The 576,222-nt window shown below is 48.2% G+C and overlaps 2 protein-coding genes and 1 pseudogene across 8 annotated transcripts; 2 read left to right on the top strand and 1 right to left on the bottom strand.

Moving 5' to 3' along the window:
• Nucleotides 1-127,929: 127,929 nt before the first annotated feature.
• FBXL3 (F-box and leucine rich repeat protein 3) lies at nt 127,930-365,388 on the bottom strand. 6 transcript variants are annotated; one of them, XM_086934846.1, is made up of 6 exons: nt 365,228-365,359; nt 288,037-288,108; nt 279,356-279,719; nt 246,137-246,259; nt 209,624-209,795; nt 127,930-128,836 (listed from the first exon to the last, which is right to left on the bottom strand). In XM_086934846.1, the coding sequence occupies exons 2-6, from the start codon at nt 288,081-288,083 to the stop codon at nt 128,193-128,195; spliced, it is 1,350 nt and encodes a 449-aa protein (XP_086790972.1). In that variant the 5' UTR covers nt 288,084-288,108; nt 365,228-365,359; the 3' UTR covers nt 127,930-128,192. The 6 variants fall into 6 exon arrangements, with proteins under 6 accessions (XP_086790972.1, XP_086790973.1, XP_086790975.1 ...); XM_086934847.1 differs by having other exon boundaries at nt 365,310-365,354; XM_086934849.1 differs by having other exon boundaries at nt 365,294-365,325.
• LOC147698212 (uncharacterized) lies at nt 135,949-137,175 on the top strand (annotated as a pseudogene).
• An 8-nt stretch (nt 365,389-365,396) lies between the features above and the next one.
• On the top strand, nt 365,397-376,389 carry LOC147698210 (uncharacterized). 2 transcript variants are annotated; one of them, XM_086934852.1, is made up of 3 exons: nt 365,425-365,508; nt 374,983-375,181; nt 375,670-376,389. In XM_086934852.1, exons 2-3 carry the CDS (start codon nt 374,992-374,994, stop codon nt 376,296-376,298), a joined length of 819 nt encoding a protein of 272 aa, XP_086790978.1. In that variant the 5' UTR covers nt 365,425-365,508; nt 374,983-374,991; the 3' UTR covers nt 376,299-376,389. The 2 variants fall into 2 exon arrangements, with proteins under 2 accessions (XP_086790979.1, XP_086790978.1); XM_086934853.1 differs by lacking the exon at nt 374,983-375,181 and having other exon boundaries at nt 365,397-365,508.
• Nucleotides 376,390-576,222: the final 199,833 nt, after the last annotated feature.

Raw genomic sequence — 576,222 nt, 5'->3', positions numbered from 1 at the left:
GTGTAGATAACATAAGGTTTCAAGTGTACATTTCAGTTAGAAAGAGACAACCAAATTGTAGGTTTAAGCAATTTGAGGTATAGCAGTTGAAGTGTATAGACAACTGTGGAAAAAGGTCTGTCTCTTTATCTCTGTCGGCGACGTTTCGACCTGAAATAAGGGGCACCTATAAGATTTAATGAGTGTGTGTTAGCATGGGGGCCATCAGGGGCGAGGTATCGTAAAATCATTCGGCAATGTCAGTCAGGAAAACAGACTACCTGTAATGGGTTTGCCTTGCTTGTGGAGCATGCAATTGTGGCACCGTGAGGTAAAGGTGAATTAAAAAACTTACAGGGATCCCGTCCGGAACCTCTGTGGAATATCATGACAAAGAAATGGACCAGTGGCTGTCCATGTAGTCCTCATTTAATACATACTAGTGGCATATAACTGCAGAACTTACACCTGCTGAGGGTGTGCAGTAAGCCGGCAAACGCGATGGAAAGTAGGTCCGCAGATCCGTTGAGAATTAATGACGGGGTATCGGAGGAGAGGCACAGCACTGTGAAAATGATGCAAAAATTGCCACGTGTAAGCAACCTGGCTGTTAGTCGATGCAATGGGAAAGTAACAACTGAAGGTAGTACTTACCAGAAACCACACGAGGGCGCTCCTGGTAATGGTATGCTTGGCGATAGGGATAAATGGATTCTTTCAAAGCAGTGACCTGTTGCTCAGAAGATGCTGGCTCTGTAAATAGTAAATCCTAGTTACTGTATTTACCGGTGTTTAAAACAAGGGGCATAAGAGAGAGGGGGGCATAAGAGAGAACGGACCGATGGTCTAGATAGTGCGACATACCTTAGTGATGATACATGGTATACAAGACATTCGCATCGTGTATATTTAGTTTCCTTTTTTGACATCTATTTCAATCACCCTCATTGCCATTGTGCGTTATCCTTACCAGAACTAGTTCTTATTTACCCACAGGAGCCATTGTTTCTTGTAATAGACTATAACGGAGTAGTCTTGATGAGGACGATGCAGGAGATGAAGGATGCTCAAGGGTGCACTGTGGTCGATCGGGTGTCCTTGTGGTTACTCCTCCGTTTGCAGGTCAGGTGGGGTTACTTTGGCCATAGAGGTCAGGGTACCTCAAAGTCCACTTTGAGCCAGTAGAGGTTCAGCTGCTGCTGGGATACTGGTCTCTGGTCACAGCAGGTTTAGCGGTATCCTTTGGTGGAGGCTAGCATCTCTTTGACCTAAGAATATCGTAGCGCTGGCACTTGGTAGCAAGTAGGACTGCTACAAGCGCTCTTGTATTCCTATTTGTGCTTTGCTTTTAGCCTATTTTAAAATCGTTTGCACTGTATTAATTTACCTCATCTGGGCGTGCTTACTCCCCGGTCCACCGCAGCAACCAGTGCTGTTTGTTGTGGAGGGAGGCAAGCGGCACCACTTCCTGGTTGCTCCTTCTGAGGCGGCCATTTTCGGTGGGTTGACGCGCTAGTCTCCCACTCCGCCCTGATTACTTAAGGGCTGGTCAGTTTCGCGCTCGTAATTGACCTAAGAATATCGTAGCGCTGGCGCTTGGTAGCAAGTAGGACTGCTACAAGCGCTCTTGTATTCCTATTTGTGCTTTGCTTTTAGCCTATTTTAAAATCATTTGCACTGTATTAATTTACCTCATCTGGGCGCGCTTACTCCCCGGTCCACCGCAGCAACCAGTGCTGTTTGTTGTGGAGGGAGGCAAGCGGCACCACTTCCTGGTTGCTCCTTCTGAGGCGGCCATTTTCGGTGGGTTGACGCGCTAGTCTCCCACTCCGCCCTGATTACTTAAGGGCTGGTCAGTTTCGCGCTCGTAATTGACCTAAGAATATCGTAGCGCTGGCGCTTGGTAGCAAGTAGGACTGCTACAAGCGCTCTTGTATTCCTATTTGTGCTTTGCTTTTAGCCTATTTTTAAAATCGTTTGCACTGTATTAATTTACCTCATCTGAGCGCGCTTACTCCCCGGTCCACCGCAGCAACCAGTGCTGTTTGTTGTGGAGGGAGGCAAGCGGCACCACTTCCTGGTTGCTCCTTCTGAGGCGGCCATTTTCGGTGGGTTGACGCGCTAGTCTCCCACTCTGCCTTTCCCTTTTTAATACGCAGTTGTCCGCGCAGCGGTGACGTGCAGCGGTAGCGCCGTAGACGCGCCGGAGAGGCGCCAGAGAGAAGCCAGTCCGCGTCCAGACGCTTCCCGCTACCTGGCGCCCAGCTTCTTTCATTATGGTAGGCCCCTTGCTATCTTACGATGCATTATCGCTTCATGCTCTTTGTCCTTCTCATAACCCTATGTGTGCCCATACTTACCTTCCTCATCAGATTGACTACGTCTGCAAACAATGCAACTGGCGTCCCTCCATCCCCTCTATTCGTCCACCATCATCTACTCAGGACTGGAAAATGTTCCTCTTGAATTGTAGGTCCGTCTCTAAACACCACACTGAGCTATATTCTTTGATCGAAGACCTTAACCCTCATGCGCTTTTCCTAACGGAAACGTGGCTCCATATGGACAACGATCCAGCTATCGTCTGGGCCATCCCTCAAGGTTTTACGCTAAAGAGACTAGATCGCTTTATTGGGAGAGGCGGAGGAGTGGCTATTGTCTATCGCGACAGTTACAAATGCCGAATTACCCCTGTAACTGTGCCATCCTGCGAAAGTTTTCGTTTCTCACTTGATCTTACCCCCACCACTACTTTTTCTGGCATTCTAGCCTACCGTCCTCCTGGTGCTCTTAATAATTTTATAACTAAAATGACAGACCTTACTGCAGGTCTCATCCTGTCCTCACCCAACTTCACCTTGTTGGGTGATTTTAACTTGCACTTAGACGACCCCTGCGATACTGCAGCCAATACCCTCTGTTCCAATCTTTCCGCGCTAGAATTACATCAAAAGGGATTTCTTCCAACCCACAATAGAGGTCACTTGCTGGACCACATTTACAGCAATATTAGCGATCTCTTAGTCGAATCCCCAGTCCCATTACCCTGGACGGATCATTTCCTAATTCCCTTAATTTGGCGCACTAATCCTTTCCCCCCCACCTGCGGCCCCGTTAAACATCGAGGCAGGAAATGGTCTTCACTTCCTCTCCCCGCCTGGGAAGCCGCCCTGATTAAAAATTTACCCGGGAAAGTGTCGAATTCCACTACAGCAGCTAACAATTTTGATGAGTGGATTTCTACCACACTTGACACAGTCCTCCCTGTACAGGCCACCAACCTCATAAAAAGACCCAGAGCCACCCCATGGTTCACTCCCGCTCTTAAGACCATGAAATTAGCCTGTCGTAAATATGAAAGAGCCTGGAGACAGGATTACTCCAAGTCTAAGAAGGACGATTATAGAGCCGCTATTTGGCTCTATAAACAAGAGATAAAGACTGCACAAGCTGCCTTCTACGGCAGCAAAATCAATGCAGCCGCTAACGCCCCAAGGGAGATTTTTAAAATTGTCAAGTCACTCATTTCACCCCCTGCGGAATGCCCCTCTGCCGACGGCGCCCAAAACCGCTGCAACGAGCTGGCTGAGTTCTTTTCTGGGAAAATACAGAACATATACTCCTCTTTTGGGGATGCTAATAATGACCTGGACCCCCCCCCCTTCCCTCTACTTCTGATATCGCAGTCCAGTGTGGGCTTGACACAATTCCACCTTTAGACTCTTCGGCTTTGGATAAGCTTATCTCTAAAGTCACTTCAGGCTCCCCTAACGATTCAGCACCCCCTCAGACCCTTATCAAGGCCATGGACATAGTTCGCCCGGTCATATTGGACCTTCTCAACACCTCCATCTCCTCTAAATCCATACCTCCCTCCTGGAAGTGCGCGATGGTGAGGGCCCTGTTGAAGAAGCCCAATCTCGACCAATCCAATTTGGCGAATTACCGTCCTATTTCCTTGCTTCCTTGGCTGAGCAAACTGCTGGAGAGGCATGTAAATAACATCCTGATGAATTATCTGGAGTCAAACAGCCTTCTACGTGCCTCCCAGACAGGTTTTCGTCCCCTACATGGGACAGAAACCGCCCTCCTGGCGGTAACAGAGGAAGCAAGATCAGTGTTAGACCAGGGTGGCAAAGTTGCCATCATTTTATTAGACCTCAGCGCCGCGTTCGACACGGTTAACCATGTCACGCTATTACAACGTCTGGCGGACATGGGCAGGTCGGGCCCGGCTCTGGACTGGCTGACATCATTCCTGACTGACCGCTTCTTCCAGGTCTTCGAGGGCGAGGCAGTGTCACCTAAACATCCCCTCAGGTGTGGGTTCCTCAGGGCTCATCCCTGAGCCCCACCCTATTTAATACCTACATGGAACCCCTCGACAGGATTGTCCAACCCTTCGGTGTGCGTATTATCACCTACGCGGACGACACCCAACTGGTGGTCTCTTTAGACCACACGGAGGTGTCGTCCAACACCCTAGGCCCCTGTCTGGAGGCTGTTGCCAGATGGATGCAATCTTCCTGTTTAAAACTCAACGGGGAGAAGACAGATGTTATCTTATTGGGTAACCCCTCCCCCTCTGTCTTTGCTTCCATCTGGCCACCATGTTTGGGCCCGCCCCCAGCTCCCAAGGACCAAATAAAAAGCTTGGGAGTCTGGCTTGACACTGCCCTGAATTTCTCAGCTCAAGCCACAAAGACTGCAGCCACCTGTTTTGGACTGATGAGGATGCTGCGGAAGGTGCTCCCCTTACTTCCATTTCAGGCAAGGAGGATCCTGGTTCAGGCTCTCATACTATCTCGCCTGGACTATGGGAATGTCCTCTATATGGGAGCCCCTTCCTTTGTTATCCAGAAGCTCCAAGTCACCCAAAACAGTGCAGCTCGCCTGCTCTACAACCTTCCCCGCTGGCAGTCAGCAAGAAATGCCCTAAGGGAACTCCACTGGCTTCCTATAGCGGCCAGAGTGCAATTCAAGGCTATGTGCACTTTTCACAAAGCCTTTCATCATTTGGGCCCTGCAATCCTACAGCCTTTTGTCACTCCTCATGTTCCATCACGTTCCCTCCGATCTGGGACCCTCCAGTTGGCCTCCTCTACCAGAGTTAGGAGAGCCCGCTGGGGTGGCCGCTCTTTTTCACACACCGCGGCTAAGCTCTGGAACACCCTCCCTCTAACTTTGAGAGGGACCACTAATCATCTTTCCTTCAGGAAAGCCCTGAAAACTCACTTGTTCACCAACTCCTGCTGATCTACCCGAGCCCACGCTAATTTAGTCTTCTGTCATAAGCGCTACGAGGCCTCCGGGTAGATAGCGCTATACAAGTGAACTTTCAATTCAATTCAATTCAATTTTGGGTGACCAATCTGAACTAAAACTCTAGACTCACAGGACAAGCAGACTTGTAGAAAACTGCCCTTTTTGAAATAGTCACCCCCACTTGTTGCCTGGTATATGATGTGATTTGGACTGGAAATGCATTGGATTCCTGCTGAACAGGTTCCCAGTGCCAGATCTCTTTCCCAAAACTGTTCAATTGTTTTCCCCGATGGGCAATACCTCTAGTTCCCTCTGTAAGTCCCTAGTAAATGGTACCCCCAGCACCTAGGGCATGAGGCACTAATGAGGGTCCCCAAGGACCGCAGCACAAATTGTGCTATGCTAAGGGACCCCTCACCAAGCCCATGCAAACTGTCACTGCAGGCTGCACGTCTTGGTGCAGACAGAAATGAAAAAGTATAGAAATCCGTTTTTCTTCAAACGTGCTGTTTTAAAAAGTACTTCCCTGACTGTGATAATCTTGGTGCCTAAAGTTATATAAAGATAAGAGTTATTTTTATAAATTGGTGTTGATTTAATTATTGAGTCATGTGTGTCATTTATTGGATGCATGTGTGCGGCAGATGTCTAACACTCCTCTCTGATAAGCCTGAGGCTGCTTGATCACACTACCCCATAGAAGAGCACTGTGGGATTTCTAGAGTTGATCCCTGTCCACGTGTGGGGGAACTCCTGTTCTTTTTGCACGGCATACCTCTTATGATATACCATCTGAAGAGACGGCCTCCTACAAGACTGATGCAATTTTAGCTATCAAGGATTGGTCTAGTGGGGCGCCAGTGGCGATTCTCCAGAAGCGGCAGTTGACTTGCCAAGTTAGGCTACAATTTTCTTTGATGACCCTGGGGCTGGATCTAAGGGGGATGGGGAGGGAGTCAGCCAGCTGACCCCTGGAGTCACTTCTATGACCTGAGGCTTCGGAGGAACTTTGGCTAGAAAAGAGAGGACTGCGTCTTTGTCTCCTGGCTTGACCAAAGTGCAGCAGGTGCAGTCTAGCAGAAGGTTCAGCTTCTCTTTTGTTAGGTCCAGTGCTCAGCAGGGCAGTCCTATTTTGGTCCTTAGTGATCTGCGGTTCGGGGTTCCATATTTATGCCCAGAAAGTGCCCAGGGGATGATTTCTCACTAACCAGTGGGCAACTAGGATACCTCCTGCCCTGTGATGACTTCTGGCTATCTGTGACATCTAGGAATCCTAGAGTGACCTCTTCTTTCAGCTACCAAGGTGTCTGAACACTTCCTTGGATGTTAGGAGCATGGTAGCCCACCCTAGAGGTGTGGCTGCCTTTGGGCTACATGCCTATGGGAAACCTAGTTGGGGCACTGGTCTCCCCTCTCTTTTCCCACAACAGCCTTTCCACCTGAACAAAGAGTCAACCCTTCAGGAGTGTGATTGCCATTTGCAGACCAAAGGTGGCTTTGCCTTTGAAGCTCACCTTGTGGACAACACCCTGGGTGGCTTCCTGCAACAAGGAGCTAACACCTCCCCCTGTAGCAGGGTACCATTTTTCCGAAGCCTGGAAGTTGTTCACATTACTCCCAGGAGGGTACAAACCTGTCTGATGGCCAGCAACCGTGTGAGACCACTGGACAAACTGGACTACAGAGTGTCAACTTTCTAAAATTAGCTTTTCTTTAAAAGTGAAATTAAATTTACTGCTGCTGCGATTAATTTGATACCTTGAAGTACCAATTTAATAATCCCATTTAGAAGTTAGCCAAGCTTAATGGGTAAGCCTGTAACTCTGTGTTCACCACTGCCGCTACTTACTTATCCACAGCAAACAAAGACAATTTGGAAATGTTGCTGCTAGAACAGATTAAAAGATTATGTCCTACTTAATATTATATAACTCCCTGCCTCATGGCAGCATAGGCCTTCCTTAGTGGAGACTTGCATATATTGTTAAGGCAAGTGGGAGACTTACCACTAGTTTAAATTTCATTTTTGAGCTACCAGTTTAAAACTGTTTTTAAAAGGCTGCAATGGCAGATTTGGAGCCATTTCGTACCTTGTACCATGCAGAGTTGCACAACCAGTGCTTCAGCCCTCGGGGGCCATACTCTGTCCTACATGCCAGGAGTAGCCATTGGTAATAGGGACTTATAAGTAAGTCAGCGTATGTCATTTGGCAGTAGCCAATTCATCATTCACTTTGTAAGGGGTTAGATTACTGGCTCTGAGATCTGTTTAGCAGACCTCAATGCCCTCTCAGGCACGAAAAACCAGCAGCATCAGTAAAAAAAAAAACTTTGGAGATGATCATGCAAAATTAGACATTTTCTTACACTTACATTATGCGTACCTTGAGACATACGGGGCCCGATTCACAGAATGAACTTACTACTTTTGGCATTCACAGAATGCACTTACTACTTTTGGTATTCACAGAATGAACTTACTTATTTCGGTATTCACAGAAGTTAGGACTACTAACTTTAAGACTCCTAAATGCCTTCTGTGAATACCGAAAGTCTTAAAATTAGGATTTTTCTCAATTTAGTAGTAGTAAAGTTAGGACTCCTAACTTTAGGATGCCTAAATGCCTTCTGTGAATACCGAAAGTCTTAAAATTTGGATTTTTCTCTATTTAGTAGTAGTAAAGTTAGAACACTTTACTACTACTAAATTGAGAAAAATCATAATTTTAAGACTTTCGGTATTCACAGAAGGCATTTAGACATCCTAAAGTTAGTAGTCCTAACTTTACTATTACTAAATTGAGAAAAATCCTAATTTTAAGACTTTCGGTATTCACAGAAGGCATTTAGGCGTCCTAAAGTTAGTAGTCCTAACTTTACTACTACTAAATAGAGAAAAATGCTAATTTTAAGACTTTCGGTATTCACAGAAGGCATTTAGGCATCCTAAAGTTTGGAGTCCTAACTTTACTACTACTAAATAGAGAAAAATCCTAATTTTAAGACTTTCGGTATTCACAGAAGGCATTTAGGAGTCCTAAAGTTAGTAGTCCTAACTTCTGTGAATACCGAAATGAGTAAGTTCATTCTGTGAATACCAAAAGTAGTAAGTGCATTCTGTGAATGCCAAAAGTAGTAAGTTCATTCTGTGAATCGGGCCCAAGATCCTTTGCCTGTGATTTCTAGAGTTTCCTTTCTTAACACATTAAAATAATGTAAATTGTCCTTTATAAGGCACATAAATCATCTTGGTTACGGCAATAGTTTCTCAGCTGTGTCAAAGTAGTCAATTATTACTTTAAATGTGAAATCCCTCAAATGCTTTGTAAAGCCAACATTTTGGGCACATTTGTTAAAAAATTATTGAAATCACATAGACATCAGGGCAGCACAAAGTGTATTCTTTTTTTAACGTTAATGACTTTGTGTTGGTTTTAATGATGTTGTAATTTTTCTGATGATGACTTCTGTTAATCAACCAGTAAATTATAGGTACAACAATACATTTGCCCTTCGATCCTAACTACATGCTACTCAATCAGAATCTAGTGATATATGGATAGATGTAGCGTGATTACTGTGTTAAGTTAGCATGAGCTGTTTGTGAGTTTAAACGCCATTTTTCCTTTCTGCTGCTTTTGCACACGACACGCATCTGCTGCTTTAGCTTTGGGCCTAGTAAAATGTTTTCGGTTCATACGAGAATAATATGTTGTTACATTGATATCAGCCTTGCTTGGCGAGCTGTGTCTGTACAGTGAGTGCTGAAACCTTCAAGGATATCTCAACACAGTCGTTGTTATGAGCACTGATCTTCGCACGTCCCTAGACATAACATACATGCAGCTGCAGCCAAGTTCTGGCTTTAGACGCGTTTTATATTGCTTTGCACAAGAGCATAACACACACTTGATGGTGCTTCGCATGCAGAGAGCTGGTTGCTGATGATTGTAGGAAGGTGGATACCTGACTATGGTTGCCCCCAACTTTTTGCCTGGTGTTTTGCTGGTTTTCCGACTTAGTTGACCTGGGGCCCTGCCAATCAGGACCCCAGGCCTACTGCTCTCTCTCTAAAATGGATTCCATGTACCTTAGGTACATTTCCAATTGGTACTGGGCCACCTTATCAGACCCTGTAACTCAGGGCATAGGTGTACCCAGGGCCTACCAGGGGCTGCAGCATGTATTATGTCACCCCTGGATGGCCATCTAAATCTGACACAACTGGCTGCACGACAGCTGGGGCAAGGTGGTGTAATCACCCTTTGCTTTAGATATAGTATACCTATATCTAACCCTAAAAAATGGACACACAGATTCCTATCAGTCACTCCTATGGCAGGCCTTGACAATCCTGAAGGCAGAGTGCTTGGAATCGTGTGAGATGGTGCTCTGGCATGAGCTGAGCCCGTTTGCAGCTTGCGGAACCAAGTCCTAATAGCTGTTCCATGATAACGCATACCATATACTCTTAAGTGCATTATAATCCTCGCGGTTAAATGCTATCTTTGGTAACGCTTTATCAAAACATGTCGAGTAAGGTGTCATACGAATTGGAATACTAACCCCTCGCCCATTCTGGCGACGGGGTTAGCTTTCCACCCTTCTAGAGGGACACGACATGTATGTAACTGTGAACCCCGGTTAAAGTTAACTCAAGCCTCAGCATCACAAAATGGATGCTGCCACCACAGACACGAGTCTGACCCCCTGCAGCTGGGAGTCCTTCCAGCGAGGTGAGCTTGTACAAAGGGTTTCCTGTCAGGGGCGGTGCTAGCACCATCCCAGACAGGGTTTTGTGTATCCTGGGTAGGCAGGGCTTTACAGGAAGGTGACTGCAAGTGGCACCCCGGTGCTCACTATGCATCTGCCGGCTAGAACCAGTTCCAGGGACGCACCAGTCCCTGGCCTGGGGAAAGTCCGGCATGGGAGAGGGGTGTAACCACCCCCCTTCCTGGTCCCACCCCTAGGGCAGGACCTAGTCGCGTACCCACCACTTTCTTTAGGATAAAGGCAGGAGCATGGACCCTTCCAAATTAGATCATCTTTGATTCAAGAAACTACTTTCTACGAAAGGAACTCTCGACTCTTCTCAAGATTTCTCCCTTGTGGCTAAGGAGTAGTCACCCTTCATCCGCAGGCACCATCTAAGAACTCTGCGGTTTGCTGCACGTCCTTCCTCCAGAATCCGACTGACCAGCTCGACAAGACCCGGCTTCCCTGGCACCTCTGACCTCTACCTACCTCTACAGCTAAGCTGAGAACCGTAGGTGCGACGAGACCTCGAGGGACCGGCCATCATCAGAACTGCACGACTTCTATCCAGCATGACCGCCGAGGGATCTTCTGGTGAGTGCCTTGGGGTTCGAGAAGCCCCGACCCTGAGCAGCTCCAGTACCGAAGTCCAGCCCCCCAGCATCTCCACGATCTGCGTGGGGCCCTTCTGCTTTTTGGCTGCTCACCGCGTTGTCTGGCTACTAGCCCGCTGGCTTGTGGCCTTCCCGACGACGATCAACGACGACAACACTGCTGGTCTGGTTGCTCCAGACTGGCCCTTGCTCCCTTCCAAAAGAGGAGCACCCCGGACCCTCCTGGTTCACTCCAGACGCCATTTTAGGTCCACCGCGTGGGCTTGAATTTGCCAAGACTTGTTGCCCCAATCCTGGGTCCAGCGACGTCGACAGCATCAACCATCGTGGAACAGCTCGCACCATCTATCCTGGTCGCCGACAACGCCTCCTGGTCCGTGAGACTGCAGAGCCCAGCGTCGCCCACTCACCTGGTCGACGTGACTTCGCCCGGTGCCATCCTGGTGCCCACACAATCACTGGCTAGTGATTAAGAACTTGGTCCCCTCTGCTTTCAGGTGTCATCCATCTTCGATCCAGGCGTGGATCACTCGAACAATCTTCACTGGTCGCCTGCCAGCAACTTCTTTCTTCAGGCTCCTGGTTCGTCAACGAGGATTCCCGACGTCTTTTCAGACCTATGCAGCTGCAGCCCCTGGGCTAGGTAACTTCGGCATTTCGGTGCCCCAGCATAGCCTCACTATCCAAGGGTCCCGATCCACTTTCGTTTTCGACCTACCTAGTCGGGTTCGCCCGAGAACACTAACTTTTGCTTTTACTAGCCTCCATAGACTTTGTCCCGCGTGAGAGTGCACACTCTGCACCCGAGTCCCTTAGGCCTCCTACTAGTAATCTGAAGGTTCAGTAACGTAGTCCTAGCAATTCCAAAGCCTATTAGTCAAGTACTTACCTGCTAGTAATTCCGCATTCCACTTTCATAGTATATGGTTTTTCGTGCCCCTCGGGCATTTGTGTAAATTGTGCAACTTAAAGTATTTTCGTAAGAGTTTTGTTGTGTGCTTAGTACCCTGTCCTCATAAAGAGTACAGGGCTGTTGTGATCTAAATAAATACACTGTTTATTTTCATAACACTTGTGTGGTGTCCTTTCACTTGGTGTTCAAGGGGTATATGTGATGGTATAACAGCTGGCTTAACACGCCCTCTAGAGTTTAGCCCGAAGACTGCTCGTATCCATGCTACTAGGATAGCTGGGCTATAAGGTTGACTTACAACCAATCACCATAAGGGTTGTTTGGACTGATACAAAGTGCTCACTAGAATAGTGAACATTATATATCAGGCCAACTTCTCACAATGATATGATCCCTAACCATTAGGATCTTGAGGTATGGGGCCGCTCTGCTAAAACCCACAAGAGACCTTCTTAGATATAATATATTATACTAGCTAGGGAGGGTGAGAATTAGGTTTTGTTAAACCCTATTCATTTTAGCATAATACTATGCTTGCATCGTTTGTGTTCTATGGACTAGTGACTATGCAGATTACTTTGTTACTTATAATATGTTTGCTTGTATTAGCTAAGATACTGCGCTTGAGAGCACGGCATTAGTGAATAAACATTTCAAATATGCACGCTTCCTCTTTTACTCCTTGTTTTGGATTGAATTGATTGTATAACGAAAGAGTATTCATGTGTTCCACGTTACCTGAGGTGTACTAAATTCATGTTCTGGTTTGTTTAAGCATTGGGAGTTTATGATGACCAATGAGACACTGTTTGCTAGTCTGGTAGGGGATTTTTGGGTACTAAGGTGAGTTTTGGCACACCCTAATTCACTGAGGTTCCTAGCCTCTTTGCACAGTTCTGTCTGAGCACCGAATCCCTGCGACATGGCGCCCAATCGTTGGTGGTCTTATAGCGTGATACTTAAGTAGTACATCATTCAGCCCTTAACACCTTCACTATTGTTTCCGGTTAACGGTGGTGTCGGACACACCTACCTGTATTAGTATAGGTCTTTTCATGCTTGAATCTTTCTAAACGGTTTCCTTGAATTACTACCCAGTTGTGCTACAGGGTTGACTTTGTACCTTTTTCTTTCTGTGTCACTATGGCCGCGGTGGACATTCCGCAGCATAGTCGCATTGCAGTGCGTAATCATTTGCAAAATTATAATGTTCCCGTGGATGGCATGGCAGTAATTATGGTGGTGAGTGAAGAGGTGGCTTACCCTTACGAAATATTTTATTCGTGGGTGACCTTCCCGGCGGTGGACGGAATTTCAGGTGTGTTCCATACGTACACTCCCACAGCTGTGCCAAATGAGTATACTCCGTATAGGGCACAGGAAATTCCTATTGATACTTGGCAGCACCGCGTTTGGTTTAATAGCGCCCTACCCCATTCAATATCAGCTCCGAGGTTAGGTTCTTTGTCCATTCCAGGCGCAACTTGGCCTGTTTTGGCTGGATTTACGCCTCATCCTCAGCATGGGGCATGTCCTGTGGCTGAGATCAGACGGCTACATGTAGTCGCAATTAGCGTGATTAGGTCATTAGTGCAATACATCACCCGCAATCTCCCGAGCGGGGCCACGGGTGGTGCGGCGCTTCCTGCCGGACAGGGCGGTATGAAGCTCAGTCCCGTTATGGTCAACGCTGTGATGGGCAGGCGTCCCCAGGAACAGGATGATTTTCCTTTCTGGCTTGCCGAGAAGTTTGACCAGCTGGAAGCAGTATTTCCTAACACGTCTCCTGGTGAGAAACACAGGATTCTGACAATTAGCTTGCCAGAGGATTTGACCCCCGAAATCGGTGACTGTGAGACCTGGGGTAAAACATTTGCGGCGGTCTACACGAGGTGTTACGGCACTCCGTCTATGACTGTCCTGCCGACGGTCCTTAAATGTGTTCCGGATGACCACGGACCGGAGGCTGCGGTTGAATTGGGTATGCGCCTCTGTGGCTCCTTTAATGTGGTTTCCGATCTCATACTTGCTAATGTCAAGGGGGATGCGGTGAACTTTCAGGTTGCCAATGCTTTGCAGGCGGTTCCTGATGCCGATAAACCCCGACAGTTGGTGAAAATGATTGTGGCGGCTTATAAAACAGTGGGCCGCAATAGTAGGGACCTCAAGCCTTTTTCTACTAAAGAGAAAAAACAACCCCAAGGGCAGAAGTCGGAAAGCGACGACCAGCCCAAGTCCAAAAAACTAAATTGGCCTAAAAAACAGAAACAGGGAAAACAACAGCAACAGCAGAAACAGGAGTCTCGTCCTGTGGCTCCATTGCCTGCGCCCACAGAACATGTTTATGACTTGCGCGATGATAAAGTCACCTGATCGTTTTCAGGTTCCTGACCAACGCTCTCCTCGTTCTTTTCAGGATACATCGGCCCTTTCGACCGGTGGTGGAGGAGGCGGCAGGGGTCGGGCTGGCCAACAAGGATGTGACCAGCGCCGCCCGAAAGACGACAAGGGCAAACAGGACGATTCTTCACCGAAGAGACCCCAGTTTCAGAAGAAGAAAGTCGCTGCTTTAACAGCACACAGATATGCCACAGATAGTGAGAACCCAGCTTCGGAATCAGACATGGGCTCTGATCTTGCAGGACAGCGCAGTTAAGATTACCATAGTGCGAGAGGCCCTGCGTCCACTACTGAAGGTGACAGTGACTGACCGTTATGTTGTTGTTGAGATAGCTGACACTAGAGTAGCTCCCCCTGACAGGATCTATGAAATTGTCTTATTCATTGAGGGTGACATTCAACGCACTATAGAAGGGGTATTTTGGGAGAATCTTACGACTACCTATGACATTTTGTTAGCGGAGGCTGACTGGCCCCCACCTTTTGTGCTCGCTGCTCCGAGAGGGGAGGAGGTAATCCCTTCTAGTTTCGCGCACACAGTCTCGAAGGAGCATGCGCTGAATTTTGCAGAAGAGTGGGCTAAGGCTCTTGCGCCGGCTCTTTATCGTACACACTGTGGGTGGGATACATTTTCCCCACACCACGAAATTCCTTTACGGTCTATGCCACAGCCTCAGCCTCAATGTCCCATAAAGCATGAAGCAAAGGCTTCCGTTGCGGAAATCCTTGAACAATTAGAATATCAGGGTGTTATTGAAACTTGTGTGTCACCTATGAATAACCCTCTTTTTACTGTAACCAAACCTGATGGTTCATGTTGTTTGGTATTGGATTATCGGCATTTAAACTCGCATTGCCGAACTTGTGCAGTACAGAATACTCATGGCTCTGCTTTAGTGGATAGTCTCGTGCGTAAGCGGTTTAAAACCACGCTTGACATTTCCAACGGTTTTTATGCCCACCATTTGGATGGTCTTAGTTCCCAATGGACCTCCTTTACTTGCGGCGGTGTCAAAAAACATTTCAAACGTTTACCAATGGGCTACAAGAATAGTCCTGGAGTGTTTGCTGCCCGCATAGTCTCTCTCTTAGAGAGAGTTGACCCAGATGCGTGTTCGTATGAGGATGACATTTATCTCACGGATGACGAACTGTGGGAGCATCTGTGTCGAGTTGACCGCTTAATTTGTAGCTTTGCAGACTTCGGTTACAAATTCAACTTTGCAAAATCGCACATTGCGGAGTACACAGTGTTGTTCCTGGGCTACGAGCTCAACAATGAAGGTCTAGGATTGGCTCCTCACTTCTTGGAGAAGTGCGCACAGTTGCGCGCTCCGACAACTCTGAAAAAATTACAGTCTTTGCTGGGATTTTTTAATTTCGGGCGGACTTACATACCTGAATATGCTCAGCGTATCAAGCCTTTGTATGCTTTGATACAACCAAATTTTACTAAATCAAACTGGCTGCCTGAGCACTCGGCTATACTGCAATCTTTGCAGGCTGATCTGCTCGCTTCTAAATACTTATTGACTCGTGATAATTACACCAACCTGGTGATAAGAATCATCCCTGGGACGGTGGGTTTCACATACCTTACTTTTAACGAAGGAGATACAGTACCTATTGCTTACAAATCACATTTGTACACTTCGGCTGAAATGCGATTTTCCACTGTGGAGAAAGTTTTGACGGCTGTGCAGATAGCGATTCTTAAGGAACGCGCTCTGTCACAGGGAAAACGCATGTTGGTAGTTACCCCGTGTCCTGCTTTGGAGGCAGTTACGAAAGCCAGTGTACTGAATTCTAAAGCTTTGCACCCTCGGTGGATACAATGGGCTGCGTCATTGACGTCTCCAAATGTCACGTTCATTTTTGACGCCTCCTTACGGTCGCAGGAGTTTTTGCAATATGAGTTTGTTCATCCTGCACCTTTGGCTATCCGGCCTTTGGAGGATTTCCATTGCATCATATACACTGATGGTTCGGCGCAGGTTGTGCATGGTTCTAAACACGCCTACGTTTCCGCATGCGCCATTGTGGTAGGTGCCATGGTGAACGATGAGTTCAAGTCCATAGTCGTGCACACGCAGACTCTAGGGGACTGCACCGCACAATTAGCAGAGCTCCATGCTCTGATGCTTGCATTGGAGTACGCTGATCCTAGTGTGACAACACTAATCGTAAGTGATTCTTACTACTGTGTCCAGTCTTACAATGAAAACTTGTTCTTTTAGATTCAGAATGATTTTCGTGATTCCAAGGGTAGCACAATAAAACATAAAATGATCTGGGTCTGAGTGGCTGAGCCTAAAGAGCAGTTGCCAATCGTGTTTGTAATTCATACTCTCGGTCACCAGCGCGTGGGAGTCCACGCTGTTGGCAACTCGCTTGCCGATGAAGCAGCGAAATCAGCGGTATCGACATATTTGGTTGCAGCAGTCACACCGTCCAAGAGTAAGATTGATAATGATATCTTGGCGGCTGTTGCTGCCACTGAGAAGGGAGATAAATATCCTATGGGGTTCCCTTCGAAGTACACATACCGCTTAATTCCCGATAAGGTTCCTTATGTGAAAATTCCAGAAGTTGGGGAGAGGTTGATTCCCAACTCTGATCACAGACATTCACTGATCACAGCGGCCCATGAAGGGGTTGCGTCTGCGCATGCGGGCGTTTCTGCTACTGTGTCTCAGTTACAACGTTTTTGGTGGCGGAGACTGTACAAACAGACGCGTGACTATGTCCTTCAAAGTGACATTTGCCAGCAGATTAAGCCTTCAACTGCTACGCGTCCACCCCAAACACAGTTGTTCATTTCTAATAAACCGTTTGGTTGTGTTTATTTAGATCACTGCGGTCCTTTTTCTTCTGATACTGCGTACAAGTACATCTTGGTAGCAGTTGATTCATGCACAAGCTTTGTTTGGGTCTGGCCTCATAGCAATGCTGATTTACGGACTGTCATCAGGGATTTGCGTGTCTTTGTTGGGATTTTTGCTTGTGGTACTTTCCATTCGGATCAGGGTCCTGCTTTCGCCTCTAAGGCGTATTGGGATGCCATGGCTTCGATGTGGGTCCAATTCAAGTTTTCGTCTCCATACCGGCCTGAGGGTTATAGTGTTGTGGAACGAATGAACCGTGACTTAAAGCAATCACTGACAGCTCGAGTTATAGGCACTGGCAGAAACTGGTTGGCCCATCTTAATAGCGTGCCCTTAATAATCTCCCTAGAAGGTCTCTGGGTGGGTGGACCCCATACGAAATGCTCTTTGGTATCAAGATGTATGTCCCGGACCTTGACCGTCTTGACGCGGTCGGTTCGGCTGTCTCCTTTGACGTAGATGAACATTGCAATGTTTACAGACTCTACAAGAGACCAGAGACAGTATCGCAAAGGAACACTTGCCCTCCACCCCGGATGATGCCTTGCAGATCCCGGTAGTTGGCTGGCTACCCCAAGTTGGAGAACTAGTTCGGGAGAAGATCGATAACAAAAAGGAATTTGGTCCCTCATACCGTGCTCCGGTTCCCGTGCTTGGAGTGAAGGGCACAAGAACAGTCATTTTACCACCACTTCCAGGTCGTAAAGAGAACAGGTATATCTCCAGTGACAATGTCAAAATACACAGAGTCGCCGATTCTTCTTAGCATGACACCAGCAGTCTCATGTCCTTCGATGGTGAGAAATTCTGTTTTGGCCACTGCTTCGGATTGTGCACCGGAGGTGGTCCTCGAGATGCCTGCAGTTTCCAGTCCTTTATTGAGTGCTTTGCCTGGTGCTCACCTTGATGATACAGATTACACCTAGCCAACTGACTTATCGATGCCTGATTTGCAAACTAGTTTAGCCACAGAATCCAGATTTTCATTTGACACTGTTTCACATACATCAGAGAAGCCCACAAGGCTGAGAGCCTATGTGACTTTGTTTAAAAAACATTTTTGATACCCCCTTGGACTAACATTTGGTTTGGGCCTTTTTGCTCTCTATATTGTTATGTCAATTGGTTTTGTGTTTTATTTTTTCCGATTTGTCAATGGACATTATGTCGAGGAGAGAACGTGCATTAAACATCTGAATGGAACTTTAGCTCCCCACTCCTCATCACATTCAGCACACAGGTTGAAGAGAGACTTGGCCTTTGTTAACATCACCGCGTGGCCTGTCCTGGATGGAATTGTCTGGGATGCAGTTAAATTTCAAATCCATGGCCCGACTGAAGTTGTTAATGTTCCTATTGTACTTAGAGTTAATATGGGGGATGTGGTTCAACAAAATATACGTTCTGATGATTGGGAAGTTCGGGCCGTAGAGGCTTTGTTTGCTGATTTGAAATATTATGCTGCCTTTGATGCTGAAGATTTATATTTAGAATCTGCTAATTATGGTGATTTGTTTTGTTACCAACATTTTGGCAATCACTACTTGCACAAAACTATTTCTAGGAGGGGTACTGTGAATTATACCCAGTGGGAACATTGCCCAGCTCCTTTGAGAGGCAGCTCAGACACATTTTTGAAAAAGTATACATATTTTACTGATTTTAATCAGTCCAATCCCGCATCATTTTATTTTAAAATGACAGACAAATCCAATTCCAAAGTTAGACTTACCGATACTAAGTTACTGTATTCGAAGTCCTTTCTAGGCCAACTGGCTGTTGGTGGCTACGAGTTGTGGAAGGAAACTATTGACCTTAAATCAGTTTGGGGTTCTAAAAGTTGGCAGGTACAAGGCACTGAGGCTTTGCACCGTGCATGTCTCATCCCAACTCATATGTTGTTTTTGAATTCTACTATCTCACAGACAACATGCTTTGGATTGGCTACTTCTAAAAAATTAAATTCTCCTTCCTTCCCAAATTTGGAGGAATATTCAGGTTGGGAAAATTCGACTAAATTTTCAATTAAAGAATTGCAAGCCCATTTGCTGAATTCATCATTTAACATTTCCAGTTTGGATCCCAAGGGTTGGTTAATGTGGCACCGAAGTGCAGACTCGTGCCAGCATCGTTTTTTGGGCCTGGCTGAGGGTTTTACACAAGTCAGAGTAGATCCCCGTTTTGAGAGTGACCATTCTGTTACCACTTATTCTGTAGGCAAATTATGTCAGAATTGGCTCAAGCACTCTACATTGGAGTCAGTTAAATTGCATTTATCTAAACTGACCGACGAGGTTGACTTGAATGATTTCATAAAGGGCCCGGCGAACGGTCGTACTAAAAGATGGATCTATGCCCTTTATATTGAACTCTGGAAAACATCACAGATTGAAGCGGCTACCCGCCTTAGGGCTATTGACCAAGCCAATTTAGAAAAAGTGCTCGCAGTTGTGGACAACAGCATTAATACCCTTTCCTCCCGAATTTACACATTAGATAATATTGTTTCATCTGTTGTTGAAATTGTACATGATGAGGTGTCTGTTTTGTACCATGGTCGAAATCAATTGCGTTCTGTTATGCAGTTTGCGTGGACCTTACAGACGCTGAAAAATGGTAAAGTGCCTTGGACCTGTGTTAATGTCACATCTCTGTTTGCACCTTTTAATTTGACTGAAAAACAACGTTTGCTTTCCATGAGAGATGCTTCTTTTTCAATGTTACACATTGAACGCTTAGAGTCTTTACCCTTTTCAGTGGCAGAGGCCACGGCTGCAACGTGGCTAATCCACGGATTGATTACGTTACCTTTCGCGCTTTTCCAGTTTTCAAATTGCATGAAGTATTTTGCCATAGGCAGATACGAGCGGCTCGGTACCTCCTACTTACATGAAGCCGGGTCGCTCCCTTTTACTTATAGATGCCTTAGGGAAGGAAAAGAGGTATATCCGAATGGAGATGAGTGTACAGAAACACCAGATCACTCGTTGATGTGTAGGCACATCCAATTGCATGGTTCATGAAACCTGAACCGCCCTAATTTAGCATGTGTTTTAAAAGGTACCCCGTTGCCTGCTATAGTCCCGACTTTTACCTTATTAGTTAACGGGAGTTATTTGCTTTTAAACAATGAAGATTGTTGTGGGTTATTGAAAGGCATAGCTTACGTTGTAACAGTGAGTGAGCGTGTCGTTTGCTGTAAGAATGTGCTTTATCCACCCCCGCATGGGAACCTGGATGTTTCCATCTGGCCGAGAATTCCGGCCTTGAAGTCCGAGGTCAATAAGATGAGCAGAATAAGAGCCTTATTGTCACAAAAAGAAGTTGCCCTGACATCTGCTCGCGAAACATTTGTCCTTCACGTAGCTAACACCCGCACAGAAGTACATGCCTTATTAAATACTGACCTTCCTTTACATTTTGGTGAGCTGATTCACACAATCTTTAACGCATCTTCCACTTCGGGGCGGGCTCATTTTTTTAAAGTAGTAAGCGGTGGCTTAGTGACTTGTTTTCAGAAAATATTTGGAGTCATTCCTGCTTTCCTTCACTCGATATTCTCCGGTCTATTTGCTGGACTTCCTGTTTTGCTGGCACTGGCTGCTGGTTTTTTGTTACTATTTTGTTTATTGTAAAATGGATGTCCGTCCTGTCTTCGCAAAAGAGCGGGAGCAGTTAGCACTGTTTCACAACAGGATGCTTGAATACTATGGTGTGCTGCCACTTGCCACTTTGAGTGCATCATATGGATTATCGTTTCGATTTTCCTATTTCACCTGTGTCCAGCCTGTATTTCATTGCCTGAGCTGTGATTTCATGTGGGCCATGGATTTGTGTCTCTGCAATTTGGTGTCTCCTGAAGTGGATTGTGATCATCTCATGAGTCCCTTAGTTGCTCATGAATTGCTTTGTTCTGACGGAAGGATTATGGCCTTTGCAGCGATGCATGGAGTTCTGGGTCGTTGGAATATATTCGCAGCGGCGCAAGATTTCTTGGCACACAGCTTCATTGAGAACCCACCGAGTTGTCCTCTGATGGTACTAGAGGCTTCGGTAATTGAAGAGCATGTATGTTGTTTCTCTCTATTAAATTGGATGGCTGAGTTGTTTTCGGATGATAACAGTGACTGCCTTTTGGAAGCGGTTGCTGCTTATTTCTCCTACTCAGTTTTAGGCTGACTCCTATTGAAGCCATTGATGTCATGCTTTTTTCTTCTCTCAAAATTTTTGGACATTAAAAAAAAACATACAGACCTATTGGCTTTACTAACAGTGGACATTACAATGTCATGCTGGTGAGATTTTGGATTTTTATGCGGACAACATTTTTTTCCTCACCTACTCGATTTCGAACTGAGCGTTTTATTGAACTCTGCTTTCAACAATTGAGTCCCTTTTCTTATCTTATCTGATTCGTGCTCGGATCAAGGGAAGGTGATATATGGATAGATGTAGCCTGATTACTGTGTTAAGTTAGCATGAGCTGTTTGTGAGTTTAAACGCCATTTTTCCTTTCTGCTGTTTTTGCACACGACACGCATCTGCTGCTTTAGCTTTGAGCCTAGTAAAATGTTTTCGGTTCATACGAGAATAATATCTTGTTACACTGATATCAGCCTTGCTTGGCGAGCTGTGTCTGTACAGTGAGTGCTGAAACCTTCAAGGATATCTCAACACAGTAGTTGTTATGAGCACTGATCTTCGCACGTCCCTAGACATAACATACATGCAGCTGTAGCCAAGTTCTGGCTTTAGGCGCGTTTTATATTGCTTTGCACAAGAGCATAACACACACTTGATGGTGCTTCGCATGCAGAGAGCTGGTTGCTGATGATGTGATCCATAACCATTAGGATCTTGAGGTATGGGGCCGCTCTGCTAAAACCCACAAGAGACCTTCTTAGATATAATATAATATACTAGCTAGGGAGGGTGAGAATTAGGTTTTGTTAAGCCCTATTCATTTTAGCATAATACTATGCTTGCACCGTTTGTGTTCTATGGACTGGTGACTATGCTGATTACTTTGTTACTTATAATATGTTTGCTTGTATTAGCTAAGATATTGCGCTTGAGAGTGCGGCATTAGTGAATAAACATTTCAAATATGCATGTGTCCTCTTTTACTCCTTGTTCTGGATTGAAATGATTGTATAACGAAAGAGTATTCATGTGTTCCACGTTATCTGAGGTGTACTAAGGTCATGTTCTGGTTTGTCTAAGCATTGGGAGTTTATTATGACCAATGAGGCACTGTTTGCTAGTCTGGTAGGGGATTTTTGGGTACTAAGGTGAGTTTTGGCACACCCTAATTCACTGAGGTTCCAAGCCTCTATGCACAGTTCTGTCTGAGCACGGAATTCCTGCGACACTAGGACACACGTGGAAAATACTAATTAGTCTAAAAGGGGGGGGTACTAATTTCGAGACTTGTTTCTCTGACTCTGATCTTCACCATGTGGTTGATGTTGGAGAACTTTCTTCAACTGAATCTGACTAAATTGTTTCCAGTACCGAAGTCCAAAGACAAGATTTAAGGTTGTGATCCCGCTCTTCCATTACTTGGACATTTCCCAAGCCTTTAATTATTGCTCAAAATCTGGGTATATTGATTGGTTTGGTTATCTTACTTGGCTTCTGTAAAGTTCCCTCTCTAAAAAGTGCTATCAGCTCAAGCTGTCAATGCTGATCTTGCTTTTTTCACCTTTTCTTATTATGTGAACAAGGTCAATCAATACCTTTTTCCGTGTAGGACTAGTGTATATCTAGGTTTCCGAGACCATCTACAATTCGCCCTCAACGCATTGGCTCATCTCTTAGCACAAAACTTTGCATTAAGGCATTGTGGGCCTCATTTATTAAAAGTGTTGCATCGCTTCGTGAAATCAGTGATGCAACACTTTTCAGGGCGACCTCCTTGCGACACCTTGGATGTGCCGTATTTACTGTACGGCACTCCATGTCGCAAGGAGTCAACAGATATGTCGGTATTCCTGACATATCTGTTGGCACAATAATGATGCATTGCTGGAGTATGTTGTAAAACAGACACAACTCTAGCAATATGCTGTTTCACATTGTGCAAGACCCATGTGAAAGGGCCTGTGTCAGTCGTACACCTGCTATGAGGCAGGCATAAAGATTTGACACAGTGGCATCCCAGAAGTGGCATATTGAAATCTGATAGATTTCACTGCGCCACTTCTACGGCTCTTTTTTGCGTGGGAATGCTCACCCTGCATGCACTATACCTGATACCGGTATAATGTAGTGCAGGTGTTCACAAAGTGACATCAGCTTAGATGCATCACTTTGTAAGTATGTCGCAGTGTGGCTCATATTTTACACCACCGGAGCGTCACAAAAAGTGGCACAAGGGGTTTGTAAATAAGTCCCTGTGTATCACACAATATGCTTGTCATAATGGGACATTATGATGACATTATAATGATGTACTATGTCCAATCTCTTTTAAAGCAACTGCTTCCCCACTACACACAGGCTTTGCCCAGGCTTGGCGCTTGAACACTCATAGGTTGTCAACTACTACTGTGAATGTAAAGTGGGTTGAGGCTGTTTGCAACAGGGCTAGGTTATTGCCAGGACTTGCACCCAAACTCCATTCGTTCCAAACTCCACTGCATACAGCCATTGACCATGTACAGCTGACGCATGCCAAATTAACAAGTTATTTACCATTGGTAACACTGTTTATGGTGTTTCATTTATGCTCCTGCACAGTCCTCATTCTGAATCTCTTCCAGGTGGCCAACTTGATCCTGAAAATTGAAACTGCTCTCCTAGATTGGCAAATGGCACCAAGCCGTCTTCTCGGGGATCCTCCCTGGATATTTCACATCACAGGCATTTAAAAGACATCACCCCAATTCACTGAAGTCAGTACCTCATCTTTCTTTCTCCTCCCTCAGAAACAGTTACAAGGTCGTCTAGATTAACAGAAGTTGCAGTGTACCAAAACTAACTTGAGCTCTCATTAGAAAATTGCATGGCCACCTCTCAGAAGGGGGAAGTGTGGGGATTGGTGATGAATCTGCAGATAGAGTATCCACAAGGAAGATCTTTACCAAAAGTAAGTTAAAAAAATTCAGACAGGTACTTCTACTTGCTGAGTAATCACTTAATTCATCAATAAGAAAGCACTAATTTCAAAGTGATGGGCTTGAGCACATAATTAAACAAAAAATTCCTGCAACACATATCTAACAAAATGGCCATCCAAGTTGAAGCAATATAACCAGGCGGGCTGGACTGAAAGACACATCACAGCTCAGCAAATTTGAACTGAAGGCCATATCACAGTTCAGCAAATATCCTGGAAATTACGCCCTTAGACATTGCCCTCATGCACTCCTGGCTAGACCATAGCAGAACTAAATGCAAGGCAGGAGATGGCCCTCATCTGAATCACCTTGCCTTTCTTCTATCCAGCATAGCTAAGGAAAAGCTGTTCATCAAGCTGTTACTCCCGGGTACTGACAATGTAAAAAGTAAAGACCTTGCAAGGATCCAGGTGGTGCAGTCTGTCCTCCTCTTTTGTGGAAGGACTGAACTTAACACAGAGCTACAGAAATGGCTTGCTGACACAAGGAAGAAGCAGGGCTTCCATTTCTGACTTGGTGCGCCAAGAGAGGAATTGAGACCAATGCCCGGAATCAACTGATTTGGCAGAAGGGAGAAACGCTGAAAAAAATCATGTTCACCACCTCGAAAGGCAGATCAGAAGGCACTCAGATTGCCCTGCTAGATTTCCAGGCATGAGGCTGGAGCTACCGAATGTTCGGATACAAAACCTACCTTATTCACTCCGAGAAGGGATGGTCCACCCTGAGCAAAAGAGAAGGGCCCTGAGACAGGTGGAGCAGTTACACCTACCACATCCTCGGTGATAAATCCAGTGCAAATAAAGTCATCTGCACACAGTCCTGACACAGCCAGAGGAATCATAGGAAAGGAAGGAAATGCGTAGTGGAGATGGAAGTCCCCCCCCCTCCCTCAGATGAAACATGTTTTTGAAGGGCTCCCTGCAGTGGAAACTATAACACACAGATGTGCGGGTAACCAGTATTTTCATGAGTGGCAAAGTAATCCACTGGGTCCAGTCCCACACAGGGATGATGGACTGCGACCCGTTCGGGACGTGATACCACTTGCGTACAGCAAAGTGGCGCTGACTCAGATCCTTGTCTTGCAAATTATGGACTCTACGAAATGATTTTTGCCATCCGGATATCATGCTCCTCACGAGTATCACTAGGAGGAAATGCCTCCGTGTGATTGAGCTAGTATGTTCATTGAGCTAGTATGTTCGTTGATATGTGGAACGTAAATTGTCTCCGCATGTGTGATTTGTTTGTGCGGTGTCTGTGAGGTTATGTGGTTTTATATGTACACTTTAATGTACGGTGTGCACTTTCTGTATTTTGTTAATAGGCAGAAGACTACCTTCCTGTCTCCAGTGGACATTGGGGCTCCAAGTTCCTGGCAGATACTGATCCCTCCAAGTACACTTCATGTTATTTTGATGCAAACATTTGATTGTAATTTCACATATTTAGTATAAATTTGTTGCAGTAGCTTAGTATTCATTAGGTCCTGACGAAAGCTGGAATAGTTTTCCATGTAGCTGAAACTAGTTGACCACTCTGCACAGCGCCGCAATGTAGTTTTACTTTTTGACTGCGAGGCGTGTTTTTAATCTTGGCACCCACTCTTGTCTTTATCAATTTATCTTGAGTTTGGGTAGTTAATCTTAGTTAGCACTATCATTATAACACTGCACCCATTCAGCATTACCCATTGAGCAACACTGTGGCTTAATGCGTCGCTTTCCTTTTCCGCACCGTCAGTTGTCGGTTGGGCGGCATTTGGAGCGAATGCTAATTCCCTCATGATGAAATTCCGCCACGAGGGTGGTCTGAAGGGAAATGTAACAGCCCAGTGCGACTCAATTATTGTGATACATGCATCCATATGACCTTCTTTACCGCACATCATAACACACCACCACAGAGGAAGCATTTGTAACCACAAAATGACCATTCTTCCCCCACGGAGGAAGAATCTGTAACCACCGTGGCCACCACCGCCAGAAGGCAGTAGAGGTTCCCGCATGTGAGGTGGTCAAACATCAGCCACCACTGCAGCTCTTACATTGCAGCCAGGGACATCACAGTGCTTTAAGTCAGGACTCCACAGTGCTGGGCCCACTCAAAATGGAGTGAGCCAAATATGTGTGGGGCACCAGCAAAATGGAAGGGACAAGCAGTCCTAAGAAACAGAGGACTGTCATGGCCAATAGCTTCTTACCTGTCACTCCAGTTCTCTCATAGGGGACTTTCCATGAATATTCATAAGAGTTGAATAGTCCCACACACATGTGGGAACTCCAGAGCACTTCTTTAATATATCTTCTTAATTTGAGATGTTCAGTCTTTTTCAGGAAGGCATGTAAATACACTTAAGAAATAACAAATATTGCAGCCTAGATACATAGACTACAGTGGCCCAATTATTCATCATAAAGTCAAATAAGGGCAGCACATTAAATATGAGAACAATTTAAGATGATTTGTAAACAGCAGAAATCTCCCTCACAAATCCCTTTTATCGATAATGATGCAGGAGTGCAGGACAGAGTAGCCTCATAGGCTGTCATTTTATGGCTAAAAGAGGCTGTGCCTTCAAGAACCCAGAAACCACCAGTATCCCATCATGCACAGGTGGTAGCAGTGCCCAGTTCTTTTTGAAGGCGATGTGAGATATATGTAGATTGTAAGGATATCTCTGTCTATTTCACTAGGGAGGTGGGAGAGTCTCTTATGACATATCATGGTAATACCCCTACAAGAGAACCGGAGTTACAGGTAAGAAACTATTCCTTCTCTCGTAGAGGATTTTCATGAATAGTCATAAGTGTTCAATAGAATAGCAAACCCGTCCCCACGAGGCACGATGGGGGAGACAGAGGATGAACTAGACAGTTTAAGCAAATAGGTTTCTGAGGGAAGCCTGTCCTACTTGAGCATCTGCTCTAGCATCAAAATCTAGGCAGTAGTGCTTGGTGAATGTATCAACTGATTTCCTGGTAGCTGCTTTGCAAATTTATGGAATAGGGATATTGCACAGTAAATCCGCTCTAGTAGAGTGTGCTTTTGGTCTAGTTGTTAGCTTTTTGATAATAGAGCAAAATACCCGAGACTATCCTTAGGGAAATGGATTGCTTAGAGGGTGCTAAGCCTGTAGGAAGCGGACCATAGATGACAAACAATTAGTCTGATCTCAAGATGTCCCTTGTCTAGATAGAATTTAAGAATTCTCCTCTCATCCAGGGAATTAAGAGTCACTTCCGCTGGAGTAGAGGGATAATGAGAAAAAGTGCGTAATGAGATTATCTGGTTGACATGGAAGTCTGAAACTACCTTAGGAAGGAATTTCGGGTGAGTCCTCATGACCACTTTGCTTGAATCTCACTAACACTGCAGGCAGATGTGAATGCCACAAAGAAATGCGGTTTTCTAAGACAAGTGTTGGAGAGATGCCTTGTATTTGGACTCAAAGGAGTTCTGCATAAGGCTTGAAAGGACTAGAAAAGACACACTCTTGATGGACGGAATGCCAAGCAAATCAAACATTCACCCCAAGTCAAGAGATCTGGGTTAAATCCATTGTTAGGGCACCTAATGGGAGGAAAGACCTACTTCAAACCTTCTAGGAAGTCCTTAATGATGGGGACTCTGAAGAAAGAGGTTTGTGAAGGACGTTCTCTGTAGGAAGTACTAACTGCCAGGTGAGCCTTTATAGAAGAGAATTGCTAGCCAGCTTAAGCCAAATGGAGTAAGTATGGAAGAATGGCATCTTCCTGGCGAGTGAGAGGGTCCTTGTTCTTAGACAAACACCATTTGCAGAACGTGTGGAAGGAACTTAGCCTCCCTGAGAAAATTCACGCAGTCCTGCTGGAAGTTCAAATGTCCGTACTGCACTAGCCCAGGAGCTATGCAGCCAAACTCAGAGTAGAGATCGGAGTCTACTAACTGGCCTCCGTATTCCGTCAGTAGGTCTGGTCTGCATGGCAGGTTTGAGATGTGGACCGACAGACCGGTGAAGAAGGTCAGTGAACCACCATTGACGATGCCACTCCAGAGCTAGGAGTATCATTTTGGCTCTCGAGTAGGAGAGCTTAATGAGGACTGCTGTGATCAAGAGAATTGGCGGAAAAGCATAGAGAAATCTGACGGATCAGCTGATCCATAGTATGAGAAAGTAGGCTATCTCTGACATGGGTGCCCTCACTTTTTTGCCTTGTGTCAGTGTGTTCAGATTTTAGTACACTGGGTTCCTGCTAACCAGGACCCCAGTGTCGGTGCGCTCTCCTCTAACTTGACTGGTAAGTACTTTGTACACCCCACAATTGGCATACTGGTGAACCTCTGTAAGTCCCTAGTATATGGTACTAAGGTACCCAGGGCATTGGTACAGCAGGGGTCTCCCATGGGCTGCAGCAATAATTATGGAACCAATGGGAGTCCATGCAAACTGTGTCTGCAGGTCTGCCATTGCAGGCTGCTGGTAATGGTGCCCCGCTCCTTTCACTTTAGATAAAAGTTTTACTTTAAACCTGGTCACTGCACTTAAAACCTATAAGTCACCCCTAAGGTAGGCCCTACAGCCCACAGGCTGCATGATTCAAAGTGTGAAGGTGTCCCTGCATGAGCAGAAAACCTCTATTCCCAAGGATTCCATTCTCTGGGCTTTGTAAGTGTGGGTAAGCCATTTTAAGGTATGTAGTGGAAACTGGCAAACTTAAGATGTCCAACTGCATAAGGGCTTTACCTAACCTGGTCATGTTTGGTATCACACATGTTGGAATCATGCAACTACACAGATTCCAGTGTTAGATGCATGATACCATGTACTGGCGGGGCTCCTTAGAGGACTACCCTATGTTTACATGTGTAGCCTTGCAAGGTCTGTGTGCAAGCCAGTGCTGCTGTTGACCCCAGACACTGTTCTGTCCTCCTGCTGGTGAGCCTAATTCTGGCAGAGGGAGGTAGAACAAAGGATATCCTGTAGAGGAAAGGTGTACCCACCTCTCCTTTAGAATTAGATGTCTCTGGGCTAGGGTGGGGGTGCTTTTGAGCACCACCAGTTGCTTTAAATGGCACATTTGATGCCCTCCTTGCATAAACAGGTTTACTGCAATGCAGCAGTCCTACATCCTGCTCTGGCACGAAACAACACAAAGGATAGGGGAGTGACCACTCCCTTTTCCAACACCTCCCCCAGGGAAGTGCCAGGGCTCCACTAGGTGGCTATGTGATTCTGCCTTCTTGAAAACAAGATAAGCAGAGGCCCCTAGGAGCATCTGACTGGTAAGACCACCATAGTAGCGTCCCTGACTTCCCCAATAGTGGGTCAATGCAGACGCTGTCCAACCCTCTTCCTGGTTACTTAAGGGCATCCCTGAGGGTGCAACCCTAGATTTGTCTGGAGCATGGACTCCTCTGCAAGATTCATCTTCAGAATCCTTCACCAGGGCTCATGTGCTACTGGACACTGGACTCTGCTGTTGGGCTGTGCCGGATTCAAGGCAAGACTGCTCCTGGTAGGAAGGCTCCTACTGCAACTTTGTCTCCATGCTTGGCACCCATTCTGCAACATTCCCCTGTCCTACAGATCCTTGGGTATCCTGCACTCCTTCACCTCTATCATAAAAAGCATTTGCAATGCAATCTGTCTCGCCTTTGGGACCTTATATGTATTTAGCTATGCTGTGGAAACGTGTAATTTTTTACTTAGCATAAGCTAAAGACATTTTGACTGTGGTGTCCATTTCGTTTCCTTCTTAATTCTTTCGTACTCTGCTGTTTGCCTTTTCACTCTGCTTGTACCATCTATTTTAGTAGACCTCCTGACATGGCTGAGCAATGTACGTGCTGGGGGTTTGTGGTTGCCAGTGCACCTGGTTGTAGATGTTATCTGTTGACTGTTTACTGCTGCCATAAGCATTCCTGCTGCCCCCCTCCCTATTTGCTGGCCACGTAGTAATCTATCTGCCCTTGTTTGCTGATAGTTGTTTGTAAACGTGTTCCTTTCATTTCTGTCCACATGCTTACATTGCAGAAAAAGAGTATATAAAGACGAGGGTCTGTGAGTTCAGGGTACGTCCTCCTGCAACACTTGAGAGTGTTGTATGGACGTGGTCCCACTCATGAGTGATTAATAAACTTATTTTATTTAAACTTCAGTGCCAATCTCTTTTTGTTAGTCTTAGGAACCCGTGGACGAGAGGGTGACCCTGCTCCAATGTGCTCACTTTTGGGTACATTTCCACAGTTGACGCCCGACACGTGGGGCCCCATCAGAGACCCAGCCGTCCAAAGGAGTGGTCTCGACGGAGGATCGAAATATTACTGAGGATGCGCACTGCATGAAGAGACCCTTGTCTTTGCAGGCTGATGTGACTTTTCCAGTTTTCCTGATTTGACCCTTCAAGGTGGTGCCGGTTTCGAAAGGGGCTTTCTTTGGTGTATTTTGCAGTGACCATTAGGTCGACCAGAGATCGGCAGATGGGAGTTGGAGACTTTTGTTTGGTAAGGTCGCTGAAAACGGCACTCTTGATTGGCTTGGTTCGGTTTTTTGGTTTGGAATTCATTCTTTGCAAAGACTAAAGGCAGGTAATGTGGAGATTTTTCTCCTTTTGGAATATTTATTTGGAGTAGTAATATTTTACATATACTTGTAAAAACATGCCTGTTCTCAGCACACTCCGTAAGTGGTGTTGTTAATCATGTAGTACCAAGAAAGTTTTAGAGCAAAGTCAGCCGGCTCCTCCAGGAGGGACCCCAAATAGAGAGATATATATCAAATGCGGTATTTCTGCCATAATATGTGGTTCATTGTAGAACAAATGCACACAAAAAAGAGTCTGATTTACAATGGCCAGTGAATGGGTCATTCGATTCTAAAAAGGTTCAAATTGGAGAGAAGTGTTTATTTAAAAGAAAAAGTAGACCGGAAGAGAGCAGAAGCTATAGCAGAGAAAGAGCAGCGAAAAACGAAATATCAACAAGCATTTGCAATGCAATATGTCTCGCATTAGGAAAGTTTGAGGTATTGGTATTGTAAATGACAATTTTTTTATTTATGTGTTGGTTTTGAAAATAGCGAAATTAATAGCTTTGTCATTTACAATGCCAATAGTTTTAACTTTCGCAAACATGACACCTATAGCATTTGTAATGCAATATGTGTTGTATTTACATGACTTAGATGTATTAATATTACAAATAACAATGGCTTTTATTTTTTTTAATAATTAACACTTAAATAAAAGTTATTGTAATTTATAATGGCAATAGCTTAAACTTTTGTAAATAACTTTTGGGAAGATTGTTCAGTGTAATTTATTGTGATGAAAATCCAAGAACAGAAGTGAAATATTAACATCCTTTTGTGACATTTGTAATAAAGCTTGAAACATTGAGAGAACATATCAGAACCAGTTGTTGTTGAATGGTTGCACAGAGTGATGCTGTGGCGTTCAGTGGTGCTGAGTGATGCTGTGGCCTTCAGTGGTGCTGATGATGCTGTGGCATTCAGTGGTGCTGAGTGATGCTGTGGCATTCAGTGGTGCTGAGTGATGCTGTGCCATTCAGTGGTGCTGAGTTATGCTGTGGCATTCAGTGGTGCTGAGTGATGCTGTGGCATTGAGTGATGCTGTGGTGTTGAGTAATGCTGTGACGTTGATTGACGCTGTGGCGTTGAGGGATGCTGTGCGTGAGTTGTTCTGTGGCATTGAGTGGTGCTGTGGCATTGAGTGGTGCTGTGGCATTGAGTGGTGCTGTGTCGTTGTGGGGTGCTGTGGCATTGAGTGGTGCTGTGGCATTGAGGGGTGCTGAGTGATGTTGTGGCGTTGAGTGGTGCTGTGGCGTTGAGTGGTGCTGTGGCGTTGAGTGGTGCTGTGATGCTGAATGGTGCTGTGGCGCTGAGTGGTGCTGTGGCGCTGAGTGGTGCTGTGGCGCTGAGTGGTGCTGTGGCGCTGAGTGGTGCTATGGCATTGAGTGGTGCTGTGGCGTTGAGTGGTGCTGTGGCGTTGAGTGGTGCTGTGGCGTTGAGTGGTGCTGTGGCGTTGTGGTGCTGTGGCGTTGAGTGGTGCTGTGACATTGACTGGTGCTGTGGCATTGACTGGTGCTGTACCTTGCTGTGGTTGTGCTGAGTGAACCTGTGGTGGTGGTGAGTGTTGCATTGTTTGTGGAGAGTGATATTGTTGTGGTACTGAGTGGTGGTGCAGAGTGATGCTGTGGTAGTGCAAAGTGATGCTGTGGTTGCGCTGAGTGAAGCAGTGGTTGCGCTGAGTGAAGCTGTGGCTGCGGTGGCCTGAGTGATGCTGTGGTGGTGATGAGTGATGCTGTGGTGGTGATGAGTGATGCTGTGGTGGCGCTGAGTGATGCTGTGGTGGCGCTGAGTGATGCTGTGGTGGCACTGAGTGATGCTGTGGTGGCGCTGAGTGATGCTGTGGTGGCGCTGAGCGATGCTGTGGTGACACTGAGGGATGCTGTGGTGGCACTGAGGGATGCTGTGGTGGTGCTGAGGGATGCTGTGGTGGCGCTGAGTGATGCTGTGGTGGTCCAGAGCAATGCTGTGGTGGCGGTGAGTGATGCTGTGGTGGCGGTGAGCGATGCTGTGGTGGCGGTGAGTGATGCTGTGGTGGCAGTGAGTGATGCTGTGGTGGAGGTGAGTGAAGCTGTGGTGGCGGTGAGTGAAGCTGTGGTGGCGGTGAGTGAAGCTGTGGTGGCGGTGAATGAAGCTGTGGTGGCGCTGAATGAAGCTGTGGTGGCGCTGAGTAAAGCTGTGGTGGTGCTGAGTGAAGCTGTGGTGGCGCTGAGTGAAGCTGTGGTTGCGCTGAGTAATGCTGTGGTGGCCCGAGTGATGCTGTGTTGGCCCCGAGTGATGCTGTGGTGGCCCGAGTGATGCTGTGATGGTGCAGAGTGATGCTGTGGTGGTGCAGAGTGATGCTGTGGTGGTGCAGAGTGATGCTGTGGTGGTGCAGAGTGATGCTGTGGTGGTGCAGAGTGATGCTGTGGTGGCGGTGAGTGATGCTGTGGTGGCAGTGAGTGATGATGTGGTGGGGGTGAGTGATGCTGTGGTGGCGGTGAGTGAAGCTGTGGTGGCGGTGAGTGAAGCTGTGGTGGCAGTGAGTGAAGCTGTGGTGGCAGTGAGTGAAGCTGTGGTGGCGCTGAATGAAGCTGTGGTGGCGCTGAATGAAGCTGTGGTGGCGCTGAGTGAAGCTGTGGTTGCGCTGAGTGAAGCTGTGGTTGCGCTGAGTGATGCTGTGGTTGCGCTGAGTGATGCTATGGTTGCGCTGAGTGATGCTGTGGTGGCCCGAGTGATGCTGTGGTGGCCCCGAGTGATGCTGTGTTGGCCCCGAGTGATGCTGTGTTGGCCCCGAGTGATGCTGTGTTGGCCCCGAGTGATGCTGTGGTGGCCCCGAGTGATGCTGTGGTGGCCCCGAGTGATGCTGTGGTGACCCCGAGTGATGCTGTGGTGGCCCCGAGTGATGCTGTGGTGGCACTGAGTGATGCTGTGGTGGCGCTGAGTGATGCTGTGGTGGCACTGAGTGATGCTGTGGTGGCACTGAGTGATGCTGTAGTGGCGCTGAGTGATGCTGTGGTGGCGCTGAGTGATGCTGTGGTGGTGCTGAGTGATGCTGTGGTGGCGCTGAGTGATGCTGTGGTGACGGTGAGTGAAGCTGTTGTGGTGGCAAGTGTTGCATTGTTTGTGGCGAGTGATATTGTTGTGGTACTGAGTGATGCTTTGTTGCTGCTGTGGTGGCGCTGAGTGATGCTGTGCTGGTGCTGAGTGATATTTTTTATGGCCCTGAGTAATACTGTGGCGACCCTGAGTGGTGCAGTTTTTGGCCCCGCGTGATGCTGTTTTTGGCCTTTAGTGATGCTGTGGTGTCACTGAGTAATTTTGTTGTGACACTGAGTGATGCGGTGGTGGCCTCGAGTGATGCTGTGGTGACCCCGAATGATGCCGTGGTGGCCCCGAATTATGCTGTGGTGGCCCTGAGTAATGCTGTGGTGGCCCTGATTAATGATGTGGTGCTGAGTAATGTTGTGATTAAGGAGAGTGCTATTGTTGTGGAAGGCTTTGAATCTAAAGTGGGAGCACACTGCTAATATTACCTTGGACTTTTATCTGAATACAAGCAAACAAAACCAGGTTGCGTGTGGAGTGTGCTTGGAAATATTACCATTTTCGATTCACTCATGCACGTCTATGTTTGGAATTTGTCTTAGTTACAAGCATTTGTCTTTGTCCTGTGCATCAACAAATAAAGCAAATAAAAAAACGGACCCAATATCGCTACAATTATAGTTAATTAGGCTGTAAAGAACAGTATAACACAAATAGCAATAAAAGGTGAAAAAAAACCGAGGCAATAATACGAACAATCCAAAAACACCAGAGAGAGCACAAGGTAATAATAAAAACAAGTATAACTTAAAGTCAAAATATTAATGCTGCTAATATATTATGCCAGCAAGTGTACGTTCTAAAAACAATTTACTTAGGCTAATAATGCAGCACAGTCGACTTAGGCCCACTTTAAGAAGCTTATCATATGTTCACAACAACAAAAAATCTGCAACATACTAATCTACCCACATCCATACAAACTGCACGCAGCCAGTGCAGCAGCTACAAACACAGACCCAAGACACTCCTTAGCGCTAGATGGTAGTAGAAGTAATGCATCAAACACTGAAAGTACGGACCTAGGAGACTCCATAAAATGCAGAGAAAATAAAATAAACAGGAGAGTACCCTAAAAATAAAGCGTTAAATGTCAGTAAGAGTAATGCATCAAACACTGCAATAAAAAAAATTAAATAAAAAACTAATTTCGGACATCACATCACCCTGATATCCTTAGGCAGTCGGGACATGGCGTGCCATTTGTTGGGAATAAAACAGCATCAAAGGCTGAACTTATGATCTCTATAACACAAGCATAGTTTAAAATAAGAAATTCTTATTTTGTGCAAATGCGTTGTCATTTTACACATAAACACGTTTCACGCTCGCTGCTGATATCAAGTGTGATAGTATGTTTACGGGACTTAATTCACACATCAAATCACCTTGCGATCCTTAACGAAGTCAGTACATGGCGTGCCATTTGTTATATATTCATAAAGGCACAGGGAACAACTATAAAACAGACGGAAGCGCTGTGCCCATGTACACTGCAACACAAGTGTTATCTACCCACGTCAATACAACGCAGCCACTTCGCATTTCCCTCCAATTGGGAATAATATGTGAAAAAGAGAAACAAGGGGTACTGCGGTGGAAGTAAAAAGTGACCGATGTTTCTCTGGCGACGTGCAAAAGTGGGGTGGAGGCTTAAGGCTGGAAACAAGGCTTAGAAAACGATGCTGCAGAGCGCGTGTATGGGAAGATCGGCCAACCGTGGGTGATAAAGCAGAAAGAGTACAGAGCAGCGGGACAGCATGCTGGGTCCCTCATTTGGGGGAAGTGCACAGAGCAGGGCGGCACACTGTTGAGAGGGCCATAAAAGCACAGATGCGGGGGAAGAGCAACAGCAGGGAGACAGCTGAAACAGCCCTGCCGCTGATCCTTGAGGTTAAACTAACGCTAATTAAGTCATTTTCGCCGCATTCCAACACTAAAACAAGTCTAACTAAAGCATGTGAAATGTAAGCAGAAAGAGCAAGCTCTTTTTCAGGGAACCGATTTAGCTCCTTGGATAGTGTTGAGCATAAAAAAAAAACAAGCTGAATGGCAGGGGTGTAAAAGGTGGCGAGAAAGGAGGAGAGAGGGGAGAAGAAGGGAGGGGAGGCAAAGTGGCGGGAAGAAGAGAGAGTTTTAGGGGACAAGGGTAATTAGCCTTTTTGAAAATAGAACAGTTAATATATAGAACACAATAGGCTGCTATATACTGAACTTCCTTGCCCAGCCGGGCAAAGAATTTATTTATCAACAAATAAGAGATAATTAGTTACAATACATTTCTACAACAGTAGTACTTCGTAGTAAGACACAATCCCGTGCCGTACCGGGAGGAAAAGAGAAATAGAAAAGAGTGAAAGGGGTGTTTCAGGCAAAGGAAAAGAGCAGGCAGGGTACTGTTATGAATCAAGAATTTCGACAGTATCGCCTGGAGTAGTACATACAACTACAAATACAAATTATTCTCATGTATGGCCACTCATGGGTGTCGACGTTTCGATCCCTCGCTCAATTAATAAAGGGGATCATCTTCAGGACTTAAGTAAATAGTTTTGCCTGAGTTTAAGAACGCCTGTTGGGGAAACAATGAAGAACAGAAAAGGTGGGAGATTGTCAATTTAAAGGATCGTGGAGAGCGGTCAATACATACCCTTCTTAACACTTGCAATAATCGGAATCGCAGTGTGTGTGAAGTGCTGGTGAAGGTGATAATACATTGAGTCAAGTTCAACATTTAGTACAAATAGTCTCCTCGGAATCGCAGTGAGCGGCTCATGCTTACAGTGGGTGGTCTGGGGTTTGTGCAGAGAAGTGACTACACAGTTTGCTCAAGACTCAGTGGCGTAGTGTTTGAGCAGACCAACATGCACATACAGCAAACAAGGTAACAGATTCTATGTGGACGGGATAGGGGGGAAAAAAACGCATTTTTCAGCCTGAGCGTTGCGCAAAGCATACCTCTTGGTGGAGGTATCGGGTCGCGAAGCTGATGGCGTCGCAGGGGTTTTACGAGTGAAGCAAGTTGGTGAGATCAATTCCTGAGGTGGAGGAATTGAAACGGTTAAAACATAAATTAGCCTATATTGCGTTGTTATCAACTCGCAGGCGAGAGCGCTGCGTACCTTGGGCTAAATGGTTGGTTGCCCGTTGGTTACTTCGAAACAAGATTTTCACGGCTTCGTTTTGCGCCGTTTGCAGGACCTGTGGGCGGCGTGGAGCCGACCTGTAGGTTAAAATAAGGCGCGTTAGCTGGGGACAGAGCGCGCTTTAGTGCAGAGGGAGTTTAAAGTATATAACATACCCTTGACAAAGTTATAGCTCCGAATAGGGAGAGAGTTAGGGCGGGGAAGGCTCGATGGCCGTCGCCGCGGTGCGGTCAGTACCGTGGATGATCCGCTGTAATGACAAATTTGCGCAGTTGAGTAACCGCTCATCTCGTTGAAGGCGAAGTTAAGGACTGGCAGGGTTAAGGAGAATGCTTACCGAGTAAGAGATTGAACTCGCGGTGAATGCCGGCGTCCCAGATCCTACTGCCGGTGCACTATCGGGAGGGGGGCGGATCAATTTGTTAGAGAAACCAAGCGGTCACGTGATTATGGGTTTGGGCGCCATCTTGGAGTGGGGTAACAGTCTCCAGGGCGCTATTAGAGAATAAGGAGTATGCGTGATGGGGTTAATACATTATCCGTATTTGATGACACCTCCAGTGCGGTGTTAAGACTACTGTAGGGGTGATTTTAAGCAGAATGGAAAACCTCATTATGTGAGGGATTAAAGCCACTTGTTATATTGCGCTTTGGAGGGACACCACCAACGAGTGATGTGGTAGTCTTAGAAGAGCGATAGGACCAACATGCTGGGCGCAAGCGAATAGGGGATAAAGAATTTGTCCAGGGTAATGAAGGCACCGTGGGGGCCACGCTCAGAGCGGGTCGGCTAGTAAAAGGTTTCAGGGTTTGGGTGAATTAGCCGGGATCACAATCGTGAAGGGGAAATAGCATGCGGGATTACAAGTGACATGAGATTATAAAAACATTCTAAGTTCAGTCATCATGGCAAGCAAAATAAACAGGTTACTGAGCCCAGCAGAACTGTACATTTGGTCTTTGTTCAGCTTTTTGTGCAAGACATGTACACGGCAATATCATTTTGGGGAAATTGTTCTTTCAGAGGAGTGTTATCCAATCCTCACTCCGGTTGAGTCCCGTGTGGATGGTGTTGAATTGAATTATGGACTTGAGTTCTTCACGGTTCAACAGTTGTTGTAGGTTGCCTCCTCTCGGTGGTAGTTTCACAGATTTCAGAATTGTCCATCTCAGATCATCTGCCGTGTGTTTCAAATCGGCAAAGTGTTCAACTAGAGGGGCATTGGGAGTTCCACACCTAATGCGGCTTCTATGCTGGCCTATGCGTGTCTTGGCCTTTTGGGTAGTTTGACCCACATACATTTTGGGACATGGACATACAATTGCGTAAATCACATTAGTACTATTGCAATTTGTAAAACTTCTCATATCAATAGTTACATTGTTGTGACTAAAAGTGCGTCCCTCAATTGTCAAATCACATACTGTACATTGTCCACATTTGACATGCCCTAGGATAGGTGGCAGTCCCCAGTTAGTTAGGGAAGAAGAGAGAGGGCATGAAGGGATCGAAGGCAAGGGAAAGAAAGGGAAGATGGACGAGATTAAAAGGAGCCACAGATGGACTTTAGAACAAGGCAGCGCTGGGAGGGGGGCTGGGCACGAAGGAAGGAGAAATGCGAGTCACGGCCTGGCGGCCGTGAAGTGTGAAGCAGTGGGTGAGGAAGCAGATCCTTTGAAGCGCTCGGAGGCAGGAGCAAATGGTAAGGGGAGGAGAAATGCTGCTGGAAGGCTCGGGCAAGCTCGTGCACGAGGGCGTGCACTTCTGGAAATCCGCTTTGCTTTTGAGAGCTTAGTTTAGCTCTTGGTTTTACCCCAATAGGGCTCGCCTATTATATCCCTGCGGGATATTAATAGGCGAGCCCTAAAAAGCGGTGTAATTAAAAGACTAAGAAATTAAGGAAAGAATAGAAAAGGAAGATTGAGAACGTTGATTAGCGGTAAATAGCCAGTATCCTATTAGGCGCCCTATCGATCCACTACTTAATATGCCCCAGGACGATTGCATCCCATTAGAACGACCCCACCCTCGTATAATTTCCTGCTCCGAGTGCCCCTGAGGATGAGGAGCTCTCTTCCTCAGAGGATAAAGATAAAGACAAGCAAGTTGGGCGACAGACTCACTCTACTCTGTCTAGCGCAGATAAATTTAAGGGCAGTGCTAGAGAGGAATCCCGTCGGAAGACTACAGTGACGATCCTCACAACTACAGTTCAGGCTTGGGAAAATGCAAAACAGTTATATTTTTTAGAAAAGTTCTTTTAGGAGATATTATATAATTGACAACATATCTCTGACGAATCAGGCCCAAATGATTTGAAGACAGATTATAGGCAGTTAAGAGATGGGACTTACCCTTTCAAAAACATATCTGACACAATTAGACGAGCGGTTAAATTACGGGATGATACATTATAAATGCAAAAGGAAAAAGAATTAGCTAAAAAGCAGCAAGTAGGTGTTGAGACAACAGAATCTCAGACAGAGAAGACGGATATTCAGGTGGATGCGAATGATCCCAACAGTAGTGAATCTGCTATGAGACCAATGTGTGAAGCTGGACCCTTGTATGTTCCTCCGAAAGTTGCGGGAACACGTGATGATATAACTTCGGATGATGCAAAGGGATATTTGATATATAATTGGGTTTACACTCCTTGGAGTAGAGCAGATGTTATGGCTCTTAAAGCTGGTTTGCCCGACCCCCAGAAAAATCCCGCTGCATTCTATGAGGAGCTGGAAGGAGCAATCGGCTCCTGCACTATGACCTTGCTAGATATTGATACGTTCTTCAGGCTTATTTTGACCCCTGATATGTGGAGAACAATACGTAAAATAGATGACCATTTGGGGATACCTGGGAACATTTAGAAGAAAAAGATGCGGAAGGAGAGCCTGTGCAGAAACATCAATAGGAGATATTAGATTTTCCTAAAGCCATTGTGACAAAGTTTAAGACTCTCATACCCCCTAAAAATTGGACTACGTTAGCGTCCTGTAAACAAAAAAAGGAGGAGTTAGTTTCTGATTTCTTTTCAAGATTTGAGGAGACATTCCATGATTTTAGCGGCCAGTCATTGGCCGATGGTACAGGTAAGCATTTATTTGTCGACAAATTTGTCACTAATATGTTACCGGAAATAGCTAGTCGCTTTAAGGCTAGTGAAAGTTCTTGGACCACGTCTTCCCCAGTTTCCGTTTTGACCATGGCCCAATATTACGAGCAACAGGAACAGGAAGCAAAAGGCAGAGAGGATAAGAAGGTTAAAGAATTAAAGACAAAAGTTATGTTGGTCCAAGCATATGGTCCACCATTTAGGGGAGGTGGAAGAGGTGGACGTGCAATATATACACCTGGAGTGCCTCCTCTTCCTCAAGCAAATTTGTCCCTTGATCAGTGTGCTTATTGTAAAGAGACTGGGCATTGGTGTTCTGAGTGCCCTCGTTTGCAAGGTCAGCAGTACCAGCAGGGAAGGGGAAGTATGAGAGGATGCCCAGGAAATTCAGGAAACAGGAGAGGTGCAAGAACTCGTCCCAGGTTTGAGGCAGTTGAACAAGGACCAAATTACTCTAATACTTTTGATGGACGAAATCAATATCAAATGTCTGATTATTCTGCTGATGCATTTGCAGATTCTGATTAGGCATAGGGATGCCTAGGATGGGGTAAGGGACCGGTTGAGGTGCCAGTAGATCAAATAGGTCCTTATGTTGACACAAATGTCTTGGGATCTACTGATCGGTTTCTGGTTGATATAGGGGCTACCCGTAGTGCTCTGTCTAAAATATTGGTTCCTAGGTCTCCCCTGTCCGGCACAATGATAACATCGATAGGGTTCGATGGAACACCTACACCTAGCCCACTTTCACAGCCAATTGAATTCGGACTTGACAAATTCACTGCAGCATGTCCTTTTTCGCTTTCCCCTAACACGCCGGACAACATTGTGGGTATCGATATGCTTAAATATTTTTACGCTACAATGCGTTGTTCTCCGGATGGTGTGCGTGTTATTTTTGAAAAACAATCATCCAATGGTTGAGAGATCTTGTCTTATCAATGAGGATGTCGCACTGGCATCCTTACCTTGTACTTTGTGGGCTTGATCAGATACTGATGTGGTTCGAAAGGTTATTCCACCTGTGCATATCCAAGTAAAGGAAGGTGTTTCATTGCCTTGTCTGCCCCAATACAAAATATCCAGAGAGGGTGAAGAAGCCCTAGCAGATATTGTACAGGATTTGATTAACCCCTTCGATGCTAGGCCTTTTCCCCCCTGTGCTACGCATTTTTTGGCTATTTGGGGTAGTTTGCTCTTACGCCCCTGTAACTTTTTGACCACCTAAAGTATCCGCGCCAAATTTGCGTCCTTTTCTTCCAACATCATGAGGATTCTAAAGGTACCCAGGTTTGTGGATTCCCCTGGAGGGGACCCATAAATTAGCCAAAATACAGAAACATTTTGGGTGTTTTGGAGAAAATGGGAAACAAGTGCTGCAAATGAAAGCGTCTGGGTTTTTCCCTGCAAACGGTATCAAAAAGGGGTATGTGGGGCTACAATCACAATTTCCCTAGCTTTTAGGGAAAAACAGACTTTTGTCAGAAAACCAAAAATGTTTACACAGTTTTGGCATTTTTCTGGGACGTAGCCAATTTTTCCTATTTTTTGTTCTTTCAACCTCCTTCCAGTTAATGGTAGAAATGGGTATGAAAGCAATAATGCATCATGGAAAGCTATACATTTTAGAAAAGTAGATACAATTCTGAATTCAGGGGGCGTGGCTTTGAGCCGCAGATGGAGGCTGCCTAGAATGTGAGCTCCATTCCTACACCCGTATTTATCCTGTTTTGCAGACTCCCCTGACCCTCTCAAAGGTCAATTAATGGGGTTAGGACCACTCGACGAGATTCGGGTGCATAACTGTGCCGGCTGACTCGAAATATGATCGTTTAAACTTTGGCCGGTGCCGACCCATGATGGCAGCCTGAAGCAGTAAATGAAACCAGAAGCGGCCGGAGGCGCTCGCACATCAGCGCCCAGCAGTGTCCAGCGGCAGTCGGGTTGATGAAATCTGTAAATCGGTAGCTACCACTACCAAAGGAAAAGGGATACAAACCGGGCCCTTCTCTGCTCCCCTCGGCCCCGTGATCACTTTGACAGACAGTGACAAGGAGGAGGCACGACTTGAGACAGGGATTGGCTGACACGCGAGAAGCCGAGGCGCTACGTGGCCCTGGAGCTGAGGCGCTTGCGGCCTGCACGGACCCCAACCCCCGGCATTTCTCAGTAGTGGAGGCTCAATCTGGGAGGACGGGGGCCCTGGAGAGCGGGTGCTGATACCTAGGAAAGTGAGGAGTCTCGGCTCTTTGGGGATCGCTGGCCAAACTCCTTTGTCCCCGATCAGAGACTGCAACCAGGACTGCAACACAAAGGAGACTGAGCTAAAGGGGGACGGCAACCGCCGTGTGCATCTGCTGATTTGCTCGGGGACTGGCGTTAGCACGGGCCGTGATCTACATCTTGCAGTTTCCAACGGCAGTGGCGGTGCTATCGACTGGGAGCCTAGGAGCGTGACTATAAGTGCGGAGGCGGCGGAGGGACAAGCGGCAAGGCGACACGAAGACGGGGCCCTGGAAGAGCGGATACTGGGGGGGACGACCAGCTGCATCCCGAGGCCCAGCACGGTGTGGATTGTAGGGACAACCTGGAGCAAGTAGGGTGGACCGCATGGGGGTGCTGCAGAACGAGGATTCCCCCCACATGGAAGATCTTGAATATGCTACTGCCACTTTGCGAAGGGTCATTATAACATTAAGACATTTCCCTGACAGGCCTTAAGCACCAGTGAGCTACCGGTTGCAGACCCTAAAACCTGGAAAGTGACTCTGGAGTCTGGTGAAAGATAATATCGCCGTGCTCCGTTCCCACCATGGCGGCTACATATCTGGGGGTGGGCTGCGGGGTGCTGCTGTCCCCCCCTGGCGGAGGCCCACACGAGTATTGTACGCCCTGGATGGCGTTGTGGGCCGCCCGGCCCCTCCGCACACGGTGCTGGTGAAGAGAGGTGGACAAGTTGCCGATGGGGAGCTGATCCGGTGGCCCGGTGAAACCTACGTGCAGGGGGAACGCTTATACGACGCAAAACTGTAACTGCAGAGAGGGCGAACGACACGCTGTTTGGCTGCGGTGGTAGACCAGGAGTGCCCTTTGACACGGTGCGATCACAAGAATCATCCTGGCCTGAAGGATATAAGAAGGGACAGTTGTCCAGAGACGGTCCACCATGGGGAAACCTAAAGGCAAGAAAGAAGGCACGCAACAGCAATCGGACACAGAATTACCGGGTCACGGCGAGCATGAAGAGCAGGACCGCCCGTGCGACCCGCACCTACAACAACAGCTTGACAAGATATTAGAGGCGATAGTGGACACCAAGGCAACGCTGCAACAAGATATCGCGCAGGTGGCCTGTGGTCTGGGCCTATTACGAGCGGACCACGGTAAGCTAGTGGATAGAGTTAAGTAGGTGGAGGACACACTCCAGGCCATGGGGCCAGTACAATCTACCCTCAAGGCCACCGTGACCGATGTTCTAGACCGAGTTAGAGCACTGGAGAAAAGGGCGGAGGAGGCAGAAGGGGGCAATCCCCGAAACAATGTCCGTATAGTGGGACTTCCAGATAAAACGGAAGGGAAGGACATGGTGGTATACCTGGAGGAATGGCTCAAGACGGTGGTGGCTCCAGAGGGCTTGTCGACCTTCTATACATTGGAGAGATCTCACAGGGTACCCACTCGACCCCCTCAACAAGGCCGACCCCCGAGACCAGTGGTAGCGAGACTGCTGCACTACCGAGACAGGGACCTCCTGCTTCAGAGAGCAAGAATCCTGGGCCCGTTCCAGGTTGGAAACAGCAAGGTAAACCGATTCCCGGATTACACATATGAGACTCAGCGGCGCCGATCTTCATTTTTAGCAGTTAAGAGAGAATTGAGGGACGAAGGGCTCCAATATCCGCTGCTGTTTCCGGCTAGACTGCGAGTGATAGTGGATGGCTCGACGACCTTCTTTGATACACCGGAAGAGGCAAGTACATGGTTGGAGCTATACAGGGCAGGTAAAGATGGTACGGGACACGATACACAGAACGCCACGGAACTTCTGCAACGCAGGAGATCAAAGAGGCTCCAACGTCATCGGAGGAGTGCACAGAGACAGCTATCACAAGAAACAGAGGTGGAACGTCGAAAAGCACTTGATGCGGTGATGGCGCGGTCGAGCCCTCGCGGCCTGCAATCTCCGGTCCGAACAGACTCCAACAAAGATAAACGGGACACGGACGCTGAACAATCTGAGGAAGAGAGTACAAACCTTCCGAAGGTCACACCAGACACGGCAGATGGGATGCTGGACGAGGGCTAAGGCGGACATAGGACTGCTCGTGGTGTCTGCCTCAAACTTACTGGACTCAATAAAGCAGGTTTGCGGTGAGAATGAGGCGAGGGTGGCTACGGGATACGACTGGAGCTATGCTTGATGGAGGGTGCACTGGCATGGAGAAACAGCTGGGTCACAGACCAAGCACGAGCATAAACTCCTATATACGAAATGTTATGAACTGTTGAGAAAATTTGGCCCTGACCTGGTAGGGGAAGGGGGGTCATTGGAAGGATATAATGAGGGAGGGCGCAGTGAGACACTACGATCTAGGGACTCAGTGGTGGCTACCCGCTGGTGTCCAGTCCCCCTTCATTGCCCATAAGGCATGCCCACAGTGTCTGCTGTCGGGCTTAACAGGTGTGTGACAGTGGTCATAGTTTGGATGGGAGCTAGATGGGAGTTACTAGGTCCTGTTCTTGGGAGGGTGGGGGGTTTGGGACAGTTGAGGGGGAGTTGGGGAGGGTCCACGACCGACGCAGGATCAGGTGGTTATCCACGACTACAAAGGGTGCTATGTGAAAATGGCTGATACCAATAAATTGAGATGTATAACCTGAAATGTGAGAGGACTACATATTATGACAAGGCGACACAAAGTTCATGCATACCTAGTCCAGAGGGGTATACACATTGTGCTTCTCCAAGAAACACACTTAACAAAAGCCGAAGGGATAGCATTGCAGCGAAGATGGAGGGGCCAAGTATACAACACCACTTATTCTGCGTTTGCTAGGGGTGCACTGATTTGGATCAGAGCAGGGGTCCCTTTTCAGGTAACTAGGCAGTCAATTGACCCCGAGGGTAGATATGCAGCTATTGAGGGGATGCTGAGAGGCAGGACATAGCCTTTTGCAGTGTATACGTGCCCAATGTAGACCAGTTGAGCTTCCTGGCAGAGATATCTGGAGCTCTGGCGCATTATCTGGTGAGTCCTCTGGTAATGGGAGGGGACTTTAACTCCGTCACGGATGTCTCTATAGACAGATCTCACACGCCACTGGCAGATTCCCCAGTACATCGATTGACTAAGGGTAGGTTGGAGTGGCAGACGCGGTGGGGATTGATGGATGCCTGGCGTGTGCAACACCCGAGGGATAGAGACTACTCCTACTTTTCTGGTATGCATGAATTGCATGTGAGATTGGATGCGGTGCTATGCTCTCCGATAATAATGCCAACTATTGTACAAACTGAATACCTAACTAGGACGATTTCAGATCACAACCCTCTGTTGATTACCATGGACTGGATGGCTAGGCTCTCGTGTGTCCCTACTTGGAAATTATGCCCGAAGCATTAGATGACCCACTTTTCCATGCTACACTGGAAGAGGGGATAACACAGTATTTCGAGGAAAATGCTGGAACAACGGCGACAAGGGCAACAGAATGGGACGCTTTTAAAGTAGTCGTCAGGGGACTCTGTATAGGAAAACACGCAGGGATACGGAGGGTTCTCCTAAATGATCTAGGAAAGGCTGAATCTCGGCTCCGAGAAGTGGAGAAGGCAAGGCCTGGCCACCCTGAACTACGGGAGGAGGTTAGTGCGGCTAGGGAGGCAGTAGCAGTTGAAGTAGAACGCTTGCGCTGCTTTGACCATAAGGCATATACGTTAAGAGCGCATGCAGAGGGCGACAAGGCGGGGACACTACTGGCATGGTTGGCCAACCCCACGAAGAGAGGCTCTCCCATACTAGCTCTGCAAACGGAGGGGGGTGACATAGCCTATACCCAAAACGAAATATTGCAGTGTTTCCAGTGCTATTATGAGGCACTTTATAGCAGCAACTTAGAGGTTGGAGACACTGCCCTTGACACTTTCCTGGACGGCTTGGTTTTGCCGGGGTTAGATCAAGAACAGGCGGAAGAATTGGGGAGAGATATAGAGCTCCAAGAAATTAGAGGGGCTGTTAAACGTATGGCCCACAATAAAACGCCGGGACTTGATGGCCTACCCATAGAATTCTATGGGAAGTATAGTGACCTTTTGGCGCCAAGGCTCCAGGAAGTCTACAAAGAGGCAAGAGAGGCGGGACAGCTGCCCCGATCGATGCGTGAAGCATTGGTGATCCCCCTATTGAAACCGGGGAAGGATAGTGAGAACACTGCCTCGTATAGACCATTATCGATGTTAACCGGTGACTACAAGATACTGAGCAGTATCTTGGCAGCCCGGCTGCTTCAACACATGACCACGCTCGTACACGAAGACCAAGCTGGTTTCATACCAACGCGAAATACGACTGCGAACATCAGATGGCTGGTGCGTCTCTTAGAAGAAGAGCATCCACAGATGCAAAATCCAATGGTATTATCAGTTGATATCGAGAAAGCTTTTGATAGCTTAGAATGGGAACATTTATATAAAGTGTTGAGACGATTTGGTTTGGGAGAAGGTTATCTACAATGGACACGAGTACTGTACACATCGGCGGTGGCCAGAGTAAAAATAGGGTCACTGATATCATCGCAATATCCTGTAGAGCGGGGAACGAGGCAGGGATGTTCCCTGTCCCTGTTATTGTTCGCCTTAGCAGTAGAACCCCTTGCGGCTGAGATTCGAACTGGGAGACACTATGGAGGTCTGGGGAGCAGAGACGGGCAGCAATTCATGTCGCTTTATGCGGATGACCTGTTGCTCTTTCTTGAGAATGCGGATGGAGCGCTGACAGGGGTGGAAAGACTGCTCTCGGACTTTGGAATACTCTCTGGCCTGAGGATTAACTGGTCCAAGACTTGCTTGTTCCCGGTGAGGCGGGAGAGATTAAACCAAACTTAGCTCGGACAGTGCGCTGGGAACCCACCTGTTTGAAATATTTGGGTGTGCACATTTATCACACGGCGGTGGACATGCTGGAGGGAAACGTGGGCCGCAGTGTGAGAGCGCTGAAAGGTAGCATGGCCTTTTGGGCCACCCTGCCGCTGTCGGTGGCGGGCCGCATATCCCTCTTGAAAATGGTGGTCCTACCCCGCTTCCTTTATTATTTTAGGACGCTGCCAGTGTGGATACCCGCTTCCACTTTCAAGCTACTACAATCATTAATGGTGTCCTTTCTTTGGAGTACAGGCAGGCGTAGAGTCGCGCTGGCGACACTCATGCGACCCAAGACCAAGGGTGGACTGGCGGTCCCAGACTTCGAGTTATACTATATAGCAGCTCAATTGCAGGTCTATACACAAGAAATAGCACATGAATTTAGAGGACCAGAACACAGGAGAGGGAGAGGAACGCCGCGCCACGTACTCTCATATATAGCTTTACAGCAGAAGTTGGACCTTAGGGACCTCCTCACAGAAGAAAACACAATCAGACTCTGCTGGAATCGCTCCCAGCGTAGAGCGAGGGTGTTGCATCCATATGCACCTGAGATACCACTTGGGATGGTGACAGCATTGCCGCACGGCGGAGACTGGTCGCAATTGCAGGTCTGGAAGGAGGCGGGGTTGCAAATGTTGGGAGACCTATATGAGGATGGTGCTTTGCTGCCCTACCAAACTCTCCGAGAGAGGTTTGACTTGCCAAGAGGTGATTTCTTATTGCATGCAGCGTTAACTAGAGCAATACAGGCGCACTGGAAGGAAGGGCTGATGGAACCCAAGACGTCAATGGCCTGCCAGTAAACCATGATGGCGGCGGGGACCTTTAAGGCGGTGACGTGCCTGTATTCTAGAATGCTCAATGAGAGTCTGCAACCACTAGATGCAATGAAAGGAAAGTGGGAAACTGACCTAGGTAAAGATATTCCGGAGTCAGCCTGGGCACAGATAATACAGCGAGCCTGGAAGAGCACGAGGAATGCAAGGTTCCAACTTGTGCATTTCTATGTGCTCCACAGAGCGTACTTGACACCTGGGAAAATCTGGAAATACTTTAAGGTAGATGCGGCAGCATGCCCCAGATGCACGAGAGCTGGAGTAGAACTAGATCACATGCTATGGTCCTGCCCGATGGTATGACACTAGTGGAAGGAGGTGGGTGACACCTTGAACATGATAACGGAGAGGCAGCTAGAGTTTGATATGGCTACTAGTATACTACACTGGTTCCCCCACACATCCAAGAACAAGATTACCAGTAAATTTATAGATATGGGACTTATATTGGCAAAACGTGAAATTACGAAGCACTGGAAGGCACGAATGGGTCCCACTAGTAAAAGATGGAAGGATGAGTTTTTGAAATGGGCCACTAGTGAAAGCACACTGAGATTCCAGCTAGCGCGCCGGCGAAACGATTACAAGGCACTAGAAGCTGCAGCGGAGTGGGAAACACTAGTGCAGGCACTACGGGAACACGAGGCACACGATAGTTGAGATGAGCAGCTCGATAATGGGAGATCAGCCCCGAAATATGACAGGTACATCGTACAGATCAACACATCGCCACTCCTGTATACGCACATTAAAAGAGAATGGACATGGTTCCCTGCGTCGGGGTGGGAAGTTGGGGAGGGGGAGAAGAAGTTATTGTTTTAGTAGAACCTAGGGAAAGAGAAGTGGAACTGGGGGTTCTGCTACACTCGGAACATTGTTCATGAAGAAATGATATATCAAACATACCGTGTATAGTATAACAGTTGGGGGGATTACGGATAACTGCTCTGCAGATGCGATGGAAGCTCTTATATAAAGATGACTGTATGTTTTGTATATAAAACCAATAAACTACGTTTAAAAAAAAAAAAATCTGAATTTAGCATTGGGTCATTTGTGTAGATCCTTCAAGGTTTCATTATAGAACAGTATGACAACTCTTTGAAAGCAATATACTGTTACATCCACTGGACCTTACTGGTTGTGGGGATATATAGAACTTATAGGTTCACCAAGAACCCGACGAACCCAGAGCCAAAAACTGAGCAGCAACTTTCAATGGCTTTTTATAATGTACCGGGTATAGAGCAATTATTCTGGGAAAATGTATACATGGAAAAATCGGTATGAAAGACACCTATGTATTTCTGAAATGGGAAAAAAATATAGAGTTTAGAAACAGTAGATATTTGCACATTTCCGAAATTGGGAATACTCATACTAGCATGAGAATTATCAGTCATTTTTCAAAAGGACTTCTTTTTTACACATTGCTTTTCATTTGGAAGGCAGAAATGCATTGAAAGTCAATAGGTAATAAGAGTTGGTTTACAAATCTGAATAACTATAAGTCTCCCGATAAAAATGGTACCTCACTTGTGTGGATAGGCATAGCGCCCACGACAGGAAATGGCTCAAAACGCAACATGAGCACACCACATTTTCACAATGAAAAATTACCCTTTTTTTGCAAAGTGTCTAGCTGTCGTTTTTGAACACTAGCTCTGCCGGCACCTAGGGAAACCTAGCAAACCTATTGATTTATTTTGTTGAAAACAAGCTTTATTTGTCATGTTTCACATATACTGCAGAGCTCCGCAACCCCGGAGACAGCTGCACACATCCAATATACAATAGCAAATGACATTGACTTTTTATACTTAAGAAACTGACAAAAACATCCCCCCTCTTCCCCCTGATTACGCCCACGCCCCCTCAGAAACATTTAGCATTGCACTGGAATCACATACAAAACCCACCATCCCCCCAGCAAAAGCTTGTCTTCTTCACACTCATTAACCTGTCCGATGAGCATCCCCTTTCAACGGCGGATCCAAATCTAGTCCCCGGTAGTCTGCCCATCTTTTCCAAATCTTATAATTTTTACGGGGACACCCCCTGGCAGTGAAAACCGGGTGTTCGAGGCCCATGCAGAAATCTATCCCATTTCTCCATGCGGTCAGTGATGCAGCGCAGCAACTAAAATTCTTTATAAATGATGTCACAATCCACTATCACACTTACCAATCAATACCAGGCCCATAAAAACATAGAGAATGAGGTGAATGGATCATTATGTTGTAAGACTTTAAGCAATAAACTATCTACAATAAACAAGACCAGCTTGTCATTTTGAAAAGTTTATTTTAAAATTCATAATTGAAAAATCTTTATTAACTCTCTTTATTAAAATCAAGTATTTAATTTTATTAATTCAAGTTGCATAATCATTGGCACAATGTAAGCTGTCAAGTTAGAGTTGATCAAAATAATGAACTTAAGAAAACATAAACATATTCTCTAAGTTAGTTTTCTAACCTGAAAAGGAAACAAATAATAAACAGTTGGATGCTTACAGCTTACAATCAATCCCAAGGCAATCCGACAGCGCTTCGCCCCTCTGGAAAAGACAGTCCCAAACCCTTCAAGAGCCAATTTTATATCATTTTTCGCTCTCAAAACTAACTAAATGTAATATTTTAGAAAAGTTCAGCACTATGATTGGATGATGGCTGTCAGGCCACCTCAGCTCCCAGTCCAGAGAATATGCGCGTCACTATGCCATTGTCCATAGAGTGACATCAGCTTCCGAGGTTTTGCAACAAAAAGTTGCCAATCCGACTTCCACCTAAAGCTCGGCAGATTCATGCCTGTCACTTCCTCGGCCTTGAATAGGAACATCCAGAGCAGTCCATGGAAACAAGCTCCATTGTTAGAGCCTCTTTTTTTTTTATAAGTCAGAGCCACAAGAAGTAAGTTCAATAAACTCTTGCATGGAAAGATTCCAAAGTGTACGCTTGGCTCCAGCTTCTGCTCAGTTCAGGCCGACCAACTTTTCTCCAAAAGCAAAGACTAGGCCTCATCTCACTCTTGAGCTAATATTTAAACAAACACAAAAAGAGTGATTAATTCAAGTAAAGCAAACCCTTCTGTACCACCCAGTCCCTTGCTAATTATTAATTAACCCACTGATAAAATGACATTTAGCAAAAGCAAACATTTAAAGCAGCACATAAAATATCCACAATTTTTCATGTAATCCAGCTTTATGTTTATGAAAGAATAAAAAGATAATTAAATGATACACAGACAAACACAACATAGGACATACATGTAAGCACATATAAAAAGCACATGCCATGAATGATCAGCTGCATATGAATAGTGACAAAGACAATAGGACAGACATAACAAACAGGACAATATTAATAATGTGTTACAAAAACAGACTTGCAAATGCAACAAGAGCACATGTAATTAGTTTCCCGCGTGTATATGTGTGGTGCAAATTTAATCTAGGTTGAATTAATTAAACAAATCATGCAACAGCTCATTAATTGCTTTAGTTCGTGTTATGGGGAATTGAATCCACAAGTCAGAATAAAATATTTTCTGAAGCCCGCTTCATCAACTCCCTCATCTGGTGATTTTAAAATCACCAAACAACACACAAAAAAGTTAGAATTTTTTTTACCCATTTTAGAGACAACACACACTGAATTCTCTCGATATTAGTTTCCCTAAACCCCTGTTTCAGCTGTCTGATTATTTCTATCAAACTGAACCCTTCGCATTTCTTCTAATTCATATTCCTTTTCTTGTTCCTTTCTGAGTTTATAAATCCTTCTCTTTTCATTCTGATGCTTCCTCCTCTTGTGGATCAAACAACTAATTTTTAGCAGCATTATCACTATAATAATGACAATTACTGGATAGAGCACTTTGCCTAATATTGATCTGCCAAGTTCTGAAAACCAATCTTTAATAACCTCCATTCTCTTCCCAATTTTCTCAGTAAAAGTCTCTTCCTCCATGGGTTCTATTTCTTCATGGAAATGTGTGATATTTTTAACAAGTAACTCTATATCCCGACTTTTGTCAGGTATATAAGTACAGCAATGTTGGACATGCAAGACCCCACAGACTCCACCCTCTTTTGCAAGCAGAATGTCTAGAGCAAGACGATTCTGCATAACCATACTTCTGGTAGCAACAAGTTCTGTGCTAACCAATTGGAAACCACTTGCAGTATCAGTTGACAACCTATCTACAATTGTGGAAACTTTTCTAATTTTAATTGAATTCATTGTAATCCCCACCATAGGAATAACAGCACCAAAAATGTCTCCCAGGATTTCAACAAAACTTTCTCTTTTGTACCTATTCTGATTCAAGTGTTCACCAAATTCAAAGGTACCCTTTTCATTTCTGTCAACATGAAATATTTTTGGAAAGACCAGGCCAAGATAACATGTCCCGTACCAGTGGTCCGGGAGGCTAAAATATGCTTTATTACCACAAATAAAATAAATTCCAGGGAAAATTGGATCCTTTCCACCTTTGAATCCCCATCCCCCTTCAATACGATAAGTATCTTCACATTGACTAGCACCCACAAAAAGATTATCATAAAGAGTATTATCTCTTCTGATGCAAAATTTACCACTAACTGGTTCATCTATATGAATCGGTGCATTAGTATTAACACCATCCAATTTAGCATCTTCTAACTGCCAGTATTTGGATTTAGCATGTTTTAGTTTTTCATTTCTTTTGTAAACAGCCCTTCTCTCCTCAACCATGTTAAGGAAAGTCTTTTCTTCAGCTCTCATTTTGCATGTTAAATTATTTCTATAGGCATATTCATAGTTTAGTTCATTAGTAACTAAAAAAAAATCCCTCATCTGCTTCGCAGGCCTTACTTTGTTTAAGCTATTTACAATTTTGAGATTTGCAAAAACCTCATCAAAGTCTGAGTAATAATACTCCAGATGACCAGTTTGATAAAACAAGCTAGCAATCACACTACAGGTAATGCCATAAGTGAGAGGTAACATATTATATGTCACCCCCTCAGAAACAGAGGCAGGTAATTTTACGCACACGTAGCAATCCTTGGCATTCATTACTTTGACATATTCAGATAAAAGCCTTGAAAATGAATTGGTTGAAAAATCACCAATAGATCTATCTTGATGAGACTCTGGATCATGATTAATAACTCTACTGGACTTGCCAGCATGCTTCTCATGGTTAGACTCTACTTTACTAGTTATATTAGTTTTGGATTTTTGCTTATTAACATCAAAAGGATAGACCACAGCTAAAATTAGCCAAAGTAAAATTAATAATATCACACAAATTGAAGTCATTTTGCAGCATTTTTTAAAAATTGAGCACCTAGAAGTATCTGATCTAGGCATTTCTAAAAACAAAAATTTTAAATTCAAAAGAATGTAAGTAACTAACTAACAAAATTATAATTATATCCCCCCTTTTAATTTTTTATTTTTTGTAAAAAAAGATTTTGACCCTAAACAGTTTTTCTTCAACCTTGTGTCACAAAATATGTCTTCTTCAGCTAAACAGAATTTCTTCGACCTAAAGTCACCTAACAAGTTTTCTTCAGCCTTATGCCAGGAAACAAAAAAGTTACCTAACACATAATTTCTTCAGCCTTATGCCAGGAAATAAATCCTCAACTAATTTCTAACAATTTTAATCTCTGTCACTTTCTAAAAATTCTTGACCACTGCTTTCCACTTCAACAATTGGTGGAATTACAATATAGGTCCACTCTGGAGATTTGTATTTTTGATTTGGCCTAATTACTCTTTTTGTCTTACGAGTGATAACTTCTATTTTCTTTTTTTCGCCTTTGTCTTTTTTTCAAGTTCACTTCCTTGACTAGAAATCTCATTTATCTGTTCTTTTGATTTCTTCACTAGTTTGAATTTCAAATTATCTTCAGGCCAAATGTCTCCTTTTCTCAAGACTTTTTTCTTTGGCACACATTTGTTACATTCAGATTTCCAAGCTCTTTTTCTGTACTTTCTTATTTCAGATTCTTCATCACTTTCAGTGTCTGTATCAGAGACATCAAATCTGTACCTAGGAACTTCTTTACCCGGCAACTTCACTCCGTTTGAAACAATACCTTTACTGGTACTTGGCAATTCTTCTTCTTCAGGAATCACCTTCAGCTTCCCAGTTTCAAGCTTTTTGTTTACAGAGCTACTTCTTCTTTGCCTTTCAATAGTATCGCTCAGATTTTCGTCTCGCTCAGAATTTTCTGCTTCTTCTGAATCTCTCTTTTCTCTCAGAGACTCTTCTTCAAGCAGATCATCATCATCAACACCTCGATTTCCAGTTTTCAGATCTTCTTTATTCAAGTTCTGACTTTCATCTAGATTTTCTTGATGTTGATTTTCTTGTTGATCATCAGAATCAGAATCAGGATCTTCTGGGTCTCTTTCTGAATCTGAATCAGCTGAACTTTCTTCATCAGAATTTTCAGGAGTTGACACACAAATTGTATGGCTTGGATGAATCCACCTTTTCAGTCCTCTGCACTTTATTGCATTTGTTGTTATCAGAATCACTTGACGTGGCTTCTGCCACCTTGGTGATAAACAGTTCCTTCTTCGGTGAACCTTTGTTCTCACCCAGTCACCGGGTTGCAAATCATGAGCTTGTACTTTTTCTTTTGAAATAATGTCAGTTCCCACCTGATGAAATACAGAATGCACTACATCAGATAGGTTTTGGCAGTATTCGAAAATTGCGCTATCATTAATACTCATTAATTTGCCAACTGGAACAAATGCTTGCCTCATCACTCTGCCCATCACAATATCATGTGGGCTAAGACCTGTCTTTTTATCTGGGATGCTTCTCATTGACATTAGAACAAGTGGAAGTGCATCTGTCCACTTTATTCCTGTAGCATCACACATTTTTGAGATCCTATTTTTGATAGTGCCATTTATCTGTTCAACAACACCTGATGCCTGTGGTCTGTAAGCACAATGCATTTTTTGTTCGATGCCTAAAGCTTTACAAACCAATTTCATCAAACTGTTCTCAAAATGAGATCCACGATCATTTTCAATAGTGACTGGAAATCCATACCTAGGTATGATTTCCCTAAGAAGTAATTTTGATACAGTAACAGCATTAGCATGACGAGTTGGGAAAGCTTCCACCCATCTTGAAAACAGACAAACAAATACCAAAACATAATGTAGACCATTATGCCTTGGCATTTCAATAAAATCCATCTGCAATCTGGTAAAAGGACCACCCTCCCGTCCTATGGTTCCCATGCTTACAACAACTTTTTTGTTGGGATTCATCTGTTGGCAGGTCAAACATCTCCGACAAAGTGACTCTGCAATTGTTCTGAATTTTACATTGTACCATGTTTCTCTAAATAATCTAATCATGGACCCTTTACCTACATGTCCTTGACCATGACAAAATCGTGCCATATCAGCAATCATGCTATCTGGCATTACAACTCTTCCATCTTTGTGTACCCAGATCCCATCTTCCTCTCTTGGTCTGCAATCACCTTTTAGCCATGTGTTTTTCTCTTCCTCACTTGCCTCATCCTGTAAATATTTTACTTCCTGCCATGTCTCAACTACAGAAATTAGCAGGAGAGAATTCATTGTGTGACTTTCTTCTTTTTCCCGATTGATTGCATAATTGTTTCTGGCACAATATTTTGCCATCTCATCCGCGAAAGCATTTCCTTTGGTAATGTAATCATCACCTTTTTTATGAGCTGAACACTTCACTACTGCTATTTGTTCTGGTAACTGAATGCCATCAATCAATCTTTTAATCAATTTCGGATTTCTAATCGGTGTTCCTGCAGAGGTTAAATAACCTCTAATGGACCACAGTTGTCCATAATCATGAACAACACCATAACCATACTGACTATCAGTCACTATGGTTACTCTTTTGCCAACTGCATTTTCACAGGCTCGAATTAAACCAATTAATTCTGCAATTTGAGCGGAACGAATTCCATCCAAAGGTGATCCTTCAACAACATCTGAAACTGTGCACACGGAGTATGCTGCTCTCAGAATCCCTTCATCATTTCTCAAACAAGATCCATCCACAAAATATATTATGTCTGATTCAGGTAATGGAACATCTTTTATGTCCTGTCTTGGTTTTGTGCAGTAATCTACAATATCCAGGCATTCATGATCAATGTCATCCTCATTACTTACCTCAGTAATAACTCCATCAGGTAATAATGTGGAAGGGTTCAAGTTCACACACCTTACAACTGACACATTGTCTGAACCCAAAATTGTTTTTTCATATTTTGTCAGTCTGCTGCTTGTTAAATGTTGAGTTCTACTTCTGGTAAGGAGAATCTCAACTGAATGAGGTACATATACCTTTACAGGAAAACCCATAATGATACCCTCACTTTGCTCAAGACTTACACTTGTTGCGGCCACTGCTTTTAAGCAACCTGGCAAAGCTTTTGCAACAGGATCCAAAACAGCTGAAAAGTAAGCAATTGGTTTTCTCAAGTTCCATGCCTCTGAATAAGGACTGACAATGCACAACCTTCGCTTTCACTGCAGTAGAGTTCAAATTCTTTCTCATAATCTGGCATTCCCAGAGCAGGAGCTTCACATAAGCTCTTTTTTAACTGCTCAAAAGCTTCCAGCTCAATTTCTGACAATTTGATTGGATCTTTTATATCTGCCTTTGTTAATCTCTGAAGTGGTTTTGCAATAACTGAAAACCCACTAATCCATTGTCGACAGTAACCAACCATTCCTAGAAACATTCTCACCTGTCTCTGTGTTGTCGGTGGTTGTATTGCTCGAATCATTTTGATTCTCTCAATTGTCACCTTTCTGGTTCCCTTTGCAATTCTGTGACCAAGATATTTCACTTCTTGTTTACAAAACTGCAATTTTGCTGGTGAGACTGTATGTCCCTCATCTGCCAAATGTTTTAACAAGGTAATAGTATCAGTAACACAATTTTCTCGTGTTTTGGCTGCCATAAGCAAATCGTCAATGTACTGTACCAATGTGGAATTACCAGGCAATTCTAGATCTTCCAGGGATTTCTTTAATAATTGATTAAAGATAGATGGACTCTCAGTATACCCTTGAGGGATACGACACCATGCTAGGATCCTATTTTGGAACCTAAAAGCAAAGATTTTCTGGCTATCTGGATGTAATGGAACTGTAAAGAAGGCATTACATAGGTCAATGACCGTGTACCATTCTGCATCATGTGGAATCTGGTAAAGAATTACTGCAGGTTTTGGAACAATGGGACAGCAGGGAACAACTATCTGATTAATTTTTCTTAAATCTTGAACAATTCTGTATGTTCCATTCGGCTTTTTAATACCCATGATTGGTGAATTGCATGGGCTGCTTTCAATTTCTTTTAACACTCCTTGACTTATGAATTTTTCAATCACAGGAATGACACCTTCAATTGTCTCTGCCTTCATTTTATATTGAGGAACATTTGGAAAATCAATTCCCTGTTTAACAGTGATTTTTACTGGATCAATATTTTTCATAAGACCCATATCATTTCCTGTTAGGTCCCAAATTGCTGGATTAACTGGCTCTTTGAGCTCTTCTGGCAAATCATTTTTATCAAATACAGGAAATATTGGTGTTTTTTCTTCTTCCACCATTAGCATAGTCCATTTATAAAGCCCATCTTCTTCTGCTGTTTGCATTTCAATACCTTCTGGTGAGCAATATATTTTGCAATTCATTTTGCATAATATATCACGACCCAACAGATTCACAGGACTGCTGTCACAAACTAGAAATCTGTGTTTATCTTTGTAGTTGCCTATCTCCACTTTTACTGGATCTGTCAAACTTGTTTTAATTTGCTGATTAGCTACACCTACAACTTGAATTGTTTCACCCGAGAGAGGAAGGTTTTCTATTTCTGCTGATCTAACAGTAGAACGGGTAGCACCTGTGTCATCAAGGAAAGTAATATCTTTATCATTTACTTTACCATTAACAAATGGACCAGACTGATCTACCTTAAGAGTGGGTCCAAGCACACACTCTTCCTCCTCTCTCAGGCACCGTCATGAGAAATCCTCTGATGAATCACTCACCTCTTTGTCACTTAACCAAAATTGAGAAGCATTTGTCATATTAACTTTTGACACATTTTTAACCGAATTATTTCCACAGAAACCTGTTTCAGGAGAAAATCTCTGTGTGTTAGCACTACCAGGGAATGGTACTTGAGGTAACTGACTCTGTTGAATTTGATTCTGCTGTACCTGATTTTGTTGCTGAAACTGGCTTTGCTGTGTCTGGTTCACTATCTGTCGCTGTAGCTGTCGCTGCTGACTTAACTCATTCAGTTGCTGTTGTAGCTGTTGCTGCGGACTTAACTCACACTGCACCTGTGGATTCAATGAATTATTTTTCAAATTTCTGGACGGGTTTTTACACTCTCGCTTCCAGTGTCCAATTTCGCCGCAATTAAAACATGGGAGCTTTTGTTTCAGCTCTTCAACATTTACATTAAATTTTGGCTTAGAATTATTAAAATTACCCTTGAACTTTCCCTGTTGCATAGAGCCTAACTGTTGTTGTTGTTGTTGCTGCTCAGCTACCTTCACCTGTGCCCACATTGCCTTCTCCTTAAGACTCTTCTGCCTTGCATCTATCTCATCACTGCAATATTTTGCTTTTCTCAGGATGTCATCAACTGATAATGATTGCCAACAAACAATTCCATTTCTAATCATGTCACCAATTTCACGTCTCAGGCCATATACAAATCTGTATATAAAGTGGCTCATGTCTTTTTCACTTAATTTTTCATAGCCACTGTACTGTTTAAAGACTAACAGTAACCTTTCATAAAATGAATGAACTGATTCTTTTGGTTCCTGATTTGTTCTGTCTATTTTAACCCAGTCCACTTCTTTTGGGGGAATTTTCCCTTTCAGCCAATAAATTACTTTTTTATAAAGATCCATGACATCTTTTGATGGGGCACCTGTAATTTTATCTCGGGCAGGTTCTTCTTTTGGCCAATCCACAGAAATCTTGCATTCTGTCCAAAGATCTGATGGAACAACAATGTCAAAGAATCCATCCAGATCAATCCACAGAACCTTTGACACCCTTATGAACCTGTCTACCTGTCGGTACCACTCCACTGGTTTCTCCCTTAAATGTGGAAAATCATTGGTAAACAGGAGAATATCCTGTCTGGACCAAGGAACATGCACATACCCTCCTCCAGCTATTTCTCTCATTGGAAATTCAGAAATTTCATCATTTCTTAGTCTTTTATCTTGTTCTTTCTTTGACCATTTTATCCTCCATTTACCTAATTCACCTAATTTTCTGAGAAAACTTATTAATTCTCTTATGTGAGTTATTCTACCAGCAGCATTTAAATTATCAATGTCCCTCTCAGAGAAATCCACCCTGTAATGTTTCTGTAAATGTTTTTGTTTGCTCAAATCAATTTCTAACTCAGCAGCCATTTCTTCCAGTTTTTAGTTTTCCACTGAATACTTTTGCAAATAAACAGCAGTTCATCATCTTGATACAACTTCAAATTATCAGTACCAATTGTGCCAATGATTAATGCCTCCAGATCAGCTTTTAATTTAGCTACATCAAGCTTTTTATAATCAGGAACTTCAGGGGACATTCCATTTTGAGATAGTTCTGTTCTGTTTAAACTTTTTTCTGACAAACCTGAGTCTGAATCTGCCACAGTTGGTGTTTGCGAACTTGACAAACTTCCATGTAGTGTTAAATTTGGCATCATAGATTTTTCTCTATGAATCTCTGAAAGTTCTGAATAAAAGTTTTCAGCAACCTTTTGAATTTCAGCATTTAATGGAACTGTTAAGGCTGTTTGTCTATTATCTCCTTGGTCAAAAACTGGTACCACAGGACCAATAGTTACTGGTACTGTAACTGCTTCCATGCCTTTTGTCAATTGTTCAATTAAATCATGCTTTGCTTTATTGTAACTAGAAATTTCTTGCTCAGCTGGTAATCTTTCCTGATTTCTTACAGAATTATTTTCTTGATGAGCAACTCTGCTTCTTTTAGGTGTACTACAATTATTTACTGAGCCTACTCTTTCAGGTAATTTTAAAAATCTGGGAGAACCTTCCTCAACTTCTCTAGGTGCACTTGGAGACGTTTCTGTAGAAACTCTCGGGGTAGATTGAGAACCTGCTTGATAAGGTGGTGGTTTAGGTTTAGTGGCATAAATATCTTCTAAAACTGCATCATCTAATTCCTCATCAATTCTTTTTCCAGCTGTCTTTTGTTCTAAATCTTCATTAATCATTATTCTTATGGGATACAGACCATCATACATGTCTGCCTTTCTCCAGCGTCTCACTTTATCCTCATGTGTTTCTTTATTTACAACATATTTTGAATATTTAGGTGCTGAACACTTGCTTTCACGTTCAAGTTCCATCATCTCAACCTCCCACTCAACTAAGGCTTCAAATTGTGTAGGTCTTGGCTTTGGGACAAGATCCATCATTTTTCCTCTTATATTTTGTAAAACTTTCATATTGAATGACCCATCTTCTGGCCAGGCTAGTACACCATCCTTTTTGGTATAATGCATCCAGTTATCAAACCAAATTACAGTATGATAACCATATTCACCTTCCATATAGGCTGCAGGTGTTTTGTACTTATGAAGTAATTTACCACCACGTGTCTCAATTTTCTTGTCAGGTTTAAAATAATTTTTCACCTTTTGAAACCATGTAGGCCTTTTTTTATAATCATCCCAATAACTCATGTTTGTATTTTAATGTTGTTTTATCAAAAGCTATAAATATTATAATTTTATTTGTAACTCTAAACAACTGTTTTTATCTAATATTGTACTAATTAAATAATATTGTCCTAATCAGAGTATCTGTTGCTGTATTGTTTACTAATTAACAGTGGTAAACATCAAAAATAATTTTAAAATTAAAAAAAATGAAGCTTTGGGCACTATTAGCGTGGAAAAATAAATTCTGGCAAAAGGTAAACAATGTGTTTGAGTGTTTTGACCAATCAGCGTGTGTTTATTATTTTGCTCAGCCAACCAAAATGTCTGCCAGAGCCTTAACCAATCCGGTCGCGGCTCTTCTATGTCACTGGGTAGAGCCTCGCCCAATCACGAAGCCTCACTCAATAGCTCACAAGCCTTCCTTCACCAAGTCACAACCTGACAACACTGACACTGAAATCTAGGCCTGCTTCTTAATTTTGCAAATCCCCAAGCAGCAGGCACAAGTGTAGCGTAATACACAAAAAATAAACAACCTCGAGGCTCACGAAGCCTCAACCAATGAGGTCGTGACCCTTGTGTGACGCTACGCGTCAACAACCAATGGGTGCGCGACCAACCTTTCCAGGATGCGCTGGGAGCCAATCAGGGATGTGCGCGTCACCAACCAATGGGTGCGCGGCTTTAAAGATGACGCGTCGGGACGGACCTGTGGTGCGACTTCTGCAATGACTCGGAACCTGCAGAACGAAGGGCGTCTCCCTCTAAAACCTCCCCCGCAGAGTCAATTTCTCTCCACACGCGCCCCTCCAAAACAATTACAATTTCAATGCTAAAACGGAGCTTCGCCCAATCAGAGCGCAGCTCCCCTCACTAACACACACGGAGCCTCGCCCAATCAGAGCGCGGCTTCGTGTATGACGCGTCGACTTTTGGACCAATGGGAGCGCGGCGGCTGACGTAGACAGCCGCTGCAGGCAGCTCTCCCACTCGTTCCAGCTCCCCTCCTTCACAAAATACTCGGGACACAAATTTCATTCATGAAATGACCACAGCGACGAATGTTCTATTTAAATAACGAGCAGAACAACGAGCAAAAACATAAGGTAGGCTCGAGGTGAGCACGTGTAGTTAGGCGGTGTGTGAACTAAAAGGAAAGCACGTATAAACTAAAAGGAAAGCACATCAATCAACAGGGAATCTGGGGATAAGGTCGAGCCCACCAAACTACACTACTAATCAGATCACTATTTTTTAAAATAGCGCAATTTAAGAGAAAAAGAATAAGATGAAAATACTCATAACAGTATTTAAATGTTGCTCATGCTTCGACCAATGGGAGCGCTTGCTCTGACACTCCAGGGATATAAACCAATCAGAGCGCGGCAGGCTCTGACGCATGCAGCAGCTGTGGCTGCAGGCTTTCTCCCCCACACGCTTTTACTCCTTAAATAGCCCCTCCCTTACAAATTTCGATCAGGGCACTTTTTAAAGGATTTTAATAGCACACAATGCTTCTAAATGCATTTAAATAGCGCAAAACACTTTACAATACTCTAAAATAGCATGCTCTTTACCATAAGGCTCAAAAAAACGTTTCCAATCATTTTATAAAAACGCAATTAATAACAACATTAAAAACAAACCATTTATCTGCTTCTCTAACAAAGAGATAGTTTTAAACATTCATTCAAGTATTCTCAGTGTGGAATAGACGACGCTATTCTCACAGAATAGTTTCAAATGCTAATAGAGTAATTCTTACCCTACTCTTCAGTTTACAAACCATTCACACACTTTCAAACAAGAAAACCCTGTTCATACACACACGAGATCTTGGCAGGACTTGAACCAACCACAGAAAACGTCAGGCGTTGATAAGAAATAGACGACGCTACGCTATCTCTCACCCTTCTCTCAAGCTTGGATAAATCCTACTATTCTCTTCACAGAAAGCTTTATAACAGGCTCACCAGGTCCCTCTGCTTAATGCTACAATTTCATAGGCAATCCTCCCTATAGATTTAACCATGCAATCTAAGGTCCCTAAACTTGTGTTGTATGTCCACAACACGTGATATATTCTATACCACAATTTTGAAACAGACAAATGCACTGTGTAACTCTTCTAGTCACACTACCTTGCCGGCAATTAACCAGGAATCTTTCACACTGCTGGAAAAATTCCTTAAGACAACATATAACACTCTGACATAATCAAAAACTTAACAGTTGTTAAACATCAATCCTATGTCTATACCAACATATATGTAACATGCATGTCAAAAACAACATATAACCATCCTCTGCTACCAAATTGATGCAGCGCAGCAACTAAAATTCTTTATAAATGATGTCACAATCCACTATCACACTTATCAATCAATACCAGGCCCATAAAAACATAGAGAATGAGGTGAATGGATCATTATGTTGTAAGACTTTAAGCAATAAACTATCTACAATAAACAAGACCAGCTTGTCATTTTGAAAAGTTTATTTTTAAAATTCATAATTGAAAAATCTTTATTAACTCTCTTTATTAAAATCAAGCATTTAATTTTATTAATTCAAGTTGCATAATCATTGGCACAATGTAAGCTGTCAAGTTAGAGTTGATCAAAATAATGAACTTAAGAAAACATAAACATATTCTCTAAGTTAGTTTTCTAACCTGAAAAGGAAACAAATAATAAACAGTTGGATGCTTACAGCTTACAATCAATCCCAAGGCAATCCGACAGCGCTTCGCCCCTCTGGAAAAGACAGTCCCAAACCCTTCAAGAGAGCCAATTTTATATCATTTTTCGCTCTCAAAACTAACTAAATGTAATATTTTAGAAAAGTTCAGCACTATGATTGGATGATGGCTGTCAGGCCACCTCAGCTCCCAGTCCAGAGAATATGCGCGTCACTATGCCATTGTCCATAGAGTGACATCAGCTTCCGAGGTTTTGCAACAAAAAGTTGCCAATCCGACTTCCACCTAAAGCTCGGCAGATTCATGCCTGTCACTTCCTCGGCCTTGAATAGGAACATCCAGAGCAGTCCATGGAAACAAGCTCCATTGTTAGAGCCTCTTTTTTTTTTATAAGTCAGAGCCACAAGAAGTAAGTTCAATAAACTCTTGCATGGAAAGATTCCAAAGTGTACGCTTGGCTCCAGCTTCTGCTCAGTTCAGGCCGACCAACTTTTCTCCAAAAGCAAAGACTAGGCCTCATCTCACTCTTGAGCTAATATTTAAACAAACACAAAAAGAGTGATTAATTCAAGTAAAGCAAACCCTTCTGTACCACCCAGTCCCTTGCTAATTATTAATTAACCCACTGATAAAATGACATTTAGCAAAAGCAAACATTTAAAGCAGCACATAAAATATCCACCATTTTTCATGTAATCCAGCTTTATGTTTCTGAAAGAATAAAAAGATAATTAAATGATACACAGACAGACAAACACAACATAGGACATACATGTAAGCACATATAAAAAGCACATGCCATGAATGATCAGCTGCATATTAATAGTGACAAAGACAATAGGACAGACATAACAAACAGGACAATATTAATAATGTGTTACAAAAACAGACTTGCAAATGCAACAAGAGCACATGTAATTAGTTTCCCGCGTGTATATGTGTGGTGCAAACTTAATCTAGGTTGAATTAATTAAACAAATCATGCAACAGCTCATTAATTGCTTTAGTTCATGTTATGGGGAATTGAATCCACAAGTCAGAATAAAATATTTTCTGAAGCCCGCTTCATCATCAGCGACTTGGCCTGGGGTGCTTTCCACACTCTAGCTATGTCCCTCTTTGCCAACGTGAGACCAAGCAATAGGAGATGCCACTTATCTCTGTTGCCCCCCACCCCCTCCATGACATGTAGCAGTGCCAAATGCGGCGTGTGAGGAAGATCCCAACCCAGCACTTCTGACAGGCAGGAGAACACCCCTCCCCAAAACCTGTGTAGCGAGAGACAACTCCAGACTGTCTGCAAAAAGGCGCCCTCCTCTGAGCCACGTCTAAGACACTCGGGGGATACAATCATTCCTGCCCTCCACAAGCGCACCCTGGTAAAATGCGCACAATGTAAGTATTTAAACTGAATCAGGCGCAGTCGTGTAGCTATTGCCGCCCCCGCAGGCTTGCTAATGCCTCGCCCAATACTCCTCCTCCAGTTCCCCTACATCCTCCTCCCAAGCCATCTTAGGTTTAAATCATTTTTATTGTAGCAACACAAAGAAACAAAACATACATTGCAGAGAAGCTGCAAATCCGCAACGGCCAGAAGCGCCTGTGGTGCTCTAAAGTTCTCCAGTTGATATTCCAAAATGAGACCAGCCAGCCGATTTACATAGATATAGGAAGTGTTGCGAAACTGAATTAAACACCCCCCCCCCGAAGACCCTCCCCCCAACCTCCCAACTCCCTGGACCCTCCCTTTCCCCCCACCCTCAGTCCAGTGCTCAGGTCTACCTTACCCCGTCCGTCCGTGCCACCCTCTTGGGAAGATGTCTCATCAGAAGTCCATTCAAGAACCCGGCCCCTCAGGTGCGGTGAGCCATAAGAGGCGAAGATATCTCGGGCAGGTGATTTCCCTAAATTCAGTGATCAGCAGGGAGTGGAATGGCTGCAAAAGTTCATCAAACTGATCTATATCGCCCGCTAGAGTAAGTGACAGCTTCTCCATCCCCAACACATGCCACAGCCTATGTAACCACCCTGTGAGGGAGGGGATCGTGGTAGTGCGCCAGTGAGTAAGGATATTCTGTACCGCAGAGCCTAGAGCAATCTGACGCCACCTGCGGGAGCGCAAGGGGTATGTCAATCGATTCAGGAGCCACAGTAGAATGTATGCGGGGAAGCGAGGCCGTTCAGTCTTGAAATGAGTGTCTATGTCATCTATCACCTGTTTCCAGTAGTAGCGCAGGAGCGGGCAATCCCATAAGATGTGCGACAATGTGCCTATTTGCCCACATTCCCTCCAACAGGTGTTGGTCTTGCTGCGGTCCATTTCGTGTATTCGTTCCGGGGTATAATACCAGTAGGTAGAGACCTTGGTTAGTGTTTCGGTAAGTCCCGTGTGATATGCGGAGTGGCGAGCCCTGTGTGAGATCTGATCCCATTCCTTATGGCTCAGTGTCCTACCCAGTTCCCGTTTCCAGTGCTCCCTACCTGGGTTGTGGAGATGCATGGATGGTGATTGCAAAAATTTATAAAGGTCAGATATCAGCTTTGCGTCTGAGGTGCAAGTTAAAAGCCACAGTTCGTATGGCAGAAGTGTCCTATCAGCCGCTTCCCTCACTTGTGGGTGTAGTGCCCAGTGGCGTACCTGCATGTAGTGCAACCGCTCTGTCTCCTGTAACTTGTATTCCTGCCTAAAAAGTGTGAATGGAGGCGTGGCCAAGATGGCGGCCTAAGCAGACGTCTGTGCCGGAGGCTCCCAGTCCAAACCCCCTTGGCGCCCCTTATTATATTCACGTGACCCCCCCCTAGCACCTCAAAACCCAGCCGCCTCGACCGAGGGGACGAGACCGGTACGGCGAACCCCAGAATCACTCAGCGAGACTCCCGGGAACCTCTGGAACCAAAGGTGACCCGCCCGAGCAGCCGGGATAGAAATGGTGGCTGAGCTGGCGACCGTTGGCGGCTGATTGGGCCCCCTTTAGCAAACCACCCGTGCCCCCCGCTCGGCGGAGCAACCCCAGGACCGAAGGAGAACGGCAGAGCGGAAGCTGGCTGCTGCCACCGCGACATTCGCGACAACATCGGAGGGATCGACCAGAGGGGTCGAAATCGAGGCCCCGGCTTCGGGCCTACGGGGAGACTACAGCGCTGACCCCCAGGCGCACCAGAGACCGAGTGACGGCGGGGGCATATGGAACGGCAGGCCGGGCTGAGATCCCCCGAAGCCCACAGAGAGGTGAGTGTGGTTGGCGGAAGCGCTTAACTCGGGGGGCATCACCGGGCCCCCGGCGGAGAGAGAGCGGGAGCCCGCCTGTTCTGTGGCCCCGACAAAAGCCCCGAAAAACGACGAGGCGTGTGGTAGGCCTTAGCACTGACAGACCGGGAAAAGATGCAGGAAGCCTGAGCGATGAGACCCTGACTGGGGAAGGGCCGGGGGAAGAGAACCTGAGGTCCCGGCTCTTGGCCTGTGCCGGACCCCAAGAGTGGTCGGACAGCTCCAGTCAGATCCGGTAGTGACCAGCAGACACAGCCGAGCAGCGTTTCCCTGGGGGCTCTAGCAGGAAAAAGGTGCGACAATGAGCAGCTTGGGGAGGAACTCCCGGGGGGCATAATCGAGCCCCCGGTGCACGACCGAGTGGGCCCACTCACCTTCCAGCCCAAGGAGTGCGCAGCGAGACGGTGCCCCAGGGCAACTGACCACCAACCAGACCGGCAATAGGGACACTCAAGGCGACCAAGGAGAAAGATGGAATAGCAATGCATCACGGACACTCTGCGGAAGCCCCGAGACCCAACAGGCAGGTTCCATAGCAGGCGTGGGCCACGAGCTGAGCTACACACAGCGGGGGCCGAGAGAGCACCGGCAAACCTCCCACGTCTGTCCTTACCGGGCTCGTTCAATCACCACTGCTGAGTGACCCACTCCCAGTCTGGACGCCCTGTCGGGGGGTGGAGCGAGCCCGAGTGGGAACTGAGAAGGACCAGCAAAAGGGCACCATGGCGGGCCTTAGAAAGAAAGGAGAACGGACGCTCCCGGAGATGCTGGCAAAGGGCCAAACAAAGAGGGACAAAGGACCATTCACGCCGGAACCCATGAAACCACACCCTAGCCCTGCCGGGACGGAAGCGCCAATTACCAAGGCCTTTCTGGAGTCACTATTCAACTCGCTCAGAGACGATTTTAAGACGCTACAGCAAGAAGTGGCGGGAGAAGTCAAAGAGATCAGGCGCGATGTAGAGGACCTTGGGGAACGGGTGAAGGCCATCGAGGGGAAAGATGAGGCCAGGAGCGAAGAAATAGACCAATTACAACAGGAGGTAATCCGCCTGAGAGATCAGCAACTGGACCTGCAAGCACACGCGGAAGATTTGGAAAGCCGGTCCCGCCGCAACAACATACGGGCCCGGGGAGTCCCTTTGAAAGAAGAGGGAACGGACATTACAGCTTACTTACAAAGCCCTCTTTCGCGACGTCCTAGGGGAACCCTCAGACTTTCACATCAGGATTGACAGAGCGCACAGAGTGGGACCCCACAGACGGGCACCCACCCCTCTACCCGACATCCTGGCTTTCCTACCGGACTTCCCCCTTAAAGAACGGATTCTCAGGGAAGCAAGACAGAAGCAACCACTCCAATTCCGCAACTGTCCCATTGCACTTTATCAAGGCCTATCGGCCATAACCCTGCAGAAGCGGAAGTCGTTCAAAGTGGTCACAGACTTTCTTCGCAAGGAGGAGATCCCATACTCCTGGGGCCACCCATTCAGGTTGATCTTTAAATGGAGGGGGCCCTACAACAACTACGATCCCTGCAGGAAACGTGCACACTGCTGGGCCTGGAACAACCGGAAGAACAGACACCTATGACACAGTCCCAGGGACAGACTTCGGAGGGCTGGCAGAGGGTGAGACTCAAACGATCGCCCAAGCTATACTCCAAACCGGAGGCCCACGTTATCTCGCAAGAACAGGCCATTGCCATTCAGGAAGTAGCCAAAGAGACGTCGACATCAGAATGATCTCCTTCGATGTGGGGTTGACTCCTCGCTTCTTCTATGCAGGTACCGGGGGGGCGGATGGGGGGCCACGACAGCAGTCACTTGGACTCGCTTCACTTAGTAACTTGGGCAGGACTGGGACACTGAACTACTCACAAAGTTGGGAAGTTGGGAACCGGGTGATGGGGAGTGGGGGAGGGATCCGGCAGTTCTGGGAATGGTAGGGGCAGGGGTTGGAGGAGGGGACGGTTGGGGAGGGGGAAGTTGCAGTTGGGAGGTTGAAGGGAGGAATGGGAGGGGGTGCTGAAAGGGGGGGGTGGGGGGGTGGCCTGTCCGGTGCTCCCTTTTTCTTTACATTTTCTTACCCACATCATCATTTCCGTCCTCGTCAGTGGGTGCCATGTAGGGGCTCTCCAACCCCCAGCGTGCCAGAGGACACCTGATCGACACAACAGCCGAACTTTACTGATCCACACATCATGACACCTAACACCCTAAAGATACTGACCCTTAATGTGCGGGGTCTTAACAGCTCAGTCAAGAGAAGGACTGTACTGTCCTACCTTGAAAGCACGCAGGCAGACATCTGCCTACTCCAGGAGACACACCTACTAGCCCGAGACTGCCACAGACTCCGCTCACGGAAATTCTTTAGTCAATACTATTCCTCTAGCCATACTAAAACAGCAGGGGTCGCGATCCTGGTGGCGCGCCACTTCAAGGGGGAAATCCTCCATAAGAGTGCAGAACTGCGGGACAGGCTACTGGCATACCGAATCGCCTTAGGCGGCCTCACCTTCACGATAGGCTCCCTGTACTGCCCCAACGACGGACAGGACCGATTTTTCCACTCAGCTCTCATGGACATCACTGCCACGCAAGACAGACATATCATACTGGGGGGAGACATCTGTATGGTTTTTGATGCAGCTTTGGACAGATCAGGGCAGCGCTCCCACCAGGCAGGGACGTTCCCCCCTTCTTGCTTAGAAAGGATGACAGAGTACGATCTACATGATCTATGGCGCTTAACCACCCGCGGGGGAGAGTTTACTCCTACTACTCTAACGTACACAAAACATACGCACGGCTGGACTATCTCCTAACCACAAGTCCAATATGCGCCCTTACGTCATCCACCGACATTGGGGTCATATCGCTTTCAGACCACACTCCAGTTACCGCTACACTAACCCTGCCCCCTATAACACGACCACCCAGGATATGGAGACTTAGGGACACTCTCTTACATAGGAAAGAGGTAGTCAAACACATACAGACCGCTATCCAAGATTATCTGACCCACAATGCCAACTCAGACACCACCCTTGCAACTCAATTGGCCGCCATGAAAGCAGTACTTAGGGGAGGGTTTATCGCCCTTTCCTCTGCGGAGAATAAGGCTAGGCAAACTAAACGGGACGAACTCACACTGTCAGAACCGTAAAAGGATACACTGGTTCGGCCCCCTCAGGAACAGATGCTCTTTCCCCAGACCCCCCAAGCCAAGGCCAGAAACTACTTTTATAATGCAGTCCCTAGTCCTAACCCACGGGGGAAAGGGGAAGTGGACAGACAAAACAAGAGAGACTTCTTCCTCAATGGGTCTGCCTCGGGAGTCGTTTGGGTGAACTCTCTGAAAAGGAAAAGAAAATTTTTTAACCTTCTCTACTTAACTTTTAATATTACTCTGTTTTATTCTATTCCCTGAACTCTGAGCCTTACCGATACAGACTAGGAAGCTAGCCACTCTCCTTAGTGTTTTGTCTGAAGTGTTACATTTGATTTACTGGAAGAACACTTATGAGGTCTTTGGAAAACCTTAACAAGATAAATTGCTCCGGACACTCTCTGGACTGTGAAACTCAAAGTCTTGAACTCAGAACTGTGAACTCTCTCTCACTCTCGAATTTTCCTGAAAATCCTTGAAGATAAGTTTTCAAAAGCTATAGTCTTTTACAAGTCTTGCATACTCTGAAGCTTCAAAGTCTTTACAATTTATTTCTCTTCAACATAGTCTCTGATAAGGCTCTAGACGCAATATGCTCTTCAGCTTCCTTGCTAGAAAGAGTCCTTAGCGCCTTTGGTTCATTGCCTTGAGACTTCTCTTGAATAAACCAAAACTACTACGCTTACTTGAATGTCTTTGAGGGAACTTCTCTTGACTGAAGTCTTCCCAACTCTGACTCCTCCTCACCGCAACTTCTCCAGACTCCGACGTCGTTGTGCTTCTGGTCACGAAGTTACTGAGGGAAAAAATGTTCATTAAGAAACGCTATTTTATTTCTGAAATAACGTAACACAGTTACTTTCCTTTAGGTTTCTGTTCGGAAGCCTTATCTGAGAAATTCTTGTCAAAATGAGAACTTTTTCTGAAGAGAGCGTGAGGAAGCACTCTTCTCTGGTGAATTCTTCAGTTGAAGTGCGCAGCACGAATTGCGCGCGTGCGCGAAGTACAGACGCTCTAGGAACAACTGCAAGGCTAACCGCCGATCGGGAAACTGAATTACTTCCGCATTCCCAAGATGGCGAACCTCCGCAACGCTGCCACTAAAACTCGCAGTGAAGTCTTCCAGCAAGGGTGTCTTAGTTTGTACATTCTTCTTGAACAACCTTTTTGATGAGAAGATGAGTGCATCCTGACACACACAAAGAGTGCACGAACTAGAACAAATGCACCAGCGGACAGGGGCCCCGCGAATATGGAAACAGCTCAAAGTGGCCCGGCAGCCGCTAACAGCTCTAGACTTGGACCGCGCTGAATATGCAGCTCTGCGCCTCAAACACACCTATTACACAGGGGGGGACAGATGCGGTCGTTTGCTCGCCAATCGGATCCGGGCAGTGCAACAACAACGGAATATCAAAGAAATTTCTAGGTCGGATGGATCCACGGTGACAGGAGACGTGCAAATAGCAGAGACCTTTCGTGACTTCTATGCCGCCCCGTACTCTGGCGACCCCCCAAATGTGACGGCAGCCACACATTACCTAGACATGGTTGAGCTCCCCTCCCTGGCTCCAGTACAAACAGCCTTTCTGGAGAGGGAGATTCGAATTGAAGAGGTGGTTTACGCTATCGCCCGATTGAAGACAGGGAAGGCACCCGGCCCGGACGGTTTTTCCGCTATTTTTTATAAAAACCTTTTGCGCCAAGTTGGCTCCCATCCTCACCCGCCTTTTTAACTCCTTCGCTGAGCCGGGGGCCATTCCACCGGACCTCCTCCGAGCATCCCTCTCAGTCATCCCGAAACCGGGGAAAGATAGAACCAAATGCGGATCCTACAGGCCGATCTCGCTTCTTAACGTCGACCTTAAGCTTTATACTGGCATACTGGCGGCATGACTTGCACCTTATCTCCCGGGCCTCATTGACCCGGACCAGGCTGGCTTTGTCCCCGAAAGACAAACGGTAGACAACACCAAGCGAGTGGTTCATTTGATTGAAAAAGCCTCCCGCATACCAGGGGAACATATGATGTTAGCAGTCGATGCTGAGAAAGCATTCGACCGGGTACACTGGCCCTATTTGGAACTAGTCCTGGCCAAGGTTGGGATTGGGGAAAAGTTCCGTACCCTGATCTTCAACTGTTACAAATCCCCTACCGCGGTGGTGCGGGTTAACGGCTGCAGTTCTTCCAGCTTCGGAATTGAAAGAGGGACGAGGCAGGGGTGCCCTTTGTCACCCCTGCTCTTCGCCCTATACATGGAGCCACTCGTGCAAAGGGTACGACAAAACAGGGAGGTTACCGGCATAAAATTTGGCGGAGACGTGCATGCCATCAGTCTCTACGCGGACGACATCCTAATCTCCCTAGAACAGCCACGCACAGCCCTACCAGCTTGCATCACCGAGCTCGAGGCCTTCGGGACAGTGGCGGAGTTCAAAATAAACGTGGACAAATCCACAGCACTGGACCTGTCTCTCTCGGCCTCCACCAAGACCTTCCTGAGGAGCCTTCTACCCATTCGGTGGGCGACTGATACTGTTCCCTATTTGGGGATTCAGCTGGCCCCAACGCTTGGAGGAATGATGACGGCGAACTACGCTACCCTTCACACACGGATTAGAGGAGAACTGAGCCACTGGAGACATCTCCCCCTCTCCTGGCTGGGGAGAATTGCTGCGGTCAAACTGACCTACTTGCCGCAGGCCCTCTATCTTTTCCGAGCCTTGCCTATATGACCACCTGCAGGCTGGATCAGACAGACACAAGCAGACCTAGCTCAGTTTATTTGGCAGGGCCGGAAGCCACGAATAAAGAAGACAATCGCCATGATGGCACCAGAATTCGGGGGGTTAGGCATACCAGACCTGCATAAATACTACCAGGCAGCACAACTCCGCTACCTGGTCGAGTGGAGCCGGTGGGAATCCGGGAAACACTGATTTTCCAGGACCAGGCGGTGGCTGGGCGCCCACTACAGGAGGTCCCCTTCCTACCGAAACCACATAGACCCGCAAACCTCTACGCCTCCCATGTAACCCGAGCCTCGCTGGAAGTCTGGGACGCAACCAACAGCTCTCATGAGCTGACTACCTTTCCCTCCCAGCTGACGCTACTGGTGGACAACCCAGACTTTACCCCGGGTATGGAAAAGGGAGCCTTTGCGCACTGGCGCCCGGCAGGCTGCCGGTTCGTATACCACGTATACGGCCCAGACGGCGTACTCCCCTTTACACTCTTCAAGCAGGAATACGGCTTTACCGAGACGGAACGCCTGCGATACCTTCAGATGCGGCACTGGGCGCTTCATCCGGAGGTAAGGGAGACTGCAGACAGACGCATCACACCATATAAAAGGTGGCTAGTTACACGCACCTCCGACACCAAACTTATCTCTGACATCTACAAGATGATCCAAACACTCACCACACATGTCCATAACCCAGGTCGGGAACATTGGGAGAAAGAACTGGGCAGGGCTCTCAGCCACAAAGAATGGGAGAGGATCTCCTACAGGGCGCGCCACTCTGCGTATCACTTAGGACTCACTGAAACCCTTACGAAAATCTCCACATATTGATACTACACCCCAGAAAGGTTACACGAGATGGACCACTCCAAAGACAAACTCTGCTGGAGGGGCTGCGACCCAGTGGGTACCCTTGTGCACTTGTTATTGGAATGCCCTCACCTCCAATCCTACTGGACACATATACTCGATGAAGTGGATACCCATTTTCAAACCACCATACCACGCCTCCCTGCATACGTCCTGTTAAGACTTCCTAATGCGTTGATGTATCCCCTTCGATCCCGCAGAGGGCGTCAGATAGCCATTGCTTTGGGGTCAGCTCTGCAAAACATTCTCACACACTGGCGCACAGCCACGGTCCCCTCCACCACAGGCTGGCTCCACCGGCTGTGGCATGTGTTAGGTATGGAGAAGATAACCCTCACTCTAGCCGGAGATAGAGACCAATTCGAAGAGCTCTGGCAATCACTCCGGTCTCTACTACTCACTGAATTCACCGAAATCACATGCCCACGCTATCTTAGACTTCTGCGCCTTGCCATGCCAACAACCTGAGATCAGTGAGATACACATTAACGATGCGACCACGCCGGATCAGACACTTGATCTTCCAAGAAGAAACCTGAGCACTGGATAAGGGGAGGGAGGGTCCGAATGGGGGAGGGGAATGGGACAGAGGGTGGGGGGAGTTTTCTTTTGGGAATTATTGAATTTGATGTTGAACACAACTGCCTTCTTCCAGACAGGTCGGACTCATCCAATACCGCAAGGGCCCTTGGGCCTCTATTGAACTCTCTACCGAGCCTAACGGGCACTGACCTGTGTTATTCCTGTAAACTGTGTATTTTACTGCATTGTTTTCCAATAAAAAAAGATTTAAACCTAAAAAGTGTGAAGGGAATAACCCCGTCTGGACCATATATGTGGGACAGGGTCTGACACCCTGCGAGCCGCCAGTGTGTAAAGGCTCCCCTCTCCATCCCTGGAGTGAAGTCTGGATTATCAATCAGTGGTGTAAGCGGCGAAGGGAAGGTGGTGAGTCCGTGTACGGTATTAGTGGCATCCCATGCTTGCAAAGGAACTCTCGTGACAAAGGAAGCATACATATTAGCGGGTCGATGGGCTTTACGCAGAAAGGGTATTTCCTGTAGGGGGCGTCCAGACACCGCCTGGTCCTGGAAGAGCCAGTGCTTCTCCGACTCCCACCTGCTCCATTCCACCAAGTAGCGCAGCTGAGCTGCCTGAAAGTATTTATGTAGGTCTGGTACCCCCAACCCCCGGCCTCCGGGACTAGCGCGGATAGTGCCCTCCTCATTCTAGGTTTCCGACCTTGCCAAATAAAGCGCGAAAGGTCTGCCTGCGTTTGCTGGATCCAGCCCGTAGGTGGCTGTAGCGGTAGTGCCCTAAAGAGATAGAGAATTTGAGGCAAGACGGTCATTTTAACCGCAGCTATTCTACCCTGCCAGGAAAGGGTACCGCGCCTCCAATGTCCCAACTCCTCTCGGATCTTCCCGCCCAGTATGGCATAGTTGGTACAAAAGGGGGTGGTGATGGACGGAGCATCTGAATCAATCAAACACTCACACCCAGTCAAAAGATCTGAGTTTAGTCCATCACCGTTCTTTAGCCCACTCTGCCACCCCAGTTCAGACATGGCTATATGCAAATCAGTCTGACCCTGTGTAGGAGACTAGGGTCTGCAATCCTATGGTCACCCCCGATTTTTGCTTTTTGCTTCACTGGTTTACGACTTTCCCTGGCTGTGGGCCTGCTAATCGGACCCACAGCCTAGCTGTTCTCTCTCTAAATTGACAAGCATGTACCTTAGGTGCATTTACCAATTGGTACTGGGCCACCTTGTCAGTCCCTGTACAGCATACCTTAGGTATCCAGGGCATAGGTGTACCCAGGGCCTACCAGGGGCTGCAGCACGTATTATGCCACCCCTGGCTGGCCACCCAAATCTGACACAACTGGCTGCACGAAAGCTGGGGCAAGGTGGTGTAATCACCCTTTGCTTTAGATATAGTATCTCTATATCTAACCCTAAAATGGACACATATTCCTATCAGTCACTCCTATGGCAGGCCTTATCAATCCTGAAGGCAGAGTGCTTGGAATTACTTGAAATGGTGCTCTGGCATGAGCTGAGCCGGTTTGCAGCTTGCGGAACCAAGTCCTAATAGCTGTTCCATGATAACGCTATACCATATACTCTTAAGTGCATTATGAACCTTGCGGTCAAATGCTAACTTTGGCATAGTATTATCAAAACATGTCGAGTAAGGTGTCATACGAATTGGAATACTAACCCCTCGCCAATTTTGGCGACGGGGTTAGCATTCCACCCTTCTAGAGGGACACGACATGTATGTAACTGTGAACCCCGGTTAAAGTTAACTCGAGCCTCAGCTTCACAAAATGGATGCTGCCACCACAGACACAAGTCTGACCTCCTGCTGCTGGGAGTCCTTCCAGCGAGGGAGGCTTGGACAAAGGGTTTCCTGCCTTGGGAGGTGCTAGCACCACCCCAGACAGGATTTTGTGTATTAGGTAGGACAGGGCTCAAAGGAATGAGACATGCCTGGGGCACACAAGGTGCCCTGTGCATACACCGGTCAGAACCAGTTCCTGGGGTACTCCAGCCCCAGAGCTGGCGCAAGACCGGACAAAGGAAAGAGGGTGTAACCATCCCCCCTTCCTGGTCCCACCCAGAGGAGGGACCTAGTCGCAGTGCAGCCCCCTTTAGCTGAATAAAAGTAGGAGCTGGTCCCATTCCAAATCAGATTAATCTTGGCAACTTCCTTGAAGAAACTCTTGACCTTCGACCTCCTGATTCCCGAAGACTGAAGAATCTCCCCTATGGTCAGAGAGTGACCATCCTGCTTCGCAGGCACCATCAAGCTCCTGTGCGGTTTGCTGTAGAGTCCTTCCATCCCGGAATCCGATGACCCAGCTCGACAAGACCCGGACCTCCAGACCTCTCTGACCTCTACCCACATCCACAGCACAGCTGGGACCCGTGGGTGCGGCGAGCAACGTGGAGACGGCCATCTTGAGAAACCTGCACAGCGCTTCAAGCACAACCGCCGAGGGATCCTCGAGTGAGTGCTTTGGGGTCTGAGAAGCCCCACACCGACGCAGCTCCTACACCAAAGACCAGCCCCCCAGAATCCACGAGATCTGCGTGGGGCCCTTTTGCCTGGTTGCTGCTTGTCCTGTTGTCTGGTCACTTGCCGGCTGGCTAGTGACCTCAGAGACGACGATCCGAAGAAACCAACGCTTCTGGTCTGGTCCCCCAGACTGGCCCTTGCTTCCCTGTGAACGAGAAGCACCCCAGACCTTCCTGGTCTGCACCAGACGCCATCTTTGTTCCACAGCGTGGCTTGCATTAGCCAAGGCCTGTTGTCCCGATCGGCGATCCGACACCGCCAACAGCAGCAGACTACGTGGGACAGATCGTGCCTCCAGCCTGGTTGTGAAGAGCAGCTCCTGGTCCGCGCAGCTACAGAGAGAAGCGACCCTTCCTTCACCTGACTGCGGCGACAGCATCTGGTTCCCTCCTGGTTCCAGCACCGTCACTAGCTAGTGACCGAGACTCTGTCCCCTTCCCTTTCAGGACTTCTTCCTTCCAGTTCCATCCTTGGAACCACCGGACTAATCCATCTGGCTGCCTACCAGCAACTCCTTGTTTCAGGCATCACCAGGGACAACGCAGCAAACCCGACGCAACTTCAGCCCTATGCACCCTCAGCCTGTGGGTTAGGTAACTAAAGCTTCCAGGTGCTGAAGTCTGTGTACACTATCCTAGTGTTCAGGTCCACTGTTGTTTTCCCTCCATCCAGCCGGGTTCGTCCGGAATCCGTAACTTTCTAAACTGTAAGATCCATAGACGTTGATACGCAACCCGCATGAGAGTTTCCACTCTGCACGTGAGTCCCGTGGGCCTCCTGCTCCTTACTTACCTAGTTTGTAGCGTAGTCCCAGCAGTCCTCCAGCCTCTGGATCTCCTTACAGTACTTTCCTTCCTCGCATTCCATTGTTTTGAGTATATGGTTTGTCGTGCCCTTAAGGCGCACTTGTAAATATTGTGCGAACTCGTATTTCCTTTTTAGTATTGTCATGTGCTTAGCCCTCTGGCCTCATAAAGAGTTCAGAGGTGTATGTTAGTTAATAAATATCTGTTTATTTTCATAACAACCTGTGTGGTGTCCTTTCACTTGGTATTCAAGGGGTTATATGTGGTAAAACAGCTGGCTTCACATGCCATTCAGAGTTTAGCCTAAAGACTGCTTTTGTCCACGCTACTAGTATAGCTGGTCTATAAGGTTGACTTACAACCAATCACCATGAGGGTTGTTTGGACTGATACAAGGTGATCACTAGAATTAGTGAGCATCATATATCAGGCCAACTTCTCATACCCTGTGCCTCATGGGAACAGTCCAGCCCGAACTGCCAAGCCATGTCTTCCCTGGACCGGAAACAAGCTTCCGAGGACCGGTTTCTGGCGATCCAGCCGTCTTCATGCCAGCTTGCTTGAATCCAGTGGCAAAGTGAGCAAGGGACTCACGTCTGAGCATACCCTGCCACACTTATGGCGGCCAAAAGCGGTACAAAAGAGGGTGGTCATGGACGGAGCATCTGAATCAATCAAACACTCACACCCAGTGAAAAGATCTGGGTTTAATCCATCACCGTTCTTTAGCCCACTCTGCCACCCAGTTCAGACATGGCTATATGCAAATCAGTCTCACCCTGTGCCTCGTGGGAACAGTACAGCCGGAACTGCCAAGCCATGTCTTCCCTGCACCGGAAACAAGCTTCCGAGGACCGGTTTCTGGCATTCCAGCCGTCTTCCGCCCGTCTTGCTTGAATCCAGTGGCAAAGTGAGCAAGGGGCTCACGTCTGAGCATACCCTGCCACACATGTGGCATCTAAAAGCGGTACAAAAGGGGGTGGTGATGGACCGAGCATCTGAATCAATCAAACACTCACACCCACTCAAAAGATCTGGGTTTAATCCATCACCATTCTTTAGCCCATTCTGCCACCCCAGTTCAGACATGGCTATATGCAAATCAGTCTGACCCTGTGCCTCGTGGAAACAGTCCAGCCCAAACTGCCAAGCCATGTCTTCCCTGGAACGGAAACAAGCTTCCGAGGACTGGTTTCTGGAATTCCAGCCGTCTTCAGCCCGGCTTGCTTGAATCCAGTGGCAAAGTGAGCAAGGGACTCACGTCTGAGCATACCCTGCCTGGCTTGGCAGTTCGGGCTGAACTGTTCCCATGAGGCACAGGGTCAGACAGATTTGCATAAGGACATGTCTGAACTGGGGTGGTGTGGAGTGCAAAAAAACGATGGATTTAGTCCCAGATCTCTGTACTGGGGTGAATGTATGACATTGTTCTGCATTCTGTCCATCAATTGTGGTTTTTGCATTCGTCACCCCGAGTGGGATGGGTATGCTCAGACGTGAGTCCCATGCTCTCCACACCACTGGATTCAAACACGCCGGGCTGAAGACTGCTGGAATGCCAGAAACCGGTCCTCTGAAGCTTTTTTCCGGTCCAGGGAAGGCATGGCTTGGCAGTTCGGGCTGGACTGTTCCCATGAGGCACAGGGTCACACTGATTTGCATATGGCCATGTCTGAACTGGGGTGGTGTGGAGTGCAAAAAAACGATGGATTTAGGCCCAGATCTCTGTACTGGGGTGAATGTATGACATTGTTCTGCATTCCGTCCATCGATTGTGGTTTTTGCATCTGTCACCCCGAGTGGGATGGGTATGTTCAGACGAGAGTCCCATGCTCTCCACACCACTGGATTCAAGCAAGCCGGGCTGAAGACGGCTGGAATGCCAGAAACCGGTCCTCGGAAGCTTGTTTCCGGTCCAGGGAAGGCTTGGCTTGGCAGTTCGGGCTGTACTGTTCCCATGAGGCATAGGGTCAGACTGATTTGCATATGGACATGTCTGACCTGGGGTGGTGTGGAGTGCAAAAAAACGATGGATTTAGTCCCAGATCTCTGTACTGGGGTGAATGTATGACATTGTTCTGCATTGTGGTTTTTGCATTTGTCACCCCGAGTGGGATGGGTATGCTCAGACGTGAGTCCCATGCTCTCCACACCACTGGATTCAAGCAAGCTGGGCTAAAGACGGCTGGAATGCCAGAAACCGGTCCTCGGAAGCTTGTTTCCGGTCCAGGGAAGTCATGGCTTGGCAGTTCGGGCTGGACTGTTCCCATGAGGCACAGGGTCAGACTGATTTGCATATGGCCATGTCTGAACTGGGATGGTGTGGAGTGCAATAAAACGATGGATTTAGGCCCAGATCTCTGTACTGGGGTGAATGTATGACATGGGGTGCTGTGGAGTGCAAAAAAACGATGGATTTAGGCCCAGATCTCTGTACTGGGGTGAATGTATGACATGGGGTGCTGTGGAGTGCAAAAAAACGATGGATTTAGGCCCAGATCTCTGTACTGGGGTGAATGTATGACATTGTTCTGCATTCTGTCCATCAATTGCGATTTTTGCATTTGTCACCCCAAGTGGGATGGGTATGCTCAGACGTAAGTCCCATGCTCTACACACCACTGGATTCAAGCAAGCCGGGCTGAAGACGGCTGGAATGCCAGAAACCGGTCCTCGGAAGCTTGTTTCCGGTCCAGGGAAGGCATGGCTTGGCAGTTCGGGCTGGACTGTTCCCATGAGGCCCAGGGTCAGACTTATTTGCATATGGCCATGTCTGAACTGGGGTGGTGTGTAGTGCAAAAAACGATGGATTTAGGCCCAGATCTCTGTACTGGGGTGAATGTATGACATTGTTCTGCATTCTGTCCATCGATTGTGGTTTTTGCATTTGTCACCCCGAGTGGGATGGGTATGCTCAGACGTGAGTCCCATGCTCTCCACACCACTGGATTCAAGCAAGCCTGGCTGAAGACGGCTGGAATACCAGAAACTGGTCCTCGGAAGCTTGTTTCCGCCCCAGGGAAGGCTTGGCTAGGCAGTTCGGGCTGTACTGTTCCCATGAGGCACAGGGCCAGACTGATTTGCATATGGCCATGTCTGAACTGGGGTGGTGTGGAGTGCAAAAAAACCATGGATTTAGGCCCAGATCTCTGTACTGGGGTGAATGTATGACATTGTTCTGCATTCTGTCCATCGATTGTGGCTTTTGCATTTGTCACCCCGAGTGGGATGGGTATGCTCAGACGTGAGTCCCATGCTCTTCACACCACTGGATTCAAGCAAGCCGGGCTGAAGACGGCTGGAATGCCAGAAACCGGTCCTCGGAAGCTTATTTCCGGTCCAGGGAAGGCTTGGCTTGGCAGTTCGGGATGGACTGTTCCCATGAGGCACAGGGTCAGACTGATTTGCATATGGCCATGTCTGAACTGGGGTGGTGTGGAGTGCAAAAAAACGATGGATTTAGGCCCAGATCGCTGTACTGGGGTGAATGTATGACATTGTTCTGCATTCTGTCCATCGATTGTGGTTTTTGCATTTGTCACCCCGAGTGGGATGGGTATGCTCAGACGAGAGTCCCATGCTCTCCACACCACTGGATTCAAGCAAGCCGGGCTGAAGACGGCTGGAATGCCAGAAACCGGTCCTCGGAAGCTTGTTTCCGGTCCAGGGAAGGCTTGCCTTGGCAGTTCGGGCTGTACTGTTCCAATGAGGCATAGGGTCAGACTGATTTGCATATGGACATGTCTGAACTGGGGTGGTGTGGAGTGCAAAAAAACGATGGATTTAGGCCCAGATCTCTGTACTGGAGTGAATGTATGACATTGTTCTGCATTCTGTCCATCAATTGTGGTTTTTGCATTTGTCACCCCGAGTGGGATGGGTATGCTTAGACGTGAGTCCCATGCTCTCCACACCACTGGATTCAAGCAAGCTGGGCTGAAGACGGCTGGAATGCCAGAAACCGGTCCTCGGAAGCTTGTTTCCGGTCCAGGGAAGGCATGGCTTGGCAGTTCGGGCTGGACTGTCCCCATGAGGCACAGGGTCAGACTGATTTGCATATGGCCATGTCTGAACTGGGATGGTGTGGAGTGCAAAAAAAACGATGGATTTAGGCCCAGATCTCTGTACTGGGGTGAATGTATGACATTGTTCTGCATTCTGTCCATCAATTGTGGTTTTTGCATTTGTCACCCCGAGTGGGATGGCTATGCTCAGACGTGAGTCCCATGCTCTCCACATCACTGGATTCAAGCAAGCCGGGCTGGAATGCCAGAAACCGGTCCTCGGAAGCTTGTTTCCGGTCCAGGGAAGGCATGGCTTGGCAGTTCAGGCTGGACTGTTCCCATGAGGCACAGGGTCAGACTGATTTGCATATGGCCATGTCTGAACTCGGGTGGTGTGGAGTGCAAAAAAACGATGGATTTAGGACCAGATCTCTGTACTGGGGTGAATGTATGACATTGTTCTGCATTCTGTCCATCAATCGTGGTTTTTAGGTCTCGCCTGTCGATGCGCATGCGCATCGAGCAAGCGAGACTATAGGGGCTCATCAACTCTTTATCTAACTGCAAGGAATCGTGGCGATTCCTTGCAGTGCCCGTGACTTTTAAGGTCAATGCGCATGCGCATTAAGCTTATGCGCATGCGCATTGACCTTAAAAGTCACGGGCGCGTGCACGTCCGTGTTTGTTTACCCTTGCCTACTCTCTCTCTCCCCTCTCCGCCCCCGTTCCGCCCCCTCCCCTTCCCGCCGTGTCGCATTTCTCCTCCCCCCTCCCCTCTCTTCCCTAAGGCTTGTTTGTTTATTTTACCCGCCGTGTCTCTGCTGCTTCCCCCTGTCCTGTCTCTCCTCCTCTCTCTCTCTATACCCTCCCCCTCCTCCCCACCACTCCCATCAAGTCCCTCTGGCCCTTCCCTCCTCCCCGGACCCCTCCTCCCCTGCCCCCTCCACCCTTTCTTGTTTTTATCCTGTCAGTTGTCGTAAAGTCACGCCGTCATTTTCGTAGGTCTGCTTTGCATCAGTGTTTAGCGCTTCATTCCCTCGAGGACACATCGAATCGCATGCTCTGCAATAGTCTTCTTTACCTCTATATTAAAACTATCGCCGCATGTGAGACGAACTCGTCAAGGTTATTGAATTAGTTCAGTCATATCTAGCGGAGCAAGATGCCTCAGTTGCCTCATGGCGCTAGAGACAGAACTGTAACAGAGGGGCGACGCGCTATGGAATTCTTTTTATACTTGAGCCTCAATTATGTATGAGCCCATAGACGGCACAATTTCACGTGTATTTGTGTTCACTGAAATCAACCCCCCCCCCCTCCCATACTGGGATTTGTGTATAATAAACATGCATTTTTTTCCATAACCACACTTTGCCTGTGATTGTTGCTTACACCGCTCCCCGGTTATGTTCCGGGGGGGGGGAGCTGTCTAATGCTTTTCAGCCCCCAGTGAACACAAAGGGCGTCCCATTCCTTCCCTTACTGCAGACGCTCCCTCGTGCTGCTCCTGGCTCCCTCCCTGCCGCCCAGTGGTCCTGCTCCGGGGGTCTGGTGGGCGGGGTGTCTTTGTCCAGGCGGCAGCAGGGCCGGACTCCCTGTGAATTAAAGAAACAGCCCCCGGGTCCTGTTTCCCACACTGGCGTGATTCACACTCCCATCAAGTCCCTCTGGCCCTTCCCTCCTCCCCGGACCCCTCCTCCCCTGCCCCCTCCACCCTTTCTTGTTTTTATCCTGTCAGTTGTCGTAAAGTCACGCCGTCATTTTCGTAGGTCTGCTTTGCATCAGTGTTTAGCGCTTCATTCCCTCGAGGACACATCGAATCGCATGTCACGCCGTCATTTTCGTAGGTCTGCTTTGCATCAGTGTTTAGCGCTTCATTCCCTCGAGGACACATCGAATCGCATGCTCTGCAATAGTCTTCTTTACCTCTATATTAAAACTATCGCCGCATGTGAGACGAACTCGTCAAGGTTATTGAATTAGTTCAGTCATATCTAGCGGAGCAAGATGCCTCAGTTGCCTCATGGCGCTAGAGACAGAACTGTAACAGAGGGGCGACGCGCTATGGAATTCTTTTTATACTTGAGCCTCAATTATGTATGAGCCCATAGACGGCACAATTTCACGTGTATTTGTGTTCACTGAAATCCACCCCCCCCCTCCCATCCTGGGATTTGTGTATAATAAACATGCATTTTTTTCCATAACCACACTTTGCCTGTGATTGTTGCTTACACCGCTCCCCGGTTATGTTCCGGGGGGGGGAGCTGTCTAATGCTTTTCAGCCCCCAGTGAACACAAAGGGCGTCCCATTCCTTCCCTTACTGCAGACGCTCCCTCGTGCTGCTCCTGGCTCCCTCCCTGCCGCCCAGTGGTCCTGCTCCGGGGGTCTGGTGGGCGGGGTGTCTTTGTCCAGGCGGCAGCAGGGCCGGACTCCCTGTGAATGAAAGAAACAGCCCCCGGGTCCTGTTTCCCACACTGGCGTGATTCATTCAAGCCCTGATTGGAACCACATTGGGAGCAGCCGTAGATAACATGTCGGCGCTGGCCGTGCTCGGGCGCAGCCGGTCTGCCCTGGAAACCTCTTCCTGCACAGGATGGTTGTTGCTTTTATTGTTCAGAGACGTGTTGAGTGTTGTCGTCGGAGGCGGCGCGCGCTGTTGCTTGGTGCTGAATGTGGCTGATTTGGAGCGCAGATAAACTCTCTTCACTTGAACGCAGACCTGGACACCAAACGTCAACAAGGCTGGCCACTCCCACCTCTCTCCCTCCAACATGTGCCTGCCTAGGACCAATGTGGAAGCGAAATACCAAAGAGGGACCCGCAGAGTTACTCAAAGCTTCCAGCTTACCGGAAGCCATAACCTGCATTACTACCAGGCTCTCTCACTTATTCAACCAACTGCACACCCTCACTCACCCTCAGTCACCCTCAACCCCTCACTCACACTCAACACCTCACCCTCAACACCTCATCCACCCTCACCCTCAGTTACCCTGAACATCAATCACCCTCAACTCCTCACTCACCCTCAACACCTCACTCACCCTCAACACCTGACTCACCATCACTCACACTCATCCTCACTCACACTCAACACCTCACCCTCACTGACACTCACTCACACTCAATCACTCTCACCTTCACTCAACCGCAACGCCTCACACTCAACGCCTCACCCTCAAATGCTCACTCACCCTCACTCTCACTCATCCTCACTCAGCCTCAACACCACACACTCACTCACCCTTAACATCTCACCCTCACTCACTCACCCTCAACACCTCACCCGCAACTACTCACTCACCCTCACTCTCACTCATCCTCACTCAACAACCCTCAACTTCACTCACCCTCAACGCCTCACCCAACACCTCACCTTCAATCACCATCAACATCTCACCCTCACTCACCCACAAAACATCAGCCTCAACACCTCACCCTCAATCACTCACCCTCAAACATTCACCCATACTCACCCTCCCTCACCCTCAATTCCTCACCCACACCCTCAACACTTCACCCTAAACACCTCACTCATCCTCAACGCCTCCCCCTCCCCCTCACTCACCCTCACTCACCCTCAACACCTCACCATCACTAACACTCAACACCTCACCCTCACTAACTCTCAATCCCACAATCACCCTTCCCCTCACTCACCCTCAATACCTCACCCTCACTAACACTAAAACACTCAATCACCCTCACTCTTACTCTCACTCACACTCTACACCTCAGCCTCACGCTCAATGACACACCCTCAAGACCTCACCCTCACCCCCTCAACACCTCACCCCCTCAACATCACTCGCCCTCACCCTCAAACACTCACCCTCAACACCTCACACCCTCACCCTCAAATCCTCACCCTCAACACCTCAACCTCACTCACTCTCAACACCTCACCCTCACTCACTCACCCTCAACACCTCACCCTCACTCACTCACACTCAATAACACTCAACACCTCACCCTCAACACCTCACCCTCAACACCTCACCCTCAACACCTCACCCTCAACACCTCACCCTCAACACCTCACCCTCAACACCTCACCCTCAACACCTCACCCTCAACACCTCACCATCAACACCTAACCCTCAACACCTCACCCACAACACCTCACCCTCACTCACTCTGACTCACCCTCACCCTCACTCACCCTCACTCATCCTCACTCACAATAACTCACACTCACTCACCCTCACTCACCCTCACTCACCCTCACTCACCCTCGACCCCACACTCACCCTCACTCATCCTCACTCATCCTCAACACCTCACCCTCACCCTCATCCACCCTCAACCCCTCACCCTAACTCACAATAACACTCTCACCCTCACCCTCACTCACTCTCACTCACACTCACCCTCAACACCTCACTCACCCTCAACACCTCACTCAAACTCAACTCCTCACTCACCCCCACCCTCACTCACCCTCAACCCCTCACCCTCACACAGTGCAATAGGTCTCGCAGGATTTTTAGTTAAAGCTTTTACATTTGCTTATTGCTTTTTTGATTTGTAATTCTTTTGCATTGCCTACAAAAAAATAAAATGCAAAAGATTTACAACAAAAAACCTATTAACAATTCTAAAAGCACTAACTCTAATGCTGCGAGACCTATTGCATTTCTAATGCTTGTTGCATTTGTCACCCCGAGTGGGATGGGTATGCTCAGACGTGAGTCCCATGCTCTCCATCCCACTGGATTCAAGCAAGCCGGGCTGAAGATGGCTGGAATGCCAGAAACCGGTCCTCGGAAGCTTGTTTCCGGTCCAGGGAAGGCATATCTTGGCAGTTCGGGCTGTACTGTTCCTATGAGGCACAGGGTCAGACTGATTTGCATATGGCCATGTCGGAACTGGGGTGGTGTGGAGTGCAAAAAAACTATGGATTTAGGCAAGGAGCTCTGTACTGAGGTGAATGTATGACATTGTTCTGCATTCTGTTCATCGATTGTGGTTTTTGCATTTGTCACCCCGAGTGGGATGGGTATGCTCAGACGTGAGTCCCATACTCTCCACACCACTGTATTCAAGCAAGCCGGGCTGAAGACGGCTGGAATTCCAGAAACCGGTCCTCGGAAGCTTGTTTCTGGTCCAGGGAAGGCTTGGCTTGGCAGTTCGGGCTGTACTGTTCCCATGAGGCACACGGTCAGACTGATTTGCATATGGCCATGTCTGAACTGGGGTGGTGTGGAGTGCAAAAAAATGATGGATTTAGGCCCAGATCTCTGTACTGGGGTGAATGTAGCTTGTTGTTCTGCATTCTGTCCATCGATTGTGGTTTTTGCATTTGTCACCCCGAGTGCGATGGGTATGCTCAGACGTGAGTCCCATGCTCTCCACACCACTGGATTCAAGCAAGCCTGGCTGAAGACGGCTGGAATGCCAGAAACCGGTCCTCGGAAGCTTGTTTCCGGTCCAGGGAAGGCATGGCTTGGCAGTTCGGGCTGGATTGTTCCCATGAGGCACAGGGTCAGACTGATTTGCATATGGCCATGTCTGAACTGGGGTGGTGTGCACTGTTCCCACCAACGTGCGCGCGTGGGCGCGCGCTCACATCTGTATCATGAAGCGCGCAGACTTGTGTGAGGAGCGCGCACACACACAGCACTTCAATCAACAACATTTGCGCCGCTGCTTTTAAAAAGCGAGCAGCGCGAAAACCGGGTGTTTCTTTGTTTGCTTTTGTTTAAAGTATTCATGTTAATTGCAGCGCCGTCACGAGCTGCAATTTACATGAACACTTTAAACAAAAGCAAATAATGTGCCCATCACCCCTCAGCTGCGCTCTATTAAGTCGAGAAATGCAGCAACTCTACAAACACAGCGTGTGCTTTTCACGTCGTGTTTTTAGAGTTGCTGCATTTCTTTTCTTAACAGAGCTGGGCTGCGGGGTGATTGTGGGGCTTTGTTAAAGTTTTCAGGTTAATCACCGACACCGGTCTGGGGCTGTAATTAACCCGAAAACTTTAACAAAGCCCCACAATCACCCCGCAGCCCAGCTCTGTTAAGAAAAGAAATGCAGCATCTCTACAAACACGACGTGAAAAGCACACGCTGTGTTTGTAGAGTTGCAGCCTTTCTCTACTTAATTAAAGGGTGATTGTGATACATTGCATTCTGCAAAAAGCACAATTTAACTCGGATATCATATTAAGATTTTAAAAATGAGTCAAGAGAATGCAACAAGGAACAATTGTTTTTACCTAGGTCCCTAAATACATGTAACACACCTGAAATCAGTCAAATTCGGGGTGTCAGTTCCAGGAAAGGATGTTTGAGGATTCCCAGCCACCAACGATGAACCCAAAAAGCAGACAATCATATTCAACCAACAAAATTTAAATTGGCAATGAGCAGTCACTTGAGGCACCAAAAGGTTCTACTATGTACAGCGGCTGAGATTTACTTCACAATCAAGCAACAGAGGCAGCAAGTAAAGTACTGGTGTGCTTTTGGCTGCCATGTGCCTTGCATGATTGTGCAAGGGTGTCTGTATTGAAGTCAGCATAGTTTTTCAGCAGGAAGGGGTCCATTCCAGTACAAATACTATGCTTTAACCCCTTCCCTGCTGGCCCGTTTCCGCCCCCGTGCGGTAAACAAACGAACAGGGACGGGCCATGACGAACCCCAGCCGTCATCAGCACACGAGCACCGTAGTGCATGACGGCTGAGGTTCGTCACCAGCATGGAAGGGGTTAAGACATTTTCTTTCTAAGTGTGCTGTAGAATGCAGCACACATGCAAAGAGGAAATAACGAGAAATGAAAATATTTCTTCTCGCAGAGCATGCCTCAGGGAGGCCCAAGATTTTGTCGCCAATCCCAGTCCACAATTCTTTTTACATAGGGATTTGCGTTAAAAACCATGGGTGCACCCAGGGAACGTCCCCTTAACATAAAGTAACACAAAGCAGTGCATTGTTCTGTGTTGCATTATCTTGGGTTACAATCCAACACAAATTGTGATTTGCGTTGAATTGTAAATACCGAACCAACACTGTGTTTCGGGTCTGCATTAAAAAAGTAACACAAACCTGATGCAAAGTCTTGGCACCTCTGACCCAGACCCTATTTCAGAGTGCTTTTCAGGCAAAAGAATACAAGGAACATCATTGCCAGACATTGAAATCCTCAGAGAAGAGTGTACCGAGTGAGGTACCTCCTGGCATAAAAAATTCATGTTCCACAGGCAGATAGTTAGAATTATTCTAATTATGGGAGATCCATTTGCATAAGTGCAGGGACTCATGAAACAAAGTCTTGGTTATTGTAGCACCCCATTTGATTTACAGAGCAATATGTAATGGCCTTGTTTGGCGGTGCCTAAACAAAACACAGTGGGTGCAGGATACTGGCAACAAACCTGTGCCCACTTTAATTTGGGGTAGGGTGAATATCCAAGTGTGCATCACCTGACTCAATTCTAAAGTCACTTCTCATCTTGACCACTCGGACCCTTCACTTGCTCGGGTTGCCCTCCCAGCTCTTTTCTCCATTAAGACTGAATACTGAGGGACATATTTACAAGCGGATACTGCCACCAGAACGTCACTTTTAGCGACGTTCTAGTGGAAATATGCCCTTCTGCATATTTACAAAGCGGCGTTTAGCCACTTTTTGTGGCTTAACGCTGCCTTGCAAATAAGGCCCCTTAACACACATCACTTATCATTAAAGGGTCGTGCAACGATCGTTGATGTGGGTCTTCCACCGCAATACCCATTGCTTTTGACGCTGCCTCAGATTTACAAGGAGGTATAAATCTGAGGCAAAGCCAAAAAATAAGGCTATGCAAGAGCAGCTGTTAGAATGGCAAAATGAGGAGAAATACCTTTATTTCTCCTTGTTTTTGCTTTTTCTATGTGTACTGCATTCTGCAGAATATATAGAAAGAGCAAAATGCCATTAATAATTGTTTATGTGCGGGAAGGTGTTCCTAACTAAGAAGGGTGGAAGGTTGGTTAGGTCTTGCCAAGATTTTTAATCTTGCCAAGATGCAGGTGTGAGCAGATGGCAGCTACAAGTGTGTAAATGACTGATCTATCTGTCGGGAGTATTCTCTTCACTAACACTTGCTTCCCTTCTCTTTTTGAAACTCAGGGGCAGCAACATTGTTGTGGTGCCACCAGGGCTTTAAGTTGAAGCCTTTTCAATATTATACACAGGCCATAGTTGCTGCTTATTTATCTTATGCAACTAACAACCATTGACAAAGCCAATAGTCCTTACTTGTAGGTATGATTTATTTATTTTAAGAGTTTTATATAGCGCAAACTAGACCCGAGACATTGGGTATCAGAGCGCTTTACATGAGCACCAGTTTTGTTACAGGACACATTTTTGTTAGGCATGGGGAAATGAAGTGATTTCCTCATCGTTGTTGAGACTCGAACCCGGTTCCCCAGCTTCAAAGTCGACCGCTCTAGCCATAAGGCTACATCCTCTCCGCCCTAGCAGTCTAAAGGCGGTTTGACCAAGATATCGTCACTTGAACATTTTACTAATTTTTAAGACATCAAAAGCTCAATCGAAACAGCAAGAAAAGGCACAAGGTTAAGAGCAATTCTATATAAGGGTCAGAGAAATTCATTCATATGGGAGCACTCCCAGGGAAAAAAGATTATACTATCTCCCTGCAGATCACCAAGGTCCCGATCTACTAATCAATTCTCGTAAGCAACTGCATTTTATTACCGACTCTGATTGGGTCATACTCTCGAAAGCCCCGTATAAGACACACTTGTGATAAAAAGCTGTCTATCGTGCTCCACACACACACACAAACATTACAAAACCCCTCTCTCTTTCATATTTATTTTGTTTAATAGCGCCACTCATACCAGTGTAAGGTGTTAAGCTCTTTACCTCGCATACACATTACACAGAGACACTCAATCATAGTGTGTAAATCAATGGTTAGGAAATGTTACATAAGAGAGAGGAATAAAATGTATTTTCTCAACAGAGCTGGGCTGCTAGGGTTTTAAGCAAACGTTTGTAGTGATATTTGGTACTGCACACATGTGCGGTGTGGTTCCTGGCGCACATAGCCACGGCTAAAGCGCACAGAGACCCTACACTGCCGCACACAGAGGAAAAAAATTAGAGGGAACATTGGTGGTGTGTAGTGCAAAAAACGATGGATTTAGGCCCAGATCTCTGTACTGGGGTGAATGTATGACATTGTTCTGCATCCTGTCCATCAATTGTGGTTTTTGCGTTTGTCACCTCGAGTGGGATGGGTATGCTCAGACGCGAGTCCCATGCTCTCCACACCACTGGATTCAAGCAAGCCGGGCTGAAGACGGCAGGAATGCCAGAAACCGGTCCTCGGAAGCTTGTTTCCGGTCCAGGGAAGGCATGGCTTGGCAGTTCGGGCTAGACTGTTCCCATGAGGCACAGGGTCAGACTGATTTGCATATGGCTATGTCTGAACTGGGGTGGTGTGGAGTGCAAAAAAACGATGGATTTAGGCCCAGATCTCTGTACTGGGGTGAATGTATGACATTGTTCTGCTGTCTGTCCATCAATTGCGGTTTTTGCATTTGTCACCCTGAGTGGGATGGGTATGCTCAGACGTGAGTCCATGCTCTCCACACCACTGGATTCAAGCAAGCCGGACTGAAGACGGCTGGAATGCCAGAAACCGGTCCTCAGAAGCTTGTTGCCGGTCCAGGGAAGGCATGGCTTGGCAGTTCGGGCTGGACTGTTCCCATGAGGCACAGGGTCAGACTGATTTGCATATGGCCATGTCTTAACTGGGGAGGTGTGGAGTGCAAAAAAACGATGGATTTAGGCCCAGATCTCTGTACTGGGGTGAATGTATGACATTGTTCTGCATTCTTTCCATCAATTGTGGTTTTTGCATTTGTCACCCCGAGTGGGATGGGTATGCTCAGACGTGAGTCCCATGCTCTCCACACCACTGGATTCAAGCAAGCCGGACTGAAGACCGCTGAAATGCCAGAAACAGGTCCTCGGAAGCTTGTTTCCGGTCCAGGGAAGGCATGGCTTGGCAGTTCGGGCTGGACTGTTCCCATGAGGCACAGGGTCAGACTGATTTGCATATGGCCATGTCTGAACTGGGGTGGTGTGGAGTGCAGAAAAACGATGGATTTAGGCCCAGATTTCTGTACTGGGGTGAATGTACGACATTGTTCTGCATTCTGTCCATCAATTGTGGATTTTGCATTTGTCACCCCAAGTGGGATGGATACGCTCAGATGTGAGTCCCATGCTCTCCACACCACTGGATTTAAGCAAGCCGGGCTGAAGACGGCTGGAATGCCAGAAACCGGTCCTCAGAAGCTTGTTTCCGGTCCAGGGAAGGCATGGCTTGGCAGTTCGGGCTGGACTGTTCCCATGAGGCACAGGTTCAGTCTGATTTGTATATGGCCATGTTTGAACTGGGGTGGTGTGGAGTGCAAAAAAACGATGGATTTAGGCCCAGATCTCTGTAATGGGGTGAATGTGTGACATTGTTCTGCATTCTGTCCATCAATTGTGGTTTTTGCATTTGTCACCCCGAGTGGGATAGGTATGCTCAGACGTGAGTCCCATGCTCACCACACCACTGGATTTAAGCAAGCCGGGCTGAAGACGGCTGGAATGCCAGAAACCGGTCCTCGGAAGCTTGTTTCCGGTCCAGGGAAGGCATGGCTTTGCAGTTCGGGCTGGACTGTTCCCATGAGGCACAGGGTCAGACAGATTTGCATATGGCCATGTCTGAACTGGGGTGGTGTGGAGTGCAAAAAAACGATGGATTTAGGCCCAGATCTCTGTACTGGGGTGAATGTATGACATTGTTCTGCATTCTGTCCATCAATTGTGGTTTTTGCATTTGTCACCCCGAGTGGGATGGGTATGCTCAGACGTGAGTCCCATGCTCTCCACACCACTGTATTCAAGCAAGCCGGGCTGAAGACGGCTGGAATGCCAGAAACCGGTCCTCGGAAGCTTGTTTCCGGTCCAGGGAAGGCTTGGCTTGGCAGTTCGGGCTGTACTGTTCCCATGAGGCACAGGGTCAGACTGATTTGCATATGGCTATGTCTGAACTGGGGTGGTGTGGAGTGCAAAAAAACGATGGATTTAGGCCCAGATCTCTGTACTGGGGTGAATGTATGACATGGGGTGCTGTGGAGTGCAAAAAAACGATGGATTTAGGCCCAGATCTCTGTACTGGGGTGAATGTATGACATTGTTCTGCATTCTGTCCATCAATTGTGGTTTTTGCATTTGTCACCCCGAGTGGGATGGGTATGTTCAGACGTGAGTCCCATGCTCACCACGCCACTGGATTTAAGCAAGCCGGGCTGAAGACGGCTGCAATGCCAGAAACCGGTCCTCAGAAGCTTGTTTCCGGTCCAGCGAAGGCATGGCTTGGCAGTTCGGGCTGGACTGTTCCCATGAGGCACAGGGTCAGACTTATTTGCATATGGCCATGTCTGAACTGGGGTGGTGTGGAGTGCAAAAAAACAATGGATTTAGGCCCAGATCTCTGTACTGGGGTGAATGTATGACATTGTTCTGCATTCTGTCCATCAATTGTGGTTTTTGCATTTGTCACCCGAGTGGGATGGGTATGCTCAGACGTGAGTCCCATGCTCTCCACACCACTGGATTCAAGCAAGCGGGCTGAAGACGGCTGGAATGCCAGAAACAGGTCCTCGGAAGCTTGTTTCCGGTCCAGGGAAGGCATGGCTTGGCAGTTCGGGCTGGACTGTTCCCATGAGGCACAGGGTCAGACTGATTTGCATATGGCCATGTCTGAACTGGGGTGGTGTGGAGTGCAAAAAAACGATGGATTTAGGCCCAGATCTCTGTACTAGGGTGAATGTATGCATTGTTCTGCATTCTGTCCATCAATTGTGGTTTTTGCATTTGTCACCCCGAGTGGGAAGGGTATGCTCAGACGTGAGTCCCACGCTCTCCACACCACTGGATTCAAGCAAGCCGGGCTGAAGACGGCTGGAATGCCAGAAACCGGTCCTCAGAAGCTTGTTTCCGGTCGAGGGAAGGCATGGCTTGGCAGTTCGGGCTGGACTGTTCCCATGAGGCACAGGGTCAGACTGATTTGCATATGGCCATGTCTGAACTGGGGTGGTGTGGAGTGCAGAAAAACGATGGATTTAGGCCCAGATTTCTGTACTGGGGTGAAGGTACGACATTGTTCTGCATTCTGTCCATCAATTGTGGATTTTGCATTTGTCACCCCGAGTGGGATGGGTACGCTCAGATGTGAGTCCCATGCTCTCCACACCACTGGATTTAAGCAAGCCGGACTGAAGACGGCTGGAATGCCAGAAACCGGTCCTCGGAAGCTTGTTTCCGGTCCAGGGAAGGCATGGCTTGGCAGTTCGGGCTGGACTGTTCCCATGAGGCACAGGGTCAGACCGATTTGCATATGGCCATGTCTGAACTGCGGTGGTGTGGAGTGAAAAAAAAGCATTGATTTAGGCCCAGATCTCTGTACTGGGGTGAATGTATGACATTGTTCTGCATTCTGTCCATCAATTGTGGTTTTTGTATTTGTCACCCCGAGTGTGTACACTGCCTTTTTTGACTTAAAGTAAGCTTGTACCCAGGCCTAAATTATGGCATGTTTTATGTGACATGGGGCTCCCAAATGGCATCCTGGCTCTTCTTATTTGGTTACATGAGGAAAATTACGCAAGGGTGCGATGGGGGGACCAAGGGCAGCTGTCAGATCCAATAAAAGTTGCCAAAGGGGTACGCCAGGGCTGTGTCCTGATGCCCACCCTCTTCTCGCTGTTCATAAATGGAGTGGTGAAGTACCTAGCAGAGGTTCACGCTGATGTCCCTAAAATTTGGGGAGTGAAAATTACAACTCTACTGTTCGTGGATGATACCCTGCTGGTCTCAAAAAACCACAGTGGCTTACAGCTGCTACTTGCCCATTTTATGTCCTTATGTAGATCTAGAGGATTAGAGATCAACACCTCAAAAATCAAGCTCATGTTGCTAAATCCACACAAATCATTGAAGGGCAAACTATTGCTGGGGTGGACCCCTCTTGAGAGAGTGGACACTTTCAATTACTTGGGCGCAACGCTTGCGGAGAAAATGTCAAGAAAACACCATTTCTTGAAGTGATCCCTTCATCAGAGTAAAACCACTGGGGCATTATTAAAGGAACACAGGTCTTCACAAATCAGGCAGACAGCAGCATTGCTCCAAATCTACGAATAGAAAGTGTTAAGCTCTGTTCTTTATGGAGCTGACCTTTGGGGGTTTGGCAACCTTGAGGGCCTTCTTCGTACAGAAAATACATTTCTCAGGAACCTCTGCTCTCTCCCACAGAGTACTCCACTCCACCCCCTAAGTCTCGACATGGGCATGCCCTCAATAGTGGACAAAGCTACATTATGCCCTCTTCTTTTTTGATTACGCCTGGAAAAAACAACTGATGTTTTCCACTATGTGCCTGCCTTTGAAGAAGTCTGTAGCCTAGACCGTTTAAAAACAATTTGGTGTGGGAAAAGGGACGCTGGTTCACTTGCTAATGGACTGCGAACACCTCCAGACATACTGGACACACATTTTAGACGACATGGAAAAAATACCTTGACACTGAGATCCCTAGGCTCCCTGCATATGTTCTACTGGGGTTGCCAAACCCACTTACCTATCCCTGAAATCCAAGCGGGGGAAACAGATAGCCATAGCACTGGGCACAGCGGCCCAGAACAAATGAATTAATTGGAGAACCCGCCGCATCCCTGCACACATGGGATGGTACCAACGATTATGGCACGTGCTGGCATGGAAAAGATTTCCCTTACCCTGGCCGGGAAAGGCTCCTCTTTCAGCGATTTATGGCTGCCATTTTTCACTCTGCTCGCACAAGAATTTTGGGAGCTGTCCTGCCCGAGGTACCTGTGCCTTCTACGCTTAACAGGCCCAGAGCCCTCTTCGTAGACTGAACAACCGCTGGAACTGATACCCTGCTTGGCACAGTACTACATCACCAGAATGGACCGTGGACGGGAGGGGGGTGGGTTATTCTGTGTCTTTCTCCTTTTTTCTTTTTCCTGCTTTTGGGTGGTGGGTGTGAAGTACTTGTTGATTGTTCAGTTTGTAATATCGATGCACTGCTTAGAATTCATGACGAGTCCTGTGTGACCATTAAAGTGTGCACTCACTCCTTGCAGTATTCAATAAAAAGAATTAAACCATAAAAACAATTGGATGGTTTAGTAACATCCAGACATCCCTCTCTGCAGTTGGCCTGGGGAATCTGTGAGCTGAGTGACGCACAAGTTACTACTTGTGTAACGATATATCTGTAATAGACATTAGTTAGTGATAGATTCCTTACCTTAGAATATCCCCAGGCGTCAGACTGGATCCGGAAATTTTTGCGTAACAATACCCCTGCGCGTCGGTAGGCGTCGTCTGCGTCTCCGCGTCCGTCGTCGGCGTTGTTAGCGTCGGATTGACGTCGGAGTACTTAGACGCCGCCCATGCGCGCTGACGTCATTCTGATACACAGCTTTTCCGTGCCAGATACGCAGAGCCATGATAGAACCAACACTGGTGCCATTAAACATGGGCCCTGAAAGGGGATGACCTTAACCCTAGATATCGGTTCGCAGAACGGGGAAGATGGGTGAGTCGGTAAGGAATCTATCACTAACTAATGTCTCTTACAGATATATCGTTACACAAGTAGTAACTTGTGCATCTGAAAGAGACACGTTCGTGATAGATTCCTTACCTTAGAATAGATACCCCAGCAATACCAACCCCGGTGGTGGGTCTGTGAACCAATATCACACCAGAAAGTCCTGGAGGACGGAACGGCCAAAGAAGCCATCCCTCCGGACTTGACTGTCCAGGCAGTAGTGTCTTGCTAACGTGTGCAGCGAGGCCGACATAGCTGCCTGGCAAATGTCCTGTAAGGGGACTCCTCGGCCCAAGGCAGTTGTTGCCGTGGCTCGAGTGGAATGAGCCCGCAATCCAGCAGGGGGCTCCTTTTTGGCCATGCAGTAGCATGCCTGAATACACAAAATGATCCACCGCGAAATGGTCCTCTTGTGTACCACCTTTCCCTTCTTCGAGCCCACGTAACCAACAAAGACTTGGTCATCCACCCGGAACTGGCGTGTGCGATCTAGGTAATAAGAGAGAGCACGCTTTGGGTCCAGACGGTGGAGCCTCTCTTCCTCTTTCGAGCGACGCGGAGGCGGAAAGAAGGTGGGCAAGGTAATGGACTGCCCGATGTGGAAGGCCGTGACAACCTTGGGCAGAAAGGAAGGTCGTGTACGCAACATAAACCTTGTCCGGATGAACAGAGAGGAAAGGTGGAGTAGAAGAAAGAGCCTGGAGCTCACTCACTCTCCTGGCAGAGGTGATGGCAACCAGGAAAGCAGTCTTCAGGGTGAGAAGACGGAGAGGACAGTTATGGAGCGGCTCAAAGGGAGCACACATAAGATAAGTGAGTACAAGATTCAAGTCCCACTAGGGCATCACGAAGGGAACAGGAGGGAACATGTGTGTGATGCCCTTCAGAAATCTATTTACAATGGGGGACTTGAATAAGGAGTGCTGGTCAGGTAGCCGTAAGAAGGCGGAAAGAGCAGAAAGGTACCCCTTTAGAGTGCCCAGAGCAGAGCCCTGCTGGGCAAGGGAAAGAAGGAAGAGTAGAACTTCAGAAAGGGGTGCAGAGAGAGAACCCACAGCCTTTGCTGTGCACCATGCCACAAATCTGTTCCACCTGCAGGCGTATACCGACTTTGTGGAGGGACGCCTGGCTGCCAGAATGATATCACAGACTTCGGGAGGCAAGTCAAATGGTCTCAACTGCCGCCGCTCAATCTCCAGGCTTGTAGGTGGAAACTGGACAGGTTTGGGTGCAGGACCGTCCCCTGCTGCTGCGATAGAAGGTCCTCCCGAAGAGGCAGACGAATCGGGGGATCAACTGACATGCTGGGTAGCTCGGGATACCAGTATCTTCGAGCCCAGTCCGGAGCCACAGGGATAACCTGGGCCCTGTCGCGCCTGATCTTCTTCAGCACTCTGGGCAGAAGTGGTATAGGCGGGAAGGCGTACAATAGACCGCAACTCCACTAGCGACGAAAAGAGTCTCCGAGCGAGTGCCGCCTTGGAAACTCCAACGCGCAGAACTGATGACATTGCGCGTTCTCTTCTGTGGTGAATAGATCTAACCAAGGCTCTACCCATTGCTGAAAGAGGCCTTGCGCCACGTCCGAGTTCAGACGCCATTCGTGATCCATCATGTACCGACGGCTAAGTTCGTCCGCCCTGGCGTTCAGGGAACCTGCCAGGTGTTGAACCACCAGGGTCACGCTCTGATGTTCCAGCCACTGCCAGAGGCGCAGAGCCTCCTGGCACAGGGTCCACGACCCCACCCCGCCCTGTTTGTTGCAGTACCACATGGCGGTGGTGTTGTCCGTGAACACCTGCACTACACTCCCCCGGACAGAGGGGAGGAATGCCTTCAGTGCTAGACAAATCGCCCGCAGCTCCAAGAGGTTGATATGGAGCCGGGGCTCCGCCGGAGACCAGAGGCCTCTGATCTTCGCCTCTCCCATGTGGCCTCCCCAGCCCTGGAGGGACGCGTCCGTCACAACTACGTGCTCCGGGTGGGGTAGGGAGAGGGATCTGCCACTGACCCAGTCGCGGTCCGTGAGCCACCACTGCAGTTGTCTCGCAGTGCCCTCCTAGATCAAGACATGATCGGACAGGTTGCCCTGATGCTGGGCCCACTGAAACTTCAGGTCCCACTGCAGAGCCCGCATCCGCCACCGGGCGTGATGCACCAGAAGGATGCAGGAGGCCATCAGCCCCAGAAGCCGCAGCGTCAACCTGTCTGAGACTCGGGATAACGGCTGAAAGATGGGAATCAGAGCCTGTATATCCCGAACCCGCTGTTCGGGAGGGTAAACCTGAAACTGCGCCGAGTCGAGAACCGCTCCAATGAAGAGGAGCTTCTGAGAGGGACACAGGTGTGACTTCGGCACATTGATGGAGAACCCCAGCAAGTGCAGGAGGTCGGCCGTAGTCTGGAGGTGGCTGACAACTGTCTGGGGCGAGCCCGCCTTCAACAACCAGTCATCTAGGTAGGGGAAAACTGACACCCCTAACTTGCGCAGATGAGCTGCGACCACCGCCATCACCTTCGTGAACACCCATGGGGCGCTGGTAAGGCCGAAGGGGAGCAAGGTAAACTGAAAGTGCTATTGGCCTACCGTGAACCGCAGGTAACGCCGGTCGGCCGGCAGGACGGGGATGTGGAAATAAGCGTTCTGCAAGTCTAACGCTACCAGCCAGTCTTCCGGGTCCAGGGCAGCTAGGACCGGAGCCAAAGTCAGCATCTTGAACTTCTCCTTCCGGAGGAATCCGTTGATGTTCCGCAGGTCCAAGATAGGGCGTAGGCCCCCTTTGCCCTTCTTGGGTACCAGAAAGTAGTGGGAGTAACATCCACACCCTACTTCTGGCCCAGGAACGCGCTCGATGGCCCCCTTGGCTAAGAGGGCCGTGACTTCCTCTTGCAGAGGTTGCAAGTGATCCCCCGACACGCGGTGGCATTGCGGTGGCATGGATGGAGGGGTCGCCTCGAAGGGGAGGGAGTAGCCCCTTCGGACGATCTGCAGCACCCACCTATCCGATGTGATAGTGCGCCAGTGGGAGAGGTGATGGCGAACCCTGCCTCCCACAGGCGTCACATGGGCCTGAAAACTCGGACTAGGAAGGTTTCAGGCGGGTGCTGTAGGGGGAAGTTGTGGACTGGCCTCGCCGTAGTTCCCGACCGCCGCCACGGCGGTTTCCACGGCCGCCACCGCGCTGTTGAACATTCTGCGGTGCGTGGCTGGCAGAGCGTGTGGGGGCGCCCCTTCCGTGGCCACGAAAGGAGCGAAAGGCACCCGTTTGCTGGCGTGGGGCCGAGAGGCCCAAGGACTTGGGCTTAGCCCTGGAGTCCTTAAAGCGCTCAAGCGCGTGGTCTGCCTTGTCGCCAAAGAGGCGACGGCCATCGAACGGCATGTCCAGAAGTGTGGCCTGGACATCGGCCGAGAAGTTGGCGGACCTCAGCCAGGCGTGGCGTCGAACCGCCACCGTCGTTGCCATTGCCCTGCCCAGTGAGTCCGTGGTATCCAGCCCACACCAGATGGAATAACGCGCTGCATCTCGGCCGTCCGCCAGGGTTTGGGCGAGTTTAGCCCGGACCTCCTCCAGGCATTGTGGCAGCACCTCCGCAACCGTGTCCTACAGAGTGTGGTGTAGCGGCCCAAGAGACAGGCGGTATTTACAGACCGCAGCCCTAAGCTTACAGACAAGAACACCTTCTTCCCGAACTGTTCGTATCTCTTGGATTCCCAGTCGGGCGGGGCCGACGGGAATGCGGTCTGGGAGTTGGAGGCCTGGATGACCAGGCTCTCGGGGGTGGGATGGGTGGACAAAAAGCATGGGTCGCCCGGGGCCGGGCGGTAGCGTCTGGCCACGTTTCTATCCACAGGCGGGCCTGTGGCGGGCTTGGACCAAGTGCCCACAAGAACGTCACATAAGGCCTCATTGAACGGCAGCAGAGGCTCGCTGGAGCTTGACTGCGGTTTGAGGACCTCAGTGAGGAGGTTAGTCCTCACGGCCGCGACGGGGAGCTAAAGGTGTAAGGCTTTGGCTGCCTTCGTCAACACTACACTAAATGTAGACCCCTCCTCCGAAGCCACAGTCGGAGGGGAGGCAAATCCAGTGTCTGGCGATGTATCAAGACCACTGGCTTCCCCAAGCTCAAATGTCCAGTCCTGTTGAGACTGACACTCCAGTGCCAGAGGGTTCTCAGACCCCTCCCAATTCTCCTCGTCACCCGTTACCTGTAAAACAGGGTCAGAAGACGGGCCTCCTCGTGGAAATAAAAATCTCCAAAGGCCGTCGGAAGCGGCGCCCAGCGGCGCCGTTCCGGCGCCAGAGTCGACCGTAGGAAACATTGGGGACGGCGTCCACAGCGGGCGCCGGGGAAGACACCAGTGGGGCCGGCGCCGGCGAGGTCGTGAGGTCGACCGACGACGACCCGGATCCGGAAGCGGATCCAGTGAGGTCCTGCGGTGCCAGGACCGAAGTCGCCGGCGGCGTCGGGCCGAAGCACCCGACGGCGTCGGGCCGGAGCATCCGACCCGCTTGGGCCTCCAGTCGGGGCTGTTGGGCCGGGAGGCGCCACAGAACCCGACTGAGGAGGGAGGGACCTCATGGCCATGAGGTACCGATCGATCTCCTCTGGCGTCGTGCCGTGCCTAGGGACCCGAAGGTGTGGGGCAGGCGGCGACGCTTGCGACTCCCGCGGAGCCGCGTGGGCGGTGTCCCCCGAGCCCCCGGCCGCATCGTGCGAGCGTCGGGATGGGTGGGAGGAACGATGACGTCTCTCAGACCTCTCATGCCTCTTACCTGAGGACTTGGAGCCTGACGACCGATGTCCACTCCCGGAGCTGCAATGACTCTGACCTCGCGACCGGTCCCTCGACCTCATGTGGGACCGGGACCTGGAGTGGCGCGGGGCCGACTGCCGAAGCTCGAGCCGCTTAGCCTTCGACGTCAGGGCCCGGCAGTCGGAGCAGGTGCGGTCGGCGTGATCGAGGCCTAAGCACTTCAGGCACCGGCAATGGGGGTCCGTGACCGACATCAGTCGGTCGCACTTCGAGCAGGGTTTGAACCCGGGCATCCCTACCGGCACTGATAGAGTCGAAGACTCGAAGAAAAAGAATGATCAAAAGATCAAAAAGTTCAGTCAAAAAGTGACAGAGGGTAGAGCTTCTCCGGATCTGCGCTAGCTGGCGCGGAAAAAAGAAGAACTGACGTCAGCGCGCATGGGCGGCGTATAAGTACTCAGACGACGTCATTCCAGCGCTAACGACGCTGACTGACGCGGAGCCGCAGACGACGCCTACCGACGCGCAGGGGTATTGCTACGCAAAAATTTCCGGATCCAGTCTGACGCCTGGGGATATTCTAAGGTAAGGAATCTATCACTAACGTGTCTCTTTCAGATCCATGTGATTCACCGCCGCTAGATGAGAGGCCCAATAGTACTTCCTCAAATCCAGGAGACCAATACCTCCTTCATACCACGGGAGGGTTAATTTGACAAAAGCTATGCGGGATCTGCCGTCCCAAAGGAGCTGCCTTTGAAGTGTCTCAATCTCCTTAAGATAGGACAACGGCACCGGGTCCATTGTGTTCTGGAGTATGTATAGGAACGGAGGCAAGGCCATCATCTTGAATAACAACGCCCTCCCGAGCAATGATAGGGGGAGAGTTTTCCAGCGCTCCACATCTTTCCGAAATCGCTTCAAGGGGGGCCCTAGGATATTAGCACATCTCACTTTCGGGTCCAAGGTTATGTATATGCATCAATACTTAAACCCCACCAGTTCAATCTTTATAGGGCATGACTGTGGAATCACCGGCGGAGCTCCCGATAAGATGAACAGTACCGACTTTGACCAGTTTGTAGCAAACCCGGAGTATCTGCCAAATATGGTCAGGACATCCAAAAAGTTACTCAAGGACGCCCCGGGGTTAGTGAGGTTGAGCAGAATATCACCCGTGTAGAGGGAAATGTTGTCCTCCCATTCTGGCGTCCACCGCAAGCCACGTATCGACCGGTCCCGCCTGACCCATACCGCCAGAGGCTCCAATGCCAGTGCGAAGAGAAGTGGGGACAGCGGGCACCCCTGTCTAGTGCCCCTCCCAAGGGAATCATCCCCTGACTAACAATTATTTACGATCACTCTGGCCAAGGGAGTGGCATACAGCAGTCAAACCCACCCGATAAACTCCGGGCCAAAGCCCAACTTAGCCAAAACCGCAAATAAATAGGCCCATTCAACCCTATCAAATGCCATGTGGCATCTAAGTACACCAAAACTGCCGATTCTAGTATTTTTTGGGAGCCGCCCAGGATCCCATGCAGCCTCTGCAGATTCAGGGCCGTGTTACGACGTGGCATGAAACCGGACTGATCGAGATGTACCAAGGTTGTAATGACTTTGACCAACCTGGTGGCAAGCAATTTCACCAAAATCTTGGGCTCAGCATTGAGAAGCGAGATGGGCCTATACGATGAAGGAGACGTCTTAGTCTTGCCTGTCTTGTGAATGACCACGATATTCGCCACCCGCTAATCATATGGAAGCTGACCCACTTCCTTACTTTCTAGAAACATGGCCCGAATATGCAGAGCGATTATGGGCATTTAATTTGTATAGTTCTATTGGTATCCCATTAGGGCCTGTTGTCTTCCCAGATTTTATACCCCTAAACGCCGGCGCGACTTCATCGTCCGTGAAAGAGGAGTCTAGGTACTTCCTATTGTCCTCAGATAGACTCGGCATGCAGCTATCTTTGATCATTTCACCACTTTCGGCCTCTGTAAAACCGCCAGCTGAGGCGTATACTTCTTTGAAATACACGAAAAATTCATCCGCCACTGCCTGTGGATTCGTGATTCTGTAGGAGTCCGACCCTTCTAGCTCAGGTACCAACCTAGAGGCCCATTCTCCATGCTCCAGTCAAGCGATCAGCTTACCAGCCTTGTCTCCATGCTCATATATTCGACCTTGCACGGCATGATTATGAGAAATCGCTCTTTCCCTGGAGAGGCCGTTATATTCCTCTTGCTTTAACTTCAGCTGGTGAAGGTCCTCCTGAGCAGCAGACGCGGCAACCCGTTTCTCTAGACTTATCACTTCAGCCTCCACCCTGGTCACCTCCGCCTGGCGGTTCTTATTTTTGTCTGCAACCAAGGCGAGTACCTCACCCCGCAGCACCACTTTATATGCCTCCTACAGTGACTGCGCCGAGTCAACAGTGCCCATATTTTCATGGAAATAGCGGTCCAAAACCCGGAGTATCTCCTTTTTAATGGCCGGGTCCTTCAGATGCCATGCATTAATTGGAGCTACCCTTCCAATCGCCGGTTGCCCGAACTCGACCTGTAGCCACATTGGAGAATGATCCGAAATGCCCCTGCCAAGGTACCTTGCCTCTCTGACTGAGCCTGCCATTGCCGCCGCTATCAATATGTAGTCTAACCTGGACATGCTGTTGTGTGCTGCGGACACATGGGTAAAGTATCTCGGAGTCGGGTTACGTACCCTCCAACTATCAACCAACCCAAGGGTCTCAAGAAAATCAGGGAGCCATCTCTGTGACGGTATATGAATTTGTGCCGGGTATCTATCTATTACCCCGCCGAGCACTGCATTGAAATCTCCCCCAACACCAGGAGGCCCAGAGGCAGGGTCAGAAAAACGGCACTCAAATCCTTGAAAGTACCGGACTGAAGGCCTGGTGGTACATATATTGACAAGGTCACTGTCCTACCTCCCAGCTGTCCCGTGACACCCACGTATCGGTCTCTGTGGTCTACCCAAGTAGTCTGGATTTCCAAGGGAAAAGAATTCTTTGTAAGGATACCAACCCCCCCTAGACCCAGATGTAAACCCAGCGTGTGCCACAAGTTTATATCCCCTTTATGGAGGGCCATGCACTGGTTCCCGACAAGATGCGTCTGCTGCAACAATACGACTTCTGGGGAATGTCTTCTGATTCGTTGATTTACCATCCCTCTCTTTATCTTGTCCCCCAAACCATTGACATTCCAGCTCAACACCCTTATCCCCGATCCCAGACCAGTACATGAATTTACCCCATGTCTCTAGCATCTAATTGCAATACTGTCACCTGATGCAAAAAAAAAGAAAACATAACAAACCCCCAAACTGGACATTCTTTAAGCACAGAAAATTCGCCAACCCTGGATCCCCCTCTCCCTCCCTGCACCCCCGCTTATGGCTTACACCCATCCCCAACTGGCAGTGTGCCTGTCGCCCCACTCTCAAACTCAACACTCTAACTAAATATAGTAACGGGCATTGGAACGGAGTCCGCAGACCCACGGAAAGAGCCGCAACGAGATCGCGGTTCTTCGGCGGCTGACCGGCAGCTAAGGCCTCGAGCCCCGAGGCTCCAGCCGCTTAACTCTAGACCCCGGGGCACCCCTAGTAGACCACTACAGAAGGGTCGGGCACACAGTAGAAGAGCTGCAATGGGTGGTCTTAGAAAAAGTTTCATTGGGACCACGGGGAGGCAGTATTGTTTCTATCCTTAATTTAAGGGAAAGTAAATGGATGAGTCGCTTGGATACTGTACGTCATGGGCTGAACGAGCAGGACAATAGTTACGCTTAACTAGCATGTCTACAGTAGTATGTTTACATGTATTGGTTTCTCATGCGAATGACTAATTGTAATATAGGTGCTTGCATATATGAGAATTCAACTTATGAACTGTAATGTATTGTTTTATTTCCTCTCCATTGTATATAACACTTGACCTTAGAGACCTAAGTCATTTTAATGAAATTGTATGGATGTATAGCATTTTCATACTTATATGAATCTAACTGTGATATAGGATATTCACTGTGATTTGTTATTCTACGTGAAGAACCCTCATATCTCTATCAATGTGCACCCCAATAATTGATATATTCATTAGGAATAAGATCATAATATGATGTCTGTATTTACCTGGGGACAACCCCTGTTCAATATGACCTATTGACCATAATAGAACACTAGGTCCCCGGATGTTGTTTACCGTTTTTTTACCGTGTGGGTATATTCTTAAATCAAAATGATCTATTTACCATAAATGTATCAGGTCACCAGAGGAACCGTTGTATATGTTATTATTAACTTTGTAAGCGGTATTGATTTGAAACTTTCTCTCCGAATAATTATGGAATGCATGCTCCGGACCCCCAGCTTAATTTCACCCGGCCTCAAGTCTGTTTTCCCTTCCTAGTGGGTTCCCATTGGCCTAGAAGTGGAGCAGGCAATTAGCTGCTGCTTGGAAGCGCGCTTACCTTTTACGAGCTGAGTTGGGCTGTGTCTCGTGCTGAGACGCCCGCGAGACCGCACAGCCGTGTCGCCCTTGATTGTAACTTGGAAACCAGCGAGGATTAGTTCCGCCGGGCTTGTTGGTGAGTCATGGACACACTGTATGTGTGACAATTTAGTGCACAATGGAACTACCGGGTTTTTAGATTAAAACTATTCCGCCAACTATTTTCTCATTGCAGGCCAGTAATTAATGACCTCAAGACATCCTGCCAGGGAATGTTAGCGATTTAGAAAAGGGGGTGGTGATGAACAGAGTGTCTGAGTTAAGCAGACCACTCTTACCCAGTCCAAAGATCAGGGCTTGATCCATCACCGTTATTTATCTCACTGCCCCATCCCAGCTCAGAACCTGGCTATATGCAAATCAGTCTGTCCCTGGCCCAGTGCATCATGGGAACAGGGCAGACTAAACTACCAAGCCAATTCTTCACCAGTAAGGAGACAAGCTACCGGGGACCGGTTTCTGGCATTTCAGCCTTCTTCGGCCCGGCTTGCTTGAATCCTGATGGAGCAGTGAGAAAGGGACTCATGTCTGAGTATACCCTGCCACACCTATAGTGGCCAAAAACGATTTAGAAAAGGGGGTGGTGATGAACAGAGTGTCTGAGTTAAGCAGACCACTCTTACCCAGTCCAAAGATCAGGGCTTGATCCATCACCGTTATTTATCTGACTGCCCCATCCCAGCTCAGAACCTGGCTATATGCAAATCAGTCTGTCCCTGGCCCAGTGCATCATGGGAACAGGGCAGACTAAACTACCAAGCCAATTCTTCACCAGTAAGGAGACAAGCTACCGGGGACCGGTTTCTGGCATTTCAGCCTTCTTCGGCCCGGCTTGCTTGAATCCTGATGGAGCAGTGAGAAAGGGACTCATGTCTGAGTATACCCTGCCACACCTATAGTGGCCAAAAACGATTTAGAAAAGTTGTTAGCGAACATCGCCTTTTGAAATATAGAGTATTTGAACAGACACCTTGCCAAGGATCAACTTTAACCTATGAACCTTGGGTAAATATGGAATTATGTGTTTAAATGACATGTAACTGTAGCCGATTTTTGGGTTAGACAAGAGCGGTTTCTCTCAGTCGTTCATACTTTGAATGTCATAATGATCCGGACTTTTCCCGCTGTCTGTTTGGTTGGTTCATCCTCATATGTGTGGTATTGTCCTTGTTTTTAACCCGGCTGGGTTGTGTTTGATGCTTTTGAGTTCAAGCACACTTTGTAAATAGTAAAAATTTTGCTGTTGTGGGACTTATGTTACAAATGCCCACAATCTGGTTGAAGCCTAATTTCTTTTTAGGTTCACGCTCTCTTGGAACTTGGAGCCTTTGGGCCCACTACCAATCCTAGACGGAGTCACGTGATTCAGTGTGCCTTTGTAGATAATATGGTGAGGCTTTCATAGCCCCTTTTTAATAATAAGCAAAATTCCCCACACTAAAAAGTCTCTCTTTATAGGTGCCCTTCTTCACTACCCCGACAACCCACTACCACCTGTCCTGAGGAAGCCCCGCTGTAGGGCAACAACTTAGCCTGCACTTCTGGGGTCGAAACGTCGACACACCCTTGCTTGCCCCTACCCATCAACAATGGATCATGTTTGGCTGTGGTAGTTGAGAATGGGATAGGAATATTTCTAGTCTATAAAATACGTGATTGACAATGTATATACGTCTATGTGGTACTTAACTTTGAATGTATATGAGACCACTTGTTATTTCTTTTGCAACTAATCTGATTTCTGCACTAACCTGAACCCACTCCCCCCCCTCACCTTTCCTTCCTTCCCACGCCCCTCCTCTCTTGGGCAATTAGAAAATGTCTAATTTTGCGTTTATGTAAAGCATTGGCAATTAATTTATAAATGAGGATGTGTATTAAATAACATTTCTCAAAGTAATTTCTTTTTTTTTAGAAAATTTCCTCATTGTTTATAATCTATGAACTGTGATTTTGTGTCCCTGACACTGTACCAACTGGGACCCCTTTCTATGTACTATTAAATCTAGACCCCGGCCTGAGGCCTACGGTGCAGCGCGGCCTGTGTGGCGCGAAGTCGACGGAGGGCGTGGCTGTGAGACCGCGGCCTGACGCTGATGTGGCGGTGCTGGCCGCAAGCGCACACGGCTAAGAAGTGAAGTGAGTGACCATCTCCCTACGCACCCGTCGCGCGAGCGCGAAAAAGGGCGGACTGCTTTGCGGCGCTCCCCTGAGCTGGTTCGGAGGTGGTAAGACCCATTACGCCTGGCCTTGTGGGCGGCACCTGACCACAGTTACAACAGCGGTCTGGACGTCAGAGGACCCACTGGTGTGGTAAGACCAAACAACGACAGTGAGTGGAGATCGTAGGCCCGGATACATCGCCTAATACGGCGGATACACCGCGGCACGCACTGCAGGGACTCCTCCTGGAGGCCTCCGCTCCTATTGCGCTCCTGGAAAAGACAATTGGCGCAGGCTGCTGCGAACCGGACGGCAAAGGGAGACCTGAATTGAAGCTGACCCGCGGACTCTCACGAAGAAGCTCGGGCGGAGATATATCCGGACTCAGGGGGCACCCGGTCCACCATGCGGCCCAAAGGGGGGCTTGTGATTCAAACCAACAAACTGGACAACTACGCAGTGCCCAGAACGCAGCCACAGTCCGGCGGTGCGACAAAGGATGGCAAAGACCAGGCGGAACCCTCCCTGACCTCCATAATGGCTGCAATACAGACCCTTGGCACCAGCCTTGAAACGAAAATGGATAAAATCACAATCGAGGTGAATCTGCTCCGGGCTGACCTCGGGAAGACCACGGACAGAGCCAAATCCAACGAAGTGGACATTAAGGCACTGCAGGAATCTGAAAAACGGCTGGAGGGCAGGGTTAACGAACTCGTACACCAGCACAGGCTGATGGCCTCGGGGCTTGAGGACCAGGAAGGCAGGGCCCGGAGGAGCAACATACGTGTGGTAGGTGTATCAGAAGGACTTGAGGGAGATAGTGTGGAGCTGTTCCTTGAAGATTTGATCCTCCGACACCTAAAACCCAAGAGACTCTCAAAGATCTTCACAATTGAACGGGCACACAGAGCGCCTATTCCGAAACCCAAACCAGGGGCCCCACCAAGAACAATTATTGCAAAAATACTCAATTATCGAGATCGCGACGCCATCCTACAGGCCGCAAGACAACATGGCGATCTACAATATGAGGGGGCAACAGTTCGCTTCTTCCCTGACTTCACACTTCAAGTTCAACAGGCGAGGCGCTCATTTCAAGGGGTCAAGGCAACGCTCCGAGAACGCGGAATTCAATACATGATGTTTTTCCCAGCAAAACTGAAAATCATCTCCGGGGGCAAATCACACTTTTTTACTTCGCCGGCAGCCGTACAGGAGTGGCTGGACCCAACGGAGCTGGAGGCCCAAGCGAGACAAGATGGCGGACAATGCTGGGAAACTGAAGCCCGCTCTCCAGGGTCCACAGCGGAAAGAGCGGAAGAGGATGAGCGAAGCCAACGATCCTGGCGATCAAGGTCTAATAGTCCCCGTCATGAACATTCGAATCACAAGCCATCGAACAGTAATGTATAAAATGCGCCTGCTGTGGGACTGAGTTGCTCCAGTGGGGCAGCACGCATGGGGGCCCAGGGTCTCTAAGACCATGCAAACTGTTATCCATTGCACTGTTTACCTGCGGGGTCTAACATAATGGGGCACTTCGGGTGGGGCGGCCAAACGGGGCTGGCCCACGGTATTCCCTAGTAGAGGTTCCTCGGGGGGGGGGGGTGTTCTCTCCCCGGGACAGGGTTGGGCGACAGGCGCTCTGCTAATTGGGGTGGTGGGTAGTTTTGAACCCACGGAGCAGGGAGGCGGGGTATGTTTTTGCAGAGGAGAGGAGGGTGGTGGCGAACAGTTGTGGGGGGGAGGAGGGGGGAGCCGATTGTCAGTGATAACTATGAACGCCTGCACTGAACACAAAGGCTGGCGGGGAACCAGGGTGGGACGGGGAGTTTGGGATTTGTTACAGTCATATGTATTCACAGAGTCTATGATAGTTCCGGGACGCTGAGACAGGATACCTCGCAAAGCAACGGGTATGGCTAAGAGATGGGAAAAGAGTTTACAAATTCTGAGCTGGAATGTTAATGGACTGGGGGACAGACTTAAGTGCACCATAGTCTTACAGTTCATTAAGCGGCACCAGCCAGACGTAGTACTGTTGCAAGAAACGCATCTTATGGGGAATACATGTCAGGCCCTCAATAGATGGGGCTACACTCTCGCAGCACATTCCGGCTTTACCTCCGGCTCAAGGGGGGTAGGGATCCTTACACATCGTTCACTGCCCCTACACATAGATCGCACTGAATCTGACCCGCAGGGCCGCTTCGCTGCAATATCTGGACGATGGGAGGGCTACACATTGAACCTGCTATCTATCTATGTTCCGCCTGGCCTCCAAACTCGGGCCTAAGCAGACCTGGGTGAATTGCTACTCTCCCTCCCCGATGGTCAGTCGGTTCTGGGAGGAGACTTTAACTCAGTGGTGTCAGGGACCCTAGACAGACGGCCCCCCAGATACCTGCCCCAGGGACAGAAATGGCTGTTTGACTTTCTTGAGGCCTACGGACTTACGGACGTATGGCGCCTGCTCCATCCCACAGATAGCCAATTCACCTTCTTCTCTGGGCCACATCATTCATTCTCACGCCTCTACTACATCCTCACCTTGCTGCAACATGGCACCACAGTACAGGAAGCAACACTCCTAACTCGTGGCATATCGGACCACGCACCGGTCTCTACATACATAACGTTCGGAACCAGGCGGGAGGGATGCGTAGCGCCAATAACTCCCTGGCATTTAAAAAACAAAGACACAAGGAAAAAAATAGCCAACTCAATTACCCAGTACCTCGAAAATAACATTGGTTCGGTAGACTCCCCTGTTACCTTATGGGAGGCCTTTAAAACCGTGGTTAGAGGGGAAGCGCTATCAGCCATCTCAGGCAAACGGAAAGAAAAACGTAGCCAGGTTATGTCAGTTGAGGCAGATCTTGCAGAACTTGAGAGAGAGGCGCTAGATACGGGGGCCAAGGAGATACGACATAAACTGCAGATTAAGGTGGCAGAGTACAAAGCACTGTTTACTCAAGAGGCCCAGACGGTGTCTAGGCACAAGATGGATAGGCTATATGATCAGGGCGACAAAGCCGGCAAACTTATAGCCTGGCTCGATAAAAAGCAGCAGGCCAGGAAGGTAGTGCCGGAAATACATACGGCATCCGGGACCGTAGTCACTGAGCCCCGGGAGATAGTGGAGGAATTAGCGAGACACTACAAACAGGTCTACACTCGAGAGTCGGACCGTCCAGAGGAGGACTCTATAGCCCTCCTTGCGGATATCCGAATGCCCTGCCTATCAGACGACGATCGGGAAGCCATTGATAGCCCTCTTACTGACGCCGAAATACAGCGCGCTATAGCTGAACTCCGCCCCGGGTAAAGCACTGGGTCCCAACGGCCTCCCAATAGAGCTCTACAAGCTCAAACCAGACATCATTAGTAAACACCTTAAAACCATGTGCGAAAGAAGCAGGAAGATGGGAGTGCTGCTGCGTGACCAACGCATAGCAACTATAGTGGCAATCCCTAAAGAAGGGAAACCCAAGGAGTCCTGCGCCTCCTTTAGACCAATTTCGCTCAACGCGGAGCCTAAAATATTAGCAAAAACACTTGCCAATAGGCTTCAGTCGGTACTGACTACACTGGTCCACCCTGACCAATCGGGGTTCATGCCACACCGCAACACAGCACTTAATATTCGACGATTACACGGAGTACTGGGGCAACGCCATAGGCTGCGGGAAGACACAGTGGTGGTCTCTCTGGACGCCACCATGGCATTTGACACCTTAGAGTGGCCCTACATGTTCGCAGTCCTACGCAAATTGGGCTTCGGACCTCATTTTATAACCTGGGTTAGTCTTCTCTACTCTGAACCGATGGCACAGGTATTAGTGAACAACAAAGTGTCTGAGGTTTTTACCTTAGAGAGAGGGACTCGACAGGCCTGCCCCCTGTCTCCCCTTCTGTTCGCCCTTTCCCTCGAACCGCTGGCCGCCTGGATCAGGCAGGATGTCTACTTGAAAGGTATAGCATGGGCGGAAGGGTGGGAAGACAAAATATCCCTCTACGCCGACGACATCCTTCTTTACCTCTCCAAGCCGAGAAGGTCGATACTGGCGGCACTTGACATTTTCGCAAGCTTCGGACGTAACTCCGGCTTTCGCGTCAACGGGAGCAAATCATATCTCTACGTCCTCCACGGCGACCCCCACTAGGCTCCCCGACACATGTCCCATCACAGTGGCGGAGGACGGGTTCAAATACCTGGGAGTATTCATTACCACAAATAAGACCTTGTTGTATGAACGTAACCTTAAACCACCACTGAGCCGGCTTCAAAGCGAGGCCAAATCCTGGCAGCACCTTCCTTTGTCGCTACTGGGCCGAGCGGCCTTATTTAAAATGATGGCGCTACCACGATTTCTCTATGCGCTACAAAATTATCCTGACCTGGTTCCCAACAATTACTTTACAGCAATTGAGGCGGCGCAACCCGAACTCCTATGGGCCGGTGCACCACGCATTGCATTGAAAAAACTCACGCTGGGGTGGTATGACGGTGGAATAGCCCTCCCGGACATCCGAAAATACTATTGGGCAGCCCACCTCGTAGCTACAAACCAGAGGACGTATGGTGATGGTAATGATCCCACCTACGGGATGGACAGATGGCTACTTTCTGGGGGGAACTATGAGATTTCACTCTACTCTAAGCCGGGCACACATCGACTCACTGGGCCTACACAACACTCTGTACGGATATGGCATATTGCTCAGAGGAAACTCGGATGGTCGGAAGCTCTCACAATGGCCACACCACTTTGGGCCTCCGAAAAACTGGGCAGCTTGGGACACACCAAGGGGTTCCGGAACTGGGACTTAATCGGAATCTCCCAAATTAAAGATATCTAGGGTCCTAAAGGTATTCACACATTCGCCCACTTACAAGCCACGTATGAACTGGCCCACACCGAATATTTTAGATACATGCAGGTGTGACACTCCCTTCAGGCAAATATTCCACCAGAGACCAAACTACCACAAATCTCCCCGCTCGAAGATAGATTACTTGATGGACACATGACAGAACACGCCATCTCTCTCACATATAAAAAACTAATCAATAATCCCCCCGACTTGCTCCTTCCCCTAAAAGAGAAATGGGTCGCAGATGGGTTGGAAATCGACAACGAAGAATGGATGTATGCTCTAGCCTCACCGCGGGAGGTGGCGATTTCAGCCCGACTGCGACTTATTCAACTGAAAATATTGCACAGAATATACATTTCATGTACAAGACTGCAAATGATGGGGAGGGGTGGAGGCGGGCTCTGTAGGAGGGGGTGTGGTTGAACAGGTACCTTTTTCCATATACTATGGGGTTGCCCGGAGGTGCAAAAATACTGGAGAAGGGTGATGCAGTGCATGCAGGAGGTGTGGGAGGTGGAGATTCGCCCAGAGGCAAAGAGGTGTATTCTCAATATTTGGGAGCCCACGGACCTGTCACCAAAAAGGAAACTATGGGTGATGCTTGGGCAGATGGTGGCGAAAAGAAACATTGCCAGACTTTGGGGCAACCCTAATCCACCGAAATTGATAGACTGGCAATCAGACATGGACTGGTGTATGTTGCAGGAAAAGAACGTATATGTAAAAAGAGGGTGCCCCCGTAAATGGGTGGAAATATGGACCAGCTGGAATGACTTTAGGGGAAACATTTGCGAGCCTCTTTGTACCACGCAGACTAGCTCAATGGACTTATAATGATCTTAACTACTCAATAGCTCTATACACTTAACACAGTGTGCTGTCGCTTTCCCACCGGAACAGCAGTAGACTCGATTGTACTGTAACTTGATGACCGATTTAAAAGGGGGGTATGTTCTTTGTTTTGTTCTGTTCTTAATTAAAAAGAATGTGTAATGTATAGTATGCCTATATATATAAAATATAAAATCAGACCCTCACTATCCTTCCTTATATCTGTGGATCACACGCACATGCACTTTACAACGCCGCCGTGTCCCCGGGTTGACGGCACGAAGGCTGTGTACTCTATGAAACGTGTCATACTTTGAAATGTTTCGGCCGGCCCATCGGGTTGTAGGCCGGAAGCTGTGTAATGTGAAACGATCTAATAAAGGTCTTTAAAAAAAAATATATATATATATAGTAACGGGGAGGAGAATCAATGTGGTATGCCCCCCCCCCCCCCCGCTCAGCTTCAAACAACAATCCGGCATTCCGGAGTCACCCTCCCACCCTAAAACAGCCCGGCGTCTATATCAGAATACTACAGTGGGGACAGCCTCTTGATTGACCATTGTCTCAGTGTCCCGATCTCACCCTCCGCCGTCACCCGGCCTTCAGCTGATCACCTTCGCCCTTGCGACTGTGCCTCTCTGACTTCGCTGAGTGGAAGCAATCTATCCAATCTGCCGCTACCTCCGGATTATCAAAGAACCAGGTTTTTCCCCTTGCTTCCACTCTCAATCTTGCCAGGACCATCATTCAATATCGCAAGCCCTTGTCTCTCATTTTCTTCTTTACCGGTATTAAGCTTTGGCGGGGAGCTCCGGGCTTGGGCCTGCCCCTGGGCACTCGGTGTGCTCGTTCGACAGTGAATAATGTCCCCAGTCCCTTGGGCTTAAGATAGTTGAGATTAATATCCTCGACAAACAGATCCGGGGCCGGATTCTCCACTTTTTCAGGGACCCCAAGGATGCGTACATTGTTCAGTCCGGCCCTCCCCTCAAAATCGTCCAGTTTCCTGTCTGCCAAGGCCCGGGAAGCTTTAAGATCACGTACCTCCTGCTGGAGCTGCGTTACATCATCTATCAGGCTAGCAGTCTTTATATCCAAAGATTTAACCTTCTCATTTACTTTAGTGAGGTCCGCCCGGATAAGGTTATTCAGCCGAATTGTGGAAACTGTGCTCAATAGATACTAGTCGCACCTTTTTGATAACGTTTAATCGACAGTACATGTCTTCTCATCTTATTTTAATGTAACATTTAGTATGGGTTCCATTATGTGTGGGTCTCTCACTTTGTTAAGTCTTATTTTATTTATTTTTCAAATGTATCTTTTTTAATCCATTTTATCTTTTCTTATGATGATGCAATCTTACTTACTGTCAGCTAACATTATGTACAGAAACATCGTTAGACAATATATGTGTAGGCGAATCAGCTACCCTGTATCTTTTGCACTTTGATCGACATTACTGACCGAATAAAGTTTTTTGACTGACTGGCTGCCGATGGGTCAGCTCAGAGATGCCCAGAGTTCAGCTATCTGTTCCCCTGTAGGCACTGGGGCGTCCCCTCAAGGTCAACCTCATCCCGTTCCGTGGGAACTTCAGGGGCAGTTTTCCTGTGCCCCTGCCCTTTCTCTTGGCAGGGACCTGGGCCACTGTTTCAGGCTCCAGGTCCTTCTGATCACCCTGTCTGGCCGCCATTGACAGAGTAGACACGCATGCCCACTCTGGCAACCCAAGCATTTCCAAGTGAGACCTGAGCTCAACATCTTCCACAAGGACTGCTCCAGGTCGTTACCTAGCAGACAATCTACAGGCATGGTAGAGCTCACAACCACCCTCAAGGGACCTGAGACAACCCCCCCTCCCAAATTAAAGGGAACTTGCGCCACCATACACTGGCGCTCTGAGTTGTCCACAGCAACTACTTGGTGGAATGCCCCTGGGATTACCTGCTCCTCAGAGGCCAGGTGACACCGGACAGAGGTCACACTGGCTCCAGTATCTCTGAGAGCCTCTACCCTTTTCCCATTGATGGTCACCCAGGTGCTGTATTTCTTTGTGTTAGGGGGCACCTGGTTTCCTCGGACCATCTCACTGTCCCCTAGTGAGACAAGGGTAATTTCTGCGGGATCCCCACCTGATAATGACTGCGTGGTGGGGTCCTGTATTCCAATAATGATTTAGCATGGGTCATTGGATTCCAGTAATGAATGAGGAGGGGTCCACAGATGTCAAAATGTTAAGAGCCATTGGTCTACCCTATTTTATTTTATAGCGCTGCTCATATGTACCAATAAAATGTTTTTAAGTTAAAAAAAAATGTTCTCTTAATAATGGAGAGGATTGCAAAGCAGAAAATTCCAATTTATTTAGTAGTCTGGGCTTGATTTTCTGAGGTTTTCAACAAAGTCTGGATTCGTTTGTGGAGATGTGTGGTCAGTGGAGCAAATGGTGCTTGTTAGACCTGTCAGCCCTTTGGGTGGTCCCTCCTATTATTTATTTATTTTGTTCCCTTTTTGCCTCCTAAGCTTTCATTTTTATGTCCACTGTAATTTTTGGCGTTGTCCTAGGGGCTAGGTGCCACCTTGCCCCTCTAGTTTTTTTTTGATGCCTTGTTGTCCACAAAACCTGATAAACACATAGACACACAAAATGGTGGCTTGTAACTGCCACATATTTTTACCTCAGAGAGCAGAGCCATAGGGTTACACTGGGAAGGTTCTGGAACCTTCCAGCTGAGTCCGGTAGCCAGGGGTCAGCCTATAAAAGGCCAGTGTCAGGGCGGCCATTTTGTGCAGTAGATTGAACAGAGGGCGTGGGGTGGAACTGTTGAGGAGTGAGGCGACCTAGTGAGGAGGAAGACGCACTATGAGGAGCTAGATTGACCTAAGGGCCGACGGTACTCCTGTAATGACGTTACCCCTCACCTGTTGACCAAACCCTACCATTAGGAAACTACAGTTAGACCCAAGATCCCCCTCTTTATTCCTTCTGCCCCTGGAGTAACGAGCTTAAGTTGCTGCGGGAGGAAACTGAGAGAAGTTAACTCAGTGGGAACCCTCATCAAAGCAGAGAAACTGAAGACTTCCCTAAACCTGTTAGTTAGAAATCCATCGGCAGTGCGGTGAGACTCGTATACTGTCAGCAGTTTGGTAATCGGCAGAACTGTGGGCTTTATCTCACCGACTTGAAACCTAGAAGGCCGGGATAGTGCTGGGGAAGAGGAGCAAAGACCTGACCAGCGAGATCCCACTCACCGCAGAGAATATCCGGTGTCAGCTGTCGCTCCCTGCGGAGACCCTCGCTGAAGTAGACGGAGCGGAGGTCGGCGGGTGCATCGTGAAGAGGGCGGAAGTCGTAGCGAAGTCCGGAGGTAGGCCCGCAGCGACGTCAGAAGAGGCGGGGTGACGCTGAGGTAATCTGAGCAGAGTCGGAATCCCAAGCGTGTGGAGCCAGCGGAGAAGAAGAGCGTATTCCTCCAGCTTCGCGTGAGCCAACGGGTACGGAAGCCTTCTGCTGATGAACTAGATCGAGCGCCTATGAAACGCTAACGGACAGAGCCTCATCGAGAAAGTAAGCGGGGAAATCTAACCCAGCGGGAGCGGTGGGGGAAAAAAAAAAAAAATCGCACACGCCCTTGCTTGTTGTCAGGAAGAAAGGCCTAGACTGTGTCGCTACGACCTTCCTAAGAGTGGTTCGTGAGGGGAGGGGAAGAGATCAAATATAAGTGCAGACATCTGATAACAAGGTTTATGTAAACGCATTGAGATATTACTGTAGCCGGCAGGCCAGCCTATTTAGACAATGTGAGAAGTTGGCCCGATATGCAACGTTCGCTATTCTAGCGACCGCTATGTATCGTACCAACGACCCTTATGGTGTTTGGTTGTAAGTCAACCTATAGACCAGCTATCCTAGTAGCGTGGATACGAGCAGTCTAAGGCTAAAGACTCGAGAGGGCGTGTTAAGCCAGCTGTTTACCACACATGTACCCCTTGAACACCCAGTGAAAGGACACCACACAAGTGTTATGAAAATAAACAGGATATTTATTAAGAATCACAACAGCCCTGTACTCTTTATGAGGACAGGGTACTAAGCACAACTAAATCTCTTTAGCAAATACTTCAAGTGCACAATTTAAAAACAAGTGTCCGAGGACACGGGAAGGTTAAGGTTTCGGGCGGACCCGATAAGGCAAGTCGGAAGCGAGGGACTCGGGACCCTAGAGTAAGGAGGCTATGCAGGCATCGAAATGCCGAGTTACCTAGCCACGAGGGCTGCGGCTGCACAAGTCTTACAGGCGTCGGGGTCTTCGCTGACGAGCCAGGAGCCGGAAGAAAAGAAGTTGCTGGCCGGCGACCAGTGCTGAATAGTTCGTAGAGATCCAAGCCTGGATCGGAGATTGAAGAAACCTGAAAGCAGAAGGGACCAAGTTCGTACTACTAGCCAGTAGTCAGAGGGTACCAGGAAGGCACCGGTTGGCCGTCACCTCGACCAGGTGAGTGGGCGACGCTAGGCTCTGCAGTCTCACGGACCAGGAGGCGTTGTCGGCGACCACGGTGGAGGTGCGAGCTGTCCCACGAAGGATGATGCTGTCGGCGTCGCTGGGCCCAGGATGGGGCAACAAGCCTTGGCAGATCTCAGGGCCACGTGGTAGGCCTAAGATGGCGTCTTGAGTGGACCAGGAGGGTCCGGGGTGCTTCTCGCAAAGATGGAAGCAAGGGCCGGTCTGGAGCAACCAGACCAGCAGTGATGATTCTCGGATGTCGTCACAGAAGGGCACAAGCCAGCGGCTAGTGACCAGACAACGTGCTGAGCAGCGAGCAGAAGGGCCCCACGCAGATCGTGGAGATGCTGGGAGGCTGCACTTCGGTGCTGGAGCGGCTCAGGGTCGGGGCTTCTCGGACCCCAGAGCACTCACCAGAGAGTTACCTCGATGGTCGTGCTGGTTTTAAGAGCGTGCAGGTTCTGATGATGGCCGGTCCCTCGAGGTCTCGTCACACCCACCGATCACAGCTGAGCTGATGACGTGGGTAGAGGTCAGAGGTGCCAGGGAAGCCGGTTCTCGTCGAGCTGGGCCGTCGGATTCCTTGAGGAAGGACTTACAGCAAACCGCAGAGTTCTTAGTTGGTGCCCGCTGATGCAGGGTGACTACTCCTTAGCCACAAGGGAGAAATCTTGAGAAGAGTCTTGAAGTCCTTTCGTAGAAAGTATTCTTGATTCAAAGATGATCTAATTTGGAAGGGTCCCCGCTCCGGCCTTTATTCTAAAGAAAGGGGTGGGTACATGACTAGGTCCTGCCCTAAGGGTGGGACCAGGAAGGGGGGTAGTTACACCCCTCTCCCCTGCCGGACTTTCCCCAGGCCAGGGCTGTCGCCCCTGGAACTGGTTCTAACCGGCAGATGCGTAGTGAGCACCGGGGTGCCACTCCGCAGTCACCTTCTCGCAAAAGCCCTACCTACCCAGAATACACAAACCCTGTCTGGGACGGTGCGAACACCGCCCTCGACAGGAAACCCTTTGTCCAAGTGCTCCTCGCTGGAAGGACTCCCAGCAGCAGGAGGTCAGACTCGTGTCTGTGGTGGCAGCCTCCATTTTGTGGAGCTGAGGCTTTCGTTAACTTTAACCGGGGTTCACAGTTACGTACATGTCGTGTCCCTCTAGAAGGGCGGAATGCTAACCTCGTCGCCAGGGTTGGTGAGAGGGCAGCACCCCGATTCGTATGACACCTTACTCGACATGTCTTGATAACGCGACACCGAAGTTACCGATGTGGTACGCGTTATCATGGAACAGCCATTGGGTCTTTTCTCCGCAAGCTGCAACCGGCTCGGCTCGGGCCAGAACACAGTTCACACGAGCCCATGCACTCTGCCTTCAGGATTGTCAAGGCCTGCCATAGGAGTGACTGATAGGAACTCGGGTGTCCATGGTATGGTTAGATATAGGCTACTATATCCAAAGCAAAGGGTGATTACACGACTTCGCCCCAGCTGTCATGCAGCCAGTTGTGTCAAATTTAGGAGGCCAGCCAGGGGTGGCATAATACATGCTGCAGCCCCTGGCGGCCCTGGGTACACCTATGCCCTGAGTTACAGGGTCTGATAAGGTGGCCCAGTACCAATTGGTAAATGCACCTAGGGTACATATCGTAATTTAGAAAGAGAACAGCCAGGCTGTGGGTCTGATTGGCAGGCCCACAGCCAGAGAAAGTCGTAAACCAGTGAAACAAAAGCAAAAAATCTGGGTGATCATAGGATTGCAGACCCTACTCTCCTACATGACCCCCCCCCAAACGTCGGAACAACTAACTAACCTTGACCAGGTGAGTCTTCTTGTTCTAAGTGGAAGTATCTGGAGAGCCCATCGGCATTGCCATGATCAGTACCAGGTCTATGTTCCACTGTGAAGTCCATCCCCTGTAGGGAAATGGACCACCTAAGCAGTTTGGGGTTTTCACCCTTCATCTGATTTAGCCACAAGAGGGGCTTATGGTCGGTCTGAATCTTGAAGTGAGTGCCAAACAAGTATGGCCTCAGCTTCTTCAGGGCCCAAACCACAGCAAAGGCCTCCCTCTCAATAGCTGACCAATTCTTCTCTCTAGGGGTCAGCCTTCTGCTTATAAAAGCAATGGGCTGATCTTGACCATCAAAATTCAGTTGAGAAAGAACAGCTCCCACACCCAACTCAGAAGCATCTGTTTGGACAATGAATGGTTTGGAGTAGTCCGGACTCTTGAGGATAGGCGCCGTGCACATGGCCTGCTTTAGGTCATCGAATGCTTTTTGACAGCTCGCTGTCCACTGAACCTTTTTTGGCATTTTCTTACTCGTCAGTTCGTTTAATGGTGTCACAATTGAACCATAGTTCCTGACAAACTTCCTATAGTAACCAGTCAGGCCCAAGAAAGCTCGAACCTGAGTCTGGGTGGTTGGAGGAGCCCAGTCCCTGATTGACTGTATCTTGCTCTCCAGTGGCTGAACCTGACCCCCATCTACAAGGTAGCCAAGGTATACAACCTGTGTCTGCCCTATCTGGCACTTGGTGGCCTTGATAGTGAGACCTGCTGCTTGCAGTGCCTCTAACGTCTTCCGCAGGTGGACCAGGTGATCCTCCCAGGTGGAGCTAAAGACAGCAATATCGTCAAGATACGCCGCACAGAAGTCATCCAGCCCAGTAAGGACTTGATTCACCAACCGTTGGAAGGTGGCAGGTGCATTTTTCAGACCAAAGGGCATCACCACGAACTGATAATGCCCACCAGGGGTTGAAAATGCGGTTTTAGGCTTGGCGTCCTCAGCTAACCTGATTTGCCAGTACCCAGCTGTCAGGTCAAACGTACTTAAGTAGTTGGCCGAAGCCAATCTATCGATAAGCTCGTCTGCCCTTGGTATTGGGTGGGCGTCAGTCTTAGTGACTGCATTGAGACCCCTGTAGTCTACGCAAAACCTCATCTCTCTCTTACCACCCTGGGTGTGAGGTTTCGGCACTAGAACTACGGGACTAGCCCCAGGGCTATCCGAGGGTTCAATGACTCCCAGCTCCAACATTTTCTGCACTTCACTTTTGATGCAGTCTCTAACGTGATCAGGCTGCCTGTAGATTTTACTCTTTACGGGCAAGCTGTCGCCAGTGTCGACCTCATGGGTGCACCAATCGGTCTGACTGGGTGTTAGAGAAAACATATGTCGGAACGACTGAAGAACCTGTTTACAGTCGCTCTGTTGATGTTCGGAGAGGCTGCCACAAAAGACAACACCATCTACCGAGCCATCGTCAGGATTCTGAGTGAGCAGGTCGGGGAGAGGGTCACTCTCCTCTTCCTGTCCTTCATCTAGGGCCATGAGCAAACTCATGTCCTTCCTGTCGACATATGCTTTTATCCTGTTGACATGAAGCACCCTGTGGGGGCTCCGGGGAGTTCCCAGGTCGACCAGGTAGGTGACCTCTCCCTTTTTCTCCAGGATGGTGTGGGGCCCGGACCATTTGTCCTTGAGTGCTGCTGGGGCCACTGGCTCCAACACCCACACCTTCTGTCCGGGCTGGTAAACAGTCAAGACAGCCTTTTGGTCATGCCAAGCTTTTTGGAGTTCTTGGCTGGCCTTAAGGTTTTCCGATGCCTTTTCCATGTACTCAGCCATCCGCGAGCGGAGGCCAAGCACATAGTCCACTATGTTGGCTGCAGGCTTTTTGAGAGGTCTCTCCCATCCTTCCTTCACCAAACACAGGGGTCCCCTTACAGGATGCCCGTACAGAAGTTCAAAAGGGCTGTAGCCAACCCCCTTCTGTGGGACTTCTCTGTAGGCGAACAAGAGGCAGGGGATCAGGACATCCCATCTACGCCGAAGCTTTTCCGGTAGTCCATGAATCATCCCTTTTAGGGTCCTGTTGAATCTCTCAACAAGCCCATTGCATTGTGGATGATAGGGTGTAGTGAACTTGTAGTTGACACCACACTCCTTCCACATAGCAGTTAAGTAGCTCGACATAAAGTTTGCACCTCTGTCGGAGACGACCTCCTTAGGGAAGCCCACTCTGGAGAATACTCCAACTAGGGCTCTTGCCACAACAGGTGCTGTAGTGGTCCTAAGGGGAATAGCTTCAGGATACCTGGTGGCATGATCCACTACCACCAGTATAAACTTGTGCCCTGATGCTGTAGGTGGTTCCATGGGACCGACGATGTCGATCCCCACCCGTTCAAAGGGCACCCCCACCACAGGCATTGGTATAAGGGGGGCCTTTGTCGTGCCACCTGACTTACCACTGGCTTGGCAAGTGACACAGGAGCGGCAAAACTCCTTGGTATCTTCGTTCATGTGAGGCCAGTGAAAGTGCGAGACAAGCCTGTCCCACGTTTTCGTCTGACCCAAGTGACCTGCTAAGGGAATCTCGTGGGCCAAGGTAAGTAGGAAACCACGCTGAGACAAGGGTACGACCAGCCTCCTGGTCATGCCAGGCTTGGGGTCTCTCGACTCAGTGTACAGGAGTCCATCTTCCCAGTATACCTTGTGGGTACCTGTGGCGTTCCCAGCAGCCTCAGCAGCAGCCTGCTGTCTGAGGGGTTCAAGAGAAGGGCAGTCTAACTGATCCTTCCCCAGGTCCTCCCTTGAGGGTCCCCCTGAACCCAAGAATTCAACTTGATCAAGTTCGAACTCCCTAGGCTCAGTTTCCCTCAATTCTTGTAGGTCAGCCTCCTCTGAGACTTGATCCACGACCTGGGGCAAGGGGGAAGGCGCAGCCTTAACCCTACTGCTCTTTTTCTTGGGAGGTGTCTGGTCCATTGTTCCAGGATCCAGCACCTGTTCAGTGGGGCATTTCCTGACCTGTGACCTAGTCACAGCGAACACATGTGCTGGCAAACCTAACATTTCCATGTGAGTCCGGTGCTCCACTTCTGACCATTGTGACGACTCCAAATCATTGCCCAACAAACAATCCACTGGGAGGTCTGGACTAACTACAACCTTCTTTTGGCCAGTTACCCCTCCCCAGGAGAAAGCTACAATTGCCATACTGTGATTGGTAGTGACATTGCTTGCATTGGTCACCAGGAATTCTGTACCTGGCATGATCTGTCCAGGGTCCACAAAGTTAGGCGTCACCATGGTGACGCTGGCACAAGTGTCCCTATAGGCCTGAGCCATCTTTCCATTTATGAAAGGCGTCTGTCGGTATTTGCCCAAAGTATTGGGGCTTACGTCAGGGGATACGTCTGCGTCCCCCGTACTGACAAGGACAGCCTGAGTGAGTGTGCCAACTAAGTTGTCACGCCCCTCAGAACCCAGGGTTAACCCTACTAAACCCTTGGGAGGCGCACTACCACTGCTGACTGTACTAGGGGGCACAGGTGCCTTAGGGGCTGCAGTGGCAGGAGTCTGCCCTCCTCCTTTCTTGGTGCACTCACTAAACCAGTGAGATTTACTTTTACAGTACTGGCACCACCTTTTGGATTGGCCTTCTTTCTTCTTTTGGGGAGCCTGACCCCCACCCTCTTTGGGTTGTTGGGGACCTGTCGAAGACTTCTGGTCATTTTGTTCCCCTTTAGAATCTTTACCCTTCTGGTCTGCTTTCTTCTGACCACCTTGATTCTGGCCCTGGTTCTGCTTAACTCTTGTACGAACCCATCTGTCTGCCTTCTTTCCCAATTCTTGGGGAGAGGTCAGATCCGAGTCGACAAGGTGCTGATGCAACAACTGGTTCTGACAATTGTTTAAAATTTGTTCTCTCATCATCAAATTATACAATCCTTGATAATCAGTAACCTTACTGCCCAGCAACCAGCCCTCAAAAGCCTTAGTGGCACAATCGACGAAATCAGACCAATCTTGAGACTGCGTTTTCTGGGTATCCCTGAACAGCACCATGTACTGCTCAGTGGTTAGGCCAAACCCTTCAACGAGTGTATTCTTCAAGACTTGGTAATTGTTAGCGTCCTCCACCCTTGTGGTGAGGAGCTTGTCTCTTCCTTTTCCTTCAAAGGAGAGCCACAAGATAGCTGCCCACTGACTCTGGGGAACACCCTGCACAGTGCAGGCCCTCTCCAAAGCAGTAATCCATTTGTGGATGTCGTCCCCTTGTTTAAAGGGGGGCACTATCTTCCCAAGGTGTTTCGTATCGAAACTCTTTTCCCTATTACTAGGTACATTGCTGCCACCAGTGGGGACTACCCCACTTAACTGTTGCTCTCTAGCAAAGGCAAGCCTTTCTTTGGCCAGGGCAAGTTCTTCCCTTTCGATCCTCAGATTGGCTGCCCTTTCCTTAGCTTCGTACACTCTCCTCTGAGGGGATGTCATCCCTCTTTGAGAAGAGTTGTGAGAGCCATTGGTTCGAAGGGATCCGCCCGAGTCTCTTGACAGAGATCGGGCTCGTCCATTCCCAATGTTAAGCTGACCTGATAGTGGCCCCAGGGGTTCCCCAGTACCGCTATCATGTTTGCTTAAGTTGGACCTGCTTAGTCTGACGACTTCTACCTGTCCCTTATCTGCCTCATCCCCAGAGAGATCCTCATCCTCATCCTCCTCGCCATCTTCGTTCTCAGTTGCGAGGTGTATGAGGTCAGGATCGTCCCGGGTTCCCTCGAGGGGAGGCATGTCTCCTTCTGGATTAGAAGAGCTACGAAGTTTCTCAGCTCTCCTGGCATCATAAGTCTCCAAGAGACCAATCAGAAAGGACGTTGTGGGGTTAGACCCCTGCTGAATCTTCCGGGAGTGACACAGTCGTCTTAACTCCTTGAAGCTCAGCACAGTATATCCTGAAGGGATGACCTGTGGAGGGTCAACTGACACAAGGGGAGACTCAGAGTTTCCTCCCTGGCCCGACATACTGTTTCTAGTGTGGTGTAAGTGATGCACCTACCTACACTATGTGTTTTCCTACTGTTCCCTTGCTAAGAGTTGTAGCCAAGGTGTGCTAAGCCTTGAGGAGCTACAACAGCTGGTTCAGTAGAACTCAGAGTATTCTAAGCTTTTAGTTATATGTACTAACAGTACTTGTGCGATCTTTCAACAAGATATTCTTAGGATACGTGTGGTAAAACAACAGCAAGCTCAAATCCCAACCGCTGCTCACCAATGTGAGAAGTTGGCCCGATATGCAACGTTCGCTATTCTAGCGACCGCTATGTATCGTACCAACGACCCTTATGGTGTTTGGTTGTAAGTCAACCTATAGACCAGCTATCCTAGTAGCGTGGATACGAGCAGTCTAAGGCTAAAGACTCGAGAGGGCGTGTTAAGCCAGCGGTTTACCACACATGTACCCCTTGAACACCCAGTGAAAGGACACCACACAAGTGTTATGAAAATAAACAGGATATTTATTAAGAATCACAACAGCCCTGTACTCTTTATGAGGACAGGGTACTAAGCACAACTAAATCTCTTTAGCAAATACTTCAAGTGCACAATTTAAAAACAAGTGTCCGAGGACACGGGAAGGTTAAGGTTTCGGGCGGACCCGATAAGGCAAGTCGGAAGCGAGGGACTCGGGACCCTAGAGTAAGGAGGCTATGCAGGCATCGAAATGCCGAGTTACCTAGCCACGAGGGCTGCGGCTGCACAAGTCTTACAGGCGTCGGGGTCTTCGCTGACGAGCCAGGAGCCGGAAGAAAAGAAGTTGCTGGCCGGCGACCAGTGCTGAATAGTTCGTAGAGATCCAAGCCTGGATCGGAGATTGAAGAAACCTGAAAGCAGAGGGGACCAAGTTCGTACTACTAGCCAGTAGTCAGAGGGTACCAGGAAGGCACCGGTTGGCCGTCACCTCGACCAGGTGAGTGGGCGACGCTAGGCTCTGCAGTCTCACGGACCAGGAGGCGTTGTCGGCGACCACGGTGGAGGTGCGAGCTGTCCCACGAAGGATGATGCTGTCGGCGTCGCTGGGCCCAGGATGGGGCAACAAGCCTTGGCAGATCTCAGGGCCACGTGGTAGGCCTAAGATGGCGTCTTGAGTGGACCAGGAGGGTCCGGGGTGCTTCTCGCAAAGATGGAAGCAAGGGCCGGTCTGGAGCAACCAGACCAGCAGTGATGATTCTCGGATGTCGTCACAGAAGGGCACAAGCCAGCGGCTAGTGACCAGACAACGTGCTGAGCAGCGAGCAGAAGGGCCCCACGCAGATCGTGGAGATGCTGGGAGGCTGCACTTCGGTGCTGGAGCGGCTCAGGGTCGGGGCTTCTCGGACCCCAGAGCACTCACCAGAGAGTTACCTCGATGGTCGTGCTGGTTTTAAGAGCGTGCAGGTTCTGATGATGGCCGGTCCCTCGAGGTCTCGTCGCACCCACCGATCACAGCTGAGCTGATGACGTGGGTAGAGGTCAGAGGTGCCAGGGAAGCCGGTTCTCGTCGAGCTGGGCCGTCGGATTCCTTGAGGAAGGACTTACAGCAAACCGCAGAGTTCTTAGTTGGTGCCCGCTGATGCAGGGTGACTACTCCTTAGCCACAAGGGAGAAATCTTGAGAAGAGTCTTGAAGTCCTTTCGTAGAAAGTATTCTTGATTCAAAGATGATCTAATTTGGAAGGGTCCCCGCTCCGGCCTTTATTCTAAAGAAAGGGGTGGGTACATGACTAGGTCCTGCCCTAAGGGTGGGACCAGGAAGGGGGGTAGTTACACCCCTCTCCCCTGCCGGACTTTCCCCAGGCCAGGGCTGTCGCCCCTGGAACTGGTTCTAACCGGCAGATGCGTAGTGAGCACCGGGGTGCCACTCCGCAGTCACCTTCTCGCAAAAGCCCTACCTACCCAGAATACACAAACCCTGTCTGGGACGGTGCGAACACCGCCCTCGACAGGAAACCCTTTGTCCAAGTGCTCCTCGCTGGAAGGACTCCCAGCAGCAGGAGGTCAGACTCGTGTCTGTGGTGGCAGCCTCCATTTTGTGGAGCTGAGGCTTTCGTTAACTTTAACCGGGGTTCACAGTTACGTACATGTCGTGTCCCTCTAGAAGGGCGGAATGCTAACCTCGTCGCCAGGGTTGGTGAGAGGGCAGCACCCCGATTCGTATGACACCTTACTCGACATGTCTTGATAACGCGACACCGAAGTTACCGATGTGGTACGCGTTATCATGGAACAGCCATTGGGTCTTTTCTCCGCAAGCTGCAACCGGCTCGGCTCGGGCCAGAACACAGTTCACACGAGCCCATGCACTCTGCCTTCAGGATTGTCAAGGCCTGCCATAGGAGTGACTGATAGGAACTCGGGTGTCCATGGTATGGTTAGATATAGGCTACTATATCCAAAGCAAAGGGTGATTACACGACTTCGCCCCAGCTGTCATGCAGCCAGTTGTGTCAAATTTAGGAGGCCAGCCAGGGGTGGCATAATACATGCTGCAGCCCCTGGCGGCCCTGGGTACACCTATGCCCTGAGTTACAGGGTCTGATAAGGTGGCCCAGTACCAATTGGTAAATGCACCTAGGGTACATATCGTAATTTAGAAAGAGAACAGCCAGGCTGTGGGTCTGATTGGCAGGCCCACAGCCAGAGAAAGTCGTAAACCAGTGAAACGAAAGCAAAAAATCTGGGTGATCATAGGATTGCAGACCCTACTCTCCTACAGACAACATAAAAGCTAGGTATCTGTGTGATTTGAAAAAGTAATCTTCCTGTTTTCTCTTAGATCGACAGCTGCTATACCCAGTTTTCAAATATGCTAGTAGGGGGAACTGTTGACTGAGCATCTGTAAATTTCCAGCTACTGTTGCCAATGAGATCGTCGGGGTAATGTACAAATTGGTTTCTGTATAAGGAAGTGTTAACCTGACTGATTCCTCATTCAATCTGATAGTAACGCTGAGAAGCTAGGATGCCAATGTTCTTCTGATATACTGTCATCCTGGGGAAATGGGACAATGGAAGTAATGTGAAGCATATAAGTGGTCAGAATCAAAAGTAGAATTATAACCTGAGATAAGTTTCTGCACATCTGAAGAACCAAGAGAGATTCTTTAAAGTGTTTTTATAAAAAGGAACTTATTTTTCTAAATTGGTGTAGCATCATTCTTTTTGGTGGATAGGCATTGAATTACTGATGGGGGTGTGATGCAAGCATAACACAAATTGACTTGAGTTTATCCTTGCCAACTCTGTGCCATGCTATCCTCATGTGGACTGGTAACCCCAGGTCTAACGGTGCTCCAACTCTGTCAGAGGAGCATGAGAACCTTTAAGAATTGTATTTGATTGGTAGCTTCTCTGAGAGTCTTACGTAGGAACAAGAACAAGGGTATAAAGAAAAACAATAGATTGTAAAATCATTTTTAAAAGGGCATGCAAACTCAGGAGTTGCCATATTTATCGTACATGTATTCTACGATAGTGTTCAATAACTGAGTCAGAAACAGGCGATTCTACATAAATACATGATTTTAATAGCACCGACAAAAAACAAAATGATATTCTGAATCAAAATGTTCCCTAGGGTTTTTCTTTACAAACAGATATGTTGCCTTGGAAAAGCAGCTGCAAATATAAAAACATTTATAGGCAACAAAAGCATTGAAATTAGACTTTAAAATAAAATTAATATCTGTGGTACACAGTTAATTAGGGTGCTTTTGATTGACTGTGCTCTATTACACGATTTGCAAAGGACAAGCTTTTGAGACACTTCACCAAGTGGGCATCATGTCTGGAAACCAAACTCTACCCAGGTGCTTGGACACTTCCCAATGAATCTGCTCCAAACTATACTTCTCGTCTGGTATCAGCACCTCCTCCATGATCGACAGCTGAGATAATCGTCCGCCACACATTTTAACAAACTCAACAAAGGCACTGCAGGAAACCTCACATTCCCCTAGCCCAATGGCAGTCAGATTCTTGCAACGCTCTGCAATACGAATTAGCTCTTCATCCAGGGGGCGCAGCCCATTGGCGCAGACAACCAGCTCAACTAATCGAGGGCAAGTCATCCCAACACGACCCAAAACATCTTTGCTCACAGATCGCCCAAAGTAAAGATGAGTGGCTGGTGTTTCATATCGAAAAAATGGGTCAAATTCTTCTTCATACAAGAAAAAATACATAACCAAGTTCACTTTGGGAGAATGCTTAATAAGAGCGTCCCAGCTGCTCTTCTGAATTGTGTGGAACTGAGTCTGCCCTGGATTTTCACTGACAACATCAATTCGAAGGTGTTCCAATCGCACATGTTTCTCGGATGACAAAGCAAGTAAAAGATCATCACTTAGCAAGTAGTAGTTCAAGGCAAGCTCACGCAATCCATGGCACTGGTCAGCCACACAAAGAATACCTAATAGGAAAAAACAAAAAGTAATTAACGGCTTGCAAAAAAAGACAAGCTGGAAATGTATGCTACAGAGAACTTGCGTACTCATAACTCAACCTCCCATATGTACTTTCAGTGAATTCATGGGCATTTAACTGATCAGCCTGTAGCAGGATCCCTGAAGCTTTACATGAGACTATCATTTTTATTTTATTATTAAAAACATCCAAACCTAAAAACAACTTTTAAAGATGGAGTATTAAAACCTTAACCTACCAATGTAGAGGCAGAAGCCATTAAAAGTGCTTAATGGACAAGTTACTTACCTTCGGTAACGCCTTATCTGGTAGAGACAGAATCTAGACACAGATTTCTGATCTTAGAATCCTCCCCAGGCTGAATCCGGAAGTTTTTTCAGCACTACCTCTGCCTAGTCGGTAGATGGCATCAAGCAACTCTGTAGAGACTTTGTCTTTCAAATGTGACATCAACCGAGTCTATATAAGCCCTACCCCGATGTCCGTTTCACTTGGTACTATTTCCGCACCAGCAACGCATAGCCACGTAGAGAAACAGTCTCTGGAAAGAATGGGCCAAAAGGGGAAAAACCTTGTATCGACAAGTACAGATTTAAAGCACTGTAGTAGTATGCAGGGAGGGGATCTGGGAGACTACATGGCCCTCAGTTTGCAGAGTGGGCAGGAGGGGTGGGCTGATAAGGAATCTGTGGCTAGATCCTGTCTCTACCAGATAACATGTTACCGAAGGTAAGTAACCGGTCCATCTGATAAAGACATCTAGCCGCAGATTACTTATCCTAGAATCATAAATTACAACTCTTTGCCTTCAAAAGTCCTTTTTATTGACTTTGGGCAACCAATTTCTTTTTATTTTTACTTCAAACCTTGTACTGCATTTGCCATTTTACACGTGCTAAATCACATGTTGACCTCGATTCCATGCAATGCTCTGCTCTTCCATTTTGTTGCATCGCACTTCCATTTTGTGCTGCCTTGACCTGGAGTTACACTTCAGCAGTAACATAAACATGTTTTTCACATAAACCAGTACAAGCAGGTGCGAGGCATCTTGTGAGGATGCCTCGTGAGGTTTTGTTGTACCTTCAGAGTGTTTTCATGCATTCCATACTTATCGCTAGGACAGAGGGAGGATGGCCGTGCAAGTCTCCAAGGCCGGAGATTGGGAAAGGAATGTCTTTTGCCTCGGCACAGCCCAAACAGTATCTGGCCAGGGCTGTCTGGGTGGGTCTGATGCAGAGATGGGGGCCAGCACTTGTGAATAGATGGGCGGGAGCGTCTGCTAGAGGCTTCTCGAACAGGTTGATTTAAGCTATAAAAACCGGTGTCTGTGGGGTGGAGCTCAGGAACTCAGTCTTGGAGTGGACACACTCGCGGGACAACTTTGGTACCCAAAGAGATTACTCCCTGAGCCCGGTCTGCGGGTTCCCAACTTGGTGTTCAGTGCTTGGCCCAGGGATATTGAAGTCTCCGGTGCTGCAAAGGAATCTGGTGAGGTGCTTTGTACATTAACTGTTTATATACCTGTATTCACAGTTTCATATTTATGTATATAGTGTGGTGTATTCATTGTTTATTGCCTTTCACTCAGTGCCTAAGAAATTATTAGCTTCAGTGCCTTATTGCCTTTGCCTACAATATTAATAAAGCTCATTTTTACCTCCACAGGAGTTTTGGAGTTTCTGTGTGAGTAAGTGGTGTGCGTAAATTCAGATTATGCAAGTGGGCAAAGCAATACATTTTGGCGTAGTCGGTGGCAGGATACGTAAATTACGCGGGGAGAAACATGTTTAAAAAGACGAAAAGTGGTTTTGGTTCTTTGGCACCGAGTGAAATCCCTTTAGCTCCCATGCATATTCCTGGATGAGAGGCGACGCCGTACTCCGCGCTGGCGCGTGAGTATGCTAAAAGCTCAGGATTAAGTGAGAGCTGGTTTGACTGACTGGGCGAAGCAACGCCAGAAGATGTTTTAAATTGTTTACAGAAGGTTCCTGTGGAGAAAGGAAAGGAATTATGTACAGTGGGTCGCAGGGGTTGGGCTCTCTTACATGCCCACCGTCAAGTTTTTTGACAAATGTTTAGCTCTGCAGCGAGAACAGTTGAGCTTAGAAAAACAACTTATTGAAGCGAAGAATCTTTCTACGATGCTTTCCTGTCAGAATAAGTTATTAAAAGATAAGTTAGAAACATATCAGACGATAGCTGAGCAGGCTGCAGTCCGTGTTGCTGAATACAGATATAAAAAAAGGAGAGGGCGAGTGAGCAAACGAAAGGTTCATTTAGCGATTGCTAAAGCAGGCTTAGATTTTGACCCATCAAATTGGGACTCCAATATCTGGGAATCGTCAGAATTCTCCTCAGAAGGAGAGCAGCCCTTGCAGGAGGAGGGGAAGGGCGAGGAAGGCAGAAATGCTAAGAGAGTGGAAGCACAGCCCATTTTAAGACGGAAACTTCAAATCGCTCCAGGGAACCCGGATGGAGTCATGTTAAATAGTTTGGAGGATTTTACCCAGCAAGAAATAAGTGACCTTTTAGCGAGGTTTAGACAGAAGCCTGGTGAGACGCTATTAGCTTTGATGGTGCGCCTTTATGATCACGGCACTTCTGGGGTCATGTTAGATGAGGGGGATGCTGCCAAATGTTGTACTCTCAGTACTGATCCCACTGTGCAGGGATACTTTCGGACTTTTCATGGTGATGATCAAACGACTCTGTTGCAGTTAGCTGCCCGGGGGTGTGACCATAGGTACCCCACAGATTCAGATTGGCCTGGGAATGAAAAACCATGATTCACCCTAAGAGATGCATCACAAAGAATTAAGGAGGAGGGGATGAAGTTAGCTGTTCTGGTAGGTGAGGCGCATAATTTGATGTGTCAGTTGACGACTGTGTCAATGCGGGACAAAATCATTTGTTTGGCGCCCCTGCATACAAAGCAGTGATAATGACTTTTTAAATTAATCAAACTGGCAATACCATAGGGGAAGTAGCCGAGGCAGTCCGTGAGCTGGGAGAGCTTGGGGAATGGGCCAAGCCAGACAGAATTTCACGCTCAGAGTCCCGGACTGATAACAACCGAGTGACCAGACGTGATATGTTTTTGGCGCTGTTAAAGGTTGGGGCGTCAAGAAGTGAGATTGATGGTATTGAGACCAGAAGCATGTTGGAGATGTACCGTAAGCGAGGACTGGATAGGAAGGAGGGGAGTAGGCATGTGAATAGAAAAGATAACAAGAAAGTGAGTCGCAGGGAATCAGAGCCTGAGGAGAAGCCTGAAAAAGCAGGTCAAGAGGGAGAGAGAGAGAGAGAGAGAGAGAGGGAATCTCATGTGAGAGTGACAAAAGAGAAAGGTTGGGTCAGAGAATGCACAGATTCAGATGGGGACCGGGATGAGGAGGAGTTGTTCCCTGAGGGTTACCCAACATTGTATTCAGATCTGCGACGGGACCTGCGCCGGGCAGATGCAAAGCTGCGCAGGCGAAAATTAGATTAGGAAATTGGCCAAGCTCCGGTACAGGGATGGGCTCGCAAAGATAATAGACCACATGTGAGGGTTGAGATCTATTGGAAAAATAGAAATGTTCAGGAGGTGCGGGCTTTGGTAGACACCGGAGCGGAGGCCACATTGATACATGGCAATCCACGGAAATTTAGAGGACAATTTTTTACTATCACAGGTTTGGGAGGACAGGAAACACCAGCAGTGTAAACGGTAATTCAAATGAAAATTGGCAGACTTCCCAAGAGAGCATACACTGTTTTGATTGTGCCTATTCCTGAGTACATTATTGGCATTGACATTCTGAAAGGTATGACCCTATACTTAGATGACGGATGCTATAAGTTTGGGTCAAAGCAGTACTTCTCTGTAGCTGCTGTGAGGGTGGGGCGCTTGAAGATTCCCCCAGTGAAGGTGCCCCAAGCAACAAAAGTGGTTCACATAAAGCAGTACAGGATTCCAGGGGGACATGATGAGATTACCGCAACCATTCGGGACTTGGTGGAGGTGGGAGTGGTGAGACCAATTACCACGGCATGGAATAACCCTGTGTGGCCCTTGCGCAAACCGGACGGAAGCTGGCGCATGACAGATGATTAGCGCAAGCTTAATAAGCATACACCCCCGTTGACAGCCGCGGTCCCAGACACCATCACTTTGATTGAGAAAATTCAGAAACACAATGGGACATGGTATGCGGCACTTGATGTTCCCAATGCTTTTTTCACAATTCCAATTGCCCCTGAGTGCCAGGAACAATTCGCGTTCTCATGGGGTGGTAGGCAGTACTCGTTTCAATCTCTTCCTATGGGGTATTTACATAGTCCCACGATCTGTCACCGGCTGGTGGCTGAGCATTTGGACGAGGTGTCAGTCATTTCTGGAGTCCAACTTTGTCATTACATTGATGATGTGTTGATTCAAGAAGAGACCCAAGAACAGGTGCAGGGTCAACTAGACAGAGTGGTAGAGCACTTGCAAAGCAAAGGGTGGGTGATTAACCCCGAGAAGGTGCAGGGACCCTCTCAGAGCGTGAAGTTTTTAGGCATTCAGTGGCATCAGGGACACAGGGAAGTGCTGCCACAAGTGAGGCAAAAGATCAAAGAGTTTGCAGTGCCAAAAAACAGGAAGGAAGCGCAGCGCTGCATTGGACTGTTTGGTTTTTGGAGGCAGCACATTCCCCATTTGAGTCAGATTTTGGCCCCTCTGTACAAGGTAACGCGGAAGAAGCATGAGTTTGAGTGGGCGGAGGCACAGCAACAGGTATTTGAGTCAGCGAAGGAGGCTATACCGCGTGCCTTGGATTTATGGCCCATACAAGAGGGAAGCATTGATTTAAATGTAACTGTCCAGGATCAATATGCAACCTGGAGCCTGTGGCAAAAGCAAGGGAGACAGAAAGTGCCCCTAGAGTTTTGGACAAAGAAATTATCTGATGCTGGAGAGCGGTATACTCCTTTTGAAAAGCAGTTGTTGGCATGGTATTGAGCTCTGGTGGATACCGAGCAGTTGACCCTAGGGCACAATGTGTTTTTGAGACCTGAGATACCTATCATGCAATGGGTGATGAGCTTACCCAAGACACACAGGATTGGGCATGCACAGGAGGCTAGCGTCATAAAATGGAAGTGGTACATACAAGACAGAGCACAAGTTGGTTCTAAGGGGACCGCAGTGCTGCATGAGCAAGTGGCGCAGACTGCCATAGTAGATGCAGAAATGTTGCAAGATGTACCTAAAGTGCGAGAGTCCTCGGTGAAATGGGGTGGGCCTTTTTCAGAGTTGTCCGCGGAGGACAAAAAGCATGTGTGGTTTACAGATGGCTCAGCCAGATATGTGGGGACCAAGAGACATTGGAAGGCAGTGTCATATAATCCGGTGACCAAAAAGTTGTTGTCAACTACTGGAGAGGGAAGACGTAGTCAGTTTGCAGAATTGTATGCTGTTTACCAGGTATTAAAGCAAGAGCTCCCTGGTACATGTCACATTTACACTGATTCATGGTCTACCGCCAATGGGCTTCCCACATGGCATGCTCACAATTGGATGATTCACAACAGGGAGGTCGGGGGAAAGGAGTTGTGGCAGGAAATTTGGGAACTGATGTCCCAGAGTACAGTTACAGTGTATCATGTTGATGCTCATTGCCCGACTGACTCACTAGAGCGTTGGTGCAATTCCTTTGCAGACCAAGAGGCGAAGATTCATGAAGCTGAGGTGGAGACGCAGGATTCTGACTTGGTGGGCATGGCTAAATGGGCACACCAGAAAAGTGGACATTTGGGCGAGTGAGCCACTAGCAGGTGGGCTGAAAGTAGAGGGATGTATATTCCCTTAGATTTAATTAAGACTGCAATCATTCACTGTCCTGTTTGTCAGCATACTCAGCACAGACCAGTCCCACAGGTAGTGACTGGCCAGTTAGGCAGAGGTAGGTTACCAGGGCAGATATGGTAAATTGATTTCATTGGGCCGATGCCAATGATTCGAGGATGTCCGTATGCATGCACGGTGGTGGATACCTATTCTGGCTATCTCATCGCCTTCCCATGCAAGAGAGCAACCCAGTCTAACACTCTGAAAACGTTAAATGTTTTGATCTTATACTACGGAAATCCATTGCAGGTCCAAAGTGACAATGGGTCACACTTTAAAGGAAAGATGGTGCAAGATTTTTGTGTACAGCATAACATTGAGTGGATCTATCACATACCCTATTACCCACAGGCAGCAGGTTTGATTGAGAGAATGAATGGTTTGCTGAAAGAGCAGTTAAAAAAGTTGTCTGATGGGTCATTGAAGGGGTGGAGGGATCACTTGTCTGATGCATTGCAGATTTTAAACAACCGACCCCTTGCTGATGCAGAGACTCCTTTGATGCGCATGTTGACCCCAGCTTTGCAGATTAAGCCTCATGTGGCTACAAACACGATTCTGTATTGGGAGACAGCTCCCGGAGCTTTGGCTCCATATCGTGCCACACCAGAAGCTGCCGGTCTTGATTTACATGCTTTGAAACTCCATCGATTGCAACCACGAGACATTACCTTGATTAAACAGGAATTGGAGTTCAAATTCCCCCAGAGCATTTCGGGCTAGTCGCCCCTCGATCTGGGCTTGCCCTTAAAGGCAACCAGGTTTTGGGAGGGGTGGTCGATGCCGATTACCAGGGGGAGATCAAAGTTATCCTATTGAACAGTGGAAACAATGATCTGATTGTGCAACCTGGTGACCGTGTTGCCCAAATGGTCATCATGCCGGTGTATGGAGGAAATGTCATGAAGGGGACGGCCCCAGCCCTTCTAACTGTGCGAGGAAAGGGTGGGTTCGGATCTACTGACAAGAACCCAGGGGCAAAATTATGGGTGGAGTCCCCAAACAAACCTCCTGAACCTGCAGAATTGATCGCTAAGGGCAGGGATAACATCCTAGTCATCATGAAACCCGGACAGGAAAAGTGGGAAAATGTACCTGCTGAAAAATGTTATTTGCGAGAGTGATTATACCAGTTTGTTTTCTGTTTCTAGATCTCAGTATGGCTTGCCGCTGCGATGCTTGCGCTGTGTGGTCGGTGTTTGGGCGTGTCCGGAGGGGTCCGGGAGGGCCCGGGGATGCCGGATGGGATCAACCGCCCGAGTCGGATGACAGCATTGTTGCAGCAACCGGATAACATCTGGACCTACTTGGCCGGGAATGTGCTGAACACTTCCCATTTCTGTATGAGAAATCTTCAGAGTACAGCTGATATGATATCAACGTGTCTTGTTGCCGTACCTACCCCTGCACAGGTGCTTCTGCACATTTTCAACCAAACTAACTTTGATGGGGTAGTGGAGGAAAGTGATGTTCAAACACATCTGAGTCTTTATGAGTACTGTCGCTTTTGCCCGGAGGTTACAGATAGCCTCTGGAGGAACATGACAAGTATTGTTACCTACAATATCTCTACTGGAGACGTTTGCTATCAATTAACTTGTGACCCTACCAAGATTGGCAAGTGTGGCCAATTAAAACTAGAGAAAAGCAAACAATTGACCCCTGATCAACGAACATTATGTCAGTCACGACATGACAGTTTTTGTAGTAATGTTACCAATTATATGGTTTGCAATCACACAGTATTAGCCGCTAGCCATGTGATTTCATACACTTATATACCAGCTAACATAACTGGAGGACCTTGTGCCTTATCACGATTAAGTCTTATGCTTTTTCCCATGCATTCTGTTACACGTAGTCGCTCTTCTAGAGCCGCTATTCAATTACCTGAAGATTGTGACTCCGATATTGATTTGCTTTCTAGAACAGAATATACTAGTTTGGCCCTTTCCATTGTAGGAGTGCCAGGACTGTCTGTTTATAATGCCAGAACAATTGCTAAGCTTGCCTGTTTAATTGTGAAGAATCTCAATCACACTTCTGTCACTTTAGCTGAATTATTATTAGATGTTCAAGGAACAAGCAAAGCTGTTTTGCAAAATTAGGCAGCTGTGGACTATTTGCTGCTAAAACATAACCACGGTTGCGAGGACTTTGATGGGCTATGTTGTTTAAATTTATCTGAGCATTCTACGTCTATCCATGCACATAATAATGCTTTGAAAGATTTAGTGAAAGGGGTTACCCAAGACGTTGACCAAGGATGGTGGGATTGGTTGTTTGGGTGGCTGCCTAATTGTGGACAGCTTCGGTATATCTTGGGTGTTATTATAGTCATTATTTGTGTTTTTATCTCATTATGTTGTTGCATTCAATGCATTCCTAATCTTGTCTCCCTTTTTCGTCCCAGATCCATGGTATTTAGACCAATTGGGTATGATGGGTGAATCGAAGGTCAAGGGGTGGAATGTACTGTATTTGCCATTTTACACGTGCTAAATCACGTGTTGACCTCGATTCCATGCAATGCTCTGCTCGTCCATTTTGTTGCATTGCACTTCCATTTTGTGCTGCCTTGACCTGGAGTTACATTTCAGCAGTAACATAAACATGTTTTTCACGTAAACCAGTACAAGCAGGTGCGAGGCATCTCGTGAGGATGCCTCGTGAGGTTATGTTGTACCTTCAGAGTGTTTTCATGCATTCCATACTTATCGCTAGGACAGAGGGAGGATGGCCGCGCAAGTCTCCAAGGCCGAGATTGGGAAAGGAATGTCTTTTGCCTCAGCACAGCCCAAACAGAATCTGGCCAGGTCTGTCTGGGTGGGTCTGATGCAGAGATGGGGGCCAGCACTTGTGAATAGATGGGCGAGAGCGCCTGCTAGAGGCTTCTCGAACAGGTTGATTTAAGCTATAAAAAGCGGTGTTTGTGAGGGCGTGGCTTCGCGGGCGAAGATGGTGGACGCAGCCTTCTAGAGCTCCCGCCAGCCCGACACTTATCCGTCGATTAATCCTGGCCCCCGGACCCGATCTGCGGCCCACACTTAGGGCACTTGCGGCGGAAGGTGTGAAGAGTCACCTGGTGCCGAGTGCGGTGTTGCCGGTCCCTCCGACGCAGACATAGCGGCAGGGGCGCCCTGCGGCCTGATCCCGGGAGGTGCAGCCAGGGCCTCGATTTTGCGCCTCCCGGTCGAGAAGCTTCCACGCGGGCGGGCCGCGCCATCATTTATCCTGGGCCCGGCGCCTCTCACTGTCAGCGGGACTGTGGGCGAGTCTTCTGCCTTAATTCACCAAGAAGGCTGAGATGGCCAGTGCATCGGAAACGCCCGGAGGACGCTGAGGCCTACATCGAGTCCGTGCGACCGGGACCTTGAGTTTGGTGGTTCCCGGCAGTGAAGTGGAGAATCCGGCGGAGCTGTGACCCCTGGTACAAGACCCCACCCGGCAAGCCGGGCATAGCGTTGCTGTGCTTCCTTGACCTACGAGCGGTCCGGCAAGTATCACACCCGGACCTGGAGAGGCCTTGCAAAGGAGTCGGAGGTGACAGAGTGACGGAGTGAGTGACTTTCTGGGGGCCCTTTGTGAGTGTTACCGAAGGGCGAAGGGGGACCGGGGCCAGCAACTGCGGTACCTGTGAAAGCCTGGCGCATTTAGACTGTGTGGGAGACGGCGGTGCCACGAGGCCCTCGGTGGAGCGAAGGCCAGACCAAGAGCAGCAGGACGGGGCCCGGCCGGAACCGCGCTGCGAACCTACGACAAGGGGGTGACTCTGTACCTCCCAGTGTGCCCCCCCCAGTAACAGACGGCAGCAGAGTGAGAGAACTGTGTGCCTGTGGGTAGAGAGGACATTCGTGTGGACTACCCTTGGCCGTTACTGGTGGTGCGAGGGGCCCCCGCTGAGACGATCTGCAAACGCTCCGAGGTCAGCAGCCCCTGGGTGTGCCTCAGCCATGACCAGAGGGGCAGTGGGCCCGCCAAACAGGGACCCATCGACAAATTCACGGGACCAAGTGGGGGGCCCGGAGCGACAGGAGGTGGCCAGGGATCGGGCCGGACAATGCAGCGCTCATGGCGGCGATTACCCAGTCCAGGGACATGCTGGATGCCAAGATAGGGGCAGCTGGGGAGGACGTGACCCTGCTGCGTCAAGACCTGCGAAATGCGGTGGCACGTATTACGGAGGCAGAATCCAGAATTTCGGTGGTGGAGGACAACGTTGGGACCCTGAAGCAGAAAATGGCGGCAATGGAAAACATTCAAAAGGGCCTTGCGCTTCGTGTGGAAGATGCCGAAGGGCGGGCGCGCAGGAACAACCTTCGTTTTGTGGGTTTTCCGGAGGGATGCGAGAAGGGCAATATGGAACAATTCTTGTCCCAATGGTTGGAGAGCTGGCTCTCCCCGGATGTCCTATCTCGTTGTTTTGTGATAGAGCGCGCCCATAGGGCCCTGACACAGAAGCCGCCAGTGGGAGAGCGGCCCAGACCGGTGATAGCTAGAATCCTAAATTTCCATGATAGAGACACTATATTACGGGAAGCGAGGGCCAAAGACTCCCTTCTGTTCGAGAACCAGAAGATCATGATCTTCCCCGACTATACCAGAATCGTACAACAGCAGCGGCACTCCTTTATTGCCGCCAAGGCGAAACTGCGAGGTCTGAAGATTCAATACTCCTTGATCTACCCGGCCCGCCTACGGGTGGTCTTCCAATCGCGAACTCACTTCTTCCATACGCCGGAGGACGTCATCAAATGGACTGATGAAACGGTGAGTCAGGCCACATGCTCAACCGGGTCTGGACCCGGGCCACTCGAGAGACCCGTCACAGGACCGGGGGGACCAAAATGCCTGGGGCAAAAGGAACAGGAGGTCTAGATCTTGGAAACGCTCTGCTTCTCGCAGTTGCTGCGCCTACTGACTCTAATCACTCTGGAAAGGACCATTGAGAGATTTCGGGGAACTGAGTCTTTCTGCGGATGTCACAGGCTCCAGCTGAGAGGAGCTGCACAGCTGTGTTTTATTGTGCTGATATTTGAACACTGATTCAGAAAAGGGGGTGGTGATGAACAGAGTGTCTGAATTAAGCAGACCACTCTTACCCAGTCCAAAGATCAGGGCTTGATCCATCACCGTTTTTTAGCTCACTGCACCATCCCAGCTCAGAAATTGGCTATATGCAAATTAGTCTGACCCTGGCCCAGTGCATCATGGGAACAGGGCAGACCAAACTACCAAGCCAATTCTTATACTTGTTGTAAATATTTTTGTCCACCCTAAGCGTGGAAGGGTATACTCAGACATGAGTCCCTTGGTCATTGCACCATCAGGATTCAAGCAAACCGGGCCGAAGACGGTTGTAATGCCAGAAACCGGTCCCCGGGAGCTTGTTTCCTTCCCAGTGTAAGAATTGGCTTTTGTAGTTTGGTTTGCCCTGTTCCCATCATGCACTGGGACAGGAACAGACTAATTTGCATGCAGCCAGGTTCTGAAACTGGGATGGTGCAGTGAGCTAAAAAACGGTGTTGGATCTAGCCCTGATCTCTTGACTGGGTGAGAGTTTTCTGCTTAATTCAGAGACTCTGTCCCTCACCACCCCTTGTTGTAAATATTTTTGTCCACCCTAAGCGTGGAAGGGTATACTCAGACATGAGTCCCTTGGTCATTGCACCATCAGGATTCAAGCAAACCGGGCCGAAGACGGCTGTAATGCCAGAAACCGGTCCCCGGGAGCTTGTTTCCTTCCCAGTGTAAGAATTGGCTTTTGTAGTTTGGTTTGCCCTGTTCCCAAGATGCACTGGGACAGGAACAGACTAATTTGCATACAGCCAGGTTCTGAAACTGGGATGGTGCAGTGAGCTAAAAAACGGTGTTGGATCTAGCCCTGATCTCTTGACTGGGTGACAGTTTTCTGCTTAATTCAGAGACTCTGTCCCTCACCACCCCTTGTTGTAAATATTTTTGTCCACCCTAAGCGTGGAAGGGTATACTCAGACATGAGTCCCTTGGTCATTGCACCATCAGGATTCAAGCAAACCAGGCCGAAGACGGCTGTAATGCCAGAAACCGGTCCCCGGGAGCTTGTTTCCTTCCCAGTGTAAGAATTGGCTTTTGTAGTTTGGTTTGCCCTGTTCCCATCATGCACTGGGACAGGAACAGACTAATTTGCATACAGCCAGGTTCTGAAACTGGGATGGTGCAGTGAGCTAAAAAACGGTGTTGGATCTAGCCCTGATCTCTTGACTGGGTGAGAGTTTTCTGCTTAATTCAGAGACTCTGTCCCTCACCACCCCTTGTTGTAAATATTTTTGTCCACCCTAAGCGTGGAAGGGTATACTCAGACATGAGTCCCTTGGTCATTGCACCATCAGGATTCAAGCAAACCGGGCCGAAGACGGCTGTAATGCCAGAAACCGGTCCCCGGGAGCTTGTTTCCTTCCCAGTGTAAGAATTGGCTTTTGTAGTTTGGTTTGCCCTGTTCCCATCATGCACTGGGACAGGAACAGACTAATTTGCATACAGCCAGGTTCTGAAACTGGGATGGTGCAGTGAGCTAAAAAACGGTGTTGGATCTAGCCCTGATCTCTTGACTGGGTGAGAGTTTTCTGCTTAATTCAGAGACTCTGTCCCTCACCACCCCTTGTTGTAAATATTTTTGTCCACCCTAAGCATGGAAGGGTATACTCAGACATGAGTCCCTTGGTCATTGCACCATCAGGATTCAAGCAAACCGGGCCGAAGACGGCTGTAATGCCAGAAACCGGTCCCCGGGAGCTTGTTTCCTTCCCAGTGTAAGAATTGGCTTTTGTAGTTTGGTTTGCCCTGTTCCCATCATGCACTGGGACAGGAACAGACTAATTTGCATACAGCCAGGTTCTGAAACTGGGATGGTGCAGTGAGCTAAAAAACGGTGTTGGATCTAGCCCTGATCTCTTGACTGGGTGAGAGTTTTCTGCTTAATTCAGAGACTCTGTCCCTCACCACCCCTTGTTGTAAATAGATATTTGAACACTGAGCATATTGTCACAGCTAGTTTACTTTCATGTCAATGTGTGGGGTTGTGGGGTGGGGTTCGGGGTGCTCCTTTATAGGGGCTATTTGCCTCCTACGTGAGTGGGAGTTGACTTGGGGGGTTCTTCTGTTCAGTGGGTAGTTGGGATCCATTGGTATGCTTGGCCTTGGGCGCTCTGTTTTGGGCCCGATGTTGCCCATGCCGCGACAGATACTTAAGTGTTTTATGAGGTATAGGGGTGGGGGGCAAGGGACAGGGGTGGGGAGTTGAGGGGTGTGTTTGGGGGGCAGGTGGGAGAGCGGACTGGGTTGGTTGGTGGGGGGTACACGCTCATTCTGTTGCCTTGTTACGATTTGTGCTATGCGCCTGGGCCTGGTGCTGGGTATTCTTGTGTTGGGTCCCGTGGGATTATGGCTGAGGCATCCACCCCGGGGCTCCCCGGGGAGTCAATACGCATAATGAGTTGGAATGTTAGGGGGATGCTGGATAAAATCAAGAGGGGGCGATATTGCGGTGGGGAAAGAGGGAAGCGGCAGATGTCTTGTTGTTACAAGAGACTCACATGATGGGGACGAAAGTGCTTAGCCTGCAGAGGTTTGGATACCAACAGGTCTTTCATGCTGGGTTTTCCAGGGGCACCAGGGGCGTCGCTATCCTGGTCCATCGGAGACCGGCTTACACTCACGAGAGACAGTGGATAGACCCGCAGGGCCGATATGTGTTTGTTCAGGAGAAGGTGGGTACGGAATCAGTTGTGTTTGGCAGTATTTATGACCCCCCCTCCCCCCCCCTCCCCCGCCCCCCTCTTGCAGTGGTCCCTGGCTGAGCGTTTGTTTGCAGTATGGGCCAAAATCCCGGAATCCCTAGCAGTGCTGGGTGGAGATTGGAATGGCGTGATGGATGTGCATGGGGACCGTCGGAGGTTGCAGGAGACGCTTGCTGCTGCCACCCCTACCTGGCTGAGTGCGATGGTGGAGGGACTGGGCTGGGTGGATGTTTGGCGACACATGCATGCTAGGGCCCATGAGTATACCAATGTCTCTGCTGTTCATGGCTCCTTTTCCGGCTGGACTATATATTTGTGCCTTGTGGGTTCCTGAGTAGAGTGCGAGAGGCTAATATTCTACCTAGGGGGCTGTCTGACCACTCCCCTGTGGCCGTGGTGGTTGACCTACATAAGACGAGGCAGCCATTCCGGTGGAGAATGTCTCTGTGGCACCTTCAGCAAGCTGACTATGTACAACACATGTGGGGTGCGATTGCTAATTACTGGAAAGAGAATCTGGAGGAAGATACAGCTGTAACGGTCGTCTGGGAAGCCATGAAACCTACTTTGCGGGGAATTGACATTGCGTGGTGTACAGCGGCCCGTCGCAGGCGTCGGAAAGCCATAGTGGCGGCGGCAGCTCGGGTGGAAGCTCTGGAGAAACGGTGTCGGAGGGAGGGGGAGGCTGTGGCAGTGCGGCTGCTTCTGCAGGCGCAGCAGTCCTATGCGTCGGTGTTGCTAGACGATCCCCGACAGGCGTGGTTGGCCACGCGGAGTAGGGTATATTAATGGGGGGACAAGTCCTGTACTATGCTCCACAGGCTGTGCCAGCGCACCCTGCAGCCACTTGCCCTGCCTGGTCTTACGGATGGGGACGGTGTCACCATAACAGACCCAGCGGAACTAGCAGCTAGCTTTGCCCGTTACTATGCGGAGCAGTATGCGCCGCAGGATTGCCTTCCGGCGGAGGCCATTGATAAATTTATTGCCGACCTACCCCCGAAGGCAGTCTCCACTGAGATGCGAGCGGCGTTGGACCTTCCCCTCACGGCGGAGGAACTGGGTGATGCACTGGGGCAGCTCAACACAGGGAAGGCACCCGGGCAGAGTGGCTTCCCGTGTGAATTTTATAAGAAATTCCATCTCCAATTGGGGTCCCTTTACAGGGCTGCGCTGGAGGCGGCACGAGAATTGGGTAGGCTGCCAGCTGACTGGCGCCACGCCGAGGTGGTGGTGTTTCAGAAATCGGGCAGGCCCCCTGACCGTCACGACTCGTATCGCCCTATATCTTTGCTCAATATCGAGGCTAAACTGTTGGCTAAGGCGTTGGCGAACCGTCTTCTCCCATACGTAGCCGATCTAGTTCACCCAGATCAGGCGGGCTTTATGCCACGCAGGGCGACGCAACACAATAGTCGCCGGGCGCAGACGGCCGTAGACTCGATGAGGTTTTTTTTTTTTTTTTTTTTAAATAGGACAAGGGAACCCAGGACGCAATAAGCTAAGGACCATGGGTAGAAACTTATTTCAAAAGACAGCGGTCCTTAGAAAGGAAGGGAATTAGAACAATAAATATAGACTCGATAGAACTATATTGTTAAGAATGCCCAGCCGGACACTTTAATTTCTTGATGAAAATAGTATAAAACAAGGGAATGGAGCACACAGTGCGATGGAAGTGGGACACCAGCCGATGTCCAACCAACACACTTGGGGGACAGAACAAAGAGGAGGGAATATTCAGGCAACAGCAGGTTATCAATCAATGAAAATTGCAACAGTGATAATCCACATTGTACACACATGCATGTACAGATAATATGTTAACTCTGCATTTAGTGTACTACTTGTCGACGACGTTTCGAACCATACATATTATTGGTTCATCCTCAGGACAAGGAATAATTGCCTAAAGAATTAGTAAATCAGTTTAAGCCCCTGAACAGACATAAATATGTTGTACATACAAACAGAACAAACATATTACAGATTAAAAAATGAGAGAAAGGGGAAACAAAAAAAGGTTGGAACATGTCAGTTAGTTGCTCGCTTGTCTTCATTGCATAATTATTGCCACACTCACTACATGCCAGAGTGTTTAAGGTGAGGAGGTGCGATACATGCCATGCACGCACAGTGAATTTCCAGATCAATCGAGTTGTATTTAATGGGACTGACGGCATAACTCGTGTGGACTGTGATGCGAGGGGGACATATGTCCTTGCACTGGGTGACCGCAAAAACAAGTGGTTTGCGTCGGTTCATAGTGTGAACGTCTCGTTAGTGACAAATTGTGACGTGGTGAATGATTGACAGAAGGTCATAATAGTGAACACAGCATGCGAACTCGTGAAGGCCGTGAACCAACTGTGGATGAACAGCTTACCAGTCCGGATATGGAGAGGGTCGTTTTTAAAGAAAGTCTACAGGCCTTGGTGACTTTCTAAAGGCAAAAGAGGGGGATATGATTTGTTAGAATTGGGGGTGGGCATGACCTTGCTATCGCCCATGGGGTTATTTAAAAAAACTTACCTAGGGATTATAGTCTGCCCAATTACTGTGGGGTCAATAGGGAACAATGCCCAGGTACAAGAATCTGCAGAGGGAAAAGCACAATAGGGTGCCGTTTAGTTCGCCTAATGTTAATCCGGGAAACAGATTTTCGGAAAAAACGTTTTCCAGGTCGAGTGTTGTTAGCCTGCTACACTCGTTCTGATAACCTACTAGTGACATCGAGCGCCACAGTTGTAGAGCGCTTACCTGTAGTCCGGAGGGTGCAGGTCCGCAATGGGGGTCCTTACACAGCGTGAGGAGATCTTCACAACCGGGAAGACGTCCCGGGACCCGGTGTTAGAGTTCCCGAGTGCGGTCACATGGGGCAGTTTGGCCAATCGGAGCGCAGCTCGGCGGGGCGGCCATTTTGGATAGGGCATCAACCTCAATGAGTAGGCAGAGAGGGAGGACTTAATACAAGTCCTTCTATTACCGAAGTTACATGGCTCGACAATGGGAAGCTAGAAAGTAACAAGGGACAAGTTACTGATTAGACCGACGGCCCTTTTGGAAGTGTCAATACCGGGGCGGGGTTCGAGGGAGCAGTGAGGGGTAATTAAAAATATTTTTTTTGTGAAAATTACTTAAAAAGTGAATGAAAGTGAAAATCACTTGGTAAAGTGAATTAAGCATTACTGTCACACCATGCAGTGCTTAATCTTGAATCACAGATCTAGTGGCAAATTCACATCCAAGCCACAGTCCTAGAGAAGGTCAGAGGTTATGTCCAAACACAACATACATTAAATACCAAAGGACATATATGTACACTAGATTAGGGAAGTCCAATCTTCCATGCGGTTCAGCCCAGTGTGCAAGCTTCGGGTCTTCAGAATCCAACGGAGTTCTTGTTTGTTGAGTAGCTGCTGTAAGTTGCCTCCACGGTTAGGGAGTTTGATCACATCAATGACAGTCCATTTAAAGTCCATTTCAGAATGTGACAGTTCTGTAAAGTGATCAACCAGAGGTGCATTCAACGTTCTGCAGCGTATTCTGCTTCTGTGTTGACACAATCTTGTACGCACCTTCTGTGTTGTTTGTCCTATATAAATCATGGGACATGGGCACACAATAGCATAAATAACATTAGTGCTATTACAATTCGAGAAATCTCTACGAGTATACTTAATGTCGTTGTGCGTAAACTCTTTACCTTCCATGGTACTACCACACATGGAACAGTTTCCACATTTAACATGCCCTGTTAGCCGTGGGAGGCCCCAAAGATTGTCAATGGTTGTTGCTTGGGGTGGAGAGGGTAATGCTGCACGCACCAAATGGTCTTTTAAGTTCTTTGATTTCTTAAAGGCAAACATCGGTTTGTCTAATTGGAGCAGACCTGCATTGACCACTGGCCAGTGTTTTTTAATGCTCTTAGTGAGTGCATTAGATGCTGGAGAGAAAGTTGTCACACAGACCAGCCGGTCCTGTGTTTTTTTAACTTTGGGCTCTAACAATACTTCTCTGGGGCAGTACCAGGCTCTTTTTAGCGAGGATTTAATGAGTCTGCGTGGGTAGCCCCTGGCGCTCAGTTTGGTGCTAAGTACAGTGGCCTCTTTGAAATAATCATCTTTAAGAAAACAATTTCTTCTTAGCCTCAAAAATTGTGAATAGGGCAGGGAATCACGGAGAGCCCTAGGGTGGTTGCTCGTGTAACTCAACAAAGTATTACGCTCAGTTGGCTTCCTATATAGGCTAGTGATCAGAAGTCCTTCTCTGTCCTGTATCATGAGGTCTAGGAAAGGAATGCTGCAGTGGCTGGTGGTTAAGGTGTAAGTGAGCCCACTGCAATTACAGTTTAGCCAGTGTAAAAATTGGGGTAATAGTTCTTCAGAGTCACTCCAGATCATGAAGATATCGTCAATATATCGCTTCCATAGGGCTATGCCACTATGGAAGGGATTTGACGTGGTAAGGATGCGTCCATACTCAAGGCTATCCATATACAATACCGCTAGGTTGGGGGCAAAAACAGCCCCCATAGAGGTACCTTTGATCTGGCCATAGTATTGGCCATCAAACAGGAAATAATTCTTGGATAGACAGATCTCTAGAAGTTGCAAAATAAATGTCGTTGGCATGCGATGTGGTCTAGGGCGTGCGTTGAGAATGTCTTGAATAACCAGCATAGAGTCGTTCTGTGGTATGTTGGTATACAGTGACTCGACGTCCAGAGTACAAAGCACACTGGACGTGGAATCAAAGGGACGTTCCTCTATCAGATTGATCATATGCATACTATCCCGAATATAGCATTGGGTAGTGGGCACAAATTCTTTGATGAAATAATCGACAAACAGACCAAGAGGTTCCAGGACTGAACCACATCCCGACACAATTGGTCGGCCCGGGGGATGTTCCAAATTCTTGTGCACCTTAGGAAGCGTGTATATCACCGGAGTGCGTGGTGATTGTGCATTCAAAAAAAGATATTCTTTCTTGCTGATGAAGCCAGAATCAAGCCCTTCCTTGGTGACTAATTGTATCAAGTTTTTTATCTCGCTAGTAGGGTTTCTGGGGAGTTTCACATAGTGAGCAGGGTTGTTTAATTGTCGAAGGATTTCCATTTTGTATGTATCAAGATTTTGTAAGACAATGCCTCCGCCTTTATCTGCGGCTTTAATGACAAGTGCAGAATTGGATTTCAGGTTTGTGATTGCTCTTTTTTCGTCTAATGAGATGTTGTATGGTATAAACGAGTGGCGCTTCTCAATGGTTGAGAGATCATTCAGGACCAGTTTTTCAAAAGTAGAAATTTCTGGTGGTACCATACTGCTAGTAGGAGAAAAAATGGAGGGTGGTCTAAAAGGAGTATTAGATATAGGTGCAGGTTTTGGATGGAGTAGGAAAAAAGCATGTAGTCTCAGTTTCCTAAAAAAACGCAATAGTTCTGTTTGAGTGTCCAAATAATTAGGACGTATAGTTGGCACAAAAGACAAACCCTTACTGAGCAATGACAATTCACTGCTGGAGAGGGAATAATTTGTAAGATTGAAGATAGGCAAGGAGTGAGAAACTGCTGGATCACTAGGGATAGACATTTCATTCGCTAACAGGGGAAGTTCTGAATCTACCATTGGGAACTGTAAATCTACCATTGGTAGTGCTGGCGCCTGGTGCTGCGTTCGCCCGGTGGGTAAGGCCAACGTTGTGCTGGTTTGGTTTTCCCTCTCTTTGGGGGGTCGGCCTGGCCTCGCGGTAAAAAAGGCGGTCTATTGGATGGGCCAGGTGCTTCTCCTTGGTCAGAGTTGTCAGATGACTCGGCCGAAGTATCAGAAAAGTTAACTAATGTCTGTCGATTATTATAACGACCCCACGGTCTTTGGTTGTAGTTTTGGGGGCCACTATATGCTCTGTTAGTATAAAAATCTTTGACCAAGTAGGGATATGCTCTCTCCTGCGAAAAGTTTTTAATATCCTTTTTTACTTTGTTTGTTTTCTTATTCAACTCTATTCTGTGAAAGTCGTCTACAGTTTTTTTTACTTCATCTAGTAATTTCTGGCAATCTGGTACAGTGCACTTGTCTTTGATTTGTTTTTCAATATCCAAAATCTCCAGTTCCAATTTCTTAAGCTCTTCAGTGGCAATGTCAATGCCTAGTGCCATCCACTGTCTAGAGCAGTTAGTGCTGATGTAACTGAACCCTGTGGTGTATTTTGGGTTGTCCGTAAATACCCCCGGTATGTTGCGGACTTGTAACCCTAGGGGAATAATTTTGGCCTTAAGATATTGGGTGAGAAGAAGAATCATAAGTTCTAGTCTGACTGCTTTTTTCTTAATTTTTTCTAGTTGATCACCAAGGGGGACATTGAGTGTGCTAGGACTATCAGGGGTGTCTGTAAGTAAGGACGGACCTTCTAGGAGTTTCTTGAAATGCTCCTCGTCATATAGGGGCGTATGGTCTGACATGCCAACCAGGATACAAGGAAGGAGGAGGAAATGGGGGGGTGATCAGGAGGGTGTAAGTGGGAGGATAAACAAGGGAAAGTAACCCACTTCAAGAGGGGGTAAGGGTGCGAACCCTTGCAACCAAGAAGTTGCGCTGCATAATCTTTTAAATAGGACAAGGGAACCCAGGACGCAATAAGCTAAGGACCATGGGTAGAAACTTATTTCAAAAGACAGCGGTCCTTAGAAAGGAAGGGAATTAGAACAATAAATATAGACTCGATAGAACTATATTGTTAAGAATGCCCAGCCGGACACTTTAATTTCTTGATGAAAATAGTATAAAACAAGGGAATGGAGCACACCCTTACACCCTCCTGATCACCCCCCCATTTCCTCCTCCTTCCTTGTATCCTGGTTGGCATGTCAGACCATACGCCCCTATATGACGAGGAGCATTTCAAGAAACTCCTAGAAGGTCCGTCCTTACTTACAGACACCCCTGATAGTCCTAGCACACTCAATGTCCCCCTTGGTGATCAACTAGAAAAAATTAAGAAAAAAGCAGTCAGACTAGAACTTATGATTCTTCTTCTCACCCAATATCTTAAGGCCAAAATTATTCCCCTAGGGTTACAAGTCCGCAACATACCGGGGGTATTTACGGACAACCCGAAATACACCACAGGGTTCAGTTACATCAGCACTAACTGCTCTAGACAGTGGATGGCACTAGGCATTGACATTGCCACTGAAGAGCTTAAGAAATTGGAACTGGAGATTTTGGATATTGAAAAACAAATCAAAGACAAGTGCACTGTACCAGATTGCCAGAAATTACTAGATGAAGTAAAAAAAACTGTAGACGACTTTCACAGAATAGAGTTGAATAAGAAAACAAACAAAGTAAAAAAGGATATTAAAAACTTTTCGCAGGAGAGAGCATATCCCTACTTGGTCAAAGATTTTTATACTAACAGAGCATATAGTGGCCCCCAAAACTACAACCAAAGACCGTGGGGTCGTTATAATAATCGACAGACATTAGTTAACTTTTCTGATACTTCGGCCGAGTCATCTGACAACTCTGACCAAGGAGAAGCACCTGGCCCATCCAATAGACCGCCTTTTTTACCGCGAGGCCAGGCCGACCCCCCAAAGAGAGGGAAAACCAAACCAGCACAACGTTGGCCTTACCCACCGGGCGAACGCAGCACCAGGCGCCAGCACTACCAATGGTAGATTTACAGTTCCCAATGGTAGATTCAGAACTTCCCCTGTTAGCGAATGAAATGTCTATCCCTAGTGATCCAGCAGTTTCTCACTCCTTGCCTATCTTCAATCTTACAAATTATTCCCTCTCCAGCAGTGAATTGTCATTGCTCAGTAAGGGTTTGTCTTTTGTGCCAACTATACGTCCTAATTATTTGGACACTCAAACAGAACTATTGCGTTTTTTTAGGAAACTGAGACTACATGCTTTTTTCCTACTCCATCCAAAACCTGCACCTATATCTAATACTCCTTTTAGACCACCCTCCATTTTTTCTCCTACTAGCAGTATGGTACCACCAGAAATTTCTACTTTTGAAAAACTGGTCCTGAATGATCTCTCAACCATTGAGAAGCGCCACTCGTTTATACCATACAACATCTCATTAGACGAAAAAAGAGCAATCACAAACCTGAAATCCAATTCTGCACTTGTCATTAAAGCCGCAGATAAAGGCGGAGGCATTGTCTTACAAAATCTTGATACATACAAAATGGAAATCCTTCGACAATTAAACAACCCTGCTCACTATGTGAAACTCCCCAGAAACCCTACTAGCGAGATAAAAAACTTGATACAATTAGTCACCAAGGAAGGGCTTGATTCTGGCTTCATCAGCAAGAAAGAATATCTTTTTTTGAATGCACAATCACCACGCACTCCGGTGATATACACGCTTCCTAAGGTGCACAAGAATTTGGAACATCCCCCGGGCCGACCAATTGTGTCGGGATGTGGTTCAGTCCTGGAACCTCTTGGTCTGTTTGTCGATTATTTCATCAAAGAATTTGTGCCCACTACCCAATGCTATATTCGGGATAGTATGCATATGATCAATCTGATAGAGGAACGTCCCTTTGATTCCACGTCCAGTGTGCTTTGTACTCTGGACGTCGAGTCACTGTATACCAACATACCACAGAACGACTCTATGCTGGTTATTCAAGACATTCTCAACGCACGCCCTAGACCACATCGCATGCCAACGACATTTATTTTGCAACTTCTAGAGATCTGTCTATCCAAGAATTATTTCCTGTTTGATGGCCAATACTATGGCCAGATCAAAGGTACCTCTATGGGGGCTGTTTTTGCCCCCAACCTAGCGGTATTGTATATGGATAGCCTTGAGTATGGACGCATCCTTACCACGTCAAATCCCTTCCATAGTGGCATAGCCCTATGGAAGCGATATATTGACGATATCTTCATGATCTGGAGTGACTCTGAAGAACTATTACCCCAATTTTTACACTGGCTAAACTGTAATTGCAGTGGGCTCACTTACACCTTAACCACCAGCCACTGCAGCATTCCTTTCCTAGACCTCATGATACAGGACAGAGAAGGACTTCTGATCACTAGCCTATATAGGAAGCCAACTGAGCGTAATACTTTGTTGAGTTACACGAGCAACCACCCTAGGGCTCTCCGTGATTCCCTGCCCTATTCACAATTTTTGAGGCTAAGAAGAAATTGTTTTCTTAAAGATGATTATTTCAAAGAGGCCACTGTACTTAGCACCAAACTGAGCGCCAGGGGCTACCCACGCAGACTCATTAAATCCTCGCTAAAAAGAGCCTGGTACTGCCCCAGAGAAGTATTGTTAGAGCCCAAAGTTAAAAAAACACAGGACCGGCTGGTCTGTGTGACAACTTTCTCTCCAGCATCTAATGCACTCACTAAGAGCATTAAAAAACACTGGCCAGTGGTCAATGCAGGTCTGCTCCAATTAGACAAACCGATGTTTGCCTTTAAGAAATCAAAGAACTTAAAAGACCATTTGGTGCGTGCAGCATTACCCTCTCCACCCCAAGCAACAACCATTGACAATCTTTGGGGCCTCCCACGGCTAACAGGGCATGTTAAATGTGGAAACTGTTCCATGTGTGGTAGTACCATGGAAGGTAAAGAGTTTACGCACAACGACATTAAGTATACTCGTAGAGATTTCTCGAATTGTAATAGCACTAATGTTATTTATGCTATTGTGTGCCCATGTCCCATGATTTATATAGGACAAACAACACAGAAGGTGCGTACAAGATTGTGTCAACACAGAAGCAGAATACGCTGCAGAACGTTGAATGCACCTCTGGTTGATCACTTTACAGAACTGTCACATTCTGAAATGGACTTTAAATGGACTGTCATTGATGTGATCAAACTCCCTAACCGTGGAGGCAACTTACAGCAGCTACTCAACAAACAAGAACTCCGTTGGATTCTGAAGACCCGAAGCTTGCACACTGGGCTGAACCGCATGGAAGATTGGACTTCCCTAATCTAGTGTACATATATGTCCTTTGGTATTTAATGTATGTTGTGTTTGGACATAACCTCTGACCTTCTCTAGGACTGTGGCTTGGATGTGAATTTGCCACTAGATCTGTGATTCAAGATTAAGCACTGCATGGTGTGACAGTAATGCTTAATTCACTTTACCAAGTGATTTTCACTTTCATTCACTTTTTAAGTAATTTTCACAAAAAAAATATTTTTAATTACCCCTCACTGCTCCCTCGAACCCCGCCCCGGTATTGACACTTCCAAAAGGGCCGTCGGTCTAATCAGTAACTTGTCCCTTGTTACTTTCTAGCTTCCCATTGTCGAGCCATGTAACTTCGGTAATAGAAGGACTTGTATTAAGTCCTCCCTCTCTGCCTACTCATTGAGGTTGATGCCCTATCCAAAATGGCCGCCCCGCCGAGCTGCGCTCCGATTGGCCAAACTGCCCCATGTGACCGCACTCGGGAACTCTAACACCGGGTCCCGGGACGTCTTCCCGGTTGTGAAGATCTCCTCACGCTGTGTAAGGACCCCCATTGCGGACCTGCACCCTCCGGACTACAGGTAAGCGCTCTACAACTGTGGCGCTCGATGTCACTAGTAGGTTATCAGAACGAGTGTAGCAGGCTAACAACACTCGACCTGGAAAACGTTTTTTCCGAAAATCTGTTTCCCGGATTAACATTAGGCGAACTAAACGGCACCCTATTGTGCTTTTCCCTCTGCAGATTCTTGTACCTGGGCATTGTTCCCTATTGACCCCACAGTAATTGGGCAGACTATAATCCCTAGGTAAGTTTTTTTAAATAACCCCATGGGCGATAGCAAGGTCATGCCCACCCCCAATTCTAACAAATCATATCCCCCTCTTTTGCCTTTAGAAAGTCACCAAGGCCTGTAGACTTTCTTTAAAAACGACCCTCTCCATATCCGGACTGGTAAGCTGTTCATCCACAGTTGGTTCACGGCCTTCACGAGTTCGCATGCTGTGTTCACTATTATGACCTTCTGTCAATCATTCACCACGTCACAATTTGTCACTAACGAGACGTTCACACTATGAACCGACGCAAACCACTTGTTTTTGCGGTCACCCAGTGCAAGGACATATGTCCCCCTCGCATCACAGTCCACACGAGTTATGCCGTCAGTCCCATTAAATACAACTCGATTGATCTGGAAATTCACTGTGCGTGCATGGCATGTATCGCACCTCCTCACCTTAAACACTCTGGCATGTAGTGAGTGTGGCAATAATTATGCAATGAAGACAAGCGAGCAACTAACTGACATGTTCCAACCTTTTTTTGTTTCCCCTTTCTCTCATTTTTTAATCTGTAATATGTTTGTTCTGTTTGTATGTACAACATATTTATGTCTGTTCAGGGGCTTAAACTGATTTACTAATTCTTTAGGCAATTATTCCTTGTCCTGAGGATGAACCAATAATATGTATGGTTCGAAACGTCGTCGACAAGTAGTACACTAAATGCAGAGTTAACATATTATCTGTACATGCATGTGTGTACAATGTGGATTATCACTGTTGCAATTTTCATTGATTGATAACCTGCTGTTGCCTGAATATTCCCTCCTCTTTGTTCTGTCCCCCAAGTGTGTTGGTTGGACATCGGCTGGTGTCCCACTTCCATCGCACTGTGTGCTCCATTCCCTTGTTTTATACTATTTTCATCAAGAAATTAAAGTGTCCGGCTGGGCATTCTTAACAATATAGTTCTATCGAGTCTATATTTATTGTTCTAATTCCCTTCCTTTCTAAGGACCGCTGTCTTTTGAAATAAGTAGACTCGATGAGGGCCACTGATGAGCGGGCGGCCCTGCTCTTGGTGGATATAGACAGGGCTTTCGACTCGGTGAGTTGGACCTATCCGTTCGCGCTCCTGCCCCATCTTAATCTAGGCCCGGTGTTTATCACCTATGTCAAACATCTATACACGGACATCACGGCATCCGTACGTGTCTCCAGAGCGATCTCGGAGAGGTTTACCATCGGCTGGGGGACCCGTCAGGGTTGGCCGCTGTCCCCATATTTATTTGCATTGATTATGGAGCCCCTCGCCTCTTGGGTACGCATTGATGCGCAGCTATGGGGCTTGGTGTGGGATGGGGGCCTTACTGATAGAATCGCCCTCTATGCGGACGACGTCCTCTTTTTTCTCACTGACTTACAGAGATCGGGCCCCCGAGTGTTGGAGATAATGCGTATCTTTGGCGAAGTATCGGGCCTCTACCTTAACCCGCGTAAGTCCACCCTGTGGGTGCTGGGAGATGGGGCAGGTGCGGGCTCATGGGCGTCTGCCTTGTAGGTGGCGGCCGGGGGCATATTGTATCTTGGAGGTTTCTTGTCAGAGTCCGCGACGATCTCGTGGGAGCGTAACGTGCTACCGGTGTGGGAGAGGGTCCAAACGGACGTTAAAACATGGTCTCGGATGCCCCTTACCATATATGGCAGGTCGGCGATCTTAAAAATGGTCGCCCTTCCGCGCCTCCTCTATCAATTGCAGAACCATCCGCACCCAATCGCACATCAATGGTTCCGGCAGGTCAATTCCGTCCTGGGCCGCTTCTTGTGGGCCGGAGGTGCCACATATTGTGGTGGCCTGGCTACATCTGACATCCTCTCATATTACCAGGCCTCTCATCTGTTAGTCTTAAATGAATGGTGGTATGGGGATGGAGGAGACCCGGCATATGCTCTGGAGCGCTCGCTCATGGGGAACAACACGTTGCATACAATCTTGTACTCTGCCGGGCTCCGGAGGCGGCTGCCATCTGCCACACAGGTGGTCTTTGCGGTTTGGCGACAAGCGCTGCGCCGCATGGGTTGGTGGGGTAGGTTGACGGCGGAGACCCCATTATGGCATAATGGGCGGCTTCCCGCGCTGGCCTCGCTGGCGGGGTTTGGCGGATGGGACTCTATAGAGATTTCCTCGCTTGGAGACGTTATGTCCGGTGTAACTCTCAAGTCGTTCCAGGAATTACGGGATGAATTCCACATGCCTAAGACTCAATTCTTCAGATACCTACAATTTCGACACGCACTGGCACCTAGCCTGGTTGGGTTGGTGTCGCTGCCGGAGTTCAGCCCTGTGGAAGCGAAGGTTTTCATGGGAGATCTTGGGGATAAAAAGGTGTCCCGCATTTATTAGACGCTGGTCACCCACTGCTCCCCCTCCCTGCTTCCCTTGAGAGACGCCTGGGAAAAGGACGTAGGGTCCCTGGATGAGGATGACTGGAGGGAGGCATTGGAGTCCCCACGTGGGACAGCTATTGCGGTACGACTTCGACTAATCCAATTCAAATATCTGCACAGGGCTTACTATACACGGGAGTGGCTGTGGAAGGCGGGCCTGATTGAGTCCCCGGAGTGCCTGCGCTGTGGAGCTGAGCTAGGTTCCCTGCTACATACTGTGTGGTCATGTGCTGGCTTGACTAGGTTCTGGAATGGTGTGTGGGGTTGCTGGTCAGAGGTGCTGGGCTGGGATCTCCCCCGCACTCATCGTCTGGGTCTCCTTCATGAGCTAGAGGGCGTGGGAGGAAATATTTACAAACGTCACCTTTTGCTGTTGGGCCTAGTGGCGGCCAAGCGGGACTTGGCACGAGCGTGGAAGAATGAGCGAGCCCCCCCCCCCCCCGAGTGCATGGAAGTCTGGACTGGATTATTTTATGGGGCTAGAGCGCCCGGTGTTCGAGGCCAGAGGTTGCCCCCGGAAACATTACAAAATCTGGAAACGGTGGGCAGATTACAGGGGTTTGACTCTGGATCCCCCAGCAGAACCGGACGACGATCTAGATCTGGGTGATGGGCACTAAGCCTAGAGTGGCGCATGGCGCCTGGCATACGGACAGCACTTACAGGAGGCATAATGTGATCGCGTGTACAGGGCTAGGGAGGGATAAGGGGTGGGTAGTGGGGTTCCTGGGTAGTTGTGGGAGGTGGGGAGTTGGGGAGAAATGTTTCTTGCATTGATTGGGCTACCATGATATACATGTGCTGATATGTTGCAGTGACCTCCTGATAGTGGAGAACTGTATCTATGCCTATACCTGATGAATCAATCAAATTTGTTGTGAAAGAAAAAAAAAAGCGGTGTCTGTGGGGTGGAGCTCAGGAACTCAGTCTTGGAGTGGACGCACTCGCGGGACAACTTTGGTGCCCGAAGAGATTACTCCCTGAGCCCCGGTCTGCGGGTTCCCGACTTGGTGTTCAGTGCTTGGCCCAAGGATGTTGAAGTCTCCGGTGCTGCAAATGAATCTGGTGAGGTGCTTTGTACATTAACTGTTTATATAACTGTATTCACAGTTTCATATTTATGTATATAGTGTGGTGTATTCATTGTTTGTTGCCTTTCACTCGGTGCCTAAGAAATTATTAGCTTCAGTGACTTATTGCCTTTGCCTACATTATTAACAAAGCTTATTTTTACCTCCAGAGGAGTGTTGGAGTTTCTGTGTGAGTAAGTGGTGTGCGTAAGTTCAGATTACACAAGTGGGCAAAGCAATACAAACATTTTTTTTGTTTGACGCTTCATACATCTGAAGAATTTTTGTTTCTATTTTTCTTTTCTTTTCAATACATGAAAACAGTTATATCACAATACAGTTATATATACATCATTATTACAGTTACACATACGTCGCAAATGATTAAACCAAAAAGTGTCTTTCCAAAGGAATATTTACAAATAGATACCACTGTTTTTACCCATATTGGGATACATTTCAAGAGTCCTATAGTTGTCAATGATATTCCCTGGGACCAAAACTGGCTAGGTCCTCAAAGTATCCTGATTTCTATGGTCCTGTATAGGGTCGGAGGTAAAGTTTTACAGTCTCTTGCAAAGGAACATAAACGTTTTCCACTCAGCTGCCCTGACGGGGTCAGTGTTTCTTTTTCTTAGATTCCTCCAAACCTCTATTTGCTTCCTGCCGACGCGTTTCAACCTTATGTGTGGGGGACCAGAAACTTCAAATTTAAAAGGTCTTCTTCAGGGCTCTGCTTTGTTTTAGTAGGACATCTTATGTACCTATAAGGGTAATAGGATCATTTTAGTGTGTATTTTTATAATTAACTTGTACTGTACATTTATAATTATGAAAGGTGTCCTCGCGTATCTACAATGACGCTTCCACGCGTCTGTTCCACAGACCTTTATTGTATCCATTATGCTCAGCGTGAAGGAGTTAAACCGGATATGACGTGCGACGCCATTCTCCGTTTGATGTTTATTTATATGTTGCCATAGAGATATCACGTGTTTGTTTATATCTTATTTTACTCGGCAGTTACTTTTCATTTTGAATAATTGCATTAATACAGTCCCTAGTACTGCTTCGCTACATATATTTATTTCACTCGATTGTGAAATTGCGATCCCGCTAGTTTGCTTGCTCTCGTGCTGAATTACAAATGTTGTATTTGCGGAAAGGTTCTCTAGACGTTTAACTTCTGTTTGTGTTGCACCGGAGAATTTGCGATCTTATAACTTTCTTTTGGAGGATAAAATCCTTCTTATACTTCAGGCCCGATCTTTTTTTCAATGAACTTTATTGTATCCATTATGCGCAGCGTGGAGGAGTTTTCCATAGGCTTTATTGATGATGTTTTTTTCAATACCGTGGGTTTATTTGTACAGCGTTTGTCAAGATTCCTGTCATTGTATCCGGGGTCCATCTCTGGTTTCTATGATTGAAGGCGTCAATGCACTTGTTACAGGGTTTGTATGAAAAAGTTTTTGAATTACTATTATCCACAGTTCCCTAGTTCAGTCATTTCATTCAGACCGTTCTCAGTTGTCCCTAGAAACATAATGGTTCGTGCCTCTATTTTTGTTAACATTTGCTCGATGTTGTTTCCTGTTATGTGTCGCAGCACTGTCCATTTTATGTTGTTGGGGCCATGCCCCATCTCTATTCAGTGGGCCACCATTGGTAAGTTAGGTGTTTTACATCTAATGCGTGATCGATGTTATGAAATGCGTGTCTTAACCGGTTGACTCGTTTTTCAACATAGGCCTTCTGACATGGGCAGCTGATGCAGTATATTACATTATGAGTATTACAGTTCATGAAATCATCATGTGTCAAGTATTTTTTCCCATATGTAAATTGTGTACCTTCCAGTGTGCTGTCACAAGACACACAGTTCTCGCATTTTCTGTGTCCTTTTACTCGTGGTAACGCCATCATGGCTCTTGGGATCTGTCTGGTTTCTGGATTGTTGTATTGGCCCTGACGAGTTTATCTTTTATGCTTTTATTCTTTTTCAGTGCAAAGATAGGAATCTTTGTAAACGGTTTTAGACCTTTGACCATATTCCAGTTCTTTCCTAACTATTTTTTGTACTACATTGGTTATGCCTGAAAAAGTGGTGACGCACACAAGGGGTGTCTCTTCTTTCTTTATTCTAGGACTCAGCATTCAGTCACGAGGGGTGTATCACGCCCTTTTTAAAGCTCGTTTGAGCAGCTTTTTTAAGGTAATGTTTATGGCCCTCTACAAAGATTCCTATCTTTGCACTGAAAAAGAATAAACTTTTCAACAAAACAAGGGGACCCAATAAGTACCTAGGGACCTTGGGCAATCAACTATTAAGGAGAACAACGGTCCTTAGGGTTAGAATTTTTCACAATTCAAATGAAAATATAGACTCCAATCAGTACTATATCAGAAAAATTTTCAGTACCCAGCCGGCCGGGCCTGAAATTTTATTCAAGTATAAACATAGATAAAAAGACCACCAGAGAGGTCTAATTAAGAGGCTGATAGGGTACAAGCCTGTACCTATCCAGAACACACTCGAACAAGGTTCGGGGGTGAGAAAGGTAAGAGAAGAAAAGAAGGTAAAGAATATCAGGCAAAGAGGACATGGGAGCCAACTGTCCCTTGCATCATTAGCACATTTTGCAAAGCAAGTTCAGACAGACAATTACTGTAACAATATTAACACAATGGAAAGGTTACAGAATTGTAAGAGTGTCGACGGCGTTTCGATCCCTGGCTCCTAGTGAACTGGGATCATCATCAGGACTTTATAATATATTGCCTGTTTGTACTTTTTGTGAAAACCTGTTAATAGTGGGGAAAAGCAAGATGGGAGAAAAGAAAGAAGAGATTCTTGTTTAAATACAGCACTTGTTTCAGGTACTATGCACTTAGATTCACATGTTATTCATCCGTATCATGCCAAGGTGCTTGACGATAGCTTATGCCCATTCATGTTGACATCATATTTAAAGTGGTCCAATCTCATGCTTTCAGAGAGAGTGCACACGGATTATAAATTAAACTGACTCGGTTCATTACACTGTGGACCTGCTGACACTATCGTGATTGTGGCTAGAGTGTCGTTTCCAAGTTTGGAACAGTGGTGGCTGCGACGTGTACATGCAGAGCGTGAAGATCAATGGATCAGTCCGGCGAGACTATCTCAGTGCCTATTGTGATTTCAACAATGTTAATGTGATAAAGGGACAAACCTTTCAGAGCGAGGTTCACTCTGCTCCAGTGGGTCGAGAGAGGGTGGTTGGGATGCCTGTGACAAGAAGAACCTTAAGTACATATTTTCATTTGAATTGTGAAAAATTCTAACCCTAAGGACCGTTGTTCTCCTTAATAATACTGAAAAAGAATAAAAGCATAAGAGATAAACTCGTCAGGGCCAATACAACAATCCAGAAACCAGACAGATCCCCGAGAACCATGATGGCGTTACCACCAGTAAAAGGACACAGAAAATGCGGGAACTGTGTAGAAGCAGGAGCCGAAGTTGGGATCTTCGACAGGCTGTGCAACAGCGCCGCTATGGTGTCAGACACAGGAGGCCAAACTGGAGCTGAGGAAGAGCCAGCCAGCTGGGTAACAGACGTGATGATGAATAGAAGGATGGCATCGGAAGAGGATGGAGAAGAATTTAATTTAATGACTATCTAGCTGTTTTATGGTGTGCATGGCTGCGCAGTAAGAGACTGAGTGATTAAAATGCAAAATGCTTGGCTATAGTAACTCGTAACAGCCACGTTTTTCTGCTCATGCTAACTGCTCACTGGATGTGCTAGTCCCTGTGATGAGAAGATATGAGCCTTGGCACCCAAAGTGTGATTTTCAAAAATCTAGCTTGCTTAGTTGAAACAGTTCATACTTTTTACTTATTTTTTTTAAAACAAATTTATTGTGCAAGGTATCACTGATATACACAGCAATTCGCCTACAACCCTGAGGCCGGCAGCGTATACACAAGGCACATCACACAGCTTATCAGCCCACATCCTGGAGGCCGGGCAGCGTTGCTTTCACGGGTTGCAATATTCAATGAATTATAAAGTGTGCCTCCTGCGCTACAGTAAAACTAGGTGGATCTCAAATTTTTATATCAAACAAACAACGAGGTATCAGCCCAACCTGCTGCCATCAGGACTCCTACTTCTTGCGTATAAGCTCGACAATGTGGCTCTTGACAATGAATCCATCCGTCAAAGTTCTCTCCCATTGGTCATCGCCTATGGCCACTAAGTTCCACCCTATTTTGCGGTCTCGTCTATTAAGCGGAGTTCAGTAGTGGTACCTGTGTGTAGTGTGCATCCCAGTTTGTAAAGTAGCTCTGTCCTCTGTAGTACTTGGGCATTAGCTCCTTCTGCTGCTCCTGTCGGTGTCTCTTTAGCTGGGCCCTCTCCTTTACCTTTCAGGTATGCAGTGTATAACCCCCAGAAGTTCTTTGGTCTGTTCCGTGGAGGGAGTAATTCGCTGACGTTTTCAGAGTGTGTGCAACAATAAAGGACATTGTGCGCCCACTGTGTCACTGTACACTTTTTACTTATGAAGGCTGCTTACATGTTATCTCTTCAGAGCTCATCTATGAACCTCCTTGTAGTCTTGGTGAGAATTCAGTCATGTAATCAATGCTAGAAATTTCTGTGACGTGCTATATATGTGTATCCTGTCAGTCTGCTCCGGAACTTACAGGTTTAGAAGAACAAGTTACTTACCTTCGGTAAAGATATATCTTTAAGAGACATACATTAGTTATAGATTCCATACCTTAGAATTACCCCCAGGCGTCAGACTGGATCCTGAGATATATTTTGGTAGCACTACCCTTGCGCGTCGGTAGGCGGTCGTGATCTCCTGGATGACGTTGCAGTATCTACTTAGACGCTCCCCCTGTGCACTGATGTCAGTTCTTTACATGACATTCCACGCCAGAAGCGTAGAGCCATGCAAGACACTGACTTCTGGTGCACAAAACTAGGGCCCTGAAAGGGAGTCCCTTACTCTAGAAGTCAGGTCACAGAACGGAGGATGGGTGGGGCGGTAAGGAATCTATAACTAATATATCTCTTACAGATATATTGTTACCATAGGTAAGTAACTTGGTCATCTGAAAGAGACTATTAGTTATAGATTCCTTACCTTAGAATAGATGCCCCAGCAATACTAACCCCGGAGGTGGGTCTGCGAACCAAGTTCACACCAGAAGGTCCTGGAGAACTGAACTGCCAAAAAAGCCATCTCTCCGTACTTGGCGAAGGGGACTCCACATCCCAAAGCAGGAGTGGCTGCCGTTGCCATGGTGGAGTGGGCGCGCAGTCCTACTGGAGGGTCATTTTTCGCCAAGGAATAACATTTTAATGCAAAGGGCGACCCATCGAGAGATGGTCCGTTTTAGCACTGCCCGACATTTCTTGGCGCCCACATAACTAACAAAGAGATGATCATCCACACGGAATTGTTTTGATCGATCCAGATAAAAAGATAGGGCACATTTTAGATCCAGACAGTGGATTCTCTCTTACTCCTTGGAAGGGTGCGGGCGGGAAGAAGGTGGGCAAAGTGATGGTCTATTCTATGAGGAAAGAGTTAACCACTTTGGGCAGAAAAGAAGGTTGAGTTTGAAGAACAACCTTGTCCGGATGAACAACAAGGAAAGGAGGTTTAGAAGAAAGAGCCTGAAGCTCACTCATCCTGCGAGCAGAGGAGATAGCAACCTGATACGCAGTCATGAGAGTCAAGAGCCTAATTATGTAATGGCTTGAAAGGAGCACACATAAAGGCCGTTAGAACCAGATTAAAGTCCCACTGGGGCATTATGAAGGGAATAGGAGGAAAGGGGTGAGTAATGCCCTTAAGAAATCTATTTACAATAGGGGAATTGAAAAGAGAAGGCTGATCAGGAATCCGAAGAAAGGCCGAAATGGGCAAAAGATAGCCTTGGAGGGTGCCCAGAGCAGAGTCCTGCTGGGCCAAAGAAAGAATAAAGAGGAGAACCTCTGATAGAGGGGCAGAAAGGGGATTCACAGTCTTTGCTGTGCACCATGCCACAAATGTTTTCCATCCACAGGCATATACCCTTTTAGTGGAGGAGAGCCTGGCTGCCAAGATTACATTACAAACGACGGGAGTAAGGTCGAAAGCGGTCAACTGTCGCCGCTCAATCTCCACGCATGAAGGTGGAGGCTGGACAGGTTCGGGTGGAGGACCGTCCACTGCTGCTGCGACAGAAGATCCTCCCGAAGAGGCAGTATGATTGGAGGATCGATGGCCATGTACAATAGCTAGGGATACCAGACTCTTTGTGTCCAATCCGGAGCCACAAGAATGACTAGGGCCGGGTCGCGCTTGATCTTTTTCAGCACTCCGGCCAGAAGTGGTATAGGCGGAGAGGCGTATAGAAGACCGCAACTCCACTCGCGACGAAAAGCGTCGCTGAGCGTGTGCCGCCTTGGAAATTCCAACGCACAGAACTGCTGACATTTCACATTCTCTTCAGTGGCAAACAGATCTAACTAAGGCTCTCCCCGCTGCTGGGAGAGACCGTGCACCACCTTAAAGTTAAGACACCATTTGTGATCCATCACGCACCTGCGGCTGAGTTCGTCCGCCCTGACGTTCAGGGATCCTGCCAGGTTTTAACCACCCGGAGCACCAGAAGGTTAATGTGGAGCCCAGATTCCGCCAGAGACCAGACACCTCTGATCGCCGCCTCTCCAAGGTGGCCGCCCCATCCCAGAAGAGATGCATTGGTGACCACCATGAGGTCTGGTTGGGGAAGGGAGAGGGATCTGCCTCTGACCCAATCCTGGTTCGTTAACTAACACTGCAGTTGTTGCGCAGTTCCCTCCGAGATCTGGACAAAGTCGGAAAGATTCCCCCGATGCTGCGCCCACTGGTACTTCAGGTCCCACTGCAGAGCCTGCATATGCCACCTGGCATGATCCACCAGCAGGATGCCCAGCCCAGCAGCCTCATTTTCACCGAAATCCGGGATAGATGCTTAAACATTGGCAATACAGCCCAAAAATCCTAGATTCACTGTTCGGGAGGATAGGCCCGAAACCACATTGTGTTCAGAACAGCCCTGATGAAAAGGAGCGACTGAGAGGGCGTTGGGTTTGACTTGGGCACGTTGATAGTGAACCCCAGTGAATGCAGGAGGTCAGCCGTAGTCTAGAGCTGGGAGACGACAGCCTGGGGCGAGCCCGCCTTCAACAGCCAGTCATCGAGATGAACAAGTTACTTACCTGAGGTAACGCTTTTTCTGGTAGATACAGTATCTGCCTGTGGATTCCTCACCTTGTGTCGGAAATTCTTATCGTAGCTTTGCGCCGACGTGGACCTCATAGAGACACGGCATCGCACGCTACTCCGCTGACGTCACCGACGCCCATAATAGGCCCACGCCGGCGTGATGACATCAGTTCCGCCCTTTTTTCCGTGCCTTCGAGGCACACGGACGGACCAATGACAGTATATATATATATACATAGTATACACAGTACACAATACTCAAGATAACACACAGTGTGAAGCAAATGTAAGAAAACATCTGAAATAACATTTTCTTTGACCATAAAAGACATACAATAGTTACTCTGGTATAGAAGAGTGGACAACGGGGAGGCAGGTGGGTCAGTGAGGAATCCACAGGCAGATACTGTATCTACCAGAAAAAGCGTTACCGAAGGTAAGCAACTTGTTCTTCTGATAGATACATCTGCCAGTGGATTCCTCACCTTGTGAATAGAGTCCCACAGCTGTCCCCACTCCCGGAGGAGGGTGTCCACTCTCTTATACCAAAAAATCCTGGAGGACAGAGGGCGCAAAGTGGCCGTCCCTCCTCACCTCGGTATCCAAGCAGTAATGCTTTGCGAAAGTGAGGAGGGAGGACCAAGTTGCGGCCCTACAAATATCCTCTACAGGAACACCTCTAGACAATGCAGAGGTTGACGACTTAGCTCTTGTAGAATGAGCCCTTATAACCTCCGGAGGCTCCTTACCGGCCAAAGTGTAGCAGATCTTTATACAGAGGATGATCCATCTTGAAAGAGTTCTTTTATGAACCGCTCTTCCTTTTTTGCAGCCAGCAAACCCAATGAAGAGTTGGTCATCCACTCAACAGTCTTTAGTTCTGTACAGGTAAAAGCTCACTGTCCTCCTAGGGTCCAGACGGTGTAATCTCTCCTCCTCCTTAGAAGGGTGTGGTGGAGGATAAAAGGTAGGGAGGGTAATGGATTGTCCTAGGTGGAAGGGAGTCACCACCTTAGGGAGAAAAGCAGCCCTGGTCCTAAGAACCATTCGTACAGCATGAATGGTCAAGTATGGGGGCTTGGAACTAAGAGCTTGAAGCTCACTTACCCTCCTTGCCGAGGTAATTGCAACGAGGAAGACTGTCTTAAAAGTCAAAAGCCTCATAGGACACTTGTGTAAGGGCTCAAAGGGAGCACCCATCAAGTATGTTAAGACAAGATTTAAGTCCCATTGAGGCACAATAAAGGGAGTGTGAGGGAATTTATTAGTGAGACCCTTCAAAAATCTTAAAACTACAGGAGATTTGAAAAGTGACAGCTGGTCCGGCAAACATAGAAATGCCGACAAGGCCGAGAGATAACCCTTGACTGTGGCAACAGCAAGCCCTTGCTGCGCCAAAGAGAGAACAAATTGGAGAATATCAGATAAATGGGCTTTCAAAGGGTCTACAGATTCTCTCCACACCAGGTGACAAATTTAGACCATCTGTAGGAATAAATGGATTTAGTGGAGTCACGCCTAGCCGATAATATGACATCCACCACATCGTGAGGGAGAGAAAAGGAATTCAGGTTACCCCGTTCAATCTCCAGGCATGAAGGTGTAATGTCTGGAGGTGGGGGGTGTAGAACCTGCCACTCCATCTGAGAGAGGAGGTCTGCCCTGAGAGGGAGACGGAGCGGCGGGTGAGAGGAGAGGTGGAGAAGATCTGTGTACCACACACTTCTTGGTCAATCCGGGGCTACCAATATGACTTGGGCCCGGTCTTGGCGAATCTTCCTCAGAACCCAAGGAATCAAAGGTATGGGAGGAAACGCGTAAATGAGTTGTCTTCCCCAACTCAACTGAAACGCGCCCCCCAAAGCTCCTTGCATCTGTTACAGGAGACTGCAAAAAGACGGGCAGTGAGCATTCTCGTGAGTGGCGAACAGGTCCACCTGAGGAGTTCCGCACATCTGAAAGATGTCATGAACTACCTCTGGATGGAGCCTCCACTCGTGGTCGGCCGAGAATTGCCGCACAAACGTTCAGAACTCCGGCCAGATGATTTGCCATCAGACAAATCTGATGGTCCTGAACCCAGGACCAGAGCCGCAGAGCCTCCCTGCTAGACACTGCAACCCCATTCCTCCCTGCTTGTTGATGTACCACATCGCGGTCATGTTGTCCGTCAGGACTTGGACTGAGCGACCACGAAGGGAAGGGAGGAAGGCCTTGAGCGCCAAACGTATCGCCCGCAATTCCAGAAGGTTGATATGAAGCAACCTTTCCTCTGGAGACCAAAGACCTTTGATCTCCAGGTCCCCCAGACGAGCACCCCACCCTAGAATGGATGCATTGGTTGTTACTGTGGCCACCGGAGGAGGCAGTTGAAAAGGCTTCCCCAGAGACAGGTTGCTTTCCACGCCCCACCAAGTCAGATCTGCTGCAGATTCTCTGGAGATCCTCACTGACTCCCTGAGATCTCCGTTGTGCTGATACCACTGCCTGCGGAGGCACCACTGGAGTGCCCTCATGTGCCAGCGTGCATGGTTGACCAACAGAATGCATGAAGCCATCAGACCGAGCAGGCGAAGGACCTTCAGGACTGGAACGACCGCTCCATTGTAAAATAAAGGAATCATTTCCTGAATGTCGCGAATCCTTTGAGGAGGAGGTAATGCACGTCATACAGTTGTGTCCAGTACAGCACCTGTGAACAGGATGCGCTGGGAGGGCACCAGGTGAGACTTGGGTACATTTATCGAAAAACCCAACCTGTACAATAACTGGGTTGTTGTCTCTTGCAGATGTTGGAGCAGTCTCTCTGACGACTCCGCTTTGATCAGCCAGTCGTTCAAATAGGGGAATACTGGAATCCCCGACCTTCTGAGATGTGCTGCCACCACCACCATCACCTTGGTAAAGACTCAAGACGCAGTAGTAATTCCAAAAGGAAGCACCGCAAACTGATAGTGTAGCGACCCCACCGTAAAACGGAGATACTTCCTGTGCGACTTCAGGATTGGGATGTGAAAATAAACATCCTGCAAGTCGAGCGACACCATCCAGTCTTCTTCCAGCTGCGCTTGAAGAACCTGCGCAAGGGTGAGCATCTTGAATTTCTCTTGTTTTAGATAGAGATTCAAGATCCTGAGATCCAGGATTGGACGAAGTCTGCCATCCTTCTTGGGAATCAGGAAATACCGGGAGTAGCATCCCTGACCCATTTCCTGCTCTGGAACCACCTCTATCGCACCCTTTCTTAATAGAGTCTGCACTTCCTCCTGAAGAAGTAACAGATGTTCCTCTGTGCAAAAACCTTGGCAAGGAGGGTAATTGGGAGGGAATTCCCGAAAGGGAAGGGCATACCCATTTTCTACGAGATTGAGAACCCAAAGTTCTGATGTAACCGATTCCCAATCCCGTAGAAAGTAGGTAAGCCGACCCCCCACCGGACCTGCATGATCCTGAATGGCGGATCTAGGGCTGCTTTTCTGTGGCTGGGGGGTTGGAGGAGGAAGAGGCCTGACGTCCATGAGGACGAGCTCTTTGCTTTCCCCTATAAGATCTGTACAAGGGATTCTGCTGCTGTTGTTGTTGTTGCTGCTGACCTTGTCGGTAATTCCGAAAGGAAGAGCGTCCAAAACCTCTGAATCTCCTGGCCGAAGAACCTCTGATCTGGAGACCTAAAGATTTAGCAGTTGCTCTACTGTCTTTAAATCTCTCCAAGGCCGTATCAGCCTTCTTGCCAAAGAGACCAGATCCATCAAACGGCAGATCCAGCAAAGCCGCCTGAACATCTGCCAAAAAGTCTGAAGATTTCAGCCAAGCCGATCTCCTAGTGGCAACCGCAGTGCCCATAATACGTGCCACCGAGTCTGCAGTGTCCAGACCACTCTATCACTTGGCGTGCCGCAGCCTGTGCATCTAACACCTCCTCAAAATCCCTCATGTTGACATCAGGAATCTTAGGAGCTAAAGCACGCATAGTATCCATAAGGGCATGCACATACCTCTCCATAAGGCAAGTGGCATTTGTTGACTTCAACGCCATACTTGCAGAGGAGAAGGTCTTTTTAGCCACCTGATCTTGTTTCTTAGCCTCTTTATCACCGGGAACCTGAGGAAAGGCACTCACATTCTTCTTGGAACATGCTGCTTGAATGACTAGACTCTCAGGTGATGGATGAGACGTCAGAAAAGCAGGGTCTTCAGGTGCAACCCTGTATCTTCTCGCCACACTCTTGGACACTGCAGGAGCGGACAGTGGTTTTTTTCCACACCTCCATAATAGGTTCCGTTAAGGCATCATTAAACGGAAGCAATGGTCCAACTACAGAGCTTGGTGAATGTTCAAGTTCAAGTTCAGTGATTTGTATAGCGCACTACTCACCCAGAGGGTCTCAAGGTGCTTGTGGGAGGTTGGGTGCATTACTTATCGAAAAGCCAGGTTTTGAGCTGCTTTCTGAAGGAGAGGTGGTTCTGCGTAAGACGAAGGTGAGTGGGGAGAGAATTCCAAGTCTTGGCAGCTAAGTAGGCGAAGGATCTTCCTCCCATGGTGGATCTATGGATGCGCGGAATTGCGGCGAGGGCTTGATTGGATGAACGTAGTTGGCGGGTGGGTGTGTAGAAGGATAGTCGTGTGTTGAGGCATTCAGGTCCTAGGTCGCAGAGAGCCTTGTGTGCGTAGGTGAGGAGACGGAATGTGATTCTCTTGTGTAATGGGAGCCAGTGGAGGTCTTTCAGGTGGCCGGAAATGTGAGCATGACGGGGGATGTCCAGTATGAGCCTGGCTGAGGCGTTTTGGATGCGTTGGAGTTTTTTCTGTAGTTTGGCTGTGGTTCTGGCGTAAAGGGTATTTCCATAATCCAGTCGACTAGTGACCAGTGCGTGGGTGACTGTCTTTCTTGTTTCGGTGGGGATCCAACGGAATATTTTTTTGAGCATGCGTAGGATGTTGAAGCATGAAGATGAGACGGCGTTGACTTGTCTGGTCATCGAGAGAGAGGAGTCGAGGATGAAGCCCAGGTTATGTGCGTGATCTGTAAGTATGGGTGCTGTACCCAGGGCCGGTGGCCACCATGAGTCGTCCCAGGCAGAGGGGGGTGATCCTAAGATGAGGACTTCCGTTTTGTCCGAGTTTAGTTTTAAACGGCTGTTCTTCATCCAATCGGCTACTTCTTTCATTCCTCCGTGTAGATTGGTTTTGGCGGTGTTTGGATCTTTGGTGAGGGAGAGGATCAGCTGGGTGTCGTCTGCGTAGGAGATGATGTTGAGGTTGTGTTGTAGCGCGATGGATGCGAGGGGGCTCATGTAAACGTTGAAGAGGGTGGGACTGAGCGATGATCCTTGTGGTACGCCGCAGATGACTTCGGTGGCCTCTGATTTGAATGGGGGGAGGCGGACTCTCTGGGTTCTTCCTGCGAGGAACGAGATGATCCAGTCCAGAGCTTTTCCTTGTATTCCGACGTTGCTGAGGCGTTGTATGAGGGTGTTATGACAGACTGTGTTGAAGGCTGCGGAGAGGTCAAGTAAGATGAGGGCAACTGTTTCTCCGTTGTCTAGTAGTGTTCGGATGTCGTCTGTAGCTGCGATGAGGGCGGTTTCGGTGCTGTGTTTGGCTCGGAATCCGGATTGTGAAGGGTCGAGGGATTTGTTGGATTCGAAGAAGGCGGCGAGCTGATTATTGACGGCTTTCTCAATGACTTTGGCCGGGAAAGGGAGGAGTGAGATGGGGCAGTAATTCTTAAGTTCAGAGGGGTCTGCTGTGGGTTTCTTTAGGAGGGCGCTGAGTTCGGCATGTTTCCAGCTTTCCGGGAAGGTAGCGGAGTTAAAGGAGCAGTTGATGACATCGCGGAGATGGGGTGCGATGATGGAGTCTGCTTTGTTGAAATGTGGTGGGGACATGGGTCGGTTGGAGAGCCTGAGTGGATGGAGTTCATCAGGCGGATGGTGTCTTCAGTAGTGATTGGGTTCCAGGCGCAAAGGTTGTGAGAGTGCTGTTTTGGTTCGGAGGTGGGTGGAGTGGTCTGATCTTCGGGCTGGTTATCAAAGCTGTTAAGTATGTTAGCGATTTTGTTGTGGAAGAAGGAGGATAAAGAGTCGCAGAGGTCTTGGGTGGGAGTGATGTCGTTGGTGCCGGCGATGGGGTTGGTAAATTCTTTGACAATGTTGAATAAGTTCCTTGCTGTTGTGAGCGTTGTTGTCGAGTCGGTCCTTGAATGCTGATTTCTTGGTGGATCGGATCAATTGGTGATGTTTGCGGATGGAGTCCTTGAAGGTGGTCAGGTTGTGAGTGGTTGGTTTTTTTTCTCCAGGATTTCTCGAGGGTACGACATAACTTCTTGGATTTCTTAAGGTCATCGTTGAACCAGGGGGCCTTTTTGCTACCTTGTTTGATCTGGTGGTTTTTCAAGGGTGCTAATTCGTCCGCGCTGTGGGTGATCCATTGTGTGAGTTTGGTGGCTGCTTCGTTTGGGTTCGATGATATGGTAGGAGGGTTTTGGGTAAGCGATGTGAAGAGTTGGTCGGTGGAGATTTTGTTCCAGTTTCTTCAAGGAATAGGTTGTGGGGGGTTGTGAGTCGTGGTCTTTTTGTAGATGAAGTGGACGCATCTGTGGTACGTCCAATGAAGCGCTGTGGTGTGATCGAAGGAGATGTGTTTGCTGGAGGTGAAGATCGGGTCGAGCGTGTGTCCGGCTAAGTGGGTGGGGGTGTTAACAAGTTGTTTGAGTCCGAGATTGGCCAGGTTGTCCAGAAGGGTGGTGGTGTTGCTGTCGTTTTTCTTTTCCAGGTGGAAGTTGAGGTCTCCCAGTAGGATGTAGTTCTCGGATGTGAGGGCATGTGGGCTGATGAAGTCAGTGATGTGTTTGTTGAATTGCGTGCGGGTTCCTGGTGGTCTGTAGATGAGGGTGCCTCTAAGTGTGGTCCTGGGGTCGGTGTGGATCTGGAAGTGAAGGTGTTCGGCGGCCGCGAGGTTGTCGTCGGAGCTGGTCGTGATTCGGGTGGTGTTCTTATGGACGATGGCGATGCCTCCTCCTGTTTGGATGGTGCGGTCTTTTCGGATGATCTTATAACTGTCCGGGATGGCTATGGCGATGTCGGGTGCTGATGAGGCGTTCATCCATGTTTCAGTAAGGAAGGCGACGTCCGGCGATGTAGTGTCGAGTAGATCCCAGAGTTCAATGCAAAACTTCTGTAAGAAGATTGGACGTCCTTTGAAGGTGAATCAGATCCAGATGGCAACTCCCACTCTGGTGGAAATCCAGGCTACCAGCGTCAGCCAGGTCCTCAAAACAGTCCTCCTCCAGTTCACCTTCCTCCATATCAGGATGTGACTCTATATACCTTTGCTCTTCTAAAAGGCGTTGTGCTTCCCTTCTGGACCTCTCCTTCACACGCTTCGCAGTCGGATCTACCAACGGCTACGACGGAGTCGGGATCGACGCCGGTATCGAATCCGATGGCCCAGTGGGATGCTCTCGAGGTCGATCTGGAGCGGGCGACGCCGGAACCAGCGTCGTCCACCTCGGCCGAGCCGGGTATTGCCATGGCGGGGTCGGAGCCGGCATAAATGGCATGAATGGAGCAGGAGGATAGGAGTGATGGACTCCTAAATTGAAGGCCAGAGGACCTATGGTACCCGAAGGTGCGCCAGAGGGGTACCACGCCCTTGTAAAGACACCATACATAGCGTTTAGAAACGATGATGGGCCCTGGCCTGGGGCTGGGAAAGGTGGTTGAAAACCCTCAGGCTGATCTTGTGGAGTGTTCGGAGTCGGTTCTTCGACAGGCGCAGATTCCACATCCACATGAACCTCATCACGGGCCGGGGACGGCACCGGAGACGGAGACGGATTCGAAGACGGAGCCGGCGACTGAACACGCGACTCCGAAGGCGAGGCCTCACTTTCATGATCTGAGACATCAAGCGTAACCACCTTGGAACGTACCTTCTTCGGTGACCTCGACCTCGAGCCCGACTCCTAACCGGAAGGAAGTCGGGACTCATGTTTCTTCTTCTTATGTCTCCTTCTCGACTTCAAAGCATGGTCTGAAGCGGACCTCGAAGACGACTCCTCTCGAGACCTTGATCTTGACTTCGATCTCGACCTCGCCCTTCGAGAGCGAGACCTCGAAGATTTTCTCTTGCCAGCCTTCAGGTACGCTACCAGGAGTTTGGTCTCTCTTTCTCTCAGGGCCTTCGGATTCATCTTACGACAAGATGAACATCCATCCACATCGTGATCAGAGCTCAAACACCAAATGCAGTCCTCGTGCAGGTCAGTAATGGACATCATTTTCCCTGCAGGGCTTGAAGCTGGCCTTCTTTGTCGACATCGTGAAGAAACGAGAAACAAAGAAGCAGAAAGTGAATAATAAGGTAACAAAGTCACCAGTTGGCTACTGAGATTCCCAAAACCGTTAGCGTCGACGACGCAGAAAAAAGGGAACTGATGTCATCAGGCCGGCGTGGGCCTATTATGGGCGTTGGTGACGTCAGCGGAGTCGCGTGCGATGCCGTGTCTCTATGACGTCCATGTCCACGTCGGCGCGGAGCTAGGAAAAGAATTTCCGAATGTTGCTGACGCAAGGGGATATTCACAAGGTGAGGAATCCACTGGCAGATGTATCTATCAGAAAGGGCAAGACTGGAACCCCTTATCTGCGCAGATGAGCTGCAACCACTGCCACTTTCGTGAACACCGAGGGGCACTGGTAAGGCCGAAAGGGAGCATGGTGAACTGAAAATGCTTGTGGCCTACTGTGAACTGTAGGTAATGCTGGGGGGCAGGCAGGACGGGGATGTGAAAATAGGCGTCCTGCAAATCCAACGCTACCATCCAGTCTCCAGGGTCGCGGGCAGACAGAACCTGAGCTAATTTCAACATTTTGAACTTCTCTTTCCCAAGGAAGCGTTTGACGTCCTTGCGATTCAAGATAGGACATCGGCCTTTTTCCATCTTGGGTACCAGGAAGTAGTGGAAATAACAACCACGACCTACTTCTGGCATAGGGACTTGCTCGATAGCTCCCTTAGCCAAGAGACTTCCTGACGGAGAAGGGCCAAGTCCCCAGAAGGATGTCTGTGAGGGCCTCATTGAAAGGCAGCAGAGGCTCCAAAGAGGCCGCTGCCGGTTAAAGCACCTTGGTCTGGAGGTAAGTCCTGACCACCACCGTAGGAAGCTCAAGGTTCAAGGCCTTGGCAGCCCTACGCAACACCACAGCGTAAGAGGCTCCCTCCTCTGTAGCCACGGTAGGGGGGGAAAGCATGCCAAGGTCTGGGGAGGTGTCCAGACCACGGCCCTCACCCAAGTCCTCTCTCACGTCCGGTTCATCCATCTGGTCTGCCAAAGGGTCAACAGACCAGGCCTCCCCACCCTCCCTTGGCTGCCACTCAGGGCAATAAGGAACACCAGGGTAGAACAGTGGTACAAAAGTACTGGTGCAGCTCCGTGTCCAAATCGAGGAGGCCTGGGTCGACGTCGGCAGGGGACACAATCAGTGTAGGAGGGGGTGAGGGTGTAGTCAATGAATTCGACGCCAGAGGACGCGTCATAAGGTCGACCGGCGCTGAACCGAATCCAGGCCTGGATCTCTCAGGGCCCTGTGGCACCGGCATCGAAGTCCTAGAACCCCCATCCGAGTCCACGGGGTCCGAAGGCGCACCGGCGGAGTCGAGCTGCCCAAAGATGGAATGGAGGGTTGTGTAAAAACTACGAATCTAGGCAGGGGTCGCTCCGGCTCCTGGGAAGGGAGGGCAGCTCGGAGCCGACCCAGTATGCTCCGTGGGCAGAGCCGGAAGGCAACTACCGTCCGCATCACTCGTCCGCCGACGGACGGGGAGAACACAAAGAGCGACGGTGCTTCTTCACCTTCTTTTTGTGCTTCGACTTACCCAAAGACAAAGACTTCGAAAAAGAGTGTTGGTGGTGATTCCGCGACCGGTCCCATGACCTCCCTCTCGACCGGGACCTCGAGCGGCACAGAGCTGACTGCTGGGCCTCCAGAAACATTCGGGACTGCTCCCGCAAAGACTTCGAATTTATGGCCCGGCAGTCGGAGCACGACTTCGGGTCGTGGCCGCACTCCAGGCACCACAGGCACACAAAGTGCAGTTCTGTAACAGACATCAATTTGTGACAGGAGTCACAAGGTTTGTAGCCAGTCCGCCGATGTAAAATCCCTGTGTACCAGGAGTCGATAGACTCAAAAAAGATTTAGACAAAAAGTAAAAAAATGCTAGTCAAAAAGTGACTAAGGTACCGCTCTCTCCGGATCTGCTCTGGCTGGTGCGGAAAAAGAAAGAACTGACGTCAGCGCACAGGGGCGGTGTCTAAGTAGATACTGTGATGTCATCCCGGCAATCATGACGTCGACGACGAAAGCGGAGTTGACTGATGCCACCTACCGTCGCTCAAGGGTAATGCTATGAAACAATTTCTCCGGATCCAGTCTGACGCTCGGGGTAATTCTAAGGTAAGGAATGTATAACTAATAGTCTCTTTTAGATGCACATTTATAATTAATTTTTTTCACACAACTCAACACAGCAAATTAACTTGCTGAATGCATTGAGTGAAAGGGAAAGAGCAAAAAGGCTCCATATTTGTAAAGATGGAGCATTTCGGCTCTCTCCTTGCGGTGGTGTACTGTGTGCTGCCTAGAGCCGACGCAGGCACCGCTGCACCATAGTGCAAGGGTGCCTGGATTACAGTCAGGATTGCTTTGTGCAGGAGGTACACCTTCCTGCACAAAAACAATCCTTTGTGGTATATTTTTCTTACTATGAGCATTGGAACCTGTAGTACACATGGAAATAGGAAACAAGGAGAAATAAAGACATTTCTCCTTGTTATGGCTCTGTTGGACAAGCACACCATTTTGGCATAAGCCGCAGTTCACAAGTCTCTGTAAATCTGGGTTTGCGTCAAAATACATTGGTTGATGCATGGGGACAACCATGCTCCACCCATGTAACACCTACCTGAAGCAAAGTAATGCAAGGCAACATTATGCACTGCCTTGCTTTATTCTGTATCTGCAAAGCCACACAAAGTGGCTTTGCATGACTAAGTAAATGGCAAAAATTATTTTGCGTCCGGCCTGAGCCACAAAAGTGACGCAGCCCTGACACCAAATCAAAGTAAATCCTTAATTATTTTTTTTTGCAATAAATACGTTTTAGACTAAACCTAAATCATATGACATTTTTCTTCTATAACATTTTTGCATTTGCAACTTATGAAAACCATGAGCTGATGCATGAAGACTGGAAACTACTTACTACCTTTCCTTCTTGCATCAAAGAACCTACCAATGCGTATTACTCATGCAAACCCTGACAACAATAGTTTGTGCAAATTACCATATGGAAACTCATTAATAAGAACAACTTGGAGAAAACATAGTCCATATGTCTGCTCTCCTTTTCTAGGGGTTTCAGAAATGTTAAAGAGAGAATCTACTTGTGACTGCACAATCAGGGGTGATCTCTCTCTCAGAAACAAGTGGTCCCATTTTGGTGGCTTGTTTATTTTATTTGTCTTCACTTGAAGGGCTCATGCATCAATATTTAGCCATCATGCTGGCATGTTAGTTCCTGCACGAAATGTGACATTTGTTATTGGCTACACTGTGACAACTGAAGGGAATATTCATCCTAATCAGAGGTAGAAGATCTATGATTTGTTTCTCAGTCTAAATTATTTTCTAGAATGATATCTACGACTGTCTAGGTCTTGTCCCTGGAGCGGCAACTTGGCCTTTCTTCATTAAGTTGCTCTGCTATTTCATCTTACCAAAGGAGGAGGTAAAAGGAAATAAAGATTAAGACGCTTTACGTGTTGTAGGCTCCACCTATGGTTGTTGGGGAGATGGTGGCCCATCACATCTCCTGGGGGGAGACGGATAGAGCAACTGAAGCTAAGGGTACTGCATACTCAAAACCTGACTATTCAGCACTGATGATGAAGTTTGGATTCACAGTACCCTCAGCAGCAAGAAAGATCCCAAATGAGAAACAGTGTCTTGATTTAGAGATCATCGATGAGTCTTTAGACTCTCAATTCAAATGTTTTATCATCAGCAGAGAATGGTAGTGAGGGCCTTTGAAAACTGCCCCCCAATTGCAGGGGAAGAGGAATTGTCTGCTCGGGTTATTTAGCTAGAGTATATCCCAGTAAAAGTTTGTTCCTTGTGTTTTTCAAACATGCCTTACTTGTCCCACAGTGAACAGTCTCCCTGCCCTTCATTCACCTATGAGTGATAAATGTCAATTGGAGTCAATGTCAATTCTTCACACCACAGGACAATCTCTTATCAAAAACTACAAAATAGAGACTGAACAAGACAGATCAAATCATCCTACCTCCAGAAAACAATAGTATTTAGAGGCATGTGGCCAAAGAGGCTCCATACAGCTAAAATTACCAGAATGTAGGGATGGGAGGGGTATGGAACAGTTTTGCTAAGGGTATGTACATATATGGTATTTTTGCAGTGCAAACCTAACCAAAAGTCAGTAAAAAGCTATACAGGGTCAAAGACCAGAATAAAGTCAATGAGTGACTGGAGCGGTAGCTGCCTTATGGTTGATTAATATATTGCAAAACACTGTCCTTTAAAGAAGCGAGTATTCAATTCTTCCCTAAATTTGAGCAGGTTGGGGCAGTCCTGATGGAAATAAGGATGTTGTTCTCCAACCCGGGTGCATAGATGGAAAAGTCCTGCTATCTTGTTTTAAAATATTTTTCACACTTCTAGTCTGGAGTCGGATGGTGTCCTGGCTGCAGGTGTGCCAAGAACCACCAGGGATGGTGTGCTTGAGTGCAAGATAAGCATGGATGCTGGTTGGGATCAATCAATCAATCAATCAATCAATCAGAGTACTTGTAAAACGCGCTACTTACCCGTGAGGGTCCCAAGGCGCTGAGGGGAGGGGTTGCTGCTACTGCTCGAAGAGCCAGGTCTTGAGGAGTCTTCTGACAGCAAGTAGGTCTTGGGTTTGTCGTATGTGGGTAGGGAGGGTGTTCCAGGTCTTGACGGCGAGGTAGGAGAAGGATCTGCCACCGGAGGTTGTTCATTGGATTCGGGGGACAGCGGCGAAGCTGGCGAAGCGGAGCAGGCGGGGGTGTGAAAGCTGAGTCTGCTGTTCAGGTAGGCTGGTCTGGCATTGTGGAGAGCTTCTTGTCGATGGGGAGCCAGTGTAGGTCTCTCAGGTGGGGGTTGATGTGGCTGCGGCGGGGGAGGTTGACGATCAGTCGGGCGGAAGAGTTTTGGAAGCGTTGTAGTCGTCGTAGGTGTTTGGCTGGGATTCCTGCGTAGAGTGCGTTGCCGTAGTCCAGTCTGCTGCTGACGAGGGCCTGTGTCACCGTTCTTCTTGTTTCGGTCGGGATCCACTTGTAGATCCTGTGGAGCATGCAGAGGGTGTTGTAGCAGGAGGAGGAGACGAAGTTGACCTGCTTAGACATGGTGAGGGAGGAGTTGAGGATGAATCCTAGATTGCGCGCAAGGTCGGTGGGTTTTGGTGCTGTTCCCAGTGTGGTCGGCCACCAGAAGTCGTCCCAGGCTGAGGAGGTGGGTTCGAGGATGAGGACCTCCGTCTTGTCAGAGTTCAGCTTCAGACAGCTGCTCCTCATTCAATCTGCAACAGCCTTCATTCCCTCGTGGAGGTTGGTTTTGGCGGTGTGTGGGTGATGGCTTTGTAAAGTTTGAAAATGGTGCAGGCTGGAAAGGGGAGCAAATGTAGTCCCATCTAGATGAGACTGATGTGATCATATTTTTTCAGGCCTTGGATGAGACGTGCTGCAGCATATGGAATACCTTTATAGGGTGCCAGAGTGAAAGTCACAAAGGCGATGGAGCAAGGCATTAACACCATTCAAATGGAGGAGTACAAGGGTTATAAAAGCCGTTCTGAAGTCACTTTCTGGAAGAAACATTTTCAATTTCTTTAGAAGAGAAAACGGGTACCAGGCCATTTTTTTGCATAGAGTTCCTTGAGACTGAGGTTGATGTACAGGGTGAAACCAAGTGACTCAGTGAAAGTTGTAGTTCGCAAGTTTACTAGATTTTCTGTTGCTATAGGATGAGTGATGGTTGAAAGATAGCCAGGGTGTATTTCACAAGCTGCCTTTTAATGGGATGATTGAAGGGTGAAAGACACTGTTCCATCTTGCTAATGTGAGGGTTGAAATACACTGGTTAAATATTGCTAGAATGAGGGTTAAACAACACCCATCATGTTATGCACAAGATGCTCTGTCCTGGGCTGAGTGAGCGTTGAAAGGTTACCATTTTGTGATTCATTTGATGATTTGTGCCAAGTTGAGTGATAGATGATGTCTTAAGTTCATGGGTAGAATTTGTTTGATACAGCTCTTATGTTGTTATGACCCCAGAAGTACCTACAGTTTATGGAATACCTATCCCTACACTGCTCTATGCTGAGGACACAGTGTTGATGGCACATGCGCCAAAAGCCGTGCTCATTGGTTAATTCCTTCACACAATGTATGGCCGACTTAGATTTACTAACTTCATGAAATCGTTTAGAAAGGCTCAAGGCGAATCTGTTTTCCCACCCTCACAGTTGTCAATGAGCACCGTGAAAAAAAAATGTCTTCATATCTTGGGATTACTTTTGATTCTTCAGGCCTGTTGGGTGCCAAATATTACAAACCGTAGGTTAAAGCTCTCTAGACCTGTTGGTACCCGGTTTAATCTCCCAGGTTTAATCTCCCACTGCCACCTGAGGGGAGTACACTCCTACCTTTATTACAGATCTATAACACACAGTGTATTCCTGTGGCAACATATGAAGCAAGATCTGGGGTACTGCCAATTGTGCCGCCATTCAAGTGGAAGAAAATCACTTTTGCAGAAAGGTTTTGTACGTCCTGCTATCTACTTCACAATTCATATGCCATGAGGTACTCTGGATGAGTTATATGGAGAATCGTATCAGAGCCAGTCCCCTACTTCTGTGGCTATCCATATGGGAGACTAAGGAAGCGGAGCTGAATCAAACGATTATAAAATATTGTCTAGCATATGACAACGGTCTCAGTATCCCATGGCTAGCATAGCTGTTAAAAAAAATAATACATTCACGAGATTGGACTGCCCCGCCTCTTTGATGAGTCCTGTTTAGTGTTAAGACTGATAAAAAGGCTGTGAAATTGTACTTTGTTTTCCTCTGTGTTATCAGAACAATGTTAGTGACCGTTCCTGCCCATGTGACCGTATATCCCCTCAATCATTGTTACACTTTTTCTTGTTTTTCAAATTTTATCAAAAATACACTAAACCGTTTTTAATCTGGTTTATTAGGATGCGTCATTTTCAGCATTGCAGACCAGCCTTGCACTATCTTCAACTGCTGGGGGACATTGAATGTAGTTTTTATGTGGGCTCGTTTTTAAGATCAGCTGTGCGTTCACGTAGCACGAAGTGATCTATATTGATAATTAATTTTTAGCAAATTACGTTTTCTTTTATGCTTGCTCTTCTGTCATTTGTTTTTATATTGATTTAAATAATAGTGTGTATGAATTTAATTTGAACGATCATTTTGTAGTTTATTTTATTTACCATGTATGCACTTTTATGGTTGCGTTTTTTGCTTCCAAATAAAGAACATGAACTGAACTGACTATGTTTTTGGAGTGTAATGTTCTCTTTGTGATTTATTTTGGTTCAAAAGTCATGTCAATATTTGTGTGAAAAAATACCTTGCCTAGGCTCCTATGTTTAGTTTCATCTGAAGGAGGGAGATGTGTTGGGTATTACTTTCCATGTGTTCTATGTATCCCTGCACTAATAGTTGTGTGATGCTTCTGGTAATGCAGATATGCCACCTGGAGTGTTGGTATGACGGTTAAACAAGCTGAGAGCAGAGGTAGAGCAGGAAGACCTGCGCTCCTGGTAGGGTAACCTGACCTTGATACTTGTAAGATGCAACTGATGCTCTTAAGTGTATCCTGATCCATGAATAGAGGAGCTACCTGTTTGTACTGAAGAACCCAGATTGATTACTGAAGAAAAGACAATGGTTCTGTCGGGTATGCAAAACTTATTTCTTATATAACAATTATTGACTCGCACTCGAGTTTACGGCATGTGGAAAGAGTACGCGAAGTTGGCTCCTGTTTTTGACAGAAGAGATTCTGGATACAGGCTAGTGGCCGAACTGTATATTTGCCTTACTAATTTGAATTTTGGAAGCTCATCACACGCGACGGGACCATGTGGCCTGGAATTATCGCCATATGAAAGAACTGAATACTGGGAATACGTACAGCCGTGAACAAGTCGCATGTACTAATTTGCAAGAGGCGACGAAACACGTGTTGGCTTTGGAAACAAGAACGCCTAACATCAGGAAGATTGATTAAAAAGAAGAGAGAGTTGATACAATTGATCCACATTGTTGTGTATTTTTACAAATCTCTGAAAAGACGTTTTTCATGAAAATTACGTGTGCTAGGGTATAATTGTCTTGTTCTGATTGGTTTTACCACAGAGGTTTAGGGAGGCGGGTGGTTCTCCCCATCCCTATAGCACTGTTACGAATCAATATTGTCCACATTGAAATAACCTAGAGTTAATATCCCTACAGCGCCTATATATCCATCATCGATACCACCAAACTTGCTCTAAAAATTATTTCTTATGTACATAAATGAATTATCTTACTTCGAATCCTCACATGTAACACAAAGGACAATCCAATCATAAGGAACACACGAAAAAGAGCAGTTTTGAATGGGTAAACAGTTGTTTTATTATAAATTGGATCATTTATCAGTTACCCACGTTCAAATAAAGAGCTGTCATAACAGGTGTGGTTTTCAAGGTGAACAGTGATCAGGTGACATATTGGGCTCAGAGATACAATTAGGTGCGTGATATGTACAATGTGATTAAAATATGTACAGGGGAAGGGGAGGCCAGACTGGGAGCAATAACTCTGCTGCTAATCCAAGTTTAATTTCACGCGTAGAGCCTTGAACTGGCCCAGAAGGTAGCATCGATGTTTCAACCCAATATAAGCACTATTGAGTGGTCATTGCGGGTCTTCATCAGGACAAGGGGGTGGAGGAGGCAGGAAGGGACAGCCTAGTATACCCAGAGTGAATCCTGAGTAGTGGGACAGAAGGGCTCAGGTCTGTGTACTCCAGGCCCCATCACATTTGGTCCAAAGGCAAGGCAGCAGAAAGCAAGGGATTGGTTCCGCTATCTCGAGCAAAAGGGGGCTGCAGCGTCAGGCTGGTATTGCTTCTAATCAAGTTCAGTGGAATACTTTTGGGGGCCCGCATTGTCAGGCTGGTGATAATGTGGATTCCAGGACTCACTTCTGATCGGTCCAGTGCTGTGGCGATATCCAAAAGTTACTTGCGGGGCGGCGGCAGGCACAAGTCCTGTCAATCCAATGAGATTCATTTCAGTGGATTGACAGAACCATTGTTTTTTCTTTGATATATACCAGGTTCAGAAGGACACAGGGTCACCCCATTGTCTTCTTGATCAGATTGATTACTGCACACAAAGGACTTTGCAACAAATCACAAGACATAGCTATTGTCACATTTTCTGACGGATTCATGTTACACAATGACAGGAGACTACAATTCCCACTGTACCCACTGCCGATATGGACCATAAAAAAAGATACTTACCTGTCAAAGTAGGAGTCTTACTGTATCCTTTAAATAGCAGGAGGAAAAACAAACGTACCTATAAAGGGTCTGGCACTGTAACTTTAGCAGTAAACTTACCACACAGGAAAATAAACAAACGCCAGCCATTGAGGTGAGAGTGCAGTGCACTCTACTCCACTTCTTTCCCAGCGCTCCCTCCACTACCTGGCACGTTACTCAGGATTATTAGCGTAACAGTGAAAGGTACTAAGAATGCACTGCATACAAGGAGGAAGGAAGGAAGGAAGGAAGGAAGGATGTGAATCAATGAAAGATACTAACGTTGGAGAGCTGTAGGTTCAGGTTAGTAACTTTTTTCTCCTCTAGCACTTGATCTTTCATAGGTTCTCATTCTTTGTCAGAACAGCTAACAGTAAGACCAAACTACCATAAGATATAATGAATCTGGAAAGAAATGCATCACATCTTATTGAAATATGTTACATTGCAGCTTTTCCCACTGCTGAGTCTCACCTGGCTTGGTCATCTATGAATTAAAGCCTTGTGAATGGCCAGCAGGTATTTCATGTGGCAGCAGGGCAGATATCAGAATGCAGTATCCCCGCGCAGAGGGCTGTGCGCGTTGCCACAAATTTTGCATATTGCACTTTCCACATGCCTTGATGGGGGTCATACTGCTTTCGTATGGCAGAATGATATTGCTACATCCATACATTTGGTGATTCCTTGATGGAGAGAGGCTGGCTTTTTCGGGGGCATAAAAACGCAACCAGCAACTGATCAGAGTTCATTAAGGCTTTGGTGCAATCCATGTAGAATGTGAAGTATCTGCACACATCCAGCTGCATCTGAGGGATTTTGAAAAAAAGGCTGAGCACCACCGGCGTGTTCATAAGAAAATCATAAAGCACTTTAGAGATGAAGCGAGAATTGGTTTATAGTGTTACCTTGTCCCTGTGTAGAAATGTATTTTTTCATGTTAGATGTGTCTCTTGTTAATTCTCCTTGCAGAGCTCATGGCTAGCTAGGAGGAACACTAACTTCCAAGATAGATACTTAATATCTGCTCTGTGAATGGGTTCAAACGACTCTTTATAAGCTACTAGCAGCCCGCCCCAGCGTTGCCTGGGGCAATGAGGCTTTAGGGCCAACCGCCCGCCTTGGCCCTCGCCTGCCCCGACCCCCTAACGCTCCTACATTGCCCCAAGTGGAGTGTGTTATCTTTCAGCCTCGTCGTCCTTCACCCACCAGCAGAGCGGCTCAGACCATGTTTCTATTTGAAATACCTGACAACCAGGAAGTGACAGTTCATGAACGTAGAGACTGATGCTGCCTGGTTTTGTTCCATCGTTCCTGTTTGCACACACATGAAGTGTGCCAATTACTTTCTCATATCTGTGTGTACCACTCCCTCCCCGCTTGCACACTTGTGATGTGTTCCAGTTACTGTCACCTACATTTGAAATGTGCGAGGTTCCGCCTGTGTGCCCTGCTGTTCATCTGTGCTGCAAATGTTTTGTCTGGCCGTTTTACTGCCTTGCGTCACATTTTAGAAAAGCAGTACCGTCAACTGAGTCAGTGAATTATGATTTGGAACATTGCTACCGGCATGATTGGATACTTACTGCCACCTACTGGAGGAATGTTAAACTTTGATTTCGCCTGCACCTTCGTTACTAATGATTTCTCACATGGCATCCAAACCAGGATACCTTCGGGGGGGGGGGGGGGAAGCGGGGTGACGAAGAACTTACCTTTCCTTCTTCCTGCGAGACTGCATCACGCGCTGCCTGAGCTCCAGCTTGCTCCGGAGTCCTACTGCGTTGTAGGCAGCCTCGCTCCTCCTGCATTCTTCAGCGCCGCTCTTCCTGTTGCTTCCACGCCGCTCCGTCCCGCGCTCCCGATGTCATGACGCAGACGTCGCGGCCGGCGCTAGTTGCAAGGGACTACTTTTATTTATTTAAACATTTTTAAAACTATGTATATTTTTTATTTTTAAATAGCCTATGTCCTTCTGCTTGCCCTGCGGTTTTCAATGATGTCTTGGTTGTTCGGATTGGTGGTGTACTTTTCGAGTTTACCTTGCCAAAAGGTGCAAGTTCTCTCTTTATAATAGTAGTATAGATGATAACCAGGTGTCAAGTTCCCATCTGCCTGGGGGTTGTCACACAGGAAGAATGTGGTGTTCTGTCAAATGATGACACAAAGCTTCTTAAGGTTAGTGAGAGGTTTAATGTTATCACCTCAGCCAACAGCGTAGGCACAGTAACTGCCAAACATGCAGCCACTGCCAAACATGGAATTCTCACATAGGCAGAACCCACAGTCAGAGTTCTAACACTCACCTCATCGGGATGAGGTTCTGAGACTGACCTCATCGGAGATTAGGTTCAATGCCACACTTGTCCCTCTCATACAACGAAATTGCAGAATGACACATGCTGAACAAATTACTCACATAAAAAACAGGATGATGCAAGGTAGAGCAGAGAAAGAAGGAAAATAACTTTACACAACAAAATCCCTAAGATAAGCAGGTTTTCTGATCTCCCGAACGCTTCTCCTGTGGCATGTTGGAGTACTCATACAAGAACCCCGCACATCTGAATCACTAACCTTACCCCCACACGGTTGAGAGGCAAAAGTTGAATTATCAGGAGAAACAAGTGGTGGCCTTAAAACAGCAACCCTGCTCTTGTTCCAAATGCGACCATCATGCGTTTTTTTGGCATTCTTGAAACATTAAATCACTTGTGATCTCTTAGTAAATTTGGACCAATCAGCCCAACCTTTGGGAGCATTAATTTAGACATAATCTCCCACACTGACTTCAATGTTCCTAACAGACTTGCGGGAGTCAAACTCTTCTTTTCTCCTGTGTTGAAAAGAAATCTCCCTCTCTCTCCATTCACCAGGTGTGTTGTCAACACAACCTTTGCTCCAACTCATCCAACCAGGACACATTCTGGTTGACGGGGATCTGCCCTTGAATAATTCAAAAGGAGATTTACCCGTGGAGCCATGCGGGGAGTGGTGATAGCCCATCAATCAATTTGACAAGTCCTTCTTCCAATCCAAACCATTTACTCTTGCCAGTTGTATACCTTCTTTTAATGTTTTTTGTTTCGAAACGTTTTTTATTGGCATTTATAAGAAAGAGTACAGAAAAGAAACACAGCATAGTATTTAGTGCAATAATCTGTAGACACTGCAAAGCAATACTCTAGAAATGAGAGCGAGAGTTTGTTGGCTTCATATCTTCCCAATCAGTGGTAGCATAGCGAGTCAAGGCAATTAGGTGACATCACTTTACATATACCTGTAATAACCTTTTCTATGGCTCCATTGGTCTCAGGGTGATAGAGAGCAGATCTCTTATGTTCAATCCCACATTTCAATGAATAAAATTCTGTCTCACGAAAGCAGAACTGCACCCCATTGTAAGTAAGTAGGTACCTCGGATAACTCTCTGTTTTAAACACACCCTCCATGAATTTGATCACAGCAGTAGATGAGATGTCCTGAACACAAGACACTTCAACCCATCTGGAAGGTAAGTCCATCAAGACAATGACATAAGGCGTAGCATGCTCACCTCTTATGGGTCCAGGAATATCCATTGCAACCTCTTCCCAAGGATATTTGGGGAGAGTTATAAAAACCATGGGCAACTGATTATTCTTAAGCCCCTTGTCTCAAACCACACATTCAACACAATTTCTTATCATACACTCCACATCACGATCAAGTGAAGGCCACCAAAAATCTCTCCAAAGTCTTCCTTTTGTTTTGACAATGCCCAAGTGACCCTCATGAGCTAAACGTAAAATTCTACTCCTTAATTTCACAGGAGGAATGAGTCCAGTGCCTCTCAAAAGAAACCCTTTGTCAACAGCAAGTTCATCCACAATCTTCTCCCAACCTCATTCACAAACCTTGAGCTCAACTTTACTCCTAAAGCCTGAACCGGCGATGTCCCTAACTTAACACAAGATTTCATCATTCCACAGCTCTGTCAACCATTCATGTTCACTGATGGTACCTTCAGATACTTCACACACACACTTACTTCATCTTCCTCATTCAACTCATCATCACCCTCAACTTGAGTCAGTCAAATCTACAAGCCTAAACATACAATCAGCAGAATAGTTGCTAGCACCTGGAACATACTGAACAACAAAACAAAAATCGTGCAATCCCACAAACCATCTCCTTATTCGAGAGGATATCGAATCAAGACCTTTTTTTGTGAAGACTTCAACTAAGGGTTTATGATCTGTCTATACACTAAATTTAGTACCCCAGAGAAATTGCTTAAACCTCATGATGGACCAAAACACAGCTAGTGACTCTCTCAATGACAGAATAATAGTGTTCTGTGTCTCTGCAAGTACTGGAAATGCATGCAATTAAATTCTCCTTGCCATTTCGCATTTGAATGAGTAGAGCTTCGAGCCCTTTTCCACTGGCATCACACACAATTTTGGTGCTACTAGAAGCCTCAAAGGACTGAAGAGACGGAGCATTGCTCAACTCCTGTTTAACAATTGTAAAATCCTGTGAACATTCAATCCCCCACACAAAATCAGTATTCCTTTTTAACAGTTTCCTCATATTAAATGTCTTACTAGCAAAGTCTTTGATAAAACGGCTATAATACGCTACCATTCCCAGAAAAGAAGATAGTTCCTCCTTCGTTTTGGGTTCCACCAGAGTTTTATCATATCAATAAGTTCCTTTTTTGGTCTGATACCTGTAGAAGTAACCTTATAGCCAAGATAACTTACTTCAGTGACCCCAAACTTGCACTTCTCCGCTTTAAAAGTCAGACCTGCTGCCTGAAGTTTGTGTAACACCTCACGAACACATTGGTCATGCTCCTCATTGTTAGATCCATAAATGGATATGTCTTGATAGCATTTTACTCCAATTTGATCTTTCAATATGTGTGACATAATCTTCTGAAAAAGTGCAGCAGCAGAAACTAAACCAAATGGCATCCTCTTAAAACAAAATGTGCCTAAAGGAGTAGTAAAGGCAGTCAGATCTTGCAAACACTCTTACAATTCAACCTGGTGATAAGCAGACATTAGGTCAAATGTACTAAACACCTTTGCACCAGTGAAAGTTGTGATCATCTCTTCGATGTTGGGCAGAGAAAACTTGTCAACCACAACCTCCTTGTTGAGAGCCCTCAAGTCTACACAAAGACTAATGTCACTATTCCCCTTGCGCGCAACAACAATGGGAGCCAACCATTCCGTTGCTTCAACGCCATCAATGACCCCACAGTCTACTAACCTCTTGAGCTCATTATCAACAGCAGTATGCAAGAGCAAAGGAATCTGTCTTACTTTTACCACTACAGGAGTAGTATGTTCTCTTAGTTTGATTCTGTGTTTGTAACCAACCAACTTGCCAAGTCTGTTTTGAAATAATACATTGAATTCCTTTACAAATGTGTTTTGAGTACATTCAATCTCATCAATTTGTACCTGAGGAACTTTGTTTGGATGCAAACTAACACCCAACTCATTCTGATGGCCCCAAAACCAAAAGATCATTACCATGACAAGAGACATATCTTCCCGCATGTACATTTCCCACTTACACTAATGGCTGCTTCAAAATTCCCTATCGTGTCAATTTTGCACCCTCCATACCCTCCAGGTTGTATGTCCATCTGAGAGAGTGACTTATTGTTAGAGAACAACTCCATGAACGTTTGTTCAGAAATAAAAGTAATGCAAGAACAGGAATCAAATTTCATCACAATGTCCTTGCCATCAATGTTTACCACCTCAGAAGGAAACATTCTTTTGGACTCATCAACATGTAACACTATCTCTTGGCATGTTTCTTTGCTCCCACCCGTGCTATACTTTCTATCTCTGTTTCTGCAACATTTACTGAAATGTCCCTTAACCCCGCAGGAGTTACAAACTTGGGACAAAATGTATCATTGGCTCTATGGCCAACAAACCCACATCTAAAACAAGTAACGTTGAAGTACTGTTCAGTTTTCCTGATACCCTTTACTTCGGAGTTCTGCTTCCGCTCAGGAACACTTTGAGACTTAACTGCATTAATCACTTCCACTTTTTCCTTTTCCGAATAATTCACCTCCTTCCCAGCCTTGAGTTCACCTACACACTTCATGATGTGTCCCACCTGCTTTTCTACAATAAGAACCTCCTCAAGAAGCGGTTCATCTTTCATCCAAAGTTCCTCTAGCAACTTGTCACTGTTGCATCGCAACACAAACTGATCTCTAATCCTCGCCTCAGCTGCACCCCCACATTTTCATTTTGAGGCGAATTTCCTAAAAGTAGTGACAAACTCTACCACTGATTCATCCTTACCCTGAGACCTTAATCCATAATGGCATCGCTCTACAATTGTACTCGCAATTGGCAAATAATGACGATCTAATTTGGCTAAAGAGATCTCAAACTCATTTAAATCATGCTCTTCAGCATGTGGAAGCTCAGGTAAATTTTCAAAAATATCCTGGCCCTCTGCCCCTAAACAATGTAGCAACAAAGCACGTTTACGCTCTGCACTCAAATTAGTGCCACACACATGTGCATAATTCCCAAAAACCTTTTTCCATTTTGACCACACAAGTAAAGGTTCACCAGGAGAAGGTAGAAAAAAGGGGGGTGATGTAACATTCTGCATTTTGTAACACTGACAGAACTGTTAGATACACTTATTCTACACAAAAAGTAACATGAATAAGTGAATTATGAAGAAAAGTGAATAAAATAAAAACAGAAAAGTCAACGCCTTGTCGTAACCAATTAATCAGACAATTAGTTAGACTGGTTATTCCCATAAAACGGAGAGCTCGTACCATAAATGTAGACAAGTGTATTAAAATAACCTTGAGCGATGAAGAGTGATAAATAAACAACGTAAATCCCAGGTGGACACAATGCAGGAATCCTTAAACAATAAAATACAAGTTAGAAGGTCAGAAGACGTTCCTCTGAACTCAAACCTAAGCGGTCTAGATGATCTGCTTACTAGAAACCGACAGGGCCGGAAGGATGACACATGTGCAGAACATTAAAAAGCAGCAAGGAAATTAGAGGGCGAAAGGCTGTTTCTCTAAACTCCCTTCATTCAACTGAAATACGAGTTAGAGGGTGAAGAGATGTTCCTCTAAACTCGAACCCAAACGGTCTAGATGATCTGCGCAATAGAAACCGACAGGGCCAGAAAGATGACACATGCGGAGAACGTTACAAAGCGTTAAGGAAATTAGAAGACAAAACGCTGTTCCTCTGAGCTCCTTTCATTCAATTGTCCGCAATGCACACAGGCAAAGGCTGAAGGGCGAACAGACGTTCCTGTGAGCCCATTAGAAAAGTGTGTGCACATACCTCACTCAACTGAAGGATCTTCTCTGACAGCACGTACCATTAACCAGACGCTCATGACCACAACTCCGTCACGTTGCAGCATGAGACAGACCCTCGGAAAGGATAAGTTACTTATCTGTAATCCTAGTTCTCTTCCAGGGGTATACTCAAAGTATCCCCGCCCATATGCGGGACCCCGGAGTGTGTGGGGCGATATATATATATATATATATATATATACACGCGGGGCTCCACGTAGGTTGGTGGGAAGAACATGTCCTCAAAGCTCAACATGTGGGATACTGGACTGAGAACGTCGTCAAGTACTGGTGATATATTGACGATGTTTTTATTATTTGGCGGGGCACTGCAGCACAGGCAATTGAATTGGTCAATAATATCAATGAGAATCAATTAAACCTTAATTTTTTAGCCAATATCAGTCCAAAAGAAGCCGATTTTCTTGAGGTACATATAGAGATACAAGACAATAAAATAGTCACCAGTCTGTATAGAAAAGCTACGTCGGGAAACACAATCCTGCACGCAGGGAGTTTCCACCCACGACACACCATCACGAGCATCCCCTACGGGGAATTTTTGAGGATACATAGAACCTGCAGCACATCAGAACTCAGGGACCAGTACCAACAGGAGGCCAAAACTAGATTAATGGCTAGAGGTTACAACACGAGTAGGTTGGATGAGGCGATGAAAAAGGCTAACACTCTAAACCGCCTAGATCTCATTGACCCCAACAGAAACAAAGTGGGTACCTCTGAGGGTAGTGAGGCAAGTGGGGCGATAAGACTGATCACAGGCCACAGTCGTGAAGCACGCCAGATCACCAGGATTGTTAAGCAGCAATGGCCAATCTTTCTTACAGATCATGTTCTTAAAGAGATCTTGCCCGAGGTCCCGACGGTCACGTTCAGACGCGCTTATGCCGTGCGCAATGATCTGGTCAAAAATAACCCAGAAATTGCACCTACAGGTGATTGGCTGTCGGGCCGAAAAGGATTTTTCCGTTGAAGTACTTGCAGGGCATGCAAGTTTGGGGTTAATACAACTACTTATGTTACCCACTTTGATGCAACCCCGATACCCATTAAAGCTCACTTCACATGCCGCACAGAGCTTGCGGTCTATGTACTGAGGTGCAGTTGCAATTTGCTATACGTGGGCAGCACCAAGTTGCCAGTCCACGTGCGCATCTTGCAGCACTTGAGGACTATAGTCCATGCGGACCAGAGCTATCCAGTAGCACAACATTTTCAATCCGGTCATGGGAAAAACTTATCACACCTTAAGTATTTCGTGATTGATGCAGTGACCCCGAGCAAAAGAAGAGGAGACAAAGAAAAAACTTTGAGACAACTGGAGTCTAGATATATAGTGCAACTCAATAGCAAGGCCCCTGGGGGACTTAATATGGGGGAGGACCTACAAAATTTCCTGTGACTTCCCCATTCCAGTTAGGGCGCAGTGTGTCGTGATGGGGGTTAGAACAGTCAGTAATTATGACCCATTGGTATCAGTTCTATATTAGAGGTGTCCGCATTCTCTGATTTCCAGGCACCTATCAAGATTTGTATAGATTTTTATTCCCATGCCCTTTTATGGCAAGTATGAGATTAGGATTGATTACAGCACCAACACATAGCACTTTAACACAATATTTTTTTCACAAGACCATCCTCACATTGAATTAAGCACTTTTTTAGCACCACATGAGAGATTATCTGGTCAGTACCCTAATAGCGCTATGTATAAATTGAACTATTGCCAACTACATATAACGCAAATAATAATGCTGCTCTATTCTTACAGACAGAATGGGAATGTGCCATACAGCACTAGGGCGGGATATAACTATTTGAACATAAGTAGGGCTCCCGGTTTTCCGTTTTTATGGATTTATACATATAAATACAGACGGAAAACAAGTTTTCCTTTGTCTGTATTTATATATATAAACGGGAAAATACGAGTAAATTTTGCTGTACTGCCATCTGGTGACTCCCCCTCCTTAGAGGGTTAAGAGGCTTCAGCCCGGGCTGAGACGCACCCGAGTACTTCACAGGTCTTTGAAAGACCAGAATCGCCGGCCACAGGGGATTCGTGACGTCGCCCCTTGCCCCTAAACCGTGGGACGTGCCACCTGTGAACCCAGCCTGCAGTTCCTTCTTCTATCCCAAGAGGGCCGAGTCGGAGCCGGGAATCAACTGCGAGGTGAGTCTGCAGTTGTGCTCAAAACAGCGGCTCAAAAGTTCAAAAGCTGCAGGGCAGAGATACTCACCTCTGCCCCCACCTCAGACTTTCAAAGGGGAACAAATTGATTTGTCTGCCTTCAGACTTACACCCAGAGGCGGTTCTCCCATGTGGGCGTTTGGGCGCCGCCCCCCCTGTTTTTTCGCCGTGCGAGAAGGCAGAACAATGGTAGTTATCATATTATATAACTACCATTGTTTCTGCCTTCTCGCACGAAGAGAAAGCAGAACTTCCTGGTTAGAGTTACTCGAGGCAAGGGGGGAGTGGCTTGGGGGAGTGGCTTGGCCATTGTTGTTAATACTGACTGTTTGGGCAGCCTGGGGCCGCCCAAACAGACAGTATTACCAACAGTGGGAAAGCCACTCCCCCAAGCCACTCCCCCCTGCCCTCGAGTAACTCTCCCTGTTCTCTCTGTAGGCTGCTGCAGCAGCAGCCTACAGAGAGAAAATGACGTCACCTGGGGCAGCCGGCCGCACCAATGGAAAACGCGTCAGTGGAGAGGGAGGCTGCCTGCTGCGCCGCCTTCCTGATGACGTGCTGGTGCTGCCTGCAGGATTTGAAAGCGAGGATGGCGGCAATCGGTACGAAGTCTCTGGAGTGTGCTGGACGGTAAGTTAAGTTTGCTTAACTTATTTATATTTGTATTCATGTATTTGTGTAAATGTGTTTCCAAACCCCTCCCGCCTCCCCCCTCATTCCCTCAGGTCGTCACGACCAAAGCTGGTACCGCCAATGGTGGGAAATTTGCACCCAGGGCCCCCGCAGTGCTGCTGTCACTCCTTGCGGGATAGTAAGGCACCTCCAGGGCCGGTTGAATTAGGCCTTGGCCGAGTCAAGTTCAAGTTCAAAAGCTTTTATTCGATTTGTACATACAAATCATACAAGCAAAAACACAATTGAAACATTAAAATCACAAAATGATCTTTCCTAAAAAAGGGAAAAAGGCTAAAGTGCAGCAAGTGGAAGGTTTACATGCCTCTGAAGGTCAAACATGTTCTTATAAAATATACGACGTTCTTACATAGACTAACTAGGAATCAATAGAAATTAATTACTAGGCCTTTACTGGGAACTGTATTAAAATTATTAAATAATCATTCAATACTGTGTGGCACTACATAAATACCTTAATACAGACATTGATATAAAACTCAAAGAAGAATAAACATATGCATACAGACAGGGATAATAACATTAAATTCATCATGAATAGACCCTGGCAGCTGTATAGCACAAGTACAGACAGGTTTAGTAAACAACATTAAAGTACAATACTTTTCCTGGCAGCTGTACATTTTAAAATAAAGGTAGCCAAGAAGAAACAAATCTCCTCGTTCTCTAGTAAAGATAAAAATATCAGTGCTGTTTGTGCGGTACAGATGTTATATTTGATAAAAATTGGTTTAAGGTATTTAAGCCTAAAATGCTGATAAAATTTACAAAAAAGTAAAAAATGGCAACTACTCTGACGAGAAGTACCGTCACACGGACAAGGTGTGTTTGAACTGGTCTTTGTGTTTGGGAAAGCAACCAAGTGATGTACAATACCCAATCTGACCCGTGTTAAAACATACTGATGGGAAGAACGGGTCACGAATACAAGATAGGGTTGCAAACCAGAGTCTAAATTTAAATCTTTGTAAAATTTCAAAGTAGCAAGATTTCCAACAACTTTGTCTCGCTCAGCTTTACGAAAATTAAGGAATGTTATCTTAATCTCTTTTTTTGAAATAGATACAACCTTTTCCGGCTCACGAAACACATTAATGTTAAACAAAAGTAGATACCAATGATGGATGTATCTTAGCCATAATACCCGTGAGGAATAATCTAAACCTATACAGTCAAGGATAATATCCTGAGTAAATCGGGTCTCCGGTTTTGCCCAAATAGATCGCCACAGTAAAAGTGGCCGAACTGCTGCTAAGTCGGAGATGTACTCGATCCCAACTTCATCATGGATCGACTGTATGGAGGCGGAGGGGGGAACACATAATAACCTCCTTAAGAACTTATTTTCCTCCTTCTGCAAGAGAATACCCCCACAGTGGCCCCACACCCCTGCCCCATACAGAGCAGAGGAAACACAGCATACATTATATATGTACATCATATCATAGATACTTCGTGAGCCAAGTTTAGAGGCAAAACGAAAAATGCTACTAGTGGACCGTAACATTTTTATTTTTACGGCATCAAATTCCGCATGCCAGGACCCACTATTACTGTATGTTATTCCCAAATAGCAAAAAGATTTGACAGAGGTCAGCTTTTCTTTATCTAAGAAAAAAGTATGTTTTACCTGCTTGGCTGCTTGACCACATGACATTACATATGTCTTAGCTTTATTCACACGAAGCTGCCTAGCTTGTATAAACTGCGTGAAATTATCAATAAGGCGCTGCAAGCCCAACTGTGTTCGAGATAAAAGAACAGCGTCATCCGCATAAAGTAACAGCGGAACAGGTTTACCACCGATCTGGGGGGCATCTGCTAAAATATTGGTCAGGGATTGGTCAACACCATTAATGAAAAGGGAAAATAAAAGCGGGGCTAAAACACAACCCTGACGAATGCCCCGAGACACTTTAAAAAATGGGGTACATTCGCCAAGGGTACCATAGCGGACTTTACATGAAAGTTTTTCATATAGTCTAGCTAAAAAATACACTATTTCCCTTGGTGCCCCTGCTTCGAGCAGAACCTCCCAAAGGATACTATGGTTAACCAAATCAAAAGCGCTGCTCAAATCAGCAAAACATAAAAAGAGGTTGCCACTTTTGGCCACAGTATATTTACTGATTAAAAGGTCCAGATTTACGCATTGGTCCAGTGTACCCAGACCTTTGCGGAAACCTTGGCCGAGTCATTCCTGCTGGCTTTTGAAGGTGAGCGAGGCTCATTGTAGCGGGAGCAATAGTATCCCACCGCCATCACCCAAACTGGTGTCTTTATGCTGTCACTACACGCAACACAGTGAGGCACCTCCACGGCCATTCGAGGTACGCCAGGCCACGCTCTTCAGTGCCGACCAGACTCTATCACAATGCAGAACTCTCTCCCAGTGGTGTGAAATCATGCGTTATTTAATTTATTGTGCATTCTTAACTCAATGTAAACCCACACTTTAAAAATATGTATTCACGTGAGTATCCTTGTGAATATTTATTCCTGTGAGCAGTGCCGCCGGTAGTAATGGGAATTTCGGTGAAGGTCAGTGTGAGGACAGCTCCGTCTTAGTAAGTGCTGTGGCTACACGACTTAATGAACTTTTTGGGACGTTTTAAGCCAGAATGTTTGAAAGCATATATTTATTTCCTAAATATAGCCTTGATGGATTTTCTTTTCTATTGCGCAGTGAACCGCAGCTGTTCTTTTGAGAAGCCCAACACATAATTTACAGTTCAGGTTGTTTCAAAGTAGGACATTTTGAGAGACAATTGTAACGTGATATTGTATTGCACAATGTTTTATATGTGGTTGTCCAAAGGACCATGTTGATTCTTTAGTGTTATTTCGAACTGTTTAGTGCTGGGATCATGCATTCCTGAAGGGGTGTAGTGTTTGACTTGTGTTTTTAACAGTGCTTGGCAGTTGGATGGACTGTATTGCACCAGTGTTTGTTAATTCGTAATTCTTATTCTCTTGTGTTCTTAGTTGTAAAGTGTTATTTCACTTTTGTAAAAGTATAGTTTGTGGAAATGTAGCAGATAGCAGCAAACCTGCAGCCGTATTACAAATAGGGTGCGCTATCCATGTTTGCGGTGAGGCATACCTTCAAATTTGTATGCTGGGTCTAAATGACAGGTGTACCTGATTTTTTACGCCCTGCCACTTTCAAATGTCACCAGCCGCCACTGCTTACACCATGAAAAGAAAACAGATTTTTCTGGACCGGGTAGTAGCTGATTTAGCTCGATTTCCATCACTTTGTGATCTAATTAACCAGGTTTCCTCCCACATTTTAAAAGAGAAGTTATTTATAAAACTGTTTTGATATTGTATTGTATGTCTTTATAAAAAAATTGCTGTGTACTGTAAAGAAGCGCACAACTTTGTGTCCATGTTTTATATTTGTAAAAATGTATTTCTTAGGCAATTCATTGTATTTTTTAAAGTCTTGCACAGACTTGGGTTCATAAAAGTTTGTAAAGAAAGTTGACTGAGGATTAGAAGTCATGCCTAAAAACAAATTTAAGCTGCATTGATTATTTAGAGCAGGGCAGACATATTCACAATGCTGTTTATACCCTGTTAATACAGAATTGGCCATAAACCCATTTATGTAGCGACCTTATTTTTGATGTTTTGATGAGAAGAAGACGCTTCCAACAACTTCATGACCTATTAAAAGTGCACGTCAACAGTAAAAAAAACAAACAACGGCGGCTGGTGGCAAACGCAAAAGAGCAAGGATTCTCCCTTTTAAATCACAGGGCAGATAGCCCTCTTTCTTTCCCCCCGCAAATCCACCTTTTAACATCAGTGGGGGCCAGTACCCTTACTCTAGTGCACCCCCGCATTAAGGCACATTTCATTAGAAACGGACCTTCTTTCCCGCTTTCCACACTCGGGATTCTTTGTTTTAATCAGGTTCATGCCCCCACATTCCTCTAGTGCGCTCCTCGAGGGCCCCTCGGCTCGCTTCTGCCCCAAAACGAGTGGCAGGCAAGGGGACACCACATCCTTGTAAAAACAAGTGATTTTGCAAAGTTTGACATTGAACTAATTCTGAACCTGTGTGGGCAAATACAGGGCTCAGCCACAGAGGGCTTTATTTACGGAGCCACAATGTTGCCCTAAGCACAGGAAAAAAGTGCACAACTAAGATGCCAAAACCAATGCTCCAGTATGGGGAGCTTGCCATAAAAATTTAAATTGAGCAGAATGTTATCTGCTTTATAGCAACAAGCAAACACGTGCAGGCTCAGACGGGGCTTTCTTATTCTGACTCCTGCTCGGCCCATAACAATGGCCTATTCTGAGGGATCATCAGGCCTCCCTCTGTTCGAGTCTCCTGACTGGGTGTGAGTAGCCAGGAGCCTCACACCTAGAAGCAAATGCCACAGATGGGAAACAAAGGCTCACACCTGTTAACACTTCACACATACTTTAGAGAGGCATCTTTTCACTTTGTTCAGGCAGCTGAAGGCAGTGTGAGTTTCTCTCAGTGAGGCTGGATGGTGTTCACTGGGGGAGAGAATGTGGCACTCTGCCAATGACAAAAACTGTAAGGCACTGAGACAAACGGCTTGTGATAGCACTTTTAATCATATTTGGGACATTTTGCAAATGGCAAAGTTTGTTTTCAGATGAATGCATAGTGTTGACCAATAACAACTGAGCGCATGTGTGCATTGTCAATTTAAATAAATGTGGCAAAATACTAGCTGTAGCGTCGTCTTTTGCTTGCGGCAAAAATAAATGTGGATAAATACAGACGGAAATGGCAAAAAAATAAATACCATAAAACCGGGAGCCCTAAACATAAGGTAACAATGCTGTGTGGGGGCCACAATACATGCGATCATATGTAGATATTTAAAGTCCGAGGTTTCATTAGATTTAATACATTATGATACGAATTAATGAATTTTGCATACCCTCGCAACTGTATAAGGTTACAACGCAGACAAGCCCACACCAAGTGTTTCACTGCAGTATTTGTACTGGTAGTATGAGCAAAACAATTGAAGCCCACGGACTTAGTAGAGTAGAGTGAGCATATTATTCTACGCATGGACAAGTTTGCACATCTATGTATTTGCACAAAAAAATGTCTCTAAGCACCTTGCACTTTAGCCCTGTTCAAGTCCGAGATATTTTTGCATGTAGTCTGCGATGCAGTGGAATTTTCTTCAAAATTTATCAAAATATACTATTGGCCATGTAAAATAATCTGCATTTAAGCACTTTATAACCTGCGATATAAGACATGAGTTTAATAGCCTTGGCATGATGTTTCTGAATCTAAATTGTGGAGTATTCATGCATTAACTGTACATACAATGCACTTTAAAAATGGCATCTGCGTTTACATAGATATCCATTGTTACTTGTAATGCAGTCCGTTCACTCTGTTTAATTAAGGAATAAAAAAACTTTTTGGCGTGAATTGGGTACCTGACTATCTTAAATCACAGTGGCTATGTAATATATATACACATACACTAGCTGGGTGTGAAATCCAGAAAGGATTTATTTGGCACAAAAGTAACAAAGATCAAGACGCGTTTCGGCGGTACGCCTTCGTCAGTATCAGGCGGCCGCCATGATGCTGCAAAATATAAACAATGATACCTCACATAATCTAACGGGATCTGTCTCTCTGAGACGCCATTCTAAAGTCAGGCAACATCGATATCGACGTAATGTAAACAAACATGTTACTAAGTAAACAAAATTGCCCGAATAATATATCAATGATTTCAACGTGTACATAGAACAGATATACTTGGTTCTAGTTTCGGGAGACCAAATAGCTCATTCGTTGACGTTTCGAATAATTTCATTAAGCAAATGCTTATTAGCCCAGTCAATCTCGGTCTGAACTCACTCAACTGAAGGATCTTCTCTGACAGCACGTACCATAAACCAGACGCTCATGACCACAACTGCGTCACGTCGCAGCATGAGACAGACCCTCGTAAAGGATAAATTACTTACTCATCAAAGTCATAAGCAGTGATTTATCCCCGCCCATGTGCGGAGTTTGGCCCATAGGCTGCATAGGAATTACTGTCCTGAGACAGAAAAGACAACTGGCACCTCACCTTTAAGATTTACAAGAATCTAGGCACTTTGCCTTTAAGAACCTCAGAGAGCCCTATGCTCCCAGCATGCACCACAGGTGGCAGTTAGGTCAGTTCTGTTTGTAAAGGTGTATAAACACCACATAAAACCTGTACTAACATTGCTAGACCGAGGAGGCGGGCGGGGTGCTTATGACTTTGATGAGTATACCCCTGGAAGAGAACTAGAATTACAGGTAAGTAACATATCCTTCTCTTCCAGGGGATACTCATCAATAGTCATATGCAGTGAATAGAATAGCAAGCCCATACCCCACACTTCGCGGACTAGCATTGTAGCACTAGCAATAAAGCACAAGTTACTACTTGTGTAACGATATATCTGTAAAAGACATTAGTTAGTGATAGATTCCTTACCTTAGAATATCCCCAGGCGTCAGACTGGATCCAGAAAATTTGGCGTAGCAATACCCCTGCGCGCCGGCAGGCGTCGTCCGCGGCTCCACGTCCTTCGTCGGCGTCGTTAGCGCCGGAATGACGTCGGAGTACTTAGACACCGCCCATGCGCGCTGACGTCAGTTCTGATACGCAGAGCCATGATAGAACCAACACCGGTGCCATGAAACTAGGGCCCTGAAAGGGGATGAGCTTAACCCTAGATATCGGTTCCCAGAGCGGTGAGGATGGGTGGGTCGGTAAGGAATCTATCACTAACTAATGTCTCTTACAGATATATCGTTACACAAGTAGTAACCTGTGTATCTGAAAGAGACATGTTAGTGATAGATTCCTTACCTTGGAATAGATACCCCAGCAATACCAACCCCGGTGGTGGGTCTGCGAACCAATAATCACACCAGAAAGTCCTGGAGGACGGAACAGCCAAAGAAGCCATCCCTCCGGACTTGGCTGTCCAGGCAGTAGTGTCTTGCAAACGTGTGCAGCGAAGCCCACGTAGCTGCCTGGCAAATGTCCTGCAAGGGCACTCCTCGGCCCAGGGCAGTTGTAGTCGCCGTGGCCAGAGTAGAATGAGCCCGCAATCCAACAGGGGGCTCCTTTTTGGCCAAGGAGTAGCATGCCTGGATACACAAGATGATCCGCCGCAAGATGGTCTGCTTGTGCACTGCCTTTCCCTTCTTAGCGCCCACGTAACCAACAAAGAGTTGGTCATCCACCCGGAACTGGCGTGTGCGATCCAGATAATAAGAGAGCGCACGTTTTGGGTCCAGACGGTGGAGCCTCTATTCCTCTTTCGAGGGATGCGGAGGCGGAAAGAAGGTGGGCAAGGTAATGGACTGCCCGATGTGGAAGGCCGTGACAACCATGGGCAGGAAAGAGGGTCTCGTCCGCAACACAACCTTGTTCGGGTGGACAGAGGGGTAAGGAGGTGTAGAAGAAAGAGCCTGGAGCTCACTCACTCTCCTGGCAGAGGTGATGGCCACCAGGAAAGCAGTCTTCAAAGTAAGAAGACGGAGAGGACAGTTATGTAGCGGCTCAAAGGGAGCACACATTAGGTAAGTAAGTACAAGATTTAAGTCCCACTGGGGCATCACGAAGGGAACAGGAGGGAACATGTGTGTGATGCCCTTCAAAAACCTATTTACAATGGGGGACTTGAACAAGGAAGGCTGATCAGGTAGCCGTAAGAAGGCGGAAAGGGCAGAAAGGTACCCTTTGATAGTGCCCAGAGCCGAGCCCTGCTGGGCAAGAGAAAGAAGAAAGAGGAGAACCTCAGAAAGGGGTGCAGAGAGTGGGTCCACAGCCTTTGCTGTGCACCATGCCACAAATCTGTTCCACCTGCAGGCGTATACCGACTTTGTGGAGGGACGCCTGGCTGCCAGAATGACATCACAGACTTCGGGAGGCAAGTCAAATGGCCTCAACTGCCGCCGCTCAATCTCCAAGCTTGTAGGTGGAGACTGGACAGGTTCGGGTGCAGAACCGTCCCCTGCTGCTGCGACAGAAGGTCCTCCCGAAGAGGCAGACCAATCGGGGGATCGACTGACATGCTGAGTAGCTCGGGATACCAGTATCTTCGTGCCCAGTCTGGAGCCACAAGAATAACCTGGGCCCGGTCGCGCCTGATCTTCTTCAGCACTCTGGGCAGAAGTGGTATAGGCGGAAAGGTGTACAATAGACCGCAAATCCACTCGCGACGAAAAGCGTCTCCGAGCGAGTGCCGCCTTGGAAAATCCAACGCGCAGAACTGACGACATTGCGCGTTCTCTTCTGTGGCGAATAGATCTAACCAAGGCTTTCCCCATTGCTGAAAGAGGCCTTGCGCCAAGTCCGAGTTCAGACGCCATTCGTGATCCATCATGCACTGACGGCTGAGTTCGTCCACCCTGGTATTCAGAGAACCTGCCAGGTGTTGAACCACCAGGGTCACGCCCTGATGTTCCAGCCACTGCTAGAGGCGGAGAGCCTCCTGGCATAGGGTCCATGACCCCACCCCGCCCTGTTTGTTGCAGTACCACATGGCGGTGGCGTTGTCCGTAAACACCTGCACTACACTCCCCCGGACAGAGGGGAGGAATGCCTTCAGTGCTAGTCAGATCGCCCGCAGCTCCAAAAGATTGATATGGAGCCGGGACTCCGCCGGAGACCAGAGGCCTCTGATCTCCGCCTCTCCCATGTGGCCTCCCACGCCCAGGAGGGACGCATCGTCACAACCAGGTGCTCCGGGTGGGGTAGGGAGAGGGATCTGCCACTGACCCAATCGCGGTCCGTGAGCCACCACTGCAACTGTCTTGCAGTGTCCTCCGAGATCAAGACATGATCGGACAAGTTGCACTGATGCTGGGCCCACTGAAACTTCAGGTCCCACTGAGGAGCCCGCATCTGCCACCGGGCGTGATGCACCAGAAGGATGCAGGAGGCCATCAGCCCCAGAAGCCGCAGTGTCAACCTGACCGAGACTCGGGATAAAGGCTGAAAGATTGGAATCAGAGCCTGAATATCCCGAACCCGCTGTTCGGGAGGATAACCCCGAAACTGCGCCGAGTCTAGAACCGCTCCGATGAAGAGGAGCTTCTGAGAGGGACACAGGTGCGTCTTTGGCACGTTGATGGAGAACCCCAGCAAGTGCAGGAGGTCGGCCGTAGTCTGGAGGTGGCTGACGACTGTCTGGGGCGAGCCCGCCTTCAACAACCCTGTCGTCGAGGTAGGGGAAGACTGACACGCCTAACCTGCGCAGATGAGCTGCGACCACCGCCATCACCTTCGTGAACACCCGTGGGGCGCTGGTAAGGCCTAAGGGGAGCACGGTAAACTGAAAGTGCTCGTGGCCTACCTTGAACTGCAGGTAGCGCCTGTGGGCCGGCAGGAAGGGGATGTGAAAATAAGCGTCCTGCAAGTCCAACGCTACCAGGCAGTCTCCAGGGTCCAGGGCAGCTAAGACCTGAGCCAAAGTCAGCATCTTGAACTTCTCCTTCCGGAGGAAGCCGTTGACGTTCCGTAGGTCCAAGATAGGGCGTAGGCCCCCTTTGCCCTTCTTGGGTACCAGAAAGTAGTGGGAGTAACAACCACACCCTACTTCTGGCCCAGGAACGCGCTCAATGGCCCCCTTGGCCAAGAGGGCCGTGACTTCCTCTTGCAGAAGTTGCAAGTGATCACCTGACACGCGGTGGAATTGCGGTGGCATGGCTGGAGGGGTCGCCTCGAAGGAGAGGGAGTAGCCCCTTCGGACGATCTGCAGCACCCACCTGTCCGATGTGACAGTGCGCCAGTGGGAGAGGTGATGGCGAACCCTGCCCCCCAAAGGCGTCACATGGGCCTGAAAACTAGGAAGGTTTTGAGGGGGGTGCTGCGGAGGGAGGTGTGGACTGGCCTCGCCAATGTCCCCGACCGCCTCCACGGCGGTTTCCACGGCCGCCACCGCGCTGTTGAACATTCTGCGGTGTTGGCTGGCAGCACGTGTGGGGGCGCCCCTTCCGTGGCCACGAAAGGAGCGAAAGGCACCCGATTGCTGGCGTGTGGCCGAGAGGCCCAAGGACTTGGCCGTAGCCCTGGAGTCCATAAAACGTTCAAGCGCAGGGTCTGCCTTGTCGCCAAAGAGGCGACGGCCATCGAACGGCATGTCCAGAAGTGTGGCCTCGACATCGGCCGAAAAGTTGGCGGACCTCAACCAGGCGGGCGTCGAACCGCCATTGTCGTTGCTATCGACCTGCCCAGTGAGTCCGTGGTATCCAGCCCACACCAGATGGAATATCGCGCTGCATCTCGGCCCTCCACAAGGGCTTGGGCGAGTTTAGCCCGGACCTCCTCCGGACATTGTGGCAGCACGTCCGCGACCGTGTCCCACAGGGTGTGGGTGTAGCGGCCCAAGAGACACGCGGTATTGACAGACCGCAGCTCCAAACTCAGGGACGAGAACACTTTCTTCCCGAATTGTTCATATCTCTTGGATTCCCGATCGGGCGGAGCCGTCGGGAATGCGGTCTGGGAAGTAGAGGCCTGGATAACCAGGCTCTCGGGGGTAGGATGGGAGGACAAAAAGCAAGGGTCGCCCGGGGCTGGGCGGTAGCATCTGGCCACGTTCCTATCCACAGGCGGACCTGTGGCGGGCTTGGACCAAGTGCCCACCAGAACGTCACACAAGGCCTCGTTAAACGGCAGTAGAGGCTCACTGGAGCTTGCCTGCGGTTTGAGTACCTCAGTGAGGAGGTTAGTCCTCACGGCCGCGACGGGGAGCTCAAGGTCTAAGGCTCTGGCCGCCCTCGTCAACACTACACTATAAGCAACCCCCTCCTCCGTAGCCACGGTGGGAGGGGAGACAAATCTAGTGTCTGGCGAAGTGTCAATACCACTGGCCTCCCCAAGCTCATATGTCCAGTCCTCTTGAGACTGGCACTCCAGTGCCAGAGGGTCCTCAGACCCCTCCCAGTCACCTTCGTCACCCATCTCCTGTAAAACAGGTGCAACAGACTGGGCCTCCTCATGGAAATAAAAATCTCCAAAGGCCGTCGGAAGCGGCGCCGTTCCAGCGCCAGAGTCGGGCCGAAGGGAAGATTGGGGACGGCGTCCACAGTGGGCGCCGGGGGCGACACCCGCGGGCCCGGCGCCGGTGAGGTCGACAGGCGACGACCCGGATCCGGAAGCGGATCCGGTGAGGTCCTGCGGCGCCGGGACCGAAGTCGTCGAGGCCGAAGCACCCGACCTGTTAGGGCCTCCAGCCGGGCCCAGAGGCGCCGCGGAACCCGGCTGAGGAGGAAGGGACCTCATGGCCATGAGGTACCGCTCGATCTCGCCCGGCGACGCGCCGTGCCCAGGGACCCGAAGGTGTGGGGCAGGTTGCGACGCTTGCGACTCAGTCGGAGCCGCGTCGGTGGGGTCACCCGAACCCCCGGCCGCATCGTGCGAGCGTCGGGGTGGGTCTGAGGAACGATGACGTCTCTCCGACCACTCATGCCTCTTACCTGAGGACTTGGATCCTGACGACCGATGTCCACTCGCGGAGCTGCGGTGACTCCGACCCCGCGACCGGTCCCTCGACCTCCCGTGGGACTGGGACCTGGAACGGCACGGGGCCGACTGCCGGAGCTCGATTTGCTTGCGGGACCACTCCCGCCTAGCTTTAGACGTCAGGGTCCGGCAGTTGGAGCAGGTGCGGTCGTCGTGGTCGAGGCCTAAACACTTCAGGCACCGGCGATGGGGGTCGGTAACCGACATCAGTCGGTCGCACTTCGAGCAGGGTTTGAACCCGGGCATCCCTACCGGCACCGTTGGAGTCGAAGACTCGAGTAGAGAAATGATCAAAAAGATCAAAAAGTTTAGTCAGAAAAATTACTAGGGGTAGAGCTTCTCCGGATCTGCGCTAGCTGGTGCGGAAAAAAGAAGAACTGACGTCAGCGCGCATGGGCGGCGTCTAAGTACTCCGACGACGTCATTCCGGCGCGAACGACGGCGCGCAGGGATATTCCTACGCAAAATTTTCCGGATCCAGTCTGACGCCTGGGGATATTCTAAGGTAAGGAATCTATCACTAACGTTTCTCTTTCAGATATTAATCTTGAAACAGTAGGTACCAACAATTAACCAAACAGATTTCTCAGAGATGCTTGACCGACTTGAGCATCTGCCTGAGCATCTGCCTGAGCATCTGAATCTACGCAGTAATGGCAAGAAAAGGTATTAACAGACCGCCATGTAGCTGCCCTGCAAATTTTTGCAATGGGAATGTTCCTGAGAAGAGCCATAGTTGAGGCTTTTCCTCTGGTTGAATGCGCTTTAGGCCTCCCTTGAAGAGCTTTATTAGCTAACTGATAGGCCAAGGAAATACAGGAGACTATCCATCTTGAGATGGACCACTTAGAAGCTGCTAATCCAGTTTTGATGGGACCATAATTAACAAATAACCAGTTCGTCCTTCTGATATCTTTAGTTTTATCCAAATAAAACTTCAACACCCTCTTAAGGTCTAAGGAATGTAAAGCCCTTACAGGGGGAGTAGGAGGATTGGGAAAGAAAGTGGGTAAAGTGATTCCCTGACTGATGTGGAACTCTGATACCACCTTTGGCAGAAAACTAGGATGAGTTCTAAGAACCACACTATTTGCATGAAATACCGTGTAGGGTTCCTTACAGCACAGAGCTTGCAATTCGCTTACTCTACGAGCAGACGTAATTGCGACCAAGAAGGCCACTTTCTAAGATAAGTGCGGCAAAGAAGATTTGTGTATTGGTTCAAAAGGTGCTCCCATCAGTTTGGTTAGGACCACATTGATCTCTCAGGAAGGAGAAGGAGCTCGTACTGGTGGATACACCTTTTTTAATCCTTCTAAAAATTCCTTCACGACTGGCATTTTAAAGAAAGAACCATGTGTATGTGATTTGCTGTACACTGTGATGGCTGCTAAGTGTACCTTGATGGAGGAAAATTGCAGCCCGACTTAGCCAGATATAACAGATACAGTAGAATGACCTATTCCTGCCCTGTAACTGGGTCATGCCTGTTATTCAAACACCAGATGTAGAAACGCTTCCATTTGAAAGCATAGGACGCCCTAGTAGAAGGTCTCTTACCTTGAGGATGTTCATACAGTCATCTGGTAAGTCTAAGTGCCCATATTGCAAGACTTCAGGAGCCATGCTGTCAGCCGGAGAGAAGGAAGGCTGGGATGGAACACTCTCCCTTGGCTCTTGGACAGCAGGTCCGGGCAGCAAGGCAACCTCTGGGGTGGAACTTCGGAGAGCTGGAAAAGGTCTGGGTACCACCACTGGTGCGGCCACTCCGGAGCTATCAGTATCATCCTGGAGTTGGTCTTGTAAAATGTGGTGACCACCACTGGAATGAGAGGCATTGGGGGGGAAAGGCATAGAGCAAGTCCTGACACCAGCTTATCAGCAGGGCATTCCCGCTTGAACCTGGTTGGGGAAACCTGGATGCGTAGACAGGGCATTTGGCGTTTGTTGCGTCTGCGAACAAGTCTATGTCTGGAAAGCCCCAACGTTGAAAAATGCCTTGAACAAAGTCGTTGTTGAGCACCCAGTCGTGCGCTTCTACGAACTCTCTGCTGAGAAAGTCCGCCTGGACATTTAGGACACCCGGCACGTGAACTGCTTTGATGGTTAGACGTCTTGCCAGTAACCACTTCCAAATTGCTTGCGCCTCCTGGGACAGAGTTCTGGACCGGGTGCCTCCCTGCTTGTTTAGGTAAAACATTGTTGTGGTGTTGTCTGTCTGAATCAAGAGGGAGTTGGATCTCAGAGACGGGAAGAAGGATTTGAGAGCTAGATGGACTGCCCTCAATTCCAGGAAGTTGATATGGTAACCCTTCTCTGTGTCAGACCACCGACCTTGCACCTGAGGTGATCCATATGGGCACCCCAGCCCTGCAGTGAGGCATCTGTCACAATAGTTTGTGCTGGGAGTCTCTTGGTGAAAGGGAACACCCTGCAGCAGATTTGATCTCTTTGTCCACCACCTGATGGAGTACTTGGCCGACTGGGGAAGGGTAATCCGATCCTCCCACTTCCCTGATACCTGTGCCCACTGGTCCTTCAGAGTCTGCTGAAGAGGACGCATGTGCAATCGGGCATTGGGGACAATGAAGATGCACGAGGCCATGGACCCCAGAAAGAGGACACTTGTTTGACCGAAGGGTGGAGAGCCTGTAGAAGCTCCTGAGATTTCTTCCTGATAGATGCAAATCTCTCCTCCGAAGGACACACGCTTCCTTCCACGGTGTCCAGCAACAATCCTAGGCAGTGAACGTTCTGAGTGGGGTTGAGAAACGATTTTTTGAAATTGACTCATAGACCAGTTTGTTCAGATCGTGGAGACTGTTAGACAGATGCGACTGAAGCAGAGATGGAGTGGAACTCTTCAGAAGCCAGTCGTCGAGGTATGGGTAAATGAAAATTCCTCGTTTGCGAAGAAAGGCTACCACCACTGCCATGCATTTTGAAAAGGTTCTTGGGGCTGACGTGAGTCCGAATGGCAGAACTCAAAACTGATAATGGCGCCGAGCCACTTGAAAACTGAGATACTTTCGATGCTTCCTGGACACTGTAATGTGGAAATAAGCGTCCTGCAAATCTATGGAGCACATCCAGTCTCCTTGATGTACATGAAGGAATATCTGGTGCAGAGCCAGCATCCGAAACTTTTCTTTTCATATGTATCTGTTTAAGATGCAAAGATCCAGAATAGGCCTGTACTCCACAGAAGGACCTTTTTTCTAGACCATGAAATATCGAGAGTATATCCCCTGGCGTCTCTGATGAACTGGGACATGTTCTATGGCTTCTTTTAACAGAAGACTGTGTACCTCCTCTTGTAGGATGGGATGACACAAACGGAGTTCCCTCGGAGGAATCGAAGGAGGCGGGGTCTTGAAACGTAGTAGATATCCACTTTTTACAATATTTAACACCAATTTGTCGTTTGCTATATTGTTCCACTCCTCCAGAAAACCAGAGATACTTTCTCCTACCGGAGTGGACAACACATTTAGAGGAAGTATCCCCTCATTGCTTCGCTGTTTGTTTTGAGGCAGAGGCCTGTTGTCTATTGTTGCCTCTTCCCCTCCCTGGTCGTCTTTGTTGGAAATTAGACCTTTGCTGTTGTTGACCCGACGACGACCACTGGCTCAATTGACCCTTTTGTTGGAACTGGCGTTTTTCATTGGAGCGAAAACGCTTGCCAAAGTCTTTCTTTTTCTACAACCATACCGCTTTTACTGTGTCCAGTTCCGCTTTCATTTTAGTCATCTCTTCGTCTGCATGAGGACCGAAGAGGGAAGATCCATTGAACGGTAAGTTAGTAATTTTTCGTTGCACTTCAGGTTTAAGGCCAGTTAATCGCAGCCATGCAGAACTCCTTGAACAGATATCGTGAGCGTATCCTTGAGCAGCTAAATCAGCTCCTTCCGCTGAGGCGCTAATAACTTGGTTAGTGACAAGACCTCCTTCTTGTAAGATTCCTCAAATATCTTGTTGATCTTCTTTAGGAAGCTTATCTACAAAACGAGCCAGAGAATCCAATAAGGACCTGTCGTATCTTCCCAATAGAGCAGAGGCACTGGAAACCTTCATGAAAGAGGCCGATGTGTTGCACATCTTCCTGCCCATGAAATCCATTACTTTACTATCTGGAGGAGCTGAGGTGGAAGACATAGATGACTGAATCTTCCTAGCCGCTGCCACAATGATAGAATCTGGAGGCAGATCAGAGCGAAGAAATAATGGATCCTGTTCTGGGGCCTTATATTTCTTAGCTATTCGGGATGGCACAGAACCCACTGTTGCCGGAGTTAGAAAAGTCTGAGTGGCAAGATGAATAATGCCAGGAACGAGTGGGAGCAACGGTCTGGCTGAGGAACGGTGATGCAGGGTCTCAAAGATTACTGAGGTAGACACAGTAGGAACCGACAGTTATATTTAACTGGCTCGCTCCTCGACATAACACCTCATTGAAGGTAGTGAGATCGTCCACAGGTGAAACTCGTGATGGAGGTGTAGAGGTACAAGTAGGAGAGTAATCTCTCATAGAGCTCTTAGTAGAAGAGGTAGACCAGGTGCGAGGTCTTCGTGGCCTCCTCCTTGGTGAAGAATAAAAAGACCTAGATCTATCCCTTGAAGGCCTATGATGGGATCGCGGAGAACGTGATCTAGTCGGATATCTTCTTCTGGAAGATACCACCGTGGGTGTCCTTGATATTCGTGGAGATCTCCGAGGTGTTTGAATTGGAGATTTTGACAGGCGAGAAGGGGAGTAGGTACGGGAGTAGTCCGACCCATGGCTGCTGAGAGTCCTACCTTTCTTCCGCCGAGGTTCTTCCCCAACTTCTGGAGAGCCCTCCGGTGAAATCTGTACAATATGGAGTCCGGGTGACGAAGATCTTGAGGGAGAGTGGGATGCACCAGCAACCTCCTCTGAGGCTCCAGCATGTTCCTTGTCCCTCGACGTCGGTGGCCTTGACGTCGACAAATGCCTCGACCTCGAACCATGGCGATGCCCTGTAGGAGTCAAGGGCTGTGCCGATTTCGACGTCTTCAAAGGGGACCTAGACGTCGACCTGGCATGACGTCGTGGCGACTTTGAATGACGTCGACGTCGTGGTGACTTAGACGTTGAACGTCCTCGACGTCGTGGTGATCTCGACATCGAATGGTGAACTGTTCTCAACGTCGATTCGTCTTCAGGTCTCTTTGACGTCGTCTACCTTATGAGAAGAAGGAAGACAGGCGATACACACGGAGTGTGGATCTGACATAGCCATCTTTTTTCCACAGGATGGACAATTTCTGAAGAGAGCTGGCATTTTGACAGAAAAAGATGAAAGATAAAACTTCTTCCAGCACAGTAAAATTGCTAAACAGCAAGGAAAATAACAATTTCTGAATAAAAAGTAAAAAACTGTTGAGCTCAAGCTCCAGGATCCTCACAGAAGGAGCCGGAAAAAAGAACTGACCTAACTGCCACCTGTGGTGTATGCTAGGAGCATAGGGCTCTCTGAGGTTCTTAAAGGCAAAGTGCATACATTCTTGTAAATCTTAAAGGCGAAGTGCTAGTTGTCTTTTCTGTCTGTTCGCGACATGCACCTGTATATGTATGTACATATATATATATATATATATCAACATCCACCCTTCAAAGCTATGAAAGGAAGAAGCCAACGCAGGGATTTAACAGGTGGGGTTCTTTTTAATGGAAACTCAGGCAGCTGGGCATAATGCATTTCGGTGATGACACCTTCTTCAGACACCCCTCGCTGCCGCTCCTCATGTATATATATATACATATACACACACACATATATACACACACACACCTTGACCACTGGCTAATAACCAATATAACCCAAGTAAGAGGTGAACAGGGACATCATCCGTAACCAACTTCCATGAGCCTTCAAAAATGTGTTAAATGTAGCAGAATTATTTTATGCCTTGATTGCAAATATACATAGTTGCATTGGTGGTCAATTATTTTAAACAAGCCTGCAAAACTGAAAAAAACAATCAAAATGACAACATATTTCCAAAGGTAAGCATTTCTATACAATATTGCATTTAATAAATAGTCTCACCAGCTGGAGAAACGTGAGGACAACTGCTCATTTTTAACAGCCTGAGTGTATCACTGTTGTTTGCCACCAAAACCTTGAGGGACGGATCATCTACAGGTGTGTCATCTATCTTCAAGGAGGAGAGGGATTTTGAGTTTACAAACACCACAGTCAGTGCAGAGATAAAGTGTGCCTGAAAAATTAAGAAAAAGCCATTGTAAAGTGAGAAATCATAAAATTTAAACTGTATTTTAATTTGATACTCAAGAGTTTAATACCTTAATAATAAATTGATGTCCTAATCTAGTAACATTTAAGTACACCTTAAATATAATAGAACTTAACAGTACTTTATAATTATTTACCGGAGGAGACTATATTCAGAACAAGCTGCGTTACTTACGAAAGAACAATTACTTCAGTAGGTACAATAATATTTTTCCGTACTGTATAAATGAAACTAAGCAGTTTGATACTTGGTGCGAAGGGGAACAATCAAATGAACTCATAGGATTATGGGTTTCCTGCTACAATCAATCAAATCAGGGATTTGTAAAGTGCTCTGTCAAAGAGCCAGTTCTTGAGGTCCTACCTGAACGTGTGCAGGGTCGAGGAGTGTTGGCTTGGCCCTTCTGGCAGATTCACCCCTGAACTTTTTTCCTTGTAAGGTTGCCTCATAGTGATTTCTGGTCTTTGCGCACTTTAGCACTGTGGCGCAGTGTAAAGTGCATGCGCTCTCTGAGCGCGTGTGAGAGAGTGGCCTGCCCTCCCATAGGAATGCATGGGGAATATGTGTATCCCTGGTAGTTCCTGATGCGTGGGGAGTGCAGGTGCGAGTTTGGTATGTGCGGACTCGTGTGATTAAATGCTGAGCAATGATGTGTGCGGCATAAATGTGTCTAGTGTGGAAGTGCCACTTCTAGAAGTTGGCATGTCTGTGTAATTTATGTGAATTGGCTATCTGGCTCGTGAATGGCTGGAGCTGGCTGGTGAGCCTGGCTCCAGCAGTCAGGATGGGTCTGCCCCGGTGGTGAGTGGAGAGATCTGCATGATTGATGTGAGGGAGGAGTGCACCTGGGACCTGAATAGGGCTGGGCTTTCCCCACACAATACTGGCTCCGCCCCCTGTGGTGCCACTGATGACCCTAGCTTTTGCCAGTGAATGGGGAGAGGGGCTGAGCAACAGAGTGCTCCAGAACTAGCTTCGTCTGGTTTTTCTCCCACCCTACACCCTAGAGACGAAGGGATTTGGTGTATAAAAAGAGGCTGTGACCTCATGCTAAATGTTCTTGTTTTCCTGACTAGAATCTACCAGGGGAAGGCTTGCCTCCCTGGGCCCTGCCCAGTCCCTGGATTGCTGACGGACTTCTTTTGGACCCTTCTTCCTGGCCCTGGAAGCCTTGTCCTGAGTTTCCAGCTTGTTGCTGGGACCCTGTTCTGTCTGGAGGAGTCCTTCTTTGGGGGGCTTGTGATTACCATGCCCCTAGCGCCTGGGATGCGCTTTATTTCAAATTGCCCTGCTGCGTAGGGATCCCCCCCTCCTCCTTGTGCCTCGCAGGTGCCCACCCTGCGTTATGCCTGGTTATTTCAAGTTGCAGGTGCCCACCCTGCATCATGGCCGCTTCTCGCATATCCTAAATTCGCAGGAGCCCACCCTGCTTTATGCCCCGATATTCGGAGGGAGCCTAACCCTCATTTGTGCACTTGAATCCCCTTATTTTTAAATCTTAGCGTGTGCCCACCCTGCGACTTTGCCACCGCCGCAGCCCGCCTGGTTGTGGAAGGGGATGCTGGACGGAAATGAAAGTGCGGCCATTTTGCGAAAAAGGAAGTCCCGGAGCCTCGCAGGCTCCATCTGCAAAAGTCCTGGTCCCGAGATGGGGGACTGGGTGAAGACCGGCGCGTCGAGAGGACGAGGGTCTCATGAGGTGAGAGAGCCCCGCAATGACCGCCGCCGCCTAAAGAGAGCCCCGGGTCCCAGGAGGGAGCCCGGGTGAAGTGGGGAAGCAGCGGCTGAGACCGCTGGTAGCAGGGTGGGGCTCCTGTGAGGAAGGAGGGAGCCCCGCAGGTGCAGCGCTGCCCGCCGAAGCCTGCCTGCAAGACGTCCTGCCCGGTGAGTGATGCCGGTTGGGAGGGGGAACCCATAGCGAGGCACCCGATAGGTGCCCGCCCCCATTGCTGCTTACTGGTGCCATTTTTCAAGGGCGGCCCCGATGGCCGTGGGCCGCCCCGACCTTCACGGGCATTAGTTCATGACCAAGCCCAGAGGGGCTCCCAAGGCAGAGCATGCCTTGAGCCTGTGCTTGGCCCATCGCTGGAGACATGATTGCTTTAAAGTCCTGATCCTTTCCCCCTTTCTGCCGCATTATTTTTAGAGCCCAATGGCTCCCTGGGGTATACGAGTTATTTGCCGAGGCCCAGATGGCTCCCACGAGGTCCCATTATTTTTGAGAGCCTAGAGGGCTCCTGGGGGCACATTGTTTCAGTGCCTAGAGGGCTCCAGCCTTTGGCGCAGTTTTAGTTCCGGAGGGCTAGTGAGAGCCCATGCCGCAGTTTGTTTCACAGCTGCCCAGCAAGCAGTGGGCAGCTGCACCGTTTAGGTTCTCTCTCTAGGGACATGTGTTCTCTGGACGGCGTCATCAAGCAACGCGTACGGTGGCAAGCGCCAAGAGAAAGGGGGAGGACGACTCGTCTGGGCACGCAGGGAAATCAACACAGGGGAATGATCAGAATAAGTGCGTGGAAGCGTTGCGCATGCAAGTACACTTGAGAGGAGATGCGAGGAAAGGAGCCAATAATCAATACGAGTGTGTATGTCATATTGTGAGGAGTAGTGTGTGTTTCCCCCACGTGTCGGGTATTTAGTCCTCCAGACATCTTGCACTCCCAATCTGGTCATCTCCGCTGTGAGGACCCGAGAGGAGGCCGAGGGTCGTCTACAGGGCCCGTCCGACCTATCTATAGTAGGCTGCAGTGTCAGGTTAAAATCACCTCCCCACAGGACATGTGACTCCCCGAGATCCCTAATCTTGCTAGCAAGGGTCACATAAAATGAAGGGCAGTCAAAGTTAGGGCCATATGCATTGATCACATAAAAAATCATACCCTTCCCTACGCATTTAGTTACGACATAGCGGCCCCCAGCATCTGTCTCAAGCGGCGTGAGCGCCAAATGGGACCTAGGGTTCACCCAAGTAAGTACACCCCTAGCGCTCGAAGTAAAGCCGGCCGCATGTACACGACCATGAGGCCCTGTCGTAATTGGCATGGCTGCGTTAGCGATTAGCTGAAACTACACGTTGTCCTCCTTAACTTGGCTATATATGAAAACGCCATTTTGAATGATGCGGCGGCCATCTTAGACCATAAGCGGCCTCGTGGCCGGCGTGCCCTTTAGTCCGTTGTCCGTACCACTGACCACTCCAGTCTGCCCAGCAACAAGCTATTTTTAGTACTGGTCAAGCTTGCACATGCGCAGTCCCAACTGACCAGTAAGCCTTTAGGAATGTGCGCCAAACTGACCAGCGGAGTTGTGCCCCCTCCAATGAGCTGGCTGTGTTCCAAAACATGACCATATATGTACCTAAATGTGTTCTAACTTGTGCCGCCTATCTTTTATTGCCCCAAAACTGTATATAAATCGGGGTCACACCGGTGTTCGGTGTGATACCTCTTGCATTACCGAAGGGTGCTGTTTGAGTGTACCACCACCCCATGGGGTCTTAATAAACTTGTTCTTTGCCTTTTACAGTTTCCGTGCCAACAGTCCTTGAGTGTAAGTGGGTTGTCTTCGGAGCATGTAGGCCTTGGGAACCCTGATTACTTCAAATTGGCGACCACGACCAGGGACTCATCGGCGATTCGGATGCCCGAAGGAGAGGTCGTGACAAAGGCTTGGAAACTCGCCATGGACGCGCGCTGCCACTGAGTGACCCGAGTCTTGGCTCCCACGGTGTCTCTTCCTTTCCTTCCGATCTGACCTTCCAGGTGGCGCCGGTCTCCGACTGAGTTTTCGAGTGTCTGCGTTGCTGGGAAAGTGCCGTTTGGCTGATTTGAATTACAAGACCTTGGCAGTTGGAATCTGGACATTTGAGAATTTGGGTAAGATTTGTGTTCGGTAAGGTAGTCTTCGGACGCTTGCTGAAGTTCTATGATTTGTGATCGGTAAGGTAGTCTTCGGACGCTTGCCGAAGTCCTACGATCTACGTCTTGATTTGAGTTAGCTAACATTGTGACTTTGTGATCTTTGAACTTATATGTGTAGTGCACTTCACATAGGCAGGCATGTAGAGATGTTTCTCTAACTTTGTTTTTTTCCTCTGAGCGGCACATTTGTGTGAAGTACTGTAAGTGCCATTTTGTACGGTGTCACGCTTTCGTGATACCTTTTGAACATGCCTGTTTTCAGCACGCTCCGAGGGATGTGCTGTCTTGGAAATGGTACCACAATTAGGTTAGCGGAAGCACAGCCGGCTCCCCCAGAAGGAACACCAAACCGCGAGATGTACATAAAATTTGGCCTTATTATGTACAGCAAATTATGGCATAAGTATACAAAGGCTGATCCCGAATTGCAATGGCCTCTACATGGGTCGTTCAATTTACGAAAAGTGCAGTTTGTGGAGCAATGTTTGTTTCAACGCAGGTCTAGACAAAACATGTTTGATTGTGTGCGAATGTGGGAGAAAGCGGTGCGTGAGCGAATGAAGCGTGAAGTTGCCTTGGCGGACAAAGAGCAGCGCAAGGCTGCTCGGGATAAGGCTTTACAGCTTGAGGAAAAGGAGGCTCAGGAGAAGAAAGAAAGGGAGGAACGGGAACGTAAATTGCAAACGACTGGTCAATTTCCTATTCGCCGACCGCTTTATCCTGTCCTTAATAATGAAACTGATGATTTTTCATTGCTAGATCGGTCACCACCTCCGTATGTTTCGCCGACGGCTCCGGCTGCAGATTCGGAGGATGATGGACAGGATAAGTCGGAACAGAAGGGGGTATCCGCTCTCATGTTTACTGCGGCGAGGTCTGCACATTTACGCAGTTGGGCTCGTAAAGTGAATAAGAAATGTGTTTCTCAGGATGAGGTGATTGCGGAGAAGTGTTCATGGTCGGATCTTGAGTTAATGTATTTTTTGTCTAGTTTGGCGGATGAAGTTGTTACCGTGTATCGAGAACTTTCAGACACGCTAGAATCTAAATCTGTGTCAGTGCATTGTGAGAATTTGGTTAAAGGTGAATTTGATCTTTCAGATGTTGATGACCTTTTCAAGCAGCTGATCCAGCTACGGGATGAAACGACCAGATTGCGGGAGGAGCGAAAGAGGAGGCAAAAGGCGGCTGAGTCGGAGCCTGATGAGCAGATTAAAGAGTGTTCTCTCCGTGGTTCAGATAAGAGTTCTGCATTGCATGTTATGCCTATGCGTGAAGCTGCACCTTTGTATGTCCCTCCTAAAGGGCTAGGTACAGATGAGGATAAATTGTCGAAGGATGCGAAGGGGTATTTCGTATACAATTGGGTGCAGATGTTATGGCATTGAAAAATTCTCTACCTGACCTTCGGAAAAATCCGGCGGCATTTTATGAAGGGGTGGAAGGGGCTATTTCGTCTTGTGTGATGACTCTTGTTGATATAGATTTGTTTTTTGGGCTCATTCTACCACCTGATATGTGGAGGCAAATTCGTAAAAATAATGATGAAACAATACTGGGGGGGGGACATGGAGAGAAATAAATGCTGCTGATTTAGATAGGGAACCGGCATGTAAGCCTTGTCAGTTAATTCTAGATCTTCCGGCAGATATCTTGATTAAATTAAAGACGCTTGTTCCCTCTAAAAAGATTGATTGGACTATGTTAACTTCGTGCAAACAGAAACCCGATGAAACGGTTTCAGATTTCTTTACACGCTTCGAGGAGGCATTCCATGATTACAGTGGTCAATCTTTAACAGACGATACGGGTCGGCATTTGTTTGTAGATAAGTATGTGGCTAATCTCCTACCGGAGATTGCAAAACGATTGAAATCGAGTGAAAGTTCCTGGGCCACGGCGACCCCTGCGTCTTTGTTAACTATGGCTCAGTATTATGAGCGGCAGGAATTGGAGGCTAAAGAAAGTGTTGAGAAAAAGGCGAAGGAATTGAAAACGAAGGTGATGTTGGCGCAAGTTCGAGGAACACAGGGCAGAGGGAGTGATAGAGGTAGACGAGGTGGAGGGAATACGTCGTATGGTCGTACGGATATAGCGGAGGATCAGTGTGCTTATTGTAAGGAGTTTGGGCATTGGGCTGATGATTGTCCGGTACTTCGTGAGCAGCGTAGTCAGCGTGGTCGAGGAGGTGGTAGGTCGAGAGGAGGTTATACGGGAGCGAGAGGTGGCGGAAATGATCGTGGAAGAGTTGAGGAGAGGGGCCGTGGCCAGGATGAGCGAAACACGTTTGATAGACGAAATCAATATCAGATTTCGGAGGGTGAGAATGTGGAGCACCAGGATTATGTGCATGTATAGGACTGCGTAGGATGGGGTAAGGAATCAGTTGAAGTGCCGGTAGATCAGCAGGGTCCATATGTAACAGCGGGTATTCTGGGTTCTACTGATCAATTTCTAGTCGACACAGGAGCTACACGTAGCGCTTTGTCGACAAACTTGGTTCCGAGGGCTCCCCTGTCTGGCGAAATGATTACATGTGTAGGGTTCGATGGCACACCCTCCCCTAGCCCATTGTCAAAGCCCCTTGCACTATGTCTTGACAAATATTTCAGTTTTGCTCAATTTTTGTTATCACCCCATACACCAGATAATATCCTGGGTATTGATTTGCTTAAATATTTTCGAGCAACGATACGGTGCGCTCCTGAGGGAGTGCGGGTTATTCTGAATGACAATTATCCTGACCCCGATAGGTTTTATGCTATCTTAGATATTCCAGCTTTGGCCTCTCTACCGCATACGTTATGGGCGACCTCAGATACGGATGTGGGAGAGATGCGTATTCCACCAATACATATTACCGTTAAGGAGGGGGCCCCTCTACCACGAGTGCCACAGTATAAGATTTCGAGAGAAGGTGAAATTGCATTGATACATATTGTTCAGGATTTAATTTCTGCAGGGGTCGTGGAGGAGGTCCCTTACAATGTTTGCAACAGTCCTATTCTTCCGATCCTTAAGAGAGATACTGACGACAAAGTCTATCGCTTTATTATTGACTTGAGAGAGATCAACAAAATTGTCATTCCCCAATACCCGGTGGTATCTGATATTACGACCTTGCTTACATTGGTCCCACCCACGGCCACCACGTTTAGTGTAATTGATTTGAAAAATGCGTTCTTTTCCATCCCTGTTCATCCTGATAGCAGATACTTGTTTGGCTTCACGTTAAATAATAAATTGTATAGATTTTGTCGTGTTCCCCAAGGTTATACTGAAAGCCCTAGCATCTACAGCCAGGCTTTGAAAAGGCAGCTAGATTCCTTTAAATTGCAGACTGGCGTTGCTCTCATCCAGTACGTGGATGACCTCCTGCTTGCTGCTGACTCTTATGCCCAATGTGAAGAAAGTACACTTGCGTTGCTTTCCTTTTTGGCACAGAACAATCATAAGGTTTCGAAGAAAAAGCTTCAATACTGTAGACCTCAGGTGACCTACCTCGGTCATCTGTTGTCTAAGGAGGGGCGTGCGTTAACATCTGATCGGATTCAAGCAATTCTAGACACACCAGTCCCCCGCACGCAGAGAGATGTACGTGCCTTCATAGGGTTGACATCCTTTTGTAGACAGTGGATCATGGGTTTTTCACACATCATAAAACCCTTGCTAGCGTTATTGTCCAAAGCTACACCAATGCCCTTAGAATGGACAGATGAATGTCAGAAGGCTTTTGAACAGTTGAGGCAGGCCCTTTGTTCCGCACCCGTGTTAGGCACACCAGACTACACGAAACTTTTCACATTGTACGTACACGAGAATGATGGGTGCGCGTTGTCAGTGTTAGTGCAATTACACGGGGATAAGCAGAGACCATGTGCATACTTCTCTGCCATTCTGGATCCTGTAGCACGGGGGTTGCCTGGGTGTTTTCGAGCGGTAGCAGCAACGGCAGTGGCCATACGACAGAGTGAGGGAATAGTGTTATCGCACAAACTGCTGGTGTTAGTTCCTCACGCAGTAGATGCTCTGCTAAACTAAACAAAGACCCAATACCTCACGAGTGCACGGCTAACAGGATATGAGCTGACACTTTTGGCGCCACATATTACACTGAAAAGATGCGCTACTTTGAACCCTGCCACTTTATTGCCCTATCCGGCCGAGGAGGGTCAGGAAGAAAAACATCACGATTGTGTTTTCCTGACCGAGGAACAGACAAAGGGTCGTGTCGACTTACAGGATATGCCACTTCCAGATGTGGATGGGGAACTGTGGGTTGATGGATCATGTTTAAGGCTGCCAGATGGCACGACTTCCGCAGCCTATGCGATCACGACACTTAAGACAGTGGTAGAAACAGCTAGGATACCACAGAAATCGGCTCAGGCAGCAGAGCTGATAGACCAACACTCAATTCGCAGGCTCTTGTTAAGGCTATGTGTGAACATATACACAGACAGCCGGTATGCTTTCGGAGTGGCACATGACTTCGGGCTACTCTGGAGAGAGCGTGGGTTTTTGACATCTCACGGAGAACACATTATGCACGGAGAGCTAGTGCGTGATCTCCTAAACGCGTTGCTTGGTCCAAAGAAAGTAGCGATAGTAAAATGCAGTGCCCACAAAAAGATCACGGATAAAGTGGGCCAAGGAAATGCCTTTGCAGACAGCATAGCGAGACAAACGGCTATGTCCTGAACTGACTCCCCCATGTATGTGATACAATCGCAGGCTGAGCGATGGAGTGATGCTAGAGCAGAAATATTGGACATTCAAAAATCAGCTACTGAATCTGAACTTGCGGCATGGGCAGCAGATGGGGTACTAGATGACGAGGGTTGTTGGAGAAGCAAAGACATGGAGAAATGGAAATTGCCTGCGGCTTACTTGCAGGCGATGGTCCAGATGACACATGGACTGGCGCATGTCGGAGCTCTTGCTCGGCTGTTAACACGAGTTTGGGAACATCCTGAGATTGCTAATACTGCGAAGAGAGTAGTGCAGACCTGCCTGGTTTGTTTACAACACAATCCTGGAAAGGGGACCCATACTCCGAAAGGAGGGTTCGTTCCACCTTCTGCACCATTTGAGGTACTCCAAATGGATTACATCCAACTCGAGCGCTGCAACAACCTGAAGTATGTCCTAGTGGTGGTATGTGCCTTTAGCAAATGGGTTGAGGCCTTCCCCACGAAAGACAATACGGCTTTGACAACAGCTAAGGTGTTGCTTAAGGAATTCTTTCCTCGCTTTGGAGTTTGCAAATTTCTGTGGAGCGATAATGGGCCTCATTTTGTTGGAAAGATTGTGGAGTATGTACTGAAGGGGTTAGGGATTCAGCAGAAGTTCCACGCTGTATTCCACCCTCAGTCGGCAGGTCTGGTTGAGCGGTACAATGCTACGTTGAAACTTAAGCTGGCCAAAATTGTGGCATCTACATCGTTGAAGTGGCCAGATGCTTTGCCGCTAGCACTGCTCTCTCTTAGATCAGTACCCCATTCACGAACTGGCCTTACACCCTACGAGGTGGTGTTTGGGCGCCCCATGAATATCTGGGGGTTGCCTAAGCCGCGATTAATACATGATGTGCCTTGTGTTATGATGAACGACTATTTGGCACGATTGACAAATGATTTGCTTTCTATTCATCAACAGGTTCGAGAAGCGCTCCCTGACAACTCTACTGGAGAGGGCCATGATCTCCGCCCTGGTGACCACGTGATGATTCGGTCGTTTGAGAGAGCGAGCAGTCTGGAGCCCAGGTGGAAGGGCCCCGAACAGGTCCTCCTTGCAACCCGAACCGCTGTACGAGTGACCAACAGGAAGCGGTGGGTGCATTCGACACACTGCCGCCGTGTCTTTCCGGATCTGGTGACTCCTGCTGTTCTGACCGACTACAAGGAGATTTTGGAGAAAGAAAAGAGCCCAGCTGTGCCGTCGACCGAAGTTGAGGGAGCCTTCCCGGACCACGCTGTTGCCGGACGAGAGCGCTACAACCTGCGTCCTCGATAAGAAGATTTTTGTTTTTTTATGTGACTGGTTGGTTACCGCTCCAGGTTTGTGAAACGGAAACCGGGAATTCCAAGGGGGGGGGGGATCAGTTCTGCCAGTGTAGCGACACCCGTCTTGGCCCGGAGAAGAAAACAACGGCTACCTCGGAGTTCAGCACCGCATTTTTCTTTTTTAGGTATACACGTACGTGTATCTGAGACTCTGTGAACAATTTGTGCTATTTGAGACTTTGCACGAGCATTCCTGAACTATGGCATCAACGGCATCACGAGACAAGCATTGGAAATGCAATAGGTCTCGCAGCATTAGAGTTAGTGCTTTTAGAATTGTTTATGGGTTTTTTTGTAAATCTTTAGCATTTTTGTTCCCTGTAGCCAATGGTAAAGAATTACAAATAAAAAAAGCCATAAACAATTCTAAAAGCTCTAACTCAAATGCTCCGAGACCTATTGCACTGGGTGAGGGGTTGAGGGTGAGTGAGGGTGAGGGTGTGTGAGGGTGAGTGAGGGTGAGTGAGGTGTTGAGGGTGAGTGAGGCGTTGAGGGTGAGTGAGGCGTTGAGGGTGAGTGAGGGTGAGTGAGGGTGAGGGTGAGTGAGGGTCAGTGTGAGTTAGGGTGAGGGTTTGAGGGTGGCTGAGTGTGAGGGTGAGGTGTCGAGGGTGAGTGAGGATGAGTGAGGATGAGTGAGGGGTTGAGGGTGAGTGAGGGTGAGTGTTTAGCGGTCTAGTTTTTTTTGAGTTGTGTGTGTTATTTTTTGTTTACGTTTATTTTTAGCCAATCGGAGCGCGACGTTTTTGACGGTTGAGGGTGATGGAGTGTGAGGGTGAGTGAGGGTGAGGTGTTGAGGGTGAGGGGCTGAGGGTCAGTGAGGGATAGTTATTGTGTTGAGGTGTTGAGGTTGATGGTGAGTGAGGGTGAGGTGTTGGGTGAGTGAGGGTAAGGGTGATAGAGGGGTTGAGACTTAGGGTGAGTGAGGGGTTGAGTGTTAGTGAGGGTGAGGTATTGAGGGTGAGTGAGGGTAAGGGTGATAGAGGGGTTGAGAGTTAGTGAGGGTGAGGGGTTGAGGGTTAGTGATGGTGAGGTGTTGATGGGGAGTGAGGATGAGGGTTAGTGATGGTGAGGTGTTGATGGGGAGTGAGGATGAGGGTGAGTGAGGGTGAGGATGAGTGAGGGTGAGGGGGAGGGGTTGAGGGGGAGTGGTTGAGGGTGAGTGGTTGAGGGTGAGTGGTTGAGGGTGAGTGGTTGAGGGTGAGTGGTTGAGGGTGAGTGGTTGAGGGTGAGTGGTTGAGGGTGAGGGGTTGAGGGTGAGGGGTTGAGGGTGAGATGTTGATGGTGAGTGAGAGTGAGGTGTTGGGTGAGTGGTTGAGGGTGAGTGAGGGTGAGGGTAGGTGAGGTGTTGAGGGTGAGGGTCATTGAGGGTGAGCATGCCTCCAAAGAGCCTAATTCCACAGCTATATTTGCAGCCTTTAGCTTAAGAAATCAATTATAGTCGCTGCCGATCTGGGTCACAGTGCAGAGCTGAGCCAAGGGCGAATGAGACCGTAGCCTTCAGCCATCTGCTCAGCAATATTTCATCCAGCCACGCCGCGTGCCATATTCACTTGTGGCAGCAAATGCAGCATGAAAACTCGCCAGAGCCAGCCCTCCCGCGGTAGAGGTTTTCTGCGTTTCCAGAGAGTAAGAACAAATACATAGCTCTAGAATCGGACAGGGGAAGGTGGGAACATTTGAAAAATCAACGGAAAAGAACAGATTGGAGTTGATTCATCGGATTATGTAATCACTTGCACATGCCAGATGGTAACATGCTGAGCCTGAAAGCAATATGGCATTTAAACGCAGAAGAAGAGAATGCCTCAGCGCTGACACATGGAAGAGGCATAATGACCAGCTACTGAGCCGTCCGCAAATATACACTGATTTGCATCATGGGACCCAGTCGCTGCCGATCTGGGTCACAGTGCAGAGCTGAGCCAAGGGCGAATGAGACCGTAGCCTTCAGCCATCTGCTCAGCAATATTTCATCCAGCCACGCCGCGTGCCATATTCACTTGTGGCAGCAAATGCAGCATGAAAACTCGCCAGAGCCAGCCCTCCCGCGGTAGAGGTTTTCTGCGTTTCCAGAGAGTAAGAACAAATACATAGCTCTAGAATCGGACAGGGGAAGGTGGGAACATTTGAAAAATCAACGGAAAAGAACAGATTGGAGTTGATTCATCGGATTATGTAATCACTTGCACATGCCAGATGGTAACATGCTGAGCCTGAAAGCAATATGGCATTTAAACGCAGAAGAAGAGAATGCCTCAGCGCTGACACATGGAAGAGGCATAATGACCAGCTACTGAGCCGTCCGCAAATATACACTGATTTGCATCATGGGACCCGAATACTGCTGCTGAAGCATCCCCTTTAAACACCAATGTTTTCAATGACACTGTTCCTATTTGTAACCACAAAATGACTGTGCAAGCAGCGATCCGTGATTCATAGGCGGGATCGGCCTCGCAATCTTGCTTCAGAGTTCGATCAGCACACATCTCAGACGCTGAGCACTGAAAGAGGTCTGTCTCCTGCTTCCTTATTTAGAGTTTAGCAGTCAGAAACGTGACGGATTTGACACCCAAGGCGGACGGGGTATCGGTCACGTTTGTCCAAACATCTGCCAAACTCTAAAATAAGCTTTTCGGATTGGGCTTTGGGTTGGAGCTCAATCCCCGACCCAGTTTCAACTAAGCACACCCCCGTCAGTGTAGCATGCCACCAGTCCAACTATGTGCTTCGGAGCCCCGCAAAGAGTATGGGGCGCTATACATATACAATCACAATTATAATCACCTAGCAAAACAATTCAAAATCTTTGACAACCTTAGCAGGCCCAGTTAGACAAAGAAGGAAAAAGCTTTCTGGGAGTTTGTTCATTCAGAGATTAACCATATGCAGGTTCAAACAGTTTGAAAAAGACACGAGTCACACGGGTCTAACGCTTTTCAAAACACACAGCTGATGAACGTACATTCGCCTCTGGCAACGGCTTCTTAAATACTTCAAAACTAACAAGCCTTTCACCGTAACACGGCGGGCAGGGGAGGGGGCGGAGAGGTGCGACACGGCAGGCAGGCAGGCAGGGGAGGAGAGTAGGAGGAGGAGGGGGGAGGAGAGTAGGGGAGGCACGGCCTAGCGGCAGGCAGGCAGGGGAGGAGAGGAGGAGGGGGGAGGAGAGTAGGGGAGGCACGGCCTAGCGGCCGTGCAATCAAGTAGTGAGGGGGCGGAGCTGGGGGAGGCTGTGAGAGAGAGTAGGCAAGGCTGGGGGCATGTGCACGCGCATTTAAGCTCAATGCGCATGCGCATTGAGCTTAAATTTCTCGTGCACTGCAAGGAATCGCCACGATTCCTTGCAGTGTGGATAAAGAGCGGATAAGTGCCAATACTCTCGCCTTGCTCGATGCGCATGCGCATCGACAGGCGAGACCTAATAAACGAATATTAGGTGCCATTCTCTTTGTTCTAACTATTGTGGTGATAGCTGTAATAGCCTGGGTAGTTGAACTTGTGGTGCCTGCACGTGAACATTTGCTGCCGACTACCCCGGCTCCATCTGAACATTTTCACTTTACATTACCCTATCATGAAGAACGACATCGGCAAACTTATCTGAATAACAGTTTTATTCAGATTCTTCATCACACACATAATATGACCAATACCTCGAATTGCTGGGTGTGTGGGATGTTGCCGGGGCATCAGAAGAGAGGGGGCACCCCACTCATTCCACTTCCGTTTTCGCATAATGGATCATGCAACGCCTGGTACACCCTCCTCTTTACTTTGAGATGGCCAACAAAAGGGGGGGTGCTTTTCCGTTTGAATAAAGTATGCTCCCATGACAAGGATGGGTTTCCACGGGCTGAGGGTACTCGATTTGAATGGGAAGAGTACAGGCCCGACAACGTGTCTGCCCCGCGTGTGTACAGCAATCAAAGAAATATTAATGTATCCAGCGCACATGTCATTAATGTCATTTCTACTAAAGCCGATTTGTGTATTAGGAATAAGGGTTCGATTGCAGTGGGGAAAAGCGAATGTAACACTACTCTTACTTTTGATAGCCCGAATGGCATTTCATTTGTAGCATCTCGAAACACGTATTTTACTTGTGGAACGAAGGGTTACCATCAGCTTCCATTGGGATGGTTGGGCACGTGCTACGTATCGTTTGTGCTACCTCCTGTATTCATTGCCCCACCAATGTATCACAATGATTATACCTTGTATCATGATTTTGTCCTGAATACGGTTAAGCGGACTGTTGTTCTGGATGACATAGACCAGACCGATACTGCTTTGCAACAGTATGTGGACTTTAATTTGGGACTATTTTCCTTTGTGGGGGCTGCGTTGAACAGCCGGAAAATAAGACGACTGACACGTGTTGTTGAGGCTGTAGCGAATGACACTGCCATTGCCCTGGGAAACATCACTGAGGAACTACAGATTTCCAGAATTGTTACGCTCCAAAATAGGATGGTGCTGGATGTAGTTTTGGCTGACCGTGGGGGGGCATGCAGAATTATCGGAAGCAGCTGCTGTGTATACATACCGGACAATTCTCCATCTGTTTATGATGCCATATCAAAGCTCCACAAGATCGCAGCTGAGATACATCCGGACAATGGAACTTGGACACTTTCAAGATGGTTCTGGTCCATGCTTACTACCTGGGGCTGGAAACTGTTGACAATTCTATGTATAATCGTGGGGGCAATGTTTTTTATATGCTTATGTATTCAATGTGGCCCAGCCTTATGTTCTATGTGCCTATCAGCTTGCATACCATCAAGACGAGTTCTTGCCCATGATAAAATGATGCTTCATAAAGAAGTAACAGAAATAATGTTAATAGACATCGAGGACGAACATCCTGATTATGTTCACTATGAGGTAGATTCAGCTAAACGCTAAAAGGGTCGTCTGTCGTAATTGGCATGGCTGCGTTAGCGATTAGCTGAAACTACACGTTGTCCTCCTTAACTTGGCTATATATGAAAACGCCATTTTGAATGTTGCGGCGGCCATCTTAGACCATAAGCGGCCTCGTGGCCGGCGTGCCCTTTAGTCCGTTGTCCGTACCACTGACCACTCCAGTCTGCCCAGCAACAAGCTATTTTTAGTACTGGTCAAGCTTGCACATGCGCAGTCCCAACTGACCAGTAAGCCTTTAGGAATGTGCGCCAAACTGACCAGCGGAGTTGTGCCCCCTCCAATGAGCTGGCTGTGTTCCAAAACATGACCATATATGTACCTAAATGTGTTCTAACTTGTGCCGCCTATCTTTTATTGCCCCAAAACTGTATATAAATCGGGGTCACACCGGTGTTCGGTGTGATACCTCTTGCATTACCGAAGGGTGCTGTTTGAGTGTACCACCACCCCATGGGGTCTTAATAAACTTGTTCTTTGCCTTTTACAGTTTCCGTGCCAACAGTTCTTGAGTGTAAGTGGGTTGTCTTCGGAGCATGTAGGCCTTGGGAACCCTGATTACTTCAGCCCCTATACCGCAGCGTTGGGCTATCCGGCCTGAGATGAGTCTCTTGCGATAATGCAATGTCAACTGCATGACGAGAGAGGTATTGGAGCACTTTCCTGACCTTTCTGTGATCATTCAATCCCCTAATATTCCATGTCAGCAAGGTGATGTTGTCATTGTCCTGTGATTGTTGCGTCCGGTAAGGGGACGCAGAGTGCGCCTGTGCTGCGTCATTGTCTAGTGAACCTCTGGCCATCGCAATGGCATTTTACATATGTGTCAGCAAGTGTATCTCTGTCCGTAGGGGAGCAACTCGCACTATAATCAACTTGCATGTCAACCGTGGTCTCCGATACATCCTTAACCCATTAACAATTTGTCATTTGAATCAACAACAACAAAAAGACAACAAAACCAAGCATCTTACTCCCCACCCACGCTTGCACAACACCAACATGGCCGCGCCCCTCCAACCCCCTACCACCCTCCCCCCAATGCAATACAGAGCTACGGTCTGTCACAGCCCCCCTCCTCCTGGCCCACAATCGAGAAGGCTCCATCACCAAGAACGTAGCAAACCAATCTAATACCCACTAATCAGAATACCACCAACGAAAAAGGTGAAGCAGGGTAAGTGTGCAACACACAAGGGCGTAGGTAGCCTGCTAACAAGTTTGCAAGGACGATAATTAAATCAGCTGCACAGAGCCCCGCCCCGCCCCTCCAACCCATAAAAAAATTAAATATGTGACAAACAATACCCCAGCAAATAAACAGAAAATCGCCAAATGTAAGCAGTGCACCCCCCTCCCCGACCCAAACTTCACAGTCAACTGTGGAGTCCCATTATTAGTTAACGTAGGAGTGAAAAAAAAAAAAAAAAAAAAACCCCACTACTTATTCTCCGCGATATCAACAAAGCATCGTATTACAAGACCAGAGACTCCCATGCCTGCACTAGATGCAGTTAATGAACCTGAGCATACCTCGGCATGTCTTAAACTATACTCTGAGACAAATAGCGAAAAGAGTGAAGGGGGGTAGAAAAAACAAGGGGGGGGATGTTGCCACCCCGAATAGCCCCCAGACTCACAATACTCCTGTAAAGCGTATCTGGTCAGTACCACCCAGTAATGCTGCACAGCAACTGTCCAAGTTCAAGGCCGGCAGGGTCGCCTCCAGAATGAAAAGTTCACAGAGCCCCTAGTCAGTGGCAGGAAGGTGGTCCACCCAGCCAGAGATCACAGAGTCCTCATTGTTCGTCCATATAGCCTCCTGAAGCCTCCCCCGACAGGTTATCATCCTCCGGGCCGCATCGATCCTTGCGCCAGTCCTTCATTGCCTTCTGTAACGCTCTCGGGTCCGTAAAGATTGTGGACTTTCCCTGTCTGTTCATCCGCAGTTTAGCCGGATAAAGCATCGTGTAGTCAACGCCTAGTTCCCTCAGCTGACGTTTCATGGGGACAAATTGTCGTCTGGCCTCTTGTACTTTGGCGGTAAAATCAGGCAATAAGGAGAGCGTGCTCCCCTGATAGTGCAGAGGTTGCTTCTCATGAGCCAGTTTTAAAGCAACGTCACGATCCCTATAATTCAGCTGCTTGGCAACTATGGGACGTGGAGGTGCCCCTGGCTTGGGTCGCGGGCCCAGGGTGCTGTGTGGTCGCTCCACAACCAACATCTCCGAAAAGACAGACTCACCAAGCAGTTTCTTCAATAGGGCTTCCACGAACAGCTCCATGTTGCCCGTCTGAGTAGATTCTGGCAGGCCCGTGAACGTCGAGACCGCGCCTCTGAGTCCTCAGCCTTGTCTTGAAGGACTTGAAGCACCTTACCCAGCTGCTTATGTTCGGTGTCAAGGGTCGTTTGTGCTTCCTCCACTTCCCCGATGCGCCTCTCTGACATATCAATGCATTCGGCATGTTTGTCAAGCCACTCGGCCATGCGGTCCATTCGATATGTGAGGGCGTCCATTTTGGTCCCCATTGAGGCGAGGCCGCCCTGTAAGTTTTTCTCCACGGCCAGTAGTATGTGACGCAGATCTGTCTCAGCAGGCTCCCCTCGTGACACAGTATCAGCGTCCTCTCTCTCTCTCTGCTCGAACCGGAGTGTCTACGTTCTGTGGCGGTTTAGGTTTCTCAAACGTCAGTTTGGGCTGCGATCTGTCGTGTCTCCCCATTGCAGACCCCTCCACGCAGCGCAGGCAGCAGGGGAACTTCACAGCACGCCAGGTGTCAGTGTTTTGTCTCTGAATGCGTGCACCAGTCCGGATTCAGCAGTGCGCCGAGTAGCCGCAGTCAGTCTCCGAGGTGGCCAACTCCGTCCCGCCGACAACCGTAAGCAAGCACTCGCGGTGAAATCAGAGCTCCGCAGTACCCTCAGCTGCTCCCCCTACGTATGCAGCAGGCAGTCATGCACAAAAATGCAGACGTTCAGGATCTCATGCACAGCAATACAATGTCCAATGCCAATACTCTCTTACGTGCAGCGGGCAGGGTCCCGTTGGATGTGTTCTAGGATGGCGCCGCAAAGTGGTCTAAGGTGCAATGCCTCCACCGGGCCTCCGGCGCCTTCATACGCATGCAGTAGGACCCATGTACTCAGTACCAAAGGGGAACCGCAATGGGGACACCTGGAAGTGTCTGTTCTTCCGGGAGTTCCTTCTCCAGTGGCGTTCCCAGCTGTCTCTCCCGCAGCTCTCCACACTGCCATGTGCGTTGTTAAAGGCCTCCACACGGCCTACTTAAGTGGATCCTCCGATAAGTATCTCACGAGGCTCTGCTTCCCCGCCCTGACCTTCACACAGCGTAGCCACAGTCGCGGCAAAGATCCATTAGGTTGTGGGCCTCGAGTAGGGCTCCCCTCGTGACACAGTATCAGCGTCCTCTCTCTCTCTCTGCTCGAACCGGAGTGTCTACGTTCTGTGGCGGTTTAGGTTTCTCAAACGTCAGTTTGGGCTGCGATCTGTCGTGTCTCCCCATTGCAGACCCCTCCACGCAGCGCAGGCAGCAGGGGAACTTCACAGCACGCCAGGTGTCAGTGTTTTGTCTCTGAATGCGTGCACCAGTCCGGATTCAGCAGTGCGCCGAGTAGCCGCAGTCAGTCTCCGAGGTGGCCAACTCCGTCCCGCCGACAACCGTAAGCAAGCACTCGCGGTGAAATCAGAGCTCCGCAGTACCCTCAGCTGCTCCCCCTACGTATGCAGCAGGCAGTCATGCACAAAAATGCAGACGTTCAGGATCTCATGCACAGCAATACAATGTCCAATGCCAATACTCTCTTACGTGCAGCGGGCAGGGTCCCGTTGGATGTGTTCTAGGATGGCGCCGCAAAGTGGTCTAAGGTGCAATGCCTCCACCGGGCCTCCGGCGCCTTCATACGCATGCAGTAGGACCCATGTACTCAGTACCAAAGGGGAACCGCAATGGGGACACCTGGAAGTGTCTGTTCTTCCGGGAGCTCCTTCTCCAGTGGCGTTCCCAGCTGTCTCTCCCGCAGCTCTCCACACTGCCATGTGCGTTGTTAAAGGCCTCCACACGGCCTACTTAAGTGGATCCTCCGATAAGTATCTCACGAGGCTCTGCTTCCCCGCCCTGACCTTCACACAGCGTAGCCACAGTCGCGGCAAAGATCCATTAGGTTGTGGGCCTCGAGTAGGGATGAGGCCCAGCAAGGGCCGCGAAGCCGGGGGCTCGAGTGCGCACGGCCGCGGGGTCAAGGGACCACAGCGCAGGGAGACGCGCCCCCCCCCCAGGGCGCCTTTCTCACCTCCTCAGCCCGGCCCGCCACACCGCCGCAGTCTACCGCGTAGACTCACTCCCCGGCGAGCTCCGAGAGGGCTAGGGCATAGCGCACAATCCTCTCAGTGGTGTACTACGGGGCCAGGCGCACAAATTACTACTTGTGTAACGATATATCTGTAAGAGACATTAGTTAGTGATAGATTCCTTACCTTAGAATATCCCCAGGCGTCAGACTGGATCCGGAAATTTTTGCGTGGCACATTTTTGCGTAGCAATACCCCTGCTCGTGGGTAGGTGTCGTCTGCGGCTCCGCGTCCGTCGTTAGCGCCGGAATGACGTCGGAGTACTTAGACGCCGCCCATGCGCGCTGACGTCAGTTCTGATACACAGCTTTTCCGCGCCAGATACGCAGAGCCATGATAGAACCAACACTGGTGCCATGAAACTAGGGCCCTGAAAGGGGATGACCTTAACCCTAGATATCGGTTCACAGAACGGGGAGGATGGGTGGGTCGGTAAGGAATCTATCACTAACTAATTTCTCTTACAGATATATCTTTACACAAGTAGTAACTTGTGCATCTGAAAGAGACACGTTAGTGATAGATTCCTTACCTTAGAATAGATACCCCAGCAATACCAACCCCGGTGGTGGGTCTGCGAACCAATAATCACACCAGAAAGTCCTGGAGGACGGAATGGCCAAAGAAGCCATCCCTCCGGACTTGGCTGTCCAGGCAGTAGTGTCTTGTAAACGTGTGCAGCGAGCCCCACGTGGCTGCCTGGCAAATGTCCTGCAAGGGAACTCCTCGGCCCAGAGCAGTTGTAGTCGCCGTGGCCCGAGTAGAATGAGCCCGCAATCCAGCAGGGGGCTCTTTTTTGGCCATGGAATAACATGCCTGGATACACAAGATGATCCACCGCGAGATTGGTTCTCTTGTGCGCCGCCTTTCCCTTCTTAGCGCCCACGTAACCACGAAGAGTTGGTCATCCACCCGGAACTGGCGTGTGCGATCTAGATAAGAAGAGAGCGCGCGTTTTGGGTCCAGATGGTGGAGCCTCTCTTCCTCTTTCGAGGGATGCGGAGGCGGAAAGAAGGTGGGCAAAGTAATGGACTGCCCGATGTGGAAGGCCATGACAACCTTGGGCAAGAAGGAAGGTCTTGTTCGCAACACCACCTTGTCCGGATGAACAGAGAGGAAAGGAGGTGTAGAAGAAAGAGCCTGGAGCTCACTCACTCTCCTGGCAGAGGTGATGGCAACCAGGAAAGCAGTCTTTAGAGTGAGAAGACGGAGAGGACAGTTATAGAGCGGCTCAAAGGGAGCACACATGAGGTAAGTAAGCACAAGATTCAAGTCCCACTGGGGCATCACGAAGGGAACAGGAGGGAACATGTGTGTGATGCCCTTCAAAAACCTATTTACAATGGGGGATTGAACAAGAAAGGCTGATCAGGTAGCCATAAGAAGGCGGAAAGGGCAGAAAGGTACCCCTTGAGAGTGCCCAGAGCAGAGCCCTGCTGGGCAAGAGAAAGAAGAAAGAGGAGAACCTCAGAAAGGGGCGCAGAGAGTGGGTCCACAGCCTTTGCTGTGCACCATGCCACAAATCTGTTCCACCTGCAGGCGTATACTGACTTTGTGGAGGGACGCCTGGCTGCCAGAATGATATCACAGACTTCGAGAGGCAAGTCAAATGGCCTCCACTGCCACCGCTCAATCTCCAAGCTTGTAGGTGGAGACTGGACAGGTTCGGGTGGAGGACCGTCCCCTGCTGCTGCGACAGAAGGTCCTCACGAAGAGGCAGACGAATCGGGGGATCGACTGACATGCTGAGTAGCTCGGGATACCAGTATCTTCGTGCCCAGTCCGGAGCCACAAGGATAACCTGGGCCCGGTCGCGCCTGATTTTCTTCAGCACTCTGGGCAGAAGTGGTATCGGCGGAAAGGCGTACAATAGACCGCAACTCTACTCGCGACGAAAAGCGTCTCCGAGCAAGTGCCGCCTTGGAAATTCCAACGCGCAGAACTGATGTAGGTGTACTTATAAAGCGTGGTCCTGTCACCCAAATGGCATCCTGGCGCTTGAACTTCGGGCGGTCACACTTTTCACTGCTCAGACATTTCTAGGAAAGAGATGCGTTTTTAACGCTTTCCTGAACGGGAAGTAGTCCCTGTGGCTTCTCAAGGAGAGTGGCAGGGAGTTCCAGAGTTTGGCCGCTGCAACACTAAATAAGCGGCCACCCATCCTGACTCTCTGAAACCTCGGGACCACAAGCAGTTGTGCCGAAGAAGAGCGGAGGGGCCGCGAAGCAGAGTACCAGGCAAACATATTCTGCAAGGGCACTGGGCCCTGTTGATGTACCGCCTTAAACACCAGGCACGCCGCTTTATACAATACACGCAGGTGCACCGGTAGCCAATGTAAATCCCTTAGAGCTAGAGTAGAAGAGCTAAAGTTAGGGCGGGAAAGAGCCAACTTGGCGGCCATATTCTGCACCCGTTGTAACTTCCCCAGCAGGTTTTTTGGGGCCTCCAGACGTAGCGCATTATAATAGTCTAAACGACTTAGTATGGTCCCGCGGACTACTTCCGGCCTGGCCTGGGCGGGGAGAAGGGGCAGAACTTTACGCCACATGCGTAGCAGCATCATGCACGTAGAGATGGTTTCATTGACGTGCAAGTCAAGCTGTAAATTTGGGCCGAAGATCACCCCCAAATTACGAGCTGATTCTGCGGCCGACACTGGCTCGGGAAAAGTGGCAGGCCAAAAGTTCTCCGGAAGTACCCGCGGGATCCGGTCCATAGAGCAATAGAGCACCTCCGTCTTTGTGCTGTTAAATTGTAAGGAATTGGCCCGTAGCCAATCCGCTGTGGCTGCCATACAGCGATGAAATGTCTCCAACTGGACCGCGTTGTTTCCTTCCAGAGAAAAGACCAGCTGGGTGCCGTCAGCGTAATTAAAAGCCGAGACACCAAAAGATTTTATAAGCTGGACCAGGGGGCGGAGGTACAGATTAAAGAGTATAGGGCTGATGGCCGAGCCCTGATGACATTGCACGTTCTCTTCTGTGGCGAAAAGATCTAACCAAGGCTCTCCCCATTGCTGAAAGAGGCCTTGCGCCACGCCACGTCCGAGTTCAGACGCCATTCGTGATCCATCATGCACCGACGGACAGAGGGGAGGAATGCCTTCAGTGCTAGACAAATCGCCCGCAGCTCCAAGAGGTTGATATGGAGCCGGGACTCCGCCGGAGACCAGAGGCCTCTGATCTCCGCCTCTCCCATGTGGTCCCCCCAGCCCTGGAGGGACGCGTCCGTCACAATCACGTGCTCCGGGTGGGGTAGGGAGAGGGATCTGCCACTGACCCAATCGCGGTCCGTGAGCCACCACTGCAGTTGTCTCGCAGTGCCCTCCGAGATCAAGACATGATCGGACAAGTTGCCCTAATGCTGGGCCCACTGAAACTTCAGGTCCCACTGCAGAGCCCGTATCCGCCACCGGGCGTGATGCACCAGAACGATGCAGGAGACCATCAGCCCCAGAAGCCGCAGCGTCAACCTGACCGAGACTCGGGATAAAGGCTGGAAGATTGGAATCAGAGCCTGTATATCCCGAACCCGCTGTTCGGGTGGGTAAACCCAAAACTGCACCGAGTCGAGAACCGCTCCGAAGAAGAGGAGCTTCTGAGAGGGACACAGGTGCGACTTCGGCACGTTGATGGAGAACCCCAGCAAGTACAGGAGGTCGGCCGTAGTCTGGAGGTGGCTGACGACTGTCTGGGGCGAGCCCGCCTTCAACAACCAGTCGTCGAGGTAGGGGAAGACTGACACCCCTAACCTGCGCAGATGAGCTGCGACCACCGCCATCATCTTCGTGAACACCTGTGGGGCGCTGGTAAGGCCGAAGGGGAGCACTGTCAACTGAAAGTGCTCGTGGCCTACCGTGAACTGCAGGTAACGCCGGTGGGCCGGCAGGACGGGGATGTGAAAATAAGCGTCCTGCAAGTCCAACGCTACCAGCCAGTCTCCAGGGTCTAGGGCAGCTAAGACCTGAGCCAAAGTCAGCATCTTGAACTTCTCCTTCCGGAGGAAGCCGTTGACGCTCCGCAGGTCCAAGATAGGGCGTAGGCCCCCTTTGCCCTTCTTGGGTACCAGAAAGTAGTGGGAGTAACAACCACACCCTACTTCTGGCCCAGGAACGCGCTCGATGGCCCCCTTGGCCAAGAGGGCCGTGATTTCCTCTTGCAGAAGTTGCAAGTGATCCCCCGACACGCGGTGGAATTGCGTTGGCATGGCTGGAGGGGTCGCCTCGAAGAGGAGGGAGTTGCCCCTTCGGACGATTTACAGCACCCACCTGTCCGACGTGACAGTGCGCCAGTGGGAGAGGTGATGGCGAACCCTGCCTCCCACAGGCGTCACATGGGCCTGAAAACTCTGACTAGGAAGGTTTTGAGGCGGGTGCTGCGGAGGGAGGTGTGGACTGGCCTCGCAGTTGTCCCCGACCGCCGCCACGGCGGTTTCCACTGCCGCTACTGCGCTGTTGAACATTCTGCGGCGCATGGCTGGCAGCACGTGTGGGGGCGCCCCTTCCTTGGCCACGAAAGAAGCGAAAGGCACCCGATTGCTGGCGTGTGGCCGAGAGGCCCAAGGACTTGGTCGTAGCCCTGGAGTCCTTAAAACGCTCAAGCGCATGGTCTGCCTTGTCGTCAAACGGCATGTCCAGCAATGTGGCCTGGACATCGGCCGAAAAGTTGGCGGACCTCAACCAGGCGTGGCATCGAACCGCCACTGTCGTTGCCATCTCCCTGCCCAGTAAGTCCGTGGTATCCAGCCCACACCGGATGGAATATCTCGCTGCATCTCGGCCCTCCACAAGGGCTTGGCCGAGTTTAGCCCGGACCTCCACCGGACATTGTGGCAGCACCTCCGCGACCGTGTCCACAGAGTGTGGGTGTAGCGGCCCAAGAGACACGCGGTATTGACACACCGCAGCCCCAAACTCAGGGACGAGAACACCTTCTTCCCGAACTGCTCATACCTCTTGGATTCCCGATCGGGGGGAGTCGTCAGGAATGCGGTCTGGGAAGTAGAGGCCTGGATAACCAGGCTCTCGGGGGTGGGGTGGGTGGACAAAAAGCAGGGGTCGCCCGGGGCCGGGCGGCAGCGTCTGGCCACGTTCCTATCCACAGGCGGACCTGTGGCGGGCTTGGACCAAGTGCCCACAAGAACGTCACACAAGGGCTCATTGAACGGCAGTAGAGGCTCATTGGAGCATGCCTGCGGTTTGAGTACCTCAGTGAGGAGGTTAGTCCTCACGGCCGCGACGGGGAGCTCAAGGTGTAAGGCCTTGGCCGCCCTCGTCAACACTACGCTATAAGCTGCCCCCTCCTCCGTAGCCACGGTGGGAGGGGAGACAAATATAGTGTCTGGCGAAGCGTCAAGACCACTGGCCTCCCCAAGCCCATATGTCCAGTCCTCTTGAGACTGGCACTCCTGTGCCAGAGGGTCCTCAGACCCCTCCCAGTCACCTTCGCCACCCATCTCCTGTAAAACAGGCTCAGCAGACGGGGCCTCCTCATGGAAATAAAAATCTCCAAAGGCTGTCGGAAGCGGCGCAGTTCCGGCACCAGAGTCGGACCAAAGGGAACATTGGGGACGGCGTCCACAGCGGGCGCCGGGGGCGACACCCGTGGGGCCGGCGCCGGTGAGGTCGACAGGCGACGACCCGGATCCGGAAGCGGATCCGGTGAGGTCCTGCGGCGCCGGGACCGAAGCACCCGACGGCGTCGCGGCCGAAGCGCCCGACCCGCTAGGGCCTCCAGCCGGGACCGATGGGCCCGGAGGCGCCACGGAACCCGACTGAGGAGGGAGGGACTTCATGGCCAGGAGGTACCGCTCGATCTCCTCCGGCATCGCGCCGTGCCCAGGGACCCGAAGGTGTGGGGCAGGTGGCGACGCTTGCGACTCCCGCGGAGCCGCGTGGGCGGTGTCGCCCGAACCGCCGGCCGCATCGCGCGAGCGTCGGGTTGGAGGAGCGATGACGTCGCTCCGACCTCTCATGCCTCTTCCCGGAGGACTTGGATCCAGACGACCGATGGCCACTCCCGGAGCTGCGATGACTCCGACTCCGACCCAGCGACCGGTCCCTCGACCTCCCGTGGGACCGGGACCTGGAATGGCATGGGGCCGACTGCCTGAGCTCGAGTCGCTTTAGATGTCAGGGCCCGGCAGTCGGAGCAGGTGCGGTCGTCGTGGTCGAGGCCTAGACACTTCAGGCACCGGCGATGGGGCTCCGTAACCGACATCAGTCGGTCGCACTTCGAACAGGGTTCGAACCCGGGCATCCCTACCGGCACCGATAGAGTCGAAGACTCGAAGAAAGAGATGATCAAAAGATCAAAAAAGTTCAGTCAAAAAATGACTAGGGGTAGAGCTTCTCCGGATTTGCGCTAGCTGGCGCGGAAAAAAGAAGAACTGACGTCAGCGCGCATGGGCGGCGTCTAAGTACTCCGACGACGTCATTCCGGCGCGGACGACTGACGCGGAGCCGCGGACGACACCTACCGACGCGCAGGGGTATTGCTACGCAAAAATTTCCAGATCCAGTCTGACGCCTGGGGATATTCTAAGGTAAGGAATCTATCACTAACGTGTCTCTTTCAGATAGCGTCCACGGCGGGTCCCAACTGTTCGCCGAGCCGGCGCACTCTCCCCACAGAGCGGCGGTTCTAATCAGCAGTCCAGAATCACAGATCCGGACAGTGGCAGGATCGGAAGGGGCACAGCACTATCAGGCGCAATCTGGGGGCACTTTCAGCAAGATGGGGCACCGATGTCCGTAGCATAACTGTATGGATCGTTTTCTAGGCGGAGGAGCGCACAGCTCAGGCGGCCATCTCCGTCGCTGGCTAATTCCGCCCCCTTCTACGGCTGGTAGTTCATTGTGCACAGGGCAGTTCCAAGAACACCAATTCGTGCCTAATATAGAATATATATTTATTTAATATGACGGGGAGTTAAACAGCCGTATTTCGGCCGGCAGCTCCGCCCTAACCTGCTTTTCAAATGCCGCCTAGAATTGCCACCTGGGTAGGACATCATTATTACCACATTATTTTTTCCCTGTGTTTATTAATACTTTCTTACAGCATTTCTCAGGGAAGTCGCAGGGACGACGGTGTGATTTAAGCTGCCAGAAACCTGATCTCAAAGTGTCGGTAGAAGCAGAAGTTTTTAAAGAAAATATTGCTAAATCGTGTGCTCGCTGCTGCTGCAGGCCAATTAGACAAGCTGGGAGCCCGAGCAGGCTGTCGCCAGGCCTACCTGCAAGAACAGCAAACAGGCTCGGAAGCAAACAAACGGCTGGACAGAGTGTGGCCGTGGGAGGGCTCAGCTGTGCCGCTGACCCCTGCGTCCCGGGCCAGAGCTTGAAAGAGTCTGTGAGGTAATTCACTCTGACATTAGTTAGCAGCGCGAATTACCAGAAAGCGATTAATCAGGGAAAGTCTTCACACAGAAGGAGGGTAAATAAACTGCAGCTAAAATTTGGAGCCACTAAGTTGCAGATAAGTGGCCGGGCCAGGTGTCAGACAGGGGTGGGGCCCATCCGTCTTCCTGGACTCTCTTGGGGTCACTGGTGGCTCCTTGGTGTCCTCAACCATTTATCTGCCTTCGAGCAGGAACAAAATTTATTTATCCAGGCATGAGGAAATAGTCAAGTATTTCGTAAACAAAGCGCAACCCGTCTCTCACAGCAGACACTTCTAATTTCCTATATGCAGCAGACAAAAACACGACCCATTCCATACACGGCCGTCCTTTTTTTTTACTAAGCTCCATACCAACGCAAGAGGCCTTTAAAACCCCTGTGTGAATTAATTACATGGGGTGAAATAAAACCATATTTCAGTGTGATTACAAAGACAGCTGTGGTAGCGTGAGATTTTCTGCATCATGGCGGCACTGCCCATATAGGTATCATAGCAATAAAATGTAGCAATACACGTAACACTGTGTGCTTTCCTAAAATGTTAATCCATTTTTTCTATACAGCACTTCAACATCGGGAATTAGCACGTTTATAAGCACACCCAGTTTTGGATAAACTAAATGGGACCTCTTAAGACAATGTCATTTGCCCAGGCTCACACTATTTGGCATCTGCGTGAGCTGCGATTATCAAGCTCCAAGTTTCTTAACTAAACAAACTGTCGAGACCAGGAAAAGTATATAATTCCCTGGTGAAACCTGCACCAGTGATCTAACTTGAAATGATTGGAGTGCCAGGTATGGTGATGGATCCCCCCAACCATGGTGTTATTGATCAAACATTATTGTGCATCCGGTGGCATAGCAAGGGTCTCAACGGCGGCTATTAATCCAAAGTGGGTCTCCCACCCCGGCTTGGAAGCAAACAATAGCTATAACTGGAGGTGCAGTGGACCTCTCAGTCAGCAGTGTTCTGGTGTTGCTGCACCTGCTGCACTATTGATAGCTATGCCCCTGATGCTACCTACTCTACCAGCCACAATAGGACCACAAGTTGTAATAACACAGTCCGGTCGAGGAACTGGGGGGCTGCCAAGCTTCCACTCTGTTCAAGGTAGCGCCTCGCAGTGCTGGGGCTGCAGGGACATATGCTATGCCCGAGATGCCCAAATGAATTCCAACAAACAAGGTCGTCAGGATGGTCAGAACTGGACCGGCCCTATTACTATTGACCCTTCTGCGCTTCTATGCAAGGATTGAAGGAAAAGTTTATAGAAGATATGGACAGAAATTATAGCCCGTCCTCTGGACAGTAATGGCCTTCGTATTACCATTTCAGACAATCACACAATGTTTCTGAGATACCAAAACACGAGAACTTCAGTCAAAAAAAAAAAAAAGCACAGGCACGCACTAGTCTGTGCAGTGAAACAGAATGCGGCTTCAATTACAGCATAAAAAGCATTACACGCAGCTGAGCAGTAGCATGTACCCTGTGCATTGAGTCCACTGAAATAAGTGGGAAGAACGACCTCAACCAGGGAAAACACTGCTAACTATTGCCAATACTTTACTTTTTTCCACAAGTTTTAATGACCAACGAAATAAACCGAATAACGAGTGCATTAAGATTTTCACATTTAATTATGAAATATAAATGAAGATATTCTAAAATCCTGACTAATGTCTATTTGGAAATCATGGAGAAAGTATACAAACAAATTTTGTCTTCAGAAGTGCATTTTCACAGCATTTCTGTGTGTGCAAAGAAAAACACAGCAAGGTGGTAAGACAGCCCTGGGTGGGAACAATACTAAATGGTTCCGTCTCCATTCCCCCGTGCAGTCTAAACTCGTCGTTATACCTTCCATGGGTCAGAAGAGACGATGTGCCCTAACGGCTACAGCGTCGAACTCAAAGCTGGACCGGGTTCGAGTCTTGGCAGGAGCGCTCAACATCCTGTGATTCTGGGCAAATCACTTCATCTCTGCATGCCTACTAAAATTAATGTGTCATCTGTAACGTGTTGGTACTTATGTAAGGCGCTCTGATACCATGGGGTCGAGTTCGCACTATATAAAACTCAAAAATTTACGAAAGTGCAACAATACTGCAGAATGCTGAATATTTCTTTTTTTTCCCGTGCACATATTTTGTCAGGTAGTAAATCCCACGTTACATTTGTGTACGGAGATAAAACCTCAAGTCAATGCGAGGGATAAAAACAGAAAGTCAGGGCAAATGTTGTCTAGATTTGTATTGCCGACTAGAGAGCTCCAAACTTGGTAGCCGCCGAGTCAGCTGCCACAACACTAACCAGGTTTATCCATTGACCCGTTGAGGCGTTATGCATCTTCAATCACTTTACTTGGCTTATCCATCTTTAACTGGGCAGCAAAATTAATACGACGCTGTTCAGTAAGGGGCAGAAAGCGTCATTTAACTTAATGCATGCACATTTCCACAGCTTTCCAACATATTAGTATGTTAAAGAAAGGCACAATAATAAAATAGGATTTACTAAGTAATGCATAGTTTCTTCTGGTTTATTTAACAAACCACACGCATAGAAACCCAGGCTGAAGCCCATTATTATAATGTTTCAACAATATTGCTGCATGATGTGATATTATCAGATCAAAATTCTTCACCTTTTCACCTTTTATTCATTTGCATCAGTGCGTATTATTATTATTATTGTATTTCTTATATAGCGCCAGAATCGACCCCCGAAGGGGTATCTCCGCGCTTGCCTTGGGAACCCGTCCTGGTTTTTCCCTGTGAGATAGCCCCTACAGGGCATCCCCAAGGTGAAAGCCAGGCATCCCGCCGCGGGGGGCCGTTGAACAAGTTACTTACCTTCGGTAACGATATATCTGTAAGAAACATTAGTTAGTGTTAGATTCCTTACCTTAGAATATCCCCAGGCGTCAGTCTGGATCCGGAAACTTTTGCGTAGCAGTACCCCTGCGCGTCGGTAGGCGTCGTCTGCAGGCGTCCCCTGCGGCTCCGCGTCCGTCGTCGGCGTCGTGCGCCGTGATGACGTCGCTGGAGTACATAGACACCGCCTCCGCGCGCTGACGTCAGTTCTTTGCACACAGCTTTTCCGCGCCAGGAGACGCAGAGCCATGAGAGAACCAACACTGGTGCCATGTAAAAACTAGGGCCCTGAAAGGGATGACCTTAACCCTAGGTATCAGTTCGCAGAACGGGGAGGATGGGTGGGTTCGGTAAGGAATCTAACACTAACTAATGTTTCTTACAGATATATCGTTACCGAAGGTAAGTAACTTGTTCATCTGAAAGAAACACGTTAGTGTTAGATTCCTTACCTTAGAATACATACCCCAGCAATACCAACCCCGGTGGTGGGTCTGCGAACCAATACAAAACTACACCAGAAAGTCCTGGAGGACAGAACGGCCAAAGAAGCCATCCCTCCGGACTTGACTGTCCAGGCAGTAGTGCCTCGCAAAGGTGTGCAGCGAGGCCCACGTAGCCGCCTGGCAAATGTCCTGCAAGGGGACTCCCCGGCCCAGGGCAGTAGTAGCCGCCGTGGCCCGAGTGGAATGGGCCCTCAGCCCAACAGGAGGCTCCTTCCGAGCCAAAGAGTAGCACGCTTTGATGCAGAGGACGACCCATCGAGAGATGGTTCGTTTACAAACCGCCCGTCCCTTCTTCGCACCCACGTAGCCAACAAACAGTTGGTCATCCACCCGGAACTGGCGTGTGCGATCCATGTAAAATGAAAGCGCACGTTTTGGGTCCAGACGATGGAGCCGCTCTTCATCCTTTGAAGGATGCGGAGGCGGGAAGAAGGAAGGGAGGGTGATGGACTGCCCGATGTGAAAGGCCGAAACAACCTTGGGCAGGAAAGAAGGTCTAGTCCTCAGAACCACCTTGTCAGGATGAATGGACAGGAAAGGAGGTTGGACAGAAAGAGCCTGGAGCTCACTCACCCTCCTGGCAGAGGTGATGGCAACCAGGAAAGCCGTCTTTAAAGTCAGGAGACGGAGAGGGCAAGAATGAAGGGGCTCAAAGGGAGCACACATCAGGAAAGTTAGAACCAGGTTCAAATCCCACTGAGGCATCACAAACGGAACAGGTGGAAACATGTGAGTGATGCCTTTCAAGAATCGAGTTACAATCGGGGATTTGAACAAAGAAGGCTGATCAGGAAGCCTCAAAAAGGCTGAAAGGGCAGAAAGGTAGCCCTTGATAGTGCCCAGAGCAGAGCCCTGCTGGGCAAGAGAAAGAAGAAACAGAAGAACCTCCGAAAGAGGGGCAGAAAGAGGGTCCACAGCCTTTGCTGTGCACCATGCCACAAATCTGTTCCACCGACAGGCGTATACCGACTTAGTGGAGGGACGCCTGGCTGCCAGAATAACATCACAGACTTCAGGAGGCAAGTCAAATGGCCTCAACTGCCGCCGCTCAATCTCCAAGCATGGAGGTGGAGACTGGACAGGTTCGGGTGGAGGACCGTCCCCTGCTGCTGCGACAGAAGGTCCTCCTGAAGGGGCAGGCGGATCGGGGGACCGACTGACATGCTGAGTAGCTCGGGATACCAGTACCTTCGAGCCCAGTCCGGAGCCACAAGGATAACTTGGGCCCGGTCGCGCCTGATCTTCTTCAGCACTCTGGGCAGAAGTGGTATAGGCGGAAAGGCGTATAACAGACCGCAACTCCACTCGCGCCGAAAGGCGTCGCCGTGCGAGTGCCGTCTTGGAAACTCCAACGCGCAGAACTGATGACATTGCGCGTTCTCTTCTGTGGCGAATAGATCTAACCAAGGCTCTCCCCATTGCAGAAAGATGCCTTGCGCCACGTCCGAGTTCAGACGCCATTCGTGATCCATCGAGCACCGACGGCTGAGTTCGTCCGCCCTGGCGTTCAGAGAACCTGCCAGGTGTTGAACCGTCAGAGTCACGCCCTGACGTTCCAGCCATTGCCAGAGGCGCAGAGCCTCCTGGCAAAGGGTCCACGACCCCACTCCGCCCTGTTTGTTGCAGTACCACATGGCGGTGGTGTTGTCGGTGAACACCTGCACTACACTCCCGTTGACAAAGGGGAGGAATGCCTTCAGTGCCAGACGAATCGCCCGCAGCTCCAACAGATTGATATGGAGCCGGGACTCCGCCGGAGACCAGATGCCTCTGATCTCTGCCTCTCCCAAGTGGCCACCCCAGCCCTGGAGGGACGCGTCCGTCACGACAACGTGCTCCGGTTGGGGAAGGGAGAGGGACTTGCCCCTGACCCAATCGCGGTCCGTAAGCCACCACTGCAGTTGTCTCGCAGTGCCCTCCGAGAGCAAGACGTGGTCGGACAAGTTGCCCTGATGCTGGGCCCACTGAAACTTCAGGTCCCACTGCAGAGCCCGCATCCGCCACCTGGCGTGATGCACCAGAAGGATGCAGGAAGCCATCAGTCCCAGCAGCCGCAGCGTCAACCTGACCGAGACTCGGGATAGCGGCTGAAAGATGGGAATCAAAGCCTGAATATCCCGAACCCGCCGTTCCGGAGGATAAACCCGAAACTGCGCCGAGTCCAGAACCGCTCCGATGAAAAGGAGCTTTTGAGAGGGACACAGGTGTGATTTCGGCACGTTGATGGAGAACCCCAGTTCGTGCAAGAGGTCTGCCGTCATCTGAAGGTGGTGGACGACTGTTTGGGGCGAGCCCGCCTTCAACAACCAATCGTCTAGGTAGGGGAAGACTGAAACCCCCAACCTGCGCAGATGGGCTGCGACCACCGCCATCACCTTTGTGAACACCCGTGGGGCGCTGGTAAGGCCGAAGGGGAGCACGATAAACTGAAAGTGCTCCAGGCCTACCGTGAACCGCAGGTAACGCCGGTGGGCCGGCAGGACGGGGATGTGAAAATAGGCGTCCTGCAAGTCCAACGCTACCATCCAGTCTTGTGGGTTTAGAGCAGCCAAGACCTGAGCTAACGTCAACATCTTGAACTTCTCCTTCCGGAGGAAGCCGTTGACGTCCCTTAGATCCAAGATAGGACGTAGGCCCCCCTTGTCCTTCTTGGGCACCAGAAAGTAGTGGGAATAGCAACCACGCCCTACTTCTGGCCCAGGAACGCGCTCGATGGCCCCCTTGGCCAAGAGGGCCGTAACTTCCTCCTGCAGAAGTGTCAAGTGGTCCCCCGACACACGGTGGTTCTGCGGTGGCATGGCTGGAGGAGAGGTCTCGAAGGGGAGGGAGTAGCCCCTTCGGACGATTTGCAGCACCCACCTGTCCGAAGTGATCGTGCGCCAGTGAGCGTGGTGATGGCGAACCCTGCCACCCACTGGCGTCACATGGGGCCGAAAGCACGGACTAGGAGGATTTTGGGGTAGATGCTGCGGGGGAAGGTGTGGTCTGACCCCGCCGTTGTCCCCGACCGCCACCACGGCGGTTTCCACGGCCGCCACCGCGTTGGAAGGATTGTTGCGGCGCGTGGCTGGCAGCACGTGTGGGGGCGCCCCTTCCTTGGCCACGAAAGGGACGAAACGAACCCGGTTGCTGACGCTGGGTCGAGAGACCCAAGGACTTGGCCGTGACCCTGGAGTCCTTGAAGCGTTCCAGCGCGTGGTCCGCTTTGTCACCGAACAGGTGACAGCCATCAAACGGCATGTCCATCAGGGTATTCTGGACATCAGCCGAAAAATTGGCGGATCTCAGCCAGGCGTGGCGACGAATCGCCACCGTCGTAGACATAGCTCTGCCCAGCGAGTCGGTCGTATCAAGACCACACCGAATTGAATATTTCGCTGCATCTCGGCCCTCAGCCACAGCCTGACCGAGCTTTGCCCGCACCTCCATGGGGCATTCTGGCAGCAGCTCCGCGACCGTATCCCACACAGAGTGGGTGTAGCGGCCCAAGAGGCAGGCGGTGTTGCAAGACCGCAGGCCCAAACTAATGGACGAGAAGACCTTTTTGCCAAACTGGTCATACCTCTTGGATTCCCTGTCGGGCGGGGCCGACGGGAATGCGGACTGGGAGGTCGAGGCCTGGATCACCAGACTCTCAGGAGTGGGGTGGGTAGACAGGTACTTGGGGTCGTCCGGACAAGGACGGTGGCGCCTGGCCACGTTCCGATCAACAGGCGCACCTGAAGCGGGCCTGGACCACGTGCCCAACAGAACGTCAGACAAGGCTTCATTAAACGGCAGCAGTGGCTCCAGTGGGCATGACTGCGGTTTGAAGACCTCGGTGAGGATGTTAGGCCTCACGGCCGCGACGGGGAGCTCAAGGTTTAAGGCCTTGGCAGCCCTCATCAGCACCACAGAATAGGCAGCTCCCTCCACCGATGCCACGGAAGGAGGAGAGATCAAACCAGGGTTAGGAGAGTCGTCCAAACCACTGGCATCCCCCAAGTCACCTGTCCAGTCCGGGTCATACTGGCACTCGCGAGCCAGAGGGTCCTCGGACCCCTCCCAACCTTCACCGTACTCCTCATCCTCTCCGTATTCGGAGTCAATGATGAAGACCGGCTCCTCGGGGTTCATGGGCCCCATCGGCGCCGGGACCGGCGTCGAGCGACGCCCGTCCGGCGCCGCGTCCGGCGTCGGAGAAGGTAAGGGGACGGCGCCGCCCGGAGCCGGCGTCGGAACCCCACCGCCGGCCGGAACCGGCAGCGGAGAACCGGCGCCGCGCGGGGGCGGCGTCGGGGGTAACCCCGATGGCAACGGCGCCGGGGAGGCCGGAAGACCAGCCGGCGCCGATCCCGAAGGCCCCTGCGGCGCCGGGGTCGGAGCCGTCGGCGGCGCCGGGGCCGGAGCACCCGACGGCACCGAGGCAGGGACACCCGAACCGCCAGGGCCCCCAGACGGTAGCACTGGGCCCGAAGGCGCCGTAGGCCCCGTCGGAGAAGCGAGCGCCCTCATGGCCATGAGGAACGCCTCGATCTCCTCAGGCGTCGCGCCATGCCCAGGGACCGGAGGGTATGAGGCAGGCCGCGCCGGCGACTCTCGCGGAGCCGCGGGGTTGGGGTCACCCGAGCCCCCGGCCGCATCGCGCGGGAGTCGGGGGTACGATGACGACGCCCCGACTTCTTGTGCTTCCTACCTGACGAGCCTGACGAGTGGTGTCGACTTCCGGAGCGCCCGGCGCTGCTCCGCGACCGCTCCCTCGAACGCTCTCTCGACCTCCGGCCGGACCGGGACCGCTCCCGGTCCCGACGTGGGGCCGACACCCGGAGCTCCAGTAGCTTGCGGGACCGCTCCCGCCTAGCCTTGTTGGTAAGGGCCCGGCAGTCGACGCAGGAGTCCACGTCGTGGTCGGGGCCCAGACACCGGAGACAGAGGCGGTGATGGTCTGTGACCGACATCGTGCGCTCACAGTCATCGCAATTCTTAAACCCAGGCATCCTATCAGGCACAATAGAGAAAAAACAATCGAAAAACTTGGTCAAAGACCGGAGTACTGCTCTTCAGATCTGCGTCCACTGGCGCGGAAAAAAGAAGAACTGACGTCAGCGCGCGGAGGCGGCGTCTATGTACTCCAGCGACGTCATCACGGCGCACGACGCCGACGACGGACGCGGAGCCGCAGGGGACGCCTGCAGACGACGCCTACCGACGCGCAGGGGTACTGCTACGCAAAAGTTTCCGGATCCAGACTGACGCCTGGGGATATTCTAAGGTAAGGAATCTAACACTAACGTGTTTCTTTCAGATGTGGAGATTAAGCAAGCTTAATGCCCAGAGTTGCAGAGTGTTAACCCATGATTAGGTCAGGCACCGAAGCGAGAATTATTGAGTCCATGGACATTTGGACTCAAGACCCTGCCGCGTCGGGAATTGAACCTTGGTCCCAGCACTTTGTACTTGTAGTCCATGCTTATGAGAAGCAAGGCTGGCAGTCTCTTTTACTGCCAGCCTTTCCTCATCGTAAGCAAGGACTATACGCTCAAAGTGCGTGTTTCTGCACCGATTGCAGGTTTCAAAAACAAATGAATAAAAGGCATTGTCATTTACAATGCCAGTAGCTCAAACTTGAATAATGTGCGCCCTATTGCATTGTAAATGCTTGTTTATATAACTCCTGAGCAAGACAGAACAGCGCATCATAAATCATACATGCAATCCTCTGACAGTAAAATTCTATTTGGTACCTCTTCCGAGTGTGGCAATAGGAAGGGACCAAGAATCCCACGATGCCTAGAGTAGGTCAAGATGCTCTTTCATTCTCTGAACAATGCTAAAAGATAGCATATCACGCTCCGGTGACACAAAGCTTTTTGCTCTGCAACCGTTATAAACAAAGGTATATATTCATTTCCATGCTCAAGAGATTAACATCGTGAGTGAGATATAATCACAATAACTAGGTCTTGTTTAGAGAACACTGGTTGCTTTCTTTTCTCAGCGGATTTTAGAATGAAATCCGGGAGACAATAAGCATTCTTTTCTAAAGTTGGTCACAGAGTACTGCTTTAATAACTGATTTGGACTTCAGCACTTTGATAATAAATGAGTGAAAGGATAGCACAATGGTTCCAAATAACGTATTATTTGCCCCATTATTTTCACACATACAACTTTTGGTATACAATATTTGAAAACACTTCAGTTTCCACTTTAATTATCTAGTGAAAATCCTCATATCACAAGAATCAAAATTACCTTTGGTAAATCCATAAAACTCGGCCGAGCAGTTGAAATAAGTCCAAGTGTTTTTAAAGAACAATTCACAAGCTGGGAAAGAATGTCACAGGCTGCTTCAGCAGACTCCTTACTGCTGTCCACCTTAAAAATCAAACAGATATTTTAGTTTAAGCGTAAAAAAATTAAAAATAATTATATATTATTGTACTGTAAATACTACACAAATAGAAATCTGACAAGTACTTAAGTACTCTATATGCATATACCTGAACATTTTCAAGCTGTATCTGTAGGAGTCAATTGACACCAACAAAAACATGAGATTAGATACTAAATCGTTCGAACACGTCCTGCAAGTGGAGTATTTGCAGAATTTATGAAGAGGTGCATCAAGTGAAAAACAAAACCTACGACGTAAGAAGAGGTGTATGCATGATAAGTATAAATAGTTTCACATATGGTTATTTCAAACACCTCAGAAAAAACTAGCATTGGCAACGCTACAGGTCTTGCCTTCTGTGCTTTTTGCAGATGCTGAACAAAGATCGGAAAAGGAAAAGGGGAGGAAGTGTCACCACTGGATTCAGTGCCAGAGGAGGTGTCATAAGGTCAACCAGCACCGAAACAGGCCTGGATCCCTGGGGGCCCTGGGGTACCAGGGGCACCAGGTGCGAAGCTGCAGGCATCGAAAGCCTAGAGCCCCCCCCAGCCGAGTCCGCGGGGCCCGAAGGCGCGCCGGCAGAGTCCGGCTGCCCAAAGATGGAGTGGAGGGCTTCGTAAAAACTATGAAGTTGGGCAGGAGTCGCTCCTGCTCCTGGGAAGGGGGGCAGGGGGGAGGGGGAGGCTCAGAGTCGACCCAACATGTTCCCCAGGCAGAGCCAGATGACTAACGTCCGCATCCCGCGTCGTGTTTGCCAACGGATGTGGGGAACGCGAAGAGCGACGTTGATTCTTCGACTTCTTTTTGTTCTTCGACTTACCGGAAGACTTCGACGAGGAGTGGTGGTGGTGATGGCTCCGCAACCAGACCTGCAAACTCTTTCTTGACTGGGACCTCGAGCGGTGTAGAGCCGACTGCTGGGCCTCCAGAAGCTTTTGGGACTGCTCCCGCAAAGTCTTTGGGGCCATGGCCCGGCAGTCGGAGCACGACTTTGGGTCGTGGTCGCGCTCCAGACACCAGAGGCACACGAGGTGGGGGTCCTTAATCGACATCTGCTTGTGGCAGGAGCCAAAGGCTTTGAATCCAGTTCCCCGATGTGACATCCCTGGGCACCAGGAGTCGAACGACTCAAAAAGATAGACAAAAAGTTGAAAAACAGACAATCAAAAAGTGACTAGAGGTACCGCTCTCTGTGGATCAGCGCTGGTTGGCGCGGAAAAAGAAAGAATTGATGTCAGCGCTGGGGCGGCGTCTAAGTAGATACTGCAACGTCATTCCGGCGATCACGACACCAATGACGAACGCGGAGTCGACCGACCCCACCTACCGAAGCGCAGGGGGGTACTGCTGAAGAAAAAATTCTCTGGATCCAGTCTGAAGCCTGGGGGTAATTTTAACGTAAGGAATCCATAATGGTCTCTTTCAGATTTAGAAACTTTTTTTGAGCTTTTCTTCCTGGGGTCCCTCTAAGCTCTCAGCCAGTCCCAATTTGGCAAGGATTTCCCAGCAGCTTGCCTTACAATGAGCTCTCAGTCAAACCCATGGAAGTCAGACTTCCGGAGCTTTCCAGCGGAATGAACCAGAGATCCAGGCTAGTTTGCTTTTGAAAGTGGGCGATTTGACTCTCGCGGTTGGTCCAGGTCACCATTTCTACGTTCAGACTTAGAAACTTATAGGGAGTCTTTTCTCATGGGGTCCCTCAATGCTTTTCACCAAGCCAGATTCAGGGAGGGTTGGACGGCTCGGGTTTCGACCAGCTCCCGATCAAACTCTGGAAGTCGCACCTCCCGAGCTTTTCAGATGGACGTACCTGGCAGGCTCGCAGTTGAGGATTGCAGACTTGGCTGGCCAGGTCGAGTTGGTCCATTTATGGAGCTTTATTTCAAAGTTGCTCCAACGTTCTGGAACTTCTTTCTGAAGTTCCAGAAGTTCTGAAGTTCCTTTGAGGGTGCCAAAGTGTCCACAACTTACTCCAAGGGTCTGGAAGCTCCTAGATGGTCATTAACAGTTTGGGACAAATCCCCCTGAGTCACTCCAGGCTGGGGATTATTGGTGGTGATGTTTCAGGTGAGATCTGTTAAGTTGTAGCTTGCAGTGAGTCCACTCTTTAGTCCTTCTGAAGCAGATTTGATCGACAGGGCTGCAGTTCCAGATTGTGCAGTAGGCAAAGTCAGTCAGAGTATAGGGCCTGGTTGGTGCAAATCAAACTTTCAGCATGGACTCTTCGTCTGTGGTTTCAAGCAGAAGATCTGAGATGCACGCCCATCTCAGATACTTATTCAGTGTTCTCTGGGATCACACAGGAGGGAACTCCTGTCCAATAAGGTGCAACACCCCAGAGCATGACCATTTCCCCCAATGTGTGGCACAATGGTCTCCCAGAAAGCACTAGTTCTCCAAAATTCAAAATGGCTGAAGTCTCAGCAGAGAGGCAAGAGCTGGTTAAACCAACCTCTAGGACAGATCATCTGCATATTCTCCCTCCCCCTGGCATCTGCACAGTGCTTTCTTAAGCCTGCAATCTAGCAGGGTTCAGAGGGTAGAGGTGTACATGAAACTGGCTTCTTCTGCCTGTCCACTCCTTCTTTTGAAGATTGTGGTTTACAACCCCTTCCCCTTGCTCTGGCATTTTTATGCAGCAAGACCCTTTCCTCCCAGAATGACTCTTCACCCCAGATGGAACTTATCACTTCATCAAAGCAGCCTGGCTAATCCACCTAACTCTAACCAATCAGGACAGATCACTGAAAGGCTGACTTCTGGCTTACATACAAGAAAGTCTTGTAACTTCTTGTCCGTACATTTTAGAATACATTCAACAATTGCATATTGCTGGATTTATCAATACCATTCTACTGAGTCCTGGAATTATATTTTCTGTGTTTCCTGTCGGGAGTTATTAACTAATAACTTTTTGCCATGTTAATCTAGGGGGCTGGGGATCTGTAATGGGGAAAATGAATGGGGCACTTTCTCCAAAACCAGGGCTTATAAAACATCTTTTAAAAGGACCATGCCTATATCCAGGGGACTCCCCGCTCCTGTAACATCTAGGGCAGGCTTTGGGGGTTCTGAATATGTAACATATTGCAGATCCTCACTCCTCAGTGCTGCTAGCACAAAGGTTGATTTTGGGAAGCACTTTACTTCAATGTGAGAAGTGAAATGAGCAATTTCACCATCACCAAGGCATATAAAACCTCTTTTATAAGGGTCCTCCTTATAAGTACCTATTCAGTAGTTTGTGTGTTTTCCACCTTTATTTTCTTTTTTTTTTACTCGCTTCTTATCACTTTAGGAATCATTTGAGAACTTCCATTTGGCTCCGAAATCGCCTATGACAAATCAATTTCTTGTTGTCCTCTGATCCCCTTTGAATTGGGGTGCACTCCCCAAACCTTTATGTGGTTCCCTGAGACTGCTCACGTCATACATGGAAGAGGCAACAAGTCTTACAGTGATGTAGAGAGATTTTTGAATAATTCTGAAACATTTATAGAACCTTTGAAGAACTAAATACACAACAGCACAGCTGCCTCGGCCAACAGGGTTTCCTTCACAAAAGATTAACCCTTCAGATCTCTCAGACACAATTCTGTAACATGCATCTAACAAGCACTTGCGTTGCCAATAGGTCTCGCAGTAGGAAAGTTGGAGCTATTGGTTTTGTAAATGACACATTTTATATTTATGTGTTGGTTTTGAAAATTGCGAAAATAATAGTTTTGTCATTTACAATGCCAATACTTTTAACTTTTGCAAATGTGACACTCATAGTATTTGTAATGCAAATGTTTTGTATTTACGTGACTTAGATGTATTGATATTACTAAGGGTGGGCGAGCAGCTACGCTCCGTGCACGGAGTGTGCGCAGTGCCGGCTTCTACGCATTTTGCGTAGCAGGCGTAGAATTAGGCACTACGCACGCTCCGGAGACGGAGCGTAGCTGGCCGCCACCCGCCTCCCTCCCGCCCTCCCTAAATCCTTTAATTTAAACGTTAGTAATAATTAAAAGGCACTTACCTTGCGCGCCGCTGCTAGCCGCGTCTCCGGGTCTTCCTCTCTTCATCTGTGCCGTCTTGGGTACTAATGCGCATGCGCGGGCGGCCGCGCAAGCGCATTTCTCACGAGAAATGCGCATGCGCGGGCGGCCGCGCATGCGCATTAGTACCCAAGACGGCGCAGATGAAAAGAGGGAGCCCCGGAGACGCGGCGGGCAGCGGCGCGCAAGGTAAGTGCCTTTTAATTATTACTAACGTTTAAATTAAAGGATTTAGGGAGGGCGGGAGGCCTGCGGTGCGTAGTGGGGCTACGCGGAGTGGGGCGTAGTTTCTCGCCCACTTCACGTAGCTCCGCGAAGCCCCACTACGCCCACTACGCCCACTACGCCCAGGGCTAGATATTAAAAATAACAATGGTTATGAAATTTTTTAAATAATTAATACTTAAATAAAAGTTATTGTATTTTATAATGGAAATAGCTTAAACTGTTGTAAATACCTTTTGTGAAGATTATGTTCAGTGTATTTTATTGTGAGGAAAATAAAAGAACAGAAGTGAAATATTAACGTTTTTTTGTGACATTTGTGTACTGTGAGAGAGTGTGAGTGTGTTTGAAAAGGGTGATTGATTGTGATATGATGTGTGATGCTGATAGGGTGTGTGAGTGTGTTAGTGTGTGTGATTTTTGAGAATGTTATTGAGGGTGTGTAAGGGTCTTTGAGTGTAATTGTGTGTGAGGGTGAGTGTGTGTGAGGTGGTGTGAGGGGGAGGGTGTGTGTATTCCGATGGTGTGTGGTGTTGTGAGGATGAAGGCGTGAGACCTCAAATTACACAGTAATCCCCCAAAAAATATAACCCGATATACTTATTTAAGTATCAGTAACTAGCATCGCCGTCAAGGTGCTTAGATGTATGTAGAGGCTTTAACAGCCTTGATGTCAGCCTTAGGCTAGGTCCATCCTTCAACTATAAAGTTTAATTAACATCCAGATGTATTTTTTGTCAGATTTTGTATCATCTCCTTTGTCATCAGATGAAGAAGCCCTTCCTGCCTTAAATTTGAAAAGAGACATGCTCATCTATTTGGAGAGCGTGTCTGCCTTCAGGAAGATGGGTGCGTTGTTTATAAATCTTGGACCAGCTACTAGCAGATTAAACCCTACTTCTTCTCTGAACGGATGGATTGGAGCAGGAATTGCAAAAACCTAAGCTGAACAGGGGTTGCCTGGTCCTGGAAAAATACAAAGAAAATCAACGAGAAGCATGACGGCCTCATGGCCAGAAGTCCAGGGAGCCTCTATTTTGGAAATATGCAGAGCAACTATCAGGGCAGTTCAATGTATGTTTGTGAACCGCTACAGAATCCATTGTGAGGGCATGCGTTCTGGAGGCGTTGGGTCTAAAGTACTGTCACCAGCAGTGATGGTTAACTGTAGGCGATAATATTTCAATAAATGTCACAAGGTGGCATGAAACTCTTGCATACTGTATTTTGTGACCTGAATTGCTAAGGTAGGGTTTTCTTCACAGAGAAAATGACTGGAACGAGGAAGTGGACAACAAGGTAATGCTACAATTACTTACCACTAATTTAATTACTCTGAGTATTTTCTTCATCGTGCCAGTCATTAATGAGGGGGGAGGGGCAATTAAAGGATCATCGAGTGTGATTGGTGATTACAAGATTTCCTGTAGGGAGGAGAGGCCTTATTAGCTAAGGTACTCTCATCCTTAAGAAATCGAAAATGAAACTAAAACTATATGTTGTATGTCAGATGAGATGGGCACTCTTCATAATGACCGGTGCGAGGAAGAAAGCACTCGGAGTAATGAAATTGCTGGTAAGCAATTGTAAGATTCCCTTGCATCTCCATCAGAAAGGTGACTGTTAGCATTAAGAAAGGTAAAAATGTCTTCTATTTCTCCTTCGTGTTTGACTGCACTTTGACACATCACACCCTGTTCTCCTGTATTCCCACTATCTGCTTAGCGTTCTGAAGCCGTCGTCCTCGGATACAAGCGCTATTATATAGTAAACAAATACATGACATTTTTAGAATTCCTGCCACCTTCCTAGTACAGACTAGTAAGTGCCCAACCCTGCCATCTTCGTTTACTTGGCAAGCCAAAATATCTGAAGTCGGACCCCGTTCACTTTTTCGTCTACTCCCAGCTTGATGAGGAGATGCAGCTTTCTACCCTAACGAAGCACAGGAGCAGCGGCTGTGCTAAATCTGAACCTGTGCCTTCATCCGCAAGGCGGCAGCCGGGCTCAGGCGAGGAGGTGATTACTTTAAACCTGATACCATGATGTACAGCAGCTAAATAAAGAAAAACAATTGAAACCACCAGATGCCCGGGACCAATCGGCAGAATGCACGACAGAGCAGCACGAAGGAGGTTATTGATGGTGTGTTCAGCGTAGAATAAATAAAACATACTAATTACCATCACGAAAAAATGCAGCTTCAGGAGACTTGAGGCACGGGAGTGTACATGAGCAAAGATGCCCGGGACCAATCGGCAGAATGCACGACAGAGCAGCACGAAGGAGGTTATTGATGGTGTGTTCGGCGCAGAATAAATAAAACATACCAATTACCATCACGAAAAAATGCAGCTTCAGGAGACTTGAGGCACGGGAGTGTACATGAACAAGTAAACAAAAAGACAAGCGTTAAGAGCGGCCGGCCGGCCATGATTCAATTAGGGGAGGAGAAGCCCTTTGAGAAAGTGAAAAAGGCTGTGTTTGCGGGGAGAGAGAGGGGAGGTACTGGTGTGGGAGGGGGGAGGTACTGGTGTGGGAGGAGTGCTGCTAGGGCAAGGCTGTGTTTGCGGGGAGAGAGAGGGGAGGTGCTGGTGTGGGAGGGGGGAGTTGCTGGTGTGGGAGGAGTGCTGCTAGGGGAGGAGAAGCCCTGGCTGTGAATGCGCGTGCATGTTTGCTTATGTGATTCACGTGAACTGCAAGAAAACCGCGGGGCTGAAAGCCCTTGGTTTGAAGAGGATTTTGCCGACTTGAATTCTCTCCATTTCCCATTCCTGCGGAATGGTAAAGGCGGGACCTAAAAAAACATTAACAGGATGTTGTAATGAATCCATCCTCCAAAGAAACACAACAATGATGTATAAGAAGAGGTTCTATTTATTTTACTAAAAGGGCATGAAAAATACATGCCACAGGTGTCTTCACAGCTCAACAGCTGCCTTACTAGAATCTTCACAACTTTATGTAACATCTCACAGCACGAACAATAGTTACTTACCTGTAATCTGTGGTTCTCCAGTATTGGTGTCTTTCATAGATTCACATGCCTGAATCATTCCCCGTCGTCGGAGTGGGAGTCCCACGGTGTGAGAATTGGCCTGATATGTAGTGCTCACTATTCTAGTGATCACTGTGTATCATTCGAAACGACCCTTATTGATGATTGGTTGTAAGTCAACCTTCTAGACGAGCTATCCTAGTAGCATGGACAAGAGCAGTCTTTAGGCTAAACTCTAGAGGGCGTGTTAAGCCAGCTGTTATACCATCACATATACCCCTTGAACACCAAGTGAAAGGACACCACACAAGTTGTTATGAAAATAAAGGTATATTTATTTAGAACACAACAGCCCTGGACTCTTTATGAGGACAGGGCGCTAAGCACAATACAAAGCTCTTAAAGAAATACTGAAAGTCGCACAATTTACACAAATGCCCGAGGGGCACGAAAAACCATATACTCTAAAAGTGGAATGCGAAATTACTAGCAGGTAAGTACTACTCTAATAGGCTTTAGGATCGCTAGGACTTGACTACTGAACCTTCAGATCACTAGCAGGAGGCCTAGGGAGATCGGGTGCAGAGTGTGCACTCTCACGAGGGATGCGGGACAAAGTCTATGGTTGCTAGATTTCGTAAAGTTAGTGTTATCGGACGAATCCGACTAGGTAGAGCTGAAACGAAAAAGGATCTGGACAATTAGATAGTTAAGCTATGCTGGAGCACCGAAATGCTCAGGTTACCTAGCCCAGGGGCTGCGGCTGCATAGGTCTGAAAAGACGTCGGGAATCCTCGTTGCAGTCTATGGAGCCTGAAAGAAGAAGTTGCTGGCAGGCGACCAGTGATGAAGTTCGAAGTGATCCAAGCCTGGATCGAAGATGGAAGACACCTGTAAGCAGAGGGGACCAAGTTCTGAATCACTAGCCAGTGATTAGATGGGCACCAGGATGGCACCGGACGAAGTCACCTCGACCAGGTGAGTGGGTGACGCTGGGCTCTGCAGTCTCACGGACCAGGAGGCGTTGTCGGCGACCAGGATGGTGGTGCGAGCTGTCCCACGATGGTATCTGCTGTCGACGTCGCTGGACCCAGGATTGGGGCAACAAGTCTTGGCAAATGCAAGCCCACGCGGTGGACTCAAAATGGCGTCTGGAGTGGACCAGGAGGGTCCGGGGTGCTCCTCTGTTGGAGGGGAGCAAGGGCCAGTCTGGAGCAACCAGACCAGCGGTGTTGTCATCGTGGTGCGTCGTCAAGAGGGCCACAAGCCAGCAGGCAAGTAGCCGGACAACGCGGTGAGCAGCAAAGAGCAGAAGGGCCCCACGCAGATCTCGTGGATGCTGGGAGGCTGGACTTTGGTGCTGCTCAGGGTTAGGGCTTCTCACACCCCAAAGCACTCACTCGAGGATCCCTTGGCGGTCGTGCTGGATAAGCGTCCTGCAGTTCTGAAGATGGCCGGTCCCTCGAGGTCTCGTCACACCCACGGATCTCAGCTGAGCTGACGATGTAGGTAGAGGTCAGAGTGCCAGGGAAGCTTGGTCTCGTCGTGCTGGTCAGTCGGATTCCTGAGGAAGGACGTGCAGCAAACCGCAGTGTTCTTAGTTGGTGCCCGCAGATGCAGGGTGACTACTCCTTAGTCACAAGGGAGAAATCTTAGGAAGAAGTCTTGAGTTCCTTTCGTATAAAGTAGTTTCAGGATTCAAAGATTATCTAATTTGGAAGGGTCCCCGCTCCCACCTTTTATACTAAAAAAGGGGCTGGTACGGGACTAGGTCCTGCCCATGGGTGGGACCAGGAAGGGGGTGGTTACACCCCTCTCCCATGCCAGACTTTCCCCAGCTCAGGGGCTGGTGTGCCCCTGGAACCGGTTCAAACTGGCAGATGCACAGTGAGCACCGGGGTGCCACTTGCAGTCACCTTCCTATTCAGCCCTGCCTACCTAGGATACACAAATCCCTGTCTGGGATGGTGCTAGCACCGCCCCTGACAGGAAACCCTTTGTCCAAGCTCCCCTCGCTGGAAGGACTCCCAGCTGCAGGGGGTCAGACTTGTGTCTGTGGTGGCAGCATCCATTTTGTGATGCTGAGGCTCGAGTTAACTTTAGCCGGGGTTCACAGTTACATACATGTCGTGTCCCTCTAGAAGGGTGGAATGCTAACCCCGTCGCCAGAATTGGCGAGGGGTTAGTATTCCAATTCGTATGACACCTTACTCGACATGTTTTGATAAAGCGATACCAAAGATAGCAAATAACCACGAGGATTATAATGCACTTAAGATTATATGGTACGCGTTATCATAGAACAGCTATTAGGACTTGGTTCCGCAAGCTGCAGACGGGCTCAGCTCATGCCAGAGCACCATCTCACATAATTCCAAGCACTCTGCCTTCAGGATTGTTAAGGCCTGCCACAGGAGTGACTGATAGGAATACATGTGTCCATTTTAGGGTTAGATATAGGGATACTATATCTAAAGCAAAGGGTGATTACACCACCTTGCCCCAGCTGTCGTGCAGCCAGTTGTGTCAGATTTGGATGGCCAGCCAGGGGTGGCATAATACATGCTGCAGCCCCTGGTATGCACTGGGTACACCTATGCCCTGGGTACCTAAGGTACACTGTACAGGGACTGAGAAGGTGACTCAGTATCCAATTAGATATGTACCTAAGGTACATGTAATTCATTTTACAGAGAGAGCAGTAGGCCTGGGGCCCTGAATAGCAGGGCCCCAGGTCAACTAAGTCGAAAAACCAGCAAAACACCAGGCAAAAAGTTGGGGGTAACCATAGTCCGGTATCCACCTTCCTACAGAGGGTCGTTTCGCTTCCTTTAAAATGTGCATACAATCAGGAGGCAAATTTAAATGTCCGTATTGTAGGACCTCAGGAACCATGCTGTTAAGTGCAGTGAAGGAAGGTTGGGATGAAGAATCCTCCCCCCCATCTTGGTTAGCAGGTTCGGCCTGCAGAGCAGCGTCCTGGGTGGAAGCACCGACAGCTGTAGAAAGTCCGGGTACCACCACTGCCGAGGCCAGTCTGGGGCTACCAGGATCATGGTCATGCTGGATCTGATGAGTTTGGACACCACCTTCGGAATCAGGGGCAGAGGAGGAAATTCGTAAGCAAATGTCCCTGACCAGTCCATCAAAAGGGCATTCCCCCTTGTCCCTGGACGGTGGAATCTGGACGCGAAGGCGTGGCATTTTGAGTTTTCGTCGTCCGCGAACAGCTCTATTTCTGGAGGACCCCAGCGATGGAAGAAGTCTGCCACCACCTTGTCGTGCAGCACCCAGTCTGGCTGATCTTCGAAGTGCCGGCTGAGTTGGTCGGGCTTGATATTTAGCTCTCCTGGGAGATGCACCGCTACTACTGTGAGGTTCCAGGCGAGCAGCCAGTGCCATATGGCTTGTGCCTCCAGAGAGAGAGGACGTGAGAGAGTTCCGCCCTGCTTGTTCAGGTAGAACATGGTCGTCGTGTTGTCTGTTTGGATCAGGATTGAGTGTGATTCGAGTGCAGGAAGGAAGGACTTCAGAGCCAGATGGACTGCTCGAAGCTCCAGCATGTTGATATGTTAGGTCTGTTCTTTTGCTGACCACCTTCCTTGAATCTGCAGACACCCCATGTGTGCTTCCCAGCCTTAGAGAGACGCGTCTGTGACTATAGACTGTGTCGGGAGAGGTTGGTGAAAAGGCACTCCCACCAGAAGGTTGCGAGGGTGAGTCCACCATTTGATGGAGGTCTTCGTCACCTGGGAAAGATAGATCCGGTCTTCCCAGAGCCCTGTCGACTGATCCCATTGATCCTCCAGAGCCTGCTGCAAAGGTCGCATCCTCAGCCTGGCGTGAGGAATCAGGAAGCTGCAGGATGCCATGGAACCCAGCAGAGACGCTACTTGACGCGCTGTTGGATTCTGGGACTGTAGTAGAACTCTGCACCTCTGCTGCATAGAAAATAGTCTCTCCTCCGAAGGATACGCTTTTCCCAATTTTGTATCCAGAACGGAGCCCAGGTAGTGAATGGATTGGGTTGGTAGTTGTACTGACTTCTCCATGTTGACGTGGAGGCCGAGCCTGTGCAATTATAGCAGGCAAAGGTGGAAATCGTTCTCTACCTGTTGAGGAGATGGGCCTTTTAGGAGCCAGTCGTCTAGGTAGGGATAGAAGAAAAGTCCTTTTTTTGAGCAGGAAGGCTGCCACCACTGACATGCATTTGGTGAATACTCTCAGCGCTGACGTTAGCCCGAAAGGCAGGACCCTGTACTGGTAGTGTTTGCTGCCCACCAGAAACCTTAAGAACTTTTGATGTCGCATGGCAATTGGAATGTGGAAGTAGGCATCTTGCAAGTAGATCAAACACATCCAATCTCCTACTTGCAGATGTGGACATGTTTGGTGAAGAGCAAGCATGCAGAACTTCTCCTTGACTATGTTCTTGTTCAGAACACGAAGATCCAGGATGGGCCGGAACTTGTTTTCCTGATCCTTTTTGGGGACAAGAAAGTGTCTGGAGTAGACTCCTTTTCCCCTTTGTGAGGGAGGCACCTCTTCTATAGCTCGTTTTTGGAGAAGAGCCTTCACCTCTTTTCAGAGCAGATCGAGTTGGTGCGGACGAGATTTCTTTGGGGTGAATGTCCTGTTGAGGCGCACGGAAACGAAGAGCATATCCATTGCACAGTGTATTCAGCACCCACCGATCGTTCGTGATGCTGTCCCACTCTGCCAGATGTTTTGAAACACTTCCTCTCACTAGAGTGGACAACGGCGCTAGAGGAAGCCAGTGCTCATTGTTTTCCTCCTCTCGTCGAGGTAGAAGGCTGCTGGTGACCTCCTCTACCTCGGCTGGCTTTACCACCCCGAAACTGGGTCTTGCCCTGGGTCTTGTTTTGGGACCACCGAGGGGTTTGAACCCTCTGTTGAGCCCCTCTGCCTTTGTTGGTCTTGAAACGGCGTTTAAACTCTTACTTTTTTTCTAAGCCGACTGCCTTGACGGTGTCGAGCTCGGCTTTCATCCGACTCATCTCGTCGTCCGTGTGCTGGTCAAAGAGAGATGATCCGGTAAACGGGAGGTGCAGAATGCGCTGTTGCGCATCGGGCTTGAGGCCTGTCAGACGCAGCCACGATGAACGTCTGGCACATACCCCATGGGCATATGTATGTCCCGCCAGTATTGCTCCATCTGCAGCAGTGCTAATTATCTGGTTAGCCACCAGACTTCCTTCCGTCAGGGTCTCCTCGAAGTCTTGTTGGTCCTCCTTAGGCAATTTTGATTTAAAACGCTCCATTGAGTCCCATAAGGCTCTATCGTACCTGCCTAAAAGCGCAGCCGCGCTAGAAACCTTCAGCATCGAAGCGGCAGAACTGCAGACCTTGCGGTCCCACGAGTCTTGCAACTTGCTGTCCTTATCAGGAGGAGTTGAGGAGGAGGGAGAGACTGCGTGGGTTTTTCGTGCCGCCGCCACGACTACTGAGTCGGCAGGTCCGCTTTCACAAAGATCGGGTCTGAGGGTGCGGCCTTATACTTCTTTTGGATGCGAGCCGGCACCGCTTTTACCGATGCTGGGGCCAGGAACACATCATTGTCAAGATCCATGATCCCTGGGACCAACCGTAGCACTGGACGAGACCCCGACTTTTGGTGAAGAGTCTCAAAGATCACTGTCGTGAAGTCCTGTGGCACAGACAGCTCGATGTTTAATTTCAGTGCACCCCTCTGTAGGACATCATGGTAGGTGTTGATATCGTCCACCGGGGAAACCCTAGAGACAGGGCTATCATCAAAGTGGGGGGAGTAATCCTGTATGGAAGAGCGGGTAGGAGGTAGGAGAAGTAGCTGGTGTTCGAGCTCTCCTTTTGCAAGATCTTCTGGCGGGTACCTCCCGCCTAGGGGAACGATTGCGCCTCCTCTCGTGAGACCTCCCTGAGCGCTCTTCTCGTGCAGGGGAACGAGATGCAGCTAGCCTCACAGGCAATCTTTCTATACACCTGGGAGGGCTGCGACTGTCCACTTCCTCGACAAGTCTTTGCAGAGGAGATCTGTGTACTGGGCTGACATATTCCTGCAGCCATCTTGTTGCCCCTGAGTCTCGCCAACTGTGCAGAGGCATATTCCATCTGGGAGACAACTCCACACCATCAGTGGGAGGTCTGCAGGCAGGACTTCTAGATCTGCGGGCAGGACTTCTGGATCTTGACGGGGATCTGGAAGAGCCAGAAGAGTGACGGGAGGCTGATTCGGTCACTAGGATCACTGAACCATCCCTGGATCTCGTAGCCGAGTGCCCCGCTCGTTCATGGTTTCTCGACATCGACCTGGACCGTTCATGGTGCCTCGATGTCTAATGCTCTTAAGGCGCATGCCTCGACTCCGAGCGATGATTACCTTGACATCGACCGGTGCTGCTCCGCCGTCGACGGAGTCCTTTCCTTCGACGCTGACTCTCTCTGTGGCGCCGGTGGATCAGGCAATCTCGTCGTCGTATGCCTCGAAGGCGAACGGCGTGAGGAATGATGGTCTCTCGACGCCGAGCGGCGTTGTGGGGCCGACGACGGAGCTTCCTATCTTGACATCGAATGTCTACGAGACGTCGGCGGAGGGGTATTGGTCGCCCTCGACGCCGAACGTCGACGAAGATCTCCTCCTCGACACCGATCGACGCCTGGTTGTCGACGGCGGAGGACTTGGGGCTCTCGACGTCTGTCGCTTAGCCTGCGACGACAGAGGTGAGCCAGCTCTCGACGCCGAATGTCGTGACGACGACGAAGGCGGAGGCTCCTTACCACTGACGCCGAACGTCGCCTGGTTGACGACAGCGGAGGGGTCTTATCTCTCGACGCCGATCGTCGCACAGTTGACGATGGCGGAGGGTCTGGACATCTCGACGACGACATACCTGATCTTCTTGATATATATATATATATATATATATATCAATGCTCGAAGGTGTCCACCTTTGAGTAGCACGCGAACAGCAGCTTGGTTTATGTATAGGTGAGGACGGGGATCCACTCGTAGACGCCGCTCCGTACGGGATCTGTCCGACGCGTTTCGAAGCTCCATCTGCTTCTCTTCAGGGGCTTTAACGGAAGCGGTGTGCGCAACCGCCGACCCACTTCCGCATTTTATCTACGCATAAATTAAGCTGCTGCTCGTGTGCTACTCAATGGTGGACAACCTTGGAGCGAGAATATATATAAGACGAATATGCAGCGAGGAAACGGAATGGGAAAAACACAGCACTGACACAAAAAGAAGATTCAAAAATCGGAAATATAATCACGAAAATGTAGAACAGTGCTGGAGAAGAGCAAATGCAAAATCCAGAGCGGAATGCCTCAAAAGACAAACTGAAAATGGAGACAAACAAGAACCAATCACATTAATCACGGATTTTGCAGAAGGGTTAGACCTGGCACCTTGGCGTGAGTTTCCCTTCCACTTTTTGCTGGTGTGCCTCCGATGTTTTGCTGGTTTTCCGATACTCAGGGCACTGCGCCACGGCCGACCCGTGCCGCAGTGCAAGTGCTCCCTACTGTGAAATTGTACATGTGATTGATGTCCATGATTGGCCCATTGGATTTACTGTTAGTCCCTAGTAAAGTGCACTAGGAGTGCCAGGGCTTGTGAATGCCAATACTGCTAGTGGGCTTGCAGCGCTGGTTGCGCCACCCACAGAAGCAGCCGTAAGATGTGTCTGGGGACTGCCACTGCAGACCCCGTGTGCAGTCTCGTACTGTCATGCTGGCTGGGCAAGTGCACCCACTTGCCAGCCCCTAGACCTTCCCTTAACTTCATATTAGTCACCCCTATGGTAGGCCTGAGGGCAGGGTGCATTGTAAGTGTAAGGTAGGACAAGCCCTGATGTGTGTGGCATGTCCTAGTAGTGAATTACAACTAAATTCGTATTTCACTATTGAAAGGCTACCTGCTTCCCTTAGGCCAGAATGGGCTGCTGGAATTATTACACGCTATAATCCCAGCAGGCTCAGGGAGCATGGTAGAGAGTCGTGTTTAGTATGCCTGAACTCAGGATGATAAAATATTTCTTTTAGTAAAGTTTATTTTAAAATCCTGTGTTTGCAAATGCTACTTTTAGAAAGTTAGCATTTGCTTGCCTAACCATTTCAGCCCGCCTCTGCTGGTATGTGTATCTGACTGTCTGGGATGTGTGAGTGACAGGGCTGGGGGATGACAGATGGTGTATGCGCAGATTACACCTTAGTGGGAGGTAGGAGTGGCTCTTGACTCTGAATCTTGCTGTGCTCTGCCACCACAATGCTGGCTCCACCCTCCTGGGAAGCGACTGATGACTCAGCCGACATCTGGCCCAGGAAGGGCGAAGCCCCATCAACAAGGTACTTCTGGCTGCCCCTGTCCACACAATGCTGGCTCCACCTCCTGTGGGGCGTCTGATGTGCCTGCCCCTCACACTGAAAGCAGAAGCCGGATTGCACCCAACAAGGTACTCAAGGACTGAAAGTGGCTATGCAAAGGCCCCCCTGGCCAGTAAGAACAAAAGAAATGCAGTATAAAAGTAGGAGCCCTGCTCCTTGTAAATTAGATCCTGTTTGTGCTACAGAAGGAACTCTGCCCGACGAGAAGGACCTGGAAGGACAAGGAAGAGTGCTGTCTCTTGCCTGTGTCTGGTGCCTTGCTGCAGAAGGAGAGGAGAAGGAAAGACTACAAGAAGACTTTTGCTTTGTGAAACTTTGTGCCAGACTCTGCTAAAAGATCTCCAAGGGCTTGCTGCTGAACTTGCCCCCTGACCAGCGCCCCAGGACCAGTGGGCGCTACACCCTGAAGAAAGCGACTGTGGGTGCTGCTTATCGCCGCAGTACTAACAGAGGAGTCTGGGAGCGCTGGGCAATCCTGCCACGCTCCCCGTAATCCAAGGCATCGACATCCCCCCAAGCACCGTGACCGGGGCCCAAAGCAACAGCGAGAGCAACGTGAGGTCCAGCCGCCGCTGGCCCGAACACCGTGACCGCATCTGCACCGGGAGCCCGAGAGGAGGACCCGTCCGGTCCAAGCTCCCGAATTGACTGCGCTTCGAGCCGTCAATCCACCTGCGAAGACGGACAGCCGCCCTGTGATAACCCCCCTCTGGTCGGCATCCTGCCCGACAGCCCAGCTGTGAGCGCACAGCTGCAACCGGCCCTTGGCTGGGTACGTCCTGCACTTGGGGACCGTACTGCCACTGGCCGCCACCACACAGCCGCCGCCTCCAGGGTCGGAGCGAACGACGAGGAAAGGACCCTGCCGCCACAGAGCACCGCCGCCCCGGATGACCCGTGACCTACCCGGCTGAGAGCCGCAGCGAACAGCGACCCCGGAAAAGCAACGCGACGTGGGACAGCTCCCCTGGAAGCCGCCCGCTCCACAAGAATTTGAAAGGTACTGTGTTGTATCCTCACGGTGCGAGCGTCCTGCAACTCGAGCTCGCACCGCGCTATCTGCTCCCAACGCGAGCCGCCCCTGAAACCGAGGCTCGCACGGCTCCTGGTCCACAAGGCCCACGCGGGAAGCGTGAGCTTTGGCCGGCCAGGCCAGATCTCCCCTTTGGAACAAGCGGAGACAGCGGAAAGCGCATTGAGGCGCTACGAGACACTGAACCTTGTTGACCCTGGGCAGAAGGCCCAAAAGATTGCTTATTGCTAAGAAAGAACTGTGGCAACCTGAACTTAAGTAACCTGGAACCGCTATTGAAAGTTTGATAACTGTATTTACAAGCCTGCTTGAAATTTATATAAAGAATATATATTTTTACAAATACAGTTTGGTGTCGTTGTGTGGTGGGTTGGTTGTGACGGTGTAATATTGCAAATGTTTAACCCTATATGCCCCAAAGATTAGCCTAAGACTGCTTAAGCCACACTACCTAGAGGGTAAGCAGAGGTTGTCTGGAAGGTAACCCTCAGCCCTGACGAGGAAGAGAGAGTCCCTGCTTGTCGCTAGTGCTACACTGCGCCAACTAGAGCCTCCCCCTTCCTACAAGAAGGAAGCAAAGGGTTTGTAAACATCCTGAGGAAAAATTGGAAGATATTACAGATGGATGAGACAGTTGGCAAAATAGTGGGAAAACATCCAACAGTTACCTACAGGAGAGCCCCAAACTTGAAAGACCTGCTCATTCATAGCCATTGCAAAACCAAAAAAGATAACAAAAAGGATTGGCTCAAAACCACCGGTTTTATAAAGTGTCACGGGTGCAAAATGTGCCAGATTGCAAAAACAACCAAAGAGGTAAAATTACCAAACAACAAAACATGGAAAATACGCCAACTTATAACTTGCAAAACTGAATTCACTGTATATGGAATAGAATGTCCATGCCCACTCATGTACGTGGGAAGTACAAAAGGAGAATTAAAAAAACGCATCATGGAACATGCAAGAGCAACGACACACAAAGATCGCACAAATGCCGTCGCCAATCACATGGAACAGGTACATAACGGAGACTGGCTGAAACTAAAATTCTTTGGCATTGAGACAATACCAAAAAACATCCGGGGAGGAGACCGGGAAAAAACTTTAAGACGGAAAGAGTCACATAATAAATTTCAGAACATTAAATCCATACGACCTGAACCAATCGGAGGAGTTATACATTCATTTGTAATCATGGAACATTATGGACAAATGATGATAGACTCATAAATGTATGCAGGAACAATAATAGGGAAACAAGTGCAACCCAATGGACTTAAATGCAGTGAAGCAACTGCTAATAAGAAACAAGAAATCCCACTGGAGGGATACAAAAATTTTTGTTAAAGAAAGGGAAGGGAAATCAATGTAACCCTAAAGAAATAAGACGTTTTTGTTTTCCAATGAACCATGATGAAATGTGTCTTTAAATTAAGTTTTATTTAAACTACAATTACCATAATGCTTAGCAGCGCATCTAGGAAATGATGTAAACTAGCATGTGACAGCCTTAAATATGAGAAAAAAATGCAGGAAGTTGATTGTGAACAAGATGCAGGAGGCATCGAAACGCGTTGATCAATGCTTATCTTTTCTTGGCTTTAAATAAACGGATTGTGGAGTAATTGCAAAAGGAGTGCGCCCGTTTTTCTTTTTAAACGAAGGAGCAGTGTGGCAATTTTGAACGGCGTGGTTCCGCCGTAGGTGAACGCACCCGCAAAGAGCGCCCATATGGTCGGGGAAAAGCGAACCAAGGAGTGAATTTTGTTCCCAACCTGACCGGAGCGAACGCTGACAAAGGAAAAGGAAACGGCAGCATCTGATAACACACGCACCGCACCGCACCGCTCCAGGGAGGAGGTAAGAGTGTGGGGGTGTGTTTGAAAGCGAGAAGTTACTGTGTCAATTGTGACTCGCAGTGAAGCGAGAAAGTCAGCTGTGTGCCGGAATTGGAACCCTTGGTGGTTTAAAAAACAACGCGACTAAAATCTTGATCAAAAAGAAACGCGCCTTGAAAAAAACCAATTAGTTGAAGAGTTACCGAGTATGGCTTCTGCAAACAACCACAACAACACGACAAAAACCTAAAAATAAAAGGCAAGAAATAGAAAGCAATATGGAACCAAGGGCAGCAAAGCGAAATGAATTGCTAACAACAATGTTTGTGAAGGGCAATATGGAAAGAGATAAAACTGACAAAACCCAAAAAACGGATGCTAACAAATCAGATGCCAAAAGCAAACTGAGAATGGAGTAGTTTCTGTCCTGTAACTCCAGTTCTGTAGTAGGGGTATCTCTGTTATAGTCATAATCTAGTGAATAGTCCCGCCCATGTGCGTGGACCCCGGCAATCAAAAATAATCTCTTAAGTTGTCAAAATAATGCAGAAACTGCAAAGACACTTAAGAGAGAATTTAAAGACAAATAATGCAGCCTATAACCACAGGCTACACTGTCCAGTACTTCAACTAGAAATTCCACCAAAAAAACACCAAACATAAAACAGCCTGCAGTTTCTACCATAGAGAAACTTGCCTCCCCCAGTCAAAGACTCTGGAATGATAGAGAGGAAGGTAGGGACAGACAAGCCCCATAGGCTGCCATTATGTGGCTTAAATAGGATACTGTGCCTTTAAGAGAACTTTCCAGAACTTCCCCCAGTATCCCAGAATGCATAGCAGGTCCCTCTACTTTCAGTTCTTTTTGAAGGCGAAGCACGCCAGACCTGTCGCATTCTTGTATGATGAAAATATCTCCACCGGGGAGGAGGGCGGGCGCTTATGACTATAACAGAGATACCCCTACTACAGAACTGGAGTTACAGGACAGAAACTACTCCTTCTGTAGTAGGGGATCTCTGTGTATAGTCATAATCTAGTGAATAGAATGGCAAGCCCATCCCCACACCAAAGCGGCGGTGGAGAATAATACATAACGCCACTACTGTGCGAACAAATTCCGCAGCGAAGCCTGCCCAACCTGAGCGTCTGCCCTGGCGTCAGTGTCCAGGCAGTAATGCTTAGCAAAGGTATGAACCGACTTCCAAGTGGCTGCCTTGCATATTTCAGCAATCGGCACGTTACGGAGCAGAGCCGTCGTGGCAGCTTTGCCCCTGGTGGAATGAGCCTTAAGCTTACCTCCTAAGGTCTTATTAGCTTTCTGATAACACAATTGTATGCAGGACACAATCCACTTAGAGATGGACTGCTTAGAGGTCGCAAGACCCGTCCTGACCGATCCATAATTGACAAACAACTGGTCAGACCTACGAATATCTTTGGTTTTATCCAGATAAAATTTCAACACCCTCCTCACATCCAGGGAATGGAGAGACCTCTCCGCTGGGGATGAAGGGTTCTGAAAAAACGTAGGCAAAGTTATAGTCTGGTTGACATGAAAATCAGAAATAACCTTGGGAAGAAATTTAGGGTGAGTACGCATAACAACCTTAGCAGCATGAAATACAGTATAAGGTTCATTACAACACAACGCCTGAATTTCACTCACCCTGCGGGCCGATGTAATGGCCACGAGGAACGCCGCCTTCCAGGACAGGTGCTGCAACGAAGCCTTATGAATAGGTTCAAAAGGCTCCTTCATCAACCTGGACAGCACCACATTCAATTCCCATGAAGGCGAGGGAAGCCTGACAGGAGGGAACACTTTCTTCAAACCTTCCAGAAAATCTTTGATCACAGGTATCTGGAAAAAGGAAGTCTGTGAAGGGCATTTCCTGTAGGCAGTCAATGCAGCAAGATGTACCTTAATGGAATGGACATTAAAGCCAGACTGCGCCAAATGTAAAAGGTAAGGAAGGATAACATCTTCCTTGCAGGTCGTAGGATCATGGTTCTTAGACTGGCACCAGATACAAAACCTCTTCCACTTGTAAGCATATGAAGTCCGAGTGGAAGGTCTCTTAGACTCCTTCAGTATGTCCATGCAATCATCGGGCAGATTCAGATGGCCATATTGTACTATCTCAGGAGCCATGCCGCCAAACTCAAAGACGAGAGGTTGGGGTGTAACATCCGTCCCCAGAACTTCGTGAGAAGGTCCGGCCTGCTCGGCAACCGAATGTGAGGAAGGAGAGACCGGTGAAGTAGGTCCGTGAACCACCACTGCCTGGGCCACTCCGGGGAGATGAGTATCATCCGAGCTCTGGACCGGGCCAGCTTGATGAGCACCGCCGGAATCAGGGGAATGGGAGGAAAGGCGTACAGAAAGCTGTTCGTCCAGTTGATCCATAACGCATTCCCCAGCGTCCCTTGTTGGAAGTACCTGGAGGCGAAGTCTCTGCACTTGCTGTTCTCGGCGGTGGCGAACAAATCTACGTCTGGAGTTCCCCACCTTGCGAAGACTTCTCCTAGTACTTCGTCGTTTATGACCCATTCGTGGTTTTCCTGAAGCAGTCTGCTCAGTGAGTCTGCATGAACATTCTGCACACCTGGTAGATGGGTAGCCGTTATCGTCAGTCCTCTGGCCAGGAGCCAGTGCCAGATCGTCTGCGCCTCCAGTGACAGAGTGCGCGATCTCGAGCCCCCCTGCTTGTTGAGGTAATACATCGTGGGGGTATTGTCCGTCTGTACAAGCAGAGAGTTGGTCTGGAAGGACGGAAGAAAGGCCTTCAGCGCCAAGTGAACAGCCCTGAGTTCCAGGAAATTGATGTGATACGTGGCCTCCATCGGTGACCACGTGCCTTGAATCTGTAGAGTCCCGGAGTGCGCTCCCCATCCCAGAAGAGACGCATCCGTCACGACAGTCTGCATGGGAATGTCCTTGTGAAAGGGAACCCCTCTGAGGAGATTCTCCGCCGAACACCACCACTTCAGAGACTGAAGAGCATGCAGCGACAGGCGAATCTTGTCGTCCCAAGATCCTTTCCTCTGATCCCACTGGTCCTCCAAGCACTCCTGCAGCGGTCTCATGAGCAGCCGTGCGTGAGGCGTCAGGAAGATACAAGAGGCCATCGATCCCAGTAGAGAAGACACCGTCCTCACTGTTGTAGATGGAGTCGTCATAAGAGCCTGAGCCTTCCGAAGGAGTGATAATCGTCGCTCTTCCGAAGGAGACACGCTTGCTGACAGCGTATTGATGGAGGCTCCCAAGTACTGTATGCATTGGACCGGAGTCGGGACAGACTTGGCCATGTTGATGTGCAGCCCCAGCTTGTTCAAGAGAACGCACGTCTTCTGGAAGTGTGCTCGCGCTTCCGAGAAGGAGGATGCCTTGATCAACCAATCGTCCAAGTACGGGTAGACGAACACCTTGTTCTTCCTCAGGTGCGCTGCTACCACCGCCATGCACTTCGAGAACGTCCTCGGCGCAGACTTCAGTCCGAATGGGAGTACTGTGTATTGATAGTGATTGGTGCCGACTTGGAACCGCAGGAACTTCCTGTGTTTGTGTGCAATGGGCACATGGAAGTAAGCATCCTGTAGGTCTATGGCGCATAGCCAGTCTCCCTGTTGCAACTGAGGGTAAATCTGATGCAACGACAGCATGCAAAACTTTTCTCTGCGAATCCATTTGTTTGCCTGTCGCAAATCCAGAATGGGCCTGAACTCGTTCTTGTCCTTCTTGCGAACCAGAAAGAACCGGGAGTACAGACCTCTTCCTCTCTGAGACAGAGGTACGTCTTCTATCGCCCTTTTCCTCAACAGGATATCCGCTTCCGCCTGAAGCTCGCGCCACTGAAACTGCGAGCTGACCGGGGGAATAGCTGGAGGAGGGCTGGTGAACCGAAGACTGTATCCATTGCAAACAATATTCAGCACCCACTTGTCCTGAGTAATTTTTCTCCACTCTGCCAGAAAAAATTGAATGCTTCCCCCTACCGGAGTGGGTAACAGATCCGGGGGAAGTAGGTTCCTAGGGCCTAGACCCAGCCTGGCCCTTGGGCGCCGGAGCCGACTGCTGGCCTCCCCTGCCCTTCTGGCGCTTCTGGAACGGCTTACGGAACTGGTGTTGCTGTTGCAATTGTCCCGAAGCCTGTCCCCGTCCTCGGCCTTGTCCGCCGAACCGCCGTTGGAAAGGGCGGTACTGCTTCTTGGTCTCTTTGGGCTTTTCCAGGCCCACAGCCGTCAGCGTCTCGGCCTCCGCCTTCATGCGGGCCATTTCATCGTCCGCATGCTTCCCGAAGAGGGTCTCACCGGAGAACGGCAGATTGGCCACCCTCTGCTGTGCGTCCGGTTTCAGGGACGTAAGCCGGAGCCATGCGTGGCGCCGTTGGTTGACTCCGTGGCAAAATCCGTGAGCCGCCAACAGGGAAGAGTCCGCTGCCGCGCTGATTATCTGGTTGGCCACCAGCATCCCCTCACTTAGTACTTCCATGAAGTCTTCACGCTGCTCCCGAGGTAGATGCTCCGCAAAGCGCTCGACGGAGTCCCAGAGGGCGCGGTCGTATCGGCCCAACAGAGCCGTGGCACTCGCCGCTTTCATGGAGGTAGCGGAAGTTCCACAGACGTTTCTCCCCGCCGAATCCATCCACCTTGACTCCTTATCCGGGGGAACCGTGGAGGAAGGAGTGGTGGCATGCTGCTTGCGAGCCGCCGTGACGATGACAGAGTCAGGCGGAGGCTCGGTTCTCAAAAAGGCCGGATCCGAATCGGGAGCCCGGTACTTCTTTAGTAATCTTGATGGAGCCGCCTTCGTCACCGCAGGGGTGAGAAACAGAGCCATAGCCGGTTCTTCCAGGCCCGGCACCAGAGGCAGGAGAGGACGAGACAGGTGCTTTTGATGGAGAGTCTCGAAAATGACCGACGTCTTCGGAGTAGGCACCGTCAGGGAAATGCCCAACTTCGCAGCGCCCCTCAACAGGACGTCTTGAAACGCCCCCAGGTCATCTATCGGGGACACTCTCGTGTCCGGTGACCCCGATAGGGTAGGGGAATAATCCCTGGTCCCAGAGGACCTCGAGTGTGAGCGAGATTCGCGCCTCCTACGGCGGTGTCTCGACCTCGTGGACGATCTGCGTCGCGATCTCTCCTTCCTCCCAGAGCGAGAGCGAGACCTGCCTGCTCGTGGGCGCTCCTTCGGTTTACGTGGAGGGGTCTTCCTTGGATCCTCACGGGGATTCGTCGGTTCCTCCCGGGGTTTCGGTTTTGGAGTCCCCTTAGGAGGAACAGGCAGGGACGGCAGGGAAGTGGACCTTGGAGGAGGAACCTTCGGCTGCGGGGTGGGCCCATGCGGAGGGACCGGAGGCGGAAGAGGGTCTCCTGAAGGCAGTGGCGGTTTGGGTGGAGGGTCCTCCTTAGGAACAGGAGGAGGAGTCGGAGTCCTGGGCCGAGATGGCGTGTACACTTCTGAGTACAACGTGCCCGTTGACCCTTTAGGCGAAGAGTGCGGAGAGCCAGCCCCATCAGCAGGCGACCGCTTCCTCTTGCGTCCTCCACCGGAAGCAGCGTGACTTCTGGGACTAGAATCCCTCCTGCGCCGTTTTGAAGAGGGTGACCGACTCCTAGACGCTGACCGCTATCTGCTGGATGCAGAGCGACGCTTCTCTGGCGTAGAACGACGCCTCCTGGACTCCGGCGTCGATCGCCGTCTCCTCGACGTCGACCCTCTGCTCCTCGGCGTCTACCGTCGACTCCTCGACGTCGACCTCCTCTTCCGCGACGTCGCACGTCGCCTTCTCGACGTCGAGCGTTCCGTCTTCGACGACGAACGTCGCCGTCGTCTTGATGTTCTCGATGTCGAGGAGCCCCTCGACGTCGATCGGCGGTGTCGCCTCGACGGCGATCGACGGTGTCGCCTCAACGGCGAGCGTCGGTGCCGCTTCGACGGCGAGCGCCGATGCACGTCACTTCGCCTTCGGCGTCGGTAAGAAGATCTCGACGTCGACGAAGACGATGACGTCGACGGCGGCTTCGACGGCGGCTTCTCCTTCGACGTCGAGCCGTCACGCTGTCTTGACCCGGAGCCCCGGGGAGAAGGGGAGCACGCCGCCGTCATCCCTCTCGACGTCGTCGATGCAATCGACGTGGACGGAGAATGGGACCGTTTGCTGGACTTCCTGCCCCTGGGGAGCCCCCCAGGGGCCTCAGCAGAGGCAGAGGGAACCTTCCCAGCCTGCCCAGACCCACCTGCAGCCCGCAGACGCCTATCCTCCAGGCCAGCCAGCCTGATCTTCAATCTGTCCCTCAGAGTCCGAGCAGAAAACTGCTGGCAGATGACACAATCCTCAGGGACATGATCTAAAGGCACACGATGCAGACATCATGGGGGTCACTCTTGGCCTTCTTCCTCTCACATGCTGGGCACTTAACAAAAAGGCCAGGTATTTTAGAGCCCTAAAACGCCTAAAACAGCACAAAAAAGGAGAAGAGAACACCAATAAGTAAACTGCAACACTTTTAGAATTCAAAAGTGTCAAAAAATTCCAATAAACCCTTGAAAAAGGGAGAGCTCAATGCCAGGGTCCTGTAAGCAGGAGCCGGAAAAAAGAACTGAAAGTAGAGGGACCTGCTATGCATTCTGGGATACTGGGAGAAGTTCTGGAAAGTTCTCTTAAAGGCACAGTATCCTATTTAAGCCACATAATGGCAGCCTATGGGGCTTGTCTGTCCCTACATTCCTCTCTATCATTCCAGAGTCTTTGACTGGGGGAGGCAAGTTTCTCTATGGTAGAAACTGCAGGCTGTTTTATGTGTGGTGTTTTTTTGGTGGAATTTCTAGTTGAAGTACTGGACAGTGTAGCCTGTGGTTATAGGCTGCATTATTTGTCTTTAAATTCTCTCTTAAGTGTCTTTGCAGTTTCTGCATTATTTTGACAACTTAAGAGATTATTTTTGATTGCCGGGGTCCACGCACATGGGCGGGACTATTCACTAGATTATGACTATACACAGAGATCCCCTACTACAGAAATGGGAGAAATTAAGCTGGAAAGAGATTAATAAATCATGGGAATTAATAACTTTGAAAAAATACCTGGAAGTCCACAGAGTTCCCAGAGGTCTGAGAATCTTATTGATGCCAAGCCATCAGGATACATCCAATGAACTTTTGGAAGATTGGGGTGATTTTATCTTGAAATCCTCATTGGGTCTAGTGGAGATCTTAGTAAAACACATTGAAATTGACCTCAACAAAATTCAATTAGAACTCGCTGAAATGGAAAAAGAAGTAGCGCAAATGAAACTAAATAATGATATGATCAAATTTAAAGAGGATCTGGATAGTCAAATTGAAAAACATAAAGAAACAGTCAGAGAGCGCAAACACAACAAATTTATCCGTGACACCGTTGACTATGAGGAGGGTAGAATATTTACCTTCTCAAAGAAATATGACTACTATAAACAACTATTTGCAAAAAATCAAACAGGCTATACATCCGCAAGTGCGTCCTCACTATCCTCATCGGTGGCATCACTAGAGTTGGGTACCGAAGAACCAGGCACATCAAGCAACCCGGACAACAAGCCTTTTTTAGAGGATATGCGCCTCGTGTTGCAACAGCGACAGTGGGAACAGCACCGAGGCGCACAAAGACAACAAAGAGGAAGAGGAAGAGGATGAGGACGGCAATGGACATTCCCAAAAAGACAAGAAGGGGCAAAAGAAACAAACGAGGAACGCCAAAAAGTAGGAACGGAGACACGGAGCATGCGCCAGAAGAAGGGAACATAAATGATGAACTTCAAATCATAAACTTATCAACAAGACCAATAACAGAAATAGAAACCTTTCTTCTAAAAAGAGGCATAAACTTTTGCCCCAAAAAGAAACTAAACATGGTTCAAGCGCGCATTGACTTTTACCTATATATAAGGAAAATTAAATTAGCGAAGTTTTTTGAGGAAAACAAAATGAAAGATAAAAAAGCCCAACAAATTGAAAACACAAACTTGGACTTGAGTGCGAGGGATGCAACTGCGTATTCCACACTAATAAACCTGGATGATGAAAATGAAGAGGAAATTACAATAAGTCAAGCAATTCCTCAAGAAGGAGCGGGCTTAAGCAAAAAGAAGCCCAATTCGAAATTCTATCCTCAACTGGCGCCTGGAAACAAAGTGGACTTATTTCAGGAGGCCGTAATACAAGACCTTCAAAAAATTAAAGGTCTAAACTATGATGACAACTTAACACCAGAGGAGCGTAAAGCATTGAAGAACCTGACTAATGATGACCAAATTGAAATAAAGATGGCAGACAAGGGAGGAAATATAGTGGTGTGGGGGAAGAACGCCTACATCACAGAAGCTCACCGCCAACTCAGGGATACTAAATACTATGAAAGATTGAAAAGCAACCCAACATCAGAAGTCAAAATCAAACTCGACAAGGAGTTGAGAAAATGGAAATCAAAGCACCTTTTAGATCATGATGAATTAAATTATCTTACGGTAAATCATCAAGGACCAAAGGAATCCTCCGGGCAGACCAATCTTATCGGCAAAAGGCTCTCTACTTGAACCAGTCTCCAATTACATTGACTATTTTCTAAAACCATATGTCACACAATTGAGCTCTTACATCCAAGACACGAATGACCTACTAAGAAAACTGCAAGATACACCTTGGCAAGAGGGCTATAAACTTGTAACAATGGATGTCATATCCTTATATACTAACATTAACAATGGAATTGGCTTGAAAGCTTGCAATTACTTCTTACAGGATAGGAATATCAAATACCGGAATCATAATCAGATGCTACAGGAAATGATTCTAATGTGTTTATCGCAAAACATTTTCTTGTTTGGAGAAGAACTATATCGGCAAAAAAATGGAACCGCCATGGGTATTTCTTTTAGCCCAAACTATGCATTTCTGACGATGGGATACTGGGAAAAGGAAATTGCATGGGCACCTGAGAATGACAACATGACCAGCAAAATTATGTGCTGGATAAGATTTATAGATGATTTGTTAATCATTTGGGATGGCTCCACAGAGGAATTCAAGGAATACCATACATCCATCAATGGCAAAATGACAGGGATTAATTTGACCTATGAAATCAGCAATCAAGGAATAACTTTCCTCGACACATACATATATATCAAGGACAACCAGATCCAAACCACCCTGCACAGAAAATCAACAGCAATAAATGCCACACTGGAAGCCACAAGTTTTCATCAGAGCTCACTAATCACCAGCATCCCATACGGGGAGTTTCTCCGTATAAGACGAATATGCAGCGAGGAAACGGAATGGGAAAAACACAGCACTGACACAAAAAGAAGATTCAAAAATCGGAAATACAATCACGAAAATGTAGAACAGTGCTGGAGAAGAGCAAATGCAAAATCCAGAGCGGAATGCCTAAAAGGACAAACTGAAAATGGAAACAAACAAGAACCAATCAGATTAATCACGGATTTTGCAGAAGGAAGCAAAGGGTTTGTAAACATCCTGAGGAAAAATTGGAAGATATTACAGATGGATGAGAGAGTTGGCAAAATAGTGGGAAAACATCCAACAGTTACCTACAGGAGAGCCCCAAACTTGAAAGACCTGCTCATTCATAGCCATTGCAAAACCAAAAAAGATAACAAAAAGGATTGGCTCAAAACCACCGGTTTTATAAAGTGTCACGGGTGCAAAATGTGCCAGATTGCAAAAACAACCAAAGAGGTAAAATTACCAAACAACAAAACATGGAAAATACGCCAACTTATAACTTGCAAAACTGAATTCACTGTATATGGAATAGAATGTCCATGCCCACTCATGTGCGTGGGAAGTACAAAAGGAGAATTAAAAAAACGCATCATGAACATGCAAGAGCAACGACACACAAAGATCGCACAAATGCCGTCGCCAAACACATGGAAGAGGTACATAACGGAGACTGGCTGAAACTAAAATTCTTTGGCATTGAGACAATGCCAAAAAACATCCGGGGAGGAGACCGGGAAAAAACTTTAAGACGGAAAGAGTCACGTCACATAATAAATTTCAGAACATTAAATCCATACGGCCTGAACCAATCGGAGGAGTTATACATTCATTTGTAATCATGGAACATTATGGACAAATGATGATAGACTCACAAATGTATGCAGGATCAATAATTGGGAAACAAGTGCAACCCAATGGACTTAAATGCAGTGAAGCAACTGCTAATAAGAAACAAGAAATCCCAATGGAGGGATACAAAAATTTTTGTTAAAGAAAGGGAAGGGAAATCAATGTAACCCTAAAGAAATAAGACGTTTTTGTTTTCCAATGAACCATGATGAAATGTGTCTTTAAATTAAGTTTTATTTAAACTACAATTACCATAATGCTTAGCAGCGCATCTAGGAAATGATGTAAACTAGCATGTGACAGCCTTAAATATGAGAAAAAAATGCAGGAAGTTGATCGTGAACAAGATGCAGGAGGCATCGAAACGCGTTGATCAATGCTTATCTTTTCTTGGCTTTAAATAAACGGATTGTGGAGTAATTGCAAAAGGAGTGCGCCCGTTCTTCTTTTTAAACGAAGGAGCAGTGTGGCAAAAAAAAAAAATATATATATATATATGTGTATATATGTGGGGCACATATATAATATAGTGTTTCCGGGGTCCCGTGCATGGGCGGGTATATTCTAATGCTTATGCCTATTGATGAGGATCCCCTGGAAAAGAACTAATGTAGCAGTGTGTGCTTTTTTTAGACCAAAAACAATTTTTAGCGTTTGCCAATGTTTGTTATAATGGTGAGGGCCCGGCAGCTCTCACATCAATCAGGTTTTACCAAAGCCATGCCAAAACAAGTCACGCATTTCCAAAACTAAAAAGCTGACCACCATTGTCAGACCTACTGGCTTTGCCAAGGCTTGTTTATTTTTGTTTCCCATAATCTTATTGAAACTGGTTACACACATTTTCCAATATGAATATTTTTGGGAAATACTAGCATGCATCAACACATTTTACTAAATGATGCTGAAAAGAAATGGTACCTGAAATTTTACAGTAGTTTAGCAAAATGTTATTTCCCTACTTTCATTTTTTAGGAACGTTTTTTATTTAAAGCAAAGAAACATTAATCTTGCTTTCAAGCTTCTGCAAATATTTGCATTTAATCAGAGAGCATTCTGTGAGCATTATGCATAGCCTCATGTTGCTAAACTTTGAAACCGTGTGTACACATTTTCATCCTGGAACCACTGTCAGTAGTGCAGTCAGAACGTACATTTACTTAAAGCGCTCTCCCTAACAATAAAGGCTTTCAATTAATGAACCATAAATACAAGTTTGATCAGCATTAACACATGCACACAAATATTAACTAAAACTGCATGCAGTACCCTTCATGATCCTTAATGTGGTACTGCAATCTGGCAGCCAAAGGGTTTGTGCTGTAGGGGGTTGGGCCTACTTGTCCCAAGGACAAAATACACATTAAAACTTGTTGCCCTTGACCCCAAACAATATGTCCTGGGCGTCGGGCTATAGGAATTCCACGTGCAATCAATGTCTGGTTTAGACTGACAGGGGCCTGTTATGTGCATTCACTCTAGATATTCACAAAGGAATCCCCCCCTCCCCCACACACACCCATGGACCACATACGAAACCTCAGCATCATCTAGGACTACTCGCCCTCAATGAATCGCCAAATCAATGCCTTTTCGTCCTCCTGCTTCCAAACGCTCTGCTTACTTCATATGATCTTCAAGTGGATCCCCACAGAATCCAGAAAAACGGTCACCCATGCACTCGTCAGCAGCAGACTTGACTAGGGCAATGCACTCTACACTGGCACCAACCAGAGACTCCACAAAAAACTGCAGACCGTCCAGAACGCCTCAGGCAGCCGCATCCTGAACATTCAACGCTGCAACCACATCACCGGCCACCTGAAAGACCTTCACTGGCTACCTGTCAACAAGAGAATCACCATCAAGCTTCTTGCACACGCCTACAAAGGCCCTACACAACGCCGGGCCTGCATACTGCAACAACCGCCTCTTCTTCTACACTCCCATCAGACAACTCCGCTCCACCCAACTGGCCCTGGCCCCATCTCATGGATCTGCAAGACTACGGCTGGAGGAAGATCCTTCTCCTACCTCACTGAGAAGACCTGGAACTCCGCGCCTCTGCACCTCAGGCAATCAGCATCGCTGCTGCAATTCATGAAGTACCTAAAGACCTGGCTCTTTGCCTGAACGGCAGAGAACCCCCCCCCCCCCTGCCCACTCAGTGCATTGAGACCCTCACTGGTAAGTAGTAGAGCTTTATAAGATTACAGTTGATCGACAGAAAGGGAGCTGAGGTATGCCTGCATATCCTGATGTGTCTTTCTGGGCTAGAGCAGAGTGAGGTGTTGCCCCCTGCACCTGAATAGGGCTATGCCTGCCTTTCAAAATGCTGTCTCCCCCCTCCCACTCCTGTTGTGTGTCTGGAGCCAATGATGGGGCCAAAATGAGGGTGTTATGCAATTTCAACTTTGTTTGGAGTTACCTCCAGATCAAAGACTTTCAGTACAAGTACAGGGGCTCTGACCCCATGATTGTAAACACTCCTTGGGACTTGTAGCCAGCCTCTGCTGGCTCTACAGACTTTCCCTTGCCAGAAGGAACTGTTATGCTGCCAGGAGGAACCAACATTGAAATCCCTTGTGTGTTCTGTTGACCTGTGGCCTGCAAGGAGGACTCTGTGTGCTGACCTGTTGCAGCTATTCCTGCTGGGTGCCCCAGTGATCTCCCAGGGCTTGGTGGCCTGCCCTATGTTTCTGAAAACTTGGAGCCTGGAGAGCTCTTTATTCCCTCGGTTATTGGGTACAAGAGAAGCGCACAATGAGCACTTTATTGGGATTTCGTACTGGCCCTAAAAAGAAGTGCTTGTTGAGCGCTTTCCTCTGTGCTTTGCTCATTGAGGACACCAGTGCATGGGTGAGAGCTTTTTCGTCTCCACTGAAGCAGCCAGCTCCGATTTCGCCCGCACTGCTACTGTGCGGCCCGTGAGGATCCCCCTAGCAGGGTCCCCTTGGCTAGCAAGACGCAATGAGAAGTCTAGTCTGTGGCTGCATTCTGCCTGAGAGAAGGGCCTCTTCTTCCTATTACCCGCCCAATGAAGGGAGCTGCAGCACCTCATGCCCTGCTGCTGGACGGGAGCCTCGAGGCACAGAATGAAAGCGGAGCAGAGGAACTCCGCTGACGTTGTGGAGTGTGTGGGGCTGGCCAGCTTGGTGGAGACGCACAAGCCCTTCCCTTCCTTAGAGTCGTGCTCCCTTAGGGTGTGAGGACTACTCCCCAACTCAGTCTTGTCTTGTGTAGTAGTTTGGCATCTGCCTTTGCATTACCTTACACGTGGGGGACTCAGTGAGGTCTCCCCGCAGGATTCAGCATTGTGTGCACCTCCCTCATGTAGGTGCATACCCTGCAGGGACACCAGGCTGCTGTGGTGGTAGCGGCACAGGATAAACCTCGACAAAGGCCCCTGCTCCTTGAGTAACAGTGTTGACTTATTACAATACTGTCCCCAATAGGAGGCCAGGTGTTCCTGCACTCTAAGTTATGAATCTGGGGATACCGTATACTACCTAATATGAGCACAGGAGGGCCGTGCCCTGTAGTTCGATGGCGAGACTATCAGAATTTATGGGTTTCTGATAATTTCTTGGCGACATATGGTAAGATGGATATGCTGTAGGTAATTCTGCTGTGTAGTGCATTACCCAACTGCGGCATACTTATGCGCAGATGTTGTGATGTATGTGGGTTTTTTTCACATTTACAGGACTGGCAGAGTATGCTTAGCAACCAAGATTTATCTATGACCTAACCTGCATTTTATGACCGGATGTTATGATTTACGTTGTTTATACCTTGCAATAATAGGATAACGAGTATCATTTCAGGACCTGCAAAATATGTACAGTCATGGTGTAGGGTGCTTTCATGAGGTTTGCAACCTATAAGTATTTACTTCATTGCACTAACTGTGATGATATGACAATTGCCTAGTTGGCAAAGTGATTTATGATTTATGTGATTGTGGTCTATGTGTTTTATACATTATAGGAGATATTTTTTATATAATCCTGTGTGGAGTCTCTCTTTTGGTGTGTTTGGTGTGTTACTGGTGTATGTGTGTTGTGCAAATGATTTACACATTGACTCTGGGATAAGCCCACAGCTCTGCTAACTACAAAGGGGGTGAGCAGGGGTTTCTTGTGCGTGTCACTCCCTTACCTTGACTAGAGTGGTGGGTGGTGTCTGGTTTAGGTGCATACCCTAGCCACTAGAAACCCCATTTCTAACAGGGAGTAATAGTATTTTCAAATTCAAAACATGATTTTAACAGCCGACTGTGTATGAGATTCAGAATACAACATACTATTTATTCATACAGTTTACGTTTGGATTACCTGACTTATATCACTATTCACGTAGCAAGTTTCAGAGATTCATAGAAAGAGTAAGTTATTACCTTGAAGCTGACATATTGAAGGTGATTAGAATGTCTCTTAATGATCTGTTTTATCAGTTCTGGATGTGTAGCCTTCAAGTACGATGTAGCTGGCTGATTCAGTTCGAACTCAAAGCATCTCCAAAGGTCCGGCATGTGGAATACCTGGTTCCAGTTTCGACAGACTTGTGATGCATATGCTCGGTCGAGGAGAGGCAAGTATTGAAATATTTGTAGGATAATGTCAGGAAGTAAATTTCCCCAGTCATGACTTTCAGAGCTTTCATAACATTCCTCCTCCATATTCTTTTGTTTCTTTGCAACATCCCATGCTTCATCCATTGCACAACGGTTGGAATCCTGATCTTTCGTTCCCCTTTTCATTCTGCAAAAACACATTTCACGTTGGGTTAAAAATGTACTTTTTTTGCTATTAATTCACAAGGTTAGTAAGCCCAAAACAAATTGCACGAATCCACGTAAAATGTTACATTTCCACCACCAAAATTGATAATAATTAAACAATTTGGTCAAGATAATTACATTTAAAAAGAGTTTCAGACAAAAAGCCACAGCAATCAAAAGCGGCATATGAGGTTCTGTAAAATTCTGCCTTGTCCTGTGATGTTATGGTTCCGTCACGATCTTGGTGATGTTGTACCGTATATAGCAAGTATGGCTAATATGGAGTGAATTCGTCATGTTAACTAGCGAGTTCATTACGTATTCAGAGACTGTCTCGAATATGGGTTCTATTTTGTTCGTGCCTCCATTTTGGTGTTGCTATCACGTAGACCCATGGAGGTAACTAGACGAACAAAGTTGCATGGGCTTAGTTGTTCATGCACTTAAGCCTTTTCTTGACTCTAAGGTGCATTGTAAGGAACTGACCTCTTTATCTGAAACTGACCTTGGTTGATTGCTATCTGAGATTGCAAGTCAAAGTTCAGGACATCGTTAACTTTTAGCTTTTCTACACATGCCTTATCTTGCTCGTTATCTATCATTGTTTCCTTTTTATGTTCCTTCGTTACATGCATTGTGCTTTCAATTATGGGTTTGTCCGGCTTGTGGAAATTGAATTTGGGACATCCTAATAATTAACTTTTGGGGTTGGTACAATGTAAAGTGAGCCTTTTGGAATGTGATAATGTATAGAAATGTGCTTCTATTGGCCAGAATTTGCTGCAGGGGGTGTCCATTTGTAATGTGAATATTGTGTATAAATACGGATGTCTTGCTCTACAAAATTGAACAGTTTCTTGAGTTGTACACCGTGTTGTATTGCTGGGATTACTGTTACTAGCTGCAGCTAATAAATTTGATCTCTGACGCCACCTAGAAGTATTGTGTGTCTCTGTTTGCCAAGACAGGAGAACCTGAAGACTTTGGGCGTGTCCCTGGCGCCGCTGGGTTCTAAAAACCCGGTTCTTCACATCAGTGTTTTTTATTGCTCAACACAGCAACCATCTAACAGCTGAACACAACTAAGCTCATTTTAAACTATTATAAGCAGTTTCATGGCAAGCAGATTAGACTGCATAATTAATAATAGCAATCAAAATAATTGCTGCTAAGGGGGCGTGGCTTCGCGGGCGAAGATGGTGGACGCAGCCTTCTAGAGCTCCCGCCAGCCCGACACTTATCCGTCGATTTATCCTGGCCCCCGGACCCGATCTGCAGCCCACACTTAGGGCACTTGTGGGGAAGGTGTGAAGAGTCACCTGGCGCCGAGTGCGGTGTTCCCGGTCCCTCCGACGCAGACATAGCGGAAGGGGCGCCTTGCGGCCTGATCCCGGGAGGTGCAGTCGGGGCCTTAATTTTGGCGCCTCCCTGTCGAGAAGCTTCCCCGCGGGCGGGCCGCGCCATCATTCATCCTGGGCCCGGCGCCTCTCATTGTCAGCGGAACTGTGGGCGAGTCTTCTGCCTTATTCACCAAGAAGGCTGAGACGGCCAGTGTATCGGAAACGCACCGAGGACGCTGAGGCCTACATCGAGTCCGTGCGACCGGGACCTCGAGTTTGGTGGTTCCTGGCAGTGAAGTGGAGAATCCTGCGGAGCTGTGACCCCTGGTACAAGACCCCACCCGATAAGCCAGGCATAGTGTTGCTGTGCTTCCTTGACCTACGAGCGGTCCGGCAAGTATAACGCCCAGACCTGGAGAGGCCCTGCGAAGGAATCGGAGGTGACGGAGTGACGGAGTGAGTGACTTTCTGAGGGCCCTTTGTGAGTGTTATCGAAGGGCGAAGGGGGACCGAGGCCAGCGACTGCAGTACCTGTGGAGGCCCGGCGCATTTAGACTGTGTGGGAGACGGCGGTGCCACGAGGCCCTCGGTGGAGCGAAGGCCAGACCAAGAGCAGCAGGACGGGGCCCGGCCGGAACCGCGCTGCGAACCTACGACAAGAGGGTGACCCTATACATCCCAGTGTGCCCCCCCCCAGTAACAGACGGCAGCAGAGTGAGAAAACTGTGTGCCTGGGGGTAGAGAGGACATTCGTGTGGACTACCCTTGGCCGTTACTGGTGGTGCGAGGGGCCCCGGCTGAGACGATCTGCGAATGCTCCGAAGTCAGCAGCCCCTGGGTGCGCCTCAGCCATGACCAGAGGGGGCAGTGGGCCCGCCAAACAGGGACCCATCGACAAATTCACTGGACCAAGTGGAGGGCCTGGAGCGACAAGAGGTGGCAAGGGATCGGGCCGGACAATGCAGCGCTCATGGCGGCGATTACCCAGTCCAGGGACATGCTGGATGCCAATATAGGGGCAGTTGGGGCGGACGTGACCCTGCTGCGTCAAGACCTGCGAAATGCGGTGGCACTTATTACGGAGGCGGAATCCAGAATTTCGGTGATGGAAGACGACGTTGGGACCCTGAAGCAGAAAATGGCGGCGATGGTAAACATTCAAAAGGGCATTGCGCTTCGTGTGGAAGATGCCGAAGGGCGGGCGCGCAGGAACAACATTCGTTTTGTGGGTTTTCCGGATGGATGCGAGAAGGGCAATATGGAACAATTCTTGTCCCAATGGTTGGAGAGCTGGCTCCCCCCGGATGTTCTATCTCGTTGTTTTGTGATAGAGCGCGCCCATAGGGCCCTGACACAGAAGCCGCCAGTGGGAGAGCGGCCCAGACCGGTGATAGCTAGAATCCTAAATTTCCATTATAGAGACACTATATTACGGGAAGCGAGGGCCAAAGACTCCCTTCTGTTCGAGAACCAGAACATCATGATCATACCAGAATCGTACAACAGCAGCGGCACTCCTTTATTGCCGCCAAGGCGAAACTGCAAGGTCTGAAGATTCAATACTCCTTGCTCTACCCGGCCCGCCTACGGGTGGTGTCCAATCGCGAACTCACTTCTTCGATACGCCGGAGGACGTCCTCAAATGGACTGATGAAACGGTGAGAGTCAGGCCACATGCTCAACCGGGTCTGGACCCGGGCCACTCGAGAGACCCGTGACAGGACCGGGGGGACCAAAATGCCCGAGGAAAAAGGAACAGGAGGTCCAGATCTCGGAAACGCTCTGCTTCTCGCAGTGGATCCCAAGCTGCTGCGCCTACTGACTCTGATCACTCTGGGAAGGACCATTGAGAGAATTCGGGGAACTGAGTCTTTCTGCGGATGCCACAGGCTCCAGCTGAGAGGAGCTGCACTGCTGTGTTCTATTGTGCTGATATTTGAACACTGAGCATATTGTCACAGCTAGTTTACTTTCATGACAAGGTGTGGGGTTGTGGGGTGGGGTTCAGGGTACTCCTTTATAGGGGCTATTTGCCTCCTATGTGAGTGGGAGTTGACTTGGGGGGGTGGGGGGAGGGTTCTTCTGTTCAGTGGGTAGTTGGGATCCATTGGTATGGTTGGCCTTGGGAGCTCTGTTTTGGGCCCGAGGTTGCCCATGCCGCCACAGATACTTCAGTGTTTTATGAGGTATAGGGGTGGGGGGCAAGGGACAGGGGGTGGGAGTTGAGGGGTGTGTTTTTGGGGGGCAGGTGGGGGGGAGGGGTCTGGGTTGGTTGGTGGGGGGTACACGCACATTCTGTTGCCTTGTTACGATTTGTGCTGTGCGCCTGGGCCTGGTGCTGGGTATTCTTGTGTTGGGTCCCGTGGGATTATGGCTGAGGCATCCACCCCGGGGCTCCCCAGGGAGTCAATACGCATAATGAGTTGGAATGTTAGGGGGTTGCTGGATAAAATCAAGAGGGGGGCGATATTGCGGTGGGGAAAGAGGGAAGCGGCAGATGTCTTGTTGTTACAAGAGACTCACATGATGGGGACGAAAGTGCTTAGCCTGCAGAGGTTTGGATACCAACAGGTCTTTCATGCGGGGTTTTCCAGGGGCTCCAGGGGCGTCGCCATCCTGGTCCATCGGAGACTGGCTTACACTCACGAGAGACAGTGGATAGACCACAGGGACGATATGTGTTTGTTAAGGGGATGGTGGGTACGGAATCAGATGTGTTTGGCAGTATTTATGCCCCCCCTCCCTTGCAGTGGTCCCTGGCTGAGCGTTTGCTTGCAGTATGGGCCGAAATCCCGGAATCCCTAGCAGTGCTGGGTGGAGATTGGAATGACGTGATGGATGTGCATGGGGACCGTCGGAGGTTGCAGGAGACGCTTGCTGCTGCCACCCCTGAGTGCGATGGTGGAGGGACTGAGCTGGGTGGATGTTTGGCGACACATGCATGCTAGGGCCCATGAGTATACCAATGTCTCTGCTGTTCATGGCTCTTTTTCCGGCTGGACTATATATTTGTGCCTTGTGGGTTCCTGAGTAGAGTGCGAGAGGCTAATATCCTACCTGGGGGGCTGTCTGACCACTCCCCTGTGGCCGTGGTGGTTGACCTACATAAGACGAGGCAGCCATTCCGGTGGAGGATGTCTCCGTGGCACCTTCAGCAAGCTGACTATATGCAACACATGCGGGGTGCGATTGCTAATTACTGGAGAGAGAATCTGGTGGAAGATACAGCTGCAACGGTCGTCTAGGAAGCCATGAAACCTACTTTGCGGGGAATTGACATTGCGTGGTGTACAGCGGCCGTCGCAGGTGTCGGAAGCCATAGTGGCGGCGGCAGCTCGGGTGGAAGCTCTGGAGAAACGGTGTCGGAGGGAGGGGGGATGCTGTGGCGGTGCGGCTGCTCCTGCAGGCGCAGCAGTCCTATGCGTCGGTGTTGCTAGACGAGGCCCGACAGGCGTGGTTGGCCACGCGGAGTAGGGTATATCAATGGGGGGACAAGTCCTGTACTATGCTCCACAGGCTGTGCCAGCGCACCCTGCAGCCACTTGCCCTGCCTGGTCTTACGGATGGAGACGGTGTCACCATAACAGACCCAGCGGAACTAGCAGCTAGCTTTGCCCGTTACTATGCGGAGCAGTATGCGCCGCAGGATTGCCTTCCGGCTGAGGCCATTGATAAATTTATTGCCGACCTGCCCCTGAGGGCAGTCTCCACTGAGACGCGAGCGGCGTTGGACCTTCCCCTCACGGCGGAGGAACTGGGTGATGCACTGGGGCAGCTAAACACAGGGAAGGCACCCGGGCCGAGCGGCTTCCCGTGTGAATTTTATTAGAAATTCCATCTCCAATTGGGGTCCCATTACAGGGCTGCGCTGGAGGCGGCACGAGAATTGGGTAGGCTGCCAGCTGACTGGCGCCATGCCGAGGTGGTGGTGTTTCGGAAACCGGGCAGGCCCCCTGACCGTCACGACTCGTATCGCCCTATATCTTTGCTCAATATCGAGGCTAAACTGTTGGCTAAGGCGTTGGCGAACCGTCTCCTCCTATACGTAGCCGATCTAGTTCACCCGCATCAGGCGGGCTTTATGCCACGCAGGGCGACGCGACACAATGTTCACCGGGCGCAGACGGCCGTAGACGCGATCAGGGCCACTGGTGAGCTGGCAGCCCTGCTCTTGGCGGATATAGACAGGGCATTCGACTCGGTGAGTTGGACCTATCTGTTCGCGCTCATGCCCCATCTTAATCTAGGCCCGGTGTTTATCTCCTATGTCAAACTTCTATACACTATATCTCAAAGCATGTCTGTAGGTTGCAGGTGAATCTATCCAAGAAACCAATGGTGGTGAGCTGTAGTTACAGGTAAGTAATTTTCTTTTATAGCACTGGTTCATTCTTAGATTCACATTTATAAAGCAGAATAGGAATCGGTTCGATATGAAGACAGAAGGGAAGGTGGGATAAGTCTCACCTCTCCTGAACAGATTGAAAAGCATTTGTAAGTACAGTTGAACACTGTCAGTAATGACTGCCTTGAACTGGTTGCTGGCGCACAACACATGCAAGCTGTGACACTAATCCTTAAAAGCATTGACATAGCCAATAGGTCTTGCCTTTGGGATCATACAAGTGTTTAGCCATGCAGCAAATTACCCAGCCATGTGAAACTGTAAAACATTCAGACAATGGAGGGTAGTGAGAGGGCACTCTTGTGGAGTGGTGTGGCTCACTGGTTAGAGGCGGCAGACCCGGAAGCAGAGAACGGCCTGGGACCAGGGTTCAATTCCCGACGCGGCAGGGTCGTGGACCAGGGTCAGCGGACTCGATAATTCTCGCCTCGGTGCCTACTCTAACCAGGGATCACACTCGGCAACTCTGGGCATTAGCTTGCCTCATCTCTACAACGGCCTCCCACATTCGCCAGGGATGCCTGGTTTCACCTTGGAGATACCCAGTAGGGACCATCTCACAGGGATAGCCAGGACGGGTTCCCCAGCGGTCTACAGCGTCACGACGCCTCAGGGCAGCAGTGCGCTTTACAAGACACATACATACATACACTCTTATACTATAAAGATAACCATTCTGTTACTGGACGTTCGCTGCTTACTGATGTTATGGTTCCTGAGCTGGCATGGCAGTCACCCTACCAGCTAGATGTGCATTTTAACAAAGTCATCTTAATAACTGCAATAGGTAAGTAAGTCATTACTCTACCAATGAAACCAGAGCAAACGCTACAAGTCAGGTAACTGTGTCTTTCACACCATTGAAGGAAATACGTAAAATAATGCTTTAACTGAGCAATACTGCCCGAGGCTTAGAATCTTGTATATAACCAGTTGCGCTATAAACCAAATCAAAGTTTTTTCATTACCAAATAAGTAAACAGTATTAAAAAAATTGACATTATGCAGAAGAAGGCTTCAGTATCTTGCTGAGAATGGAGTCTTAAACTCAATGGTCAACACAGACTTCTGCAGTCGGTATATTTTCGAATTTAGCTTTTTACCAGCTTACAGTGGATCTCTGGGTCATCTGGACAGTGGCAACCCCCAGTAGCCCTATACACTCTGCCCACTATCGAGGTCATTTGCTGTACATACTCTTCCAAATAGGGTGAAAACTGCAGCCATTTCGAGTCCTGACACAGTACACCTTTTTTGGCACCACAAGTAGGTAGCAACAAATCTATAAAAGAGGAAGGCTCAAGTCTGAGCTTAGTTTTGAATAAAGTTTTTAATGTACGTAGTCTAATCTGTGGGGAAAATATACAAAGTGCTATCGCCTCCCAGATGTAACTTATGATTAAACAAACACCTACTGACGGAAAAAAAATATTGTATTTCAATGTAACTGAATCATTTCACAAGAGCTGGTTAACATCTGAAGAATCACCCATCATTCTCACTGCACAAGGCCCTATTCAGGATAAAAACATAGCACGTGTCCCAAATACCCCAAAAGCTGACAATTGGGTTCCCGCTTCCCCTTGGTTAAACTACAGCCACCACTCGTAGGGGTCTGAGAGGAGGAGGTTCTAACATCTTTAGTCATTCTTCACGAGAAAAGCGGACATTAAAGGGAACTGCCAGTTGAGGCTCACATACAAAATCCAACAACCATTGGGTCTAATAGTAGACTGTCAAAATCAGAAGTCACTGGACAACTGCATTAGTTACATGCCAAAAAAATACTGTACTTTTAAAGTTATTCACCTTGCGATCCATGTTACTGTGGAAGTGACTTACCATCAGGTGAAGAACACCAGTCACTGAACATTCACTGCCACATTTCAGCATTTAGAAGAAGTTTGACAGCAATGCCCAGTTCCTCATGTGTTATGCCCAAATAGGCAGTAGAGTAAATGGACTTTGGATGGAAGAAGTAAACTGCCTGCTTTAGGTGGAGGCCAGGAGGCGGCTACATGCAAAGGGTCCCATCGAGCAGTTTGAGTGTCTCAGCTAAACCGGCTTTCCCAGAACTATGCTGCAACCCAAGAACTCCACTTAAAAAAATGTAAACAGGTTTTCTCACATTATTACCGCTTACTAGAGAGACACCTTCGAATCACCTATTGCAATGAGTGGGCCAACATGTGTGCGATTTACTCGTATCCTTACAAATAAATTAAGTGAGAGCAGTGCAACACCTCACGTTACACTCACATTTTACCTCGACTTAGTGCCACTGAAGATTGGGTAGTTTCAATGAAGAATGATAAATTAATTAGCTAATGTAACGGAAAGTTTCAATTCAATTAAGGACTCGGAGGCAAGGATTATGCCTTCTCTCTTCGCTTTATTCCAACAGCAGCACTTTAAAAGATTTAACAACAACTACTTTTCCCAAGAACCTCAGGGAAAGGTAGTAAATAAAACACATGGAAACATCCAATCAAGTCCAGGAAACATTGTCCAATCAGGGAGCACCCGCCCCACATAGTCCTCTGTCAATATACCTTTGCCCTCTTTCGTCGCGCGAAGACAGCCAACGCAACCTCTTCATGTGTCCTGTTTGTTCGCATTAGAACCTGCCAAAAGAATGATAACATTTCCAAAAGAGCCTTTACTGCAAAACCTGCAACCAAAGCAACAGTTATCACAGCTGAGCAAAAATATCCCATCCCAAGAATTCGTGAGACAAATTACTTACTGCAGCACGGGGAGGGACGTCTCTTCTTAGAAACTAGGGCGGGATAATCCTCGCCACCGAGTCCTTAATAGAATTGAAACTTTCTGTTACGTTGGAGGCGAGGATTATGCTAGTTTAAAGCTTCCTCACCACAAGGTGAGCCATAATTAGCACTGGCTTGAAGTAGAATCTCTTGAACGTAGAGTCCGAAGACCAATCGGCCGCATTGAGGATATCCTCCTAGCAGGCACCCAAGCCAAATGCCTTAAAAAGCCATAGCTCCTCTCGCGGAAAGAGCTCCGAAGTGACGGAGACTAATCCTAGCCTCTTGCATCACCCATCGAACCCATTGTGCGATGGTCAGAGAGGAAACAGCCTTAAAAGGCTTCCGGAAAGCAATGAGGAGTTTACGCTCACCAGGGGGACAAAACTTGACAGTCATTTCCTCATATGCCTTGAGGCATTTAACCACACAGAGTTTAGGATAATGTGGGAACGCGGGGTAAGAAATCACCCTAGTATGTCACTTCATCCGACAGAGAAGGGTAAAGGTTACTCCATCCGGGGTGAACATCCTGCCGGTGATGTCCAAAGCTCGAACATCAGAGACACGACTGCAAGAAATGAGGCAGAGCAGCATGGCCAATTTGGAAGAGGGTTCTTTCCTAGAAGGAAAACGATTTGGCTGCCAAGAAAGAAAGAGACTGAGGACTTTGTTTACATCCCAAAGTGCCGAGTACCGAGGCTCAGCAGGAAGCGAGAACCGAATGCCACGAAACAGTTTGCAAACCATTGGGTATTCGCACATGGGTATACCATTCACAGGAACATGGACAGACGAGATGGCCGAACGGAAAGTGTTGATTGATCTATAAGCCATGCCACGGAAGGCCAATTGTGCTAAATATTTCACCATGTGCACAATGCCTGCAACCAGGAGATCAAAACCCTGTCGCAAACACCAACGGGACCATCTGCCCACAAGGATCTGTAACTCTTGACGGTACTGTCCGTCCAAGCCTTGGAGATGAATGTTTCAGCCTCCTGCGAAAGACCTGGGGCTTCCCATCTGCCCCAGAAATCCGCCACGCCATGAGCCTCAATGAGTTCGCCAACACCAGAGGATGCAAAGCTCTGTTGGGACTCAGACGTAAGGACGGAAAGTGGGCCAAGGGGGGGGGGGAAGAGTAGGATTGGAATAGCCCAGGAAAGTTCTAGAAGAACTGGAAACCAAACTTGAGACCTCCAAAGGGGAGTGATTAAGACTAGGTCCGCCGACTGCCGGCGAACTTGGGCCGTCGATCTCGTGATCATTGCGAATGGGGGAAAGGCAAACCCTTGCACCACACTCCAGTCCTGGAGGAAGGCATCCATGGCCACTGCCAATGGGTCCTGCCTCCAGCTGAAAAATCAAGGAGATTGTGGTCCAGTCTGGACGCGAACAGGTCCACTGAGAATGGACCCCAGATGTTGCTCAGCCTCGCAAATACGCTCCGATCGAGCATTCAGAGACTGGACTCCCTGAAGTGGCGGGACTGGAAGTCCGCTTCCCGATCGTCGCCTCCAGGGAGATACTTCGCTGTGACCAAAACGTGACTATCCAGGCAATACTGCCAAAAACTCGCGGCTAGGTCAGAGAGGGCTTAGGATCTTGTGCCCCTGAGATTTTTGACATACCGGACCGCTGAAATGTTGTCCATCTTGAGGAGGACACATAAATGCACCAAGTCCCTTGTCCAGCAGCGAACTGCAAAGGAACCCCTCCAGGAGTTCCAGGCAATTGATATGCAATTTCTGTTCGGCAGGAGACCAAAACCCTTCTGTAGCGAGGTCCCCGCATCTAGCACCCCAACAGAGCCTGCTGGCATCAGACTCTATAACAAGATCTGGAGCTGAACCGAAAATCGCACGGCCGTCCAAGCCTCCATGTGGTCCAACCACCACTCAATTTCCTCCCGGGACTCGTTCAGCGAAACCTGGTGAGAGTAAGGGTAACCATTGCAAAGAAAATACGCTTTGAGGTGTTGAAGAAAGCGGTACAAAAGGGGGTGGTGATGGACGGAGCATCTGAACGAATCAAACACTCACACCCAGTCAACAGATCTGGGTTTGATGCGAGTCCCTTGCTCACTTTGCCACTGGATTCAAGCAAGCCTGGCTGAAGACGGCTGTAATGCCAGAAACTGGTCCTAGGAAGCTTGTTTCCGGTCCAGGGAAGGCATGGCTTGGCAGTTCGGGCTGGACTGTTCCCATGAGGCACAGGGTCAGACTGATTTGCATATGGCCATGTCTGAACTGGGGTGGCAGAGTGGGCTAAAGAATGATGATGGATTAAACCCAGATCTGTTGACTGGGTAAGAGTGTTTGATTGGTTCAGATGCTCTGTCCATCACCACCCCCTTTTGTACCGCTTTGAGGTGTTGAAGAGTCCGGTAGTGGAGCGCACCCAGGAAAATGGCCTAGATGGAAGCCAACAGGAGATCCACTACCCGAGCTAGTTGTAGGAGGGAAACTTGCTGTTTGGAGAGTATGCGTCTCAGCTCGTGATGGATATTGGCCACTTTCTGGCCGGAAGGCTGAGCGCGGACGAGGTGGAGTCTATGACGAACGCCAGAAACGTAACAGACTGAGCAGGTTGTAAAAGAGATTTCTGCTTGTTGATAAAAAAAAACTCTGAAGCTGATCCACTACCATATGGAGAGGAGTAGACAACTGTCGAGGAACATGAGCCCATTAGAAGGAGATCGTCCAGATAAACGATCATCCGAAAACCTCTGGCTTGCAGGTACTCCACCAAGGGCTTGAGCACCTTGGTGAAGCGCCAAGGAGAGTCCGAAAGGAAACGCCGGGAACATGTAGGTCCGATGACGCCATTCGAACTGGAGGAAGCGCCTGTGGGGAGGATAATTCGGGATCACCAGATACACGTCCTTGAGGTGCAAGCGGAAATCGAGTGGGCACAAAACATCCCGGAGGAGGTGGATTCCCTCCATTTTGAAATGACGATAAATCAGCCATTTGTTGAACTCACTCAAGTTTATGACAGGACGGCGTCCGCCATCGGTCTTGTAGACCAAAAAGATATTGCTCAAGAACCCTCTGGGGTGGGGATCGGAGCGACAGATGGCACCCTTATCGAGGAGAGAAGAGACTTCCTCGTCGACAAGGGCGGCGTCCTGCGCAGAAAACTGAAGGGACGTGGTGGGGTTTGCTGGACTGGGTTCCCTAGGTATTCTATATGGAACCCCTGCACTGTCTAAAGCACCCATGCGTCATGTGTGACGGACGCCCATGCCTGGGAAAAATTTGCCAGCCATCCCCCTATTTTTAGTTAGATGAAGGGGTAACACTCACCGGGGCTTGAGGTAGATGCTCCTCTACGGTATCTTTTACCCTTTCCGCGGCCACCTCTGGTCGGGTAGAAGTCTTTGAAGCGGGATGGATCCTGGAATTGCCTGGAGCCTCTTTGGGAGCTCTGGTGAGACTGACAATCGGCCGAGCAGCCCCTGCCTCGGCCGACCTAGTGAAAAACACGAGGAAAAACCTTTTTGATGGTGGACTACGCCTTGCCCAATGAAGTAAATGTATTAGCAAATTTATTGAGCTCTTTTATAAAAGGCTCGCCAAAGAGACCACCCTGGGCAATGTCACCCGCCTCCGAGTCCACCAGATCCCCTAATTTTGGGTCAATCTTAATAAGGAGGGAGCGGCGGCGCTCGGTGGAAAGGGCACAGTCAGCATTGCCCAGAAATATGAGAGCTCTCTGGGCCCAACCGGACAACATTTCGGGAGAAATTATAGAGACCGAGGCCTTGGCTTCCTCAGCCATATCAAACAGTTTTGTAATGGGGCCCAGGGCATCAAGGAGCTTATTCTGACAAGCCCTCCATGAGCGGTCAATCCCTTTTTTAGGATCCCGAATGAACTTCTGCCAAAATGTGGTCATACAGGAATCGATTTCTGGTGTCAGGGCCACCTTCCCCTCCACCACTTCAGTGACGGTCAGGGACACTCTTCGTGTAGTCAATTGAGTGCTTCCTTCTCAAGGGGACGACAAATATGCCCTGCAACATAAGAGGCAAACTTTTCCGCCAGAGCCCACTCCGAGGAGCAGGGGTGTACAATATCATTGGGGTCCAGCATGTGGGATGCGCCCTGGCCAGCTTGGGAAGGACGGGACAGAAGCCAAGGGCTAGAAAGACCTGAATCTGAATCTGGGTCTCCTGCGGCTTCCGGGTCTGCGTTAGGCGCGACCGGTGGAGTAGTAGGGGGGGTCCCTGCACGAAGGGCAGGCTGACTATCCAAAAAGGCCTGTTTAAGCCGTGAAAATGGTCCCGGTCCACCCCTGGGTCCCGGGGCCTCATAGGCAGCGGAGCACCAAGATCTCCTGTACCCACAGGCATCGGGGATGGAGGGGGAGCTTGAAGAAGAGGCGTTAGCTTATCAAACGCCTGAGCGATCTTGCGTGAAAGCCTCTACTCTAAAGGAGTAATTGCCTCATCAACTGCTCTATAGATAGAGGAGGTATTGACCGCCTCATAAAAAGCATCCCCCCCAAGGCATGTCAGCCAGAGGATCCTCATGATAGTCATCGTAGTACTCCATCTGTAAATTATCCCGGAGTACCTTCTGATAACTGGGTAGTAAAGGCCAACAAGGAAGGTCTGTGTGTCAGTCGGCAATCAGGTGCGGGAAAACTGCAATTAAATGGGGTTCTTGCCCCTGGGGACCGAAATGCTGGCAGAAGACACAAATCAACACACACAGCATCCCGGTTTCATGGGGCCTCACCTGGGTAAAGTCCCCAGATTAGGCCTTCAGGTAGAGTACAGACCCAGACTTGGGCATTAAGGGAAAAGAATACCGACTCTGTGCTCTGTGTTAAACAGAAAGAGGCAACAGAGCGTTCACCAACAAGAAAGGCAGCCGTCCGTTAGCTAGAGGCTGTTACTGCCTACAGACCCGCTGAGGGCGTTCTCCTCAGGCCATGAGGCTCCAGGAATGCGCGCGTGGAGCTCGAACAGAAAAACAGGAGCGTTAGAGCAGCGCCGCCGCATCCACAACCGCCTCCCACGCCGCTTGGCGGTGGGAGGTCTTCCAAGAGGAGCCCGGGACCAGTAGAGGAGGCGTGTAGGAACGGAAATCCCGTCCCGTGGCTAGAAAAGCATGTCAAAGGTAATAAAACACTTCATGGCACATAAAAAAATAATAAAACATCAAAGGATGACTGAAACTCATGCTATACGCGGACCGAAAAAGGCAGCATTAAAAGTCAAACCAAGGCAGGAAACTGTCCGAAATCACATTAACAACATAGCGGTATACTAATCAGAAGCATTCAAGAAAAAAAAAATAAACAACAAGAGACAAAGCTTGAAGGGGTCCTTCTCTTGCTGCGTAGCAGGAAAGAAAGAGAGCAAAGGCATATTGACAGAAGACTATATGGGGCTGCGTGCTCCCTGATCTGGACTTGATTGGATGTTTCCATGTGTTTTATTTACTACCTTTGGCCCTGAGGTTCTTGGGAAACGTAGTTGTTGTTAAATCTTTTAAAGTACTGCTGTTCGAATAAAGCGAAGAGAGAAGGCAAAATCCTCGCCTCCAGTCCGGACATAGAATTTTGCTTGAAAATGTATACATCGTACTAATCAAAGTACAGATAGAATTTAGACTGTTAATTGTGTAATTTGCCAGGATAATTTACTGCTTACGTAATTCGCATGGACAAAATGTTCTAATCAGAAAAATAGAGTAGAAAGAGATGTCATTCTAATAACTTTTCACAAGAATAATGTTAGTGGGTGAAGGTCCCATCATATTTAACGACCCCCTCAGCTAAATTGTAATCAATCAGGCGCAAACTGATCATTTTTAAATGTGAAATGAATCAAAACTCTAATTTAAATTTTGGCCCTAATTATTCTGTTTTACCTGTCACTTGCCCTCAAACTAAGAATCTTTGCCATGTTAAGAAAGAAAAAAAGTATAAAGCGGTTTAAACATGTGTTTAAACGTGCATGGTAAGTTGCACATTGGCATCTGGAAATAACCTACAGTCTGCTTACAAAAAAAGATCTAAAATGTGGTCTGGCTTAAGTGTTCTTTCCTTACTATTGTATTCTGGCTGAGAAACTTCCTGTCTTGGAATATGTAACCGGAAACTCAGAGCAGCAAGAATGTTCTAATTGAAGAAAGTGTGGCGTGAGAAGTCAAGAACACAAGGAAAACCAGCAGGAAATGTATGTAATCTGGGTGGCACATAACGGAAAAGTAGGAAGCTTTTTCTATTGTGTATTAAATATGGACTGATGCCAAAATTAGTATAAGACTAGACTCTAAGTGTACGTAATTTGAGACTCTCCAAGTTGACCTAGCCTGGCATGTACAATAAACCTTCTTGTACTCCCTTTTGTTGCAGATGTGGTGATTACATGATTTGCACTGCTTAAAGTATTTTTCCACGACAAATGTCTACATCATTAATGATTCTTCCAACCTGTACCACTGTCAAATCATACAACAAAACAAAAAGAAACAAAAGAGACTGTCTGCACATTTTGCGATTAAAGGGAGATGTAGCAGTGAGCTGCATTCTTCATATGACTTTGGTCAGCACAAATACTCCTCCTATCGCACCCTGCGGGACAGTACCATACCTTCAAAGACATATGCCTCACCACACGCCAAGTAGGAGTCGCTTACCAAGCCCAGCTAGGTGTCTGCATGTCATTCACTGTCACCAGCGCTTGAACAAGCCAGCAGCTATTTCTCATTAAACGTTATGATTTGGGGAAGGTTCATGTATCACGTGGAGATGGAAGTACCAGACCTGTGAGGATTAAGTTTGCGTGTTACCTACCGGATAGAAGACATGTGGCTGCAGGATGAAACTGGCCTGGGCAGTCTCCATGGCTCTGTGGACATTCGCCCACGAAGCCCTCGGCTAGTGCGTGGATAGATGCGTGGCTCAAGTTTTCAGCAGCAACTGGCACGAGTCACACGAGCGGGTCACATTGCTTTGACAAATAAACTGCACGTAGGGACTATGTGCTCATTCCTGCTCGCTCCCGCAGCAATACTCTGTGGGAGTATACTTGCGAGAAAAGTTGGGACATACACTCACAAGTAGCTATTTGCAGGCTAAGATTTTTAAAGGACACACACTAATGCCAATGCAGACTGGGGAGGAGTCAGACCACACAAAGTAGAGATACAAGATAGCCTACAGCGCACGCGCTGTTTAGGCTCGAGCTAAAAATGGAGTCGCTGCTTAACTTTTGTCTTTCTGATGAGTCCACAACGAGGAAAGCCATTGTTAAAGATCATACAACACTGGCTGCACTTCAAAACTAAAGCAAATAAAACACACTGGGAGATGGAACTATCTGGTATTGCATTTACCACAAATAGCCTGCCCTGATAAAAATTTAACTCGCCATACTGAGTGGGCAAGTACATTTCTCAAGGCCAGCTCATGCAATTTCCCATAGCTATTTTAGACACGACTACAGCCCAAAACGCTGAACAGAATTGCAACAAATTTGGCACAAAGCTAAATATTGGACCAGAAAGGGTGCTTTTTGTAATTTGGGGAAAAGCTGTTCAGTACTTTAGGAATTTATTAAAAATAAAGGATGCATGTTTATCTAGAGATGTGAATCCAACACGGATCCACTACAATCTATCCGCAAATACACAGCAATGCCCTGATCAGCTAGCCGCAACCTGACAGAAAAGTTGCAGCTGTCATTTTGTGAATAGTGATTCGACTGCATGGGGGGAATAGGAGGAGTCAGGGTAGCGTTACCCTGACCCCATGGGACTGATGGAGAGGTCTATAAGGGAACCTATCATGGGAAAAGAATTGTCCAAAATATTTATTTTTTTGCGCTGATCCACCACCACTTATACACCCACTCACACATCCGTTCACCCACTCACACACCCATGCAGCCACACACACACCCATACACTCATTAATACATCCACTCACAGACCCAGAGATCCACTCGCAGACCCACACAGGCACTCACACACAATTCAGCACAACCACTGACACACCCACTCACATGCCCATACTACCACGCCCATACTACCACTCACACACCACTCAGAACCTACACAGCAACTTACACACCCACTCATACAGGTATCCATCACACTCACATGCCCACTTACACATTCACACACTCACTCTGAGACCCAAAAAACATTCCCACACCCAAGCTTAGAGCCACACAGGCACACACCCACTCACAGCAATACCATTGACACACAAACTCACACACCAATAGACCCTAACACACCACTCACACCCACACAGCCCCTCACACACCCATATAGCCACTCACACCCAGAAACAACTCAAACATCCTTTTACACACGTATACAGCCACATGACCCTCATACTCCCCTGCACTGGACCTCCATACTCCCCTGCACTGGGAGTTGGGGGGATTGCAGAAATTCAGGTTTGTTTTTAGGTCTCGCGACCTATCAATGCGCACAAGCGCATTGAGCGGAGCGAGAATTCATGTTGGCAAAATCCTCGTCAAACCAAGGGCTTTCAGCCGCGGTTTTCTTGAAGTTCACGTGAATCACGTGAACAAACAAGCACGCGCATCGCATGCAAGCCCAGCCTCTGCACCCTCTGCACTCCTCCCCTCGCTCGCATTCCCAGGCTACTCCTCCCACACCTCACGGACATCTGTTCATTTCTCCTCCCCCTCCCCAGCCAGCTTCCCCCAGGCCCCTGCTGCTTCACACCCTCATCGCCTCTCGGCCCGACGTGTCGCATGCAAGCCCAGCCTCTGCACCCTCTGCACTCCTCCCCTCGCTCGCATTCCCAGGCTCTCCCGCCCCCATCCGGCTTCCCTCCCACACTTCTCCCAATACAGCCTCTGCACCCTCTGCACTCCTCCCCCATCCGGCTTCCCTCCCACAGTTCATCCAGTAGGCTCCCCGCAACTTCACATCATTGTTTCGGTTATGTTATCGGAATATGGCAACGCTACGGACTAATGAGTCTGATAAAATTGTATATTTTCATTCCAGACCGACTACTCCCTTTCTAAAAACGCCAGCCGCTGATATGCTGCTATGGGAACATTACTCTCCAATGTCTACAACAGTGTATAGTTTATTACCAATCACATAAGAAAAGTCTGATGGCCCAGCTCTATATAGGTTTACAAGGGTACAAAATAGAACTTTGCATGCATTTTTCTTGTTTTACTAAATTGCTTGACAGGGGATCCCTGCTCACACACATTCGTGGCAGACGCCAAAGCGGGGGTATGGCTCGTGCCAGGATGGGCCAATTCGTGAACAGTGTTTAAAGACACAGAGGCAGAAATGAGACGGTGCCAAGTCAATCCACAGGTCCAAGGTCATACGAGAACACACTGGCTAGCTGGAGGCCACCGATTAGCGCCCTGGGTCTCAGTTTAACGCCAATGGGAATGTTCAGAAGCGTGGCCCAACCAGTTGAAGTACCAACAATCATTTTGTGTACTTGACTCCTAAAGCCCAGCACTGTCTCTTTAAAAGTGCCAAAAACCTGTCAATCACTAACCACAGGGAAAGCACACCACTTACCTGGGCCTTGAGTAAGGCAGGGACAGGTTCCATCCGGCATCAGGCACTCCTCCCACACCTCACGGACATCTGTTCATTTCTCCTCCCCCTCCCCAGCCAGCTTCCCCCAGGCCCCTGCTGCTTCACACCCTTATCGCCGCTCGACCCGACGTGTCGCATGCAAGCCCAGCCTCTGCACCCTCTGCACTCCTCCCCTCGCTTGCATTCCCAGGCTCTCCCGCCCCCATCCGTCTTCCCTCCCACACTTCTCCAAAGACAGCCTCTGCTCCCTCTGCACTCCTCCCCCATCCGGCTTCCCTCCCACACTTCTTCCAGTAGGCTCCACGCAACTTCACATCATTGTTTCGGTTATGTTACACCCCCTGGAGAGGTTTTCGAAAGAGACTACAAGGGGCAGACTAGTTGTATATGTAAATAAACCATACTGTGGGGGTGGCAGTCATACAACACATAACTACACATGAGATTGAAACGAAATAGGTTTTAGTTGCTGTTAATTAAGCAGTTTAACCTCTCTTTTTATAGATTACATATCAACCTATATTCAGGAAACATAAATGAAGTTGGCGCAATGGACATTGTGCCTCATTATTATACATTGAAACATGCACCCTTATCTGCCGCTACATTTCAAAACCAGCAACCGTAGTAGAAGATAATATAATATATCTAAGATGCCTTTGCTGAAGAACCCAACCACAGTAGCAAGCTGCAGAGTTTGCGGCATTCCTTCACACTGGATGCAGGTGCAGCATTCAGGGGTCCTTCTTTCTCCTGCACGCTGGACCTTGGCTAGTGTCCTAGCAACTCGGCCAGACCTCCAAATCACTTGGATGACTTTACAGCCCACCGTCTCCAGTACCATTACTCACACCGGCACCACATGGCCGTGGCCCATCTTCACTCCAACAGGACTGCCGAGCATGCATTTTGCATACACCAGGCTGCCCACCAAAACAAGCACTGGTGTTGCCAATAGGTCTCGCAGTATTAAAGTTGGAGCTATTGGTTTTGTAAATGACATTTTATATTTATATATTGTTATTGACAATGCCAATAACGATATATAAATATAAAATGTCATTTACAAAACCAATAGCTCCAACTTTCCTACTGCGAGACCTATTGGCAACGCCAGTGCTTGTTTCTTTATCTCCCTGAATTTGAAAACCGAAGTGCTGACTTGCACTCAGGTGTGTAGCCACACATTCTTCCTGTCAGCCTTTAAAAGGGACAGACGAGGGGCGTGGCCAAGATAGCGACCTGAGCAGACGTGGGTCTCCGTGGCTCCCTGCCCCGGCTCTTGCTACTAGCATTTAACGCAGCCCACACAGCCCTAACGCCGCGGCGCTGGCCCCTACTTGACTGCGGCTGTGACCTGCACCATCGAGGCAGCTGTGGGGCCTGCCTGGCCGAGTGGACGATCCGACGAGGGCCGGGGCCGGAGGCTGCGGCGGAGAAAATGGCGGCTGCCATGGCGGGCTCGCCAGCACCACTCCGACTGGCGGTCCGGGCCTGAGTTGAGACGGGGTCGATCCACTCCCTGAGGGGTTGGCAGCAAGGCCCTGCAGTCCCGCGACTCTAGCCCAAGAGGTCGCGGCGGGTACCGACTGCTCCGGCGGCGGCTCGGCTGGAGCGACACGGAGGTGCCTACCGGAGCTGCAGAAATCGAGGCCCCGGCTTGTGGCCTACTCGTACGGGGCTCCAACAGACTCCGGAGGAGAGCGCCCGACCCGGGCGCGGGCTGGCACCGTGCACCCCCGCGCTACGCCGACAACGAGGCAGTGGCGCTGGGGACCTGGAGGACGAGGGCAGCAGAGTGCCAGCGGCGGTATCATCCTGAGTGGCTGGACGGAGCCGGCGGTGCCCACGCGGAGGCCTGATGAGACCGGGGCCCGAGGTGAGGAGCGCACTGGTGGGAGGAGTGCAGGAGACTCAGGGGCCCACTCGTGCCCCCGGTGTACGGCCTAGATGACCCGCGCGAGACCTGAGGGGTCTGGCACGACAAAGAGGCGAAGGCTCCTTGCCTCAATGTCCGAGCCCTAGCTGGGAGGCCCCGCACAACATAGCCGAGACCCAACCCAGCGACACCCGCCGCTGCCGCGGCCGCTCCAGAGCCGCCGTGGCCCCCGAGCGGCGGCCCCACACGCAGGCCCCGCTGTGCCATCGCAGCTGACGTTCCCAAGGACGTTGGAGCGGGCAACGCTGCACATCGCGAGCCGCCCTCGGGGCAGCTTCTCGTATGAGTCCTGAGCTCGCCCCCCTTGCGTCTGCACCGGGATCATAAATACCCTCGCTCAACGGCCCAGACTACAGCTCCAGGCACCATTGAGACAGGAGGCGCCACACCGCCAGCACGCGTCCATTGCGAGACCCGGCCAGCGTACCCGCCGGTAACTGCCGCTGGGCCCACCGATAGCCTTAAGGAGGGGAGCACCCAAGGGGTAGGCAAACCACAGGCCTGACACCGTAACCCGGCCATGTCCTCCACAAATCGTAGAACTGGGCGCAACATAACGGACATGTTGGTGAAGGGAGCAGCCAAAAGCGAGAAAAGCCCGACGAGCCAATACCTGCGGCACAGCCCATAGATGGGGACCGGGCAGACGGCGAGGCGCCAGCCACGAAGTCCTTTATGGAGGCGCTATTCACCTCCCTTAAAGAAGATATACAGACTCCCAAACAGGAGATAGTCGGGGGGTACAAGGAACTAAGGCGAGACGTGGACGAGATTGGAGAACGGGTGGCGGAGGTGGAGACGGCGGATATGGCTAGAAGCGGGGAAGTACACGCACTTCAACAAGAAATACTTCGGCTTCAGGAGCAACAGATGGATCTGCAGGCCCACTCAGAGAGCAAGCTGACGCTATCAGAGAAGTGACAAAAGACACTGCTAGCGCGCCGGGGGACCCGACGGGTTGAGCCACTGATATACACAGCCGCCGAGCGGCGAGAGGGTCGGGGCGGGGAGCCAGCGGTTTGCCGTTGCCATTGCTTCCCCATTGACGTTCTACTTTACCACAGATCTAGTTGGTCTAATGGCTGGAACTGGGACAATGTTCGCTTACAAGACACTCGAGGTTGGAGTGGGGTTGGAGGGGGGTGGGGTGGGGAGGGGAATGTGGGAGTTTGGGGATGTTGGGGTTGGCGGGAGAGAGGGAGGGATCTCCTTGTCCACAAAATGTTGTGTATCTCATCCGGATTATCTAGGCCATCATGTGTAAATCAGGGACCAGCTTAGCCACGGGCCGGTGCGGGCCTGGTGCCGCACGTAGTGGATTGGGATGACACACCACTTAACGATTCTCTCGCTCAATGTGAGAGGGCTCAACAACCCTAGTAAGCGCAGGGCGGTCCTGTCTCTCCTGGAGCACTCAAAGGCGGACATCTGCCTCTTGCAGGAAACCCACCTGCTGCCTAAAGATCATCACAGGCTCAAATCTCGATCCTTTCCCTGGTAGTTCTTCTCGTCCGCTAACAAGAAGGTGGCCGGAGTGGCGATTTTGGTGGCCAAGTCATTTGGGGGTAGGGTCCTGCAAAAAGAGGCGGAGATCAGGGGTAGGTTGCTGGTACATCGTTTCCAAGTAGCGGGGCAGACACTATTGGTGGGCACTAGCTATGCACCCAACGAAAACCAAGAGAAATTCCTACACACTGCCCTGGAGGCCGCCACTGCTAACACGCATCCACATATACTGCTCGGGGGTGACCTGAACCTGGTGTTTCACAACACAGCAGACCGTTCCGGTCAGCGGTCCGGTCAGGTGGGAGCTCTCTCATCGGCGGGACACGCTCATATCACAGACCTAGATCTCGTTGATCTGTGGAGACACCCACACCCACGGGCAACAGCATACACTTATTACTCCGCAGCCCAAAAAACATATACACGACTCGACCACTTTTTGTGTTCCTCCCAGCTGGCACGTCAAGCAGGCGACGTGGAGATACTACCGGCCTATCTGTCTGATCACTCACCAGGGGTGGCGTCCTTCCTGGTCTCGGCGGCGCCCGGCCCGCAGCGGCAATGGCGGTTGCGTGATAACCTTTTGCAGCTTCCGACCACACTGGAGCGAATTAAAACAGCGCTTGCTCAGTTCCTCTTCCATAATGCCAACGGAGATACCTCTAAAGCTACGTAATGGGCGGCCCTTAAGGCGGTTCTCCACAGCGAATTCATTTCTATAGCCACAGCTAACAATAGGGAAAGCGCGCAGAAAAGGGTCAAACTCACTCAGCGAGTGACGGAATTGGAACAGATGCACCAACACACAGGGGCTGCACGGGCATGGCGGCAACTATGCACGGAACAGAAGATGCTGGCGGCATTAGACCAGGATGTAGCGGAATATGCCGCCATGCCTCTCCGACACGCGTACTATACTGGGGGAGACTGCTGCGGGAAGCTGTTGGCGAGCAGACTACGGGAGCAGCGCCAGAGACAGAAGATCCGAGCCCTCCAGCCCAGCTCCGTCGCCCCCATCACGGAGGACGCGGCCATCGCCGCGGCCTTTGGCGACTACTACGCCGACCTCTACACAGCGGACGGCCTCGACCTGCAGGATGGCCATAACTACCTGCAGGGTGCAACTCTCCCATCGCTCAATGAGGCACAGACGGCATTCCTCGACCGGCCCATAGTCCTGAAGGAGGTCATCTCAGCGATCTCTCGCCTGAAACTGGGGAAATCCCCTGGCCCAGACGGCTACACGGCGGCCTTCTATAAGACCTTCTGCCCACAAGTGGCCCCGCTGCTGAAGGACCTTTTCAACACCTTCGACACGCCTGGTGCCATCCCTCCGGACCTACTGGAGGCCGCCATCTCGGTGATCCCCAAGGAGGGAAGGGACCCCACCCAGTGCAGCTCATATTGACCGATTTCCCTGCTGAACATCGATCTGAAGCTCTACACCGGCATCCTGGCAAGTCGGCTTGTGCCCTATATGCAACAGCTGGTGGAGCCTGATCAAGCAGGCTTCATTCCACAGCGGCAGACAAGCAACAACACTAAGAGAGTCCTCCACCTCATTGAGGCCGGGTCTCGGACGAGACCGGACTGCAAGCCCCTCACGATTGATGCGGAGAAGGCCTTCGATAGGGTGCATTGCCCTATCTAGAGTTGGTGCTGCAGCGGTTCGGAATCAGAGAAACCCTCCGCAACCGTATATTCAATTGTTATCGCCAACCAAACGCCGCAGTCCGGGTCAACGGCCACACATCCCCGAGGTTTGCGATTGGCAGGGGGACCAGGCAGGGGTGCCCACTCTCTCCCCTTCTATTCGCGCTCTACATGGAGCCGTTGGCGTGCCGGGTGAGAGATCACAACCTCATTACAGCATACCGTTTTGGCGGAGACACGCACACAATCAGTTTATACGCGGACGACATCTTACTTTCCCTGACTAACCCGATGCAATCCCTCCGGGCGCTTTTTATCGAGCTTCACACCTTCGCACAGGCTTCAGGCTTTAAGATCAATGTGGCGAAGTCGGAAGCCCTGAATCTGTCACTGGAGGTGCTAGAGGATGCCAAGGCTGAATTTGACCTTCACTGGTCGGAGTCTACCATCCCTTACCTGGGGGTCTTACTGGCACCGACAGTGCAAGCCTCCACTGACGCTAACTATGCCAGGCTCAGCTCCCGACTTCGGGATAACCTCAGACTGTGGAAACACCTGACCCTGTGCTGGCTGGGTCGGATTGCTGCCGTAAAAATGACCCTGCTGCCCCAGATTCTTTACGTATTCCAGACCCTACCTCTGCACCCACCAGCGGGATTGCTTCAGAAAACCCAATCAGATCTAACAAGTTTTATCTGGAACGGCCTCCGTCCGCGGTTTAAGCATACAATCGCCACACTTCCCCCCTGACCATGGTGGCGTGGGCGTGCCCGACCTCACTCTCTACTTCCAGGCAGCTCAGCTACGCACTCTGGTGGAATGGCATCAACAGGAATCCGCCAAGCACTAGCTCTTTCAGGACCAGGCAGTTGCTGGGCGTACACTCCAGGGCATCCCGTTTTTGCCGCGCTGCCACAGGCCTCCTAACCTCTACGCCTCACGGATCACCAGTACAGTCCTAGATGTCTGCGACAGAGTGGCAGTCAAGCGAGACCTCACCTCCTTTCCCTCCCCCATGACGCCGATTTTCGATAACCATGACACCCCCCTGGAGCAGACAAAGCATTTCACCTATCTGGGAGTTACCTTCAGTGACACCTTGAGTTGGACCCATCAGATCGAGCTTATGACCATGAAACATCAACAGTTGGGCGGGGCACTGATCAAGGAACATAAAGGGTCATTCACGAGGCCTATGTCCCCGCTTATTAAGATCTATGGTGGTAAGGTTTTATCAGCGGTCCTGTATGGTGCGGAACTTTGGGGTGGAAGTAATTTGGATTCGCTAAAACATGCCCAAAATAAATTCTTAAGAATGGTTACAGGTCTGCCTCAATCGACACCACTAACCCCCCTTCTCTACGACTTAGGGTGTCACACTGTGGAGGACCAAGCAAGACTTCGCCCACTAACATTCTGGCGCCGCCTGTGGACGACGCCAGAACTCCATCATTATGCAGAAGCCTGCTTGGAGGTAAAAAATAGCTCTGGAGCCACAAATATTGGATGGTTTCGAGACCTTAAGGCCACCTTATTTGCCTTGGGTTTTGGCTATCTGTGGTCCTCGCCTGAGTCAGCCAATTTCCCCCCAAAAAAGGAACTTAAAAAACGTTATTGGGAATGGGTGACTCAGAACATGTATTCGAAAATGAGCTCGAGCAGTCTCACTGGACTGTTTATTGTACATAAGGATACTCCCAAGTTAGAAGGGTACTGGGATATTATAACAAAACCCCTGGACCGCAAACTATTTTTTCAATTTAGATGCGGTTCACTTCCCATTGGGGACTTCACTAAAAAGTGGGGAACAGATAGATTGGGGTTTTGTCCTAAGTGTCATGGTACTGGGGAAAGCCTGAACCACTTTTTGTATGTGTGTCCACTATACTCTGCCCCTAGAGCCAAATGGCTAAGACCGGTATGTAGACACCTAGGAACCAGATCGGCTGTGGAAGCTATGAGATTGTTAAAAAACAACTTGGATCCCCTTATTGTTGTGGGGGTTGCTAAGTTTCTTGGGTGGGCCTGGGTGCTTAGAAGCAGGCTCATTAAAAATAACCAAATGGTGTTTGCCTAAAATATCCTGTATTCTGTGGACTTATGGTTGTACTCGAGCCTCTTTTAAAGTTTTGTATACTTCCTCAAGAAGCTGATTAGCTTGTCAATGATTTAATACTTGTTTTAAATGTTTTATGTGTTAATACTGTATTTTATGTCTTTTATGATGAACTAATCGAATAAAGACTTCTTGACTTGACTTGACTTGATAACCATGACTTCTCGCCTGGCCTCGACCCTCGGGCTTACGCGACATGGCGGAAGACACCTTGTAGGGATGCGGGACATATGTTCGATCTGAAGGGCATTCTCCCATTCCAGAAGGTGAAAGAAGACTATGGTATATCTGAAACGGACCGTCTGCCCTACCTACAGGGTTTGTTTTTTCCTTCTTCTTTTCTTCTTGCATATTCGTACTCCATTGTCAGCGCCGCCTGCATATGCATCTCAGCCTTTATGACGCGGCCAGCCCAGATGGGTTGTAGGCAGCTTGCTGTGTTAACACTGGCAGTAGGAGCACTTATTGGCCGTATTCATGCTATTGAACTGTTCATGGCCGCCGCGTACTCCGACAGATGCATTCACGGTGTGAGATGCTGTGTTTTTCTGTGCTGCTTAATAAAAAGATTTAATACTAAAAGGGACAGACGAGGGCGTCTGCGCAGTGTCCAACATTTGAGTTCCTTGTAGACACCCTGTCTCCTTTTGGGAGGTGCCTGGCTCCCAGATAGCGAAGCGCCAGATAGGAAGGACTACCCCCCATTATGCTCCGTTTAGGATTTAAAAAATGTGCACTGTTATTTTAATTCTGCACTTTCTTTTCCAGTATTTCTACTAGCACTGGGAAGCTTGTGCTGGGAGTTGGGAGGGGCGCTGGACTCCAGTTCTATTTTTTATCACACTATTTTTTAAAACCGAAGCGCTGACTTTACACTCTGTGTGTAGCTATGCGCCCTTTCATGTCTGCCTTTAAAAGGGACAGAGGAGCGCATCAGCGCAGCTTCCAACATTTGAGTTCCTTGTAGACACTGTCTTTGTGGGAGATACAGGGCTTCTGGGTAGCGCTCCGTTGGAAGCTCCATATTGGAAGGTTTATGACCCTACTATGCTCAGTTCATGACTTTAAAGATTTTACAGTGTTATCTTAATTCTATACATTCTTTTCCAGTATTTCTCTAAACGCGGGGCAGCATGCGCTGGGAGTTGGGGAGATTGGGGGGCTGGACTCCAGTGTCGATTTTTCGTTACCCACTCATTTTGAAATCCGAAGCACCGACACACGCTTGGTGTGTAGCCAGGCTCATGGCCACGTCCCTTCATGTGGCCTTCAAATAGGACAGAGCGCACAGTGGGCACGCCAAAGGCAAACCCATTTGTGCCTGTACAGCGCCTTGCGCCGGAACCCCTAGCCATTTTAACCCACATACATATTCGAAGAATCAACTCGTTAGGCTCAACACACCAGGTAAGAATGACTCTTGCGATATATTTAATTTGGAGAATGATACTGGGTCGACTGTAAATACTAGAATTACTCCTACAAAATACATTTATCACCAATATCACGTACGCCCAACCAACCCACATTTTCCTCCTATCTCTCTAGAAAAGCAAAAGGTCTAGAAGGCTCTGATCAACTTTTATGCAGTCTGATTTATGCCTGTTCACTTATTAAACAGTTATAATTTTGCTGAATCTCTGTGTGGTTAATTGGAGAATAAATGCCCAAAGAGTTCTCTGTATCGGATTAGTTTTTGAGAGCATCAGGATTTAAAAGATGATGTGAAAGAAAGTACAGCCGACACATGTTTCACCCAAAGTGGCTGGCACACCTAGGGCTTTCTCAAGGCTGATTACCATTAATATGAGCCATTACATACAAAAGACTGTACACCGAAACAATGTGCATAATGATTAAGAAAACCGAAATACAAAAAGAAAGGTTCCAAACATCGTAAAGCAAGAAAACAAGAAGGAAAAGAAAAAGGAAAAGAAAAAGGAGAAGAAAAGGTCAAAAGGGAAATGGAAAAGAGAAAGGGTGGGGAGGGGAAAAAATGGGCTCACAAGTTCAATGATAGTTTTAAAAACACAATGCACATTTAAAATGACAATGCACATAGTATATACTCATTGTGGTTTAGTCACATGACAATTGTTAGACAGAAAACTGTGCCAGTCATTTCATGTTTATAATTATTAGTGAAAAGAAAAACTTGTGATAGAAATTGAGAAGAAATCCAATCCTAGGAGGGAAATCAGCTGATAGAAAAATCAGCTTTTAGGAAAACATGAGGAAATCCAAACATTAAGAGAGTGGAACATGTGATTTTCTTGTGGAAAGGAAGGAAGGGAAAGAAAGGAAGGGAAAGAAAAATTGGTGCGCCAAGGGAAAAGTAAAAACCGAAAAAAACGGTCCGAGGACCAGAAAAACAAGGATTATTAAAATACCCACCAGAGAATGGGAGAAACACTGTCCAGTCTCTAATGATGAGAGAAGTAAGAGAGAAGGATACATTTTACAAAATGAACTACCCCAAAAACAATCTGTAAAAGGCAGAAAAATGAAGCCTTGTCATGCCCACCTATCATTTTGAGAGTTTGACAGGACTGTAGGAGGCTGGCTAAGTATATGGTGGACACTTATTTAAGTGAAACAGCTTGCACTAATCCAGACAACCCTTATGGTGATTTTAGTGGTCTTGGACAACCATTGAAAAGTCTCCAAGTCGAGCTGTGGAGAGCAGCCTTCAGCTTAGTCCAGAAGGAGTGTTAAGCAGCTTGTTTCACTAGAACTAACCATACAGTGTAGTTTAAACAAGAAAGAACCACACAGTGTACTTATAAAAAGTTATATTTATTTTACATACTCACACTTTGGTCTATTTCCTACACGGATATGTCAACAAAATACACACAATATTTCAAATGTAAAACAGGTAAGTTAGCACAAATACACAGTGGGAGACCAAATCATTTACCAATCAAGTGGAATGCAAACTACAACTGAAGTCAGGTCTAAGACCAGAAGACTCAGAAGAGCTGGGGACTCAAGGAACCACCCCTGGTAAGTACCCAGGAATCCCACGAAGGCTGTGTGCAGAGTGGAAACACAGATGCGTACTCAATGCAAGTCAATGGGAAAGTCACTGCTGCAGTTTTTAAGAAGAAGGATCCTTCCCACTGGACCCTGAAGAAATCCAGTGGAAGACATAAGGTTGGAGAGTCACCCCACCTGTGGATACAACAGGAACTAGGATACCTACTCCAGGGAAGCCAGCTGCAAAGGTGTTAAGTGAGGTCGGAAACCGTAGTAGACCACAATGGAGGACTTCGGAAAAGATGCTGCTGGTGAAGGTGAACGATTCAAGTGGAATCAAAGGATGGATTCCGGAAGAGAAGAACCTGCAAGCAGAGGGGAAATAGTCTATGCCACCCAAAGGTGACCAGGAGGCACGGAAGAGCAATGACCACAGATGACAGAAGATGCAGGAGTGTTGATGGTGACTTTGTCACTGCAGCTGTGAGGAACAGGCGATGGTGTGGAAGACCAGGAGCTGTTCACGAGCTGTCCCACATCGGGAGTCAAAAACCAGGGGGTCGGAGTCCGGCGGAAGAACCAACAAGCCTCGGCAGCCGTAACATGGGGTGAACGAAGAAGGGACAGCATTGGGACCAGCGAGGTCCAAGGGACTCACCAAGTGCAGGAGAGCCAGAGCAGGCCCTGAGCAAGCAGGGGATCCCACTGATGACAAAGATGACCCTCAAAAGGACCCAAAGGTCAAAGGCACAGGAGTCCAGAAGGACCTCGAGCAGCTCACCAAAGATGTAGGCCCACGGTGCAGAGGATGCAGTGAGGACGAAGATCTTGGTAGGAAGGGATGCTGGAAGCTGGAGCTTCTTGCAGCCCGAAGATCTCTGTAGGACAGAGTCAACAAGGCTTGGCAACGGCAAGTCGACGTGGTGCACAGTGGTTCTGTTCCAGCAGTTCAGATTAGGGATACCGGCCTCACACCTGCTGGGAGGGCTGGGCAGGACTCGAGGGGGGTGCAGAACCACCACCTGTGTTGCTGGGCCTTTCAGAGTCTGTAGGACATCAGGAGCAGCAGACTGGTCAGCTTCCATGCGATGCCTGCAGATGCAGGAGAGTGACTCCTTTACTCCAAGGGAGATTACTTTGGATGTACTTGATGCCCACAGGCCTGGAGAGGAACCTGGATTGAGCACAGGCACAGACGACGCAGAAGACTGACAGGACGACGAGATCAGGAGTGTTCCTTGATGCAGTTTCTCTTCCAGGTGAAGTGCAATTAAGTCCAAGGAGCCCAGACGATTGAAGTGATTTCGGGTTTTAATCTTGTCCCAATACGAATCTGAAGAGCCACCCACAAGTAAGCCTTTCAGTACCCTAGGGAAAGGGTTGGGACGATTCAAGTGTCTCTCCAGAGACAGAGGGGAGGATACTCTCTTGTCCAGTTTCGCGCCAGATCGAGAGCCAAGGGCTCCCGCAACTGGCTCAGACTGGAGTATGCATGAAGAGCACCAAAAGTGCCCTTCAAAGCAGTCTGGCGGCGCTGGCAAGCACCCCCACCCCAGCTGAATACACTAAGTCCTGTCTGGGAGGTGGTCACACCTCACTGTAACAGGAAGCCTATTGCTCTACCCTCCCCTGCTCGAGTCCAGCTCAGCAGCAGGAGGGAAGAATCGTATCTGGGGTCGGCAGCAGCACTTGTTTGCTGGCAGAACCTGAAAGGCAGTTACCGGGAGCACTGATGGCTTCCCGGAGGAGCCCCCTGGTGCATAGAATCATACCTCCAACAATAATGATTCCAACATGTTTGATACCAAACATGCATAGGGTCAGCACAGCCAGTATATATATAGTTAGCCATCTCATAATAACAAATGGCCACTCTATGTATCAAAATGGTGGACAGCACTAACAAAGCCTGGAGAATTGACTATGGGGTGTGTACGGGGTGTCCTGCTCATGCAGGGCACCCTCACACTTATACCTAGTCCCTGCCTTCAGGACTGAAATGCCTGCTTAAGGGATGACATATAGGTTTTAAGTGTAGTGACCTCAGATATAAGAAAACGTATATCTGTCGTAAGTGGTGCTAGCACCAGCTTACACAGGCTGCAATCGCAGGCCTGTAGTCACAGTTTGAGTGGTCCCTCATGGGTGGCATAATACATGCTGCAGCCTGTGAGAGAACCATAGTGTACCTATGCCCTGGGTACCTTAGTACCATACACTAGAGACGTACATGGGTACTCCAGTAGCCAACTGGAAAGGCACCAAATTACTTACCACAGTAAAATTTAGGGAGGAAGCACAGTGACTGGGGTCCTGATTAGCAGAATCCCTGTCAGACTAGTTGGTAAACAGAATAACACCAACAAAAAGTGGGGGTAGCCATGAAAGCAGATCAATCAATTAGGGTTTTGTAAAGCGCACTACTCACCTATGAGGGTCTCAAGGAGCTGGGGGCGGCAGTGAGCAACTACGTGGAGTCATTCGAAGAGCCAGGTCTTGAGGCCTTTCCTGAATTTATGCCTGGTCAGGCTCAGTCGGAGGTGAAACAGGAGTTTGTTCAGGTCTTGGCTGCGAGGCAGGAGAAGGATCTTCCACCTGCTCTGGTCTTGTAAAAACGTGGGACGTGGTTAGGGAGAGGTCGGCTGAGCGGAGGTTTCTCTTGGGGGTGTGGAAGGATATTCGGTCATTGAGGCTATTGGAGTCTGGTGTCGTGGAGGACCTTGTAGGCGTGTGTGAGCAGCTTGAATGTTATTCTTCTTTCGACAGGGAGCCAGTGGAGGTCACAGGTGTGATGGGGGATGTGGTTATGCCATGAGATATTGAGGATAGGTCTTGCTGCAGCTTTCTGGGGTTTAGGGAGGAATTTCTGTTGATTCAGGCGTAGAGGGCATTGCTGTAGTCCAGTCTGCTGGTGATGAGTGCGGGAGTGACGGTTTTCAAGGAGTCGGGGAATCCACTTGAACGTCTTGCGGAGCAGGCAGAGAGTGTTGAAGCATGCGGAGGATATGGCGTTGACCCAGCAATTCATGGTGAGTGATGAGTCTAGTACGATGCCGAGGTTATGAGCATTTACCGTTGGGGTGGGTGGATTTCCAAGGGCAGGGGGCCACCATGTGTCGTCCCATGCAGAGGGGGTGGAGCAGAGGATGATGACTTCTGTTTTTTTCCCGAGTTGAGCTTCAGGAAGCTGTTCCTCAACCAGGTTGCGACAGCTTTCATCCCTCCCTGGAAGTTGTGCCTGATGATGTCGGGTTCCTTGGTGAGGAAGAGCTGGGTGTCATCAGCGTAGGAGACAATGTTGAGACCGTGGTTTCTGACTATGGTTGCGAGGGGTCCATGGCCATCTCAATTCTGTGGTTGCTGCTAAATCCGGACTAAGAGGTGTCTAGGATGTTGTTGGTTTCTATGAAGTGTGCTAGCTAGGTGTTGACTGCCTTTTCGATGAATTTGGCTGCCAAAAGAAACAAGTGAGATGGGCCTGAATTCTTCAGGTCTGCAGAGGGCTTCTTTAGAAGGGGCTTGACTTCGACACACTTCAAGTTGTCGGGGAACTTGGCTGTCTCAAGGGAGCAGTTGATAGTACAGTGTAGCACGGGTGTGATGGCAGTGGCAGCCCTTTGGAAGATGTGTGGCAGGCAGGGGCCAGAAGGTGCTCTGGAGTGGATGCTCTTCATTGTCTATAAGGTGTCTTCTGTGGTGAGAGGGGTCCAGATGAGAAGGGTCTGTTGGGTGGAGTCACTGGCGGTGCGGGTTGGGGCGGGGCAGTGGTCTAAGTAATCGAAGTTGTCGTAGAGGGTCTGGATCTTGAAGTGACAGAAGGAGCCGAGTTTGTTGCAGAGGTCTCGGGAAGGAGGGATTTCAGTTGTTAAGCTGTTGGATCCTACTTTCCTACAAGGACTAACACACATGAGGTTATAAAATCAAGGTCCAAAAAAGCAGCAGCATAGCAATATGGTAGATTACAAAGACCAAGCTAGTAGTCAGGACATAATTCTACTCATTGGCACATTTCTGGTGCGTGTTGACTCAAATGCATGGATTAAAAAAAAAAAAAGAAACAGGTAGGCGTTTCACAGAACCAGCAATTTGAAATATAAAACCAAGATCCAAGATGCCGTAGCGTAGCAATATAACAGAATGCAAAATACCAAGCTGAAAGTTGGAAAAAGAAGCTAAAAATAAATCCCATGTAATGCTGCTCATTGGCACATTTCTGGTGTGCATTAACAAAGAATGCCCGGAATTCTTGAGTCCCCCAGGAAAGTGGATATAAAACCAAGTAAATAAATAGAAATAAGAAAAACACGCAATCGAGCCCCTGGTGTGCGTTATACGCCAAAAGACACAGGGAGAAGACTCTGAATTTTAATCATGGCCCGGTGAATATATCGCTTTACGCTGATGACATGCTGCTCTTATTACGCAAGCCCGCTCGTTATCTGTCACAGGTACTGAGGGAATACATTCGATTTGGGTTGCTTTCCGGCCTTCATATTAATTGGGACAAGTTGATTATTGTTCCCCTGACGGCAATTACCTCCGCACCGACATTGGAATATCCGATTATATGGTCAACAGACCCAGTTAAGTATCAGGGGTCTTGTTTCATCGGGATACGGAGGTGGTTGTACGTGAGAACTATGGGCAAGCTTGTGTTACACTTGATCGCCAAATAAATACTTGGATAGCATTGTCGTTTTCACTGGCGGACCGTATCGCACTCATAAAAATGGTAGTGTTGCCTCGTTTTTTATATTTATTTTCTAAGATCCCTATTAAACTGACAAAGGGTTTTTTCGCCATACTGCCTACCTCGCTGCTACAACTGATCTGGGGTGGCGGTAAGGCACGGGTTTCGTGAGCAGTCATCACCTTGGATTATACCAGAGGGGGATGCGGTGCACCGGACCCCTACATATATTATCTGAGTGCCCAGGCACAATATGCGTATTATTGGTTTAACAGGCATGCCTCACACCTCATGTGGCAGTTGAGGATGGTGACGTATCTCCGATCCCTCTTCGTTCTATCATCACTCACACGCGACGCAATACAGCCAATTCGAAAATAAACACGATCAACACTACAATAGCGGCATGGCAGACAACAGGACGGCTTGCGGATAAGCTACCCTTCTATGCCCCAGCGCTGCCGATAAAGCACCATATGGTGCTGTCGGTTGCTCAGGAAACTGGCCCCATGCGACTCCTGAACGAAGCGGGTCTGAGCACAATGCAGGATCTATATCCGGGAGGTACGTTCCTCACCGCTGAGGATTTGCACTACATTGCCAACCCCATACTACTTTTTAGATTCGCGGTACACAGATTGAGGTACGCTTTCAAATCACATCATACATATCCAGCCGAACCTACAACGTTCACAACTTATACTCACAACGCACGAGTAAGAAGCTCGTCACGAGATTATATAGGGCAATAAGAGCCTAAACTACGGCCATTTCAGACAAAAGCCTTTCCCTATGAAACGCTGTGCTGACCCCCCCTGTGACCCTTGCAGAATGGGGGCACGTGTGCAGTCTGACCAGCAAACTCACTCCTAATGGGAACCTCCGCGTAATTCATTTTAAATATTTGCATCAGGTATACCACACGCCCCTGCGTTTACATAAATATGGCTTGAGAGATACTAGCACCGGTAAACGATGTGGCCAGACAGAGGTGGATTTCATGCATCTTGCATGGGAATGTAAGAGGGTGGCCTGCTATTGGGAACAAGTAACACAGAAAATACAGGAAACGTCGGGGCTACAAATTCAATGTACACCATTACACCATTAGCTTGCCTTTTATGCTATGTTCTACAGGTGAGAAGGATTATAGGGAAGTTTATACGTATTGCTTTACTTTTAGCTAAGCGTAGAGTTGCTTTACCGCACAAGTTACAACTTGTGTAACGATATATCTGTAAGAGACATTAGTTAGTGATAGATTCCTTACCTTAGATTATCCCCAGGCGTCAGACTGGATCCGGAAACTTTTGCGTAGCAGTACCCTTGCGCGTCGGTAGGCGTCGTCTGCGGCTCCGCGTCCGTCGTCGACGTCGTGGGCGCCGTGATGATGTCGGAGTACTTAGACGCCGCCTCCGCGTGCTGACGTCAGTTCTTAGACACAGCTTTTCCGCGCCAGAAACGCAGAGCTATGCCAAAAACCAACACTGGTGCCATGAAACTAGGGCCCTAAAAGGGGATGACCTTAACCCTAGATATCGGTTCGCAGAACAGGGAGGATGGGTGGGTCGGTAAGGAATCTATCACTAACTAATGTCTCTTACAGATATATCGTTACACAAGTAGTAACTTGTGCATCTGAAAGAGACACGTTAGTGATAGATTCCTTACCTTAGAATAGATACCCCAGCAATACCAACCCCGTGGTGGTGGGTCTGCGAACCAATAATCACACCAGAAAGTCCTGGAGGACGGAACGGCCAAAGAAGCCATCCCTCCGGACTTGACTGTTCAGGCAATAATGTCTTGCAAACGTGTGCAGCGAGGCCCACGTAGCCGCCTGGCAAATGTCCTGCAAGGGCACACCTCAGCCCAAACCAGTCGTAGTCGCTGTGGCTCGAGTGGAATGAGCCCTCAGCCGAACAGGTGGTTTCTTCTTTGCCATGGAGTAACACGCCTGGATACACAAGATGATCCACCGCGAGATGGTCCGCTTGTGCACCGCTTTCCCCTTCTTAGCGCCCACGTAACCAACAAAGAGTTGGTCATCCACCCGGAACTGGCGTGTGCGATCCAGGTAGAACGAGAGCGTACGTTTTGGGTCCAGACGGTGGAGCCTCTCTTCCTCTCTCGAGGGATGCGGAGGCGGAAGAAGGTAGGCAAGGTGATAGATTGCCCAATGTGGAAGGCCGTGACTACCTTGGGTAGGAAGGAGGGCCTTGTCCGCAACACAACTTTGTCCGGATGGACTGAAAGGAAAAAGGTTTACAGGATAGAACCTAGAGCTCACTCACTCTCCTGGCAGAGGTGATGGCTACCAGGAAGGCGGTCTTCAAAGTGAGAAGGCGAAGAGGACAGTTGTGAAGTGGCTCAAAGGGAGCGCACATCAGAAATGTAAGAACCAAGTTCAAGTCCCACTGAGGCATCACAAAGGGAACAGGAGGGAACGTATGTGTGATGCCTTTCAGGAATCGATTAACGATAGGGGACTTGAACAAAGATGGTTGATCAGGCAGCCTCAAAAAGGCTGAAAGAGCAGAGAGGTAGCCCTTGATAGTGCCCAGAGCAGAGCCCTGCTGGGCAAGAGAAAGAAGGAAGAGAAGAACCTCGGAAAGAGGGGCAGAGAGAGGATCCACAGCCCTTGCTGTGCACCATGCCACAAATCTGTTCCACCTGCAGACGTATACCGACTTTGTGGAGGGACGCCTGGCTGCCAGAATGATGTTAGAGACTTCAGGGCAAGTCAAATGGCCTCAACTGTCGCCGCTCAATCTCCAAGTATGGAGGTGGAGACTGGACAGGTTCGGGTGGAGGACCGTCCCCTGCTGCTGCGATAGAAGGTCCTCCTGAAGAGGCAGACGAACCGGGGGATCGACTGACATACTGAGTAGCTCGGGATACCAGTACCTTCGTTCCCAGTCCGGAGCCACAAGGATGACTTGTGCCCGGTCGCGCCTGATCTTCTTCTTCAGCACTCTGGGCAGAAGTGGTATAGGCGGAAAGGCGTACAACAGGCCGCAACTCCACTCGCGATGAAAAGCGTCTCCGAGCGAGTGCCGCCTTGGAAATTCCAACGCGCAGAACTGATGACACTGCGCGTTCTCTTCGGTGGCGAATAGATCTAACCAAGGCTCTCCCCACTGCAGAAAGAGACCTTGCGCCACCTCCGAGTTCAGACGCCATTCGTGATCCATCATGCACCGGCGGCTGAGTTCGTCCGCCCTGCCGTTCAGAGAACCTGCCAGGTGTTGAACCACCAGAGTCACGCCCTGATGTTCCAGCCATTGCCAGAGGCGCAGCGCCTCCTGACAGAGAGTCCACGACCCCACCCCGCCCTGTTTGTTGCAGTACCACATGGCGGTGGTGTTGTCCGTGAACACCTGCTCTACACTCCCTCGGACAGAGGGGAAAAATGCCTTCAGTGCTAGATGAATCGCCCGCAGCTCCAAAAGGTTTATATGGAGCCGGGACTCCGCCGGAGACCAGAGTCCTCTGATCTCCGCCTCTCCCATGTGGCCTCCCCAGCCCTGGAGATTGCCCAATGTGGAAGGCCGTGACTACCTTGGGTAGGAAGGAGGGCCTTGTCCGCAACACAACTTTGTCCGGATGGACTGAAAGGAAAAAAGGTTTACAGGATAGAGCCTGGAGCTCACTCACTCTCCTGGCACAGGTGATGGCTACCAGGAAGGCGGTCTTCAAAGTGAGAAGGCGAAGAGGACAGTTGTTAAGTGGCTCAAAGGGAGCGCACATCAGAAATGTAAGAACCAAGTTCAAGTCCCACTGAGGCATCACAAAGGGAACAGGAGGGAACGTATGTGTGATGCCTTTCAGGAATCGATTAACAATAGGGGACTTGAACAAAGATGGTTGATCAGGCAGCCTCAAAAAGGCTGAAAGAGCAGAGAGGTAGCCCTTGATAGTGCCCAGAGCAGAGCCCTGCTGGGCAAGAGAAAGAAGGAAGAGAAGAACCTCGGAAAGAGGGGCAGAGAGAGGATCCACTGCCTTTGCTGTGCACCATGCCACAACTACGTGCTCCGGTTGGGGAAGAGAGAGGAATTTGCCGCTGACCCAATCGCGGTCCGTGAGCCACCACTGCAGCTGTCTCGCAGTGCCCTCCGGGATCAGGACATGGTCGGACAGGTTGCCCTGATGCTGGGCCCACTGAAACTTCAGGTCCCACTGCAGAGCCCGCATCCGCCACCGGGCGTGATGCACCAGAAGGATGCAGGAAGCCATCAGCCCCAGAAGCCGCAGCGTCAACCTGACCGAGACTCGGGATAAAGGCTGGAAGATTGGAATCGGAGCCTGTATATCCCGAACCCGCTGTTCGGTGGGTAAACCCGAAACTGCGCCAAGTCGAGAACCGCTCCGATGAGGAGGAGCTTCTGAGAGGGGCACAGGTGTGACTTCGACACATTGATCGAGAACCCCAGCTGGTGCAAGAGGTCTGCCGTCGTCTGACGACTGTCTGGGACGAGCCCGCCTTCAACAACCAGTCGTCGAGGTAGGGGAAGACTGAAACCCCTAACCTGCGCAGATGAGCTGCGACCACTGCGATCACCTTCATGAACACCCATGGGGAGCTGGTAAGGCCGAAGGGGAGCACGGTAAACTGAAAGTGCTCATGGCCTACCGTGAACCGCAGGTAACGCCGGTGGGCCGGCAGGACGGGGATGTGGAAATAAGCGGCCTGCAAGTCCAATGCTACCATCCAGTCTCCTAGGTCCAGGGCAGCTAAAACCTGAGCCAGAGTCAGCATTTTGAACTTCTCCTTCCGGAGGAAGCCGTTGACGTTCCGTAGGTCCAAGATAGGGCGTAGGCCCCCTTTGCCCTTCTTGGGTACCAGAAAGTAGTGGGAGTAGCAACCACGTCCTACTTCTGGCCCAGAAACGCGCTCGATGGCCACCTTGGCCAAGAGGGCGGAAACTAGCTTCTGCAGAAGCCGCAAGTGATCCCCCGATACGCGGCGGTGTTGCGGTGGCATGGCTTGAGGGGTCGTCTCGAAGGTGAGGGAGTAGCCCCTCCGGACGATCTGCAGCACCCACCTGTCCGAAGTGACAGTGCGCCAGTGAGAGTGGTGATGGCGAACCCTGCCCCCCACTGGCGTCACATGGGCCGAGAAGCACGGACTAGGGGGGTTTAGAGGCTGGTGCTGCGGGGGAACATGTTGACTGGCCTCGCCGTTGTCCCCGACCGCCTCCACGGCGATTTCCACGGCCGCCACCGCGCTGGATGTTAGCCTGCGGCGTGTGGCTGGCGGCACGTGTGGGGGCGCCCCTTCCTTAACCACGAAAGGAGCGAAAGGCACCCGTTTGCTGGCGCGGGGCCAAGAGGCCCAAGGACTTGGCCGTAGCCCTGGAATCCTGAAAGTGCTCAAGCGCGTGGTCTGCCTTGTCGCCAAAAAGGCGACGGCCATCAAACGGCATGTCCATCAGAGTGTTTTGGACATCTGCCGAAAAGTTGGCGGACCTCAACCAGGCGTAGCGTCTAACCGCCACCGTCGTTGCCATCGCTCTACCCAATGAGTCGGTGGTATCCAGCCCACACCGGATGGAATATTTGGCTGCATCCCGACCTTCCACAAGGGCTTGGCTGAGTTTGGCCCGTACCTCCAACGGACACTCTGGCAGCACTTCCGCAACCGTCTCCCACAGAGAGTGGGTGTAGCGGCCCAAGAGGCATGCGCTGTTGGAAGACCGCAGTCCCAGACTAAGGGAGGAGAAGATCTTCTTCCCGTACTGCTCGTACCTCTTGGATTCCCGGTCCGGCGGAGCCAATGGGAATGCGGTCTGGGAATTAGAGGCCTGGATGACCAGACTCTCGGGGGTGGGGTGGGTGGACAGGAAACATGGGTCGCCCGGGGCCGGGCGGTGGCGTCTGGCCACGTTCCTATCTACGGGCAAACCCGCTTAAAACCTGGCTCTTTTCATATTTTCATATTTTCTGCCCCTTTAGTACAGCCTTCTTCATCTAATTTGCAAGCCCTTTTTTTAATTTCGGATATCAATAAGCAGATGCCAGCGCCAAGATGCCTTCGGGTAATCGAGTGCCCTATAAAAATTATCAATATCAATAATTCACACACCCACTTACAGATCTATAGAACCACTCATACATCCACTCATATATCCACACCGCCACTTAAACACCCACCCACCACACTCACACACCCATTTACACACCCACACAACCACTCACACACAGACTCACTCACAGACCCACACAGCCACTCACACACCCACACAGCCGCTCACAAACCCACACAGCCGCTCACAAACCCACACAGCCGCTCAAACCCACACAGCCGCTCACAAACCCACACAGCCGCTCACAAACCCACACAGCCGCTCACAAACCCACACAGCCGCTCACAAACCCACACAGCCGCTCACAAACCTACACAGCCGCTCACAAACCCACACAGCCGCTCACACACCCACACAGCCGCTCACACACCCACACAGTCGCTCACACAGCCGCTCACACACTCAGAGAACTACTAACACACCCATACAGCCACTTAAACACACAGACCCAGACATGTTTTCCTTTATTGCTTGCAAAAGAGGTGTTTTAAATTAGGGATTATTTGGGGAATTATTCTGTCAGAAATTAATAGTAAAAGAAACATTAATAACGCTCTCAACCATACTTCTTTGCGGTCATCTCAGAATCATTAAGCCAGGAAAGCCAACTAATAAGAATAAAGATTTTGAAACAAAGATGTAACATGTGAGCTGTTTCATTCAACAAAAAGCTTTTGTTCTAAAATATAGTTATGCTATGATGATATTATTTCATAAAATATCCATCACCTAATCTTTAGGATAGATGGGTTGTCCCACAAAAACAGACCAGCTCTGAAAATCTGGTATCAACTGTGCTTGGACCCTAAAAGTAGGACCCTCTCGGCGGCTTTGCTCAAGTGGACAAATAATTCAATGAATAATTATTTGAGCTCATATTCTTTACTTGTACATCTTTACATCATTCCATGGTTGATGTAATAAGGTGCCTGTAATTGTTAGGTTAGTCCAGATGGCACAATTAGAATGGCTCGGTATGCATTTCTGTTCAAAAGCCTCAATGAAAATAAATACATATGTGTAAAACAAGCACGATTATAAGCTACATGCAGTCTGCAGCTCACATAAAACAGCTTAAAATACATTTTCAATTAGTGCACATATTTTAGGCCATAAAGGCCCAAAGACAAGCGTGGAACTTAGGTGGTCTAGGCAACGAACAGTTCAGTACTTACTAAATCTAAAACAATTTAATTAATTTTTTTCACCTTATGAATATGGCCAATGAGGCACTGTAAAATACAGACCTCATATATTACAAGGAAAGTGAAGCATGCAAGCAACAGAGAAACACGTGCAGAGACGTGTTGGCTGACATCGCATCAACAGGGAGTGATGAAGGCGGTAACCAGATTGAAAAAAACACAAGAGGTTGATTACACCTATGACTAGGTCTGTTTGAGGCTTGTAGTGAACGTATCAGGGCGAGTTTTCACAACCTGAGCTAAACCCTATAATCAAGCCAAAACATGACCAACTGTATTCATGATTATAGTCTTGGTGACACATCTATTTTAGCGTATATCTTTTTCCGGTCTTCAAGCTCAACAGCAAGGCATTGCACAATAAGCGTGCAAACTGCACTGTAGGCTTCGTGTTAATCATCCTCCCTACTCTGTGCACAGGGGCTATTAAAAGATAACCTTTGTTTTTACTGAACCCTTCTTATAGCATGTATCCACCATCACGTTTGAGATACCTCTTTTCAAGCTGTACATAATGACCACTTTCAAAATGTCTAAAGCTACAGCACACTTTTTTTTATTTTATTTTGAAGGTTTTATATAGCGCTAGCTCCACCCTGGGGTATCAGAGCGCTTTACATAAGCAATGGGAGTACATAATACAAACAATCATGGCAGTTGAACAAACCGGGTTTTGCAGGTGCTCAAACCAATAAAACAATACAGGGAGTAATAAAAGGAGCATAGTGATTCAGAGGTACTTATAGATAGAGATAGAGAAGCAGGTGCCGGAACTATTGTAAAAAGTAAATTTAACAGAGTGTCTAGGGGTATTTAAAAGACGTAGAGGGTAGTGGGTTGTAAAGAGATGGGGAGGGGGGAGGGAGGGGGGAGAGAGTGGGGAGGGGGAGGAGAAGGAGCGGTAGTCAAAGAGGGTATCTGGGATTTGGTTTTTAGTTTCCCCAAAATTTAGTGAGCAAATGATTTGAACGTCTTTTTTGAAGCTGAGTAGGAGGGATTGCAACGAAGGTCTTTGGGTAGCGCAATCCAAATGGGTGGGGTCTTACCAGAGAAGGAGCGGGATTTCGAAGCACCTTTCTTGAGTAGGGGGGTATGAGAAGAAGAGTGTTGGTGCTTCTCAGTGTTCGGGCACAGCCAGCTTTTTTAAGTTTAGTTGAGAGGTAGGATAGGGTCTTCTGGTAAAGGGCTTTGTGAGTAATAGAGGCAATTTTAAAGGAGGATCTGCCTTCGATGGGGAGCCATTTGAGGGACTTGAGGGCAGGGAAGATGTGGTCAAAGCGACTTCAGTTAGTAGTTAGCCTGGTGGCGAAGTTAGGAACGGATTTGATGGGGGCAAGGTAGGTTTTGGGGGTGCCAGAGAGAAGGGCATTACCATGTCTATTTTGGACGGAACAAGAGACTGGATAATTAGTTTAACGTCTTCTGCTAGGATAAAAGGTTTGATTTTTGTTAGATGCCGGAGAGTGAAGAGTGCACTTTTTGCTGAGTTCTTGACATGGGAATTAAGTGTGAGTTTATTGTTGATGGTGATGCTGAGTAATTTAATCGAATCGGCGAGGTAGAGAGAGCAGTTTAACCCATTAAGGTTGGGGATCCATGATTGGATGGGGCGTGGGTTGTTTTTGGGAGAGAAGAGGATGATCTCCGTTTTGTTCGGGTTGAGTTTCAGAGGATTGTTGTGGAATCAGGTTTGGATCTTGGTTAAGGCCGTGTTGAGGGGGAGGATATCTTCATGGGATTTGATTTTATAGTACGATTGGGTGTCGTCAGCATATAGGTGGTAATTGATGTTTTCTTGTTTGAGTATTATCTGGGAAAGGGGTTACATAAAGAGGTTAAAGAGAGCAGGAGAGAGGATGGATCCTTGCGGGACACCAAGGGAGACGGAGGTTAGACTAGAGAGACATATTTGAAATTTATTCGGTTGGTTTCTGTGTTGAAAGTAGGAAGTGAACCAATTAAGGACAGTGCCACTGAGGCCGATGTGATTTTTGAGTGTTGTGAGTAGGGTTGGGTGGTAAACTGTATCGAATGCCGCGGAAAGGTCAAGAAGGAGGAGTAGGTAGGTCTCGCCCTTGTCCAGGGCTAGGTGAATGTCATCAACTATATTGAGAAGAGCTGTTTCCGTACTTCACCCTTTGCGAAAGCCAGATTGGAGGGGGTCCAGCAGGTTGAATGTGTCGATATGTTTGTCCAGCTGGAGAAGGGCGCATTTTTCCAGGGCTTTGGAGAGGAGGGGGAGTTTGAAGATGGGGCAGAGGTTATTGGGGTCGTTGGGGTCAGCTTTAGGATTTTTGGGGATGGGAGTGATTTGCCCGAGTTGAAGGGAGATGGGCACAATCCCTGTAGAAAGGGAGGTGTTGATGATTTTGGTCCAGTAGGGGACGATAACATGTTTGAGATCTTGGATGAGTGCGGGAGGGAGTGGGTCTTTGGTGTGGGATGAAGGTTTGGTTTTGGCTAAATTGTTGGAGACCTCCTGTTCAGATATAGGATGGAAATTAAGCCATGAGGTGTTATTTTTAAGTGGACGGGGTGGGTTCAGGAGGGATGAGGGAAGGGAGGGGGTGAGAGGGGGTCGGGGAAACGTTCAAGGGGAGAGGGGGAAGAGGTGAGGTAATCAGGGGTGGTTGAGGGAAGAGGGAGGGTGGATCGTCAAGTGAAGCGCGGTCTATTTTTGCGATTTTTTCACAGAAAAAGTAGGTGATTTCTTCGCATTTGGCAATGGAGGCCACTCGGTTAAGGGGTGCAGGGTTGATTTGGTTTTTGATAATGTTGAACAGTTCTCTAGGTCTATTTTTGGCGCGAGAGAGTTGAAGACGAAAAAAAGACGCTTCCTCTGAAAAATTGTGTTTTTGCGAGAGGATCTTGAAGCTCTAAGGAGAACAAGATGGGATTGGGAGGGGTGTTGTCTCCATGTTCTTTCTGCAAGTCTCAGAGAGCGTCTTTCTATATTAAGGTCTAGGTCCAATGTCCCAACGAATAACTAAGAAATGACTGAACAGTCTCAGGTCCCACGATGTGACACTTGGGACTGGAGTCCATTCAGTGTAAGTTGCGTCATACAAATGATCTTTTACATTACTCTACTTATCTTCCCATGCACAGACATAGAAGATAATCACCATTCCGAAAACAAAACCGCACACCAACAAGGTGGCTGCTTAGATGAGATGAGACTGATGTCCTTGGGATAAATAAGGGACATTGACTTTGCTTGCTGTGGCCCAAGTTGAAAGTTTGCTTAAGGTTCACAGAAAAAAATAATTAAGAGTTCCTCAAGCTCCACATCTTATCTACTACAAAGGGCCAAGAGGTTGTGGAGAATTCCCCCAATTAATCTCATATGACTAATGGGATGACCATGTTCTTGCTAAATAAACGCTCTACATGCTCACATCAACATGAAACAGCGGCTACTGCTGCAATGACGGTGAAGGTGGAGATTGAAACTGGTGGTGGGGTGGCTATGTGATATGGGAGGCTTTATGGATTCTTACTCCTGTTATACTGCAGTGACTGGAGGGACCAGGCCATGGGGACAGTGTGAAGTGGGTGGGAGGTTTCAAGACATGTACTGTTGAATACATATTTAAACGGGATTTGAGGTCTGGATCTCTGGACAGTTTGTGAAGAGATGACAGACTGAGCGTTGTGTGTTTCCTCAATGGTCCATACGGAGTTGTTGACAGGGTAAAAAGCAGCGGTGCTGCGTTACCTCTTGAGCTCTACATCTGATAATCATCACCAGTTGAAGAGGATATTAGACCTCCCTTGGGCTCTATTCATAAAGACCTGCCTCAGCTAGGTTGTTGATGGTTGTGCTGTGCTGCCTCCCTTTAGTTCAAGAGGCAACACGTCAGAAAGCGACGAAGCTGATGAGACAGATTAATTATTAGATTTCCATACTTAAGCCCGGAGATCATTGCTAGAAAGAACGTGTGTAGGAGAGTAGGGTCTGCTTCCTATGGTCTCCCCCACTTTTTGCTGTGATTCTCTGGTTTTCCCGACTTTAATGTGGCTGTGGGCCTGCTAATCAGACCCACAGCCCAGCTGTTCTCTCTCTAAATTGATACCATGCACTTGATTGGTTACTGGGTCACGCTTGTGAGCCCCTGTATAGTGTACCATAGGTACCCAGGGCATAGGTGTACCCTAGGCCTACCAGGGGCTGCAGCATGCATTGTGCCACCCCTGGTTTGCCTTCGAAACTGACACAACAGTTCTGTTCACACAGCCTGGGTAACGTGGTGTAATCACCCCTTACTTAGATATAGTATACCTATATCTACCTTTACATATAGACCCATATACACCTATAAGCCACTCCTATGGTAGGCCTCGACAATCCTGGAGGCAGAGTGCTTGGTTTTATGTGAGAGGGTGCCCTAGCATGAGCTGAGCCCCTCTGCAGCTTTCGGAACCATCTCCTTACAGCTGTTCTATGATATAGCCATACCATATACTCTTAAGTGCATTATAATCCTCGCGGTTAATGCTAACTTCGGTTTGGCATTTCACCCTTCTAGAGGGAAAAGACATGTATTTTACTGCTTTACCCGGTTAAAGTTAAACAGAGCTTCAGCATCACAAAATGGATGCTGCTGCCACAGACACGAGTCTGACCTCCTGTTGCTGGGGGAAACTCCAGCAAGGGCGGCCTGGACAATAGGTTTCCTGTCCAGGGAGGTGCCAGCACCTCCCCAGACAGGGGTTTTGTGTATTGGGGTAGGGAGGGCTGCATTCAGTGAATGCATCTAGACACTGCCTGGGGCACACAAGGTGCTCCATGCATAGCCCGGTTCAAACCAGTTGCTGGGGCACTCCAGCCCCATCTCTGGCGTGAAACTGGACAAAGGGAAAGGGGTGTAACCACCCCCCTACTCAGGTCCACCCATAGGAGGGACCTAGTCAGGTAATCCAGCCCCCATCCTTAGTATAACTATAGGAGCTGTGTCCCCAGGACTTTAGATTATCCTGGAATGAAACTTTGATATAGAACTCTTGGACCTTCGACATTCTATTCTGACTAGAAGACGGAAGACATCTTCCTTGTGGTCAAGGAGTGACCACCCTGTTCAAACAGGCACCAACAGCACCTTTGCCGGTCTTCAGTTTCAAGGCTCCCGCCGGAACCCGAAGACTCTGCGACTCAAGAACTGGACTTCCAGACTTCTCGGACCCCGACCCACATCAAAGCTGAGACCTGTGGCGGACACGAGAGACGTGGGACCGGACATTTTGGACACCCTGCATTTTGCTACCTGCACTCCTTTCCTGAAGCCTCAGTAAGTTGTGCATTGGGGTACGAGAAGCCTCAGCCCGAGCACCATTTGACCTGAAGCCCAGGCCCCCACACTCTGCGAGTGTCCCGTGGGCCCCGCCTTTACATTTGTCCTCGAAGCGACTTCCCGGCTCCTTGACCGTTGGCTAGTGAGCCCCCTGAAGTCGCCATGTTGAATCAGACTTTCGATCCTGGTTGATCCAGGCTTGCTCCTGCTTCCCTAAACAGGAAAGCACCACAGACCTTGCTGGTCTGCAACAGAGCCAATCTCGACATCCTGCGTGGGTTGCAGTTGCCAAGGCTTGTTGGGTCCAATCCGGATACCGACGCTGCAGTCATCTAGATCCATCGTGGGACAGCTCGAATCCAGCTCCTGGCCATTGGCGATGCCTCCTGGACCTCGTGGCTGAAGTGACAAACTCACCTTCTTCACCTTAAAGCACCCGACATCGCCTGGTTCCTTCCTGGTCACTGGCTATTTATTTATTTATTTTATTTATTTAAAGAGTTTTATATAGCGCTGGCTAGACCCGAAGGTATCAGAGCGCTTTACATGAGAATCAACAATGTAACAGAAAAAGATCAACAATTACACAATACATCAAAAAATAGGCAATACAATTAGGAGAGGAGAGAAAGGAGAGAGAAAAGTAGTGGAGGGGGCAGGGGGGGGTGAGAAAGGGACGATAAGGGAAGAGACAACAAGGAGAGACGAAAGGAAGTCTGTCTAAAGATCGACTGGGTAGGTGATGACCAAGGAGAGAATCCACGGCCCATATCCCCTATAGCTAAACCAGGTAGCTCCATCGGGCAACAGACAAAATAGTTCAGTCTCAATACATTGAGAGAGGAGAGAAGGAGAGACATAAATAGAGGGAGGATGTGGGAAGAGACAACAGGAGAGACAAAAGGAAGTCTGTCTAAAGACCAACTGAGTAGGTGACGTCCAAGGAAGGAGTCCCCAGCCAGTCTCCCCTATAACTAAACCAGGTAGCTCCATCGGGCATCAGACAAAATAGTGACCCAGACTCTGTCACCTCTACTTTCAGGTTCTTCACATCTCCGATCCACCCTTGGATCCACCCAGACACTTTTCCTCTGGTCGCCTGCAGCACTTCTTTGCAGCTCTCCACAGAAAACGATGACGAAACCCGACATCAAAAGACACCTATGCACCCGGCTTCCGTGGTTGAGGTAACACGAGTACTCTGGTAGTCTCGAGGGTATTGGCCCTCCTAGTTTCTAAGTCTAAAAGGGTTCCGTCCGGAAGTGTCCTTAACTTGTAACTTTGAAACTTTTACGAACTCCATAGAAAGTCAATGGGAACCCGCGCCTGTGTTTAGACACTGCTCGGCGGCTCACGTGGGTCTCCTACTTCCTAACCTTGGTCGTTTAGTGTAGCCCCAGCGATTCTACAGGCCCTAGGCCTGCTTTCTAACTCTCACGTGTTACTTCTACCACTCTTAGTATATAGTTAGTGAGGCCCCTTGGGCATAACGTATACTGTGAAACTTATTGTGTATTAATTGTGTGACTTGTATTGTATTTTTACCTCTGGCTTCATAAAGAGTGCAGAGGGGTTGTGTTTAGTTTAAATACATATATATTTGATATATACCTTGTGTGGTGTCCTTTCATTTGGTATTCAAGGGATTATATATGGTAAAACACCTTGCTTAACTCACCTACTGAAGTCTTAGCCTGAAGACTGCTGGTTCATGGTACCACTAGGATAGCTTTCTATAAAGTTGACTTTACAACCACCATCAATAAGGGTCGATTAGACTGGTGCAAGGTGCCCACTAGAACTCGTGGACATCATATGGCAGGCTAACTTCTCACATTGGTGTGCAGAGGTTGGGATAAGAGCTTGCAATTTGTTTTACCAAATAATCTTGTAATATCACCTGAAAGATCATATCAAGGTGCCTGTAGGTACATATAAATCAAGTCTTAGATATACATAAGGTCTACTGACCTTAGTAGTTGTAGGTGGTAAGGGCCTAGCACACCCTGACTACAACTCCTAGAGAGGTTCTAGTAGGTAACCATTTAGTGTAGGTAGGTGCACACACCACACCTTACTAGAAAATGTCCTTGGAAGCAGGCCCTAGTGGACCTCTTCAAGAAGAAACCCAGAGGGTACCTTAGAAGTATGACACATTTACTTTTCATGAGCTGCGAAGTCTGTGTGCAGTCTGAAGACTGAGACAAGGAAAGAGTCCAACCTTTAACCACCTGGTAGATATTTTAGTGGAGTATGATGCAGAAAGGGCATCTGACCCAGATCACCCAGGTAGTTTGGAGGGGGGCCATCCCTCAACAGAAGATCCCACTGGTGAGAACCAAGAGGATTATGATGATGATGTGGATGCTAAACAGGTAGAAGTAAGGGAACTGAACCAGGTTAACCTAGGACTACATGGGACTGGAGAAGGAAGGATCCAATCCAGACCCCCAAGTAGGCCTAATGGTGAGTACAAAATACCCAGATCACTTTCCAGTGCATCTGGCCATTCTGATTCATCAGTAGGGTCCAATGCCTCTGCTCTGAGGAGAATGCCTTCACCTCAGAGGTGGGAGCATAAAGATAGGATGAGAGAGGCCAAGCTTAGGATCAAGAGGCAAGAAGTTGCCCTTGCAAAAGGTGCCCTAGCTCTTGAAAGACAAAAAGGTTGAGTGGGTTAGAACCCACTGGTGGCAGCATAATTCCTAGAGATAGGGAAAGGTCTAATGACCATAGAAACCTGAACAAGATTGTCCCTCCCTATCAGGTTGGGGATGACATCCGCAAGTGGATAACTGCTTTGGAAAGGGCCTGCAAAGTGCAAAAGGTCCCCAAGGAGCAGTGGGCAGCAATCTTGTGGCTCTCCTTTGCAGAGAAAGGCAGAGATAAGCTCCTGACAGTTAGTGAACAGGATGCTAACATTGCAGCCCTGAAGAAGTTGTGTTTCGTTCCGTACAACGGGTCGGCTGATTGTGGTATTTAGAACAAGAAAATAAAAGTATTTTGAATATATGTCAAGATTCTACACCTCAATAAGGACTTCAAGATATATGCCCTGATTTAATTGACTTTGCAAGTGGTGCCGGACCAAATTTTGGGACATTGATATTTTACTCTGTGTTTTGAGTGGTGCCCTTGGACAGGAGGCATCCTTGGACTGGCACACAAAACTAATTATTTTCTTTAATTGGTCTATAGATATTTGGAGGTTGGTGCTGCTGTAGGTCTAGTTGGTCCACTGTCCGGTTTTGGGTGTATACAGTGAACAGGATGCTGACAACTACAATGTCCTAAAGAGTGCTCTGATAGACGGGTTTGGCTTAACCACTGAGCAGTACAGGTTGCTGTTCAGAGATACCCAGAAGACACAGACTCAGGACTGGACTGGCTTTGTAGATTGTGCCACTAAGGCTCTGGAAGGCTGGTTACTGGGCAATAAGGTTAATGACTATACAGGATTGTATAATTTGATCATGAGAGAACAAATTCTTAACAACTGTCAGAACCAGTTATTGCATCAGTACCTGGTTGACTCTGATCTGACCTCTCCCCAAGAATTGGGAAAGAAGGAGGACACATGGGTCAGAACCAGGGTGAAGCAGAGGGTACAGAACCAAGGTGGTGATCAGAAGAAGCAAGACCAAAAGGGTGGGGAAAAGACCAGAAATCTTCTCAAGGACCCCAAAAAGCTTCTAATGGTGGGGGTCCCCAACAATCCAAAAAGAAAGAAGGTTCTAAGAAACCATGGTGCAAAGTTGCACCAAGAAGGAGGCAGCTCCAGCCATCATTGCCCCTAAGGCAACTGTTCCCCCAAGTACAGCTAATAGTGGTGGTTCTCAACAGAAGGGTGTAGTAGGGTTAACCCTGGGAACTGAGATGGGTTCTGGCCTAGTCAAAATACCAACTCAAGCTGTTCTTGTCTGTGATGTGGACATGGCTATGTCCTCTACTGTGAGTCCCAGTTACTTGGGCAAGTACAGACAGACTCATTTAATTAATGACAAAATGGCTCAGGCCTACAGGGACACACGTGCTAGTGTCACAATGGTGACGCCTGACTTTGTGGACCCTGGACAGATCATACTAGGTGAAAATTACCTAGTGGCCAATGTTAGCAATGTCACTACCACTCACAGTATGGCAATTGTTAATTTCTTTGGGGAGGGGTAACTGGCCTCAAAAAGGTTGTGGTTAGCTCAGACCTCCCTGTAGAATGCTTGCTTAGCAATGACCTGGAGACTTCAGCTTGGGCTGAAGTGGAGTATAGGACCCATGCAGAGATGTTAGGAATATCAGCACATGTCCTTGCTGTGACTAGGTCACAGGTCAGAAATAGCAACACATACTGGCATTGGATTCTGGAACAATGGATCAGTTGCCTACCAGGAGTAGAAGCAGTAGGGTTAAGGCAGTGCCTTCCCCCTTGCCTCAGGAAGAGAGTCAGGCTTCACAGGAAGCTGATTGTGAGACCCAGGAGGAAACGGTCCTAGAAGAGCTTGAGCCTGATCAAGGTGAGTTTCTTGGGACAGGGGGACCCTCCAGGGCAGATCTGAGGGAGGCGCAGTTAGACTGCCCTTCTCTTGAACCCCTCAGACAGCAAGCTGCTGCTGCTGAGGCTGCAGGGAATGCTAGTGGGACCCACACAGTCTATTGGGATGATGGGCTCCTGTATTCAGAGGCTAGAGACCCCAAGCCGGGTGCTTCCAATAGTTTGGTCATACCTTTGGCATTCAGGGGCTTCCTGCTCACACTAGCCCATGATATTCCCCTTGCAGGACATCTTGGCCAGAACAAGACTTGGGACAGGCTTGTCTCTCACTTTCACTGGCCTCATATGTCAGAGGATACCAAGGAGTTTTGTCGCTCCTGTATCACCTGCCAAGCCAGTGGCAAATCAGGTGGCACCACAAAGGCCCCCTAATACCACTACCTGTGGTAGGGGTTCCCTTTGAACATGTAGGGATTGGCATTGTTGGACCAATGGATCCCCAAACAGCCTCTGGGCACAGGTTTATTCTGGTGGTAGTGGATCATGCCACCAGATACCCAGAAGCTATTCCCCTAAGGACCACAACAGCACATGTTGTGGCAAGAGCCCTCCTGGGAGTTTTCTCAAGAGTGGGTTTTCCGAAGGAGGTTGTCTCAGACAGAGGTGCAAACTTTATGTCTGGATATTTGACTGCTATATGGAAAGAGTGTGGAGTGAACTACAAGTTCACCACACCCTACCATCCACAGTGCAATGGTCTAGTTGAGAGATTCAACAACACCTTAAAGGGCATGATTAAGGGTTTACCTGAAAAGCTTAGACAAAGATGGGACATCCTACTGACCTGCCTTTTGTTTGCCTACAGAGAGGTCCCACAGAAGGGGGTTGGCTACAGCCCTTTTGAACTTCTGTTTGGGCATCCTGTAAGAGGACCCCTGTCTCTGGTGAAGGAGGGATGGGAGTTACCTCTCAAACCTCCCAAACAGGACATTGTGGATTATGTACTTGTTCTCCGAACCAGGATGGCCGAGTACATGAAAAAGGCATCCAAAAACCTCGAGGCTAGCCAGAAATTGCAAAAGGCCTGGCATGACTAAAAGGCTGTGCTGACTGTTTATCAGCCAGGACAGAAAGTGTGGGCATTGGAGCCTGTGGCCCCAGCAGCTCTCCAAGACAAGTGGAGTGGACCCCACACTATTGATGAGCAGAAGGGAGAAGTCACCTATTTGGTTGACCTTGGAACTCCCAGGAGCCCCCACAGGGTGCTTCATGGCAACAGACTGAAACCATATGTTGACAGGGCAGACATGGGCTTGCTCATGGATACAGATTAGGGACAGGAGGAGGAGAGTGACCCTCTCCCATACCTGCTTTCTCCGAACCCTGATGATGGTTCAGTTGATGGTGTAGCCTTGGCAAGCAGCTTCACTGACCAACAGCAACAGGACTGCAGACAAGTTCTACAGCCCTACAGACATATGTTTTCTCTGACCCAAAGTCAGACCACCTGGTGCACTCATGAAGTGGACACTAGGGACAGTCTGTCTGTTAAAAGTAAGATTTACAGGCAACCTGATCATGTCAGGGACTGTATCAGGACAGAGGTCCAAAAGATGTTGGAATTGGGATTCATTGAGCCCTCAGAGAGCCCTTGGGTCAGTCCAGTACTCCTGGTCCCTAAACTTCACACCCAAGATGGTAAAAGAGAGATGAGGTTTTGCGTGGATTACAGAGGCCTCAATGCTGTCACTAGGACAGATGCCCATCCAATACCAAGGGCAGATTAACTCATGGACAGATTGGCATCTGCCAAGTTTTTGAGTACATTTGACTTGACAGCTGGCTACTGGCAGATCAGACTAGCTGATGATGCAAAAGCCAAAACAGCATTTTCAACCCCAGGAGGACATTATCAGTTTGTGGTAATGCCCTTTGGTTTGAATAATGCACCTGCCACATTCCAAAGGTTGGTGAACCAAGTCCTCTCAGGTCTGGATGACTACTGTGCAGTTTATCTTGATGAGATTGCTGTCTTTAGCTCCACTTGGGAAGATCACCCGATCCACCTAAAGAATGTTTTGGAGGCCCTGCAAAAAGCAGGCCTAACTATCAAGGCTACCAAGTGCCAGATAGGGCAGAGTCAGGTTGTATAACTGGGCCACCTTGTAGGTGGAGGTCAGGTTCAACCATTGGAGAGTAAGATCCAGACCATAAAGGACTGGACTGCTCTCACCACCCAGACACAGGTCAGAGCTTTCTTGGGCCTGACTGGGTACTACAGGAAATTTGTCAAGGGGTATGGTTCCATAGTGACACCCCTTAATGACTTAACTTCCACGAAAATGCCAAAGAAAGTTCAGTGGACAGTAAGCTGTCAAAAGGCATTTGATGACCTGAAGCAGGCCATGTGCACTGCTCCTACTCTGCAAAGTCCAGACTACTCCAAAGAATTCATTGTTCAAACAGATGCTTCTGAGTTGGTGGTAGGTGCTGTTCTTTCACAACTGAATAAAGATGGTCAAGACCAGCCAGTAGCTTTTATTAACAGAAGGCTGACCCCTAGAGAGAAACGTTGGTCAGCTATTGAGAGGGAGGCCTTTGCTGTGGTTTGGGCCCTGAAGAAGCGGAGGCTATACTTGTTTGGTACTCACTTCAAAGTTCAGACAGACCATAAGCCCCTCTTGTGGCTAAAACAGATGAAGGGTAAAAATCCCAAACTGCTTAGGTGGTCCATTTCCCTACAGGGGATGGATTTTACAGTGGAACATAGACCTGGAACTGACCATGCCAATGCAGATGGACTCTCCAGATATTTCCACTTAGAACATGAAGACTCAACTGGTCAAGGTTAGTTTAATGTCCCTGCGTTTGGGGGGTAGGGGGGTTGTGTAGGGAGAATAGGGTTTGCTTCCTTTGGTAACCCCCACTTAGACCCACAGCCAAGCTGTTCTCTCTCTAAATTGATACCATGCACTTTAGGTGCATACTAAATTGGTTACTGGGTCACGCTTGTGAGCCCCTGTATAGTGTACCATTGGTACCCACGGCATAGATGTACCCTATGCCTACCAGGGGCTGCAGCAGGTATTGTGCCACCCCTGGTTTGCCTTCCAAACTGACACCACAGGTCTGTTCACACAGCCTGGGTTAGGTGGTGTAATCACCCCTTACTTAGATATAGTATACCTATATCTACCTTTACATATAGACCCATATACACCTATAAGCCACTCCTATGGTAGGCCTCGACAATCCTTGAGGCAGAATGCTTGGGTTTATGTGAGAGGGAGCCCTAGCATGAGCTGAGCCTCTCTGCAGCTTTCGGAACCATCTCCTTATAACTGTTCTAGTATATAGCCCTAATAGCCCTACCATATACTCTTAAGTGCATTATAATCCTCGCGGTTAATGCTAACTTTGGTTTGGCTTTATCAAAACATGTTTGGTAAGGTGTCAAACACTTTGGAATACTACCACCCCCCCCCCGCCAATTCTGGCGGCAGGGGTAGCATTCCACCCTTCTAGAGGGAAAAGACATGTATGTTACTGCTTTACCCGGTTAAAGTTAAACAGAGCCTCAGCATCACAAAATGGATGCTGCTGCCACAGACACAAGTCTGACCTCCTGTTGCTGGGGGAAACTCCAACAAGGGCGGCCTGGACAATAGGTTTCCTGTCCAAGGAGGTGCCAACACCTTTCCAGACAGGGGTTTTGTGTATTGGGGCAGGAAGGCTGTATTCAGTGAATGCATCTAGACACTGCCTGGGGCGCACAAGGTGCTCCATGCACAGCCCGGTTCATACCAGTTGCTGAGGCACTCCAGCCCCAGCTCTGGCATGGAACTGGACAAAGGGAAAGGGGTGTAACCACCCCCTTCTCAGGTCCACCCATAGGAGGGACCTAGTCAAGTAATCCAGCCCCCATCCTTAGTATAAGTATAGGAGCTGTGTCCCCAGGACTTTAGATTATCCTGGAACGAAACTTTGATACAGAACTCTTGGACCTTCGACATTCTATTCTGACTAGAAGACGGAAGATATCTCCCTTGTGGTCAAGGAGTGAACACCCTGTTCAAACAGGCACCAACAGCAACTTTGCCTGTCTGCAGTTTCAAGGCTCCCGCCGGAACCCGAAGACTCTGAGACTCAAGAACTGGACTTCCAGACTTCTCTGACCCCGACCCACATCCACAGCAAAGCTGAGACCCGTGGCGGACACGAAAGACGTGGGACCGGACATCTTGGACATCCTGCATTTTGCTACCTGCACTCCTTTCCTGAAGCCTCTGTAAGTTGTGCATTGGGGTATGAGAAGCCCCAGCCGGACACGCTGGATGACCCACCTTTCCGAGAAGAGCTGGAAGGGAGGATCTCACAATACTTTGTAGAGAATGAGGGTTCCGCTACTACCAGAGCAGTGGAATGGGACGCCTTCAAGACCGTAGTAAGAGGGCACCGCATAGGGAAATATGCGGGAGTGCGCAGGACCCTGCTGTACGACCTAGAAAAGGCTGAGCGCACGCTGAGAGAGGCCGAACTAGCTCGCCCTAACCGGCCCGAGCTTCAGGAGAGGGTTAGCGAGGCGAGGGAGGCGGTGGCAGTGGAGGTGGAGCGCCTTCGCAGTTTTGATTATAGAACGTACTTAACGAAATCGCACGCGCAGGGGGATAAAACTGGAACACTCCTAGCTTGGTTGGCGAACCCCACTAGGAGCAGTCACCCGATCTTGGCCTTGAAGGGGAAAGGGGGCTGCATCTGTAGCACGCAACCAGATATATTGGACAGCTTTCGGTCGTATTATGAGGAATTATATAAGAGTGCGCTAGGGGACCAGGGAGAGGCGATAGACGCTTTAAGTGAGTTACAGTTACCGCGGCTCGAACAGGAACAGGCAGACGCCCTAGGGGGCCAAATAGAGCTAACAGAAATAAGGGGAGCAGTGAAGCGGATGGCACGTAACAAAACTCCGGGTATAGACGGACTGCCCATTGAGTTCTACGGACGATATCTGGAACAATTGGCCCCAAAGCTCCAAATAATATACAATGAAGCCAAGGATAGAGGCCGACTCCCCCAATCAATGTGTGAAGCCATAATGATTCCTCTACTGAAGCCAAGTAGGGAGAGCATGGACCCGGCATCCTACCGACCACTATCCATGTTAACGACAGATTACAAGATCCTGAGCACAGTGCTGGCCTCCAGATTATTAACCCATATGCAAGAACTGGTCCATAAGGACCAATCCGGATTTATACCCACCCGTAACACGACGCACAACATCCGTAGACTGCTTAGACTGATGGACGACCCACCTCAGGAGGCAGGGACTCCCCTCGTATTGGCTGTTGACATAGAGAAGGCCTTTGATAGCCTAGAATGGGAGTATCTATATAGAGTGATGCAGAGTTTCGGCCTAGGGGAAGGATACATAAATTGGACGAAAGTATTGTACGCGTCAGCGAGAGCAAGAGTGAGGGTTGGCACTCTGATCTCACACCAGTACGAGGTGAATCGGGGTACCAGGCAGGGATGTGCACTTTCTCCCCTACTATTTGCGCTAGCGGAGGAACCTCTTGCAGCAATGGCCAGGCGGGGTGACTATTATAAAGGATTGGAATTCAGAGGGGCACAGCACTTCATCTCACTATATGCCGATGACATTCTCCTCTATTTGGAGGATGCCGAGGGAGCTGTGGAGGGCGCAGAGAGACTGCTAGCGCGCTTCGGCGCCTTGTCAGGCCTGAAAGTATACTGGGCTAAAACCTGTCTCTTCCCCCTACGGAAAGAGGAGGAGCAGCCCCCCGCCCGCTCACTATTTAGATGGGAACCTGACTGCCTGACCTACCTGGGAGTACACATATACCACGAGACAGCGGACATGCTGGACGGTAATGTGGGACGCTGTGTCCGCGCTCTGCAGAACAGCATGTCCTTCTGGGCCACCCTGCCTCTGTCAGTGGCCGGTCGGATATCCCTTTTAAAAATGGTAGCCTTGCCGCGCTTGCTGTACTACTTCAGGACTCTCCCCATTTGGGTGCCTGGAGCGGTTTTTCGGCAGTTGAGATCGGCGATTATATCATTCTAATAGGGAGAGGGCAGACGCAGAATTGCGCTGGCAACGCTGACCCGCCCCAAAGACGACGGAGACCTAGCGGTCCCAGATTTCGAACTCTACTATTTGGCTGCCCAACTACAAACCTTTACGCAAGAAATTGCGAGAGCTTACCGCGGGCCGGACCAGGAGAGGGACAACGGCACCCCCCGCCATGTGTTGGCTTATATCGCCCTGCAACAAAAGCTGGTGCTCAGAGACCTGTCCCAAGAAGAACGGACGTTCCGATTATGTTGGAACCGCTCACAAAAAACGAGCGGGAGTCAGGCACCCGTATGCGCCCGAAATACCACTGGGCATGGTGACAGCACTCCCACAAGGTGGAGATTGGTCGAGGCTACAGCTATAGGAGGAAGCAGGGTTGCAGATGGTGGGGGATCTATACGACGATGGTGTGATGACCCCATATCAGACATTGCAGGAGCGCTACGATCTCCCGAGGGGAGATTACCTACTGCACGCGGCTGTGGTGAGAGCCGTTCAGGCACATTGGGGGGAAGGGTTGATCGAACCACCGACGACACTGGCTTGCCAGTACACAATGATGTCGGCGGGCACCTTCAAAGCAGTAACGTGCCTCCATTCAAGAATGCTGAGGGAGTCCTTACAGCCGCTTGCGGCGTTGAAGGCCAAATGGGAAACGGACCTGCAGATAGAAATCCCGGACACCGCGTGGTCCCAACTGGTACAGAGGGCTAGAAAGAGCACTAGAAATGCGCGCTTCCAGCTAATACACTTCTATATTATTCATAGGGCCTACCTCACCCCGAGAAAAATTGCTAACTACTTCGGAGTAGAGGACGCGGCATGCCCAAGATGTAATAAGTTAGGAGCGGATTTAGTGCATATGCTGAGGGACTGCCCTCACCTGCAGGATTATTGGAGGGACATAGGCAACCCATTGAATGAGGTGGCGGATAGGGACCTGCAGTACGATGGAGCGGTCAGCATACTCCATTGGTTCCCACACACACCCAAAAATAAATTAATTATCGAGCAAATTCATTGACATGGGCCTGATCTTAGCTAAAAGGGAGCTGACCAAGGGATGGAAGTCAAAAACGGGGCCGACACACCGGAGATGGCTGAACGAATTTCTAAAATGGGCAGCGGGAGAGAGTACGGTCAGGTACCAACTAGCCCGGCGTAGATCGGATGAGCGAGCCCAGGAGGCAGCGATGGCATGGGAAATGTTGGTGCAGGCATTGAGAGATAGTTCAGTGGAGGAGGAAGGGGAGGTGGAGCCAGAGGAACCCGAGGACCCAACTGGGATTGCCGCGGTGCCGGAACCCTCACCAGACACACACACCCAGTAAACAATAAGATGCTTCTGTCCACCACCACAGGATCATGCTTCTCAGAGCTAGGTGTAGGCGAAGACACTGAGGGGGGGAGGGTAAGTTCAGGGGTACAAAACTGACAAAGCTGGAGGAATATTGATTGATGATAGAGGGGGATGGGGAGTACAAGTTGAAAAGCAGACAGCGGATTGCCTCATATGGGGACTACAAATGTTAGAAAATGTAAAACGCACCAAGAACACAAATGACGCCGCCCGGCCTTCGGGATGCGGGCTGAATGGCTGTGTATACTGAACGGGTGCGGGGATGAGAGGACGAGAAATCTGCATTGATAAGATCCCATAATGATAAATGTACTGCACATTTGGTTCTGCAATAAAAAACGTTTAAAAAAAAAAAAAATGAGAAGGCCCAGTCCGAGCATCATTTGACCTGAAGCCCAGGCCCCCACACTCCGCGAGTGTCCCGTGGGCCCCGCCTTTACACTTGTGCTTGACGCGTCTTCCCGGCTCCTTGCCGGTTGGCTAGTGAGCCCCCTGAAGTCGCCATCTCGAATCTGACTTGCGATCCTGGTTGCTCCAGGCTTGCTTCTGCTTCCCTAAAAAGGAGAAGTGCCACAGACCTTGCTGGCCTGCAACAGAGCCAAACTCGACACCCTGCGTGGGTTGCGGTTGCCAAGGCTTGTTGGGTCCAATCCGGATACCTACGCTGCAGTCATCTAGATCCATCGTGGGACAGCTCGAATTCAGCTCCTGGCCATCATCGATACCTCCTGGACCTCGTGGCTGGAGAGACAAACTCACCTTCTTCACCTTAAAGCACCCGACATCGCCTGGTTATTTTCTGGTTCCTTCCTGGTCATTGGCTAGTGACCCAGACTCTGTCCCCTCTGCTTTTAGGTTCTTCACATCTCCGATCCACCCTTGGATCCACCCAGACACTTTTCCTCTGGTCGCCTACAGCACTTCTTTGCAGCGCTCCATAGAAAACGACGACGAAACTCGACATCAAAAGACACCTAGGCACCCGGCTTCCGCGGGTGAGGTAACACGAGTAATCTGGTAGTCTCCAGGGTATTGGCCCTCCTAGTGTCTAAGTCTAAAAGGGTTCCGTCCTAGTCCATCCGGAAGTGTCCTTAACTTGTAACTTTTATGAACTCTATAGAAAGTCAATGGGAACCCGCGCCTGTGTTTAGACACTGCACGCGGCTCCCGTGGGTCTCCTACTACCTAACCTTTGGTCGTTTAGTGTAGCCCCAGCGATTCTACAGGCCCTGGGCCTGCTTTCTAACTCTAACGTGGTACTCATACCACTTTCTTAGTGTATGGTTAGTGAGGCCCCTAGGGCATAACGTAGACTGTGCAACTTATTGTGTATTAACTGAGACAGTTCCAACCCAGTTGGGATGGCTTCATAGGTTGTGGGGTATCTTGGGAATGGAGAGGATATACCTTTCTCTGACCCATCCTGGGGCCTCTTTTCATGATTTATGGGCACCTTTCCTTACACTACTAACGTCTGAGTTCACGGAGCTTACTTGTCCCAAATATCTGCGTCTCCTGCTACTTGCAGACCCTCCCAGACTGACTACTACGAATATTTCTGCTACCTAATGTGTCTTTCCCTATGGGTCTTCCCTGATTCGACCTTATTGTAACCACTTATTGGATGCACAGTTTTTAAATGGAGTGAGGTGGGTGGGGTGGGTGTTCTCTTTTTTGCTATGTTTGTTATCCTTCTGGCCAACCATGAAAACGCGATTGCCCGGTTGCATCCCGATGACCATAGAGCGAATTGGCTCGTTCGTTGTCCTCTTAGCCATGGAAATAATAAAACACATTTTCAACCAAAAAGGAGATGGTCACCAGGAGCAGAAACTTGTGCTTCATTTCCCATCTGGAAAATGTGCATATAAGTGGGTCCAAACTACCCCACTTTGTTCCTTGTCCCATTTCTTCATGACAAAGGAAGAGTGTGCTCTGCAGAATACTCAAAGGACTTTGTGACTTGGGTTGGTGTCTGCCTCATAGCAAGTCTCCCTGATGTGAGCGACCTCATGTGAAGTCTGCAGATTCTTCTGGAGAAGCCGAGGGTCTGTCTAGTGCCTAGAAGCCTACCTGCCTGCTGAGAGAGGGAAGGAGAGTGCTTAGCCCTGCTGGAGGTGAAGCCCAAAGTGAGCAACACCCAGAGAAAGAAGATTGCCCTACGGAGCAAAATGAGGAGCACCATGTGTCATGAGAGGGTGTCTTGGTCTCTCTACATAGTTCCTATTGTTAACTGCATTACAACTTTACAAGTCCAAGCATCATTGTGTCCGGTAGCAGTTGCTGCAAGCTCATAACCTAGTACAACCGCTGCTGAAAACTAGCTGCATTACTGCAGATGTGGAGCCAATCTGACTCGGAGGCTGAAACTGCTGAAGACACATCACAACTGCTGCATCAGCCCAAAGGTGCAACTGCCTTGCCTGTGTACCCGTCTTCACTTGGATGGCATGGCTACAACTGTTGAAGACATCATGCCACTGGGGAGGAACAGACAGGCTTAGCTTGTCTTATCTGGTAATTTCTGTTCCTAAGGGAAACCACTGCTTGGTCCCTGCAACCAGGATCTTTTTACTCAGAAGAGAAACAAAAGACTACAAACATATCAGAGAAGAACTGTAAAGGCAGATGCAGATACCACTATGCTTCTTGCTTAGCAATGAAACGATTCATATCATATTGAAGAATACAGTTATTTACTGTACATCCACAGAACTGATCTCCAGAATGATAGCTATGTCACTCTCACTGACAGAGTAAGAGAAAGAGGGCAGCACAAGAGCATGAGAACTTTCCTCAAAGGATTAAATTCAAGGCACAATATGGAGAAACATGCCAAAAAGCATGAATCTCACAGTCAGTTTCTGGACTCTGCCCTGCTCTTCCTTCACATGACTAAGCCTAACTGCTAACACCATGATAAACTAATACACAGCCTAAACCTGGAAGAAGATCTGGAACCTGCCTTCATATAGGACTTTCAATTTCACTAGGTGCCATAGAGATACCTCTACTTTGAATGCAATCAAGACCTTCTTTGCCTGCTGCAACTGCTGATTCAAGGTTATGTGGGGCTGTATTCCAGAAAGATTAGGCCTGCTCATCTTCTAACTGGATTTTCCTTCATTGGTGAACAGCCTGAAGTAGTACCTGTTTTTCATATGGTTTCTCATTTCAACACATCACTGGGCTTCTCATCTCAGTTCTGTTTCTTTGATGGGAGTGTACAAGCCTTACAGACTGCTACGCTGAGACTTGTACCAGCATTAGCACTTTGTATCCAAAAGATCTGTATCGCCATCAAAAGGACTGTACCCTTCGTTATTTGAAGGAGCACAAGGATCAAGATATTTTCCATCCACAAAGCTTTCTTTATTCCCCTCAACTGGTATTCCAGCTGTACCAAGAATACCCACAGACAGGTCTTAAACAATTCTTTTTCTTGACAGTAGGTTTCCGACCTCCAGTTCCAAGGCAGTGACCCTTGCTGTCAAATTCTAAAGTGTATGTTCAGTCGACGTCTTAAACACATTCCTTGAGGAAAGAGTTTCTTTCACTGTTGTAGCTTCCTGTCAATAATTTGGCGGTGTGCAAGAGATCATGTTATATCTTCAGTATCCTAGTCCCACCCTATGATGGCTCTCTGTCACACACACTACCTGAATTCCCGCTCTGAATTACAACATTTCTCACAGAATGAGCAAATTAAAGATTTTAAAAAGTCATGCCTTCCTCCCCCTCTTGACCCATTATTCTCGTAGGGGGCAGTAACACAACCTATGTCTCTATGTTATAAAAGTTGCACTTTTAGCTGTAGAGATCTTGATTGTTTCCTGTCTGAGCCCTCTAGTTCTCACTAATCCTAACACAGGAACCTTCACTAAGGCACACCAGTCCCCGCAACACCCACCCTTCTCACTGCCTGAACGCTCAGTGGTTTCATGCACCAAAGTCCCAGGGCCTCAATGGACGCACAATGCAGAGCAAGTGTGTCACCTGACTCTCTGGGGCATTTGTACTCTTTTATAAGGTGTATTAAACACTATTCTAGCATAGAACACTCACCTTTGTCATGCCCGTGCTATTAGGCACCACCTCTAAAGTATTTGTAGCTGAGGGAGGAGGTGTGCCTCATTCGATTGGCAGCCAGCAATTGTATTTTAGGAAACCCAGATCATCTCCGCATGAGCAGCTTACCATTCTGCATCTAGGAATGGTCTCCTTTGGCAGTATATATCCCGAGGCTGTCTCTGACCGCTGATCTACTTGAAGGAGCCCATGCTGGGGCTCCGAGATACCTCATCTCCTTCAGAGCCAGGGTAGTCCCACCTCATTGATTAGCAAATCCAGTGCTTTGTCTATCTTAAGAAAGGTCAATTTCACTTACACGTTCATGCAACTGATTACAAGGTTTTCAGTGACCAGGTCTTCTCTAACCACACAAAGAGACCATTTCTAAAGAAGATCATGGTAGCGCTTCATAATCACAATAGGAAAGCTATCCTTATGCTTATTCAGAATGTGAATTTAGGAGTACATTAATAGATTTTCCTCTTAAATCTGCTTTAAAAATAAAAATGCATATTGTAGTATTCAATAAGCGAAATATAATTATTTTTATGTTGGGGGAAGTGGGGGCATGGGAGGTAAAAAACGTGTATTTTGTACCCTGGCTACAATATTCAGTGGGGATTTGGAGTAACCTCAACATAGTGCTTTACCCCCTGGTCTAGGGAAAATATTTTCACAAAGTCTCCAGACCTTAAAATAATCTGAAGACACCACGCTAAATCAAATATCTTTGACAAAAGAAAAAAGGATCTGCTCGAAACAGAGTCCATGTCCAGTCATACAAATGTGGAGTACGTGGACACTGGTCTCTTATCCACGGAGATCCACATATAATTTAGAACTAGAGAAGCAATTAAAAGATTTACACAAAACTTCACAAAAACTAATAAGAAAGTGTGCTCAGTGCACCAGCCAAGTTTGCTGTCATTTTCTCCTGTAGATCACCCCAAAACCCCCAAATGGGAGTTGAAACTGAGAAATTGTGTTTTGGAATCCCCACTATAATTTTGGACTCTGCATTAAGCAAACTGCAGATAAATTTAAAGGTTTAAAGGTTCAAATGAAATGAAATGAAAAGAGGTTTTATTAAGCCCAGCAGCTGCCCTGAGGCGTCCAGGCGCTAGGAACTAGATTGAACCTTCCGGTGAGTCGGTCCAAGGGTAGGCTTGGTTAGTTAAAAAGAAAGGTTTTGAGCTGTCTTCAGAAGGTCAGCAAATTAGGATTAGATCGAAGGTGTAGGGGGAGTGAGTTCCATAGCTTGGGCGCATTATAAGAAAAAGCCTCCTGCTCTGGATCTCCGGATCCGAGGGACTGTTGCCAGAAAAGCATGGGAAGAGCGAAGCTCTTTCTTTGGATAGTAAGGGGTGATTAGAGGGTGGCTAATTGTTGGGCCAACATTCCAGTAAGCTTGATGGGCGATACAAATGGATTTAAACTTAATTATTTCTCTGACAGGAAGCCAGTGTAGAGCTCTCAGCCCCGGCTCCATCGGGGTTCTGCGTGGTATTCCAAGGAGTGTGCGTGCTGCACAGTTCTGGATCCGCTGCAGTTTTTGCAGGCAGTATTCCGGCGCCCCTAGATACAGGGCGTTACTGAAGTCAATACGGGACTGGATTAGGCCCTGGATAACTACCTGCTTGGCATGAAATGGTAGAGGCGGGAGGATCTTTTTCATCATCCTGATGAGACTAAAACAGGTCGCTGACAATTTAGTTGCTTGTGAATCAAAAGGTCAGGGACTTGTCCAGCCAAACCCCAAGGCTTTTTATGTTTTCTTTCGGTGTGGGGGGTGCACCTAAACTAGTAGACCATGACAGCTCCAAGGTGGAAGGAGCTGACAGGCCAAGAAGCATAAGCTCAGTTTTATCTCCGTTGAGCTTCAGGCATGACTTTGTCTTCCAACTCTTCACCTGCTCCAGGCAGGTAATCAGGTTGGTTTGAGGTTGGTGGGCGTTCTTATGCGTAAGAGAGACCACCAGCTGGGTGTCGTCAGCATACGTGATGATCTTAATACCATGCGGACAAACAATCCCAGCCAGTGGTCTCATGTACGCATTAAATAGCATAGGGCTCAAGGAGGAACCTTGAGGCACCCCGCAGCCCAGGGACTTGGTTGCAGATACAGAGGTTCCTTCAAAAGGCAAATGTAAATAAAGAACTTGTGTACATAAATTCTGTGCAAATTATTAAACCATACCAACATTAGCAGCAAAACAAAGGTTTTCCTATAAAGTAACAGATCTCTCGCCATCTGTAAAATCTTAACTCTAAAAAGTGTTTAGATGAAGGGACAACCCGGTTGCAGTCCCAAACTTTTTTTCAGATCTAACATTTCCCAGTCATGGCCATCCAAACATTATCCCTTTGTTCCCAATGTACTACCTTTAAGATATTAAAGACATTCGAATTATTTCATTAACAACATCACTGAAGTAGCAACACCCTTTTTACTGCCTGGATATGAAAGGTTGCTGTACTTTCACTAACAGGACATTACAATCTTAAACAAGCATTTACAATGCAATAGGTCTCGCATTATTAAAGTTTGAGCTTTTGGCATTGTAAATGACAATGTCTTTTATTCATTTGTTTTTAAAACCTGCAATCAGTGCATAAACACGCACTTTGAACGTATAGTCCTTGCTTACGATGAGCAAGGCTGGCAGTAAAAGAGACTGCCAGCCTTGCTTCTTATAAGCATGGACTATAAGTACAAAGTGCAGCCACTCCATGTCACAACTGGGCCATGTGCAATTAACAAGTGGAATTAGCACTGAGCCATCCCTGCACCGTATATCGGACACTTTAAGTAGAGTCAGAAGAGCAGGGCTGAAAAAATAAGCAGAGTCACACTCAAGGAAGATGAGAAACAAGACTAGGTTGGTGTGAGGTTGGCCTGGGACACTCCACTCCTTCTGTTGCAGCAGTTCTGTCCCTCACTGTATACAGTATATTTCAATGCAGGGTACAAGGGAGTCTGATAGGAAAGATGCTATCGCAGAGCAGGCAAATGCAGGACGTGGGTGTGGGGTGGCTTTACCTGCAGCAGGCACATACTGAAGGAGCATGCAGAAAGGGAGCCTCGGGTGCAGCAAGCATTCATTGGGAAGGACTCCAAGGCTGATGCAAGCACACTCAAGAGTCTCAGATCACAGGAGCGTCGAAAGCGAGGCTTGGACAAGAGCAGGCACATGTAGGAAGGGCTTCTAACCGCATCAGGCAAACAAAAAAAAAAGATCATCATGTGGCAGCAGGCACACACAAGAGGGGAGTCACGTAGTGCAGGTCATGGGTAATACCAATCACGAAAATGATAGGGTAAGCAGTTTCAGAAGATAGTGTCAAGACACAAATGGATGAACCCAACTGGAAATGTCATCACTATGCCCTTAAATGTCAGTTAAGCTGGCCGCGTCACAGACACGCACTGGAATTGAGCCAAGTGCATCCCATGGAGGGCTGCCCAATAGCTCAAGAATGGAAGGCCACAGCACCACTCTGCACTGAGGCTGGAGGGGCTAGGGCTAGCTGCGGCGCTCTCAAGGCTGCAGCGCCTTTGTGTACAGGGCCATAAGTATGGAGGCATTGATATATGCACGATTCATTGCCTCCTTAAAGTCGGGGGGGGGGGGGGATACCTTACATAAACTGGTCCGACGCACCCCTGTGACAGGAAAACACGTGGCCCCTACGGAGCAGCCGGCACCTGGGACATTATTTCTGACAATCCCGCAGTGAAAGAAGGTTGGGGGTGAACATCTGGCGCGGCTGGCAGCCCTCTTCCCACAGGGGGTTGAATGCCAGTGCAGGTCATGAGCTATTGGAGCAGCAGCGCATGCGAGCTCCCGCCCAACCTCTTCCGCACACATGTTCCATGAAACCGCTGGGACTTTTTATAAAGGCCCCTGCCGGACGGGCATAGGAGGAAGGAAGTATTTCCCTTTCGTATTCTATACATTACAACTGCTCGTGCCAGGGCAGTTAATGTTTCACTGCAGTATCCATTTGGAGTTCACAAATCGTGCGGGCGCCGCCTATGGCTTTAGAAGCTTTTGACAGAAGTCTATCACATTTCGAATAGCTCCTCGCAGTCGAAAATGGTTGAACATAGGAGCGCTTGAAATTAACTTATATAAGCCAATTTTCGAACAATATTTTATAGAAAACATGAATTGAAATGGAACAAAACTCTCCATAACAAATGTTGCAGAACCTGACTTGCTCGTAAATCCAGGTGCACTCCCTGCCCCTTAAGAAATGGCGAAGAATGTCCCATGTTTTTCACAAAATGGAGTGCCTACAGAATCTGAATGTACACTTTATTTGGGTGTGTACAATGGAACCCGGAAACATGGCAAGCGCGGTTATTCACAAACCAGTAACAATGCATGTGTGTGCACTATGCAACCATTCTGATATGCGCACAAATCGACATTACAAGGTGCACTCAGTATTACCCCCCCCAACCCCACCCACCAATACTCCACCAAAGGCGCTCACACTGTGTTGCTTCTAAGTACATTTCTTACAGTTGTATTCACGGTAATAAGTAATATTATTGTATTGGCACGCGTGAAGCACAGGCCTGGCTTTGGAATATGATCCCGTTATCCCAGGGGCCCTTGCAACGACCTGAAATGCCACCCCCTTACCGCCGACCCTCCCAACAAATGCATATTTACACCACTTAATGTACATTCATAGAACGAAATGTAGATCCAGACACTATCTGCACACCACCGCAAACACCCGAAGCATGCAAACATGCACGACGAGACGCGCCTGATGAAGGCAATCCATCGGGAAAAGTTTTCAGTGGAGCTATTATCCGTTTATTGATCCTGCTGACCATCACTGCGCCCTGATCTGACCCCAGATTTCTGCTGGTATACCGACTGACCACCCACGGTCCAACTCCTGTGCAGATCGGAGCTTGCTAGCCGAAGTTACGAGGGCTCCAAGTTTCCCCGACTCGCGCTCTGGATGTCAGGTGCTCCATAGCCCGGCGTCACCTTCTACTCTAGCCCGAGGCTTCGCACGTGGGGTAGAGGCCCGGGTCCCCCTCCCTCCTCCGGACCTGATTGCCGCCTGGGCGCGCTGCGGAGCGCTCCCCTGGGACGGGACTGGATGACGGTCTCCACTTCTAACTATCCTGGAGCTGTTGAATTGCGAAGACGCCGCGGCTTGTCGTTTGGGCGCTCAGGAGACGAGCCCTTGGCCTGAGGTGAGCGGCGGCCATTGTTTCGTCGGGAGTGGCGGGGTATCCATGCCTGCTCGTGCCCCCGACTGTGGTGAGTGGTCGCGTGTTGGGAACAGCCTACGACTTGGCCTTTATTGACTTGTGTGCCCCCTCGAGCTGGTAGCGGTTTATCATGGGGAAACCGGACACTAAGCAGTCCAAATTATCCTTTGACTCGGGGGTGGCCAGGAGGGGTACGCGCCTGGTGCAGGAAGCTGGGACTTCGCGGTCTCCCCCCCCGCCTGTCGCTGATACGGAGCCGCAGCCACAAGCCCCGGACTTTCAGCAGATGATGCAGGAGATGAGGCAAGGGTTCGCCACTATAGTGGGCAAAGTGGACAAACTGTCGTCGCGCATGGATGCGGTGGTGCAGAAGCTAGATGTGCACGAGGAACGCCTAACATCGGCGGAACAGCGCATCTCTGACCACGACGATACTGCTGCCACCCATACCACCCAGTTGGCGAGGATTGACAATATATTGCGGGTGATTGCCGCTAAGAATGAGGAGTTGGAGGCGAGGAGTAGGCGCAACACCGTACGCATAGTAGGTGTGCCGGAGTCGACGAATGTTGGCAAAATGGAGACATATGTGGAGAGACTCCTTGTTGGTGCCATTGGTACGGAGGCCTTCTCGTCGCAGTTCATCGTTGAGAGGGCGCACCGTTCACTGGGGCCTCGGCCGGCCTCTGGGGCTGCGCCGCGCCCTATAATTGCACGGCTCCTAAATTACCGCGACCGGGACGCTGCCCTCAAGGCTGCCCGCACTAATCGTACCCTCTCTTTTGATGGGGTTTCCTTTACCGTGTACCCGGATTTCACGCCGATGGTGCAGGACCAGCGTCGTAAGTTCCTAGGGGTAAAAAAGAAACTTCGAGACCTTCAAGTGGACTATGCTTTGCTTTATCCTGCTAAGCTGAGGGTGACTCATCAGGCAAAGCAGCACTTTTTCACTAACCCGCAGCATGCTGAGGACTTTGTAAAGCGTCTCAAGCGTGAACGATCTGCTGCGGACCGGAGAGGTGACCGGGACCCCGACGGCGTCCATTCGGCGGCTGAGGAGGAGGTCGCTTGAATGGGGTGATTTTACATTCATGAGACGTTGATGGTGCCTGCCTTGCGCGCCCATGCGCTTGACTGTTTCTGTGGCCTCGGTGCTACCTTGCCCTGTACTGTGGGGGATAATCGTGGTGGATTGCTGATTTATGTTTGAGTGACGGTCCTTGGGGACAGTATGGGAACGATGGTTGGCGCCTTTGTTGCGCTCCGGGCACCCACCCCCTGCACTGCGCCTGGGCCGTGTGTGACTCGTTGGCTCGGAGACTGGCGTGGTGTGTGGGAGTGGTGCTGTGCACCTCTAGTGGGTACCCCATAGGGTGTTCCCCACTATTACCTTTGGTTTGGTTTCTGGTCCTTTGTTGGTTGACTGGATGGGTGTTTGGGAATGGAGGGGGGTTGGTGTTTGAGTGTCCTGATAGTTGGGGATTCATCAGGTGGGAGGTGGGGGAGGGGACTATGTGGGTGACACGTGTTCGGCCCGGTCCTTTGGACTATGGTGCTGTTTGCTCTTGCTGTGTGTTTGCGCAGATACGGATACATTTCCGCTGCACTGGCTGGTCCTTTGACATGCTGGACATTATTGGTCCTGGGACCCGTGCCTTCGTGCTCCTTGGGCCTGAGCGTCATGGCCGCTATCTCCGTCTGCTGGATGGAAGTGAGCGCGTTACATGGGGAATGCGCGTGCGAGTTAAGGACCGGGAGAGATGTGTATGCTGCGCATTGTGTGTTGTATTTCTTGCGTGCCTGTTGCACGGATGGTGCTGTTTGGGGATGGGAGGTGGGGTTCTGGTTGGTTGGTTTGGAGATGGCTGGGATGTCTGTGGAGTGTATGTAGTGGGGCGATTGTGGTTTGGGCTGGTGACGTGTTGCTGTCTGGCGCTGGGAGTCTGGCACACTGCCCCTTATCACTGGGTCCTATGGTGCCCCGATCATGGCTGATGTCGACTGAAACTATAGACAAGATATCAATATTGTCCTGGAATGTACGGGGTCTTAATGATGCCAGGATATGTCGAAATGTGCTACAGTATTTGGATAGGCATGCTATTCATGTGGCCCTCCTGCAGGAGACGCATCTGCGGCCTGGGCCTGCTCCTAGGTTTGGTGGGCGGTGGGCTGCGGTTAGGGTATTTACATCGTACTCCTCGTATGCTCGTGGGGCTGTTATTCTTGTTAAAAGATCGCTCGCCTTTCAAGAACTGGGATCTGTGGAGGATCCGGAGGGGCGCTATGTGCTGTTATGGGGGCGGCTTGGGCAGATCACTGTGCTGTTTGTCAATTGCTATGCTCCTAATATTGATACACCAGCTTTCTTCCTTACCCTGTGGGGCCATGTGCTTGCTGTCGATGGCTCCCATATTGTGTGGGGGGGGGTTTCAATTTTGCATTTCAAGCTCAGATGGATAGGTCGGACGGATGCCCTCAGTACAATGTGCAAGCTAGGGATGTTTTGCGGGGTATTGTGGAGGAAGCTGGATTGATTGACAGCTGGAGGTATTCTCACCCTACTACTAGGGAGGGCACACATTACACTGCGCATGCACGCTCATGGGCGAGGCTGGACTATGTCTTTCTCTCCAGGGGGCTGGTAGCTGGTCTGCGGGAGGCGGTACATCTAGCTCGGACATACTCAGATCACTGCCCGGTGAGGGTTGTGCTTTCTGTGCCCGGGCTGCACAGGCCGCGCCCACCTTGGCGCCTTTTCCCGACTGCCTTGCTTGACCCTGTGTTTAAAGCGGAACTTGGCGAGGAGGTGGAAGCGTTCTTCCCGAGGAACAAAGGCTCTGTTGATAGTGTCGAGGTTATATGGGAGGCTTTTAAGGTTACGATCCGAGGTGTCACTATATCCAAGAGTTGTGGGATGCTTAAATTGATTGTTCGAACTCTCGAGGGCTTGGAGGGGGATTTACGAAACTTGGAGCGCAGATTGCAGGCTGGTTCTGATCCTGATCTATTGGGCCAGTTCCGCACCAAGCTCTCCGAATATGAGGAAGAGGCTGCCAGGGAGGCTAAACATAGGGGGAAGTACTGGACGGCGAGGAGGTACTGTGAAGGGGAGAGGCCGGGGAAGGTCCTTGCTGCGCTTACTAGGCATCAAAGGTATGGTTCGGACGTGCTGGAATTGGTTTTGCCGGATGGCACTCGCAGTCGGGACACTGCGGAGATTCAGCGTACATTTATTCACCATTACACCCAACTGTACACAACACAGCAGTCAGGGGAGACACGATATGGCGGATTCCTGGATGATTTGGCGCTCTGTTGGTTGTCGGACGATCATCGGGCGTTCTTGGGTAGACCTCTGGAGGTGGAAGAGATCAGGAGTGCCATCATGTCTCTGAATAACGGGAAGGCCACTGGCTTGGACGGCCTTCCTGCTGAATTCTATAAATGTTATGTGGATATTATGGCCCCCGTTCTCCGCGAGGTTTTTGAGGAGTCCCTGGAGGAGGGACGACTGCCGTGCTCCATGAGAGAAGTCGCTATTACTTCGTTGCTCAAGCCGGGTAAGGATCCCCTGGACGTGGGTTCCTATAGGCCCCTCTCATTACTTAATTGTGATGTCAAAATACTCGCAAAGGTTTTGGCGGTAAGATTGTCTGAGCTCATGCCTGTTATTGTCTTGCCCGACCAGTCGGGTTTGTGCCTGGTCGCGCTACTTCCCACAATCTTCGGACTTTGTTTTCCCTTATCCCGACCATTGCTCCTGAGCTCCCGGTCGCCGCCATCTTCCTAGACGCCACTAAGGCGTTTGATTCGGTGGAGTGGGGTTACCTTATTGATGTCCTATGCCGGATGGGGTTTCCTCGGATCTTTATATCTTGGGTCAAGCTCTTATATACCGACCCGGTGGCGAGAGTGGTGGTGAATGGTGTGCTTTCCCCCCAATTTCCTCTTACTAGGGGAACCCGACAGGGATGTCCCCTTTCGCCCCTCCTATTTGCCATTGCCATAGAGCCCTTAGCCTGCAGGATTCGCCAGCGACACCAGCAGAGCGCTTTCAATTGTTTTCAACGCCAGGTCGGGATCTCTTTATATGCGGATGATGTCACGCTCTATGTGAAGGATCCACAGAACAACCTTAATGCGCTATTGCGTGAGCTGGTCGCTTTCGGGGGTGTCTCCGGGATACACATCAACTGGCAGAAATCCCAACTCTTCCCGCTCACTGCGGCGGTTCGTAGATTTCCTCTTGATTTCCCTTTGGAGTGGTGCGATTCAGAGCTGCGGTACCTCGGTATTGTTGTGTCATTGGACAGGGGGGAGACTGTCCGGCTTAATTATGGTGTAGCGATTACCAAGCTGGCGGATGACGTCACTAGATGGATGTTGTTGCCTCTTTCCATGGCTGGTCGGGCGTCCCTTATCAAAATGGTGGTCCTGCCCTGGTTTCTATACCTTTTTCAAAATATTCCGTATCACCCTGGGGCTTACTTTTTTCGTAGGCTCCGTTCGGAGCTCATTCGATTGTTTTGGGGGAGCAAACAGCCACGTGTGGCCTGGACTACCCTTACGTTACCCTATTCCGATGGGGGCTTTGATGTCCCTGATTTTGAGCTTTACTACCTTAGCGCTCAAACGCACTATGCTTACCATTGGATGGGCCCCACGCCGGTTATGCCACAAGTTGCGGCTGAACATTGGGTTGCCCATCCGCTCCCACTGGAGGGATTGGTGCTGGGCAATGTGTCTGATGTGGACACGCATCAAACGACGGTGACATGCACAGTAGACGCTTGGAAACGGGTGGCGCGATTGTTGGGTGTTTCCTTTCTCTACTCGCCGGCACTGCCTCTAGCCTATCACCCTGATTTATCTTTGTTGCAGGAAACGGGGTTTCAGCGTCTTTGTAAGCGGCTTGGAATCCTTACGTGGGGTGGCGTTTTTCATGAGGGTGCTTTTCGTACCCAGGCTCAGTTTTTTGGAACTGCCGACTGTTCCCCTTTGGAGCTGTTTTATTATGTGCGTCTGAGACAGGGCTTACGTGCCTTGTTGCCGGATTTCCCTTCGGAACCGGAGGTGACCCTCCCTCTCCATGTGCTCCTGGTCTCAGATGGTCGTCATTTAGTTTCGAAGTTGTATGGTGCCATTCGGCGGCAACGTTCTGTCCCGACCAGTCGGGTACGGGAGCAGTGGGTTGCTGAGTTGGGCGTCCCTATTACTGACGAGCAATGGACGTACTGCTGTGGTCTTACTGCCAATGTCTCCTCCAGTTGCCGTCTGAAAATCATACATTACAAATTCGTCCAAAGGTTTTATTACACCCCGGCGAGGAAACTTCGGTTTCATTTAGCGGACGATGACAGATGTGCTAGGTGCCGAGCAGAGGGTGCCGACTTTCTGCATTTGGCGTGGGAATGTGCAGGGGTTCTGGAGTATTGGGGTCAGGTCCATGCGGCCCTTCAGATTATGACTGAGGATGGAGTGGTGTTCGACCCCTTAGTGATGCTGCTGGGTTATTCCAGGGACGTGCCTGCCCTCCACCGTAGATTTGCTGACGTGGCCTTGTTGTTAGCCAAACGTAGAGTGGCCTGTTGTTGGGGTCGTGGCAGGGTGCCACAGTTCAAGGATTGGCTACGTGATCTCATTTATTGTCAGGACCAATATACTGTCTACGCGGAGCTGATGCCCGTGAGGTGTAGGCCCAAGGATTTTTGGAGCCCGTTACAGGTGTACCTCCTCACTAGAGCGGTGCAGGACTCGGAATCTGAAAGTGAGGACCGGGTTGGGGTTGGTTAACACCGGCGTAGAGTTTGAGATATTATATTGCATTTGCTGGTCCTCTGGCGTTGGGTGGGGGGTGGATTATCTCCTTCTCCTGCCGAGTTGAGGGGTTTGTACTCCCTTCTGTGACACTCCTGTGACCGCGTTGGTGGTCCAATGCCTGTCTGCTTTCTGTTGGCGAACAAGGGGGGGCCTGTATGGACTATATCGTGCGTGGAGGGTGCTTTTCTCTGCTGGTACGGTGGGACTCTCCCTTTCATTTGGATTTTTGTACTGACAGCTTCTGCCCATGCCATTGTATGCCATTCTGTTAGTATGTACTATGTGATGCCCATTTGTGAGCGATACTTGCCTTTATCCGTTACTGACTGCACTGATTTATATGTCAACCTGTATTCCGGACTCATTGATTGAATCGCTTTTTTGTATTGTCCATGTACGACTGTATGTATCATGATTGCACTGCCTTTTCTCTGGCTTATCTCCAAATAAAGGTTTAAAAAAAAAAAAAAGAGTTGAATAATGTTTTGCAAGAACAAGTAATCAAATACCAAGTAAGAGGATATCCAGATGATGTGTTGCAAACATCTTTAAATAAAGTGGTTAATCAGTCTCGAACCAGCATGTTAAAAGAGACAACTAAAACCCAAGAAGCAAAAACTGTGTGTGTATTGAAATTTTCCACGGATGCACCTAAATCAAAAAAATTGTCAATAAACATTGGAGATTAATTCAGCAAGAACCCGATTTAAAAGACTTATACAATGAGAAAATAACCTTTGCGTTCCAAAGGTCCAAAAACATTAAAGAACTCTTGAATACTCCAAAGAAATCTACAATGACCTACCGAGGCATGCAAAAATGTCAAAACTGTACCCACTGCGGAAATGTTATTGTGGGAAATCAATTTACTCACCCCACTAAAGGACACCAAATTGAACTGAAACATAACAGCACATGTGATACAATGAACTGTATATATGCAATGAAATGCCCTTGTGGAAAAACATACGTGGGCCAGACCGAAAGAAAAGTTAAAACACGTATAACTGAACACAAGAGCAATATAAGACTCATGAATTCTAAATCCACCATCGCATGTCACTGGCTAGAAGCTCGACACCAAATTTCTCAACTACGTTTCACGGTTTTGGAGAGAATCTCACCACGCAGAGACCTGGATCCTTCCAAGCAGAGACTCAGATGTGAATATTTTAGGATCAAAAAACAATTCTGCCCACCCCATTGGGCTTAATGATCGAATTGAATACTCGTGTTTTTGTAAATCTTCCCAACATCAGACTTGTACTATATCCGAGACCCGTCAATTAATTTGGGTTGCATTTAAAAACAGGTTTTCAATTATTATATTTGTTACAAGCACATAAGATGTTAATAGCCTTGTTCAGCAATGCTATCACTGATATGTTTCATTTCTGATTATAGCATATTGTTCGACCATAGTATGTTTACATAGCTTACTTCCCTGAAGCCGCAGTAGACCCTGCCACGTGACTAGAGCATAGCACCTCCGTGATTGGAAGGCTTTCCGATCACGTGACCGGAACTTTAATGCTTCCGCTTGCTTATTAACATTTGGCGCGTAAATTTGAAAACGCCAAGACGACAACAGCTAATACACTTCGTGTAGCAGACCCGATGGTCGATAGTAAGTAGAACTACCGTTTGACTGTATGCTTACAGCTAAGCGAACTTGAATTGTACCATTAGTATAGTTTTTTCCGTGAGGCAGCTAGTCATAAATTAGATAACTTTTCATTAGGAATTTTACATTTACCACAATAGATAACATTTAGCTGAATATGACTGTATCGTCACATTGATTATGTGCAATTTTTTGAGTTTAATGGTTTCGTAACTGTTGTAACTTAATGGACATTGTGACTATTGGACAGTGAATTAATTGGTTCTATTTCTTTTCATTTTTTATAGTCCCCTGACGAAGGGTCTATTCCTTTGGACCCGAAATGCATTGGGTGTTAAAGATGTATTGACCATTGCCAAGATAACCTGCAATGAACTGTGTTATAAAACAATAATCAAATGGATTACTAAATGGATTGTTTTGATTTGTAAACATTCGGAATAAATACGGATGAAACTCAAAAATGTGGTGAAGAAACCCTGAGTGGTTCATTGCAAATCGAGCGCACTCATTTGTAGGAGGGAGGTTCCTTCCACACTACATACTGTGCATCTGCGTGCTTATGCCTTATTCTGCGGTACTACTGTGGGTAAGTACTTCTGAACTGCATGTTTGCATGCTCTTATATGTTAGTTTGGGTGTCGATTTGTGCGTGTTTATGTGCATCCGTTCAGGCTGTTAGTCAGTACACCTAGAAGTGTGTTTGTGAAGCTGTCATTTTCTTTGTTCATAAGTCTGTATGTCCATGCTCGTCAGTCTGTGTGTAACTATCGGCCCATCAGACAGTGTTTCTAAGTGCTTGTGTGTCTATGAGTCTGTGTTTTAAGACTTTGCACGTTTCTCTGTGGGTGAAGAGGGTCTTTTGCTAATGGGCTTGAGTGCACTTGTGCGCTTATACGTTTGTTAATTTAATGTGTCTCTTGTGGCCACTCTCTGCGTTTTTATAACCGTGATAGTCAATCTCTGCATGTTTTTCTGTCTACCCGCCAGTTGGTGAGTGTGTGTGACTGTGTGTAGCTATGTACTTCTGTTTGTGCATCTGTCTCTGTGTTTTCCAGTCTGTGTTAGTCCGTCCATTGGTGTGTTCCTGTGGTAGTTTGCTTGCCTGATATGTATACTTTTATTTATCAGTGTCTGTTTCTCAGTCTGCGTGTTGTCTTTTTTGTTGGTATGGCTGTGTGTTTGCCTGAGTGTGTGTGTGTACGCTTGTGTTTGCCAGTCTCTGTATCTGTTTGGCAGTTTCTATGTTGTCTGTTGGTTAATCTGGCAGTGTGTATGCATGGTTGTGTTTGTCAGTCTGTGTTTGCCAGTTTGTGTGTAGCCTGACTGTATGTGTGCTCACGTTTACTAGGCTGTATTAGTCAGTCTATCAGTTGCCCGTTTGTTGGTTCGGCAAAATAAAATAAAAAATGTCATGAGCAATGCCAATAGCTCTACCTTTAATAATGCCGAGACCATTGCATTGTAAATGCTTGTTCACGCATGCCATTACAACGCAAAGGCATGCGTGTTAAAGCTATACTGGAGGTGAAAGTTTGCTATACTGGAGGTGAAAGTTTGCAAAGTAATTGACAACCCTACACAACACACTACTCCCACCCCTACACTACTCTAAAACACTACACATACACACTACAACACTACCCTAAACCCTAATGCACTACACTACTCATACACTGCAAGACTACCCTAAACCCTACAAAACTACACCACACAAACTCTACAACAGTACTCTAAACCCTAAAACACCCCACTACCCTAAACCACTATACTACTACTACACTATCCTAAACCCTAAAACACTACCCTATACAAACACTACAACACTACCCTAAAACACTACACAAACACGACTATAATACCCTAAACCACTACACTACCCTAAACCCTACAACAGTACACTACCATAACCCCTAAAACACTACACAAACACTACTACACTACCCTAAACCACTACACTAGACAAACACTACACTACCCTAAACCCTAAAACACCACACTACACACACACTACAACACGACCCTAAACCCTAATGCACTACACAAACACTACTACACTACCCTAAAACACTACACAAACTCTAAAACACTGCGGTAAACCCTAAATCACTACAACAGTACCCTAAACCCTAATACACTACACTAAATAAACATTATTACACTACTAAAAAACACACTGAAACGTTAAAATAAAAACACACAAAACAAACATTAAAACACTACCACAACACTACCCTAAACCCTAATGCACTACACTACTCATACACTACAAGACTACCCTAAACCCTAAAACACTACACAAACTCTACAACACTGCCCTACACAAACACTACCCTAAACCACCACACTACACAAACACTACCCTAAAACACTACACTAAACCCTAAAACACTACACTACCCTAAAACACTACTACACTACCCTTAACCCCAACACTACCTTACCCTAAAACAGTACACTACCCCAACCCCTAAAACACTACACAAACACTACTACACTATTCTAAACCCTAAAACACTACTACACTACCCTAAACCCTAAAACTCTACATTACCCTAAACCCTAAAACACTACACATACACACTACCCTAAACCCGAATGAACTACACTATACAAACACTACTACACTACCCTAAACCTTAAAACACTACACAATCTCTACAACAGTACCCTAAACCCTAAATCACTACAACAGTACCCTAAACCCTAATACACTACACTAAACAAACACTACTACTCTACACTACAAAAAACACCTTAAAACGTTAAAAAAACACACAACACAAACATTAAAACACTACTTTTACACTACACTAGACCCTACAAAAGTAAACCCCACCCCAAGCACAAACCCCCTAAACTCTCTCCTCTCCAGCGTCGCCGTCTCTCCACCTGGTTCCTGCTTCCTCCTTCCTGCTTCCCCGAGGGGCGGTGCACGTCGTTGTGAGGAAACAGCCTCAGTTTCCTCACAACCACTTGGATAGCCGCCATTACACATTACATACTTGTAAAAGCGCATGAGATGTAATGGTATGCGTGGTTTTTACCACACATTGTAATATCGCATGCATTGTAATGTATGCGATGTAATAGCAACGCGTGGTAAAAACTGTGTTGCAACGGCTGGTAACGTCCTGGGTGTGGTGAGCTTCAGCATTGCTACCATCCAGCAGAAGCAGCTTTTCTTTCTGCTCCTACAGGGCACAAGCAATTTTATATTTCCCTGCCTGTGTGCAGGGATAAATTTAGTGCTTCCCACCTGGAGGGAGCAGCTTTCTGCTTCGGCTGGGTGGGAGCACACATGACTTCCCTGCCTGCGTTCTTGTGTTGTCCAGGAGGATGGGGTCTCTGAGACACCTTTACTAACTTGGCCCCAGAGAATGGGGTTCACAGGATCTGGAAATGAAACAGGGAAGCTTGCCCCCTCAACTTTTTTTGATGACTCTACCCCTTTGGATGGGGTTTCAAGGGCCTGAGGAGGGCACCCTTCCCCCAGGCACTTGATATATATATATATGTATATATATTCATTCACGCACATAATAGAATCCACACCAAGACCTTCCGCAAGAAAACGGCTGGCAACTCCATACTTCATGCGCAGAGTTTTCATCCACTAGAATGAAGGCAAAGTAGTCCTTATGCTGAAAACCTGCGCATGAAGAGAAATTGCAGAGAAATGCATTCATTGAGGGAAGTTCAGGCTAAGCTAGACCTCAGATTCCGAGAAAGGGGCTATGGCCAAGAGCTACTGAAGACCACATAAACCAAAGTGGAGTCCATTTCAAGGGAGGCATTGCTGTTCAAAGAGAAAAAGACCAGATCCAAAACTCAGGGTACAGTGAGAATGATCACGGGTTACAATGCGTAACATCAAACAGTAAGGAACATTCTCCATTTTCACTGGCATTTGATACACAGGGCCAAATCCATGTGGGGAGAGTTGTGTAATAGCAGCCCGGAGACAATCAAATCAGACTCTTGGTTGGCACCAGCACCTGGTTTTCATTAATGCCACAAATGCAAGGCATGTACTATTGGCCTCAACATAAGTGAGATCTGTAGCTCATTCGTTAACACCACTCTCAACATAAGGCACTCCTTTAACTGCAGGAGAGACTTTGCATATATGTGCTTCAGTGCCCTTGTCCCAAACAATACGCAGGCATTACCAAACACATGGTACACGTCAGGATCCTTCAACACCTCCGTGCCATCACAAAGGATGCCAAAACATACCCAGTTGCATGACACATCAATGAAACACATCGGGCAATAGTAGTGATCTGGTGTATTATGTCATTGATTTGGTTACCAAGAAAATCAGAGGTGGCAACAGGGAGTTAAAACTGTGCAGACTAGAGTCCCACTTTATCATCTTGCTTAACAGCAAGATCCCTAATGGTCTGAACTCGGACGAGGAACTGTACATCCATTTATAGACTTACTCTCTCACATGATTCATTGGGAGGGTTCCAAGCATCCTTTAAGCCCAGTTCAAGTGCTTTCAGCTGCATGCAGAACTTTCTGCCAGCCACTGCTTTTACTTTTTCTTTAAGTTCTCTCACTTGATTTGGTTGTACGTCACAACACATGTCAAGCACCCCATTATACTTTCACTATATTTTATAGTAGAGTCACCTTGAGAAATCAAACAGGTATGTTCAGTCTTTCCTGGGAGGCCTTTTTAATCAGATTGGACACTTGTCCAACATAGAAAGCTCCACAGCTAGCTAGCACTCTCCACATCCTAACAGTTGTTCAGTACATGCCCACTAGGGATTCTAACTTGTTTATTTACACATTTTATGTTGTCATGTTTCTGAGTGTGTATAACTGCAGCTGAAATTTCATTTCATTCAATTGTGACATCAGGACCAATTTAAGTTCCTGTAATGCCTCTCACTCCCTAATTGAAAAGGTGCCTATCTGTGGGTTCTCCTATGTTGTGTCCATATATTTATTGATTAGGCGGAGCGTGACAATGATTAATTGCAATACATATATGTTATTTAATTGCATCGCTCTGTGCTATGATTAGTCACGCAGTTATATGTACTAACACATATATTGTTGTGTTTCCAATCTAATTGAATTTAACTTTGGTTATTTCATTGGGTACATCACTTCCACTGTATAATAACATTATTAGTATTGAGTGTTTGATGCAATTGTTATAATTGTCACACAATGAAGAGTTTCTTTGTTTCATGTCATGATTTGATGTTGTCGAAACGTGTTTACTTTTCATTGTTGCATACATACCAGTAAGTTTTTTGTGGCCACTGTCAGTCAGTCAGTCAAAATACTTTTATTCGATTTTAAGAAAAAATCATAAAAAGACATTACATACAAAGAATTCATAAATACATTTACAGTTACTTCAACTACAATCATGTTTAAAAAAGATTAAAATGCATATCCAAAGGCGTTATAATACATCCTTAACACCTTGGCTGCTAAGGGTTTTCCCCCCCGGTGCTGGATTCCCACATTTACAATTGTTTGTGACAAGGTCAACTCGTCATAAGCACAGGGCAGGTAAAGCCCATGACGAGTTGACCTTGTCACTAGCATGGAAGTGGTTAAAAAAGCAGTTGAATAAAAAAGATTTTTTTTTTTTGCTGCAGCAGTGCCACTGTCAAACACGCGTCATCCATTGGTACTTTAAGGCCGTGTAATGGCGGTAGCGCGCTATGGGATCAAGGTGGCACCGTCCACCGAAACGCATCGTCCCGCGTACATCTCTGCCGAATAAAAACCCTTTACGGTTTCCTGTTGTCTGTGCCTGCTTCCATCCTTTGTGCTAGCGGGATTTACTTGGATGCACATATACACACACACACACACACACACATATATATATATGTATATATATACACAAACACACACACACAAGTATATACACTCACACAAACATATATACACACACACACACACACATACACACATATATATACACACACATATATATCCATTCAAACAAAGGTTGTCCTCGTAGAATATGCCAACACACTTTGAAGCAAGCACCTCCTTTATTATAGACAGCAATGGAAATGTGCTCTCAATTGAAAGACTTCGCCATACGCAGAGACTTTAATGTCCATATGGACAAATCAGAGAGTGCTGAGAACATTACACTAGGCGAGACCCTTAACTCTCTGAACCTGCTTCCCCTCATAAATAGGCCCACTCATGAGAAGGGACATATATTAGACCAAATTTTCTCTAACACCCCGTGCCAAACCGAAGAACCCACCCCTTTGGTCTGGACCGATCACTTCCTGCTAAAAATTTCAATGGCTAAAATCATGAAACCAGTATACACCAACACTAAAACCCCCCTTCTCAAATGTAGAGCTCTTCACAAGATAACCCCAGAGGCCCTCAGCTCCGCACTGCAAACGCACTCCTTTGTCAGCAGTAATAAATTAGAACTGGATGCCCTCAACCTGGAAAACTGGAAAACTGGATAAAACAGGGAGTGGAGACCATAGCATCCGAGACCCTTCGGTCCCGACGGACTCTACATCGCTCTGCACCCTGGTTTAATGAAACCTTGCGCAAGTGTAAACGTGTCTGTAAACAGCTGGAAAGGACATGGAGGAAAAACTTTAGTGACAATAGCAAATCCCTTTATAAAAAAAGAACTAAAAATTTACCACCAGAAAATCCTGGAGGAAAAGAAACGGTTCTTCGAAACTAAAATTGAGATATCAGCCAATAATAGTAAGGAAATATTTAAAATCGTCAAACACTTCACCTCACCGCCAGCAGCTATATCCAATTGCGAAGTTTCTGAAGTCTAGACACACCAAATAGCAGACTTCTTCCACACGAAGATAGTCGACATACAGACTTCTCTCAACCCTTCCACTAAGATACTGACTAACTCCTTACCTCCACACGTCAAACCACTACCTACTGCCACCTTCCTCCAATTCCCTTCTATTACATTAGCTCAATCCCTGAAAATCACGAAGAATTTAAAATCTGGCTCACCATTAGACCCCTGCCCAGCTAAAACATTGGCATCAGTGGCTGAGGTGATCAATGCCGAGGTTAATACGGTGTTGAACCTATCTCTGAGCAGTGGCCAGGTCCCTGCCATCTGGAAACACGCCAAAATCCTGCCGCTGTTAAAAAAGCCTACAGCAGATCCTCCAATAGTGTCTAACTATAGACCCATCTCACTCCTGCCTTTCATTGCCAAGGTCATTGAAAACCATGTGAACTGTCACCACCAAATTTATGGAGTCGAACAACTGTCTCCATGCGAGCCAATCAGGATTCCGAGCTGGCTTTCGCACCAAATCAGCTCTCCTCGAAATATTAGAATCTATCAAAATGACTCTTGACTCAGGCGGGAGAGCGGCTCGGATTCTGCTTGATCTATCTGCTGCTTTCGGCACCGTGCCCCATGTGAGACTCCTACAGAGACTGAGAGACTGTGGGGTGGGGGGCACGGTGTTGAAGTGGTTCTCTTCATCCTTAGAAGACCGAAGGCAGGAAGTCTGGAACCCACCTTTCACCTCCCTCATGCCTCCAACGGAGGTGGGTGTCCCTCAGGGCTCTATTCTGAGCCCATTATTATTTAATCTCTACATGGCTCTTCTTGCCCTGTTGGCCGAAGCGGCTGGAGCCATGATTATATCTTACGCTGACGACACCCAGCTTCTGTTTACCTGTAAGAAGGGTGAGGCTCTGGATGGCGACAAAATAAGGAACTGTTTAAGACAGGTCTTTTCCTGGTTTAGTCACAACCAGCTTCAGTGCAACTCCGCTAAATCCGAAGTTATTCTTTACCGAGCTCCGGACCAGGATATCTGGAGACAATGGTGGCCACCTGATATGTCCCCCCCACAGACCTTGGTGGAAGTTGCCAAAAACTTAGGGGTCAAACTGGACAACTCATTGAACATGAAGACCCAAGTTCGATCTGTGATCGGCACCTGTTACGGAACCCTGAAAATGCTCCGAAGATTTCTTCCACTTCTGTCCCTCTCCCATAGAAGGACTGTGGTCCAGGCCCTTATCACCTCCAGGCTGAACTACGCCAATGCCCTCTATTTGGGTCTCCCAGAATGCCTCCTTAGGAAACTCCAGGTCGTGCAGAACATGGCTGCAAGAGCCATCCTGATGCTGGGACCCAGAGTCCATATCTCGCCCCATCTAAAGAAGCTGCACTGGCTTCCCATCCGACATAGAATCAAGTTTAAAGCCCTATCCATCGCCTTTAAGGCCCTTCATGGTTTTGGGGCCACCTATATTAGGAAAAGAGTGAGCTACTACATACCTGGTAGAGCCCTCCGATTATCTCACCAACATCGGCTGAGTGTGCCTAAATTCAACCGTGCCCGCTTGGGAGGGCGCTCCTTCCAAGTCCAGGTCGCTCACCTTTGGAATGAACTTCCGGTAACAGTCAGACAAGCGCCTAATATTCTGCACTTCAGTAAACTACTGAAGACATGGTTGTTTCAGCGGTAGTCCGAGTGCTATTCCGTACCCGTGCCTCCTCCTATTCGCTCCGTTCACTAGCGCCGGGACACTCATCTGAGTAGCTGTGCGCTCTATAAATATGTTAAAATAAATAAATATGCCATTCGGGCAGCAGAACGCTGTAACGGTTGTAACTTTTCTATATTCATCAAGCCATCTACTCCTTCACCTAACTGTTTCAACCACACAGGGCTTGGTCACGGTGTATAAGGCTATACACCGTGACCAAGACTTGGGCAACATGCGGGTTAGGTGTCTGGGGACCCAGGAGAAGTATTTGTGTGGCAGCGAACATCAGGACACTATTTTAATCTGCACCCATTCACACTTTGTCAAACAATCCCCAGCACTCACTTTGGGTTTTAAAGATGTCGAGGGAATCTTACCTTTCAGGCCGAGATGCCTCCTGGGAACCGGAATCTTGAGAGAGAGTCTACGATGTGGATCCTACATAATGTCCGACATAGCTGGACTCCCACCAATGGGAGTGAGATGGAACACTTGAAAAGTGACTGGTGCCGACTACCGAGGTGATTAGGCATATGATTAAGGCACTATTGCCGAAACGTGTCATCCCGTCTCTGCTGCCACAAATAAAGCTTCCTGACCTCCTCGCTGTGTCCCTCTGGTTTCTTCTGGTTGAGGGAATCTTTGCTTCGATACATACACACATATACATATATACACTCATATATATATTTTTTATATTTTACTGCTGATTTTCTGCAAATTAGCAGTAACTTTTTTTTAATTGGTTTTGCCCCCCACATCCCACTGCTCCCCTCTGGGGAGGAGGGGGTGAGAAGGAGGGAGAATCCCTCTGGGACCCCTCACCCAACCTAGGAGGGCAGCGTATCTCTACTCTACCGCCTTATATGTTTTAAAAAAAAAATTCAGGACAGGAGACTGAGTCTCTGACTCCTAAAATGGCTTGCAGCACAACTTTATGGTTGTGGTGGGAGTCAGTCCTCTGTGGTGTGCAATATCCATGTTGTTTTAACCAGAATTTCTTGAAAACTACTGAATGGAATCACCTAAATCACGAATAGCACACTTTCTAGACCAAGATCATGCTTTCTGACAAATTTGGTGCAATTCCGTGCAGTCATTTTGTCTGTATTCTGGAAAAATGTATGGGGAAAACATGTTTCCCAGGTAAAACAGGATTACTTTAGAAGCCATCCCAGAGTCATTGGATGATCATCCAACTACCTTAGAAGTAATTTACACGTCATCAGACTTCATTAAGCTCTTGAAGTCATCAGCAAGCTGCAGAAGCTCAGCCTGATGATTTGAGGATGACTTGAAAACGAGCATCTGATGACTTTAGTAGGTGTCATTATTCGTGATGATTTTTTTAACACCTTGGCTGCTAGAGGTTTTCCCCTCCTGTGCTGCATACGCATGATCCCCATTGTTCATGACAAGCTCAGCTCGTCATATGCACACGACCAGTGTACTGCAGGACGAGCTGAGCTCGTCATGAGCAGCGAAGGGGTTAAGGAGGACTTGAAAATTAGTATCTGCTGACTTCAGAAGGGGTCATTATTCGTGATGATCTGAGGATGACTTGTAAATGACTCTCCGATAACTTTACAAGATTACATTGTTCCTGATGACTTTGGGGTGATTTGAAAATAAGCATCTGAATCCTTCAACGGTACTATTGTGTTTTCAATAAGATGTTTTTGCGTCTGGTAATTTTAACAGGAATTGTTTGTCTATTTAAAGGGCACGTCCACCACTTTGGTTTCAGTTTTCCAGAAAAATGCAAACTGTTGGATGATTGCACAATGAATTGCAGATAAACGTCTGACCTCCTGCAGCTGGGAGCCCCAAAACCCAAACACACCCTGAACCCCCAAATTAACCATTGCACCCCAAAACTCAAACACACCCTCAACCCCAATATTAACCCTGGCACCCCAAAACCCAAACACACCCTGAATCCCCAAATTAACCCTTGCACCCCAAACCCAAACACACCCTTTAAACCCTAAAATTAACCCTGGCACCCCAAAAGCCGAACACACCCTGAACCCCCAAATTAACCCTTGCACACCAAACCCAAACGCACCCTAACCCTAATATTAATCCTTGTACTCTAAAACCCAAACACACCATAAACCCTAACACTAACCCTGGCACCCCAAAACCCAAACACAACCTGAACCCCCAAATTAACCCTTGCACCCAAAAACCCAAACACACCCTGAACCCCCAAATTAACCCTTTCACACCAAAAACAAACACACCCTAAACCCTAATATTAACCCTTGTACCCTAAAACACAAACACACCCTAAACCCTAAAATTAACCCTCGCACCCCAAACATGCTCTATACCCTTAAATTACACCTGGCTCCCCAAAACACAAACCCACCCTCAACCCTAAAATGACCATGTACGCTCTAAAATCCAAAAGCCCTACAAACCCCCAAACTTTTTATGAATGCGGAATGCCGGGAGGCGCTGCTGTGATATGATACTTTCTGTACCCCCAGGCTGCACTTCCTTCTTAGAGTATTTCCATAAACACATAGTTTAGTGGAATCCGATTGACTCTTTAAACAACTGCGAACAGACCTGCTCATGGCCCGAGGAATAGGTCTTGCAAAGGAAAACAAGCGTTGTCGTCATGGTGACTGCCGAATTCACTCCATCACAATACTAAAATACATTTTTTAAAAGCACAGCTGCCTCGAACACAATGCCAAAATCACCTACTGTAAACCATCAGTCTGGCGGCTGGGACTAGAACCACAGATCCTCAATGAAGAGCAGCTCTCTCACCTTTTCACACTCTCACCTTTTCACATATCGGAAGCCAGTTGATTCCTCTAGCAAAAGCCTACGCACATACGGGAGCGTCGGAACTGACGTCATTGTTCTGCGACAAGAACGAAGACTGTAGTAAGTGCAATGGCCATTAAAGGGACAGATGGATTGGCATCGTTCTCTTTATTTTTCCAACTCCACTTCCTTTATCGATTCCAGCGTATACTCAGGTAAGTGCTGCAGCTGTTAAAAAAGAGCAGCATCGATCCTCCGCTCTCGGTCCCAGCTGCTCAATTTCCGTCCCAGACCAGCTTCCTCATTTTTCGGAAAGCACCAGTTTTCATTAAGGGGGCAAATTCAGACGCAGCTCCCTGCATGTGTGTGCTTTGTACGTGTTATAATGAATGCCTGCGTTGCGATGTGTGTTTGATGTTTTCTGTATCAGCCTGCCTGCTTGTTTAATACGCACCTTTTGTGTTTGAGCATGTGTATTTTTGTGTATGTGTGACGTAGTGCGTGCCTGTGTAAGTAGTGGAAAATTGCAAAAAGCGTAAAAAATGTGTTTTACAGCAAGTTCTTCGCCGTAAGGAAAAATACATTACTTCCCGTATATTGTAGGTCCCATGTTGGTTCCAAGTGCACCTGCGTGTGTTCAAGATTCTCGACCAAATGGAACAGTTTTCGATCTACTGAAAAGTTGTCAATCAAAGAAGGCTAAGCACGTTTATTTATGTGAATATTGTATATTGTTGAGCATTACTTGTGTCCTTGCAACTTGTAGTGAACTTTCATTACTAAATGAATGTGTGCTCTATTGTGGAATCCTGGTCACGTTCCCCAAGCTGTGTGGTGTGCAGAGCAGCACATCACACTGGCAGTTTTCATGGATGCGTTTCAAAGCATAAGGATAAATGCTTCAAATAACTTAGCCGTTGTAATGTTGGTTCCTTATTTTGGTTTGCTATTTGTGTAATTGAAAGGCCTGGTTGCCTGTGGCGATTGAGGTTTACGCCCTATTTAGGAAACGTAGTCCGACGCATTCCAACATCTTGCAATATCTACTTTCGCCAAAAAGGCTATCATTCTGGTTTCGGTCCATGTGCATGCAATGTTTTTAACTCGTTTGTATATATTATTGAGACAGGGCCAATTAAAAATTTGCAAACATTTGTGACAAGAATTTTCAATTCTATTAAGGACACGGAGGCGGAGATTATGCTTTCTCTATTTCTTTACTACAAACAGCATCCAATAGGAACACAGTAAGGAAACGAAAAACTACAAATCCCATGAGCACTTAGGCAACCATAGAGAGTACATCCCTATATAAACAACCATAAAGGGCAAGACTTCCTCTTTCTTTGTCCAATAAAATAAATCAGTTAAGAGTCAATTCACGTGGAACCGAAGAACAGCCTGGAGGAAACATCCGAAGGCAACAGGAGAACGATCAACAGGAGACATCCCAAGGAACCAAGGAGCAGGAGAGTGGAGCAGGCAAAACTCCACAGATCCAGAATCCGAAAGGCTGGAACCAAGGCAGGAGAGTACTGAAGAATCTCACTTCTGGTCAGAACCTGAAAGAAAATCAGAGCCGTAATACACCATCCCAGTACCATGGAAGGTAAAAGTACAAAAGGTAGGGAAATAGTGCAAGAAACATATCACAACAATGCCATAGCAATGAGAGTATACATGAGAAAATGCATTAAAAATACATTTGGGTGGGATAATCCTCGCCTCCGTGTCTTTAATAGAATTGAAAATTGTCACGAATGTTTGCAAATTTTTAATTCTATGGCAGGACAGGAGGCTCAGATTATGCTTGTTCAAAGCCGAGCCACCACAACAGAAGCAATATCCACAATGGGCTTGAAAGAAAACGTTTTAAACACAATATCGGAAGACCCATCAGCGGCCTTCATAATGTCCGTCAAACTCACACCAACAGTAAAAGCCTTAGAGGCCATGGCTCCCCGAGTGAAATGGGCTCCGAAAATGGAGATATTAATTCCAGCCTCAGACATAAGCCAACGCACCCAACGGGCCAGGGTAGCCGGCGCCACAGGCTTAAAAGGCTTTTGCAAAGCAATCAGCAACTGACCAGACAAATCTTGTCGCAAAGGAGCAGTACTTACCTCATAATCCTTTATGCATTGAACCACACATAACTGTGGATTCTGAGGAAAAGCTGGATATGTCACAGAAGACATATTACATTTGGTGTGCCGGGAAATTGTAAAAGTGACCCCGTCCGGAGAAAACGGACGCCCCGCGAGATCTAACGCCCGCACATCTGAAATGCGTTTACAAGACACCAAACAAAGTAATGTCGTCAACTTTGCTGAAAGTTGCTTACGAGACAAGGAAGAGTTGGGAGGCCAAGCCTCCAGAAAACTTAAGACAATGGAGACATCCCAAAGAGCAACATACTTTGGACAAGGCGGTTTAACCAGCCGAATGCCACAAAGTAATTTAGAAATCAAGGGCTGCTCCCCAACAGGCTTCCTGTCAACAAAATCGTGGCCCGCAGAAACCGCGGAGCGAAAGGAATTGACTGTCCTATAAGCAGAACCAGAAGAAGCTATGGAAATTAGAAAATTAACTACTAAAGTAACATCCGCTGAAGCGGGATCCAAGTTCCGTTCAGAACACCAACCACACCATCGTCGCCAAGCTGATGCATAACGCTTGTGCGTGTTGGGGGCCCAAGCCTCACAGATAAATCGTGTAGCGTCTCCAGATAAGCCAGGGACTTTTCAGCGTTCCCCGAAATTCGCCACGCAACCAGCCGGAGCTGACCTGACCGAATCAGAGGATGCGGGTTGAGCAGAGGATCCAACAACAAGTTCCACCTCTGTGGAAGAAGGAACGGCGTCGAGCAACTCATCTCCAGAAGATCCGGAAACCATGCCTGAGCCCTCCAAAGAGGAGTTATCAGAATGACCTCCGACTGGAAGTGCTTTGTTCGGGCCAAGACTCGCGGAACCATCACGAACAGGGGAAACGCATAGCAGAGATGAGGGGGCCAAATCTGAAGAAAGGCATCCGTGGCCAGAGCCTCCAGATCCGGACGCCAGCTGTAAAACTTGGGCGTTGAGGCGAGAGGCGAACAGATCGATCTAAGGCCGACCCCAGAGGCGAGACAGGTTCCGAAACACCCTGGGATGAAGCCGCCAATCGCTGAAGTCCAGAAGATGGCGAGAGTTCCAATCGGCCACCTGATTCTGGCGACCGGGAGATTCTCTGCAATAAGAGTGATCTTCCTCTGAAGGCAGAAGTGCCAGAAGTCCTTCACAATTTCGGCCAAGAGCTTCGACCTCGTCCCTCCCAGTTTTTTCACATACCGCACCGCAGAGATGTTGTCCATGCGGAGGAGTATGCAACAGCTGGTGGCCTGAGGAGCAAGACTGCGGATCGCAAACAATCCCGCCAGGAGCTCCAGGCAATTGATGTGAAGACTCAGTTCGTCCTGCGACCAACGGCTGCCCGTTGTCACAGACCCGGACCGGACTCCCCAGCCCCAAAGACTTGCATCCGATTCCAGCACCACATCCGGGGTAGATCCGAACAGGGCTTTCCCGTTCCAAGCCTCCATGTGGTCGAGCCACCACACCATCTCCGACTTCGCGTCTGGTGACAGAGGAACAAGATCGGAATAGCGAAGGCCTTTCTGCAAGTGTCTGATATTGAGTCGTTGCAGGGCCCGATAGTGTAAGGGACCCGGAAAGATCGCCTGAATAGACGAAGCCAACAATCTGAGCGATCGATCGTAAGGACACACTCTGTTTGGACAACAGTAATGTCAACTCCCTCTTGATAGACCTGATCTTCTCGGAGGGGAAGAACAGTTGACAAGAGACCGAGTCGACAAGGAAACCCAGGAACTCGATCGACTGAGAGGGATGTAAAAGAGATTTTTGAGGATTCACTAGAAATCCTAGAGATTGCAAGAGCTCGATCGTCCAAGCCAAATGGGTCTGTAGTTGGATAGGACACTGAGCCATCAACAATATGTCGTCCAGATACACGATCAGACGAACCCGTGCGCCCTCAGCGATTCCATGACCGGTCTCAAAAGCTTTGTGAAGCACCACGGAGCGGACGAGAGACAGAACGGGAGAACCGTGTACTCGAACCACGTCCCTAACAGTTGAAATTGGAGGAAACGGCGATGAGGCGGGAAAATCAGGACGGACAAGTAAGCGTCCTTCAAATCTAGGCGAACCATCCAGTCGCCTTTGCGAAGGAGATCCCTGAGAAGATAGATGCCCTCGATCTTGAAGTGGCGATAGACCACTCCGTTGTTGAATTCCTTGAGGTTGAGCACCAGGCGAGAACCTCCCCCTTTCTTCTCCACCAGGAACACATTGCTGACGAACCCCTGAGGATGCAGGGAAGTCCGCACAATGGCCCCTTTTACCAGAAGGGACTCGATTTCTTTGGTGATGACGGCCTGATCTAGTTGGGGAAAAAACAAGGGGAGAAGGGACGAGAGTTTGATGGGGAGGATGGTAAAACTCGATCTGGTAACCTTGAACAGTCTGCAACACCCAAGCATCGCTGGAGATTGTACGCCAATTGTGAAGGAAAAATTGCACTCTGCCCCCCAGGACAACTGTATCGTAAGGAATTAAGCTCACATGTGTTGGCGAAATCCTGACATCCTCCCTGTTGTCCGCCATAACCGCCTTTAGAGGCCTGCCCACGACCTTTGCGGGAGGGGTAGACATTGGATTTTGGATCCGGAATAGGAAGACTGTTGACCTCCTCCCTGCTGGGACTGATTGCCACGTTGCTGGCCAGATCCGCGGCCGAACGAACGTCCCTTGGATCGTCCGGCCCTTCCAAAAACCGGGCGGAACGCCCTGCGGAGAGAGGATTGCGCCTTATCCAGGCCACTGAAAGTAGCGACAAATTTCGTTAGCTCCTTTAGGAAAGGCTGACCAAAGAGAAGGCCCTGAGCAAGGGGCCCCGACTCTGAAGAAGCCAGTTCTGTCAATCGTTGGTCCATTTTCAGTATAATGGAACGGCGCCGCTCAGTGGAAAGAGCACAATTTGCATTTCCTAACTGGCAAATAGCCCGCTGGGCCCAACCAATTAGCTCGTCCGGGTCGATGCCAGAAGCAGACCCCTGAGCCTGGTAACCCAAGTCCAGAAAGTTAGTTAGTGGGCCAAGGAGATCTAACAATTTATCTTGGCACAGACGCCAAGACCTATCAATGCCCTTCTTGGGGTCCTTCGTGAACTTCTTAAGGTAGGTAAGAATAGTGGGATCTACCTCAGGAGTCTCAGAGAGTTTGTCCGCCAAATCCGGGCGAGGACACTCGAAACGAAGACGAGAACGTACCTCCTGATCAAATGGTTCACGAATGTGGGCCTGAACGTACTCCGCGACCTCAGGAGCAGGGAGCCAGGACTTTGAATTCGGGTGGACTATGTCCGAGGGCTCAAAGGTGAGCACCGGGGGATGCGAAGATGCGTCAACAAAAATGCTCCTTTCTAGACTTCTTAGCAGGAGGACCAGAGGGACCAGAAGAGGAGGATGAAGAAGAGGTATCCTCTGTATCCGGGGAAGAGGGTTTAGCCTTCTTGGAACCACTGGAGGCAGACAGGGATTTAGCTAACTTCACAAAATCAGACTTGTGAGGATTCTTGGGGGATTTAGAGGAGTGTTTGGCAGAAGAAGAAGACGGAATCCAACCTTGTTGGTGCGCATAGTCAGTCAGATGACGTTTCAATGGTCCAATGGCACGGACCAGCGCGGTATTGACTAAGTGTTGCACCCCCTGGTCAAGAGCGTCGACCAAATCATATTCAAAGGACTCCTCAGGCTCTTCGCCGCAATAGTAGTCGTCCTCCTCCTCATACCCAGCCATGTTCGGTGCAATAAGGCTGAAATGAGAGACAGATAAAAGCCCACACAGGAAGAACTATCAGGACACAGAAGTGACCCAGTCAGGGGAAGTGACAACCCCACAGCAAGCCAGACAGGTAGAGCCACACGCTCCCCAGAGGAACAGATAAAATGTGGAGGGACAGGCTTGCAAGAAAGCCACTCTAGGCAATGCCTCTAACAATTTTACAACCCCAACCCTGATAGAGGAAAGGGCGTTAAGTGGGAACTCTCCGGCAAGCAGTGGGCACAGGCTGTGAAGAAAACGCCGCCTCAAGCGTGTCAGAAATCTGTGAGAGACACGGAATGTAAACAAGGGCTGTCGCACATGCGCCCGCCTGAAATGCCCGGAAGTAGAGCGACGCGCGACTGCTCGAGTCCCCGGTCCCACTCCACAGGATACGCGGGCACAAAGCGCCCGAGCACAAAGAGAGGCGACCCGCGCTCTCACAACTCAACCCGGCAAACCGAGAAGCCGGAAGAAAACTCAACAACGAGCACAGCAGCTGCAGACAACGCGCCGAAAACTGCGAAACCAGAAGCACTGCAATTAGCCTAGCGTAATGAACTAGCACAAGTCAAGCAATACATGCATTACAACATTTAAGCATGAAAGAAGCAAAAATGACCTAACTAGCTGCGAAGCAGCAAAGAAAGAGGAAGTCTTGCCCTCTATGGTTGTTTATGTAGGGATGTGCTCTCTATGGTTGCCTAAGTGCTCATGGGATTTGTAATTTTTCGTTTCTTTACTGTGTTCCTATCGGCTGCTGTTTGTAGTAAAGAAATCGAGAAAGCATAATCTGAGCCTCCTGTCCTGCCATAGAATTACGTATTCCCTGTTTGCGCTAATTTACCTTGACCGCTAAGATCTCTGTAAAAATGAAGCAGGTCTTGTTACACCTGCCACGATCGATCCCAGCCATATATTATCCAGTTACAACCTGACCTACTGCTAAAGTACTGAGGCAGAGAGATCGAGCCCTGAGATAAATCACATTAATATTTCTTATTCATTCTCTCTCTCTCTCTCTCTCTCTCTCTCTCTCTCTCTCTCTCTCTCTCTCTCTCTCTCCTCGCCTTCTCTCTCTCTCCTCGCCTTCTCTCTCTCTCTCCTCGCCTTCTCTCTCTCTCTCCTCGCCTTCTCTCTCTCTCCTCGCCTTCTCTCTCTCTCTCCTCGCCTTCTCTCTCTCTCTCCTCGCCTTCTCTCTCTCTCTCCTCGCCTTCTCTCTCTCTCCTCGCCTTCTCTCTCTCTCTCCTCGCCTTCTCTCTCTCTCCTCGCCTTCTCTCTCTCTCTCCTCGCCTTCTCTCTCTCTCTCCTCGCCTTCTCTCTCTCTCTCCTCGCCTTCTCTCTCTCTCTCCTCGCCTTCTCTCTCTCTCTCCTCGCCTTCTCTCTCTCTCTCCTCGCCTTCTCTCTCTCTCCTCGCCTTCTCTCTCTCTCTCCTCGCCTTCTCTCTCTCTCTCCTCGCCTTCTCTCTCTCTCCTCGCCTTCTCTCTCTCTCTCCTCGCCTTCTCTCTCTCTCCTCGCCTTCTCTCTCTCTCTCCTCGCCTTCTCTCTCTCTCTCCTCGCCTTCTCTCTCTCTCCTCGCCTTCTCTCTCTCTCTCCTCGCCTTCTCTCTCTCTCTCCTCGCCTTCTCTCTCTCTCTCCTCGCCTTCTCTCTCTCTCCTCGCCTTCTCTCTCTCTCTCCTCGCCTTCTCTCTCTCTCTCCTCGCCTTCTCTCTCTCTCCTCGCCTTCTCTCTCTCTCTCCTCGCCTTCTCTCTCTCTCCTCGCCTTCTCTCTCTCTCTCCTCGCCTTCTCTCTCTCTCTCCTCGCCTTCTCTCTCTCTCCTCGCCTTCTCTCTCTCTCTCCTCGCCTTCTCTCTCTCTCTCCTCGCCTTCTCTCTCTCTCTCCTCGCCTTCTCTCTCTCTCCTCGCCTTCTCTCTCTCTCTCCTCGCCTTCTCTCTCTCTCCTCGCCTTCTCTCTCTCTCTCTCTCTCTCTCTCCTCGCCTTCTCTCTCCTCGCCTTCTCTCTCTCTCGCCGTCTCTCTCTCCTTCTCTCTCGCCTTCTCTCTCACTCTCCTTCTCTCTCCTCGCCTTCTCTCTCCTCTCTCTCCTTCTCTCTCACCATCTCTCTCTCGCCTTCTCTCTCGCCTTCTCTCTCTCGCCTCCTCTCTCTCTCTCTCCCTCTCTCCTTCTCTCTCTCCTTCTCTCTCTCTCTCTCTCTCTCTCTCTCTCTCTCCTTCTCTCTCTCTCTCTCTCTCCTTCTCTCTCTCCCCTTCTTTCTCTCTCTCTCTCCTCGCCTTCTCTCTCTCTCCTCGCCTTCTCTCTCTCTCCTCGCCTTCTCTCTCTCTCCTCACCTTCTCTCTCTCTCTCTCCTCGCCTTCTCTCTCTCTCCTCACCTTCTCTCTCTCTCTCTCCTCGCCTTCTCTCTCTCTCTCTCTCTCTCTCTCTCTCTCCTCGCCTTCTCTCTCTCTCTCTCTCTCTCTCTCTCTCTCTCCTCGCCTTCTTCTCTCTCTCTCGCCTTCTCTCTCTCTCTCTCTCGCCTTCTTCTCTCTCTCTCGCCTTCTCTCTCTCTCTCTCTCTCGCCTTCTTCTCTCTCTCTCTCTCTCGCCTTCTTCTCTCTCTCTCGCCTTCTCTCTCTCTCTTCCTCTCTCTCGTCCTCTTTCTCTTCCCCTCTCTCTCTCTTCATCTCTCGCCTTCTCTCTCTCTCCTCCTCTTTCCCTCTCTCGCCTTCTCTCTCTCTCTCCTCGCCTTCTCTCTCTCTCTCCTCGCCTTCTCTCTCTCTCTCTCCTCGCCTTCTCTCTCTCTCTCCTCGCCTTCTCTCTCTCCTCGCCTTCTCTCTCGCTCTCTCTCTCGCTCTCTCTCTCGTCTTCTCTCTCTCTTCTCGCTTCTAGCATTCAACTACCTCGGATCATGTATTAAATATTTATAAGGTGAAAGCACTCACAAGTTGCAGTAACTCTCTCTCTCTCGCTTCCCGCTTCTAGCATTCAACTGCCTCGGATCATGTGTTAAATATTTATAAGCGGAAAGCACGCACAAGTTGCAGTAACGCGTGCCTTCCCCATTGATTGAGATCTTATAAGAGGTTTCCCCATGCCCTCTTCTCGTTTGAACTGCGGGTACTGCATGTGTCAACGAGGTATGGGATCCCTTTATGTTAATTTGCATCTCTTACCAAACTTCCAAACACCTCTGGCAAAACACTTATAAGGTCCCAGAGGGGAGACCTATTGGCTATGCCAATGCTTTTGCTTTATGTATTTGCCATTGTAATGCCTTTTGTTTCATTTATAAAGCCATTACATATTGCACAATTAACGTACAATACTACTAGCAAAGCTAATATCTTTAGCTTAATAAAAGGTGAAACCTATTGCATTTTTAACGCTTGTCCTTTCATGTTGGGGGTGCCGGTTGGCAGAGGGTAGCAGGCATCTGACTCTCTATGCATCTGTGGGGATAGGTAACTTGATTTCCCATCACAAACCCCAGTTTGAAAGTTCACTTATTGATAGTTCTTCTATTTCTCTCATAATGCCTCTACTTTGCTATTACTATTTGTCCTGAGCAGCAAGACCTAAGCATACACTCTGGCTCTCCAAAAATAAAGTTGATATTAGGTAATTTCCTCAATGGCCTTCAGTGCATGCCCAAACACTTATTTGTAGTCCAAAATCTAGGCATATTAGATAGAAATTGCACCAGGTCAGTGTACTTTTTGGGGTGCTTTTCTCCCATTAAATCTGTTAATCAGTTTGATATGCTTTGTATTTTACTTCTGAAACTTAAACCACACACAAACTAATTCCTGATTTTTATATCTAGCAGGACATAATCATGGCTTCATTCAATGTCCTGTTTTTCACTTGCAATCATTCTGTGTGTGTTCGAAAAGATAGTGACTTCCTGCTTTTGGACAATCCCGGGGAAGTTCTTTGTAAATGGCTGGTCGAAAATGTAGATGAAGCTGGTCGGCCAATCACAGAAGAGAGAGATTTTAAAGCTATGATTCTGTTCCAATCATCTGGTAAGCACAGTATGTAAACCTTTATAATAAGTTTGCAACTGCAGGATAACAGTACAAATTACCAAACTGTTTCATTAAAAACCTACATTTATGATTAATTAATCCAATAATGGACAGAAAAAATGAACATGCATGTATCCAAATATGCCTTGGATTGCTCTCCAGAGACAAATGTAACACTTATGAAAAGGACTGAAACGTTTAGCTTGTGGCACTACTATAAGGCAGCCATTTTTGGATAAACTATTTTATTTAGGCAACTTTTTTCAGGAGGTTCAAGTTAAGGCTTACAATGTGTACTGTCTATTAAGGAAAACGTACTTACTTGGTTATGGATAGATTGTACATTTGTCCTTTATTATCATTACCTCTTTATTTATATATTATGGCTAGAGCGTGAAGATATATTGCAAGTGGTCAATGTGTTCTTTTCTGATTTGAAGTTTATATGTAAATATATATTATTTTTCTCTTGCTTTTTTTTTTAGTGAAGAAACGGTGTCTAGTGATTCAGGATATTTTTCAAGAGAAAATTGCAAGCTATTCTGGCACAACAGAGGGTCTAAAACAGGTGTTACTTCAAAGGGCACTGGAGAAAAAGCAGATGTTAATGGACTATGGCAATCGGGGAAGCGCTGGTAGACTTAAGAGGGTGTTACGCGAACTACAAGAGGAAGAAATTGCAGAGAAAAGATGCAAGGACCAAAAAGCCAAGCAGAGTGGACTGGATTATATAAGAGTTGGTAACAAAGCTCATGCTGAAAGCACAACTTCTCAGCCCGGTGATGCAAGTTTGCAGATGAATTTTCAGAAACTTGAAAACCTGGCCCATTTAGCAGGGATGGATAGTGTCCTTCATCAAAAATCCACAACTAAAAATGAAGCACCAGACCGTGAAAATGAACTTGTCTTGGAGTCCCCGCTTACATCCAAATATCAAGGACAAAAACATGCCTCCCTTTCACCACGTCATCCTAGAGCAGAGGTCTTCAAACTTTTTGATGCCGAGACCCCCTTGTTAAACCTTTTTAGGCGTAAGGACCCCCTTCCGACAAAAGTTTCTAGAAACTGGTACTCCTCTTCATCAACTTTTGACAACCATAAATGCGCCTGTTAGACCGCATCACATCCCTCCATCATTCATCCACCCACACTTTCACACATCCATCCACCCTTTCATCCTTCCATCCATACATCCATCCTTCATCCATCCACCCTTTCATCCTTCCATCCATCCATACATCCATCCTTTACACATCCACCCTTCCTTCCATCCACCCATCATTCATCCACCCACCTTTTCACACATCCATCCATCATTCATCCATGCAACCTTTTATCCATTCATACATCCATCCACCCTTTCATCTTCCCATCCATACATCCGACCTTCACCCATCCACTCTTTCATCCTCCCATCCATCATCCATCCACCTTTTCATCCATACATCCATCCACCCACCCTTTCATCCATCCATCTACCCATCATTCATCCCCCCACCTTTTCACACATCCATCCATACATCCTTCATCCGTCCACCCTTTCATCCTCCCATCCATCCATCCTTCATCCATCCACCCTTTCATCCTTCCATCCATACATCCATCATTCATCCTTCCACCCTTTCATCCATCCATTCACCCATCATTCATCCACCCATCTTTTTACACATCCATCACCCATCCACCCTTTCATCCATCCATCCATCCTTCATCTGTCCACCCTTTCATTCTTCCATCCATACATCTATCCTTCACCAATCTATCCTTCATCCATCCACCCTTTCATCCTTCCATCCACACATCCATCATTCATCCATCCACCCTTTCATTCATCCATCCACTCATCATTCATCCACCCAGCTTTTCACACATCTATCCATCCTTCAGCCTGTCATCCATCCATCCACCCATCATTCATCCACCCACATTTTCTGTGCCTCTCTCATGGGGGGGGAGGGGGGGATCAGTATCTCTCTGCGTCGTCGTCCTTCTTCTTTCCAGCTCATGGGAGGGCATCTCTGTGCCTCCCTGGTGGGGGCGGGGGACGTGTCATGGGACCCACAGCTGCGCAACATATTTTGAACTCAAAGGGCTAAACTACAGCCAATCGACCAGCCCCCCACACCCCCAGCTCGTGTATGTGAGCCAGGCTGAAACAGCTTCAGGGACACACACACAGTCACACCCAAGTACTTGACAGGTCTTTGAAAGACCTTTTACTTGCTAATGAGGCGTTGATGTTTTTCACACCTCGGTGTGAATTAGGCCTCCGTGAGCACCCTCCATCAGCCTAATGTCAGGAGCTGCACTCTGCAGAATCTGCGACCCCCTTCCCAGGACTCCACGACCCCCCTGGGGGTCGCGCCCCACAGATTGAAGACAGCTGTCCTAGAGTAATAGACACTCATTCTGAAAATATAATGGGGCCATTCTGATGTAATCAATAGCCATCCTGAAGGTGTCATAGGATCATCCAGGAATAATCCACACTCATCCAGAAATTGTCATGGGATCATTCCAGAGTAATCCACTTCCATCCTGGAGCGGTTATAGAATCATCCTGGAATAATTGACAGTCATCCTTAAATTAGCTAGAACCCATCCTGGAGTAATTCTCCCTCATCCTGAAGTTGTCAATTAGTATTTGTGGAGTTGTAAAAGGTAATCACTCCCTGCCAGTAGAAGTCATCAGAACACCATCCTACTGTAGTTTTTGTGATGAGTCTAGGTTCGTCATCACAATTACATTTTTTGTCCTACAGGCATACTTCAGGATGGCTTGAGATGACTTCCCCAGATAATTGCAGTAACTGTAATCATCAGATGAGTCCAGAATGACTCCAGGATGATCTTCCTTTTTGACATGGGTTTAGCCCCCCCTCCCCACACCTGACAAACCTGACAAATAACCACAAAACTCTTCAGGAAAGTGCTGAGGTGGATACGACTTTTTTTGAATGTTTTGTGAAGATTCGTCAAACCGCATCAAAGTTCTAAACAAACCATTATTTATGGCATTTTTAATGCGCAGCTAATACCCAAGGGTGTCTAGGCGCAGTATGATGCTTTAGGATACAGTGATCAGCACACAAACTTATTGGTTAAAGAGCCAAGTCTTCAATGCCCTACGAAAACAAATGAGAGTAGGGGCAGTTTTGATATGTGAGGGGAGAGAGTTCCACAGTCTAGGAGTTGCTACCAAGAATCGTCTGTCTCCCCAGGTGGCGGTTCTTGTTCGGGGAACAGATAGTAGACAACTAGCTGCTGATCTTAGGTTCCTTATAGGAGTGTATAGCTGAAATGCCTCTCTTAAAAACTTCGGGCCAGTATGATGAATGGCCTTATAGGCAATACATAAGGCCTTAAATTTGATCCTGCTCTCCACTCTTAGCCAATGAAGATGGCGTATAGCTGCCGAGATGGACTGGCGCCTTGGAATGTTGAGAAGGATTCTGGCTGCCATATTTTGAACAGATTGGAGCTTGTTCAGAATATATTTATGAGTGTTGAGAAAGAGGGCATTTCCGTAATCAAGCTTGGAAAACACCAAGGTGGTAATTAAGGTTTTTCCAGCTGATGATGGTAAGTACGGTAGCAGCTTTTTTATCTTTTTCAACGTAAAAAAGGCAGCTGAAACAACCTTATTTACATGATGTTTAAAGGACAGATGCTTGTCAAAGATCACTCCAAGATTCCTAACCTTTGCGACTGGGACCGGAGGAGGACCCATCTGAGTAGGCCACCAAATCGGGGATCATTCTGGGGAGATGTTACCAAAGGTCATAACCTCTGTTTTCTCCGCATTCAGTTTTAGGCAATTACTGTGCATCCAAGCTTGTACCTCCAGTATCCCCTCCTGAAAATTAGCTGCCACCACTGGGCCGTTCTTATGCACCGCCAACACAAGTTGGGTGTCATCAGCGTAGGTAGTTAGGCGCATCCCATGAGATTTTATGACCCTTGCCAGGTCTGCAACATAAATGTTAAAAAGCGCAGGGCTTAACGACGATCCTTGGGGGACCCCGCATGGCAGTTTAGAGGTCGGTGAATAATAATTGCCCAGTTTAACTGCCTGTTTGCGGTTAGCTAAAAAAGAAGCTATAAGATCTTTGGCCAGATTGTTAATCCACAGGGCTGTGACACGGTCGACCAAGATGGCATGGTCGACCGTGTCAAAGGCCGCCGAGAGATCCAACAAAATGAGCACTGCTGCTCCTCCCGAATCCAAGATGTTTCTAATTTCATCGGAGGCCTTTATCAGCGCTGTTTCGGTTCCGTGTCCCCTCCGGAAACCAAACTGTGTATCATCCAAGAGTTCGTGTTGTTCGATGAACTCTGAGAGCTGCTGGGTCATGATGGCCTCTACGATTTTAGCAGGAAAGGGAAGGCAAGCAATGGGTCTGTAATTGGCCGTAACAGTGGGGTCTAAGGAAGGCTTATTATCAATAATAGCTCACCATCATAACCAATGTGGCCCCTTGTAATGAGCATAAGTTTACCCATAAGGCAACCATCAGGAATACAGCCGCAAAATTGCATATGTATACAAAATTACAGTTGGCATTCAAAATACCATTTCAAGGTGTATTGCACTGCATATCATCTATTCTCATTGGTGGATCACAAACGCTCAACCCTTCTCCTTCTATGGTATTCTGAGAAATTCCATGTAATAAAATATTTGCCTATGGGCTGTAGCACAGTATAATAATAATGCATCTTAAAAAGTCCCAAACCAAGAATCCTTGGCAGCAATGGCTACACCCTACTGCACAGATGTAAATTCTAGAATTTCAATTTGGTGCTTAGAACCCAGTGTTCAGCTGTCCTTAAACACCCTTATCACACACGAAGATAATCATACAAAAGGGAAGCACTCAAAAAGTCCAATTACATTTTTGATTTGCCAGTCATTTCTATAAAAGTCCCATGTCGAAGGTGCAGCGGCAATTTTTCCAATATTCTGCTATTCAAATGAGGAGACTCGAATACTGATTATTAAAAAAACCTAATCAATCTTTATTCTTCATTGCTTCTTTGTTTCAAAAATACCAGCAACAGCCCAGCCAACGCGTTTCGTTCAAAAGGGGGATGAATAGCCAGGATAATGTCAGTGGCGTTGAGCTGGAACTCGAGAAGAGTCTACAGCGTTTTGTTTAGTCGCAGGGGCCTGTATAGCTATCAATACTGGACTGTGTTTGAGCAGGATGGGGACCCCCTCGTCCCATGGTGATGTTGAAGTCCCGGCATGTAAGATGATATGCCACTTGGGCTTCCCTTTGCCAGGGATCCAGCAGTCATGCGCCACGTCAGGGCGGTGGCAGGCCAGAGGATAAAGACCGGTGTGGGGGTGAGGATCAGAACATTGCACAGGGGGGTCCGTTCTACCCCTAGCAGCTTGAGCAGTTGGAACCCTCAGGAGGGGGCCACAGCCAGCGTCACCATAGGACCCCTGCAAACTGGGTGCTGCTCGGGAGAGTGTAGAAGGAAGGGAACCTCTGCTCTTTAGTCTTCAGAAGGGGCTGGAGCACTGCTGCTCACTGGATGGTCCCTGGGCCAGGCGCGCAACACCCATTGGACTTAAAGGCCTTGGACTTAAAGGGCTTCAGCAACCCCCCCTTGTGTGTATGGCAGCCCGGAATGAGAGAGCTTTCCGGGCACACACACAGCGGCACACGAGCACTTCACAGGTCTTTTAAAGAACATTTGCATGTTAATGAGGCTTTGGTGTTGTTTCACCCCCCCCCCCCCCCCCCCCCCGAAATGTGGCCCTAATTGCGCCTCTGCCCTGGGCTGTCCATACTCTGGCCCCTGGAAAGAGAGGGGCCAGGGAGTGGGTCCATAGCACTCATTCTTGGTGAAGCTGCCCTCCTGCAGTCCACCTACGGCAATCGCCTCATGGTCAAAGCGGCTCGCCCAGCGGTTGCAGTGCCATTCCAGTCATTATGGCAGGTGGCACCTGCTCTTGAAAGCAAGGCATCTCTGTCCACTCTGCCCTGCTGTCCATTAGAAATTCAGCGGGAGCCTGTCACCAGTGCCTCAACACAGCGATGTATAGTGGGCCCCACAACCACTCTGATGTCCTCGACATAGTGTAGGCAGGGGCTTCACTGCAGCACATCCCGAAAGCCGTAAAGGCACTCCTCACCAGTGCCCAGTCCTTCCCCTGACTCTGACCACTCCCCACAGAAAAACAGCAACACTTCCAGGATTCGGCAAGCGCTCAGGTGTCAGCCGGCCCCACAGGGGAGGAATATGCAGGCGTCAGAAGCAGGATGAAGAAGGAATCTTCACTAGGGAGCCGAGAGCTCAGAGTGATGTCTGCCATCTTGGCTGATCAAGCCACGCCCCCTACACACAAATTCAATATAGGACGAAACTGTTTAACAAAGTGAAAGAATAAATGTAGACATAAGGGCAATAATGTTACCCAAACTAGGGATCGCACAACAAGAAGACTGTACAACTAGTGAACGACAGTACGGCCATAAGCTTCCTGTGGAAACCACTGATAAGGCATACCACGCTAGGCAGGCTAAACATTCATATACTCATCCTATATGAGTATATGAATGTTTGGTAATTTCTTAGGAGAGCTGGCTATTTCTTTCAGGAGTTTTGTACTTCTTGTAGGTTTAGGTTTTTTATAGAGAACATAGTAGAGTCCTTTACCTCTCTCACGCTGTTTTTGTGTATCCTACCTGTGTTGTACCTGTCATGTATATGTGAGAGAATTGAGTGATAATCGACCTGCTACCTCCACCCATCCTTTACTTATTCTTTGATTTGGCGAAGATTGTGCTGTGCTGAAGATGTCCATGTTGTACCTTTGTTGTGAAGTGAAGGTTGGTGTTAAACTTTTTACAACACAGAAGGTACAACGATTCACATTGCCAATGCTTGTGTTAATTCATGATATGAATGAAAAAGTAAATCCTCACAGAATATGATAGAGTAGCTTATTTTTGGTGTTACATCTGAATCAAGTAGAGCTTGAAATGGATTCGACAACTTTGAATTTTGCTTAAATATAGCTGACAGACTTAAAGTCATGTATACAAGATAGCTGCCAGTTCGGTTTTAGCCAACCTTACTCTGCATACTGGTGTTTTGAACCCATAATTAAAGTGTTAAAAGCAAAAAATGTAAGCCCCACAATGCAAAACACATTTGTCTGAAAGCTGCGGTTGGCTGATGGCATCATATGTCATAGAACCACTTGGTAGAATTGTGAAATACATAATAAAATGTATTTCCTCACTGTCTTTAGGTCAGGTTTCAACCTCTTGCACATTCTTTAGTATATACACTTCTGTGTGGGCTAAAACTCCGTCCACTGCTTTTTCTTTTTGTGTTTCAGTGTCCTTAAGAAATCCTTACTTGCTAGTGGTCAGTTCTACCACCAGATTCCGAGCCGGATATAGTAACAGCCCTACCTCCAGGCTTCCAAATCACCCGGCTAGATTGGGTTGAAGCGAGAGGAGGAGGCCTAGCAATCATATGTAAAGAGCAGTATCGCTGCCGCACTACCCCCAAATTAATTCCAGACTGTGAGAGCCTTGCTTTTTGTATTGATTTCTTCCCCAACAACTGTTTCTCCGGCATCTTAGTCTACCGCCCCCAGGCCTGGCCAAACAGGTTCATAAAGCGCTCCCAGCCATTTTAGCCGAACAGGTCACCACCAGCTCCAACTTTACACTGGTAGGCAACCTTAACTTACACTTTGACACCATCCATGATCACATAGCCACAGAACTCATGGACGACCTAGCGGCCCTTCAGTTAGACCAACGGGTAGAAGCACCCACACATATTAAAGGTCACCTTCTGGACCCAGTCTTCAGCAATTGCACTGAACTAGTGGTCGGTCAACCAACCTGCCTCCCCTGGACAGACCACTCCCTCATTCCCTTCACATGGACCACTTGCAAATCACCACCCCCTGGTCAGGAACTCCAGAAACTGGGCCAGATTACCAATTGACCTCTGGCTCCACAACCTGATGCACACCTGCCCGCTCCTTAACGAGGACCCGAGCGTAGCCAACCAAGAATATGAGGATTGGATACTAAAATCCCTTGAAGCTACTCTCCCCATTCGTAAAGTCACATCAAAACGATTACATAAAACTGCCCCCTGGTTTTCAAAGTCCCTTAGAGATAAAACACGCCTCTGTAGAAAGAAGGTGGCGTTTAGACTACGCACCAGAGGCAAAAACTCAATACAGAGAGGCAATTAAATCCTACAAGAGCGATGTAAAGTCCGCTCAATCTGCCTATTTCTCAGGAAAGATCATGGAAGCTAAGTCCAAACCTAAGGAAATCTTCCATATAGTAAAAAGCCTCACAAAAATCTCTACTTCGACCATGCCTCCTGCCAAAACCTCGGCTCACTGCAATGACCTGGCAGAATTCTTTCGCCAGAAGGTTAACCAAATCTATTCCTCCTTCCCGGCCGCAGTTACAAACCCTAGAGCGCAGGAACAGGGGAACCCGGGGATGGCACCCCCCCCAACCTCTGGCGACATTAGATCATTTCCCTCTGCTAGACCTCAACTCTTTGGACCTACTAGCTCATCAAGTAAAATCAGGATCACCATGCGATCCAGCCCCGCCAGAGATAATGTTGCTGGCAAGCCAAGCTGTGCTTCCTACCATAATGAACCTATTAAACGCCTCCATCACCTCCTGCACCTCCCGCCTGCATGGAAAAAGGCCAGGGTCCGGGCTCTGCTCAAAAAAACAAATCTTGATCCCGAGGATCTTAGCAGCTACCGCCCGATCATCCTCATTAGGACTATCGAAATGCTTGGAGGAAGTTAAGGGATGGATGACATCCTCCCTTAAACTAAATGGGGATAAAACAGAGCTAATGCTTCTGGGACCCACATCTCCAGTACACTTCAACTCTTTCTGGCCACCCTGCCTAGGCAACCCCCCTGCCCCCAAAGACAACATAAAGAGCCTGGGGGTATGGCTGGATAAAGCTCTTACTTTTAACACTCAGGCCACGAAACTGTCCGCAACCTGCTTTGGTCTTCTCCGGATGTTGAGGAAAGTCCTCCCTCTCCTGCCTATGGAGGCCAAACAGGTTGCCGTCCAGGGCCTGATTCAATCTCGGCTGGACTTTAGTAATGCCTTGTATCTCGGTGCCCCGTAATACACATTACGAAAGCTGCAGATAGTGCAGAACTGCAGTGCACGGACACTGCTCCAGCTGCCCCGCAGACAATCAGCCAAACCTGGGCTGAACAAGCTGCACTGGTCACCCGTACGATAAAGAATCGCCTTCAAGGCAATGTGTATTTCACACCAGGCATTTTGGCACACAGGTCCAGCAATCGGCCGCCAATTAATAACCCAGTACCACCCCACCAGAAATCTTAGATCAAGTCAGTCTTTCCTGGCCTCAGTGCCTAGAATAAAAAGAGCAAGAGCTGGTGGCAGGATGTTCTCTCTCAATGCCGCCAAGCTATGGAACTCCCTTCCCCTCCAACTCAGGTCCAACCCCAACCTTCTTTCGTTTCGGAAACATTTGAAAACTTTTCTGTTCAATGCCCACCATTAATCTCCCAGCCGAACCTCTCTCGTTCAGCAAATACACCTCATACTAGCGCTTGGACGCCCCTGGGCAGCAACCGCGCTCTATAAATACACATTTCATTTCATTTCATTTCTACCTCTCTGTCCCCCCTTTTGTCTTTGTTTCCTTCCAACGGAGCAGGGACTAAGTACTGCATCTTTACACTTTGGTTGCTTATCTATGGTTTGGGGGGGGGGGGCTATTTTATTATTTCTGTCTTGCTCGTGTTACACTGTGGGAGTGTGCTCAGCTTCTGGCCTGTAGTTATTTGCATTTTATTGCAGCATTTGTCCCACCCACCTCTACCCATGCCGGAAAAGACCAGTTGTTCTGCTCCGATGGGAGCTGTTCTGCGAGTGCAGGGACGCTCTCTCGTTAGAGAGGTGGTTTGTGGCTCAGGAACTAGATTTTTAATTTGACGAGCACTTCCCCAAGTGTTTGGCTTCCCTGGCTCAAGGCGGTGCCCACTTCATCTTTCAGCATTTATAGGTGTTTTTACTGTTGATTAACATACTTTTAAACTTTAGGTCTTTTTTTAATTTTAGGCACAATGCTGAGACTCAAACCCTGTTCCTGAGATCCAAAGCTGGCAGCTCAAGCTGTTACCCCACACGCTCTCCCCTTCAGCCAACTACTGCTTTTAGAATCACTTACCACCCACCATTTCTTCATGTTGGAGCCCTTGTTCCCCTCCCAACCTCCACACCTGTTTATCTAAGCAGTTGTTTTTGGCACAAGCTCTGGGCATGCGCTGAGGCGGCGTCTTCAGAAACTAAGGGCGCTAGTGTTTCTTCCATGTCAACAAATAACTCTGCTTCACACCACTTGACATGTCTGTGGAACCAGGTCACATGAAGGAGGTTTGGGAAGCCCGGCAAGTACTTACTTGACACGCTGGATTCCCGGTGGGATATGTCCGTGGGTGGGACATACAAACCTTTAGAACCATGGCACAGAGGGGGGCGAGCTGCCCTCCCCACGTACAGTACTACTACGCGCTTCCCTTATGTGAAGTTCCCACGCTATTTACTCTGCTTGCCTTCGGTATTGCTGCCTCTCGTGGAGTGGTGCTGTGTTGCTCTAGTAGTTGGATCCTATTAGACAACAGTTCACCTTTTTGAGGGGAATAAAATGTTTACTTTATCTAGCTAAGGATGCACCTTTCTAACAGAACAAACAACTTTTTCTGTGGACAGAAAACAGTCTAATCTCAGATATTTTCTTGAAAAACGTGGTATGCGCCAAGACCCCGAACACCTCAATCATGTTTCTGAATATGTCTGGCAATAGGGAATGATGTTAGCAAAGTTTTGCCCCATTTTACGGTGTGGATAAATACCCTCTTTCTTCGGATTGTTGCACTGACAGGAAGCGGTCTTCTTACTCAATTGTAAAAATAGATAAATATATCAATAAAAAACTGAAAGTTAATGAACCTAACCTTCTCTGCTGAGAGACTCAGAAAATTGGGACCTTCCAGTGATTTAATAAATATAAACACATTAAATAAGGACTTGGAGTGCTTGCCGAAACAAATGCAAAATGTGATAATTGTATTTGGACCTATCTAGCGATTGATGCATTTTAGTAGGAATAAGTACCCTCGCTCAGAACAACAATGATCTTTTTTTAAATTATTATTTTTCTGCCCTGCTGCCCAATTTAGTACTAACCTACCCTGTATTAAGTTTTTTTTTTTTTAAGGCTGAGTTATTGTAGAACTAAAACAGTTTAATTGGCATGAAAATGTTTGCAGATCTTTCAGTTCTTTTCTGTTGACGATTCTCTACGGTCACTGTCTCTTCTGGTAAGATTTGGGGTGTAGACTATTCGTTTCACGTCAACCTCCCTGTTCTCGTTCCTCTGTGCCAGGTACTTTTTAAGTCTGACATTGAAGGCACCTTTCAGTCTCTCATCAGCCTCACCTGCCAGTATATTAACATTCAGGTCATTAAAGCACATCAGAGAACTCTGGGAATTCTCTGAGTTGCCAGGGGTTCTTATGTGGGCCCTGGAGGCGTTTACCCGAATCGGCAGCCCCAGAACACGTGTTTTCTAAAATAGTCCTTCAGCACAGCCATTGACAAACAGCTCCTTGCAGAGCCACGATTGACGCAACCACAGATATGTAAACGTGATGTTTGTCTGTAGCGCTCCACACTGGTGTAAGTAGGTGATGTGTGCAGCCAGCTTCAGTCAGTCATGGTCAAGTTTCAAAGCCAAGAAATACAAGCATTAGAACAGGCAGGAAGAAGTTGCCAGCATCGCAAGGACAAAAAAACCAAGAAGACAATTCTTTTTTTTATTCGTGTCATTCAGTTGTACATAATGTTTTCTTGGTTATATATAAAAAATGTCAAATAAATCCTTGGAACACTTTACTATAAATTTTCAACGTGCTGCACAGCAGCCATGCTGTTCTATAACACAGCTTAAAAACATTGGCAAAGCCAATAGCTCTGGCGAAATATGTGTATGGTCACAAAAGAGAGACCCAATGGTTGTTTTTTCTTGTAGTTTCTTGCAGTGAAATGTTAAACAACACAGTGGGTGGTAGGTCAGAGCTAGCCTTTCAAATGTTAATGTGAGCATCTCGCTGCTAATGGGCTTTCACATTCACTGGAAAAAAGAAATGCCTTGATAAAAGAGGTTATTTAGCATCAGTGTGAGCAGTAGCAGTTGAACCTGCCCAAAGAGAGACAAAATATAATATGTGTATTTGTAAAGCTCACATTCATGGGTATCTTGTTGCTGAATAACAGATGTTTTTTGTTATCCATTTCAATGGTACTCATTTGATCAATATCAGAAGGATGAAAGGCCGAGTGGACCCGCCAGGATTTGAACCTGTGACCATGAGTCCGATCACAGGCCCCTACAGTGGGCATATTAATTCACTAATCCACCAGACCCGGAAAAACTGTGAAAGGGGGAAAAAAACAACGTTCCAACACCTTTCTTGCCAACTCGTCAATGGCCTAGAGGTTGGTGTGATTTACGTTCAACAACGTATTGGGTTATTTTGAACTACAGCAGTGTGGGTAGCAGGACATGGCAGACTGGCCGTACCGGGTATAGGGTGTTTCCCCGGGAGGCAGGGCTGGACTCGCTGTAGCAGGCACCGGGCAATCCCCTTGTAGCTGCAAAATCGGCCCTGTAACAAAATCGGCCGAAAACCGCCCCTGGCAAAGAGCTCGGCGGCACCCACAACCCCATGAGGGGGCTGGCCGAGCACTTTACCTTGCCCGGTTTTGGTTTCCAGTCCGGCCCTGCCAGGAGGTCGCTTTTGTCACAGAAATCCTTTAGTTAGTGCCCAGTTCATATGTGAAAACTGTAATCTAAGTTAGAAAGTTATGTTTTTTTCCCAGTCTTTCATTATCCTAATTTTTCTGAAAAGGCTTTGTTTCGGTAGAAATACATTCCGATTAGTAAGGTCCACCCTAACCACTGTTATGTTTTGAATCCTGAGTTTGTGCTTCCCACGATCAAGCACACTTAAAAATTGCTTACAATTATGAATGAAATGTCAATCTTACACCTTGTTGTCCTCTTTTTCTTATGTAACATTTTCTATACACTGATTTACGCACATATGATTCATTGTAACTGTTTGTGTGATATAAAATGCTTCGACACTCCACACTGGTATGAAAGGCACTATAAAACAAATACATGTGAGAGAGGGGCTATTGACAGATGAGAGGTACTGTTAGAGGGTGATAGTGAGGTAATCACTGAACAGCCCCAATGTAGATTGCTGTATAATGGTGCACTGTAAGGTCACCATTTACTATGCTTTAAAACCTAAAACAATTGAATATATCAATCAATCAGTATTTATAGAGTGTGAATTATTATCCATGGGGTATTCCCAGGCCCGGTTCTAGTGTGTGTGCCTGGCCCACCCAAACATGAGCCTGGTCCACCCAAACACGAACTTTGGCCCTCGCAGTGATGGTTTAAAAAGCCAATACATTTTTTTTTAAAGGCCAATAGAAAATGAGCACTTTTAATTTAAAAGGTTCCTCCGAACCTGGTTTTCCTTCCTGTTCTGAGAGTTGCGTGAATGGGCCTGGGCTCTTTCTCACAGGCAACCCCAATCATACATCTCCTTTAGAAAGATGGGCTGTATCGTGCAGGTTCAGTGGGGAATGGTGAAGGATTCAAATTCTTTCTTTATCAGCGGCGGCAGTGATATTTCCTTTTCTATTCAGTGCCGGAAAAAATAAGTTTGTTTATCCCATTTCACCTTTCCTGACCCCTGTAGCTGCTCATCAGTTTGGGCTGTGAGGCAGAGTTTCATGAACTGAGTAGGAAAGAAAATGTGTGACACTTTGTTCTTTTTTTTTATCTGCAAAGGCTGAGCATAATTTGTGTATGTTTTATTTAAATCATTTTTATCGTTTCATGGCCATAGATGCAAGGCAACGGTAAAGATGTCCAGCTAACTGGTGATTAAAGATCCTGCTGGAGAGCAATTCTTTGACTGTTGGTAGTTTTGAAATGCAGATAAACTGTATTTTATGTGCATAGCTCAGTGGGTTGTTCAGAAGTTATAATCCTTTCATAGGGCAGTGACCTATGAACTATCAAAGAGCTGCATACAAACCTGAATGGTATAGTTAGAACTTCCTTTTTAGGTCTCGCCTGTCGATGCGCATGCGCATCGAGCAAGCGAGACTATGGTGGCTTATCCACTCTTTATCCAACTTGCAAGGAATCGTGGCGATTCCTTGCAGTGCACGAGAAATGTAAGCTCAATGCGCATGCGCATTGAGCTTAAATGCGCGTGCACATGCCCCCAGCCGCCTGCCTTGCCTACTCTCTCTCTCACAGCCTCCCCCAGCTCCGCCCCCTCACTTCTTGATTGCACGGCCGCCCCCTCCCCTGCACTCCCCAGCCATATCGAATCACGGTCCACCGCGTTACTTGACGAGAAAGAAACTGGTGCCGTTGCCTTTATCTCCCGCCCTCCCCTTCGAGGAGAGCCTATATTTTCGTTAAAAGTCCATTAATCCCGGATGCGTGTTTATGACCTGCATTGTGCTCGTGCCGGTAATCGCTGTGCTGCGCGAGAGACTGCTCGCTCCCTGACAGACTGCCCCAGACAAAGCCGGAGTGCGGCTTCGAGCAGACAGCGCGCCTCCGGGCAGGCCCAGCCTGGCTCCAGGATTTGTAAACGGCCACATTCCAGGCTGTAATCACGCAGACAGCAGCTCCTGTCTGATCCGAGACAGGAAGTGCCCGCTTTGTGCTGCCAGCCATCACAGTGGCACACGCAAGAAGGGTTTAAATTTAGCCCAGGCTTTCCTCTCAGCAAATTATGGGTGGTGTTGTCTCGAGATGCAGGCGACCGTGACAGCCCCATTATCAAGCATTCGCACATTCTTCTGATAGACAAGTAGGTGAAGGAGGCCGAAAACTGGCAGTGGAATTATTAAATGACAGCTTCTCTACTGTGAGCGTGACTGCGCATAAACTATTTTCATGTGCTTTTACTACGTTTTACTGGAGTTTCCAGTTGTAAATAAACACGTTAAAAACGTTTGAAGCGAAAAGGCACAGCTAGTGTGTTCTTCATGTATGTTGAAGTACACATTGTAAGTAGACTGCAGACATAATACTCTTCAAGTAATACAGATTTAATTGTTGTTTTAGTCAATGAAAGCTGCTGGAAAATAGATTTGTTCCCAGGAAAGGGAACCAGGGTCTGGTTTTAGACACCGGAGACTTCTTTCACCATGAGATAGCTTCTCTCAGTGTTCTCCTCCCACCCCTTCAGAGCACACCAGAATTGTCAGTCCCCTCGACACTGGGTTTCCACCTACTCTACCTTCGTGGAATAGCCCCTCTAAAACTCGAGAACACAGCGTTTCCGTTTAATTGCTTTGTCCATCACATGTATAGGCTACTGCAATTGAGTATTCGGGGAGCCTCCCAAATTAAAAACACCGTGTAAACTTGAAAGCGCACAGTATTTGCGGCCTCTTTTTCCTGGCTTGAAAGATTCCTGATGTATTAACCCACACCACTGCCCGCCAAGTAACGATCACAGATTCAGCCAAACATTATGAAAGTGAAATGGTGACGTTTTGTGTACTTAACTGCTGTAAAAATGCCACCCTTTAACCATCATGGCATTGAGCTTCAATGCTCACATTGTGGGCCAAAACAATGAGCTTGTGCTCTGTTTCTGAACAAATACCTATGTGTATAACAAATACACATGAATGAACTGCATGGCATAAACCATGAGTGAACAGAATTCCCGAATTCGCCTGGACAGTCCTGGTTTTTAAAGGATTTTCCTGACGTCTCAAAAAGTTTTGTTCTCATAAATATATGTCCCAGTGTTTGAGCGAGTCGGGTGAACAAGCACATTCTTGGTTCAGTCTCACGATCACATTGGCCCTCTTGTCAAACCACCGTCATAAACTCCCATGTCTTGAGTCGCATGTTGTTCTAACTTGCCTCGTTCACGCAGCACGGCAGAGGTTAGTCAGGAGGGACTCTGCATCTAGCAAACCCATTAACCAAGGCCTGGATCATCAGCAACCTACTTCTGGCAACACTTTTTTGGCTACATCTTTGGCTGTTTCCTGATCTGTTCTGTGGCACGCTCTGAAAGTGGAGTGTATTTTTAATCTCATTCCTTATAGAATGGTGATAAAAACGCCGTACAAATGAACATGTTTTCAGTGGACAGCTCAAAACATGTTGGTTGATAACATAAATAAGATAGTCTTACTAATAGCTCAGGGCTTATAATGAATGGCTGGTATAAACCTTCAGCTCCAACATCCCAGTGTTTGTCTTTCTATTACTCCCAGTTTAATTTAGCATATGTGGCATAACAACCAGAGCTGCCATCTAAGTCACGTAAATACAATACATGTTGCATTAAAAATGCTATAGGTGTCACATTCGCCAAAGTTATAACTATTGGCATTGTAAATGACAAAGCTATCAATTTAGCTATTTTAAAAACTAACACATAAATAAAAGATATTGTCATTTACAAGACCAATAGCTCCAACTTTTCTAATGCGAGACCTATTGCATTTCCAATGCTTGTTTTGTATTGCGATATAGTTAAAACTTCCCCAGTCTTTCATTATTACAATGTTGCTAAAAAGAGTTCTTTTGGGTAGATATACATTTTTATTAGTAAAGCCAACCACTGGGGTACGCTTTAAATCCTGAGTTTGTGCTTCTCCAGACCGAAAACTCTTAAAATATACTGCCAACCAGTATGGATGATGTGATTCCTACACCTTATAACCCTCTTTGGCTTATGTGACATTCCGTATAGACTGATTTAAATACTTGTTTGATTCATTGTCTCTGTATAATGTGTACATGATGTAAAGTACTGTAACACCCTACACTGATATGAGTAGCACAACAAATAGTATACAACAAATGAAATGCATTTGAGAGGGGAGCTAAGGAGCGATGAAGGGCACTGTTGGAGGGTGGTAGTCATGGTATCTGCGGAGAAAGAAGTCACTGGTGGGGCGCCAAAAAAGACTTACACACTAGCGCTAAAGCCAGCCTTGTCATGTCCTTTATGTTTTTGTTAATTTAATTAGCAGTCAAGTCATTAGGGCAACTGTGGAACATATTTTAAAGCTTGTGCTAATTATATCTACTGCTATATTAAATGTTTTAAGTTTGAAGGTGATTTTACTAATGTTTTTTACCAGAATAATGAAAGAGGAGCTGGATGGTGGCTGATATGGGGCTGGGGCCCAAGTTCAACTGTGAGATAAGGTGCACAGGAGAGGGATGGTAGAAAAGTGGATAATCGGTCTGGGAAGTGCTGGTGTTGAATCCTGGCCTACTGGAATTTGAGGGTTTGCACTTAGGTCCATACATTGCTCTTACTTTCAAATAACTCTCCACATGCTCTGTTTACACACAGAATCGATCAGTTGTATCATGGTGACTGTTTGCAAATAGATACGATATTATATAGGACTTGGGGCTACCTCCAGAAGCGACAAATTGGGCCCGCAGTGGCCCACCCAAATGCACCGTTGGCTCACCCTAATAAAAATTGCTGGAGACATGCCTGTTATCCTGGCGCTGAGCCTTAGTTGAAGAGCCAGGTTTTGAGTCCTTTCCTGAAGTTGGCGAGTGAAGTTGAGTGGAGTGGGAGGTCGTTCCAGGACTTGGCGGAGAGGAAGGAATACGGGAAGGTAGAAGAAAAATGTTTTGTAGGATGCACCACTTTTGTCACCATTTTGGGGGGGGGGGGGGGGGGGGGGGGGGGAACTACCACAACACCCCTTGTAGTGGTCAGGATAGCTATGCATCGTATGAGGGAAGGTCTGACAAAATTTGCCCGGGGTGTTTTGGGTTACCATCTGGTCCTGCTGCAGGCGCTGTCCTGCGATAGTCCCCATTGTTTTTTGTATGTTTATAAGAAGCTCCTAACCACATTGATTACACGTATTCCCTCTTTGACACCCGGCGTTAACATTTCATCAGAAATCTATTATAGGCTACTATCCTTCACGATTGTATTGCAAAATATGTCATTTCCTTACGTCGTGGGTTACACATATACGCCCCTGTGTGGATGTGTATGCATCTCAACCGAACATTTGCAAAGCGCCGAAAACGAATGCATGGCGTTTGAACACGTTCTATCAAGAACTAAATAAATAAACATGAAAGTGAAACGTGGGCTATAACTGAACTCGTTTTCATTATAAATATTTTTTCCATAGAGCAAGGCAGCAAGCCAGGTCACATTGATAGTAATGCACCTTAATAGGACGGCGATTACAGAATAGATGCCAGCGGAGCACTGTACATAACTAATCTCAGCACAGTGAAACAGAAGTGCAACAAAAGGATATATGTGGCATTTAAATAATTTTTACATCAACTAATTTACAATCAAGTTTTGAACAAATTCTGTATTAGAAAGGCGAGACCGTCACTACCTTTGTTAAGTATATTATGAAGAGATTTGCGCAACCCTAAAAATACACACGTATTCTCTGACGTCCACACCCATACCTGCTGAGTAGACCAACGTCACCTCAAGGTTTTCAGCTAAGACACCTTCCTCTGAGATTTTGAAGGCCGCGCGTCAATATGGGGTACTATTAAGGTGAGGTGGGGAAGATGTTATAAACAAACGTGACACTACCGCTGAAACACAGATGAAGGACCTCCCTTCCAGATGCCCACACCCAGACACTTTTCCAGCTGAAGGCCAGCCCCTTAGAATACCTGTCAGATCCTAGCGGTCCTTGCTGGTCTCTGTGACTCTGGTCACCACTCCTTAACCCGGGCAGCAGACGCACAGCATCCAAGGCCCGCACTCAGCCCTCATGGATATAGGGAGCGGGGGCCCCTGCAGCTTTGATTGAGCGCTGACAGCAGCAGCCTCCACGGCGAGGAACCTGGGAGCTGGACTGCAGACTGATGTGGGAGAGCGTGTGTAATACGTGATAGAGTTAGCTAGAGATCGGCTGATGCGGGTCTTTCTGCTTTCGATTCCCCACGGTCGCTTTATCCTGCAACAGACGCCGTCAAAACAACCCCAAAATGGCGCCCAGAGCGACAGGTGTGCGTGCGGCCGTGCTGTCAAAGGCTACCTTTCCAACCAAAGCCACACCCCGAAGCCGGGTGCGCGCCTGTGCTAGGGTAGGGGCTAACCATAGAGGAATACTTCTGAGGCCGCCTGTGAAAATGAAATTGAAGACGAGGAGGAAAATGTTTCAGGTAAGTTTATTAAAGAAATGGGAGCCCACATCCAGTCATCCAGCGCTCTTCACCTATATGAAAACAACGGCCAACTGAACAGCTCACCCGTGAAATTGCCAGGAGCGTTCGGAGCGAATGTGGAACTCCGAGCAAGGGGAAAAAAACTAGACAAGTGTAGTGAATACACTTGAACAAAATATTTATATTTAAGTATTTATTAGAAAGACTTAACCGGATACAACAGATGCATGACGCACCACGGCATACAAGGCTAACAACTGTCTCTAGCAACGTTACTAGTTTAAACATTCACAAAACAGTTGAGAAAAGCACGAGATAAACAACACGCACACATAACATTTAAAAGAAAGCACCGTAAGGTTTCCGCTTGTCCTCGTGCTCCGCCAGCCGGTCGATACACTATAACAAGCAGAACACTACACATCTTCTCCCTTGCAACACAAGGAATTAAATTATTCACCCACATAGTCGTTCAGTGTTGCAGGACGTCTAGTAAGTCTTTTTTATCTGATGACTTGATGTTTAATGAGATCCTCGGGGGGAGCAGAGCGAAGCGGTCTCCCCCCGCGGATTTTCACCCGGGTGGACAGACCCGGAGCGATGACGTGTCAGGGCAGCGCGCAAGTTAGATTGCTGCGTAGGCGTTAGTCAGGGGAGAGGAGCCATCTTAGGTTCCAGTTTCTGAGAGGCAGGAGCTTTTAGTTGAGGCCCGCCCACCCGCCCCTTTTGATTACAAGATGTTAAATAAATTTGTGTATGTTGTTAATAAACTTTGTATGACAAGACAGAAATGTTAATCCTGCAATATGCCACGGTAGGTCAGGCAATTGATGAGTATCCTATTATCTGGTAGTGGCAGAATAGGGGGAGGTCAAGATCTAGAGCGGACTTGACCGTCCTTCATGAGAGAGGGTGGTGGGAGGTACAGGATAGGGGAAAAGGAAAGAAAAGATGGAAAGTGAAAGATTTGGAAACATGGTGGTGAATTCAAGAAAAAGGAAGTTATATTGGTTTTGGAACAATACAGTTATAAATAAATAAATGCAAAAATAAATGTTATGGTTTTGGTACAGTATGCAAATTCAACGGTTCTGAAGGTAAATGTAAAATTACAACTGTTTGAAGGTTTATGGATATTTATGAAATTGCCTGATCTAAGGAATAAAAGTGGCCTTTTATGCTACCAGTGATGTTTGTCTCATTGCATTGGGTCTGGATTATTTAGGGCGATGGGAGATGAGGTCTGTTCGGTGTCCATTTCCTTGTGACCAGTAGGGAAAGATTGTGATCCGCCCGTATTAGAAATACCCTTCTGATCATGTTTAATATGAACTCTTTTTGAAGGAGAAGCATTACACAGTGCTACCCTTTTAAGGTTCCAACACTTCTTATCTTCTAAGATAACAGCATTTTTCCTCAGGGCTATGACACGTTGAGGATCACTAAATCTGCTCATCCCTTTCTTAATGAAACCTGGTTTCTTGATTTGGACCCATTGCCCAATACTTATTTTCACATCTTTAGTGGCATGTTTTGCATAATACATTTTTTTATATATGTCATGTTTGAGCGAAAGATTGTTTTTGACTTCTATTGAAGACCAGTAAACTTCACTATAATCTTTAGCCAACCAGGATAAGATTTAGACCTGGGTTTTCTCCCTCTCATTAATTCAAATGGAGAAAATTTAGTTGAATCTGTTAAAGCAAGTCTGTAATCCCACAAAGTTTTCAAGATTTGAATTTCCCTGATACATCGTTTTTACAAGCTAATTGGATTGCTCCCTTAAGAACTCTGTTATACCTCTCAATTAAACCATTTCCACTCGGGTTATACAAGAAAGTGGTTTTATGAATGACCCCACACTTTGCCAAATGATGCACCATAGCATCTGAGGTAAATAGCACACCGTTGTCACTAATTATGGTAGCAGGATTTCCTTCTGAAATGAAAATATCATCGAAAAATGCAATGACAGTGTCTGTATCCAATTTTTTGATAACCTTAAGAACAGGCCACTTTGAAAAAACATCCATCATAGAAATGACAAACTTCTCTGAGCTTCCTACTGGACCCATAATATCTACAGCAACAGCCTCCCAAGGAACACTTGGGCATAGAAAATCAGCCATAGGAGGCCTGAGGGTTTTTAAAGTCTTGTCAGCAGAAGAACATAGATTACAATTCCTGACCAACCTCTCTACAGAAATGTCCACACCTGGCCACCAGAACCTACTTTTAACTATACATTTGGTCTTGTAAATACCTAAATGTCCTTCATGACATAAAACAGGTATTTTTTCTCTCAAGGATGAAGGTGGCACCATCTTATCACCTCTCATGAGATTTCCATCAACAACAGACAATTCACTTCTCAACTCCCAGATGTAGGAAGGTGGATACCGGACTATGGTTATCCCAGATTTTTTGCCTAGTGTTTAGCTGGTTTTTGACTTAGTTGGCCTGGGATCCTGCTAATCATGGCCCCAGGCTATCTGCTCTCACTGTAAAATGGACTCCATGTACTTTAGGTACATCTCCAATTGGACATTGGGTCAACTTATGAGCCCCTGTACAGTGTACTATAGGTACCCAGAGCATAGGTGCATCCAAGGCCTACCAGGGGCTGCAGCATGTATTATGCCACACCTGGCTGGCCACTCACATTGACACAACTGACAGATCACTCAGCTGGGGCAAGGTTGTGTAATCACCCCTTGCTTAGATATAGTATTCCTATATGTTATGTTATGTTATATGGGTATTTGTTACGCGCACGACTACTCTTGCGTATCCTGGCGCGGATCTAACCTTATATCTAGACACATATACACCTATAAGTCACTCCTATGGCAGGCCTTAACAATCCTGGAGGCAGAGTGCTGGGTTTTATGTGAGATGAGGCTCTAGCATGAACTGACCCTGCCTGCAGCTTTCGGAACCATGTCCTTATAGCTGTTCTAGGATATAGCCATACCATATTCTCTTAAGTGCATTATGAACCTCGTGGTCAAATGCTAACTCTGGTTTGGCTTTATCGAAACATGTCGTGAAGGTGTCATACGCTTTGGAATACTACCCCCTCGCCAGTTCTGGTGACGTGGGTAGCATTCCACCCTTCTAGAGGGAGAAGACATGTTGTTCCTACTAATCCCGATTAAAGTTAACCAGAGCCTCAGCCTCACAAAATGGATGCTTCTGCCACAGACACGAGTCTTACCTCCTGCTGCTGGGAGTCCTTTCAGCGAGGGACGCTTGGACAATAGGTTTCCTGTCTTGGAAGGTGCTATCACCACCCCAGACAGGCTGTAGTGTATTGGGTCAGGGAGGGCTGAAAGAAATGAGACACTGCCTGGGGCATACAAGTTGTCCCATGCATAGTCCAGTTCAAACCGGTGCTGGGGCACTCCAGCCCCAGCTCTGGCGCGAAACTGGACAAAGGGAAAGGGGTGTAACCACCCCCTTCCCTGATCCCACCCATAGGAGGGACCTAGCAGGTAATCCAGGCCCTAGATTTGGTATATAGGTAAGAGCTGAGCCCCAAGACTTTAGATTAATCCTGACTGAAACTTGAAACGAAACTCTGGACCTTCGACGATCTACTTGAAGATAGAAGACTGAAGAATCTCTCTTGTGGTCAAGGAGTGACCACCCTACACAAGCAGGCACCATCCAGCGATCAACGGCTTGCTTTGTCGACGCTCCCGCCGGAGCCCGAGCACAGAGCCTGACAAGACCCGGACTTCCAGACTTCCTTCAGCCCGATCCACAGCCACAGCAAAGCTGAGACCCGTGGAGGAGACGTGGGACAGGCCATCTTGGAAAGCCAGCAAATTGCTTTCTGTGCAACTTGTGAGGCAACTTCGAAGTTGTGCATTGGGGATTGAGAAGCCCCAGCCCTGAGCACCAACTGCACCGAAGATCAGCCCTCCACACTCCACGAGTTCTGCGTGGGGCCCTTCTGCATTTTCCTGCTCGACGCGTCTGTCCGGTCACTTGCCCGTTGGCTAGTGGCCATCTTGACGACGAACCTTTGAATTTCCTCCGCTGGTTTGGTTGCTCGAGACTGGCCCTTGCTCCCCTGAAAAGGAGCAGCCCATCAGACCTTGCTGGTCTGATTAAGAAGCCATCTTCGATTCCTGTGTGGGTTGCCTTAGCCAAGGCTTGTTGACTCCTATCCAGAAGCAGACACCGCCGACAGCGAGAGCCTTCGTGGGACAGTCCGTGCCTGACTCCTGGTCGTCGTCGACGCCTCCTGGTCCACGAGGCTGCAGAGATAAGCTTCACGACATCACCGGATTGCTTCGCGACATCGCCTGGTTCCTTCCTGGTCACTGGCTAGTGATCCAGACTCTGTCCCCTCTGCTTTCAGATACTCTTCATCCTTGATCCGCCCTTGGATCCAACCGGACACTTCTCTCCTGGTCGCCTGCAGCATCTTTCTTCAAGGTTCCATAGGATTCAGCGACGAAACCCGACACACTTTGACACATATGCACCCGCTTCCTGTGGGTGAGGTAACTCGAGTACTCCGGTGCTCCTGTGGGTATTGACTATCCTAGTGTCTAAGTTTCAAGTAGCTTTCTCCTAGTCCATCCGGAAGTGACCTAAAAGAACTAGTTTCCAATTCTTTCATTCCCATTCTAACGCTAAGGTAACTTGAGTGTGAGTAAAGACACTGCACACGCAAAAATAACAGTTGATGGACAGTATGCAGAACAATGTCATACATTCACCCCAGTACAGAGATCTGGGCCTAAATCCATCGTTGTTTTTGCACTCCACACCATCCCAGTTCAGACATGGCCATATGCAAATCAGCCTTCACCCTGTGCCTCATGGGAACAGTCCAGCCCGAACTGCCAAGCCATGTCTTTCCTGGACCGGAATCAAGCATCCTAGGACCAGTTTCTGGCTATCAGCCGACTTCAGCCAGGATAGCTTGACTCCAGTGGTGTGGAGAGCATGGGACTCACGTCTGAGCATACCCATGCCACTCGGGGTGACAAATGCAAAAATAACAGTTGATGGACAGAATGCAGAACAATGTCATACATTCACCCCAGTACAGATATCGGGGCATAAATCCATCGTTTTTTTGCACTCCACACCACCCCAGTTCAGACATGGCCATATGCAAATTAGACTTGACCCTGTGCCTCATGGGAACAGTCCAGCCCGAACTACCAAGCCATGTCTTTCCTGGACCGGAATCAAGCATCCTAGGACCAGTTTCTGGCTATCAGCCGTCTTCAGCCAGGATAGCTTGACTCCAGTGGTGTGGAGAGCGGTAAAATACCGTCACTCCGCATTTTTTACTCCGCATACTTTCACTCCTCATACTTTCACTCCTCATACCATTATAACGCAGGTACCTTTACTCCGCATTTTTTTATAACGCATGCCTTTATATATTATATGCTTTCATCTTGCATGCTTTTACGACGAAAATCATTATAAAAGCATGATTGGTAAAAGTATATGTTTTAAGGTAAGTTGTAAGGTAAGTATATGGTTTTTTTTGGGTTCAGGGGTATTTTAAGGGTGGTTTTGGGTTATGGGGTGCAGGGGTATTTAAGGGTTAAGGAGTACAGGGGTATTTTTAGGGTTATGGGGTAGGTTTGCGTTTTGGGGTACAGGGGTATTTTTAGGGTTCAGGGGTTGTTTTGGGGTACAGGGGTATTTTTAGGGTTTAGGGCTGGGTTTGGGTTATGGGGTACAGGGGTATTTTTAGGGTTCAAGGGTTGTTTTGGGTTTGGGGGTACAGGGGTATTTTTAGGGTTCAGAGGTTGTTTTGGGTTTTGGGCTACAGGGGTATTTTTAGGGTTCAGGGGTTGTTTTGTGTTTTGGGGTTCAGGGGTATTTTTAGGGTTCAGGGGTTGTTTGGGGTTTTGGGGTACAGGGGTATTTTTAGGGTTCAGAGGTTGTTTGGGGTTTTGGGGTACAGGGGTATTTTTAGGGTTCAGGGGTTGTTTTGGGTTTTGGGGTACAGGGGTATTTTTAGGGTTCAGGGTAGGTTTGGGTTTTGGGGTACAGGGGTATTTTTAGAGTTCAGGGGTTGTTTTGGGTTTTGGGGTACAGGGGAATTTTTAGGGTTCAGGGGGAGGTTTGGGTTTTGGGGTTCAGGGGTATTTTTAGGGTTCAGGGGTTGTTTTGGGGTACAGGGTTTTGGGGTACAGGGGTATTTTTAGGGTTCAGAGGTTGTTTTGGGTTTTGGGGTACAGGGGTATTTTTAGGGTCCAGGGGTTGTTTTGGGTTTTGGGGTACAGGGGTATTTTTAGGGTTCAGGGGTAGGTTTGGGTTTTGGGGAACAGGGGTATTTTTAGGGTTCAGGGGGAGGTTTGGGTTTTGGGGTACAGGGGTATTTTTAGGGTTCAGGGTTTGTTTTGGGTTTTGGGGTACAGGGGTATTTTTAGGGTTCAGGGGTTGTTTTGGGGTTTGGGGTACAGGGGTATTTTTAGGGGCAGGATGGGTTAGTGTTTAAGGGTGCTGGGGTATTTAAAGGGACTAGGGTGGAATTAGTTTTTAGGGTGTTATATATATATATATATATTCACTGAAAAAACCATAGGTTGGTGAATCATGGTCAGTGATGTCACTGACCATGTCATGAATGATGTAATATGTGACATCATCAGCATTGGATTGCGGAGGCGCGGAATATATAGTTAGTGCAACTAACTATATGTGAAATTTCATTGATTTTATATCAATAAAATGTCCAGCTAACTATATAAGGGGAATTTCAATGGTTTTTTATATGTTAATTCCTAACTATATAAGGGCTAAAACCTATGGTTTTTTCAGTGAATTTCCAAGGTTTTTTAAAGGCTAATTCCTAACTATATATAGTCTCTAACCTATGGTTTTTTCAGTGAATTTCATTGGTTTTTTAAAAGCTAAAGCAATAGAAGGCAGCACATGTTCTCAAGTTCGGGATGATCAAACCACAGGCATTCGGCCTACAACATCTTGTCTTGGACTACAAGTGTGGCCAACACACAACACAAGAGAGGGCGGTGTGACAGATCAGTTACAGAGGCATTCGGCTAGAACCTTGGCTGCATCTTGGTTTTTGCAGAGCCTCTGCTGTGTTTGCTCTTTTTAGGGCGCATCCACTTCCTGTTTGTGGAGTCCCCCCTTCTTGCCGGGCAGCAGGTTCCCCCTCAGACCCCAGACTGACGTCCCTTCTCTCAATATTGCCCTCACAGACGGCAGCGCAGACAGGGCCAGGCACGTGCACGGGGGTTTAACTCTCGCTGGGTGTCGACGCGTGAGGCGCTGATGAACACATCAGAATGTTTTGACTTTACACTCCATTGTAATTCCTTCCCGACACCACCCGCCCCCTTTGTCTTCCAGAGCGAGTGAATATTTTATCCACGTACAACAGACAACATTGCTTAAATTAGAAGATAATATTGTGAAGAAACAATAATCTCGATCTGGGTGACCGCATATTATTTATCTATTTCCTGACAAAATAACTGATCTCATATTCAATAAGCATATTAAATGATATATTATGTCACTGCACATGTTTAACCTCTTGTGTTCTGCTTACTGAATAAAGGCATTTCCATAGCACACACTATGATGCCGCTGATCTAAAAAAAACTTTTAAAAAAACTGCCTGAGTCTTGGTTAAATACCCGTGCTAATAATTAATGCACATAAAAAAATGTGTGGTATAAAATTCACATGCAAATCTACCGCGACTAGTATACTACGTATTATTATTGTTTCGTGCTGGAGGGAGCGTTATGTCCCACTCAAGTCTTCGCTTCCCGTGACTGCTGGCCCCTTCTCACATTCAATAATGGTAAAACATGGCATCTGAAACGCTGCGCATCTGCATATACAGGACAGAAAAATTAAATATGATGTTGAAGATAAGGTTGATAAAGTATTATTAGAGGGTACATAAAACCTAAAAAGACACCTTTCTGACTAATTAAATTAATAATCATAACCGTTACGTTCATCCTGCCGTTCCCACAAAACAAACAAACACACTCTCTTAAAAGTCATTGTGCAGGTAGGCTGGATGTTATCTGTACACACACTGTGTGAGATATATTCAAATAATACGTGTTTGGTGAGCACCATCATGCTGCTTCTGTGATTTCTGCCTCTTTTATGATCCCATCTCTAGAACTATCACAAGCTTCATCGATTTTAGAATACACTGTTTGGCATTCTTGCCGCAGAGTTGCTTGCACTGAAGAATAGTGAATTTGGAAGGGTTGATCTTATCGAAGGGATCGTGAAGGGAAGAAGCAGGATATCCGGGTATGGAGGATCGCACCAAACTGATGGATAGATCAGTGAAGGATCGCCCGCAGTATTTTGGGTAGGTGAATTCAGGCTACGTGGTCAGAGAGGACGGTATCAAATGATGGGAGGGCACTGGGTGTGCTCACAAGCACGCTGCCGCGTCTGGATAAGGGTGAGCTGGGAGGTCGAGATATGCGACGTTTTGGGTAGGCGCTTGTTAAGAAAGAGATTCAGGCTGCCAGGGGGGATCTGAAGGCGGCGTGATACTCGTCCCAGGGCAAGTATGGAAGGCTTTAGCGGCCGGTTCTCATTCAATCTCAGGGCAATTCGGATCCAGCACGCGGGGCGCTACGGTCCAGGAGAGGCTCGCAGTGTCGAGACACCCTGGATAATGTAGGAGTGAGACCCGTCCCCAGACTTGCGGAAATTAGCAGCAGACAATCTTTGGCTGTGCGCGCCTCAGAGCAGAGTATCGGTGCCCGAGGGCACAGGCCTCTCGCGCTGCTCCTCACCACACAGTACTTTCCCGCACTCACCAGTACAGGTGCGGCGGGGCTCTTCTCCTGTGGCTCGCCTTCTCCTCCGGCACTCTCCCAACACTACGGGGGCCCCGCTGCGGTGCGGGCGGCGTCTCCTCTTTTCCCGGGGCTCCCTCAGCACACGGGAGCCCCACACCAGCCGGCAGCATCACCCGGTCTCCCCCTCGGCACGGGAGACCGGCGGGCACATTGAAGGCTTCCCCCAGGCAGGGGGAAGCGGAAACCACGTCTTCCCGGCCCCGCCCACAACCAGGCGGCGGCCATCTTGAGGCGGCTCGGGCCACGGTGGTGATATCGGGGGTAAAACGAGGGGTGGGCACCCTCGAAATTAAAATAAACACATTTAAATAAAAAGAGAGAAGCCCCCCCAAGCCCCCCCCACCCAAATTTTTTTTCCCGAAAAAATCGCGGGGTGCGCGCACCCGTGCGCGCTTATAGATATATAATTGTTTTCTCTTTTAATTTTCTCAGGAACCACTGAAGGGATTTACACTATTTTACCAAAAGCGTGATCTGCGTAACAGACACTACCATTTTGACAAGTTTGGTGTAATTCCCTTCAGCGGTTCAAGCTGTAGCTGAGTCTAAAGGTCCTATGGAAATTAACATGGGAAAAACACGTTTTGGGACCCCCCTTTTTTCTCAGCCCCCGCTTGACGAATCCCCCTCAAACTTTCAGGGAAGGAGCGGAGTGAGCCATCTTCTTTGAGAAATTTGCGAAGATTCATCAACCAGCGCCAAAGTTATTCCCAATAGAATGTTGGGGATTTCCTATGGAAACTAGGTCCTAACTATATATACCTACTGGCTACCGCCAGTAGGTATATATAGTATATATATACATATATATATATATTTTTTTTTTTGCGGAATGGAAAGATATATTCGTGGAGAGCATGGGACTCACGTCTGAGCATACCGATCCCACTCGGGGTGACAAATGCAAAAATAACAGTTGATGGACAGAATGCAGAACAATGTCATACATTCACCCCAGTACAGAGATCTGGGCCTAAATCCATCGTGTTTTTTGCACTCCACACCACCCTAGTTCAGACATGGCCATATGCAAATCAGCCTTGACCCTGTGCCTCATGGGAACAGTCCAGCCCGAACTGCCAAGCCATGTCTTTCCTGGACCGGAATCAAGCATTCTAAGACCGCTTTCTGGCTATCAGCCGTCTTCAGCCAGGATAGCTTGACTCCAGTGGTGTGGAGAGCATGCGACTCACGTCTGAGCATACCCATCCCACTCGGGGTGACAAATGCAAAAATAACAGTTGATGGACAGAATGCAGAACAATGTCATACATTCACCCCAGTACAGAGATCTGGGCCTAAATCCATCGTTTTTTTGCACACCACACCATCCCAGTTCAGACATGGTCATATGCAAATCAGCCTTGACCCTGTGCCTCATGGGAACAGTCCAGCCCGAACTGCCAAGCCATGTCTTTCCTGGACCGGAATCAAGCATCCTAGGACCGGTTTCTGGCTATCAGCCGTCTTCAGCCGGGATAGCTTGACTCCAGTGGTGTGGAGAGCATGGGACTCAGGTCTGAGCATACCCATGCCACTCGGGGTGGCAAATGCAAAAATAACAGTTGATGGACAGAAGGCAGAACAATGTCATACATTCACGCTAGTACAGAGATCTGGGCCTAAATCCATCGTTTTTTTGCACTCCACGCCACCCCAGTTCAGACATGGCCATATGGAAATCAGCCTTGACCCTGTGCCGACGATTTAATGGAAAAGAAATGTCTTGAAGTAAGTGCACTTAAACAGTATTAACTTTGTGGGGAAAATTACCAGCAAAGCGTCAGTCATAGAATTCCTGTCAGGAAAGCAGAGTTCATGTCGGATATAACGTAGGATTTTAACCAAGCAATGTTATTGGGTTAAATCCGGATACGTCAGACCGACGCAACACGTAGAAGCATGCCGCCATTTCAGATAAAGGATAATACGATCTGACAAGTATAAAATTAATGCATTTAAGAGCATCCATGCGAAGCATTATAAAGAGGAAAAAGCGCAAATGAAAGTCTATCAAAAATGAAGGAAAATATTTAACAATAACAAAGAGGAAAAAAGATACATTTGAGTAAAGGAACTGAGTAAAACAAAATAAAATTAAGAGAAAAAAAAGGATAATGTCACAAAGCAATAACATATGTGTGCCACCATTCTTCTTGGATGAACCAGGGAAACCACATATGAAATGTAAGCGTTGGCTCAGAGCATTCGAAAATTACATAATTTCAATTGATGGAAAAGGGTATGATTCCGAGCGGAAAAAAACACTACTTTTTGGACTCCTGGTGAAGGCAGGACAGTAAATATTCGATAGTCTGCCTGAGTATGAAAGCTCACCAGGTGTTTTCATACCATTAAACGAATACCAGGAAGCGATTAAGAGACTTGAAAAACAGTTTTCAGAGGAAAGTAATGTCATGGTAGGAAGGCACAAGTTTGCATTAAGGAAACAAGAGGAAGGAGAGACTATTGAGGAATATATTACGAGCGTGCGCGTTTTGGCAAAAGACTGTGAATTTGAGGAAATGACTGATATTTATATAAGGGACCATCTAGTATTTTATTGTTACTCAAAGAAAGTACAGAGAGATTGCTTGCATGTAGGAACCCTACCTTACAAGAAGTAATAGATATTGCGAAGGGTATTGAGAGATCGCTAATATCTACAAAAGAACTGTCTTGCACAAATGCTAACTCTAATGTGTTTTACTTACAGGAAAAATAAGAAATACGAAAATAGAAACTATGAAAGAAGTAAGAGTAACAAGAAGGTAGAAGGTAAAAATTAATGCTGTTTTAGATGTGGTTCACAGGAACACTTAGCAGATTACAAGGCATGCCCTGCTCTAGGAAAGAGATGTGTTAAATGTAAAATATGTGGGCATTACACAACCTTATGTAAAACGAAAAAGCGAATGAGTGATGTGAAAGTCAGTGCTTTAAGTGAATTTGAAGAGGATATGTGCGCAAATATAGTACTGTCCGTTGACATAGTTGATGGGAAAATAAAAGGACCTATAGTGAAAGTGATGATAGGCGAAGTTGAGTTGCAATTCACTGCGACTCAGGGTCACCAATAACAATAATATCTGACACCCTATTTGAAGAGAAATGGCATAATATCAATTTGTATGAAACGGATCTAAACCCAAAGGCATTTGGGGAATTTGATATCGACATGGTCGGCTATTTCAATGATACACTCACATTTTAAAGGAAGAGTAATAGATACTAAAATATATGTGTCAGAACGTGGTCGCAATTTGGTGGGATGGAAGGATCTGGCTAAGCTGGGAGTGATATTAAAACCAGGGACAGAGGAACCCATAATTCTTGAAGAGGATTATGTGGTTTCAATTAATGTAAAAGAAAATTGTGAACGTCTAAAACAATTGTTAGAGAATTTTAAGGATGTTTTCAAAAATGAAATAGGTTGTGTTAAAGATTTCGTACATGAAATAAAACTAAAAGATGGAGCAATGCCTGTGACACACAAGGTAAGATCTGTACCACTGTCTGTAGAGCATGAATTAAGAAATGGCCTAGACAAATTGTGTAAAGAAGAGGTAATTGAGGCGACAGATGAATCAGAGTGGGTATCGGCAAATCACAAAATGGATGCTGCCTCCACAGACACAAGTCTGACCCCCTGCAGCTGGGAGTCCTTCCAGCGAGGGGAGCTTGGACAAAGGGTTTCCTGTCAGGGGCGGTGCTAGCACCATCCCAGACAGGGTTTTGTGTATCCTGGGTAGGCAGGGCTTTAGAGGAAGGTGACTGCAAGTGGCACCCCGGTGCTCACTATGCATCTGCCGGCTAGAAGCAGTTCCAGGGGCCCACCAGCCCCTGAGCTGGGGAAAGTCCGGCATGGGAGAGGGGTGTAACCACCCCCCTTCCTGGTCCCACCCATGGGCAGGACCTAGTCGCGTGCCAGCCCCTTTTCCTAGTATAAAGATATGAGCGGGCCCCCTTCCAAATTAGATCATCTTTGAATCCTGAAACTACTTTCTACGAAAGGAACTCTCGACTTCTTCTCAAGATTTCTCCCTTGTGACTAAGGAGTAGTCACCCTGCACCCGCAGGCACCATCCAAGAACACTGCGGTTTGCTACACGTCCTTCCTCCGGAATCCGACTGACCAGCACGACGAGACCCGGCTTCCCTGGCACCTCTGACCTCTACCCACATTGTCAGCTCAGCTGAGATCCGTGGGTGCGACGAGACCTCGAGGGACTGGCCATCTTCAAGACTGCACGACTCTTGCCCAGCACGACCGCCGAGGGATCCTCGAGTGAGTGCTTTGGGGTCCGAGAAGCCCCAACCCTGAGCAGCTCCAGCACCGAAGTCCAGCCCCCAGCATCCACCAGATCTGCGTGGGGCCCTTCTGCTCTTTGCTGCTCACCGCGTTGTCTGGCTACTAGCCCGCTGGCTTCTGGCCTTCCCGACGACGAACGACGACATCAACACTGCTGGTCTGGTTGCTCCAGACTGGCCCTTGCTCCCCTCCAAAAGAGGAGCACCCCGGACCCTCCTGGTCCACTCCAGACACCATTTTGAGTCCACCGCGTGGGCTTGCATTTGCGAAGACTTGTTGCCCCAATCCTGGGTCCAGCGACGTCGACAGCAGATACCATCGTGGGACAGCTCGCACCTCCATCCTGGTCGCCGACAACGCCTCCTGGTCCGTGAGACTGCAGAGCCCAGCGTCGCCCACTCACCTGGTCGAGGTGACTCCATCCGGTGCCATCCTGGTGCCCATCTAATCACTGGCTAGTGATTCAGAACTTGGTCCCCTCTGCTTACAGGTGTCTTCCATCTCCGATCCAGGCTTGGATCCATCCGAATCTCTTCACGGGTCGCCTGCCAGCAACTTCTTCTTTCAGGCTCCTGGTTCGTCAATAAGGGTTTCCGACGACACTTGAACCCTATGCAGCCGCAGCCCCTGGGCTAGGTGAACCGAGTACCCCGGTGCTCCAGCGTAGAACAACTCTCTAAGTGCCTAGATCCACTTTCGTTTTTGACCTACCTAGTCGGGTTCGCCCGAGAACACTAACTTTGCATTTACTAGTATCCATAGACTTTGTCCCGCATCCCGCGTGAGAGTGCACACTCTGCACCAGAGTCCCCTAGGCCTCCTGCTAGTAATCTGAAGGTTCAGTAGTCCAGTCCTAGCGATTCCAAACCCTATGAGATTAGTACTTACCTGCTAGTAATTTCGCATTCCACTTTTGTAGTGTATGGTTTTTCGTGCCCCTCGGGCATTTGTGTAAATTGTGCAACTTAAAGTATTTTCGTAAGAGTTTTGTTGTGTGCTTAGTACCCTGTCCTCATAAAGAGTACAGGGCTGTTGTGATCTAAATAAATATACTGTTTATTTTCAGAACACTTGTGTGGTGTCCTTTCACTTGGTGTTCAAGGGGTATATGTGATGGTATAACAGCTGGCTTAACATGCCCTCTAGAGTTTAGCCCGAAGACAGCTCGTATCCATGCAACTAGGATAGCTGGTCTATAAAGATTGACTTACAACCAATCATCAATGAGGGTTGTTTGGACTGATACAAAGTGATCACTAGAATAGTGAACATTATATATCAGGCCAACTTCTCACAATTACTATTCTAAATGGGTGCATTATGAGTTTTTAGAGAGTATAACTACCGAATCCGTGATACAGTTTCTAAAAAGATTTTTGCACTTGAAGGGCAACCTAAAATTTTTGTTTCCGACAACGGAACCCAATTAGTATCTGAAGAAATGACAAACGTTTTGAAAAATCTAGGAATTGGACAGGAAAAAACGCCATTATATAGTCCTAAGAGTAATGGGCAGGTGGAGAGGATGAATAGATTCTTAAAAGAAGGAGTTCAGTTAGCAATTGCTTCAAATTTGCCCATAAAAGAATACTTAAGAGAAAAGATTAGCAGCTACAACAACACCACTAATGATACAACTAAGCATACACCTTTCTATCTGATGAGGGGGAGAATATGTAACAATGAGCTTACACCCAAATACAATGAATGGTATGAGAATGACACAAGGACAAAAACCATAAATGACGGTGAGAGCAAAGGGAAAGGAAAGATAGTTGCTGAGTAGAGGATAACTAAAAGGTATACTGACATGACAAATAAAGCTAAGGAGAAATTGATAGAAAAAGGAGATTAGGTTATTGTGAAAAAGCCGTACAAAGTTGCAAAGGGAGAGTCAGTTTTCACTCATCCGATGTGTGTAAAGGAGGTTTCTAAGGGAGCAGTGTTCCTGGGAGGTAAAGGATGGCGAAGCAAAGATGATGTAGTAAAGTTAAAGGCTGGTCAGGAAAAAATCATAATGAATGGAAGGTCAAAACTAATGGAAGGTGGCAATGACAGCATATCTGATGTTGAGGAAAATGTGTCCTGTGACCAAAGTTTTTACGACATGAATGAAAGCCTTAATTTGTCTGCTATAGTCACAGACAATGCTGTCAACGATAGTTCAGACAATACGCTCCTTGAGGATATGAGTGGTACTCTTGACCAGGATGGGACAAACAACACAGAAGGATGTAGTGAAGTGCAAAATGCAAGGGTGGTACCTCCCCAGTGAGCGAGTAAACACTAGATAGATTTAGCCCAGTTAATCACTAGGCCGAAGTTCTTTCCAAATGTGCTAAGTATGTCAAACAGTACCCCCAGTGACTTCCAAGGGGAAGTGAGGTATAGGAGGATATCGTCCGCATATAATGATATGCGGTCTTCAAAGTCGGGGGCCCATCTAATGCCTTTAAGCAACGGTTCCCACCGCAGCCAAGCAGCTAGGGGTTCTAAGGCAAGCGCGAAGAGCAGTGGAGATAAAGGGCATCCCTGTCGCGTGCCCCTCCCGAAAATAAAGGATTCCGAGACCCTGCCGGTAACCACCACCTGGGCCAGCTGATCCTCGTAAAGGAGTTTGACCCAACCGATGAACCCTGGGCCAAAACCGAACTTCGCGAGAGCCGCCCACAAGTATGGCCATTCCACAGTGTTGAAGGCCATCGTGGCATCCAAGGAGGCCAAGGTGGCCGTCTCACGTAACGACTCTGCTCTCGCGAGGACGCCATGAATACGACGCAGGTTCAGTGCGGTATTGCGATGAGGAATGAATCCGGACTGATCCGGGTGTATCAGGTCGCCAATCACCTTTATTAGCCGGTTTGCTAGCAGTTTTGCCAAGACCTTAGGTTCGGCATTCAAAAGTGATATCGAAACTGTAGGACGCACATAGGTCCCGGGGTTTCCCTTCTTTATGAATTTCAACAATGGACGCAAGTCTCTGGTCTCCGGGAAGGGACCCGACATCTCGCGACTCCAGAAACATCTCACGGAGATACGGCGCCATTTTGTCCAGACACAGATTATACAATTCAATGGGAATACCGTTTGGGCCCTTAGCTTTTCCCGAGCGGATGGTGCAAATAGCGAGCGCTATTTCATCGTTGGAAAATTCCGCCTCCATAAGCTCTCTATCAGGATCAGACAAGCAAGGCAATGTGATATCTCTAAGCAATAAGTGCGAGTCCTCCTCCGGTCTATCTGAGACTAGCGCATACACCGTTTGGAAATGGTGTGCGAAACCCTCCACTATCTCCACAGGATCAACAATACGCGCTCCATCCGCTCTCTCAATAACAGGCACAACGCGGTTCAGTCTTTCCTTTTTATCCAACCAGGCAATCAACTTCCCCGCTTTATCTCCCACATCATACAGTCGCCCCTGTTGCTCACGACTCATGGCCTTGGCAGCATCAGTCACCAGGGCTCTATAGTCAAACTGGTTGAGGTTTAAAGCATGCAGCTTATCCTGCGTGGCACCAGACTCCAACTCTCCCTCCAAGGCAGTGATTTCAGCCTCCAGTCGTACAACCTCCTCATTCTTGCTTTTCTTAGCACAGGCAATCAACAACAGAGTTTGACCACGAATTACCGTCTTGAAGGCTTCCCATAGTGAAATGGAGGAGGACACCGACCCCACATTTTCAGCGAAATAATGATCAATGGACCTGACCACGCCCGCTCGGGTTTTAGGATTACGGAGATGCCAGGGATTAATCGGGGCCACTCGACCCCCGGCTGAATATCAATGGAAAGCCACAGTGGGGAGTGGTCCGAAATACCCCTGGCCAAGTGTCTAACCTCTCTCACCGAGACGTTCTGCGCCGCCGGCATAAGGACATAATCAAGCCTAGCGAGGCTCCCATGTGCACCCGAATGAAAAGTGTATTGTGCCTGTCCAGGGTGCATCAGCCTCCAACAATCAACCAGACCCAGTATCTCCAGGAAGGTACCCAGCCAAGATTGCGAACTCGCAAGATCCCTAGGGGGGCTGCGATCCTCTCTACCACAGACAACAGAGTTGAAGTCTCCACCCACAACCAAAATCCCTTCGGGGAACCCCAGCACCACTTTCCCCAAGTCAGCAAATGTCGTACTTTGTAAACCTGGCGGAACATACACGGAGAGTATGGAAATCATCTTCCCCTCCCATCTGCCAGTAATAACGGCATATCGTCCCCTATCATCTAGGATAGTATCATCTATTTCCAAGGGGAGGGAGTTCCTAACAAGGACACCAGCCCCCCTCGACCCAGTGGTGAATCCCGAGTGCGCGACTAGACGATAACCTCGCCTATTCATTGCGTGGCATGTGTTCCCTATCAAATGCGTTTCCTGTAACAACACTACATCAGGGGAAAGACGTTTCAAAAGCTGTAGCACTATCCCCCGTTTTATCCTGTCTCCCAAGCCATTGACATTCCAACTTAGTACCCTCAACCCTCTACTCCCATCCCAATAATGAAGGCGGATTCCCCCAACAGCGAAAAGGACACAAAAGTCAAAATATGCAGTGATACATTGCCTCTGAAACAATACAAAATAAAGCTAAGTTCCCCCCGCCACCCTCAAGAAAACCCCGAAACACATCCCCCTAACCCTGCACCCCTGCGTTAGTCTAAAAAACCACCCCAACTTGCAGTGTGCCTGAAACTAGTCTACAAAAAGAGGAAAAACACCCCGGGAGGAGGAAGAGTCCCGTCTTCACTGCCGCCTCTGTATATATACCATTATATATACAATCACAAAAAGTCAACAAACCACTGCTGCAAAGTCCATGTAGAGCACGCGCCGGTCATCACTCACTCCTCCTGTTCCAATGGGCCACCATTTGCGCCTCCAGATTGCTCCGTGCGGTCTCGATGCGTCGGTAGAGTATCCAGCCGATCAAAAAAGAGCGCTTGTTCATTATATTCAATGCGTAGCCGGGCAGGGAAGAGCATAGCGTATTTCAAGCCCATGTCTCTCAATCTCAGTTTCACCCCCATAAATCCCATCCTCTGCTTCTGTACAGATTGAGTGAAGTCTGGGTAAAAGCTGACAGTCACATTCTCGAATTTCGTGGGGCCATTGGCCCTCGATGCCTGCAGGATGACATCTCTATCCCTGAAAATTGAAAATTCTGGCTATTATGGGCCGTGGTGGGGCGCCTGGTTTGTGTTTGCCGCCTGGAACTCTGTGGGCACGCTCCACCGCAAAAAAGTTACTGAGGCCCTTAGGGGCGAGATGATTAAGTATCAGGTCCTCCACAAGGAGATCCGTCGTCCATTCAGTGGACTTCTCCGTAACCCCGATGATACGTACATTGTTGCGCCTTGCACGACTTTCGAAGTCCTCCAGCCGGCGGGCAAACAGATAATTCGAGGTTCGTAGATTACGAACCTCGGTTTGGAGATCGGACATGTCGGTTGTAAGACTGGCGGTCTTGATGTCCAAAGACTTGACCCGTTCATTGGTCTTTGCCAGATCAGTCCTGATCAAGTTGACATCGATAGCCACTGTGTCAAGCTTTAAGGCCAATGTCTCGTATTGCTGGCCCATGGATGTTTTCATGCTCGCAATGGCGCCCATGACGTCTCGTAAAGTCAACTCCTCCGTCACTGGGGAGCCATCTCCAAGCTCGTCCGAGGTTTTACCAACACCACTGGGGGATCCTTTAGGGCGAGTGTAGCGATCCATGATATTGGATTGAATGGCACCCCCTCGGTGGGTGGTTTTGGTCGTCCGTTTCTCACTTTCAGTCTTGTTCGCCATGTTGAGCGATTCGCCCCGAAGGGGCCTTTGGGACCTGGTGTGAATGGCTCCTCGCGAATCAAGCTGAGAAAAGACCAGAAAACGAAACCGAAAGTACGTCAAGGGCATCAGTCGACTTCCACTGGCCGTTGTTGTTCAATTGCCTCCAGGGTATCTCGGGGACTCGAGTCCCGGGCTGCTCCTCGGTGTAGGCCTTCAACTATCGGAGTAGAGTGAGTCTGGTTCCCGGCATCCAATTCGATTCCTGAAAAGAGCTTTTATGTCAGCAGGGTCATGTCCGTATTAACCCGTCGTCTGTATCAGGATTCGTGACAGGATATATACGGGAGGCGGCGAGGGTCCCGGGAGCCCTTTGCTCACGAGACCTGTGGTACTGAAAATTCTGGACCCTGCTATAATGTGGTACCGAAGCTTTACACTCGTGTCAGAAAATATCATCATACCATGATGAATTTGGTATCGGCAGACCGGTAATGATTGGGACATTATACCTGTGCATTTGCGTCACGATTGAGTGACGAAAACACCCTTAAAATCATACTTTCTGTCTTGAACCCTCGGGTTCCATTTTGTGAGCGGCATCCATCTTGTGCTTGCCCTTACATAGTCAATTGACCAAGGCCGAATTCGATCTGAAAGGACACGTCCACCTTTCCTGACTCCTCTGTGACCTGGGCGAGCTGACTCCACTGCCTCCAGCCAAACCTGTTCGGGCAGTCCCCATCCCAATGGCCGAGCGAGATTAGCATCAAGGCACAACATGTCATAAACCATTTACCGCATACAAACCACGCTTTATCATACACACACCTGTCCCTGTCTTTTCTTTATGGCTAGTTTTACAAGGAGGAGGTGACCAATTTTATTGGGGGTTCATCGATATCTGATGGAAGTTCTGGGCCTGGCTGGGTAATCTATCACGAACTGGACATACGAAAATGTGGGCTTGCCATCATGACTTTGCTTTTTCTTTGTTGTGAAAATATGTATATGTTTGTACCGTAAAACAAAGAATTCTTGCCTGAAGCTGATATTTTTGTATAGAAGGAGAAGGCTGGTTCTGTAAAAACAAACAGTCTCCTGAGAATATACACACCGTGCTGTTGTACTTCTAGGACGCTTGTTACTTGGTTGCAGCCAATAAAACTCGATCCTTGACATCACCTAGAAGACTCTGTGTTTCTGTGGTCCAAAACAGGAAGGACTCAAGAGGTCTCTGGGTGGTCCCCCTGGCACCGCCGGGTTCCTAAAAACCCGGTACCTCAGTTGGCGCCCAACTCGGGGCGGTATCAAGCGGTGTCGGTCCAAGCCAGATGTTCGTGAGGAGCTTTGTGTGAAAATTCCAGAGGACGGCCAGCCACTTCAGCCACCCCTGTATGTCGACGTGGTTCCGAAGGTCTTTGCTGAGAGGTTCCCCGCGTCCCGACGGCTACGAAGGACTGCTGCCCTGACTATCGCCCTGTTTTGGACCCATTGATGCTTGGTAGAGCGAAACGATAGACGAGTCTTCTAGTGACGTCATCGATCTTCAATACTTCAGTTAAGTATAAGTGGAGCGTCTCCCAGTCCTTAGTTTGATTCTTAGTTTTGGTATCCTTGAGATACGCTTTGATTTGGAACTTGCAAGCGCCAAAGCCGAGGGACTCGTGTATTTACGATAATCCTTTGAAGTTTGAAGTTAGACTAGTGAGCGAAGATGCCTGGTCTTAGCAGACTTGGAAACTGGCTTTGTCTTGGTTGTAGTAGGGACTACCGATTAGAGGACTCGTGTCCGGTTCCTCCGATTGGAACTCCAACATATGAGCTCTATGTGAAGCATGGCGTAGGCCCTATCACATATAATGAAGTGTGGATCCGATACACCAGAAATGATGGTGTTTTAAAATGGCCTCAATATGGTAGCTTTGATACAGAGATTTTAGATAATCTAGAGGTGAAACTTTTCAAGAAGAAAGCCCGGCCGGCGATGTTTGACTCCTTTCGCCTATGGCACAAGGAAGCCAAACAGAAAGAAATGAAATTAGCAAAGAAAAATAACAGAGGTATGTCAATGGTACAAGCTGCTGTTGCATTCAGGGATAATGAGGAAGAGCAAGAGAGTGAACAAATGCTTAGAAGTAGGAATTTAGCGGTAGATAAATACTATCCAGTTCTGCCACGTAAAGGACGAGAATCAAAAGATGAGCATGAGAAGGATCCTTTAATGTCCCATTTACTGAGTTCTCCACCCCCCTATGCACAAAATGCTACTGCACCCCGCAATGCTTTGTTATACCGCGCCCGCTGCACAAACACCAGTTCTTCCACAAGCACCAGCTCCTCTTCAGCTGGTTTCTACTCCTCCGGCGCAGCCCTCTCAAGGGCCGCCGCCTTTGCTACATACTCCATCTACCTTTTCTACGACTTTGCCTACTGCTCCAACAGCTTATCCTAATACTCCTTCTGCTACTGCCTCGACTTCTACTTTACATCAGCCTGTCTTTTCTGGCGTATCTGCCTTTCCGCCAGCTTCTCCTTCTGTTCGACAGAGAGTGGCAAACACTGTCACTGGTCTTTTCTCACCTTTCTTTGGGTCGCCTAAGACGACCCCTATTACAGAACGTAGACAGTTGCGGAGTCGACTGCCTGACTATCACGAGAGAGAAGTACTGAATGAGTTAGCACGTAAATGGGTTAGTGATACTGTAAGATATGACGTTCAGTCCGTTATGGAAGTCTTCCATCAGTGGGAAGTATCTACACAGAGATATGTTTTTGAACAAATGTGTATATTCCTCTCTGAAGATTTGGAGGGAAATGATCGAGAGTACAACATGAATGAATTTTTCCGTGTGCGATTCAAGTTTGCAGAAGGCATGATTGTGGGTGCCGATGTTGAACAAGCAATTGAGATGTTATTGTCTTATAGGAGTAAGGGAAGCAATTCTAGATCACTATCTGAGCATGACATGCCAGGTAGGAAAAAAGCGCGACAGTATCCCATGAGAGATATTCCTCCAGTTTGGAGGGAAGGTGATGCAAATGCGAATCCAGCAATTCCACCGCATTTCCAGCGTGTATGGGTACATGTCCCTTGGAAAAGATCTGAGGTTTTGGCTCTAAAGAAGACATTGCCTGATCCCCGTAAAAATCCTGCAGGGTATTATAAGGAGTTATCACAGACTGCCAGTTCATGTATTATGAATTTAGCAGATGTAGACATGTTGTTTGGAAATGTTGTTCCACAGCCTTTATGGGGAAAGATCCGTCATGCAGACCATGACCAAGAGTTAGGTGATACATGGGTTAATATTGCCGCTGCTGATGCTAGACAAGTTGGTGGCTCTAAACCCGAGCCTTTAGTAGCAGAACTTCCTGGTAGAATTATAACGTATATAAAGACTTTAATGCCTGACTTGCGTGTGAATTGGGACAAGTTGTCTGCGTGCAAGCAGAAGAAAGATGAAATGGTGTCTGACTTTTTCACGAGGTTTGAAGAGACTTTCGTCGATTATAGTGGTCAGGATATGGCTACTGAGGGTGGCCAAAGATTGTTTGTAGACAAATTTGTACATAATTTGCTTCCTGAATTATGCAATAAGTTGAAAGATTCAGAAAGTGCTTGGGCTGTTTCGACGTCTGCGCAGATTTTAGCCACAGCCCACTACTACGAACATAGAGGCAAAGATGAGCTAGAGAAGGCTGATAAAAAGACTAAAGAATTGAAAACTAAAGTCCTTCTCCAGCAAGCTTATCCGCCTCGTACTGCTAGTCAGCACGATTATCAGCAACCACAGCAGTATTCGAGAAACCCGCAAAGAAACGAGTCTTCTCCACAGCGTTTACCATATGGTCCGAATCAGTGTGCGTATTGCAAGGAAGAGGGTCATTTCAAGAATAATTGTCCGGCTTTGTTGCGACGTTTGAAAGGTGTTTCTGGTGCAGGTGGTAGAGGTGTTCAACAGGCTCCTAGAGGTAGGGGCCGTGGAAACTTCCCCCAGAATGCTCCTTCTTTTCCGCCTCAGAAATCTATGAACAGCTTTGATCAACAGAATAATGTGTTCTCTAGGACAGCTCAGTACTATGCCGATGACTACTATGCAGAAAACGAGAATGAGGTAATGATTGCTAGGACGGCCATGGACAAAGAGAGGGAGTTGTTTCAGTTCCAGTAGATCAGAATGGACCTTATGTTGAGGTGATTACATCAGGTGTGTCAGAGCCTTTTCTGCTGGATACTGGTGCTACAAAGAGTTCTATTATGCACTCAAAACTTCCTGGCGCACCTTTGTCTGGCGAAATGAATGTTTCAGTAGGTTTTTCTGGCGCCCCGGCTAGGAACCCGATTTCTAGTCCTATGTCCCTTTCTGTTGGGCCATGTGAATTAGAAGCACCCCTCATTCTTACAACAGGTTGTGGTGAAAATTTGTTGGGATTGGATCTGTTAAAGAGATTATATGCGACTTTGTACTGTTCTCCTTCGGGAGTACAACTTACCCTAGGTAAGAAAGTGGTTTCTCCAATGTATTTGTCAAGGAAAAATATTCCAACAGAATTATCTTCTCTTCCAGATATACTTTGGGCTACTGGTTCTAATGATGTGGGTCTTTTGGAAATAGCGCCATATGTTATAAAATTGAGAGCTAATGTTAGGTTGCCACGTATTCCCCAATACAAGATCTCTAGCGAAGGTGAAAAGGAGTTGTTAGCAATCATTTATGATCTGATTGAGAAAGATGTAATTGAAGAGACAACAGGCAACATCTGTAATAGTCCTGTTCTGCCAGTTTTAAAGCGTACTGATCCTTCTCAACCACCCGTGAACAGATTTGTGATTGATCTTAGAGAAGTGAATAAGATTGTTGTGCCACAGTTTCCAGTTGTTCCTGATATTACTGCCCTATTGACTATGGTTCCAGCTTCAGCCACTTGGTTCTCGGTGATTGACTTGAAGAACGCTTTCTTCAGCATCCCGATTGCCGAGGAGAGCAGAGATATTTCTGGCTTCAATTTAGGAGGCCAAAGCTTCCGCTTCAAACGTGCTCCTCAGGGCTACTGTGAAAGTCCATCTATATTCAGTCAGGCTCTGAAATCACAGCTTGACACGATTGTTTTACCTGATGGTGCGTCTCTTATTCAGTACGTAGATGATTTACTGGTCGCTGCAGATACTGAGGAGATTTGCAAGCAAGCCACTTTGTCATTGTTGCGTCATTTATGTGATATGAAGCACAAAGTCTCTCTTTCGAAATTGCAATTTTGTCGACAAGAAGTGACCTACTTAGGTCACATCTTATCGAAGGAGGGAAGGAAGCTGACCCCAGAGAGAATTCAGGCAATTGCAAGATTGAGTGTCCCAAGGACACAGAGAGAAGTGCGTGCTTTCTTGGGCATTACAACATATTGCAGACAATGGATACCGAATTTCTCCTTGTTGGCCAAACCTTTGGTGGCGTTAACTTGTAAGGATACACCAAAACCCATTCCGTGGTCTGAAGAGTGTCAGAAAAGCTTTCACGAATTGCGTGATGCATTGTGTTCGGCTCCTGTGTTGGGTAACCCCGACTACAGTAAGCCTTTTACATTATACGTCCATGAGAAAGAAGGTTGTGCATTATCAGTCCTGACACAGTCTTTTGGGTACAAACAGCGTCCATGCGCGTACTTTTCGGCGACTTTAGATCCGGTAGCTAAGGCATTGCCAAGTTATTTGAGGGCCACTGCGGCAGCAGCTGTCTGTATTCGACAGTCTGCTGGGTTAGTAATGAATAATACACTAATAGTTATGGTCCCGCATGCAGTAGACATTTTGCTAAACAGAACAAAGACACAGCACTTAACTAGTGCTCGATTGTCAAGTTATGAGCTGTCACTGTTAGCGAGTCACATACACATAAAGAGCTGTGATACATTGAACCCAGCCACGTTATTGCCCATTCCAGTAGAGACAGATGAGGTCGAACAACATGACTGCTGCTTTAGGACAGAAGAAGAGACAAAAGGGAGAGTAGACTTGCAGGACACTCCTCTCCCTGAATGTAATGATACCTTATGGGTTGATGGTTCGTGTTTCAAGTTGCCAAATGGTGATACGACTGCAGCATATGCTGTGATGACGTTGCATACGATTGTAGAAGCTGCACGTATCCCACACAATTCTGCGCAAGCAGCAGAGTTGATTGCACTTACAAGAGTATGTGTGTTGGCAAAAGGAAAACGAGTGAATGTGTACACAGACAGCCAGTACGCCTTCGGCGTAGCTCACAGTTTTGGACGATTGTGGCGTGAACGTGGGTTCCTGACATCGCACGGTGCTAAGATCCAACATGGTCAGCTAGTAAATGAGTTTCTCGAGTCACTGATCTTACCACTACAAGTTGCGATTGTGAAATGCAGTGCACACAAAAAGATTCAAGATGATGTTGGTCGTGGGAATGCATTTGCAGATGAAGTTGCGAAAGAAACTGCAAGGAATGTAATGAGTCGAATGTATGTTGCAGGTCCTGCGAGATGGATTGGTGATGTTGGCATGTGTGAAGACACGATTTAGAGTGTGAGGTCTATCCAATCCGAAGCCACAGAGAAAGAGGTGAATGAATGGAGAGAAAGCAAGGGTAAATTGGATGCGAATGGTTGTTGGGTCGAATTGTCAGAACATCAGAGATGGCTGTTACCCGATGCGTATGTGCTTGCAGTGGTGACAATGGCTCATGGAATGGCTCACATCAGTGTGAAAGGGATCTGTAAGTTGCTAGCTCCAGTATGGCAGAATAGTGGAATCCCAAAATGTGCAGAGAATGTGGTCAAGAATTGTATGGTGTGTCTGAAGCACAATCACGGTAGGGGAACCCCAACTCCAGCTTGTCATTTTGCGCCTCCAACTTATCCGTTCGAGGTTTTGCAGCTAGATTTCATCCACATGGAGAGGTGCAACAATCTGAAATACGTACTCGTTGTTGTTTGTGCCTTTTCCAGGTGGGTGGAAGCTTATCCCCTTAAGGACAATACTGCCTTGTCCACAGCGAAAGCCCTTGTCAAAGAATTCTTCCCTAGGTTTGGAATGCCTAGAATGATCTGGAGTGATAATGGGAGTGAATTTGTGGGGCGAGTGATGAAGAGAGTGTGTAAAGGGCTAGGCATACATCAGAAGTTCCACGCTGCAAATCACCCCCAATCAGCTGGACTAGTAGAGTGCTATAACGGCACTCTAAAATTGAAACTGGCCAAGATCCAAGCAAGCACAGGTCTTAAATGGCCTGATGCCCTGCCTTTGGCACTCCTATCGACAAGAATGACTGTTCATTCTAGACTGGGACTTAGTCCACATGAAATTGTGTTCGGTCGCCCAGCCAACATATGGGGAGTGCCAAGGCCCACAAAGTTCAGTGAGATAGAGCATCCTGTGCTGCTTGACTATTTGCACGAATTGACGACTAAATTGCGTGTTTTACACCAACAGGTCCACTGTTCCTCCCCGCCAGCGTCTGATGATCCAGGCCACGCAATTGAACCTGGCGCCTGGGTCCTGGTGCGAAACTTCCAGTGAACCAAGAACGAGCAGCCTCGCTGGTCCGGACCCTTCCAAGTTTTGCTGGCTACCCGCTCTGCAGTACGTGTCCACGGCAAGAAGAACTGGGTGCACGGCACCCACTGCAAAAGGGTCCCGTTACCCCTTCCATATGACCGGTGGGTCCAGGAGGGAATTGCTGACTCTGAGACTAAGACTGAGACTGTGCCTCGCTTCTTACTCTTCAGTGATGCACGTTTGAAAGGAACTACTTCAGAAAAGGAGAGCGATAACATTCTGCAAGGATCTGTGCCACCGTCAATGCAGTTGGATACTACTGAGCCTGAACTCCTGTTTATAGACCACACAGCACCTGGTCGAAACCGTTATAACTTGAGGCCAAGACCTATGACTAAGGACAAATAAAAGAAAAAAAGAGGAAGACCCGGTCACTCGTTTTTTTGTTCTGCTCACTTTTTATTTTGGGCAGAATCATACACTAAGGTATTTAATCCTTAAGTGTAACCATTATGTTTTAGAAATTAAGAAAAGAGAATTGCAACAATTTTTACAAATTCTGTGACAGTCCGAAGAATTACTTACTGCCCTACACAAGAACACATGTATTTACAATAACTACAAATGTACATTACTTAGAGAGACAAAAAGAATTACACATTCATACAATTCTACACAGAAAACATTTAAACATAAATAGCTCATTAAGGTTAAGAGTACCCTGTCCACGTTTTCTATGTCAGGCCACTAGGATGATTATTTTTCTCTTTCTTTTGGCCTGATTGCGCATGGGGCAACTAATACAATAAACATTCGATTTAATTGTGAAAAACCAAAGCCTTATGCGTAGTGAGAAGACATTCGGATTTAAGACGAATGAGGGGTCATAAGCCTGTAAGCCGACGCGTTTCTGAGCCTGTCTATCTACTTGTTCAGGATTAAATACCTTAGTGTATGATTCTGCCCAAAATAAAAAGTGAGCAGAACAAAAAAACGAGTGACCGGGTCTTCCTCTTTTTTTCTTTCAATTGAAACTTGTCCTACCCGGCCACACCATTGGACAAAACCCCCCCAGTAATAGAGTTTAAGGACAAATAAAAACATTTTTCTTTTCGATTGTGCAGCTCTCTCATCCAGGAAACTTGCTCATTTTTGATTTTCGAACCGCTATCCGGTTCTGCTGCTAGGGTCGCGGTTGCCACAGTCTTTGGAGTGCAGCTGGAGACGGTTAGGTCGACAGTTCTGTTGGTTCAAGGGAATTACCCTGGATTGACAGAAGCACTCCTTAGCAGAATCAATCTCCCACCGCGGGCAGCAACTTAGAGGATGGAGTTTACCAAGATGGAGAGACCTGCCAGATCAGCGAACTTTGAAAAGAGAATATGCATTGTGATGGCAAGAAAACAATTTTTAATAATATGCATTTTCATGTTGTGCAGTATAATGATGTTTTTGGTGGGCTATGCTCTATTCACTTTTCGAGTTTCATTTGTACACGACACTCAGCCCACACCTCCTCCTACTGTTTCCCCACACTCTTTTCACCCTCTACCTGAACACGAGTCTGCCAGAAGATTAGAGTTTGTAAATAACTCATTCGTTCAGCTCCTACACCAGCACCAGTCTGTAATGAACACAACAAATTGTTGGGTATGTGGACTTATGCCACACACGACAGATAAGGGTATCCCATATTTTGTCCTGCCATTTAGCTACTATGGTTCTCTGTGGGCTTTCCAAACTATGTTATGTTGACACATATCGAACGATCCCCAAAGATGAGTTTAAGGTGTACAGTAGATGGAACATAATTAAGTATGGAATTTCCTTGAGTGAGAGCCAGCGAGCAAAGAAATCCTCCCCGATCTGGATAGTACCCCATCAGGGTCACCTATGTCTGCAGGGAAATGGCAAAAACCCCAGAGCTCAGTTAGGGAAGAGTGGCTGTACTGAAACTTACGTTTTCCCGTCTCAGACCTCACCTTCATTCCTAGCAGCTAAGGGTACCTACTTCGTCTGCCACAATAGAGCATATACATGGTTGCCCCCTGACTTTCGGGCACATGTTTTATCTCGTTCCTGTTGCCACCCACCTACACGGCCGAGGCAGATTACCATCGGACAAGGACAGTTAGGGGTGTCGTGAGTAAAGACGACACCGCGGAACAGGAGTTTGGAGATTTCGCAAAAGGTTTTCTGCCGTTTTGGGGGCCTATGGTGAACAGCAGGAACATTCGCCAATTGACGAGGGTAGTTGAATCCGCCGTGATTGAAACGGCTGGTGCCCTTAGTAACTTGACTGCGGAGCTCCAGTCGGACCGCCTTATGACTCTTCAGAACAGGGTTGCCCTAGATGTCATACTTGCAGACCGTGGTGGGGTATGTAAAGTGATCCAATCCAGTTGCTGCATTTTCATCCCTGACAATGCTCCGACAGTATACCAGGCCATCTCCAAACTGCACAAGATCTCTGAGTCCATTCATGTGGACAAAGGAGACTGGTCCTTGCTGGGGTGGTTCTGGGAACTGATATCTGCCTGGGGATGGAAAACTCTGATATTCATTGGAATGGTCTTAGCCATTCTGTTCATGTTCTGCCTGTATATACAGTGCGCTCCTGCAATATGTGGCCTCTGTGCTACATCATGTGTAAGGAAGCCTGTGTCAAGGGACGAAGTGAGTAACAGGATGATGCTACAGCAGCATCTCCATGACTTCATGAATACAGATTTGGACTCAGATTAGCATGAGTTATTGCCTATATAAGGGCAAATGGAGGGTCTGTGGTACTGAAAATTCTGGACCCTGCTATAATGTGGTACCGAAGCTTTACACTTGTGTCAGAAAATATCATCATACCATGACGAATTTGGTATCGGCAGACCGGTAATGATTGGGACATTATACCTGTGCATTTGCGTCACGATTGAGTGACAAAAACACCTTTAAAATCGTACTTTCTGTCTTGAACCCTCGGGTTCCATTTTGTGAGCGGCATCCATCTTGTGGTTGCCCTTACATTGTCAATTGACCAAGGCCGAATTCGATCTGAAAGGACACGTCCATCTTTTCTGACTCCACTGTGACCTGGGCGAGCTGACTCCACTGCCTCCAGCCAAACCTGTTCGGGCAGTCCCCACCCCAATGGCCGAGCGAGATTAGCATCAAGGCACAACATGTCATAAACCATTTACCGCATACAAACCACGCTTTATCGTACACACACCTGTCCCTGTCTTTTCTTTATGGCTAGTTTTACAAGGAGGAGGTGACCGATTTTATTGGGGGTTCATCGATATCTGATGGAAGTTCTGGGCCTGGCTGGATAATCTATCACGAACTGGACATACGAAAATGTGGGCTTGCCATCATGACTTTGCTTTTTCTTTGTTGTGAAAATATGTATATGGTTATACCGTAAAACAAAGAATTCTTGCCTGAAGCTGATATTTTTGTATTGAAGGAGAAGGCTGGTTCTGTAAAAACGAACAGTCTCCTGAGAATATACACACCGTGCTGTTGTACTTCTAGGACACTTGTTACTTGGTTGCAGCCAATAAAACTCGATCCTTGACATCACCTAGAAGACTCTGTGTTTCTGTGGTCCAAAACAGGAAGGACTCAAGAGGTCTCTGGGTGTTCCCCCTGGCACCGCCGGGTTCCTAAAAACCCGGTACCTCAGACCATCTTAGATGCGTGCTAAGCTCCTCCACCTTGTGCCATTTTTAATTCCAAAAATGTCCTCCAAACTTTCTCTATAGTGAAAAAGTTCATCTGTTGACCACAGACGGACCCAAAACAATAGTGGATGCAAAATCGCATGCTGGTCAGTGCGGCCGATATTTTAATCCATTACTACTGGTGTTAGTGGTGTACGCATTGGCAAACTTAACAGTTTCCTAAAAAATGTGTTCTTGTGCACCATAAAGATGTTCTTTGCTACATGACCCCACAGTTCTGCCCCGTAAAGGCTAGCAGATTGCGCCCTATATTTGTATAACTCAAGTGCAGGAGAAACAGCTTTAGACAAGCTGCTCTCATGCTTCCTTGCTATTGGGACTGTATTTTGAATTAATATTGTTTTGCTTTTGTCCAACTGTGGTCTCCAGTTCATTTTGGAATCTAAAATAATACCTAAGTAGTTAAAATTTAGCACGTATTCTATCTTATAATTTTTGACAGTTACATTTAAAAAAAAAGATTTATGTGGATTAACTGCCATATATTTGGTTTTGGTAGAATTAATTTCCAAGCCCTTTGTTTCACAGTAAGTTTCGAAAGTATTAAGTAAGCTTTGCAGACCTTTGGGGTTTTGTGATAATAAAATTGTATCATCGGCAAATAAGAGTGCCGGTACTGGCGTCCCCCCTACTTGGTATGAGGTCCATTTTATCTTTGTTTTACATTCTCCCATAATTTGTTCACAGTTTGTCTCCTCACTACCATTTTCTAGTGTTGGGACTTCTTCACAATCATTACCAAAGTTACTGACAGTTGCCATTTAGTATATCTTCCTCATTCTGCTTGGCTACTGGATCTTTCCCATCACACACTTTGCTTAAGTCAACAATGCACTTTGTAAGTCCTCCAGAATTCCTACATATAGTTTCGTTCTGAATACTATCGAGGTTACCTGTCAGATCCCGGGCAAAATCAAAACATAAGGACATGATGCCGGGGGGAGTCACAATGTCTCCATGCTAGGGGCCGAAGTATCATTAGGTTCCTTAGCTCTCAGGCGCCCAATAGGAGCACTCGCTCCAGCACTCATGTCTGAAGTTACTACATACCCCCTCTGTGGGCCCTGGGAGACTACCACATTCGATCCTACAGACAGTGCATCAAAACTATTTTTCCCCTTGTTATTTGGAGTGGATCTATTCCTATGTGTGTTCTCAGAATTCCCCTCATGGGAAGATAATGAGCAACTATCCATTGCTGGCCTTGTGACCTCCCTTTCCGCTCTGGTTGATTGCACACCCACAATATTACAACCTAGGGTTTTTATTTTAGACTGTAAAAGGCTGATTTTATGCCACAGTCTATAATTTTTTTTTTAGTCAGGTCACAAATTCGAGTTAGAGCTACTTCTAACCAAGGGTTGTTCAGTCCTGCAGGAAACTCGGTCATAACGTCCTTAGTGTTGGCTACATTCAATGGTGTAGAAGAAAAGTTTATCTCTGTTTGTGTTCCAAACAAAGTGGTTTTTAAGGGGGAAGAAGTGCCATTGTTATCCTTGCCCTTATTTTTATTTGTCTCAGTGTCACGCTTCTTTTTATCTAACCGGGGCTCAGTCTTATCTGTAATCACGTTTTGTGCAGCCCTGGCCCTGGTAGCTCTATTTGGGGCCACTGAAGAGCTTAGTATCGCTTCAGGGGGAGATAGAGAAGGGGCAGGGGCAGGTGTAGACAGGGCACTTAAGGTAATGTTTGGTGGAATCTCCTGGTTGTTATCCCCCAATACAGGTGAAGAGATGTCAGTTGTTAAGTGTCTCTGTAATGTAGCGGGGTCTAAGGAAAGACGCCGCTCAGACAATTGAATTTCATGGGTTCAGAGTGACTCCGCCCTTACTAGAAAGGCATCTAGCGTGCCAGCAACCCCCTTACATTTTTCATTTTTTTTAGCAGACTCTTAGCAGTACCTTAGTTCTTCTATCGGGTTGAGGGTTTCCAAGGAGAAAATGCAGAATCCAAACTTATCAGAGGAGTGTTCCAGCCCAGCCTCTTACTGCCTCTGACGGGCGCAGATGGGCCCGCCCTTCGCCCGGGCGCGGCCCGGGCACGCCCCGCGCCTCCCCCGCTCCGGGAGCCCTGGCCCCCTTTTCAGCGCCTCCTGGTGCTCGAAAACGCGGTGCGCGGCATGCGCGCCGCGAAGAACAGTGGGAATGAAGTCCCCTGGCCGCTCCGGGCGTCAGCGTTGCCCTGCGGTGACCTAGAAGGCCCCCGGTTCCGTGGCAGTAGTCGCGGGCTTCAGCAGAATGTGGCAGGATGTATCAGGTAGTAATCACGGGCTGCCACACTGCGGGAGCCCTGGCCCCCTTTTCAGTGCCTCCTGATGCTTGAAAATGCAGTGCGCAGCGTGCGCGCCACGAAGGGCAGGGGGGATTAAGTCCCCTGGCCGCTCCGGGTGTCAGCGTTGCCCTGCGGTGATCTAAAAGGCCCCCGGTGCCGTGGCAGTAGTCACGGGGTTCAGCAGAATGTGGCAGCAGAATGTGGCAAGATGTATCAGGTAGTAAACACGGGCTCTCACGCTGGGAGAGCCCTGGCCCCCTTTTCAGCGCCTCCTGGTGCTTGAAAATGCAGTGCGCGGCATGCGCGTCACAAAGGACAGTGGGGGATGAAGTCCCCTGGCCGCTTCGGTCGTCAGCGTTGCCCTGTGGTGATCTAGAGGCCCCCGGTTCCGTGGCAGTAGTCGCGGACTTCAGCAGAATGTGGCAGGATGTATCAGGTAGTAAACACAGGCTTCCAATCAGGTGATTCAAAATTTTGAGAAAGGTCAGAATAGTTAGATTGCTCCATGAGTGGAGTTACTTGTTGAGTGTTATCTCTCCCCTGACCCTCCTGGTAGGTCGCTCCCCCTCCACACAGCTCCGACTGTGTGCCCCCGCTGCCGCTGCCAACTCGCTGGTAAGTGTCCTCTGGCTTCTGGGCCACTGCTCCCCCTCTCTGTGACCCATTTTTGTGCTCTGTGCCACTCATTTTTCCCCCCTCTTTCTCGCCCCTTTTGCCTATGTGCCCCGTTTTGTGCTCTGTGCCACTCATTTTTTCTCCCCCCTTTTCTGCCTCTCTGCCTGTGCGCCTCGTTTTTGTGCTCTGTTCCACTCGTTTCCCCCCTTTTGTGCCCCTTTTGCCTTCTATAACACTCTTTTGTTCCCTATTGTGCCCCATTTTGCTTCTGTTCCACTGCTTCCCCACCACTGTGACCCCTGCGGCCCTGCCCCCTGCCCGATCGCTGCTCCCACCTCCCAGCTGCTCCTCCCTCCCACCTCCCCATATATGCCGGACGCTGCACGGACGCTGAAGGCGCGCCTAAGGCAAGGCGTCTGCGCCCGTCCGCGCCTGGACCGCGCACAGCGCCAGAACCCCTGGACCCCGCGAATGCCACAACACTAGACTCCACTACGACACCAGCACCCTCCATGCACTCAACATCGGCCGAAACCACACCTGCTTCCAGGCCACCCCTAAACGGACCCACGCACCCTTTTCCTGCCGCACCTGCAGCTTCACCTGCAACAGAGCCAGCAACCCTAACTCTGGATCAGCAGACTAAATACACCTCCTGGTCTTTCGACCGGACGATTCTGCTTGAGGAAGAAGAGGCGGACTTCCTTATAGTAGAGTCTACTTAATTTCTAGAATGCAATTTAAACTCGGCCTCCTTGGCGACTGTATGGGAGGCATTTAAGGCTTACTTAAGAGGATGTATCACCAACCGAGCCACGTATAGAAGGAAGCAATACAGAGAAGCGATATCAAGCATAGAGCGGGAATTGACACTCCTAGACCTGAAGTTAGGCTCTGGCACTATACCCTTAGTAGACCAAGAGAGACGGTGGAGCTAAAAGCAAATCTGGATAATATACTCCAAGAAAGGGTAGCAAAGAGGTGGGAGGCTAGCAAGCTCTCACACTTTGAGTACGGAGAGGCCGCAGGCAAGGTGTTAGCCTGGAAAATTAAATAAGATCAGGCCAAAAAGTATATCAGGGAAGTGAGAGTGGAGGGGGAAGGTACAGCTAGGACCTCAAACAACGACATAGGAAGGGCCTTTCAGGAGTTTTTCCAGAGTATATATAAAGAGGAGACTATGGATGACCCAATGGCTAGGGAAGTGTGGTTAGAGAAGGCTGGTCTTCCTGCGCTTTCCTTGGAACAGAGCAATCGTTTGGACAAGGAAATAACAGAGGCAGAAGTTATCAACGCTATCAGACAACTGAAGCGGGGGAAGGCCGCTGGGCCAGATGGTATCCTTGGTGAGCTGTACCACGCTCTGGGCACAGCCATTGTCCCAGTTTTGACTGTCCTGTTCAATGACATTTTATTGAACGGAGCGGTGCCACCTGAGTCGTGGGGTGAGGCAAACATTGCACTGATTCTAAAACCAGGCAAGGACCCAGCTGACTGTGGGTCCTATGGGCCGATTTCGCTCCTAAACAACGATTATAAGATCTTCGCCGCTATTTTGTCAGCACGGCTTGGGAGTGAGATCGGCACGATTATCCATCAAGATCAGAAGGGATTGATACGGGGCGCCAGTTAGCAGACCTCACCCACGACCTGGTTGGTGCGATTGATATCGCCTCAACCTTTGCCCTTCCTTTGGCCATTATGACCCTCGATGCTACTAAAGCATTCGATAGGGTCAACTGTCCCTATCTGGCTGCGGTAATGAGGAATTTTCAACTCGGGCCAAGTTTTGTCAAGCCATCAACCTTCTGTATAGAGATTCCAGGGCTAGTCTTCTGGTCAACGGTACCCGCACCGAGCCCTTTCAAATCATGAGGGGCACTAGGCAGGGCTGTCCGCTCTCCCCCCTCTTATTCAACAATTATATCGAACCCTTCGTCCAAATCTTGAGAGACGAGTGCCGCATCCCGTCTTTTGAATTCTGTGGTTGGGCGAAGAAGGTTGGACTCTACGCCGATGACATACTCATCTATACCACAGACCCGGCTCAGGCTTTCCCTTTGGTTGTAGAGAGGGCGGAGGAATTTGGGCGGGTCTCCGGGTACAAAATTAATGCGGGGAAAACGGAGCTCATGACTTGGAACATTGACAACATACATATTCCAGTGACCCCCTCAATTTGCTACCTGGGAGTTAAAATCACCCATGACATTGGTACCCTAGCTCAGACCAATTTAGACCGGGTCTTTCGTGAGTCTAAGGCACTATTGAAAGCTTGGTACTTCCTCCTCTTAACTGTGTTTGGGAAAACAAACTAGTGAAATGTCTATCCTCCCCAAATTTACGTTTATTTTCAACTCCATCCCACTAGCGTTTGACCCTAAACAGCTCCATAAATGTCAGCAGGAAATACATTCTTTTATTTGGAGCTATAAAACAGTAAGGCTGGCATGGAAAAAATTAAGGAGGGAAAAGGGAGGGCTTGCATTGCATGGTTGGCTATTTCTTGGAACGAGGGTCGGGCAAATAAGGACAAAATAAAAAAAAAAAAACAGAGCCAGCAAACCTCCAAGGACTGGACCCAACCACCTACGCTGCATATTCCTCAACACCCGCTCCGCACGCAAACACGCCGTCGAGCCTGGGATCTGCTCGACACCTCTGCCCCAGACTTAGCTTTCCTGACCGAGACCTGGTGGAATGACTCCTCGGCACCCGACATCGCCATAGCCATCCCAGACGGCTACAAGATCAGACGCAGGGATCGCGCCAACAGAATCGGAGGAGAAATAGCCATCGTCCACAAGTCCTCCCTCAAGGTCGCCACCCACGCATACGACACCCTCAACACCGCCGAACACCTGCACTTCCGGATCCAACCCGACCCCAAAACACCACCATCAGAGGAACACTCATCTACAGACCCCCCGGACCCCGGGCCCAGTTCAGCCACTCCATCGCCGACCTCGCCAGCACCTACGCACTCGCCTCCACGGACTACATCCTCCTCGGGGACCTGAACTTCCACCTCGAGAACAACAACGACTCCAACTCCGCCACTCTGATCGACAGCCTCGCCAACCTCTGCCTCAGACAACTTGTCACCGCACCCACCCATGCCGTCGGCCACACGCTGGACCCCGTCTTCGCCACAGGCACCCAAGTCGCCTTCAACCACACCACCGAACTCCACTGGACCGACCACCGCTGCATCTATTTCACCTTCAAGAAACCAACCACGCACCACCGCACCCAACAGCTGCCTCACCGCTGCTGGGGCAAAGTCACCAAAGACCAGCTGATCCTCGCCCAGAACCCACACACCAACCCAAACACCGCAGCCCGCAATCTCAAACAGTGGATCGACGACTGCGCCAACACCCTCGCCCCGCTCAAGAAACCCTCCAACAAACATGCCAGCAAGAGAGCCACCTGGTTCACCAACGAGCTCCATACCTCCAAACGCGCATGCCGGAAAGTGGAGAAGAAATGGCTCCACGAACGCACACCGGACAACCACGCAGCCCACAAGGAGGCCACCCGCATACATCACCACCTCATCAGATTAGCCAAGAGATCCTCCTTCAAAGACCGCCTGGACAACAACGCACACGACAGCAAAGAGCTCTTCAGCATCGTAAAGGAACTCTCCAACACCAACACCAACGACATCCCACTCTCACAAGAACTGTGCGACTCGCTAGCCACCTTCTTCCACCGCAAGATCGCTGACATCCACAACAGCTTCAACCCCACAACCGCCCGACTACACCAGACTCCTCCTCCCCCACGAACACCAGCAGCACCAACCGCCTGACGTCCTGGTCCAACGTCAACGACGACGAGAGACGCAAGGTCATAATCTCCATCCACGCAGGATCTCCGTCAGATCTGTGCCCACTCCACGTATTCAACAAAGCAGACGCAGCCATCGCCCCCCAACTACGGAAGGTCATCAACATCTCCTTCGAAACAGCGACATTCCCGGAAAGCTGGAAGCACGCCGAAATCAACGCCCTCCTCAAGAAGCCCAAGGCGGACCCAAAGGACCTCAAGAATTTCCGGTCCTTCTCCCTGCTCCCGTTCCCAGCGAAGGTCATCGGGAAAATCATCAACATACAATTGGCCCGCCACCTCGAAGACAACAACATCTTCGACCCGTCCCAGTCCGGATTCAGATGAAACCACAGCACCGAGACAGCCCTCATCGCCGCCACAGACGACATCAGGCGCCAACTAGACAACGGCGAAACATCAGCCCTCATCCCCCTGGACATGTCAGCTGCCTTCGACAAGGTCTGCCATCGCACCTTAAAGACACGCCTCCAAGAAGCCGGAATCCAAGAGAAGGCCCTCGACTGGACCTCGTCCTTCCTCTCCGGCAGAACCCAGAGCGTCCGCCTCCCACCCTTCCGATCCGAAGCCACTGACATCATCTGCCGCATCCCCCAGGGCTCATCCCTCAGCCCGACGCTGTTCAATGTCTACATGGCCCCCCTCGCACAAGTGGCCTGCCATCACGACCTCAACATCATCTCCTACGCTGACGACACCCAGCTCATCGTCTCCCTCACCAAGGACCCACACACTGCCAAAACCAACCTCCACGAGGGAATGAAGGCCATCGCCGACTGGATGAGGAGCAGCCGTCTGAAGCTGAACTCGGACAAGACGGAGGTCCTCATCCTCAGACCCACCCCCTCAGCCTGGGACGACTCCAGGTGGCCGACCACACTGGCAACAGCACCGACACCCACCGACCAGGCACGCAACCTAGGATTCTTCCTCGACTCCTCCCTCTCTATGTCTAAACAGGTCACCGCCGTCTCCTCCTCCTGCTACAACACCCTCCGCATGCTACGCAGGATCTACAAGTGGATCCCGACCGAAACAAGAAGAACGGTGACACAGGCCCTCGTCAGCTGCAGACTGGACTATGGCAACGCACTCTATGCAGGAATCCCAGCCAAACACCTACAACGACTACAATGCATCCAAAACGCCTCCGCCCGACTGATCTCAACATCTCCCGCCGCAGCTACATTACCCCCCACCTGAGAGACCTACACTGGCTCCCCGTCTACAAGAGGATCACCTTCAAGCTCCTCACCCATGCACACAAAGCACTCCACAACGCCGGACCTGCCTACCTGAACAGAAGACTCAGTTTCTACACCCCCACCCGCCAGTTCCGCTCCGCCAGTCTCGCCCGCGCCGCTGTCCCCCGCATCCAACGAACGACCTCCGGCGGCAGATCCTTCTCCTACCTCGCCGCCAAGACCTGGAACACCCTACCTGCCCACCTACAGCAGACCCAAGACCTACTCGCCTTCAGAAGACTCCTCAAGACCTGGCTCTTCGAGAAGTAGCGGCACCCCCTCCCCTCAGCACCTGGAGACCCTCATGGGTAAGTAGCGCGCTTTACAAGTACTCTGATTGATTGATTGAAAAAGACAACGGCCAATTAAACAAGTTCGATTCAGAAAAGGGGGTGGTGATGAACAGAGTGTCTGAATTAAGCAGACCACTCTTACCCAGTCCAAAGATCAGGGCTTGATCCATCACCGTTATTTATCTCACTGCCCCATCCCAGCTCAGAACCTGGCTATATGCAAATCAGTCTGTCCCTGGCCCAGTGCATCATGGGAACAGGGCAGACTAAACTACCAAGCCAATTCTTCACCAGAAAGGAGACAAGCTACCGGGGACCGGTTTCTGGCATTTCAGCCGTCTTCGGCCCGGCTTGCTTGAATCCTGATGGAGCAGTGAGAAAGGGACTCATGTCTGAGTATACCCTGCCACACCTATAGTGGCCAAAAACGATTCAGAAAAGGGGGTGGTGATGAACAGAGTGTCTGAATTAAGCAGACCACTCTTACCCAGTCCAAAGATCAGGGCTTGATCCATCACCGTTATTTATCTCACTGCCCCATCCCAGCTCAGAACCTGGCTATATGCAAATCAGTCTGTCCCTGGCCCAGTGCATCATGGGAACAGGGCAGACTAAAGTACCAAGCCAATTCTTCACCAGAAAGGAGACAAGATACCGGGGACCGGTTTCTGGCATTTCAGCCGTCTTCGGCCCGGCTTGCTTGAATCCTGATGGAGCAGTGAGAAAGGGACTCATAAACAAGTTCAGCATGGAAATTCCCAGGAGCGTCGGACAATGAGTACATCAAAGGCCGCATGGGGTAAAAGGTTGCCTTATTTGCAACAGGCATGCAGCTTACGTAATTTTACTATAAAACCGATAAGGCCTAACTAATACAAATCAAGTCTAACCCCCTGCTGCCCCTAATTGATTCCCCACATACATTGATACCCTGGACAGGCGTTTTTCCTGTCCCCCCTCCTCCCCGATGCCTTTAATTGCGATAATGTTCAATTTGAATAGGAAACAAAACTCTAAAAACCAACTTAGGAAAGCAAAAAGGTTCAATTTGAGCAACATAAATAATTTTTGTTCACACTGTCGCTTAGCAGTTAAATCAAACATCCCACCGGCTAACAGACAGTGGTTTGAAAAAAGAGTTGTGAAAAGCTGCAGGCGAACAGCCATATTTTAGCACCAAGTATTCAAACCCAGCATATCAGATAACCTCTCTTTAATTTAGCAAATATAATTCATTCACTATGAATGAAAGATGAACCCCATCTGGATGGAAAAATTGGAAATCCTCTTTTGTTATTTGCACATGATCTAGCAAACGTATCCCATTAATACCGCAAAAACAATGAAGTTCTCTGTTAACTTTCCTTCTGGCTCTGTCTACAGCTGTGAATTTCTCAGTTCCCTCCCCTCCGAACCCTTCTGAGCTCTAGAGCAGTCAGGATCAGCCTCGTATTTGGTGTTGTATTTGCCCAGGATGTGACTATTAACTCTAAATCTGATTCGTTGTCAGTGAAATTGCTGTCCCACACTGGCAGCTTCACATCAAGTGAGGCCCTCCTGAGCCCCTGCTCCTGAAGTGTTGGTGTTCGAGTCCCTCCTCCACCCGCAGGTTATACCTGCTCCTCATCCCTGGTGGTCCAGTGGACCTCTGACTCCTTCTCTCGCTCTGCTTATTCAGCTCCTTTTATCTTCTCCTTCCTGCTCTGTTTTTCGTTTTTCACCCTTTATTTTCTCACCCATTACTCTCTTTCTATCTTTCTTCACTTTATCAATTTTGCTATCACCTTCCATTTCCTACTTTTGCGCTGTTTTTTGCTCCCTTTTCGTGCACCTTCCCACCCGTTTGTCCCGTTGCTGCTGCCCCCACGGCCGCTCCCCCCAGCGCGACCAGCCCAAGCCAGTTTCCCCTCCCCGCCTCCCAGCTGTCCAGCCCTCCCCGACCCCTACTTAATGACGGCCGCACCAAAGGCAAGCCGGTCTGCGCCCGACCCGAATGCGACCAGCGCCAAGAACCCTGGACCTCTGCACCGCCAAAACTACAACCCAGCAGCACTCCACGCTGTCAACCAGGCCGCAACAACTGCAAGCTAGCATCACTAGCCAACACCCACAGACCCTTCAGCTGTCACCGCTGCCGCCACACCTGCAGCACCACCAAGACCACGGATCCTGCACAACCCACCCGTAAGAACGTAACGACACCGAAGGCCCTGCAATGCATCCTCCTCAATGTCCGATCCCTCTACAAACACGCCACTGAAATCTGGGACCTCCCTGACAACACTGCCCGGACGTTGCATTCTTCACCAAAACCTGGACCAACACGACCTTGGGACCGGACAACGCCATCGCCATTCCCAAAGGATACAAGAGATCCTGGAAAGGCCTCCCCACCTGCCTGGAGGGGGAATCGCCATTGTCCACAAATCCATCCTCCAGCTGAGCACACAGACATGATGGAACACCTACACTTCAAGATACAGGCAAGCCCTACCACCACCCTCCTGGAAACCCTCAACTACCAGCTCCCCCGGACACTGCGGACCATTCACCATCTCCATCATGGACATCATCACACCGCAGGCCATTGCCTCCACCAACTACACCTTGCTGGGAGACCTCAACCTCAACCTCGACAACCAACTAGAACCCAACACCACATCCCTCCTGGACAACCTACACAACATAGGACTCCGTCAGATCGTGAACCCACGCACTCAGCTGGGGACACCCTCGACTCCCTCTTCACAACAGGACACTCCATCACTTTAAGCCACACCACAAAGCTCCCTTGGACAGGCCATCGATGCATCCACTTCACCATCAGAACATCCACCATTCACAGAACCCAGCACCTGCTCCCACGAAGAAACTGGACCAAAATCACTGATGACCAGCTCACCTCCTCACTCAGCATCTCCACCCAAACCATCGTGGAAGACGACGACCCCAACACCGCAGCCCAAACTCTGCACAGATGGATCTCTGACAGCTCCAACACCATAGCCCCCCTCAAGAAGAACAACAACACACATGCCAAGAAAGCCAGATGGTTTACCACCAAACTTCGAGAGTCCAGATGCACATGCCGCCGCCTCGAAAAAGTCTGGAGGAACTCAAAATCTACAGAAGCCCACAACAACTTCAGAGCCGCCACCAAAACCCACCACCAACTCATCAGAAATACGAGAAAAGCTGCGATCAAAGACAAAATCTCCACACATGCGCACAACAGTAAAGAACTCTACAGCATCATCAAGGAGTTCGCCCAACCCATCAGCGAGTCTACAGACATCCCTCCCTCACAAGAACTCTGCAACAAACTCAGCACCTTCTTCCATCACAAAATCAAGAACATTTACACCAACTTTGACGAAGACAGCCAACACACTAAAACCTCACCAACCACCCCGACACCCTGAAGTCAACAATTGATAGCTGGACAGGCCTCGCCACCAAAGACATACTGAAGACGAAGAAGTCAATCCACTCCAAGGCCCCCACGGACCTCTGCCCCCACCACATCTTCAACAGAGCCACCAACACCATTGCACCAATGCTCCGCCTCACCATCAACCACTCCCTCGCAAACGCCTCCTTCCCTGAGGACTGGAAGCAGGCCGAGAACAACCCCCTGCTGAAGAAACCCTCGGCTGACCCCACCGACCTCAAAAACTACAGACCAATCTCCCTGCTACCGTTCCCAGTGAAAGTCACAGAGAGCCATCAACAGCCAACTCGCCACCTTCATTGAAGAGCACAACATCCTCAACTCCTCCCAATCCGCCTTCAGGAAAAACCACAACGCAGAAACCGCTCTCCTCGCCGCAACAGACAACATCCGCTCCCTCCTGGACAGAGGAGAGACGGTAGCCCTCTTCCTCCTCGACCTCTCAGCGGCCTTCGACACAGTCTCTCACCGCACCCTAACACGCAGACTTCACGACGCAGGGATCCAGGACAATGCCCTCAACTGGATCCACTCATTCCTCTCCGGCAGAACACAGCAGGTCAGAATCCCTCCTTTTCTCTTGGACCCTACACCAACCCCCTGTGGAGTGCCCCAGGGATCCTCCCTCAGCCCCACGCTGTTCAACGTCTACATGGCTCCACTCGCCCCCATCGTCAGAACCCACAAACTCAACATTGTTTCATACGCAGACGACACCCAACTCATCCTCTCCCTATCCAACGAACCAAACGCAGCCAAACACAACTTTTAAGAAGGCATGGAAGCAATCGCCAAATGGATGAAGAGCAGCTGCCTACAACTCAACACCGACAAAACAGAAGTAGTCATCATGGGCCTTCACCCGACACCTGGAACGACACCTGGTGGCCCCCCGGCCCTCCGAAGCCCGCCCACCTCCACGGACCATGTAAGCAACCTCGGAATCATCCTGGACTCCAAACTCAAAATGGACTGCCAGATCAACTCCGTCGCATCCTCCTGCTTCCACATCCTCCGTCTCCTACGCAACACCGTCAAATGGATCCCCCTCGAACACAGAAAGACCGTCCCTCATGCCCTCGTCAGCAGCAGACTTGACTACCGCAATGCACTCTACGCCGGAATTAACAAAAACCTCACTGCATGCTACAAAATATCCAGAACCCCGCTGCAAGACTAATCCTCAACCTGCCAGCCCACTGCCACATCTCCCAGCACCTGCCCACACTCCACTGGCTCCACATCGAGGCTAAAATCATCTTCAAAACTCTCACCTACGCACACAAAGCCCTCCACAGCACCGGACCAGCAAACCTGAACAGCGGGCTCAAATTCCACACACCTCAAAGAACCCTACCATCAGCCCAGCTCTCCCAAAACGTGGCCCCCGCACCAGGAAGTCCAGATCGGGAGGCTGCTCCTTCTCCTTCCTCGCAGCCAGAACCTGGAACACCCTACCGCTCCACCTCAGACAAACAACATCACTCCCCATCTTCATGAGAAACCTCAAAACATGGTTCTCCGCTAAGACCTCCTCCTTGATGGACTGAATCCTGCACCTCCCCTCCACCCCAGCGCCTTGAGATCCTTACGGGTGAGAAGTCACACTCAACAAACCAATGATTGATTGATTGATTGATCGCATTCAGCAGCCCAAGACTTGAAAGCTGTACAATATTGTTTTCGTCCAAATGAATAAATGTTTGGATATTTTCTAGACAAACGCAGCTCACTTAAGAATGGCATCAATTGACCCCATTTCATACCGCCTTTGCCCCACCAATGAATCTTAATATCATCAAAGCTAAAGCCAAGGTTCTGTCCATAATGATTTATTTAGGCTTTGCCCATTTTATAAATCAATGTCCAATGATCCAGACGTTTGCCATGGACGCAGATGGGCTGAACAGACTGAACAGATTACCTAAAAAGAGAAAAATGTTAGAAACGCAGTAAAAATTTATAAATCCTTTAACTCTCTAACATATATCAAACAACAGTTGGAAGACCAGCGGCCTAAACTTTTTAACTGTTTCAAGGAGAAACCCCCTCTTACTGCCTCTGAAGCGACACCTATTCTGAAGGAATGAGTACCAAAATCATTAGGATTATAACCTAAGAGGCTTAATGCTTTTCTTAAAACTGATAAAATCTGTGATGCTTTTAAAGAAGAGTCGTCCTGTTGTTTGAAAATAAAGATGGGCAAAGAGTCATTCACTGATCTAAATTCAAACCAAGCTTTTACCGGCCAAAGCAGGCCGTTCAGCTTCCGCCATACCACTGTAGCTCCTTTCCCCTTCTGATCTGTTTTGGATTTTTCCAACAGAATTTGTAAAGACAGTTAGGTTATTAATACTTTTGACACTTTTAGCCCTTCAGATTTTGCTCTACTCTATAACTCCGAGATCCTGACGGCTCCAAAAAATAACCAAACCATACAAAGTCTGAATAATAAGAATTCAAATTGTGAATAGCAAATTTGTGTTAAAACTTGAATGATGTTACATAATATTTGAAAAGATATAGCTTTTCTCACAAACTGACAATGCTTCCTCATTTTAGCCCAGCCTTGTAAAATTCTCCTACCTCGTTCTCCCACTGACAGTTTGTAGACCCAAAAACCCTTACCATAGAAGGCTAGACCTGCAAGTTTGCCAGCAATTGAAGTGGCAGAAATATTCCGTTCTATGTTGGACATTATAAACTGTAGAATGTCATCCCTATGATTCTCCCAACCTAATTCGTTGCTGGCTCTAAAAGAAGCACCTAAATCTAGAAATTCATCCCATGCTCTTTTGTAAGCCAGTCTTGTACTATGAGCGAGAGAGCTCTCTACGAGATGTTGTTTTAGTCTGCTAGATCGCATACCTCCTGTGGAATCTGGGCTTTCACTAGATGTTAGAAATCGGGGTCTCTAGTTGGCAAGGGCTTGCAGCTTTGTCCAAATAGGGATCCTTCTTCCTAGTCGGGATAAGGGAGTTACACTCCTAAAATAACCCCTGCTCACCCTCAAGCCAGAATAGTGTCAATCTTGGGTTGTAGGGGCGCGACCTGGCTGCTTCCTACATGGTGTCCCAAGTACACCACAGAACCCTGCCCGGTCTGGCACTTACTGGCCTTGATCGTGAGGCCTGCCCCTCAACACTTTACTGGGTTGCTGCAAGTGTTCTTCGCAGCTGGAACTGAACACAGCAATGTCACCAAGGTAGGCGGCACTGAAATCCTCTAGTCTAGCCAACACCTGGTTGACCAACCTCTGAAAGGTGGCAGGGGCATTCTTCAAACCAAAGGCCATCACCTGGATCCGGTAATATCCTTCTGGGGTTGAAAATGCTGACTTCTCCTTGGCCCCAACAGTTAAGGCAATCTGCCAGTACCCGAGCGTTAAATCAAACGTGCTGGGGAACTTGACAGCACCCAACCGATTAATGAGCTCATCAGCTCTGGGGATGGGGTGCGCGTCAGTCCTGGTGACGGCATTGAGCCCACGGTAGTCAACACAAAACCGTAGTTCTGGAGTGGCACTGGGTGCAGAAGCCTTTGGGACCAAAACCGCTGGGCTGGCCCAAGGACTGTTGGAGGGCTCAATCTCCCCTAATGCCAACATGTTAGAGTCCTCCTCCTTGATGCTGGCCCTGACCCGGTCAGTCAGATGTAAATCTTGTGCTTCACAGGAGGACTGTCACCAGTGTCCACGTCATGGGTACACCACTGAGTAACACCTGGGGTCAGAGAGAACAGTGGGGCGAATTGTCCAAACAACTGGCGACAGTCCCCCTGATGCTCTGGTGTCAGTGTAGGGTAGAGAACTACACCTTCTACTGACCCATCGTGCTCCTTGGTAGACAGGCGGTCAGGGAGAGGCTCACTCTCTTCTTCCACCCCATCATCGGTCGCCAAGAGCATGCTCACTTCGGACTTCTTGTAGTGGGGCTTGAGGCGGTTTACGTGGAGGACCCGCAAAGGGTTCCTTGGAGTCCGCAAATCTACCAGATAGGTGACGTAACGTTTGCGCTCCACCACCTCAAATGGTCCAGTCCACTTGTCCTGCAAGGCCCAATGTTCCACTGGGGCCATGGCCCACACTTTTTGCCCAGGTTGAAACTCAACCAGAGTGGCATTCTGGTCATACCACTTCTTCATTTCTTCCTGGTTTGCTTCTAGGTTTGCCTGAGCGAGTTTCCTAAAGCAGGAGGTTGGTTTCTGAAAGCCAGCATGTAACTAAACACATCCTGGAAAGTTTGCCTGGGAGCTGCCTCCCAGCCTTCCTTCACCAAACTCAGAGGTCCTCTGACAGGGTGGCCGTACAGGAGCTCAAAGGAACTGAACCCAAGAGACTTCTGAGGCACCTCTCTGTATGCAAAAAGAAGGCATGGCAAGAGAATGTACCACTTACGCCTCATGGGTTCTGTTAGACCCTTAATCATGCCCTTCAAGGCCTGGTTGAATCTCTCCACTGGACCGTTACCTTGTGGGTGGTAAGGAGTGGTGAACTTGAAGGTTACACCACACTCCTTCCACAGGAATGTCATATACTTGGATATGAAATTGGTTCCCCTGTCAGAAACCACCTCTCTGGGTAACCCCATGTGGGAAAAGATCCCCATTCACGCCCGGCCCACTACTGGCGCCGTCGTTGTCCTGAGAGGGATTGCATCCGGGTACCGGGTGGCATGGTCCACCAAGACCAGGATGTACCTATTGCCCATGGCTGTCTTGGGATCCAGTGGCCCCAAAATGTCCATCCCTGCCCTTTCAAAGGTTGTTCCAACACCTGGAAAAGGTTGGAGTGGAGTGTTGACCTTCCTCCCACTTTTGCCACTTGCCTGGCAAGTTTGGCAAGACCTGCAGTGTTCATCTGACAGTCTTCACATTTGGGGCCAAAAGAAGTGGGTGACAAGCCTGTCAAATGTCTTGTCCTGCCCCAAATGTCCTGCCAAAGGCACATCATGAGCCAGACCCAGTAGGAAGGTCCTGAAGCGCTGGGGTACCAGCAGCACATGGGCTGACCCAGGCTCAGCAACCTTTGGCTCACTATATAGGAGACCATTCTCCCAGTAGATCAGATGTGATCCCGAATGATCACCAGGTGCCTGGTCTGCAGCCTGGCACTGCAGACCTTCCAGAGAAGGGCACTCTTTATACTCCTTGCAGAATTCCTCCCTGGTGGGACCCCCTTCTTGCTGCCAATGGGTCAGCTCAGAGATGTCCCCCAGTTCTGCTACTTGTGCCCCTGTAGGCACCAGGGCATCCCCCTCAAGGTCAGCCTCCTCCCGGTCCTTGGGAACTTCAGAGGCCAGTTTCCAGTGCCCCCTGCCCTTTCTCTTGGCAGGGACTTGGGCCACTGTGTCAGGCTCCAAGTCCTGTTGATCACCCTTTCTGGCTGCCATTGACTGAGTAGACACGCATGCCCACACTTGCAACCCAAGCATCTCCAAGTGAGACCTGAGCTCAACATCCTTCCATAAGGACAGCTTCAGGTCGTTACCTAGCAGACAATCTAAAGGCATGTTAGGGCTCACAACCACCCTCAAGGGACCTGAGGCCCCCCCCCCCATTTAATGGGGACCAGTGACACCATACACTGGCGCTCTGAGTTGTCCACAGCAACTACTTGGTGAAACGCCCCTGGGACTACCTGCTTCTCAGAGACCAGGTGACACTGGACTGAGGTCACACTGGCTCCAGTATCTCTGAGAGCATCTACCCTTTTCCCATTGATGGTCACCCACGTGCTGGATTTCTTTGTGTTAAGCTGCACCTGGTTTCCTGCAACCATCTCGCTGTCCCCTAATGAGACAAGGGTCATTTCTGCAGGATCATGTAAGATTGGACCCCCTCAAAAGGATAAGTTGTGGCCAAGGAACAGAGGGGAACGAAAACACATCACTGTAAAGGGATTGTTCCTTCATTGGCCATACATTTCAAATATTGGTATACATCCTACTTTTTCAAGCTTGGTGACAAAGAAATTCTAAACAGTCTTTATTCAAAAATGACTTTATTTTCTTTTCATTTCATATAGTTTCTTATTTGGAGAAATTATTTCATCAAAAGTGCATTTTTTTGGAGAAAATATTTTTTTTCTTAATACATGTAAGCAGTTATAACAAAATAGACTATAAATATATACAAGATCAATAAACACAAATTATTTGTTAGAAAAACACCACCTGATATCATACATACAATTCAAAATACTCGCATACTCACACCCATACCGCAATCAAACCACATCTAAAGGGAAAAAGGAAGAACTGAGTTATAATTGGCAAGGTCTCAGTGCCAATTCTAGGGCCTCAAGATGCAATTATAGGCCCCTGCACCAGATCGGTCGACGCGCGTTTCGGCGGCTCTAGGCCACCTTCCTCAGGACCTTTTTCATCATGAAGCGTGATAAAGCGTGATGAAAAAGGTATAACTGCTTACATGTATTAAGAAAAAAAATATTTTCTCCAAAAAAATGCACTTTTGATGAAATAATTTCTCCAAATAAGAAACTATATGAAATGAAAAGAAAATAAAGTCATTTTTGAATAAAGACTGTTTAGAATTTCTTTGTCACCAAGCTTGAAAAAGTAGGATGTATATTTGAAATTGAAATGTATGGCCAATGAAGGAACAATCCCTTTACAGTGATGTCATTTCTGCAGGATCCCCAGCCTCCTGTGGGTACCCCTCCTCCCCAAGCGCTACACTAGCCAACACTTGGTTTGCCCACCAGTGGGCCGGCTGCGTCCCCTTTGGGCACCTGGGGTCCCCCTTCAGGTGACCCACCTGGTCACATGAAAAACACTTGCGGGGGCTGGTCTCAGCAGGCTTTCCTGTAGAGACCCCTTTCTGCTTATCTCCTGGGGGCTGGGAACCTTTTCCCTGCGTATTAGTTTGGGGCCCTTTAGAGAACTCCTGTGCTTTACCCTTGTCCCCCCCACTTTTCTGCTGGGGACCCTGCCCTCCTTTGGCTGAGTCGCCCCCAAACGCCTTCTTGTGGACCCTGGTACTCGCCCAGCGGTCCACCTCCATAGCAAGCTTCCTGGGGTTAGTCAGCTTACTATCAACTAGGTGCTGGCACAGATCTGCAAAACATAGACTAGACAAGTGCTCCCATGCAATCAATTTGTAGAACCCCTGAAAATCTGTCACATTACTGCCCTTCACCCAGCCATCCAGCGACCTGCAAAACATATCCACACATTCCAACCAAGTGTTGGCCTCAGACTTCTTACTGGGCCTGAAATGATCCCTCTACTTCTCAGGAGTGAGACCATACCTAGTGAGGAGGGCTTCCTTCATATCAGCATAGGTGAGGTTAGGCCCCTTACCCAAAGCTGTCAAAGTATCCATGGCTTCCTCTAGAAACAGAGGCCACAATCCTGCTCCTCAATTCTTCTCAGGGACCCCATTCATGTGTATCGCTGTCTTGTAACCCTGAAACCACCTCTGTATGTCATCCCCCTTTTTGAACTCTCTGCCCACATTCTTAGGGATGTGTACGATTCTGTCTGTTTGTCCTGATGAATTGCTGCCACCATCTGAGCTGGGCCTACTTCTTTGATTCAGCTCCTTCATTCTGATCTCAAAATCTAACAACATTATTTTCTCTTCCATGGCTAGCTTGAGCTTCTCTAACTCAGTAGCTACCTTACTTGCATCTCACCTGTCCTCCAGCTCCTCTGGGGACAAGCTACTGCTGCCTGTCGGGTTCTCCCCCTCCCAAAAGCACATCCACACTAGAAGTAGGCTCCTCTGCTTCTCCACTGAGATCACCAGACTGCTCCCTGGTATGTCTGGCTGCTACCCAGGCCTTCAGCGCCTTTTGTAGCTCCTCCTTCCTAGTGAGGCCTCTGACTTGGACTTTCAGGTTCTTGCAAATCGCTTTCAATTCTTTCACATTGTAGGATTCCAACCTATCCTCCTCAAAGGCAATTTCCAGGGATTCAACAGATGATGATCTTGATTCAGGGATGATCAAGTAGCAAGTTTAAACTGGCAAGCTCAAAAATAAGTCAAAAAGAAAAAAAAACAGTATGTGGTACTTAGTGGTCTGCGATATGGCAGTGGTGCACACCAATCACTGTAAAATCAAGTGCAAACACAAGTCCTATCCTCTCCTCTTACAAACTATGTTAGAAACGGGGGTCTCTAGTTGGCAAGGGCTTGCACCTTTACCCAAATAGGGACCCTTCTTCCTAGTCAGGATAAGGGAGTTACACTCCTAAAATAAGCCCTGCTCACCCCCTTGGTAGCTTGGCACGAGCAGTCAGGCTTATCTTAGAGGCAGTGTGTAAAGCATTTGCACATAACCAACAGTAATACAGTGTAAGCACTACAAAAGGACACCACACCAATTTAGAAAAATATCCAATATTTTTATATACTTAAGACAAGACGAAAACAATAAAAATTCACAATACACTACTTAGAAATCGACAGTTATCAAAATAACCTTGAAAAACAGTATCTTGATGTCGATAGCTCCGTCTAGGGTTATCACGGCGTTGTGAGCAAACAAATCCAAACAGTTCTGGCTGGCCTCGGCATCACAGGCCGGTTATGGTGTCTGGAAGACCCGCAAACAGCACCTTTTAGAAATGCAGGGTGTCGGCGACCTCTCGTTGAGCTTCTGAAAGCACAGCGTCTGCAGTTGTCGGATCCGGAGTTCGGTGCAGCAGTCGTCGGGCCCTCGAAGTCACACGCGTTGCAGGTCGATCTCCTCTCTGTTGAAGTCAGAAGCGCTGGCATCGGCAGGCCTCGGGTGATCCGGTGCGAAGTGCAGTGGTGCTGCATGCGGTGACCTCAGGTGGCGCTGCGAGCAGCTGCTCGGTGGAGGTGTCAGATGGCGTCGTCGGTGAGACCAGGGTTGTGGTGTGAGATGAAGGCGGTGCTTGTCACGGTGCAAGCAGCGTCGTCGTCGTTGCTGAAGCGCTGTCGTTGGCTGACGAACTGGAGTCTGGAGTCTGGAGTCGATGGCACCAGCGTCGGTAGGCCAAGGCTACGGTGCGGGATGAGGGCAGTGTGTTGTATAACTTTACGAGCGGTGCCCTTGAACCACTGTGCAGGCTGTGGCGTCGATTCCGGCATGGAGCGGCGTCATCGGGGATAACACGGCGTTGTCGTGAAGCGAGGCAGTGCGGAGTGCGGTGCCCAAAGGTCACGGTGCGAGCAGCGGCTCGGTGGCAGCGTCAGCAGGCATAGTTGGTGAGACCTAGGTCGGGGTGCGGCGTTGCGACGGTGCCCGTGTCGGAGCCGTCAGGACACAGAGTCGGCAGCGGCGTAGTCGACATCGTCGAGTTGCTTTTCTTCTTTTGCAGCACAAAACACACAGTTTCCAGTGCTGGGGGCAGAAAAGCTTTAAGTATTTGCTGTTCTTGAGACGTCTTGAACAAGGGGCAAGCTCTACCTCAAGCCCTTGGAGAAACTCACAAAAGTACATTGCAGAAAGTTCAGTTCTTTCCTTTCACTGCCCAAGACAGAAGCAGCCACTGCAGGCCAACACAGCAAAGCACACAGCAAAGTGGTAGTTCCTCCTCACAGCGTCTCCAGCTCTTCTTCTTGGCAGTCTTCTTGATCCAAAAGAGTTCTAACGTTCTTGGGAATGGGCCCCAATATTTATACCACCTAATCCTTTATCCTCTAAAGGCACAGGGTCCTGTACCTAGTCCAAACCAGTTCTGGTCAGTGTTGGAGCACTTTGTTTACAAGACTCCTTCTTTTCTTAGTCAGGATGGGCCAGAGTTCTCAGACACACCCCAGGAGGTGGAGCCAGTATTGTGGAAGGCAACATAGCCCTATTAAGACCCAGGTGCTACTCCACCCACCACTCCACATGCAGATGGGTCTATTCAGCCCTGTGCTGACTCACCCTGTCTCCTGGAGCCACCCCAGCCCCTGTCACTCACAAACCAGAGATGCAATAAACAACCTAGCAGAGGCAGGCTGGATGGTTAGGCAAGAAAATACCTACTTTATAAAAGTGGTATTTTCAAACACATAATATTAAAACCAACTTCACTAAAATATGTATTTTATGATTCTGAGTTCAGGCATACTAAACTCGAATTTCTACCATGTTCTCTGGGTCAGTTAGGATTATAAGCTGTTATAATCAAACTGTCCATTCTGGCCTATGGGAACAGGTAGCCTTGCAATAGTTAAAAACTAAATTGGCTGTAATTCACTATCAGGCATGCCACACACACCTTTCACATACAATTCACCCTGCCCACAGGGGTACCTTGGGCCTACCATAGGGGTAACTAACATGTAGAAAAGGGAAGGTTTAGGGACTGGCAAGTGGGTGCACTTGCCAAGTCGACATGGCAGTCCCAGACTGGACATAGGCTCTGCAATGGCCAGAGTAACACTTTACTGTCTGTTTGCGTGGGTGGCACAATCCAGTGCTGCAGCCCACCAACAGCATTTGATTTATGGGCCCTGGCACACCCAGTGCACTTTACTAGGGACTGACACATAAATCAAATAGGCCAATCATGGAAACACCAATCCATAACACATTTGACCACAGGAGCACTTGCACTTTACCACAGATCAGCAGTGTGAAAAGTGCGCAGAATCATTACACCAGCAAAAACAGAGTCAAAACCGGGAGTTCAGAAAGCAAACCTCTTGGGAAACACGCCAAAAGATGCCAAGTCCAACACTCGGTCTGCTCCAGGCGCCAAACCACAGAATCTCAGCACCGGGAACGAGATAATGCCTCTGCTATATTTTTATCTATTCCTGGAACGTGTTTAACCTTAAAAATTATATTGAATATTAGGCAACCTTTATAAAGCCCCCCTGGTTCAGTTCCTCAAAGACAGGAAGGTGACGGTTTTTAACTATGCAGATGACCTTCAACTAGTCTTCAAGATTGACGACCTGCACAGCTCTGTCACCAGCTTCCAGGCTACCATGCTGCACATCCAAGATTGGACGGACCATAATCACCTTAAGTTGAACCCTGGTAAGACAGAGCTTGTTCTCACTGGGAACAGCCATAAGCTCTGGGGTCCCCACTATTGGGCATCTGAGCTGGGACCTCCTCCCTACCCCTCCCCTTCAGCCAAAACACTAGGAGTCTCCCTGGACAGTGACCTTTCACTGAAAACACAGGTTGGCGCAGTTATCTCTAAGTGCTTCTTTTAGATGCGCAAGATCAGGAAAATACATCGCCTTCTCATTCAGGAAGCACTGATCCAGGTCATAAGAGCCACTGTCCTGTCGCACTTGGACTTCCTGAACTCTGTGTACTTGGCCATGCCACTATACCTGCTCAAACGGCTGCAGATGGCTCAGAATCTTGCAGCTCGACAGGTTTTTCGTCAACCTAGATGGCAACCAGCAACCCCTTTGTTGAGGAAATTGCGTTGGCTCCCCATTTCCCAGCGTGCGCCTTTTAAACTGGCTGCCTCATCTTTAAATCTCTGCATGGCACCAGTCCCGTATTCATTGACAGCCTGATACTTAGGCACATTCCCTCACGCAACCTACGATCTGCTCACTCCTCACCACCCCGAAGTTCAAACGGGTACGTCAAGGAGGCCGCAGATTTGCTACCCTTGCCCCCAAACTGAGGAACTCCCTCCCGCTGGAAATACGGTCCTGCACCGACCTTCTGCAATTCAAAACATGGCTATTGGTGCAAGTCTAGAATTAATGTACTTTCTGACAGCTTACAGAACCTTATAGCGCCAAGAAGCCACCCAGTGAACGTGCGCTTTACAAGTCATTATTAACATTAACATTAACCTAGCATGAATCTTTGTAATAGTTTAGGAAGGTGTCTGTCTTTAGCCTTTTGACCATTTACCAGGTCAACCACAGTTTTGTTGTCAACATGAAAAATAACAGTTTTGTTTGACAATTTCTTGCCCCAAACCGCTAATGCCACTATCAGAGGGAAAAATTAGAAAAAGGCTATGCTTCTTTTCTCAGAATTCCATGTTTAAGGCCAACTTTCAGCACACCATTTACCTTCCCAAAAGAGCCCAAAACTATTGGCTCCTGATGCGTCAGAAAAAATTTGAATTGACCATAGAAAACCCTCATCAAGAGACCAAATCGTAACTCAGTTGAATGCCTTCAAAAAAATTATCCAGACTTCGAAATCAGCTGTCATTGCGACTGAAACTCTAATTCTGTGATGAGGCAAGTTAACCCCTGGCATGGCAAAACCTAACCTTCAACAGAAAGATCAACCAGCTTTCACTACCCTGCAAGCCAAGGTTAAATGCCCTAGAAGACATTGTATTTCATAAAGAGTTAACTTCTGTGATAGCCTGGCATGTTCTAGCATCTCCACCATCTCTATAATCTTTTTAACAGGTAGTCTTGCCTCCCTCTTGACTGTGTCTATTTCAATACCTAGGAAGGTCAGACCACTTGAGGGGTCTTCTGTCATTTCATCTGCCAGAAGAACACCTACATCTTTTGACAATGACTTTAAAAACTGAAGAGCTCTGTTACATTGCTGAGTGCCAGCTGCACCAATAAAAAGGAAATTGCAAAAAACATAGTTGATGGACAGAATGTAGAACAATGTCATACATTCACCCCAGTACAAGGATCTGGGCCTAAATCCATCGTTTTTTTGCACTCCACACCACCCTGGGTTAGACACTGGCTATATGCAAATCAGCTCTGACCCTGTGCCTCATGGGAACAGTCCAGTCCGAACTACCAAGCCATGTCTTTCCGAGACCGTAATCAAGCATCCAAGGACCGGTTTCTGGCTATCAGCCTTTATCAGCCTGGATAGCTTGACTCCAGTGGTGTGGAGAGCCTGGCACTCACGTCTGAGCATACCCAGCCCACTCGGGGTGAAAATTGCAAAAAACACAGTTGATGGACAGAATGTAGAACAATGTCATACATTCACCCCAGTACAAGGATCTGGGCCTAAATCCATCGTTTTTTTGCACTCCACACTACCCTGGGTTAGACACTGGCTTTATGCAAATCAGCTCTGACCCAGTGCCTCATGGGAACAGTCCAGTCTGAACTACCAAGCCATGTCTTTCCCAGACCGGAATCAAGCATCCAAGGACCGGTTTCTGGCTAACAGCCTGGAATCGGATAGCTTGGATAGCTTGACTCCAGTGGTGTGGAGAGTCTGGGACTCACGTCTGAGCATACCCAGCCCACTCGGGGTGAAAATTGCAAAAAACACAGTTGATGGACAGAATGTAGAACACTGTCATACATTCACCCCAGTACAAGGATCTGGGCCTAAATACATCGTTTTTTTGCACTCCACAGCACCCTGGGTTAGACACTGGCTATATGCAAATCAGCTCTGACCCTGTGCCTCATGGGAACAGTCCAGTCCGAACTACCAAGCCATGTCTTTCCCAGACCGGAATCAAGCATCCAAGGACCCGTTTCTGGCTATCAGCCTTTATCAGCTTGGATAGCTTGACTCCAGTGGTGTGGAGAGCCTGGGATTCACGTCTGAGCATACCCAGCCCACTCGGGGTGAAAATTGCAAAAAACACAGTTGATGGACAGAATGTAGAACAATGTCATACATTCACCCCAGTACAAGGATCTGGGCCTAAATCCATCGTTTTTTTGCACTCCACACCACCCTGGGTTAGACACTGGCTATATGCAAATCAGCTCTGACCCTGTGCCTCATGGGAACAGTCCAGTCCGAACTACCAAGCCATGTCTTTCCGAGACCGGAATCAAGCATCCAAGGAACGGTTTCTGGCTATCAGCCTTTATCTGCCTGGATAGCTTTACACCAGTGGTGTGGAGAGCCTGGGACTCACGTCTGAAAATACCCAGCCCACTCGGGGTGAAAATTGCAAAAAACACAGTTGATGGACAGAATGTAGAACAATGTCATACATTCACCCCAGTACAAGGATCTGGGCCTAAATCCATCGTTTTTTTGCACTCCACATCACCCTGGGTTAGAAACTGGCTATATGCAAATCAGCTCTGACCCTGTGCCTCATGGGAACAGTCCAGTCCGAACTACCAAGCCATGTCTTTCCCAGACCGGAATCAAGCATTCAAGGACCGGTTTCTGGCTATCAGCCTTTATCAGCCTGGATAGCTTGACTCCAGTGGTGTGGAGAGCCTTGGACTCACGTCTGAGCATACCCAGCCCACTCGGGGTGAAAATTGCAAAAAACACAGTTGATGGATAGAATGTAGAACAATGTCATACATTCACCCCAGTACAAGGATCTGGTCCTAAATCCATCGTTTTCTTTGCACTCCACACCACCCTGGGTTAGACACTGGCTATATGCAAATCAGCTCTGACCCTGTGCCTCATGGGAACAGTCCAGTCCGAACTACCAAGCCATGTCTTTCCCTGACTGGAATCAAGCATCCAAGGACCGGTTTCTGGCTATCAGCGTTTATCAGCCTGGATAGCTTGACTCGAGTGGTGTGGAGAGCCTGGGACTCACGTCTGAGCATACCCAGCCCACTCGGGGTGAAAATTGCAAAAAACACAGTTGATGGACAGAATGTAGAATAATGTCATACAGTCACCCCAGTAAAGTTCATCATAAACTTTTATTCGATTATCAAAAATTTACATAATCATAAAAAGTACAGTTTAAAAAGAACCATCATTTTTGTACTGGGGTTTACATTTTTAGAATTTACATCTTATAAAACAATTTTCGGTCGGATTCTTATTACTGTTTTTAAAAAAGTCGCTATCATTTTGGCTTCATACGGGTTTGCCGGTGACTGTAGATAGGCAAGCGCTGGATATGTGTTTCTATGGCCACTTAGTCGCAGAAGGGGAAGGATCCATTTTTTTCTGGCCACACTGTAGTATTTACAGAATAGTGTGACATGGACCGTTGACTGCTTGGAGACTCCATCGCAAGGACAACAATTCATGATCCGTGACCAGTTATTCTGTTCTGGAAATGAGACCAGGCGAAAAAAGAGATCAAACCGGAGTCTAGTCAATAAGAACTTTTCATGATTCGAGAGAAAGAACGTGAGGTAAGGCTGTATCAGCTTCTCTGATTGCAATTTGGAGATTTTTTCATTTTGTGTTTTCGCTATCTCTGCTTGATTCCGAAGTTCTCTCAGGTGGCCTATACACAGTTCTTTCAGCTGTTTCTTGGATATATCTTCAATCGAAGATGGATCAGAAAAATATTGCTCACGGTTAAGATCTTGGAAAAATTTAAAAACGTAATTGAGCCAGGGAATTTTTCTCCAGTGAGTTAGGCTGAGACAGTCTGTGATGAGGGCGCGTGATACATGGCTTTCTGGGTTGCACCATATGCGATGCCATAGGATGAGAGGTTGGCAGCGTATGGTGTCTGTGACGAATTCCATCCCTAGCTCTCGATGAGATGCTAATATCGGGGAGCTTTGGGGGAGGGCCAATACATATTTAATAAAGGCGTTCTCCGTAGCCTGTAGTTGCTTGATGCACCCATAACCCCAGATGCCTGCTCCGTAGCTCGCCACGCTGTGGCATTTTGCGTAGTATAAAGTTATGAGTTCTGACGGAGCAGGTTTGCCTAGTTTTCTGGAGAAAGCGCAAAGTGCAGATGTTGCTCGGCGAAAGTTAAGGTTTCTCGCTTCTATGGCTTTTCGCCAGGTCATTGAATCGTCAACAAGTATGCCCAAATATGGATATACTGACGTTTTTTCCAGCTTAATGTTGTTTATGTATATAGATTTTGTATTCCCTGGTTTGGATCCTATGGACATTGTAAATGTTTTCTTTGTGTTTACTTTTAGTCCCAATGAGTCCATAAACGTCACATATTTGGCCAGCTGTCGTTGTAGTTGGTTGGCTGTTCGGGCCAGGATGACCGAGTCGTCGGCGTAGAGTAGGATGGGTATAGGGCGGCGAGCTATTTGCGGGAGGTCCTGGCTCCCTGCCAACATTGCTTTTTCAATCCCGTTGGTGTATAGATTGAATAGGAAGGGAGCCAGTACACACCCCTGCCTTACTCCTCGCGTGATTTTGAAAGGGCGCGATATGTCGCCGCCGATGCCGTAACGCACTCGGCCTTCTGCGTTGGTGTAAAGGCCCCTGAGAAAGGCCAGTATCTCTGGATCTACTCCGAGATTCGACATAATTTCCCACAATTTGGCGTGCTGAACGCAGTCGAAAGCCGCGCTCAGGTCTACATAGACTAGGTAGATCTTCCCTTCTTTTGCGTGGGCATATTTCCCAGCCAAAAGCGTCAGGTTTAGGGCTTGCTCCACCGTACCGAGTCCCTTCTGGAAGCCGTATTGCAGATCAGTGAAGATGTTGTTTACCTTGGCCCAAGTTTGTAAACGGTCCAAAAGTAGTCGACCTGCAATTTTACCCGTAGAATCCAGAAGGGAGATCGGCCGGTAGCACGCTGGGTCGTTTCGGTCCCCTTTCTTAAATATTGGCACAAGAGTGGATGAGGACCATGAAGGAAGGAGACCGACTTGAGCGACTGCGGTCATTACCCGGGTTATTATTAATGACCAGTGGCCGCTATTGTGCAAGAACAAGTCCATAGGTACCCCATCCGGGCCGGGAGCCTTGCCAGTTTTTGACGCTCGAATTGCTTTTCTGACCTCGGTGACTGTAAAACGTAAGTTGATTGGAAGAAGATGGGTTTCTGCCTCGGCCACATGCTCTGTTTGGGGTGTGTCGGATGCCGGGCCGAAAATTTTTGTGAAATGAAGGACCCATTCATTCTCTGACACAGCGACATCGAGGTGGTTTGAATCGGTGTCATTTTCCAAGAAGGGTGATCTAATGGTCTGCCAAAAAGTGGTGCTGTCCTTTTTTAATGCGCTCTCATGCAATTGGCACCAAAGGTCTCTCTTGATCTGACGCCTACGTTCTTTCCTTGTTTCGTTATACAGTTTCCTCCGGGATGAGATTAGTTGGACGTCTCTTGGTTTCTGCCGAAGAGCTTCTTTTAAAGCTGAAAGGGCTTTTGTGCAGTCCGAGTTAAACCATCTGTTGGTTTGGGATGTGGGTTTGTTTGCCCTATATTTGACTAGTTCGTCTCTTATGGCCCCTTGTATGTTGTGGAAGGAGGCGATAATTAGTTCAGGAGAAGCTTCTGCGGACAGACAGTCCCTTTGCCAGGGGAGCGTTTTTTCAAGTATCCTTTGCGTAGTCGTCTCAGGGTCAACTTTGGCCCATTTAATTGTAAAACCGTTCCTTTTCTTTAATGTTATTGTTTGCTGATCGAGGGAGCTAGTTCTCGTTATAGGAGGACCAGCTTTCTCCATTGTGATCTCCACGCTTAAAGGATAATGGTCGCTGATCGGGCTGGACCCTACTTTGTAATTTGTTAACGTGTTCTTACACGTATTTGAGGCTAGGATGAAGTCGATGGTGGATGTGCAACCTCTCCCATGGAAGGTGGGTTGAAATTCCTGTACCGGGTCCACTAGCTCATTTACAAAGTCTAAGTCCAGGGTAAATAAAATTTCGTTCAGTTTATTTCCACTTTGTGAGTGTGCAAAGTGAGGGACCGGATTGCCGAATACAGATAGTAGGCCACAGGTTCCGGTTTTATGATTTAGACATATTGGCTGGTTAAAGTCTCCTCCCCAAATGAGTTTTATTGTTGCACTTGGATTCGAATTTTGCAGTGTGGATATATGGGCCACCATTTCGTCCAGGTTTATGCAGCAGTCCTGGGTGCCTGTGTTATTGTAGTAGTTAATGAGTATGTAGATATTCCTTGATGCAGTGGTGAGATGTGCGATTTGAATGATCTGGAAGGCAGATGTTTCTTTTATTAGTTTTACCGTGGCTGCTAGAGTGTTAGAAAAGTAGATCATAAGACCACCTTTGGGTCTTCCCATTGTGCTTGGCGTTGCTTTGGTGAAAAATGTCTTGTATCCCGGTAGGTGGAGGGGGGATAAACGCCAGGTCTCTTGTAAGCACAAGATTTGATGGCTTCGTGCTATTTCCAGCCATTGAGGACATGTTATTTTGCTGGCTAAGCCTGCGACATTCCAAAAAGCTATACCTACGGCAGTGGCCTCATTGGTTGTCGAAATGGCGAGAGTGGTTTTGCCACTGGTTGTGATTTCGGTGGTTACAGGTTGCTCGGTGAGTGGTCTTACACTCATGGCCGAGATCTCTGAGGGACAGGGGGTTAAGAGATTGTTTTGTTGACTCATAGAGGACTCTGCTAGCTCGAGCTGTTCAGGTGAGGTTTTCTGGTGCTTATCAGGGGCTAGGGAATGTGAGACGTCAGCTAAATAATGAGGGGCAGGTGTAGGTTGATTCAGATCGACCGTGGGTGGTCAATCGATCATATCGAGACACTCGTAGCGGTTATGGGTTGGGAAGCCCTGCCAACCTTCATATGCGGGATAAGGTCTATCCTGCCAATATGGAACTTGGGTATCAACATACCTTTCTCTTGGTCCTCCCCTGTCTGGGTACTCACGAGGGAAGTCCCGCCGATTCCACGGTGTTTGACGCCATGGATCCTGGTTTCGTCGGGCTTTAGGAAGATGGTGCCATTCCCAAGGAGGGGGGTTGGGTTGTTGTTTCATTGGGGGGTAAAACAGAGAAAGGTGGCAGGCGTCTACTCCTCCTTTTTTCTCGAGTTGTGGCCAGGCACATATATAATCAACCGTTGCGGGATCTTTGCATGTTACTATAATACAATCACCGCGTATTGATTTCTTGGTTTTGCCTATCCAGGCTACCCTACGTGCTGATATGATCCCTCCTGATAGATGGGATTCAAGAGGTCTATTTATGCTAAGCCACTGCATGGCCTTGTTTTTAAGTGACCATGCAGTTTCTGGGGTGTCATCTACTAACTCGGGTACTCCTGTTAAAACTATTGTGTAGGGAGTAGCTTCAGGGGGCAGATGGGCAGGGCGTCTAGCTACAGGATGTTTTTTCGGGGTGGTTACCGATGTGATCTTTGGTGTTTTTTGAAGAGGTAGGGAATTCGTGGGCTGAGAGACAGGTTTCTCCTGGGGAATTCTACTAGAGTCTAAATTTTGTACTGGACATGAGCTTTGTGTCTCAGCCTTACTTTTAGTATCTATCTGTTGCCCTTTGCTTTGTTGTAGTGGCTTCTGTTGTATTGGTTTCTCCTGCTGGAGGTGAGATACATTTGTGATTGATTTGGGTGTAATTATCGGTGGGTTGGAGTTCGTTTGTACTGTATGTGTTGTATTTATAGGATTAGCTACTTTCTGATTTTGTTTCTGGTTTTGCTTTTTTGATGGGTGTGTGGTATTTCGCTGTCCCTTTACATCTATCCTGGTATTTGTATCTAAGAGAGTAGCTGATATTATCGTTAATTGAGCCTCAAGATTTCTTATGCTCAACTGGATGGGTTTCAGATATTGGTAAAGTAGGTCTTTGGTGGTAGTTAACACTTGAGTTGTAATACTACAGGTCCTACATTGCTCAGTTTGGTTATTGATATTGGATATTGGCTTGTGCGGGAGAGTGCAGTCAGGAATATGTAATATGCTGTTAGAGCATGGGGAGTTTGAGTTATTCGCAGGTGAATTTTGTGTTTTTTCGCTGCGTGGTAGTCGGGTTTCTGATGTTACCCTTTCCCGTACGTCGTACTGGGATAAGTTGTCGTGAGTTAGGATGTCTCCTTGCGATTGACAGCCAGCTAGATCTGGAGTTGCTTCCAAATCTTCTGATGGTAATGATGAGGATTCCAACTCGGAGTGAGTAACTGACAGGTCAACTACAGAAGGAACAGTGTTGAATTCTGTGGTTAGAGGGAGAACTGGGAGTGAACTGTTTTGGGAGGTCAAATTGATTGGGGAAGCAGCATTCGCTATGGCGCCGAGTGATGAGCGCTTGGCATTTGCGCTCATGAGGTCCAATGAGACCCTCTTTTCCATTAGGGCTATGCTTTGATTTATTGTTTCATGGACCCGCGATATAAACAGGTCAATGGGGCCTGTTACCTGTGCTACCTCCTGCGCGTGTTTAGACTTCGATTTGGATTTAGAAGTACTTCTGGTTTTGGGAGGCATGATGTTTGTTACCGGGTTGTCGATGTAAGTGGGATGGCCCGGTCCGGTCTCTATCGGGCACTAACGGGCAACAACGGGCCCGCCCTTGGCCCGGGCTTCGCCCCGGGCAGCGTCCCGCGCGCGTCCCGCGCAGCGGGTGTCGCGAGAAGTTATTGCGCTTCGTTGGGGGCGGGGCACTGGAAGGGGGCGCGGCTCACGCAGGAAGAGGACCAGCTGTAGATGGTGAATGCTGGTCCTCGCAGTCCTGGGGCCGGCGCCTCGTCCTCCTCTGCGGCTCCCTCTCCCAGTCGCGCTGCGGGGCTTCAGGTGATGAGAAATGCTACTCCAGTAGCGGAAAACGGCAGCTGGTGGAAACAGTAAGTCCTGTGGCGATAAAGCTGTCTCTGCGAGTGGCACCCGCGCAGCGGGTGCCGCGAGAAGTTATTGCGCTTCGTTGGGGGCGGGGCACTGGAAGGGGGCGCGGCTCACGCAGGAAGAGGACCAGCTGTAGATGGTGAATGCTGGTCCTCGCAGTCCTGGGGCCGGCGCCTCGTCCTCCTCTGCGGCTCCCTCTCCCAGTCGCGCTGCGGGGCTTCAGGTGATGAGAAATGCTACTCCAGTAGCGGAAAACGGCAGCTGGTGGAAACAGTAAGTCCTGTGGCGATAAAGCTGTCTCTGCGAGTGGCACCCGCGCAGCGGGTGCCGCGAGAAGTTATTGCGCTTCGTTGGGGGCGGGGCACTGGAAGGGGGCGCGGCTCACGCAGGAAGAGGACCAGCTGTAGATGGTGAATGCTGGTCCTCGCAGTCCTGGGGCCGGCGCCTCGTCCTCCTCTGCGGCTCCCTCTCCCAGTCGCGCTGCGGGGCTTCAGGTGATGAGAAATGCTACTCCAGTAGCGGAAAACGGCAGCTGGTGGAAACAGTAAGTCCTGTGGCGATAAAGCTGTCTCTGCGAGTGGCACCCGCGCAGCGGGTGCCGCGAGAAGTTATTGCGCTTCGTTGGGGGCGGGGCACTGGAAGGGGGCGCGGCTCACGCAGGAAGAGGACCAGCTGTAGATGGTGAATGCTGGTCCTCGCAGTCCTGGGGCCGGCGCCTCGTCCTCCTCTGCGGCTCCCTCTCCCAGTCGCGCTGCGGGGCTTCAGGTGATGAGAAATGCTACTCCAGTAGCGGAAAACGGCAGCTGGTGGAAACAGTAAGTCCTGTGGCGATAAAGCTGTCTCTGCGAGTGGCACCCGCGCAGCGGGTGCCGCGAGAAGTTATTGCGCTTCGTTGGGGGCGGGGCACTGGAAGGGGGCGCGGCTCACGCAGGAAGAGGACCAGCTGTAGATGGTGAATGCTGGTCCTCGCAGTCCTGGGGCCGGCGCCTCGTCCTCCTCTGCGGCTCCCTCTCCCAGTCGCGCTGCGGGGCTTCAGGTGATGAGAAATGCTACTCCAGTAGCGGAAAACGGCAGCTGGTGGAAACAGTAAGTCCTGTGGCGATAAAGCTGTCTCTGCGAGTGGCACCCGCGCAGCGGGTGCCGCGAGAAGTTATTGCGCTTCGTTGGGGGCGGGGCACTGGAAGGGGGCGCGGCTCACGCAGGAAGAGGACCAGCTGTAGATGGTGAATGCTGGTCCTCGCAGTCCTGGGGCCGGCGCCTCGTCCTCCTCTGCGGCTCCCTCTCCCAGTCGCGCTGCGGGGCTTCAGGTGATGAGAAATGCTACTCCAGTAGCGGAAAACGGCAGCTGGTGGAAACAGTAAGTCCTGTGGCGATAAAGCTGTCTCTGCGAGTGGCACCCGCGCAGCGGGTGCCGCGAGAAGTTATTGCGCTTCGTTGGGGGCGGGGCACTGGAAGGGGGCGCGGCTCACGCAGGAAGGGGACCAGCTGTAGATGGTGAATGCTGGTCCTCGCAGTCCTGGGGCCGGCGCCTCGTCCTCCTCTGCGGCTCCCTCTCCCAGTCGCGCTGCGGGGCTTCAGGTGATGAGAAATGCTACTCCAGTAGCGGAAAACGGCAGCTGGTGGAAACAGTAAGTCCTGTGGCGATAAAGCTGTCTCTGCGAGTGGCACCCGCGCAGCGGGTGCCGCGAGAAGTTATTGCGCTTCGTTGGGGGCGGGGCACTGGAAGGGGGCGCGGCTCACGCAGGAAGAGGACCAGCTGTAGATGGTGAATGCTGGTCCTCGCAGTCCTGGGGCCGGCGCCTCGTCCTCCTCTGCGGCTCCCTCTCCCAGTCGCGCTGCGGGGCTTCAGGTGATGAGAAATGCTACTCCAGTAGCGGAAAACGGCAGCTGGTGGAAACAGTAAGTCCTGTGGCGATAAAGCTGTCTCTGCGAGTGGCACCCGCGCAGCGGGTGCCGCGAGAAGTTATTGCGCTTCGTTGGGGGCGGGGCACTGGAAGGGGGCGCGGCTCACGCAGGAAGAGGACCAGCTGTAGATGGTGAATGCTGGTCCTCGCAGTCCTGGGGCCGGCGCCTCGTCCTCCTCTGCGGCTCCCTCTCCCAGTCGCGCTGCGGGGCTTCAGGTGATGAGAAATGCTACTCCAGTAGCGGAAAACGGCAGCTGGTGGAAACAGTAAGTCCTGTGGCGATAAAGCTGTCTCTGCGAGTGGCACCCGCGCAGCGGGTGCCGCGAGAAGTTATTGCGCTTCGTTGGGGGCGGGGCACTGGAAGGGGGCGCGGCTCACGCAGGAAGAGGACCAGCTGTAGATGGTGAATGCTGGTCCTCGCAGTCCTGGGGCCGGCGCCTCGTCCTCCTCTGCGGCTCCCTCTCCCAGTCGCGCTGCGGGGCTTCAGGTGATGAGAAATGCTACTCCAGTAGCGGAAAACGGCAGCTGGTGGAAACAGTAAGTCCTGTGGCGATAAAGCTGTCTCTGCGAGTCACCCCAGTACAACGATCTGGGCCTAAATCCATCGTTTTTTTGCACTCCACACCACCCTGGGTTAGACACTGGCTATATGCAAATCAGCTCTGACCCTGTGCCTCATGGGAACAGTCCAGTCCGAACTACCAAGCCATGTCTTTCCAGACCGGAATCAAGCATCCAAGGACCGGTTTCTGGCTATCAGCCTTTATCAGCCTGGATAGCTTGACTCCAGTGGTGTGGAGAGCCCGGGATTCACGTCTGAGCATACCCTGCCCACTCGGGGTGAAAATTGCAAAAAACACAGTTGATGGACAGAATGTAGAACAATGTCATACATTCACCCCAGTACAAGGATCTGGGCCTAAATCCATCGTTTTTTTGTACTCCACACCACCCTGGGTTAGACACTGGCTATATGCAAATCAGCTCTGACCCTGTGCCTCATGGGAACAGTCCAGTCCGAACTACCAAGCCATGTCTTTCCGAGACCGGAATCAAGCATCCAAGGAACGGTTTCTGGCTATCAGCCTTTATGTGCCTGGATAGCTTTACACCAGTGGTGTGGAGAGCCTGGGACTCACGTCTGAGTATACCCAGCCCACTCGGGGTGAAAATTGCAAAAAACACAGTTGATGGACAGAATGTAGAACAATGTCATACATTCACCCCAGTACAAGGATCTGGGCCTAAATCCATCGTTTTTTTGCACTCCACATCACCCTGGGTTAGAAACTGGCTATATGCAAATCAGCTCTGACCCTGTGCCTCATGGGAACAGTCCAGTCCGAACTACCAAGCCATGTCTTTCCCAGACCGGAATCAAGCATTCAAGGACCGGTTTCTGGCTATCAGCCTTTATCAGCCTGGATAGCTTGACCCCAGTGGTGTGGAGAGCCTTGGACTCATGTCTGAGCATACCCAGCCCACTCGGGGTGAAAATAGCAAAAAACACAGTTGATGGATAGAATGTAGAACAATGTCATACATTCACCCCAGTACAAGGATCTGGTCCTCAATCCATCGTTTTTTTGCACTCCACACCACCCTGGGTTAGACACTGGCTATATGCAAATCAGCTCTGACCCTGTGCCTCATGGGAACAGTCCAGTCCGAACTACCAAGCCATGTCTTTCCCAGACCGGAATCAAGCATCCAAGGACCGGTTTCTGGCTATCAGCGTTTATCAGCCTGGATAGCTTGACTCGAGTGGTGTGGAGAGCCTGGGACTCACGTCTGAGCATACCCAGCCCACTCTGGGTGAAAATTGCAAAAAACACAGTTGATGGACAGAATGTAGAACAATGTCATACAGTCACCCCAGTACAACGATCTGGGCCTAAATCCATCGTTTTTTTGCACTCCACACCACCCTGGGTTAGACACTGGCTATATGCAAATCAGCTCTGACCCTGTGCCTCATGGGAACAGTCCAGTCCGAACTACCAAGCCATGTCTTTCCAGACCGGAATCAAGCATCCAAGGACCGGTTTCTGGCTATCAGCCTTTATCAGCCTGGATAGCTTGACTCCAGTGGTGTGGAGAGCCCGGGACTCACGTCTGAGCATACCCAGCCCACTCGGGGTGAAAATTGCAAAAAACACAGTTGATGGACAGAATGTAGAACAATGTCATACATTCACCCCAGTACAAGGATCTGGGCCTAAATTCATCGTTTTTGTGCACTCCACACCACCCTGGGTTAGACACTGGCTATATGAAAATCAGCTCTGACCCTGTGCCTCATGGGAACAGTCCAGTCCGAACTACAAAGCCATGTCTTTCCCAGACCGGAATCAAGCATCCAAGGACCGGTTTCTGGCTATCAGCCTTTATCAGCCTGGATAGCTTAACTCCAGTGGTGTGGAGAGCCTGGGACTCATGTCTGAGCATACCCAGCCCACTCGGGGTGAAAATTGCAAAAAACACAGTTCATGGACAGAATGTAGAACAATGTCATACATTCACCCCAGTACAAGGATCTGGGCCTAAATCCATGGTTTATTTGCACTCCACACCACCCTGGGTTAGCACTGGCTACATGCAAATCAGCTCTGACCCTGTGCCTCAAAGAGCTCTCCAACCCCAACGCCGGAAACAACGACATCACCCCTTCGCAAGACCTCTGCAACTCCCTCGCCTCCTACTTCCACAACAAGATCGCGGACATACACAACAGCTTCAGCACTCAACCGACGAACGCCACGACCGAACCACCGCCCCCCACCACCACCCTCCGCGCCTGGACTCCGATCAGCACCAAAGACACCGTCCGCACGATGAACTCCATCCACTCCGGATCTCCGACCGACCCCTGCCCTCACCACGTCTTCAACAAGGCCGACGCTGGCATCTCACCCCACCTGCGGGACATCATCAACACCTCCTTCGACACCGCTACCTTCCCGGAGAGCTGGAAGCACGCCGAACTCAGCGCCCTCTTCAAGAAGCCATCGGCCGACCCCACCGACCTCAAGAACTACCGCCCCATCTCGCTGCTCCCGTTTCCTGCAAAAGTCATCGAGAAGACCGTCAACAAGCAGCTGGCCGCCTTCCTCGAGACGAACGGATCCCTCGACCCCTCGCAGTCTGGCTTCCGGGCCAACCACAGCACCGAGACCGCCCTGATCGCAGCCACCGATGACATCCGAGCGCTGCTCGACAACGGAGTAACAGCGGCCCTCATCCTCCTCGACCTCTCCGCAGCCTTCGACACTGTCTGCCACCGTACCCTAGTACAACGCCTCAGCAACGTCGGAGTCCAGGAGAAGGCACTGGAGTGGATCATCTCCATCCTCGCCAGAAGGACACAGAGAGTCCGTCTCCCTCCGTTCAGATCTGAAGCCACCGAAGTCATCTGCGGCGTCCCTCAAGGCTCCTCGCTCAGTCCAACCCTCTTCAACGTCTACATGAGCCCCCTCGCAGACATCGCACGCCAGCACAACCTCAACATCATCTCCTATGCCGACGACACCCAGCTGATCCTCTCCCTTACCAACGACCCCGCCACCGCCAGAGCCAACCTTCACGAAGGGATGAAAGAGGTAGCCGAATGGATGAAGAACAGCCGCCTGAAACTGAACTCGGACAAGACGGAAGTCCTCATCCTGGGATCCTCAACCGCCGCTTGGGACGACTCCTGGGGGCCCCCCGCCCTAGGCAGCCCACCCAAACCAACAAACCACGCATGCAACCTGGGCTTCATCCTGGACTCCTCCCTCTCCATGTCCAGACAAGTCAACGCCCTCTCCTCGTCGTGCTTCAACATCCTGCGCATGCTACGTAAGATCTTCCGGTGGATCCCCACCGAGACCAGGAAGACGGTCACCCAGGCCCTTGTCACCAGCTGTCTGGACTACGGCAACTCCCTCTACGCCGGAACCACCGCCAAACTCCAGAAGAGACTCCAGCGGATCCAGAACGCCTCAGCACGACTCATCCTGGACATCCCCCGTCACAGCCACATCTCCGGACACCTGAGAGACCTGCACTGGCTCCCGGTCAACAAGAGAATCACCTTCCGTCTCCTCACCCACGCACACAAAGCCCTACACAACCAAGGCCCAGGATACCTCAACAGCCGCCTCAACTTCTACGCTCCCAAACGCCAGCTTCGATCGACCAGCCACGCCCTAGCCGCCGTCCCCCGCATCCGAAGAGCCACCACAGGGGGATGGTCCTTCTCCTACCTCGCCGCCAAGACATGGAACTCCCTCCCCACCCACCTCCGCCTGACCCAGGACCACCTCGCCTTCAGGAAGCAACTCAAGACCTGGCTGTTTGAGCAGTAGCGGACCCCCCTCCCCCAGCGCCTTGAGACCCTCCGGGTGAGTAGCGCGCTATATAAACGCTATGATTGATTGATTGATTGCCTCATGGGAACAGTCCAGTCCGAACTACCAAGCCATGTCTTTCCCAGACCGGAATCAAGCATCCAAGGACCGGTTTCTGGCTATCAGCCTTTATCAGCCTGGATAGCTTGACTCCAGTGGTGTGGAGAGCCTGGGACTCACGTGTGAGCATACCCAGCCCACTCGGGGTGAAAATTGCAAAAAACACAGTTGATGGACAGATTGTAGAACAATGTCATACATTCACCCCAGTACAAGGATCTGGGCCTAAATCCATCATTTGTTTGCACTCCACACCACCCTGGGTTAGACACTGGCTATATGAAAATCAGCTCTGACCCTGTGCCTCATGGGAACAGTCCAGTCCGAACTACCAAGCCATGTCTTTCCCAGACCGGAATCAAGCATCCAAGGACTGGTTTCTGGCTATCAGCCTTTATCAGCCTGGATAGCTTGACTCCAGTGGTGTGGAGAGCCTGGGACTCACGTCTGAGCATACCCAGCCCACTCGGGGTGAAAATTGCAAAAAACAATAGTTGATGGACAGAATTTAGAACAATGTCATACATTCACCCCAGTACAAGGATCTGGGCCTAAATTCATAGTTTTTTTGCACTCTACACCACCCTGGGTTAGACACTGGCTATATGCAAATCAGCTTTGACCCTGTGCCTAATGGGAACAGTCCAGTCCGAACTACCAAGCCATGTCTTTCCCAGACCGGAATTAAGCATCCAAGGACCAGTTTCTGGCTATCAGCCTTTATCAGCCTGGATAGCTTGACTCCAGTGGTGTGGAGAGCCTGGGACTCACGTGTGAGCATACCCAGCCCACTCGGGGTGAAAATTGCAAAAAACACAGTTGATGGACAGAATGTAGAACAATGTCATACATTCACCCCAGTACAAGGATCTGGGCCTAAATCCATCATTTGTTTGCACTCCACACCACCCTGGGTTAGACACTGGCTATATGAAAATCAGCTCTGACCCTGTGCCTCATGGGAACAGTCCAGTCCGAACTACCAAGCCATGTCTTTCCCAGACCGGAATCAAGCATCCAAGGACTGGTTTCTGGCTATCAGCCTTTATCAGCCTGGATAGCTTGACTCCAGTGGTGTGGAGAGCCTGGGACTCACGTCTGAGCATACCCAGCCCACTCGGGGTGAAAATTGCAAAAAACACAGTTGATGGACAGAATTTAGAACAATGTCATACATTCACCCCAGTACAAGGATCTGGGCCTAAATTCGTAGTTTTTTTGCACTCTACACCACCCTGGGTTAGACACTGGCTATATGCAAATCAGCTTTGACCCTGTGCCTAATGGGAACAGTCCAGTCCGAACTACCAAGCCATGTCTTTCCCAGACCGGAATTAAGCATCCAAGGACCAGTTTCTGGCTATCAGCCTTTATCAGCCTGGATAGCTTGACTCCAGTGGTGTGGAGAGCCTGGGACTCACGTCTGAGCATACCCAGCCCACTCGGGGTGAAAATTGCAAAAAACACAGTTGATGGACAGAATGTAGAACAATGTCATACATTCACCCCAGTACAAGGATCTGGGCCTAAATCCATCATTTTTTTTGCACTTGACTCCACACCACCCTGGGTTAGACACTGGCTATATGCAAATCAGCTCTGACCCTGTGCCTCATGGGAACAGTCCAGTCCGAACTACCAAGCCATGTCTTTCCCAGACCCGAATCAAGCATCCAAGGACCGGTTTCTGGCTATCAGCCTTTATCAGCCTGGATAGCTTGACTCCAGTGGTGTGGAGAGCCTGGGACTCACGTCTGAGCATACCCAGTCCACTCGGGGTGAAAATTGCAAAAAACACAGTTGATGGACAGAATGTAGAACAATGTCATACATTCACCCCAGTACAAGGATCTGGGCCTAAATCCATCGTTGTTTTGCACTCCACACCACCCTGGGTTAGACACTGGCTATATGCAAATCAGCTCTGACCCTGTGCCTCATGGGAACAGTCCAGTCCGAACTACCAAGCCATGTCTTTCCCAGACCGGAATCAAGCATCCAAGGACCGGTTTCTGGCTATCAGCCTTTATCAGCCTGGATAGCTTGACTCCAGTGGTGTGGAGAGCCTGGGACTCACGTCTGAGTATACCCAGCCCACTCGGGGTGATGTGGAGTGCAAAACAAATGATGGATTTAGGCCCAGATCCTTGTACTGGGGTGAATGTATGACATTGCTCTATATTCTGTCCATCAACTGTGTTTTTTGCAATTTTCACCCCAATAAAAAGGAAGTCACCCGGATAATGTGCTATTTGAACGTGATCTGACCTGAAAATGAAACACCATTGAATAAAAGACCTAAACTCTTCAAATAGATTGCAAGAGACTACATACCCCATTGGTAAAACCTTGTCTAGAAAAAATTAGTCCTTAAAATGAATCCCCAATAAAGAAAAATCCAGCGTGTAGACCGGTAACAATCTAAAAGCAGCCTTAATGTCACATTTTGCCAATTGTAGTGAGCTAAAAAACGGTGATGGATCAAGCCCTGATCTTTGGACTGGGTAAGAGTGGTCTGCTTAATTCAGACACTCTGTTCATCACCACCCCCTTTTCTGAATCGCTTTTCGCCACTATAGGTTTGGCAGGGTATACTCAGACATGAGTCCCTTGCTCACTGCACCATCAGGATTCAAGCAAGCTGGGCCGACGACGGCTGAAATGCCAGAAACCGGTCCCCGGAAGCTTGTTTCCTTCCCAGTATAAGAATTGGCTTGGTAGTTTGGTTTGCCCTGTTCCCATCATGCACTGGGACAGGAACAGACTAATTTGCATGTAGCCAGGTTCTGAGCTGGGATGGTGCAGTGAGCTAAAAAACGGTGATGGATCAAGCCCTGATCTTTGGACTGGGTAAGAGTGGTCTGCTTAATTCAAACACTCTGTTCATCACCACCCCCTTTTCTGAATCGCTTTTGGCCACTATAGGTGTGGCAGGGTATACTCAGACATGAGTCCCTTGCTCACTGCACCATCAGGATTCAAGCATGCCGGGCCGACGACGGCTGAAATGCCAGAAACCGGTCCCCGGAAGCTTGTTTCCTTCCCAGTATAAGAATTGGCTTGGTAGTTTGGTTTGCCCTGTTCCCATCATGCACTGGGACAGGAACAGACTAATTTGCATGTAGCCAGGTTCTGAGCTGGGATGGTGCAGTGAGCTAAAAAACGGTGATGGATCAAGCCCTGATCTTTGGACTGGGTAAGAGTGGTCTGCTTAATTCAGACACTCCGTTCATCACCACCCCCTTTTCTGAATCACTTTTGGCCACTATAGGTGTGGCAGGGTATACTCAGACATGAGTCCCTTGCTCACTGCACCATCAGGATTCAAGCAAGCCGGGCCGACGACGGCTGAAATGCCAGAAACCGGTCCCTGGAAGCTTGTTTCCTTCCCAGTATAAGAATTGGCTTGGTAGTTTTGTTTGCCCTGTTCCCATCATGCACTCGGACAGGAACAGACTAATTTGCATGTAGCCAGGTTCTGAGCTGGGATGGTGCAGTGAGCTTAAAAACGGTGATGGATCAAGCCCTGATCTTTGGACTGGGTAAGAGTGGTCTGCTTAATTCAGACACTCTGTTCATCACCACCCCCTTTTCTGAATCGCTTTTGGCCACTATAGGTGTGGCAGGGTATACTCAGACATGAGTCCCTTGCTCACTGCACCATCAGGATTCAAGCAAGCCGGGCTGACGACGGCTGAAATGCCAGAAACCGGTCCCCTGAAGCTTGTTTCCTTCCCAGTATAAGAATTGGCTTGGTAGTTTGGTTTGCCCTGTTCCCATCATGCACTGGGACAGGAACAGACTAATTTGCATATAGCCAGGTTCTGAGCTGGGATGGTGCAGTGAGCTAAAAAACGGTGATGAATTAAGCCCTGATCTTTGGACTGGGTAAGAGTGGTCTGCTTAATTCAGACACTCTGTTCATCACCACCCCCTTTTCTGAATCGCTTTTGGCCACTATAGGTGTGGCAGGGTATACTCAGACATGAGTCCCTTGCTCACTGCACCACAGGATTCAAGCAAGCCGGGCCGACAACGGCTGAAATGCCAGAAACCGGTCCCCGGAAGCTTGTTTCCTTCCCAGTATAAGAATTGGCTTGGTAGTTTGGTTTGCCCTGTTCCCATCATGCACTGGGACAGGAACAGACTAATTTGCATGTAGCCAGGTTCTGAGCTGGGATGGTGCAGTGAGCTAAAAAACGGTGATGGATCAAGCCCTGATCTTTGGACTGGGTAAGAGTGGTCTGCTTAATTCAGACACTCTGTTCATCGCCACCCCCTTTTCTGAATCACATTTTGCCAATTCAGCATTCCATCCTGCCTTCCTAACCATCTCAAGCGCTACATCAGTTGTTTCTAATTGAACAATAGTATCTTCCTTGGCTATGAAATCATTAACCGATAAACCTTGAGGCCACGACAAACGCTGAATCATGCAAAATTCACCTGGTGTCTTTCTGAGGTACAACTCCTAAGGGTGATGATATAAGATATGCTAAAGGCAATATAGAAAATGGATCTGCCATTCTTACTTCTGCAATTTCTGACTGCAGCTTTTGTTTAATAACTTGTGGGAATTGACTAGCCAACTTAAATTTTTTATGCAAATCTACGGCAGCGGGTCCTTGATAACCTACTATTCCAAAAAGGAGCCAATAGGGAAAAAGGGGAAATAGACAATACAGACATCGTTTAGTGCTCTGTTTGACTGTCTTTTTGAAGTTTACTAGGAATTTCCCTTATTTTTATGCTGAGAATTTTGGGCGAAATACACTAAACACACCAACAGAAAATGTTTTCAAAAATTGGTGGTGTAGCATTGGACTTTGATCGTTTGTCTCTCCATTGCATTAATACAAGTACTGATATTTAACGCCTTGGGGACAGGGTTTTTGTGATAATTGTCCTTGAAAACCTAGCCAGAAGCCTTCTTTAATCCCCATTCTAACTTGGCTGCTTTGTCCCTTATAGGATAGAATTGTAGCCAATAGCATAACTTCTGTATATTATTTGGGGCAAGAGCCCTTGTAGTTAGTCTGGAATGAATTACCCCGCCCTCTTCCTTGCCCAAAATTACTCCAGTTTGACTGCTCCCCAAAACATTGCAAAATGGCATGCTTAGAACATTTGTGCTTCTATCTGCAGGGATTCTTCTGGAAATACCCCCTGTTAAAATTCCAGCATGCTCCTGAATATGTGGATTGTGGTTTGGCCCAATTACCCATCCCTCCTGAGGCGGGTTTGCATAGAAAAGGCTGCTGTGAAACTGCGAGCCTGCTCGATGTATGCATAGTAGCAGGAGGCCTCTGGGGATACATCCACTAGACCCATAACTCAATATCTACTTCTCCCCAGGGTATTTTGGAAATAAGGACCAGTCTAGTTCTGAATTCTTCATCGTAATGAAGCCAGGCGAAACCCCTAAATTCAGTTTAAGCCTTTCTTTTAGTTGATTTTGATAACTCACCCTTATTTTTAATTTTGTCGGATGAAAATCCCTTTTCCGGCAAAACTACCGTCTTTTCACAATGAGAACAGACATCAGTTCCCACTCCCTTATCTACAAGAATTACCTCAGGTGCTTTCCATTTAAAAAAAAATATATTTTCTACAACTATCACTAAAAGGCGCGTCACCTGCTTTTAAAGGTTTGTCCCAAACTGACATCTTCCTCCTTCTGTCCCCTTCTTGGTATCCTTTGGGCCTTGCGTGTGTGTGTGTGTCTTTTTCCTGAAAAATATGAGCCTTTGACAGTTTTTTAGAGACCCTCCCTGTGTGATTTGGAACACCCAGAGGGTACGTCATCATCATCTTCCCCAATTTCTTTGTTCGTCCAACGGTGCCGGGAAAAAAGCATCCAAATTCTCCCCTTCGTTGTCCAACATCACGCAGGATGCTTTAGCCCTGCTTCCTGTTTTTAGGGCTCGCCTATTAATATCCCGCAGGGATATAATAGGCGAGCCCTATTGGGGTGAAACCAAGAGCTAAACTAAGCTCTCAAAAGCAAAGCGGATTTCCAGAAGTGCACGTCCTCGTGCACGAGCTTGCCCGAGCCTTCCAGCAGCATTTCTCCTCCCCTTACCATTTGCTGATGCCTCCGAGAGCTTCAGAGGGATCTGCTTCCCCGCCCACTGCTTCACACTTCACGGCCGCCAGGCCGTGACTCGCATTTCTCCTTCCTTCGTTCCCAGCCCCCCTCCCAGCGCTGCATTTCTCCTCCCCCCTAATTCTTTACTTTCACGTCCGCCAGACCGTGTCTTGTTATCCCTTGTTTATTGCTTGTTATTTTATCTTAGTATTACAAATTTATATGTAAGCTAAATCTGGTTTGAACCTTTAAGTTATTTATTTTGGTCTACTGTTTTGTATGTTTGGTGCACAAAACATCTTCTGAATTATTTTCTAGGGATTTCCTTGCTAGTTAAAAATGAACCTTTCTGGGTCCGCACAGCCGACATCTGTTTTGCATTATCGTGCCCGATAATGCAAAGCAGATGTCTCGCTGTGGCGTGCACGGGCGCACCACTTGCTTGCTTGTTAAAGCTGGAAAACACCTCTCTGCCTCCTCCTCCCCTGCCTTCCCTCTACTGCCTTCCCTCCCCCGGCTTCTTCCCACACCCTTCCTTTTTTTCGGCACTCGGCCAGAGACGTGTGCACTCAAGACTTGACCCTGTGGGGACATTAGCAGGTTCACGCTCCCCAGCACATCCAGGAACAGCTCATTTCGTCTGGGGACCCCACACCAGGATGGGGCATGGGCCTCTATGCCACCCCCTCTCGGGCTGCTTGCGTCTGCCCCCCCTGGACAAGCCTCATCCCCGATCTTTGCTGCATTCCCTTCATTTGTGAACTGGGTTGGAGGCAGGGTTTAATGCTGCTCTGCACACTGATTTTTTTTGTCAGAGGAAAATAGTTTAAAACGTGTGTTGGCGGACGTGTAGGCGCCCTTTGCAGTGTCCTGCTGACATCCTCCTACACTGTGCTCTGCCCAGGAAGAGCCTGGGAAATCCAACAGGATGTGTGTGTATGGGGAAGGGGTGGGGTGGCGGGACAAGTCCTAGCTTCAGATCGCGCCTTATTTCACAGGGCAGGGATGCACGCACAGCGGGGGGCAGTGCCAGCGCTTCTAACGGGAACTAACAGCTGCTTTTGACAGTTCTGGAAAGTGTAGCAGTGTTCATCTAGCCTGGGGTTATGCTTGGTGGGGTGCCAAGTATGGTAGGTGTGAGGTAACTGCAGTGCCTGCACACACCTCCCAGCGCCAGGTAGTGAAGAAGTGTGTTCTTGGTCAGGGACAGAGATGACTTTAATGCCTTCCTGAATGGGGCAGGGGGCATTTGGAAAGCCCCAAGAATAAACACGAATCACAAGAATCTTTATAGTAAACCTATAATCTTGAGGTCTTTCTTTCGTTCTGGGTGAGCTGCATTTCCTTACCATATTTAATTGTTGCTACGTTGTAACTTTGTGTTTATCCATTTGAAATGTATTAATTCTTAATTACGCTGATCTATTATGCACATTCGTAAACTATGCACATTACTGAGCTGTGTGCACATTGTGCGATGAGAAGTACAACTTTGCTGCAGATGAGACAACTTGCCCTCACGTCATACTTTCAAACTCAAATATTCCCCCTCAATAAAAAAGCAACTCTTGGGCTGCCAGATGCCCGATTCATGTGTATTCTATATGAGGAGTTCAGGTCTTCACTTCATACATTGTCTAGGTCTAGGAGGTACTGCGGCCTGTGTGGCGATTCCTTACTTTTTATCCTCCCACTGGAGTTAAGCGCTCCGATCGATGAGTCTTTGAGTCCTGCGTGCATGGAATTAAAGTTTTTTTATAAGATGTTATTTATTGCTTGATTTGGAAGACATGCCATGAGGATCTTTTCCCATGCTGTCATAATGGTTTAGCTCTTCTGACCCAGAATGTTTTCCAACTGCACATCCTGGACAAGTGCACCAAAACGTTTGTGCAGCATGTTTCTTTTTAGATCCACACCTTAAGGATGTGGCTAAATGGCAATGAATTAACCTTGTGCCGCTCCGTACTCTCAGGCATTCAGCTGTCTAGTCAAACATAATCTGAAAGTATTATTTGCCGCATCCGAATACGCTGGATTCTGTAGTGCTGCACCAAACCTGCAGCCTCCACTTGACCATGTTCTGGTGCTCTGCACTTTTGTGATACCTCTCTGCAGTCTCCTGGCTTCACGAGAACCTACCTTGTGGTTTGTTTATTATTAGCTAGCTTGGTGGCAAGGTCACCCTCTCACCCTCACACACCCTCTCACCCTCACACACCCTCACCCTCACATCCCCTCACCCTCACATCCTCTCAACCTCACACCCCCTCACACCCCCTCACACCCTCACTCACCCACACCCCCTCACCCTCACACCCTCACACCCCCTCACTCTCACACCCCCTCACTCTCACACCCCTCCCTCTCACACCCCCTCACACACCCTCTCACCCTCACACACCCTCTTATCCTCACACACCCTCACCCTCACACACCCTCTCACCCCTCTCACCCTCACACACCCTCTCACCCTCACACACCCTCACCCTCACATCCCCTCACCCTCACATCCCCTCAACCTCACACCCCTCACACACCCTCACCCACCCACACACCCTCACACCCCCTCACTCTCACACCCCTCCCTCTCACACACCCTCTCACCCTCACACACCCTCACCCTCACACACGCTCTCACCCCTCTCACCCTCACACACCCTCTCACCCTCACACACCCTCACCCTCACATCCCCTCACCCTCACATCCTCTCAACCTCACACCCCCTTACACACCCTCACCCACCCTCACTCACCCACACCCCCTCACCCTCACACCCTCTCACACACCCTCACACCCCCTCACTCTCACACACCCTCTCACCCCTCTCACCCTCACACACCCTCTCACCCTCACACACCCTCACCCTCACTTCCCCTCACCCACACATCCTCTCAACCTCATACCCCCTCACACACCCTCACCCACCCTCACTCACCCACACCCGCTCACCCTCTCACCCTCAAACACACCCTCACCCCCTCACACCCCCTCAACCTCACACCCCCTCACACCCCCACCTCCACCCCTCACCCTCACAACCCCTCACACCCCCTCGCACCCTCACACCCTCACCCCGGTCACCCTCACCCTCACACCCCCTCACACCCTCACACCCCCACCCTCACAACCCCTCGCACCCCCCACCCTCACCCTCACACCCCCTCACCCTCACACCCCCTCACCCTCACACACCATCACACCTCACACACCATCACACCTCACACACCCTCACACCTCACACACCCTCACACACCCTCACCCTCACACCCCCTCACACCCCCACACCTCACACACCCTCTCACCCTCATACACCCCCTCACCCACCCTCACACCCCCTCACCCTCACACCCCCTCACCCTCACACCCTCACACCCTCACCCTCACACGCCCTCACACACCCTCACACCCTCACCCACCCACACATACCCTCACTCCCCCTCATACCCTCACCCTCACACCCCTTCCCTCACAACCCTCTCACCCTCACACACCCTCACCCTCACACACACCCTCACACACACACTCACCCTCACTCACTCTCACTCACCCTCACACACCCTCACCAGCATAGCATAACAAAACATAGCATAGCATAACAAAACACAGCATAGCATAACATAACAAAAAAAGCATTTGATAGCAAAACATAGCATAGCATAACAAAACAAAGCACAGGATAGCAAAACAAAACATAGCATAACAAAACAGCATAGCAAAACACAACAAAGCATAGCATAATAAAACACAACAAAACATACCAAAGCATAGCAAAACAAAACATAGCAAAACACTACAAAGCATAGCATAGCATAGCAAAACACAACAAAGCTAGCATAGCATAACAAAACTTAGCCTACATAACAAAACATAGCATAGCAAAGCATAGCAAACCATAGCATAGCATAACAAAACACAACAAAACATAGCATAACAACACACAACATAGTATAGCATAACAAAACAAAGCTTAGCATACCATAACAAAGCATAGCATAACAAAACATAGCATAGCAAAACAAAGCATAGCATAATAAAACACAACAAAACATAGCAAAGCATAACAAAACAAAGCATAGGATAGCAAAACTAAACATAGCATAGCAAAACTAAACATAGCATAGCATAACAAAACAAAGCATAGGATCACAAAGCATAAGATCGCAAAACATAGCATAGCATAACAAAACATAGCATAACATAATAAAACATAGCATAACAAATAACAACAACACATAGCATAGCAAAACACAACAAAACATAGCATAGCAAAACAAAACATATAATAGCATAGCAAAACATAGCGTAGTATACCAAACACCACAAAACATAGCATAGCATAACAAAACATATCATAGCAAAACAAAGCATAGCATAATAAAACAAAACATAGCATATCATAACAAAACATAGCATAGCATAACAAAGCATAGCATAGGAAAACATAGCATAGCATAACAAAACATAGCACAGCATAGCATAACAAAACACAGCATAGCATAACAAATCAAAGCTTAGCATAGCATAACAAAACAAAGCATAGCTTAACAAAACATAGCATAGCATAATAAAACACAACAAAACAGCATAACATAACAAAATACAACAAAACATAGCATAGCATAACAAAACAAAGCATAGGATCGCAAAACTAAACATAGCATAGCATACCAAAACAAAGCATAGGATCGCAAAACATAGCATAACAAAACATAGCATAACATAACAAAACATAGCATAACAAATAACGAAACATAGCATAACAAATAACAACACATAGCAAACAAAACATAGCAAAACACAACAAAACATAGCACAGCAAAACAAAACATATAATAGCATATCAAAACATAGCATGGTATACCAAACACCACAAAACATAGCATAGCATAGCATAACAAAACATAGCATAGCATAACAAAACATAGCATAGCATAACAAAACATAGCATAGCAAAATAAACCATAGCATAATAAAACAAAACATAGCATATCATAACAAAACATAGCATAGCATAACAAAGCATAGCATAGCAAAACATAGCATAGCATAACAAAGCATAGCATAGCATAACAAAACACAGCATAGCATAACAAATCAAAGCATAGGATAGGATAGCAAACCATAGCATAGCATAACAAAACAAATCATAGGATAGCAAAACAAAACATAGCATAGCATATAGCATCACTCAACATCACCACAGCATCACTCAGGGGCACCACAACATCACTATGCGCTATCACAGCATCACTCGCTCGCCATCACAACATCACTCAGCGCCACCACAGCATCAATCTGTGCAACCATTCAACAACAACTGGTTCAAATATGTTCTTTCAATGTTTCAAGCTTTTTTACAAATGTAACAAAAAGATGTTAATATGTCACTTCTGTTCTTGGATTTTCATCACAATAAAATACACTGAACTTTGCCTCCCCTCCCTTCTTCTCTCCTCTCTCCTCCTTTCTCGCCTCCTTTTACACCCCTGCCATTCAGCTTGTTTGAAAAATGTTTCTATCCTGTGTTATTTTGGAGGCGCTGTGAATATGCTGTGGTTTGATTAATTTGAGGGCAGCGCAGAAACAAATAGTCACTGTTTACGCAAAAGAAAACAAACAAACCGTGCCCTAGTGACCTTTACACGCAGGCCAAGCGAGAAACTCCGACTCCTTCCCACCAAGGTTTGGTCAATGTTGTTATAATCCTTCGAACGTGAAATATGTGTACCTGCATAGCGCCTTGAATGGCCCACTGAATCCAATAAGAAGCAGTGCACAGAATTTACATTGCACGCAAGACAGTCTTTATAACTTGAGTTTTAGAATGGGCGTCCCTTCCCCCACAAAATCCATTGTACCCTGATTTCCTTCACAGAATGCTGGTTAAATTGAATGCGTGCGCAGATGTGGGCACACAGAAAGGCCTCTTTGTTGAGGCCACAGCGTTAGATGGCTGCCATGATACAGTTTCATTGCCTCAGGTGTTGGCCTCGCGCTGACAAAGTATGACCACGGCTAAGGCTCACTGTGCCGTATGCTCGCCTCTCTAATTGGATTACTGGTGATGGTTTTAACGAAGTACAGTCTGGATTATTCTGACGAAGCTTTTTCGCTCGCAATAGCTGCAGGTCAGGTGATCCACATTAGCCAACCGTGATTAGACATTGTAGGCCATTCAATAAACTACAAGTACCAGAATGCACAATATTTGACAAGAAGTTCAGACCTGTTGAACGTGTCCAACATGTATTGTGCGCTCGGCAGCTTTGACCTCTTCTTTGAGTTGAGAAGGCGAAGCAGTGGCTAGCTAGCAGCGGGGCAACATGTACAAGCATAGCATACCAGGGTAGGAGGGTACCCCAATTGCTGTTTTTTAAGATCCATACAGGGGTGTGGCCGGGGCGTTTGCTCTCCTTGCGTTAGGGCCCATGGCAGCCGTGCCACTCCACTGAGTAGAATGTGGTGATACCTAGAGCTGAATATGCTATTTCAGAGGGGGTATTAAAAATTGCCCAATTCCGAACCGATATATAAAGCATTGTTAGAAGGACTATATATAGCACAGAATGCAAAGGAAACACATTCAATTTGTATGCCAGCAACAGGACAGCCTCGATCTGGCACACTCAAAAAAAGCTGCCAAATAAAATACACAACAGACGCCTCTCCCCCGCCCTCACTGGAAGAATAATAGCACCCAGCTTCCAAATCACCCTTGTGGTGTATGACACCAACAAATGGTCCGGCATTGTCAGTTATTACAGCTCAGCTCTTTGTGATTTTTTAGTGCCCCTTTTAGTTTCGTAGTCTCCGCAGATTCCAGCATGCAGCGTGTTTGCCTGAATATACCAACCTTGCGTGGGGCCCACTGGCAACCTTGTTAGACCTTCAAGCATGCTACAGGCCCCGCTTGAACGTTTGCTCTTCATTGTAAATTTGTATTCGTTCCTGTACATTCCTCACCCCTGCGTGCTGTGTTGGATTTTGTATTTGTGTACCCTTCATTTTTAGTCTTTGTAATGTTCTATTGTGTACCACTTTTCTCTTGTAACGTAACTAGCTCTATTGTACAGCGCTCTGACACCTTCAGGTAATGTCCGACGTGCAGGTTTGTCTTAGGATGCAAAACATGTCTATCTCTCCTGTGGTACACACACACACCAGATTACACCTACAAGCACACAATAGTTACGAATACAGTATATTCAGACGTCTCTCCGATCGCACAAGGTGTAGATCTTCTACGGAGATTACACTATGTGCAGCTGTCCCCTGGGGGTACGCAATGTGCGGGCTTCTCCCAGGTATACACACAAAACTTATGAGGCGAGGGTATCCACAACATGATGCACGGCACACAATACACATTTCTTTACAGGGGCACACAATGAGCAGGTTTCTGAAGATACACAGCATAGGTGCAGAAGTTCGTTCTGCAAGAATAGGTCTCTCCCGGGGGCTCACTCTCACACCCACTCACCCTCACATCCCCTCACCCTCACACCCCCTCACCCTCACACCCCCTCACTCACCCTCACACCTTCACCCTCACCCCCCCTCACCCTCACCCCCCCCTTACTCTCACACACTCACCCCCCTCACCCTCACACACCCCCACACCCCTCACCCTCACACACCCTCACACCCTGTCACCCTCACATACCCTCAATCACCCTCACCCTCACACCCCCTCACCCTCACACACCCTCACCCTCAAACCCCCTCACCCTCGCACACCCTCACCCTCACACCCCCTCACAACCCTCTCACCCTCACACACCCTCACCGACCCTCACCCTCACACACCCTCACCCTCACACACCCTCACCCTCCCTCAATCACTGTTTCTCATAAAAAAGCATAGGATAGCAAAACATAGCATAGCATAACAAAACAAAGCATAGCATAACAAAACAAAGCATAGGATAGCAAAACAAAACATAGCACACCAAACAAAACATAGCATAGCACAACAAAGCACAGCATTGCATAACAAAACACAACAAAACAGAGCATAGCATAACAAAACATAGCATAGCAAAATATAGCATAGCATAACAAAACATAGCATAGCATAAAAAATCAAAAAGCATAGGATTGCAAAACATAGCATAGCATAAATAAAAAAACATAGGATGGCAAAACAAAACATAGCATAGCATACAGCATCACTCAGCACTACCACAGCATCACTCAGGGGCACCACAACATGACTATGTGCTACCACAGCATCACTGAACGCCACAGCATCACTCGTTCGCCATCACAACATCACTCAGCGCCACCACAGCATCAATCTGTGCAACCATTCAACAACAACTGGTTCAAATATGTTCTCTCAATGTTTTAAGCTTTATTACAAATGTAACAAAAATATGTTAATATTTCACTTCTGTTCTTGGATTTTCGTCACAATAAAATACACTGAACATAATCTTCACAAAAGGTATTTACAAAAGTTTAAGCTATTGCCATTATAAAGTACAAAAACTTTTTTTAAAGTATTCATTATTAAAAAAATTAAAAGCCATTGTTATTTGTAATATCAATACATGTAAGTCAGGTAAATACAACACATCTTGTTTCTTTTTGCCTTTGTCTACATGCTTTCCACCTTCCTTCCTTCCTGCATCGTTCATTTTCACCTAAATGCCCTTTCTTTGTTTGTATGTTTCTTTCCTTCTCGCGCTAATCCTTCTACTCCGTTTAAATTTATTACAAGGGACACATTTAGATAAGGACTCCTAATATATGTTCCCTAAACAACCAATTACATTAAAACTGTTCGTTGGGTGCCCCTGAAATTCACAAGCCTTTTACTTACTGAGCATTGATTTAGTTTAAACTTAGTGGTTGAAACAAAAACCCGGGGTTCCCAAACATCCGCATGGATGAACTTTGGTCTGGCACCTCTGTGGGTTCAGGCACCTGCTGCACCACTCAGCAACACCACAGCATCACTCAGCACCACCACATTATCACTCAGCACCACCACATTATCACTCAGCACCACCACAGCACCACTCAGCACCACCACAGCATCACTCAGCACCACCACAGCATCACTCAGCACCAGCACAGCACCACTCAGCATCACCACAGCATCACTCAGCACCACCACAGCATCACTCAGCACCACCACAGCATCACTCAGCACCACCACAGCATCACCCAGCACCACCACAGCACCACTCAGCACCACCACAGCATCACTCAGCACCACCACAGCATCACTCAGCACCACCACTGCACCACTCAGCACCACCACAGCATCACTCAGTGCCACCCCAGCATCACTCAGCACCACCCCAGCATCACTCAGCACCACAGCACCACTCAGCAGCACCACTCAGCAGCACCACAGCACCACTCAGCACCACCACAGCATCACTCAGCACCACCACAGCATCACTCAGCGCCACCCCAGCATCACCCAGCACCACTCAGCACCACCACAGCAACACTCAACAGCATCACTCTGGAACACCACAGCATCACTATGCGCTACCTCAGCATTATTATGCGCCACCACACTCAGGGCCTCTACAGCATCCCTCAGGGCCTCCACAGCATCACTCACGGCATCCACAGCATCACGCAGAGCCTCCACAGCATCACTCACGGCCTCCACAGCATCACTCACGGCCTCCACAGCATCACTCACGGCCTCCACAGCATCACTCATGGCCTCCACAGCATCACTCAGGGGCACCACAGCATCACTAAGGGGCACCACAACATCACTATGCGCTACCACAGCATCACTGAACGCCACAGCATCACTCGTCGCCACCACATCACTCCGCGCCATCACAGCATCAATCTGTGCAACCATTCAACAACAACTGGTTCAAATATGTTCTCTCAATGTTTCAAGCTTTATTACAAATGGCACAAAAAGATGTTAATATTTCAATTCTGTTCTTGGAATTTCATCACAATAAAATACACTGAACATAATCTTCACAAAAGTTATTTACAAAAGTTTAAGCTATTGCCATTATAAATTACAATCACTTTTATTTAAGTATTGATTATTTAAAAAAAAATTAAAAACCATTGTTATTTGTAATATCAATACATCTAAGTCACGTAAATACAAAACATGTTGCATTACAAATGCTATAGGTGTCACATTTGCGAAAATTATAACTGTTGGCATTGTAAATGACAAAACTATTAATTTAGCTATTTTCAAAACCAACACATTAAAAAAAATTGTCATTTACAAGACCAATAGCTCAAACTTTCCTAATGCGAGACCTATTGCATTGCAAATGCTTGTTTTTACTGCACTTCTCATCCTTTTGCAGTATCATCCCCCATTGACCTGCAAGTCGCCAAAACTTGATGACACAGGAACATCCGGAACCACTGATGATGACATGTCATTTTCTTTCTTCCCATCTTGAACCCACACCCATTTCCCTGGACCCTCTTGAACCCGCCCAGATTTAGTTGATATATCTATATCCTTAACAAACCGAGGCTTAGAGCATAAATTACCTTTATTCTGACTAAAAATAAAAGACTATCCCCTAGATTCATCAAAGTCCCGTTTTGCGAGTCCTTAATAGCGATTATTAAGGAATCGCTATTAAGGACTTGCAAAACGGGATTCATGTAGGAATCGCTAAATACATTGCGATTCCTACACATTTCTTATTTGCGATTAGCAAATTGCTAATCGCAAATAAGGAATAACAAATAAGGAATAACTCCCCATTCATTCCTATGGAATCGCTAAATAAATTGCGATTCCTACACATTTCTTATTTGCGATTAGCAATTTGCTAATCGCAAATAAGGATGCGATTTCAAGGGTGCTAGGGGTGTCCAAAGGACACCCTGTAGCACCCCTGAAATGTAATCTACATTGGTGTTGCGCACACACATGTCCAAAGGACATGTGTGTGTGCAACATGCAACTTAGAAAAATGCATTTTAAAGCATTTTTCTAAGTTTTCGCTATTTACCACGAGGTTTGACCTCGCAGTAAATAGCGGCCCAAAATTGCGATTTCGCAATTTAAAAATGGTTAATGAATTGCATTTAAGGAATCTCAAATAGAGATTCCTTAAATGTAATTCCTCGCAATTTAGCGAATTCGCAATTACCGATTTTTGCATTTGGATGATAAATCCCAAATGCAAAAATTGCGCTCGCAAAGGGCCAGATTCTCAGAATCTGGCCCTTTGCGACCGATTTTTCAATGATGAATCTACCTGTTTGTCCCATTAACTGATTGTAAACTTGGTTGCATCATTCTTACTTCTAGGGAAGCCTCCCGTTTTGTATTTTGTTATGAGGTAACATTATATCACCTTCTCACCAGAAATAATTTGGGATAATGACCTCTCACCTGGGATATTCAGCATATTTTGTGCCATTGCAACGTTTTACCAAAAATAAAAATATTTATTTTGTCATTACTTTCATTTAAAGTAACAGCCTGGTCAATAAAGCCATTTTCTGTATATAAAGCACCACTAGGTGGCATTGCCGCTGTATTTTTGTTAAAGACCTCCTCACCTTTAATAAAATATGCTCCTTTAATGGATTTTCCTCTCCCTAATAGCCTGTTGTAGTAAATGTCCTCTCCACTGTTCTTCTCTGGCTAGACTGTACTGTGTTATCTATGACATCATGGAATGCCAGGGTGTTCCTCTAGCTCACTGTTCCTGTCTATTACTTTCTGTGGCAGTTGGTCATCTGAGGCTGAGCTGCAAACAGCTGGCTCCTGGTGGGGTTTACCTTACAACTTAACTTGTCTATCTAACCTGGAAGGAACCTGCAATAAAGGATCTTAACTTATCAAGTGGACTCTGCATCTTTCATTTACCACAACTTGGCGACGTTTTCAAGAGGATGAACCTACCTGTGCACTAAGGAAGCTTCTTCAACAAAAGGAACTAAAGAAAGGAACTAAAGACATTGTGAAAATTATTCATAAAACAGAAGGTAACGCCCAGCTGACCCCACCAGTGTCCTATCATACCTGGACAGCCTGCACCCTGGGCGTGTGTCTTTATTTTCATATCTGTGTGCGTCTGTGCAGCCTGCAACCTGCGCCTTTTATGCTCTAAGTGACTTGCCAATGGCATCTGCCTACTCTGCCTACTTTGCCTGTGTCTTTCGGAAGTTTGGAAACGGGTGCTTACTGGAGTGCCTTTTGGTTAGAAAGCGACACTTTCCCTGTACCTCGAAGGAAGGCACCAAGTCTTGTGAGGGCGCCAGCGTTCAGCTCTTCATTCGGTTTGCTGCATTCCCTGTGTCCTGCTTCCTGAACTCTCATAAGAACTGGCAGGTCAGTTTATTTGCTTCGCTTTTGTATCTTCAGCGCGCAGAAATTTAGCAAGGGACTATATAAGTCACTTTTTCCTCATCTGCTTCGTCGCTCCACTCTTTCAGTCAAATTGACAGTTGACCGGCAGCGATCTGTTCTCCTCTCCTGCCTTTGTCCGACTGATGACGTGCATGGAACGTTCTTGGGAGTCAGCGAACCTCGGCTCATTCAGCAACATTCCTGTGACGTCTTGCTCATTCTGCGACATTCCTGTGACGTCTTGTGTAGTTCTTGGGACGTTTCTTCTACACCTCCCACACGTCGTTCTGCCTTTCACGCTACTCACGTCATTACGCCCGGTGAAGCGGCCATCTTTAATTTGTTTGTTCTTAGTTGCCATAACAACAGCTGCCACTCGTTGAGCTTGCAGTCAACGCCTAAGACTCGGCGCGTTTGCATTTCCTCATTTTGGTCCGTTTAAGTGCGATGTTCCAGGCTTCTGTTGTAAGCGTTTCCTTGCTGGAGCTCGAGGCATTTTTGAGGGGTTTCTTTTGGTGTAACAACATCCTTTTGTGTACGCTTCTGTGCTGCCGAGTCAATCTGTTTTGGCACACGATTTGAATCAGTTCTAGTCCGGCACTTTGAACTATTTTCTGTAGTTTTTTTTCGTGAAAGTGCGCAGCTACGGAGTTGAAGGAACTTTCCTCATGGTTTGGATCTTTTCCTGTTTTCATGGCGATATTCAACGACGATTGGGAGGATCTCAGCGGCGTCTGCAGGGGGAGCAGTGTACACAGACCCCGGGTGAGAGATAGCTCACCGGAGCTAATGTCATTTACTTATTTGTGTTGCAGTTTTTTTTTTCATCTCTGCATTTTATTTAGTGTCTGTTTTTAATGTGGCAAATTTGTGGTGGTCTTATGAAAAGTGTGTTTTCTGCGTTGGGGATGTAGTTTGGTGTTCTTGGGTAGTCAATGCCCATCCATATTGTTCGGTTTTCTATCCTTAAGTGTACCCTATTTAGGGGTGGTGGTGTCTGTGTGTGTAGTCCATGGGAGCTGCTTGAAGCCGTGTGCGTGTGGAGTGCACTTTTCCCTGTCAACTACCTTTGCCGCTTCTGAGGAGGAGAAGCCCTGACACCGACCACAGAGGTCTCCTGCTGCTCTTGGGGAATCATCGTTATTTTGAAGTGTGTTTCCAGCGGGCGCGGGACTGCGAGTCCCAGCAGGCGGAGCGCCGCTGACACCAGGCGCACCTGCGACTCTTCCCGCCCCTCCCCCGTGGACACCTGAAAACGGCTCGCAGCCTCCGCTTTGCGGGAGCTGCTTGAAGCCGTGTGCGTGTGGAGTGCACTTTTCCCTGTCAACTACCTTTGCCGCTTCTGAGGAGGAGAAGCCCTGACACCGACCACAGAGGTCTCCTGCTGCTCTTGGGGAATCATCGTTATTTTGAAGTGTGTTTCCAGCGGGCGCGGGACTGCGAGTCCCAGCAGGCGGAGCGCCGCTGACACCAGGCACACCTGCGACTCTTCCCGCCCCTTCCCCCCATTAGTACATAGGCAAGCACGAAACCGCGCACGCGGGACGCGGGCGTGCGCCGGGCTAAGCCCGGGACAAGGGCGGGACCGTCTGCGGCCGTCCGGGGCCGGAAGAGGCCGGGCTGGGCCCACTCCCTAACATTTTACATCCTATACTCTACGCCACGGCATTGCCAAGGTACTGTTATATATGTTAAGATACAATCGTAAGACTCTGACATTCTGTGCTCCTGTACACTGTTGCCTGGTCCGTTATTTATAGCGTCCCCTCATCCTTCTCCTTGTTGCCAGACGGGGGTCAGTGGGGTTTTTATGAGTACTCGCTGAATCGCCCAGGTATAAGGTTTGGCAGGGGGGGTAAACGTTACATAATAGGACCAAAACTTAGAATACACGGTTTGTACTAGATGTTTTTGTTGCTGATCGATCTTGTTTTATAAGTGGCATATTAAGCGCGCTTGGGACTGATCTTAATCCACCTCTAAGATTTCCACACATAGGAACCATTGGTTTTTACTGTTTGTAATAGACGCAGGTTCTGAGTACATAACTGTATATGCTGTATGACACTATTTAAACTTTGTATTGTTCTGCTAGACTTGTAGCTTTTTTTTTTTTTTTTTTTTTTATCTTTCCCAGCATTTACCTGTGTATTCCGTGACCTTTGACCCGATAATGTCTAAAAAAACCTCCTCAGTCACCCCAGCACCACTTAAAACCCTTGACTCTTTTCTTGTACAAGTGGTTAAAAAAATTAATAATGACAGAAGGGAATCTTTGGGCCTGAGTCAATCACCAATTTTGCTCCCATTGAGCCCTGACCCAAGTTCACAAATCTCTGATATCCCATTGCCCGATCCTTCTACCCCCATACCTGATGCTAACCTAATCAACCTGGAAGTAGAAGGCGGAATCTCTGATTTGCTAGTTGATCAGTCAACAAATGTCGTGTATGACTTAGAGCAGCAGCAAAACACTGATGCGGAGATCCCCTCATCTTCTTCCCCTGTTACACGTCCTGTAAGAAATTGTAGGAAAAATCAAGCCAAAAGGGGAGGAAAACAGTCAGGAAAGAAGAAGGTTAATTCACCCCCTAGACATAAAGGGATAAATGTGGCGCGTGATGACGTGGTTGAGCTTAGACAAATTATTGATGATGACCTATTTAATAGGATTGCAGATATGATTGACATCAAAATCAAAACCATCATCAAGCCTCTCATTGGGAAGATCGATAAATTAACTTCCGAAATAAAAAAGATGGGAGGGATGCAAAGTAAGCTGGCGAACGACTTGGAGAACTTGGCCAATGAAGTTTGTAAACCTGTAGTTGCCATAGAGGAAGAGCAGGGTGTTGTCCCAGGCACTACGGATATACAACAACAGCCCATCTTGGATGGCCAATCGTTACCATCTGTGCCCACCAATGATGCAACTAGTGAGGCTCCCATGTCGCAACCTGTGGGACCTGCCCCTTTGCACTTAGGGGATGATTCACCACAATTCATTTTGGAAGCCTCACCATTAGTCCTGGTTCTGGCGAATGTGCCTGTTTTATCTCAGGAGCAAAGGGAATCCGCCCAAGGCCTTAAGGACAAAGCCTTATATTGGCTTACCAATAACATGCGCATGAGAGACCAGGGGGCCGATCAGCTAGCCGGTGAAATTGTTACGGCAAGGAGAGTACCATGGATTGGAAACAAGATGAAGAAATTTAATGGGGACTGCGTTATATTAAATTTTGCTAGCGCAGAAGTACTCCCTAACATTCTTGCTAATATCCTCCCACCGCAACACAGAACTGGATCCATAATTCCCCTTACCCTGAAATTCTTCTATACCGAGACCCAGATGGCGACTTTTTCCAATATTTCCAGGCCTAGAAGAAACGATAGAATTGCTCACTGGGGTGGGGAAACTAGGGCTAGATTTAATAACAACCACTTCCACCCCCCAAGCAGCCGTGGGTTAGGGCAACACAACTTTTCACATGGGCCATTGGCCAGAACACCAGGGCCACTTTGGCCCAACATAAACAGGTGGGGCCTACATACCCCAGGCTACGATAACAGAGGCCAGGGCATTGGGTTTATGCACAGGCAAGGGAACGAACACTTTCCAATGCAACCTAATACCCCCCAGCCTATGTGGAACCCAGCAGCAAACGGATGGGGTCAGGTGCCCACTCCCTTCGACTGGGGCTTGGGTATGGGAAACAGATATGGGGTTCTGTCAGGCCTAAATGACTGTGACTGACATATAGAGGTAACAAATCAGGGTATAGATGTCTCAGCTCAACAATTGGACGTGGCACCAGCTCCATGCCTAGTACCTGAGACTTCTAGGGACTCTTGTAGGCTATTGAGTTGGAACATTGCGGGGCTAAATGGCAAACGCGAAGACAAATCGTGGTCAAGCTTCGTCCTAGCCCATCATATAATTGCCCTCCAAGAAACGTGGGATACTTCTGATAACCTGTGGTGGGATGGGTTCATCAGTTTTACCAAAGCCGCTGTCCATAGTCGTATGGGGAGGGCCAAGGGAGGCCTTTTATTTTTGTTTTCACTAGTTTTAAAGGGTAGCTGCAGGGAGATTGATACTGATTCACCCAATATCTTGTTGGTCGAAAGAGTGACCAAAAACAGTAGTAGGACTATCTTTATTAATTTCTATAACTCAGGGAATAGTGAGCACAGAGGCCGTAATATTACGGATCTGGATAGGATTTTAAACACGGTCAGTCAGAACAAAATGCTTGATACAGATTATATTTTATTAGGCGATTTTAACATTCATCCGTGCAATCTAAATTGCAGGAGAAGTAGCCCTGATGGGGACGATGGGCCTGAGGAACCCCACTTTGAACATTCTATTGAGGGAGAGGAATTGGAGGATTTTCTTGCTAATTATGACCTCTATGAACCAGATGGTGGAATTAGATTATCAACCTTCACCGGTATCCCACATGGCACCATCATTGACTATATATTTGTATCCCTAAGCACTCTTACACGGGTTAATGCCTATCGCACCACACAATCACATTTCAGTGACCACAACCCTGTAGAGTTAGAAGTGGCTTGGGGAGGCAATATTGGACCATCCCCACTGGAAGTGACCACCCATCCATTAAGGACGACCGGACAAGGAAGACGCCTGAAATGGGCAAAGGTGGTCCCAGAAAAATTTTATGCCGAAAATTTTGCTAAGATGAAGGGGCAGGTTGAGGTCTGCAAAAATCCTTGCGCACAGGGCCAAGAAATCGTAGAGGCCTTTGAGGCCATATGTGTGCAGGTGTCACAGGACCTCCTGGTAAAGACTAAAAACGTAATCCCAGGAAACAAGCGCTGGTTTGACTCAGCATGCTCAAAAGCACATAGATCATTACTGGTAGCTTTAAAAAGCACCCCCAGGGCAAATGATGAGATCACTAGACTCAGGAAAATCTATAAATTAGCATTAAAAAAACGAAAGGACACCATTAAACAAGAAGCTTGGGAAGATCTCCTTTCAGTAGCAGTCCTGAAGAATAGCAAAAAGTTCTGGGAGATTGTTAAACAGCCTTTTTTCTCAGACGATGATAATGATATTATGGATTGCGTTATTCCTGATGAAAAATGGTTATCCCACTTTAAAAATGTCTATGGGGATACTGCTGACGTATCTACAGATGCCCTGCCGATAAGACCAGCCACCTGCCCCATTACTTTTAATAAAGAAGAGGTGGAGAAAGCCATTATGTCCACCACAAAGCACAAAGCACCTGGCCCTGACGGTGTGCCGGCCGACTTCTTCATGTATTCCCCAAAATTGTGGGCTGAAGTCTTGACAAATGTGTTTAATGCAGTGAAAGCCAATCTCGTACCCGCATCATGGAACATTTCCACCATTGTTCCCATCTTTAAAAAAGGCCAACGGGATAACCCAGGCTGTTATAGGCCCATATCCCTCCTAGCTTCATCGGTAAAAATTTTAGGCAGAGTCCTCCTATCTAGGTTAAGGGAGAATGTTGAGGGGTGTGGTGGATTGTCCGAAATCCAATATGGATTTAGGGAAAAAAAGGGTACCATTGAACAGTGCATTAACTTACATCTGCTCATCTCCAAATATACTATAGCCAAGGAGGGGTCTTTGTACCTTGCATTCATGGACCTCTCCTCGGCCTTTGACTTGGTCAATAGGACCAAGTTGTGGTCTATCCTGTTGGAGATCGGCATAGATGAAGCATTGGTCACCTTTATTTCCTCCCTGCACCAAGAACTCTTCTCGAGTGTACGCGTGACTAACGAGGGCAGGTGTACCGCTCTCTTTAGATCCTTAAGGGGTGTGCGGCAGGGCTGCATTTTGGCCCCCCTATTGTTTACCATCTACATCAATGGCTTGGGGGCACACCTGGGGGGGCAGGAAGCCGACGTCCCGCGTGTAGGAGCTACAAAGATCCCAGCACTCCTATACGCGGATGACGCCGTGCTGATCGCCCGTACAGGAGTTGGCCTCCAGCGCCTATTGAATGCTTTTGGCACGTTTATGGACCAACTAGACCTTAAAATAAACGTTGCCAAGTCACATACCATGGTGGTGGGCTTAGGGTGCCGCAGGAAGAGAACTAAAACATTCACCTGCAGGGGGGACCTGGTCACCAGGGTATCCACATTTCCCTATTTGGGTATTCTGTTCGACCAGAATGGGACCTGGGGTCCACAGGTCAGAGCTAAGAGATTGGCCGTTACTCGATCATCTTCTGCAATACTGAGTTTTGCTGCTAGGCTAGGAGCCAGGCCTATGGAAGCTATTTTAAAAATCTACAATAGTAAATCCGTGGCCATTGCACTATATGGCTCCGCACTGTGGGGTTACGCTAACGTGGAGCCGATCCAGAGAGCAGAGAATGGCTTCATCAGAGCCCTGCTCTCTGTACCCCAGTCCACCCCAACGTACTCCATACACAAAGAAGTTGGTCTTCAGTTCCTCTCGGATAAATTGCGCATGGCCCCTCTGATTCTATGGTTAAAAATATGGTTGAATGAAGAACTCCCATTAAACCACAAGATTCTGACCGATGTCCTGTCCCTTGATAGATCTAACAAAATTCCATGGCTGGCCTACCTAGCAAAAGTTTTTTCCGACATAGGTCGCCCGGAGCTTTTTTCGTCGCCAGAGTCCATTAGGATTCAAGACCTTGATTCGGTCAAAAAGTCCTTTATAGGAAGGATGGAGATGTGCCGTGAAGAGAGTGAACTAGTAAAGCCGGCAGTGAGGGATCATTGCTTGTTGCTCACCTCACCTTCACTTGAACCTTATCTTGGCTATGTTACACTTCCTTTTCATAGGTTTCTTTTAACAAAATTTAGATTTAATTTGTTGCATAATCATTTAGGTACTTTTAATAACTGGCAGAAACCAGAATCAGCTCCGCCCTGTAGCTGTGACCAGTTCTCAGTGCAGGACACAATGCACTTCGTCATGTTTTGTGATTTATATATAGAGTCTAGGAAAAAATTCCTGTTGCCAATCCTCAAGGAGGCTGGTTTCACACAGGTGAGGCCGGCTTTACTCTATTTACAATTACTACCTAACCCTTACATTACTTACTGCGTTGCTAAATTTTTGGTAGCAGCCTCAAGGGCAAAAGCTGCCTGCCAGGATTAATTATAAATGTCAAGTACATTTTTCCTCTTAAACTGATTTTTATAAATTTTATAATTGTTGTCAGATATCTGTATCATGTACATTATATTAACTCTGTATGAAATGTATTTTACAGTTTACTTCTTTGTATGGTTTTTAATAAGCCGAATAAAGATAATTTGACTGACTTGACTGTAGTCCATGCCCCATGTAGTGGTGTATGCTCATCCATTTTGTCAGGGTTGATTTCCTGAAGTGTACCCTTTCTAGGGGAGGTGGTTTCTGTGTGGGTAGTCCAAGCCCCATGTAGTTGGTGTTTGTGGGTAGTCCATGCCCCATCGTTTGTCCCAGGGTTATTGTTTTTATCCTGCGGTGTACCCTTTTCTGGGGGATTTGGTGTTTGGGGGTAGTCCATGCCCCATAGGTTGTCCCAGGGTTATTGTCTCTATCCTGCGGTGTACCCTTTTCAGGGGAAGTTGGGTGCTTGCGGGTAGTCCATGCCCCATGTCGATTCCCAGGATTACTGTCCTGCGGTGTACCCTTTGAGATTGTGCATTTATGGGTAGTCCATGCCCCATTTCCCAGGGTTATTTTGCTTACCATGCTGTGTACCCTTTTCAGGGGAGGTTGTGTGTTTTTGGGTAGTCAACGCCCATTTTTATCCTCAGGATTGCTGTCCTGCGGTGTACCCTTTTCAGGGGAGGTTCAGTGTCTGTGGGTAGTCCATTCTCCATACTATGCTCTGACCCCCTGCTTTTGGTGGAGATGGTTTGTGCACTATTTTACTTTCGAAGTCTACCTTCTTGCAGCTACTGGCCAGGGCTTCATTTTGGTAAGATTTTGAGCTGTGAATTTATCATACGTTTAGTGTCGGCACATCTTTATCAGGGGTAGTTTGTTTGTTGTCTGCAGCTAACTTAGCTGTTGCTCTTGTTTTTTTTCGAAACCTTGCTGTTTCGTTACGGGAGGGGGATGTGGCATATTATGTTGTTTCTCTGCTAATGATACCTCATGCTAACGTCATCTCATGTTGTACACTTTTACTTTTGGTTCTTCTTTTGTGTACTTCCCTGCTGATTGTGGCATTTAAGGTATTGTTGCAGATCATTCCTTTATTCTGCTATTACTCCTTAAGGGAAGAGGATGTGTAATAAATGTCCTCTCCACTGTTCTTCTCTGGCTAGACTGTACTGTGTTATCTATGACATCATGGAATGCCAGGGTGTTCCTCTAGCTCACTGTGCCTGTCTATTACTTTCTGTGGCAGTTGGTCATCTGAGGCTGAGCTGCTAACAGCTGGCTCCTGGTGGGGTTTACCTTACAACTTAACTTGTCTATCTAACCTGGAAGGAACCTGCAATAAAGGATCTTAACTTATCAAGTGGACTCTGCATCTTTCATTTACCACACCTGTCTCTCTCAGCGCGTATGCACGATCTGCCCCTCTCTTTCCTCAGAACTGAGGAAGCAAACTGCCAAAAGGAGGTAAGAGGAGTTTCCTCCTTCAAAATGTCCTTAATAGCTACGCTACCTGCCTTATGACCCTCATTAGTAGGGGAGCAGTCACTCAAGAAGCATGCCAGCACGGCGGCAGAAATGCAATCTACTGACGCCTTCCTCTTCCTTTCGAACCCCATCCAAGCCTGCTCAAGAACACCGGGACCAATAAATTCTCCCGCCCACCCTCCTCGCATAAGAGCCTCAGAACTTCACTCACTGAAGACTCCGCCATGAATACATTTAAAGCGGCCTAACAGATTACACAAAAACTGCCGGAAACGAAAAAAAAACGCTTCGCCTACCTCTGCTCTCAAACTTTAACTGAAGAACGCGGTGTTCGAATCACCACATTCTAAGGCAGGCGCCTCACCCGCCCAATCGCTGCTTCCTGGACATACCATCGGCTCGAAGCTGCCTGGGGGTGGACATTCTTTAAAAGCCACCCCAGGAGCCCCCTTGGGGAGCGCATGTGATACCCAGAGCAAAGGGAAACAACACACAAGTCATGGCATTGAACATTTCATGGAACAGGTAAGTATATTATCATTACACCCCCGTTTATGGACGATTACACTTATTTTCATTTGTTACCTAAAAGGTACATCTGTATATTACAAGTGTTGTAGTGTGTCCTGGCCCATGGGCAATTCACTTTCTTCTCCTTATTTTTTAATTCATACTACTCTCTTGGTCCTCCAATGGGCCTTGTTTGTGCTAGAGGGGTTGGATGTAAAGGGTCCCAACAGCCATCCAATGAGGACCAGAAATTGGATAACTGGATTACAAATTAGGAATTAAACTCATGTAAATTACTTTCAAATCAATACTGTAAAGAAAAAGACAATCACTGCAAGCCCAAATCTCCTAAACAAATGTAGGGAAACCAAAATCATACACACTAAGAGCTCAGTTAAAGCTATACAGGATAATATCATTAGTATTTGATGCTCAAAGATCTCTCTGATATGGGCAGTACTGGTCATTGATACGCAAGTCAAAATTGGAAATTCACGTGAATATAAATAATCATGATAGCTGAGCCGATGCAGACGTTTTGGAACAGTTTATCGAAAGATAAGGTAAAACAAGTGAATCAGTAAATTTGCATCAAGGTATAAGACAATTTGGTCAGATTCTAATAAGATATCAAATGCTCGAGAGTTAAGGAAGGGACAGGGAAGTATGCCAGTTCAGGCAGTTTCCCAAAAAGGAAGAGACCACCAAGTGCACACAGTGTATTCGTCAGTTGAGAAAGGAAGCCAGGTATGTCCGCATCATGCACAGTTAAGATTGTCAGGAAAGTTCTGCAAAATCTCTGCCACAGGATTTGTTTGCCAGCATGAGTGCAGAACTCCAGTAGCAGCTCATCCATCAGAAACACGACCAAGCAAGCCACTTTAGTGCGTCCTTCAAATCAGAGTATATTATTTTCTTAAAGTCGCTGGGGTATCCCCTCCTGGAGGCACCTCATCTGATCGGAACACTCAGTTCATATAGGTTGAGTGTCGGGCAACATAAAGAAGACACAAAATGTAGAGAAATAGGTGGGACAATTGCGCAGTCTTAAAGCAATCCAATATGTAACATGTCAGAACAATGCTCCTTAAGCAAAACCACATAAGCGAGTTCAAGAGGACAGTTCCCCAGGCAGCTGTTCAAGAGTGTGACAAAAAATGTAACAAAGTGTCTCAGGAGAGAACTCAGGAAAAAAACACTGTCTTACGGTATTGGTTAAATTTAGGAATTTTACCTACAAAAAGCAGATTCAGCAAGTCAAAAGAGGTTACAAATTCAGTTAGACCTACATTCAATTGAGCTAATACAACTTAAAATATATATGATTATTAAACATGCATTCATAGAGAACATTAAGACGTCGAGATTCAAGTATTACTGATGCACTTGAAATCATTTCATATGGTTACAAATAACGTGTCAATATGATACACTTCTGTATTTCAAACGTACTGACGTGTAAATATATTTAAAACCTTAATACTAGAAATTTGTTTTAGGAATATAACATGAGAACACATGTGAGATACAATCTATGAAAGTTTCATGGAAGCATCATTAATTTGAAATGTGCAACACCGATTTTATTGTCATTTCATTGCGCATGTTTACACACACAAAGATACATTTTAAAAACATTTTTCATCATAATCAGGTTAACGCGTAATGTTTGATTAATTCTTCATTAGTTATACATACTTATAAATGATATTAGAGAATGATTAGAGGTACTATCCACAAACATGAGAAGTTAATATTTACATATTTCTAGCACACTTCAATGAAATATAGTAATTTGTAACTTAGTAAATCACAGTCTATATCATTTGCACAAATTATATGATCTAGGCTACATCTTTTATGATGCAGTAACTAAAATGTTCTTATCCGGTTATGTTGGTGCACGGTTATTCATTTCTCTCAGAAAGTGAGAGAAATCAATCTGGTTGCTCATGTTATTAAAAGTTTAAATGTAGTTCCCTCTCCAACGATTCCCCCATTGAAGGTGAATCAAGCCATCCCACTCTTATCTTTATCATATCTGATGTCACTTTACAGTTCTGTTATTCTCATTAGTTTAAATCTAGATTGCCCCAGAGCTTTAATCTTGTCATAATATCTGCATTGGCTAGCTTCCAAATCTATCTCATCTATTTTTCTCTTCTCTTCACTACTCGTCTCTTTCTTTGTTTTCATGCGTTTGTAGATTTTGATAGTAACAATTAGTAGTAGTAGTAGTAAGCTTTATTTCGATATAAAAACATATCATAAAAGCAGAACATCATAGCATAAAAACAATTTAACAGTAATCAAGACAAAGCAACTTACAATTCATTTTTTAAAAAAAGCATCTCATCGTTTACACAAAAAAGCATTAAATAGATAAAAATAAAAGGGAACACTTTATTGGATCGTCAGTTGTTTCGCAGTTCTTATGCGCCAAGCCCAACCTAGGAATTTTGCCAAACAAATGGCAAAAAACGGTCTAGCATCTGAAAGCAGTATTCTTATGGCTTCCAAATGTGAGCGAGTTCCCAGGCTCCTACAAAGAGGCTTCAACCACCTCCGTCTAGGGGCCACATAGGCTCTACACTCAAACAGCAAGTGGGCAACAGATTCAACTTTTAGCTCACAGAATGGGCAATAGGGTACAGTTTGCAGGGGTGGTTTCCAGGTAGAGGTAAACTGGCATAAAGGTAATACCCCGACCCTAAATTTAAAATACAATGCTCTGTCGTGTGAACTATGGATCAGATCCAAATATGGTTCCCTATAGGGGGTGTCTTTAATTATCAAGAAATTGGCAACAGATTGGGATGATTTGTTTTGTCTACTCTCTCATTGTCCACCCATGACCAATAGGCCTTCTTCAGTACTTGTTTTGGAGGTGCTGTTTTATTTTCCCACGCGGCTCCTAGGCCCAGCTTGTACAGAAGCCTCTTGACCTCCCTAAGCCAGGTGACCTTATGCCAACCTGGTAGAGCCAATAGATCTTTTAGGGCATCTGCATAGCTGTGGAGTTCGGGGACATTCCAAATTCTGGGCCATAGTAAAAGAGGGCGTAGTTTAGCTTGCTCACAGATTGGGCGGGTACCTGCGTCGAGCAAAAGGGGGATTGTGGGAGTGCTGTGGGGTAGCCTCATCAGATCTTTATGAAATTTATTTTCTAAGTGGGCCAAAGTGTCCACTCTCTAAGTGCCCCAAAGTTCTGCGCCGTACAGTGCTGCACTCACAACCCTTCCCCTGTAAATATCAAGAAGTGCCCCAATAGGTTTTGTGGAGGAAGCACGCTGTTCTTTGAGCAAAGCACCAACAACCCTCTTATGGGTCAGAAACACTTTTTGGTGATGTGCCTTCCAACTCATACTATCGCTAAGACGTATGCCCAGATAGTCAAATTCTTTGACTCTTTCTAATGTGACAGAGTCTAAAGCGGGGGGTTTAACAGATTTCTTGGGGGGGTTGAGGACAAGAAATTTGGTCTTACCAATGTTTATGGCCAGTCCCTTGGTGTCACAGAAGGCCTTGAAACTGGAAAGTAATGACTGTATACCCGCAGGTGATTTTGAAATCAGAAGGGTGTCGTCCGCAAACAGGAGCGTCGGGATTTTCCTTCCAGCCAGTGATGGTGCATCTGCTGGATGTTGGAGGAGGTGCTCCACCACTCCGTTGACGTAAAGAGAGAACAGAGTGGGGGCAAGCACACACCCCTGGCGGACGCCCCTGTCTACTGGGATACGCAGTGTTTTTTCTCCCTGGGCACCCCATCTGATTTGGGCAAAATTACTGTCATGAAATTTTATAAGCAAGGCCAGCAAGTAGGGAGGTAGACCTAACCCATCGAGGACCTTCCACAATAATGCACGTGGGACCAGGTCGAAGGCTGTTTTTAAGTCTATAAAGACTAGGTATAAACTGCCCCCTCCTAGCACCACTACTTTCCAATAAAGCATTAAAAGGCGGAATGTCTGCTCGACGGTGCCTGTCCCCGTTCTAAAACCCGCTTGGAAATCCGACAAAATCTGGTTTTCATCCACCCACTGCAGAATCCTGCCCAATACCACTTTCCCCGCTACCTTTTGCGTCGAGTCCAGCAAACTCATGGGGCGATAATTAGCTGGGTCTTCCCTGCAGCCTTTCTTAAAAATGGGGACGACTTTGGCGCCCCTCCATGAGTCGGGGAAAGACCCCCCCAGCATGACCTCATTAAGAAGCGCAGCAATTAATCTGCTCCAAAATAGGGGATTGTTCTTTATCAGATCGCCCGGGATCCCATCGGGGCCTGCCGCTTTATTAGGAACAATACACCTAATTGCCTTCTCTACTTCCAAGCTAGTGAATAGGCCATCGTTCGGTGGAAAATCTGTGGGGCTGGACAGTGGGGCCAGATCTGATTGTGGTGGCCCTGAAGGAGCCGAATACAGTTTCGTAAAATGGGCAAACCAAGCATCGCCAGGGATATTACAAGTCAATTGTTGGTCAATGGGCTTTTCTCTAGATCTTAGCAAGTCCCAGAACCCCTTGGCATCTTTCCTTGTGCTCGCCTCCGTTAATTCTCGCCAAAAGTTGAAATCATATGCCTGCTTGGCCTCAGTCACAGACTTTCTATAAAGTTTCCTTGCGGACCTGATGTTGGATTGATCTTTTTTTTTCACTGCAGCAACAAGATCACCCTTAGCAGTTCGACATTTAGATGTAAACCACTTTTCTCTTGCCCTTGGCGCTCCTTTTGAAGCGGTTCTGGAGCTGGGTTTGGGAATGATGAACAGCCCGCTTAGTGCCGTTATAGTCTCTGTAAATAGCGATAAGACCATCTTACTAGTGGGATTTGTGGTGTCAAGCCGAGGTTCTACCTCTGATACAATGATTCCGGCTTGTGTCATCCTTGCCTCATCTGCTGAGACTCTAGCCCATTTCAAACGCCTGCCACAGTTTGAGGGAAGAATCTCATGTGAAGCTTTCCATGTGTGATCAAGAGTGTCTTGATTCCCAGTTTGCCAAGGGATAGAGATGGTTAAGGAAAGAGGGTTGTGGTCGCTATCACAGGTCTCTATAACTTCCATGTCGTGATGGTATGGCCACAGGTTATAATTGAGCATGATAAAGTCAATTCTGGATGAGTGACCCGTCCTATTGTATGTATGGGCACCCATGGAATCCGATTTGGAACGACCATTCGTTGCTCTCAGGTTATGCTCCATACAAAGAGCGTTTATATCGATCGCGCTTTGTGTCCATTTAGGAATCGGTTCAAGGTTCAAGATAGGAATACCCCTCCTGTTGTCCTCATCATAGGTATCCAGAATGTCTTCCTTAGCTAAAGGCTCAAAACAGCAATTAAAATCGCCTGCTAGAAGGACAAGGGAATCAGCGTCACAGGCAGCCAAGTTGTTGCTTAAGCCTATTGGATTTAGAGATGATGCTCCGCTCCTGGTGCCCCTTAGATAGAGATTAAATAGTTCTAGATTCCTTACCCCTTTACAGTGTAGTGATATCCATTGAAGGTCAGATGATTGATTGGTCCTTTGGGATACACTAAGACCTAATGCTATGCTGATCCATATAAGAAGACCGCCGGATGGGCGTCCTTTAGATCCTTGGTGATGGACAGCCGGGACAAAGAAGGTCGAAAAACCCACTCTATGTCTTGGTTCCTGGCACCAGGTTTCCTGTAGGAGACAAATGTCATACGGTGCCAGGAAGGCATTCCATTCCGGGATATCAAAGTTACGCGCGAGACCTGCCACATTCCAGCTTAGGATCTTCAGAAAAGGTTCACCAGATGTAGAGTTTTTAGGTGAATGGATAAGTAAGGGAGGGTTTATCACAGCCGGTGTAGATGGTCTTGGGAGAATCTCTGTCTGGTGAAAAACTGAGGTTGTGGGTCTATCAAGCGGGTTAATCTCCACCAGTTCACTTTGGACAGGAAGAGGGGGGATCAAGCAGGGTAGATCTGTCATCGTTTCCACTCTGTTGCGGTCTAGAGTAGTCGTTTTAGTCGGCCCCATGTCACGGGGCAAGCTGTTCAAAAGCCCGCCTTGGCTAGTTAGAAGGCCATGAGTTAGATTTTCAACGTTGTCTACAGCCTGAGGTGTCGTTGCTTTTTCTAGTTGTGGGCAGACGGGGAACATAGAGAGTCAATCAACCTCCTCTAGGCCACCGAATCTGTTGTAGGTTGAGAGGCCATTCCAATGTAGGAGAGTATTCTTTTGCCTCATAGGATGGCTATTCCATGGGTAATGCTGTACCAATGACCAGTTATCCGCTTGAGTGTGGACTTGCCGTGGAGGGTAAAAATAGGATAGCGGCCTTGGTATGACTGAGGATTCTTCGCTGCTTGGCCAGGAACAGATATGGTGTGCCGTGTGCGGGTCCTCAAAAGTCACAACTACACAGTCCCCTGGTTTAGATTTCTTTGTTGGACCCACCCAGGGTGTTCTGCGGACCATCAGTACTCGGCTTCTTCTACCATTGGGAATCGGCCTGTTAACGTTGAGCCAATGCATAATCTTATTTTTCAAAGACCAATGATTTTCGTATTGGTCAATGTCGATCACAGGAACGCCTGTCAACACAACCACATAGTCATTGGCCTCTGGGGGAAGATCTATGTAGCCCCCTCTAAAATTATCTTTTGGACGAGGGCCCTGGGTTTCAACAGGATGAGGTCTAGGAGGTACTCCCTGATTTGGGTTTGCTATTTGAGGCTTGGAGCTCCGTGTGGGAACCTGGGGTTTGGAGGCCTGAGGTTTAGCGGTAGTGGAAACTTGGTCCACGGCCACAGTCCTCGGTTTGGGGACAGGCCTTGCAGCAACTGGAGCTGGAAGCGGGTGCTGCTCAGCTTGCAAGACAGGAGCTAAAGGTATTGGGTCAGTTGGGGGCAGGCCCTGATTGTCAAGACTTCTCAGGCCGAGAGTGGCCAGCGCAATAATGCTCTTCTCCATCTCGAGCAGATTGTTTTCTATCCTCAACAATCTTAGGTCAAGGGGTGAGAGAAGTTTTTTTAATGTTTCCCAAACTTGGTCTATAAATTCCCTATCATTCCTACCTAGGTCCTCTGCCTGCGGGCCCTCATCTTCTAGGGTGGTGGTAGGGGGTGTAACTAGACCCTCTCCCTTGCTTTGGCGTGGTGGCTGTATGTTTGACAAACACTCCGGTAAAACATTACGTGCCGGGGCGTTAGTCAGTGTCAGATGTTGAGAGACTGCAACTTTTGCCTTCTTCCGAGAATAGGCTGAGCGTGAGTGGCGTTTTCTTTTAGGTTGTATACCGCTAACGCAAGTAGAAATTGGGAATGCTTGGGGGGGTGGGTTAAGGGTAGAACCCTGGGCATAGGAAGGTGGAGGGCAATTTGTCCCTTCTACAGTATGTGATTGCTCCAAGGCCAGGGTGGGAGTAGGAAGGATCGGGGACTGGTGTACATCGACCTGAGTGATGATACTGTTAGGGCGAACAGGGCGCTCTGGAGTAACAGAAGTGGCTATATGGCCTAGGGATGATTTTTTTGAGAGTGCAATTACTTGGGACAACCTTCTTGCTGCTACTAGTTCTAGGGATACCCGAGTTTGAAGTTTAGATATTTCTTCATCTATGGCTATGTTTGTGCGGGTAATGAAGTCGTCCATGGGGCCACAGATTTGTGAGCCACCTTTGGAGGCCTTGCTGCGTGTCACCCTAGTGCTCATAGTGCTTAAGATGGAAAGGGGGTCGTCACTCAACTTACAAGATAAGGTGTAACAGTTTAAGCTTGCCTATATCAGCACGATAATACAAGAATCAGGTTGGTGGCAATAAGGGGGGTGGGCCAGGGCCGTCCTCTGCCGTCCTCGAACGGCCTCAAACGGCCCGCTCTTTGCCCGGTCTTAGCCCCGGCCTAAGCCCCGCGCGCGTCCCGCGTGCGCGTTGCTGTGGCTGCTTATCAGGGAGAGGAGCAGGAGGAGGGGGCGGGAAGAGGACCAGCTGCGGCCGATCAGCGCCGCTGAGCACGCTGGTCCTCGCAGTCCCGCCTCTGTCCTTGGGGTCAGCAGCAATGTCCCTTGAAGCGCGTTGGTGCTCCGGTGCACGAGTGAAGACCCAGGGGCTGGCACCTAGCAAAGTCTCTTGCCTACGAGCGGCACCCGCGAAGTGGGGGCCGCGAGGCGTAGCGAAGTGGCCAGAGAGGCGGACAGGCAAACAGGCGAAGCACTCCCAACAAGGTCAGTGGTGAATCTCAGGAAACTCTCACTCCGTGGTGATTTTAACTGGAGGAGGGGGCGGGAAGAGGACCAGCTGCGGCCGATCAGTGCCGCTAAGCACGCTGGTCCTCGCAGTCCCGCCTCTGTCCTTGGGGTCAGCAGCAATGTCCCTTGAAGCGCGTTGGAGCTCCGGTGCACGAGTGAAGACCCAGGGGCTGGCTCCTAGCAAAGTCTCTTGCCTACGAGCGGCCCCCGCGAAGCGGGGGCCGCGAGGCGTAGCGAAGTGGCCAGAGAGGCGGACAGGCAAACAGGTGAAGCACTCCCAACAAGGTCAGTGGTGAATCCCCTAGTAACAATTAGTATGAAAGCAGCGATTGTTTTTACACGTTTTAAAATCTGCCCCATGAGTCCACTTCTCAGGTTAGTAAACCATTTCCCCATTGGAGAAAATTCCTTTACAATCGATTCCCGAGCACCATCAGCTTTTAATCAGTTCAAATCTTTTTCCAGGTGTGTAATCTTAGTAATGTATCCTTTCAAAACCTTACTTTTATCAGGGATATAGGTGCAGCACTCTTGCACCTTCAGCATTCAAAAGATTCCTCCTTCCTTTGCGAGGAGAACGTCTAATGCAAGGTGGTTTTGGGGCATCATAGTTCTCTTAGCAATCATTTCAGCATCTGTTGCTAGGAACCCACCTGCTGTAACAGTTGACAACTACAGTAAAGAGTTTTCGAACTAATGGATTTATTGCACTGAAAATATATCCTATTATTTCAGGAGCACTAGCACCCCTTTTTAGTTGGGTATGTTTTACTTCATTGGTTTCCTCAGATTGATCCACATGATACATTTTGGAAAAACTATTCCCATGTAGCAAGATCCATACCGTTTGTTGGGCAGCTTGTAATACGCATTTTACCCACAAATGTAATTAATCCCTGAAAATACAGGATCTATACTTCCCAAATATATTCTCCAACCTCCTACAATTTGGAAAGTGTGATCACATTTGCTGGAACCAACAAAGCTAATACTGTATTCAGTTTTACTCCGTATTATACATAGCTTTCCTCTATGTTGGTAGTTTAAAGCAATCGCAGCTTGTGTTACTGTCTGTTTACGTTCAGGTTCTTTAAGAGCACGTGGTGGAATTTTCAAATGATTTGCAACTTTCCCCATAATGCCTCTATGTCTGGCTTCAATTGAATCTATGAACTCTGTTTCTACTCTGTGCAAAAGGCATGTTAAATTATGTTGGTGTGCATATGCAATGTCCAGGCTTTGAACGGGTTTGAAAAATTCCCCCATATTTTCGGAGGCTGTGTATCAGCCACCTGATTTAATTGTTTTCTAATAGGCACTTCAGAAAAGACAAAGTCCTTATTAGAATAATAATATTGAAATTGTCCTTTGAAATAAAACAGACAAATTAGTACAAGGCAAGTAATTCCATAAATAGCAGACAAATGATGGTACGTAACTCCTTCTGAAACTGAGGTAAATAACTGTTAGTCCTGACATACTCTAGTGCAGTGCTGCACTCTGTTCCGAGATACCGGTTGCAGGGCACACTCGGCCCACAGCGGATCGCGTTCATTCCAGGAATCTGCATTCGGAAAGAGCAGACTTTGGTCGTTTGACGTACGGCTTCTACGCGCAGGCGCACATTTGCCGATCCCGGAGGATCCTGCATTGGTAGCAGCTGCAGGGGGAAAAACGCCGACCAAGACGCCGAGCTGGGCAGAGGACCCGCGGCGCGTAGAGGGCCCTAGGTGCCCAGTGAAAGGACTTGAAAAATCAGTGCGGCCCGTAAAGGGGAACCAGTCATTGCCAGGGCTTAGCAGTGAAGAAGAAGCAGTGTTTGCAGGCACCTGGCATCAGCTCTTTATATGCTGATTTTTAAACGTTGGTAGAGCTGAAGACAGCACATGAACAATTAATCTGCTGATGGTGGCAGGGGGTTGAAAGTGTGCAGCGGTAGACCGTGAAACAGAGGTAAGTGCAGAGCAGTGTGCCCTATTTAATTTAAAATGTGGAAGAGCTGAAACTGCTTATTTCAACAACTGAGGCTATTACTTTTACCTATAAACGAGCGGCAGTTTTAAGTCTTCAAGATGTAAAATTGAGATTGGTAAAAAGGAGCCGTGTTTCCCCAGTGGACATTGGGTCGGGGAAGTAGCATCTAACCAAGCCATATCATTGGTGTTCCGAGCCCTGAGGGGGACTAAAGAAGAAGAGAATTTAAAAAGATGGCGCCGGCCAAAGTAAGAGCCGTAAGACAACAAAAACTGGGAAAAAGACTGAGAAGAACATTCCAGAGACTGGGGAAGGGAGTGAAGTAGGCAAATCAAAGGGGGTGCTGAGTGAGCCAGCTGGAAGGAAGAAACAAACTACAAGAAATATACAATCCTTGTTATTAACGCCTAAATCAGCAAGGAACTCTTCAACATCGTTAAAGAGCTCTCCAAACCCAACGCCGGAAACAACAACATCACCCCTTTGCAAGACCTCTGCAACTCCCTCGCCTCCTACTTCCACAACAAGATCGCAGACATACACAACAGCTTCAGCACTCAACGACGCACGCCACGACCGAACCACCGCCCCCCACCACCACCCTCCGCGCCTGGACCCCGATCGGCACCGAAGACACCGTCCGCACGATGAACTCCATCCACTCCGGATCTCCAACCGACCCCTGCCCTCACCACGTCTTCAACAAGGCCGACGCTGTCATCGCACCCCACCTGCGGGACATCATCAACACCTCCTTCGACACCGCTACCTTCCTGGAGAGCTGGAAGCATGCCGAACTCAGCGCTCTACTAAAGAAGCCATCAGCCGACCCCACCGACCTCAAGAACTACCGGCCCATCTCGCTGCTCCCGTTCCCTGCCAAAGTCATCGAGAAGACCGTCAACAAGCAGCTGGCCGCCTTCCTCGAGACGAACGGATCCTTCGACCTCTCGCAGTCTGGCTTCTGAGCCAACCACAGCACCGAGACCGCCCTGATCGCAGCCACCGATGACATCCGAGCCCTGCTTGACAACGGAGAAACAGCAGCCCTCATCCTCCTAGACCTCTCCGCGGCCTTCGACACTGTCTGCCACCGTACACTAGTGCAGCGCCTCAGCAACGTCGGAATCCAGGAGAAGGCCCTGGAGTGGATCATCTCCTACCTCGCCGGAAGGACACAGAGAGTCCGTCTCCCCCGTTCAGATCAGAAGCCACCGAAGTCATCTGCGGCGTCCCTCAAGGCTCCTCGCTTAGTCCAACCCTCTTCAACGTCTACATGAGCCCCCTCGCAGACATCGCACGCCAGCACAACCTCAACATCATCTCCTACGCCAACGACACCCAGCTGATCCTCTCCCTCACCAATGACCCCGCCACCGCCAGAGCCAAACTTCACGAAGGGATGAAAGAGGTAGCCAAATGGATGAAGAACAGCCGCCTGAAACTGAACTCGGACAAGACTTAAGTCCTCATCCTGGGATCTTCACCCTCCGCCTGGGACGACTCCTGGTGGCCCCACATGAGCCCCCTCGCAGACATCGCACGCCAGCACAACCTCAACATCATCTCCTACGCCAACGACACCCAGCTGATCCTCTCCCTCACCAATGACCCCGCCACCGCCAGAGCCAAACTTCACGAAGGGATAAAAGAGGTAGCCAAATGGATGAAGAACAGCCGCCTGAAACTGAACTCAGACAAGACTTAAGTCCTCATCCTGGGATCTTCACCCTCCGCCTGGGACGACTCCTGGTGGCCCCCCGCCCTAGGCAGCGCACCCAAACCAACAGACCACGCATGCAACCTGGGCTTCATCCTGGACTCCTCCCTCTCCATGACCAGACAAGTCAACGCCGTCTCCTTGTCGTGCTTCAACATCCTGCGCATGCTACGTAAGATCTTCCGGTGGATCCCCACCGAGACCAGGAAGACGGTCACCCAGGCCCTCGTCACCAGCCGTCTGGACTACGGCAACTCCCTCTACGCCGGAACCACCACCAAACTCCAGAAGAGACTCCAGCGGATCCAGAACGCCTCAGCACGACTCATCCTGGACATCCCCGTCGCAGCCACATCTCCGGACACCTGAGAGACCTGCACTGGCTCCCGGTCAACAAGAGAATCACCTTCCGTCTCCTCACCCACGCACACAAAGCCCTACACAACCAAGGCCCAGGAACCTCAACAGCTGCCTCAACTTCTACGCTCCCAAACGCCAGCTTCGATCGACCGGCCACCTCGCCTTCAGGAAGCAACTCAAGACCTGGCTGTTCGAGCAGTAGCGGACCCCCCACCCCCCCTAGCGCCTTGAGACCCTCTGGGTGAGTAGTGCGCTATATAAATGCTTTGATTGATTGATTGAAATCAGCGAACCCAAAAATAACAAGGGGTGGCTCATCAGTATCTAACTCGATTAAAGACTTCTTGGGAAGACATTTTAAGAGGAAGGACGTGACTAATAAGGAGGCAAGTGTCGTGGCATACCCAACCTCTGAAGCCAGGAGCGATGGTGATCTAACCTCCTTAAATCAGACTATATTCAATCTATCTGGGGTTCCGCTGAATCCACGGTTGTCTTCTTTGCAAAGAATGTTCCAGCGGTCACTTGAACGTGAAATTGAGGATGAAGGCGAAGATGTAACCATAAGTAGTAAAGAAATAAGTTCAAAAGACGTAAATGGAATAATGACTCAACCTAAAGAGAATGTGGGTGTGGACTGCTCTTTTGGTATAGGAAACAAACAATTGCACTCTCCACTGCATGGGCTTGAGGTTGCAGGGACCTCGAGTACTTCCATGCTTGAGGTTATGTGGATCCTCCAAAAAACCCCGCAAGGCTTGCTAGAGGTCTCTGTATTAAATAATTATCTTTTAAAGACTCAAGGGTAGCAGGATAAAGCAATTTTGGGTGAACTGACTCAAATTAGAGGTTTAATGCTGGCTTCAGTTAGACCAATTGGTGGAGATCAGGAGGGGGTAGGTAGCACAGAGGAGGAGGAAGCTGGGTTAAGGGCTCCTAATTTAAAGAAAGAGGAACCATTTGTGTATATATATCCAGGCAGCCAATGATTGTGAAAAAATGGGGTGAAATGAGACACTATATGAGTGGATTCCCGAGGTCAAGGGGAGGGGAGGTCGCCCGCACAAAAAGTCTTCTATTAAAACACCACGTAAGGAAGCTGAGAAGAGGGAAAGGAGAAAAAATGGATCAAGTAGGTAAAGAGAGGGAAAAAATGCAAAGACCAAAGGAGAATAAGGTAAAGCCCCTAGTGGAACGTGAAGAACATTGGAAAAGATCAGAAAGACCAAAGATCAGTAAAAGTGGTCTGTTAGAACCGGCTGTCTCTAGTTGGCAGAGGTATACACTTCTGACAAATAGGGACACTCCTTTTCTAGTCAGGGCAAGGGGATCACACCCTTCGATAACCCCTGCTCACCCCCTTGGTAGCTTGGCAGAGCAGAACAGGCTTATCTCAGAGGCTGTGTGTTAAGCAATTATGACCACATACAGTAATACAGTGAATACACTACAAATGGACACGACACAGTAGTATTATAAAAATAAGTGTTTTTATATAAGACTTAGCACAAGACCAAATAACGGCAAAACTGTACACAATCGGAATAAATACGTTCGGGAAGGAAAAAGGATAGTTCAAAGGTAGTTTCTTCTTTAGCACAAGAGTCTTTTAGTATCAAGCAAATCTTCTTCTTGGAAATACAGTTCTTAGCAACAGGGTAACTCACACGGGAGCTACACAACGCTGGCAGAGATAATCCACAGGTTCGGCGTCGACCGCGAGGAGCGCTGCGTCGGGCCGGGAGTCACACGGACCCCCAACAACACAGTACCTTAGGAAAATAAAGCACACGATGATCAGCGGCGTCGAGCAATCCGGCGTCGCGTCTTCGGTGTCGCTCAGGCCTCAGCAGGCGTTGTCGATGATGCAGTTGCACAGAGTGAGCAGCGCTCACGGCGTCGAAGGGCACACGGTTGATGCGATCAGCAGCGGGGCAGACACGAGGTCCTCTGGAGTTAGAGCCGTACTCCTACTCACTGGCGTTGCTGCTGGCGTCGGTTGGGCCCAGCGTCCGGTCGTCGTGATGCTGTTCTTTTCAGAGGTGCTGGATTCAAACTTCCAGCGGATAGCCCTTTTTAGCAGGTGAAGTCTTTTGGCCCTGTGACTTCGGCAGGAGACTGGCACTCTTCCAGTCCTTGGAGATTTTCTTAGCAAGCGTGAGAGTACACACACAGTTCCTCTCTCCTGGTTCCTTGGCAAAAATAAAGAAGCACTGCAGGATTCCCCCAACAACAGCACACCGGCAGAAGGGGTAGGCAGTCCTTTAGATCAGCAGGCTTCTTGTCCTTGGTTACAGGGTTCCTTGTCAGAAGTGATCTAAATTCTTGGTTCAGGGGTCCTTCTCTTATACCCCTTTTCGTCTTTGATCCCTTTGTCTATGCCGGGGGTTTCCCAACACCCTGGGTCTGCGGTGGGTGGAGCTAGGCAGTAGCACCTGGCCTATTCATTGAGCCGGGCCGGGTCCTCAGACGCCCCGCAGGAGGTGGAGCCAGCATTGACACTGGCAGGAGCAGAGCTATCGCCCTCCTGGCAGGAGGTGGGGCTAGGATCGTCCATGGCAGGTACAGAGCCATCAGTCGCTCGGCAGGAGGTGGAGCCAGCATTGTATCAGGCAAGGCAGGCTATCAACAACTACTCTCCCCCTACTCTCAACGTAATGTCCCACTCATCCCACACTGACTCATCCAGACCTCTTGATTCACCCAGCTCCTGTCACACACACGTAAGACCAGCAGAGACCAGATATGGTTAGACAAGAAAATAGACACTTTCTAAAAGTACTATTTTCGAACCCAGAGTCCAAAAACCATCCCCACCAACGGATGCGTAATTAAACCCCGGATTCAGGGATACCAAACTCGACATTGCACCGTACTCTCCGAGCCAGCTAGGATCATAGCATTAATAATCCCGGCGGCCCATTCTAAGCAATGGAGAGCAGGCTACCTTGCAATAGTGACGCACGAAGATGGCGGTACTTCACTATCAGGACATGCCAACTTGGTCAGGCGTGTCCTTCCTTATCCTTACAATGCACCCTGCCCATGGGCCTACCATAGGGGTGACTAACATGAAGCCAAGGGAAGGTTGGAGGGGCTGGCAAGTAGGTATACCTGCGCAGCCGACGTGACAGTGCAGGACTGCACGTGGGTCTCGCAATGACTGACCCGTAGACATTCATTTACAAGGCCGCTCCTGTGGGTGGCACAACACGTGCTGCAAGCCCACGAGCGGCATTTGTATTTACAAGCCCTGGCACTCCTGGTGCACTAGACTAGGGACTGACAGTAAACCAAATAAGCCAAACATGGATATAATAGATACATCAATTTAACATATGGAGCACTTGCGCTATGGCACTGATCAGCAGTGACACGGCGCCCAAAGCATATACCAGCAAAACATTGTAAAACAGTAGAGGCAAACAGAAAAAATGGAGGAGAGACTCAAGCCAATGATGTCAGGTCTAACACGTGTCCCCTCCAGCTGAAATGTGGGGAGAACTACCCTTAACCTAGGGAGTCCTCATCACTAAGGCGGAAAAATCTGGACAGACCATCAGCATTGGCGTGATCTGTACCAGGGCGGTGTTCCACCGTAAAGTCCATCCCCTGTAGAGCAATGGACCACCTCAACAGTTTCGGATTGTCACCCCTCATTTGCATTAACCATCTGAGGGGCCTGTGGTCTGTCTGAACCCGGAAGTGAGTCCCAAACAGGTAGGGTCTTAACTTCTTCAGCGCCCAGACCACAGCAAATGCTTCTCTTTCTATCGCACTCCACCTCGTTTCCCTGGGAAGTAACCTCCTACTGATGAAGGCTACAGGCAAGTCTCGGCCCTCTTCATTCACCTGAGCTAGAACAGCCCCCACGCCATGCTCTGAAGCGTCCGTCTGAACAATGAACTCTTTCGAAAAGTCGGGTGCTTGGAGTATAGGTGCTGTGCACATTGCAGTTTTCAGGGTGTCAAAGGCCGTTTGACAGGCATCAGTCCAGATCACGTTTCGTGGCTGCTTCCTGGAAGTCAGCGAAGTCAAGGGGTGCACAATGTTACCGTAATCCTTGACAAACCTCCTGTAGTAACCCGTGAGTCCTAAGAAGGCTCTCACCTGTGTTTGGGTTTTGGGCGGTGCCCAAGCCAGGATGGTATCAATCTTGGGTTGCAGGGGGGCAACCTTGCCGCTCCCTACTTGGTGCCCCAAGTACACCACAGAACCCTGCCCAATCTGGCACTTACTGGCCTTGATTGTGAGGCCTGCTCCGCGCAGGGCCAACAACACTTCCTGGAGGTGGCGCAAGTGTTCCTCCCAGCTGGCGCTGAACACTGCGATGTCGTCCAGGTAGGCGGCGCTGAATTCCTCCAGTCCAGCCAAGACCTGGTTGACCAACCTCTGGAAGGTGGCAGGGGCATTCTTCATCCCAAAGGGCATTACCCGGAACTGGTATAGCCCATCTGGTGTGGAGAACGCCGACCTCTCTTTTGCCCCATCAGTCAAGGCGATCTGCCAGTACCCAGACGTTAAGTCAAACGTGCTAAGGTACCGGGCAGCCCCCAACCGATCGATGAGCTCATCAGCTCTGGGGATGGGGTGCGCGTCAGTCTTCGTGACTGAATTGAGTCCTCGGTAGTCCACGCAGAACCGGAGTTCCGGTGAAGCACCAGGCGCTGCAGCCTTCGGGACCAAGACCACTGGGCTGGCCCAAGGACTGCTAGAGGACTCAATCACCCCTAACGCGAACATTTTGGAGACCTCCTCCTTAATGTACGCTCGGACCTTGTCAGTCACCCTGTAAGCCTTGTGCTTCACAGGAGGGCTGTCTCCGGTGTCAACGTCATGGACACACCAATGCGTGACACCCGGAACCAAGGAAAACAGATCCGGGAATTGTCCCAACAGGTGGCGACAATCCTGTTTCTGCTCAAGGGTCAGTGTGTCAGAGAGGACCACACCATCCACTGACCCGTCTTGCTCTTTAGCATACAGGAGGTCAGGAAGAGGCTCACTCTCCTGCTCCGTTCCATCGTCTGTAGCTAGGAGCATGCCCACTTCGGACCTTTCTAAGTGGGGCTTCAAACGGTTGACATGCAGGACCCGCAAGGGGTTCCTGGGAGATTTCAAGTCCACCAGGTAGGTGTCATCGCTCTTCTTCTCCACAACCTTAAACGGTCCAGTCCACCTGTCCTTGAGCGCACAAGGTTCCACAGGGGACATGACCCACACTTCCTGACCAGGCTGAAGCTCTACCAGAGTGGCATTCCGGTCGTACCATCGCTTCATCTCCTCCTGGCTGGCCTCCAGATTTGCCTGAGCAAGTTCTCTGAAGCGCCGAGTCTGGTTCCGAAAGGCCAGCATGTAGCTGTATACATCCTGGGGAGGTTTCCTGGGAGATTGCTCCCAGCCTTCCTTGACCAGACTCAGAGGTCCTCTTACCGGGTGACCGTATAAGAGCTCAAAGGGGCTGAACCCTAGAGCCTTCTGCGGCACCTCACGGTAAGCAAACAACAGGCATGGCAAGAGGACGTCCCATTTCCGCCTCATTGGTTCTTCAAGACCCATGATCATGCCTTTCAGGGTCCGGTTGAATCTCTCAACCAGCCCATTTCCTTGAGGGTGGTAAGGAGTGGTGAACTTGTAGGTTACCCCACACTCCTTCCACAGAGACTTCATATAGTTCGAAATGAAGTTGGTGCCTCGGTCTGACACCACCTCTCTGGGGAACCCCATCCGGGAGAAAACACCCATCAGTGCCCGTCCCACCACGGGGGCCGTCACTGTCCTGAGAGGGATGGCTTCCGGGTACCTTGTGGCATGGTCCACCAAGACCAGGATGAACCTGTTGCCTAGGGCTGTCTTGGGGTCCAGGGGCCCAACAATGTCAATACCCACCCGGTCAAAGGGGGTGCTGACCACTGGAAAAGGTTGGAGGGGAGCCTTCTGCTTCCTTCCGCTTTTCCCACTTGCCTGGCAAGTGCGACAAGTCTTACAATGGATGTCTACATCCCTACGCATCTGAGGCCAATAAAAATGGGTGACAAGCCTGTCATAGGTCTTGTCCTGCCCCAGATGTCCAGCTAACGGTACGTCATGAGCCAAACCCAGTAGGAAGGCTCTGAAGCGCTGGGGTACCACCAGCACACGGGCTGACCCAGGCTCAGCAGCCTTAGGCTCGCTATACAGGAGGTCGTTCTCCCAGTACACAAAATGTGACCCTGACTGATCACCTGAGGATTGGGCTGAGGCCTGCTGCCTCATGCCCACAAGAGAAGGGCACACTTTCTGTTCCGCACAGAATTCCTCCCTGGAGGGACCACCATCCTGCTGCCAATGGGTCAGCTCGGGCAGATCTCCCAGTTCGGCAATTTGTTCCCCTGTGGGCTCCAGGGCATCCCCCTCAGGGTCTACCTCCTTCTGGACCACGGGAACAACGGGGGCCGGTTTCCCGCGCCTCCTGCCTCTTCTTTTCACAGCTGGGTCCTGGGCCGTACTTTCAGGCTCCGGGACCCCATCAACACCCTTACTCGCTGTCATGGATCGAGTGGTTGCACACACCCACTCTGGCACACCCAACATTTTCAAGTGCGCCGCTCGCTCCACCTTAGCCCAAGGGGAGTCTTCCAAATCATTGCCCAGGAGACAGTCGACAGGCATGGCGGGCCTCACAGCAACCTGAAGAGTACCTGAAACTCCCCCCCATTCAAAGGAAACCTGAGCCACCTCACACTCTTTCTGGGAGTTATCGGCAGCTATCACGGGGTAGAATGCGTGGGGAACCACCTGCTCTCTGGACACCAAGTGACACTTGACAGCTGTCACACTCGCTCCGGTGTCTCTGAGGGCTTCCACTCGATGGCCATTAATGGTCACCCACTGCCTATATTTACTAGTGTTACTAGGCAGAGGGGGTGGAGGGACCATTTGCATGTCTCCTAGCGAGACCAGGGACATTTCTGCGGGACCCCTCCCACCGTGGACAACCATCTCCTCCCCTCCCAAGGCTACACTTGCCAACTGACGAGGGGGTGCACGCGGCGGTGCATTCGAATCCTTCTTGGGACACTGGGGGTCATAAAACCGGTGTCCCACCTGCCCACAACCGTAGCAGGTTAGGGGGCCCCTATGAACAGGTTTACCCGTCGGGGCCCCTGACTTCTTCTCAGGGGGAGGCTGGGAACCTTTCCCTTGGTTCCCTTGGGGATTACTTTGGGGCCCTTTCTGAGACTCCTTCTGTTTTCCCTTGTCCCCCCCACTCTTCTGCTGGGGACCCTGCCCACCTTTGGCTGAGTCTCCCACTGGACCCTTGTGGACCCTGGTACTGACCCAGCGGTCCGCCTCCTCAGCAAGTTTTCTAGGGTTAGATATCTTGCTATCAATCAGGTGCTGGCGCAGCTCTGGAAAACAGTTATTAGACAAGTGCTCCCACACAAACAAATCATAAAGAGCTTCATAACTTTCCACTTTGCTGCCCTTTACCCAACCATCCATGGCTCTGCAAAAATAAGACACATATTCAACCCACGTCGTACCAGGCAACTTCTTACATTCTCTAAAAGCTTGTCTGTACTGCTCGGGGGTTAAACCATATCGCAACATTAAAGCATCTTTCATATGAGCATACGACATCCTATCCGCAACAGGCATGTCTAACAGGGTATCTCTTCCCTCATTCACAAAGCGACCCCACAGCCCCGCTCCCCAATTCTTCTCAGGGACCTGGTGGGCCAACAATGCTAACTCATATGCTTTAAACCATTGACCAATATATTCATTCTTATTGTAATCTTTGATCACATCTTTCGGGAAGTAAAACTTACTTTCTGCAGGCTCGGATGGAATGCTGCCACCAGAGGGATTAAACTCTAACTTTTTAGCTTGGATATCCAGTTCCCTCAACCTGGCTTCACGCTCCAAAGCTAACTTCTCTCGTTCAAACTCCAACTTTTTGATCTCTAAATCAGCTTCCCTTCTACCTCTTGCATTTTCTAACTCCAACTGCCCATTTATCTTTAGCCTTGCCATCTCCATGTAGTAAGCTCGTTCTTTCGCCCTTTCTTCTCTTTCTTCAGGGGAAAGACCTTTGGAGGAAACACTGCTTCCGGGAGAGGGCACAGGTCCATTCACTGGCACCTCCTCATCCCCTTCCTCTGTGGGCACCACCACCACATCAGAGGGATTTCTGGATTCCCACCAGGCCTGTAATGCTTTATAAAAATCATCTTTTCTCGAGAGGCCGGTGGTAGGAACTTCAAACTGGTTGCAAAAGTGTTTCAGCTCATCTTTCTTGTATCTTTTTAGCTTACTCCTCTCAAACTCTTCAACAACAACGATAGCAGGGGCAGTGACTCCGTTGTCACTCATGGTTAAAACTGGCAGTGTTCAGAAAATCACGTTTCAGGAAAGCGGAGAACAAAAATAGGATCCTTCCGAATCAGATTGTGACTGCGTTATGGTCTGCTTTCACTACGTAGCGCACACTAATCACTGTACATGGGTCATAAATGCAAGGTCCAAATCCTCACCGCTGCATCCAATGTTAGAACCGGCTGTCTCTAGTTGGCAGAGGTATACACGTCTGACAAATAGGGACACTCCTTTTCTAGTCAGGGCAAGAGGATCACACCCTTCGATAACCCCTGCTCACCCCCTTGGTAGCTTGGCAGAGCAGAACAGGCTTATCTCAGAGGCTGTGTGTTAAGCAATTATGACCACATACAGTAATACAGTGAATACACTACAAATGGACACGACACAGTAGTATTATAAAAATAAGTGTTTTTATATAAGACTTAGCACAAGACCAAATAACGGCAAAACTGTACACAATCGGAATAAATACGTTCGGGAAGGAAAAAGGATAGTTCAAAGGTAGTTTCTTCTTTAGCACAAGAGTCTTTTAGTATCAAGCAAATCTTCTTCTTGGAAATACAGTTCTTAGCAACAGGGTAACTCACACGGGAGCTACACAACGCTGGCAGAGATAATCCACAGGTTCGGCGTCGACCGCGAGGAGCGCTGCGTCGGGCCGGGAGTCACACGGACCCCCAACAACACAGTACCTTAGGAAAATGAAGCACACGATGATCAGCGGTGTCGAGCAATCCGGCGTCGCGTCTTCGGTGTCGCTCAGGCCTCAGCAGGCGTTGTCGATGATGCAGTTGCACAGAGTGAGCAGCGCTCACGGCGTCGAAGGGCACACGGTTGATGCGATCAGCAGCGGGGCAGACACGAGGTCCTCTGGAGTTAGAGCCGTACTCCTACTCACTGGCGTTGCTGCTGGCGTCGGTTGGGCCCAGCGTCCGGTCGTCGTGATGCTGTTCTTTTCAGAGGTGCTGGATTCAAACTTCCAGCGGATAGCCCTTTTTAGCAGGTGAAGTCTTTTGGCCCTGTGACTTCGGCAGGAGACTGGCACTCTTCCAGTCCTTGGAGATTTTCTTAGCAAGCGTGAGAGTACACACACAGTTCCTCTCTCCTGGTTCCTTGGCAAAAATAAAGAAGCACTGCAGGATTTCCCCAACAACAGCACACCGGCAGAAGGGGTAGGCAGTCCTTTAGATCAGCAGGCTTCTTGTCCTTGGTTACAGGGTTCCTTGTCAGAAGTGATCTAAATTCTTGGTTCAGGGGTCCTTCTCTTATACCCCTTTTCGTCTTTGATCCCTTTGTCTATGCCGGGGGTTTCCCAACACCCTGGGTCTGCGGTGGGTGGAGCTAGGCAGTAGCACCTGGCCTATTCATTGAGCCGGGCCGGGTCCTCAGACGCCCCGCAGGAGGTGGAGCCAGCATTGACACTGGCAGGAGCAGAGCTATCGCCCTCCTGGCAGGAGGTGGGGCTAGGATCGTCCATGGCAGGTACAGAGCCATTAGTCGCTCGGCAGGAGGTGGAGCCAGCATTGTATCAGGCAAGGCAGGCTATCAACAACTACTCTCCCCCTACTCTCAACGTAATGTCCCACTCATCCCACACTGACTCATCCAGACCTCTTGGAGCCACCCAGCTCCTGTCACACACACGTAAGACCAGCAGAGACCAGATATGGTTAGACAAGTACTATTTTCGAACCCAGAGTCCAAAAACCATCCCCACCAACGGATGCGTAATTAAACCCCGGATTCAGGGATACCAAACTCGACATTGCACCGTACTCTCCGAGCCAGCTAGGATCATAGCATTAATAATCCTGGCGGCCCATTCTAAGCAATGGAGAGCAGGCTACCTTGCAATAGTGACGCACGAAGATGGCGGTACTTCACTATCAGGACATGCCAACTTGGTCAGGCGTGTCCTTCCTTATCCTTACAATGCACCCTGCCCATGGGCCTACCATAGGGGTGACTAACATGAAGCCAAGGGAAGGTTGGAGGGGCTGGCAAGTAGGTATACCTGCGCAGCCGACGTGACAGTGCAGGACTGCACGTGGGTCTCGCAATGACCGACCCGTAGACATTCGTTTACAAGGCCGCTCCTGTGGGTGGCACAACACGTGCTGCAAGCCCACGAGCGGCATTTGTATTTACAAGCCCTGGCACTCCTGGTGCACTAGACTAGGGACTGACAGTAAACCAAATAAGCCAAACATGGATATAATAGATACATCAATTTAACATATGGAGCACTTGCGCTATGGCACTGATCAGCAGTGACACGGCGCCCAAAGCATATACCAGCAAAACATCGTAAAACAGTAGAGGCAAACAGAAAAAATGGAGGAGAGACTCAAGCCAATGATGTCAGGTCTAACATGGTCTGGCACCTACAATGAGTGAGATGGAGGGGAAAGAGGGGAAAAGTACAGAAAGGAGGACAATGATACAAGCGAGATCTGGAAATCCTAGATGCAGCAAGGCCCCCATTGAGAAAGATAAGGGAGATTATATGATAAAGAGAAGGGAACCTAGTTTAAAGGGGGAGACCTATGGTGTAAGGTAAGTATGTACTCCCGATCTAAGGGTTTTCCTAGAACCTGTAAGTAATGGCAAAGGCGGGGAAAAAAGTTAGAAAACTAAACCCATTAAACCGATCTCAACTTCTATTCACTATGGCAAAATTTGCAAGTCTCGGGAGTATTGGCACAGAGGACCTTAGAGAAGTAGGGTTTGTTACAAGTAGCACAGGGGGTGATGTGACAAAGGTCCTTTTTTACTCTGCCTGGGTGAAAGATGCGGTGGAAAAAGCTAAATATGAGTTGCAAAAGGAGGGGATTAGATTGGTAAGAAAGGAGGAAATACAGGGACAGTATTACCTGACGAACCATGCTGGTCTAGGGTTACGGCAGATAAGGTTAATTAACTCAAATTGGAATAAAAAGGAGGATCTTGCAATAACTATAACTAACAGCGAATTTGCAAGATATGAAAAAGATATATTTGCCGGAAATAGGTATAGCGCCCTAGCATCCCCAGAATTTAGGGAGTATGAAGAGGAGGGATTTTTGAGTGCAATCGACTAGGAACATGGATCGTCACACAGCCCATCAATCCTATCATGGAATATAAATGGCTACAAGAAAATATTGGCACATATTGAGTTTGATAAAATTATAAAGAGTAATGACACTGTGTGCCTACAGGAGACGTGGCTGTTTGACGATACCCTAGAAACCTTAGTTACAGAAGGACTTTCCCAACACTCCAAGCAGCAAAGAAAAATAACCTGGGGAGGCCACTGGGGGGTCAACTAACGCTGATCTTCTCACAGATAGTCAGGAAGATTGAAAAGTTAAAACTACTCTGTGAGTGGGCATTAGGCTGCATGGTTCTATTGCAGAAGATAGATCCCCGTTACGATGGAATATGCATCATAAATGTATATATACAGAAGGGAAAGAATCACGAATATAACATGAACTTGGGTAAATTGAAAGAAGATTTAAAGTCTGTTAGTGTTAAGCATCAGAAGGACATAGTATTGGTGGTAGGTGATTTCAATCATAGATTAGATCCCCAAAGGGTGGATAGTTGGTACAAAGAAATTTTAGAATCTTATAATATTGAAGTAGCCATCTTTCCAAGAGGTGAGATCTCACCGCAGGACAAGACTTTTACTCAGTTGATGGGGTCACTGGGTATGGTATGTGCAAATGGGAGATTGCAGCTAGATCGGTCAGCGGGACGGACCTTTGTGAGGGGCCAGCAACTCTGACCAATAGATTATTTGTTTTGTTAGGCCTGATGCTTTGATTTAATTAAAAACTTTGAGGTGATGAAAATGACAGGTCAATCAATCAATCCATCATAGCATTTGTATAGCCCGCTACTCACCCAGAGGGTCTCAAGGCGCTGGGGGGGGGGGGGGGGGGTCCGCTACTGCTCGAAGAGCCAGGTCTTGAGTCGCTTCCTGAAGGAGAGGTGGTCTTGGGTCAGTCGGAGATGGATGGGGAGGGAGTTCCATGTCTTGGCTGCCAGGTAGGACAAGGATCTTCCTCCGCTGGTGGCTCTGTGGATGCGTTGAACGGTGGGGAGGGCGAGGCTGGTCGATCGTAGCTGACGGGTGGGAGTGTAGAAGGTCAGGCGGTTGTTTAGGTACCTGGGGCCCAGGTCGTGGAGGGCCTTGTGTGCGTGGGTGAGGAGTCTGAACGTGATCCTCCTGCTGACAGGGAGCCAGTGCAGGTCTCTCAGGTGGCCGGAGATGTGGCTGCGGTGCAGGATGTCCAGGATTAGTCGTGCTGAGGCGTCTGGATGCTCTGGAGTCTTTTCTGGAGTTTGGCTGTGGTTCCAGTGGTATGGACCATTTCCCATTAAGGGTAGAACTTCACATACCAAGAAGTAAAAATAGAGAAAGGGCTCTGCAGGTACACATGGAATATCCAAAACGCTTAATAACTTGTATAACGGATGAATATATTGAAAAGTTAAAGCTAATCCAGCAGACAATCTCAACTGAAGAAATTCAACTTAAAGTTAGAATTTTCTTGGTTTGAATCTACCATAGGTAAGCAGGCGGACTCCCTAAAGAAGAAATTTAAGGCAAAAAAGTCAGGGCTGGGGAGCCATGTTGCTAATAAAAATAGGAAGACCTGGTTTGACAAAGATTGCAGGGTAGCGAAGGCACAGATAAGACAGAAGGAGATAAGTCTTAGTGCTATGTTTAAGGTGGACTTATATCAGTCACTCCAGCAACTATGGTTAAAATATAAAACATTAATTTGGAACAAAAAAAGAATTTATAAAGATAAGTGTTGAGCAAATATGTTGGAGGTAATTGAAACCAGAGATGTTAAAGTTTTTTGGAAATTAATCCAAGAAAGTGTGGGTAGGAAAATAGGTTCCTTGGTCTGTATGGTCCCTGAAGATGACTGGGTGGGTTACCTGGGAGATATCTATGGAAAATGGCCGACACAAGAAGCGCCATGGATCCAAGATTGGCCACAGGTGAGGGATGACATAAAGGAATACTTTACACCAAGAAATATTTAAAAAATCATAGCTAGCTTGAATCTTACCCGTGCTGCAGGGCCAGATAACCTTCCGGCGGTGATAATTAAAACAAGACCAGAATGGTGGGCTGAGCTTTTTGCAAAGATGTTCCTAGTAATCTTGGAAACTGGAACTGTACCAGAAAGCTTGAAGGGTGCAATTATAAGGCCAATACATAAAAAGGGTGATCATAAAATACCCAAAAATTATAGGTTGATAAACCTCCTAGATATAGGGGAAAAAATCTTTGCAAACGCCATACTGGATTTATTAAAAGACTGGGCAGAGGAAAACCAGATTATCCCCCTGGAACAGGGGGTGGGGGGGGGGGGGGGGGTGGGGGTAAAGCTGGCCATTTCACAATCGACCATTGTTTTGCTCTTTGGGCCATAGCACGGAAGTCGACGGAAATATGGGGACGTTTATTTTGTTGTTTTGTAGTCTTCCGCGCCGCCTTCGATTTGGTGGACCGGAAGCTGTTTTGGGGGGCCCTAATTAGATATGGAATCCCAAATTATCTGCCATGTCTAATCCAAATGCTCCATACTAAAAACTGGGCCCAGATAATTTTAGATATAGATGGTAGCCTATCTGGGAAAATAGAGATTGGAAATGGGCTTCGGCAGGGATGTGTATTGGCTCCCCTGCTGTTTTCCTTGTTCTTAGCAGATTTGCTATTGACCTTAGGGAATGCCATTGGGGCAAGCCCGAAACTAAACGGCAAGCCTATTGCATGCTTACTTTGTGCCAACGATCTGGTGATTATGGACCAGACTGAAGTTGGCCTGCAAAGGAAACTGAATATATTTAAAGATTATTGTTCCAGGAAAAAACTTGTGATTAATATGGACAAGACCAAAACCTTGAGCTTTGGCCGGAGGAAAACTGGGTTCTCATGGTGGATAGGGACAGAGAAAGTGGAATCGGTTACTGAATACAGATACTTGGGGCTATGGTTGCAGAAAAGTTCGAAATGGAACACTCACCTAGAGGGGTCAAAACTAAGAACCTCTGCATCGATTAGCGGCCTGAAATTGTTTAATAAAGCCTAAAGCGCAATATCAGATATTCCAGTGCTAAAAGCATATTCAGCTATCGTACTCCCGCAATTTCTGTATGGCGCAGAACTGTTATATTTAAGCGGCAAGGAAGACTGGGATTTCGAGGAAGGTAAAAACTTTAAAAAGTTATTTACACTCCCCTTGTCAGCAATGATCCAGGCTGTAAGACTGAAATTAGGATTGACTTCATGGGGTATTCTAGCCGGTGTGGCCCTACTTCGCTTCTGGCAACGCCTAGGAGTAGACGTAAACACCAAAATATCTCAATGGTGTAAAAACGAAATACAGAATAGCGAACTAAAATGGGCAAGAGAGATTAGGGTGATTATGACAAAGCTATGTTATAAGATGGAGGTTAATGTGTGCCCCACTATCTCTGTAGTTAACATTGATATGAAGATACTTAGGTCATTGGGGAAGGAAATATCTCATGCACAGGACCAAAATCATCTTGTAAATAAAACCTCAGTTCGTTTTATGACTGCTGCATGGAAAAATTATCAATGCTTCCCCTACATTGATAGGTTACCGGATTGCCGACTACGAAATGAGGTTTTGAGGGTAAGAATTGGGGTGAACCCTTGTTATATATACAAATTGGTAAAGTGTGCAATGATGGATAAGGCGAGAAGATGCACCTGTACTTTGGCACCAAATGTGACCTGCTACATATTTTAATAGATTGTTAGAAGTTCCTGGATTTACAAATTATGTTCTTAAAACCAATATTTAATAAATATCAGATTAAAGCAAGGGCCCAGGCTGTGACCCTGATGACTGAAATTACCCAATTAGATATTGCTTTTGCTATATGGAAATGTATGCAAAGGGTGAAGGCATCTTTTTATACCCTTTAACGAGTTTTAGCAAATAGTTTACCCGCAATTTAGGTAACAGTGGGTTTTTATATTGAATGTGTTTTTAGGATGTATTTATGCGTGTTTAATGAAATGTTCTTTTAGATGTATATTTACTAAGATATGTATTGTTTGTGGACCAACGGTCCGAATAAACGTGAAATAAACAGTAATATTGAAATTGTCCTTTGCAGTAAAACAGACAAATTAGTACACTGCAAGAAATTCCATAAATAGCAAGCAAATAATGGTACGTAACTCCTTTTGAAACGGAGGTGATTAACTGTAAGCACATTTAACAATTTCGGGCATCCATGGTATCTACATGGTAATACAGAAGTTTAGTAAAAACATTCAATGAAAAACACTACTAGACTAATCTTTGTGTAAAGTTTTATCAGCTAACATGCTTAGTCCATTGGTATTATTTGGTAATGAAATTTAGGGACAGAAGTAGGTTTAGTCTTCTCTAAATACACATGATGAGGCAAATTTAAAATATGAGAAATGTGATAAGAATTACAGAAAATATAGCAAGTACACATGCACATATGCGTTCGCATTTCAATGCTACCAGATTCGGATCCATGGCTTCTTCAGAATCACACTTCACAAATATGTTAAAATGTAGATTAGATGTTAGCAAAGTTGCAGTACAAACAAAGATTGAAACTTCTTTACAGTGCTTTTAGCTTCTCTTTATCACAATTCGCATTTACTCACACGTTTGTTGATTCAGTCCATAAATTTGAATAGATTCTTGTACCATCTGAGCACAACAGTCCCTCTATGTGGTTCATAGGACCTTGAGTTGTTAAACAAGAAGGAGTGAAAGGCCTTTTCCCACTCATTTGATGCCAGATAAGTCCACTATGGTGCAGTGTGTTTGCAACTTGGTGCCCTCGCTCTTTTGGACCTTCTCACTATCACTTTGTTTGGACTGACTAGAGACTTCTGCACATTGAACTGCTTCCCTCCCTGCGCAGCTCCGGCTGGTAGCTGCTGCCTCTGCAGGTCCACTGATCCTTGCTGTTTTGTGTTCGAGGACCCTTCTCCCTCTGCAGGCTCTCCATTGACTACTTGCGTTTTAGATACACTGTTCCCTTCGTTTAGGTCAAAACTTCACCTAGTCAGTTCTTCTTCTTGTGACCTTTCTGTACCCACAAGAGCGGACTCTCTCGGACCCTCCTCAGCACCAGTGCTAAGAATCCCAATAGTTAGTTTGGCTTACCTGAGATGTCTGTCTCACTGTAACTACCAGCACATTTGAAACAGGCACTGTATCTTCAAGGAGACATGGGGCTCAGCGGGTATAGCTGTTTGTAGGACTACCACATTTGACAGCAGTTGTGGTTACCAGAATCACTTGGAATGGCCCATGCCAACAAGCTTCCAGGCAGGACTTGAGTACGTGCTTCTTCACCAGGACCCAGTCACCAGGGCTGAGGTTGTGGCACTGCTCTAGATGAGGCAAAGTCGCAGCTTCCCCAAACTGCTGAGACACAGAACATACCACATCAGCAAGTCCTTTACAATAATCAAGCACCAAATCATCTGTTATATAGACCACTTTTTTTTTACAGGGAGTGCAGGTTGTCTCATAGCTCTCCTCATGATAATTCCATGACGTGACAGTCTTGTTCTTCTGTCTGGGGTACTTCTCAAACTCATCAACACAATTCTGCCTTGTGACAGCGTACTGGCTCCTTTCTCGATTTGATGTCCTAGATATGGAACATCCCTTTTGCAATTTTGATGGTGACACTTTAAGTCCATTTTCTGGCAAGTGATTCAATAATCTGATGGTATGATATATGCAAGCCTCCTGTGTACTTGACACTACCAGCAAGTCGTCATTATACTGGACAAGGACAGAGTGGTATGGCATCACTAATGACTTCAGATTCTTTTTTTAAAAAAATTATTTTTATTTAGTATTTTGCAGAAAAAAAGGAGAGAGGAAAGCAAGGAAATTATACTAGAGACAATCCCGCAATATACCCCACACAGGGGGTGCTGTAATAAGCGTAAAAAGGAGGCAAAGTGAGGCAGCATAGTATGTCAATAAAGTTCAGTTCTCAGTGTCAGTGCTTATCGAAAAGCAGCAAGGGAAACAAGCTCAAGTACCTTCTCGTCGACAGACCAGTAATGGTCTTGCAAAGAGGGGAGGCGAAGCCCACATGGGGAAATAGTGCTGCATAAGGCTAAAAAATCTGTCAGCCTCCACAGGCTATGCAGTGCCGCAACAGGTAACAAACTAACAAACCCAACTGAGTCCCCCCACTCGCCCCCCGGTGGTGGCGACAACACACACATTAATTTTAAATCCCTCAGTCATACAATCAGATTAAAGCTGGAAAAGGTGAAGTGCGCGAAATGCGGATGGGCAGACTGCAGAGGGCAGGCCTTGTGATAAGAAGCGGACTAGGGGACCCCATCAGAACAGGAAATTCTTAAAGTTGCTCAGGAAGATGTCCGCCATTCTCTCCATGCTCAGTAGTCTCCATAATCTCACGTGCCAGTGTGATATAGCTGGGGCATTCGGTTTCTTCCAGGCTGCAGCTAGCGTGAGTTTGTCGGCTCCAAGACAGAGCCATAGGATATGTTTATCTGCTTTTGTTTGATGTTCTAACATCGGGTTGCGGAGCCCCAGTAGGACATGAGCCATCGATTCCAGGACCGGATAACCTAGGATGTCCTTGATGTGGGACAGAATTTCAGCGGATGATCGGGCAGTCCCACCAATTGTGGCGGAAGTCCCCCAGCAGGCCACAGCCCTTCCAACACCCGTCCGAGGAGGCTGGGAATATTCGATGTAACTTCGACGGGTAGAGGTACCAATCTAGCATGGTTTTTAGGTGAGCCTCTCTTAGATCCACTGAGTGGTTGTGCGCCGCAATATCTCGCCAGAGACCTTTCCATTCTTCGTCAGTGACGTCTCGACCCAGAAGGACCTCCCAGTGTTCCATGTAGCGGGGACGGGGAGATACTGCAGTGGCAAGCAGTAGCCCATACAGGAAAGAAATTGTCCCCTTCATAGTGGAGGTGCGTAGAATAAAGGCCTCAAATGGTGAAAGTGGTCTCGTAGCGGCATCTCCCATTCCTGCCGAGGTCGCCCAGTGGAGGAGCTGAATGTGGCAGAAGCGTTCAGTGGCCGGGATCCCATAGTCTCGCATGCAGTTATGGAATGTGAGAGGTGCTGATCCGTGGAACAAATGAGTAAGGGCTCTGCATCCTCCCTCCCTCCATAGTCGAAAGGGTCCCTCCTGCATCGCCGGCGGAAAGGCCGGGTTGAAGTGTATGGGGGTAAAGGGGGACGGAAACAGGGTCCAGCGGTCATCACCAGTGACCGTATCCCATACCTTCAGGACAGTGCTAGTGGGTGTGCTAATGTAAGCATACTTGGGCCTGTCCACCTTGGGCTTCCAGGCCAGATCCCAGATCGATCTCCCAGCCACACTCCTATCCATATGTAGCCAGTGTTTCTCTGAGAGCTGCTGGGACCATTCTACCAGTACTCGTAGCTGCGCGGCTTTATAGTACAGGTGCATGTCAGGGAGCCCCACTCCTCCCTCCCTCCCTCCGCGGACGTCGCAGTGTCGTGAAGGAGAAGCGTGCCCACCCACCCTGCCAAATAAATCTCAGCATCAATGTTTTAAGGCGCCGGAAAAAATCCACCTCTATTAGGATGGGAAGGGCCTGGAAAAGATATAGGAATTTAGGGAGGAGGACAATTTTGCGAGCATGGATCCTGCCAAGCTATGAAATATACTTCGGTTTCCACCGATCCAGACCCGCTCGTACTGCTGTTAGCATTGGGGGGAAGTTAGCTGAGAACAATGATCTTATGGTAGGGGTCAGCCGAACTCCCAGGTATAACAGAGAGGTAGACACCCATGACAAAGGCGTGAGCAAGCGCACTCGCTCCACTTCCGCTGGAGGGAGAGTCAGGTTCAGTATGTATGACTTATCAAAGTTGACCTTGAACCCAGCCACCGCTTCGAATTCGGATAGCACAGTTTGAATATGTGGCAGTGAATGAGCTGGATCCCCCACCGATAATAACACATCATCCGCAAATAGGGAGATTTTGTGCTGCTCCCCCGTAAAGGGAAGGACCTTGATCTGTTCCCGCTCCCGCACCGCAAGAGCTAGAGGCTCGATACTCAGGGCAAAGAGGAGAGGGGAAAGGGGACATCCCTGCCTCGTTCCCCGCGAGTGAGTGAAACAGGCAGATCGGTGCCCGTTAATCACCACCCTAGAACTGGGGCTGCTGTAATTTGCACAGATCATTGTTATGAACTGGTGCAAAAAGCCGAAGGCATCCAGGGTGCGGAACAGGAATCCCCAATCAACGCGGTCAAAAGCTTTTTCCGCGTCAAGCCCCACCAGTATTGCCGGGATGCGGAACCTGGTGGCCTTCTCTATCAGGTGTATCACCCGCCTTAAGTTGTCATGTGTCTGTCGTCCCTTAATGAACCCGGATTGGTCCGGGTGAATGAGGGCCGGCATCAGGTCCTGGAGCCTGCGAGCGATGATAGAGGAGTATAATTTAACATCGATATTGAGAAGAGCGATCGGGCGATACGACGAGCATTTGGAGAGATCCTTCTCCGGTTTGGGGATCACGGTTATCATGGCTTCGGCCATAGTCCCAGAGGTCTTTCCAGTCACAGCCATTTCATTGAAAAGGGAGACCAGATAGTCGCATAGTTCCGTCGCAAATGATTTATAAAAAAGGGCAGTGTAGCCGTCCGGGCCCGGCGCCTTATGGAGCTTCAGGGCCTTAATAGCGTCCAACACCTCCGTTCTGGAGATGGGGGCAGCCAAAAGCTCATTTCACTCTTTAGAGACCTGCTTCCTTGATCTTCCTGGTCCAAAGAGTCGCCCTCGTAGAGTGCAGCATAGAAGCAGCCAAAGATGTCTGCCTTGTCCTCATCTCGGTGCTGCAGGGACCCCGTCGGGTCCTGGATCCCCCCGATGTATTCCCTCTCTCTCTTGTCCCAGAGCTGACGGGCCAAGTGCCTGCCCACCTTGTTCTCCTGTGAGTATGAAACCCGCCGAAGCCTCAGGAGGGTGAATTCAGCTCGGTTGTTGTAGTGGGCCTTTAATTTTCCCCACACAGCCGTTAGTGGCCGGAGGGTCGCCCTAGACGGGTTCGATTTGTGCGCCTGTTCCAGGATAGCACGTTCTGCTTCTAAGTCCTCTCGCCCCTTCCTCCTCAATTTATTGAGGTTTGCATTGAGACCTAAGCAAGTGCCCGCAGTGAGGCCTTGCATGCGTCCTACGTGTTGAACACTGATGTGTCCGATGCCGGGTTAAGGGCCAGAAACTCCCTAATGGCTTCACGTAGCTCCTTACAGGATGTATCGTCCCGGACAAGCGCAGCTGGGAAGTACCATTTTCGCACACCGTCCCCCCTCACCGACCAGTGCAGCCCGAGAACCAGCAAGCTATGATCTGACACGGAAAGCGGAAAGACGCTAGAGTCACGGACATCTCCCCTGAGGGCCTGGCTTAAAAAGATATGGTCTAGGCGAGAATAGGAATGGTGGACGTGGGAAAAGAAGGTATAGTCTCGGGCCTGGGGATGCAAGGAACGCCAGCCGTCAATGAATCCCAAATCACCCACCAGGCGTTGCGTTTCGGCGGAGAAGACACCGGTGTCCGCCCTCTGGGCTCGGGAGCTGTCTAGGTCCTTGTCCCATACTATGTTGAAATCACCCATTAAGAACAGGTACCCCTCTACAAAATTCCCCACTTTATCCAACAGGTCCTGGAGAAAGCTATTCTGCCTAGCATTGGGAACATATACCACCACGAAGGTGCACAATCTGCCGTACAGCAATCCCTTGACCATCAACCAGCGACCCTCCTTATCACAACACACCCCCATAGGCTGGAAGTGAAGGGATGCCCGAAAGAGAAGAGCCACCCCCCTGTGTTTGGTGGAGGCAGAAGACCTATAGATAAGGGGGAAGTGTTTGTGTCGGAGCCGGAGCTCATCTTTACGCGCCAGGTGGGTCTCCTGGAGACCCACCGCATCTAAGTGATGGTCAGACAAGTATTTCCAAAGTTTTTGGCGTTTCTGTGGGGAGTTGAGACCCTTCACATTCCATGTGCCAATACTAAGCGGCATGAGGAAACATTAGGTCCCACCGCTTTGCACTTATTCTGTCAACCTGCCCTTGCCCCCTCCCCGCCAAAGGCAACCAGGCGTCCCCTCGTTCCCCATTCCCTCCCCGTATGTCTCCATCTAGCCCCTCCCCTCCACACCCCCACTCCCGGCACCAAGCTCCAAAGCCCTGCAAAGCCCGGTCCCACAGCAGCACGAAAGTGTTTTCAGCCATAGCACAAAACCAGTGGTTGCCTCCGCTTAATAACCCGGTATCCAAAGGCCCATGTGACACACCTCCAGAGGGGATAAGACTCACATCAAGCACACATCGGTCGCCACCACCACCCTGCTCACCCCAACCCAGTCCCCAACTACCCCCCCCACCCAGTCCTCCCCCAAAGCCCTCCAGTCCCCACCCCCCCAACAAGCAAACAAACAAGAACAATGTACTTAGCAGTCCCAATGGATAGTAGTTCATAGAGTTCTCCTTGGGCTGGGGTCGAGGCACCACTGATCGGCCCCCCAGGGCCACGGTCCGGGGTGTCTTCTCAAAAAGTACAAATATACCCACAGTACCTGAGTTCACGTGCCCCTCCGGCACCATACGGCCATCAGCTCAAGGTTCAGGCCGCTCCGGAGCTCTGCTTGGAAGACGCCAACGTCGCCGAGGCCACAGATGCCACTGCTGCTCCCCTCTCCTGCAGGGTAGGCCTTTTACGATCCGTCTCCGGACCCACTCTTTGCCACGAAGAGGATCGTCATCGTCGCCGTCGCCGTGATGGTGAACCGCCAGCCTCTGGTGAAGGAGTCGAGTCGCCAAGGCCCAGAAGGTCTTTTGCCACCTGGAGAGAACGGATTTGCGCTAGTCTATTTTGCCACCTAAAGATGATGCGAAAGGGGTGACCCCACGAGTAGGAAATGTTGCGTTCTCGCAGAAAGGTGGTCACCGGGCGGAACTCGCATCTCTTTTGGAGTGTCGAAGCCGCTAAGTCCTGGTAAAGTTGAGGACGGTGCTCTCGGAACTGCAAGGACAGAATGTCCCGCGCTGTCCGCAGGATACGCTCCTTTAACTGGAAGTCATGCACGCAGACTAAAATGTCAGGGGGCGGCCCGCCTCCCCGTTTAGGCAGACCAACTCTGTGGACTCTGTCCATCCTGATGTCATGGACATCCTCCTCGCCCAGTATCTGTAAGAAAAGTGCCAGCACATAGCCTCGTAGGTCTCCTGCTTCGCCGTCCCACGGCACCGCGCGTATGCGGATGTTGTTCCGGCGGGAACGGTTCTCCAGATCCTCCGCATGGGCCTTGAGGTCTAAGTTCTGCTCCGTGAGCCGAATTACATCCTGCTGCAATTGGTGGACATCGTTCGCCATACTTAAATCATGATCCTCCAGGGTAGCCACGCTCTCTCCAATGCCATCCACGTCCCTGCGTACCTCGCGAAGATCCGACGCCAGTTGAGAACGGAGCTCAGAAATGTCCTCCTTAATAGAGGCAAAATGTTCCGTCATAAAGGCCTTGGTCGCCGGGGCCTCATCATCTTTCGGCCCGGGCGATGCGCTGGGACCGGGGGATGCCGGCTGTTGAGAGCCTTTGGGAGGGCCATCCTTGCTGGGTTTCCCTTTGCGCAGCGTGGAAGACATCGCGGCACCCCTGTTCCGTCGGGTATTCAGGGCGGGATACCACCTTTCACCACTACGCAGCTCCGGCGAGGCGACCGCACACCTTCCCAGTCCAGATCACGGCCCTAGAGCTCCCAGTCTACTCCAATGGCCCTTCGGCAGGTGCGGAAGTCCCAGGCGGCATAGAGCGCCACCACCTCGCCCCCTCGTCGGTCAGCCGTGCAAGACCCCGGAAAAAGCGGTCCCGGGCCTACTGTCGCAATCCCAAGGGCCTCAGCTGCCCAGTTGCTCATGTGCCAGCAATACTTTGGCGTAGGGAAAAGTACAATGGCCGGGGGCCCTCTACGCCTCGCGGCGCCACAAATCGGCCCCTTTCTGCCGCAGGTCCGTAGGCCCCGGTTTCGAAGCCTGAGCAACCGTCCCCTGCGTCGAGCTTCAGCCCGGTAGTGGGCCGCAATGTCCAAAGCGCTGTACCCCCTAGTGCACCGAGCTGTCTCACCTTCCTTAGCAGGGGGGGAGGGAGGGTCACCCCAAGAGGCCGACCGGCCCGCAAGCAGTCCGCCACGTGGCCCAGGGGTTCTTCGGTGAGCACTCGCGTCTCCGGGCCGTCTCACCGCACCGCGCACAGCGGAGCACCGTGCTCATTCACCACACCCACACCCAAACCCTCCGTGGGTTTAAGGAGTCCAGCAGGCAGGTGGGCCGCAATGCACGATCCTTTCCGTCTTGGCAACTAGGCCGCAGTCCTCGGACTTACGTAGTCCGTGAGGCCGGATGGCGCAGTTCCCACCACTCCGGGCCGTGCCCCCTCACTCCCGTCAGGAGCCGTCAAGGTATCCCGGGCAAGTCTCCGCTACTCCGGGCAGTTGAAATCACCTCCTGCACGTCCCACGGCACGATCCGTGCCGCTGCAGCATCCAGGCCGCAAGCCTCGGGTCGCGTGAGCAGCAGGCCGGAAGGCGCAGTCCCCCTCTCGCCTGGGCCCCCGTTGCCGCACTTCTTTCAGGATCTGTAGATGTGACCTGGAGATTGCTTGTCTCTCCGGGCGTCCTCGATCGACACCCCCATGGCTGCCTCGGTCCACAACTCCCTCCGATCAGGCCGTAACTCCCAGGAACCGCACAGCGCTACCGCTCGTCTGCACGGTTTGCCCGCTCCAGTTCTGGCTCCGTTCCCGGGGCGCCTCTGCGGCCAGTTTGGGGCCGATAGTTGGACGCGGCCCCCAGGAGATGCAGGGGTGTCCGGAGAGCCGTAAATGAGCCCGGAGCAGGGTGCTATACAAGGCTATAGAAGGCCCGGCGCCGGAGGGACTCAAAAGCACGTCCTACTCTGCCGCCATCTTGGCCACGCCCCCTTCAGATTCTTTTTAAGATCTGATTAAAACTTGATGGGCTTACTCTGTACCCTTGAGGGGCTCAGCACCATGCCACGGCACGATTTACAAACTGGAAAGCAAATAAAAATTGACTGTCCTCATGCAATGGGATAGAAAAGAAGGCATAGCACAATTCAGTGAGAGAAAACCATTCATCTTTACATAGAATCTGGAAACGGATCACAGATGGGTTTGGCACAACAGGACAGCAGGGTACTACAATCTGATTAACTCGGTCTAAATCCTGAACTATCCAATACGTAGGGCTTGGCCAAGCTATCAACCATGATGGCAGTGTGAGCTCGTAGCTACGCCTTCATACTCCAGTAATTCGCAACAATCCTGACATTTATTAGCCGGATCTGCGGTGCCGACAGTGCCTTGCACAGACAGAACTGGAAAATCACGGCATTGGGTGAGAGAGCTTGGCCGAGAAGAGATGGTGCCTAGAAGGCTAGATCGGGGCCTGTAGGAAGAGCGCAGACTCTCTGCATGAACTGCGGCGTGCAAAAACTAGAGGCTTGGGAGAGCTGCAGCGGAGATCGCAGAGATGCTACTGGCGGCTGCAGGGAGAAAAAATCAAGTGACCTGTGGGCAGAGCGTTGCCGGAGGAGACTGCGGAGGAACCACAGCACGTGAAGAAAAGGAGCTGCACTGATGGCAGCGGCGGAGGCAAGGTAGGGGTGGCCCACTTTCTCCCTAGATGCCCCACGGTGACAGGGAACGCAGGTGAGCCTAGGCGGCCGGCTTGGAACGCCGCGGCGGGCCGGCTGCCTGTTGCACTGTAAGGCAGCAGGTTCCGCACTTTCACAATGCTGACTGCCCGGTCGGGCCAAAGATGGGACCTCCGGGAGTGTAGGGAGTGGCCTGTTGTCCCCCCCACCCCGGGTCCACAGAGACTGAAGCATACCGCCTCCACCAGTTGGAGGGAAATCCCCCCCCCCCACTTTAGGCCAGCACAGGCCGAGACAACTCCCCCCCCCGGTGATTAAAGGGGATTAAGACACGGCTGGCGACGCACTGCACTGGGACCCCACGATAGAGCTGAAGGGGTCGCGCACTGCACTTTAGGACATTGAACAACCCTATTGCCCCAGCTGTTAAGTAACCGCTGTGAGCACAACATAACCTGGCTGTGGAGGGAACTAGATGTCGCTTCACAAAGCAGTAGACAGAGGGTACAGCAGCATAGTGTGCAGGGCACAAAGCCCCTTCCCCCCCTTGTTGCAGCACATTGAGCAGAACTATGGTGCAGGGAGACCCGAAACAACACAGGCTTGCGTTCGACAAAACCAAAACATTTACTGCGACACAGCAGGCCCCAATGGTGGGGGTGAATCAGACACTGGCACAAAGAGATCCACACATTTGGACACTCTCATGCTTGAAGTGCGGTAGGGCTTCCGGGCGAAGGAAAGCTGCTTTGATGTGTTGGATAATAGACAAGATGCTATGGGTGAGTGCATAGATAGGCACGAGCGCAGACTAGACACTGCAGAGGGCAGGATATCAGACTTGGAGGATGGAGCAGCGTAGGCCACTAAAAAACTGGACCGGTTGGAAAAAATATTGAAAAGTATGGCCTTAAAAAACGAGGATTTGGAGGCTAAAGGTAGAAGAAATAACATCTGCCTTTTGGGCATTGTGGAAATCACAAACACTGACAGGCTGCACAAGTTTGTAGAATCCTGCTGGTTGATCTCTTTGGGAGAGACTCCTTCACATCCACATTTGTAGTAGAGAGAGCCCACAGAACACTAGGGGAGCGCCCCAATCCCAGATGCCCTCGAGTCCGCTGATTGACAAGCTTCTGAACTTTAGGGTCCACGACACGATAATGCTCCTGTGGCAAAAAAGGGCCAGGAGGCAATAAGGAAATGCACAGGGGTGAAGGCTGTGCTTAGGCTCCTCGGCCTCCGCTACGGATTACTCTACCCTGCATGTCTTTAGTTGGAGGTGGACGGCAAGATACGTATATTTGAGAGCCTATCTGCTGCACAGGATTTCTGCCGGCGCTACTCTGCTGATTGAACCTCACAGACTGGTGCAGGAGGAGAACCCAGAAACAACAGCAGATGACATGCAGCCCAATGCCTGGATGAATTAACTTGAAGCAAGAGGTCGAAAACAAAACATTTGGATTGCTCAGCGAACAAAACCCAAGCACCGAAAGTGGGAAACTCGGTGGCATGAGACCTGGGGCACCTGTATGGGGGGGCCAGGATGCAACTATCTAAACACTTATCTGGACACATTTTTGCAATTGCGCAACAAGTTTGATTGAGTTTATCTGGCTACATCAGGCAACATGTTACACTGGTTAATCTATTGAAAGGAGTGTCCTTGGATTAGGATATCTGGGAATGGGTAGGGGCAGGTGGGAGGGGTGAGTTGTTAGAAGCTGGTACGTTATACTGACACAGTTCGCATTCACGCTTCTGTCTCTAGCCCACTAGCATACACATTCCTACCTACACAGCATGGCGACGGCTAGCACCAACATAAACCCATTCACAGATGTCACACTAGCGACCTGGAACATAGAGTCCTCAATAACCAATGAAAAGACAAGCAGGATTGTGGTATCTACGAAGACACAAGGTGGATATTGTTTTTCTTGAGGAAACAAACCTCTCCCTTACATCACCTAACATATACGCCACCACGTGGGGTCAAAATAGATTCTTCTCTAATTACAGCATCTATGCAAGAGGGGTTGCAATATTGATTCGTAAGCGTATACCCTTTCATACATTAAACTCCTATGCAGATACGGATGGCAGATACCTTATAGTGACAGGACATCTACTGGGACATTGGGTCACACTGATCAATATATAACCCCCAAACAAGGATAGCCCAGACTTTTATACGTAACTACAGAACAGACTAGAATGAGTGGAAACTGACTACATTTGCATGGGAGTGGATCTTAATATGTTACTTAAACCTCAACTAGAAACTACAGCTCCAAACTCCTACACGAAGCCACAGGCGAGGAAAACATTACAAGAGATGTGTTATAGAAGGGCTCTACAGGACGTGTGGCGCCAGCGGTATCTCACACAACAGACATTCACTCACCATTCAACCCAACATGACACCTGGACCCGATTCGATTATTGGCTGCTTGCCACAGGCCTCTTCCAGTGGGTAATCTCAGTAACGCACCTACTGCGCACGTTGTCGGACCATTCCCCGGTAACGCTAGAACTACGGATCCCTAGAGCCAAATGGTACAAGAGGGTTTGGACATTCTCAAACACGGCCCCACTGGATGAAGTGTTCTGGGTGGAGCCCCATGCCGCCATAATGGAATATTTTGAATTTAACAAAGGATCGGTAGCCACATGGTCAACATTGTGGGACGTCTTCAAGGCGTACATCAGGGGGTACACATAGCCAAACACACAGGCGTATTGCTGGATCTCAGTAACACAATAACTCGCATAGAAGCAGCCTTAACCTCTTCCATGCTCGTGACGGAACCGTTCCGTCACGAGCCACGGGTGGGCTGTGCTGGTGACGGAACCGTTCCGTCATGGCCCTGCCACCGCGCCTGCGCGGCGTGAATTCTGCGCCTGCGCTGACGAACGCTAAAGAACGGGCGGGGCCGTGACGGAACCGTTCCGTCACAAGCACAGCTCACCCGCGAGCCTTGACGGAGCGGTTCCGTCACAAGCACGGAACCGCCGCGCGGCCGCCCCACCCCCTTAGCACTGCGGCGGAATAGCCGCCGCAGCGAAGGGGTTAACAAACTTGGAGACTATGCAGCGTACACAGCGAGCCCCTGACTATCTCACAAAACATGCACAACTACAGGAAGAATTCAACGAGGCAGCTATGTGAGAGGCGCATTACCTAGGGAAGTATGCCAAGGCCAGCTTTATGGTGAAGGGGAAAGACCAGGGAGGACGTTGGCCAACCTACTTAGGCCCCTGCTTGGACAATCCTATATCAAACAGATTAAACGAAAGGACGGGATGATTGCCACTGACACTGCAAGCATTAAAGTAACAATACAATCCTACTATACTGATTTATACACTACAAAAACTCCCCCAAATGCCCAGCACTGCACATAATACTTAGAGGAGATCGCAATGGTATGGCTCTCCAAGGCACATCAGGAGTTTTTTAGTTGAATCCTTTACAGTTGACTCAATGGATGGCACTAAAGCTCCCGGGCTAGGTAGCTTCATGGGCAATTCTACAGAACATATGCAGGGCTACTGGCGCCACACTTGCTGGAGGTGTACAGTGAAGCCTTAGAAACGGGTGACCTACCTCCCTGTCTCAGAGAGGCAGTCATCATGCTAAAGCCTGGAAAAGACCCGGAAACATGCTGCTCATACTGGCCCCTATCTTTGTTGAATTTCGACAATAAGGTCTTAGCTAAAATGCTGGCCACTTGACTCTCCCTCCTTATGGAGCAAATAATATCACCAGTGCCAGTGGGGTTTATTCCATATAGATCCATGGCTCTGAACCTACAGTCCCTATTTGGGTTCATACACAGAATCGATCCCCTGATACCGGCGGTGGCTGCACTGTTAGACACCAAACAGGCGTTTGACTCGATGGAATGGGAGTTTCTACATACCACACTGCGGAAACTGGGTGTACCAGCAAGGTTTGCTGCTCTTATCCGCCTACTTTACACCCGGCCCACAGCGTGCATTCACTTAAATGGGCTCATTACTTCGAGAGTTTACAAGATATGGTGCTCTATCAGGCCTACATATCAGTTGGAGAAAGTAGAAACGATTTCCTTTAACAGCTGTAACAAAGCCCACAGCTAGCTAAGTGCCACTGGTGTGGTGTGACACATCTACGAAATACCTAGGAATCATGATATACTTAGAAAAGGATCAAATACTACAACTAAACTATGGCCCAGCAATATATAAACTTGAGGAGCGGGTGGGATGCTGGATCAAGCTCCCACTATCTGTGGCAGACTGAGATGTCCTTATAAAAATGATAGTGCTACTATCCCAAATTCTGTACCTATTGCAGAATATCCCTATTTCCTTAACAAATGCTTTTATCACTACACTGCGGTCTATTCTTATTATACCAGTAAGAGGGGGCAAGCAGCCACGTATTGGGTGGTCCACAATGACACTTCCATATGATCGGGGAGGGTTCAGTGTCCCTGACCTACACCTATACTACCTAGTTGCCCAATGCAGTTTTTCGCGCCACTGGTTTACCCAGATGCATGCTTACCATATGCCAAACCAGAGGCTGACCTAGCCTTGCTGCTAAAACTAGGATCAATGCTCCCGAAAGGACTGCCTGAGACCCGCAAGATATACAAACAGTGTCTACCACTAGCTGGGCATGGATGAGAATATTAAGTAAAACGGTCAGGCAACTACCATACTCCCCCGCGAACCCCTTAATAGCCAATCCTTGGAAACCCATCACCCAAGAAGCACAAGTGCCGCGTACCCTCACGATATACTCCCTAAAAACATTCAGAGACCTCTTCCTAGATGGACACATATTCTGGCGTAGAGCCGACCCGCGGTTCTGATACGCTACCCTAATAGATCAGGTCGTACTACAAAGATTACAAAGCGCGCTTAAAGCTAAATGCCAACATACCCACTAGAGACCGAGACATTCCCGCCACTAACACTATTGATCGGTGACACAGATGGGGACCATCTAATATCCAAGCTCTACCATGCTAGCCTGGCGTTGATTCCCACACAAGAGGCATGGGTCCGCACCGAATGGGAGGGAGCCCAAATTGTCTGAGTAAATATAGAGTAGTGTCTGCTCACAAACCAAGTTGGTTTCAATGAATCACAGACATAAGTTACTTCATTTCAAGTTTATACACCGGGCGTATATCATATCAGCCAAACTTAATAGACTGGACCCACATGCTCGGGAAATTGTCCCAAATGCCAAGCACCCATGGGAGATTTCCTACATCGGACTTGGACATGCCGTAGGGTGGCCGTTTATTGGCATGACATTTTCCAAACATTATCTTGCATGGTACACACTTAAATAAACCCATCCCCGCTGATGGCACTGCTGGGATACACACAAGACAACCCCAGAGCCACCTGCAGATACGTGCCCATAAAGCTACTTCTAGCAAAGAGGGAACTAGGAATACACTGGGGAAGTAGGTGTATGCCTAATAGACATACATGGATCACTGTGCTACAAACAGTGAACTATAGGCAATGCTACAGCCGACTACGTCTAGACCCCGCGATATCTGAGACCCGTTGAGGCAATACCTATTTGCAATGGACGGGGAGAGGGAGGAACAGTCCTCCGAAGCAACCCAGAACAATGCAGACACAGCCAAAACATCAGAACAGTGATAAAGGCGTAACACAACAAGGCCTCACACCATATGCTAAGGCAAAAACAGGATTGTAGACACTAATGTTGACATGAGAAGATGTTGTTATGGTAAGGAAACAATGAAATGTTTGGAGTGGATTGATAAAAGAGGCTTAACATTTAAAACAGAAATACTAAGGGAACTGTGTATTATGATTACGTTCTGTATTGCTATTTTATAAAAGAAAAATAAAGTAAAAAAAAAAAAACTATCCGATACGTCCCACTGGGATTCTGTGAACCCATAATAGAGTGTTGCATGGACTTCCCATGATTTCTTTTAGAATTCCGTGCCCAATCATTGATTCAATTAATTGAGTAATTCCTGCAATAGTTTCTGGACTCAGATTGTACTGAGGAAATTCAGCATTGGGCTTCACAACAATTCATACTGGAGCCACACGTCTGATTAAGTAGATGTATTTTCTCTAAAATCCCAAACGTACGAGTTACTTACCTTCCGTAGCAATGTATCTGATAGAGACCCAGTCCAGCTGCAGATTCCTTAACTTAGAATATTCTCAGGCATCAGACTGGATCCGGACATTTTTTGCAGCAGCACCTCTGTGCGCCGGGGGACTGCCCTGCATGGCTTCGCCCTGACGTCGTCCGCGGACATGACGTCAGCGAAGCCGTATAAGTCCCTCCCGGCGTGCTGACATCAGTTTTCTTCGGAGAAACATTTGTGTGCCACACCTCGGAGCCACCACCAAAAACTGTGAGAGTATGGGAACAGTGTGTGAAAAAATGACGAAAATCAGTAAAACAAAAATAATGGGATGTTGAGAAACAACACCACAAGAGACAGTAACAAGCACTGTACACTGAAAACAATTGAAGAGAAAGAGCCAAGCAACGCTCTGAAAAGTAGCCCTGCAAAATGAAAGGCAATGCCCTTCCCCGAGGGAAATGAAATATGCCAAGGCCGATGACAGAAAGCCTGCAATCACAAGATCCAACCGTGACAGGCAACAAGACCTGAACCATAGAATTAAAAATGATCCACCAAAGGTCGGCAACACCAGGCATGCCTTAACCTTTGAAAGAGAACTATTGGTGAGCGGCCCAGGGAGGTAGACCCCAAGTCAATTGAACGTAGTAGAATCAAGACGAGACTTAAAACAACGAAAAATGGTGGGAGGGAAGAAGAACGCCAGAAGACCCCACACTGGAAGAACCATGGTCAGGGTGTAGGACTGCAGGAGGAGACATGAACCCTCTGCCCCTACCAGGGTCAGGGTGTAGGAATGTAGGAGGAGATATGAACCCTGTGCCCCATCACTAGAATGCGAGGAGCAGAAAAGGGAAACCAGAAAGAACCATCCTCCTGAGGAGGAAAGATGAAAGATGTCACCCAGCAGGAAGACAAAGCCACCCAAAGGGAGGCTTGAGCATAAAACTCAACCTGAAAAGGTCCTCGCCTCCCAAAGGGAGGCTTGAGCATAAAACTCAACCTGAAATTGTCCTCGAAGAACGGGGAGGATGGGCGGGCGTTAAGGAATCTGTGGCTAGACTGTATCTATACCAGATACATCATTACCGAAGTTAAGTGACTCGTACATATGATAGAGACATCTAGCCTAGATTCCTTCACTTAGAATAGATACCAAAGCCATACCCCACAAAATGCAGGTCTGCAACTGAACCCCACCAAGTTCCAAAGGTACCCAGCCGTCAACAAGTTGATGAAACACAGTGGGGGCAGCAATGCCACAGTGGCAAATCCCAGACTAGAAGCTCTGCAAGGAGCGACAAACAGTGGGAGGCAAAGTATCACAAGCCACCGAGGGACGGTATGAAAGCCCATCAGAGTATACAGTGTAGAAAGGGAGCACAGAACCAGAATGGCAGTGCGGAAGGAGAGATCCCAAAACCTCAGGAAAAGAAGGGCCCAGAGAGAGGACAATACGGTATGACTGAGGCCAAGCATACATGTTGAATATGCCGAACAGTGGAACAAGCAAGTGGCAGCGCACCAACGAGGACACCAGGGACTACAGCGGGAGGGTGCTGACTGCCCAGGAAGTTCCGAGAGGCACCATACTTGATAGTGCACAATCTCCCTTTCCCAAAGAGACATCGGAAAGGGCTGACAAGAAAAACATTAAATCAGGAGTACAAAAAGGACATGCAGGCGGCAGAAGTACACAGCCGTGTGTACAACCAGAACCACACCTCATAAAAAGAAAGGCACAAGGAAGTGCTGCTAAAATAGTCCAGATGCGAGGGATGCCTTTCCAGGTATGTAACCTGTGAAATGGATCCATGAAGCGAACACACACAGAATGAAGTACTGCACCTACGAGAAGTCCATGGCAAGCCCACAGACACCACGACAAGAACCTAGTGTGCATGACCCTTGGGTGTGTGTAGACGCCAGACAGAACAAACATCAGGAGAAGACTCAGCCATAAGGATGAGTGGCATACAAGAAACAAGATTGCACCATAGGTAGCAACAGCCATTTTGCAGCAGAACCAGACAGATAAAGTCCAGATCTATAAGTGATACCAGCCACTCAGCAGAGAGCAGCCACAGTCCCACGCGAGGCAAACTGGAAGGGTGACCAGTACAAAAAGCACCAGTACAAAGCGTACATAGCGTAACAGGATTTGTATGGAGATGTGCACACAAGAACAAAGAGGACGGTGAACGTTCTAAGGAGAGCACCTCTACAGAGAGCAGCAGCAGCATCCCGAAGTAGAAATATGCCTAAGGTCCTGCTCGAATGGCATCAGGGGAAGAGGAAAAACCTGTGGCTCAGAAGTACCCAGGAAAGCAAGGCACAAGGCAATGTACATGAACGGTGCAAGTGAGTAAGATGCCACCATGTAAGAACAAAGTACGAAAAGCACTACCCACCACAGAAGAGGAGGGAGAACCAGCCATTGGAAAGCGTCAGCCCTCTGTAACAGCAAATACAGTGGGGAGCAACCACTGGACGTGCATACAACATAGGAGAAGTGCGCCGTAGCAATCCTGCGCGCCTTAGTACAGTGACAGGGTACTGACCAAGGCCGTCCACTGGTAGGACCTCTGCAGCGGCTGAACTATGCAGAACTGAAACAGACAAGGAAAGGAGACTAAAAGGACCCTCCTGGAAGAAACAAACGAGGCAGAAACCCAGAGAAAGTGAGCATCTACACTTGCAAAGGAGTGCCACAGACGAACTGCAGACTCCAACGGATAGGCCATAGAGCGATGCCAACCGAAGGACAGCAGGAATGTGAAAAACATCACCGTCCGATCTGCAGGGCAATGCCTTCAGAAAAAGACTCCACAGGAGTCTACCAAACCTTATGTGTAAGGGAGGCAGCTACACAGTAGCCAACAAATACCCACATAGGTAAGCCTCAACTCCAGCCAGGAGCACCTCTTGAGCCGGGGCTCATAGACCGAGGAACAACAGAACAGAAACAGCTGTTCAGCTGCAATAAAGGGAATCAAAAATAGCGACAAGCTGACCAGACCACCTGGGTATTACAGCATGAACCCAATGCTCGGAACAACACTGAAAATGGAAGTAACAGACCGTAAAAGGATGTCAAAAACATAATATTATGGCAGGCTAGACAGGAGGCGGTTGACTGCTGAGTCCGCATCAGAACAACACTGCACATGGAAGTAACAGACCGTAAAAGGATGTCAAAAACATAATATTATGGTAGGCTAGACAGGAGGCGGTTGACTGCTGAGTCCGCATGACCGTCAAAAAGGGATACGCCATCAAACGGCAAATCCCGTGAACTCTCCCGGATATTTTCCGGGAAACCACCATCGCGCAGCCAAGCATGGCGACGCAGAGTGAAAGACCTGGCCATCTCCAACCCACAGAGTCGGTAGAATCCATGGCCGATCTAATAGTAAACTGTGCCATGTCCTGGCAATGATCCTGTTAGGTAAGCGCCGCGATCATTGAAGGCTGCTTGTGAATTTATAAACGCTGCTGAACTAGCGCGAGTACAGCGCTTTTAATGCGATAATTTTAATTTAGTTTTTGGGCTTTGAATATTGCTGGGTTTGTGTTAGGACATACTTGTACATAAAAAGTAAACTGCACTGCTGTTTAGCTGGTACCTTGGGGTGGGAGCCATCTTGGGGGAGGAAGTGCCGGGTCGAGACGCCATCTTTGGATGCAGGCTAGTTGCTGCCTGACGACCTCGCACGCTCGGGGCTACTTAAGACGATCACTTTAGGGTCTCTCCCTGTTAGGTAAGCGCCGCGATCATTGAAGGCTGCCTGTGAATTTTTAAACGCTGCTGAACTAGCGCGAGTACAGCGCTTTTAATGCAATAATTTTAATTTAGTTTTTGGGCTTTGAATATTGCTGGGTTTGTGCTAGGACATACTTGCACATAAAAAGTAAACTGCACCGCTGTTTAGCGGGTCGTTACCTGGTACCTTGGGGTGGGAGCCATCTTGGGGGAGGAAGTGCCGGGTCGGGACGCCATCTTTGGATGCAGGCTAGTTGCTGCCTGACGACTTCGCACGCTCGGGCTATTTAAACATGTCCTATGCAAGCACGCAGCAGGCGCGCCATGGGCATGCCGGAGGCTCGCCAGAGGCAAGCCCATCTGTGCCCATCCGTGACCAAATGGGACCCGGGGCCACGACCCCTGGTCCGCGCATCATCCACACTAGAGGTAAGTTAGGGGCATTTAATTCTGGTAACATTGCTATCAGTCAGGGATGTGCTGCCATACTTAGACAGAAAGGACTACTGAAAGCTCCCAGGTCTCATTCAGGTCGGAAGGACGTACATAAGGTTCGGGGCCTGCGCTATGGTCTCCTCAACACTCGCACCCTTCAGCGTCATCATTTAGAGGTCTTTACTCTACTGGAAGAAGGAGAATTGGATCTATTAGGAGTAACAGAAACGTGGCTAGAAGACTCCTCAATGCCTGATCTCGTAGCTTCTATGCCAGCTGATTTTTCGGCATTTTGCTATAATAGAACGGAAGCTAGGAGAGGGGGTGGTGTGGCCCTTCTGTATAGCTCGCGCCTACGGGGCGAAAGGCTTCTGGCCGAAAGTTTGGGTGGTGCGGAGGTGATGGGTGTTAAGCTGAAGTTGGGGACAGACTGTTTGGTCATTCTCCTAGTATATCGCCCCCCGTGGGCATCGCCGGATTTCCCAGATTTGTTCCTGAGAATGGTCCAGTACATACGCTCTAGGTATAATAAAGTAGTCATCATGGGTGATTTTAATTACCATTGGGAAAAAGTCCCGAAAGAAGGACAAGCATTCCAGATTGAGGAGGCATTGACATCACTGGATTTGGTCCAACAAGTGAAGGGCCCGACTCATGTCAAGGGCCATACCCTTGACCTTGTCTGGATGACAGTCCCAGCGCAAGGCGCGATAACTGCCCAGCCGTGCGTATGGTCCGATCACCATTTGGTGAGGGGTGAGTTCCTAGTGGACAAACAAAAAATGACATCCAGTGGAGGGTGGAAGGCGGTCAAAAAGTGGAAGAACATCGATGGAGATAAAATGGTAGATCTTCTCCGAACTTATCCCCCACCTAATAACCGGACAGATAATCCAGAGGTCCTTTGCAAGGAACTTATGGATAAACTCACGAAGGCCGCGGATTGGTTGGCACCAATCCGTAGGGTGAACCTAGTGGACAGAGGTCTTGGGGCCCCGTGGTATAATGAACTACTTAGGGAGAAGATACGGGGGCTACGGAAACTGGAAAGAGCCTGGCGGAAGGATTACAATTCCAACTCCCTGAGCCGATACACACAGGCACTCGCTAGCTATAAGCAGGCGATCATAGCTAGGAAATCCGAGTTCATTGAGGAGAGGATTGTAACTGCCACGAACCCCCAGAAAGAAATCTTCCGAGTCCTCACGGAGCTTAGGAAAAATAAGGAACAACCTACGGAGTTTATCCAGGAGGACTGCCAAAAATTTCAGGACTTCTTTACTAACAAGATTACAGATCTTGTTCCTGAAATTACTGCGACCCCCAAGATTGACTGCCCGCCGCAGGTCATGCCAGCTAGAATGCCAGTGACAACCCCATTAACTGCCTTACCCTGATTACAAAGGAGAGGCTGTCTTTTCTTATGGGGCGGGTCACGTCGGGCTCCAGGGCTGATCCATGCCCACCTGAAGTGTTCAAACTGGCACTCCCTGGTATAGAGGAAGACGTTCTGAGCCTCCTAAATTCATCCTTACAGATAGGACAAGTGCCTTCCTCTTTCAAGGAAGCCCGGCTGATTCCCCTGCTGAAAAAAACGGGGGCGGACGTGAAATGTCTGAAAAATTTCAGGCCAATCTCCCAGTTACCGTTCCTGGCGAAGGTGTTGGAGCAACACGTACTTACCACTCTGTCGGAACACCTGGAAAGTAACGTCCTGCTAGAGCCGAATCAGGCGGGTTTTCGTGCGAATCACAGCACGGAGCTCGTCATGCTGTCGATTGTAGATGAACTGAGGAACAGAGCAGACAAGAAAACCCCGGGTGCCCTGGTGCTGTTGGACCTCTCCGCGGCATTTGACACCGTTTGTCATAAACAACTATTGTCGCGGATGAGGGAGTTCGGCATTCAGGGCACAGCACTTGCATGGTTCACCTCCTTTCTCCAAGGGAGGATGCAGAGAGTGCAACTTGGTGACCTGTTTTCCACCACAACATCGATCACCTGCGGAGTACCGCAAGGGTCTGCACTGTCACCCCTTTTGTTCAACATCTATTTACAGCCTCTGATTCTGATGCTCAACCAAATGGACTGCCAGGTGTACAACTACGCGGACGACACCCAGGTCATCATCCAATTGGATGATGGCCAGGATGCCTTCGCATGACTGCAAAATATTCTGAGATGCACAGCCAACTGGATGTCCAGGAATTCTTTAAAGATCAATCCGGATAAGACCGAGGTGTTACCAATTACCATCGCTGGCAACCCATGGAATGATCAATTCTGGCCTAGGGAGCTAGGTACACCCCCGGAACCGGCGGCGGTTGTCAAAAGCCTGGGCATCCATGTGGATGGTAAGCTGTCCATGAAAAAACAAGTTATGGCTGTAGTGGGCACCTGTGTCGGCCTCCTTCGACAACTTAGGAAAGTTTCCTCGTTGCTGTCCTTTTCCACCTTGAGGAGTGCGGTATCTGCTATGATTTTAGCCAGGCTGGACTACGGCAACTCGTTGTACATAGGACTACCGCAAAAACTTCTGAACAAGATGCAGGTTGTCATGAATGACGCTGCTAGACTCATTTTTAAAAAGCCGAGGAACACGCATGCATCCCCCCTCCTGCGTGAACTGCATTGGCTGCCAGTCAAGCAGAGGCTAACGTTCAAAGGGTTGTGCATTGTTCACAAAGCCCTATAAGGTAGGGCACCAAGCTATATGAAATCACGCCTGACTCTCTACAGGCCGGGGAGGGCGTTAAGATCTACAGAAGCTACCCTCCTTATCCAACCATGTTGTAGACTGGCTACCGTGGGAGGTCGTGCCTTTTCCCATACACTCCCAGCTCTCTGGAACAAACTGCCATTGGAACTGCTGAAAGAAACCAATCTGCTGTCCTTCCGAAAGAAATTAAAAACAGTGCTCTTTCAGCAAGCGTGGGGTTGCCTCTAATTTTTGACCAGCTGTATCTTTTTTAATCGCTTAAGTGGATCCTGACAAAGCGCTTAGAGACCCCTGGTTTATAATGCGCTATATAAATAAAATAAATAAATAAATAAAATGATGAAGGAAACGAGCCAGGTCAGTACGAGGACCCTCTGGAAGAGAGGGAAAAAGACCTTCTACCGAGCCCCAAAGGGCAAAGGTAGCCCGTGCAAACACGCAAGTGTCAAGCTTGTAAATGTGGTTGCCTCGGAAACACCATGGAATTGAAGCACTGTCCTCAACTCCCCCTCACCGGTTCACTCTGCCCCAAAGTATATATATACAGGTAGCAATAAGTGATGCCCGTGTGGGGAAAGCAGGGAAATAAAACAAGGTAAGGAGGGGAAACACAGAGTCTTCATATAAAGTAGTTAGGGTCGTCTGCTTGAGGGACAGGGAATCTTCTGGTGTTCTTTTCCTAAAAGACAAAGCATGTAGGTAAATAACAACCCTTCTAGGTATGTATGTAGGTGTGCGAAAGATGATGTAAGTGACTACCTGTGCATATACTGCAGGTGTGCATAGATCACCAATGTCCTGTTCCTTCCTCCATGCAGAGATAAATAGGGAAAAAGATGCTGTAAACACCCTATGAAGTAAACATCTCTATGAACCCAATGCCATAGTACATGTAAAATTCTTACATCAGAAGGAAGCTATAGGTACCTTAGGAAAGTATGTCGTGCTGGAAACACCCTTAGGAAAGTATGTCGATGTTCTCCTGTTGTCTTCACAAGAGACTGGATAGGGTGGTAGAACTGTATATACTCTGTGATACAAAATGCCACACATCAATGTTATATGAACAGCAGCACCCTGAATGTATTAAAAGTAAGTTTACACAGCTCTATTACCTGTGTTGGGGGTATTCTGAAAGTCATAAACAATCCCTGAACTTCAGTAAACCCTGAGTCCAATAAATAAAGTAAATAAAGAGCGAACGCTCTATTCAAAGAAACAACTAGGTATTCAAAAATACCCTGAACACCAGTTCCTAACTCGGACCTGGTACGTATAATAGGAACCACGAACAAATAACAATTGCCACAAGAAACGTCTAGCTACACACCAGCTAGTGGAATTTCAGTACCTGTATAGGCAAAAACGAACAGGAGTTGCGAGACACTGGGGCGCCGATACCCGAACCCGACGAGGACCACAACGCCACCACCGTGACCCGGAAGCAAATCAGGACTTCACTCAATACCCAGAAGGAACGCGAAGCGCTCTACGAACAGCGAGGGAGGAGTTTATGCTCGTCGTACGCATGCGCAATTCTCCGCGCATGCGCTTTGCTTGTCTCCGACATTGTGCCAACCATTCGTGTTGAGACAAACGCCAACCACGTCTCTACCGCTTTTGCAGGCATGACAGCAAGTTGTGTTTAAAGCACGGATGCCCGAACTAGTGGACACAAAAATATGATGCTGTAAAAATCTAGAATGTCCCTGCCACTTATGTCTAATAGACACCTACTCAAATCCAGAGGAATCTATGCTTCCAAGCGTGAAGTAGTGAATAACTCTATTCTTAAGGTTAACCGGCCAACCACTAATATTATAAGCGTACTCTTATACACGGGGAAATGACAATACCATGTCTTACTACTTTCAAATTTTCAACACAATGCACAAAACTTAAGTATACAAGTAAACAGCAAGTTTTCACCACAAAAGTTGTGAAGAAGAATTAAAAAATATATTAAAAACATTTATATTTATTCGGATTCACAAAAATATATTCATACACAATTTAAAATTACATACATGTAATGATTTGTAAATACAAAGTTATACACGATATTTAAAAAAAAAAAATACATCCATATTTTAAAATTGTACACTTATAATATTAGTGGTAGGTCGGTTACCCTTAAGAATAGAGTTATTCACTACTTCAAGCTTGGAAGCATAGATTCCTCTGGATTTGAGTAGGTGTCTATTAGACATAAGTGGCAGGGACATTCTAGATTTTTACAGCATCACTTCCCCTGGTCCCTTAATTGCTACCTAAGGGGGCCTCCTGCAATTTTTCTCCACAAAAATATGATGACCACAGGTCTCCAACCAATGAGACCACCTGGTGGGAGGCAGTAACGAGAGAGGAAAGGAAGGATGCGTGGCGAAAGCCACCTGGACGACCCAGCCCTGGGCCCTAGGATGAAGGGACAAGCAGACCGGGTCATCCGGAGCTGGCCGATGCCGATGTGCAATGGCCCGATCCACTGGGCCACCCAAGGAGGGCCGTGCCCATGTGCCAAGAAGGGTGTCAAATAATGACCAACCAAAAGGCAACAAGGGCGCCCCCCCCCCCCCACCTCACCCTGGTGGAGGATATGCAATAATGGGTCGGAAGACAAAGAGACCGAGGGAGGCTGTAAGTGTAAAAGAGTGGCAGCCTCGCGAACAGCCCTTGCAAATGCAGCACTAGCCTCTGTAGCCATTCTAGGGAGCGATAACAGATCATCCGTAGGGGACGGTTGAAGGCTAACTCGTCCAATGGAGAAGAGAGACGCTGCAGGCAGATGAACAGCGGGCCACTGCCAGGGGGCAATAGAGCCAAAGGGCAAGGAGACACCTCTGGGTGTTCTTGAGTTGCGTCCTCCTCAAACAGAGGTACAAAATGGGCCATCGCCCGCTCCGGCGTCGAGACGGCATCATATCGACGTCGACAATGAGCAGAGGCGACTCGGCCCTGTCTGGGACCGGCATCGACTCACCGTCCACTGAGCAATGTGGAGAGGAAGGATGTCGATAAGGAGTCGATACCCGGGTTGGGGCCATCGCCGACGTCAGCGCAGGAAGCCGCAAAGGGCTATGCAGAGGCATGGCAGATGGGCTCAACGTCTGACTGGGATGCCTGTCCGGGCCGTGTCCTGACGTCGCACCAACACCAGAACCGGAGTCGAGGGACTCGGCCGAGGGCGAACACGCCGGCGAAGATCCGACTTGAGTCTGTATCTCCACTGTGGGACCGGAAGGCGTCCAAAGGAGAGAAGGTGTCCCAAAAATGGAGTGCAGAGCCTTGAAGTAGGCTTCCATTTGGGTCCGAGTAGCCCCATCACTTGGAAAGGGTGGGTATAAGGGGGTCGACTCCTGGGGGCCGGCATCTGGCAAAGACCGGGAGCCGTGAGCCCCGCTGTCATGGTGAAGTGAGGCCGACGACCTCCGTGACTTGGGCTTCTGCTTACCTGCGTGAGGCGAGTGACGTCCGCGAGAACAGCCCGAGATGGAGAGTGGCGCGGAGACGCTGAGCGGGACATCCGGGCGGCCAATAGCTTCATCCGGTGCTCCCACAGGTACTTTGGCCTCATCTGTTGGCAAGCGTTGCACTCCTCGGAGTTGTGGTACACTCCTAAGCATACAAAAAACAACAATTAGAAGGAGGGTCCAAGGGCAAGATTAACGACCAAGAACTAGACACATGCCCCAACCAATAATAATAGCAACAAACAATGTCTAGGGGTCGGAAAAAGAAAAGAAACTGACACTCAACTATGAGAGCCATCCAAGGCACAACTATTAATAAGAGTGGAATAAACCCAAAACGTGTATATACGTGTAACTAGAATAAGTGGGCAAATCTCAAGGGTATGGGAAAAATATTCCCATCAGCTACGCTGGGGGTGGCACTCCTAAGCATCACATGCAGATCGCGTGTGGATCGGTCGCCGATAACTGCCACACGCACGTCTCACACGCCTTAAAGCCCAAAGGCATCACACTGTTCCCGGATGCCAGGAGGCCTGGACAACAGGCCGGGCCAAAGGAACCGCTTACTCCTGGATCCGCGTCCGGACGCGGAAAAGAAGGAAACTGACGTTAGCGCGCCGGGAGGGACTTATATGGATTTGCTGACGTCATGTCGGTGGACGACATCAGGGCGGAGCCATGCGGCACCGTCCCCCTGCGCGCAGAGGTGCTGCTGCAAAAAATTTGTGGATCCAGTCTGACGCCTGGGGATATTCTATGTTAAGGAATCTACGGCTAGATGTCTCTATCAGATTTCCGGTAACACAGTATCTTTTCATTCCCCGGTAAATCATCACTTGTTAACATAGGAAAGAATCCTTCAACTTCAGAATTTCGTTTAGCTAATTTAAAAACTAGGTTTTCATCATTCGTATGGAACGCTACTCCCTTTGGTGTGCAACAAATTGAACAATTGAGCCTGTACGGCAAGTCTCATCCTAACAAATTTACCGGACTTGTATCACACACCACTAATTTATGCAAGTCCTCAAAGGACCCAATTTGAACTGGTATAGGCTTTGTTACTGGATGGGACATTAAGCAATTAAAACTCCCATGACCTGGATTCTTTCTTTCCAGAGAGGTAGGTTTGGAACTTCCGCTGTTCTCACAGTGGAACGGGTAGCACCAGTGTTAACAAGGAATGAGATTGAAGTTCAATTTACCTTACCATCCACATAAGGACCACTCTGGTCTACCTCTAAGGATGCACCAAACACGCATTCATCCTACCCCCTCAGGTACAATCATTGACTATGGCAGAGGAGCGTTGCCCCACTGTTTTTAATCAGTGCGAAGTAGGAACCTAAAATACTAATAGCTGAGTTATGATAATTTTATACTTGTACTGCCTTGCGAGTGGGCGGGCTGCTCTGCTATCGGAGCAGGGCAGAGGAGGAGTCGTTTGCCCACTCCTACGTGCACATGAATGTTTGGCCAGCCCTCTCTGGCTGCCCAAAACAGTCATGCGCACTTTCCCTGTTATTCATGCAGGCTAATCATATGATTGGTAGGGGAGCATGGGTGCTTGCAAATCACAATGCTGCATTGCAGCATTGTGTTTGGTCAGTGAGGCCTGGCTCTGCTTCCTGTTCCTCATGTTTGATGAGGAGAGCAGGAGCAGAAATGCAGGATCTGGCAGCAAAAAAATATATTGCACACCCCGCTACCCCTCGCCACCCGCAAGGCATGATCGGCCCCCACTGGTCATTGGACATGTCTGAATCTGTGTTGTCAATCTGAATCAAATATTGTTGGGCCACATTCTGATTTGGGTCAACTTGAGCATTTGTGTGAAAACCCTTGCTTGAAATATATTCCTGAACCTGACCATTTATTTGAGGCATCAGGGCTTGTGGCATGTTTGGAGTTTGATTTCTCGGCCTATGAGTTTGTTGACTCTGAACCATGTTACCGCCTTGTGACTGTGCATTCCCAACCTGTTGAACCTCTTTATTCATCTGATTAAGAGGACTAAATTGACACTTGCGTTTCCATTGCCCAAATTTGCCACATATGTGACCCAGATTAGTCTTTTTCATCATCTCCATTGAAACACATAGTTCTTGTGGTTGCATACCCTGCTGTTTCCCTCCACCTACTCCTTGCACTCCAGAATTCAACTGACAATCTCCCTGTGCCATATTTGTGAAATCACTACCAGCACCTCCGTAACCCTTCTTAGCACCTTTCATTTAAGCTATAATCAGCTTCTCCTTAAGTTTCTTATGATTGGTCTCAAGCTTGTCTCCACAATACTTGGCTTATCGGAGAATTTAGTCTATAGGCTTGCTTTGCCAGCAAATCATATGAAACTGGATCCTGCTGGTAATTTCAGGTTTAAATCAATACACAGACCGATAGACTATATGTCCCAAATCCTTCCCTGACACATTCTCCATCCTACTATATTGCTCGAATGCCTGCAACAACCGTTAATAATTGGCATGCATTGTATCCTTCAACTCCTGTGTCGTCCTGTCAAACTTCACCCAATTGATTTATTTAGGAGATATCTTTCGTTTAAAACAAGTAATAGCTTGATTGTATTTCTTCATTACCTCATGTGATGGTGCAGCGGTACATGGATGTCTAGCTGGTTCAGTTTCAGGCCAATCAATCACAATTTTGCATTCTGCCCACAAATTACTTGGAACTACAGTGTCAAACAGAATGTCCAAGTCCTTCAACAAAACCTTCGAAACCTTCACACATTTTTCAACTTGTTTGTACCATTCAACTGGATTTTTTCTCAATCTCAGGAAATCATATGTAAAGGACAATATATCTGGCCTTGTCCATGGAACATGTACACACTCTCCTCCAGGTAATTCTCTCTTAGGAAGCATCTTTACTCCCTCACCTCCAGCACCTTTAATGACTGGGAACATTTGTATTGTAACTCTCCTTGCTTCCTTCTTTTTAGCCCATCTTCCTTCCCACTTTTCTAATTAACCCCATTTCTTCAGTATGGTTAATAGCTCCTTGATTTGTAATCTCATTCCCGGTGGTCTCATGTTTTCAATGTCTCTGACACCAAAGTCTAATCTGTATGATCTATGTAATACCTTTGATTTTTGCATGTCTACCTTATACCTCTGTGCCAATTCAGACAGCTTCTCATGTGTGTTTCAAGCACGTCTGGTAATTTCCTTGCATCCGAACTATAGTTTGTTGTCCTGATAAGCAGCTATGCTAGCAGGGCTTATAGTTCTCATTTCTTCTAATTCTACCTTCAGTTTTGCTAGAACAAGAGTCTTGTCCTGGCTATTTTTTGAAATCGTAGTTCCTTGGGCTCCTGCATCTGTTTCGTATATAGGAGTTATATGTATGATCCAATCGTCAAGTTCCTGAGATGAAGGGTCTTTCTAATGTAATACCAAGCAAATCTTCGCTAGTCCTTCAACACCTATAATAGAAGTGGATGGTAAAAGGGACATGTCTGAATCTGGTGATCCCAACTGAAGAGTTCTTCCTCCCATGTGTTTGGTTCCCCGTTGTGGTATTTCCATGCCAGTTCCAGGAACATATAAACTTCGAAACTTGACCAGATCTCCCACTTGAAGTGAATTGTTGAGCCAGATTTGCATTTGAACCTCTATTAGTTCCACTAGGAACATTAACTGAAGTTGGGACTAATGGCTCTTGATTTGTCTGTCCTGATCTTGGGTCTGTTGTGGTAGAAACTGAACTATTCATTCCAGTAGGGACAACTAAAGTATGTGTGTTTTGTCCCCTACTCCCAGTTTGGTATGACAGAAGTAAAGGACCTATTGTCACACGGACAGACATGGCGTCCGGAGCATTTGGCACGGTTGGATTATTTGTTTCAGGTCTCCCTGCAACAACATTTACAGATAGGAAAGGATTGTGTGGATTTGGATTTATCAATATGACAGGTGCATCCGGAATTTTCCCACCATAAGAGTTTGCTATAATCTGGGGGTAATCTTCATTATAAGGTGATGGACGATTTAACGATAATTAATGTAAGAATTTGTCATCAATTTCATCCTCACTATCATCAGTCAAGTGTCAGTGTTTGGGAACCCTCAATTTGTTTGATCTTTTCCTTACACTTCTTACCTTCTTCTTTCTCTGCAACTAACACATGATATATGCATGTTCCATCAGCTGTATCTATTCTTCGGGATTTCTGCTGTGCATCTCATCTAGCCTCAACATTTCAATTTAAACTGTTCTTGTATCTTCCCTGAAATGTCTGTTTCTCTTTCTAATGAGCTATGTTTTCCCATTCACTAAGAGTTTGGCCCAATCGGGTCCTAAGAAAACAAGTGTAGTCCTTGAAGGGGACACAGAGTAAAAAGGATTTTCAGCTAGACATTAATCATTGAGGGAGCACGAAGGAGGTAGGGAAACATACGTAGTGTAAAATCACAGTTTATTCTACACATATGGGTAATGATACTCCGAGTAAACAGGTGCTCACATAGAGTGACAGGTGCTTAATGTGACAAAGTGCAGTGAACTTAAAACATTACATCACATTGACAACAGAATAGGAATTTTTCATAAATAAATACAATTGAGGAAGTTCCTGTTGTTAGGGTCCACAGCGTTTTGATCTTTTAAGTAATTAAGATCATCATCAGGACAATGAGTGAGTAACCTGAAACTAAAAGGGAACAGAGTAGCATTACGATATGTCCCCTACACACTGATCTCTAGAGGCATGAGCCTGCTCCCAGTGCAGTAGCATGATTTAATTAAATCACTAGCACACAGTGAGGTGTAGACCATCACATACTTTTTTGGATTGGGAGCCAGGTGTGTAGCTCAGAGCTCTATCAATTCCCGTGGCCCCTATGGGGAGGTACGCGCATTCTATCGGTTGTCGGTGATAATAACTGACTGTTGCACTCATGAATACATCATGTTAAAATTAGTGGTGAACTTACTCTCTACTAGGGCCACATCCCTAGGGGAGGTAGGAGTAGTGGTGGAGGCAGTCTGTGATCAGTATAGGGTAGTTCTTCTTTTCTTCAACCGCGTCTAGGGAGGACATGGAAGAGGGGTTTAGACTCTTCATGTGTTGAATGGTTGGCCATGAGTAGCTAGGAGGCAATATTACTTACTTCCTCTATTGTGTGTATGACCTATTCCCAGCTGGGAATGGTCCGTGAGGGGAGTCTGGTTACGTCTGCTCACAGGAGGGTCAAAGGAGGAGCTACTGTACCCCTAACTCCCCTAGGGATGGGGCCCTAGTAGAGAGTAAGTTCACTACTAATTTTAACATGATGTATTCACAAGTGCAACAGTCAGTTATTATCACCGACAACCAATAGAATATGTGTAACTCCCCAAAGGTGCCACAGGAATTGATAGAGCTCTGAGCTACGCACCTGGCTCCCAATCCAAAAAAGTATGTGATGGTCTACACCTCACTGTGTGCTAGTGATTTAATTAGATCATGCTACTACACAGGGAGCACGCTCATGTCGTTAGATATCAGTGTGTAGGAGAAATATTGTAATTCTACTCTGTTCCCCTTTAGTTTCAGGTTGCTCACTCATTGTCTTGATGATGGTCTTAAATACTTAAAAGAACGAAACACCGTCGACCCTAACAACAGGAACTTCCTCAATTGTATTCATTCATGCGAATTTCCTATTCTGTTGTCAATGTGATGTAATTTTTTTAAGTTCACTGCACTTTGTCACATTACGCGCCTGCCACTCTATGTGAGCACCTGTTTACTCTGAGTATCATTACCCATACGTGTAGAATAAACTTATTTTACAATATGTATGTTTCCCTACCTCCTTCGTTCTCCATCAATTATTAATATCTAGCTAAAAATCCTATTTATTCTGTGTCCCCTTCATGGACTACACTTGTTTTCTTAGGACCCGATTGGGCAAAACTGAACCATTGTTTTCCATAAGCATATGTCAACCCCAGGTTCTCATAACTGTGTACTCTTGTTCTATTATACTACCCTTTCACTAAGAGCCTCAAATTGCTTGAGTATCAAGGTGGTTTGATTTCACACAAATGCCTACGTAACTTCTCAAGGATTCAAATGTTAATTGTTCCATACTGTGGAAAAAGCTAAAGGTCTGCCTTTCTCAGTATATCTCATCCAAATCTTAAGCCATGTGATATCCCCTCGCTTGTGTCATTTATAAAGCTGGCGTACCCTCAGGTGGTATCAGTACCGCTTCTCTAGTGGGCACGTGCACATCTGCCTGTATCAAACTCTAAGATCTTCAAAATGTTAATTTTCTTCAAAATCTAGTATTGACCTTCACAAATAATTCACCCGTAACTTTGATACACAAATCAATTGTTTGTTTCAACTAACCAATACGAACGCAGTACTCCATGACGTTGTCGGCCTATACCAGCGCAGCGTTACACCAACCAACCAATGCCAACGAGGCACCCTGTGATGTCACCTCAATCCTTGCAGCAACTTCCCCTCCTTCACAGTCCTCAGTGCGCGTTCTCTTCAAGGCAATTGTAGGAAAGTAGGATCTGTTTTCATTGTTACCCCCACTTTTTGCTGGTGTCAGTATGCTTTATTGACAAATTTATTTACGGGATGATGGGTGGATAAGGCTCAGGTTCACGCTAAAAGCGTCAGGCCCCAATATTGCGGTTGGTCAGTGCCACTCAAGTGGCTACACCCAAGAGCCACTAATTGAGAATACTTGTTTTGAGCTTTGAGAAAGGTTTGTGCCTAATATATCCAGATGATAGTAACAAGGGTAATAATTCCCAAAAATCTGATTTAAGCATAATTTGCCATATTTATTATTATTTCAAAAGTGCAGCTAGGAAAAGAACAGCCGGCACGTATTTCGCACGTACAGCCGGGAGGCCAAGGGCTTTATCAAGGCTGGCGTTCATGAGGCAAACATAGTGTTAGGTGAGAAACTCAGATGGTCAACACAACCATTGGTTCATTATTATGTGATTAGGTGGTTAAATACAGGGGAACAGAGGAAAATCCCATGGGTGACAGAGTGAGTGGGGACAGAAGGAAAACACACAAAATCAAAAGAAGGGTGGATTTGGAGGAGCAGTAATGGCTAATTAACTGAGTGGACAAGAAGAAAAAGGAAAAAGTGAAAAGTAAAGCAAGAGAACTCAATATGCACAAAATATACAAACTTCATCACAATAGTAGAGCCCTAGACAATGGGTTAATCAGCATGTTTAAAATCTGGAACAAGGGTGGGAGCGCACCGCTCCACCTCCCCGCAAAGTTCGCCCCTGGCATTGTGGTAAATGCAGTTTCAGTTACTTGCTTGCTTCAAGAGTGTTCGAGTGTTTCGCCACAGTTGGTGCAGATAGTGCTGGTCTCTAGACACGTGTTTCTGGTTCTTTAACCGTCATCAGTTGAGATTACAGCCTTTGAAATTTGGGGTTTGCTGAGTAGGCTGCCAACATCTTTCTCAGGTCAGGTACCTCTCACAGGCATGCGGGTGCTTCATCCAGGAGCTCGTCAGCTCAATGACTCACGGGAGTACTATTAAACAGGAACAGGGGGGGAGCACACCGCTTCACCTCCGAGCAATGTTCGCCCCTGGCATTGTGGTAAATGCAGTTTCAGTTACTTGCTTGATTCAAGAGTCTTCAAGTGTTTCTCCACAGTTGGCGCAGATAGTGCTGATCTCTAGACACGTGTTTCTGGTTCTTTAACCATCATCAGTTGAGATTACAGTCTTTGAAATGCGGGGTTTGCTCAGTAGGATGCCAACATCTTTCTCAGGTCAGGTACTTCTCACAGGCATGCGGGTGCTTCATCCACAAGCTCGTCAGCTCAATGACTCACAGGAGTACTATTAAACAGGAACAGGGGTGGGAGCACACCACATCACCTCCCAGCAATGTTCGCCCCTGGCATTTTGGTAAATGCAGTTTCAGTTACTTGCTTGCTTCAAGAGTGTTCGAGTGTTTCGCCACAGTTGGCGCAGATCGTGCTGATCTCTAGACACGTGTTTCTCGATCATCAGTTGAGTTTACAGTCTTTGAAATTTGGGGTTTGCTGAGCAGGTTGCCAACATCTTTCTCGGGTCAGGTACCTCTCACAGGCATGTGGGTGCTTCATCCACATGCCTGTGAGAGGTACCTGACATGTGTTTCTGGTTCTTTAACCATCATCAGTTGAGATTCTCTCGGACGTAAAGCAGCATATCGTCCGCATATAAGGAGACGATCGAGGGCGCTGCCAAAATCTCAACGCGGCAGCGGAATGCTTCTGGTGCAGTTTACATGCCAGCGGCTCCAGCATGGGGGATTTTGGATTGGAGAAGATCTTACAGTCTCCATCAGGGCCAATGCGTAGTCTGGCAGGAAACAGCATTGCATTCGGAACTCTTTCCGATTGTAGACATTTTTTCACAGCCCCAAATTCTCGCGGGCAGCCTGTACTGCCACCGTGAAATCAGGAAAAAAAGCCAGCGAATTGCCCTGATGCACTATGTTGCCTTTAGCTCTTGCCATCCTCAGAATAGCGTCTTGATCCCTATAGTTAAGAAGGCACGCTATGATAGGGCGAGGGGGGGCTCCCGGGACAGGTTTAGCTGCAAGTGACTGGTGGGCACGTTCTACAATAAACATATCTGAGAGTTGTTCCGTCCCAAATATATCTTTAATGAGAGTTTCTATGAAGGTCTCCGACTGCCCACATTTGTGGATTCTGGCAATCCGGTAAGGCGAATATTATTGCGCCTTGACCGCGCTTCTAAATCCTAATTTTTAACTTGGATGAGGGAGAGCACCTTTTCCATATTAAGTGTTTTGGCAGTAACATCAGTTAGGCCATCCTCCGCTGTGGATACCCTGCGCTCCACTTCCCCCATACGTGTATTTTGTTTCTTCAGCTGAGATGACGTGGTCAAGACGATGAGTTACCGCTTCCATTGTGCCTTCGATTGACTGAAGACTCCTCTGCATTGCCAGTAATGTGGATTCCAGAGTGGGCGGTTGATCATGTGGGGCATCTGCCTCTGAATCAGACGCTGCCTTCTGCGTACCTTTGGAAGATTTGTGCACCTCAAATGTAAGACGCGGCTGTGTCTTGTCCGTGCGTCCCATGATTAAAACCAGGTCCCACCACCTGCGTTGTCGCCCAAGGGAGACCACAATGCGTGTATACTGTTAAGGGGATAAAATAAAGTCTTAAGGGGCCTGCAGCTAACTGCAACTCAGGTCAAACCTTAAGGCACCCCAATACAGATTCCAGGGTCTCTAGCTGGCCCCACAACAGCAATGCCACGTTGTCCCCGGCCGCAGCACCCCAAAGGCGGTCCTTGCGTTCAATACCACTCACAACAGTGGAATCCCCACTTTATACATTCCAATTGCCATTGTAAAAGTACATGCAGGCACGTTCAATTTAGGCCCAATTTAGGCCCAACGTGGGCTCTATCACAGCAGGTGGCAGCAGATCAACTGTCAAAGTGCACCCAGTGGCAGATGAATCCCCTGTCTGATCGGAAATCCCACTGCAGCTCGTCGGATCTCCTCAGGCTTCCCCCGTCGAACCACTCTCTCTATTGACCCGCCACGCACCAACCAGCAGCCCCCCACAGCTCGCAGACCGCAACCCCCTCCCAGGCCGACACCCGCCTCCGCAGCTGCAGCCTGAGCCGAGCCGCGACCCACTCACCACAGCCGGCGCCGACAGGCGTCAGCAGATGTAGGCGATGTCCAAGCCGGGCCTCTGGGAGATCAGGTCCAGCCGGATGCGCCGCTAGCAGACCGCAGCACCCACTCCGCCAAGACTCAGCGGCGAACGTGCTCCGTTCGGCCGCCGATCAGTTACCAGGCAGGAGCAAAGTCCGATGGCACAATGTCAGTGGCGAGGTGGGCTGGGATCCCCTCGCTGTATTTCAGGACTCGGCTGGCAATTCTCAGATGCAGAACCACGCTGCAGCCGCCTTTTTGTCCCGCAAGTCTTCTGATGTAGTCAGGCTGCCACTCGCTCACCCAGCAAGCCCTGAAGGCTCAATCCTTCGTGAAAACATGCACAAGAAGCGCACGACTCCCAACTGGCACAAAAGGGACCCAGATGTAGCAAATATGAGGCGGATAATTAACGGAGAGTTGCCCGGGCGGGCAGAGCCTTACTAGGGTGCAGGCATCTTGCCGTGCGCCCTCTAGCGCCCCCACCTCCCAGCAATGTTCGCTCCTGGCATTGTGGTAAATGCAGTTTCGGTTACTTGCTTGCTTCAAGAGTTTTCAAGTGTTTTGAAGTAAGTTTGAACTGTGTACTGCATTTACCAGGATGCAAAGGGGCAAACTGTGCTGGGACTGTGAGGCAGTGTGCTCCCAACCCCCATTATGTTTAAAAATCTATTTAACTTAATCAAAGTACACGCAGTTCGCCCTAGTAAAACATTGCACTTGAGATGAACAGTTAGCGGAAAAGACATATAAATACGGTCTTCAAAAATCCTAGCAGTCTAAGAGGTAGACACTAAGTTCATCATACTACCAATTGCATTGAGAGAGAGAGAGAAAAAAACTCCCAAACTGTGAAAGGCTCTGTTTAGTCATTATAAGTCACCGTCTTTTTTGCAGTAAGAGAAAAGCTCAAGAATCCCAGAATTGTAAAAGGCTATGCTTAGGCATTTTAAGTCGCCGTCATTTAAAATTATGTCTTAATACAAAATGTCATTGGAAAGCGACAACAATGAAGTTCTTATGAGTGCTGCACTTACCAAAAATGTCTTGTTTGTGTCATGTAATCTGTGGAAGGAACGGGAGCAGAACAGGAAGTGAAAAACAAACCTATTTCTAATACGATGTTTGGGCAAGACGATCGTACAATGGTGTAGGTGAGTAACGTATGGGCACAGAGTTATTGAAAAGACTCCGATACGGAGAAGGGAGACTTTCAAACGGGAGAAGGGGTTGGAGCCCAAGTCTGGCATGTGGCATATGCCATGACATATGCCACAGTATGCCACATTTTGTGTCTATGTTGTTTGAGGTATAATTGTGTTATAAACCCCCTTGAAGTGCTAGTGGAATATTTTAAAGATATATCTTCCATCTGGATTAAATTAAAAAAAAGAAAAAATCCAAATACATGAGATATGGGGCTTGAACCCTTGTCAAAAATCACTCAGTGCCTCTGTTACCTACCACTGTACCATCTGTTCTGCTTAGAAGTTCTTTGCACAAAGCCTTTGTGTCTTTGAAAAAGGGTGATGTCCTTCTTCTGTTTCCATGCTGTTTTTCTTCTTACATGCCACCAATCTACACTTGATTTTCGTTATTTATAAACAAAGAGCCCTTCCTTCCTCTCATTCTGGCACTTGGCCCATGCTTTTAGTTTTCTTACACAACCATTCCCAAAGTCTCATTCCACAAATTAAAGGATGTCTTTCATAGCAAACCTGGTCCCCCTTCCATGTGTCACAGCATGTCACAAATCCCTGACATGCACTGGCTTGACTAAAAAAGACACAAATCTCACAGACACTGCTAGGGGTGATTTACAAAAGGGAATCTTTCATTTGTGTAAAATAGAAAAAAAAATAGAAAAGAATATAAAATTGATTTTCCCCAGCTGGGGTTTGAACCCTTGTCAAAAATCACTCATAGACTCTGTGAACTGCCCCTGTACCATATATTCTGCATGGGTTTCTCAGCCCAAAGCCTTTGTGTCTTGGAAAAATGGTGATGTCCCTTTTCTGTTTCCATGCTGGGTTTTTTCAAACATGCCACCCATCTACACTTGCTTTTCGTTATTTATAAACAAAAAGCCCTTCCTTTCTCCCATTCTGGCACTTGGCCCATGCATTTAGTTTTCTTACACAACCATTCCCAAAATTTCATTCCACAAATTAAGGGATTTATTTCATAGCAAACCTGCCCCCCCCTTCTACGTGCCAAAGCATGTCACAAATCTCTGACATGCTCTGGCTTGACTAAAAAGGACACAAATCTCACAGACACTGTTAGGAGTGATTTACAAAAGGGAATTTTTCATTTGGGTAAAATAGATTTTTTTTTAGAAAAGAATATAAAAATAGATTTTCCCCAGCTGGGGCTTGAACCCTTGTCAAAAAGCACTCATAAACCCTGTGAACTGCCCCTGTACCATCTGTTCCGCATAGATTTTCTCAGCCCAAAGCCAAAGGGTGATGTCCCTCTTCTATTTCCATGCTGTTTTTCTTCTAACATGACACAAATCTACACTTGATTTTCGTTATTTATAAACAATGAGCCCTTCCTTCCTCTCATTCTGGCACTTGCCCCATGCATTCCCTTTTCTTACACAACCATCTCCAAACTCTCATTCCACAAATTAAGGGATTTCTTTCATAGCAAACCTTGCCCCTCTTCCACATGCCACAGCATGTAAAAAAATGTCTGACGTGCACTGGCTAGACTTAAAAAGGCCACAAATCTCCCTAGACACTATTTTGGGGATTTAAAAAAGGGACATCTTTCATTTCGGTAAAGTAGAAAAATTAAGGGAAATATTAAAAAAACAAATTTCTCCTGGTGGGGGTAGAACCCTTGTAAAAACATAAGCTTTTCCCTCAGTTATGATCGGTGCACCATATATAACCATGATGAAGTATACTACACACAATTGTTTTTACACCACACTTTTTCCCATGTGCCACAGCATGTCACACATTTTTTACATGGATTGGCATTACTTAGGGGGCTCTTGAGAGCCAACGAACAAGATCACCGCACTGCAGTGAGGCTCTGATAGTCCAGGACCATAAACCGCCAGAATCCTCCTTCCTAAAGTGTCAAAAACTGCCTTTAAACACGCTATGCCCAACGTGGCTCACCAGGGAGCTGATGAGTAGAGTGCGGATTCGCTGACACCGTTTAAGTGATCACACGCAGCGCATCCCTGTTTTGCAGCCTACGGCTGTTCATGATGGCGGCAACGTGATTGAGCTAACCGGGTCTGCTTCGCCTTGCCCTGCTGTAGGGAATTGCTGCGGAGAGACCCCGGCTGTACCACCGCCAGGAACCAGGAGCTGCCCAACGCGGAGCTACACTACGGGGAGAGGGTTGCCCGCTGAGTGAGATCGGGACCAGCTGAGGTAGGCTTGCTCCGACGCTAAGGCTGAGCCCACGCTGCTTCCCCTGAGCTACCTTGGGCCTCGGCTGAGGTAATGGGCCGCTTTAATACGAGTTGCGAGATTGCTGATGCGGCTGGCTCCCCGATCCTCATCTGCACACTCACCTGGGGCCTGAAGGGGTCAAGAGGAGAACCCTGTTGAGACGCGCTGCTAGAAGGATGCTGATAGCCCGGTGCAACCTGTACAGCGCCGGGAGGTGGCACATGGAATGGTGAGGCCTTGATCCTGGGGCGCAGAGCAGCCTTGCTGCCTTGTAATACTCGGTAAGACAGGCTGAAGTGGACATTACCTGCAAAATCTCAAGCAAGACACGCTGCTTTTTTTGGGCCCGGGCCCTCTTCAGCAACACAAGAATCAGGGCGGAGGGTGAAGAGTTGGGCAGTGGCAGAGCCAGGGCTCACCTAAATAACTGCACAAAGGCACAATCTGGCCTGTATAACCGCCCGAAGGCACAAACTGGCGCCTGTTGACCTGAGTGGGATCTGCACACCCTGAGGGACAAGCAGAGCTAGCCGCTGAATCCTGATCTTCCTGAGAGGCATACTGTGCCCACCCATACCACGTAGAGGGGAAAATCATGGCTCCAACGGATAGCAAACAGGCCAAACTCCAACTCCTGGCCTGGAAAAGCACTACCAATACTGCTGAAGACACAGACTCATGCCGGGAAGAGGAAAGCACAGCATCAACTACCCCACAAGATACAGATATAAAAGAACTTCTCCTCATGATGTGCCAAAGCCTCACTTCCATCGGGTCCAAAATGGACACCATGAATATGCACATGGACTACATCACACAAACGTTGGAGAAGCATGATGGCCGCATTACCAAAATGGAACAGCGGATATCCACCCTCAAAGACTCTTCCTCTGACTGCTGTGAATAACTCCAAGAGATGGATAAACTGTTAAAAATTATTGCTGCAAAGACTGAAGACTTGGAAGGGCGTTCACTCAGGAACAACGTGCCTATAGTGGTGATCCGGAAGTCTACCGCAACTGGCTGCATGGTGGACTGTGTAGAATGACTGCTGCTTGGGATCTTTGGCACGGAGGCAATCTTCAGAGTTCTAGTGGTGGAGAGAGCCCATCGCTCACTTGCAGCCAGACCGCCATGGGGCGCGCCTCTGCGGCCCATACTGGTGCGTTTACTCAATTACAAAGACCACAACACTGTGCTGAGACTAGCAAGGTAAAAGCAAGAACTGGTTTACGAAGAGAACAAGCACTCTATCTACCCAGACTTCAGCACGGCAGTACAAGAAGCGTGCAGGAAGTTCCTACCAGTCAAGCGGAAACTCCAGCAAACCAACATACAGTACTTGATGCTCTACCCCGCCAGACTGCGAATCCCCTACCATGGGATGACACATCTTTAACACCCTGCAACAAGTGTAAGATTTCTTAAAAACTGCTAAGAGACGGTCACCCATAACTCGGGATGGTAAGCCCGGCTTCCGACGGACGCCACCTTCTCCTGAAGAAGACTAAGGCCAGGTCATTGTATGGAATTGGTCACCTGCATCACTGGTAGGACTATGCATTCCTTGTTTTATTGCTAATCGGTTTGAAAATATGCGCCGGTCCTGGGGGAATGGCCAAGCATGGACCCTGATGGAGCCTGCATGGGTGGTACTGCCTGGACTAATGAAATCGCCAAGCAATAACGACTTCCCGGGCATCCTCACTCCTGCGAGGTGCGCTGACAGACTCTCTGGTGCATTCCCCCGGTGAGAATTCCCTGAATTATGTAGTATGTTGAAGTTATGTTACTAATTGACTCATACGTTAGTATACTGCTTTTACCAGTCTAAGCTTTGTATAAGAAACACCTCTTGCATGTTACTAAATTGTCATTAATGAGTCTATTCTCCTGGAGGTGCCAACATCCATCCTTGCACAACACTTCAGGCAGAACACATAATGGGGGGTTTGGGAGGGTTACTATTTACCTACGGGATTGGGCTGCATGTATGGGTGGGGGGCAGTCTTACTTTTGATACACACAGCGGTGCTGCACAGATTAATACTGAGCACATACAATTACAAAAGCATAGAGAACGATCCATACAAACTCACCATGGCAGAACACATTGACCCCTCCGGTCCCAGAGAGGACAAGACAGATATAGCGGAGCCTATAGCAGACAAGACCCACGTGTACACTTCCTGGGATGGAACATTTGAGGATTCCGAGGCCCTCGCAAACGCAGGCAGATCCTAGGATACTTAGAAAGACACCAAGTGCAGGGGGCTATGTTGTAATAAACACACTTGGACCGTAAAGCAGCACCCACCTTTGGAAAGAAATGAGCAGCACACAGCTGCTGCTCCTCCTACTCGACATATGCTAGAGGCACAGCAATCCTCATCAAAGATAGCATAAGATACTCCCCTCTAGGGACACTACAAGATACACAGGGTACATTCATTGTGATGTGGGGCAGATTAGAGGGACACACAGTAACCCTTGTTAGTTGCTACACCCCCAACATTGATGATGCCAGCTACTTTGACATGGTATGGGGTCGCATGTTAGCAATAGGTTCCACTTTCATTATATGGGGAGCTGATTTCAACTTAGCACTAGACTCTCTTTCCGATTGTTCACATGGCACCTCATCCTCACATCCGCAGGCAAGCAAACACCTCACGGGCATCATGACAGATCACCATCTATTTGACCCCCGGAGGTCCCTCCATCCATCATGAGGAGAGGGCACCTACTATTCTAGCGTGCACTCCAGCTGTTCTTGAATAGAACTATGGTTACTGTCGAAGGGACTTAACACTTGGATCCAGGATGTGACGCACTTGGCGCAAACCTCCCTAGACCATTCCCCCCTGCTCATGAGACTAAAGCCGCCGGACAATGACAATGAATGAATGAAAATATTGTTCCAGGTAACTCCAGCCCACAACCTTGCTAGGTAGAGCCTTCTGTGAAGAAATACAGCAGGAAATTCTTCAATTCTTCCCTTGCAATAAAAACAGTGACTCAACACTTGCATGTGTATGGGAAAGCTTCAAGTCACCATTCGGGGCTATGTATAGCCAAAAGCAGAGGGATCCTACGTTCCATCAGGGGAACACTAAATAGACTATAAAGAGACATAAAAAAAACAGAGGAGCTCCTAACTTCCGCCCCTAGCCCAAAGAGAAGGGTTCAGCTTAAAGATCTACTAATTGAATATTCCAATGAGGCGGAACGTGAATCTAAATTCCAATCTAAATATCATGTGGCCAGATTATTCGGCGAAGGCAGGCAGCCCGGCAGAACTCTGTCCGAGGAAGCCAGACCCCCTAGATTCGCTAATCTGATTTTGTAAATAATAGACTAGGAAAGCACTAGGCATATCGAATCGTAGGAGATCCTTAATATTTTGACTGCCGACTATGCAAAACTCGCACGCATAGAAAAGTACCTCCTGACATAGCGTCCTACTTAAAGGACACTGCTCTTGGGTGGACCAACAACTCTCGCAGAGGACGAAATCCGGGCCGCAATAATGGGCCTGCATTCCGTCAAGGCCCTGGGACCACAACATTCGCATTACTACACGACATTGACCCGGAGATCAGCGCAGGCGATATGGGATTACATGTTCATTATATTGGGTAGAAAGGTCCTTCCCCAGCCATTCCTGGCATGGATAAAGCTGCTGTATGGCTGGCCTAAGGCCATTACACAGAATAACGGTCTATACTCCAATCCAACCCCCATTATGCGAGGCACACGCCAGGGCTACAGTCTGTCCCCTTTGCTTTTTGCTATCGCCATCGAACCTGTCGCAGCCAAGGTACGGCAACATCATGGAGAGCATGCTATACCAGACACCTCACATCAGATACTAATATCATTATATGCGGACAATGTCACCCTTTATTTACGGGACCCACAGATTAGCCTCAAACCGATCCTAAGAGCGTTCATCAGATTTGGTTTCCTCTCCGGGGTAGGGATCAACTGGACTAAATTGCAGATTTTCCAGCTCATGCCCAGTACTGTTCAGTTCCCATTGAAATGGTGCGAAATGGAAATTAAATATAGGCGTGATAATAACAAGAAATAAATAAGAAATGCTTTGCGCTAACTGTGGCACTGCGCTTGAAACCATCACTAACTGGGTGTCTCGATGGATTGCAATGCCATCTCATTGGCTGGCAGATTGGCCTTGATGAAAATGGTCCTATTACCTAAATTATTGTATCTATTCAAAAATATACCCTTTAACCCGGGACGCCCTTTCTTCGATACCCTCCGATCATTACTCATCAGACTAGCATGGGGCGAGAAACAACCCCGAGTAGAATGGCAGACCATGACGCCACCATGCCTCAATGGGGGTTTTGAGGCCCTTGTTATGGAGCTATATTTTCTGGCTGCTCAAGCCCACTACACAATATATTGGCTCCATCCACCACCCTTTATGCCACACCTGGCCATTGAGCAGGGATATATGGCTCCTACGCCTATGACCTACTTTTTGGGAACACGCGTTCCTGGAGTAGCCTATCACACAGGATCTGCACTAACCAAGCCTGGGATCGCCTAGCTAAAATAGTGGGTAAACTGACACTGTACTCCCCACCTGTGCCTCTTCCGTACCTCTTGTGTGTGCCAGTCACACATGAGGCTGTATGCTGCGAGATGCTCCGTAGGAGAGCCCTAAACCGCTGGGGCGACCTTTACCAGGGGGTGCGTTTGGGGTAAGGCAGGAGTTATTGACTGGGAATAATGTCACTCCATTGGAGATATTTCTTTGTACAAGACTAAAACACAAACTTAGGGCCAATGTCCTGGGATTCCCCCAGGAACCCCCAACTCTATAAACACTACACACCCTATTCAAAATGGCTGGACCGGAGCACGCGATTTCCAGCATATACCGGACTGCACTGCTCGAGAGGATACAACCAAAACACGGGGTCAGGGAGGTGTGAGATCATGACCTGGAGCTGTCCTTGATGGACGGGCGGTGGACATATTGCTGCACACAGACGTAAGCTATTACAGCAAGCAGTTGTGTACAAATCATACACTTCAAATACTTGCATCAAACTTTCTATGCACCCACGTGGCTCTACAAATACAAATTGAGAACTGACGACCTATGTGAGAGATGTCGTCAAGCGCAGGCCGTCTTATTACACCTTGCATGGCAGTGTTGCGAAGTTTATGGGTATTGGCATGAGGTGATTGCTGCTCTGTCCCAAATGATAGACACCCCTCTTGCCGTGTCCCCCCTACTAGCACTTCTGGGCTACACAGCTGAAGTACAAGCATCATATAGAAAATGTGTAGCATTGAGTCTGTTGCTGGCCAAACGGAGGGTGGCGTGCAGATGGGGCAGAGGGCGGATCCCCAAATTTAAGGAATGCCAAGCAGGCCTTATTTATTGTAAGGATCAGTTAATGAAGTATGCAGAACTCCTGCCAGCCTTGTGTTGCCCAAGAGACATCTGGGAGCCCCTGGTGGATTATCTGAGGGAACACTCGATCTGAACCTGTGTGGTTTGGGTTTGGGTGTACGAACTGGACATTCAGCTGGGTGCCATGCGGGTGGGGAGGAACGCAAGATAAGTGTATTTCATTTGTCTGCCTATGACACCTTAGCAACGTTGTGCCCATATCATAGAGAAGGTTTGTGCTTAATTAACAAACGCATGTTAAAATGCTATTGCCTTCCGCTGTAGATACTACATTGCAAAATTACCTCTAGCAGTAGGTATGCCTATTGCCCGTGCTGTGCATTTATACACTACATTGATGTATGTCATGTTTCTATGTAAGTTGAAGAACCCAATAAACATATGTAAAAAAATGGATTGGCATAAGTTAATAGGCCACAAATTTCTCTGACAATTCTCGGGAGTGTTTACAAAGACATTCACTTTCACATCAGGAAAGTAATTAAGAATTTAAAAAATAGATGAGAGGCTAGGACCCTGGTCAAAAAGCATACCAGCAAACTCAGGGCCCTTGTGATAAAATAGAGAGAGAGTAACAAGGGGAAATGACACAAGAAGGACAAAACAAAACTCAGATTTTCCTCAGAGGGTCAAAAAGTTTCATTATAAATTATATTTTACATAAATGTAGCAGTTTTCAAATTATTACATTCTGGCAAAATGTACTTGAACAGACTGCAGTATCTAGTGAGTTAATAGTGACGGAACCCTTTTGGGTCCTGATTGTCTCCCTAGAAACGTGAAGTAAGTGTTAGAGCGTAATGCATCGATTGCTGTTTCAGTGTGGTGAGTTGCAGTTGCACATACACAAATAAAGTCTCCCTGTGTGGCATAGTTATTGGCGAGTAACTGGGCTGGAAAGCCACTGCAAAGAACATATTTTATGATTTCTACTTCTCTTACTATGCTGATTTTTTCCTACATGCCACAAATTCTCAAGTTTTTTTTAGAGCTAACCAGTACTTTCACACTTATCAAGTACATGTAAAATATTTCTAACATGCTTTCTTGTATCTAATCATGTAATAAACCTCTCACACTGTGCCAGTTAGTGATTTCCAAGTGCATCACTTTTTACATGGGTAACACAAGAATTAGAAAAATAAGCAAAGGCTCTGAATTAGTGGGTTAACCCTGGCCACAATATATCACATATTAGTATCTTTGCCACTGTAGTGATCTGCTGGACACAGAACTTAACTACCGTTCCTTAGCGGTTTTATTGAAACCAATCCATCACATGCATCACCAGGTAGGTGACACTGCCAATAACAAGGGCTGGGTGCACAAGTCTGGGGCAAGTTCCATGATGTAACCTGTGTCGCTTTATTTACTAGCATATGAGCTGAGGGTCGATAACACCATAGCCATGACACTAAGGGGCCCAGTACAATACGGCTCGGATGGCGAGCCACATCGTAATGGTCCTGTTGGATTCCTTTCCAATAGCCTCATTTTGATGGAAGTGGTCGGAATGGAATCAGACCAGTCATTCTGGCTGGCTTCCGACTGGCTAGGAGAGCCCGTCTGCCAGTCTGAATGTGGCATACGATCTCAAGGTTGGCTCTTTTCACCCTTGAGATTATGGTCATGGTTTCTGATATGGTTTCCATGCCGGTCTGTTGGAGATGGAAACATGTTGTAAAGCATGTTCGGGGGCCCCAGCAGGGCCCTCTTTGGTGCACGGCCTCATGTTTGAGGCTGCGAGGATCTCTTGAGGTGCCTACCAGAGGTGCAGGGATGAACTATACCTTCTATTTTACTATGGGAGCATGCATTACGGCTGGTTCACGGCCGAAATGCATGCTCCCATAGTAAAATATAGGAATGAGACAGAACAGTGTTTGGTCGCATTATAATGGGGCGGTCTGGCCAACGACTGGGTGTCGGTCGGTCAAATAACTGAGTCAGTGTCGGGCGTAAGTGATAACGCCCAACATTCTCATGAGCCCTTATATCTTTTTGGAGTTTGGTGGGTGGTCGTCAAAAACAATGTCCACTGTTCACAATACTTTTTGTACATTCATAGGACCCATTGTGACAGCTGTTCCTCTAAAGATACAGAGAAGAGATAATTGCTGGGCTTGAGGTTAGCTTTAAATCTGATGTGCTGTAGTTTATCATAGTAGCGTATGAAATTTCTTCCACCACTCTGACTGACAGACTACCGCCTATCAAACTATACATTGGGCCCTTAAAGCTCAAAGATCTTTCACTAGTTCTGTTCTGACATTATGCAACATTTTAGTTACATTTGTTCTGTAATGAAAGACACAGTCATCAAATGAATACAATGTAGCCTTTTTAGACAGGATACAACCAATATTCTCTCTGTTCCCGGACTAATACTTAATTCTAGGTGTAAACCCTGAACTTTGAAGAGCTTGTAATGTGCGCTTGGAACTTTTCTCTTCCTTGTTGTTTTGCAGAAGAGTTTAAAGTTGCTATGTGCTGGTGTGTGTGTAGGCAGGATTTAGGACAGCCTATATTAAACTTTCACAAACTCTGAGATTGTTGACAACTCTGAAAATCCAACAGTTGCATAGCAGGGTGAGAGAAAGTAGTGTAGATAAGAACCACATAGAGTACCTGTAAGACAATGAATTATTACTTTTGAGTGGGTAACGGGTAAGCAAAGTAATAAAGTCACAAACATGTTTGGTTCAAGCGAAGGTTTCAGTCATTTAAACCTAAATTAATCCGCTGGTAGATATAGAACGAAGCAAACACTGTCAAATTGAATTTGCAGGAAAGGGGGTGCATGCACAAAGTGCCCCCGTGCATGCATCCCATGACCCTGGGGGAACCGGGGGCCCTGTAACCCCCACCAAGTTGCCATACCTCCACCCATTATACGTGGGGCTCACCAAAACGTTGGATGTGAGGAAACTAGTAATATGCTTGCCGGTGCTGTAGAGGTACTGTCAGCTTATTGTGGTCCTCTGGTCAACGATCCACCACCAGGAATCGCGGATCTCTTGTGGTTGTGGCGGTCCTATGTCGGTCTCACTGCCATCCTTTTAATACGGCAGTCCAACCACTGGTGTGGCAGTTACTGCACTGCCGCAATGGGTTTGACAGTCCATCTGACCACCAAACTCATAATCAGGCACAAAGGGGGTCATTAGGATGATGGGCGGACTTAGTCCGCCCGCCATCCTATCGGAAATCGGGACCGCCCGCCATAAGGACGGGGGTCCCTTGGGGGGTATTAGGATGTGCCCGCCACAGTGGTGGGCACATCCTGCATTTTTATCATTGTGGCGGGCGGTGCTCTGAGCACCGCCCGCCACAATGATAAAAATGCACATTTGGATTTACATTAACAAAGCGGCAGGCACCGCGCGGTGCCTGCCGCTTTGTTAATGTAAATGCAGGGGGGTACCACAGGTACCCCCCGTTTGCACCTCCCACCTGTCCTTCACTCCGGGGGCCCGCAGGGGGCCCCCAAAGTGAAGACCGCATGCCTTTCCGTGGCGGCATCGCCACCACGGAAAGGCATCTGTTATGGGCAATGCTAATATGGCTGGCGGTGTCTAATAAACACCGCCACCATATTAAACCTTTTCCGCTCAGGCCGCAAGGCGACTGGGGCGGAAAAGCGGTGGACGGTCTTTCCGTCCGCTGCGGTCACCCCCCTCCATGCTAATATGGCAGGGGTGATTAAGGGTAGGATGGTGGGCGGATCGCCCCCGCCAGCCTGGCGGGGGCGATCCGCCGACCATCCTAATTTTCTCAGAGGTCAGTATCCTCCATCTGACAAGGCTAAAGGTTCTATCTGATGATGAGTTCCTCCAGCCTGGAGACCTTCTCATAGAGGACCAGCAGAAACAGATTTGCTGCTGCAGAGAAGCTCCTTGCATGAGAAACCTTTAGCTTTAAACCAGTGAAGCTGCACTCTTGTGGGATTGGCTCAGATGGGTGCTCTCAGTTCTCCTATGGCTGGAAGTTCAAAACCATTCTATGTCCCAACTTTTCAGAGATTGCAGCAGACCTCCAGTTAGATATACTCAAGTGTCCCACAACCTCAGGGACAGCCCTTAGAAGTTTAGGCTCAGACCTACTAACATTTTTCATTATGGTTGTGCCACTTTTTAGAGCAGCCACACTTCAAAATGATATTTGAGATTTAGAAAGGCACTCAAGGACCAATTTGTGTCACCTTGCGTGGCTCTGTAAAAAACACAAAAAGTGAATCACCTTGGTTACACTGTGTCGGGTTGACGTTAAAAGGGTGGACCATGAGCATTGCCATACACCCACCCTTGTATTTTAATGCATTCGTAATTTACTGAAGGTAGTAAACCTGATTTAATGTGAAAATCGTGCACCTACCTGAGAGAGCAGTAACAGAGAGAAATAGCTTAATTTAGCTTTTTTACTTCCTCTTAGCATTTCTCCTTTATTCTGGAGCTCACATATTCAATCAATCAATCAGGAATTTTTGATGCATGCTAGTCACACGTGTACGGGGGGAGAAACATGCAGATACCTTTTACCCATAGATCCAGGTCTTGAGGCTCTTCCTGAAGGCATGCAGAATGGGGAAACGTCTGATGCTGAGCGGGAGCTCGTTACAGGTCTTTGCCGCGATGTAGGAGTAGGCTCTCTCACCCGTTCTGGCTTTGCTGATGCAAAGGGTTTCGGCAAGGGCAAGGTCTGCAGAGCGGTGGTTTTGATGGAGCAAGGTGGAGAAGCAAAATTTTGTGTACCCTTTGCAAAGTCACACTTCCATAACTATAACATGAGCTAATGGAATGTTGTGTGAAATTAATCAACCTAGAATAAAATTGCACCTACACAAGTACACGTGGGAATTAATTTTGCTTCTGTTGCAATTGTAATTAACTAATTATGTGATTTTGTTGTGTCCTAAACTAATAAGCAGCTTTAAGATAATGTAATGCAGCATAAATGTGCTTTTTGTTTACGTATTTTGTGGCAGAAACAAAAGGATAGGTGAGTATATTACGCCTAAATGTTGCTTATTTCGCTAGGTAACTACTAAGAGGGAAAACCTTAGTAAGGGGGAGGTAAAAATAAGGGCTAGAGGTCTAAAATTAACGTTTGTTTGTGTTTGTTTCTATGATAGTTCCCATTTTGACTCGTGAGGCCTACCAGAAAAATTGAGTCACTCGATTATTGTGGCCATAAGAGAAATACGCAGCGCAAATAACGCCAAGAATGAATGCGAGCTGACTGTGCCTGAACAGTGAGGTTCAAGGCCACCATGCCCCGAGAATACAGATGACTGCCAGCAATTGTGAATGTCACTATTGTATAATGTGGGAAAATGTTCGAATCTATGAATTTGAGAACGTGACTAGGCCGGACGCTGCCTAAAACAATGACCCTTTTTCAAATTTAGCTGACGGAAGAAAAACAAATAATGTAACAATGAGGTGATGCTCATCCACCCCAAATTGTCCAATCAGAACTTGAATTTATGCTGAAAGTTACTCTTTTAATAGATAGAGCGAGTTAAAAACGTATAAAAAGTGCTGGTTTTTGTGAGAGAAAAACTTCTTTTCGATTTCCTCGAGAGATGCTGTCGGAATGCTGACTTATCCTGAGATGTAAGACTTTGAATAGTTTTCTATTTCTTCTGAATGAGATCTGAACTGTAGGTGAGGTCATTAGTCAGGGAAGTTAGGGAGATAGGAGAAAATGAATTTGGGAACTATCTGTTTTTGCTAATACTTTTATTTCTGAAATCTAAATAAATGTCTATTTCTGAATTTTCCTGATTGAATGAAATTAACTGTTTGAGATAAAATTCGTATTCCTTTAAATGTCGTTTTTGAATAAATAAATAAATAAATAAAGTGAATAAACTTTTAGGCCTGTTAAATTTGCTTTTAATAAAAATTAGATAAATGGAGAATTAAGCTGGTCTTGAGTTTTCCTGCACCTCATTTTTTACTAGCAGATCCGTCAACCTTAGTGGTGGCATGTCTAAATAAATGTTTTTTTTTATTTTTTTTTTAAATTTTTGGTAAACCTTTATTGGTACATTAAACAGTTACATTCAGAGTCTACCAACCATCACAGCTGACCATAAATATGGAGGTGATCGAAGCAAACAATATAAAACAGGAGAAATACAAGAATACGCCTCCCAAAATCTATGGTGTAACTCAGGAAAGCTTAGTACCAACTTGGCGACAGGATGAAAGAAGGTTTGTTTTTTTTTCTTTTGAAAAGGAGTTAGGAAAGAGCAGGATCTGATGCCGCACAATTAGACCATACCAAAGCAAGGGTTACACATAATACAGGATATTCACAGTCAGGACCACCGTAGGCAGGATATTGGTATCAGTGCGTTGAATCAGGATATACAATAAGCATTACATTTCCCCACCTAGACAGTGTCTGCCCGCCGTATCGTAAAGCATTGAAAAACATACACCCCTATTTTTGGACTAGGAAATCACGCAGAGAGTTACCTCTAAACAGCCCCCGCAAAGAGAAGAAGAAGAGGAAGAAAGTAAGAGGAACCAAAATTTAACAAGAAAAAGGAAGGCCATAGAACAGAAAGGGAAAAAACAAAAATACCCCCACCCACCCCCCCCACCCTGCACCCCTGCATACGGCTACGGCCTACCCCCCTAGCAGCGTGCCTGTCGCCCAGTGACTAAAACCGAAATATAGAAGAGAGAGATATAAGAAGGGAAAAAGAAACAGTAATCCACACAAAAATAAAGGAAAGGGAAAAGGAAGAAGTGAACTAAAACCCCACGGTAGGAGAAGAAGAGAACATGGAGGGTCCCAAGTACAGGCCCCCGGGCCCCCCCCGCCGCCTCGTGTCATTGCAATGATACAGGAGTTGACAATAAAGCATCAAAGACACAAGCATAATCAGGATCGCAATTACAGCCCAGCTCCTCAAGTTTCCGGAGTAAGATGGAAGTCCCCCCGTGTTGCTACAAAGGAACAAAAGTACCACTGATTCACGTAAACATATTTAACCCTAATCAGAAACAGGACCCAGACATTGTGAAGCGGGATCAGGCATTCAGAAGACCATGGTGAACTGGCAGGCCAGATCGGAAAGGAATAGGAAACCTTGCAATGTCTCAGGAAACTGTACAATCAAAAGTCATCCGCCGCCATTTTGGCCGCTCACGGTCCGGAGAACAATGTGTGACGCAGCAAGAACAGCCATTTCGTAGTTTCCGAATCTAACAGCAAAATACGTCGCCAGGAGAGGCGCGCGAGAGGGAGAATGGTGAAACACAGCTGGTGGTTGCTCCTAATAAACAATGTACCCCTGAAATCAAGTGTCCATGGAGCAATCCAGTAGGAACAGACAAGGAGTCCCACATGTGAAAACTTTCCTCTCTTGCCTCCGATAGAGTCAAATCAAGTTCCCACCGCAGCGCCTGTACAGCAAGGTATAGCTGGGGCCACATAAACATAAATAAATGTTTGTTAATGAAAAACCATGGTAAATTCATTTAAACTGCAGGTGTAAATAGTATAAATATTTAGTATTGATGTAGACACTCCACTATGATACAGCAGCTCTCCTTTGAATTTCACTGATCCATGAAGTAGGGTGTAAGTGTGTTGTGAGTGACTCGCGGTGTCATGGGCCGCACTGTCGAGTATATGTATGATTTTATACTTCAGGGAAAGGTGTCGTGGTTCTAGGAATTATTTCTGGAGTAGCGCTGCATCAGTTTCTTTTGGGTGCGTAGAAGGAGACTCTTTCGTTGAGGTACTAAGATCCTGTGTTATGGAGGAATTTTTAGGCATGAGCGGTTAGCTTGAAGGTCACTTTCTTCTCGACACAGAGCCAGTGGAGGTTTCGTAGGTGCTGGGTGATGTGGCCTTGTCGTGGGATGCCGGGGACGAGTCTGGCAGGGGTGTTCTGGATGGTCTGGAGTTTTCAGAGCAGGGTTTTGTTGATTCCGGCGTAGAAGGCGTTTCCATAGTCTAGTCTGCTGGCTATGAGTGCGTGGGTGATGGTTTTCCTGGATTTGGAGGGATCCATTTGAAGGTCTTACGTAGGATGCGGAGGGTGTTGAAACAAGTGGGGGTGATCGCTTTGACCTGTCCGGTCATGGTGATGGATGAGTCAAGTATGAGGCCGAGTTTGTGGGCATTGTCTGTAGGCATTGGGGGTTGCCGAGGGTGGTGGGCCACCAGGTGTTGTCCCATGTGGAGTGGGTGGGTACGAGGACTTCTGTCTTCTCTTAATTGTGCTTCAGGCAGCTGCTGCTCATCCAGGAAGCTACGTCTTTCATTCATACCTGGGAGCTTAGTCTAGCGGTGTCGGGTTCCATCGTGAAGGAGAGGATGAGCTGGGTGTCGTTGGCATAGGAGACAATGTTGAGTCTGTGCTTCCTGACGATGGCAATCTAGGGGGGCCATGTAGATGTTGAAAAGCGTGGGGCTGAGCGATGATACTTGGGGTACTCCACAGCTGATCTCTGTGGGTTTGGAGAGTAATGGCGGGAATCTGATTCTTTGGGTTCGGCCAGTGAGGAAAGAGCAGATCCAGTCAAGGGCAGTTCCCTCTATGCTGGCGTCGTGGAGTCTGGCGGGGAGTGTGCAGTGGGAGATGGTGTTGAAAGTTGTGGAGAGGTCAAATAGGATGAGGGCCGTCATGTGGCCCTTGTCGAGGAGAGTACGGATGCATACACTTCTCCTTCTCTAAACCCACTGCACAAAAACCTACACCACGCCCCCATGCAGGAATTGGGGCAATGTCACCGAAGAACACCTCAACTCCACCCTCAACCACGCGCCTCCTCCTCTATGACCGACGTCAACTCTGCAGCTCACAAACTCCAAAAATGGATCACCGACTGCACAGACAGGCTCGCTCCCCTAAGTAACTCCAACAAACAGTGGTGGTCCATCCAAAGGAGTTGTGTAGTGTGGCTGAAGGGGATGTTGTTCACTTTTGTGAAGATGGGGGTTGAGGGAAGGTCCTGCCTTGTGGGTGGGGGTGGTGACAAGCTGCTTTAGTTCGAAATTGACAAGGTTGTCAAGGAAGGCGTGGAGTTGGGGGTCGCTGAGTTTGTTGAGGTGGAAATTCAGTTCTCTGAGCAGTATGTAGTCCATGGAGATGATGGTGTGGGGCACGATGAGGTCGGTGATGGTTGCGCTGAACGTGGTTCGTGGTCCAGGAGGTCTGTAGGTGAGGGTGTTGCATAGGGTCATTCTAGGGTTGGTCTGGATCTGGAAATAGATATGTTCTGTGGGGGTCAAGGAGTTGTTTGTGCTGGATGTGGGGAGCCGGAGGGAGTTCTTGTGTGTAATGGCGAGTCCTCCTACCAGCTAGGTTGAGATGGTCCTTCCTCTGGATCTTTTATTCGTCAGGTATGGTGATAGTGGTGTCGGAGGGGTTAAAATTATTATTCCCACTCCAGTAATTGCAACAGTAGAGAAAGTGTTGGATAGCTAGTAGGTAAAAATTACTATTCCCACTCCAACGAGTTCAACAGTAGGGAAAGTGTTGGATAGCGGGTGGGTAAAAAATACTATTCCCACTCCCAACAAGTGTAACAGTAGGGAAATTGTTGTATAGTGTAACTGTAAAAATTACTTTAACCACTCCAGAGAGTGTTGGATAGCATAGCGGTAAGAATTACTATTCCCCCTCCATCAAGTGCAACAGTAGGAAAAATGTTGGATTGCGGGTACGTAAAAATTACTATTCCCACTCCAACAAGTGTAACAGTAGGGAAAGTGTTGTGTAGTGTAACTGTAAAAATTACTATTCCCCATCCAGAGAGTGCAACAGTAGGGAAAGTGTTGGATAGTGTAGGGGTAAAAATTACGATTCACACTCCAGAGAGTGCAACAGTAGGGAATGTGTTGGATAGTGTAGGGGTGAAAATGACAATTCCCACTTCATAGAATGCAACAGTGGAGAAAGTGTTGGATAGCATAAAGGTTAAAAATAACATTCTTATAAATTTTAAAAAAGTTATTAAATAATGAATTATTAATAAATTAACAATTCATTAATTAAAAATACCAATAAATAAAAATGTATAATTACTTTAATAACATTAAATTACTTCCCACACTATTCCTCAATAAACACACACATAAAATGTCACATAATTAATTTAATAATCAATTATTCAATTTATATAAATTAATTACCCAGTAATAATTAACAATAAATTAAATATCAATCCCCAAAAATAAAACTTTATATTGACTTAATTACAATTAATTACTTCCCACACTATTCCCATTTAAACCCAGAACATGCACAAATAATAATTAATACAATGAATATAATTATCAATTAATCAATTAATAAAAATGATTTACCAATTAATAATTAATAATACATTAATTATCAATATCAATAAATAACATGTAATAATTACTTAATTACAATTAAAATACTTCTCACCCTATTCCCCTATAAACCCACAACACACTCCTAACATATTCACAAATTAATTGTTAATAATTAATAACTAATTATTGTGTGTACACAATAAACATAATTACCAATACATTATCAATTTATAATTAATTAATAATTAACACAATTAACAATATAAATTATTATATACAGAATTATTAATTAATTATTTTTTAAATAAATTAATTTAAATTAAATTACTTTCCACCCTATTCCCCTATAAACCCACAACCCGCTACGGAATAAAATTACCCCAAAATCTATTAAGTTCTAACTTATTCATTAAAAAACATTTTTAATTAATATATTATAATTAAATTACTTCCCACCCTATTCCCCTATGAACACACAACCCGCTACGGTACTAAAATACGCAAAAATAATTTATCATAAAATTCGTTGTTTAAAAAAATTTCCAACATACATTACAAACATTATATAAACTTTTAACACATATACCAACACTTAAAACACCCTCAAAAAATTAGATATTTTTAATAACTGTATTATGACTGTCGATATTACTAACTTTGATATTATTTAAAACGATATTTCTTACCTGCATTTCGATATTCTGCACCACTATATTTTTGTAAGTCGATATTTTGGCAACTCAATATTTGAAATTCTATATTTTGGCAACTCGATATTCATAATTCAATATTTAGATTGTTCACCCTTTTGAATGTGATATCTTTAATTATATATGCAGGATTTTTGGTGTTTTATTCTGATAAATATTGGTTATTTTTCTAAACTAGCGTGGTCTCCTTTCGTAGTGTTTTCACTGTTGCAGTGTTTGTATGTACAGATGCTTTACAAATGCTTTACAATTGCTTTGAGTGCTCCAGCCATGCTACCAAGGGGGTGAGCAGGGGTTATCTGAGCTGTATATTAACCCTACCCTGACTAGAGTGAGGGTCTCTACTTGGACAGGGTGCAAACCACTGTCTGACACTGTGTTTCTTAACACCTAAGTCCCCTGTGGATTTCGGCTCAAGCTCAAGAACTCTTTTGCACTGTTAGTATTTCAACTTTAACCAAAGAAAACAACAAGCTGTGAAACTTATTTATGTTCCATGTATTGCAAAAGAGTTGATGTTCAGAAATTGTATTTCTAAACAAGGCAGGATTTGTGTGAATCTTTATGCGCTGCTTAAGTATTATAAGCTCCAACATAAATGTACCATGTAAACAATCATTTAAATATTGTATTGTATTCTATTTGACATTTGTAGAGCGCATGGCTACCCGAAGGCATCCCAGGGCTGCATGTGTACGAAGGAAGGAAAGAGGAGGTATCTATATGAAGAAACAGGTCTTCAATTGTTTACGGAATTTCAGATGATTAAGTTCGCTCCGCGGGTGTAGTGGGAGGGCATTCCATAATTTAGAGACATTAAGGGGCTCATTAGGATAGCGGGCGGAAAACCACCCCGACCGCCATGAAGGCGGAAACCAACCGCCCGCCTGCACCGCGGAAACACCGGCGTCCACATTAGGATCAACCGCCACTAAAGACCAACCGCGGCGGAAGCGGGCCTAGCAAAGCCGTCCGACGCGGGCGGTGATGGCAAAAAAGACTGCAGCGGTCGGAAAAGCTAAAACCTGCCGCAAGAACAGCGGTACAAAAGGGGGTGGTGATGGACGGAGCATCTGAATCAATCAAACACTCACACCCAGTCAAAAGATCTGGGTTTAATCCATCACCGTTCTTTAGCCCACTCTGCCACCCCAGTTCAGACGTGAGCCCCTTGCTCACTTTGCCACTGGATTCAAGCAAGCCAGGCTGAAGACGGCTGGAATGCCAGAAACCGGTCCTTGGAAGCTTGTTCTCGGTCCAGGGAAGACATGGCTTGGCAGTTCGGGCTGGACTGTTCCCATGAGTCACAGGGTCAGACTGATTTGCATATAGCCATGTCTGAACTGGGGTGGCAGAGTGGGCTAAAGAACGGTGATGGATTAAACCCAGATCTTTTCACTGGGTGTGAGTGTTTGATTGATTCAGATGCTCCGTCCATCACCACCCCCTTTTGTACCCTTTTGGCCGCCATAAGTGTGGCAGGGTATGCTCAGACGTGAGTCCCTTGCTCACTTTGCCACTGGATTCAAGCAAGCCGGGCTGAAGACGGCTGGAATGCCAGAAACCTGTCCTCGGAAGCTTGTTTCCGGTCCAGGGAAGACATGGCTTGGCAGTTTGGGCTGGACTGTTCCCATGAGGCACAGGGTCAGACTGATTTGCATATAGCCATGTCTGAACTGGGGTGGCAGAGTGGGCTAAAGAACGGTGATGGATTAAACCCAGATCTTTTGACTGGGTGTGAGTGTTTGATTGATTCAGATGCTCCGTCCATCACCACCCCCTTTTGTACCGCTTAAGGACAGAAGACACACCGCACGGGAAATTATGATAACCCCGAGGGTGTCGCCGTCGGAACCGGTGCTACCGACCGCCGCGGTCGCACACAGGAGTGAATGGGAAAAATAGCAGAAGACCTGCAGCATAAACACCGCAGCGGACGGGACATGAAAAACATGGCGGATGAAGCCAAAACACCGCAGTGATGCCTAACAATGCACAAATGAAATTAGCCATGACCCACAAATACATAACA

The sequence above is a fragment of the Lissotriton vulgaris genome, chromosome 8, assembly GCF_964263255.1.
Source record: "Lissotriton vulgaris chromosome 8, aLisVul1.2, whole genome shotgun sequence".
NCBI lineage: Eukaryota > Metazoa > Chordata > Amphibia > Caudata > Salamandridae > Lissotriton > Lissotriton vulgaris.
This window is presented reverse-complemented; position numbering and strand designations above follow the sequence as displayed.

What these genes read in the sequence shown, in the direction of transcription:
- FBXL3 (XM_086934845.1), bottom strand. Translation starts at nt 365,386, where the DNA reads ATGACGTCAGTTCCGACGCTCCCGTATGTGCGTAGGCTTTTGCTAGAG. An exon ending in TTCAATATGTCAGCTTCAAG is followed by an intron (nt 246,260 to 279,355) that starts GTAATAACTTAC and finishes TTGATTTTTAAG; the next exon opens with GTGGACAGCAGTAAGGAGTC. An exon ending in TCCTCACGTTTCTCCAGCTG is followed by an intron (nt 128,837 to 209,623) that starts GTGAGACTATTT and finishes TTTTCCTATTAG; the next exon opens with GTATTCTTTGTGTGGCTGAC.
- LOC147698210 (XM_086934852.1), top strand. Translation starts at nt 374,992, where the DNA reads ATGGCTTCATTCAATGTCCTGTTTTTCACTTGCAATCATTCTGTGTGT. An exon ending in GATTCTGTTCCAATCATCTG is followed by an intron (nt 375,182 to 375,669) that starts GTAAGCACAGTA and finishes TTTTTTTTTTAG; the next exon opens with TGAAGAAACGGTGTCTAGTG.